Below are 576,716 nucleotides of genomic sequence, written 5' to 3' on the forward strand. Positions count from 1 at the left end.
CAGTAAAAAGCTATACAGTTTCAGTTTAAAGATGTTATCGCATCGAGAAATTGGGTTATACGAATGCTCAGATAGGTTATCATCTGCAAGTCTGTACTCCAAATCCAGAAGAATAATTTGGGTAAGTTTAGGCCTTGCAGGAATGCGAAATCGGGTATTGCAATCTATTCGAGAAATTGAATATTTAGCAGAGTACGAACCAGAAAGTACAGACATTTTAAGAACAAACATGTTGGACACATACTACCCAAAGAGAAGTCATCATCTTGAGAACATGTGTCTCTATGAAGTGCTGCAGAACTACATTTTTAAATGGAATACCACAGAAGACATCAGCAATGGAAAATATAAAGTCATTGGTGAGGAAGGATGTTTGGTAAAACAAACAAAAGGAAGTTTGATTAATCACAGAAAGCTGAGTTGCGACACTACTGACAAGAAGGAATTTTACTACTTAGCACTTTTACAGTTGTTTAAACCATGGCGTTCAGAGGATGAATTACTTGGACATTTTCAAAGCTATGAAGATTCCTTTAATGCATGCAAAGATACCGTAGAATGCAGTACTTTCACAACTTATGTACAAATGTTAAATGAAGAAATTGAACAAGAAGCAACAATTGCAGCTGAAGTAGCTAGAGACAGTTCTCAAGACAGTCAAAGTTTTGGAACGCTCAGTCAAGATCCTCTAGGACAACCAATCGTAGAAAATGAAGCTGCAATAGCCATGACTGAAGTGGAAACAGCTATGAATCGAGCTCAGTAAGATTTAATAGACTTACCAAATTTGGAACAACAACTGAATGATGAACAACAACAAATTTATGAGGAAGTCACAAAACAAATTGACCATGTATTACTACATGAAAATAAAGAGTGCTCATACACATCATTTGAACCAATCAGAATGTATGTGAGTGGACAAGCTGGAACTGGAAAAAGTTTCTTAATTAAAGTAATTAGAAGCTACCTACAGAAAAAAACGGATTCAACTTTGTCTTGTGTTGTTACTGCTCCAACTGGGTTAGCAGCATAAAACATAAAAGGAATTACCCTCCATCGTTTGCTAATGTTACCAGTAGAGCATGAGAACAAAATACAATACCACAAGCTAACAGGAGAAGCATGTTTTGAAGTTTCAAGAGTATTGAAAAAAATGAAAGTTCTCATTATTGATGAGGTAAGCATGGTATCAAACTTAATGCTTGCCTTTGTGCATTTAAGAATGCAGCAAATTCAAAAGACAAACTATGACGTGCTATTTGGAGTGTTATAGTTTTTGGGGATCTACTGCAGCTCACTCCAGTTAAAGGACAACCAGTATTTCATACTCTTACACATGAAGACACGAAAAAGTTGTTAGGAAGTATAGGTAATGTGAATATTTGGACATACTTTGAGTACAAAGAACTCATTACCAATATGCGGCAAGCAAATAATGATGATTATGCAAGTATTCTCAAAGATATCAGAATTGGACTACTCACAGAACATGGCAGAAAAGCTTTACAGAGTCGATTGCTATGTAATTTGTTTCCAACAGAACAAATAGTTCCAGAGAAAATATACAAGAAAATTGCTGGAAAAAATACTGTAATCTGCTTAATGCCAACACTACATGAATGCTCTATATTCAATCAAGAACTGTCGATAAAATACAGCATGAAGGAATAACTATTATATTGACAAGCAAATTGACAACTAAATTAGATTCTCTAGAGAAAAACATATCAAAAACAGCTGGTTTAGAAAAGAATCTTTATGTATGTATGAACTGCCGAGTAATTTTAAGACGTAATTTGGATGTAGAAAAAGGTTTAGGGTATGGAGCTATGGGTAAAGTTGTGGGTTTTGTTAATTACCAGAAAAAAAGATGGAATTGAATTTTTAAAAATAAAATTTGATCAGATTGAGGAGGTTAAAGACTTTAGTCATTGTTCAGTTCGTTTCTTGCTTGTGAAAGACTTATATGTACGTAGGAAGCAGTTTCCATTTTCTCTAGCATATGCTGTAACTATTCACAAATCTCAAGGATTAACTGTAGATAGTGCTTTTGTAAACATTGGATCTAGTGTGTTTAAAGAAGGTATGGCATATGTTGCTTTGTCACGCGTGAAAAAAATATCTGGTTTATTCATGATAGACTTTGATGAGTCAAAAGTTAGTGCTGATGCAAACTGTGTAAAGGAGTATAATAGATTAAGAAGAAGCTATGCTCCTCATTTAGGTCAGTATCCTGTGTTTGAAAAACGTGTTGTTTGTCGGAAAAGGAGAATTGAGAATATCTGTAATGAGGATTTACAGAAGAGTAAACAAATAGAGACTGATGTGATTGCAAGCAAAAAGAAAAAGGACAATGCTGAAGAGGTTGTTGGTTGTCATTTTGAAAATAGCTCTGGTGTCAACTGCTATGCTAATGTAGTGCTGAATGTTGTATTTTATCTTGAAAGTTTGAAAGAGCAGATAATACTAAATCATGAAAAAAGATTCTGTTCTCTGCTGAGTTTCCTTTATGAGAAGCTGAGTAATGATAATACTAAAATAGAAAGTGCTTCTGATGTTAGAAATCTTTTAGATGTATGTTCTGGATGTACACAGTTTACTCAAAATGTCCAGCAAGATGCACAGGAATTCTTAATGTATATGCTTATGGTACTGGAAGATGAAGGGGTAGAAATAGAAAATATGTTTGGTCTCTCTTATAAATGGGAACATAGTTGTGAAAACTGTTTGAACACATGCAGCTCTAATGTTGATTCTGAAAGGTTCATATATTTAACATTACCAGAGAGTAAATCAGTGACTTTTAGTACATTAGTTAAAGATGCAAATCACAACATGGAATTTTCTCAATGTAAATCAGAAATGTTATCAACGTTATTTTTAAAGAAATATGTACAGTATGTCATTTTAATGATGCCACATTGTAGAGCTGATGGAACAAAATTGGACACTTTAATAAAGAAGTTTACAGGAAATCAATTATCAATATAAGGAAAGACTTTTGTTGCAGTTGCAATAATTTTCCATGATGGACCTTGTATAACTTCTCGTCATTACACAGTTTATCTAAAATGTGAAAAAGGCTGGACACTGTGTAATGATTCACAATTGATTTTCAAGCAACGTTTGCCTGCAGAATTACCAAATTCCTACTTAATTTTCCTAAAACCAAAATTTTAGATACAAATTGCAGCATCTGAAGAAATCATTATTTCGATTTTATTGGATTACCATTGGATATTTCACCAAAAAAAGAATTTAAAAATTACCATTTGGCCTCATGGAAAGGTAACTGTTTCTATTGTGGACTTCTTTGATAGATATTATTTTAGTGTATGTGCTTAAGCAACAAGATTTACAGACGATATATATTGCAAATAGTTATTGTTCTTAGAACATATTTTTAATATATATGTTACATTTCTATCAAGGTATGTTTTACTGAGGATAGATTCAGGGCTTTTTTTAAACAATCTTTCAGATTGTTAATTTTTTTGCCCGCTGTTAAGTGATGAATGCAATTGATTTCACTATTTTCAGTGAAATTCAATATAGTCTGAAAACAGCAAAAAAGGGCAAAAAATTACTTTGTTAAATATGAAAATATGTGTACTGTATTCTAAAATGTATTGTTAAATATTAATACTTTTTTCTTTTTTTTCAGATCGAGAAAGAAAATGTAGGAAATTTAATCCTTTTTTCTAGCACTTAAAAAAAACATTTATTTCTAATTAAGTTATTTTGTTGGTCAGGTAAGTTTAAAATATCTGTATTTCTCACCCCTTCACTTTCATGCTCCCTTTTCTCCACTTCTACTCACTCTGCTTTTCTCATTCCCTTTCCCTCGCTCTTCTTCCTCCACTGCTCTTTCGTAACTCCCTCACTCCTTCTCTACTACTCCCCTAGGTTTACTGCCTCCATCACTATTTTTTCAACAATGTTTCTCTCCCTGTTTCTATATGTCTCAGTCATTCTAACTGCCTTACTCCTTCTCAGTTCCTTGCTCTCTGTCTCTGTTTCTGTCTCTCTTCCTTTTTCTGTCTTACCCTTAATTTCCTTAACATCTCTGTTTCTATCACTCCTCGTCTCTCCATCACTCATTTTCCATCTATTTTAATTTTTTAACCTTCTCCGTCATTCTCCTACCCTCACCGTCCCTAACTGTCACTATCCTTTACTCGCAGTCACTCCTATTCTCCTACTTCACTTCCTCCTGTCTGCATCTCACACCCCTTCATCTTTTCGCATTCTTTCCTTCACTCTCCATCACTCTCCTTTGCCCATTGAAATCCCGACTCCCTTTCTCTCACTCCAGTTTCCTAAATCCTTCCATCCCCTCACTCCCCATCTCTCACTTTCCCTTACCCCCTTTTCTAATCCTCATACCCCTTATCTCACCATCACTCCACTTCTCTTACTTTCAATCCCTTTACCCTGCTGTACTTCATCCGCTTGATCTGTTACTCCCTTTTCCTATCTCCGTCCCTTACTCCCCTTTTCTCACTCCCCCTCCATCACTCTCCATTACTCACTGCCATTCCCTTACTCATTTACTCTTCTTACCTGTATCCTCTACCCTTAGTCCTTTTGTTGCAGTCAGTCTTTCACTTCCCTTTCATGACTGATCATAATTTCCTTTTCTCACTCATTCTGTCTGTCCTTTCCTCCTCTTCACACAGCCATTTCAATCATTTCAATCATTCTTGTATACACTACACATTCATTCAATCAAAATAAAAACCAGTATATTAAGAATATAGCTCTTTTTGGAGAAGTGAGTTCTGTCATCAGTGATGTCATTTGAGATGTCATCAGTGATGTCATGAGTGATGTCACTGACCAGGTCATGAGTGATGTAATATGTGACGTCATCAGCAGTGGATTGCGGGCGCGCGAGTTATAGTTAGCTGAACTAACTATAACGGGGAAATTTCATTGTTTTTTTACGAGTGAAATGTCCAGCTAACTATAACATGTGTGAAACCTATGGTTATTCCAGTGAATAGATATATAGATATATAGATATATAGATATACATATATAGCCAGTACTCCTTTTCCGTTTCGATTCTCCGAGCCTGGGAATCAAAAAAGGCACGGACTCCTCTAATTTGGTGCAAATATTCCTGTATTTTTAGTGCTGTGCCGCCATGACGTGTTTCAACCCACCACGGGCCTTGATCACATGACCTGCTACATATTTTCTTCCCATTTTAAAGTGACAAGTGCATAATACATTCATGAATATGGAAAATAGACTGCCCGTCGGTATTCCAACATTACACTATGTAGTTTAACAACCATAATAATTTCTTTGATGAATGGCTGATACATAAATATTTAAAATGATTATAAATATCCATGATTTAAAAACAAAAAAATGTGCAAAACTATACAAACTCGCTGTTTCAATACATTTTGTTTGAAAGGCACAAATTTCGTTTTTTATCGATTTCCCTCTTTGGTTAGATGCTTGCTATTTTTAAAAACCATGTGATTATTTTCCATTATTATTGTTTAAATACATTATTTCAAAGCGCCTGCAGATATATACATATCTGACATCAAATAATTAGATTTAAATCGTGACACTTAAATCATGTGCAAAATACGCAATGTTTATATGATCTGTCTAAATACGTTGAATTACACATTTAAAAGGCATTTCTTTACTTCATTTATCAGTTGTTTCTTCACTTGGTTTTGTCACTAGCATCAACCCAACTAAATTTTATTAGCCATGGACCATAGTCAAAATGTATTGTCGCTGTCAATAGGACTCTATTATTTGTTATTTATATAGTGCAAATGACGATACAAGACAGTGCAATAGACATAGGTATTTTTGTGATCCTAATACTCCTAGAGTATGGATACACCAATAAAGTGAATGTGCAAAAACATTTTTTGTTTAATGTGACATGAGCCCATGTCACATTAATTGAAAAAAGTTTGCATAAGAGTAAGAGACTCAGCATATTAAAAACCTTTTGGTGTAAGTTCTCTGTTTTTCTATTTGCGTTACATATAAAACCAGGGTGAACAAAAAATGACTGCTAAAGCCAAGTGTGCAAATCTTCTGTTGTATTTAATCCATGTGGGTTCTTACTATCTATTTTAAGGATATGCCTACTTTCTAGTGGCCTTAGTGTTGCATCCCTGTTCCCTCCTCATCTTAGTGGGGGAACACAGTTTATCACATAATATTATAGATGGTCTAAGTTATTTGCATGGACCTCTCTAAAGTGACGGGCCACTGGATACGTAGTATAGTTGTTTATTATGGCCCGTATGTGCTGGAGTATTCTCTTGCGGACCTGCAGTTTAGTGCTTCCCACATACCGCAGTCCACAAGAGCACTCCAGCACATACACGGCGAACTCTGTTTTACATGTTAAGAACTTTTCTATAACAATAGGGCTATTCTTAAATGGTATTTGATAAGAAGTTTTGCTTTCCCCATATTTGCATGCCTTGCATGACAAACATCTCACAAAACCTTTTCGGTTAGACAACCAATTGGCATTCTTTTTCACTTCTGGGCTGCTGCTCACTAAGCAGTCCCCCGTGCTCAGAGCCTTTCTATATGTTATTGAAGGAGTTGATGGCATACTCAGCCCTATAACTGGATCACACTGCACTAGATGCCAGTTCTTTTTTATTATTTGTCGTAGGCTGTCCCTTTGCTTGTTGTATGTGAGAATTAGTCTGGAGCTTCTTTCAGTTGTTTCCATAGCTAATATTTGCTTATTTTTTCTGGCTGATGATTTGAGCAAAAGGTTATCACGTGGCTGTGCTCTAGTTTGACGAATGGCCTCATTCACTGTTCGCTCTGAGTAACCCCTGACCAAGAAGCAGCATTTACATTCTTCTTGTGCTTTTTTCAAATCTGCCTCCCTGCTGCATATATGCCGAATCCTCAGCATTTCACCATACGGTATGCTATGGATTGTAAGTTTAGGATGAAAACTGCTGGAATGTAGGATCATATTGCCAGCTGTGATTTTTCAGTGCAGTTTTGTTTCTATTTTGTTATTAAGCACAAAAAATTCTGGGGCAGATTTATGTTGCCTGGCGCATCCCTGCAAATCAGCAAGGATGCGCCAGGAATGATGCGTCACGCAAGTTTACCCTTGCGCCACACATGATGCGCCGCATTTATAATGCGGCGCATCATGGCGCAGGGATAAACAGATGCGTGACGCATCCAATGGCGTAAGGTTGGCGCAGTGCTTCAGTTGCGTCGCAAGCGCGACGCAACTCCAGCACTGTTCCAACCAACCCTATCCCTAACATGGTGCGTCAAGCCTTACGCCTGCTTCAAGCAGGCGCAGGGTTTTGGCGCATCAGCGTTGGGAAAGTGACTCAGTCAAATCTTATAGATTTGACTGAGTCACTTTTCAGGGGCGTTCCTGCGATGGAACGCCCCCCCCTATGTCGACACGCCCACGTGAAACCTGACGCAGGTTTTACGTGGCGCAGGGCTTTACATCGTGACGCATCTCCATAGATGCGTCACGATGTAAATATGGCGCAACGTGGCGCAGGGTTTACACCGCCGCTGCGTCACAAAAGTGACGCAACGGCGGCGTAAAAGTGGCGCATCTCCGACATAGATCTGCCCCTCTATATCTAGGAAGCAAATAGACGTGTCACTGATGTCATTTGTGAGCTGAAGATTTCTGTCATTGTTATTTAGCATATTGATAAATTCCTCCGCACTTTGTTTATCACCATGCCATATCACAAACAGATCATCTATGAAACAAACCCGCTTCACCTATTTTTCCCAATATATCTGCATATTTTGATTTTACGACCATCTCCTCCCACCACCTCATGTGGAGACAGGCGTAGCTGGGTGAAAAACTTGCATCCATAGCTACGCCTCTCACTTGGTGATAAATGTGTTGCTGGAATGAAAAATAGTTGTTATTCAAAACAAATTTAGTTAGATCTATCAACATTTTGTTATGGGCGTGGAATTCTATCGGTCTCATGCCTAGAAAATGTTCAAGTGCTCTTATACCATCATGATGGTTGATTGATGTATGCAAGTTGCAAACGACCATTGATATTAAAAATTGTCACTTTGCCACTGAAAACCGTTTATCTGTTTTAAGAAATCCGTGGTGTCCTGTATAAATGATGGAAGAGTTTTCACGTGTTCTTGTAAAAATGAATCGATGCATATATATACAATTTCATTCAGGCTCTGTATTGAAGAAATAATGGGTCTGCCTGGAGGTCGTACTTTATCCTTGTGTATTTTTGGGATGAAATATATTACAGGTAATACTGGGTAATCGTTCTTTAAAAATGTAAGTTCATCTTGTTTGATTAGACCCATACTCTTACAAGCTAGTAGTTTATTAAATAGTTTGTTCTGTGCTGTTTTTGTGACCTGTCTTGTGCTTAATGTGTAACAGTTTCGGTCTCCCAACTGTTTTAATGCTTCCCTTATCTGAGTTTCGTACTACAACTGAGTCATTGTCACGCAATATTTTAATAATTTGCTGGTATTTAGAGTATTTAATGCTACGATTTTTGCGGTCGTTTTGTATTTTAAAATTTAATTTTCTTATTTCCGCTGTAAAGATTTCGTTAAATGTGTCTATAGAATCTCTAGGCATTACTGGCACAAATTTTGATTTGGGTTTAAAGTTAGTAGTTGGTGCAGCATTTATATTGATTCCTTGCTGTTGCACGAGAGATTGTGTAGACTCTGTGTTTGGTAGCTCATTTTCATCATTATTTTGTAGCGAATGGAGATCCCGCAGTAGGCTGATATCTGAGGTTACAAGTGAGGACAAAGTATTTTGTTGTGTCCCTGATTGTGTTGTGGTTGTAGCCTTATCCTGTCTCAATCAATGGTATTTTTTTAGCTTTAACTTTCAAATACATGTATAAATATATGCTCGTGTCTGGGGATAATCAAAATTACTTTCAGGACAGTATGTTAGTCTTAACTCCAGTAGTTGCTTTTCCGCCTCATCTAAATTTATATCTGATAAGTTGATGATGGCATTCACATTAGATGTTACTTGGGACTACTTGTGGCGACACCCTCTGTAGTTCAGTTTTTTGTTTGTTCGTGTTTTCACGCCTTCTTCTCCTCTCGCGTTGCTTTGCGTTTCTCCTTTGTGTTTCTCCTTTGTTTGTATTGAATTTTACATTCCTGGGGCGAAGGGTTTGTCGTCTCTCTTCCCATAAAACATTCAGCTCTTCCCCTATTGTGTGCTTTCTTAGCTGCTGCTTTGCTACTCCTGTTGCTTTAGCACTTTGCTCTGATTCCGACTCTGTTTCTTTTGCAGGAACTCAATTCAGAGACTGAGGACGAAGTGTGTAATTCCCTACTTGGGCCAGCTATAGATCCTGCATCTATCTTCTTACGGCTCCTTTTTGCGCTGCTTTCGCCGCATCATATTTGCGAGAAAAGGTGAATATTTGCCCCTGCTCATAGTCATTTTTGTCACGTTGAAATTTGTATGTTTTCCGTTTTTTTTTATAGTTTCCGCTTCTGTTTTCAACCGTGACAACATCTCTTCTCTCATTTTAGACATCATATCATTTCCCTCCAACTGTTCGATTTGTTGGTTGATTTTGTCAATTTGTTTTTGCAAATCGTTCTTGTCGATGTCAGCATATTTTATCAATATTTCCACCAGTCTCCTAGATGACTCTAAATTACACTCCCCCCCACTCATGCAACATATGTGGGTTAGGGTTATCGTAGCTTGTGGCCAACATGATGCACAGCCCGCGGGGGATTCTGCCCACCTCTAGATATATGGAGAGGGACCTATGCTCCCACCCTTTTGCCTGTTCGGTACGCATCACTTCATCCAATTTCTTATACAGTTCTTTTATATTTCCGCCACCCCCGCTATTCCCGTTTCTGCCAGGGTGTGATTGAGTCGGGGCACTTGCTATTTCAGAGAACATTTCCTCCGGCGCTTCCTCCCTTCCTCGTAGCACGTCAGCGGCCATTGTTGCACTTAATACAATATATGCGATAATCCTGCAAACCTCAGCAGTCTCTTGCTCTTGCACACCTCTCGCCAGATTATATTGGATGTTTCCTACCTCCTGGCTCCTGCCTGTGTTTTCTGCATTCTCCGACACAAACTCCACCGCTCGGCTGCAGTTAGTAGGTGTAATTCCGTTGTCCAGGGGCATTTGCAGCTTTCTCCTCCAGGTGATTTTGTTTTTTCCAGTATTCACCAGACTCGACTTCCTGCCGCGCTGCCCTGATTGAGAGGGGGTCTGTGATTTCCGAGGAAGTCACCTCGGAACAAAATAGCCAGTACTCCTTTTCTGTTTTGATTCTCCGAGCCCGAGATTCAAAAAAGGCACGGACTTCTCTTATTTGGTGAAAATGTTCCTTTATTTTTAGTGCTTTGCCACCATGACGGGTTTCAACCCACCCGGGGCCTTGATCACATGACCTGCTCCATTCATATATATATATATATATATATATATATATATATATATATATATATATTATCTACTGGCGGTCGCCAGTAGATAGTTATAGTTAGGACCGTGTTTCCATCGGAAATCCGCAACATTCTATTTGGAATAACTTTGGCGCCGATTGACGAATCATCGCGAAATTTTCAAAATAGGTGGGGCGCTCCGCTCCGCTCCTTCCCTGAAAGTCTCGGGGGGATTCGTCAAGCGGGGGCTGAGAAAAAGGGGGGGTCCCAAAACACATTTTCCCCATGCATTTTGCCATAGGACCTTTAGTCCAAGCTACAGCCCGAACGGCTGAACAGAATTACTTGAAATTTGGCAGAGAGGTAGTCCTCAGTTCAGGGATGTGCCTTTTGCAGGTCTGGTGTAAATCTGTTCATTAGTTCCTGAGAAAATTGCAGTTAAAGGCATATATATATATCAATAAGCGCGCACCGTGCGCGTACGGTAAGCATACCGTACGCGCACGGTGACGTGCGCGAGCGCAATTCTGATTGGTTGTTAGATGTCAATAAACATTCGAATCGGTCGAAATCAGGAAGGGTCAGCCGCCATTTTGTCTCTCGCAGTCTGAGGCAATGAAAAACAAAGGGGGAAAACGTGAGAAGGGGGCAGGATGGACAGGTCCTGACCCCCTAGCCTTTGTCAGGGGGTCACTGAAGGACCCCCAAGGGTAAAAAAAAAAATATTTTTTTTTGCAAAAAATCGCGGGGTGCGCGTACCGTACGCGCACGGTGCACAAAGCGCACCGTGCGCGTACGGTACGCGCACGGTGAAAAAACTTAAAAAAAAAAAATACTTAACTTAGCATTAAAAAAACCGTACAAATTCACTGAAAAAACCATAGGTTTCACACACGTTATAGTTAGGAATTAGCATTTAAAAAACCTTGCAAATTCACTTAAAAAACCATAGGTTTCACACAGGTTATAGTTAGCTGGACATTTCACTCGTGAAAAACCATTGAAATTCCCCCGTTATAGTTAGTGCAGGCAACTATAACTCACGCGACCCCAATCCTCTGCTGATGACGTCAGATATTACATCACTGATGACATATGTGTTTTTCTGAAAAAACTTTTTTGTAATATATGTATAGCTAAAAATTAATGGAAGAAGACATGGGTAAATAAGTGTCTAAATACAGTGATGTAATAGCTGACGTCATCAGCAGAGGATTGCGGTCGCGTGAGTTATAGTTGCCTGCACTAACTATAACGGGGGAATTTCAATGGTTTTTCACGAGTGAAATGTCCAGCTAACTATAACCTGTGTGAAACCTATGGTTTTTTAAGTGAATATATATATATATATATATATATATATACACATATATATATAATACAGTGTTCCATTGGTGATCATTTATTAATCATTTTGACTTCTACCATGAACTACAAAGTATGTCCTCTGTGTCATCAATACACAATATGCATCACGAACAGTTATTCAGATATGTGAATTAACTCTAAATAGATCACAAATATATATATCTAATAAGGACAGTGCCAAAAATGGATCAGTTGCTCCTGGTGACTGTGCAGCCCAAGTGAGTACTGCCAACACATAAATCATTAACAGTAATCAATCAATCAATCAATCAATGACATTTATAGAGCGCACTACATACCCGTAGGGTCTCAAGGCGCTGGGGGTGGGGGGGTGCCGCTACTGCTCGAACAGCCAGGTCTTCAGCTTCTTCCTGAAGGAGAGGTGGTCTTGGGTCAGGCGCAGGTCGGTCGGGAGGGAGTTCCAGGTCTTGGCGGCCAGGTAGGAGAAGGACCTTCCTCCTGTAGTCGCTCTTCGGATGCGGGGGACGGCGGCGAGGGCGTGGTTGGCTGATCGGAGGTGGCGTTTGGGAGCGTAGAAGTTGATTCGGCTGTTGAGGTAGCTCGGGCCTTGGTCGTGTAGGGCTTTGTGTGCGTGGGTGAGGAGGCGGAAGGTGATTCTTTTGTTGACGGGGAGCCAGTGCAGGTTTCTCAGATGTCCGGAGATGTGACTGGTTCGTGGGATGTCGAGGATGAGTCTGGCTGAGGCGTTCTGGATCCGCTGGAGTCTCTTCTGGAGCTTGGCGGTGGTACCGGCGTAGAGGGCGTTGCCGTAGTCCAGTCGGCTGGTGACGAGGGCCTGGGTGACGGTCTTCCTGGTCTCGGTGGGGATCCACCAGAAGATCTTCCGTAGCATGCGTAGGATGTTGAAGCACGCCGAGGAGACGTTGTTGACTTGCCTGGTCATGGAGAGGGAGGAGTCCAGGATGAAGCCCAGGTTGCGTGCATGGTCTGTCGGTTTGGGTGCGGTGCCCAGGGCGGGAGGCCACCAGGAGTCGTCCCAGGCGGAGGGTGAGGATCCCAGGATGAGGACCTCCGTCTTGTCCGAGTTCAGTTTCAGGCGGCTGGTCGTCATCCACTTGGCTACCTCTTTCATCCCTTCGTGCAGGTTGGCTCTGGCGGCGGCGGGGTCGTTGGTCAGGGAGAGGATCAGCTGGGTGTCGTCGGTGTAGGAGATTATGTTGAGGTTGTGTTGGCGTGCGATGGCCGCGAGGGGGCTCATGTAGACGTTGAAGAGGGTGGGGCTCAGTGAGGATCCTTGAGGGACGCCGCAGATGACTTCGGTGGCCTCTGACTTGTACGGTGGTAGACGGACTCTCTGTGTTCTTCTGTCGAGGAAGGAGATGATCCATTTCAGCGCCTTGTCCTGGATTCCGACGTTGCTGAGGCGCTGTACTAGGGTGCGGTGGCAGACAGTGTCGAATGCTGCGGAGAGGTCTAGGAGGATGAGGGCCGCTGTTTCTCCGTTGTCCATCAGGGCTCGAATGTCATCGGTGGCGGCGATGAGGGCGGTCTCGGTGCTGTGATTGGCTCGGAAGCCGGACTGTGAGGGGTCAAGGGATCCATTCGTCTCGAGGAAGGCGGCCATCTGCTTGTTGACGGTCTTCTCGATGACTTTGGCTGGAAACGGGAGGAGCGAGATGGGGCGGTAGTTCTTGAGTTCGGTGGGGTCCGCTGTGGGTTTCTTGAGTAGAGCGCTGAGTTCGGCGTGCTTCCAGCTCTCAGGGAAGATGGCGGTGTCGAAGGATGTGTTGACGATGTCTCACAGGTGGGGTGCGATGACAGCGTCAGCCTTGTTGAAGACGTGATGAGGACAGGGGTCGGTCGGTGATCCGGAGTGGATGGAGTTCATCGTGCGGATGGTGTCTTCGGTGCTGATCAGGGTCCAGGCGTGGAGGGTGGTGGTGAGGGGTGGTTGTTCGGTCTTGGTGTGCGTTGGTTGGTTGTTGAAGCTGTTGTGTATGTCCGCGATCTTGTTGTGGAAGTGTGAAGCGAGGGAGTTGCAGAGGTCTTGCGATGGGGTGATGTCGTTGTTTCCTGCGCTGGGGTTGGATAGCTCTTTCACGATGTTGAAGAGTTCCTTGTAGTTGTGTGCGTTGTTGTCCAGCCGGTCCTTGAAAGCAGTTTTCTTGGCGGCGCGGATCAGCTGGTGGTGCTTCCGGGTGGCCAGCTTGAAGGTGGTCCTGTTGTCCGGTGTGGGATCCCTTCTCCAGACTTTCTCGAGGGCTCGGCAGTTCTTCTTGGAGCTCTTGAGTTCGTCGGTGAACCACGGGGCTTTCTTGCTGCCGGGTCTGCTGGGCGGGGTGCTCATCGGGGCGAGTTCGTCCGCGCAGTTGCTGATCCACTTCGTGAGGTTGTCGGCGGCCTGGCTGGGGTTCGCTGAGCTGGCAGGAGGGTGCTGGCTCAGGGAGGTGGCGAGCTGGTCTGCTGTGATCTTGTTCCAGCTTCTGCGGGCGGCCTGTTGCTGGTGGTGGTGGGTCGTCTTTCTCTTGAAGGTGAAGTGGACGCAGCTGTGGTTCGTCCATTGTAGCTCTGTGGCGTGGCTGAAGTCGATGTCTGTGCAGGACGAGAAGACTGCGTCGAGTGTGTGTCCGGCGAGGTGGGTGGGGGTGGACACCAGCTGCTTGAGTCCAAGATTGGTGAGGTTGTCGAGCAGGGTGCTGGTGTTGCGGTCGTTGTTGTTCTCCAGGTGGAAGTTGAGGTCCCCCAGGAGGATGTAGTCGGCGGAGGGGAGGGCATGCGGGCTGACGAAGTCGGCGATGTCCTCGCTGAATTGTGTGCGTGGTCCCGGGGGTCGGTAGATCAGGGTGCCTCTGAGGGTGGTGTTCGGGTCGGTGTGGATCTGGAAATGCAGGTGTTCGGCGGTGGTCAGGGTGTCATCGGTGCTGGTCGTGATGCGGATGGTGTTCCTGTGGATGATGGCGATGCCTCCTCCTATCTGGTTGGCGTTGCGGTCCCTCCGGACGATCTTGTAGCCCTCCGGGATAGCGATGGCGATGTCGGGAGCTGAAGAGGCGTTCATCCAGGTCTCTGTGAGGAAGGCAACGTCAGGGGCTGTGGCGTCTAGGAGGTTCCAGAGTTCGACGGCGTGTCTGTGGACGGAGCGGGTGTTGAGCAGGATGCACTTGAGGTGGGTGCTGCTGGTGTTCGACTTGGCGGCTGCTGGTGCGGGGCAGGTCTGGATGCAGGTGAATTTGCAGGCGTGGCAGCTGAAAGGGCCGTGAGTGCGTCGTGGTGTGGCTTGGTAGCATCCTGGGAGTCGACCGGCGTTGAGTGCGCTGAGGTTGGCGGCGGTGTACGTCAGGCGGGTCGGTCGGGGTCTTCGAGGGCCAGGGGTCCTGGCACTGGGCGCGGTCCAGGCGCGGACGGGCGTAGACGGGCTTGCCTTTGGCGCGCCTTCGGCGCACAATCGGCGCGCCCGCTGCGCGTGACCGCTGCGCGTTCGCACGGTCGCCATATAAGGCGAAGTGCGCGGGTGGGCGGAGCAGCTGGGAGGCAGGAGCGGGGAGGGAACAGAAGGAAAAAAAGGGGCGGGGTCAGCGGTGGTGGCGGGAAGCGGGGAGCGGGGAGGGAAGACGGAGGGCGGCGAGATAGGCGGGCAACCAGGAAGGAGAAACGCTGCCACTGGCACAAACACAATAAAAATACAGCAGGCACAGATGGAGATCAGTACGGTAACACGGGCAAAAAGAAAATAATAACAAGCACAAATGACGGCAAAAACAAAGCAAAAACAACAACAGCGGAGTCAGCCGGCAGCCGGCAGCGAGGCAGGCAGCGAGGCAGAGGGCAGGGCAGTGGGGGCACACGCAGCAGCTGGTGGCCGTGCGGCGCGGGGGTATCCCACAAGTGGCAATATTTACAAAAGTCCTATATACAACATTAATTTCCCTTATATGCATTGGACATGTACACATACAATATACATAGTTACCAATTATTTGTCTAAATCTCTCCTACATATCCAAGTGCCCTGTGCAGTGATATGTAAGAAGTGTAGGGCTTCCAAATATGGAACTACAGTGTCCTTGTAGAGTTTAAGGATAGGCTCTGTCGGTAGTTTGTCGTCCTAGAATATGAATATCACATTCCCTCCATTGACATACATAAGTGTGTAGAAGGAAACACTCTCATATTTTCAGTAAGCTGTACAGGACACAGACAATTTGGTATCATAAAATGCACCTGGTCAAGCAAAATGTCAAACCTAGATTATCTTCTAAGGTGCTTGTTAATGCCATATCTTAAGGGTTGCTTTGTTTTTAGGATCATTCACTGTCCAAACTAATAGCAATACACTGCCTGTCCTGGCACCTATTGTGCTGCTCTTCAGACTAAATTAATAACCATACAGATTTCAAAATGTAAACAAACGTAGGAGGGGTTCCTTTTGCCACTGAGTAAGAGAACCCCTGTACTCCTTTGTCTCTAAGCCTGGGATTTCCCCACCTCATTGTGAACAGCTGCTTGGCTTCCAATGCATAGCCTCAGCTAGCTCAAACATCAGGGATCTTTAGCCATTCATCTGTTCACCAAAGGGCTACTATCAAACTAATTATAGAAGGCCTGTCTTATTATAACAATTCTTTAATGTTCATTTTTCATGTCTGAGAATGCCAGATATGTCGAGTCTGGTGGCTTAGTGGACTAATGCATCCACTGCAGGGACCTGTGTTCGACCTCATGGTCACAGTTCAAAATCCTGGCAGGTCCACTTAGCCTTTCATCCTTTATGTCGATAATACGAGTACCATTGGGTTGGGTAACAATAAACATCTGTTATGCAGCTCCAAGATACCCATAGGTGAATGTGTGCTTCACAAATACACATGGTATGTAAAGTATAGTGGTATCCAGAATAAAATGGCAAACATCTGCAGCGAGAATGCTCCTCTTGTGTTTTAGGAGCCACCCACACCCGAGTGTTGCATAGTTATATGTTCTCATGTACCTCCAAACATGACTGGCACCTGCTTACACAGCATAAAGTTAGTGACCTTACAAATCAAAGGGTGGGGGGAAAGGGCAATGGGAAAGAACAACAAAACAAAAGCACACAATACCTGTAAATGTAGAAAATAACAAAGCAATCACTGCAGATACAGGTGGAGTGGAATTCATTCCTACTGAGGCAATGTTCCAACTATTTACCTGCTGATCAGATATTTGAAATGTTGTGTGTGTAGAAACCCAGTGCTGATTCCTCAAGGGAAATCCTTTTAGTAGGATGGAGTGTGAATGTACAAGGAAATTAAGCCCAGAAAAAATAGAACATTGACATATACTTGGGGGCAAAGGGTTCATGCTGAGGAAATGTGAATTTTGTGATCAGTTATGTCCCCTATCGTAGACCCCAACGGCTCCATGTACATGCTATAAGTACATGTATGTTCCCTCCTGCTCCAGTTTCGAAGACGCAAATATATGTGCGTCCACCGTCAACATGTCCTCTTTCAGATCCACCATGAATGGGTCAGATATTCCATTCCTAAGTATGAAAGGCCACCGACTTTCTGTGGTTCACTTTCCACATTTTACAGATTCAGGCGAGTAGGCCCTGAATTCTGTCATCAAACCTTTTCCTGCCTTCTGCCTCTGAAAGCTCCAGTCTGAGCCTGCATTTGTATCCATGAACTTTGTCCTACTCCCTGCGCGGCTAACGGTGCCTGATCCAGCCTGTTGCCTGCCAAAAACTGTATTTCACCTTCAAGATTATCTGCTTCGCTCCTCATCCGATGCATTCCTGTCTAGTAGTTTAGGTAAACATTCCTCCAGCTACCGTGCAAGGGGCCAGGCCTCGCTGTCCTCATGCAAGTAATTCATAGCCCCGTTACCATGGAATATTCCTACCCCCTCGCATCTCATGTAGACACTTAGACGCTTGTACACGCACTAACAGTCAGTATAGAATAGATTCTATCCTAGAGACCTTTCCTTTTGGATAACACAGTTCTTTAAACATAGGATATTAGATACGATTTGGGATTAGGTTGACATGACCCCCAGACTTCTGTCTCCACATGTAGAGCTAAATGTCAAGTCCCCTTCACTCTCTAGTTGCACGTCAATCACACGTCATACGGCTGCGCGCGCATCTCTGCCGAATATTTCTGCTGACATTGCAGGATTCTTCTATGGATCCACCCACTTGTGACATCATGTTTAATGACGTATTTTAGTTACACCCATGTATACGCCTCTATTAGTTACGTATGCACAGTTTATCTGTATTATCAGCTGTTACGCCTCTTGCATCTGTTTCACTGTAATGCATTTTCTATAAAACTGCTTATCTGTCAATAACGTATGCCCCTTCCTTCCTGAACTTTCGTGGTGATGGAATAGAAGGCCCACAATTCGAATTGTATTCCTTTGTATAGGAATAAAGCCTTTTAAAACCTCTAATACCACGGATTCTGCCTCTTATATTTACTGAGTTATTCTTAATAGACTTTACCGCATAAAAATAGTACCGGTAATTAAATATTTACCACATAAATTGGCGCCCGAACAGGGACACTTTCTCATCTCACGCGCCGGCGGTGCGTTGCAGGCCCGGTCTCCTGCCACAGCTGAACGGACAACTACGCGTACCCGCAGGAGTTCCTGTATCTCCCTCCGGCCTAGCGGGGGTGACTGAGGCTGCGATTAACACCCAGACGAGGCGGTGAGAAGTGCGAAGTATTCCGACCAGAGCCTAGCTGAGAGAGCAAGATCCGAGGTATACAGAGGCCCACCAGGTTCCGAAGCTCCGAGTCCAGTCGAGTCGAGTCCAGTCCGGTCCAGTTTCAGTTCCGTTCCGAGGCCTTCCGTTCCGAGCTACCCGGTGAGTACCATTACCGGGGAGGCATTTAACGTGCACATAGTCTGTGCCGGTCAAGACGGGTTTGGGTACACAAATCCGGTCTGCACTGTTTCAGCAGTGTATCTGTACTGTTTAGCAGTATATATAGTATGTCTTGCATATAAATAAGTATTACCTAGTATCAGTATTATGTCAGTAACTAGTTTTCTATTAGTTATCATTGTTCGTTAAAAACTGTTAAATGTTAAATGTTTAAATACGTTCTATACATTGTGGTGTGAATGACTGTTCATTATTGTATTTATTGTATTAAGTGTGTTCTAATAATAAGATCTAAAAATGCCGCTCTTTTCGAAACTAAGACAGATCAAAACCAGAAAAGGGGTACTCGAAGAAGCTGTTCCCAATCCACCTAGGGACACTCCAGGATACTTTATGTATCATAAGCATGGTCTAGATGCCGTATTATTTCTTGATTTATGGGTGGACTACACCAAAGAATTACCAGAGAGTCAGAGATGGCCCACAGCAGGGACCTGGGATGCAGATTGCATCATGAGAGTAGAAGAAGAATTATGGAAAAAGAAAGCCAGACAGTCACAGAAAGATGCCATTGAATTATGGCGTAAAGAATCATATAGACGTACAGAAAAAGCGCTCAGACAGGAAGAGAAAGGTAGAGAGAATTCAAATAAAACCCGAGAGAATCTATTAATTGAGGAAGGTACCCGAGTAAACTCAGAACAAGTAGATAGACAAAGAAACACTCTTATGAATGGTATGTACCCTCTTCTGGCCGAAGGGTTACCTAAGGCTACCCCGGAAATACCAAAAGATTTAACTCCTCCATTGCTCCCGATAAAAGCACATCCCAAAACACATCCCAAAACAGCAAAGGACGTTTTCCTTTCCTCTTATTTAGATGACGTAGCTCCCGAGTATGCTAATGCCATACCGCACATACCGCTTGCCGATGGTGTTCAACACCAAGAGCATCCGTCTGTATCCCCGCAACTACAAACTCCTACGCAAGTTCCCACAGGTTCGTCCGTTTCTGCAGTTTTTCCTGCATCTACAATCTCTATCCTACGCCCAACGAATCCTTTCGTGCCTAGCACCTCAGACGGTGCTACCGGAGGTACGACAGACATGTTTGCCACCCCGCCGCGAAATAAACAGACCCTTAGAGATTTAGCACTCCAACGTACACCCCAATTAGCGACATCCGACATGTTTAAAGAACAGCTTGTGGATTGTAGATACGACCCCGTACCAGGTAGACAGGATAAATTGCTCATATCATCACTACATATACGACGAGCTACATTATATTTAATGACGATACCAGGAATGGGTGAACACCTAGACGAAATATATCGCTTTGTCCAAACAGGGCGAGGTCCAGAAAGTATTAACGAAGCTATGGAATATCAGAAAGTGGATGTCCAAAGACAACTACTACGTTTTTTCATAAATTGTGTAATTAGGAATCAAGACAGGCCCGGGGCAGATCACGATACCATGCAAAGACTTGTCAAATGGGGTCAGAACATATCAGAAGAGAAACACGATAGACAGGCGTGTATAATCGCCATGAGTCGAAAGATCCGCAAGGAAGTAGAACAAATACATAAAGAAAGACGAGAAACAGACAGAGTAGAATCAGAAGAGGAGGAGGAGCAAGAATCAGAACAATTAGAAACGATAGCTTACGTAGGTAGGGGAAGACCCCATAATAATACTAGAGGCTTTAATGATCAGATACGTCCAATACGTCCAGAATATAATAGGCATTTTCCAAATCCTATGTTAAATACAAAATCCCCTGAACATCTATTCCAAGCCGTTGATAAATTACTCCGAGATCGAAGAGGGTACCATGTGCTCGATTCCATGGACGAACAAGAATTAGCCAGATCAGCAGTACTATGGGCTGACAGTCCCAGCGAATACAATGATGATGTACTTACACACACGTTTCTGAATCTTGACCCATACGAACAGCGTTTAGCTAGTATATACATGATTCAACACCTCCTTATATTATATAAAAACCAACACTCCGATCCAGGACCCTTACCTGACATATTGACAGAACTACTCACGAATATATGGAGAGGGTCAGGTACTGATTTGATTAAAGAGATTCTAGAATTCCGAAACCAATATTTAAATTTCGTATGCCCAGAACACGTTCCAGTTCCCATCATGGGAAGAAAAATGTATCACATAGATAGACAGAACCCGTTACGCGAAGTACACCCAATCAGAGGTGACGGTAATAACTTTACACGCGTGTTTGTGTACACGCCTATAACTAAACTAGAATTATTAGAAATGAAGAAAGTAGTACCCAGCCATGACAAGGATCCAGCAGGTTTCCACCGTGAAATAAAGGACATGTTACTCATGGGAGAGTATACCTACCCCGACATTATGAAAATATTAAAAATCCTATTACCAGCTGGTGTTTATGAGAAACTTAAAGAAAAAGAATGGGAGGTGGGAGACCAAAAGATAGATTGGACAGCATTAGAAAACGAAGAGAAGGCCCGAGCTGCAGGATCAGGGCTTGGGGAAAAGACTACAGCCCTAGCAGGACTACTAGTGCAGGTACTGCCACGTTTATTAACTACGAAAAAGGAAGACTGGGGTGCAATATCAGCCTGTAAACAAAAACCAGATGAAGACACTAGTGATTTCTATTCCCGATTTGAAAAATGTTTTGGTATAAATAGTGGCATAAAGGCAAGTAGTGAGTCATATCCACATCTGTTTGTGACAAAATTAGTTGAAAATTCTCTGCTGCAAGTCAAGAATAGAGTATTGAAATTCGAAAGTACCTGGCAAGGTAATACCCCATCACAGATGTTACAGATGTTACAATATCACCACAATAGAATTAAAGAAGAACAAGAACACGAACAAAGACGTATGAAAGATACAAAAATGAAAATGCTTGTTGCTCAGTCAGTCCCAGTTAATGGTCATCAAAAGGGTGATTCCGCAGGTCCAACGAAAGGGACATGCAACTATTGTAAACAACAAGGTCATTATATACACGATTGTCCAGTCCTGAAACATAATATTGCTACAGGTAGAACCCAGGAGAGACCACGTCCACCTAGACAGGATCAGAATCAACAACAAATTCCTCAGCATGCACAACCTAGGTTAGCTCCGCAACAACTAGCTCCGCAACAGGGAGCTCCACAACAGACCGTAGCACCACCACAAGCGCAGCCTATTGCTGCAACACAAGCAACAACACAACAGATGTATCAGTATGCACAAGCAGATTATCCCGATTATCAGCGATACTCATGAGATAGCCTAGAGAGGGAAGTTGGCTTACCCCTTATTGAGGTTCCTGTAGACCAAGAGGGACCTTATGTACATAGTGAACTATTAGGGGAAGACAGAAAGTTTTTACTTGATACAGGGGCAAGCAGAACAACTATAAGACGCAGTGAAGTTCCAGGGGCACCCCTCTCAGGCTCACAGAATATTTCCCTTGGATTCTCAGGAAAACCTATAATAAATGACGTAACACAACCTCTTCCACTTACGATTGGTCCATTGACACGTACTACAGATTTATTGCTTACTAAATCATGTCCAGAAAACTTGTTAGGTATAAAAACATTGAAAGCTCTAGGAGCTATAATATGTTGTTCTCCGGAAGGAGTACGACTATTTTTACGTGACTTTAAAGGTCACTATGTGTCCAGAGACATGGATCACCGACTGCAGAATTTACCTACACATTTATGGGCACAAGGCCCCACTGATGTTGGTTGCATGAATATTACACCATATCGTGTCACACTAAAAACAGGAGTAATACTACCACGAATACGACAATACAAATTACCACCCGATGCTGTTGTGGCTTTACTGCAAATCATTGACGAGCTCATTGCACAAGGAGTGGTTGTCGAAACCGACTCCAATGTATGTAATTCCCCGATAATTCCGATTCTTAAAAGAACGGATCCAAAGGCACCACCAGTATATCGATTAGTTATTGATCTGCGCGAATTAAATAAATGTATTGTACCACAATACCCTGTGGTCCCAGATATCTCTTCATTACTAACAGCTATTGACTCAGAAGCAACGTTCTTCACTGTAATTGATCTCAAGAATGCTTTCTTTAGTGTCCCAATAGATCCGGAAAGTCAATATTTGTTCGGATTCAGTTTAAATGGACGAAGTTTTAAATTCACACGCGCACCTCAAGGATTTACAGAAAGCCCTAGCATCTATAGCCAAGCACTGAAACGAGAACTTGACAGTATCCACATGCCAGTTAACACTGCCTTGCTTCAATATGTCGATGATCTGCTGATCACCGCCCGAAGCGAACCTGAATGTGAAACAGCGTCACTGACGGTTTTACAATTTCTGGCCGACAAGGGGCACAAGGTGTCCCCTTCTAAGCTGCAATTCTGTGTCCAGCGAGTTGTTTACCTTGGGCACTCACTGTCCAAGGAGGGAAGGCAGCTTACACCCGACCGTATCCAGTTAATCGCTAACATGCCACCACCCAAGACACAAAAAGAGGTACGGGCTTTTATAGGCCTCACTTCATACTGTAGGCAGTGGATCCCTCAATATGCATTTCTAGCAAAACCACTCATCCAGTTAACAACACAGGAGGCAGCCACATCGACTGTCCTCCCTTGGACTCAAGAACATACCCATGCCTTTGAAAGCTTAAAGAAAGCTTTATGCCAAGCACCTGTTTTAGCAACACCATGTTACAGTAGGCCTTTTACACTCTTTGTTACAGAACGCGAAGGTACTGCCTTGTCAGTACTCGCTCAGGAACAAGCAGGATCACACAAACCATGTGCTTATTTCTCTAGTACATTAGATCCAGTAGCTCAGGCTCTTCCTGCGTGCCTGAAATCGGTGGCAGCAACAGCTTTAGCAATCAGACAAAGCGATGCCATAGTGTTAGGACATCAATTGACAGTACAAGTACCACACGCAGTAGAGGTTCTCTTGAACCGCACACAAACACAACACTTGACTATAGCGAGACTCACTGGTTACGAACTAACATTATTTCAGCCACACATAGAAATCAGACGTTGTAATACGTTAAATCCTGCCACACTATTACCAGTGGGCGGAACAGATCCATTGGCACATGATTGTGTCGAAATTATTACTATCACGACGAAACCCAGACAAGACTTGACAGATATCCCTTTGTCAGATCCAGACTTGACATTGTATGTAGATGGGTCATGTATGAGAACAAGTACAGGAGAGTTAGTGGCCGCTTACGCAGTCACAACAGACACTGAAGTCATTGAAACAAATTGTATTAACACTTTGTCAGCTCAAGCAGCAGAGCTCATCGCTCTGACACAAGCCTGTATTCAAGCCAAAAATAAGAAAGTCAACATATACACAGATTCACGTTATGCATTCGGAGTCGTCCATGACTTCGGCGTACTGTGGCGAGAGAGAGGTTATTTAACTTCTCACGGTGCCCACATCCAGCACGGACCCCTCATTCAAACCCTATTAGACGCGATTCATCTACCTACTGCAATATCGATTATGAAATGCAAAGCCCATACAAAAGTTACCGATATCATTTCTCAGGGTAATGACCTAGCTGACAGAACAGCTAAACAGACTGCTCAGAATCAGACTCTCACAACTGACATGACAAAGACAATAGTTCCGACACTAACACATTGCATGACAGTTAAGGATCCCGCCCTTGATGTAATTGACATACAGACACATGCTACACCAGAAGAAATAAAGAAATGGACTGAATTAGGAGGGATCCAAACGGATCAAGGATGGATGACGAAGGAAAAATCTATATGGTTTCTTCCCGACTCTATGGTTCAAGTCATCATTAACACAATACATAGTCCAGCGCACCTAGGAGAAAAAGCTATGCTAGACAGCATTCAACACATTTGGTTCAACAAACACTTGCGAGCAGCAGCTAAACAAAAAGTTCGTACCTGTATGATATGTTGTCAGTTTAATCCAGGTAAAAGCATCCCCGTAGAGCAGGGTGGATTTCAACCTCCCGATCATGCTTTTGAAGTCCTCCAGATGGATTATATCCAGATGGAACGATGTCGAGGATTCAAATATGTTCTCGTAGTTGTCTGTGCTCTTTCCCGTTGGACAGAAGCATACCCGGTTTCAGATTACACCGCTCCGACTACTGCCAAACAGTTAGTTCGAGAATTCTTCCCACGGTACGGTTTACCACGTGTTGTCTACTCAGATAACGGCCAGCCGTTCTCATCCGAACTAATGAAACACGTTTCCCTTTTGTTAGGCTACCAATGGAAATTCCACTGTGTCCGGCATCCCGAGGCCGCAGGTCTCGTGGAACGCCATAATCAAACTCTGAAAATTAGATTGTCCAAAATATGTAGGGAAAAAGGTGTCGACTGGATAGTAGCCTTACCAGTTGCGCTCTTTTACATGAGAATGGTAGCACATTCTCGAACAGGGCTATCCCCGTATGAGGTGATCTTCGGTAGACCACCAAATATATGGGGGACGCCTATACCTCGCAAAATAACTGATGTTGACTGTAATATGCTGACAGATTACCTGGCTTCCTTGATGTCTGCACTACAATCTTGTCGTTCACAGGTAGCCGCAGCTTTTCCCGATAATACTGAGGTGAAGCCCCATGACGTGGTTCCTGGTGACCTGGTTTTGGTCAGGAATTTCGACCGGAAGACCCAACTGGATCCTAGGTGGAAGTCGCCTAAGTTGGTTCTACTGACTACAAGGACTGCCGTGAAGATTGAGGGTCGCAAAGGGTGGTTGCACTCGAGTCATATCAAGAAATTTTATGGACTACCATCCAGTGTGAATACTCCACACTGTATTCCCTCACAGACAGACTCAAAGCTCCCCTTGGTTGAGAAATCAAAACCAGAACTTTATAAACTAAAATTGAGGTCTAGCAAGTCAGACAATTTGATTGTTTAAGTCCTCTCCAAGGTGAATCGGTTGAATTTGTTTCTGACATGTATCCTCTAGACCGGAATAGAGAAAGAAATCATCAGATGCAGCTCAAAAAGCATGCGTACTGTAAATCACTTCGTAGTCACTGCACAGTAACATTATTCATTTTGTTTTCTCTAAGTCTTCTGATTATTTTTTCCAGCATACTACTGCACATGTATTACCCTATTCTTAAACATGCTTATAATATAACTACAGAACATTCTTTTAGCGAATTTCCTCAGCATGAGTTGTCCTATAGATTTGCGCTGCGCAACAACACATTCATTAGTATGTTACATCATTCCCATCAGACCAGCAATGCCACAAATTGTTGGATATGTGGCCGACTCCCTCCCTATCAAAACTATAAGGGAGTTTTGCCCCTCTTTCCTTATCCGTTCACACACAATGGCTCCTGTGGAGCATGGTTTAGTTTGATTAATTCCCTAGATTCAAATTCCGCAGTTTATCAAGACAACTGGGTATGGGGAAACCTGAACCTAGTTTTACTTAAAGTCTGCTACCCTAACAAGGAGGGACTCCCCAAAAGAACAGGAACTGATCTTGAAAATGAAGTATATGGATTAGGTAATTTTACACTTAACCTCATGATCCTGAATGTTGAATCTGAAGCTACACCAATCTTGCCCGCCATGTCAGTATTCCCAGTGAAAGGGGAATTATGTATAAGAAAGAATGGTTCCATACACATGGGCCATAGTAAATGCACCACTGTAATAAAATTCAGTGATCAAGGCAAGTCTACATTTAGAGCTTCTCATCATTCCTACTTCATATGTGGCCAGACCGCATATATATATCTACCTCTAGATTGGGATGGTACTTGTTACATAGCATTCCTTCTGCCACCTGTTTTCCTAGCTCCTCCTGATTATCATAGAAATACCCATTTAGTACACAATAGACAACAGAGAGATCTCCCAATTGTCGATTACACTGAAACAGCATGGGAAAAATACACAGATTTCAATAAAGGATTCTTCCCCTATATAGGTACAGTCACTAATAGTAAACTGATACGTAGATTAACCCGAACCCTTGAAGCAGTAGTGAACGAGACTATCTCCGCCTTAGGCAATTTAACAGAAGAGCAGTCTGCTATGCGGATTGTTGTGCTTCAAAATCGTCTTGTCCTTGACGTCATCCTGGCCGATAGGGGCGGAGCTTGTAGGGTCATCGGATCAAGTTGCTGCATTTTCATACCAGAAAATTCGCCGTCAGTATATAAAGCCATAACCCGCCTTCATAAGATTATAAGCCAGATACACCAGAGTCCAGGCACATGGACTTGGTCCGGTTGGTTCTGGGGCGTGTTGTCAGCCTGGGGATGGAGAATCCTATCCTTCCTAGGTATTGGCTTTCTCATACTATTCAGTTGCTGTTTATGTCTACAATGTGGGCCAGCGATTTGTGGTCTGTGTGCCACATCGTGTATCCCACATCCAAGTTTTCGTTCAAGATCCCGGAAGAAGGAGGAGGAGCCTAGCGCGCAACCAAGATGGCCGCGTAGGTGCGAGGCTCCCGAGGACCTCCGCGACCTCCTGAATTAATCCTGGCGATATCCTGTCCTTGTTGAGGGGACTGTGTCGGTGAACCCGAGCTGAGGCGCCACCCGTTTTTTGGGCTCGAATTGGACCCCGAACACCGGTGGGAGCATCGATTGAAGGTTGCGGCCTTCTCCTCGCCGGCCCCCCGGATTGGAGTAGTGGGGCGATCCGGGGACGAAGTGAATAACAGCGGCGAGCGGGGCTGGGCGACTCGCGTACCCCGCACTTTCACTTTCGCTTTTGCGCCCTCCTTGCCTCAGGCGGGGTCGGGCTGCGGAGCGGGGTGCGGTGGTGTTGCCTTGTCCAGGTGCCCGGCTGACCCGCCGGCGGTGGGTTGACCCGCGGCCCGGTGGTCGCCCCCGCCCCCCCCCTGACACCCGTGATTTGGTGTGGCGGCCCGTTTGGAGATCTTGGCACGACGGTGGAAGGGCCAGCATGTCCACCAAACAAGATGGCGACCGGGCGAAGATAAAGACAACCCGCCGTGGCACGGCGCACCAGGCCAATAGTATGGATCGCTATACGCTCCAGAAGGGTTCTCCGGAGACATCGCGGTCATCCCTGGTGGGCCCGACGGAGGCGCCTGCCCAACCGGTGGATCTGACCCTCCGGGACGTCATGGGCGCCATCGCAGAGATGAAGGCCTCAGTGGACCAGCGTTTCGATACCTTGGCGCAAAAAATTGACTCGGTCCTGGTGGATGTGGGCCTTGTGAGGGCGGCCTTGTCAAAAACGAACGACCGAGTTGACTCCCTGGCCCACACCACAACGGGCCTCACTACGGACGTGGTGGCCCTCCAGAGGGAGGTGCGCCGGCTTGGCCAGGCGAGCGCCCTGATGGACCGGCGACTGGAGGATTCCGAGGGTCGGGCCCGGAGGAACAATGTTCGCATTATTGGTGTGCCGGAGGGCCGAGAGGCGGAGGCGGCAGATCTCTTCGTGGAAGAACTGATCCTGACCCATCTCCAGCCCCGGGGGCTGAGTAAGCTTTTTGCGGTGGAGCGTGCCCACCGGGTCCCTGGGGGCCGCCCTAAGACCGGTGCACCGCCGCGACCTATTATTGCCCGGATTTTTAATTTCCGGGACAGAGACGCCATCCTCCAGACCTCCAGGCAACAGGGACCGGTCAGGCTGGACAACATGGATGTACACTTCTACCCAGACTTTACTCCGGCGGTCCAGAAGCAGCGACAGAGCTTTCTTGGTATTAAACGTCGCCTACGGGACCTAAACCTCAAGTACTCAATGCTCTTTCCGGCTAAGCTGAGGGTGGAGGTGGATGGCCGTACGCACTTCTTCGACCGGCCCGAGGTGGCTGGGGACTGGTTAGATACCTTGCCTGGAGATCGGGGTGGGGGGGGCGCGGCTGGCGGGGAGGGCCCGCCGGCTCAGAATTGAGGGGTGACTGTATAGGCCTTGCTCTGGATATTGTTCCTTTACCAAATATTGCTTTCGTATGTTCCCCTCCCATGGAGGTCGGGTGGGGTCTGCTGGGGGCTTCCCTCCTCCTCGGGGGGACTAGTTAGTACTTAGCTATGGGGCGACAGGCACACTGCACTTTGGGGGGGCTGTCTGGGCTCATGCAGGGGTGCAGGGAGGGGGGAGTTCTGTTGGGACCGGGTGGTGGGGGGGGTGTGTTGTTTGTTAGCACTGCAAGGCAAACCCGCAACTGTTTTGTTGTTTTTAAGATGCTCGGTGGGGGGCGACCGATTGTTTTGACGTATGATGGGGGGTAGGGATTTGATTGTGTTGTCATGGAATGTTAACGGCCTGGGGGATAGGATTAAGCGTGGTGTGGTCCTGCAGTATTTAAAACGTATTTCTCCAGATGTTGTCTTCCTGCAGGAGACACACCTTATAGGTAACACCTTTCATGCAATGAATCGGCGGGGATATCGTTTGGCGGCCCACTCCGGCTTCACTTCGGGCTCGCGGGGGGTGGGTATTATGGTCAAGAACTCGCTCCCGTTGGAGATTGACGAGGTGCGCCATGATGAGAGGGGACGTTACACTGTTCTGGTGGGACGAATGGAGGGTAGAGTGTTTATTTTTATATCAGTGTACGTCCCGCCTGGGTTACAAGCCACTACATTTGCGGACCTGGGGCGCCTCCTTCTGGACCTTCCGGGTGGCCTGTTGGTGGTTGGAGGGGACTTTAACGCGGTTGCCTCTGGGTCTATGGATCGCCATCCCCCTAGGGACCTCCCCCGGGCACAGGCGTGGCTGCCCGGCCTTTTAGACACGCTGGGCCTGGTGGATTGCTGGCGCTTAAAGCATCCCGTATTGCAACAGTACACCTTCCACTCGGGGGCCCATGGCAGCCTCTCGCGGCTTGATTACATCCTTGTCCCGGCAGCCCAGGCGGGGAGGGTGGGGGAGGTGCGCCATTTGGCACGGGGTATCTCAGACCACTCCCCATTGTTGTTGCATTTCGATGTCTTCCCGAGGGGGGATGGCAGAGTGGCCCCGATCAATGCATGGTATTTGCGCGACCCCACCATTCGTGCCGACTTGATCAAATCCTTACAGCGCTATTTCGATGAGAATGTGGGGTCGGTCCCGTCTGCCATCTCCCTGTGGGAGGCTTTCAAGGTGGTTCTTAGAGGGGAGGCCCTCTCCTTTATTTCCAATGCCCGGCGGCGCGAGCGGGAGGAGGTGACCCGGGTTGAGGCCGAGATTGCAGAACTGGAGGGTGACCTGGGGAGCGGGGTAACAGACGCCAAGTTGCATGTTTTGCACTTAAAGCAGGCGGCCTACCGGGCCCTCGTCACGGAGGCGGCCAGGGGCCTCAGTAGAGAGCAGCAGGGGCGATTGTATGATGTGGGTGACAAGGCTGGCAAATTGATTGCGTGGTTGGACAAGAGGGAAAGAGCGAGCCGCGTGGTGCCTTTGATTGAGAGCGTGGATGGTGTGTGCGTCACTGAGCCGGAAGCCATTGTCTCCTGCTTCGCGGATTATTTCCGCGAAGTCTACTCCCCGGTTTCTCCCTGCTCGGAGGAAGATTCCCATGCCTTGCTTCGGGACATCGCACTGCCCTCCCTTACGGTGGAGGACAGGGATTCGCTGGATGCCCCGCCCACCTCGGACGAAATTGCCTCGGCTATTCGCTCGGTTGCATCCGGCAAGGCCATGGGCCCCAATGGTATTCCCATTGAGCTATACAAGCTACGCCCGGATGTGTTGGCGCCCCACCTGCGCGCGATGTTCCTTGCGGCCCACTCGCAGGGCTCCCTCCCGCCAGACCAGCGTCTGGCTACAATTGTGGTGATCCATAAGGAGGGGAAGCCCCGTGAGCGGGTTACATCCTATAGGCCGATTTCGCTTCTGAACGCGGAGCCCAAAATCCTCGCCAAGGTGTTGGCCAACCGGTTGGTTGGCGTGGTGGGCGATTTGGTCCACCAAGACCAATCGGGCTTTATACCACACCGCAACACGGCGCTTAATCTGCGGCGCTTACACGGGGTGCTCGCGCGTGTCCCATTTGTGCGGGAGCCGGCCATCTTGGCGTCCTTGGACGCCACCATGGCGTTTGATACGCTCGAATGGCCATATATTTGGGCGATGCTGGCGAAGTTTGGGTTCGGCCCGGGTTTCGTCAGCTGGGTCAAATTGCTATATTCGGGCCCGTTGGCGCAGGTGGTGGTGAATGGGCGAGTATCTGCCCCATTCGCGCTGGGGCGGGGTACGCGACAGGGTTGTCCCCTGTCGCCTCTCCTGTTCGCCCTGGCCATGGAGCCCCTGGCGGAGTGGTTGCGGTGGCACCCTTCTATCCGTGGTCTCCGCTGGACCCCCGAGCATGAGGACCGCGTGTCCCTCTATGCTGACGATATCCTTTTGTATCTCGCCTCCCCGCGCAAGTCACTGATCGTCCTGGTTGATGTTTTGCGCTCCTTCGGTCGCAACTCAGGCCTGGTCATCAACTGGGCGAAATCCTGTGTCTATGTGCTCTCCGGGGAGGCCCCGGTCTTGCCACGGGACTGTCCGATCCAGATTGCCTCCCAGGGTTTCCGGTACCTGGGTATATATATCACTCTTGACCCGGAGGCCCGCTATGAGCGGAACTTGCTGCCCCCCCTCCAGCGTCTGAGGGAGGACGTGGTGCGCTGGCGGCGTCTGCCGCTCTCGCCGCTCGGCCGAGCGGCCTTATTTAAAATGATGTCCCTGCCGCGCTTCCTCTACACCCTCCAGAATACCATGGACCTGGTCCCGGCACGCTACTTTCGCGAGGTGGAGGGCCTCCAGCGGCGCCTGTTCTGGGACGGGAGGCCGCGTATTGCTCTGGCTAAATTGACGCTCCCGTGGTACGATGGAGGGGTCGCCCTCCCGGACATCAAACGGTATTACTGGGCCTCCCAACTAGCTGCAATTAATCATGGCCTTTACGGGCCCGCCTTGAACCCGGCATTTGAGATGGACAGGACGCTTCTGCCCGGTGGCGATTATAATCGAGCGCTCTACTCTGGCGCGCCCGACTCCCGTTTGACGGGACCGACGCGTGTCATGGTGCGTGTCTGGCACGCGGCTAATGCAGCTATGGGGTGGAAGGACCGTTTGACCCGAGCGTCTCCGCTGTATGCATCTGAGAGGTTGGGCTCCCTGTGGACGTCGAAGGGCTTCGAGAAGTGGGACACGATCGGAATCAGCACGGTGGGAGATCTCTGGACGAGGGGGGGATTCAAAACTTTTGAGACGCTGCAGGCGGAGTTTCAGCTGCAGGGCAGTGAGTACTTTCGGTACCTACAGGTCCGCCATGCGCTGGGCTCCGTCTTCCCGGATGTTGCATCCATTCCGGAGTCTTCCCCCCTGGAGGACAGAGTGCTAGATGGCCATGTCCCGGACAGCACGATCTCCCTCATATACAAAAAATTGATTAACGATAGATCGTGTCTGCTGACTAGTCTCCGCGAGGCTTGGGTTGCCGACGGGCTGGAGCTGGACGACGAGGATTGGATCTCCGCGGTGGCCTCTCCGAAAGAGGTGGCCATCCCGGCTCGCCTTCGTTTCGTCCAGCTCAAGATCCTTCACCGGGTCTACGTGACGGGGCCAAGGCTTTTACGTATGGGTTTTGCCGGTGATGGAATGTGTAAGCGTGGCTGTGGTGCGTTGGCGACTTTCATGCATATACTGTGGGAGTGCCCGAAGGTGGAGCGATTCTGGCGTGGTGTGCATGAGGTTCTACGAATGGTTACGCGTGTCGCGCTGCTGCCTGAAGCGAGGAGATGCTTGCTGAATGTCTGGGAACCAAATGACTACTCGGTCCCGCAGGCGCGGTGGGTGACTCTGGGATACATGATAGCCAAGCGTGATATTGCCCAATTGTGGGGATCCCAGAGGCCCCCTGCGGTGTCGGCCTGGAAAGAGCATATGGATTGGTGTATGTTTCGTGAAAAGGTGGTGTATGTGGCGAGGGGTAAGCCTGGGGCGTGGATGAAACTCTGGGGCCCCTGGAACGCCTACCGCGGGGGTATTTGTGAGCCGCCGCTGCTACCGGCGGCCTCGCCGGCTCCGTCCCCCTAGATGGCGCCCCTCCCTTGGCCGCGGGCGCGCGGTCCCCCAGTCCCTGATCTACTCCCGTCCCCCTCTTCAGAATCTTGCTGCTGGTTTGGATCCCCCACTTATGGAGCACGTGTTGTCACTTTGGATCGAGGGTTGCCTTGCGGTTGTGGTTTGTTTACGTTGTTTTGCGTTAAGAAAATGGAACCGTACTGTGGGCATGGAGCTGTGAGGCCTGCACCATTGATCACTCCTGTTTTCCTACTGTGCACCGCTGAGAAAGCTTTTTGCTGTATGTATGTAATATGCTTTTGATGCTCTAGCAGCCGGCCGTGTGGTTGTAGGCCCATACCTGTAACTTCTATAAACTGCAATAAACGGTTTCAAAAAAAAAAAAAAAAAAAAAAAAAAAAAAAAGATCCCGGAAGAAGAAAGAAGAACAAATGATGCTATATGAACAGATCGATGGATTGATGAAGATCGATATCTCCTGAGGGTCCGTAGGGGACAAGGAGGGAATGAGGAAATGTGAATTTTGTGATCAGTTATGTCCCCTATCGTAGACCCCAACGGCTCCATGTACATGCTATAAGTACATGTATGTTCCCTCCTGCTCCAGTTTCGAAGACGCAAATATATGTGCGTCCACCGTCAACATGTCCTCTTTCAGATCCACCATGAATGGGTCAGATATTCCATTCCTAAGTATGAAAGGCCACCGACTTTATGTGGTTCACTTTCCACATTTTACAGATTCAGGCGAGTAGGCCCTGAATTCTGTCATCAAACCTTTTCCTGCCTTCTGCCTCTGAAAGCTCCAGTCTGAGCCTGCATTTGTATCCATGAACTTTGTCCTACTCCCTGCGCGGCTAACGGTGCCTGATCCAGCCTGTTGCCTGCCAAAAACTGTATTTCACCTTCAAGATTATCTGCTTCGCTCCTCATCCGATGCATTCCTGTCTAGTAGTTTAGGTAAACATTCCTCCAGCTACCGTGCAAGGGGCCAGGCCTCGCTGTCCTCATGCAAGTAATTCATAGCCCCGTTACCATGGAATATTCCTACCCCCTCGCATCTCATGTAGACACTTAGACGCTTGTACACGCACTAACAGTCAGTATAGAATAGATTCTATCCTAGAGACCTTTCCTTTTGGATAACACAGTTCTTTAAACATAGGATATTAGATACGATTTGGGATTAGGTTGACATGACCCCCAGACTTCTGTCTCCACATGTAGAGCTAAATGTCAAGTCCCCTTCACTCTCTAGTTGCACGTCAATCACACGTCATACGGCTGCGCGCGCATCTCTGCCGAATATTTCTGCTGACATTGCAGGATTCTTCTATGGATCCACCCACTTGTGACATCATGTTTAATGACGTATTTTAGTTACACCCATGTATACGCCTCTATTAGTTACGTATGCACAGTTTATCTGTATTATCAGCTGTTACGCCTCTTGCATCTGTTTCACTGTAATGCATTTTCTATAAAACTGCTTATCTGTCAATAATGTATGCCCCTTCCTTCCTGAACTTTCGTGGTGATGGAATAGAAGGCCCACAATTCGAATTGTATTCCTTTGTATAGGAATAAAGCCTTTTAAAACCTCTAATACCACGGATTCTGCCTCTTATATTTACTGAGTTATTCTTAATAGACTTTACCGCATAAAAATAGTACCGGTAATTAAATATTTACCACAATGCAACAAAAGTTGTTGTGCTCAATTGTGTTGAAGAGCAGAGCAGCACCATATCTACTACGTTATGACTTTTGCTCTCTCACTGTGCTGGTGCACTTATTGGGCCTTGCCCCAGTGCGCACTCCCTTGGATTGTATTTCTGGGCTTGGGCTGTGAACTTCGCTCCGTTCGCCGAGATTGCAGAGTTTTCTAAACTCGCACTCTGCACTCCGCGGAGCTCGCGGATTGCAGAAATCTCTACTTCGCGATGTGTAGTGGAGTTTTTTTCCCCGCTCGCGTTCGCGAACGGTAAGTTCGCGAGCGGGAGCTGCCGCTCGGGTAGAATTTCTACCCGAGCTGCAGGCAAACCAGCACAAACTGCAGTTCGCACTGCACTCCACCATTCGTGGAACTTCGCAGATTTTTTTTGTAACTTCGCGGAGTTCCACGTAGCAAACCTCCACGAACTGTGCCCAGGAGGGTTTGTGCATGATGTTAATCATAGTTTCTGTTTCATACACGGATCCTTTCTGTACAAAATGATATGCTTTGCAGAGTTTAACGCTTTCCCCACTTTGTAAGTGTGCTTTGCAGTGCAGCACACATGCAAAGTTGGAAAAGTGTTGGGAAAATAAAGCTTTGCTCTAACATCACGCCTGCGTCAAGGAGGTATAGATTTTGTCTGCAAATAGCTGTCTACCACTGTTTGTAGATAGGGATTTATGTCAAAACCAAGGGGTATTTCTTGGGACCACCCATGCACTTCCTATGTACAACGCCTTAGCTTAGACAAACCTGCAAAATTAGCACAAAGTTGTATTTTGTGTTACATTGGGGCTACTTTCCATGTTCTGCACTGAAAAGCAAATCCCAAAGTTAACACCTTTCAGAGGTTCATGTCACTTTTATGACTTTGCAGCAGCGCAAAGCTATATTAAATCTGGCCCATGGTTTTGAAACGTTGTTGAAAAGGTACCCTGGTATACATTCAGAAACGTACTACATGCACATGATTTTGTAGTAGTGCAATAGGGATGCAGCCATGTCACATAAAACAATTTACTGCAAAAAACACACAGCAATTTGCTTTCTTACTCATTATTAACACAGACACAATATGCTGAGACTACATCCGTTTATGAAGTAATGCTCGAATTACATATTGAAATATGTTTAGCTTCTTAGATTAACCCGTTTTCTGCAACCATGTGGTTACCACTTCTACAAACAAACGTCCAGGGACTGAAAATTATCAAATAAGGGAAAACCAGAATTAAATAGAATGGCTTTAAGATTCCTTTTAAAGGAAAGATAGGCAGCAATTGCACACAGCTCTTAAGAAAGTGCATTCCCTAATTACAGTTCCAGAACAGAAAAGGCCCTGTCATGTAATCTAAAGTGTCAGAGACAGGGGAAACAAAAATTTTTGTAGGCGAGACTAGCAATCTTATTCGGCCTATCTGCACTGGTGTTGGAAAAGTTTCTACCCATGTAACATTTAAGGGTATTGCTGAGAAGTGATGAAGCAGTGGCTCCCAGGCTTCTCCTGTCAGGTTTTGAAAATGTTATCGGATGAGATTGATGACAATCCACCTCACAGCCAGGGTGTAGTCTGCTAAGCCCAGGCCCAAACACCACAGCTACACAGAAGGCCTGAATAACTGAATTTTAGGAATAATTCTTGGTGTCTTCAATTTGTATTTATGGGGCTTTCCTTTGTGTTCAACAATCCTGCACATACAAATGGGCTACCAATTTGATCAGGGGAAGAGTGGCAATGCTTGGAGTGGCTAATTTTGTAAGTTCCCTTAATTTCTGAAACATTCCCTCTCAGAAAATCAGTGATTCATCCAAACTTTGATGTTTGCTGGCCATTCTGCATAAGAAAAACTAGTGAGATCCATGCAAGTCACACCACACTGAACTCCCATGTTTGTCTAGTTAAAATATCAGGGGTTGGTAAGCTTTCAAAGGTGTCAGTTGAGATGAGGTCCACATACTGCAGCTGATCATGTCATCAGAAAGAGCTGATTTGAAAAGAATCTCTTTGTCTTTCCTTGTTCTGTTTATTTAGGTTGGGGGTGATACACCCATCCAAACAAGTGAGAAGCCATATTTATTAGTATAATTGCACAGATTTAGGGTGACAGTAATTTTGTGGATCCCCACAGATTTGGGAACTTTGGATTCACAGAAATCTGATTAGAATTGGTTATTTTACCTAAAGTTTGATATTTGCAGAGCATTTTGGGCAAAAAAACATAGTGTGATTCATGCAGGCAACACCACAATGAACTCCTCCGGATGTCTAGTTTTCAGAAATGTCTGATGTTTGTAGGTTTCTGTTGGACTTGGCCCTTTCTGCAGGGTCATCCCCAGCCTATTTGCCTTCACTACTCTATTTTTACTGAATTCAATTTTGTTGGCCACAGGACTCTGCACACTTTACCACTGCTAGCCAGTGTTAAAAAGTACATTTGTTCTCTCCTAAAACATGATAGAATTGACTTATACCAAATTGCCAAATTTAATTTACTTATAAGTCCCTAGTAAAGTGGCACTACATGTGGCTAGCACCCTATATTGAATGCTACTAGTTGGTCGGCAGCACTGATTGTGCCACCCACTAGAGTAGCCCTTTAAACATGACCAGCCACCGCAGCCTGTGTATAAGCAGTTCTGAACTGCGTTTTTGAAATGGCAAAATAAAGCTTTTTCTACGCTCAAACCATCGTTCTTAATACATATAAGTCAACATAAGGTAGGCCCTTGGCAGCCCAGAGGGTAGTGTGTTATGTACTTTAAAGGAAGAACACATACTTTTACGTTTTACATGTCCTGATTTAAAAAAACTCTTCCATTAGTTTTTCATAACTGCAAGGCCTATCTCTCCCGTCGAATAACACTGGAGTTGCCTTATTACATTTCATAAGTGTAATTTACTAATGGGAAGAGATAACCAGTTCATGTTTGGATTCTCTGCAATCACAATTTAGAATCCTACCTTATGGTGAAGTCGGATTTAAAATACAATTCTGAAAGTGCCACATTTAGAAAGTTATAATGACAAAAAGAGGAAACCCAGTATTTATACAACTTCCGCAATTTCTTTAATGCACACAATCAGAGTAATTACAAAGGCTGAAGGTACACAATTCGATCATCATACACAATGGATGGTGACACTTGATGTCAGTTCTTTGTATACCCAAATACTGCAGGATGAGGCCCTTGAGGTCATTGAACTGTATCACTGTATCTAGAAAAGAGATCACGTCCTCACAGGGTCCCTACGTCATTTATTTTAAAATTGGCAGAGGTAGCCCTGAAAAATAATTATTTTAAATTTGAGGATGTCTTCTATTTCCAAATAAAGGGGACCGCCATGGGTTGTCCTTTCGCCCCAGAAATGGCGGTCCTCTTTATGGCACAATATGAGGATAGATTCATATTTCAGAATAATCTTTTCAGTAATCACATAACTCAATGGCTCCGCTATATCGACGATGTCTGGTGCTTGTGGTCTTGGTCGGTACAAGAACTTGAGAGCTTCCATGACTGGTTAAATTCCAGGCATGTTGATATTAAATTCAGCATAAGTAAGAGCAATACAAAGCGAACTTTCCTGGATTTGGAAGTAGTGCCATTAGAGAATGAACTGGTTGTCTCATTACATCGAAAGGACACAGATAGAAATACAATTCCCCACCACAACAGCGCACATCCAAAAAGCCTAAAAGACAATTTGCCATATGGGCAGTTGCTGCGGATTCGCAGCAACTGCTCTATCATGAGTGACTTTGAACATCATACGGCTATGTTTTGTGAACAAATGCAAAAGAGAGGATACCCCAAAAATGTGTTGAAGCACGCAAAGAAGCGTGCTTGGTATACCCCTCAAGTGGTTCTTTTGCAGAAAAAGGTGAAACCCGAATTGGAACGACTAGTTTGTGTATCTACTTTTGGACCTGACACTCATAAATTTAGACAAATCATTTTGCATAATTGGCATCTACTGCAAAATCTGCCCTGTCCCTTTCCTTGCCCGTTGTTTGCAATGAAAAAGAACAAGAGTCTAGGCCAGGAATTGGTCAGAGTGGATATTTTTAAGCCTCAGCAGAAAGGTACGCTTCATGCCCAGTGGAACTTAAAACCAGTGGAGGACCACCATAAATGTTGGACCTGTATGGCCTGTAACTCCACTATTGAGGGCACTGAGTTTGTTCATCAAGATGTCAAGTGGAGGCATTCCTCTTTTACAAATTGCAAAACGAGGAATGTCATATATGCAATGATTTGTCCCTGTTATAAGATTTATATAGGGAAAACTAATGAACAGGTCAATCAACGCATAACACAACATCGGTCACGGATAAAGAAGAAGGTACTTACTGCACCTATGGTGGAACATTTTGTGTCCACAGCACACACTGAGAGAGATTTTAGGTGGACGGTATTGGTTGCCTTAGACCATGGGTACTCACAAACTTTCTCTCGGGTGCCAAATTTATAGTGTGGTTTGTGGCCGAGGGCCACACCGGTGGGGGTGGGGTCAGAGGGGGAGGGGCGGGGCTAAATCAAAAAACAATTGTGACCATGACGTTGAAGCAGCAGCAGACGCCTTCATCCACTGAGCCACCAGACCCGGCATACACACATCTCCATCTCTCTCTCTCCCCCTCCCTCCCCCTCCCTCCCCATCCTTCCCCCTCCCTCTCTCTCTCTCCCCCTCCCTCCCTTCCTCTCTCTCTCTCCCCCTCTCTCTCCCCCTCTCTCCCTCTCCCCTCCCTCTCCCCCTCGCTCCCTCTCCCCCTCTTTCCCCCTCTCCCCCTCTCTCCCTCTCTCCCCCTGTCTCTCTTCCCCTGTCTCTCTCCCCTGTCTCTCTCCCCCTGTCTCTCTCCCCCTGTCTCTCTCTCCCTGTCTCTCCAACTCTGTCGCCCTCCTCCCTCTGTCGCCCTCCTCCCTCTGTCGCCCTCCTCCCTCTGTCTCTCTCCCTCCCTCTGTCACCCTCCCTCTGTCGCCCTCCTCCCTCTGTCGCCCTCCTCCCTCTGACGCCCTTCTCCCTCTGTCGCCTTTCTCCCTCTGTCGCCCTTCTCCCTCTGTCGCCCTTCTGATTCTGTCACCCTTCTCCCTCCGTCGCCCTCCTCCCTCTGTTGCCCTCCTCCCTCTGTTGCCCACCCTCTGTCGCCCTCCTCTCTCTGTCGGCCTCCTCCCTCTTTCTCCCTCTCTGTCTCAATCTGTCTCCCTCCCTCTCCCTGCATCTCTCTCCCTCCGTCTCCCTCCCTCTCCCTCTGTCTCCCTCCCTCTGTCTCCCTCCCTCTCCCTCCGTCTCTCTCCCTCCGTCTCTCTCCCTCCCCCTCCGTCTCTCTCCCTCCGTCTCCCTTCCTCCATCTCCCTCCCTCTCCCTCCGTCTCTCCCTCCATCTCCCTCCGTCTCCCTCCCTGTCTCCCTCTGTCTCCCTCCCTCCGCCTCCCTCCCTCCCTCCGTCTCTCTCTTTCCCTCCGTCTCCTCCCTCTCCCTCCGTCTCTCTCCTTCCGTCTCCCTCCCTCCCTCTGTCTCCCTCCCTCCCTCCGTCTCCCTCCCTCTCCCTCCGTCTCCCTCCGTCTCCCTCTGTCTCCCTCCCTCCCTCCCTATCTCCCTCCGTCTCCCTCCCTATCTCCCTCTGTCTCCCTCCATCTACCTCCCTCTGTCTCTCTCTCTCTGTCTCTCTACCTCTGTCTCTCTCCCTCTGTCTCTCTCCCTCTGTCTCCCTCTCCCTCCCTGTCTCCCTCCCTCCCTCCCTCTGTCACCCTCCATCTCCCTCACTGTCTCCCTCACTCTCCCTCTGTCTCTCTCCCTCCGCTTCCCTCCATCTCCCTCCGTCTCCCTCTGTCTCCCTCTGTCTCCCTCCGTCTCCCTCCCTCCGTCTCCCTCCCTCTGCCTCCCTCCCTCTGCCTCCCTCCCTCCCTCTCCCTCCATCTCCCTACATCTCTCTCCCTCCGTCTCTCTCCCTCTGTCTCCCTCCCTCCGTCTCTCTCTCTCTCTGTCTCCCTCCCTCTATCTTTCCCTGTCTCTCTCCCTGTCTCTCTCCCTCCCTCTGTCTCCCTCCCTCTCCCTCTGTCCCTCTGTCTCTCCCCCTCTGTCTCCCTCTCTCTCCCTCCATCACCCTCCATCTCCCTCCCTCCGTCTCCCTCCCTCTGTCTCCCTCTCCCTCTCTGCCTCCCTCTCTGCCTCCCTCTCTGTGTCTCTCTCTGTCTCCCTTCATCTCCCTCCCTCTGCCTCCCTCCCTCTCCTTCTTTCTCCCCCAGACTGCGCCTCTCTGTCTCCCTCTCTCTGTCAACCTCTGTCTCCCTCCCTCTCCCTCTCCCTCCCTCACCCTCTGTCATCTCACCCCCTGTGTGTGTCAGCCCTCAGCCCGGGCTGAGACAGCTTCCCAGTGGGTGCAGACAGCGGCACCCGAGTACTTCACAGGCCCTAAAAGACCATTTACATGTTAATAAAGCTTTCACCTCTTAGGCCCCTGCATCTCCACTTTAACAATCACTGGAATCCCCCGGCCCCCACAAAGCAGAGTCTCAGAGTCCAGGCTGCTGCACCCGGCAGTGTTTGTTAACACTATTTAAATATATTTTCAAAAACACAGGTAGGATGTCTGCAAGGTCCGCGGGCCGCCAAGGAAGGCTTGCCGGGCCACGGGCGGCCGGCGGGCCGTAGTATGAGTAACCGTGCCTTAGACACTTCAAAAAGATCAATGGACATAGATACAGTACTCCTTCAAAAGGAGGCGTACCTCATATTGAAATTTAAGAGCGTAAATACAGGTTTAACTGGAATGATGGAATTATCAAGAGCGTGACCGAGTTCACCCCTTGAATGTTTTCGGTGTGTGAGCATTAGAAATAATGTCAGGTGTGCTTTTCTGGGTAAGCGCCCTCCAGTAAGTTCAAATGCTGGTTAAAATCGCAGAGACGGATAAATTGTTCATTTTGCCCTTGACAACAATTGAGTGTCAACTCTGAGGGGATATGTAACCTCATCCTCGGCATGAATTACTGTTTTAAATTTCTTGAACTACATGTCCCAAGATGCTTAGCACATGAGCATTTAAAAGTGCTATCTAACAGGAAGTACCCTTGCTGTTTGCTGAATGACAGTCTGGCGCCGAGGAAGGTTTAGAATGTAAGTTGCTTCCATTAGTTGATATTTTAATCCTACACCGTAGTGACTTCATGTCATGTCGGTGGTGTCTTTGTCTAATTAAAGGTTTTCTAGCTGCAAATTCCTGACAGAGAGGAGGAACGCGTCGGAAAGAAGTACCGTTTGAGGTATACTTTTCACAAATGAGCCGCGTTTTGTTCATTCGTTTTGATTTAACCCCTTGTATGCCCGCCCCATTCCCCGCCCAGTGCCGCGCCTTCCATTAGCGGGCGGAGTTCATGACGAGCTGGACTCGTCATGGGCACAGCGCCACCGCAGCCCATGACGAGTCCAGCTCGTCATGGGCACTGAAGGGGTTAAACTCGTTCACCACATGCAGTGATTCTTGTTTTCATCTTCTTTTTCAGCACGCTTTAAACAAGTTTGGAGTGCTGTTAAATTTACGAGCACTAATGCCGTAAACGTTAGGATTCCAAAGCCAGGTACGAGTAGAGTCAGCGCTGTCTCTCCTTAATATTGAAAGGCATGCGTGAAAGATGTTAAAAATAAAAATAATTCCTCATTCTGTCTAGATGCAGCTAGGATTCAGTGTATTTGGAGAGTCACCTTCATAAAATATTACAAAGTCACTATGTCTTTCGTGATAAGGTATGTGGCCACATCTTGTGTTTTTTACACAGTAGGTATAAGGAAATATGAAGAAAACTTTTTAAGAATTGTTGTGCTTCCTTTTTGCAATGAAAATAGGGCCTCCTCCATCCCATTTATGATTTAAACAGCAGTCAGACTGAAGGAAAGAAATACTCCCCATCAGGTAGGGTATGTTCATTTCCAAAAAAGACTTTTCTGAAGAGATAGAATTAACTTGTGTTTTGGGTAAGGGAGCAAACGTAGTTACTTTGATTTTTTTGTTTGTTCTTTTAGATCACTCCAATGTTTATATAATTAAGAAGCCCTGATGAGAACCCCAAAGTCTTGTGGGGCTTGAAACGCTTCGGCAGTTACACTAATTGGTATCTTAATGAGTTTGAATGTTCTAGTCACAATTCTTGTGTTTTGAATCACTAAAAGAATTAATTAGTGAAAAATATTGGCATTTGAATTAGGCTGTGTAATTCAGCTAAGAAATTATTAGCTGGTCCACATTGCGTGATGTATTTGATTGATGTTACTGTGATTACATGTGGTTGTGTCAAATGTTGTAAATTTTGTATGTAAATATATGTAATGTTGATATGTGGTTGTGTTGATGGACTAAAAGTGGCTCATATCTATATTTTTCTAAAAAATGTACATAAATGTATAAGGTGAAAATATTTCTGGTTTAATAAAAAAACAAATCAGATAAAGATCCTCTTACTCTGATTGTGTGCAGTAAAGAAATTGCGGAGGTTGTATAAATACTGGGTTTCCTCTTTTTGTCATTATAGTATTACGGCCCTACCCGGTGTTTGTCCCTCTGGCCTCAACCCCCTTTTTATGTCACATTTAGAAAGTTGCCATTTGCTTGCCTTCGCCTGTCAGTGCTCATAGCCTGCTGTTGGTCACATGGCTGGGTGTAGCTGACAGTTGGGCTTTGTGTATTCTTCTAGACATCCCTTGCTCACTTTGCCACTGGATTCAAACTAGCCTGGCTGATGAGGGATGTTTGGCCAAAACCGGTCCCAGGATGCTTGTTTCTGGTTCAGGGAAGACCTGGCTTGGCAGTTCGGGCTGGACTGTTCCCATGAGGCACAGGGTCAAGACTGATTTGCATATAGCTGGGTCTGAACTGAGGTGGCAAAGTCACCTAAAGAATGATGATGGATTCAACCCAGATCTGTGACTGGGGGTGAGTGTCTGAAAAGTTTCAGTGCTCCGTCCATCATCTCCTTGTGTTTGCTTTGTTTGCCCTACGTTGGCGGGGGATGCCCAGACGTGGATCCCTTGCTCACTTTGCCCCTGGAATCAAGCTAACCTGGCTGATGAGGGCTGTTAGCCCGAAATCAGTCACAAGATGCTTGTTTCAGGTTCAGAGAAGACCTGGCTTGGCAGTTCGGGTTGGACTGTTTCCATGAGGCACAGGGTCAAGACTGATTTGCATATAGCTGGACCTGAACTGAGGTGGTGAAGTGAGCTAAAGAATAATGATGGATTCAACCCACATCTGTTGCTGGGGGTGAGTGTCTGAAAAGTTTCAGTGCTCTGTCCATCATCTCCTTGTGTTTGCTTTATTCTTCTAGACAGCCACACACAATGGGGAACTTAGGTGTGACTGGATAGGCCACCACAGGCAGGGTGGGAGAGAGGAGCTGGACACAACCCCACTTGCACTTGAATAGGCTGTGTCCTGTCTCCACACAAAGGGCTGCATAACTCCTGTATTTAGTGTGGAGCCAGGGTCAGGAAGTCAGTGCACCTGTGCACTTCAAAGGCATGCCTCCAGAACCTTCTCCACACTTTAAACGTACTTTGATACTTTACCTCAGAAACCATTACTACAGTACACAACTGGACATGTGGATACTTTGCCACAAAGGACTGCTGTGCTGCTGAAGAACTGCCACTCTGCTGAACTGCACTCTGCTTGCCTATACCAACTCTGTGCTGCTGCTTTGTGATGCCAACCTGCTACTTGCTGTCCACCTGCCTGCGTGCGAAGGACTACTTCATCTATTGAACCCAGAATCCCAGAGTGACTCCAAGGGCTAGGTGGTGGCGGCCTGACTTGATCCTTAAAGACAGAAGGCTCGAACCAACTTGCTCCTGCACTTGGATTCTGTCATCTTTGAGTCTACCCTGCTAGGTGGTGCCACCCCACTCCTGGACCCCTGGAAGTGGGCCTAAGTTGCTCTGCTAGCCTCTATGGATTTAGCAGAAACTTTGCATCTCCTCTGTTGCGTGGCATTACCCTAAGCAGAACTGTGCATCGCCACTGCTGAGTGGATCGTAACCACCACAAAGACTTGCATCGCAGCCCGTCGCCACATCTATACCACCTATATGCAAGGCATTCTCAGCGCAGGTCCTCACATCCTTTGTTGACGGAAACCTTTGACTATGCCAGACTCCACATCACAGCCTCCCAGATCCTTGGAACAGATGCATCGCCCCAACTTTGCAACGCATTGCCTATTCTGGATTTTGCATAGCCAGCACTAGTCATTCGGCTCTTAGATGATGAACAGGACCGCCCACCAACTCCTCGTCTCATCTCATCCAATGCATCGCTTTGGCTGCACGACGCACCTTTGACATGGATCCTTGCAAAGGTCCGAAAACAAGGATTGAAGGTACTTTGTTCAGCAGGTCTAACTTGTTCGTGGTAGCCAACCCATGCTTTATCGTGGTCAGCCTGAACTTGTGACTTTGTCCGAGTTTGATGTGACCAGATATTCACAATTGGCACTTTACACCTTTTTGAAGCTATTTTTCCTCAAATCTTCAAACTTGAATATGTCCAGTTACACTGATTAGATATTTGTCGTTTCAATCTGGTTTTATTTATAAGAGTTACTCTAGTTTTCTAAATCTATGGTGGGCTCCATTTGTGGTGTGTTTTCACTGTGTTACAGTCTGAAGTGTTGCACAAATTCTTAGCACTTTGTCTCTGAGTTAAGTCTCCCTGTTCTCTACCATGCTACATGAGGACAGGTTACATTTGGGTTTGCTTCTGACTTCACCTGGAGAAGAATTGGGGCTTCTGCTTGACAAGGGTTTCACCCCCCAACCAACAACCCAATTTCTTAGTGTCCGTAATCCTTTCCTTGGCCATTGTTTTCTTATGTTTAATCTTGTTTTTCAAAAACATGTTTCTTTAAGGATATTGATAAATATATGTATAGTCACTGAAAAAAAGAAAGGGTGCAGGGACTTGATAATTAGGCTCAGATTTCACTCCTACAAAATCAGTAAAGTTCAGCAGTTATAGTCACCTGAGCTAACTATGACACACACCCTCTGTAATGCACTGCTTATGACCTCACATATTGCATCACTCATGGAATGGTCAAAGACATCACTGATGACATCTCACATGGCATCACTCACACAACCATACAATCACTCACATACCCACTTACACACATACACAACCACTCACACACCCAATCTGAAACCCAGAAAAGCCCTTTTGTCTTTTTTTCCAGTGAATTTCTAAGTTTTTTGTAACTCCATTTCCTACCTATAACGTCCCAGAAACCTTTGGTTATTTAAGTGAATTTCTAATTTGTTTTTTAATTATTTTTCCCAACTATAAAGTCCCTGTAACTTTTGTTTTTTCAGTGAGTTTCTATGGTTTTAATAATGTTATTTCCTAACTGTAACATCCATGTAACATTTTTTTGTGTGAATTTATAAGGTTTTTCAAATTGTATTTCCTAACTGTAACCTTTGAAAGTGAGTGTGTGAGTGGCTGTATAGGTCGGTGAGTAGATGTGTGAGTGGGTGTGTGTTAAGCTGTATGGTTCAGTGACTGGGTGTGTGAGTGGTTGTATGGGTCTGTGAGTGGGTGCGGTGAGTAGCTGTGTGGGTGTGTGATGAGGTTTGTGAGTGGCTGTATGGGTCTATGAATGGGTATGTGATTGGGTGTATAGGTCTGCAAAGGGGTATATGAGTGGCTGCATGGATCTATAAGAGGGTGTGTGAGTGGCTGTACGGATATGTAAGTGGGCGAATGAGTGGTTGAATGGGTGTGTGAGTGGGCCTGTGAGTTGGTTTCTGGGTGTGTGAGTGGCTGTCTGGGTCTGTGTGTGGGTGTTTGATTAGCTGTAAGGGTTCATTTCTGGGTGTGTGTTTGTTGCTGTATGGGTCTGTAAGTCGGTACATGAGTAGCAGTGTGGATGTTATGTTATTTTTATTTGTAGCGTGCACAGATACTCAGGTATGCCAAGTTTTGTGAGTGTCTCTATGGGTCTGTGAATGGGTGTGCGATTGGCTGTGTGGGTCTGTGAATGGCTGTGTGAGTGGCTGTTTGAATCTGTAAATGGGTGTGTGAGTGTCTGTATGGATCTATACATGGGTGTGTGAGTAGTTTTCTGAGTGTCTGAGTGGGTGATGTAATGGCTCTAAGGGTCTGTGAGTGGGTGTGTGAATGATTATGTGGGAGTTTGAGAGTATGTGAGAGTGTCTGAATGGTTGTGCGACTTGGTGACCGAGTATCTTTGTGGGTGTGTCAGTAGCTGTATGAGTAACTGGTCAAGAATGGAACTTCATCTGCCCCTCTATCCAACAAAAGTCCACAGTTTTGCACAAAATGTCCACCCAGCTGGAGTACTTTCTACTGCTTAATTAGTAAGTGCTTCCCCTTTTTGTAATAACTAGTGAATATTCTACACTACAGCTGCATTATGGACCACAATGAAATGTCTCCAGTCACCTGTGTGCATGTAATTTCAGCTATATGATTTTTCCTCGAGCGTCTTGATCCACATATCTGTGATAACATGAATTCTTGTCTAACGAACATGACGAGACTACAAAGAGGGGAATCTTCACCAATCAAGGATACAACTTCCTAACTATATGAAGTAAATGCTTCTTTGTTTGGGTGTGATATCCTTGAAATTCCTCTGCATCCATAACAAATCCCAAAAATTGGCAGGAACCATGCTTGTAGGCCTTTTGGTAAGCCTCTCATCAATTTGGGAAAAGGCGGGAAGACCTCTGCATACTACTGAGGGTAATGGGGTAGGGCCAAACGGGTGGACTTGGCAGATCAGTTTGGGCGTTTGCATACTCAGGGTAATTAAAAGGGAGAACCATTGGCTCCGCTCTCAAGAAAAGAAAGAAAACACTCATCACAGTCAGTACAGATCAGATTATGCTCTAAGAGATCAATGATGCATTCACCTCCATTAAGGACTTCAGATTGTTTTTCAACGTAGAATACAAGAAGAAACACTCTTTCTTTGCCTTCGCTAAGTCAAAGCAGTTAGGATAATTTGTGCTTTACACCCATAGGGACCAGTAAACATTTTTGTTCTATGCATGTGGGAACAATCCTTTCATCTGTTCCAATGCATTGAAACCTTCTCTCTCAGAGAGTGGGAGCAGTTTTCCTGGGCACCTCAGGAGATAGTAAGGCAGCCCTGGGGAGGGTGTCGATCCCCAGGGTCATTGATGGCTCCAGGAGGGGTGCTGCCCAGCCCCACCTTTCATATTTTAGGGCCAGCCCCAGGGAGGCCTTTTTTCTTCCCCTTTAAATTGTATTCTTGGCCTCTGGGAGGTGGTCCTTGAGGCCCTTGAGTGCAATGTAGGGCGTCTATGTGGCCCTCCTCCAATTTTTTTGATAAAGCCCGGGGGAGGTGGTGTTCCCTTTGGGGGGACAGCGCGACCTTGCTTCAATGAAAATACTATCGGCCAGCCCCATGAAATTTGCCACCCCAGGGGCCAAGATTGGCCATGGGGGAAGTGGCATGTACACCCCCTCCCCATATTATATATAGTAATAAGCTTCCGGGACCTGACTTATCCCGGGCCTGAAGTAGAGACAAGAGCAGGAGACCATGCTTGTTTTTTTTACATTTGTGCTGCAAATCCATCACGATTTTTGCCACAAATGTTTTAAAACAATGCTCTTTGGCCCTGACATGATCCTTTGGGACCCCTACACCTGGCCTAGGTGGTCTGGGTATTCCTACCCTGCCCACTTCTTTTTTTTTCAGTGTTTTTATTTAGGACTCGGCCCAAGAATGCTGCCAACAATTCCTGGTTGAAGTGTTGGCAGCAATCCGATCTCTGCATGAGATCTGCAGGATTTGCGGAGGGTCTGCACTTCTAGATATGCAAATTTGGTATTCCTTTATCATCTAAAAAATTACTGAACGAATCCACAACAAATCACATACGCTTTCTGGACTAAGAGCTAGCTTTCTGCCAAATAGGGTGTAATTTCATCCAGCGGTTCACGCTGTTGTGGTGTCTAAAATCCCTTTGGGAAATTGCATTGGGAAAACATTGATAGAGATATCGGTGCCTCTTTTATCATCCTTTGGTCCTCCAGTTATTTTAATCTACCTTTCTTTTGTTAAAGGTGCATCAGTCATGCAATAAAGTCAGCTCTCCTATATCTGGCTTGTTCCATTACATATTTTAAGGATTTATGATATAATAATTTGAATGCTTTTTCTATGACCGTAGGCCAAATGCCAGCACAATAGCAATTTAATTATTTCATAATCACGTTTGTTTTCCTTCATCAACACTAGGCTGCAATATGGCTGCAATAAACTTATCGCCCCAATTACAAGCTGGTGTTAACAGCTCACAGCACCAGTATACCCGCGATAGCAGCCTCAAAAAACATCGCCACAGATGACCCCCACAACTATCGCTAATGAGATGCAGAGTAGGCGTTCCCATGCCAAAAGCTGCAACAACACCACACCTCAACATTCTCAATGACCAGCCACATCGTCGATAAGACCACAAAACAGGCGATAAGGCGCGTTGGCACCCAGAAACTAACACTGGCTCAGACATTGGTGCAAAGAAGGATGACAGACTGCACCACAAAAGGGAGCCCAGCCCACAGCCACATCGGAAGGCCAACAGATGACATGGAGCCACTGGTCATGTGGCCCGGACACCCAAGAGGGCCACAACACCCACCGCCACCACCCCAGGACTCCAACATCCACCCAGAACACCCCCCGGACCACCACAAAGGCAGCGCAGACCAAGACAGCGGACCCCCAGGAAACGCACCAGCCTCACTGACCCAACACCTAAACAATGTTGTTGCCCACTGCAGACAAAAAAGGACAACTATCGTATGCATCCTGACCAACATCGCCCAACAGGCCGACGGCACCAACACAGTGGACAACTAACATCCCACCCCACACAAAGCTGCTGACTGTGCTGCACCTGTTGGCCCCTTGTACCCCCCAACCAACACCCGCCAGAGTCAGCGGAATCTCACAGCCAGCCACATCCAAGCCCCTCACACCTGTCCATGACATCACCATCAGCCTGGTACCCCAGTCACTATACGTTCAACACAATGCCCAGGATCCGCTGGAGACCAAGCAAGGACCATACGCCATAGCTGGATGCACGCACGTGTTGGGGGCAATCCACAGCACACATGTCCTACCTGTGCCCCCTGGTGACACAGCACACAATCACCGCAACAGAAAGCACATGTCTCACATCAATGTGCAGGCAACATTCGAACACCCAGCCAGTGTGCATGATTCCATCATCCTCCGACAGTCCATTAGCAACCAGCTTTCCCAGGATTTTCACCGAGGGAAATGCACTGTCTCTTGGCAAGTTCCAAATGAACACCCCACTCACCTCAACTCCACAACCATGCAACTCACAACTCTGGCAATATACACGTCACAAAATCAAAACCAACATGGAAAACAACATGCCCACCCACCAGACACAACAGAACAGCTCTTAATGGTAACCTGGGCAAGCCGTGAACATGAGCCATCAATGGCATGGCACCTTAGCCACACACTAGCTGAATGTGGGGAGAGGTGGCAACCAGGCATGTGTGAAGGATGCAGGAGAACCATTATTGGGAAAGTACACAATGCCAAGAGTGGCAGCGATGGGCTGGACAGACAGCTGTATGCAGAACACACCCATATCCTTGGTGACATACACCTCTGGGGTATGGAGTGTAGTGGACATTGGACGTAACCATGTCACCCCAGCCAGTGGGAAGATCGTGGAAATGTTGCCTGTTACATCCCCCCCGTAAGCTTGAGCAGAGTGGTATGGCCCAGCGTACGCAAGGCCAGCATAGGGGTGTGAATATAAAGCACATAGCCCTGGGCGTGGTCCTCTTCCGGAAAGACCAACGTCTCTGCCAGGGTGGTGCTTCTAACGACGCCACAAGGCCGACGCCATCCTCGTGAGTGGAGTTGCCTGCGATCCTGTGGCCTGCCGTACCCCGGCTAGCTGGAACCCGAACCCGTCCGGCCCGCCCCTGCGCAGCCAGGCCATACTAATCACCTTCTGACACCGGCATGTGTCAAGGAGGGCTCCACACGTGCCTGCGCAAGCCCCAAGCCCGAGGCCCGTGACCTTGGCAGCCTCCTCAGACCATCACAGCCTCCACGATACAGGCCCGCTTTACTCCTTTCTCGTTGACGAACTCTACTGCTGCCTCCGGCCTACACCACAGTCAAGTAGGTCACACATTTGAACCTTGACCTGTTCTCAGGCCAGGACTCTCCCCCCACCGCCCCAGCGTTCCCTGCTGGTCCTGTGTCCTCTGTCTGCGGCCCCTCGCTGCTGCAGGGAGTTCGAGGCCCTCCTCCACTCACAGGCTCCCACCTGCGCCTCATCACTGGTGGCCCAGTGGTGGGCAGTAAGTATTCAGTCTGATCTGCTGCCTGTTTCCTGTATTTGTATTGTATTTGTTGCCTGTTTTCTCTGTGCGCTGCTTTAGTCACTGTTGCCTGTATTTGTTGCCTGTTTTTCTGTGCGATGCTTAAATAACTGTTGCCTGTGTTTTTGTTGCCTGTTTCTTTTCTGCTGTGCCTTAAGTTCTTCACCACCCCGCTCCCCGCACTCCCCGCATTCCTTTCCCGCCGCTGCATCCCCTGCGGCCCCGCCCCCCTCCTCTCCCATTTGCTACCCGCCTCCCAGCTGCTCCTCCCTCCCACCACCCCTTCTTAATGCAGGACGCTGCGTGGCCGCGCCCTGGCACGCCAGAGGCGAGCCAGAGGCAAGCCCATCTGTGCCCGTCCGCACCTGGACCGCGGCCCGTGCCAGAACCCCTGAACCCCGCGCACCCCACCGCACCATACCCAGCCTCAGCTACGACGCCGACTCCCTCCACGCTCTCAACACCGGGCGAGACCAACGCTGCAACCCCGAAACGCACCCACGGACCCTTATCCTGCCGCAGCTGCAGCCTCACCTGCGACCATCAAGGACCAGACCCAACCACCTCCGCTGCATACTCCTCAACACCCGCTCCGCACGCAGACACGCCATCGAGCTCTGGGACATGCTTGACGCCAGTGCCCCGGATGTAGCCTTCCTGACCGAGACGTTGTGCAACGACTCCTCTGCACCAGACATCGCCATTGCCATCCCAGACGGCTACAAGATCACCCGCAGGGACCGCGCCAACGGCATCGGAGGAGGAATTGCCATTGTCCACAAGTCCACCCTCAAGGTCACCACCCACGCAGACGACACCCTCAACACCGCCGAACACCTGCACTTCCGGATCCACACCGACCCCAACACCACCCTCAGAGGAATGCTCGTCTACAGACCCCCTGGACCTCAGGCCCAGTTCAGCGACTCCATTGCCGACCTTGCCAGCACCCACGCACTCGCCTCCATGGACTACATCCTCCTCGGGGACCTGAACTTCCACCTCGAGAACAACAACAATGTCAACTCCACCACGCTGATCAGCAACCTCGCCAACCTCGGCCTCAGACAACTCGTCACTGCACCCACCCGCTGGACGCCGTCTTCTCCACAAGCACCCACGTCGCCTTCGAGCACACCACCGAACCCCACTGGACTGACCACCGCTGCATTCACTTCACCTTCAAAAAACCAACCATGCACCCCCGCACCCAACAGCTGCCTCGCCGTGGCTGGAGCAAAGTCACCGAAGACCAGCTGCTCCCCACCCTCTCCCAGAACCTACCCACCGACCCCACCAACCCAGACGCCACAGCCCGCAACCTCAGACAGTGGATTGACGACTGTGCCAACACCCTCACCCCACTGAAGAAACCCTCCAACAGCCACACCAGCAAGAGAGCCACCTGGTTCACCGACGAGCTCTTGGCCTCCAAGCGCGCATGCCGGAAACTGGAGAGGAAATGGCTCCACGAACGTACACCGGACAACCACGCAGCCCACAAGGACGTCACCCGCAGACACCACCACCTCATCAGATCAGCCAAGAGGTCCTCCTTCAAAGACCGCCTGGATAACAACGCACGCAACAGCAAAGAGCTCTTCCGCATCGTTCAAGAACTCTCCAACCCCAGCGCCAACACCAACGACATCCCGCCCTCACAGGAACTGTGTGACTCACTGGCCTTCTTCTTCCACCGCAAGATCGCTGACATCCACGACATTTTCAACACCACAACCGACCCGACCACGCCAGACTCCACCCCTCCTCCGAACACCAACAACGCCAACCGCCGTACCTCCTGTTCCAACATCAGCGACGACGAGACACGCAAGGTCATGAACTCCATCCACTCAGGATCTCCGACAGACCCGTGCCCACACCACATATTCAACAAGGCAGACGCAGCCATCGCCCCCCAACTACGGAAGGTCATCAACATCTCCTTCGAAACAGCAACATTCCCGGAAAGCTGGAAGCACGCCGAAATCAACGCCCTCCTCAAGAAGCCCAAGGCGGACCCCAAGGACCTCAAAAACTTCCGTCCCATCTCCCTGCTCCTGTTCCCGGCGAAGGTCATCGAGAAAATCGTCAACATGCAACTGACCCACCACCTCGAAGACAACAACATCCTGGACCCGTCCCAATCCGGATTCAGACGAAACCACAGCACCGAGACTGCCCTCATCGCCGCCACAGACGACATCAGGCGCCAATTAGACAACGGCGAAACATCAGCCCTCATCCTCCTGGACCTCTCGGCCGCCTTCGACACGGTCTGCCATCGCACTCTAAAAACATGCCTCCAAGAAGCCGGTATCCAAGAGAAGGCTCTCGACTGGACCACATCCTTCCTCTACGGCAGATCCCAGAGAGTCCGCCTCCCACCCTTCCGATCCAAAGTCACCGACATCATCTGCGGCATCCCCAAGGGCTCCTCCCTCAGCCCAACGCTGTTCAACATCTACATGGCCCCCCTCGCACAAGAGGCCCGCCACTACAACCTCAACATCATCTCCTACGCCGACGACACTCAGCTCATCCTCTCCCTCACCAAGGACCCATGCACCGCCAAAACCAACATCCACGACGGAATGAAGGCCATCGCCGACTGGATGAGGAGCAGCCAGCTGAAACTGAACTCGGACAAGACGGAAGTCCTCATCCTCAGACCCAACCCCTCGGCCTGGGATGACTCTTGGTGGCCGACCACTCTGGGGACAGCACCGACACCCACCGACCACGCACGCAATCTAGGATTCATCCTCGACTACTCCCTCTCCATGTCCAAACAGGTCAACACCGTCTCCTCCTCCTTCTACAACTCCCTCCGCACGCTTCGCAGGATCTACAAGTTGAACCCTACCGAAACAAGAAGAACGGTGACACAGGCCCTCGTCAGCAGCAGGCTGGACTACAGCAACGCACTCTACGCCGGAATCCCAGCCAAACACCTGCGACGACTACAGCGCATCCAAAATGCCTTCGCCCGACTGATCGTCAACGTCCCCCACCGCAGCCACATCACCCACCACCTGACAAACCTACACTGGCTCCCCGTCGACAAGAGGATCACCTTCAAACTCCTCACTCACACAAAGCTCTCCACGACACCGGACCAGCCTACCTGAACAGCAGATTCCGCTTCCACACCCCCACCTGCCAGCTCCGCTCCGCCAGCCTCGCCCTCGCCGCCGTCCCCCCGCATCCAACGAACAACCACGGGCGGCAAATCCTTCTCCTACCTTCGCCGCCAAGACCAGGAAAACCCTACCTACCCACCTACGGCAGACCGAAGACCTACTTGCCTTCAGAAGACTCCTCAAGACCTGGATCTTTGAGCAGTAGCGAAACTTCCAGTCCCTCTCAGCGCCTTGAGACCCTCACGGGTGAGTAGCGCGCTTTACAAATACTATGATTGATTGATTGATTGACACATTTGGAACTGAGTCTTGATTACAGCATGGCAGTGAACATTATTTAAGGCAGAGTTCATGTCACTATACACCCTTCGATGTTTTGCCACCAAGTCTGTGCATAGCATTGCAACCACATGTGTCTGTGGACCTATGCAGACTTCTGCCCTCGGCCTACGCTGTGAACGAGTAGGTCACAGAATTGGAACTGAACATTGTTTATTCAAAGGCAGAATACATATCATCGCACGCAAGGAGAGGCGTAAGAGGATGATTCTTTGCAGTACGGAGGGAATAGGATCATCGTTACGGAGGTGATCGAGAACTACCAACAACTGCCCTGGTGTCACTAACTCTGCGGTCCAGTAGGTCAGAGTCTTGATTTAGCGATGGCGAAGCATCATCCCAGACTGCATCCCCTTTCATCACCGGTGCCACTAAGTCTATTTCTCCACATTCATGGATACTCTTTGGTCGTACATTGGTGGCGTCTGAGTAAATGGACTAGGGGCTAGTTTTCATCCTCATGTAGCTGATACCTAATTGGTGGTGAAAACGAGGCTGTCGCTTTCCACTCCACCATTTGCTGCTTCCGGATAACATCAGACCTTCCGCATCATGCCCTGGAGGACACCTTCCTCTGTTCCCCGCAAGCCTCCATCACATTCACCTTCAACATCGATGAGGACCCGCTCACTGCGTGTGGACCTTCGTCAGTGCACCGCAATGTCGTACTTTGGTATTCGGAACCGCGTAGGGGACAGGGCCCTCCCTCTGTCTCTTTTGGTATTAGCGAACCGCAAATGGTAAATGCGGCACGTACGAGTGCTTTATGTGCCGTTCTAGCTACGAATGCACTGTGTACACGTATTCTGCTCAACTACGCGGGTTCCATTTTGGAAGCAGTGGCCATCTTGTCATTGCCCTCACATAGGCTATGATGGAGTTAATACGGGCCTCACAGCACACGGGCTTTCCCTCTGACTTCTCTGTGACCTGGGCAGCTGGCTCTGCTGCCCCGGGTCAAACCGGTCTCACGAGCTCCCCTTCCTCCTTCCACCTGTGATTCGTATCAGGGCTTGACCCGTCATAAAACCCTTTCATTCTACACAATCCCCCGGCTAATCTCTTCCACACCTGCTTGTTCTTGCTTTATGACTTGTTTCCCAAAACAGGAGATGCTCATATTTATTGGGGGGTCTATTTACTTCAAACATGGGATCTGAACCTTCCTGTGTAAATCATTGTGGGCTGGCCGAACTGGAATGTGGGATGGTCATCATGACTCTGCTTTTTCGTTTGTAATGTATGCCTTTATATGACCATATCGTAAACCAAGGAATGTGTGCCTGGAGCATGATATTTTGTACTTAAGGAGAAGTCCGTTCCTATGATTTTCAGCAGTCTCCTGAGAACATACACGCTGTTGTACTTCTAGGATACCTGTCATTGGTCTGCAGCCAATAAACGATTCTTTGACTTCACCCAGAAGACTCTGTGTTTCTGTAGGTCCGGAACAGGGTGAAACCCCGAAGTCATAGGGTGTGTGCCCCTGCACCGCTGGGTCTAAAATACCCAGTACTTCAGTTGGCGCCCAACGTGGGGCCGATTTCAGCGGTACCAGTCCAAGCCAGAGGTTCGTGAGGAGCTTCGTGTGGAAATTCCGGAGGAAGGCCGCCACTTCATCGACCCCTGCATGTCGACGTGGTCCGAAAGTCTTTTCTGCGAGGTTCTCCGCGTCCCGACGGCTACGAAGGACTGCTGCCCTGATTAATCGACCTGTTTTGGACCCTTGACGAGTTTGAGAGAGCGAAACAATCGAGAGAGTCTTCTGGTGACGTCATCGATCAGCAATATTCAGTTAAGTATAAGTGGAGCGTCTCCCATTTGTTTTGGTATCCCTCGGGATCGTTTGATTTGATTTGGTAATTGGTGATTTGGTGTTTGCAAACCCCAAAGCCAGAGGACTCGTGTATTCACGAGAATATCGTAATCGATAATCCTTTGACGTTTGGATCTAGACTAGTGAGCGAAGATGCCTGGTTCTGGACTATTTGGTAGATTATTCTGTTTGGGTTGTGGAAAAGATTTCCAGCTGGAAGAATCATGTCCGGTTCCTCCGGTTGGAACTCCAACTTATGAGCTCTATGTGAAACATGGCATAGGCCCCATTGCATATAACGAAGTGTGGATCCACTACACCAGGAAAGACGGTGTTTTAAAATGGCCCCAAAATGGTAGTTTTGATACCGATATTTTAGATAACCTGGAAATTAAATTGTTTAAGAAGAAAGCCCGGCCGGCGATGTTTGACTCTTTCCGCTTATGGCGAAAGGAAGCCAAACAGAAGGAAATTAAGCTAGCGAAAAAGAATAAGAGAGAGAGAGGTATGTCAGTAATGCAAGCAGCTGTACAATTTAAAGATAATGAAGAGGAGCAAATGAATGAGCAATTGCACAGGCAGCGTAAGTTAGGGATTGACAAATGTTACCCAGCTTTGCCACATTCTAAGCAGGATGAGTCAGAAGAAAAGGAGAAAGATCCCTTAATGTCGCATTTGTTGAGTTCGCCACCCCCGTATGCTCAAACTGCCACGGCGCCTCCCCAGCTTGTAAATATGCCACCTCCAGTGCATATACTGCAAGCCTTGCCGCAACCGCCAGTTGCTTTGCAACCAGTTCCTATTCCTGTAGCGCAGTCCTCTCAAGCGCCTCCGGTAGTGCTTCCAACTACCCCCGCACTTCCTGCGACTTTGCTTAATTCAGTAACTGCCTCCCCTAACGCTCTTCCTTCTACCACTCCAGTACCTGTCTCTACCTCCTCTTTTCTTCCCTCTGTTTTTCCCCCTGTTCTCGCCTCGGCTTCTCCTTCAGCGCGACAGCATTTAGCCAATGTGGTTACTACATTAATGTCGCCTCTCTTTGGGTCATCTGGTGAAACTCCTGGTGTACAGCGTAAGCAGTTGCGCAGCCAATTGCCTAACCCCGATGAGAAAAAGGTAATAGATCACATGGCGCGTAGATGGATCGTTTTTCCTTCACTGTATGATGTGGAATCGGTTGTTAACACTTTCCATCAATGGGATGCCCCGAAACAGAGATATGTATTCGAGAAAATGTGCGAAATTCTCTGTGAAGAATTGGAGGATAGTGGTAGAAATCCGAACCCGCAGGAATTGTGTAGAGTGAGGTTCGATTTTGGAACTGGTATAATTGTGGACCGCGAAGTAGATAAAGCAGTTGCGGTTGTATTGTCCTTAAGGAATGACGATTGCCAACAGTCATTGTTTGAACAAGAGGTCCTTGTGGGGAAAAAGGCAAAAGCGCGACAATACCCTATGAGAGAAGTTCCCCCGGTATGGAAGGAAGCGGTTGCAGCTGTCGGTGGTAACCCCGCTGTGGCAGCGCATTTCCAGCGTGTTTGGGTGCATGTTCCATGGAAGCGCTCTGAAGTGTTAGCACTTAAGCAGTCCTTGCCTGATCCCCGTAAAAACCCAGCAGGTTATTATAAAGAGTTGTCACAGACGGCAGGGTCATGCATTATGAATCTGGCCGACATAGACATGTTGTTTGGTAATGTTGTTCCACAGCCTCTATGGGGATCAATTCGTAATGTAGATCACAATGCAGAACTAGGGGATACCTGGGCTAACATTGTTGCTGCTGATGCTAGACAGACGGGTGGTGCGAAACCAGAACCTTTAGTAGCTGAATTGCCTGGTAGAATCATCACGTATATGAAGACAATAATGCCTGCGATGCGCGTAAATTGGGACAAGTTATCTGCATGCAAGCAGAAGAAATATGAGACAGTGTCAGACTTCTTTACTAGGTTTGAAGAAACGTTTATTGACCACAGTGGGCAAGATATGAGTACTGAGGGTGGCCAACGGTTGTTTGTGGATAAGTTTGTGCAGAATTTACTTCCTGACCTGTGTAAAAAGTTAAAAGATTCAGAAAGTTCTTGGGCTGTTTCTTCTTCAGCGCAAATACTGGCTACTGCACAGTATTATGAGAACAGAGATAAGGACGAGAAAGATAGAACGGAGAAGAAAACGAAGGAACTAAAGACAAAGGTCCTTTTACAGCAGGCCTATCCACCACGTGGCGGCCTTAATAATTATAGACAACCCCAAGGTGTCTATCACCAACCCCAACAGTTTCAGACTAATCAGCAAATGAATGGGTATTATCAACCACGTGTCCCTGTAGGTCCCAACCAATGTTCATACTGCAAAGAGGAAGGTCATTTTAAATATAGTTGTCCTAAATTAATGCAACGGAACGGTAATGCGTATGGCGCAAGAGGTAGAGGTGGTCAGCAAGCTCCTAGAGGCAGAGGGCGTGGGAGTGTTCCCCAAAACGCGCGTCCTCTTCCGCCCCAAAGCGCCATTAATAGTTTTGATCAGCAAGCTAATGCGACTAGTAATACGGCTCAGTATTACAATAATGATTATTATGCAGAAGATGGTGATGCAGAGAATAATGATTACTAGGATAGCCATAGACAGAGAGAGGGAGTTGTTTCAGTGCCAGTGGATCAGAGTGGACCGTATGTTGAGGTGACTACAGCAAATGTAACGGAGCCTTTTCTGCTAGACACTGGTGCCGCAAAGAGTTCAATCATGCATTCCAAACTCCCTGGCGCACCTTTGTCTGGCGATATAAATGTTTCAGTAGGTTTTTCTGGCGCCCCGGTTAGGAACCCGATTTCCAGTCCCATGTCACTTTCCGTTGGACCTTGCGAGCTGAAAGCGCCCCTGATCCTGACAACAGGTTGTGGTGAGAATTTGCTGGGATTAGATTTGTTGAAGAGATTGCATGCTACACTGTATTGTTCTCCTTCAGGAGTACAACTTACATTAGGCAAGAAAGTGATTTCTCCAATGTATTTGTCTAAAAACACGATGCCACCTGAATTGTCATCCCTTCCGGATGCCCTTTGGGCTACTGGTCCCAATGATGTGGGCCTCTTGGAAATACCACCATATGTGGTGACTTTAAAGGCTAATGTCAGACTGCCACGTATTCCCCAGTACAAGATCTCTAATGAAGGGCAGAAAGCATTGTTAGACATTGTCAGCGACTTGATTAATAAGGGTGTGATTGAAGAGACAAGAGGCAACGTTTGCAATAGTCCGATTTTACCTGTTTTAAAACGAACGGACCCTTCACAGCCACCTGTTTACAGATTTGTGATTGATCTTAGAGAGGTTAATAAGATTGTTGTGCCTCAGTTTCCGGTTGTCCCTGATATAACTGCCTTATTAACGATGATTCCAGCCTCTGCTGCATGGTTTTCAGTGATCGATTTGAAGAATGCTTTCTTTAGTATCCCAATTGCAGAAGAGAGCAGAGACATTTTTGGTTTTAGTCTGGGAGGCCGAAGCTTCCGCTTCAAACGCGCTCCCCAAGGCTACTGCGAGAGTCCATCCATATACAGTCAAGCTTTGAAAGCGCAGCTTGATGCACTTGTTCTACCTAGTGGCGCTATCCTGATCCAGTACGTGGACGATTTACTGATCGCTGCGGATACTGAAAAGATCTGTAAAGGAGCCACATTGTCACTGTTGCGCCATTTATCCGCATTCCATCACAAAGTGTCTCTCTCTAAGCTGCAATATTGTCGACAAGAAGTGACCTACTTAGGTCATCTCTTATCGAAGGAGGGAAGGAGACTGACCCCAGAAAGAATTCAAGCCATTGCACAGTTGAGTGTGCCAAAGACACAGAGAGAAGTGCGTGCTTTCTTAGGAATCACCTCATACTGTAGGCATTGGATCCCTAGTTTTTCTTTGTTGGCAAAACCTTTATTAGCATTAACATGCAAAGACACACCGAATCCTATCCCATGGTCTGAAGAGTGCCAGAAAAGTTTTGTGGAATTACGCAATGCGTTGTGTTCAGCTCCTGTGTTGGGCACCCCTGACTATAGCAAGCCTTTTACATTGTATGTTCACGAGAAAGATGGATGTGCGTTGTCAGTGTTAACACAGCCTTTTGGCGACAGACCGCGCCCATGCGCGTATTTTTCATCCACCTTGGACCCTGTAGCAAGGGCATTGCCAAGCTGTCTGAGAGCGACAGCTGCTGCAGCGATGTCTATCCGACAATCTGCTGGTCTGGTAATGGACAACACATTGATTGTCATGGTTCCACACGCTATAGACACATTATTAAATAGAACCAAGACACAACACTTGACTAGTGCGCGATTATCAGGGTATGAACTCACACTGTTAGCGAATCACATACACATAAAAAGATGCAATACGCTGAATCCAGCCACATTATTGCCGATTCCAGCAGACTCAGATGAGATTGAGCAACATGACTGTCTGTTCAGGACAGAAGAGGAGACGAAAGGGAGAGTAGATCTCAAAGATACTCCCCTGACTGAATGTGATGGCACTTTATGGGTAGATGGGTCATGTTTCAAGCTCCCTATTGGTGACACGACTGCTGCATATGCTATCACGACTTTACACACGGTCGTGGAAACTGCACGAGTGCCACATAATTCGGCCCAAGCAGCAGAATTGATCGCCCTCACGAGAGCATGTGTGTTGTCTGAAGGAATGAGAGTGAACATATACACAGATAGCCAGTACGCCTTTGGCGTGGCTCATAATTTTGGGCGTTTGTGGAAGGAGCGTGGGTTCCTGACGTCGCATGGAGCTAAAATTCAGAATGGCAAGTTGGTGAATGATCTCCTTGAGTCACTGACCCTACCTTTGCAAGTTGCGATCATGAAATGCAGTGCGCATAGGAAAGTCACAGATGATGTTGGACGTGGGAATGCGTTCGCTGATGAGACCGCGAGAGAGACAGCACAGAATGTGAAGACTAGAATGTATGTTGCAGGCCCCGCAAGATGGGTTAATGATGTGGGAATGTGTGAGAACACAATAGAGAGTGTGAAGTCGCTTCAGGCTGAAGCTACAGAAGAAGAGTTAAGCAAGTGGAGAGAGAGTATGGGTAAGTTGGATGAGAATGGTTGTTGGATTGACCTGACAGAACATAGACGATGGTTGTTGCCTGATGCATATGTGCTTCCAGTGGTTACTATGGCACATGGAATGGCGCATATCAGTACGAAAGGTATCTGTAAGTTGTTGGCTCCAGTATGGCAGAATGTTGGGATTCCCAAGTGTGCAGAGAATGTGGTCAAGAATTGCATAGTATGCTTGAAGTACAACCCTGGTAGGGGAACCCCAACTCCGGCCGGTCACTTTGCACCCCCATCATGTCCATTCGAAGTTTTGCAGCTGGACTTTATTCACATTGAAAGATGCAACAACCTGAAATATGTATTGGTGGTTGTTTGTGCTTTTTCCAAATGGGTAGAGGCTTATCCTCTGAAAGATAACACTGCCCTATCCACAGCCAAAGCCCTTGTGAAGGAGTTTTTCCCTAGGTTTGGGATGCCGAGAATGGTATGGTGTGATAATGGTAGTGAGTTTGTGGGTAAAGTGATGAAGAATGTATGTGAAGGTTTAGGCATAAGGCAGAAATTCCACGCTGCAAATCACCCCCAATCAGCTGGACTAGTTGAACGCTACAATGGAGCCTTAAAGCTCAAGTTAGCCAAAATCCAGGCGAGCACTGGTCTTAAATGGCCTGACGCTCTGCCTCTAGCACTCTTGTCCACCAGAATGACGATACACTCACGAGTGGGACTTAGTCCTTATGAAGTAGTCTTTGGCCGCCAGGCCAACGTATGGGGTGTGCCAAGGCCTACGAAGTTCAGCGAAATAGAGCACCCAGTACTGCTCGATTACCTGTATGATTTGACTGTTAAACTGCGTGTTTTGCACCAACAGGTACATGATACTCTTCCCCAAGCCTCTGAACCTCCTGGACACCCCATCAACCCTGGCTCGTGGGTCCTGGTCCGGAATTTCCAGCGTAAGGGCAACGACGAACCTCGCTGGATCGGCCCCCATCTTGTTCTTCTTTCGACAAGATCAGCAGTGCGAGTGAAAGGGAAGAAGCACTGGATTCATGGTACTCACTGCAAGGTAGTTCCCTTGCCTCTGCCATATGACCAGTGGGTCAACGAGGGTATCGCCGACTCAGAGACCGACATTGTACCTCGCTTTGCACCATTCAGTGACGCACGCATAAAAGGCACAGTTTCAGACCAAGAGAGTGACAATATTCTGCAGGAAGCTGTGCCGCCATCAAATCGACTGGACACCACTGAGCCTGAACTTTTGTTTCAAGACCAAACAGCACCTGGCCGTCTCCGCTATAACTTGAGACCTAGGCCCATGGACAAATAAAGATTTCCTCATTATTTCCCTTTTGACATTTTTTGCTCTCCCATCTGAAGGACTTTCTTGATTTTTGTTTTTCGAACCACCATCCGGGTTCTGCCGCAGGGTCGCGGTGCCAAGACTTTGGGGTACAGGCCGAAGACGCTAGGTCGACGGTTCTGGTTGGTCTAGGGCGTTTCCCTGGACTGACAGGCGTACTCCTTAGCAGAAGAAACTCATCCACCGCGAGCGGCCCGAGTAGAGGATGGAGTTTTGTAGGATGGAGAGACCGATTGAGGAAATGAACTCTCAAGCAAGGATGTGTAGAATTGTAAAAAGTAAATGTTTTATCTTTTTGTGCTTTGTTACACTGTGTAGTATCATGATGTTTATTGTAGGATGTGTGTTTTTCTCTGCTCCAAAACCCATTGCACCCACTCAACAGCCTATATCTCTTTCTACTGCCCCCTCTCACTCTTTTCACCCTTTGCCCGAGCACGAACAGACCCGACGATCAGAGTTCGTAAATAACTCATTTATCCAACTCTTGCACCAGCACCAACTGGTAATGAATACGACCAATTGCTGGGTCTGTGGGTTAATGCCACATACTATTAACAAGGGTATTCCCTACCTGGTGCTACCGTACAGTTACAATGGATCGTCATGGGCATTCCAAACCATGTTTCTCTACGCCCTAGATACATACTCCCCTCGCCCACCGCGTTCCATCAGACCCATCACCAATAATAAGGCTTTGATGAAAGGAGTTGCCGATATGAGTAGGGATATTAATGCATACTCGTCCATTCCCAAAGAAGAGCTGAGACCTTATGTAGGATGGAACGCGACGGGGTATAGTATCAGTCTGGGTGAAAGACAGCGAAAAATCTCATCTCCAATCTGGGTCGTACCCCACATGGGTCGGTTCTGCTTACAGGGTAATGGTCAGAACCCTAGGGCTCAACTGGGAAGAAGTGACTGTACTGAAACGTACACTTTCCCGTCACAGTTTTCCCCTGCGTTTTTGGCTGCTAAGGGCACATATTTCATCTGTCATGACCGAGCATATACGTGGTTGCCCCCTGATTTCTCGGGCACATGTTATATTGCGAACTTGCTACCGCCGACATTTACTGCTGCCTCTGACTATCACAAGACCAGAGTTGTGAGAGGTGTGATTAGTAAGGAGGACACTGCCGGTCAGGAAGCAGGAGACTTTTTCCTAGGTTTCCTGCCGTTTTGGGGACCTATGGTCAATAGTAGGAACCTGAGACAGCTGACTCGTGTGGTTGAATCCACCGTCAATGTAACGGCTGGTGCCCTTAGTAATTTGACAGCTGAGCTCCAAGCGGATCGCCTTATGACTTTGCAGAACCGCATGGTCCTAGACGTTATTCTCGCAGACCGCGGTGGGGTATGCAAGGTCATCCAATCCAGTTGCTGCATTTTCATACCAGATAATGCTCCAACAGTGTATCAAGCCATCTCCAAACTCCATAAAATATCTGAAGCCATACACGTGGATAAGGGAGATTGGTCACTGATGGGATGGTTCTGGGAATTGATATCTGCCTGGGGTTGGAAAGTTCTGATGGTTGTTGGAATGATCTTAGCCATTCTTTTCCTGTTCTGTCTATGCATACAGTGTGCTCCTGCGATATGTGGCCTCTGTGCTACCTTATGTGTAAGGAAACCTGTATCGAGGGACGAGCTAAGTAATAGGATGATGCTACAGCAACATCTCCATGACTTCGTGAACATTGACCTAGACTCGGATTAAGATGAGTATAGTGATTGCCTATGTAAGGGCAAAAGGAGGGTCTGTCGTACTTTGGTATTCGGAACCGCGTAGGGGACAGGGCCCTCCCTCTGTCTCTTTTGGTATTAGCGAACCGCAAATGGTAAATGCGGCACGTACGAGTGCTTTATGTGCCGTTCTAGCTACGAATGCACTGTGTACACGTATTCTGCTCAACTACGCGGGTTCCATTTTGGAAGCAGTGGCCATCTTGTCATTGCCCTCACATAGGCTATGATGGAGTTAATACGGGCCTCACAGCACACGGGCTTTCCCTCTGACTTCTCTGTGACCTGGGCAGCTGGCTCTGCTGCCCCGGGTCAAACCGGTCTCACGAGCTCCCCTTCCTCCTTCCACCTGTGATTCGTATCAGGGCTTGACCCGTCATAAAACCCTTTCATTCTACACAATCCCCCGGCTAATCTCTTCCACACCTGCTTGTTCTTGCTTTATGACTTGTTTCCCAAAACAGGAGATGCTCATATTTATTGGGGGGTCTATTTACTTCAAACATGGGATCTGAACCTTCCTGTGTAAATCATTGTGGGCTGGCCGAACTGGAATGTGGGATGGTCATCATGACTCTGCTTTTTCGTTTGTAATGTATGCCTTTATATGACCATATCGTAAACCAAGGAATGTGTGCCTGGAGCATGATATTTTGTACTTAAGGCGAAGTCCGTTCCTATGATTTTCAGCAGTCTCCTGAGAACATACACGCTGTTGTACTTCTAGGATACCTGTCATTGGTCTGCAGCCAATAAACGATTCTTTGACTTCACCCAGAAGACTCTGTGTTTCTGTAGGTCCGGAACAGGGTGAAACCCCGAAGTCATAGGGTGTGTGCCCCTGCACCGCTGGGTCTAAAATACCCAGTACTTCAGCAAGTCACTGTCCCGTGGCAGGGTGCCTGTGCCGGCCGCTGTGCATCCGGGGCTACTAACTCTGTGCTGCTCAGGTCCGGGACCCCTTCTTCTGAGATATTGGATGGCCTCTGAGGTGAATGCCTTAGGCCTAGGGTCATCAACACCATGTGTCTGGTTCTGAGCTGTACGCTGCCTCTGGCTGCAACTGCGGTCCACCAGAGCTCACACATCAAATCGAGTCCTGACCAGCCCGGACGTCGCATCACTGCAGGAGGCACATGCCACCACCGCCAGGACCACCTCCAACCACCATCTGCCAGAGTCAAAACGGTGGTCCTGACAGACTTACGGAGTTGCTCACACCTGTCATGGATGCCTTCACCAGACTGATACCCTGCTTGGCACTCCAGGTGCCACTGACTCAGTGCACCGCAAGCCATCGTCCGTTACTGATTGAGGTTTGTGTTGTGGAGAGGTTGCCCAGCAATGTCACCTCAAGCAGTGTGGGAGACCAGGGACGTTGATGAGGCAGATGATGCAGGTCTAACACCCCCCACTGCATCTGCATCTGGAATATCTCGAAGGGACACAATCCAAGACTTTTTCTTCAAATCAGCGCGCTCAGCTATAGTGCCCGAACCTCAGTGCACTGCAACTGACGGACAATTCTGTTTGCATGTTGGATGTCCTCTGGACTTTCTCCGGCTCCCTCCATGTTTCTCAGCTGTTGTCTCTGTTATGCAGGTGTTTTCAGTTTCCGTTGCACTGGTGTCTACTGTTCAAGTGGTTGCCAGCATCATCCCACACACATCCAGCACAGGCATCACTGTACATATGGCCCTGTCAATAAAGGGGCCGGGCGCACTTGCCCGTAGCCAGTTCAACATAATATCTGCGTGTGTACCTGTGGTCTTGTTGTATACATAAGGGCCCTGGGCCCTACAACATTACATTGTGTTGTGTACAGCGGATGCAGGCATGTCACCACAGGCAGCGGGTTAGAGCTTGGACATGTAGCTTTGTCGTCACCCACTCAATTTGTTAGGAGAGTGGCCTGGGCCGTCAAAAGCAGAGCCAACGTGGGTGTGTGACTGCTATTTGCGTGCCCCTGGGCTTGGTTCTGTACTGTGAATGTGCATCTGCATGTGTCTCTATGACAGTGTGCGTCTCCTTTGTGGGGTGTAGATGGTCCCCGAAGGGTAATAGACACCAATGTATGTGATCTAGGTTGCCTTCCATGGGTTTTGGACCCCACCCACACCTGTTCAGCCACCTCCTTTTGGCATGCTGACACATGGCATTGGGGTGTGCCATGTGTGGGTGGGTGAAGTGTCGTGAGCCAGCTGTGCTTGCTGGTGCTTCCTCCTGTGTGGTCTGTTGCAGGCTCTGTGTTCTCCTCTAAGTAGCTTGGCTGCCCGGTTCCTGGTGGTGGGTTGCGTGGGATGTCCATGGGCTGTTGTAGGGAGTCGGTGTTGAAGGAGTGGTGGTAATCTCCGGCATCACATTTGTGTTGTCTTCTGTGCTCTGCTGGTGGTGTTGTGTGCCCCTCTGCAATGTAAAGATGAGATGCATGTTGACATTGTGTTGACGTATGTTGGCGCATTGTTCTGGTTTACATGCAGCCTGTATGACAATGTACATTGTGACTGTTTGGGAGGTGCTGAATATTGCTGCGGGACAGTGTACATTTGTACTACATGAACGATGTGAGGTCGTACGCGTACATTTCAAATTCACAGTTTCCTGCTCCGTCAGATCTAGTAGGCATGTTTCTGTGCATGTGCCGAGCCAGTTGTGTCCTCTGTTCTGCAGTGTCAGCTTTGCGCATTGCACCACGTTGTCGTCAATGTGGGTGTGCTGGTCTTGCTATGTGTGTGTGCTGCAGTGTGCCAAGGGGATCAGGGACATGATCCTGGGTAATTGTGGATGTGCAGTGTGCTACACCTCATCGTGCATGTGTGCCATTGTGCCCATCTCCCCCATCTCCCCAGTCCCTGGTAGTTACTCACCCTGTTGATGTTGTGTCAGGTCCTCTCGAGCTGTGTCTGTACTCCCTACTCCTTGTGCCGTCTCCACACTGGTGACTGTGGCCTCGGCTTCCTCCAGCTCCTCCTGTGGTACAGGACTGCCACCTTCTGTTGCCGTTGCAGCCTTCCTGTTGGCAGCGGGTTTGTGCCTGGTTTAGGTTATCACATCATGCCAGCGCCTCTTGGTCTCCTCAATTGGCCTCCTCGGCACTCCGACTGCATTCCAGGTGGTATACTTGTGGGTCGGCTGATGGTAGTGTTCTGTCACCTCCGTGACGCTGATCTGGTTTTGCTGCGGACTGCACCCTGTCTTCCTCTCCCTCCTCTCCTCGGCTGTCCCCGTTGTTCCTTGCTGGTGGTCTGTGGGGGTTGTGGGGTTCGCATTGGCCTCTGCGCTGGGTCAGGGTGCATCCATGTTGCTACGTGCTTTGGCCTGTTTCTGATGTGTTGTTTTTGTGGTTCTTATGGTGCATTTTCCCACCAGAAACGTGGGATTTGCAGATCTGTGGCTGTTTTTCACTACTTTTTTCCTGTGATTGATCTCATCGCATGCTTTTTTGCGTCCGCGTTTCGCATTTTTGCAGCGTGTCGATTGTTGCGCTGCCATTTGACGCGTTTATCTGGTGACTATTGCATGCTCCCGCCGCGTTGTGAATACTTAGTTGGCACGGCGTAATTTTCCCGCGATAGGCTGCGCTGTTGAGAGTTGCATTAAGCTACTCTTGCGGTAGGTATCACACGTTCATGTGAATATACACCATTATGTAGTCAAATGTGCAATAAAATAGGTGCAGACACTCTGCCTGTTTTAGGTGATATTTTAGCAAGACTGGTATAAAAATGTAAATGTAGCTGTGTGATAGCAGGTATTTCTACTACCAGGCAAGATGTCAGTGCTGATGAACCTACTTGCATCGTCAGGTAGAATGAAAATGCTTCCTATATGAGTAATGTAGCAATGACAGTCCAATGCAGGATGAATGCCAAACAACAGAGATCACACCACTTATTTTCCTTGCAAATCGTGTACGGAATCCGCTGTAGTGGTATACGCTGCTGGCAGTGTCTTCATACATGTGAACGGGAACCTTATAGTTGGCAACGTTTCTGTCTGCTGTGGAGTGCAGACGTTGACACGAATTATTGGAATATTCTGTGCTAATCAGCCAATTGCATCGGCTACGTTTGCTGCATGCGGCATTTTCTGAGTAGGGCATCACTGCATCCGGAAATGTAAACAGGAGGATGCACCAACTGCATCAAAGAAATTCAGATTCCACAGTTATCTTTATCCAATTCTGCACTCTTAAGTGAGGACCGTTTGAAAAATTGGGCATGCTTACCTTTTATTTTAGTTTTATATCAGTTGCTTCCGTAGCACACTATTCTTAGGTAAGATGCATTGCGTTGCTAATCAGAAGTTCATGCTTTTTCCAATTACTAAAGCAATGAGTAATATATTTTATAAAGTTTGCAAGTGTTATAACTCTGTAATGTATATTTAGTACCAGTTCCAGTGATAATCGGACAATTACTATAAATAATGTAGGCCAGTAATGCCTCCTCTGAATTAAACTTTTTTTTTCCCCGAGTATCTCCAGAATCTGTCCGAGGCTTGGCAATTATGTTTGACCACAGTTATTTCCAACAAATGCACGTTATTTAATGTGTTAGATTAAATTGATCCATGTGAAGGAAAATATGAGACTTACAGCCATTTATGAAGCAGTCAATAGTATTCCTGGTATGCCTCTCCTCTTATGATAATAGTGACCGTAAATGATTTTACCACAGTGCACATTATTTTTGACATTTTTGATATTTTGACATGTCACAGGTTGGAAAAATGCCCTAAACGGCTCGTGTGCGCAGCAGCACACCTTAAACATCTCTGCTGGCCACTACCACTCCACTAGAGCAGCTAGGGTTTTGGAATACACCAGCTCAGATTGATGCAATGGCCTTTAATTTTATAAGGTTTTAGTGTGGAGTGGTTCTGCTTTTCTTATGGGTGGGAGGGAGTATTTGACGTTTCATTTCTGGTGTGGATTGTTCAAGTTATATGATTTGCTTTAAAAAGGTAGAGAGGTTACTGTCACTAACTAGCATCAGGATTCCCCAGTTGATTTAAATTTGTTTGGTGACTAATGTACATTTCCCGTTTTTGTTGTAACAGCCATTGTTTTGCCAATGGATACTGCATTTAAGAGGGGTACCAGAATTAGAAAGGCCTGTCTGAAGCTAACGTCCAATGACAGTTGACCTGACGTAGAGTATGGAAGATGAGTTACTCCGTCATCAACATGACAGATATCCCGTCCACTGTATTACAAGTGCCTTTGGATATAATGCACATGCAATAAATACCGCGGATGGGATATCCATCACGTTTGTAAAGGAGTGACCCATCCATCACACTCCAAATTGGGCCCAGAGTGTTTGGCAAATAGAACAATAGATATACAATCACAGGGGCTCCCTACTCTCAGCGTGAAAGTAACTGCGTTGTATTTCTTGAATTTTATGTAGGTAGGTTGGTGAAACCTTTATTATTTAGACATATGTCTATAAAACAATAGATACCCACATATGCAATATTACGAAATACACACATATACAATATTAAAAAAGATAAACCCCTACCCCACCCTTCCAAACCCTCTACACATTCTTCACCTCAATCTATGCATCGAACCCCACATTAGCATCAAATTTAGTAATACAACTATGGATAAAGGTTTGCCACTCGAGCACCTCTCCTGAAAAGTCTAACATGGGCATTGACATACATTATCTAATATCAAAGGTCAATAGACATCTCTAACCCAAGATTATTTTTAAGAATGTTGCCAGAGCACAAGCCGCACCTAAAAACTCCATACTCGAAAGTAATAAGAGCGCCTCATTCCGGTGATAAATATTATACTTTAAAAAAAAGTATTTTTGGATCTGGCAACAAATTCTGTAAAAAATGCAAGCAATCTAATAAAAGACTAACTTTAAAATTGTTATACCATAATTCACAAGTGAAATTATTTCCAATATCAAAGAGTGCAGAACACTTCTAATGCGATAGGAATCAGAAGTTCAAAGCAACCAAAAATGCTAATAGCAGCTACTGTAGCTGGGGGTTTCGAAATGTGGACATAAAAGGATACACTCTTGGGTTACCCCAGGACTCCAACATAAAACTTGCTGACGCATTTGTTGATACATAGCGTAGGTCCACAATTCTAGATTCTCTCTTGTAGGCATCTTCAACTCCCTCTTCGATAAGTGAGAGGGTGCTATAATCTTAAAATTCCCAACCTTCAGTGTTGCAGCAATTTTCACTCATCTAATGCTAACTTGTGCCACCCATATGAATTCACTCATCACTATTTCACTAGCCCAAAAGGCTGAACCCTTTTGAACCTCTGAAGACCAGAGCTTATCCCAGAAGTGCAAAGTAGTGTTTTAAGCTAAGAAATTCCAAGCCTGAAGGTCCCCTTGCAGTCTTATTGCCTATGGTAACCCCAACTAATTTTTTCAAACATTTACCCTCACACTTCGTCCAGTTTGTATCCGAGCTAATGCTCAGCACTCCCACCCCATATAATCACTGTGAAGGCCCCTTGCATTATAAGCAGATAATACTGGAGACAAGGATGGTCCTCTAAACCTAGTTTTAAATGTTAGTATTCATCCTAGAGTGGATAGTGCCAGAGCCTTCACAGTTCCTTTCTGCAAGGCTCAAACTAGTTTATTACTAAACCTCATTCCTGAGTATTTATAAGATGTCACGACCTTCACAATCTTATCCACCAAAAGCCACATATACACTTTTGCCTTTGTCACAAAAAATTATTATTTCTGTTTTCTCCAGATTAATCTTCAATTTATTGGCCGCACAATACACATTGAACATTTCCATCTTCCTCTGGAGGCCCCATGCACCAAATCAAAAATAGTCAAATCATTTGCATAGAGGAGACACAGGCTATGTCTTCCTCCCATTTTTGGCAAAAAAGATTTAGTTTGAGAGAGAGGACCTGAGGTAGCTCAGCTAAAAATAATGGAAACAACATGGGGGCTTGCACACAACCCTGGCACAGCCCATTTCCCAATGGGATTATTTTGGATAGTGCTCCACTTAAATCTAATTCCACTTGAGCCCAATTCTGTCGGTGCGGCTCCTGTAAAATTAAAAGTAAACTGCTAGAAATTGCCAAGTGTCAAAGCTTATCCCACAAGTTACTACAATCCACAATGTCAAAGTCGGAAGCAAAATCAAGGATACAACAGACAAGAGTCCCTGTGGTTTTCACTGCCTCTGGGTTTCCAACTAAGGGGCATATCAACTACAAACGGCGATAAACATCGCAAAACACAGTTAGCGCTAATACATTTATCACCGCCAATCGCTGGAATATGTCCCCCGGATAACGCGTTATTAACAACGCGTTTCTCCAAGGCGATGAATATCCCAACAATAGCGGCGAAATGCAGGAATAGAGCTGAAAATCCAGCGATATTCCTGCAGCGACAGGGAAAACTTGTTGATAGGGAGATGTGGATTCAGCCATAGAATCCACCTCCCATTATATGTATAGCTAAGTCTGGATTTTTGCAGACGTTAGCCTACGGTGATAATCGCAGTTAGCGCGACTTTTTATATCGCAATGCGGGCATTGATAATAGGGAGAACTTGTCTTCGCGTCTGTTTCCTATTATTTTAAGTGGGGAACGCCTACTTTGCATGTCATTACCGAAAAATATCGCTGGCATGCAAAGCGGCAAAAAAATGGGCGCTATTGCAAGTAAACTGTCGCTAACCGCTGTTAGCGACAGCTTGCTAATAGGGCAATGAAAATATCGCCGCTTTAGCGGCAAAAAGTGCAGCTAAAGAGGTGATACTGCCCTTGATAATGTGCCCCCACAATCTTCTTAAGCAGTGATCAATTGTAGAGTCACCTTGCTTGAAATCTTCATGTTCCATGGCCACCAGATTGTTGGTTTCTATCCAATCCTTTAAAGACACTAGGATTACCTTGGAATAGAATTTGGCTCGACATCAAACAAACGTATCAAAAGTACCAAACAGAAAAGATAAGAAATAGCTCTCTTTTTTTTATGTATGGGTATAGTTATAGCACCCTTCCAACTAGGCGGGAAAATACCTGTGTTGGATATAAAAATAAAGACTTTGGAAAAAAGCTAGCCCACCACTTGGGGTTAGATGTTATAATAATTGCTGGAAGGTTATCGGGCCAGCTGCTTTTGTTAGCTTTAGGGAGGATATCAGTTTAAGTGAGGAGTGTTCAGAGAAAAGTTCCAATAACACCTCCCCTGGACTTTCCCACCTTTCTCTCTCGGATACCTGTCTCGCCCTATAGCTGTTATTTAGATATATAACGCAAGCATCTTCCAGGACCATACACCTTAGGGGTTGTTTGTCTTATTGCAAACTCTCTGGAATAATGTCCAAAATGCAGTCATATATTTGGCAAGAAGGGTACTAACCATCATGTCCCAGTTTGCTTGGTAATAAGCTTGTTTCTTTGATCTGACCAATGCTGCATACTTCTTCTTTATTGCCATTTTGAACCTCTGCAAGGGGTCCCTCCAATCACATTGGCTGAGGACGAAACTTGGTTAGTCCCGCCATCTAATGCTTATCCTGTGAAAAACTGCCCTAGCCCTCCAGCTGACCTCTCTTACCTACACGTTTTCCGTCAGAGCCTGCAACGGACGCTTCAAGAGCGATACCCCAGCCCAGCATACTTATAATGCCTTGGGGCACACATCTATTATAGATTACTTTTTGGTGTGCTTGGCATCTTGGCCAAAAATCCTAGATTTTAGCGTACCACCCCGCATAGAAAGTGACCATAATCCCCTGATAATCGAGATGGACTATCAGTTAATCAGTGGGGATAGCGCCCTAGTTAGCTCCCCAAGTAATAATTTAAGAATAGTACAAGGTGGGAGAAGAATTCGATGGGCGGTTGCCCATTCATCCATTGAAACTATGGCAAAACTATATCATGATGCTATCCCCCTGCTCGAAAGGGCATATTCCACCCTTATCAATCCCTTGAATATGGATGTCGAGTCAATGGCCGATATTCATAGTGGAATGGTTGCTATATTAAAGGACACCTTTTATAAGGTAGGCATTGCCAAACCTAAACAACGAAACAATAATAATTTATGGTTTAACAAATCCTGTAGGGACGCAAAAAAAGCGCTATTGCTGGCCTTAAGGCTAGACAATAGGCCTAATGTCATCGTAGCCAGAAAAGAATACAAAACATTGTTAAAAAATGCCAAATCAGAATGGGAGGCAGACCGTTGGGTGGCCATTACATCTGCACTTGCAGCAAAGGATTCAAGGACCTTCTGGAACCTTGTTCATACAGGGAATCCAGAAGGTAGGACCATGATCCCCCCCCCAACATCCCCGAAGAAGCCTGGTCTACTTATTTTAAAGATCTTTACTCACTTTCTTCTCTATGTACAAATCAACTTCCCCTTAGTCTTCCGGCCCTGAACTACACATGGCCAGCGCTATCTTTTTCATTGGAGGAAGTAAAGCTGGCCATTTCAAGCATTCAGTCTAATAAAGCGCCAGGACTCGACAAGATTCCTGGTGATCTATTTAGAGAAGAACCAGCAGTTTGGGGCCCATACCTTCTGGTATTATTCAATGCGATTTTGCAGGGCCTACCACTGCCAAGTACCTGGTTGGGGGCGGAGATTATTCCAATACACAAGAAGGGTTCTCCCCTCCAACCTTCAAACTATAGGCCGATTAGCCTTATTGACGTCACACAAAACATTTACGCCAGGCTATTGCTACAACGTTTAGAGACTTGGATCAGTGACAATGATATATTGACGCCGCTACAGGCGGGGTTCAGGGCAAAAATATCAACAACTGACCAACTATTCCGGTTGCAAGTACTCCATTGGAAGCATGTGACCTTGGAAGGGGTAGTCTCTATCTCACATTTGTCGACTTAAAGTCAGCATTTGATATGGTGGATCGGAACCACCTATGGTCCATCTTACTATCAATGGGGACCCCACCATATCTATGCCAACAGTTTAAGAACTTACATGAAGGCACTTATGCGAGAGTACGCTTCGGTAAACAAGGACAGCTAACTGGTCCTATCCCGATTGAGAAAGGCGTCAGACAGGGCTGCGTCCTTGCCCCGACTCTATTTTCTCTTTTTCTCAACGGGCTTATCGAAGATCTTCTAGCTACAAACGACATCGACTCCCCCAAATTGGGTGCCAGGAGATTTCCCGCCCTAATGTTTGCGGACGACACGCTCCTGCTTTCAAAATCCCCGATGGGGATGCAGCGCGTGTTAAATCAATTCTCTAAATTTTGCACCAAAAGAAATCTGGTGGTTAACGTAAATAAGACTAAGTATATGGTCTTCAACGCCAACACTGTTAATTGTCCCCATCCAACAATGGATGCCAGACCCCTCGAAAGGGTCCCGACTTTTGAATATCTGGGTCTGACTCTGAACGATAAAATGGGATGGGGTCCACAAGTGGCTAAAGCAAATCTAAGGTTAACCCAAGCAGCTGGTGGAATTTTGAAAGTACAGAAGAATTGCACTCATAAAATAATAAGTGCCCCCCTCGAAATTTTTAAAGTCCAAGCTAGGGCATCTTCCCTGTATGGGGCGGAACTTTGGGGACACATATCAGTTAGTAACCTATCACTAACTGAAAACAATTTTATAAGACAATTATTGGATTTGCCAAAAAGCACTCCTTTGGTCCCGTTAAGATTAGACCTAAACATCTGCCCAATTGCAGAAGTTATTGCTCTCCGGCCCTTACTGTATTGGAAGCGCCTGTGGAGCACTCCTGAGTTGGCCCACTATAAGGAGGAGCTTAAAGTCGTGATGGCTTTATTAGGCTCTGGTAAGATTCCCTGGTTGGCTTCCGTAAAACAGTCACTCATAACGACTGGGTTTGAGGATCTCTGGTTTAATCCCGAGGCTTCTTGCCCAGCCATTTCCAAGCAAACTATGATAAGTACTGTTAAAGAAATTAACCTAATGAACCTTTTTAGTTCTACAAAAAGTTCAAGCCTGACCGACATTTTCTTGGATACCAAGCCCTTCTACAGCTTTGAGCCTACGATTGATTTAATCCAACCTACATTAGCAAAGAAACTGTACTTACAATTTAGATACGGCACTTTGCCCCTTTTCCAAAAGATTGATAGGTGGAAAGGGGGTTTTGTACGTCCCTGCCCAGGTTGTTTCCAAGAGGATGAAACTCCTGTACACGTCATCCTCTTTTGTCCAGCTTATTCCTATATTAGGAAGAAATGGATAATCCAGCTATGTAAAAACTTGGGTACAAGGCAATACTTGGTTTTCTTTAGGATACTAAAAACAGATACAGACGCAGTGATTGTTTCTGCAGTAGCTAAATATTTATATTCTATGTGGATAACCCGAAGGAATTTGATAAATAATGCTGTAGTACTCTAGTATTAAGTTTATGACTACCAAGTGTCCAGATATATTTTATCTTTTTTGAATGATCTGCTTTTTATCAATTTTAGAATTTTTAAGAACTATTTAAATTTTTAGAAAAGCAAAAACAAAAAAACAATGTCTAACAATCAACTAAAAACCTGAGATTAGTGCACTGAAATGGATTGCTTGATTTGTCGTCTTGTCGCGTTCTTTTTCTTTTTTTTTTCTGTATGTGCTTTTATGGTAAATCTAACCGCAATAAAGTTTGACTTGACTTGAATATTATTACTTTCCCTTTCCCCTGAGCCCTCTGGCAAACCCTTCATAGGCCTTACTTTCATCAACCTCTTTTTGAGACCTAAACATTCCTTATCAAACCAGGGCGGAATGGATGACCAATGAGGAGTTTCTTTTTTGCCTCAAAATTGCACTTGCTAATTATAGGGGTCAACATTTGACTACCTCTGCTATAATTTGAGAATACAAGTCCAAAACATTAATTCCTGACTCCCAAACAGTCCAAAGGTCTTTAGTCACTTGACACTGCATTACATACGAGATGTATCTATCTTCAATTCTGGTTGTCAAGCATTTTGGAAAGGAAAATTCCATAGGGATCGCCTTTTCCCTGTAATTGGGGACAGAATCAAAAGAAATGTTTAAGCGCCGATATTTCTTACCACTGCAAAGCCTTTACAAGCCTCAAAATGCCATGCCGGTATGAACATGTGATTATTGGGGAAGCACTGATTTCTGTACACATACGTTTGGGCTGCATAGATATCTTCTCTAAAGCAGCCATTTGGGCACACAAATTCTAACTCAGAGAGGAACTTAGTTATTTTGAGATCGTGCTTCAACTGGGCACACTTTGGGAATGTCGCATAAGGTATTACATACATTTCCAGCATATGACAACAACTGGCCACTTACTGGTCAGGCGATAAGTGGAAATTAAAGTTTACCAATAATAAAATAGGAGGGTGCCCCGGGATCTCCGTCAGAGATGCCAAATCCCTTAGAAACAGGTGCCATAACTCCTGCCAGGTCTCACTTTGATCTACATAAACGTTTGTGATTATGAATTTATTACTTGAGAGATACCCGTCATATAAGTTTAAAAGGCAAGCCAGAAGCAAATCACCACTTGTGTGGATGATACTTGCTCCCCTTTTACACTTTGAGGACAATGTCAGCAACCCACCTTTTAAGCTCCCTTTCCCCCCTTTTGATGCCTGTTTTGTGAATTGCCTGAATCCACTTAGATTTTATAGCTCTCCTACTAGCCAGGTCTTCTGAAGTTGTATAGGGCCACATGTACAAAACAATTTTGCATTCCCAAATGGTACAAATCGCAAAATGTGGTTGTTTGCGAATGCAAAATAGCCTTTCAGGCCCATTGGAACAAATGGAGCAGTATTACTTAATAGCAATTGCCTATATACTGAATTGCTATTAGGTAATATTAAGGAATCGCTAAATCTTTTGTAATCTCAAAATGCTTTTTTGATGCATGTAGCCCTTAATCCAATTCTCTTTCCAAATGTGTGTAAGGCCTATTGTTCTAACCAACCAGTCCAATCCATGCACATTCCAGGAAAGGACATCCGGGCTAGTTGGAGGACCCCCCACCTTGTCCACCTAACCCCACCCCATAAAGACACACTCTCACAATCAATGCTCAGATGTGCAAATGTGTTGTCGAGTGGGATTGGGTTTATCATCCTTTCTCTTATTTATGTGGCTACAGTTACCTTTAAGATATCATACTTGTACCCCACCGAATGAGGAGGGGTCAAGGAGCCTAGTTCACTTGTTCCTGCTGAGGCCGGCGTGGTTTGCTAGTAGAGGCATCTTATACTGGGGGGACACAGACTCCTCTTCAGGCAATATCTGCAACCCAGTTTCCTTAAGTTAGTCTCCTGATTCTAATACCAAATAAGCAAATACCAAAGAGGTAAAACTTACTTTTGTACCCATTAAGGATTCCCTAAAGGACACTTGATCTATATCTCTTGTGGTAACAGCACCTGATGCCTTGCAAGATGAAAAGATCTTCAATAAGTTAGATCTATTCAAGGCTTTCTATTTTTTTTCCTTTTTTCCTTTATGTACAATGTTAGACCTGGAATCTTTTGGCGTGGTTACCCCTGACTTTTTGCCTCTACCACATGTATTTTTGATGCTATGCTGGATGTCGTTTTTACTGGTATAGATGCTTTGGGCACTTTGCCACTGCTGATCAGTGTCAAAGTGCAAGTGCTCCCTATGGAAATTGTGATGTAATTGGCTATACATGTTTGGCATATTTGTTCTACCTGCAAGGCCCTAGTAAAGTGCACTGAGAGTGCCAGGGCTGGTAGTACAAATGCTACTAGTGGGATGCAGCACTGGTTGTGCCACCCACAGGAGTAGCGCTAAAACGATGTCTTAGGCCTGCTTGCAGTGCCTATGTGCAGTCCAGGACTGCCATGTCGACCTGGCCAGTGCAACCACTGACCATGCCTTATCCTTCCCTTTCCGTACATGTAAGGCATCCCTATGGTGGCCTAGGTACCCCCCTGGGCTGGGTGCAGTGTATCTGAAAGGTAGGGCATGTACTGAGGTGTGTAACATGCCCTGGTAGTGAATTACAGCCATTGTCGTTTTTCACTGCTGAGAGGCTATCTGGCCCATAGGACAGAATGGGGGAGGCTGTTTACATGCCTATCTTCTCCTAAAGGCAAGATAGAAAATCCAAGTTTGGTATCTTTGTGTTCAGAATTTAATTATACATCTTTTTAGAAAAATGTTTTTTAAATTCACTGTGTGAGAATAGCACTTTATAGAAAGTAGCTATTCTCCTGTTTAACCTTCCTGTGTGCCTGTGTGCAGATTGGCTGACTGGTGTCATGTGATGGGCTAGGTGGCTCCAGGAGTCTGGATGAGTCAGCAGCAGGGTGAATAGGGAGATCTGCTCTAGATGGGTGGGAGGAGTAGCCCCTGGGTTTTGAATAGGGCTGCCTCTGCCAGCACAATGCCGGCTCCACCCCCTGCTGGTCAGGCTGAGGACTCTGCCTCTGCCAGCACAAAGAAGGCTCCACCTCCTGCTGGGCGTCCAACAACCCTGCCCCTCACTCTGAAAGGAACCAGATGCTCCAGGGCAGAGCACACCCAGGAACCGGTTTGAGCAGGGGAATCCCCCCACTGAAACAAAGAGAGACAAAGACTTGGAGGCGTATAAGAAGAGGACCCCAGACACCTAAACTTTAGATCACTGTGGAACTAAGAAGGAACCTCTGCCAAGGAGAAAGCTGGAAGGAACTGAAGAGGAGAAGACTGCCTGCTTGCTGTTTTGCTTTGCTGCCAAGGAGAGGGGAAGGACTCTGCTGTGTCCCCTTCTTTAAATTATGATCTCCAAGGGCCTGAGGAGAGCTGGCTCCCTGTTAAGAAGTCCCAGGAACAAAAGTACTTCACCACCAGCTCCCCTGGAACTCTGCTGAGGGAGTTCTGACCTGCCTTGGAGTGCTTGCCTAGTTTTGGGGCCTCAGGAGGTCGTTTTGCTGTGTTTGGGAGCTGGAAAGCAGAAAGCGTGAACAAGAGTAACTGGTACCCATCACATCATCCATTTGAGGGTCGCATCATCCGGTTGCGAGTCGCAAGATCGTGAGTGCGAGAAGAATTTCATCGCGGCGTCATCGCAGCACCCGGAGTCCCCGCATCGCCGAGTGCGTCGAGCATCGTCCCTGTGCGTGAAGATTTCTGACACTGCGAAGGTCGTCGCAGAACTAGTTTGCGGGCCGCACCACTGCCGGTGCTTGAAAGTATCCAGGCACTGTGTGCGTCGATGCAGAGTCCCGTCCCGTGGCGCATTGAGGGTTGCGGCGCCAGAAGTCAACACCGCGCTGCGCATCGCGCCCCGCCGAAGAGCGTCGCACCGTACCTGTGCGTGAAGCTTCCCCCTGTGGTAAATTTAAATTACCTAGACTTAATTTATGCGGTAAAATACAATACGAATAACTCAGTAAAAATAAGAGGCAGAATCCGTGGTATTCGAGGGTATAATAGGGACTTTATTCCTTACAAAGGAATGATGGTTCGAACCAGGCAATCGAGTTCCGTCACCACGAAGGTTCAGGAAGGGATCAGCAATACATTATTGACAGGTTATGGCATATATAGTAATGCATTACAGTAGAGACAGATGCAGGAGGCGTAACAGCTGATAAGAATACACATACGTAATAGAAGAGGCGTTACAATAGGCGTGCATAGAGGCGTATACTAAAAACGTCATTATGATGATGACACAAGTGGGTGGATCCATAAGAGAATCCTGCAAAGTCAGCAAAAATACATGGCAGAGATGCGCGCGCAGCCGCATGACGTGTGATTGACGTGTAACTAGAGGGTGAAGGGAACTTGACATTTAGCCCTACATGAGGAGACAGAAGTCTGGGGTGTCAGGACAACCTAGTCCTAAATCATATCTAATATCTTGTGTTTAAGGAACTATATTATCTGGAAGGAAAGGTCTTTTCGGACAGATCCTATTCTATACTGACTGCTAGTGCGTGTACAAGCGTCTAAGTGTCTACATGAGATGCGAGGGGGCATGGGCCTACCATTGTAACGAGAGTCATGAATTACTTGCACGGAGGCAGTAAGGCCGGGCCCTTTGCTCTGCAGCTAGAGGGATGTTTACCTAAGCTACTAGACAGGAATGCATTTCTTGAGGAGCGGAACAGATAACTTGAAGGCTGAATACAGTTTGCCAGGCAACAGGCCGGGCTAGGCACCGTTAGCCGCGCAGGAAGTAAGACAAAGTTCATGGATATAGATGCAGGTCCAGGCTGGAGCATTCAGAGGCAGAAGCAAGGAAAAGCTCGATGGCAGAATTCAGGGCCTACCTTGCCAGAGCTGGAAAACGTGAAAAGTATACCATATAAAGACGGTGACAAGGCATACTTAGGAACGGAGTATCTGGCCCATTCATGGCAGATATGAAAGAGGACATATTAACGTTGGACACAATTGTATTTGCGTCTTCATAGCTTGAAGTGGAGGGAACATACATGTACTTGTAGCATGTACATGGAGCCGTTGGGGTCTAGATAGGGGACATAATTGACCATAAAAATTCATATTTCCTCATTCCCTCCTTGTCCCCTACGGACCCTCATGAAATATCGATCTTCAGGAATCCATCAATCTGTTCATGTAACATCATTTGCTCTTCTTTCTTCTTCCGGGATCTTGAACGAAAACTTGAACGTGGAATACACGATGTGGCACACAGGCCGCAAATCGCTGGTCCACATTGTAGACATAGGCAGCAACTGAATACTATGAGAAGGCCAATACCTAGGAAGGATAGGACTTTCCATCCCCAGGCTGACAACACGCTCCAGAACCAACCGGACCATGTCCAGGTGCCTGCATTCTGATGTATCTGGTTTGCAATCTTGTGAAGACGAGTTATGGCTTTATATACGGATGGCGCGTTTTCTGGGATGAAAACACAGCAACTTGATCCGATGACCCTACAAGCTCCGCCCCTATCTGCTAGGATGACGTCAAGGACAAGACGATTTTGAAGAACAACAATCCGCATCGCAGACTGCTCCTCTGTTAAGTTGCCTAGGGCAGAGGTAGTTTCATTCACTACTGCTTCAAGGGTTCTGGTTAATCTACGTATCAGTTTACTGTTTGAGACAACACCTATGTAAGGAAAGAGACCTTTATTGAAGTCTGTATATTGTTCCCATGCTGTTTCGGTGTAGTCAACAATCGGGATATCTCTCTGGGGTCTATGGTGTACTAGGTTGGTATTTCTATGATAATCAGGAGGGGCTAGGAAAACAGGTGGCAGAAGGAATGCAATGTAACAGGTACCATCCCAATCTAGGGGTAGGCGTATATATGCGGTGTGGCCACAGATGAAGTAGGAGTGACGGGAAGCTCTAAATGTAGACTTGCCTTTATCACTGAATTCGATCACAGTAGTACATTTACTATGACCCAGGTGTACTGAACCATTCTTTCTTATACAGAATTCACCTTTAACTGGTAATACTGACATAGCAGGCAAGACTAGTGTAGCTTCAGATTCAACATTCAGAATCATGAGGTTAAGTGTAAAATTACCTAATCCATATACTTCATTTTCTAGGTCAGTTCCTGTTCTTTTGGGAAGTCCCTCCTTGTTAGGATAACAGGCTTTAAGCAAAACTAAGTTCAGGTTTCCCCATACCCAGTTGCTCTGGTAAACTACGGTGTTTGAATCTAAAGAGTTAATCAAACTAAACCATGCTCCACAGGAACCATTGTGTGTGAACGGGTACGGAAAGAGAGGCAGAACTCCTTTGTATTTCTGATAGGGAGGGAGTCGGCCACATATCCAACAATTTGTAGCGTTGCTGGTCTGATGGAAATGGTGTAACATACTAATGAATGTGTTGTTGCGCAGCGCAAATCTATAGGACAACTCATGTGGAGGTAGTTCACTAAAAGAATGTTCGGCAGTAACATTGTAAGTACGCTTGAAAATAGGGTAGTACACGTGTAACAGTATACTTGCAGCAATAATAAAAAGACTTAGAAAAAACATAATCAACAATGTCACTATACAGTGACTATGAAGTGATTTACAGTATGCATGTTTCTTGAGCTGTTTCTGTCTATTTCTCTCTCTTATTCGGTCTAGAGGATACATGTCAAAGACTTAATTCAACCGATTCACCTTGGAGAGGACTTAAACAATCGAATTGTCTGACTTGCTAGACCTTAGTTTCAGTTTATAGTTTTGAGATTTGGTCTTTTCAACCAGGGGGAGTTTTGAATCAGTCTCTGGAAGGGGGCAGGGCTGAGAGTTCAGATCGGATGATAGTCCATGAAATTTCTTGATATGACTCGAGTGTAACCAACCCTTGCGACCCTCGACCTTCACTGCTGTCCTCGTCGTTAGAAGAACCAGCTTTGGTTGTAGCCAGCGAGGCTCCAACGGGCTCCTCCTGTCGAAGTTTCTGACGAAAACGAGATCCCCAGGAACCACTTCATGGGGCTTTACCTCGGTGTTGTCGGGAAAGGCTGCAGCTACCTGTGAACTGCAAGATTGTAGTGCAGACATCAAGGAAGCAAGGTAATCTGTCAGCATATTACAATCAACATCAGTTATTTTACGAGGTATAGGCGTCCCCCACATATTTGGTGGCCTACCGAAGACCACCTCATACGGGGATAGCCCTGTGCGAGAATGGGCTACCATTCTCATCTAAAATAGTGCAACCGGTAAGGCTACTATCCAGTCGACACCTTTCTCTCTACAGATTTTAGAAAGTCGTATTTTCAGGGTCTGATTATGACGTTCCACGAGACCTGCTGCCTCGGGATGTCGGACACAGTGGAATTTCCATTGATAGCCTAACAAGAGTGAAATGTGTTTCATTAGCTCGGATGAGAACGGCTGGCCATTATCTGAGTACACGATACGGGGCAAACCATACCTTGGGAAGAATTCACGAACTAATTGTTTGGCAGTAGTCGGGGCAGTGTAATCTGAGACGGGATACGCCTCTGTCCAACGGGAAAGAGCGCATACAACTACGAGGACATATTTGAATCCTCGACATCGTTCCATCTGGATATAATCCATCTGGAGGACTTCAAAAGGGTGATCGGGGGGTTGAAATCCACCCTGCTCTACAGGTACGCCTTTACCTGGATTGAACTGACAACAAATCATACAAGTTCGGACTTTCTGTTTGGCTGCAGCTCGTAAGTGTTTGTTGAACCAAATGTGTTGAATACTGTCTAACATGGCCTTTTCTCCTAGATGTGCTGGGCTATGTATTGTGTTAATGATAACTTGAACCATTGAGTCGGGGAGAAACCATATAGATTTTTCCTTCGTCATCCATCCCTGATCTGTTTGGATCCCTCCTAAGTCAGTGCATTTCTTTATTTCCTCTGGTGTAGCATGTGTCTGTATGTCAATTACATCAAGGGCGGGATCCTTAACTGTCATGCAGTGTGTAGGCATCGGAACTATTGTCTTTGTCAAGTCAGTTGCAGGAGTCTGATCCTGTGCTGTTTGCTTAGCTGTTCGGTCTGCTAGGTCGTTACCCTGGGAAATAATATCGGTGACTTTTGTATGAGCTTTGCACTTCATGATAGATATCGAATTAGGTAGATGTATTGCATCTAACAGAGCTTGAATGAGGGGACCGTGTTGAATGTTGGCACCGTGAGAAGTCAAATAACCTCTCTCTCGCCAAAGGACTCCGAAGTCGTGTACGACTCCGAAAGCATAACGTGAATCTGTGTATATGTTAACTTTTCTATTCTTGGCTTGAATACAGGCTTGTGTCAGAGCAATAAGCTCTGCTGCTTGAGCTGATAATGTGTCGATACAATTTGTTTCAATGACTTCGGTGTCTGTCGTGACTGCATAAGCGGCCACTAACTTTCCTGTACTTGTTCTCATACATGAACCATCTACATAAAGTGTCAGGTCGGGGTCTGGTAATGGGACATCTGTCAAGTCTTGTCTGGGTTTCGTCGTAATAGTAATGACTTCAATACAATCATGTGCCAGTGGGTCTGTTCCACTTAATGGCAAAAGTGTGGCAGGATTTAATGTACTACAACGTCTGATTTCTATGTGTGGCTGAAACAATGTGAGTTCGTAACCTGTCAGTCGTGCTATAGTCAAGTGTTGTGTTTGTGTCCGGTTCAAGAGAACCTCTACTGCGTGTGGTACTTGTACTGTCAATTGATGTCCTAGTACTATGGAATCGCTTTGTCTAATCGCTAGAGCTGTCGCTGCAACTGATTTCAGACACGCAGGAAGAGCTTGAGCTACGGGATCTAATGTGCTAGAAAAGTAAGCACATGGCTTGTGTGATCCTGCTTGTTCCTGTGTGAGTACTGACAAGGCAGTACCTTCACGTTCTGTAACAAAGAGTGTAAAAGGCTTACTGTAACATGGTGTCGCTAAAACAGGTGCTTGGCATAAAGCTTTCTTTAAGTCTTCAAAAGCTTGTGTATGTTCTGGAGTCCAAGGGAGGACAGTCGATGTCGCTGCCTCCTGGGTTGTCAACTGAATGAGTGGTTTTGCTAAAAATGCATATTGGGGAATCCACTGCCTGCAGTACGAAGTGAGGCCTATGAAGGCCCGTACCTCCTTTTGTGTCTTGGGTGGTGGCATGTTTACAATTAACTGGATGCGGTCAGGTGTGAGCTGTCTCCCCCATTTGGACAGCATGTGCCCTAGGTACACAACTTGCTGGGCACAAAATTGCAGCTTTGAAGGGGACACCTTGTGCCCCTTGTCGGCTAGGAAATGTAAAACCGTCAGTGATGCTTTTTCACATTCGGGTTCGCTTCGGGCGGTGATCAGCAGATCATCGACATACTGAAGCAGTGCAGTGTTAACAGGCATGTGGATACTGTCAAGTTGTCTTTTCAGTGCTTGGCTGTAGATGCTAGGACTTTCTGTAAATCCTTGAGGCGCGTGTGCGAATTTAAAACTTCGTCCATTTAAACTGAATCCGAACAAATATTGGCTTTCCGGATCTATTGGGACGCTGAAGAAGGCGTTCTTGAGGTCAATTACAGTAAAGAACGTTGCCTCTGAATCAATAGCTGTCAGTAATGAAGAGATATCTGGGACCACGGGATATTGTGGTACAATGCATTTATTCAATTCGCGCAGATCAATAACTAATCGATATACTGGGGGTGCTTTTGGATCAGTTCGTTTAAGAATCGGAATAATCGGAGAATTACATACATTGGAGTCGGTTTCTACAACCACTCCTTGTGCAATGAGCTCGTCAATGATTTGCAGTAAAGCCACTACAGCATCTGGCGGTAATTTGTATTGTCGCATTCGTGGTAGTACCACTCCTGTTTTGAGTGTGACTCGATATGGTGTAATGTGCATACAACCTACATCAGTGGGGCCTTGTGCCCATAAATGTGCAGGTAGATTCTGTAACCTATGATCCATGTCTCTAGACACGTAGTGACCTTTAAAGTCACGCAAAAATAGTCGTACTCCGTCCGGAGAACAACATATTATAGCTCCTAGAGCTTTCAATGTTTTTATACCTAACAAGTTTTCTGGGCATGATTTCGTAAGCAATAGATCTGTAGTCCGTGTCAATGGACCGACTGTAAATGCAAGCGGTTGCGATACTTCGTTAATAGTAGGCTTTCCTGAAAAACCAAGGGAAATATTTTGTGAGCCTGAGAGGGGTGCCCCTGGAACTTCGTCGTGACTTATAGTTGTTCTGCTTGCCCCTGTATCAAGTAGAAACTTTCTGTCTTTCCCTAATACTTGACTCTGTACATAGGGACCCTCTTGATCTACAGGAACCTCAATAAGGGGTAAGCCAACTTCCCTCTCTAGGCTATTTCATGTATAACGCTGATACTCTGGATAGTCATTTTGTGCATACTGGTACATCTGTTGTGTCGTGTTTTGTGTTGCAGCAATAGGCTGTGGCTGTGGTTGTGGTACTGTCTGTTGTGGAACCGTCATAGGCTGTGCATGTTGAGGAGCTTGTTGTTGGATCTGGTCCTGTCTAGGCGGACGTGGTCTCTCCTTCGTTTTACCTGTGGAGATATTATGTTTCAGAACTGCACAATCGTTTATATAATGACCTGGCTGTTTACAATAGTTGCATGTCCCTTTAACGGGAACCACTGAGTTACTGGACTGTGTCGCACCCTTTTTATGACCGTCAGCTGGAACTGACTGAGCGACAAGCATTTTCATTTTCGTGTCTTTCATACGTCTTTGTTCGTGTTCTTGTTCTTCTCTAATTCTATTCTGGTGATACTGTAACATTTGTAACATTTGTGAAGGAGTGTTAGCTTGCCAAGTGCTTTCAACTTTCAATACTCTGTTTTTAACCTGTGGCAGGGAATTCTCGACTAGTTTTGTTACAAAAAGGTGTGGATATGACTCACTATTTGCTTTCAGACCGCTATTAATACCAAAACATTTTTCAAATCGGGAATAAAAATCACTAGTGTCTTCATCGGGTTTCTGTTTACAAGCTGAGATTGCTCCCCAATCTTCCTTTTTCGTAGTTAATAAACGTGGCAATACTTGTACTAATAGTCCTGGCAATGCTTTTGTTTTGTCCCCAAGCCCTACGCCTGCAGTTCTACTATTTTCTTCGGTTTCTAATGCGGTCCAATCAATCTTTTGGTCTCCAACCTCCCATTCTTTTTCCTTGAGTTTCTCATAAATACCGGCAGGCAATAATACTTTCAATATTTTCATAATGTCAGGATAGGTATAATCACCCATGAGTAACATGTCCTTTAGTTCACGGTGAAAACCTGCTGGATCTTTGTCATGGCTGGGCACTAATTTTTTAATTTCCAATAGTTCTATTTTGGTTATGGGTGTGTACACAAACACACGTCTAAACGTATTGTCATCATTTCTAACTGGGTGTACTTCGCGTAAGGGATTCTGTCTGTCTATGTAATACGTTTTTCTCTCCATGGAAGGAGCTGGATCATGTTCTGGACACAAAAAGGCACTATATCTATGTCTGTATTCTAGGATTACTTTAATTAGATCGGTACCTAAACCTCTCCATTTGTTCATGAGTAGTTCTATCAATATATCAGGTAGGGGACCAGGATCGGAGTGTTGGCCTTTATATAATATAAGGAGATGTTGTGTCATGTATATACTAGCTAAACGCTGTTCGTCTGGGGCGAGATTCAGAAACGTGTGTGCTAGCGCATCATCACTGTATTTTTCAGAGCTGTCAGCCCATTGTACTGCTGACCTGGCTAATTCTTGTTCATCCATAGAATCGAGCATATGGTACCCCCTTCGTTCTCGAAGTAATTTATCAGTAGCCTGGAATAAGTGTTCAGGGGTCCTTGGATTTGAGATAACTGTTTGAAAAATTCTGTTACATTCTGGACGTATCGGACGTATTGTTTTATTAAAAGATCTTCCTTTTCCTACATAAGCTATCATTTGTTTAGCTGGGAATTCATATTGTCCTGTGTTCGTTTCTGACTGTTCCTCCTCCTCTTCCTCTGATTCAGTTTTATCTGCATCTACTCTGCTTTCATGTATTCGTTCTACTTCTTTTCTGATCCTTCGGCACATGGCTTCTATACACTTCTGTTTATCATGTCTCCCGTCTGTTATATTCTGACCCCATTTGGTAAGTGCTTGCATTTCCTCCGAATCTACCTCAGGCCTATCTCTGTTTCTGATCAAGCAGTTTATAAAAAAGCGTAACAATAATTTTTGTATGTCTACTTTCTGGTATTCCATGGCTTCGGCAATACTTTCAGGACCTTGCCCTGTTTGGATAAAGCGATATATTTTGTCTAGATGTTCAATCATTCCTGGTAACGTCATTAAATATTTTGCAACTCGTCGCAAACGTACTGAAGACAGCAACATTCTGTCGTCTTTTCCTGGCACTGGATCATATCTACAATCGGAAAGAGGCTCATTTAATATATTGTCTGATATTCTTTGGGGTGTACGTTGATATGCTAAATCCCTATAAGTTAATCTAGTTGTTGGCGGTGGCGTGGAAAAACCTCCTGTCGCACCTCCTGAGGTGCCAAGTCCAAAAGGATTTGTTGGGTGTAGGGTAGAGAGTGTGGGTGCAGGAAGGACTGTAGAAACAGATGGAATGGTTAGAACTTGAGTAGGAGTTTGTTGCTGCGGAGGTGGGTGCAGCTGATTTTGGGGTTGAGTGTCATTAACAGGTGGTGTGCGAGGCTGCGCACCATTAGCATATTCGGGGGCTGCATCGTCTAAATAGGAAGAAAGGAAAATGTCTTTTGCGGTTTTGGGATGTACTTTAATCGGGAGTAACGGAGGTGGCAGATCTTTTGGTACCTCCAAGGTGGCCTTAGGCAAACCCTCGGCCAGAAGAGGATACATACCATTCATAAGAGTGTTTCGTTGTCTGTCTACTTGTTCTGATTTTACTCGGGTACCTTCGTCAATTAATATGTTTTCTCGGGCTTTTTCTGAATCTTCCCTACTTTTCTCTTCCTTTCTGAGCGCTTTCTCTGTGCGCCTATGCGATTCTTTACGCCATAGTTCAATGGCATCCTTCTGTGACTGTCTGGCTTTCTTTTTCCATAACGCTTCTTCTATTCTCATGATGCAATCTGCATCCCATGTTCCAGCAGCGGGCCATCTCTGACTCTCTGCTAAGTCCTTGGTGTAGTCCACCCATAGATCAAGATATAATACGGCATCTAGGCCATGTTTATGGTACATAAACTACCCTGGAGTGTCCCTAGGTGGGATGGGAACAGCTTCCTCGAGTATCCCTTTTCTAGTTTTTATCTGTCTTAATTTTGAAAATAACGGCATCTTGAACCTTGTTACTTAATTCTTACTCGGTCTTGAACACAATAATTACAATAAACACAATAATGAAGATCGAACAATCACTCATACCACGACATTTAAAACATATCAAAACATTTTAGAACGAACAATAATAATTAGAATAAAACTAGTCAACTGCATAATGCTAAATATACTGTATGTACTGCTAAACAGTACAGATACACTGCTAAAACAGTGTAGACCAGGTCTGTGTACCCAGACCCGTCTTGACCGGCACAAATTAATGCGCACGTCTAGATGCGTCCCCAGCAACGGTACTCACCGGGAAGCACATAACGGAAGGCCTCGGAAGTCTGGACTGGACTAGACCAAACTGGACTGGACTCGACTCGTGACTTAGATACTTCGGAACTTCGGAATCTGGTGGGCCTCTGTATACCTCGGATCTTGCTCTCTCAGCTAGGCTCTGGTCGGGATTCTCCGCACTCCTCACCGCCTCGTCTGGGTGTTGATCGCAGCCTCAGTCGCCCCCGTTGGCCTGAGGGAGATACAGGAAATCCTGCGGGTACGCGTAATTGTCCGTCCGGCTGTGGCAGGAGACCGGGTCTGCAACGCACCTCCGGCGCCTGGGGTGTGAGAGGTGTCCCTGTTCGGGCACCAATTATGTGGTAAATTTAAATTACCTAGACTTAATTTATGCGGTAAAATACAATACGAATAACTCAGTAAAAATAAGAGGCAGAATCCGTGGTATTCGAGGGTATAATAGGGACTTTATTCCTTACAAAGGAATGATGGTTCGAACCAGGCAATCGAGTTCCGTCACCACGAAGGTTCAGGAAGGGATCAGCAATACATTATTGACAGGTTATGGCATATATAGTAATGCATTACAGTAGAGACAGATGCAGGAGGCGTAACAGCTGATAAGAATACACATACGTAATAGAAAAGGCGTTACAATAGGCGTGCATAGAGGCGTATACTAAAAACGTCATTATGATGATGACACAAGTGGGTGGATCCATAAGAGAATCCTGCAAAGTAAGCAAAAATACATGGCAGAGATGCGCGCGCAGCCGCATGACGTGTGATTGACGTGTAACTAGAGGGTGAAGGGAACTTGACATTTAGCCCTACATGAGGAGACAGAAGTCTGGGGTGTCAGGACAACCTAGTCCTAAATCATATCTAATATCTTGTGTTTAAGGAACTATATTATCTGGAAGGAAAGGTCTTTTCGGACAGATCCTATTCTATACTGACTGCTAGTGCGTGTACAAGCGTCTAAGTGTCTACATGAGATGCGAGGGGGCATGGGCCTACCATGGTAACGAGAGTCATGAATTACTTGCACGGAGGCAGTAAGGCCGGGCCCTTTGCTCTGCAGCTAGAGGGATGTTTACCTAAGCTACTAGACAGGAATGCATTTCTTGAGGAGCGGAACAGATAACTTGAAGGCTGAATACAGTTTGGCAGGCAACAGGCCGGGCTAGGCACCGTTAGCCGCGCAGGAAGTAAGACAAAGTTCATGGATATAGATGCAGGTCCAGGCTGGAGCATTCAGAGGCAGAAGCAAGGAAAAGCTCGATGGCAGAATTCAGGGCCTACCTTGCCAGAGCTGGAAAACGTGAAAAGTATACCATATAAAGACGGTGACAAGGCATACTTAGGAACGGAGTATCTGGCCCATTCATGGCAGATATGAAAGAGGACATATTAACGTTGGACACAATTGTATTTGCGTCTTCATAGCTTGAAGTGGAGGGAACATACATGTACTTGTAGCATGTACATGGAGCCGTTGGGGTCTAGATAGGGGACATAATTGACCATAAAAATTCATATTTCCTCATTCCCTCCTTGTCCCCTACGGACCCTCATGAAATATCGATCTTCAGGAATCCATCAATCTGTTCATGTAACATCATTTGCTCTTCTTTCTTCTTCCGGGATCTTGAACGAAAACTTGAACGTGGAATACACGATGTGGCACACAGGCCGCAAATCGCTGGTCCACATTGTAGACATAGGCAGCAACTGAATACTATGAGAAGGCCAATACCTAGGAAGGATAGGACTTTCCATCCCCAGGCTGACAACACACTCCAGAACCAACCGGACCATGTCCAGGTGCCTGCATTCTGATGTATCTGGTTTGCAATCTTGTGAAGACGAGTTATGGCTTTATATACGGATGGCGCGTTTTCTGGGATGAAAACACAGCAACTTGATCCGATGACCCTACAAGCTCCGCCCCTATCTGCTAGGATGACGTCAAGGACAAGACGATTTTGAAGAACAACAATCCGCATCGCAGACTGCTCCTCTGTTAAGTTGCCTAGGGCAGAGGTAGTTTCATTCACTACTGCTTCAAGGGTTCTGGTTAATCTACGTATCAGTTTACTGTTTGAGACAACACCTATGTAAGGAAAGAGACCTTTATTGAAGTCTGTATATTGTTCCCATGCTGTTTCGGTGTAGTCAACAATCGGGATATCTCTCTGGGGTCTATGGTGTACTAGATTGGTATTTCTATGATAATCAGGAGGGGCTAGGAAAACAGGTGGCAGAAGGAATGCAATGTAACAGGTACCATCCCAATCTAGGGGTAGGCGTATATATGCGGTGTGGCCACAGATGAAGTAGGAGTGACGGGAAGCTCTAAATGTAGACTTGCCTTTATCACTGAATTCGATCACAGTAGTACATTTACTATGACCCAGGTGTACTGAACCATTCTTTCTTACACAGAATTCACCTTTAACTGGTAATACTGACATAGCAGGCAAGACTAGTGTAGCTTCAGATTCAACATTCAGAATCATGAGGTTAAGTGTAAAATTACCTAATCCATATACTTCATTTTCTAGGTCAGTTCCTGTTCTTTTGGGAAGTCCCTCCTTGTTAGGATAACAGGCTTTAAGCAAAACTAAGTTCAGGTTTCCCCATACCCAGTTGCTCTGGTACACTACGGTGTTTGAATCTAAAGAGTTAATCAAACTAAACCATGCTCCACAGGAACCATTGTGTGTGAACGGGTACGGAAAGAGAGGCAGAACTCCTTTGTATTTCTGATAGGGAGGGAGTCGGCCACATATCCAACAATTTGTAGCGTTGCTGGTCTGATGGAAATGGTGTAACATACTAATGAATGTGTTGTTGCGCAGCGCAAATCTATAGGACAACTCATGTGGAGGTAGTTCACTAAAAGAATGTTCGGCAGTAACATTGTAAGTACGCTTGAAAATAGGGTAGTACACGTGTAACAGTATACTTGCAGCAATAATAAAAAGACTTAGAAAAAACATAATCAGCAATGTCACTATACAGTGACTATGAAGTGATTTACAGTATGCATGTTTCTTGAGCTGTTTCTGTCTATTTCTCTCTCTTATTCGGTCTAGAGGATACATGTCAAAGACTTAATTCAACCGATTCACCTTGGAGAGGACTTAAACAATTGAATTGTCTGACTTGCTAGACCTTAGTTTCAGTTTATAGTTTTGAGATTTGGTCTTTTCAACCAGGGGGAGTTTTGAATCAGTCTCTGGAAGGGGGCAGGGCTGAGAGTTCAGATCGGATGATAGTCCATGAAATTTCTTGATATGACTCGAGTGTAACCAACCCTTGCGACCCTCGACCTTCACTGCTGTCCTCGTCGTTAGAAGAACCAGCTTTGGTTGTAGCCAGCGAGGCTCCAACGGGCTCCTCCTGTCGAAGTTTCTGACGAAAACGAGATCCCCAGGAACCACTTCATGGGGCTTTACCTCGGTGTTGTCGGGAAAGGCTGCAGCTACCTGTGAACGGCAAGATTGTAGTGCAGACATCAAGGAAGCAAGGTAATCTGTCAGCATATTACAATCAACATCAGTTATTTTACGAGGTATAGGCGTCCCCCACATATTTGGTGGCCTACCGAAGACCACCTCATACGGGGATAGCCCTGTGCGAGAATGGGCTACCATTCTCATGTAAAATAGTGCAACCGGTAAGGCTACTATCCAGTCGACACCTTTCTCTCTACAGATTTTAGAAAGTCGTATTTTCAGGGTCTGATTATGACGTTCCACGAGACCTGCTGCCTCGGGATGTCGGACCCAGTGGAATTTCCATTGATAGCCTAACAAGAGTGAAATGTGTTTCATTAGCTCGGATGAGAACGGCTGGCCATTATCTGAGTACACGATACGGGGCAAACCATACCTTGGGAAGAATTCACGAACTAATTGTTTGGCAGTAGTCGGGGCAGTGTAATCTGAGACGGGATACGCCTCTGTCCAACGGGAAAGAGCGCATACAACTACGAGGACATATTTGAATCCTCGACATCGTTCCATCTGGATATAATCCATCTGGAGGACTTCAAAAGGGTGATCGGGGGGTTGAAATCCACCCTGCTCTACAGGTACGCCTTTACCTGGATTGAACTGACAACAAATCATACAAGTTCGGACTTTCTGTTTGGCTGCAGCTCGTAAGTGTTTGTTGAACCAAATGTGTTGAATACTGTCTAACATGGCCTTTTCTCCTAGATGTGCTGGGCTATGTATTGTGTTAATGATGCACAATTCCGGCTCCACCCCCTGCTGGTCAGGCTGAGGACTCTGCCTCTGCCAGCACAAAGAAGGCTCCACCTCCTGCTGGGCGTCCAACAACCCTGCCCCTCACTCTGAAAGGAACCAGATGCTCCAGGGCAGAGCACACCCAGGAACCGGTTTGAGCAGGGGAATCCCCCCACTGAAACAAAGAGAGACAAAGACTTGGAGGCGTATAAGAAGAGGACCCCAGACACCTAAACTTTAGATCACTGTGGAACTAAGAAGGAACCTCTGCCAAGGAGAAAGCTGGAAGGAACTGAAGAGGAGAAGACTGCCTGCTTGCTGTTTTGCTTTGCTGCCAAGGAGAGGGGAAGGACTCTGCTGTGTCCCCTTCTTTAAATTATGATCTCCAAGGGCCTGAGGAGAGCTGGCTCCCTGTTAAGAAGTCCCAGGAACAAAAGTACTTCACCACCAGCTCCCCTGGAACTCTGCTGAGGGAGTTCTGACCTGCCTTGGAGTGCTTGCCTAGTTTTGGGGCCTCAGGAGGTCGTTTTGCTGTGTTTGGGAGCTGGAAAGCAGAAAGCGTGAACAAGAGTAACTGGTACCCATCACATCATCCATTTGAGGGTCGCATCATCCGGTTGCGAGTCGCAAGATCGTGAGTGCGAGAAGAATTTCATCGCGGCGTCATCGCAGCACCCGGAGTCCCCGCATCGCCGAGTGCGTCGAGCATCGTCCCTGTGCGTGAAGATTTCTGACACTGCGAAGGTCGTCGCAGAACTAGTTTGCGGGCCGCACCACTGCCGGTGCTTGAAAGTATCCAGGCACTGTGTGCGTCGATGCAGAGTCCCGTCCCGTGGCGCATTGAGGGTTGCGGCGCCAGAAGTCAACACCGCGCTGCGCATCGCGCCCCGCCGAAGAGCGTCGCACCGTACCTGTGCGTGAAGCTTCCCCCTAAGAAACCTACGCAACGAAAGCCAAAGTCATTGCATCCTCCCCCTACAGATCGGAGCCGGCGCCTCCACCTCTGCTGTGTGAAGCAGGGCTGCTGCAAAGCCTCCCCAAGGTCTCAGGAGTATCGCATCGCCTTTGCATCTTCATTGTTATAGCTTTTGGGAACCTTAGCGCAACTACAGGTACTGTTGGGCACGAGAGTGTTGCATTTTGTGCATTGAGAGTCGCATTGTGCAGGACACTGATTTTTACATCCTGGAGTACTTTCTACAAACTCTTGAACTATCTTTAAAGTAACCTTTTTAATTGTATGTTGGTTTTTCTGTAGTATTTGGTCTTGTGAAGTTTTTAGTAAAGATACCTTATTTTTCTAAAACTGGTGTAGGGTAAATCTGTGGTGTTTTCACTGTGTTACTGTGAGTGTTGGTACAAATACTTTACACATTGCCTTTGATAGCCTAGACTGCTCAGGCCAAGCTACCTAGAGGGTGAGCAGGGGTTATCCTAACAGTGTATCCCCCTTTCCCTGACTAGAAGCAAGGGTCCCTACTTGGACAGTGGTACCTACCCTGCCAACTAGAGACCCCCAGATCTAACATACAACATCCAGATATATAAATACTGTGCCCTAGGATCTCTTTAAGGGGATTGAGAATGTTCCTGCTCAGGATCACAATTATCTCAAGTAGCCATTGTGTCATGTAAGAATGTATATACTTAGGGTTTTCTACTCTGCTCAAGGATACATTTCTATGAGGTCCCCATTCCATTTTCTCTACTCTTCTTGACTTCTTGAGCCCTTTAACATTAGATATGATCTTTGGAACTTTACCTGTTGGCTTAAGGCTTATCTTCTTTGGGGCTGGTGCCTTCCCTACCTGCTGCTTATTCCAGTCATTAGTTACCTTCCACCCTTCTTTTACCCCTCTGCATCTTCCCTCCTTCTCTTCTACCTTGGGAAACATTGCCAGTAATTTGGTATTTCAAAGTTTCTCATCTCCCGAGGGGCTTTCCTGGGGCCTTTTCCCTATGTATGTTTGTCCTTCCTTTCAATCAGCAAAGGTGTTTATTCCTGACCCACCCATGGTATCATCTTTTCACCAACATGGGTCTTTTCGACACAGAGGAACTGCCTTGCCCCCCATAAACAGGCACATCTTTACTGGGCTCAGAGTTATGAGGGAGCATTGGTCTTACAAGTGAAGGCATGTTAGGTTTGACCAGAGTGACCCATGTTTGCGGGTGACCCTCCTCTGAGCATACCTAGACCAGCTTCTGGCATTTCCCTACTACCCTTGCCCCTCACTTTTCCCTCCACTGCTCCTACACTCTTCCTTAGAGCCTGCAAAGCTTAGCTCTGAGGGGTGAAACAAATGGAGGGAAGAAGAGAACCAGGGGTGGATCATCTCAATATCTTCAACCATTTCACGGTCTTCCATCCCCTGGAAGTCCGCCAACTCCAAATATCAACCTGAGTGCGGGGCTGCGGGCCGGTGCTTACTGAATCATGTAGCACTATGTTCCCACACAAAATTCAAACTTTAGACAGCCAAGGACTTTGCTGCGGAATGGGCAGTAATATTTTCTAGGGTTCTGTCCATTTGCAGCAAACTTGATTGGATCTCTTTCGCAAGAGGAGAGTTCTCCAATTAAGAAAAATCTCCCGTATTAACTGCAGGCACCTTTGTGCCCCCCGCTCGTTTTGTGAGCTTGGCGGGAGCCTGGAGCTTGGCACCTCTTTTCTTTTGGAAGGCATCCCTATTCACACCACACTATTGGCTTAGAGATTACTATAAATGCTGTGACTGTATTGCGATAAACAGGAAAATAATTTCAGCCACTTTTTACATCCACCACTTGAAAACATGCCACTTATGTCCTACCCTGTAAAACTGCCGCCACCACCCTATCAAGCAGATACAATTTAGCGTAAAAAAAGTGATCGTTTCACTTTTAAGGCAGGGTCTTTAGGCCTTTTTTCAGCAGCTAAACTGCACATTTAGTGGGGGACAACCCCCTTCACCAAGCAGAACACAAGGAATAGTCCTCCATCTCAGCCCATCTGCCTGAATTCAATTGGGGCAACCGCCAAAGCGGTGGCTGCACCACGCGAGGCCTGTCGGAGCAGCAATCCTTGAACTGAGCTGCTTGTGGTGGGCTGTCCTAGGAGTTGGCTGCTCAAGCTGTCCACATTCAACCAAAAACCAGTGCCAAAACGGACAGCAGGAAAGTGACCGATCAAGCTGATAAAAAATGTCTGATTGCCCCTGCACCGAACACCACAAGCAGCAGGCAGTAAACAGCCAGAGCACAACTTTTGAGCTGTCCAAAGTTAGCCGGCAACCCGAACCAAACACAGGTGCAACGTGCGTATGCGCGTAAGGGCAGGCACGTGCACGGCTGCAGGGCAGTCATGCATCCAATAATGGCCAGAGGAGTGTTTGATGTGAACTTCATGTTTTGTGTTCTACAAATCCAGTGGGTCCTATTCGTAGTTCAGCGTTAGTGGAATCAGTTGATAGAAAGTGAATGTCCAGTGTCCCTATGTGTACTCCTTGGGAGTGTGACAGGTCTAGGGTATTTCAAGAACATTTGTAGTTATGTCATGTGATGAATAGAAGAGGGGTTGGGTGGGACAGATTTGTTGGTGAATTTGCTTGAGTTCAGGATGGAAATCCCATGCAAAATATTTAGCATGAACAGCATTATTAGCATTTAGGTATCACCAGGAGTAGCAAATGTGGCCCCTGGCTTGCCCCTTGTGTTCCCCGACACTGACTTTGCAACCCCTGGCCTCAGAGATGGCAAAATCGCTGTCAAGAACACAAGGGCAGTCCCTCATTACATATTTTCAGCTCATTTTACTTCATACCAATTGTAAATAATATTCTATTATTCACTATTAGTGTAATAAAACATGGAGCACACATTGCTGGCTTGGAAACTTTGGTGGCAGCTGTAGTAAGTAAGACATATTTTTAATAGCCGCTGCCTTTTGGCAGCCACAGGCCAACACACACACACTCTTCCCCCATAGCAGATGCGTATGTGCATTCACTGAAGCATAGGTTTTGTTTCTGGACGGTGTACAAAAACTATGCTTTAAGGCTTTTCGCACTTTGTATGTGTGCTGTCCAATGCAGCACTAATGCAAAGTTGAAAAAATGAAGAGAAATGAAATATTTGCTCCTCGTTATGCCTGCCTCGAACAGTCCTAAGATTTTGGCACAAATTCCTCTCTCCCACTGTTAGTAGATAGCGATTTGTGTCACTATAGGTGGATGCTTGGGAACTCCCATGCACCATCCATGGAATGCCCACGTGGTGCAAAGTCACACAAAGCAGTGCATAGTGCAATTTTTCGTAACTTTTGTAAACTAGCCAACACAAATCAAGATTTGGGTTCGATAGCAAATCCTACCCTCACTATTTGCACCAGGTTTGCTTCACAAGCAGCCACGGTGCAAAGGACTGGTAAACTTGGACCTTAGTGTCTGTAAGTATGCGTGAGTATGAGTGGGTAAACTTGGACCTCAGTGTTTGTAAATCTGCATGAGTATGAGTGAGTAAACGTGTACCTTAGTGTCTAAGTATGCATGAGTAGGAGTGAGATTAGGAGTGAATACACGTGAGTGAGATTGAATAAGAATGATTATGAGGGGATGTAATAGACTGCGAGTGACATGTTGGGGCCATGTGACATGCCTCAAGGGTCGTATGATGTCACTTCATGTGATGTCATTAAGATTAAAAGGTACGTGGCACCACTTTTGCTACCCATGGGATTTTGGTGAATCAACACCCATAGTTAATAGACGGGTTCGTGGCTGTTATAAACCTCATGTCTGTCTTTTTCGGACTCAGGTCCCTGCTTTTCCACCAGTGCTTCCACAGTGCGTGACGTCAATTGGGAGTGCTGATTTGTTGCTGGATAATTTAATTATTGACTAATAGGTACCTTGGGGGATTTGGCAACATTGTCAAGTCACTGAACGCTCTCTGATTTAACCACACTGGCAGCCCTTCTTGACTCCTACCTACAGGTATTAACATATTCTCGTAGAGAGAAACGCTCAAGAAAGTCCATGACTCAACCCGGTTTCCTAAAAGCGAAGGACAGATGTTCGAGCTCCGAGTCCACAATCTGAATGCACGTAGGAAAAGCACAGGAATGATAATGCATATGTACTTTCACTGTCAACATGAATAGCTTGGAATGCTTGTATGTGGAAAAGAGCAATCAAGTTTATAAAAAAAAAAAAAAAACCTACAGTAGAAAAGGGAGAAGAGATGTAAGCCCTCTGCCTTGTTTTCGCACCATGTACTTGAACTTTACATTGTAAGACCTGCCTGTTCCAGGGCCTCACTTAACATTTTTAAAATCGATATTCAATGTCAGTTTTGAGTGAAAGGCACTTTTAGTAATAGATATCAAGGGTACAGTGCCTTTGACACGCAGTAGAATTGGCCTTTCATAAATCAGACCCGTATCTTATTTGTCTAATATAAGCTCCCCTGATCCAATTTTATATCCCTGCATAATTGGTATTTTCTTTGCAACAGAAGACTAAACCTTAGGTTTTGTTTCTGAGCAGTGTCTGGTTTAGGCCTGCAGGCGTTTTTAAAACATAATCTAAGGAATGTGCAAAACAGCCTATTACTGACTGTACTTGGCTACAAGCATTCTCTATAATTATCAGGAGTATTTAGGCACCAATAAAGTGGACTCACAAATGGAAAATCATTTATATGGTGGGGCATAATTGTAAAATATTCTGTCGCTATTTTCTCACATGATTTGTATACTTTCTATGTAGGAGTAATGTCACAAGCATAGCAGAATCTTTGGGGCATGCCCCAGAAGTTAATTTTCTCATAATAAAAGCAAACAAAATAATAATGACATTTCTTGATTAGGTACTCGAAGTAGAATTCTCAGAACTGGAGAGTTTATCTGAAAACTTACTTAGTGGGTAATAACTACCATTAGGAAAGCATTCTCTGGTTGCCATATGTCATGATCTGCTAGCGGGGCTTACCTGTTTATCTTCAATGGTGCTCAAGTCTTCTACTCGAGAGGATATCAGTGGTACACCCAGAATGTAAGTGCAGCTTAGTGTGAGGCTACCCAGCTAAAAACGCCTGCACAAGACAAAACATGCAAGTGGGTTCATGATGAGTTAAATTTCCCAGAGAGTCACGGGACACGCTTTTTGGAACATTTCTTTAATTTTCATATAAATCAGTGTTAAACACGACAATAGCATCGATAGCTTTAATATGACTTTTTAAACACAAACCGCAAAAAAAAGAGGATTATAGAGTCATTTTGCTGAAGTGATTCTTCTTCCCTTACAATTGAGCAGAGTATCTTGACCTCAGTCACTTCATTAGTTTGGTGTAAATCTGTTCAGTAGTTTTTGAGAAATATCGAAATTTACAGATATCGATATTTGGGAATTCTGCCATCTGATTGGCTGAGGCGTTACGAGCCCAAGCTTGCTGCTAATTGGTTGGGAGCGCTGTGAGCGGTTGCAACTAGGAAGTGCTGGCTGCCATTTTGTGATTCTGTTGAAGCGAGTAAGGGGAAAAAAGGGCAAAAAAAGTAGGAAAGAGGAGGCTAGGAACACTGTAACCTCTGTGGGGTGTTTAGGGTGTGCTATAGAAGGGGTGCGAAGCGAACTACTCATACCTACCGGTCTGAACATGCTGGGTACGGAAATTAAGTGAGGTATTGCGTAGAGTCTGATGCTGCCAAGGTGAGCTGCTGCGGGAGTCGGGGATAAAAGCGTGAGCCTAAACTGTGTGTCTTATGGTGTGAAGTCATGTGCCCTGGCCGCTGCAGCACACCTGTGGAAGTAGCGTTAGCATGAGTTTATACATATTAGGATGAACTACTGACTCTTACTGGTTCTAAAGTCCTGGGGTACAGAAAATATGTGAGTTATTGTCTAGAGTCTTATAGTGCTAAGCTGAGGTGTTGCTGGAGTCGGGAATGAAAGCGTGAGTCCAAACTGTGTGTCATATGCTGCTAAGTCATGTGCTCTGGCCGCTGTGCCACATCTGTCAAGTAGTGTCAGCATGTAGTTCTACCTACTCGGAGGAACTTTTGTTTCGAACATTGTAACGTGTATGGTGCTTAGGGGGTGTTATACAGGGAGTGCAAAGGTAAATTTGCGGCTATCAAATCAATACGGTATTTATAAAGCACAAATTACTCACCCCTATGGGTCTGAAGATCCTCAAGGCCGGGGTGGAAATTATGTGAGCTATTAAGTGAGCTATTGCCCAGAGTCACATGGTGCTGAGCTGAGGTGTCCAAAGGTGTTCTTCATAAGCATTTCCAAACCTACCCTAGTCAATGTGCCTAGGTCATTTCCACCACAAATCCCAATCATGATGTCAAGGTGTTGTAGGGTTGCCAAAGAGGTTTTAACCAAAGGTAGCAATTGCTGCCACTTCAATATTCTCTGTGCAAACCATTTAATGTCTACATTTTGTAAACCTAGGTCTAAGTCAATACGTCTGTGTTCTGCATACCTCTTGCACCAGAAAATATAGCTATGTCCTGCGATCCACACTAGCATTTTGAAGGTATGGCTGGAAGGTATGGAAAGATGTCTGTAGCTCATGCAGTTCCTTGGTAGAATAAGAGATATGTTTAAAGATGGGGAGCTACTTTTTTTTTGCCATACAAAATGATACGTGATTGGGAGATGAAAAGCATTCTTTTTTAAAAGTAGGGTGCACATTCGTTTTGTGGAAAAGCATCTTTGTGATTGGTTAAGAAAAAGCAGTTTCAACGTGGAGTACATATAAGAGGATAACATTTGCTCAACTCAACCACACCTGCTACTTGCATTTGGAATGCACTGTTCGAACTTAAAACAATCGTGAACTTTTAACCTGCATGTGCTGTTAAATGTTCGAGAAAATGTTGCAAAAAAATATCGTTAAGTTTTTAAAAAATTATGAACTTTTAACCTGCACGTGTTGTAGAATGTTCTAGAAAGTGTGTTGATAGAATACGTTGCACTTCTAACTTCTATGTGTTATTGAATATTTAAAAAACGGTTTATATGGAATATTTAAAAGAAACCAATAGAGAGAAGTTTTGAAACCCAAAAGAATCAAGGAACTATTCTAATTTGTTCTTTACATGTATTTATGTGTGGAGCAACAACATTATAGACACAACAGCACCAGGAAGAGGAAGAAGCAGGGAGTGGGGGAACAGAGGGAGATGGGCAGAATGGCACACATGCACAATTAAGTACAGCACAAGTATAGACAAACAATGGCCAAAATGAAGCACACCAACAAGGAGCACAAGTCACACAACCCGCCAACATCACACCACTGAACGAGCATAAAAGTGAAAACCAAGCTGCATTCATACAGGATGTGTACAAAGGCCGGTAGTTGGTGTTGTGGGATGTCTGCGACCGTGGTCATCATGGATGAGATGCCCAGCACGTGGCACATGGGCGAGTTCGCTGTGTGTTATGTTGCCAAACAGCTGTTCCTCCCTCCCACGAGCCTCCACACTTTTTTTCGGTGCGCTGTTGTATCTCATGCACTCGTACGGCACACCATTGTAATGCCTATTCGCGCATGTCCTGCTACATTCCAACTACACCATCACAGTGCCGTTTGGAGGTGGTGCATGCCACTTTATATTATCGACTGCTGCGGCCCTTGTGGCAGGCACACCAGAACACAGAGACACACTTACCACACTTCCTGTACACGTACATGTCCGAGATACACCGTTCCCCTTGCCGGATAGTCACACCTCTGCGCTGACCTGTGTACCCCGGATCAGCACACACCGGTTGTGCATGCAGGAGGATGAGTGCGTAGCTACATGTCCAGGCTCACTGCCAATGCTGAGGTGACAGCACACTGTGATGTTGCAGGGCTCGTGCCTATCATGCTAAGACAATGACCACAGGGACACACTTGCTCAGATGCGGGTTTGGAGGCATTGGCGGTCTTGGAGTTGTTGCGATGAGTCTTGTGGCCCTCATGGGTATCCCTGTATCCTGCTCATTGACTCTATGGTACCTGTGGGTGTTCTGGTGTGGCTCTTGGCTGTGTTCCCTTTCATGGTGCAGGTAGTCGTCCTGTTTAACATCAGCATAAAGTAGGTGTAAAATCCCTGGTGCTAACGTGGCTTATCGCCGGAATTTGTTTTGCATTGCAGTTGGTGTGAAAGTTGTGATGTGATTTTTTTCGTGTGCAGAACAATATACGAATTGAGCAGTGTATCTCGTCAAGATCCAGCACCTGACGCATTATTCCCAATCAATATAAATACAATGAGATTTCTTCATTGATTTTGTGTGTACACTGCAAGTGCAGCCACTACCTCAGTGCAATTCAAAACGGTATTTTAGTATTTAGAATAAATCGCAAAGGTGCACCTCGTGTCTTTTTGCATGGGAATGGCTAGTCTGCATTTCATTATCAGCACTTTAATGGGAGTAAAGTTGAGATAAATCTAACACACTATTCAGAAGTTGGTGCAAACTGCAGAAATCACCAGTATTCCCAAGATAAGTGCCCCAAAATTTAACACCTTGGTGGACTCCATCAAATAACAGTAATAAGAACAAGAAAGAGTCACACAGCAGTTAAGAGAACAACCAAAAACGTTCTTAAATTTTTTTGTTTAACTTTCTTTTTTTATAAACATATATATGTAAACGATAAACTATTTTGGAACTTTATTTTGTTATTAACATATATATATATATATATATATATATTATCTACTGGCGGTCGCCAGTAGATAGTTATAGTTAGGACCACGTTTCCATAGGAAATCCGCAACATTCTATTTTGAATAACTTTGGCGCCGGTTGACGAATCCTCGCGAATTTTTCAAAATAGGTGGGGCGCTACGCTCCGCTCCTACCCTGAAAGTCTCGGGGGGATTCGTCAAGCGGGGGCTGAGATAAAAGGGGGGTCCCAAAACGCGTTTTTCCCATGCATTTTTCCATAGGACCTTTAGACACAGCTACAGCCCGAACGGCTGAACAGAATTACTTGAAATTTGGCAGAGAGGTAGTCCTCAGGTCAAGGAAGTGCCTTTTGTAGGTTTGGTGTAAATCTGTTCAGTAGATCCTGAGAAAATAGCATTTAAAAGCATATATATATGTGGGCGGAGCCTAACCACACATCTCATCCTGAGATCTGATTGGCTGTCAGCACTTCATCCAAGAAGTGTTGGCAGCCATCTTGGTACCAATATACATGATAGCACCTCATTAAAAAGCATTGCAGTTAATAGAAGGTTTTAAGACTTTAGTTACATTATAAATCATTTGTTGATGGTACCATACTCATTTTAGGAATTGTGGTATGTTCTAAGGTGATTTCACCATGTGAAAAAGCCTTCTGCTGGGATATCATGATTGAGAGAAAAATATTTTCTCATGCTTTTACCACAGAGGTTTGGAAGGTGATCTATAGGCTAAACTGAGAGCTTATTTTCTGTAAATTCACATTATCTTTCTCAGTCATGTGAGAATGAAGTCTGACATTCTCAGTAAAACATGTACATCCAACAAGGGCAGAGACTGTCAGTTGATTCCTTTGTGTTCTACTGCAGCTTCCCAGAGTGTTCCAAAGAACTACTAGAGCGCTAACAGTCCTACTTATGATAAACGTATGGCACACCTGAAGCCATCTTGCTTGGATTAAAGTGGTAACTCTTAAAACATTTAATTTAAAAAGGAACAAAATGAGGGGGTTCATTTTTCAATAAAAAGTATGATTAGTGCTGCAGAAAGAAAAATTAGGGCACATTTTGAGTGACTTCTCAAATCCTCTTCTATTTCATTAAAAAATTCTGACATGCAGACTGAAACATGCACTTTCAATACCAGCAGTAGTTTTCCCTGGTGAGCAGTAGCTTTACTACAGTGATCTAATGAGCAAAAAGAGTGCTAACATTCTGAATTTATGGCAAATGTGTGACACATCTGAATGCCTTCTTGATGGAATCAAAGTAAAAAACTGAAAGTATTTCCTACTGAGGAGACTGCAGTAAATGAGGAAATTAGGAAATTTCATAACAAATAAGTCTCCCAAGATGGCCACCAGAGACAAAAGAGCCCAAATGTAGCCCAAATATCACCCAGATGTAGCCCAAGTATAGCCCAATGACAGAATGTCCCAGAATGTTCTTAAAAACAACTAGAGCGCTTACTGTCTTCATTATGACAAAAGTATGGCACACCTGAAGCCATCTTGATTGGAATAAACTGGTAACACTTAAAACATTTAATTTAAAAAGGAACACAATGAGGAGGTTCATTTTGCCATAGAAATTATGATTAATGCTGAAGAAAGAAAATGAGGGCACATTTTGAGTGACTTCTCAAATCCTCTTCTATTTCATTAAAAAAATTCTGACATGCAGACTGAAACATGCACTTTTAATACCAGGAGCAGACTTCCATGGTGCAGTAGTTTTACTACAATGATCTAATGAGCAACTAGAGTGCTAACATTCAGAATTTATGGCAAATGTGTGACATATCTGAATACCTTCATGATGGAATCAAAGTAAAAAACTGAAAGCATTTCCTACTGAGGAGACTGCAGTACATGAGGAAATTAGGAAACTTCATAACAAATAAATCTCCCAAGATGGCCACCGGAGACTAAAGAGCCCAAATGTAGCCCAAAATCACCCAGATGTAGCCCAAATATAGCCCAATGACAGAAGTGTGCACAACACTTATTATTTTGTGTTTTTGCAGTGTTATATAGTGCAGACTTGTCAGGTATTGGAGTGCTTTACATGAGCATTGGTTACATCACACAAGAACACATTCATTTTGGTTGTAGACATGGGGAGACTAAGTGATTTGACCAGAATCACAGAATGTCGAGCTGAAGCAGAAACTTCAACCTGGTTCCCCAGTTGCAAAGTCTGCAGTTCTGGAAGTAACACCACATCATCTCCCCTAAGTGCAACATTTAATCAAGTGGTCAACTGGATAAAAAAACATAAAGATAACAAATAATTTAAAAGTGCTTTGTCGCTATTTGAAAACTCAGAAAATATGTCCTTATTTTAGCCTTTTAGAGCACTAACCATAATTTTGATGCCAATAAGACCCTCTCATATATGTAATTTCTAAAGGAAATGCTCTAGGTATTACAGTTTTGATTACATCAAGATGATGTCAGGCGTTCCACACTTTTGTAATAAATATAGAATGTTAGCAATCTAGTTGTTCATTAGGATACTGTTGAGAGGCAGAGGCCAGGGGCACGGACTCTGAAAATTGAAGGCAGGTAGGAGGGTGCAAAGGCAACAATGTAACCACACTGAGCAGGCAGGAAGGGCCGTGGAAGCACAACAGACTATGGAGGGCAGTGGAAAGGGGGGCAGGGGCAACAAACCAACAATACAGGACTTGCAAGAGAGGCTGTTGGAGGCAAGATCTATTACGGGTCAAGGAAGCTAGGGGCGGTCCCCAGATCCCCGGGAGCCACCACAGAACTGAGCAGGAGAGTGGATCAGGGACAAAAGGGGCACCTTAATTTGAGCCGGGGTGCCTAGGAACGCTTGCTCCAAAAATGAAGAAAACAGACATATGAGACATGGAATTGGAGGCAGAATACAATGGCAGTTTAATGAGAAGATGCAACTTCAAAGAAACCGCAGAATAGAGACATAAAGTACAAAATACAGAATCCAGATAATCATACAGCTGTCATGATATTCTCTGTATCTCAATTAATGTACTGACAGAGAGAGAGAGAAAACACATCTATAAATGCATCATGAGAAACAAGTTACACCAAGGAAAATGTTACCTAGGAACACTCACGTTTACTCTTAGAGCAAGCATTCCTGCAATTACAATACAAAATCTTTTAAATGCAAAAGTAAAGAGAACAATGGTTAAACATAACATGACATTTCATATAGGTAAAATAGAATAAGATACTTCAAGCAAAGCAGAGCAAGACATTTTAAGCAAAGGAAGACAAGAGCTCCCAGCTCTTGGGGAAAACCTGCACTGCCTGTTAACCTACATACAGACGGCGAGGTAGTCCGTCGATATCTGTGGGTGCTCCCTTTTTATATCATTTTGTGGGCTCCTTTGCACGCTACATCTACCTACGTATGCTACCCAAAAGCTTCGTCTGCAGATTTTACCAGACATTTCGTCATTTACCCACTTAATGCTGACAATGGACTGGGTGAAACGGTCAGTCTCTCAGGCCAATCGCTTATCGTAAGTTCCATAGAGCAAGCAGAAAATAATGGGTATTGTACGGGAATTCAATATATTCATGTATAAAATCTCCTCAGTTCTCCTAACTTGACGCTCTGCAGTTGCCACTTCCTTAAAAGCGGGAAACCTGCCCAGGAAGCAAGTACCAGTCCAGGATGCAGCCTACTGTATGTCGACAGCTTCAGGGGGATGTTGAACTTTGATACCGAGCACGGAGCACTCGGGTAGGGTGGGGGCTACTGGTTTGGAGCAGAAGGCCTCGCAGACCTGCCTTCAGACTGCTATACACTAAAATTGCAGAGCTATGGTCAATTTAACAAAGAGGCCTACATATTGAACAGAAGGGCCTACACAGGGGTTTTATACTGGCTGAGTGGCAAGGATGTCTCAGGATAATTATATAGCAACACAGGACCCGCTGGTCAATTTAATACGGCCTACAAATGCAGCTGGCAGGGCAAGGACAAGGGTCTCATACTTCAGGTGTGGACAGAACGGGCCAGGGGCCCCCTGTGATACAAAATCTACCCTCCTTCAAGCCTGTGGCAATGTAATAGACCATTGTGGGCAGAAGGAAGAGGCAATGGTAGTACAACCATACATGCCAACAGACCCGATTCAGCCAGGAAACGTCCAATGTTTTTAAGCTCAAATGGGCTTTATTTGATCTGTCTCCTGTCTACAATATCCTCTTTTTCAATGTAACTCAAAGGGGAAAATCAATACCCCAGTTTTTTTTCAAAATCTCCCTCTTACCAAGTTCAAAATGTTCGCAAGTATGGTACATTGGATCATGGAAGGAAATGGGATAGGGACATGGACTTGGATAACAGAGGACAGGAGGGACATGGAGAGGTGCACCAAACTGACCCTGCAGGGCAGGCATCAGGGTTTGCAGCAGCACAATACACCACACGGGAGTGCAGCACAACAATCCATAGAAAGCAAGAGGGAGGGGACAGGACCATGCACATGGACAACAGAGAACAGAGGGGCAAGAGGCAATGGTAGCTAGCTGACCATAATGGACAGACAGGAGAGAAAGCTGCAGCATAACAGACCATAAAGGGCAGGAGGGACGGATCAGGGGCATTACAATGGAACAGAGAAGCCAGGAGGGAGGGAGTAGGGCTGGGGGCAAGGGGGCAGGGCAGGAGCAGCAAGATAGCCATGGAGGTCAGGCAGGATGGGCACTAGAAGCAAGACACACCATGAAGAGCAACAGTGAGACTGTGATGGCATACACACAGACCATGGAGGGAAGGTGGGAGGGGGTCAGGGGCAGCTAACTGACCACACAGGGAAGGTGGGAGGGGCCATGGCAGCACAGAAGACCATGCATGGCAAGTGGGAGGGTTAGTGGCAGCACAATGGCTATGATGGGCAAGAAGGAGGGTGGAGGGGCATGCACAAAGGACGATGGAGGATAGAAGGGAGGGTCAGGACCTGTGCACAGACAAGAAAGTTCAGGGGAAGGGACCTCACAACAGACCACACGGGGCAGGCAGGAGGAGCAGCTGCAGCACAACAGACCAGGGAGGGCAGAAGGGTGTGGCAGTACAATGGACCATGTAGGACAGGAGGAAGAGGATAGGGGCATGGCATGTGGACAGGCAGGGTGGAGGTGACAGGGACAGGTTACAGTCATCTGACAATGCTAGGCAGGTGGGAGGGGAGTGGCAGCTCAACAGAACACTCAGAGTAGATAGGAGTGGCAGGTCCATGGGACATGGTGGGCAAAAAGGATGGAGCAGGGGCATGCACAAAGACATCGGAGGGCAGGGGGAAGGAGAATAGGGGCAGCAAGCTAAGCACAGAGTTTAAGCAGGAGGTCAATGATGGGGCATAGAATTGGGCAATGGAGGGCAGGAGGAGTGGACTGGTGCATCATACTGAGGGCAGTGGCAGCACATCAGACCATGCATGGCAGGAGGGAGGAGGCTAGTCCATGGATTCACACAACAGAGGATAGGGAGGAAGGGGATGGGGCAGCAAGCTAACTGTTCAGAGAAGGCGGGTATTAGGAACTTTATTGTTTTTAAAACATTGTGTCTGTGCGAACTACTTAAAATATGAACAAGTATGCAGCATAATCTCACTTTTATTCAGGAAGAAGAGGACGTTTGTGACTGTGACTCCGGGCTCACTTGGCAGAAACACCCCCTGACCCTCCACCCCCTATCGCAAAATGTAATGCCCGTGAAAAGGGTAGGTGAACACAGTGTTATATAGAACATAGTCCTGAGAGCACGATTGAAAATGAAAACTAGATATAGTGTATGGTATAAACTATGCACCAAAAAGTGTGATATAAGATGAACCGGGCGTGAAATATAATATGCAATACATTGTGCGCAATGACAGATTCATTGGAGAGCGCGAGATAGCACAGGCACTAGCGCGTGCTATGCGATATGCGCCTTGGAGTGTAATATGCACAGGGCAGTGTTGTGTAACCTAACTAGTCTCTAAAGTTGTAATATAAAATATGTGCTGGGGAGTGTAAGGTTGCATATGCACTGTGACAAAGATATGGATCCCAGATTGTAATATGTATGGCATAGCACTGTGCGTTATAACATAGGCATCGAGAAAGGCACGTTAGATGGGGCAATATAACCCGTGCGAAGACAAGTGTGGCATGACATATTCACGGGGTGGTGTTACAGTGCACATGGGCTAGAGAGTGTCATAGCATATGCACTAGCTAGTGGAATACAACACAGAGGTGTGTGGCACACGGCAGGCAATGGTGGGTGTAACACAGCATTGGGCTCTGTCAGGAGCGCGCTGTGACTCTCAAGTGATGTTCGTCCCCTTTCCAGAGAGTAAAATAAAAAGTATTACACATCCGGCAGTGGATGTGTGTTTTATTAACCGTGAGGGGGGTTTCTTGCATAGTTTTGGTCGAATTTTTGTCGAATCCCCTTTGAATGGCTTGGTGTGCATGTGTATTAAATGTGCCCGTCAATAGCTACCCAAGTTTGTATAAATAAACGACAAGGGTGTCTACCGGGATTAGGCACGGTAGGGCATCAGACATGTCAGAGCTTCACTAGTGGTGTAAATACATTCCACGTGGATTCATTGCATGCATAGTCGCCTTTTAATGAATATCACGCAAATCGTCATGGTGATAGGTACGTACGGTTTGTCCAGCATGTCCTAGGTGTGTCTATAAATATATATTTTTTAAAAATAATAAAAAACAGTGGCCGGCCCTGGGGATTGGGGTCAAAAAAATATAATTAGGAGACTGGCCCTGGGGGATGGGGTCATCAGGGCCAATAAATTAGAATAAGAAGGGGAACCAAACAGCCCCCCTTCTTAAAAAACTAAAATAAATAAAAGACTGGCATCGTGCAGGAGGCCATGCCCCCTCCGTGCAGCACTCTGCAAACGCGCCCCCAACAGGTATCTCCAGTATGCGCCAGGGAGCTGCGCTGCAGCCAGGTGTTCTGAGGCCAAGCCCCTTTTTACACCTCTCTGCAACGCAGCTCTGTGGCGCTTACTGGAGGTACCTAGTGGTCTAGTTTGACCCTAGGGACCCTTAGGATTCAAGGGGACTTAATCTCTCAACTTAGAACAGCCACAGGGCGCGTTTACACAGTGGTGAAGGGAGGGGACGGGGCCTGAGGTGACGTGTGCAAACACGCACTATGGCACGTTTTAAATTGGGGATATAATTTCCCTTCAATACTGAGGGCCCCTGGGGGCTAACTAGCCCACCAAGTGCTTCCAGTAAGCGCCACTGAGCTGCATTGCAGAGAGGTGGTCCAGGCCGTGCCACTTTTTACACCTCTCTGCAACGCAGCTCTGTGGCACTTACTGGAGGTACCTAGTGGGCTAGTTGGACCCCAGGGACCCTCAGGATTCAAATGAACTTAATCTCCCAACTAAAAATGGACACAGGGCGTGTTTACACAGTGGTGAAGGGAGGGGACGGGGCCTGAGTTAACGTGTGCAAAAACGCCCTGTGGCCTGTTTTAAGAGGTAGTTTTAACCCCTTCAGCGCTGGGCGAATTCCGCCGCGGTGCTGAAGGGTTCGAGCGCGGGCGGGCTCATGACGGAACGGTTCCGTCATGAGCACAGCTCAACCGTGGCTCATGACGGAACCGTTCCGTCATGAGCATGGAAGGGGTTAATCCCCATGCCCTCTTATATACTAGGGGCTTACAGAGGAGGTCATGCTAATCACAGGGGGACCCCAACGCATAATGTTCCCTAGTGTATGTAGGTGTTTTCACTGTATTCTAAGTGTCTTTTAACATAGCACTGGCTCTAGGACTGGTTAGTCAGGCTCAGTTACCACCAGTATCCGTCTGAAAAAGTTGAGGGTACAGGATGATTTTGCAACAAGGCTTCTTTCTGCTCTTCTTTTTGTTCTTTCTGCACCTTATCCTTCTTCCTGCACTTATCTTCGTATTTGAGGACTTCTGTTGCTTCTTTCTGCACTTCTTTTGTTTCTTTCTGTGCATTTTTTCTTCTTTCTTCACATGTCCTATCTCTGTAGGCATAGTTAGAAATTAGCATTTAAAAAACCTTTGAAATTCACAGAAAAAACCATAGGTTTCAGGCACGTTATAGTTAGGAATTAGCATTTAAAAAACCTCAGAAATTCACTGAAAAAAACATAGGTTTCAGGGGTGTTATAGTTAGCTGGACTTTTCACTTGTACAAAACCATTGAAATTCCCCCGTTATAGTTAGTTCAGCTAACTATAACTCGGGCGCCCGCAATGCACTGCTGATGACGTCACATATTACATCACTCATGACATGGTCAGTGACATCACTCATGACATCACTGATGACATCTCAAATGACATCACTGATGACATCACTGATGACATCATCCTTGTGATAGAGTGGCAGACCTCCTCTCACCCTAATATAACCTTTGATACACACATTCAAAAATAGAGACTAAAATTTTCAAAACAATGGACATACCAATACCAGTTACAACAACCTCTTCAGTAATTCTAAGATCCACATACACATCCACTCATTCACCAACAGTCCTATACAGTCACTCATACATGTACTCACTCATCATATGTACTCATACACCTATACATCCTGTTACACAATGCCACTCATCCATAGAGTTACTCACACACATAGTCACTCATGCTAATAAAGAATCAAACATACATTTACTTGCATATACAGTTATACACACACCACCATACTTACTTCTACGGAAACTTACACATACTTAGTCTTTTAAACAATCACTTATAGAAACACATACTTATTCATACAGGAACTCTTTCAATCTCTCACTCTCACATATACTCACATATATACACCAATAGTCACATATACTAGTTTAAAACATATGTAGTTACTCATAAAGACACTACTGAGACAGTCATTCACTCACTAACACACCCATACACACACTCATCCACCCATACAGTCCTGCACACATGCTGTGTTCAACACATACAAACAGTGAGTCACTCATTCATGCACCTATGCACTACGTAATACCCCCCACCGAACCATGCAGACACTCAGACTGATACTCAAAAAACCAACTAATAACCTATATAGACACCCATGTAGCTACTCACCAACCCATGCAGCCACTTATACACAAAGTGAGAGACTGATACAGATATTTACATATTTAAACATTACTCACTAAGCCATGTATTCACTATGATACACTTAATCAGTCAGTTACACAATCAATTTTTCAAAAACAAATCATCCATTTAGACACTTATATACCCATTTATTCTTCCATCGACCTTGAGATATACATATATAAAACATATTTAATTTTCAGAAAAACACACATTCACTGGATGATGTCATCAGTGATGTCATTTGAGATGTCATCAGTGATGTCATGAGTGATGTCACTGACCATGTCATGAGTGATGTAATATGTGACGTCATCAGCAGTGCATTGCGGGCGCCCGAGTTATAGTTAGCTGAACTAACTATAACGGGGGAATTTCAATGGTTTTGTACAAGTGAAAAGTCCAGCTAACTATAACACCCCTGAAACCTATGTTTTTTTCAGTGAATTTCTGAGGTTTTTCAAATGCTAATTCCTAACTATAACGTGCCTGAAACCTATGGTTTTTTCTGTGAATATATATATATATATATATATATATATATATATATATATATATATATATATATATATATATATATATATGAACGATAAACTAATAAACAAAATTTATCAAAAATATTACAAAACAACAAGTCGGAACACTCCTGTGGGGAACATGGATGTCGATGACAGAGCCTGGAAAATAAAGCACAACATAAGGACGTGTGTAATGGGCATATCAAAGGACAGAGACACAGAGAAACAGAGAAGGAAAAAAAAGCCAGAGAGAAAAAGAGAGGGAAATAAAGAAAGGGAGTGAGAAAGGGAGAAGGAAGAGAGAGAGTTAGAGAGATAGAAGGAAAAGAAGGAAGAGAGAGAGAGAGAGAGAGACAAACACTGCCGCCCCTGCGCATCCATGAGCAAATAATTACCTGGTGCCACCGGAGTGTGCAGCAGTGGGCACTCCACATGCCCGTCAAAACTTCGCACATCCCAGATATGTCGCTGAGTCATGAATGGCGGAGACCACATCAGCTTCTCCTCGGATCTCACGGCTGTCGCTGAGTCCTGAGTTATGAATGGTGGAGACCACATCATCTTCTCCATGGCCCGGCAGATCTCACATATGTCGCTGAGTCCTGAGTCATCAATGGCAGAGACCACATCAGCTTTTGGGGCCGCTAAGCATGTGGAACTCAAGTCTGTGCCACGTGGTGGTAGGCCCTTGATGGCCATATGAGCTTTGGGTGGCACTAACCCTGTGCAACTGAGGTTCACGCCAAAGGGGTGGTAGGCCCCTGACAGCTATACAGATCCGGGTGCGACTAACCTTCTGCGCAACTTTTCAAAGATCTTTATGGTTGAGACACGTGGAGCGTCCGCCATCTAGTCAGCACCCGGCAATAAAGGATGTGACGTTGTCGATCTATTCTATTTGTGTGGTCACATGGCCTGTGACGGGGAACAACCTTTACAACGCAACTTTTACAACGCACTACCTTTACAACGCATTTTTTACAACGCATAATCCATTACAACGCATGACATTACAACGCATGACACTACAACGCATTTTTAAAAACTACCTTTACAACGCATTCCATTACAACGCATACTACCATTACAACGCATACCATTACAACGCATAATATTACACTACACTATCCAACACTTACCCTACTGTTGCACTCCCTGGAGTTAGAATAGTAATTTTTACCCCTATACTATCCAACACTTACCCTACTGATGCACCCCCTGGAGTTAGAATAGTTATTTTTACCCCTATACTATCCAACACTTACCCTACTGATGCACCCCCTGGAGTTAGAATAGTAATTTTTACCCCTATACTATCCAACACTTACCCTACTGATGCACCCCCTGGAGTTAGAATAGTAATTTTTACCCCTATACTATCCAACACTTACCCTACTGATGCACCCCCTGGAGTTAGAATAGTAATTTTTACCCCTATACTATCCAACACTTACCCTACTGATGCACCCCCTGGAGTTAGAATAGTAATTTTTACCCCTATACTATCCAACACTTACCCTACTGATGCACCCCCTGGAGTTAGAATAGTAATTTTTACCCCTATACTATCCAACACTTACCCTACTGTTGCACCCCCTGGAGTTAGAATAGTAATTTTTACCCCTATACTATCCAACACTTACCCTACTGTTGCACCCCCTGGAGTTAGAATAGTAATTTTTACCCCTATACTATCCAACACTTACCCTACTGTTGCACCCCCTGGAGTTAGAATAGTAATTTTTACCCCTATACTATCCAACACTTACCCTACTGATGCACCCCCTGGAGTTAGAATAGTAATTTTTACCCCTATACTATCCAACACTTACCCTACTGTTGCACCCCTTGGAGTTAGAATAGTAATTTTTACCCCTATACTATCCAACACTTACCCTACTGTTGCACCCCCTGGAGTTAGAATAGTAATTTTTACCCCTATACTATCTAATACTTACCTTAAATGTAATTTAATATTATGCGTTGTAATGGTATGCGTTGTAAAGGTAGTATGCGTTGTAATGGTAATGCGTTGTAAAGGTATTTTTTAAAAATGCGTTGTAGTGTCATGCGTTGTAATGTCATGCGTTGTAATGGATTATGCGTTGTAAAAAATGCGTTGTAAGTGCATGCGTTGTAAAAGTGTGCGTTGTAACGTCATACATCCTGAGACGCATGTGTCGGATGGGTGTGGTGTGTGTGCAAACTTACCCTCAGGGAGTGGCCGTGAGATGTTGAGAACTAGACCACTGACTTGCACACCAACTGCGAGTACACCTGCAACAGGTAGATATGTGGGGCCAACGTCTGAACGTAATCGGAGTGGCGTGGCGTGGCATACGACGGAACAGGGCAGGGATAGCTACAATGATGCGGGAGGCTCATAGTACTGCGTCTGTGAGTCAAGCAGGCAGGTTGCAGCTGTCCCTCTACGAGCCTGGGTGCGAACTGTTCATAACTCACACTACATAAGCATTGAAAAAACATTTTTTGATTCAGTCCGTCAGCTGGCATTTGTCCGAGGCATTTGTGAAAACATATCTGAGTTCTTTCTATGATAGATACCCCTTTGACGCTGCCTCTCCCCACATCAGCAGGTAACGCACCCTCTTCCCACATTACCATCATACCCCCAACAACCTTCTTGAGCCTGGAAGTGACCCTGTGTGGTTGGATAAAGAAGAATCTTAGTCATGTATAGATTTACATATAAAAAAAATATTTAAAGAAAAGAACAACAAATAAGACTGAAGGGAGTCTGGTACTGTGGTCGCTGCTACGAAGTTGGGGTCACTGCCATTCAGGACTCAGGACACAGTTACACATGTGGGATTGGCTTGTGTTAAAGAGGGTTATGGGGACTACGTGTCTCCGGCCTTGCATATTGAAATATGCCTCACTGATCGAAGGGAGTATGGTGCTGTGGTCGGTGCCACGGACTTGGGGTCACTGCCATTCAGGACTAAGGACACAGTTACATATGTGGGATCGGCTTGTGTTAAAGAGGGTTAGTGGCACCAGAAGCATTGAGACTGTATGAGCCTGTGATGATGGTTGGTGTGGACGGGTCGCACTGGGAACAATGTGTCTTGGCTACTGGACTGCGTCATGTGGAATTGGGACTCTATCTGAATTGTGAGGCCTGCTGACCATAGTGTAGGCCAGAGGTAGCGGTAAGCAAGGTCCCACAGTCACGTGCATACGTTGGTGGCCCCACCGGCCTGCGTAGTGCAGGTTCAGTGGCACCACGTGTTTCCGGCCTTCCATATGCAAATACCCCTCACTAATCGAAGGGAGTGTGGTGCTGTGGTCACTGTCACGAAGTTCGGGTCACTGACATTCAGGACTCAGGACACCGTTACACATGTGGGATCAGCTTGTGTTGGACAGGGTTAGTGGCACCACGTGCTTTTGGCCTTGCATATGGAAATATGCCTCACTGATCAGAGGGAGTCTGGTGCTGTGGTCGCTGCCACGGACTTTGGGTGACTGCTATTCAGGACTCAGTTAACATGTGGGATTGGCTTGTGTTGGACAGTGTTAGTTGGCACCACGTGTCCAAAATTCTAATTGCGAGGACCGCTGCCCACAGTGTATACTGCTGAGTGTTCGTTTGTACTTGAAAATGAATTTGGTATTTGTACTAAAGCTATAACTGATATAAAAAAAATTCAAGTTGAAAGGATACTTAAAGGATATTATGTAGATTTGAAGTCTGTAATAGTTACTTGCCTAGTGGACTCTGTAGTTAATGAATGAAGAATTAATTTTCATTGTGAGCCCTACAGAGTGCAGTGTAGGCATATGATGAAAAGATGAAATAAGTATAGAATACATTGACGAAGTGTTGTATTTTCTGAGTACAATCTTGTTGTTAGAAATTAGCACTTAAAATTGGAATTGCGAGCTGTACTGCCTGCAGTGTAGACTGCTATTCCATGTTAGTTTGCATTTGAAGATTAATTTGGTCATTGTAATAAAGCTATATCTGATATAAAAAAAAGTTCTTCAAGCGAGGATACTAAAAGGATAATATGTAGGGTGTAGGACTGTGATAGTTACTTGCCTACTGGAGTCTGTATTTGCATATGGAAATACCCCTCACTGATCAAAGGGAGTGTGATGTTGTGGTCGCTGCCACAGACTTGCGTGACTGCTATTCAGCACTCAGGACAGAGTTACACATGTGGGATCGGCTTGTGTTAAAGAGGGTTAGTGGGACTATGTGTTGCCGGCCTTGCATATGGAAAAATGCTTAACTGATCGAAGGGAGTGTGGTGCTTTGGTCGCTGCCATGGACTTGGGGTCACTGCCATTCAGGACTCAGGACACAGTTCCACATGTGGGATTGTTCAGCTTGTGTTGAACAGGGTTAGGGGCACCACGTTTCACCACCGTTGCATATGGAAATATGCCTCACTGATTGAAGGGAGTCTGGTGCTGTGGTTGTCTCACGGAGTTGGGGTCACAGCCATTCAGGACTCAGGACAAAGTTCCACATGTGGGATCGGCTTGTGTTGAAGACGGTTAGTGGCACCATTTGTCGCCAGTCTTCCACAGTGTAGGCCAGAGGTAGCGGTGAGTAAGGGCCCACAGCCATGTGCATACGTTGGTGGCCCCACTGGCCTGCATAGTGCAGGTTCAGTGGCACGAGGTTTTGCCAGCCTTCCATGTGGAAATACCCCTCACTGATCGAAGGGAGTATGGTACTGTGGTCGCTGTCATTCAGGACTCAGGACACAGTTACACATGTGGGATCCGCTTGTGTTGAACAGGGTTAGTTGGAACCACGCGTCGCCGGTCTTCCACAGCGTAGGCAGGAGGCAGCGGTCAGCAAAGGCCCACAGGCAGATGACGTTGACTTGAGCTGCACAGATTGGGAGCATTTGGTCTTCTTAACCCAATATAGTCTCTTACACAATTTGCGTCGCTACTAATGTTGAATTGTGAACCGTGTAACCCCAGTGTAGGGTGGAGGCAGCAGTCAGGATGGGCGCACAGCCACGTGGCATTGAGTTGCACAGTTAGTGGCACCTGGAGTACTCAGCGTGTGCGCACACTGCGATGATACGCGGTCCCGGCGGGCTGCACTGGGAGCAATGTGTTTTGTCTAATGAATTATGCCTTGATGAGGCCACGTGGCAATGACTTATGGTGCAGTGAGTTAGTAGCACCTGAAGCACACAGCGTGTGCGCACCCTGCGATGATGCGTGGTCTGGGCGGGCCGCACTGGGAGCAGTGTGTCTTGCAAACTGGACAGCAACATCTGCAATCGCCACTGCATCTGAATTGTGAGCCATGCTGTCCGCAGTGTAGATTGAAGGCAGTAGTCGTTACAGACATAAGAGGGCGGTGCTGTGCTGCTGGGTTTGCAGGGGGCCTGTGTCGAGGAGGCCCACGGTTATGGTGGCAGCCACGTGCCAGGGTGAGGGCTGCCGCTGTGACAGACTCGTTGGTCTTCTCACAAGTGAAGCACACCTAGGGCCTTTCCTATTTATTATACTCCTACGCTGGAGTGGCATACGTTGGAGCAGCCCACTCTGCTTCCGCTTCCAGGGGGGGACAACACTGCTACATGACCGAGATCTTCCCCACTGCCTGAGGTAACATAGTTGCGTCCACTGTGCACTACAGTACAAGTATCAATAGTATATCTCCAAATGGAGAGGTTTGTGCTTTGCATAGTGAGGTCTGTGCAGCACATCAGCGTTACACTTGGCATTGTGTGCTTTATTGTTGATGGGTGACTTGCCTCCTTCATATATAGTTGGTTGCCACATTTCCCAATGTTCAGCTATTGTGTGGCTGAGGGGCATGGCGTTTTGGGAAGGTCCGTTGTCCTGTTTTGCGGTGCCTCGGTGGTAGTAGGGGGGGTGGTGCGGGGGGAGGTTCTGGTGGTGGTGGCGCTGGGTGTTGTAGCCTTGTTGGGTGTCGGAGCTGCATGATCAGTAGGTCTATCACGGGTTGGTCTTTAGATGTGGCTGTGAGTTGGGTCCAATTCACAGAGTAGATAGTTGACCTCCTTACACCAGTTAACCCCTTGTGTGCCCATGACGAGCTGGACTCGTCATGGAGCACAGTCGCGCTGTGCCCATGACGAGACCAGTTCGTCATGAGGCATTCCCTGGGGAATCCCTCTGGTGCGGGCACCAGAGGGATTCCCTTTAATTAAAAAGAGCCTCCGGAGCTGGGGAAGAGCTTCCCCAGCTCCCGAGGCACTCCCCCCTTTCACTGTAATGACGATCGGCGCGCACGTCGCGCCGACGTCATTACAGTGAAAGCGAAACTGAAATGAGCCCAAAGGCTCATTTCAGTATCACTTTCTACATGCTCAGGGGGCTATCTCAGCCCCCTGAGCACGTAGAAAGACGGGAGAGGTATCGTTGGAAAGGGGAGAATCTCCCCTTTCCAATGCTGTCCTTCCCAGTGGATCACTGCTTGGGGAACGCCACAGGAGAGCGATCACCAAGCAGGGATCCACCCACTAGACACCAGGGAGGGGGGAGCGGCCCCTTGGGCAAGGGCCTTTGCTCCCCCCTGGTAATTTTGGCGCAATTTAGTCTTTTTGTCCCCCCCTGGGGGAGAGATGGGGGCATTAGCCCCCAATCTGCCCCCCCGGGGGGTAAAAAGCCCACAAGACACCAGGGAATTTAAAAAAAAAAGGGGTGGGGGCTGCCCAAAACGGGCAGGCCCATGGCCCCCCAATTACTACAGTCTTTCTGCCCCCCCAGGGGGCAGATGGGGCATTGGCCCCTAATCTGCCCCGTCGGGGGCAGAATGACCACTAAGCACCAGGGATTATTATTTTTTTTTTATAGGGTGGGGGCTGCCCGCAACGGGCACGCCAATGCCCCCACCCACCCGCCACCATTACAGCCTTTCTTCCCCCCCTGGGGGGCAGATGGGGCATCGGCCTCCAATCTGCCCCCCGGAGGGGCAAAAAGCCCACTAGACACCTGGGAATTGTAAAAACAAAAAAAAAAATAGGGGTGGGGGCTGCCCATAACGGGCAGGCCCATGCCCCCAACCCACCCACCAATTATCAGTCTTTCTACCACCTGGGGGGGCAGATGGGGCATTGGCCCCTAATCTTCCCCTTCGGGGGGGGGGGGGCAGAAAGCCCACTATACACCAGGGATTTGTTTTCAGTTTGTTTTAGGGTGGGGGCTGCCTGCAACGGGCACGCCAATGCCCCCACCCACCTGCCACCATTACAGCCTTTATGCCCCCCCTGGGGGGCAGATGGGGCATTGGCCCCCAATCTGCCCCCGGGGGGGGCAAAAGGACCACTAGACACCAGGGAATTTTACAAAAAATAAAAATAGGGGTGGGGCTGCCCAAAACGGGCAGGCCCATACCCCCACCCCACCCCCCAATTATTACAGTCTTTCTGCCCCCCCCCCCGGGGGGGCAGATGGGGCATTGGCCCCTAATCTGCCCCTTTGGGGGGGCAGAAAGCCCACTAAACACCAGGGATTTTTTTTGCGCAATTGTTTTTAGGGTGTGGGCTGCCCGAAACGGGCACACCAATGCCCCCACCTTCCCCCCCACAAAAATGACAGTCTTTCTGCCCCCCAGGAGGCAGATGAGAGCTGTAGCCCCCAATCTGGCCCCCCCCCTGGGGGCGCAGAATGCCCACTAGAAAAAATGGATTTTTTAGTTTTATTAGTGTAGGGGTAGGGGCTCCCCAAAATGGGCATGACAATACCCCACCCGACCCCCAGAGAAATTCCAGTCTTTCTGCCCCCCCGGGAGGGCAGATGGTGGCAGTGGCCCCTTATCTGCCTCCTGGGGGGGGGCAGAAAGCCCACTAGGCGCCAGCGAGTACGCAGGCTTTTTTTATGCGTGGGGGTGAGGGCTGCCCAAAATGGTCATACCAATGCCCACACCCCCACAAAAAATAGCCACAGTCTTTCTGCCCCTTTAGGGGCATATCAGGATGAAACCCCCTTCCCCGATTCCCCCCCAGGGCGGCAGAAATCCCACTGGGCTCCGAATTTTTTTTATCAATGTGCATACCTGTGGATTTTGGGCCCTAGCGCAGTTGGCACATAGGCAAACCTAGCAAACCTGTACATTTTTTTAAACTAGACACCAAGGGGAATCCTGGATGGGGTGACTTCACTGGCTCTCAACAGGTTCTGTTACCCAGAATCCATTGCAAACCTAAAAATGTGTCCAAAATAACACATTTTCCTCATATTTCTGTGGTGGAAAGTTCTGGAATCTGCGTGGGTCCACAAAATTCCACCCACCCTGCGTTCCCCAAAGTCTTCAGAGAAAAATGGTACCTCACTTGCGTGGGTAGGCCTAGTGCCCACGTCAGGCAAGGGCCCAAAACCTATTGAGGAGATATCAAAATTACCTATCACAAAACAACCTGGTTTTGCAAAGGGGGTCCCATGAGTTTTTGGCCCCGGGCTTGGCGGCCATCTAGGCATTTCCTTACACCGAAGACAAGTATTATCAATCAGGACGTGAACAAGCCCCAATAAATCGGTATCAAAGGGGTGGACGCCAGCAGACTAGACGGACCTCACAGAACTGGACGTTTGACAACACGTCAAGCGAAGAGGAAGAAGGGTCCAATCTAGTTGCTCAAGGGAGGGTTAGATTTAACCCCCAGGCGCAGTCTAATCAGGACCTGGGAGCCTTATTGCGATCTTTTTTTAGGCCAGGGCCAACGGGGCAACAGAGGGGGAGGACCCAGGGGCAGAGACAGAGCCAGGCAGAACCAGACACAAACATGGCAATTGTTCTCATCGCGCCTGACTCGCAGCCGGGGCAGAACCCCGAATTAAACAATATTGTGGTCAACCTCTCTAACTATCAGCTGACGGGCAGTGAATTGGGTGTCCTTAATAAAGGTTTAGGGTTTGTGCCCACCCCGTACCATGATCCATTCAAATGCAGGTTGGAGATTCAAGAAGTCATGAGAAAAATAAAAATTAATTTTTTTTTTGCTAATCGAGAACAGGACCCTCCCTTGATTTTCTCTTCTAATCTCCATCGTCCATCTCATTTCTGTCCACCACACTCTTCACTGAAGTTTTAGTCTTTGAGAAAAAAGTATTAGATGAGATCACAACCCTGGAAGAAGCAGAACAGCAAAAGACTTTTAACAATATGAGCAAGATCTTTTGGCAGGCAGTTAAATCACTACAAGACAATGTGTTGATAACCATCAAATCTGCTGATGAGGGTGGGGCCATTGTACTAATGAATACATGTGACTATGAGGCAGAAGTATTGAGACTGTTGCATGACAAGCGCAATTATCAACCTTTGCCTAGGGATCCATCAGCTGAACTCTTGGGCATAATTACAACGATGGTGTGCCAAGCAAAAGAGAAAAAATGGATAACGAGTAAAGAAGCAGATTTTTGGATTAATGTTAAACCTAGAACACCAGCATTTTACATTCTGCCCAAAATTCATAAGGCCCAATGGCCACCCCCAGGACGCCCGATAGTTTCGGGCATTGATTCCTTGCTCGAACCTTTGTCGCAATTTGCTGACTTTTTTCTGAGAGAATCGGTGATTAAACAGGCATCTTAAATACAAGACACAACCGATATTTTGAACATGATTAATGATTTGGACTTTGACCCTTCGCAACAATTCTTGGTCACAATTGACATTGAGTCGTTATACACGAGTATACCCCAAGAGGCGACGCTGGTGGCAGCAGCCCGGGCTCTTGGGGCTCAGGAGTGGTTTTATGACACTCCCCAGTCATTTGTGCTGCAATGTGTAGAGTTGGCCCTGACCCGTAACTATTTTTGTTATAAAAATGATCTATTTTTGCAAATATCGGGCACTTCAATGGACGCAACTTTTGCGCCGAGTCTGGCCTGCATTTATGTAGGTCAGTTTGAGGAACATCATTTGTGCCAGTCCTCTAACCCCTTCCAGAGACATATTTGCCTCTGGAAGAGGTATATTGATGATGTTTTATGCATCTGGTCAGGACCTTTACAGTTGCTATGTGAATTTTTGGAGTGGTTGAATGGTCGAGATGAGTGTCTTAAGTTCACCTGGAAGATGGATCGTGAGAGAGCCACGTATCTCGATCTTGACATTAGAGTACTTAATAACAAACTTAGTACAAGTGTACATCAAAAGCCCACTGATAAAAATTCATTACTTCACTGTCAGTCTTTCCACCCGAGATCTCTGAGGGATAATCGCCCGGTGGGGCAATTCCTCAGGTATCGTAGGAACTGCTCTTCGACTAATGAATTTTTACAACAATCCGAGAGCCTAACTGAAAAATTGGTTCAGCGAGCATACCCAAGAAAAATTGTCCCCAGAGCTCGAAAGAGGGCCCAGAATACGCCTCGAGATGTTCTTCTCGAACAAAATAGTAAATAATCTAAGGCTTGTCTACCAGTGATATTAACGTTTGACCCCCTCTCTACTAAGATCCGTCAAGCAATAAGAAAACATTGGTCATTATTATCTACCAATGAATTCCAAATGCCACAACCTCGATTTGCGTTCAAACGTGCCCAGAATTTAAAGGACAGATTGGTCCATACAAGAACTATGCAGAGCACTGTCAGTCACCCCCTTCCGTCAGGTCACCACCCATGTGGATGTTGCTCAGTTTGTGAGTTAACAAGATAAACTACTGAACTTCAGTTGTCTGACGGGAAGATGTGGTATCTAAAGAAGTTCAGTAACTGTAATTCTACAAATATGATCTACAGACTGACCTGTCCTTGTGGATTGCACTATATAGGCTTGACCTCCCGTAAGGTTAAGGTCCGAGTTCAAGAACATCTTAGCACAATCAAGGCAGGGAAATTGACAACACGTCTGGTACAACATTATAAGGAACACTCACATCACCATAAAGCATTAAAATGGGTGGTTTTGGAAAAAATAGTGGCCGACGCAAATAATATGGACCAAAGACTTGCTGTTAAAGAAGCACGCTGGATTTTCTCAGAGAAGGTCGACCAGATCGGCCTCAACGATCAGATTGAGTGGAATAAGATCAGTAGATGAGATGATGATAGGTTGTGGTGTATGGTTATTATCATACCCAATGTGGGAGGTCTTTTTATACCTGGCACTATTTTGGCACTATAGGTTAATTTCATACCCAAATGAGGGAGGCCGTTTGATATCTGGCACCACTTTAGCACTACATGTAAAGAACTACTGTAGTACCCACCCTTTTACCTATTATGGGCTTGTTCTCTCCTGTCTGACTGCTTTGTTCAGCATTATAGGGAGTGTAGTGCACGCTCTCTCGTATAATTTTGGAGTATGTTAATATCCTAAGATGGCACCCACAGTTTCTTAGTTGAGCTTGAGGCTTGAGTGGGGTTCATATGACCAGGGACATGCTCAGATGAAATTAGCAAATATCGTTGTGATACTGTGAAAGATGTTCACTTCTATGATATAATGCGGCTTTGGAGTAGTGTATTCTGGTATGATCTTTTTACTCTCACAATTTTGATTACATAGCGTTGGGTATACCATCTGACTCACTGCTGTGGGTTTACCACTCCAAGATGGCGCCCGTCCCGGTCCGAGCTTCTCTGAAGCCAGTGCGGGAAGTCACGTGATGATGTACGCTGTGTTGGTGAGCGTTTACAATCTGTTTAAAACGCCCCACGGTGGTGTTTGGAGTCGCGGGTTGATTCACCGATCGGGATCTCCTTGGGAGCGGTAAGTGTGTGCGTGCTGAGTTTGATTGGCCGCATGAGCAAGGAGGATTAGACTTTGTATGGGGACCGATCGATATAGATGTAGGGTAACGACTAGGTCGGTTTTGACCCTTGGACTCTGACTACACGATGGGGCTATACATTCCACTGTTGCAGGGATTCTGCTTATACGCAGAACTATGCGCAGGAACCCAGGCCCTCAGTGAATTGCGGTGTACCAAAAACTCACCCCAGAACCCCTTATCCAGCCAGCATCAGTGTCCCATTCGTTATCCGAGGTTTAGCTCGGCGGTCCCAATGTATAGACAACCCGGAACAAGCGACATTTCTCAGGAATGGTGGGAATCAGAAATACCTTTTCGTAATTATTCTCCTACCAGTCCACAACAGAATAAACAGAGACACGGTTAAAAGTTTAAAGTGTTTATTTTATAAACCTCGTGTCCTAAGATGCAGCAGTTTGGCTAACATTAGCAGACAAACGATTAAAATCAAAACCATCAGCATAGTTACAATACCATAGAAAATGAAAGGAGTAATCATGCTAAAATGACAGTGGTTCTAAGCCACCTTCCTTTCTCTAACACACTAATAGTATTATTAGACTAATAGAAGGTCTCTAGGCTTGAATGGGGAACCCCATACCGTAAAGATCAGCTCAGAGGTTTCACATCGCAGGATCAGCTATGCTCTGCTCCTAGGAACGCTCTTCTTCCGAATGTGTTGAAAACATGTAATCCTGCAATATTAAAAGCACTCGACTTTCAGGTATTTGCAGCTGCGTGCGTGTTATGTCTAAACTAGTGGGCCGATCAACCTGAACTCAACAACATGCACCATCTAGCGACCCAGACTGTTTCTTTACACGGTGTACAGACCAAGGTCGCTGCTCACTGTTTGGGATGTTAACAACAGACAGTTCTCATGTGAAGCAAAGCCGAGTAAACATTTCTCAATTTAATAACATGTGACTACAGTGTCGTGTGCAAAAGCAGCAAAAGCGGCAAGATGGCTTTCTAACATCTAACGCGATTATGCTAACTTAGCATTGTACATATGTAGATAACGATCTTCACTACACCACCATAAGAAAGAAACCTGAAAGCTGTATGATTTTAAGGTGTTCTTGAGGCTGCTATGGGAGTAATCACCAGTAATGAGATACAGAGAAACTGTTTGAGAGCCTGTGAAGGTTGTCTGGTGTCTCGAGTAAGCTGAAATTGATACTATCTTATGTTGTATCGTCACTTGATGGTATTTGTAGATAGAGACTGTTGTTGCTCTCTATATATACTAGATGGAACATATGATTGATATTCCTTTTTCCACAGATAAAATAACAAGCAACATAAGTGCTGTTTTTTAGGGATAAAAAGGTGTATACGATTCACGCCCTACGCCATAGTGGGAGCCGGTATGCGGGCCCGCAGCTCCTACTAGGTAAACATCTTAATAATGTGATATGGGCCACTTGTCAATCTAGGTGGCCATAAGCTCAGTCCATATTTGGACTGAAGAGAGCCTGTTGGTTTTAAAATATCTCTAAATGTCTGTTCCTCTCTTTTTTCTCCTTTGTTGTTTGTGTCTGTGAGTCACACTCCTTTTTTTGTGATGTTAGATGTCCAGGGAAGTGACTGTTGACCTCGGTCGCCCTGATGAATTTGCCATAAGACAATTGGCAATGAAACATGTTGGCCGTCATCAAAGTGATTTATAACATGCTCTGCTTTTAATTTGGTGTTGACTCACAGTTTGGAATAAAAGTAACCAGTTGTTGTGAGTCTAATCCAATTTTAACGTGAGATATTTTGTGTCTCACTATTTTCACGGGGTCTCTATCTTTTAGCACTTTTTTCTTTACAAGTATATTCTTTCATGGAGAAAGTTATCAATGATGACATAAACGAGGGCGAGCTGGTGAGAACCAACCAGTAGCTCCTCTGGTGGTGCGCGCGTGAGATACTTTCTCTCTTCTCTACACTTTTTCTGAGCAAATACAAACTAATAGTTGGGGTTGTGTTCTTTTGAGTGAACTGACTGACCGTTATTTTGTGTTTCCTTCTTGTCCTGCTATTTTAAAGGTGATGGGCACTGAGGATACGGCCAGATTATGCTACAATGTTAGTAGCTGAGGTTTTAGATAAAAATATCTTTCCTCATCGTTTTCCTTAAGACATATTTAAGCAAGTGCCTATATCTGCCAGATCCTTGTTGGATTGATACTCAAGGGGGGGGGGGGTGGTCTGGCAGATTGTTTCCCTCTAGGGCTCCTTATTGAAATGGCCATCTAGGGAAACCTACCAAACCCACACATTTCTGAAAACTAGACACCCGGGGGATTCCAGGGAGGTATGGCTTGCGTGGATCCCCCAACGTTTCCTTACCCAGAATGCCCTGCACACCTCAAATTTAGCTGAAAAAATCACCTTTTTCACACATTTTTGTGTGGGAAAGTTGTGGCATCACCAAGCTGACACAAATTTCCTACCACCCAGCGTTGCCCCGGGTCTCCCGATAAAAACAGGGCCTCACTCGTGTGGGAGACCCAAGTACCCGCGACAGGCAAGGGCCCAAAACGTAGTGAGGTGACATGAAAATTGCCTTCCGCAAAACGACCTGGTTTTGCAAGGGGGGTCACCTGGGTTTTTGGCCCGGTGCTCGGCGGCCACCTAGGGGAACCTACCAATCCCACACATTTCTAAAAACTAGACATCCGGGGGATTCTAGGAAGGTATGGCTTGCGTGGATCCCCCAACGTTTCCTTACCCAGAATGCCCTGCAAACCTCAAATTTAGCTGAAAAAATCACCTTTTTCACACATTTTTGTGTGGGAAAGTTGTGGCATCACCGGGCTGACACACATTTCCTACCACCCAGCGTTCCCCCGCGTCTCCCAATAAAAACGGTGCCTCACTCGTGTGGGAGGCCCAAGTACCCGCGACCGCCCTGCCATTTCAAACTCTGCTTTGCTTCATGGAAGCCAGAGCAGGAAACCTGCTCTCGCTACTGTGAAGCAAAGCAGATTGCTTTTGGACAAGGAGAGCTGCATGTCAGCAGCTTCTCTTGTGCCAAAGCAATGCCAACTCCCGCAGGAGGCGGGGAGATGTCAGGGACCATGGAGGCATTGGGGCTCTCCCCGCAATCCCCATCAAGGAGGCCATGCCCTTGAGGATGGGGTCCCCGGGGCTGTATGTGGCCCAGGGAAGGGGCGCCATGCGGCCCCCCCTACCTTTTGTAATTTAAAAATAAATAAATAAGCCGAGACCCGGGGGATGTGGTCCCCAGAGCCAAAATTGGCCTCAAGAGGGGGAACACGTGGCCCCCTTCCAAAATTAAAAAGAGAAAAGGAAGGCTGGCCAGGCCCCAGGGGATTGGGTCCCTGGGCCAAGAGAGGTCCAGGGAAGGAGGGCCCCCCTTCCAAAAATACATTTTTGCTGGGCCCTGGGGGATGGGGTCCCCGGCACCAGAATTAGCCTGGGGTGGGGGGGGCCCCAAAGCCCCCCTCCCCTGTTAAATAAAAAAAGGAAAGGCCTAGCCCTGTAATCAGCCACAGGAGGGGGGCCTTGCACCCACCTCCTTTTGAATAATTAATATAATGGCTCAGGTCCCGGGGATGGGGTCCCTGGGACCCCAAAGGCTCAAGAGAAGGATGGGGTCCCCGGCACCAGAATTAGCCTGGGGAGGGGGGGCCCCAAAGCCCCCCTCCCCTGTTAAATAAAAAAAGGAAAGGCCTAGCCCTGTAATCGGCCACAGGAGGGGGGCCTTGCACCCACCTCCTTTTGAATAATTAATATAATGGTTCAGGTCCCGGGGATGGGGTCCCTGGGACCCCAAAGCCCCCTTCTTAAAATATATATATTTTTTTAAACTTGCAACTCGCTGAAGGCCCTGCCCCCTCCCTGCATGACTCTGCAAACACGCTTCCTGGCGTGCTCTGCGTTGGGGGATTAAGTCCCCATTGATAGTGAGGGTCCCTGGGAGCCAACTAGGCCACCAGGAACCTCCAGTAAGCCTCACACAGTGGGATTGCTGAGAAGTGGTATGAGGCAATGCCCCTTTTTATACCACTCTGCAAATGCGCCTCTTGGCGCACTGCTGGTGGGGTGATGAGGTCTCCTTGTGTTCTGAGGACCTCAGGACTGAAGTGGACTTCATCCCCCAAGCAGCAGTGCATCAGGCAGTGTGTTTGCAGAGTGGTGTAAAAAGGGGGCGTGGCCTCGGACCACTTTCAGCAATCCAGCTGTGTGGGGCTTACTTAAGGTAACACGAGAGCTAGTTGGCCCCCAGAGACTCTCATGAGTCAAGGAGACTTCACCACCAACCAACAGTGAGCCAGAAGGCGCGTTTGCAGAGTGATGGACAAAGGGGGTGTGGCCTGTGTCCAGCTCTCAGCAATCCCACTGTGTGGGGCTTACTGGAGGTAACAGGTAGACTAGTTGGCCCCCAAAGGTCCCCAAACAGCGAAGTCAACTTCAATCCCCCAGAGCGCACCAGGGAGCGCATTTGCAGAGTGGTTGGGAAAGGAGGCCTGGCCTGCTATGAGAACTTCGCAGTGCTGCTGTGTGGAACTTACTGGAGGTAATAGGAGGGGTAGTTGGCCCCCAAGGTTGTCCTTGGAGGCCAACTACCTCTCCTGTTACCTCCACTAAGTCCCACACAGTGGGATTGCTAAGAGGTCTTCAGAGGCTATGCCCCCCTTTCTCCACCACTCTGTAAACGTGCCTCCTGGCACAGTACTGGTTGGAGGATAAAGTCAACTTTACTCCTGAGGGACTTTGGAGGCAAAGAAGCCCTCCTGGTATCTCCTTAAAGTCCTACACAGCGGAATTCTAGAGTGCTGGTTGGAGACCCAACCCCCTTTCTCCACCACTCTGCAAATGTGACTACCAGTTAAAGAAGCATTTGTAATGTAGTAGGTCTCACATTTGCAAGAGTTAGAGCTATTGCATTGTAAAGCTAAAAGTTTTTTACTAATGTTTTTTGGAGTGGAGTGGATGTACTTTTTGTGTAGTGGAATTATGTGGTATGTTGTGCAGTGAAATTATGTGGATAGAAAGTATGTGGTATTTAGTGTATAGGAGTTGGGTAGAGTAGGGTTATGTGCTATGTAGAGTAATTATGTGGTATGGTAGTCTGTGTTGTGGAGTGGTAACCTCAGGTTTAGTCTTCCTCATTTCCATAGAAGCTAAATTATGAACTCAATGAGACAAAAAAAGAAGGAATCACTGAGGAGCACTTCTGCACCTAGTAAGAGGTATGAGCAGTGCCACTGGAATTATGTGACTGTTTGGCTTCACCGACTTTCGCACAATTGTACATTTTTGGCATTAGCCACATAATCCATCATCTGCTGCCTAATCTGCAGATTTGAACAAAAAAAGCCTTGTTTCTAGCTCAAACGGCTCAAACGTTACCAAAAATGCAGCGACAAGTGTTGCAGTGTAGTGGAAGGCCCTTTTCAACCCTAGATTGGTCACCTGTTACTTATTGCTAAATGTGGGTGTTAAATTGGTAATAATGGTGTGCAAACCACTCTTGCTTCTTTCTGAGCCTGTCTTGCCCCTTTCTGCATTTCTGTTGCTTCTTTCTGCAACTTTCTTTTCTTTCTGCACTTCTTTTGCCTCTTTCTGCTCTTCTCTTCTACTTTGTGCACCTCTCTTGTATCTTTCTGCACCTCTCTTGTATCTTTCTGAGCCTCTCTTGTATCTTTCTGTACCTCACTTGCATCTTCCTGCACCTCTTCTGCCTGTTTCTGCACCACTCTTGCCTCTTTCTACACTTCTATTGCTTCTTTCTAGACCTCTGTTGTTTCTTTCTGCACTTCTTTTGCCCCTTTATATGCACCCATCTTGCCTCTTTCTACGCCTCTGTTCCTTCTTTCTGCACCTTTGTTGCTTCTTTCTGCAAACCTCTTCCCTCTTTCTGCAACTCTCTTGCCTCAGTCTACCCACCTGTCCCCCTTTTCCGCACCCCTTTTGCCTGTTTCTGTAACTCTCTTGCCTCTTTCTGCAGTTCTCTTGCCTCCTTCTGCACCTCACTTGCCTCTTTCTGTACTTCTCTTGCCTCCTTCTGCACCTCTCCTGCCTCTTTCAATACTTCTCTTGCCTATTTCTGCACCTCTTTTGCCTGTTTCTACACCCCTCTTCCCTCTTTGTGCAACTCTCTTTCCTCTTTCTACACCTTTCTTCCTTCTTTCTGTACCACCCTTGCATCTTTCTGTACCTCTGTTGCTTCTTTCTTCACCTCTCTTGTCTCTTTCTGCACCCTTCGTGCCTCTTTCAGCACCTGTGTTGCTTCTTTCTGCAGTTCTCATCTTTCTTTCTGCACCCCTCCTGCCTCTTTCTGTACCCCTCTTTCCTCTTTGTGCACCTCTTCTAATCCTTTTCGCACCTCTCGCCGGCTGCCTTATTTTTAAATCACTTCAGACTGGTAGGCCTGTCTTCATCTCTGTTAGCATACAAAAATACACCCATATTTGCAATCTGAGGTCTATGCATTCGAATCTTCTCACCATTCCTAATTAAAAAAAAAAAAAACACTAGGCGTTCCAGATTTTTGGTACCTGCCCCGTGCATCTGGCATGCCATTACACCTGAAATCATGTCCACCACATCTAACACTGTGTTCAGGAAATTTCTAAAGGCTTGGCTTTTCAGGCTAGCATGTGAGTAATGATCAGTCATATGCTTTGTTTCAGTTACCTTAGCGCCACAAAAGTGCTTGGTGAACGTGCACTATAGAAATATACTTAACATAACCAATATAATTCTATGATCAAAAAGACCTGCAACTGTTCTTGGATGGCAGAAATTCCTCCACTATATGGACACCTTACATGCACCCTGACAGCAGGAAATTATGAATATGACTAGCACTGAAATATATGGCCCCAATACTGATGAGGCTATTAGAGGCCACGCTCCCATTTCACGACCTCTCAGAATCGGACTGACTAAAGTCAATCACAAAGACATGCATTGATAAGGACACACACAATGAAAGGAAGATGTACAGAGAAGTCAATAAGTGTAGTGCTCTCCTGAAAACTTAATTTCCTGCTCTACAGCCTCCTGATGCTATTTCCCACCTTAACTTAAGACCAAGACATTAACTTTCTCTTTAGGATATCTTGATTACAGCTGCAAAACTGTAGGTCCTTGGCAGAACTCTCAGACCAATAGTCTTTCAATATAATACACCTGGGATTTGCCTGTTTTCTATACTGAGTCATGGTGTAGTGTGTTTAATAATGAACACATGAGATTGATCCAAACCTGGGTCAGTTATAGCTTACTGGAATCTCATCCCCCGTTGGTATGGCAACTACCTATGTAGTGATGCAGATCTGGAATTTATGCCCCACTCTATAACAGTATATAGTTGATGGATCTCAATTTAAAGTCATATAGGGTTTGCTTTGTTTGACTTGGTGAAATATCACATTTATTGTTTTTTAACATTAATTATGTTTTCATTCCTGTGGTGTGTGGGCTACAACCATGCCCCCTTACCCCCACTCACCATACGCTTCCTCCACATATTGGTGAATGTTAAATAGCGAATACCTTTGGATGTTTAATAATTGAGCTTCTGTACACTCAGCATTCTCATACAATATTGCTCTTTATGATCTCAACTCCTTCTATGCCACATTTCTCTATCCCTCTCCCTTGACATTGTGAGTCGTTGTAGTGAAAGAGGCGCTCTAGTGGTCTGGCACCCTATGATGACCTTCAACTACCAACATTTTAACTGACTTTAGTGTGTTATTTTACCCTAGCCTTAATGTAGGACGGTCCTGCATATGCCTGCATCTCTTCTTTCTTTTAATCTTGCTGTCTTTCAGTGGGAGCTGTCACAGAGTAGAATAGTCTTGCCAAGGTGTGGGATGTGCATTTCAAAGCGTGAGAGAGAAGTGTGGAATGTACTCTTTGGTTTCGAAGTGCAGTGTTGTGGGCAGTGATGCACACATGTGCATTGTGTTGTACATTGGTGAGAATTATGAGCTCTTACTATTGGCTTTGACATGGCCTCATGTCATCTTGTTTTCTGACTTTTACTATTGGCTTTGACATGGCCTCATGTCATCTTGTTTTCTGACTTTGACTATGGCTTTGACATGGCCTCATGTCATCTTGTTTTCTGACTTTGTCTTGCTTATGAGTTTTTACTATTGGCTTTGACATGGCCTTATGCCATCTTGTTTTCTGACTTTGCCTTGCTTATGAGTTTTTACTATTGGCTTTGAAATGGCCTCATATCCTCTTGTTTTCTGGCTTTGCCTTGCTGCTCGCACGTAGCTGCAAAGTGGGGAGGGCAGGTTTCTGCTCTTCACTTGTTTTTCGCTCTTCACTGACCAGAGTGAACTGGATATCATCTGTAGAATGTGCAACTCTGCCTCAAAGTCAAAATACGGGAGCTTGGCCAGCCTCTGACTTGGCCTTGACGCAGATGGGACAGCCAGCTCAGTTCTTTCTCATGAGAAGGGGGTGAGGTTTTCTAGAAGCTTCGCTTCACGTTGAGTAATGATATTTAAGCTGGGAGCCTTTGGGGGCCAGATGGAAGTTCACCAGAGAATAGACGTATTGCTGTGGAGGTGACAGAACTTGAGTCCTGATTGAGACTCCTTCCTGGGCTTTTGACGGGCTTCCCAAGCTTGAGTTGGCAACGATGATGCAAATTCAATCGGTGAGGTGTTCCTAACCATTTTGTATATATATTCTACTCTTTGCTACCTGTACATACTGCATTTTATTCTAATTGTTTATTGTAGTTAATTGGCACTTGGGAATCTGCATTTACTGATGTATTTGGCCAACCATTTTAAACATTGCATTAATAAACCTGTGTGTGTTATTTTAAAAAGCACCTGAATTTGTCTTTTTGCCTCCAGAGTGGGAGCGCTGTGCAAACGTGTATTATTTAAGGTGCAGTTATAAATTTGCCTCCCAGGTAGGAGTGCACGGTTTGGATTTGTCCTTTTAGTGAAAAGCACATTCATTACAGTCGTAACCACACTGACTTCCTCTCAAAGAGCACCGATTGGAGATAACCCCCTTTGGCATGCCAGAGTGTATGCCACACTAAGGTTGTAAACTGGATTTACCTCATTACGTAATGATATGGTCCATTATTTATAGTGCAAGTCCAAAATCTCCAGACATTGCCCTCATACAGGATACATCCACTCATACAAAAAACACATCTTGAACCATCAGACTATAAAAAATTCAAGAGGGATTCCGTGGAGAGGCTCATTAGTATAGTATGGTACAACATCTAGAAGCGTCAGATACAGAATTGCAATCCTCCTCCAAAAGGTGTGTGTGAGAACATTTATTTAGTTCCTTCTCAAGTAAAAAGTTCACAACTTTCTCTTTACTTGGAACAAAGTACTACATGGTAGCATTTGACTCTCTCAGGGTAGCAAAGCAGATCAGTCCATGGCCTACTCAGGTGATGTGGTGCGAGTGCCTCAGCTCGCTCCTACACAACAATAAAATTAAATAAATCATTGCCCAGCCAGTGCCTATTCTTAAGAAAAGGAAAAGTACTTTATTATGTATATACCTCTAAATATTACCCTTTTATTTATGAATCCATACAATTAGGTAGATGGCAAGTACCTTTGTTGACACCCTCAGGACAAGTCACACTACCAGAAAGCCCTAAACCGAATAATCACAATCCCCTAACTATACAGATACAAAATAAATGGGTGTTATAAAGAAAGGCAGGCCTAATTGCTTTGTGAGAGTGACATGCCATTGACAAAAGCAAACAAATGCTATATCAAAGAAATGACACATCACTGGAGTCACTAGGGAGGGTAGCATCCATCAATACCCTTTATTACAACAAATAATGTTTCACTGTCAACATTAATATTATCAATAAAACAAATGTATTTCCAATTCAAGGTCTAATGACCTTTCTTTCACTTTCAACAGGCTACCACTGCAGGTTTGTGACCAACCAACACTCGATATCCTTTGAGTGGAACTGTAAGCTCTAGAAGTGCTTGAAACAATGAGACTCTTCTCCTGGGTATCTCACAATAAAGGGTCCTATAGGAGGAATTATTAACATCCACTGTACCACTCCACGAAACCGATGTTGCATCTAAGTACACGGATGGTGTAATAAAACTGGGGAAGAAAACAAAAGAGGGGCAAAGTATGAAGGACTGCTGTGTTAAGACGAGAACCCTCACTCATCCTAGAGTGACATGCATCATCATTGGGTCTCCTCTTCACACTGGGAACGCAAGTTACCCAGTGTGGGCTACAACTCCCCAGTAGGAGAGGAGCAGAGGTGTTCTATGTCATCCGAACCAGGGTTTGTGTGAGGGGAAGAGTGCAAAACAAACATTGTATAAGTGAAGGTGGGTGAGAATAATCTTAATTGGTACACCAAATTGATAGATTAAAATCAAGCTAAGTAAAAAAGGGTTATGGATGTTCCCCTATATTATGGTCTGGTCAACATGTTTCTGCCTCTAAAGACAACAGGTTCTCGGCATTCATCAGGACAAAGCAGTATGTAATCTGCTCAATTTGTGTGGAACGCGATATACCTTCCTGCTGCCCAGAGGTCCTCTGCTGCTGCTGGGGACACCAAGTCCCAGGATTCCTTGCTCCTAAGGAGGGAGGAGCGTGTCATTCGCGGAGCGCTGAAAATCGTTGATTTTCACTGCAGCGCGGGACGCTCGCGGGCCGTTGAAGAACCAGAACCTTTTGGACCTGGCGGCGCAGGGTACGCCCTCCGTCTTCTGGGTTCACCTGCTTCGTTACACAGAGACACGGGACACTCTGTCGGCGTTAGAAGATTGGATTTATTTAGCTGCAGCTAGTACAGTTATCCTAGAAGTACACAAAGTAGGTTCTCAGGAGACTGCCACTTCACTCTGTGGCGCATCAGATTAAATACTATACAATACAGAATTATTAACAAAACACACGCCCCAATCAAAGAAGAAAAGAGCCAATAGGGTAAGTGGAAAACAAAGCGGAACCAGTAAGAAGGGTTCGAAAACAGAAAGATCAGATGACTCAAAGAGACCTCTCCTCCAACTGTGTTTGTCATCCCACCCCCGAACTTAATTTATTAACAGATTACAATTGACTTGCAGGTGGTGAGATACGTTTGTGTGTATTGGAGGACAGGCATGACACAAGAGAATGCTAACAGGAGACAGTGAAGGCCACTCGATAAGATATGATCGGGAAAGAATGGTGTGAGCCTACAAATAGTTGAAACAGGGATTAGGAAAGCCAGACAAGGATTAGTGTACTCGGCTAGTCCAAACACCAGCCTCGCAAACAAGGCCGAGGACGTATTTTGACACCAAGCTACGGGAAAAGCAGAATAGACTTCGTTCGCCGTGCCGCCTGAGTGATGGCAACACAAAATGGCAGCGGGTTACAAAATGGCGGGTCGATTCGATCGTGATCGAAAATCGAAGTTCCTCACCGTGCCCGGGCGAAGCCCGGCCAAGGGCGGGCCCGTCCTTGCCCATCAGTGCCAGGAAGAGGCAGGGCAGGGCCACAACCCATTCATCTGCAGGTTTGGGCAGGCATACTGGGATCGTGACAACATTGACAAGGTACTGTTCCGGCGATACTCGTCTTTCCTCCACCATTATTGTGGAAAACGTGGACAAACATTAATTGCTAAATACTGTAGACTTGTGGAAGCTTCATTAAATAGTATCATTATTGTGTAGAGATGGGGAAAAGAAAGTCCATGGGGGGAGGAGATGACGGTCTGGGTAGTAAAACTCACAAAGGGCAAAAAGCAAAGAGGACACCTAAACATCCGGTTAGTAATTGTGCACTGGATCGTATCGACACACTTATAGAGGAATGTGAGGATTTGCTAGTAGGTGAGTCAAACCTACATGTGGTAGCGGATAAATCCCTGACCAGCTCAGAACATCCCACTAGGGATAGCCCAAAAAATCGTCCTGTCATCCCCAACATGTTCCTTATACATAAAAGGAGCTCAAAGGAGAACATAGACGAGAGTCATTCAAATTCTGGCAGGGAGGGTGCCCCCTCTGACTGCGTCCCAAATTTTACTGAACCTGATGGTCACCATCCCACACTAATTGATCCCACAGTCATCTGCACAAATAGATATGCCATATTGGCAAGTCCCCAGGTGGAGGGGAAGTAGACAGTGTTTGGAACTCCCAATTATAAATAACACAGAGCAGGTTGATAACCAGGTTAACAAGTATGCTCTAGATACACAGGAGACTATCCTTGCAGTTCATTCACTTCAGACCGAATTAGCGTCTCTGAAGACAATGATGGAGAACCTAACATCTATGATTACTCTCCTAACACAAGGAAGGTCTCCTAGTACTAACTGCCCAACCTGTAGCGGTCTCACTCCACATAATCATCCATCAGTCCAAGCAAAATCATCTACCCCAGAGGTAGAGAAATCCAGAGAAAAGAGACCCCCACATGCAGCGAAGTGGCTAAGCAAAATAATCCCCCTACAGTGATTCCCCCTGAAAGTTAAGTACTGTCCAACATCTGAACCACTGTCAGCCCTTTATCTAATGTTACATCTAGGATACAGCCACAGCAGGGTAGGAATAGGAATATAACTAATGGCATACCTTTGACTAACCAGCGAGCGATCAGTGAAGGGAGAGGGGACAGTGCTATTACCAAGCCGCAAACAAATCAGCAAATTTTTATGGTGAATGTGCCGAAGTTGAGGCAAAACAAAACTGAGAATGCAGATTCACTGACCAACAAGGCTAGACACTGGATACGGCATGTAAGGGGCTGCCGTTCAGTAATAAGGGATGATATTATGAAAGCACGAAGGCTCACTTCTCCCACCAACCCCTTAGACTATATCGAACAAACCTTTCTGAGTGATGCACTAGATGAAAATCTATTAGCATTAGAATATAGAACCTGCTCACCTGACCACTCGTCTATCCAGTTCCGGCAGACTCCACCCATTAGTAGGCCCTATAACCACCTAGAGCATTTGACAACAGGGCGGATAGGAAGCTCTACGCTTGAATGTAATGATTGACTGATTGGAGTATCTAGTTCTCGAACTGGCAGGGCTGAAGATTCGTTATTAACTAGAGAAAGTAGTCCAGGGATTTTGACTTGTGGTGATTAGGACATATTAAACATGCTAGCTCAAAATTCAATCATGCAATTACCTGAACTTGTGTGCCCAATAGGGTACACCAGTTCTTCTACTGTGAACCACGTAGTCCCAACATGTAGTGGTCATGGCACTATTAGAGACACACTGGTATCATGGAACATTGCAGGAGATAGCTCTAAACTTTCCTCACCAGATTGGCTTACTTTTATTGATTTATTCGACATCTGTTGTTTTCAAGAAACGTGGCTTTTAACTCCACAACATCGGGTAGGCTTTTTAAATTATTATGTGCCAGCAATAAAAGGGGCTAAAGGCCGTCCGTCGGGTGGATTGAGTGTATGGGTACGGCAAGCACTAGGTATTAGCATTAAGGAACTACCTTCTAACTGCAATGACATCCAAGTAGTGAGACTCAACCTGGGAATAATAGGTAAGGTTGATATTTATAATATCTATGTGAGGAGAACAAGAGGGGGTAGGTCTCAAGTTTTAGCGGCTTTAGATGACCTCCTCAAACTACTCTCACTAGAAAGTAACATTATCTTAGCGGGTGATTTTAAATCAACATTTGAGCCACTCACCAGTGATGAATGGCTCACTACTGACGAGGAAGATGCCCAGTGTGGAATCCCAAAATTGGAGCTTGCTCCAATAAAGAAATGGACAAAGGCGGTAATCCAAATAAATTCTATCTGCCTAGAGAAGGGGCTCAGGGCTCTGAATGGAAGGACTTCCTTAGATAGACTAGGCTCAAATACATTTAGTAATGGATCCAGCACAAGTAGGAACGATTACATACTTGTGAGCCAGAAACTTTGGCACACCATTGATGATATGGAAGTAAGGGTTCATCTGGAAAGCGACCATAATCCTCTGTGTGTATCCTCTAGCTGGTGGCGGCCGGCAAAATCGTCCAGTAGAGAGGTTGATTTACACTTGTGTGATGTTGTCCCCACCAACGACATGAGACGACTTAAGTGGTCAAGTATAGTTGAAAACCCGGGGGCCCTAAAAATGATGGCAAAGGATGTTGACCATGCACTAATAACATTGGATAGCGCATGTCGCACTAGTCCAGGTTTTGAGATTGTTACCAGGTCCCATGATACTTTCTTTTCTCATATGAAAACTTATTTCAAAAAACCACATAAGCCTAGAAAAGCAACAAACCAGAAACTCTGCTGTTGGTACAATTCTGATTGTCTGCAGTCAAGAGCTTTCCTAGGGAAGGCCATCAGAGGTGGCGAACCAGTTGCAGTACGTGCAGCTAGGCAGGCATATAAAAAATCTATGTCCATAGCCAAACGTTCTTGGGACGATAAAAGATGGCAGGATCTCAAGGAGGCTAGCATTAAGAAAGACCCCAAACAATTCTGGAACATCAGAAAGTGGGACAGGGAGGGCATTCCAGACCCACCACATAATCATCCCTCACAGGATGAGTGGGTTAAACATTTTGAACCACAATATACATGTAGCCCACTAGAGCCAACCACGGAAGGTCTAAGCCATGTGTTTTGTGTAGAGGAGGCCTTTAACAGCAGGGATAGCTCCTGGTGCAGTTGTAGGAGGGAGAGCACCTGGCCCAGATGGCATCCCTGCTGATGTGTTCCTCCATGATAAAACCAGATGGGGAAAGTACATAATGCTACTGGCTAATGCAAATGCACAAGGAGCCCCTGTACCGGTCTCGTGGAAAGGAGTGGAAATAATCCCTGTGTACAAAAAAGGTGATCAGTCTCTTCCGGGAAATTACCAACCCATTAGCCTGATTGACTCAGTACAAAAAATACTTGGGAGAGTGATCCTCAACAAAACACAGGACTGGGTTGAGGAGTACAGTATATTGTCACCCTTCCATAAGCACCATTGACCAGGTGTTTTGTTTTATTTTAATACACTGGAAAGTGGTGGTCTTGGGCAAAGGCAGTCTGTATGCTGCCTTTGTCGACTTAAAATCTGCCTTTGATCTTGTTTCCCGCTCAAGCCTCTGGGCAACCCTCCATGAACTTGGCTTACCCACTGAACTCCTGACTCTCATAAAGGGAATGCATGAGGGTAATTATGCTCAGATACGATGGGGTTCCCAGGGACAAGTTACTAGCACTTTCCTTGTTGAGCAGGGGGTGCGCCAGGGTTGTGTTATGGCGCCGACCTTGTTCACTGTGTTTATTAACAGTGTAGTTGACTGCATGACCGGTGAGAACACTGATGCTAAAGTCCCGATTTTAATGTTCGCGGACGATACGTTGATAATTTTGACGACCCCGAGTGGGCTCCAGCGAGCTCTGAAAGTATTTGAGGATTTTTGTACTGCTTGGGGTCTCGAAGTCAACGTCTCAAACGAAATTTAGGACTTTTAACCAACACAAAGTTTTTAATGAACAATCGCCCTCTGGAGCAAGTCAGGGAGTTCATGTATGAACTATGGGTGAACATACAGAGTGATCTCAAGTGGAATCACCAGATTGATGTGGTCACACTGAAACACAGGCAACTTTCAGGGGCCTTACGTCTCGAGCACAACAGGTCCTTTACGAAACCTATTAGACCGGTGCTCCAGGTATATGATACTAAAGTGGTAAGCTCAGCTTTATATGGTGTTGAACTATGGGGATTAGATAACATATCCAAGCTCAGTCTGTCAGAAAACATGTTCCTACGGGGTATTACCAATCTTTCACAAAGGACGCCATTGTGCCCGTTGTCTTATGATCTTGGGAGAAAACCCCTTTGTGACACCGCAAAGCTACGTATTGTGTTATACTGGCGTAGACTGTGGACTACACCAGAACTGGCACCATATGCCGCTGGCTTTGCGGATAAAATAAAATCTGACATTTTCCACAAAATCAGCTGGCTTTGTGGCATTAAAGATATTTTAGTCAAAATTGGTATGTTGATGCTTTGGGAGGACCCCGCTACTGCTTGTTTTCCCTCAAAAAAGGTTTTAAAAGAAAAGTATTGGGAAATGGTCGTACTCAACAAATTAATAACTAGCGAATCTTCCTCATTAACAGGAAGATTCTTGGATTTTAAAATTACCCAGAGTCTGGAATTTTATTGGGATTCTGTCACTAAACCACAGGACAGGAAGCTGTATTTTCAGCTGAGAGCAGGTTCGCTGCCCTTAGGGTCTTTTACATCAAGGTGGAACAAATCAGGCGACAGTAAGTGTCCTAGTTGCCAGGCATGTAATGAATCCGTTGCACACATTCTATTTGTTTGCCCAGCTTACGAAATACCACAAAGGGTGTGGTTGAGCCCTATATGCAAGACCATGGGGACAAAAAGTAGTTTGGTAGCAGAAAGAATCCTGCGCACCAATACCGCATCCCCTATCTCCCTAGCAGTTGCAAAATATCTAGGGTGGATGCGGATAATCAGGTCGAAATCCAGCCCTGCTCAAAACGTGCTTGTATAATTGATCAAAATATCTCTCAGACACAGTGATTTTTATAATTTTAGTATGAACTTTCATTCATAGTGTTTCATGAAATGTGATTTTTGTGCTAGGGTCGGACTAACTGCTATAGTGGAGATTGTTCCAGAAGATAGCTATCTATTGCTGTTTTTATGATGTACATAATCGTCTACTGGTCAAACATGCTCATTTTATAATTTGTTTGATATTTATTGTATTATTGTAACACCTTATAAATGTTTTATGTGCTTTTATTACTATACATCGAATAAAGCTTGCTTGACTGACTGACTGGCTAATTGGGTCCACATGATGCTGTAAAGATATAAGAAACATGTCAAAACACAGTATATACTCTCTGTACTCCCAATTCTTCACCACACCAGTGTCCATCACCAACACTGCAAACGTAATGTAACCAGGAAATATATCAATAATCTGTAGCCTCAACCTTTTAAGACCACTTATTCAAGCATCAACTTCATCAGTCCCTTCATGGTGGGTACAAGGACTCTGAAGGTTATACAAAAATAATTTCAAATGTCACATCAATGTAGGTAAATAACTACTTACTTACTCAGATATCACTTTCTCACTCACAAAAAGGCTCTCCTCCTTATGTAAGACAAACTGCCTCATCTTGTGTGTGTGCTCACATGCACCTCTACATTTACAACGTCCATTGTTCTGATGTCATAGTCTTAGAGGACATACATTGCCTGGAAATTAATTAATCACTCACTATTACCCGCTTAAAATACGTCTTATCGCAAGTACTACCGTAATTGTATTTACATTTCCATGTTAAAAAGACGCACAAGACTGTATGCACAGCCTAATAAAATTAATTCGTGGTTGCAATATACCAGTGAGGTATTTAAAATATTTATGTCGAGCCAGTGCGTTTGCTATTGGGGTGAGTAATGGCCTCTTTGTCACTGAATGATAATTAAGAAAAGGAAAATGTGGCTCAATGGTTAGAGCGGCAGACCCTGTTGCAGAGGTCCGGCCCGAGACCAGGGTTCAATTCCCGCTTCGGCGGGTCTGGGGCTTAATTTCCTCGGACCTGATATTTCTCGCCTCGGTGCCTATTCTAATCATGGGTCACACTCTGCAACTCTGGGCAATAGCTTGCTTAATCTCCACAACGGCCCCAACAGTGCAGGGGATGCCTGGCTGCACCTTGGGGGTGCCCGGGAGTGGCACTTCACAGGGAAAGCCAGGATGGGTTCCTCTGTGGTATAAGTACAGCGCCGGGACACCTCCGTTGGTAGGTAGCTGCACGCTTTACAAATGCCAGATTAAAATGAAAAAAATACCTCTGTATTCTCCAACCACCGCATTTGCAAGGAAATGGAAGGGAAGAGCATGTAAAAGCGCTCCCCTATAGGCACGTCTACCGGAAATGACCCGTGCAGTCTACTTCTGCCGTCCCCAAAAGGAATTCTGGGAACTGTAGTTTAGGTTGTATTTTGTAACGCGTGTCGAAGATGAACAGCGTCTCGAGATACACCCACTGTAGGCAATACCATTCTGATTTCAAGGGACAGTGAAACTCAAAGCAATTAGAAACATAAAGTAAAACCATAAGAGAAATTAGTGAAAATGGTTGAAGAACTATAAAAATAGTAATAAAGACCTCAGAAGGCGTGGATACAAATTATTATTAAGTACTCATTTATCATATGTCACCACCAGTATCGAAAAGGTTCTTTCTGTGGCTCCACTTTGTAAAAATTGAAAACAGTGCTTTTCCTTTTTATCTTTCCTCATTTTGAATTGTGATTGGGAAATTGTGGGGGGGCGCGGTACCTTTCTAATTTGGGAATCAGCTTTTAATTATTATTTACATGTACCCCTCACCCGACTCGCGCTTGGGGAATAAAATTGGGCGCTCTTTAACTGTGTATGATGTTTACTTAACATGTATTTACGGGGTAGGAGTGTGTAATTTGGTCGATCTCTGTTCTTTTTGTGGCCACTTTCGATCTCACCCGCCATTTTTATTGTGCCACTTTCCTTCTGCGGTCAGCGCTATAGTTGCTGCACGCTGCACGCCGCCCTCAGCTCACGTTATTTAATGGCCTCTATTCGGACGCGCCGTCAGCGCGCCGAAGGCGCACTTAAGGCAAGCCCGTCTGCGCCCGTCCGTGGCAAGTCAGCAGCCAGGGCAAGTTATGCTGCTCGGGCTGGGCCTTTTGCTGTTGATTTATGTCAATACTCTGGTGATCTTTTGAAAACGCTTCGGCCTCCCCCCTGTTCTTCTGACAGAGGTGACCGCATAGCCTTCCTGTCGGCCCGTGGTTGCCCAGAGTGTGGGTTTACACTGATGCCCGCTTCGTCTCTTGTTCATCAGTTTCATAGAAATAATATATCGGTGCGTATTAGCGCCGCTTTGATTATTGTCAGATCTTTAAGAAGGCACTATTTAGATGTGTTTGATATGATAACTGAAAAAGCCTTGGATCTGCTGTTTATTACGAAGACTTGACTGGACACCTTCTCTAATCCTATTGTGGCATTGGCAACACCCTCTGTGTACAAGCTTCATTGGGTTGACCGTGCAGCCGGCAGAGGAGGCGGCCTGGCTATTTTATATAGGGAGCACTGGGTGCTGCATGGTGAGGCCTCCATTGTATGCAGTGATTGTGAGGTTTTGGACTTTTGTATACAGTTCTCAGCTCACGTCACTCTTGGTGGCTCCCTTATTTACCGCCCTCCAGGTCCGTTGGCGTCCTTTCTTAAATCATGTGGGGATGCCATGGCTGAACGTGCTTTGCGGTTCTCCCACTTTTTGGGAGACGTTAATCTTCATCTCGATCAATCAGACGCAGTAGATACGGTTGAGTTTCTTAGCTCCCTGGAGTTGCCACACCTTTCCCAACGGGTCTTCCACCCTACTCATCAGGCGGGCCATATTTTGGATCCTGTGTGCGCTAACTTCTCGATCCAGTTGGAATAGCCTTCTCCCGTCTCTTGGTCAGATCATTTCCTTATTTGCTTTTCTTGGGAAATCACTCAGCCAGTTAAGAAGGCAGTGGACTTTTGTCCATCAACTTTTAGTAAGATAGATCCTACTCAGTTTGCTAGTTCCTTGGCTGCATCTCGTCCCTCTCTTCAGGCAGATCTTGAGGGAAACCTATCTAGGTTCACTGATTGGATCTCTGACTCAGTGTCTGCACTTTCAAATTTGCAAGAGAGTCTCCTTCTAAACCTTGGTTCTCCTCTGAGCTTAAAGTTCTAAAACATGAATGTAAAATATTAGAAAGGGTCTGGCGCTTGAGTGGCTACTGTCCTCTAGCCAAACACAATCTGAGAATTAAATAAAAAAGTTACTACACTGCCATAGCTGCCGCAAAAGGTGGCTACTATTCCCGACGTATTGACCAAGCGAGTAATAACTCCAAGGAAATATTCTCCATCGTGCAAAGTTTTATGTCTCCCAGTGCCTTGGTCCGTCCTGTACCAGCTTCTGAGAATTGGTGCAATATTTTGGTTAAGTTGTTTTTGGACAAGATTTGCACTATACAAGCAAGCTTCTCCTCATCTAGCATGGCTTGTAAGATCGCCTTAGCTGGCTTTTTGCCTGCTGCACCTCTTAATGGCCTGTCATCTTTCGAGCCTATCGAGCTGGATTGTTCTCTCAAAATTCTTAAGGCCTTGAAGTCGGGATCTCCAACTGATCCCTGTGCTGCTAGACTTTTGGCTTCGGTTGCGGACATGATTAATCCGGAAGCCAATAAAATCATCAATATGTCGTTGCAGGAAGGCTTTGTGCCAGCCGCGTGGAAGCGGGCTCAGATTCTCCCTCTTCTCAAGAAACCATCCCTTGACCCACAGACACCGGGAAACTATCGCCCCATCTCACTGCTACCCAGCCTGTCCAAGGTCTGCGAGAAGACGGTCACCATGCAACTGACCAACTTTGTTGAGTCATCGGGTCTGCTGCACCCGGCTCAATCAGGGTTTCGTGCTCTGTTTAGCACTGAGTCGGCCCTGCTTGAGGTGATGGAGGCAATCCGTGAGTGTCTGGACGCCGGTGGGAACGCAGCACTAGTTATGCTGGATCTCTCGGCGGCGTTTGACATGGTGCCACACTCTCTGCTTTTGGATCGCCTCTCTGAGATTGGAATCTCCGGCACAGTTTGGCGATGGATTAAATCTTTCTTGGAGGAACGCTCTCAGCAGATCTGGCTCCCCAGTGCGTCTCGGCATCGCAGCGTCTAGCCACAGGTGTCCCGCAGGGGTCATCCCTTAGTCCCCTTCTTTTTAACATCTATGTCACTCCGCTGATTTATTTAGCAGAGTCACTTGGGGCTAAGGTGATGGCCTACGCGGACGACACCCAGCTCCTGTTTTCTTGGGGTAAGGATAAGGACTCAGTCTCGATGGCTCAATACTGTCTCTCTTCAGTTTTCAGCTGGCTGGCCCGGGCACAGCTCAAATGTAATGAAGAGAAATCGGAGGTTCTCTTGTATGGCGTCTTTCCTGACAACTTTCGAGAGAGACTCTGGCCCCCTGGTTTCCCTTGCCTAGAACAAAGGACTCGGCTGTAAAAAAATCTAGGGGTTTGGTTTAATGAGAACCTGTCTTTCTCTACCCAGGTTAAAAAGCTGGTCGGCTCTTGCTTCGGCATTTTGAAAGCTTTGAGGAAATTTTTACCTTTCCTTCCAAGTTCGTCCAAAGAAACGGTTGTGCGGGCCCTGATTCTGTCTCGCCTATATTATGCCAATGCTCTGTATGTGGGCATTCCGGGCCTTCTCCTGAATAAATTACAGGTCATCCAAAGTTCGGCCATCAGACTCTTGTTGGGTATATCTCGCAGATGTAGTGTGCGGGCTCATTTGCGCTCTTTACACTGGCTCCCGGTGGAGGCGTGTATTGGATTTAAAACTCTGGCCATTGCCCCTAGGGCCCTGTATGGCCTAGGCCCTTCATATCTTCAGAAGAGGCTTGCCTTTTATGTCCCCTTGAGACAGCTGCGATCCTCCTCCCAATTTCTGATGTTGACAACTAGATTTACACGTCAGAGGCTGTGTGCGCGCTCTTTTGTGCGCAAGGCCGCTTTGGCCTGGAATGCTCTTCCTTTGGCGCTTCGTTGCACTCATGATCCTGTGATTTAAAAAAAAAAAAAGCTAAAAACTCATCTTTTTGGATAATGTCTTAGCCTATGGGCCCTTTTCTTAGTTCGCTACGGGACACTCTGTTGAGTATCTGTGCGCGTTATAAATTGAATTAACATAACATAACATATGTGTTATGCGGCTTAACAAGTCATCTTAAGCTGCACAAGTGTCTATCGAAGACAGTGTTGAAAACAACAGTGTCACTTATAAAAGTGTTATGCAGTTAGTGTTAGTGTGTACCCGGGTTCAAGTTCATGTCAACCTGTGTTTAGGGCATCATCCCGACGACTCATCTATAATCCTAGCGAGCACCAGGAATATCATCATTGAGTCCTGTTTCGTGACTTTTTATCCGAAGTACCCAATGTTGTTCCCTCCGGAACAAAACCTTATCAATAGGGCCCATTTGTGTGTCATAATTAGGTTTATCTAGGACCACAAAGGACAAATCGTCTTCAGTGTGACCCATTTCCAAAAAATGTCTAGTCAGTCTTGTGTCGGAATTCTTGCACCTAATAGGACTGCGATGTTCTACAATTCTTTTATTTACTTTATGGGTAGTCATGCCCACGTACATAAGTGTGCAGGGGCATGTTATCATGTAATTTACACCCCCTGAGTTACGATTGGTATGTTTCATCAAGAGCCATGGTGTTCTAAGGCCCAAATCTAACTGCTTTGGCTGTTGTGTGAAGGTACACACCAAGCAGGACCCACACGGAAAGTGTCCTATCACCGGGGATCCACTCCACAGTGACTATTTTGTCCCCTGAACTGACCTACATCTGTGTCTTGTGTGGACTAAAATGTCCTTCAAATTACTGCTACTCTTCAGAGCAAAGAGGGTTTTCTAAAGTAATCTCTCCTTTGTTTAAAGGGTGCCAGCTCTTGTTTACAGCTTTCTTGATGGTGTCTGTGAGATGGCTGAATGTGCTTACACACACGAATCTGCTTCTCTTTTCTTTGTGGTGTGTCTCCAACAGAGCATCCCTGTTATTATTGCATGCTCTCTTGGAGGCTCCAGTCGGTAACTCCCTGCTCAAGTTAGTGGCATGTTGTTTATATCTCACTTCTTCTGTACAATTCCTCCTCAACCTAAGTAATTGACCTACCGGGAGATTATTATGCAGAGCCCGTGGATGAAAGCTTGAATAACTGAGTAGGGAGTTGCATGCCATAGATTTCTGGAAGAGCTCGGTATATATTCTTCTATCCCTTGGACATAGGAGGAGATCCAAAAAAGAGATTCGTTCTTTACTTGATTCTCCTGTGAAACATAAATTAGAATCCAAAGTATTCAGCCAGTTGGAGAAAGTATCAAGCGACATCTGATCACTTTCCCAGATGACCAAGATGTTGTCTATATATCACTTCCATACTTTCAGGTTCACCTGAAAATGATTGGTAGCAGAATAGATATGTGTACTCTCTAAACCATGCATGTACAAATTTGCCATGCTAGGGGCACATGTATGGCCCATTGAAGTTCCAGTCACTTACCAATAGAGCTGGCCTCTCAAATGTGAAGAAATTCTCTTTCATTGCCAGTTAGGCACAGTTCATAATGAACCAAGTCGGTGTCTGATCCTGGTAGGGGTGTTCCAACAAACCATTTATGGTGTACAATGTGTCATCTTGAGGCACAATGGTGTATAATGGTTCCACGTCATATGTCACCAAAAGATGTATGTTCAGATCAAAGGAGACTGATTTGAGAAGAGATAGTACTTGTTTTGTATCCTGTAAATATGCAGGCATCTCTGCTGCTAAAGGTCCGAGGAAGTGATCCCCAAATTGGGAGAGAGGTTGAAGAAACGATCTCTCTGGTGGTGGTCTCTGGGCTTTGTGCATTTTAGGTAAAATATAATGCATAATCAAAGCTGGTGTCCTGGGATGTTTCTGAATCAGGAAATCAGCTTCCCCTTTTGTAATCCAATCTGAATCTCTACCTCTTTTAATAAGGGTCTTTATCTCTCTTTGTAGTCTCATAGTTGGGTCTCGTTGGATGGGTCTGTAATACTTCATATTGCCCAACTGTCTCAAACATTCAGTGAGATAAACCACTATGTACAAGATAATAGTAGCCCCTCCCTTATCTGCTGGTTTAATAGTGATGGTAACATTGTTACCTAGTTCTTCCAAGCAACTTTTTTCTTCATCCGGAGCGATTAATGAAGGGTTTTTATGGCATGGTCCTTATGTGTTCCGAAATCCTTGATAAGAGCCTTCTCGAAAGTAGCTACCTCTGGAGGAACTTGTTGTAAAGTAGTTAGAAAAACAGATCTATTCCTTAAGCCTGTATTGGTAGTAGTTGTGGATACTTACTTATCCGATACTGAGAAGAAGTGGAGACGCACTTTTCGAAAGAACTCAGCCAGTTCTTTGTGTGACATGAATTTGTCACCCAATTTAGTAGGCATAAAACCTAGGCCTTTACTTAAGACTTCCGTTTCTAAAAGTGTTCGTATTCTGCTACTCAAATTCACAAATAGGTTGTCAGGTCTCTTGTAGATGCCGTCGAATCCCACGTCATGCTCCTGCCCACTCGCTGCTCCAAGGTTGGATCTCAATTAACATGTGGTTGTTGTTAGTTTCAGGTCGAATGACCTCTGTTGCCTCTTCTTCAATCTCTTCTTCCTGTCCAAAAAAAGGTTGAAAACAAGGGCCTTCAAAAGGGGGGCATGGGGCATAGGGATGTGGTGGGAACATCCATGGTTGTGGGGGCCGCCATGTTGGTTGAGGTGGAAAACCCTGCAGTGTACCTCTTTGTCTACCTCTCCTCATTCTGAACTTGGATGGGTTATCTGCGCCAGAATCTTCGGATTTGCTCCACTCATCTGAGTTAGACATCCACTCGTCTGTATCTCAGCGCCAGCCTCTGGCTCCTCTCCTGATATTCTTTTTGTTTAATTGTGCTTCATACCCATCTGATGTATAAGGGTATATCTCCTCAAGGGAGAATCTTTCTAGATCTTTCTTCAATTTATTGATTTTATATTTTACCAACTCTTTTTTGTCTCATTGAGATTGTTTGTTATTTCCTCTCACTTTGTATTGTAAGCTATAATTTGTATAGAGCACTTAAGCTGGTTCTCCAAGGTTTGAAATTCCACTAACAAGGTTTCAGCCGATTCTTTACCTGTATTGATCAATAAAACCAGCCAGTCTCTAGTGCATATCCATGCTATTTTAGATCAGTTGGTAGTAAAGACTTTATTGTCTAAAAAAAAGTCTCGGGCATTAGACACAATCAAACCTTGGGGAGCAATATTTCCGCTGAGGTATTCTGAGTATCGCTGTACGCGTTCTTCTCCTGGGGTCATCAATGTTAACCCCAGGAAGACAACTTTAATAGTCAATCCTGAGGGCAATAATGCACCATTGGTAGCCCCCCACAACACTCTCTAAACCAGTTTATGGTTCTCTTGCCATTCCGGTGGCACCACCGAATGATATGCAAATATTAAGCCGCTCACATGGGGTTATGGGGTGCTCCTGTGCCTGAGGCTATGGATTTAATTGAGCAGCTTTGCTGCTTTTTGATGATCGTTTCTTTTGTTTTTAATATGTGACCCTCACACTGCGTTTTTCATTTATTAGGTGCTGGGTGTCCATGCCCCTCCAATGGGATTACACTGCTGGGGCAGTCAATCAATCAATCAACATGATTTGTAGAGCACGGCTAATCACCCATGAGGGTATCCAAGCACTGAGGATCTTGCTGCGGAGCCTCAGTCAACCTGCCAGGTCTTGAGTCCTTTCTTCAATTTCAGAAGCGAGGGTGAAGTACAAAGGTGAAGAGGAAGGTCGCTCCAGCACATGACCGCCAGGTAGGAGAAGGAATGACATCTGTTGCAACTTCAATGCATGCAAGAGATGTGGAAGAGGTGAAGGGTGGAGGAGTGAAGTTGTCTGAATGATATGTAGAAATTTAGGCAATGCTTGATGTATGCTATGCTAGTCCTTTGTTGTGCAGGGCTTTGTATGTGTGGATCGGTATCTTGAAGTGACCTCTCTACTGAATGGGGAGCCAGTGGAGCTTATTTAGGTGGGGTTGATGTGGGTCCATTTGGGGAGGTCGAGGATGAGTCTGGCTGCAAACCTCTATGTTCTGTAGTCTCTTCAGGAGGTGTGAGTTGATTCCTTCATACGTACGTTGCCATAGTCCAGCTGACTGGTGATAAAGGCTTAGGGCACGGTTAGTCTGGTGTTGACCAGGAGCCATTTGAAGATCTTGAGCATGCGGAGAGTGAGGAAGCAGGCGGAGGAGACTTTGTTTATCTGATTTCTTTTGGAAAGTTTGCTGTCCAGGATGATGCCGAGTTTGCAGGCATGCTCTGATGGCATAGGTGAGGGTCCTAGTTCGTAAGGCCACCAGGATTCATTCCACGGGGAGGTGTTGTTCCCAAAGATCAATACTTTAGTTTTTTCTGTGTTGAATTTCAGGCAGTTGTCTTTCGTGCAATCTACAATGCTCGTCATACAACTGTAAAAGTTTGCCCTCGTGGTGGAGGGACCTTCAGATAGCAAGAAGATGTGCTGGGTGTCTTCGGAGTAGGATATGATGTTTAGTCCATGGGATCTGATGATGTAGATGATGCAGGGAACCCAGTCCTTCACTCCCAGTCTGGCTCCCTTCTGGGGACACATGGCTCTGGTGCCAACGCACAAATTGGCATCTCATTTCTCCCATTCGCCCCATATGGTTGGGTTGCTGGGCTGTAGTGTGCACCTTGCTCCTACTGACATGAGTACCCTGCCCTAGGAGCTCACTGGTGGTCATCTTCTGCTCCTGTCTTGAAAGATGGGGATCCCTCAGGGACAGATTCCAATGCATCGTTCCCCAGGGGGATTTGAGTTTACAAGGCGCACAGCTACCCCAAGGGGTTTCCCAGCGTCAGCCTGAGAGGAAATAAAAGAGGGACAAAGAAGTTAAAAGTTGAACAACCAAGTTTTCAAACATCTGCAAAAATTCCCATAAACCGTTTCTTTTCATAGTGAAATGGGAAGAGAGTTCCACAGAGAAGGTCCTAAGTGAGCAAAGGATCGATCACGCATGCGCATCAGTCTGATACTAGGAACAATACATTTAAGCGGAGTAGTGGAGCGAAGGGAGCGTGAAGGTATATAGGGTTGAACTAAAGATTGCCGGTATTGCGGGGCTAGACCAATTTTGATTTTGAACATATAGCTGAAGGCTTTGAATTGAATGTGATTCTCCACCTTAAGACAGTGAATGTTGCAAAGAAAGCCTGAAATGAAGGCAGCCCTAGGAACCTGGCAAAGCAGTCTGGCAGCCGCATTTTGCACAACCTGCAATCTTTGTATCACATCTTTGTTAAAGCCCAGATATACGATGTTGCCGTAGTCCAGCCTAGGTGCAACAAGGGCCTGGACTACTTTTCTCTGGTTAGAGAAGGACAACACCCAAAGAATCTTGATGTTTCATTGATAACTGATCATCAATGATAAAGCATAGGTTACGGACTTAATGAGCCGGCTGGGGTAAAACACCCATTTCCACGGGCCAATGCTGGGGACCCCAAAGATCTTGATTTTTGACTAAGATCAAAACTTCAGTTTTTTTCTCTGTTTAGTATGAGTAAATTATCTTGCATCCAAGACTCCATTTTCCTCAAACAAGATTGGAGAGTTGATGATTCAGATTCCTGCGCTGCAGAGAGGGAACAAATTATCTGAGTATCATCAGTATAGGAAAATAGGGGAAGCCCTTCCTCTTCGGCAATATCTGCCAGTGGACGAACATAAACCTTAAACAACAGAAGGCTCAATACAGATCCCCGGGGCACCCTTAACGGAGAAAGGTGCTTTTTAGAGCTGGCCGTGGAGGAAAAAACCTGAAACATACAGTTGGTAAGAAAGGAATCAAGCCATTAGAGCGCTAGACCCTCAATGCCCAGGGATTGCAAAGCTTTCAGCAACACGGTGTGTGACACCGTGTCGAATGCAGCACTTAGGTCAAGTAAAATAAGGGCCACTGTGTCACCAATGTCCAGACAGTGTCGAAGCATTTTCAGTGACTTCTAACAGAGTTGTTTCAGTAGAAAACCCTGCTCTAAAACCTGATTGTAAAGGGTGTAAGGAGTTCTGGGACTCAACAAAGGAGGCTAGCTGGGAATCAATATATTTTTTCAGAGTTTTGGAGAATGCCAGAAGCAGTAAAATTGGTTGAAAATTGGAAGGCTGAGAAGGGTCAGCATTGGCCTTCTGTAAGAGCGGGAGAACCATGGCATGTTTCCATTCAGGGGGGAATAACCCCTCCTGTAAGGAGGCATTGAGAAGCTCGATAATTAGCATATGTGAAGGAGACTCAAGTTGCTTCAGCACAGAGATAGGCAGTAAATCGCATAGGGAGCCACATTTTAGGCAGGCCAGAAGCTAATTAAAAGAGCTTGTATCCAGGAGAGAACAATTTTCCAATTTGTTGATGGATTTAGTATTCTTACAGGTCTCAGGCCATTTGTCACTGGCTGCATTTGGAAAGGTGTTGGCTGGCTGTGAGATGTTAGTCAGATTATCACCAGCCAGTGCAGAATATATTTTTTCAACTTTGATCACAAAAAAGTGGGCAAGATCCTTACATTGCATTTCATTGAGGATAAGATGGATAGTCTGACTTTCTCATCCAGATGGTTCTTTGACCACCTTGAACAAGGTCTTGGAGCAGTTCTGAGCTTCATAAATTGTAGAGGAAACATTTTCCACTCGGGCTGTTTTACAAAGACAGTAGTAATTCCTTATGGCTGTTTTTCCTCCATTGTCTTTCCAAGATTTTACATTTTGCTTTTCCATTTTTTAGCCTCTCGGTGAACCAGGGGGCAGGGGGATGGTGATTATTAAACCGCTTGTTGGAGAAAGGGAAACAGATATCAATCGATTTTAAAATCCAACTTTGAATAGCCCCCAGATCTGCAATTGCCATTTGCTTAATTGCAGGTGTGCTGTTGGATAAAGATTATTGAAAGCTCCAATATCAAGCATTCCCCAGTTTCTAGTTTTAAACTTTGTTCCCATCGAGGCTGCTGGGGGTCCGGAAGCAACTTTTATCCGAAAGGTAACAGAAAAATTATTGGACCAGCACAGAGGGAGGGCCGGAGGACAGCAAATATCGGACAATTTAGAAACAATGGGGCCTAATAAATGACCAGCCACATCAGTTGAACCTGAGTTGCAGAGTTGGATATTCCTTGCTTGAAGATCGGCAATGAATGCAGAACTTTTTACACATGCCGGGTCATCAAGATGGAGATTCAGATCACCCAGGATGGTGAAGTTGGCAGCATTCAGAAGGTAGGGGGTTACTAGGTTGGGAAAAGACAGAGCCCGTAGTCCAGGACGTCCAGGGGGATGATAAACCAGTATACCTGAAAAGGTAAACTGGGGTGTAAGTGTGATTTTGAATAAGGAAGCCTCGCAGACAGTCGAGGTAAAATCCTCGAATTTACAATCAAAAGACTTATTATGATACTAGCAATTCCTCCCCCCCATCTTTAATTTCCTGTCTTTCCCGACAATGGAATTATGTGTAGGAAGTGCTGTGGCTACATCAGGACCTGAACACTCATGCAGCCAGGTCTCTGAGAAAAACAGCATCAGGCTGCTCATTGATCAGAAGATCAAAGATGTCCGCCTTGTGTTTAGGGAGCGAGCGGCAGTTAATGTTATAATAGTTAAATTCCTTATAAGATAAAAGTGTGTTTTCTTGTGAAGTATGTCCCTGTATCTGTATGTTAGTAGAATTCTCTGAAACAGTCTGTTTGAATCGTGTTCTACCATCATAATCCTTGTGTATCACTGCATTGAAGGCAAATTTGCAATTTGAACATATAGGGGAATCTTCGTCAAGGTTAAATAGAGTGCAATTAGAGAGAGGCATACTGCAATACTCTAATAGCTGTTTAGATGAATAGCTTAATTTATTTCTTTTAGTTGGACCAGGGGTCGTGGCCCCTGGTCCCAGTCGGGCACGGATGGGCGCAGACGGGCTTGCCTTTGGCGCACCTTCGGCTGATGGGTATGGAGTCTGTAGGGCCATAGGACTTCCTGGGGAAGCCCCATAATTTCCCTCTCCCCATTAAAAGTTATACTGTGGAGGCTGCGTTACTTCCAGGTCTCTGCTCAACGTTTTGCTGTTAAGTGCTAGATGCTTGGTTTCCCATCAGATCCCCCGGGCTCAAGATTAACTGGCCCACTTCTGTCCATGTTAGGCCAATTCAATTCATCTTGGTGTCATTTCACTCCTTGCTCTAGCCACCAAATACATTTTCTGAAAACCTCCTGGCATCTAAGTGGTACTTTCTTTATGGTGCTTGAATGTAATGTTTCTTGTTAGGTGCCTGTTTCCCAATGGCTTTTTCAGCAGCTCCTTCACTGCCAGCCAGCAGAATAATCTTCCTGTCAACCTCCCCCAACCCCATTGTTTGGTCATCTTGCCTGGCACCTGTGTGTCAGTAGTGGAGTTGTGGACACCCTCCTTATTGGGGTCACCCAGCTAAAGGACTAGTTCACAGAAGATCCAGGGAGGGTCTTCAAAAGCAGGTCCCTCTTTACTGTCCTTCAGAGTATATAAGGGGCAAGCGCCACTGGCCCTGGAAAAGCACTCCTAGTCCCCGAGAGCCAGTTGAAGTTCAAGTACTGAAGTTCATCTTGTCAGTGGGGTCAGGTGGCATGTCCTTTTATATGGGCATTCTTTCTTTGTTGTTGCTCCCAGGTCCAGTGAGTTCTCGGGTGTGTTTCTTGTGCAGGATTTTTATGTGGGGGTGGTTAAAGGTATACACCTAATCGTAGGGCGACTTACCATTACTCCACTCATGCCCCAACCTTCCTGCACAACATTCAGGGACATTTATCGATGGTGACTCATATTTGTCTTGGAAAGATCTTCCCTTGGCGACTCAGCCCTGCCCCTAACTGACACAAATGCTTGATCCCTTCACAGAAAAACTTCAAAGAGGGACTCTTTGGCTCCAGAGGTCTGCCTTTCTCTTTTGTTTCTGTTGGCTTGGACATGCCTAGAACAGGTGCAGTGTGACCAGTTAATTAGCACATGCAGAATCCCTCCTCATGCCTCCCTGTCTGAGGAGCTGCCAAATGCCTCTAATGTGTGGGGAGGCCTCTGATCACTTTATGGTGAGGAGAGAAAATATTTTGGCCTGGCAGGCAGACCAAAGGCCTTAAATCTAATTATGGCTGAACTGGGAAGTATGATAATTCTTCTGGTGCCATAAGGAAAACAGATTTTGCAAAAGTGACAGCGGATCTACACTTGATGTACCTGTTATCTCTAAAATTGATACCTGACTGGTATCTCTAGGCCTATGTATGGTGAAACCAGGCAGTGGCTCCGAATCCACTCATGAGGTATGATGCATAGAGAACACAGCCTTTTCAGTAAACCACTACAATCCTACACTATGTGTGCCCACTGACCTCATATGATGTACACTATGTTAACACAAATCCCTAAAAGGCTCCCGTCTGCCACGGGTTATCTGTGCGCAGGTACCAGGCTGGGCTAGATGGTGGTTGCCAGTGCTCAGCCTACACATGTGTGTCCAGAATGGACTAATATGTTCAAGTGTAAACTGCCCAAAACCTCTTACCCTAGCTGAGTTACAATGGCATTATCTGAAAAGGCAAACACTGGTGGTTAGCACTGTCAATCCATTTCCACAGAATTTGCTTTCAGTGCAACTCTGTCGTGAGACTTAATCACAGTACAAGTCCAAAACCGGGTAGTCTGCAAACCATAAGAAATCCAGGGGGATTAAATGGAGCAAACCTTTTTCCAACAATGTGCTGTATCAGTTCTCTTCCATAGGTTTCTGCAACAGGCTGCACTGAAGACTAGAACTAACCAGATGCAAAGGTAAATTTTCCTAAAAAACATCACCTTGGGTTACATCCTGATCAATCGTTTGATTTATGCTGCAAACAACCCAAAGGCTGTGTTCGTTCTTCTTCATCTCCAGACTCCTCAAAGTGTTTGGGTCTAAGGAGATGCAGTAGTGGTGTAATAATACTTCTAGGCACCAGAAGAAGCTTGCAAGGTGCTTTATTTCCTCAATAACTTGACACAAAGGAAACTTAGGCACCCAACTGCTAGGGTCACCTATGCCCAAAGTTCCTATCAGAACCTCGTGACATCACAATGCTTTGGTCATAGGTAGACAGTGTCCCCCTAAGGTCATACACAGTTAACACCAAAGTTAAGGCATATGATGGCCCCCTTTTTGAAAGCAAACAAATTACATTCACAATGTGAATTTAAAAATGAAATTCTATATTTTATCCAAAATAAATGTATTCCTACCTAAAATAATACTTTCTGACCAGAATAAAATAATGCATCCATCTACAAAAACAGTGGAAACATCACAATGCTTATTTACAAACAGTCGCAAACCTTGTCACGTCTCTTCGCTACCTGTCCACATTTCATCACTTTGTTCCATACTTGTGATTGCACAACATTTTGTGGGTTACCATTAATCTTGGAATCCTGCACAACCGCATCGTTGCAAGAACATGGAACACATTTCCTACCATCACTCAGCTTTACAGGTTCCTCTGGTTCTTGCCTTATGGGATGCATTTCATCAGTGACAAACCTCATCCATATCCTGTATCTCTAGACTACAACCATTTTACATTAGCCAGTCAAACTTATGATTGTCAGGTAGTGTATGGTGGTGTGTATATGTCTGGTGCTGCCCCTCCTCCCCTTTACACAAGAACAAAGCAGAGGAATGGCACTTGTTTCCATTGTTCAATAACACAGAATTACAAAACTTTGTTTGACCACCAAAGGTTGTGAAAAACAGCTTTGGCCTCTTTTCAAGATACCACTCCTTTTACTCTCACTCTATTGCCTATTTTAAGGTGCACAGGTCTGGTCTATGTTTTGCATCAAATCCTGTGCATGCTTCAGCCTGTGTTTAACCACATCTGAGGACCAATTTGATTTCTTAGCTGTAACCATCCATCCAACATTATCTACCCCTCATTATCACAAAGGGCCAAGACCAGTGGATTCACAAGAAGTAATGCGGTAGGCCCACATACTGTGCACCAATCCCTTCCTTCAATCCAAATCATTGCTGTTAGCTAGGTGAATCATACTTTTATTAACGCGGTTAAACCTGTCAACTGCACCATTGCCACCCGGATCGTACAGTGAAGTAGTCTCATGAGTAATACCATTTACCCTTAAAAACATCTTGAATGCATCCGAGATGAACTGAGGACCATTACCACTAACTATGGATTTAGGTAGTCCCTCTTTCAAAAACATTTGTTGTGAAAAAACAAATAATCATACTCACACCTGCTTTGTGGACAATATTCACTTCTGGTCACTTAGAAAAATAATCCACCGGTACCACAAGATGCTTCTCTTCACCATTCTCAAAATGTGACTAGCAATATTGATGCCTCATCTCTCCCAAGGCATACTGGGACTAGCGATAGGGTGTAATGGTGGTCTAAAGGTAGTGTGAGTTTTGTCTGAATTCTCCCATGCTAAACAATTCTTTACCTTCTCCTCAATTTCTATAGCCAAACCAGGCCACCATTAAGAACACTTCACTATGCTCTTAGTTTTCCTGATGCCCAAATGACACTCATGACCTATACCTAAACTTTTGGATCTGAGACATACTGGAGGAACCACTTTTTAATTCTCAAAAGGTGCGATAATCCTTTTGTGCAAATTTCTATTCAAGTAAGGCATCCCTGATTCTCCTTCTGACCTCACATGTTTTATCTACATTCTGGGCTTTTGTCTACTCCTCCTGAGAAATACTTAGTCCATCTGCAACACAGGAAGTTCCCAAATTTGTTTCACATCCCTCCATCAAAGGCAAAGGCATGCAAGTCAAACAGTCTGCGATGACATTCTTCACCCCGTGTACATACTGTATCTCATAATTATAGTCCAACAATCTTGCAGACATGTGTAAAATGGGTGGGAGAGTCACTGTTCAACCCTTTAGTGGTTAGGATAACCATGAGAGGTTCTGATCACTCTGTAGAGTAATTGGGTACCCCAAATATACTGTCTGAAGTGCTCCAGAACCCAGATGCAAACTAGTGCCTCCTGCTCTATTTCTTCTCAGTGGGAGAAATAAAGTGAGGCACTAAAGCAATGGTCCTTTCTGAACCTGTTATAGCCTTCTGGGTTAACTTGATCCAATGCCTCTCCCATTGGCGTCAGTGGTAGCTACACTATGCAAGGTGGGATCAAAACCTTGCAGGGGTGGAGCATCAGATATTGTTTTTGATGTCCCCAAATGTCTATTCACAAAGTTCAGTCCATTCAAATATATTCTTCAATTTAAGAAGTTTTCTCAGAATGTAGGATTTAGTAGAGAAATCCTGCACAAACGATTAGTACCTTCCCTGGTAATGTCAGATCGAAGGTAATTAACATTTCCCTTTGCAAACTTACGCTTACTTAAATCCGCTGTAAGGCCCTTTTCTTCCACGATTCTCTTAACATGCGGCAATTTACTATGATCTTTTCTGCTCTTCCCCATTACCATGATGTCATCCTGCAATCAGTAGCAGCTCCTGGAGCCAGTGCTGTGGGGCGGTGGGGCGGGGAAGGGGCAGGGTGGAGGGTAGTGAACTACGGCATAAGGACGAACAGAGTTAAGTAACTGAAAAAAAAAATAAAACAAATTACATTGCATGTGCTGCATCACAATTTGCACAAGGGGGCAGCTGGAACTTGGCAAAGGATCAGGTTGTTAACAGGAATCATCTTGTAGATAAATAATAAAATTAGTGATAAGGCAATCCTTCATAATATCCTTGGAAGGAAAAGGATCATTTACAATGCAGTCTAAATCACCATGCACCTTTATAAAGAAGTCTTAACCACGCTTCAGTCTTTACCACGCAGGATTTTACACATAATATATATTTACCACATTTAATTACCACGCATAAGTTCACAATGGTTTTTGGATCTAGATATTTAGCACGCATGGGTGTACCACTAGTGTCATTTCTATGCATTTGTTACCACTAGTGTCTTTACTACTTATGTTTTTACCACTAGTGTCATTACCACGAATATTCTTACTACCCATCAATCTGTAAGTATATGGATAAGTATATAATTGTATGTTATAGATATTTGGTAAATATTAATTTTATAATTGTTTTCTATATACTTTTTAAAATGAATATACACTTAGGGATGGGATGTAAGGGATAGAGGGGTAATGTGTGGGGAAGTAAATTAAAACTCGGGCATTAATTTAATACTTTTATATTCATATTTTAATAATGAAATGTATATTGTTTTCAGGTTAATGCTAATTGTTTAAAGAAATGTTAGCAACCGTAATGCAAAATTTTAGGGATGGGATGCAAGGGATATAGGGCTTTTGGGTGGGGAACTGTATAATTACTCATGTATTAATTTTAATAATTTACTATTACTATTTAAGAATTGTAATTGTAAATTAATAATACTTTTAAATTATAAAATGTTTTATAAAATTGTGACATTACTATTTAGGGATGGGATGCAAGAGATATAGGGGTATTGGGTGGGGAAGTGCATTAATATGCAGAAATTAATTTTGAATACTTCAGTATTATATAAGAATTGTATTTTTGTGAATGAATAATATTATATTTTCAAACATTTTACAAAATGTTAACATTACCATTTAGAGATGGCATGCATGGGGTATAGGGGTATTGGTTGCGGACGTGTATTAATACTTATGATTTAAGTTTGCTACTCTACTATTAACATTTAGGTAATGTAATTGTAAATTAATTATATTTTTACATGCTAAAATACGTTATGATATTGTCAAAGTACTATTTAGGGATGTGATGCAAAGGGTATAGGGGTATTGGGGAGAATGTATTACTCAGGTTTTATTTTTAATTCTTTAGTATTCATATTCAACAATTGCAATTAGTGTAAATTAATAACAATTTTACATTTTAAAATATTTTCTAAAAATGTAACATTACTATTTAGGGATGGTATACAAGGGATATAGGCCCACAAATGAGAGGAAGGTTACCCCTGGGTACTTTTAGGCCTAAGAGGAGGGGAGAACGACAAATGAATAAAGAAGGACCTCTTATCTGACCTATCTTTTTCCTGTGGGAATTAATCTCTTATATATTACACAAGCCCCCACATTTTCACAGTTACTCAAAAAACATTTTAATTTCTTTATATGTCATTTTATTTACTTTTTTTATAAAATTAGAGACAAAAATATACATAACAATATATTCACAATTATCAAATAAACATCTGATTCACATGTAAAACATACACTTTGTTTCCTCAAAGATTAGACAGCGTATTTGTATAGAAACAAGAGTTTTTGTTTAGAGACCCCAAAAAAAGGAAAAAGGGGATTATTAGAAAAACATCACATCCACATTCTTACTTCTCATTCACTCCTACATACTAACAAGCATTCTCCGCAAATCACTTTTCATTAAAAACCAACAAACCCTCTCTGAATTGAGATCCTACTTCGATAATACTGCAGGCAAAATTAATCTCTATCCATAGGATTTTAACATTTATTGACATGCCCTAGAATTCTGAGGTCATGAGGTTTTAAAACCAGATTCTTCTGAGGATCTCTTCAGAGTGTGGTTGTTGTGTCTGGTCGGTCGACGTACGTTTCGGAGACTAACTATAAGTGCCGTGTCTCCTTCTTCAGGACCAAAATGTTCTTCCAGACTCACAGAAATTCTGCGTAGTGAAAGAATGGGGTTCTCTATATATCGATCGGAATTGCCTCTGTTATCCCGACACCTGTTCCGGGCTTCTACTGCTCTGATGGGGACTGTGGTATTCTCAAGATCCTTAATGGCTATATGGTGTTTATCTTGGTACGTGGGGCCATGGCTCATTCATACATGTCGCCCGTTCGAGAATACAGCAAGAACGATTAATTGCACCGCATCTGATGGTTTATTGCAGTTTCATCCAAATTTGTTTCGATGCAGTAGACTTGAGTGCTGTATGTAAAACCTTTCTCCATACAGGGTTTAGCTCATAGCAGTCCGTTATTCAATCTCCCAACTAGCGTCGCTTTCCGTGTTCTGCATCCCCGAGTATACGGAGCCTCTTGTTTCTATACAAATACGCTGTCTAATCTTTGAGGAAACAAAGTGTATGTTTTACATGTGAATCAGATGTTTATTTGATAATTGTGAATATATTGTTATGTATATTTTTGTCTCTAATTTTATAAAAAAAGTAAATAAAATGACATATAAAGAAATTAAAATGGTTTTTGAGTAACTGTGAAAATGTGGGGGCTTGTGTAATATATAAGAGATTAATTCCCACAGGAAAAAGATAGGTCAGATAAGAGGTCCTTCTTTATTCATACAAGGGATATAGGGGCATTGGGTAGGAACGTGTATTAATAATCAGGTATGCATTTTTATAATTTAGTATTCATGTTTAAGTTTTGTAAATGTTGTAAATTTGAATTAATATTACATTTATATGTATTTAACAAAAATTTAAAAAGCTATTTAGATATGGTATTTAAGGGTATTGAGTGGGGAACTGTATTTTTGCTCCGGCATTAGTTATGGCAGTTGAATATTAATAGTTTAAAGTAAGTTAATTAAGTAAAAAATGTAGCAGTACATTTCATATTGATTTTAATTAAATACCAATATATGTTATTTAAATATTTAAAAAAATGTAACTAATTACAAATATTATATGTCGAAATTCCATTGTTGGACAATATATGGAAGGATGCAAAATAAATTAACACACAGGTGCAATATTTATATTATTTATTTATAAATAGTATAAAAATCGACAACACTTTAAAAAATAGTAACTCATAAAACATATTTTATAAAAATAGAAAAAAATGTTTTACAATGCATAACATCTTTTTTAACATGATACATGTTTTTTTTCCAAACAGTTTTCTATTGACTTCAATGGCAAATATTTCCCTTTTTCAGTTTTTACTTTTGTGTTTAACTCCTTCAGTGCCCATGACGAGATGGTCTCGTCATGGAGCGCGGTTGCGCTGTGCCCATGACGAGACTATCTATCGGGGAAAGGGCGGGGCACTCAAGGGGTTAATGCTTGTGGTTGTAAGTCTGTTTCTACAGTCAATGGAGCACTGTTGCCAAGATCAGAAACAAGGAAGAATTGCTGTCAGGTAAGAAAAATGTATTTTATTTTAATAAGTATATAGGTAGGTACGTTCATTGTAAGGTACAGGGTGGAGGTAGTTATATGATGGAAATACATTGTATGTTTTATGTGTTTTTACCAGTTTTCCAATCCCATGCAGGTTGTATTCATATGCTCACGTTGGGACGGTTGTTTTTTTTTTCAAAGTATGTTTTGAAAAGTTCAAATATAGCTTAATGTTGTAATTTAATAGTAAGTGTTATAAGTTTACAGGCATGTTTTATAATGTACATGTTATTATCCATGCAATGGTTCGCTCCGCTCCCCCTGGCAGTCCCCAGTTGTTAGTCCCTCCCAGGGAGCTCAAGTTAGAATGTTGGTGTACCATCCTGTGAGATGGAGAGTGGATGATCAGTAATAAAGATAACTGGACTCACCTGCCTTAGAGTCTGTATTCCATTCATCTTTATAACACTGGCGACGAGCTGCGGAGGGGGCAGCTGATCATCTCCCCTTTGTGTTCTCTCCATCAACATGAGTCAGAGGTTCTCAACAAGAGTGGAAGGCTGACTGGTGGTCCGACATCAGTGTGCAGGGTGCATTGTTACCTGTTTACTCGACCCCATACATCGGTCGCCTGGCGTTCATGAAGCGATGTGTGGATCATCTGGCCGGGACTTAAAATGAGAATATGCGCTCTGAGGTACCCAGTACTATTCCCTGTTCGGTGTATGAGATGTCTGGTCAGAAGGTGCCACTGAAGCTAAGAGCGAGGTGTGGATCATCCGGCCGGGACTTCAAATGAGAATATGCGCTCTGAGATACCCAGTATTATTCCCTGTTGGGTGTGCAAGACGTCTATTCAGAGGTGCAACTGAAGCGAAGAGTGTTCGGGTGGCCGTCAGTGTGGATACTGAGAGGAGTGGGCCTCAGCTTGTCAAGCCTCCTGGCCATCGCTTCAGTCAAAGGAGTCATTTTCGGAGAGTGCCATCGGTATCGTGCATTTGCCGGCTTCTGGGAGCTGTATCGGGAGCTTCACCGGTGCGTGGTTCTGTCAGCTGAAGCAACCAAAGCATCAGCTAAGGGTGCCGTCCCGGTGCTTGTGCTGAATGGGTGCGATGGCTGTTTGGAGCAACTAGCTCTTTTAGGGTCACTCCAAGAGCTTCCGTGCCGGAATTCCGTTGGTCCCCTCCGTAATCTGCAAGCGGAGGGGTGAGGGTTTCTGTCAGGTGAAGCGAACCCTACATCGGCGTGGATGCCGTCCCAGTGCCTGTTCAGAAGGGGTGCATTGGCTGTTCGGCGCAACAAGTTCTTTTAGGGTCACACCGAGAGCCTCCGTGGTTGAATTCCCTTGGTCCCCTCAGAGATCGGAAAGCGGAGGGGTGAAGTAATTCTCAGTGGCTGCGGTCCACCGCCTGAGGGCCGGCGGTGTTTTCCCTTCAACTTCCTTCCGTCAGTCCGGTGCCTCAGCCACTAGAGGGCCGTGAGACGCCGAGTCTCCTCAGCACGCTCGGCGCTTCAGTCCTGAGGGCAGGTCCACGGAAGCTCGTACTGCTTCCCATTCATACAGAGCTCCGGCGCCCCAACCACGAGAGGGCCGTGCTGGCAGCATTCTTCAGAGGCCAAAGTCAGCAGCTGTTTGGTGACCAGGGAGAAAGAGGAGTCGGGCCAAGGTGCTCGCCGTGTAATTGACTAGCAGTCCAAAGGTGCAGGGGGAGGTGTTGTCCTCGCACACCGTCCAATATGAAATGCTGTGGTGATTCTCACAAGTAAGACTAGTGCATCCTAAGCTTGGATAAAGGTGTGGAACGGACTTCATTTGTGTCAGTTCTGCGCTTTAGGAGGAACCTGTCCAGTTCACGGGTAGGACTGCGGGGTGAACTCTAGTTTTTTTTTTGTTTACCTTTTGCGTACATAAGTTCCTTGTGAGGTCGGTGTGGCGGGTTCCAGGGGGTGTGTACCCATTAAAAGCTGTGGTCTACCCGTCCCTCAGTGTTATTAGTGGGAGCAAGTTCATTTCCAGTATGGGCACCCCAGGTATCAACCAGCCACCGTCTTTCCTTAATGAGTGTGGGGATCCGGAGATTCATTGGAAGGATTGGACAAAATTGTTTGAATCTTATCTAATTGCGATGGGGGGGGGAGAAATTCTCTGCTCTCCGGAAGCAACACATACTATTGCATAATTTGGGTGTACATGGGCGTAAGGTGTACGAAACACTTCTGGAACCTGAAGTGGATAATGATGATGAGTATGATATTTATGATGTGACACCATTGAAATTAGAGACACACTTTGGGGACAAGGTTAATGTGGTTCTAGAACGACATAAATTCTTTAGCAGAGTGCAAGGGAAAAATGAGTCCATTAACAATTATATTGCATCCTTGAGTGGCCTCACCCAGTTATGTGAATTTGGGGATCTAAATGATTCACCCATTCGCGATCAACTGGTCTGGTGCACGAATAATAGCAGGGTTCAAGAGAAACTACTAGCTAAAAATCCCATGCTTAGGGAGGCTATCTTGATTGCACAATCTATCGAACACACTGCTAAATGTGTTAGGGAAATGAAAGGTAAGGAGGAGGTAGTCTCCGTAGTACAAGCGGAGGCATGTGACAAAAGTGTACATAAGATTTTGGACAAGCGCGGCAATTAAGAGAGTGCTACAGTAAAACATAGTATGGAGGGGCATGCTTTGAAATGTTTTAGATGTGGTAGCAGCAACCACCTTGCAAATAATCCGGTGTGTACGGCACGCAGTGTTTTGTGTAAGAAATGCAACAGGAGGGGGCATTTGGCACGGGTGTGCAGAGAGGGCGTGAGTAACACGGTTAGTGTAATTAGTACTCAGGAATAACCGCAGGCCAAATTTGTGTTCCAAGTGAAAGACAGTGATACAGAGTCTAAGCCTAACTATCCCAAATGTATTGTGTTATTTGATAACAAACCACTGGAAGTGTATGCTGATTCATGCTCACCTTTTACGTTGATAAATGTCAAAGATTTTGTGGAGTCTCTTAAAGGGTGTAAAATGTTGTTAAGTACGCCGGACATATCTCCGGAAGGGTATACGAAAGAGCCCATTCCTTTGGTGGGCATGGCAAGCAGCCACATACATTTTAAGGGGAGGTCCACGGTGGGCAAAGTGTATGTGGTAGAGTGTGGGGCTAACTTGTTAGGGTGGCTGCATCAGAAGGAATTGGGGATCATTTTGGATCCAAATGATAAGAATAAAGTACTGCTAGTCAACGTTCCTGTCAGTAATGAACACCTACAAGAGGCGTTCCCAAAGTTGTTCACGGAGAGTCTAGGCAAGTTACGGGACTTTCAACACAAGATTAAGGTCAGGCAAGGGACTAAACCCGTGGTGCACAAAACACGTCCGGTCCCCTTCCGCCTTAGAGAGATGCTCAAAGCGGAATTGGATAAACTAAGTGAGATGGGGGTCATCCAACCCATGGAGGCCACAGAATGGCTCGCAACTTTGGTTCTTGCTTCCAAAGGCAATGGGCAAGGCATCCGCCTGTGTGTGGATCTCCGCTCACTCAATGACAACATATGGGTGGAGAGGTTTCCCCTTCCCAATATAAATGAGATGTTGAGTATGATGGGGAAGGCCTGTTACTTCTCGGTTATTGATTTGTCCATGGCCTATCACCAAGTCGAACTGCACACTGAATCAAGACCTCTAACTGCTTTTAGTTCACCATTTGGGGCATATATTTTCAGGAGAATGCTGTTCGGCCTCGCATTGGCGGCTTCCATTTTTCAAAAAATAATGCAACAAGTACTGCACGGGGTCAAAGACACACTCTGTTTCCAGGATGACATACTGATGTACGGGGCTACTGAGGAAGAGCATGATAAGACGCTCAACATGGTGTGTCATAAACTCTCAGAAGCAGGGTTAACAGTTCGATTGGATAAGTGCAAGATCAAGGTCATTTCGGTCGACTATTTAGGCCATACAATATCCAAAGAGGGCTTTAGACCTAAATACAGCTTAATTCAAGCAGTAGAGGATGCTCCACACCCATCGAACAAAGACGAGCTGAAATTGTTCTTGGGTTTAGTGGAGTATATGTCAAAGTTCGAAAGGAATTTTTCTGATCTGTGTGAGGGTTTACGAGAGCTCCTCAAGAAAAATGCAGAGTTTATATGGGAGGAAAGGCATGAGGAGATGTTTGAAAGGATAAAACGGCAAATTGTTGGGTCTCCGGTCCTTGGCACTTTTGACCCCAAAAAGAAAACCATACTAACAACGGATGCATCCAACAAAGGATTAGGCGCCATGCTGTCTCAGAAGGGTGATGGAGAAGAAACGGTCATAGCGTTTGCATCCCGCACGTTGAACTCATCCGAGCGTAATTACTCAGTCATTGAGAGGAAGGCATTGGCGTGTTTTCGGGCGGTGCACCACTTTAAGTTTTTTCTGTGGGGCACTAAGTTTGTAATACACACGGACCACAAACCGCTCACCTTCATGTTTTCACCCAAACAGGCTCAAAGCGTGTCTCCACGAATAAGTAAATGGGTCCTTGGATTAGAAAATTACTGTTTTAAGGTGGAGTATTAACCAGGTCCTGAAAATGTAATAGCTGACTATTTATCTAGGTGACCCTTAAGTGGCAGTCACAGTGAAGAGGGGCTAGATGTTCTCATATTTCCTATCCATCTCACGTCGATAACCAATGTTGAGTGGGAGAAGGGAATGAAGGGGGATACAGCCATGGAGACATTAAAGGAGTTCATCACCAAAGGATGGTCAGAAAAGATCTCAGAAGTTCCTGACTGTATCAGAGACTTTTGGGAAGTGAGATTGGAATTATTCCTCCTCGCGGGTCGCATACACCGTGGGGATAAAATCATTCCGCCCATGGGTATGAGGAGTAAAATAATTGATTTAGCCCATGAGGGGCATCTGGGCAGGAGTCTCACGAAGAACAAGGTTAGGAGCTGTTATTGGTTTCCTAGGATGGATTCCATGATTGAGGTAAAAGTCAAGGAGTGTGTCAGCTGTGCCAGAAGTGATAAAAGTAAGATCCCACACAGAGCTCCTTTGGCCCCAGTCAGTGTTCCAATGACCCCGTGGACAAAGTTGGCCATGGATATCATAGGGCCCATGGAGATGTTAGGTCCACAGAAGCGTTTCATGTTTGTGCTGGTGGATTACACTTCCCATTGGGTCAATTTCAAGTTTACAGCATCTACTACGCCCAACAGTCTCATCTTGTTTTTGAAAAACATCTTCGTATATGAGGGTATTCCGAGCACCCTTGTCACAGACAATGGGGTACAGTTTGTCTCTGAGACAATGAAGGAGTTTTTGGAAGAGCTTAATATAAGGCATGAGAAGACTGCACTCTATTGTCCGAAAGCCAATGGCTTAGTGGAGAGGGTGAATAGAATGGTGAAGGAACACATTCAACTGGCAATCACCAATGGGTTCAATGTGGAAGACTCGTTAAGAGAGTGGTTGTGGGCATACCACACCGCTCCCAATGTTGTTACAGGAGTGTCTCCTTTTGTGTTCCTAAGAGGGAGGGAGCCCGGTACCAAGATGTATCCCAGGTGGTTGGGAAGTGGGAAAAGTGTCTGTTATGATCTAGACCAGAGCAAAAAGAAAGTTGAGTCACCAACAGAGGTACAAAGCCTGGTATGATGTTAAACACAGTGTCAGGAATGTGGATTTTGAGCAAGGCACGCAGGTGAAGGTAAAGAAACCAACGCACGTCCCACCAGGGTCGAGCAAGTATGGGGCTTCAACACGGGTGGACAAGTCTGGTAAGAATGTAGTTTGTCTGGAAAATGGGCAGACATGGAGTAAGGATAGAGTTGGGAACGCGACATGATCAGGAAAGGGTATGCAGCTAGGTGACCCCCATGCAGTAATGTGACACTTGATAAAGGGCTCAGGCATTCCTCCCCTACAAAGGGAGATGTGTTGTCATTTAATAGTAAGTGTTATAAGTTTACAGGCATGTTTTATAATGTACATGTTATTATCCATGCAATGGTTCGCTCCGCTCCCCCTGACAGTCCCCAGTTGTTAGTCCCTCCCAGGGAGCTCAAGTTAGAATGTTGGTGTACCATCCTGTGAGATGGAGAGTGGATGATCAGTAATAAAGATAACTGGACTCACCTACCTTAGAGTCTGTATTCCATTCATCTTTATAACACTTAACTTATTTGAAACAAAAGTAACATTTTTAATTTTTGGCCAACATGTTTTTTATACTGTGTGGAGAATTCTTAGGACAAAGATCCTGTGGCTGCTGGAGGAAGTTAGATGTTGCTAATACAGTACTACAGCATTATTTTTGGGACATTTCTATTTGGAAACAGTGTTTATTTTTATGGTTATGTTTTTATTAACAGAGTTTCCGATATAGATGTTGCTTACTTGTATTGCTTACATCCACATTTATGAATCACTACTGGCTTATTTGGGATATCATTTCATTTTTGGAATATTGATTTTTTTCTGGCTGCCTGACCTGACAATGACTGTATAAGTCTCCTTTCTTTGAAACCGAGGTGCCGATTACAAGTCTGGCTGCCTTTGACTGACAGACTTGAGATGGCGCAGTGGTGGCGGTCCTGCGGCCGCACTATTCTGAGGTGGCCATTAGGACAGCCACTGCTGCGCTGGCTACGGCAGGAAACCGCCTTTCCCTGGCGGTGGTGCAGCAGACAGGGGTGTCCAATATGCAAGGAGGAACCACCGCAGCCCGCTGAGCATATTTTGAGTTTCCCCACCACCAGCCTTTTCATGGAGTTGAGCTCATCATGAAAAGTTTGGCAGTTGGTAAACAAAGGGGGGCCTACAGGGCCCCCATGCCCCCGCTTACATGGGAATGCAGTCGGGGCAGCACAACATGTTTGCATGCAGCCCAAATTCCAGCATGGCATGGACTTCACAGCCCATGCCCTTTTGGAATTTCTTTTTCTTTCCCATTGCAGAGACCTCGGCTCCCTCCTGTGACCCAAACTGACTAGATGGCCAATCCATGTATCTTTGAAGTAATTTAGCTGGGAATGCTAATTTCTCTGCATTTTGTGTAAAATATTCAGATAAAAAAAAAATGCTGTGTAGTACTCGTCTACCCTATCAGGCAGCACAAAGCATAAGGCAGGTATTTTTTTTCTAAATTCAAATTGAAGTTTACTCTTTGAGAAGTAATCCTCAACAAAGGATGATCTTTAGATTTTTCACCAATTTGCCTGTAAAAAGTGAACAAAACATTGTTAAATTTGGGGGGTACATTTTTGTAATGGTATTAATCATTGATAATGACTTGAACCTTTACTTATAGTTTGGGATTTTACAACTGTTAATAATTCAGTGCATGTTGAGGATTGCATGCCAGGGAGTAAACCATACCCTAATGGGACAGTTGAATTACTTATGTACAATCCATCATCCAAATTTCACTATTACCGAGTGTTAAAAGGTTATGGGTTGTGCTGAATATTAGTATTCTTTTTGAGGATTTTGGTTATCATGCAATTGGAAAGGTTCTTCAGGGAAAGTCAAAACTTAATTCAGGGGGGATGTTATTGTCAGAATAAGAATAAGTGTGTGGTGTTATTCACTGGGGATTACTTGCTTGTTTTTGTCTTTCTCCAATTCTCATAATATTAGGAATTGTGGGCATACTACTAGTTAGATGCATGGGAATGGCTTCAGATACCGATCTCAAAATTTAGCCACTGGGCTCATTGGAGGTGAATGCAAGCTCTTTTTTGTAAGTTTTCACATATTTGAATCTCCATTGCAGAGGCAGGTTGGTTTTGCTCAGTTGCTCTAACTATGTTGTCTTCCAGGGTAACTGTTCTGTCAGTGCAATGGGATGAAAAGTACTCCACACACCTCCAATCACACCTGTGCTCAGTTAACCTCTCCTTACAATAAAGGTAGCCAGAATATTTTAAGGGTCTGTTGCCTCTCCGGGAGTTGACACAACTTGCTTTAATTAGCTGATGCCTTTGATGTTGGTTTTGTTAAAACAGAGAAATAGAAAAATTGTATAAGTTAATGTTTTTGCTGTTTTATTATTTTTTAGTTCTTGTTTATTTGCCAGGAAAAAGAAAAAGAGAAAAAAAATGTTTGTTAATTCTTGTTTTCTGTGGAGAAAGAACAATGTTTAGCTACTCTGTTGAAAAGAGAATATTTATTGTTGTTATAATTTGCCCCGTAGAAAAAAAATAGTTATGTTAGTATGTTTTAAATTTCTATACCTGGGAATTAGGGACTTGTTTGTTTTTGAAGGAGGTTATTGGTAGTAGGTGCTTCTACCCTGAAGTGTTCTTTAGGAAAATAGTACTTTCTTCAATTACGTCCTTATCTATTCCAAAAATGAAAAATGCAATTTATTATTTATTGATTAACTTTGAGATTTATGGTGTTTTTCCATTTTTTTGCAGTTATTTACAATACTTACATGGATATTTGTGTTTTTGTTGTGTAGGATAGGTCCTGTAGTTTGAAGTATTTGAATTTGTTTTGTGAGTAGATGTATCTGTTATAAAAGAAAATACATGTTGTTATTTGTTTTTAAGTATTTATTTTATCAACTTGAACAATTGGTTCGATGTAAGTATTTGGCAAAGTTAAACTACTAAATTTGCACTCTAATCATTGTTCAGCACTTGCCTTGATGCAAAAATTGATTGAATTAGAATTGTAATGTTGCCACCAGTCAGTGTTCAATCCTTGCCCTGAGGTAAGTACACAGGGGAGTTAGGATAATATTTTGACCTTAGTCACTATCCAACACCTGCCCTGAGGAAAGTAAATGGAGCGAGTTAGAATAGTAATTTTACTCCCAGTCACTGTCCAGCACCTACCCTGAGCAAAAAGGACAAAATGCTGAACAATGTCATGCATTCACCCCAGTACAGAGATCTGGGCCTAAATCCATTGTTTTGTGCTCCCCATGCCATTCCAGTTTAGACCTAGCTATATGCAAATCAGTCTTGACCCTGTTTCAAATCGGAACAGTCCAGCCCGAACTGCCAGGTCAGGTCCTCCCTGGACTGGAAACAGTCATCCCAGAACCAGTTTCAGGGTATCACCCCTCATCAGCCAGGCTAGCATGACCCCAGTGGCATGGAGAGCACGGGACGCACTCCTGGGTATACCGGTCCCACTCGGGTGACAAATGCAAAAAGAACAATTGACGGTCAGAATACTAAACCATGTCATGCATTAACCCCAGTACAGAGATCTAGGCCTAAATTCATCAGTCCTGTTTCGGGGTATCACCCCTCATCCACCAGGCTAGCTTGATTTCAGTGACATTGAGAGCACAGGACCCACGTTTGGGCATACTCTGCCAACTTAGGCCAAACAAAGCAAACACAAAGATGATGGACGGAGCTCTGAATCTTTTCAAACACTCACTCGCAGTCACAGATCTGAGTTGAGTCCATCATCGATCTTTAGCTCACTTCGCCACCCCAGTTCAGTCCCAGCCATATGCAAATCAGTCTTGACCATGTTCCTCATGGGTACAGTCCAGCCCAAATTGCCAAGCTAGGTCTTCCCACGACCGGAAAGAAGTTTTCTTGGACCGGTTTCGGGGTAACACCCATGATCAGCCAGGCTAGCATGAATCCAGTGACAAAGTGAGCAAGGGACCCACATCTGGGCATACCCTGCCAACTTAGACCAAACAAAGCAAACGCAAGGTGTGATTGGGTCTGAACTGGGGTGACAAAGTGAGATAAAAAACGATGATGGATTCAACCCAGATCTGTTCCTGGGGTAAGTGTCTGAAAGGTTTCAGTGCTCTGTCCATCATCCCCTTGTGTTTGCTGAGTATATGCCCTGAGGTAAGTACTTGGTGGAGTTAGAATAGTAAGTTTGCCCCCTAGTCACTGTCCAGCACCTACCCTGAGGTAAGTACCTGATAGAGTTAAAATAGAAAGTTTGACCAGACTCAAAATAGACAGATAGTCATTTTACTCCCACTCACTTGCTAGCACCTGCCCTGAGTTTCGTACTTGGCAGAGTTAGAGTAATAACTTTGCCCCCTAGTCATTGTCCTGCACCTGCCCTGAGTTAGTAACCACAGGCGTTGGAATAGTATTTTTGACCCCAGTCACTGTCCAACACCTGCCACTGGGTAAGTACATAGTGGGAGTTAGAATAGTACATTTATACCCTAGTTACTGTCCACTACCTGCCCTGAGCTAAATATATGGTAGAGTTAGAGAAGTAATTTTGCCCCATAGTCACTATTAAGCACCTGTCTTGAGGTACTTTGCTGGTGGAACTAGAATAGTAATTTTGCACTATAGTTACTATTTAGCATGTACCTGAAGAGGAGTATCTGGAGGTGTTACAATAGTATGTTTCATCTCAGTCATTGTCCAGCACTTGAGCTGAGGGAAGAAGCAGGTGGAGGTATAATAGTAATGTTTGCTTCTACTAAATTATTGGTATTTGCTCCTAAGCCCCAATTACGATGTTTAGCAGAGTGGTGAGGGGGTTAGACAAACCGCCGTGCAACCGCTTAGCCGAAGGCCACTGCTGCCCGCCGACCAGATTGTGACTTTTAAGTAGTCTGGGGGGTGGGCAGTTTGGTGGTCCCAGGGTGGTGCCTCTTTCAAAGGCTGTGGTGCCACAAGGCACGTGCACTACATGGATTCGAAAGTCCATGCCATGAAGGAACTTTTGTGCATGCACAAGGGTAGTAGCACAGAGGGCCATGTAGGCCCCCTTTGTTTCCTCGCCTCCAAGGTTTACCTGGAGGAGGAACCGTCATGTAAACTCTAGAGGAGAGGAAACTCATAATGTCCCTGGCGGGACCATGGCAGTCCCGCCAAGCATAATGTGATCTCTGACTACCACCCCACCTACAGGGAATGGTGGTTCCCTGGCGGCGGTCCCAGGATGCCCAACTCCTAATGCGGTGGTCGGACCGCCGGTGCTGGGGTGGCTGGATTTGCCACAGCCAGACATTTATCTATAGTAAAGTAACGTTTTGTGATTGTTTTCTTTAGTAGTGCAAAATATGTAATATATTTGAAAAATAATATTTTATAAAACTGCAATATTGTTTTAGGTAAAACGTATTTAAAATATACAAACCCAGTACATGTTTGCAGGGCCAACTTATGTCAATTTTGTTTAAAAAATCAGTAAGTTTAGGAAAAATAAATAAATAAATATGTAATATTCTTAACTGGTAGAAATACAAGTACTTTTTTTGTGAAAGTTGTACTTACTTGGACGGGTAGATGGTAGTCTGTGGTAGTAAAGCCTCAATTCAGCAACAATCTCTGAATGGTCACAAATGCAATTAGTGCACCCGTGAATGCAAAATGGTGGGTGGCCCATTCTATACGTGTTCGGTGTGGTAGAGGAAAATTTAAAAAGAATATGTGTTGAAATGCACGTTTTCAAGGGAGTATTATTGTGGATGTTTAGTTTAATATTTTGTTAATATAAAGAAAAGTTTTATTTCACTTCCTGTTGTACACTGAGAGCCATTTATATTTGGGAAAAGCTGAAAATAAGTGCATAAAATTAAGGTATGACTTAGTTGGAAATGTTGTATTTGAGTGTGTGTTTTTGAAATAATAGGAGTATTGTGTGATGTTTTATTTATAATATTTATTTGTAGAATGAGTCTTTGGAAAAGATTAGTTTGCACAGTTTTTATTGTGATATAAAACATTTTTTTTAAATTTGGTGACTTTTTCTGCATTGGTTATAACAATGCATTTTAATGGTATGTGTGCTAATATAACACGTGATATTGGTATGCATGGTAATTACGTGTTTAATGATACTATATGTATATGCATGGTAGTGTGTTTTGTGGTGAAAATGTGTGTTGTACTAGTAAATGCGTTGTAAAAACTGTTTTGGCAAGGTGTGCGTGATAAAGGCACTTGTACCATCATACATCCTTTTGAAAGCATTGTCTTGGTTTACTTCTGCCTTATTACACACTCTAGGGACAAAACATACACTTTTAGGTTGTGCATTCATGGCACCTCTTCCTGCATCGACTACTTGCATTGTGTCTATGTCACTTCTGAAGACCCAGATGTCAGTTCTTTCTCCCAGTCTGCTGAGCTTGAAATTGGGCCGTAGAGTGCATAATCTATGAATCACAAGGATGGATATCCTACAATGAAGCAGAATTTCTGATGAACACTAACCCCCAGAATTCCATACTTCTACATCAGATCTAACATACATAAGGGTGTCATCCCACTTACTAAAAGACCCATTGTTTCAAGAATCTAATCCATTTTTGAACCATTAAGCAAATATGTGATCACTTTCTACAACCATTAGTGAGAAAATCCCTTCTTACCTACAGGATACCATAGAAGTCCTGAATTTGATTGGTGAGAGGGACCCCCGTGATGATATCACCATTCTGGTGACTTTGGATGTGGAGGCCGTACACATTAACATTCCACAGGAGGCCATTCTCAATTTTATTGAGGCTTGTCTGCTGGCTGAAACCTGGACTTCTCCAACTCCAGTGAGCTTCATTATAGGGGGCGCCACAATTTCCATGAGAGAGAACTTCTTTCAATTCCAAGATCTACTCTTTCATCAGGTTCAGGGTACTTCAATGAGCAGCACCTTTACCCCCAGCTTAGCATGCCTTTACATGTTGGAATTTGAACATCTCCTCATCTATAACAGCAACCCCTACCTGGCCAATATTAAAACATGGCAATGCTATATTGACAACATCATTATCTTCTAGAGTGGTGATCACAAGACTTATGAGTCTTTCTATGAATGAATAAACTCCTTGGCTCCCTTCCTTAAACCAACAGACTGTAACAAGCTCCTATGTTACGATAGTCCCCACCCAAAGGTTCTTAGGGATAATCTCTTGTTCAGACAATTTCTTTGTCTACGTCGCAACTGCAGTTCAACTCAAGACAATGAGAAAGAAGCCAAATCTCTAGTAAGAACTTGGAAGCACTTAATTACCCCCGCCTGTAATTAAGAGGGCACACAAACAGGTAAAAAACAATCACAGAGAGGCCCTACTCAAACCCAGAATCAGAAAGGAGACGAACACTGTCACCTGTGTAAAAACATTTACTCCAAACTCTAATCCGATCAAGAAGATAGTACGCAAACTTTGGCTTATTTTATACTCTGGGTCTCCCACATCACTATTTGCTCTCAAACACACTAACTACCTTGGTGATCTGTTGGTACATACTAGACCACGTATAAAAACAAAACCAGTCCAAAGAACATTGTGCGATAGACCTCCAGTTACGGGACACTTTCCCTGTGGCCAGTGTAGTGTTTGTCCACTAACATAACACTCCAAAGAGGTTGGACACCGGTAATGCGTTGACCCAGAGATTCTATACCAATTGTAATATTCGGAATTGAGTCTTTCTAATCGAGTGCCCCTGCAGACTCGATACATTGGTATGACCACTAGGCCAGTGAAAACATCCATAACTGAACACCGAGCAACATTTGCTGTAAAAAATGCTCCACAAAAATGAGCTCCCATTTTGTTGAGAAACATCATACCCCTGATGATATAAGGTAGACTATATTAGAAGAAAACAACATATGGAACAAGAGAACACTGTTCCAAAAGGAACAGGGTTGGATTTTCTGCCTCTCCACTAATGTGGACGGTCTAAACGATGAAATACCATGACATGATCTTGATTAATGAGACACTCCGTTTGGTCAATCTTTTGATAGTCAGTACGCCCCTTCATGTTCCAATTCATTGCTCCCTATAAGGACATTAGATTGGACTCATATATGCATTATCAATTTCAGATGGCTACTTAGGATGCCTATCTAACTGTTCTATACACCCTCTACATAGGATTAGCGTCCCTTCTAGTTCTCCTTTGTTACTCTCCTAAGGGAATCTGAACTGACATACTGACATATTGCATAGTTATTCTAATACACCGATTGTTAGACAATAATAAGATGGCCCTCGCAGTTGGATGACTGCCTTTTAGCCTCTGTTTCCTAATTGAGTAATCCTTACTGATGTTCATCACTCCTGAAGTTTGGAAAGTAACCAGGCTATATCCATGTATCCACAAATGAATAGACACAAAACCTCAAAGATGGCCGCCATGGGTGCCTTTATCCCGAATCATACCCATGGAACGACGCCTGTCCATGATGTATTCACTTTGAGAAATGGACCAACTCTACCCGGCTGGACACCACACTGAACAGACTTTGTGAACAGTGTTTTCGCATAGCTCCGATAATGATTTGGTAGTATCATTTAACAGTATGGGCAGACCCGACTAAGCCCAAAAAAATTTAAGGTATCGGCGTCGTGAGTACCTCCAATAATATGGACAGGGAGGATTACGTGACATGATAACCAACATTACTTAACCAACATTACCTCCCTCACTCTCCACCTACAGGCAGAGGAGGGAAGGTCCTGGGAGAATGTCCCTCAGAGATCACGTGTTACCTTGAACTGTACACTACATTTAATAATTCTGGGGCCATTCTCTAAGGCATCGTTCCTTTTGACCTAATTGCTATCACTGTGTAAATATAAATAGTCACATTTTTGGCTCTGGACTTTAACAGTTTTTCCCGCAGCTACGCTGGGACTCTCTGCCTTTTCTCAGGGGTAATTCTCTCAAGATTATCAGGTAAGGCTCTGAGGCACACTTACATGCTTGTATACATCTTTGTAATGTTTAGGATACTGATCCCACCATGTGATTCCCTTCTTTTACAGATGCCACCCATACTACTAGGCAACATTTGGATCAATCCACTAACATTAATACTTGAGATACTTCATAGGAGATGTCTTATTAGTGTTGTTAGTGTTATTAGAGAGATGTGGTTTCTGTGATGTAATTACCTTTTGCTTTTCGCTATAACACTTAATTCAAACTGCGCTCTACTAGTCAGGGAGTATGAAAATTTGACAACCATGTTTTGAAAAATGTATCATTTTGGACAGAACTCTGGAGGACAGTTGCCTCCTGAGGGTATATTCTTTACATACTATGTTTTGTTCACCTTATCTTCTCTTTGGTGAAATGTATCCCACTGCATCAATTCAGGTGTAGTATTTTACATTCTAGTGGCCCCCCATGTTGTCAAGTTTGACTTACGAGCTCATATAGGGTAGGATTATCTCATTCCGGTCCAGATACAAATGCCGATTGACCCTCCAGGCAACATACGCATGAATCATGTCGACCCCACTTCATTCCTCACAACCATAGTTACCAGGGGATATTGAGCAGTGAGGATAGCGGCACTATTTTTATTGAGTCAAGGGACCATTCTCCAATAAATACTTCTTCGGTTACCTTAGACTTTTTAATTCTCACTCCTGTCACCACCCTATTTGTCAAAATACACCTCTACATGCACTCCTCTAATGGCATTTACAGATCAGAAAACTGCTGATAAAGAGCCCCTAGGCCTATCGGGCAGTGCAGCGCAGCCCTGACGAGGAGTGCTCTATGATGAAGCATGACACCCTACCAAGTGTGTGAAGGCATTAAGATCTGACTCAGATCCCCTGTGATACCTCAGGGTGATCCCGTAATTCCACCAGACTTGGGGGTCTATTAGCATGGCAGTCGAAAATCCCTCCAACCGCCATGGTAGCGGGAAAACGCCGCCCACCAGGACTGCGGGAAAACCGCCGGTCAAATGATTATGCTCTGCAGTGGAAATATGACCGCGACGGTCGGATAGCGGCGGTTAACATTGTGGCGGGCATGTCCTGCATGTCCCTGCACTGTGTTGCAGGCACAGGACACATGGCACCCCACCAGTGCACCCACACCCCCCCCAACGCATTGGGGGTCTGCAATGGACCCCCGGAGACATTCTCTGCATGCCTTTCCATGGCGGTTCCACCACCGCGGAAAGCTGGCTACCGCCGGCATCATAATCGTGCTGGCGGTGCTTGGCCCTGATCCGCCACAATTGTAGCGGTCCAGCTCCGCATGCCAGGCAAGCGGGCGGACTGCAAACGGCAGAAAAGTGACGGGCGGAAAATCACACCACAACGCTAATGCTAATCGAATCAGCAGTGTTAAGGGCTTCGATGGCGGGTGGATGTCTGCCGCCAGTCGGGCGGTTGGTACCACCCGCCCGGCAGAGGACATCTGCCCTCCATCCTAATGAACCCCTAAGGGTCTAATTCTTCCCTAGAGGGGAACTACACCAGTTGAAGTTTTCAGGAACATTTTTCTACATCTATAAACTTCTTACAGAGAAGGCTTCCCTGAGGGAGATGCTTTCAAACTACTTGACAATAAACAAGAACCCATGTCCTCCCTGAAACTGTGCCGGCCACTGAGAACTATTTTATGGGAGTCCTGTGCCGTGCGTCTCAGACCTCAATAAATATAGGACTAAAGAAACCTGCACAGAAAGTGAGGTCAGAGCCCTGAGGTTTCCTATAGCAAGAACCCAAGACCACAAATGAGAAGGAAACAAACAGAAAATGTTTGACTACCATTCAGAAGCATGGAAGCATATACTCTCACCCAAGTGCAGTGGTGCAGTTATAAGCAGGAGGGAGAAGTTTGTGGCCCTACTCAGACAAGGGAAAATCTAGTCAGCCATACCTGCCATTTGTAATGCATCTCAAACCTTTGCCATGCACTCTATTTAAATTTGTAACTTCATTCTCAAACTTCTAACAGTATCTGAATACATCTCAGTGTTCTGACTTACCTAAGCTGAGTCTGATTTCATGTCTTCTGTACCTACAGTGGTGAAGGAAGGAAGAACACTATTGGATGAATATGTTGTGATCAAATTGATTGTATAGGTGATCACGATGCTACCTTATAGTAAAGCCCTGGGAGTCAGTTGCCTACTGGGTACATTTTATTGTTTCATCAAATCCTTAATCACCCCAGCCATTTGTTAGGACTTTAAAAGAAAGAACCATTGGGAGAATTCTGCAAAGTTTTCAACAAGGTCATTATCATCTTCCTTAACAAATCAGAATGCAACCAACTACAATGTTAAAATACACAGCAATGTAATTTATAAACACAAATGTCAAGATATTGGCCTAAAAACGTTCATGCTGAGTGCGGTACATGGCATGCAAGTGTGGATCCCAGTCAATGGAGTCTGCTATCTGTGAAACACACATAAGTCATAGTGTACATACATGATCCAAGCTTGCTCATGACCAAAAATCATTACCAAGGACCTAGATATCACCACAAATGGGGCAATCAGGGTAGGGATATTCATCTATTACCATGCAAGGATCTTTTGTGCCTCAAGAGCTTCTCTCTACATCAGATAGCAAGGCAGGGATGTCTGCATTCTCTGCTGCTCTTCCTGCTTGCCCTGGAACCCTTTGTGGTAGCATTCAGGCTATAGGAAACCATCAATGGGGTTGATACAGGAGCTGATCCCATCGTGATGTGATTTGATTTGTCCAAGATTTATAAAGTAAGCAGATGCCTGAAGGCATCAAGGTGCTATAGTCACAGCAATCTAATTCAGCCCAGAAGTAGCTTACAAGTGTTTACAAAGATTGCTAAAACCTCACTATAAGGTGAACAACCTAGCCTTTCAGGGTTTTATAAAGGGGAAATGCACTTTAATCAATGTCCGAGAGTGAGGAAGCTAGTTCCACGGTCTGGCTGCCAAGGCAGAGAACGCTGCCTCCCCTCTCTTCTTCAGTACTCTGGACAGAGTAACCAGATTGAGATGAGCTGAGCTAAGACTTCTCCCTGGAGTATAACAATTAAACATCTTCCTGGTTCCAACTGGACTAGCCTGGTGAAGAGATTTAAATACTATACAGAGGGCCTTGAACATGATGCGCTTTTTTATAGGGATCCAATGCACAGTGCCTAGTTCCATGGAGACCGACTGCCATTTGGGAATGGTCAGTGTGGTACTAGCCAACGCATTGTGAACGAGCCAAAGTTTGGTCTGGGTACTGAAATTAGCATCCAGATAGATTGCATTTCAATAATCAATTCTGAACATAACCAGCACCAGTGATGAATACAGGCCCCAGCTAGGCCCGCAGAATACAAGGGTTCGCTCTCCTGTAACAAAAGCTAGAAGGAAGTTGGCACGGAAACTGCAAAATACAAAGACAGAGTTTATTAACCCTTAAGGGTGGTCTTACAACCTATACAACACTCTTCAGTATTGCATAGAGTAGCACACAGAACTTGCGTACACAGTCCCCTTTTATACACAACAGAGGGGCTCATAAGTGGGTGGATACAACATGAAGCAAAGAATATTACCTTTTATGGACATTTTCGATACAGAATCAATATGTGGGCGGAGTTAACACACTCCTAAGCCCGCGAAAACATGGTCAAGCAAGGACTAACTGATAACAGATGTAGTCAAGTCTGGGCATGCGCCAGACGGACAAAGGAGCTATTTATAGACTGTTACTGGGCAGATTATGAGAGCAACTGATACGAAGATAGGACTCTTCTCGTGCTGAGCACGTGGAGACATGACAATACAAAATGGAGTCCAGACATTAGTCAACATAAGGAGAGAAACTTGGTCCAAGGAAGGGGAATTCATGTCTTTAGTGAATGCTTAATCATATCGCTGTTTCAATTTTCAACAGACGACCCTTTCAGCATTTACTGAAGACATTCGGTTTATTAGGATAATCATCATATATGCCAATTTTCATCATCTCTTCTACTTCTTTAGTTAAATGTTTCTGATAGGTGACATTGGCAGTAGCTTTCTTATCAGGAATACAGAATGACACACATAGGGAACAGAGTAGAGGACCACATTGGACACAAATGCAACAAGAAAACAGAATTGCTACAATAATGCAGAGACCAGTCAAAACCTTCCACCCCCATGTAGTGATCAATGCCCAAAACCATCCAGAAAAGGTCCAAGTGCCATTTTCTGTATGGATTTCAGCTGCAATTTTATGCAATTTATTGATAGCATTATAAACTGATGGCGTGTGGTCAGGAATAAACACACAACAACTACTCCCGATAATTTTACATGCTCCACCTCGGTCAGCTAACATAACATCTAATACCATACGATTCTGTAATGCAACAATTCTAGTAATTTGTAATTCTTCCGTAAGATTCCCAAGAGCAGCAGCGGTTTGATTCGTTACAGCCTCTACAACTCTCGTTAACCTTCGAACCTTCCTACTATTTAGGGCAGCTCCAACAAAGAAAAACAATCCTAAGTTAAAATCAATATACTGCTGCAAGCTAGTATCAGTTTGATCAACATCATCAATAGATAGAGTACGTTTATACCTATTTACAGTCACATTATTCAACAACTTCAAATCTTTATGATAAGATGCAGGTGCCAAGAATACAGGAGGTAATAGGAATGCTACATAACATACTCCGGACCAGCCGGCTGGCAAACGATAATAACCCTTATTTCCACATACAAAGTATGTGTTATGGGAGGCTAATAAAGTACTATTATTCAACCCATCAATATTCAGGATAATGATACAGTCACTAACACCAACAGGAATATAACCCACACTCTGGACACACAGGTCCGCTTGAGCTTGTGCCACTTGAATCACAAATTGTTCTTTCCCTACAGTGTCTCTAGTGTTCGTGAAAATGTAGGGGATCGATTCATTGTCTGGTCGATACTCTTCCCATTCCCATATTGTCCCATTCGCTTGTGGATAACCATCTTTATCTTGATGACATTCCCTATTAAGTCTAAAGAGTAATCGTCCCACTGTAGGTTTCCGTGTGGCAAAAAGCAAAGTGTACCATGCTCTACAAGAGCCATTATGAGAAAAGGGAAGAGGTATGAATGGCGTTCCTCCTTTCTTCTGATGAGCTGGCATCATACCACATATCCAACAGTTCGTAGCATTTGTAGCAACATGGGTATGATGCAACATCTGGATGAAAGTGTTATTCAAATAAGACTGACGATGCTTCAATTCTTGATACGGAAGGGTATAAAAGTAGTGCTCCTCAGGCACTGGAGTGGTCAAAACAAGCAACTCACGGGCAGGAGTCACATCCTCAACAAACCATGTGGTTATACCAACAATAGCCACAATGATAATAAAGCTTGTCGCACAAAGAATCTTCTTCTTCTCCATCTTGTAGTAAGAAGTCAATATCTTCCTGAAACTAAAAGGTTGTCAGAACTCTTCCCCTTAGGCAGCCATTGATTTCTTCACCAGCGGGCCAAGACGGGTGTCACTACACTAATGCAGGGCTGATCCCCCCCCCCCTTGCCACATTGGCTCTCCGTTTCACTAACCTAAGGGCCGTTCTGACAACTTTGGATACAGCAATCACTTCCTTGGTCTGAGGTGATATCTTCTTCCTCCAGGAATCGCTTGGTCCGGGAAGAGCTCCTCAGTGTCGTTCGGTTCCACAGCACGGCCTTTCTCCACAGTCAGGATTTCTCGATGGTCGGTCAACACAGCAGGCTCCACCAATCCAGGCGGAACTTTGCGACAGTGCAAGGAGTGGATCCAGTTCTTCCGATTGGAAACCCGCACAGCTGTCCTCGTTGCGAGCAAGACTTGCTCAGGACCAACCCATCTCGGCTCCAGACTGTTCGTCCTTTCGAAGACTTTCAGCATAACCTGATCTCCAGGTCGGAGATTATGACCTTCACCTGTGGACCGATCAGGGAGCGCCTCTCGAACCTGTTGATGAATAGAAACCAAATTATCCGTTAGCTGTGCCAGATAATCATTCATCATTACACAAGGTACATCATACAGTGACTTGGGTTTTGGTGGACCCCAAATATTCATTGGGCGTCCAAACACGATCTCGTAAGGTGTGAGACCGGTCCGAGAATGCGGTATCGATCTAATTGACAATAATGCCAGCGGCAAAGCGTCTGGCCAAGTCAAAGAAGTCGAAGCTTGGATCTTAGCGATCTTAAGCTTCAGAGTACCGTTATACTTCTCAACCAATCCCGCAGACTGAGGGTGAAATACTGCATGGAACTTCTGGGTAATGCCTAGGCCCTTCAGGACATACTTGATAACGTCTGCTATAAAATGAGGTCCGTTATCACTCCACAACAATCTGCAAACACCATATCGAGGGAAGAACTCCTTCAATAGCATCTTGGCTGTAGTCATTGCAGTATTGTCTTTCGTAGGGTATGCCTCAACCCATTTGCTGAAGGCACAAACCACTACTAAAACATACTTCAGATTGTTACAGCGCTCAAGCTGGATGTAATCCATCTGCAAAACCTCAAAGGGTGCAGTAGGTGTCGCAAATCCTCCTGCTGGAGTTCGGGTACCCTTTCCAGGGTTATACCTCAGGCAAATCATGCAGATCTGCACTACCCTCTTTGCCGTACTAGCGATCTCCGGATGCTCCCAAACTTGTGTGAGTAATTTAACAATTGCGGAAGCTCCGACATGCGCTAGTCCATGTGCCATCTGAACCATAGGTCGTACGAAGGCTGTGGGAAACTTCCATTTATCCATCTGCTTACTTCTCCAACACCCTTCATCATCTAATTCTCCATCGTTGGACCATTGCTCCCGTTCCTTATCGGAAGCGGTCCTCTGTATTTCCAGCACTTCTCTCCTAGCATCGTGCCATCTTTCTGCCTGTGACTTCACAACATACATTGCAGTAGCACCAGGCTGCATCGCAGTCTCTCGTGCCACCCGGTCTGCCAAAGCATTCCCTTCTCCAAGTTTATCAACCACTTTCTTATGGGCACTACATTTAATTATAGCAATCTTCTTTGGATATGTTAATGCAGTCAAAAGGTTGTGAACTAACTCCCCGTACATTATCTGCGCTCCATGTGACGTTAGAAACCCTCTCTCCTTCCAGAGTAGGCCGAAATCGTGCGCTACTCCGAAGGCATAGCGGCTATCTGTATAAACATTCACACACAATCCTGCACTGAGCTCACATGCTCGTGTTAATGCTATCAGTTCCGCTGCTTGAGCTGATTTCTGTGGTATGCGGGCTGTCTCCACTATTGTTTGCAATGTGGTAATTGCATACGCTGCTGAAGTCGGACCATCTGGTAGCTTCAGGCATGATCCGTCCACCCACAGTTCTCCATCTACATCTGTAAAGGGCGTATCCTGGAGATCAATACGACCCTTTGTCTGTTCCTCAGTCACAAGAATACAGTCGTGTGCTTTCCGTGCTTCAGACTGAGTTTCCGGGAACGGCAACAATGTGGCCGGATTTAATGTTACACACCTCTTTAACGTAATATGAGGAGCCAAAAGCGTCTACTCATATCCCGTTAAACGGGCACTGGTCAAATGCTGCGTCTTTGTCTGATTAAGCAGGGCATCAACAGCATGGGGGACTAATACCAACAGTTTGTGAGATAACACAATTCCCTCACTTTGACGTATTGACACAGCTGTCGCCTCAACCGAGCGAAAACAACCAGGCAATGCTCGGGCAACACGATCAAGTACAGCCGAAAAATATGCACAAGGGCGCTGCTTGTCGCCGTGCATCTGCACTAAAACTGATAATGCACATCCATCTTTCTCATGCACATACAGTGAAAAGGGCTTCGTATAATCAGGGGTCCCTAATACTGGTGCTGAACAAAGGGCCTGTCGCAATTGCTGGAAGGCAATTTCACACTCATTTGACCATGGAAGAGGAATTGGTGTGTCTTTTGTCAAAAGGGCTAACAATGGTTTAGCTATGTGTGAAAACCCCAATATCCATTGCCTACAAAAAGAAACAAGACCCAAAAATGCACGCACGTCCTTCTGTGTGGAAGGCACTGGCGTGTCCAAAATTGCTTGAATACGATCTGGTGTGAGTGCATGCCCCTCCTTAGACAAAAGGTGACCCAAATAAGTCACCTGTGGTCTACAGAATTGCAATTTCTTCTTCGACACTTTGTGATTGTGAGATGCCAAAAAGGAAAGCAAGGATAACGTACTCATTTCACACAGCTCAGGAGTGTCAGCTGTCAACAAGATGTCATCGACATATTGTATAAGGGCGACGCCCTCGGGCAGAACAAAGGAATCCAATTGCCTTTTCAATGCTTGACTGTAAATGCTAGGGCTTTCTGTGTAGCCCTGAGGGACTCTACAAAATCTATAAGACCTATTATTCAAAGTAAAACCAAAAAGGTATCGGCTATCAGGATGAATAGGGATCGAAAAGAAGGCATTTTTCAAATCAATAACTGAAAACGTGGTCGCCGTTGGCGGGACCAAAGTGAGTAACGTCGTGATATCAGAAACCACTGGATACTGAGGTATCACAATCTTGTTCACTTCCCTTAAATCAATGATAAACCAATAAACCCTGGCATCCGTATCTTTCTTCAAAATGGGTAAGATAGGACTGTTGCAAACATTATAGGGAACTTCCTCCACTACCCCCACCTTAATCAAATCCTGCACAATCTGTATGAGTGCCTCCTCCCCCTCCTGGGAAATGCGATACTGAGGGAGGCGCGGTAACACCGCACCCTCCTGGACACTAATATGGACGGGTGGAATCACCATCTGCCCCACATCAGTATCTGAAGTAGCCCACAAAGAATGAGGGAGGGAAGCTAATACAGTATCCTCCGCGACCACACACATCCGGTCTGTCATCGGGTGATTGTCGTTTAATATCACACGTACTCCAGCGGGGGAACAGCGGATCGTAGCTCTGAAGTGCTTGAGCATATCAAGACCCATAATGTTGTCAGGCGTGTTCGGGGCAAGCAGAAACGGACAGGGCGCAGAAAAGTGGTCAACATGGAATGCAAGGGGTCGGGAAAGAGGGCTTCGAGAGAGTGTACCATCAAACCCTACCGATGTAACCATTAAGCCAGATGGGGGAGCCCTCGGAACCAATTGTTTGGACAGCGCACTGCGGGTAGCTCCTGTATCAACTAGGAACCGATCAGTAGAACCCAAAACATTTGCTGAAACATAAGGACTCTTCTGATCAACCCGCACTTCAACTGATTCTAACCCCCATCCAACGCAATCCTATGCATGCTGCGAATCATGGTACCCAGAGCGGTCAGTCCCAGACATCTGATACTGGTTTTGCCGATCAAATACATTGGGTCTATCTCGTTGCTGCGCGTTAGGTTGAAAGCGAGCACGATCATTAGAATTCCCTCTGAAATTCGAAAAGCCCCCTCTACCTCTCGGTGGTCCCTGACCACGTCCCTGACGAGATGCATACAACACCGGACAATCTCTGGCCCAATGACCCGACTGTTTACAATACGCACATTGATTTCTATTTACATCTCACCGACCCGAAGGGGGATCATAGAATCCTCCCCTACCTCTGTCGACACCCCGACGAGGCGGACCATACACTTGCGCTAACATCACCTTTGTTTTCAAATCTTTCGATTTCTTCTCCTCATGCCCCTTCGCTTCTTGTTCCTGACGCTCATAATACTGAGCCATAGTCAGGAGGGATGCCAGAGACGAGGTGGACCAAGAACTTTCACTCGCTTTTAAACGAGCTGCTATTCCCGGTAATAAATTCGCCACATATTTATCCACAAAAAGATGTCGACCCGTATCATCCGTAAGTGACTGACCACTGAAATCATGAAATGTCTCCTCAAAGCGTGTAAAGAAATCTGAGACTGATTCATCACCCTTCTGTTTACACGAGGCTAACATATTCCAGTCAATCTTTTTAGGGGGAATAATCGTTTTCAACTTAGTCAAGATAGCAGCAGGAAGATCTAAAATAATCCGCGGTGGTTTTTGCGCGGGTTTTCTCTCCCTATCCTCATCCTCAATCTCGGACCACCTAGCCTTAAAAGCGGCAACATCGTCCACCTTCCGCACAGATCTCCACATATCCGGTGGTAATATGAGCCAAAAGAACAAATCTATATCTGCTAAAGTCATAGTACAAGAATTCAAGGCCCCTTCGACCTCTTCATAAAAGGCCGCTGGATTCTTGCGGGGGTCAGGCAATGCATTCTTTAATGCCATAACATCAGCCCTATGCCAGGGAGTATAAACCCAATTATACACAAAGTATCCCTTAGCATCGGCGGAAGTAATATCCGAACTAGTTCCCGCTCCTTTAGGAGGAACATACAAAGGTGCTGCCTCTCGCATCGGTTTAGAATGCACTAGTTCGCTCTTATCTGAGTGGGAGGTAGATGATTGGTCATCGCCGATACGTGGATCCGATTGCTCCTCCCCTGCCTTTAGGCGCGCTCTCTTTTTAAGGTCACTCGCCGCGTCCCGCAATGCAAACAGCCGTCGGACCGCATCAGGCGCCTTAGAGGGAGAAAAAACACCGTTACGTAATGCTTTAGCATCTAATACTACATCATCAGGCTCAAAAACTTCTGAATATTTCCGAAAGGGAGTAATCACTTCATCAGAAAAGGTTCCCAGAAAATACAACTTCTCTCTATCCTGCCACTTTTCCAAAGAGTCCAACAATTCAGCAAGGGATAACTTGCCCTTAAGTGCACGAAGAGAAACTTTCCGAAGCTCACCCATACGTTCAACTGATAACATAGACCGCGTGTCTATCTTATCCGAAACCAATCCAGAATCCTGTGATCTCGGGGCAGACGCGCCAACATAAGGGGGCGGAGAACGATCTAATAAATAAAAATCATCTTCAAGATTAGTAAGGACAGGATAAAGTGGCTGGCGGACAGCATATTGACACGAGACTTGCAACCTACGCTCTTTCTCTTGTCTCTCCGCCAGTTCTCTCTCCTCCCGACGCTTCGCTTCCTGTGCTCGCACATGATCATTTTTCCGTTGCTCTTTATCAAACAGCGCTTTCTCACGTTTCTCTCGCTCACGCACTTCCTTCACCCATAACCGTACACATTCAAACATATCTTGACGAGCACGCCGTTTACACATACACTGTTCGACATACTCAATCTTACGCATATCAAACGATCCATACAAAGGCCAGCGCAACTCAGGATCCTTTTTGGTGTATTTCCTCCATTCTGTGCTGTACAATATAGAAGAAAGACCATGCTTCACATACATATCCCTATTAGGAGTCCCCTCTGGGGGGGCTGGAGCAGATTCCTCGAGGTTTAACCGGTTTCCAAAGCAGCAGCACCACTTACGGAGTGCGCTAAAAGCAGGCATGCTCAAAAATAATGCAAAATATGCAGTATTATCAAAAAATGGCACTTAAACTTTGCGCCGTTCAAATTTACACAGCTCCGGAGAAATATCTCCACATTACCTGCCTATATGTGTTGCAAAGCATATATTCTCACAGTAATCAATACAAGATATGACCGGTCATCACAAATCAAACTCAAATAGCCAACCCAGGCTTCAAAACTCGGATCAAGTACCGTACAACGGTTCTTACCAATCAAGAGTGTCCAGATTCCAACTGCCAAGTTCCAAAATTCGCCCAAACGGCTGTCACGGCAAAACCGACAGAAGAGGTCTCAGTCGAGGACCGGCGCCACCCAGAAGGTCAGTTCGGAAGGGAAGGAAGAAAACCTCGTGATGCCAGGACTAAAACGCCCCTGGCAGTGATCACATCCCCGGCCAAATTCCTCACCTTCGCCACGACCAATCCTTCGAGCATCCGAGTCGCCGATGAGCCCCACGTGACGGGCGCCAATTGATGAATACAGGCCCCAGCTAGGCCCGCAGAATACAAGGGTTCGCTCTCCTGTAACAAAAGCTAGAAGGAAGTTGGCACGGAAACTGCAAAATACAAAGAAAGAGTTTATTAACCCTTAAGGGTGGTCTTACAACCTATACAACACTCTTCAGTATTGCATAGAGTAGCACACAGAACTTGCGTACACAGTCCCCTTTTATACACAACAGAGGGGCTCATAAGTGGGTGGATACAACATGAAGCAAAGAATATTACCTTTTATGGACATTTTCGATACAGAATCAATATGTGGGCGGAGTTAACACACTCCTAAGCCCGCGAAAACATGGTCAAGCAAGGACTAACTGATAACCGATGTAGTCAAGTCTGGGCATGCGCCAGACGGACAAAGGAGCTATTTATAGACTGTTACTGGGCAGATTATGAGAGCAACTGATACGAAGATAGGACTCTTCTCGTGCTGAGCACGTGGAGACATGACAATACAAAATGGAGTCCAGACATTAGTCAACATAAGGAGAGAAACTTGGTCCAAGGAAGGGGAATTCATGTCTTTAGTGAATGCTTAATCATATCGCTGTTTCAATTTTCAACAGACGACCCTTTCAGCATTTACTGAAGACATTCGGTTTATTAGGATAATCATCATATATGCCAATTTTCATAATCTCTTCTACTTCTTTAGTTAAATGTTTCTGATAGGTGACATTGGCAGTAGCTTTCTTATCAGGAATACAGAATGACACACATAGGGAACAGAGTAGAGGACCACATTGGACACAAATGCAACAAGAAAACAGAATTGCTACAATAATGCAGAGACCAGTCAAAACCTTCCACCCCCATGTAGTGATCAATGCCCAAAACCATCCAGAAAAGGTCCAAGTGCCATTTTCTGTATGGATTTCAGCTGCAATTTTATGCAATTTATTGATAGCATTATAAACTGATGGCGTGTGGTCAGGAATAAACACACAACAACTACTCCCGATAATTTTACATGCTCCACCTCGGTCAGCTAACATAACATCTAATACCATACGATTCTGTAATGCAACAATTCTAGTAATTTGTAATTCTTCCGTAAGATTCCCAAGAGCAGCAGCGGTTTGATTCGTTACAGCCTCTACAACTCTCGTTAACCTTCGAACCTTCCTACTATTTAGGGCAGCTCCAACAAAGAAAAACAATCCTAAGTTAAAATCAATATACTGCTGCAAGCTAGTATCAGTTTGATCAACATCATCAATAGATAGAGTACGTTTATACCTATTTACAGTCACATTATTCAACAACTTCAAATCTTTATGATAAGATGCAGGTGCCAAGAATACAGGAGGTAATAGGAATGCTACATAACATACTCCGGACCAGCCGGCTGGCAAACGATAATAACCCTTATTTCCACATACAAAGTATGTGTTATGGGAGGCTAATAAAGTACTATTATTCAACCCATCAATATTCAGGATAATGATACAGTCACTAACACCAACAGGAATATAACCCACACTCTGGACACACAGGTCCGCTTGAGCTTGTGCCACTTGAATCACAAATTGTTCTTTCCCTACAGTGTCTCTAGTGTTCGTGAAAATGTAGGGGATCGATTCATTGTCTGGTCGATACTCTTCCCATTCCCATATTGTCCCATTCGCTTGTGGATAACCATCTTTATCTTGATGACATTCCCTATTAAGTCTAAAGAGTAATCGTCCCACTGTAGGTTTCCGTGTGGCAAAAAGCAAAGTGTACCATGCTCTACAAGAGCCATTATGAGAAAAGGGAAGAGGTATGAATGGCGTTCCTCCTTTCTTCTGATGAGCTGGCATCATACCACATATCCAACAGTTCGTAGCATTTGTAGCAACATGGGTATGATGCAACATCTGGATGAAAGTGTTATTCAAATAAGACTGACGATGCTTCAATTCTTGATACGGAAGGGTATAAAAGTAGTGCTCCTCAGGCACTGGAGTGGTCAAAACAAGCAACTCACGGGCAGGAGTCACATCCTCAACAAACCATGTGGTTATACCAACAATAGCCACAATGATAATAAAGCTTGTCGCACAAAGAATCTTCTTCTTCTCCATCTTGTAGTAAGAAGTCAATATCTTCCTGAAACTAAAAGGTCCTACAACCTATACAACACTCTTCAGTATTGCATAGAGTAGCACACAGAACTTGCGTACACAGTCCCCTTTTATACACAACAGAGGGGCTCATAAGTGGGTGGATACAACATGAAGCAAAGAATATTACCTTTTATGGACATTTTCGATACAGAATCAATATGTGGGCGGAGTTAACACACTCCTAAGCCCGCGAAAACATGGTCAAGCAAGGACTAACTGATAACAGATGTAGTCAAGTCTGGGCATGCGCCAGACGGACAAAGGAGCTATTTATAGACTGTTACTGGGCAGATTATGAGAGCAACTGATACAAAGATAGGACTCTTCTCGTGCTGAGCACGTGGAGACACGACAATACAAAATGGAGTCCAGACATTAGTCAACATAAGGAGAGAAACTTGGTCCAAGGAAGGGGAATTCATGTCTTTAGTGAATGCTTAATCATATCGCTGTTTCAATTTTCAACACCAGGGCCATCTGTTTTTCACGTTAAAAAGGGAATAAAAGGGACCATTTTCTCCAACCTTCTAATAAGCCAGAAGCAAGTTGCTGTGGTACAATTAGCCTGACCATCTTGTGAGAGATTGCTGTCCAAGATGACCCCTAGATTCTTTTCCCTCTCTGTTGGAACAGGCTAGGTGCCTAATGGATCCAGCCACCAGTTGCTGTCCCAGATGGAGGCTTGCATTGCAAAAAACACCAGCTCGGTCTCTTTCCCATTCAGCTTCAAGAAGTTTCTTTCCATTCATCCTGCTACAGCTGTCATACAGTGGGAACAATTTGCTGCTGTAGCTGTCGGGTTTTTGGAAATCAACACAATGATCTGGGTGTCATCTGCATAGTAGACCCATAGAAGTGGAAGATTCTGGCAAGTGGTGAAACATAAAGGTTAAAGAGCATTCGGCTCAGAGATGAGCCCTGCAGTACTCCACATGGCAAGGAGAAAGAAGTCAGAGTGGAATTGGTCCAGCATCACCCTCTGGGACCTACCCTAAAGGATGGAAGACAGTAGTTTAAAAGCCCTATCTGTGATACCCATTTCCTGTAGGTGTTCAGTCAGCAGGGTTGGGGAGATGGTATCAAAGGCTGCAAACAGATCCAACAGGATCAAAGCCATGCCCTGCCCTTCATCCACTAGTCGCCAAATACAGTCCATGGCTGATACCAGTGCAGTTTCATTTCCATGATGTTTCTGGAAACTGAACTGCACATTGTCCAATCATCCCTGTTTTTCCATAAACTCCATCTGATGACAATTGAGATGTCTCTCCAAGATCAAAACTCTACACGACGAAGGACCAGCATACCTGAATCACAGCCTCACATTCAACATACAGCCAGACAACTCAAATCCTCCCAACTTGCCCTTGCCTTCGTTCCCAGGATCCACAAGACCAGAACCGGAGGAAGGTCATCCTCCTACCTTGCTCCCAAGACCTGGAATACCTTGCCCCTCCACCTCAGGCAATCTGCGTAGCTGACCCAATTCAAGAAGGACCTCAAGACCTGGCTCTTCAAATGATCCTCCACCCAGCATGACCAGCAGTCCCCCCTATCCCCAGCTCCTTGAGACCCTCACAGGTAAGTAGCAGTGCTATATAAATCCCTGATTGATTGATTGTAATGGAAGCAACAACATCGAACTGTAGTTTCTAAGGTCCTTAGAGTGCAGGTTGAGCTTCTAGAGAAGTGGCTCAACCACAGCTTCATTTTGCAACCACAGGTAGCACAAGAAGAGATGGCTTTATACATCAGAGATGAAAGTGGATGCACTACTACACCGGCCACCATTTGCAAAGTATTGTGTCCTCATGGTCCAAGGGGAGAGACTGACTTAGGGGCCGATTACAATGGGGTTAAGAATGCATTCCCACTGAATCGGGTTATGAATGCTTTCCAAACAATACGTATTCAGGGAGTCCTATTGACCAATTACGATGTGTCCGGGTGCTTGCGGACTCGGTTCGGTCGGACTCGCATTGATTTCAATGGGAGTCTGTGTCCCAAACAAGAACACAGGCTCCCATTGGAAAAGGGGTCGGTGGGGAAAACCCTGCACCCTGGGGTGGGCACCCCCTGGTGCCTGCCTCATTGTGCATAGTTGGGAAGGGGGGGTCCCTTGGGTACACCCCTGGGCCACATTCAATTGCCTCCGAGTGAAGGGGGGTCCACAACAGGCCCCCAAAGACCGATTACCAAAGCCGTTTAGTCTCGGACAAACAGATTTGGAAAGGATGTCCATATCGGACATCGTACTTGCTCGTTCGGAAACCATCTCCATTGGGCTTTACGATTGGGTTCCGAATGACTCTGGCTACCTTGCATCGTACTCGGTCGCCCAGAAAGGTGACCGATTTGGTAGGAAACAAGGATTCCTAATCGGATTCGACAATACTGATATGCATATGGTTTTGGGTGGAGCAGTTGAACCTAAAACACTTGGGCGTCATAGTTAATAAGGGCCTGGAACACATGACCATGGACAGTCTACAACTCCAGATTGACAAAATGGGCAATGATTTGATTTGGTATTTGTAGTTACAAATGCTGTTTTGGGGACAGTTTAAGTCATAAAAATGGTGGTTGCACCCAGGTACAGTTACCTGCTCGGAATGCTGCTGCTACCTCTCCTCATCAGATTCTCGAGGGAAATGCATTCTGGGATATAGAATTTCTCTAGGGCTGAAGGAACCCATGCCTCAACCCCTCTAAAGTCCACATGGCTACAAAAGCTGGAGGTTTTTTATGTCTTTCATTTATACTGATACCACTTGCCATACCAATTGTCCCATGTTCCCACTTTTGCCTGTGATTGAAGTGAACCCCATCATGTAGGTGTCCATTAAATTGGTCCATCTAGCTCATCTACCCAGTCTCGACTTCCTTTCCTATATGGAGATTCCCATTATGCTCTACTTGGCTCTACTTTCTTAAAAGACCGAACACAAACAATGCAAATGGGATCTTGCTCTACTAATCCAAAAGACGTTAAGTATGGGGTTCTCCAAGGAGCCACCCTTAGCTCCACCCTCTTTAATGCTTACGTCTCTTCTCTAAAATTAAACGCCGATAAATCGGCGGTCTTGCACTATTGGGGAGCCCGTACAGTCTTGGACAACAGCTGGTGGCCCCAGGCCTTGGGCACCGCCCCGTACCTAAGCTGTTTGCAAGAAATCTCAGCATAATCTTCGACGATACCCTATCCATGCAATAACAAGTCTACACGTTCTGCGGAAAAGGTTTTGCCACCATAAAACTTCTCAGAATACTGTTTCCTCAGATTCCCTTAAAATGCAGAAAGTTGGTGACTCAAGCTCTGTTTTTAAGCAGGCTGGACTACGGAAATGCTCTTTATGTGGGCATGGCTGATTATTTGTGCACTCGCCTTTAAATAGTTCAGAACGCCGCTGCTAAGTTATTTTGCAATAAAAAGAAATTTAGCTTGGCTACCAGCTGCCTAAAAGAGCTCCACTGGCTACCAGTAAGACAGAGAGTAAGTTTCAAGTAAAACAGGCCCTTACATTCTACGAGATAGGCTAGAATTCCATTTCACGGAACTAAAGAATACGCTATCGGGCCTTTGCCTCAGTCACACTTACCTACAAGGTCAGAATGGGTGACAGATTTTTCTCTAAAGTGGCAGCGGCCCTATGGAACAATCTCCCACTCGATCTACGCCTCACTGAGGACCATGTACTCTTCAGGAAGAAACTGAAAACCACTCTCTTTCCTAGATACTGAAGCTATCTAAACTAGGTTAAGAGTAAGCCGCTTAGCACATGCATTCTTTCCTAGCGCCGTGATGTCCCTCGGGAAGATTGATGCGCTTTACAAGCACCATGAAATACAAATTAAAAAATACAAAATTTGCCATGCCACATGCTATGTCAGACTCTTGTAATGTAGCACACAACCAAATGGTCAAGAAATATATTCACTGTGGATCACCTACTTGGCACAATGTAGGTCTGGAGATTAGGGGCAGAGTACTACAAGGCAAATATAGCTCCCCGATGGAGTCCACAGATTAGATGATCTACTACAGGATGATACATTGAAGCCCTTTGATAATGCAGTCTTAGAATGTTGCATTTCTACTACACAGGCCAGTGGCGGCTGGTGACATTTGAAAGTGGTGGGGCGTCAAACGTGTGGTGGAACGCACCGCGGCGAGCGAGCGCGCCCGATCAGCATAAGGAGGGTTCGGGGGGGTCCCCCCCCGAGAAAATGTGGAAAAAGAGTGGGCAAATGGTGCATTTTCAAGCAAATTTGAGAAAGCAAGATGGTTAAAAAAGCAATTGTGAAAGTACAGTTATTACATTAATAAAGAGATGTCAATGTCATATTAATAACATAGGTAGTTCTTTATTCAGTATAATCACAGAACTGCATAGCAGACTTCGAGATAACAATGCTGAGTACCATTCATACATAGCACATTTGCCATCAAAATGTTCTTTTTTTGAAGCATTCACCTTAACTGTTTGAGCTCGTAAAATAAGTAAAGCAGTGGCAGCTGGTGATTTTTCAAAGTGTAAAAAAGTTAGAACCAACTGAGCCCAACTGATATAAGTCAAGATCAGGGGGAGGGGGTTCTTCATCTAAGAAGTTTTTGAAAGAAAAAAAGGGCAAATAGTGCATTTTAAGCTAATTTAGACAAAAAAATGAAAAAGCAATAAGAATCTAGACCACACATAGGGTGCACGACAACTGAGCTGCCTCTTTGTTAATGGCATTATTGTAAGGAGGGAGGCTGAACACTTCTAGTAAAGTACACCTGCACCTCAGTAAGCAGTCTAGGGACATAGTGTTGGACTAAACCTGACTTGTATTTTTGTCACAAATCTAACAAAAAATAAAAACATAAGTTGGCAGTGTAAGGCACAAGACCCACCATGAAAGCTTTAATGTGAAAACACACTTCCTTCTGTAATTACTAAAACATACACAGCGACAGTCCTATTCTGCCTCAGCATTGTGGCTTTTATTGAAAAAAGGACACTAGATGGAATACATAATCTCCCAAATACATTCTGTAACTATTTCTCACAGCGAAACATCGATCACATGCATCAGTGTACACTGTTGTTGCTCTATAAAATATAAAAGCCAACAGTTGAAAAACTGCTGAAAAAAATATTTAAAAATCATAACAAAGCACAACAGTGCATTACTGCTGCATAATCAGTAGTTTTGCCTGTAAATTGGACAGTCACCCGAGGTCAGCTCTGTACCCCCAGAAACATCAAAGTCCAAGTTCATATAGGTGTTTTGCAAGGTATAGGAGATTGCATGCACTTTACTTGCTGCAGACAATGTTTGTGGTAGTACCAGAGAAATAAACAGTAAAAGCAGCCTTCCAGACCATAAAACAGGAGCACAAACATAACAAAAAAAACTGCCTACTCTTTCCCATTATTAAACGTTACCTCACTGTGTTAGTGATGACTTCACTCGGCCTCAGGAGTCTGCTGAGAGAAGGGTTCCCACTTCACCTCTACTCTCGCCTTCTGTCAGCAGAATCTGTTGCGCAAATTGCACTGCATTTTACGCTACTAAGTTAAAGGCATCAAATGGCGTGCCAGCCACCTAGCTTAGGCGGCAAGGAGCCTTTGATGTGGTTTCTAACACTTGCAACAATGTGAAACTCTATGTAGGTATTCTGGGTTTGCAGACCTCTTTACAGCACTAAAGTGAAATAACATGCGCTCTCTGACATACTTTGGGTGCTCTCATACACCAATCTATAAATAGAAGCAGATCGGCTTAGTTTGGCACACATGTATCCATGTCAAAAAGTTGTGGCGGAACCTGCCATTGAGCAGCACTGATACTTGGACCTGAATCCAAAAGTGGACCCAGCTTTAATTTTAAGAACCCTGAGTGAAAGTGCACCCTGCTTTAATTTGAAGAACCCTGAGTGCTTTCTGCCCTCTTACTCTCCCTGCTCTGCCAGTGGCTCTCTAATTACCCATCTGCCTCCTTCTACCCCTCTCTGACTCTGCCCTGCTCCGTGCTCTCTCTCGCCGCTCTGACTGCCCCTCTGTCTCTGCCCTCTTACAGTCAGAGCTCTCTCTCTGGCCCAACTGCCTCTCTCCTACCTCCTGCCACTCTCTGTCTCTGCCCCACTGCTCTCTCTGCCTCCCAGGCTCTCCCCCCTCTCACTCTCCCATCTCTGACTGCGATTCTTGAACTGCCTCTCTTTCTCTGCCCTCCTACTCTCCCCGCTCTGCCTGTCCTCTAACTGCCCCTCTGTCTCTGCCTTGCTCCTCTGTCCCTGCCCTGCTCCACACTCTTTCTCTCGCCGCTCTGACTGCCCCTCTGTCTCTGCCCTTCTCTGCCCTCTTACACTCAGAGCTCTGTCTCTGGCCCAACTGCCCCTCTCCCGCCTCCTGCCACTCTCTGCCTCCGAGGCTCTCCCCCCTCTTACTCTCCCCTCTCTGCCTGCGGTTCTCTCACTGCCTCTCTTTCTCTGCCCTTCTCTGCCCTCCTACTCTCCCCGCTCTGCCTGTCCTTTGACTGCCCCTTTGTCTCTTCCCTGCTCCTCTGTCCCTGCCCTGCTCCACACTCTTTCTCTCGCCGCTCTGACTGCCCCTCTGTCTCTGCCCTTCTCTGCCCTCTTACACTCAGAGCTCTGTCTCTGGCCCAACTGCCCCTCTCCCGCCTCCTGCCCCTCTCTGCCTCCGAGGCTCTCCCCCCTCTTACTCTCCCCTCTCTGCCTGCGGTTCTCTCACTGCCTCTCTTTCTCTGCCCTTCTCTGCCCTCCTACTCTCCCCGCTCTGCCTGTCCTTTGACTGCCCCTTTGTCTCTTCCCTGCTCCTCTGTCCCTGCCCTGCTCCACACTCTTTCTCTCGCCGCTCTGACTGCCCCTCTGTCTCTGCCCTTCTCTGCCCTCTTACACTCAGAGCTCTGTCTCTGGCCCAACTGCCCCTCTCCCGCCTCCTGCCACTCTCTGCCTCCGAGGCTCTCCCCCCTCTTACTCTCCCCTCTCTGCCTGCGGTTCTCTCACTGCCTCTCTTTCTCTGCCCTTCTCTGCCCTCCTACTCTCCCCGCTCTGCCTGTCCTTTGACTGCCCCTTTGTCTCTTCCCTGCTCCTCTGTCCCTGCCCTGCTCCACACTCTTTCTCTCGCCGCTCTGACTGCCCCTCTGTCTCTGCCCTTCTCTGCCCTCTTACACTCAGAGCTCTGTCTCTGGCCCAACTGCCCCTCTCCCTCCTCCTGCCACTCTCTGCCTTCGAGGCTCTTCCCCCTCTTACTCTCCCCGCTCTGCCTGTCCTTTGACTGCCCCTTTGTCTCTTCCCTGCTCCTCTGTCCCTGCCCTGCTCCACGCTCTATCTCACGCCACTCTGATTGCCCCAAAAAACCACAAACATACTTTAATTTTATTCTAAACCAAAGGAATGTTACCACTTTTCTGTGATATACAAGCTGATGAATATACTATAACAGAATTGTCGGTATATGTATTCAGTATTTCTTATATATAAATATATCACACTCGTGTAAAATCCAATATTTACAGTCATAAACATGTAGTGATTAAATACATTCTTTAGTTGTTTCTAAGTATAACTATAATAAAGAAACTTTGAACATAACCTAAGGGAAATCCCATCCTACAGCCAGTCAGATGGAGCCATAAAATACAAATCACTCACCTCGTGAGACAGGGTTGAGAGTCTGCAGAGCACCATCTGGACTCTGCAAGCAGTGACGCAGCCACGAGTCCCAGACAACTGAAGTGGGCACCTAAGCAACCTTCCCTTCATGCTGCCATCGTGTCCAGGGGTCTTCTGCTGGCTGCCAGACAGTCCATCACTGTGTAGTGCTGTAGACGTGTGATGCACCTACAATTCAACACCGGAAACAGAAAACTCGAGTCTGCGCAGTGTGTCTTCAGGAATCATGTGGATACACTGCACAGAATCAATTTCTACGCTTCCTGTCTGCCTGGAGCCTCTACCCCACCCCTTGCCAACTCCTCCTCACAGGGTGGGACCAACCCACCGTGACGAGTTGGAAATGGGTGGGGTAGCCATGCTCTTCACTCCCTGATTGACGTGAAGCCCCTGCACTACAGGGCTTAAGCCTGAAGCGCCCGGGGCTAACTTTACCCCCACGTCATCAGGGGGTGGAGACTGATCCTTTGAGCTATGTGTTTGCCGAGCTGATGACCTCACAGACCTCAGGTCGGTGAGCTCTTCAGCCCGGCAAATAGTTTGCCCAACGTCACTCAGCGTCAGTGACTCAGGCTGGCATTGTGCATTACTTATGGCCCCATTCACAGAAAACAAGGATGGCATGTATACTATTTACCGACCGAATTTAGGTGAGTGCAGCAGCCTGCATTTTTAATAACATAAACTGCAAACTGTTTTTATTGTGGAGATGGACGGTGATGATGGGGACAAAAGTAAAGGGGGCGGAGCCCCGACGCCCGGTACGAGAAACCGCCACTGACACAGGCCTAGCAAAACCTACCACTGTCACAGTCTTTAATAGGCAGATTTTACCATTTGCCCATCACCCTACAAGTTTCTCTGATACTGTCCTACATGGCGAAAGAGGATAAATTTGGGGCTGGCATCTAATTTACACAAAAACGGATAATTCAGCTAAACTCTAAAAAATAATCAATGGAAACAGGGAAACGGGTTTCACAGTCACATATTATAAAATCCTACGCTGGCGGTGTTGGTCATCAGTCAGACTCCACAGGGGTGGTTTAAGAAAAAATAAGTTCAGGCATGTGACTTCTTACATATACTGTGGTCCCATCAAAGGTGACTGGGCTTCTGGCACTGAGTATGGAAAGCCTTAGAGGACACAAGATTCCACCTATTTGTTACGTCTGAGAAATTGGCCTTCTTTCAAAGCGCAGTGGACATAGATAATGCCACCTCACACTGGCGCCAATGGTTAGCCACAACACTATCCACTACCAAAATCTACAACCTCTGGCACCGGAGAATACCAGAATGACTGAATGAATGACAGAACTGTTGTGTTTAGGATGCATACGTGCATCATATTCAAAGGGAGGGACCAGACAGCACTGTTTGACTGGATACAGGATCAATGCATGTGTTGTGATCATGTTGAACACCCATATCATCATAGCCTATCTCCCACTACTACTTTCCTCATTAGTGGACCTCTCTCATTGACAACACAGGAGTTTTGCTTTCAATGTTATATGGGCAAATATGTGAAACAATACTCTTTGCCAAGTCTTCACCCAGGCTATACTACATTGTAAAAACTGACAGTTTACCATTCTATGGGCCACTACCATTCTACCCCCTCTCTCCTGTATCCCTTCACCATTCTCTATTCTACACAGGCTGACAGTTTCACTGTCTATAAGGAGCATTCAATATCTTTCGATAGTTCCCACTATCCCCAAGAAACCAGTTATGCCATAAAGTGACACTCCATTCACAAACCTTTCACTTCTCCCTCCACCCCACATTTTCTTCCCACAGCAGCTTTTAATCCTGGATAGTCAACCCATTGCCTTTGGCTGCATAGATTCTCCATCGCCCGATAGATATCCCCAATAGAACTTAATTATATACCTGTGTTACCTCTGATCCTTGGCCCAACCCTATTCTTTGATGTTTCCAATGATTGGTATTTTGTACATGTCTTTATGAGATTTGGAAACACAATTAGGAAGAGTTTTCAAAAAAAATCACAAATTAGGAATTCTGGATGTTGATTCCATTTATTGGGCAAGTAAGTTATTCTTACTTAAGCAAATATTTTTGTGACTAAAGCCCATAGGCAGCTGCAACACCTTCACAAACGTTTGTAATTGATAAACATATCACAGTCTTAATCTGCTCTCACTTAATAAATGGTACTTCAATAAAACATACAGGATTCTTTGCCCCTGCACACAATATAGTGCTGTTGTGCTCAAGTTGTCTGGGGAACGATCACTGAGAAACATAGTTCTCATCAGGAATGTTCTACAAGAGAGGTATCATAACATATGGCATATTCATTAATAATTATTACATTATAAATCCAGCCCAGACTGATATATTTACAGCGTGGCTATCTAGGATCAAATCAAGAAGGGTTCTTTCTATTTTAGGAACCAATTAATACATTTTCTATCTATGACTGGGTGTAGAAGCCAAAGAGTGTTAACTATGTCTTCCCTGTGCCAAAGAAGCTGGGGAGAGGCTTACTGTAAGACAGGTGATCAGAGGTGAATAAGAGAAATGTAAATGCAAGGACGTTTTTACACTGGAGATAAGACTCTTGAAAAGAATACTGTATGTACTGATACCACTTGTCACACCAATGGCCTCGGATCCCCTATTTTGAGGACCTGGACAAAATGACCGTGTTGTGGTAATCATTACAGGATATGGGACAATGTCCCCATTGAAATGCACTGTGGTACAAGAAAAGTTTTGAGAGTCACAAAAAAGAAGACATATAAAGGCTGATAACAGATTTTAGTCACATCATAAATCCTTTGTTGATGGTACTATACTGATTTTAGGAAGTATGATAGGTTCTGGTGTGATTTTACACTATAAAAAATACTTACCCTCTGTTGGGATTTGAGGAACCATGTTTGTGGGAAAATATTTTCTTCATAATTTTCTCTTAGAGGGTGTTGAAAGCAATGCAGAAGCTGAACTGAAAACACATTTCTGATAAGCGCACATTATCTTCCTCAGACAAGTGAGAAAAAAGTCAGATATTCTGAGTAAAATGTACTTTCAACAACAGAAGCAGTTTGCCAGTTGATTCCCCTGTGTTGTACTGCAGCTTCACCATTGTAGACTAATGAACAATTAGAGTGCTACCATTCTGTAGTAATGACAAAAGTGACACACCTGAACATCATCCTGAGAAAAGCAAAGCTCTACAACTGAAAGCTTTTCCTTTAGAAATAAACTACATAATGGAGTTCATTTTGGCATACAAATTAATGTTAGTCCCCTGGAAAGCTAAAATGAGGAAACTTTTTAAATAAATTCCCAAATATCTTCCTCATCAATGTCAGATAAAAGTCTGGTATGCTGAGTGAAAAGTGACTTCTAAGACTGACAATAGCCTATCCTTTGGGTGGATTCCCCAGCGCTCTACTGTAGTTTCACCACAGTCTTATAATGAACAACTTGAACACTAATATTCTGTATTTATGACAAACTTTTGGCACTCTAGAATACAATCTTGATGGAATTAAAGCTGTAAAGCTGAAAGCATTTCCTACAGATGATACTACCATAAATGATCGAAATGAGGTGTTTCTTTTTGTCATAGAAATTATGGTTAGTGCTCTAGAACACTAACATGAGGACACATTTTCTGTAAATTCTCAAATATCTTCCCAATCCCTGTCAGTTGAATATTCTGAATTGCAAAGTGAAACATGGGCTTTCAACAACAGCAGCAGCCTAAAAGTTAAACCCTAGTGAACAACTGTAGCTTTACTACAGAGTACTAATGAACAACTAGAGGGCTAACATTTTATTGGATAGGAGATGTTAAATGTAAAGCTTTACCTGAAAAGTAGGCTGAAGTAAATGAGCCTTGAGATGTTGATGAAGACATTAAATCAGCAAGTTAAAAATGTAGGGGGAGACATGGGTGTTTAGTAATTGGAAGCATAGCTTTTAAAGTGGCTAAACATATAAATCGGTAAATAAATAAAATAGGGAGACATCTGCATTAGTAAAAAATCCACTTTCGCATCGTTTACTCACCTATGTATCTTCTCAGTCACTTAAAGCGCCATAATTTTAAAAGTGTACCATTTTGATAGGCTAACTTTGAGTGCAGTGGGGATTGGCCCACCTGTGCAGGGTTCAGTGCTGGACCAATCTAGAACCTGGTAAAAAAAAAAATGAAATTCAAACAAAAAGAGGTTAAATGACATTGTTAATGACTTCACCTGTCTGTTTTAAAGAACAACTATGTTCAAGTTACTAAAGAGTACTGTGCCCCACCTCAAAACAAAATGTAAAGAAAAACAGGTGATGAAGGATATGAAATGAGGGGCTTATTTACAAGAAGCCTGCACCCCCAGAGCATCACTTTTGTGACACTGCGGTGAGGCAGGCCTCTCAATCATGTCTACGAGGCAACACAAAGCCACCCTGCATGGCTTAGCATGGCCTCATAGATATTGAGTAACTCAAAGCAGCACAAAACGCTGAGTTGCCTTTCTCTGAATCAAGGAGGCGTTCCATGGGTGTTGTGGTGGGTGTAGCATGCAACTCCCATGGATTTTGATGCTGCCCCAGATATAAAAAATCGTGTAACCCTGAGGCAGCACCAAAAACCTTACACCTCCGCAGAAGAGGCGCTCACACATACAATGAGGAAAACGCCGCCGTGGATTGTTTTTGTGCAGGAAGGTACCAATTCCCGCACAAAAGCAATCCTGCCAACAACGCAGACCCACTTGCACCATGGTGCAAGGTTTCCTGCAGTGGCGCTAGGCACCAAATTGTTCACCGGCTTAAAGGACAGAAATGCACTGTATCTTGTAAATAAGGTGCACTACTGCCCTTTCAAATTGGCGTAGGGCAGAGGAGCAAAAAGACTTGCGGCGCTGCCCTATGCCAACGTTTTGTAAATAAGTCCCTCAGTGCACATGTGAGGGTTAGGTGCATACGGTATGAGTGATGTAATACCTAAGGTATTAAGCAGTGCATGTGTGGGGCTCACGTTATGTAGTGCTATTTATTTCATTAAACTACAACTGGTCACTTTGGGTGGTGTTCTGGTTTTTAAACATTAGTTGTTATCTCATTTAAACAGCTATGATTTCACTTAAACTCTCAGGGGCAGATTTTGTTTCCTGAAGCATCCCTGCAAATCAGCAGGGATGCGCCAAAAAACGTGCGACACACAATGCCATTGTTGCGCCACCACAGAAGCGCCGCATTTACAATGCGGCGCACCATGGCACAAGGATAGGCATATGCGTGTCGCATCTGCCAGCGTAAGGTTGGCGCAGTGCTGGAGTTGTGTTGCGGGCACGACGCAACTCCAGCACTGTGCCAACCCACCCTATCTTCCACATGGTGCGGCACACCTTACGCCTGCTTCAAGCAGGCGCAAGGTTTTGACGCAAAGGGGTTGGAAAAGTGATCTTGTAGATTTCACTCAGGCCCTTTTCCAAGGCATTCCTGCTCTGGAATGCCCACCCTGCGCCGTAACGCCCACATGAATCCTTACGCAGGTTTCATGTGGCGCAGGGCTTTATAACGTGACACATCTGCCTAGATGCGTCACGTTATAAATCCCCCGCAGCATGGCGCTAGCTTTACGCCGCCGCTGCTTCACAGATGTGACCCAACGGCGGCGCAAAAGTGGCGCACAGGCTTGTAAATCTGCCCCTCAGATTTTTCAGTAAATTTATGGGTTTTTTTTATGGAAGATAATATTATCATACCTAAGTACAATGTCACTATAATCTTTTTTAAGTAAATGTTTGTGTTTTTTTGTTGACCTGGCCAACATTAGCATCATTTTGAGAATTTTGCATTACGTTTGTTAAGTGAACTTCCCACAATTTCGTCATTACGCCATGCGGTGTAATTACATTTTTGTAAATATGTACCACAAACATGCATTCTGCAGCACACATAGAAAGAGGAATATGCCTAAGGGGATTGTTTTTGTGCCACTTCTGCACAAAATCAATCCTGTATGCAAAGCAGGTACCCTTACACCCAGTCGCTCTTGTAGGTAAGATAGGTGGGACAGTGTGGTCGGGTTGGGGGGGATTTGACAGTCGACCATGAGGGAAAATTAAATAAATAATTCCATTTCCCTCGTCGTCTGTCCAAATCCCTCCCCACCCAGCCCTATCGCCCCACCGCTCTTACCTACACGCACTGTGGCTGCTTGCACCATGCTGTAAGGGTGTCTGCGTTGGCGCTAGGCGCTCCATTGCGAACCACCACTGGGAATAAGCTGGAGTGTGCCATACTGTGATAAATATGGCGCATTCCTGCCCTTTACCTGCAAAGCAGCGCGGCAAGGTGATGCGCTGCACTGCGTTACTCTTTGATAAATAGGCTCCTTAGTGGCTCACCTGTGGAGACCGAATATGCACCACCTGTAGATAGAGTCCCGGCCTCTGCCCTCCTCTTATAGTTGGAGAACAAGTGGTGAGTGGAAGGACCGTGCCTCGGGTGCCCAGGTACGTGTTGTCAGGTAAAAGACATCACCACCTACAAGCCCTTCTCGTGGTCACACATTTAACAGGTTGTAAATAATCACAATGATTCGGCTGTAATGTGACCAGTTGGTTCTTTAGCTGAACACGGAGAGGATTTAGGGAAGGAAAGATGCGATTGGTCAAGATCTCGCGATGGGGAGTACATAACTGTTCGTGTCGGAGCATCAATGGCCGAACGCTCCTTCGCTGCCTTAATTCAAAAGCGACCTAAATCAAGCGCTTCATCATCACCAATTATTCAGAGAGTTATTTTGCAAGCTTAATTACAGTCTTTGGTTCGCCAATTCTCCGTAAAATATTGGCCCATAAAAATCTCTGATAACCTGACCTTGCTGTTAAATGCATTATAAAATGTCGAAAGCTATTAGTTTCGCGAACTAAAGGTCAGCGAGTGAAGGACAGCCGCAGCCACCTCTGCATTTAAATATTATTAATACTTGCTGACAGCACAATTGATTCCAAGGTCAATTATAACACAATATTCAGAGTCATAGCAGCAATTTTATAAAATAATGATCTAAAAAAGCAGTCAGTGGTGGCAGATTGGAGTTTTAACTATGTATGCAGTTGTCCACTGATTGCCATTCTGTGAGAGCATTTACTGGTCACTGGAAGCTGAAATTATACATTTCTTTGCCAACATATTTAATTCAAGACATTACAATGTCGTGTAGCCGTGTTTCCTTTGCTTTAGTCAAGCGCCTATTTGACTCGCATATTGCTTTAGCTTTTAACCCTGATATGCTAAGCTGCAACTGTTCTCGGTTCTGTTTTTGTTTTGGCGTCTGAAGGCCTGAGCTAATGCGATCTCTGCTACAAACTACCAGAAACCGCAGATGCACAGATGGCAACCTTTGTAACATCCAAGCAATATGAAGCGAATAGAAAGAGCTGCTTGGGAGGAAGTGAAGCGAACAACTGCAGTCCCCACTGGGAGGGTCATCTGATGGGCAGTGCAAAGTAGAAAAGCGTGTTCTCATGGCAAACGTCTCATGAGGGAGGCATTTGTTGGTAATGAAAGCAAAGATGTACTACAGACTGGTGCTAAAACTATAACCGTGTTAAAACTCCTAGAAAGAAGCCTCGGCGTATTTCCAAAGCTGGTATGCTGCACACGAATGTTCTTAGACATTGCTCTATGTGTGTTTGACGGAAATAGTGCAGACCTATCTGCAAAACAAGGAAGTGCTGTACACGAAGGGAGGTATAGCAGGGGGTAAGGCAAAACATGGTTGAGGGTGGGGGTTGGGGGGAGAGATCAGATAGCAGCAGCATGTGCACGATGCTTAGTGATGACACACAATGACATCAGAAGATACCTGCATTATTCTGATGACATACCTATTTACCGATATTGTTGAAAGCTACGCAGGTAAACATCGAACTGACGCATTTGTCTACAAGGGGATAGGTAATGTCACTAGTTTACGCAGAAGAACAAATGGACAAAAGGACCTAGGAACATTTGAGCGTCGGAGACCACCTTCGCTTTTATCTTCAGATGACATGTATGCCCCTCTTCTTTTCACTTTATCATTGATGCTTAGAATGCAGCATCCCATGCATGACAATATAGAATCTGAAGCCTATACTATAATACATTATTCAGGGGCCATAAGAGAATCCCTTTAAGGCAGCACATCTGCATGTCTCTGCACAAGATTTCAAATATGGCACTCACTGTCAACATAAAGAAATACTTTCTGTTAGAAATGGGGGTCTCTAGTTGGCAATGGTTTGCACCTTTGTCCAAATAGGGACTCTAGCTTCTAGTCAGAGTTAGGGGAATACAAGACTAAAATATCCCCTGCTCACCTCCTTGGTAGCTTGGCACAAGCCGACAGGCTTATCTCAGAGGCAGTGTGTAAAGCATTTGTGAACACAAATAGTAATACAGTGAAAACACTACAAATGGAAATCACATCAGTTTAGAAAAATGCTTTATCTAAATTCTTTATCCCAACCAAAACAAGACCAAACGATAAAAATTCACAGTACAGGTATCAAGATAGCCTCAAAAATAGCTTATTCACACAAATAAAGCTTGTAGCAACAAATAGCTCCACTTGGAGTTATAACGGCGTTGAGACCGGTGGAAATCCCAAAGTACGGCACCGACCGTGAGGTGTGTGGCATCGGGCCCGGAGACCAGCAGACCCACAAAGAACAATACCTTGGAATCGATGAAAACAAAGAAGACAGTTCACGGTGTCAGGGAGGTGCGGCTTCGTAGGTGCTGCGCAGCATTGGTTCCTTATGACCCCCGGCGAGGTGCAGCCTCTGTTCCTTACTGCAGCGCAGGGGAGGCGAGGCAACAGTTCCTTACTGCATTGGGGAGGTGACGTCACGATGGCGCCAAAACCACTGTTCCTTACGATGGCGCGATGTCGATGGATTCGGATATCACCCAAGTCGAGGATCGGCTCCGCGATGATGAAGTCAGCTTTGGAGTTGATGCAGCACGGCAGTAGGTATCAGGCCTACATCACAAGTCGGAGCAGCGCGCACAGCTTCGGTGCAGGTTGCGGCATTGATCGCAGGTGTCGGTGTTGCAATTTCCTTCTGTAGCAGCTGAACCAGCAGTTCCAGATGCAGGGAGACAGATGGGGTGATGTCTTTGTGCTCTTGAGACTTCAGAACAGGAGGCAAGCTCCTCCTCAGCGTCTCTGGCTCTTCTCCTTGGTGAAGGTTTCCTCTTGATTTCTTGAAGTGATCTAAAAGTCTGGGATCTGGGCCCCACTTTTTATACACACAGAAGTGATCTAAAAGTCTGGGATCTGGGCCCCACTTTTTATACACACAAATAATGTTTTCTCTGAAGGCAGAGAGTGTCTGTACCCAGACAATACCAGTTCTGCCCTCACTGGTGCAGCTTCCTGGCAGGAGGTGGAGACAGCATTGTTGAAGGTAGACCAGGTGAAAGTAAATCTCCTCCCCTACTCTAAATGCAACCCAGGCCCATTCAGCCCAGCCCTGACTCATCAGACTTCTGGAGCCACAGCCCTTCTCCAGCCCCTGTCATCCAAAAGCCAGACATGCAACACAGAAATCTAGCAGAGGTACACTGAAAGGTTAGGCAAAAAAATACCCACTTTCTAAAAGTGGTATTTTCAAACACAGAATGTGAAAATCACCATTACTAAAAGATGCATTTTAACATTTTGAGTTCAGGCACACTAAACTGTATTTTCCAATCTTGTTCCCAGGGTCAGTTATGTATATAAGATGTTATAAACAAACGCCCCATTCTAGCCTATGGAAACAGATAGACTTGCAATAGTGAAAAACGAAATTGGTAGTATTTCACTATCAGGACCTGCCACACACATCAGGACATGTCCTACCTTTTACATACAATGCTCCCTGCCCATAGGGGTACCTTGGGCCTAACCTAGGGGTGACTAACATGCAGAAAAGGGAAGGTTTGGGGACTGGAGTGTGGGGGCACTTGCCAAGTCGACATGGCAGTCCCAAACTGCATACAGGCCCTGCAATGGAAGGCCTGAGCCACATTTTAAGAGCTGCTTCTGTGGGTGGCACAATCAGTGCTGCAAGCCCACCAGCAGCATTTGATCTACAGGCCCTGGGCACACATGGTGCACTGTACTAGGGTCTGACAAGTAAATCAAATAAGCCAATCATGGAATCACTAATCCCTAACAACAATTTACAAAGGGTGCACTTGCACTTGTGCAGTTTTATATATATACTGAAAGTGCCAATGATTTCTCGAGGTCCACTGGAGGGCTGTAAACATTGTGAGAACATTAGGGATGTTGTAACTTGGAACAAATACATGGAACCTACTGATGGAAATATCGACACTGCAACACCCAGCATGCTATTCACTGGAGAGTGCATGCTACTGGAACCATATGTTTGCAGTGTGTTCTCCGTGGTTTGTTTTTGGCCCGCCCTATGAATAAGGTGAAGTATCACCGAAACGCGCCAGGGACTGTTCAATTAATTGAGAAAGGGTGTGCTGTTTTTTTAATAAAAGGTTCTTTTGAACTCTCTTCTGCAGGAGTGGTGTCCTTGAGCTCAGGGGCAACTTTGGAGGATGTTAATACGTGGCGGCCTCAGCTGCGGAGGATTGCACCGCCTTGCTCAATGATTTCAGGACTGCAGGGCTGTAATGGAATGGAAGCCCGATCGCAGCACAGAGGAGAAATTGATTTAAAAGTGCACATCCTTTCTCGAGGCCCACTGGAGGGCTGTAAACATTGTGAGAACATTGGGGATGTTGTAACTTTGGACAAATACATGGACCCGACTGAGCGAAATATTGCTACTGTAACACCCAGCATGCTATTCACTGGAGAGTGCATGCTAATGGAACAATATGTTTGCAGTGTGTTCTCCATGGTTTGTTTTTGCCCCGCCCTATAATTAAGGTAAAGTGTCACCGAAACGCGTCAGGGACTGTTCAATTAATTGAGAAAGGGTGTGCTGTTTTTTGAATAAAAAGTTCTGTTGAACTCTCTTCCGCAGGTGTGGCGTCCTTGAGCTCTGGGGCAACTTTGGAGGATATATATATATATCTTGTAATCGATTCCTCCTTCAGCAATCAAACATGTACGGACCATGATGTGGAGATCAATAAATCCTTTTTATTGCAGTTTACAGGTGCAAGTGCATAAATTCATGAAAGCAAGTGCCCAGCCTGACGCGTTTCTATCACGTAGCTGCGGTCTTGTTCACATATATATAGGTTGCCAGCAGGCAGTTATAGTTAGGACCTTGTTTTTATATTTGTCTATTTGTGAAGTGGGGGCTGAGAAAAAAGAGGGATCCCAAAATATGTTTTCTCCATGTTTATTTTCCATAGGAAACTGTTGACGCAGCTACAGCACGAACTGCTGAACGGAATTACACCAAATTTGGCAGAAAGATAGCTCTTGGTCTAGAGTGTACTCTTTCTGTTAAATGGTGTAAATCCACTCAGTACTTTTTGAGAAAATTAAATATATACAGATATACAACTGGGGACGAGGAGGATTCGCAAACCCTCCTGATCTTGAGCCTTACTATCTGATTGAACCGAGTCACAAGAAAAAAGGTAATAAAAGGTTTAAAAAGAAGAAAGAGGGGCAATGTAGAAACACCCTGATCCCCTAGGCCTGCTCATGGGGTCCCACAGGGACCCACAGAGCCCATAAAAACACAATGGGTGCGCAAATCCCACAGAAAAAAAAAACTACGCAGTGTCTCCATCACTTCGTTTAATTAAGCACACGGGTGGGCCAGGTCCCGTGGGTAATGCCAAAATATGCTGCAGGGCCCCTCCCAGCCCTGGAGACCACCACCTCCCCAGGTCTATACTGATTTAATGCAGGGACACACAGCCCCCACGCAGCCCAAGGGACCGCTACCTCCCCGGGGCTATAGTTATTACATGCGGGGGTCCACGCGGCCCCCCGCAGCCCTGGAGACAACCACTTTCCTGAGCCTCTGTTTAAAAAAAAATGTAGTGTGGAGGGGTTCGAGCCCCCTGCACAGGCCCAGGGACCACCACCTCCCTGGGGCATACATAAATTAAGTGAAGGGTTCTGTTGTAGACCCCCGGCCACAGGGAGCACCACTTCCCTGGTGCTTTAAATCTGAAGGGAGGGGGAACCCCCTCCAGCAGCCCTCCATGGCCCTGGGGACTGCCACCCCCAAGGGCCAGCTCCAGCAATGTCTTAGAGTGCCCACCCTGGGACATTGCAGTTTGATATAGCATGGCGGGAGCACTGCTCCCCCCCCATGCCATACAAATTTCTGCTTCGCTTCATGGAAGTGACAGCAGAAAAACTGTTCTTGCTTCCATGAAGCAAAGCAGAATTACTTTTGGGCAATGGGAGCTGCATGTTAGCAGCTCCCTTCGCCCAAAAGCAATGCCGGCTCCCGCAGGAGGCGGGGAGCCAGCAGGGACCACGGGGGCAATGGGGCATCCCCATGCGGTCCCCAAGCAGAGGCCAAGCCCCAGGGGATGGGGTCCCTGGGGCACAAAATGGCCCGGGTAGGGGGCCTGCAGACCCCCCTACTAATTTAAATAAATGAATAAATCAAGGATTGGCCATGCCCTGGGGATGGGGTACCCAGGGATATAGCTGCCCCCCTCCAAAATGTTTGTTTTTTTAAAAATAGATGGCAGGCCCCGGGATGGGGTCTCTGGGGCAAAACTGGCCCAGGGAAGGGGAACCACCTCCCCTTTAAAAAAATAATTAAACAAAGGCCTAGCTCCAGGGGATGGGGTCTCTGGGGCCATAATCGCCCTCAGGAGGGGGCCTGCACCACTCTCCTTTTTCATTTTATTTTTAAAAAATGGCACAGGCCCCAGGGGATGATGTATCTGTAGCCCAAAAGGGTCAAGGGAATGGGGCCACAAAGCTCCCCTTCCTAAAATAAAAAAAGAGAGACCGGCAACTTGCCGGAGGCCCCGCCCCCTCTCTGCACTGCACTACAAACATGCCTCCTGGCGCGCCCTGGGTTGGGGGATGAAGTCCCATTCACTGATGATGGTCCTTATAGGCCAAGTAGCCCACCAGGTACCTCCAGTAAGCCCAAAACAGTGGGATTGCTGAGAGGTGGTCTGAGGCCATGCCCCTTTTTACAACACTCTGCAAACATGCCTCTTGGCACACTGCTGGTGGGGCAATGATGACCCCTTGTGTCCTGAGGACTTCAGGACTAAAGTGGACTTCATCCACCAAGCAGCAGTGCACCAGGAGGTACATTTGCAGAGTGGTGTTAAAAGGGGGTGTGGCCTCTGATCATGTCTCAGCAATCCAGCTGTGTGGGGCTCACAATAGGTAAAAGGAAGGCTAGTTGGTCCACAGGGACCCTCAAGAGGCAAGAGGACGTAATCCCCCCAACCAAGAGCACGCCAGGTGGCACGTTTGCAGAGTGGTGGAGAAAGGGCGCTTGGCCTGTGTCCACCTCTCAGTAATCCCACTGAGTGGGGCTTATTGGAGGTAAGAGGTAGGCTAGTTGGCCCCTAATGACCCCTAGCAGCAAAGGGGATTTCAATCCCCATCCAAGAGCGCACCTGGTAGAGTGTTTGCAGAGTGGTGGGCAAAGGGGCGTAGCCTGCTATGAGATCTTAGCAGTGCTGCTGTGTGGGACATACTGTAGGTAATAGGAGGGGTAGTTGGCCCCCAAGGACATCCTTGGAAGCCAACTACCTCTCCTGTTACCTCCAGTAAGTCTCACACAGTGGGATTATTGAGAGGTCTTCGGAGGGAATGCCCCCCTTCTCCATAACTCTGCAAACGTGCCTTCTGGCACACTACTGGTTGGGGGATGAAGTCCACTTTACTCCTGAGGGACATTGGGGGCCAAAAAGCCCTCCTGGTACCTCTTGTAAGTCCTACGCAGCAGAATTCCTGAGTGCTGGTTGGAGGCCCAGCACCCTTTCTCCACCACTCTGCAAAAGCAACAACCAGTTAAACAAGCGTTTGCAATGCAATAGTCCTCACATTTGTGAGAGTTAGAGATATTGGCATTGTAAGTGTAAATGCAAATGTCTTTTAGTAATGATTGTTGTAGTGGAGTGGATGTAGTTTGTGTGAAGTGGAATTATGTGGCATGTTGTGCAGTGAAATGATGTGGATAGAAAGTATGTGGTATTTAGTGTATAGGAATTATGTGGAGTGGGATAATGTGTTATGGAGAGTAATTATGTGGTATGGTAGTCTGTGTTGTGGAGTGCTAACCTCAGGTTTAGTCTTCCTCTTTTCCATTGAAACTAAACTATAAACTCAAAAAGACCCAAAAAAAGAAGCAACCACAGAGGAGCACTTCTGGACCGAGTCATAGGTATAAGGAGGGCCAGTGGAATTATGAGACTGTTCTGCCATGCCGATTTTCACATAATTATACATTTTCCGCATTTGCCACATAATGCATCGTCTGCCTGGTAATCTGCAGATTTGAACAAAAAAAAACTTGTTTTTAGCTGAAACGTCTAAACTGTTACCAAAAATGCAGCAACACATGTTACACCGTGGTGGAAGGCCCTTTGCAAAGCTGGAATGGTCAATTGTTACTTACTGCTAAATGTGGGTGTTAAATTGGTACTAATGGTGCGCAAACTTCTCTTGTTTCTGTACCTTTCTTGCCTCTTTCTGCACATCTGTTGCTTCTTTCTACACTTCTCTTGCCTCTTTCTGCACCTCGCTTACTTCTTTATGCACTTCCCTTGCTTCTTTCTGCACCTCTCTTGCTTCCTTCAGCACCCCTCTTTCATCTTTTTGTACCTCTCTTGCTTCTTTCTGCACTTCTCTTGCTTCTTTCTGTACATCTCTTGCTTTTTTCTGCACCCCTCTTCCCTCTTTCTGCACCTCTTCCCTCTTTCTGCACCTCTGTTGCCTGTTTCTGCACCTTTCTTGCCTGTTTCTGCACTTCTCTAGCCTCTTTCTGCATTTCTGTTGCTTCTTTCTGCACTTCTCTTGCCTCTTTCTGTACTTCTATTGCTTGCTGCACCTCTGTTTCTTTCTGCACCTCTCTTGTCTCTTTCTGCACCTCTCTTGTCTCTTTCTGCACCTCTCTTGCCTCTTTCTGTAACTCTGTTGCCTCTTTCTGCACCTCTGTTGCTTATTTCTGCACTTTGGTTGCTTCTGTCTGTTCCTCTCTTGCTTCTTTCTTCACCCCTCCTGCCACTTTCTGCACCCATCTTCCTGCACCACTCTTGCCTCCTTCTGCACTTCTTTTGCCTCTTTCTGTACCTCTGTAACCTCTTTCTGCACTTCTCTTGCCTCTTTCTGTACCCTTCTTGCCTCTTTGTGCACCTCTATTGCTTCTTTCTGCACTTCTCTTGCCTCTTTCTGGAGTCCTTTTCCCTCTTTCTGCACCCCTCTTGCCTGTTTCTGTACCTCTCTTGCCTCCTGCTGTACTCCTCTTGCCTCTTTCAGCACCTCTGTTGCTTCTTTCTGCACTTCTCTGTATGTCCACATTGTGTTTTGGACCGTTTCCTGTCACAGGCACTAGGCCTACCCACAAAAGTGAGGTACCATTTTTCTCGGAAGACATTGGGGAACGCCAAGTGGGTGGAATGTTGTGGATCTACCCAGATTCCAGAACTTTCTACCATAGAAATGTGAGAAAATGTGTTTTTTGGACAAATCTTTAGGTTTGCAAGGGATTCTGTGTAACAGAACCTAGTGAGAGCCAGTCAAGGCACCCCATCCTGGATTCCCCTGGGTGTCTAGTTTAAAAAATGTATAGGTGTGCTAGGTTTCCCCAGGTGCAGGCAAAGTTAGGGTTCACAATCTACAGCTAGGCACTTTGCAAAAAAGGGTCTGTTTTCACTGTGAAAAGTTAGTGTGTCCACGTTGCGTTTTGGGCCGTTTTCTGTCATGGGCCCTAGGCCTACCCACACAACTGAGGTACCATTTTTCTAGGAAGGCTTTGGGGAACGCGGGGTGGGTAGAATGTTGTGGATCCACTTAGAGTCCAGAACTTTCCATCACAGAAATATGCGGAAAATGTGTTTTTTCTGACCAATGTTTAGGTTTGCAATGGATTCTGGGCAACAGAACCTGGTGAGAGCCAGTCAAGGCACAACTTCCCGGATTCCCCTGGGCATCTAATTTAAAAAAAATATAAGGGTTTGCTAGGTATCCCTAGGTGCCGGCAGAGCTAGGGTTCAAAATCTACAGCTAGGCACTTAACAAAAAAAGGGTCAGTTTTCACTGTAAAAATAAAGTGTGTACATGTTGCTTTTCCTGTCGCGAGCACTAGGCCAACCCTCACAAGTGAGGTACTATTTTTATCGGGAGACTCAGGATAACACAGCATTGTAGAGCAACTGTTATTACCTATTGACTTTCGATGCATTTCTAACTTCCAAATGAAAGACAATGTATAAAAAAGAAGTCATTTTGAAAAATGACTTATAATTCTCATGCTATTATGGGTACTCACAATTTCGGCAATGTGCAAATATCTACTGTCCTAAACTCTATATTTTGTTCCAATTTCAGAAATACATATGTGTCTTTCATACCTATTTTTCCATGTATGTATTTTCCCAAATTATTTGCTATATACCTGGTACATAATAAAAAAACCATTGCAAGATGCTGCTCAGTTATTGGCTCTGGGTTTGTCGGGTTCTTGGTGAACCTACAAGTCCTATATATACCCACAACCAGAAAGGTCCAGCGTATGTAATGGTATATTGCTTTTAAACAGTTGTCATAATTAGAAGAAGTTACAGGTGAACATGTTGACATAAATGGCTGTTTTTTTTCAACTAATTTAAAAATGTTCCTATATTCAACGGTTAGAGTCTATAAATAAACTTTGAAGGATCTACACAAATGACCCCTTGCTGAATTCAGAATTTTGTCTACTTTTCTAAAATGTATATCTTTCCAGGATCCATTATTGATGTTCTACCCATTTCTGCCATTAGGGAAGGGAAGCAATGGTGAAATAGGCAGGTTCGGGGGAAAATTAAACACCATTAAGCTATGAGGTTAATGGGGGCGTGGCTTCGGCGCCAAGGACGATGGCTGCGACTCCATGAAGCTCCGAGGAGGGCGCTTTGTGACAGCGCTGCTGGTTGTTTTCCAGAAACAAATATCGGTGAGTGGAGATGAAGCATTTCTCCTGCTGTGGTGTCGTTTCTGGTTCCCTGGGGTGAGCGCTTAGCCTTTTTCTTGCCGACTTCGTTTCCAGTCAGCTCGCAGCCGTCATTTTGAGCGTTTTTACCGCTCATGGCTCAGTTTTTATGCATCTAAAAATCATGCGAACTAGGATAAAAAAGTGCTCCCCCTAATGTTTTGCCTACTTTACACCTCTCTTTTTGAACTCTGCCGCCTTTGCCATTCTTTGACAGCATTGATACAGCCTGGAATATTGTTTCAAGCTATCATTATTTTGAATGTTTCTGTCATGGTGAATTTTCCTCTATTTTGTTGAAGAGTGGCCCTATCTCCCAAGTGCCTTTATATAAAGCAACTTTGTGATGTTGTACAGGACTGTTCTTTCTTAAAATATTTTCTCTTGCCGGTATGCAGCTCTCTCTTTGATGGTATGCTACTTTTACTCGGCTTTTGTGTGTAGTTTGTGCTGCGTATGGAACTAGACCGCATAGTCGACAACTTGGGTCTTTAGTTGGCCTGTTTATCCTTTCAGCAAAGTTTTTTCTCCCTTCTTTGGCACTGCATAATTTCGTTTTGAGCGCCAGAAGCCTCAAAAGTAATTTTTCTCCAAATCCTTGGTTCTTTCTCTTATCATAGACAGGAAAATGTTGGTGTCATTGGTCTACAATTTTTATGGCGAAAGCACGAGTTACCCGGGGTGCTGCTTCCTTAGATTCTAATTCTCTGGCAGATTATAACCCCTTTAACATTCTACAAGATAACATGGATGAGACAGATTCCTCCTCCTTCTCCTCTGCCATAACTGGATCAGTGGAGGAAGGAAGGAAGAAAATGGTGGTATATTTTGAAAATGTTGAAATGTAAGTATAGAGAAAGGAGTTGACTAAGGGGCTGTGTTAGAACGAGGGTAACTAACTGGTACTGAGTCATAGATGGCATAACGGTTTGGTAGGGGTGAGAAGCCTCTTTTGTTAGCACTTTAATAGAGTGCTTTGTGAGGAGAGGGAGAACGTTTAATAGGGACCGGGGTTAACTAGCCACGGGAAATGATTGATTTGATTTAAATGTACATTGAGCTGTGACATTGGTTTTCACGAGGTAATGGTGTTGTTTTAAACATTAGCAGTAAATCCCTGACGAAGGGCAGAGAAAATGCCCGAAATGCATTGGATTGAGGATGTTTTTAAATGTATCCGGCGTGCTGCAGGAAGAAAAGGCCTGTGTTGGCAAACTGCAACATTTGAAAATTTGGAAAGACATTTGAGTGTCGCACATGTGATTGTCGATTCACATTAAGCATTGGTAGAATGTGGAAATAAACATAAAACAAAATTGGATTAAACAGAGTCATCGCTTGTTCAAGGGCTGTGCGTCCGTCTAGGAATGGTTTGGGTTCCCCATCAAACGTCAACGTGTTTTATCACATATTGCTGGTTTAAAAGGTATTATCGTTTTACTTCAAGAAATTCATGTACCAGACAAAGAAATTTCCAAACTCAAACGTCAATGGGTAGGTCAGGTTTATGCATCCCCAGGTTCAGGCAAGCGGAATGGTGTAGCTATTCTTTGTCACAAACATTTGGATATTCAACTTTTACGTTAAGATGCTGATTAGGAAGGCAGATGGGTTTCAGCTTCGTTACTTGTTAATAAAATTCCTCTAACAATTTTTAACATATATGCACCCACCACTCCAGATAAACTCTTCTGGCCCTTCATTTTATCCAAATTGATGTTATATACTGATGATTACTTAATTATGGGAGGAGATTTTAATATGGTTGTAGACCCTTTTTTTAGATAGATCGGATGTTCCAAATCTAAATTTATTCCCCCAACTATGCATACTCAATTTACATCTGCTATATCTCAAAGGTCCCTAGTCGATTCATGGAGATTATGTCACCCCACTCTCCAAGAATATTCATTTTTTTCACCCGTTCATTCCTCACAATCCCGTATATATCATAATTTTATCTCAAAAGCTATTACTCAATAGATTACACATTCTGACATAGGATCTATATTAATTTCAGATCATGCTCCTATAACCTTAGCTTTAGACTTACTCCCTCCCATTAAAGGAACTAGACGGTGGAGATTCAATAATGCCCTTTTTCTTGATCCTAAATTTACTCCTGCTTTCAGATCTTCGCAGACACCTTCTTTTTGGAAAGTGAATCTCCTCTTGCCTCCCCCCTCTCATCTGGGACACATTCAAAGCTGCATCTAGAGACTTCATTATTTCATATGTAGCCCAAAGGTGGAAGGCTTCTACCAAATCAGAAATTCACTTACTTCCCGTATTAAAAAACTAGAAAACTCTTACTATTCTACAAAAGCTCCAAACTGACTTATCTGAACTTATCAAAGCTAAGTTCTCTTTTAATAAACGTACTACTGAGTCTGCCAATTTATATTTACTTAAATCTAGTGCTAAATATTAAAGGGCGCAAAATAAAGCAAGACATCTTCATGCTAATTATCTCAAATCAAAAAAGAATGCACTAAGATTAAACCTATTTTTACTGTAATTAACTCTAGAGTTCATAAAAATGAGGATGTATTTTTAGAATTTTCCAAGTTTTACCAAAATCTGTATACCCCGGAAGCTCCTTCTCAACAGGCTGATATTGACAGTTATTTATCATCCATTCTCTCACCCTCATCCCTTCATGTAGATTTTTCCCCTTTAGAAAAGGATATTCAACCCACTGATATTCTAAATGCTTTTCAAGCTATTAAAAATGGCAAAGGTCTTGATCCAGATGGATTCACTATTGAATTTTATTCCCATTTTACACCAATTATTTTCACACTTTATTTCTGCTCAGAAATCGGAAGGATCTTTTCAAGAAGCAGTGATTTGCTTGCTCCCAAAAATAAACAAAGATCACACTTTCTGCAAGAACTATAGACCTATTTCCTTGATTAATTTGAATTATAAAATCTTTGCAAAAATTCTTGCACTTTGTTTAGACTCATTTCTACTTCAACTAATTGGTAAAGAACAATGTGGTTTTATTAAAGGTCGTCATTTATCAGATAATACTAGACTATTTTTTAACGCCCTAAGTAAATCTTCATCTTACAAAAAATCATTAGCAGCAATCTCATTAGATGCCGAAAAAGCTTTTGATAGAATTAGTTGGCCATTTATTTTTTCTACACTTTCTTGGGTTGGTTTCGGCCCTAAATTTATTAATTATGTCTCTTTATTTTATTCCTCTCCCAGGTCCTTTATTTTAGCCAATGGCCTTGTTTCCCCTTCTTTTTCCCTCCTTCGAGGAGTTCGGCAGGGTTGCCCTTTATCTCTACTTTTATTTGTTCTATCCCTAGAACCTTTTTTAACAATAAATAGAGCAAACATAAACATTACTGTTTTTTCATATGGAGCTAATCAATTAAAAATCTCTGCATACGCAGATGATATTTTATTATTCATGTCAAACCGCAATCCTCTTTACCAGCTTTCTTAACAGAGGTTACTGATTTTGCCCGGGTTTCAGGCTACAAACTCAATGCTCACAAATGTGAGATCCTCCCTTTGAGTAAACTATGTTTTCACACTGATTTTTTTATCTTCTTCTTTTCCGTGGAATCCAGTGAAAATAAAATATCTTGGACAATGGTTTACCCCCACTATTAAAGATACTGTTGCTATAAACCTGAAAGAATTACAATCCACTTTGCGTTCCTCCACTTCTCGTTGGCACCCTTTATTTTTATCCTGGTGGAGTAGACTAGATTCTATAAAAATGATGCTTGTCCCAGTAATTTTGTTCTACTTATCAATATACCAATTAATATTCCTAAATCTTTTAGCAAAACTATATATAGCATCCTTTCAAAATTTCTATGACATAATAAACCTCCTAGAATATCTCTTCGTAAACTTAAAAAGCCTAAACACATGGGTGGGGTTAACGTTCCGGATTTTCATTCTTATCACTCCTCATTTTTTCTTAGAAACTCCTCTTTCTTATTGTCAGGGTGTGAACTGGATTCTCATCTTTTTCCATTGTGGGTAGACATTGAGAGATCCTTTTTTCATCCTTTCTCTTTCGAAGAATTAATTTCCCTTTCTCATGTACCTTTGTCATTTTCTTTACCCATTCGTAAGAATGCTCGGAAACTCTTCCAGCCACTTTTTTCATCTACTTTAGATGAACATGCACAATTTCTAAACTCCTCCATCTGGTACAATAAACATATTAAACTCAATAATAAATATATTTTTTGGAACAACTGGCTATCATGTGGTCTCAAATGGACTTATCAACTCTTTCAGAATGGTGTTTGTGTACCTTTTTCGGTATTGCAATCTCGCTTTTCTCTTCCCTCCTCATTTCATGCAAGATATTTATCTTTAACGGCAGCTGCCCAATCCTCTTATAATTCTTTCTCCACTTCTTCCTTTTCTACTCCTTTATCTCCTATTACTACATCATTTCTAAATAATTCCCCTTCGGTTTCCCAAATATATAAAAAATTAATGGATATCCCAATTTCTCGTAATAAAACTGAAGTTGAATGTGGCTGGGATTCTGATTTGGGTACATCTTTCCCTATCCTAATGTGGAACAAAATTTGGACTACGGTGAGGAAGTCTTCTAGGGCAGCTAATATTACTCAAACTTTATTTTTTATTTACAATAGATTACTCATCACCCCAGCTAAATTACATACGATTGATCCTACCATATCTTCTTCTTCTTGGTCATGTTCAGCTGTATCAGCAGTTCGTAAACATATGCTTTTTGAGTGTCCAAAAATTCATACTTTTTGGGGTTCAAGTATGGCGTCAGATTAACGTTATCCGTCATTCCCAAATCCCTTTTTCTTTTTCACACATTTTTCTAGGCAGTGTCTCTGAAATCTGGTATACTTCTTTTCACATTATTGATCTCCTTACAGCGGTTGCATTTCAGCAAATCACTAGGTCATGGAAGGACACCTTAACAGTATCTTTTTAAGCATGGTGGTCCGGTGTTTGTTACAACCATAGACAGAGCTTATGTGCATCCAGTCTCACTTGCTCTTAAAAGAGAAACTTTGTGGATGCCTGTTACTGAATTCTTAAACAAGTCTGCTAAAAAAGTGCCTGCATCTAACCCCCGCACTGAAGAGGTTCCCAAACCTCCTTGAGTATATTCTTATTGTTATTTTAATTTCACAATGTCTTATGGTTTTCCAATGTTTCATTGTTTGTAGGAATTTCTTATGCGTAAGTGTTACTCTTTTCTCATATTACACATAAAATGAATGTTCCCCCTCTCCCATTTCTTTTTCTATCTTTTTCTTTCTGTATTTATTTTCTCTTTTTCCTCTCTCTTTTCCCTTCTCTTTGCTTATAATGTTGAATTATACATATATGTGATTGTTTGTTTACTGTTTTTTATCATATGTTTATACCAAATAAACTTCTCTTTTAAACTAAAAAAAAAAGCAATGAGGTTATTGGTAACCAAAGTGGGGGTGGGGAGAGAGCAATGGAGTTGGCTGGATTTACATTTTTTAAAACGACAAACATCAGAACCAGACAGGGAGAGGGGGCTGGATCCTTGAGGAGATCAGGACAACGCCAACTAAAATGGAGTGCTTGCTCTCTGCAGGGGCCAGGGATTTCATGAGGAGGGGTTTAGCACTCCCAAGACAGTACCTAAAAGCTGGAAAGGAGAGCTAGGGGGGCACAGGTTGACAGGGACAGTGATCAGGACATCTGACATGAAGTGGGAAAGCCTGCAAAAGATAAACTCAGAAAACTATACAAATATAAACTGCAAAGCACAGGTAGGAATAAGTAGGAGCACATTAGGCGTACTTGCTGAAACAATAGTTTGAATGCTCCTTGGAAAGGGATCACTCTTTAAGGTATAAACATCCTACACTATGACAAGGAGCAGTTAAAACTGGGATCAAGGAAAAGCAGCAGTAGAACAAAATATCTGCAACATGACAGGACTAGCATTAGGCAAACACAACTATGAAGGCTGGAATCAAGACTGAGAAATCTATACATTGGAAGAGGTGTGGCGCCGCGGCCAGGGCGACTGACTCCGGAATCTGGGGATCACGGTTCGATCCCCGGCACCGGCGGCAGATAAGCCCGGCACCATGTGTGTCTGGGCAATAGCTTGCTTAATCTTCCCGACGGCCCCCAGCGCCTAGAGACCCTTACGGGTGATTGTTCGCGCTTTACAAATGTGGATATTAATGTGGATACACTAACAATGGCGGACGAGAAGATGCAGTCAGAATAAGGAACATCAGATTACAAGGCAAGGTATCTGCATATAATAAGGACGGGTCTGGAAGAGTTCAGGGTGAACAAGAAAAAACAGCAACCACAGGGACAGTTAGCCATAAATAACTAGAAATAGAAACAGACACACCAGTAACAAAAACAGGTAAATGGGAACAAGAAATAAGAGGATTTTAGAATCCAAGTGCAAACTTAGATGCAAAGTAGCAGGACAGTAACTAGATGTCTCCAGAAGACTACTTTTCCATTCCTGGACTTTGCTTTAAGGAATCATTGTTATCCGCTATGTTGCTCCAATTGGCACAATTAAAATGAACCAAGACTATAACTGTCAGGTTGCAATATTATGTAGAAATCTGCAATCTGCTCCATCCAATCCCAAGGAACCACAGTAGTAGAGACTGTTGTAAGGCACTGCACACTATGCTCACAGGGATGAAATACCTGGAAGCTCAGGGGAGGAGCTCCGGTGTATGGAGAGAACCCTGGTGCAAGTAATTATCCACATGCTTGGAATCAGTGAACCATCAGGAGGAGAAGGCTGCTTTGGGACTGGTGGTGAAACCAGAAAAAACTGAAGGCCCCAGAAGGGAAACAAGATAGCCTAGAGCAGAATGAGAAAGAGACAAGTGCACGATACATCTATAAATGCATCTATGAAATAATGAAATAGTCAAAATAACTACAAGATGCAGGAATCAAGATGCAGAACATAGTTCCACCACTACGATATGCTCTCGGCAAAATTTGGCGACAGAATTACAAGGATAAGAATGCAGCAGGAAGGTGGTGTAGGAACCTTGACTGAGGTGAGGTGTGGAGCAGAACATGCAAATTGGTGGAAAGTATTTGGTCTCATACTAGTATAAAGGCTGAACCCCCATGGCCCTCGTGAGCACCACCTAGTGGGCGGATGTCAGAATCCTAACGGAGGAGGAACATAAGACTAGCTTGTGGAGGGGGGCAACAGAGAGCGAGGGGAGGGCAGGGACTTGAGCAGGAAAGCCTCACACAGGAGAGAGCACGAAAACACATACACAACCAAAAGAAAAACAAATAGTTCCTTGAATGTGAGAAGTTAAGGATGCAAGTCATTCACTCAAAACGAAAGCACAAATACAAGAAGAGGAAGGAAAGCCATCAATCGAAAACAAGCAAACAAGAGTGACAATAAGGTCAACAAATACTAAGCAATGGGCAGTCTCTAACCTTTATGTAAATTGTTGTCATCCTCCTTAAGATAAAAGTTGCTGATAAAAGCTTTTATGTGACGCCTAAAATGTGTGTGAATGTTGTCAAGTCACTTCATCTCTTCGTACTTGAAACCTCTGCATATGTATAACACTGAAAAAAACCAACTGTGTTACCAATGTCAGAACAGGGAGTCGCCTTTTCTTTACAGCATGATGTGTGTAATCTCGGCCACCACCGGATCAAACACATCTTAGAGCCTTATATACAGCACTTCATGGTATAAGGCCATCCTGCTACAATACACAGCTCCCTGTGAAGGAGGCCAGTGCTCTTTCAACTACAAAAAATAAATAACACTTTCATGGCAATAAAGTACTTGCCAGTTAGTTTCTCTATTTATTTTCTGACTGCCATGTTCAAGATCTCCACTGTCAGCAAGACAAAGGTAAAAGTATTGACGTGTGTGCTTTGATAATGTGTCATGGCATATTTATTCGTTGAGTTGACATATTTCGTTTAAGGTACTGAAGGCCTGAGAGCCTGTCAATGTGTTTCAAATGAGTGGCTGTGTAGCTGCTTTCTCTGGTTAGCAGTGACACTATGTTCACTCCAAGGGTTATTGCAAATGGAAGGAGGCAGCCTGCTTGATAATAAAGTTATAGGGCTTCAGCTGCCTGTCTGTCCTGATATTATTAAATGTTCGCGTGTTGGAGCTGGCAGGTTGGATGATAACAAGCACTAAGATCCACGTTTAAAGGTCACTGTTGTTTTTTAGCTCATCTAAGATGTCTGGAGACCACTTTATGATAATGAAAGAGGGCAGAGAATGTTAACTCCCAGATATAAGAAGGTAATCTGTATTCAAGCACTTTCTTTCCTGCCACCCTGTCTGTTTGTATTTTTGTTATTTACCAAACACTTAGAACATGTGAAGTATAAAAGGGGAGATGCTGACAATTGTGTTCAAAACTAGAAAACCAGTATGTAGAAGTATTACCGGTCACCTTCTCTTCGCACGCATAATCTTCCCATGTCCTGAAAGGATATGCTTTCACCTACTAACAAGCATTTGCCACGCAAATAGGCCTTGCTTGCTTTTTTAATCATATGTCAAACCCAGTGCTTTAAATGGGCCGGTACTCACCGGTACTGAATACCAGCACTTCCAAATTTTCTAGCTGCCAGTACCGGCATTTTTTTTTAGTCCGGGAGAGTACCGGTACCCTGATTGATGGCACGGCAGGCAGGTAAGGTATCTCTTCCAACGCAGGACAGATGCCGCTCTGCTTCCGGATCTTGCACATCGCCCCGAGCCCCTGAAGTAGCCTTTTTGCAGAGAGGCTGCAATGCCATCAGTCAGAGTACTGGTACTCTCTGTGACTAAAAAAAGGGCTGGTACATATCTGCTGCAACTGGTACAGAAGTCATTATGTAGCATCACAACTTGCCCTTAGCCCCACCCCTAGCCCCGCCCACTCACCACACATCTATTTTAATGAGTATCGGCACTTATTCTTTCCCATTTAAAGCACTGGTCAAACCTACTGGCTTTTCTGACGCTGAGGCTTTAATAGCGTATGCTTACCTAAAGGAAAGGTATAGGCATTCAGAGGTTTGGGCGGAGAGAAGTGCAGGCAGGCAGAAGCACTAGCAAGGAGAGGCGCAAGAGGCCGAGGTGCGGTTAGATGCAGGCTGGGTGAGGCACTTGCAAGGAAAGGTGTGCGCTCGGGGAGATGCTGACAGGAATACATTCGGCCAAGGAGAGGTACAGGCCGGGGGAAGTGGCAGAGGCGCTGAGAGGCAGGAGTAGGGAGAATTACAGTCAGGAAGAGGTGTGGACAACAGGAGGAGCAGTGAAGAGTGACTTAATGGCTAGAGCGGTCGACCACAAAGCTGGGGAGCGGGATTAACATCCTGTGATTCTGAGCAAATCATTTTATTTCCACGTGCTTAACAAAATGAACGTGTCCGCCTGTAACACAACTCTGTGCTGCATAATGGCCTCAGTTTATGCACAAACATAAACATAGTATATTAATGGACAATCCTACGCTACATGATTTTAATACGTCATCACATCTGTCATCTTTATCAACAGTCTGATTAATTGGGCCACAATAACTATTACAGCACTTCTGATTAGCCCCCTGATTAACTGCCCTTGAGCAGGGGTCCAGCATTGGAGGCCTCTAGGCTTCCCTCCCTACCGAGATCTGAGAGGGTGGCCGTCCGGCCTCCCCCGAGCTGCAAGTACTGTGTCCGCCTACTGTTGACCCTTTGCTGGCCATTCGTCTGATCGCAGTGTCCCTGTCGTAAGGCATCACAAGGACGCTCTTTGAGCGGCTCCTCTTCCTAGGCTATTGTGTTTGCTTGGCTGTCTAAGTGTGCTGTCTCCGCCACGCTGCCTGTGGTTCCCTGACTGCAGGCAGCGCCTCCCTTTCAACACTTGTTTATGAGAAGCCTAACTGTTGCAGTCCCTCAAATAAGTTAAGTAAGAACATGACCATACTCAACCCAATGCCAGTGAACACTGTTATATGTTGGCTCAGACCTTTCTTTTCTGGCCCTCTCCTGTGCCGCTTGGTTCCATGCTGCTTCCTCCATCATGCAGGTCTGTGCCTCAGACCATTTAAGGTCTGCTGGGCTGACCAGCCTTGTGCCTGCCAAGAAATCGGATGTTATCACCCCCATTAAATCCCTTCTCCTGAGATTTGCCAGATCATGTTGCCCTAGGTGTGCTAGATATGTGTCTGGCCTCTCCTCATCAGTGTTCAAGAGGGACACGCCAACCCTGTGTAATCACCAGGGTACATATCCACTAGGAAGGGGGACCCCTGAGGACGGATAAAGGCAGGCAAAACAGGGGAACATAGAATACCAAAAGAAAGAGAGAATGCCTGCCGCAAGTTGATAGGGGAACAAGGCCCTAATACGGGTCCGAATAATTAATACCCACTGCCAATGGGCAGACCAAGACAAACATGTAATGATACAAAGAGGTTTATAGAACTTTTGATAATTTTTTATTTTTATCCTTTTTGTTCATGCAGATAACGTGATCTTTTACGTGTGTTGGTTAACATCAAGGACCAAGAATAGATATCTATACGTTACAAAATTCCTATACATAAAATTACTAACAGTCCCAAGCAGAGCTCCATCAAAACAACACAATCATACTAACACTCATTCAAAAACATCATCATTCACCACATAACAAATACACAAAAATGGAAACATGTACATAATCCCACAATGCAGATTCAATGAAAAGCAATTTAAAAGACACAGATGAACACAATTTAAGTAGCCAGGATAGGCTTAAGAGTGCCAACGCGCGTTTCTGTGTACAAGCCCCAGCCTACGAAGGAGGACACGTAGGGTGGGACTGGCACACCTATAGATATGGACAAAATTAAATATATCACATGAGAAAGAAAATAAATATACAGATGTATGAATGTACAGATTCAGTAGCCCAGGTACAATTAGGGGCCAGGATTTAAATAAATCAATCAAACACAGAAAGAATCTAATTTACAATCTGTCAGTTCGGTATGCCAAAAGAATCAATAAAATCCATACGGGATAAATCATTTCTCAAACAAGGGTTTGCCATCGGTCAGTGGGGTTAAATAAGAAGGATAAAGGGTTATATTAAAAATTGGAATAAAGTGCAGAGGGAAGAAAAACACATAGGTGTGTGTTTATTTTTTATATAAGGACAGTAGGTAAAAAAAAATTTAAGTGGAAAAATAAGGGTCAACGTGCAACTAATAGGCGAAAAATAAGAAAAACAAGATAGACTTTTTCCTAAGTGTAGGACAAAAAGTAAAGGGTGCAGAAAACTAAATGAGCCCAAATACAAGAACTGGTCAAAAACATGGATCAGGACCACAGAAATAAATCGTTACTGGTGCCACCTTATAGCCAATGAATGAAGGAGGAGTGAGGCATAATCAGAATATAGTGATTACTGGATGCTCTGGGGGGGTGGGGGGGCAGCAATTACCTAACAGTTGAAGGATTATCCACAAAATGGGTAAGAGAGGAGGTTCAAATCTGGAGAACTGGTTTCTTGAAAGGGTTGAAGGCCTGGGGAGGTAATGGATCTGTAAATATAACAAAGACAATGTTTGCGGTCTAAGCCCGACATACATAAAAGGAAGGTAATAGTAAACGGACAAGGGGCGAGGTGCACTATCAGGTACCTACCCGTGAGTAGTTAGACAATCAGTCCTAGTTGCGACGGGTGCGGGGGGTTATTCGTCACCAATTAGTAGGGGCCGAGGAGGGTTTCCCTCGTTAGACGAAAAACCTTAGGTAATTGCTGCCCCCCCCACCCCCCCAGAGCATCCAGTAATCACTATATTTCTGTGGTCCTGATCCATGTTTTTGACCAGTTCTGGTATTTGGGCTCATTTAGTTTTCTGCACCCTTTACTTTTTGTCCTACACTTAGGAAAAAGTCTTTCTTGTTTTTCTTATTTTTCGCCTATTAGTTGCATGTTGACCCTTATTTTTCCACTTAAATTTTTTTTTACCTACTGTCCTTATATCTAAAATAAACACACACCTATGTGTTTTTCTTCCCTCTGCACTTTATTCCAATTTTTAATATAACCCTTTATCCTTCTAATTTAACCCCACTGACCGATGGCAAACCATTGTTTGACAAATGATTTATCCCGTATGGATTTTATTGATTCTTTTGGCATACCGAACTGACAGATTGTAAATTAGATTCCTTCTGTGTATGATTGATTTATTTAAATCCTGGCCCCTAATTGTACCTGGGCTACTGAATCTGTACATTCATACATCTGTATATTTATTTTCTTTCTCATGTGATATATTTAATTTTGTCCATATCTATAGGTGTGCCAGTCCCACCCTACGTGTCCTCCTTTGCCCTGATGAAGGTGCAGCCCCGGCTGGGGCTTGTACACCGAAACGCGCGTTGGCGCTCTTAAGCCTATCCTGGCTACTTAAATTGTGTTCATCTGTGTCTTTTAAATTGCTTTTCATTGAATCTGCATTGAATCTGCATTGTGGGATTACGTACATGTTTCCATTTTTGTGTATTTATGTTATGTGGTGAATGAGGATGTTTTTGAATGAGTGTTAGTATGATTGTGTTGTTTTGAAGGAGCTCTGCTTGGGACTGTTAGTAATTTTATGTATAGGAATTTTGTAATGTATAGATATCTATTCTTGGTCCTTGATGTTAACCAACACACGTAAAAGATCACGTTATCTGCATGAACAAAAAGGATAAAAATAAAAAATTATCAAAAGTTCTATAAACCTCTTTGTATCATTACATGTTTGTCTTGGTCTGCCCAGTGGCAGTGGGTATTAATTATTCGGACCCGTATTAGGGCCTTGTTCCCCTATCAACTTGCGGCAGGCATTCTCTCTTTCTTTTGGTAATCACCAGGGTACAACCAGAGGGGGGTTCCCTGAATTTAATGATCTCCAGCATTGCCATACCCATCTGAGATAGTGAGTTTTGCGTCTTGTCCTTTGAAGAGACCTCATACCAGACGCCATGGGGTTCTTAAGAATTGACTTGTGGCCAACTATGCTATTCTGCCTTCTTGCCATTGTTAGCCCTGCCTGGCTCAGACTCCTTTATAATACTATATGTGCTGTGTTTTACTACTGCCATCATTGACTGAGCGATGCTCGGTTGACACTTCAGAAAAGACCTGGTTGTGTGCGCTGACCTTTTTGTCATCGTTAGGTAGACACAGGTCATGCAAGCTATAGGTTCTGTGGCCTGTGCAGTAACCCCACAATTATATGGCAACGCGTTCCGTTGCTGTATTGCCTAACTCCTGAGGACTCGGTTACAGCCCCTTCACACAACCCCTCCAATGTACCCCATTGGAATATTGTGTTCCTACATTTAATATGCAACTGTGATCCTAAGCAGGTGTTGCTGTCCATGGACGCACTAGTTAACTCAATTCTGTGGGGTATTATCTCTAACACGGCTCCCTGTTGCCTTGCCACAAACAGTACCAGTACCACTGTGCACCATGCAGTCCTCCAAGTGTGACAATTCAGCCTATTCCAGGCCCACAACATATCAAGAATAGCAGGTATTAGTCCCTTTAATATATAGTGGCTTACTAAGCAACTGTTCTACACATCTCTCCTTTAAGCAGCAGCGCCACCCTGTAGCAGGCTGTCGTAGGAGCCGGTGCTGACTAAGCACAGGTGCCATGCCACAGGACCACCAGCTCAACTTAAGCACTGCACATACTGCTTCTAGCATTTGCCCCCACTTACCACTCATTAATTCTTGCCTTAGGGTACAGCTAATTTCCTATGGAATGTACAACAGTGTCTCTTAAACTGTTTGCAACTCCTAATTGGGTCGCAAATGACCTGCTCATCAATATTCATGAGGCAGATCGCAATTTGTGACCCATTGGGAATGGCTAGCACTCACAGGGACGGTGGCCTGCTGGGGTCAGAAGACCACCATATCTGTGACTGCTTTTTCACTAAAGCAGTATTTTTTTAATTCAGCCCGTTTTCCTTAAAGGAAAACGGGATGCATTTAAAAAAGAAAAATGAAACGTTTCTGTTTCATTTTTTAAGAGTAGGCAGTGCTCCGTGCGACCACTGCCTGCTCTTAAATATATTTTCGAATCCATTCACAAGGGGCATACCACCTACTTGATGTAGGTGGTAAACTGCGAGTGTTTTTTGCGACTGCAAATTCGGTTGCAAAATAATGGCACATACCATTCTGATTCGTTATTAGGAAGGGACACCCCTTCCTAATAGCGACTCACAAACACTATTTTGCAAGTCACTGACTCAAAAAATAGCATTCATTTCAAGGGTGGGAAAGAAATACGATGGAGTGACATTTTCCCCTCCAAATATATGATGCATAAAATACTATTTCTTCTTTCTTTTGCAGAAACCTCAACCAATCCTTTTTTTATGTGCAAAGTGTGCTTTTGGCAGAAGGTCGTAAATTAAATAAATTGTACACTACCCCAAGGAGATGCCCACTGGCTTGCTCCAGGGTTCAATGTTTCAGGAACCGACCAATGGCATAACAAAACTTGAGGGGGCCCCCACTGCAAAGTACATGGAGGGGCCCCCCTCTGTAATCACCCAGGTGCTCTCTGGCCAGGGTACTCTGCTGAGGGGCCCACGGACGCTCAGGGGCCCATGCACTGTGGGGATTGTGGGGACCTTTGTTACACCACTAGAACTGACCCGTCTGGAATAAATCTAATTCCTCTAGCGTGATAGGTCCCTCGTCCAAGCAACCTCCTCCTATGGCATCTGTTCTACGATGCTTGGTTTGTTTTGGAGGCTTGGCCAGGCATGGGAGCATCCGACGGAAGCCTGCCTATTCGAAGTATGTCAGTTTTTCAATTTTACTAGAGTATGGTACAGAAATATGTAATCACACAATTTAGTTGGAAATGGCTACAATATTTACATTTTAGGTCGAAGATATGAAGGTTGATTCAGGCCCCTAATTTAATCAAAAATATTGTGACCGTGTTCTCACACGCCTTTTTTGTCAAACATGAATACTCAATTGAAACTTAACGTTGCAACTAACATTTGCAGATACAGCAACACTCACATTTGAAATGTAATTAAAGCCCCTTCTATTCAAGTGCCCTTCACCTTGCAGTCCCGGGGGTGAGCGCCAGAGGTGCACTGACTTGTTTTCTTACAGGGGTTTATTCTGGGGGGGGCGGATGCACTAAGAATACGTTGCGCTTCCTACCTTTGACCCGGTGCTGAATAACGCATCACTGGTGTGTTACTGGCTCATCCCTTAACACCGAGCAGCCATTCTAATGGGCATCTATTTTGGCAGCAAAGGAAACGGAAGCTGCTGAAACAGGAGCTCCGTTCTCTAATGGGGTCATCGTGTGCAAAGAAGGGGGCCCTGTCAGCGTGGCTGGCTGGCCGCTTTTGCAAGACTCGCTTTGGGGTGGCGAAATTACTACCTGCCATTTAAAGCATGATTTTCTTTTGAAAGGAAACGCTGGGTTTCCTTTAACTAGATAAAGGGGTAGCAGCACCAAGGTAAAACGGTGCAGGGATTCCCTGCCTAGCCAGATTCTTGTCGGAATTCAACTACTGAATGAACTTTGTTGTCTTTAGTTGGCACACCAGGGGCCATATTATCAAGAACGGCGCAAACCTTTTTGCCACTTTAGCGGCAGGAAACTGCTAAAGCGTCAATAAGGGGCTTGATAATATGCGCTAGAGAATTCCAATAGAAGGCCAGGTCCTGGTGTCAAGGACATCAAACCTGGGCTTCTATTGGAATTCTCTAGGGCATATTATCAAGCCCTTATAGCCGCTTTAGCGGCAGTTTCCTGCCTCTAAAGCGACGATAATGTTTGCACCGTTCTTGATAATATGGCTCTAAATCTTATGACTCTGGTGGGTCCCATAACCCACAACCACTACATGCTTTCCTAGAAGCCTACAAGCTATCGGTCTGCACCGTAGACCCACTTGTAACCACTCTGAGCTGCAGTGAAGAAGGCATAACAGTGAAATGATCATTCATCCGAGCACAGACAAGCACCCGGAGCCTCAGATTACACCTCCTGTGCTCACCAGCATATTAGTGGTGCAAGATCGCTAAGCTCAGCACGGGGTGAAATTCACAGAGGATATCATGCTCCTCCCACCACCCTATCTGTTTTGGTAAACGGAACCTTCTTGATGAAGCCCAGTGCTCACCTTACTTTCACTGCCACAACTGCCTGAGACGTTTGCTCAGAGATTTTACCCCCAGCTTCTGGGGGGGCACCGCTGCCCGCACGGAACCTCTGCATGGTGCGAGACCTGACTGGGCCAGCCCTCATAGCGAGAGCAAGCAACTCTAGGTCCGATCGCCCTGTGTCCAAATATATTTGTTTAGGCACACAAAAGTTAATTGATTTAGCCAAGTTCATAAGAGTTTGAGCAAAGATGAGACCCGACTCCTCCGGTCCAAAGCCGGCAGCTTTGGGTGTTTGGCTCCATGACCTCTGACTCACTGCCCTTGCTAGATCCAGCGCTCAGCTCACTCAGCCATCCTCTCAACTAATCCTGGGCTGCCCCCTTAAATGCTTCCATGTTAGCTCCAGATTTCCTGCATATCTTGCTGCGTCATAGATGATGTCCCCAGGTGCCCAACGCCTTCTCCTGGGCCTGAATTCCTGGCTGCAGGTGCCGGTAAAGCCAGGCCAGTGTGTTCGTCCTGTCTTGATATAGTGGTGAAGGTCACCAGCTCTTGATGCTTCCCACAGCTGCCTACAGCTCACCGCAACTGGCTTTCCCGATGGCTCACAACCTTGTAGCCGGCGGACCATGCTCCATCAGCGACGAGGTCCAACGACGACAAGCCAACATGGAGAGGGCATGGTATGCCCAGGGTGTTGCACCGTGCCCTTTTAACTCTCTTCAGCCACACTCTTCCTTCTTCATTGGGAGGTTCTATGCCTCAGTATTGGGTCACCCTCCGAAACCTGAACTAAGGGTAGGGTATGTGTTTCTGTACCCATATCACCTGCTCCACCTTACTCAATGTAGAGTGTTTGTTAATAATTTAATACTTTTTACACTCTTGGCCTTGCCCAAGTGCAGTCAGGATATTTTTGTGCACACTCATTTCTTGCTCAAGAGGGTGAGAGGTGACTTTATTGCAACTCCCTCAACAATGCCCAACAGTAGGCAATATCACAACCCCCCTCAACTTACCTAGCGGTAAGGCATTAATGAGTGTGTTAACTAATAGCTGCCAAGCTAGGATTAGCCTGCAGTATACTACTTAGATGTCTGCAGTGCCTACTTTGCCTCAAAAGAATGAGAATGATTAAAAAGTGAGAACGTTCCCGTTGCTAGGTGCCAGGCATAAGTGAGCTTTGTCTTTCTTTCTTCCAGTAGGGCCTTCATCTTCAAGAGTGTTCTTTCTAGGTCCAGGAATGTCACGAGGAGCTGGTGGTGAGGTGTCAGTGTTATCCCGTGCAGTAGCCAGTGATTGGAGATTGTTCACTAAATAGTCCTAGTTACTTCCCACACTCATCACCTTTTTCCGCACATCGTTTTGCTTTAACCTGAAAATTAGCAGAAGTCCTTAATCTAAAATGTCTAAGGTCCTTATTATGACTACAGCAGTCCATTTGACTGCAGTAGTTGTGGTGGCGGTTCGTGGACTACCAGACTGATGGTCCACCCGCCATATTCTAACTATGGTGGTCGTAGTGCCACAGAACAACTGCTACCACCAGGGATCAGTGATCCCTGGCAGTTTTGTAGTAGTGTGAGGCTGCTAATATGCTGGTGGTGCCATAGCGGCACCAGCAAGCATATTACTAGTTTCCTCACTGCCACAGATTTCATGCCAGTGCGACCACCATAAAACGTGTGGTGGGGAGGAAACTAATTGGGTCATACTCGCCCCTTGTTTACTCTGCGCGAGGGGATGCATGCAGGGGGGGCACATGGTGTGCCCCCTGTTTGCATGCACCACCAGTTCCCGCAGAGCATGGTCTTAACAGTCCATGCCCTGCAGGAATGTGCAATGGCCCTCCCATTTCTGTGCCTTGCTAAGGCTCACATATGAGCCTTAGCACAGTACCGCCATGGGGCAGCCGCCGCATGACCACTCAACTTGGATTTCAATCAGAATCCAGCGGGCAGTCTCATTATGGGTTCGGTGGTCTTATAGCGGGGCGCTGGTGTGGCGGCCCGCTCCTACGCCGCCAACCTCATAAAATGGCCCTAAATGTTCTTAGATCAGGAGTGTTTATGACTCTCCTCTTTTAGATGAGGTCTCCTTTACTCTGAGAGGGTCCAAACTGGTTCTCCCTCCTGATTTAGTTGGTGGAAATTCTTCTATGGGGGTTCTTGGAATGAATAGGAATAGCCCCATTTGGTATCTACAGGGCAAAAGATGTAAGGTAAATACTCTACTTTGTCCTGCTATCTGTTCCTGACTTCTTCCAAGAGACCTAGGAGGTCAGGACTGTTGACAATTCCCATGGCTTCCTTTGTCCAGAGACAATGCTATTGTCCTCTGTTAGGCAGGATAGTTAACTCTAACAGGAATGAGTTTTGCTGGAGGTGTGATGAGTGGCAGACTTGGTTTTAAGGTACGTTTAAAAAGTTACTTTTTGCTAAAGTTTGGAAAAATATGATTTCATCGTTAAATCTGATTTTAAAAAACGAACCGAAAAATAACTTTGAATCCATAGCATTTTCCCAGCAGATATTAGAATGACTTAAATAGGCACTCTCCCTTGTGGCTACGCAAGTCACACATTCGGAGTGTCCTCTTGATATATGAATATAGGTCCTCTTAATGCAAAGGCATTTTTCTCTTCTATATGTCAATGACATGCTTTCAAAGTGCTGCCCAGAGCATAGTGGTGCATCTGAAAACTATATATTTTTGTCATACAAGTGGATGGGGTAAATACACACTGCCTCTCACATGCAATATTTAACTTCCACACCAATAGTGTAATTTCTGTGTGAGTTATCAGGGCTTTACAGTAAAGTCAATTAGCTGAAACCAATGATATCAATGCCATGGCCAGGGCGTAGGCATGTGCCACTGAATAGTTGTGTCACATTGCGTAAAAGCCTAATATGGTCCAGTAATAGACAAAAAATCACAGTTTACCATGCAGAAAATAGAAATGTTGTACACAATGCCATAACTTCACCATTTCTGTGCTATGCTAAGGTCAAGAAGTTTCAATGCAGACTGTCAAGTGCCTACCTCAATGTGAGGGGCAATGATTAGGCCTTGTTGGTCTTTGGAGGAAAAGTTGTGCTTTGGTTACATGATCAATATGTAGATGAAGATATCCGTGTGGTGCTTATAGTTCTCGGGACCGCAGTAGCGATCTGGATTTCTTCTCTGATGATGGTTATTGCCTTGATAGCATTCAAGACTTCCGTTCTTATCATCCTGCATATTATGGCATTATATAATTCCAAAAGAAGAAACTGCAATAAGTGTGAGGAACATTCCTTGCGCAACAATATCCTTGCTGGTCAATCTGACTCATTGGTGTTTCTGATGCATTCTGAGGAGTACCTGTTTCTTCCGGTGAGTAAATGATTTTAATTACTGCAGAGAAAGTCTTTAATGTCTGAAGGAGTTTCTGTTGAATGGTTGGCATATGATTTACTAAGTTTTAGTTATGGTTGGTGAACATGTTAGGTTCAAGAAACTTTATGATTTTCTACCTTTTGACATCATTTTGGACATTGATTTGAACTATTTCTGAAGAGGACAATCGTGTTCAATTCTATGACTGTATTTTCTGGATGTGCAGAATAATCCCTGGTTGTAATAAATGTGACGGACATAAATGTGGGAGACATAATCTTCCGCAGTTCACTTTAAGCATATTTAGGCTCAGGCAGCTTTATAATTTTCTATGTTCGACATTATCTTGGACGTTGGATTGAACTATTGCTTAAGAGGACAGTCTTGTTCTGTTCCATGACTGCATTTTCTGGATGTGCAGAATATTCCCTGGGTTTGACAAACGTGAGTGTGGGAGTCATAATCCTCAGCAGTTCACTTGAAGCTATTGCCACATTCCACCCAGGTACATATCTTTTGATTCTTTCGGTAAAATGGTCCAAAATACATTTTAGGCAAACTACTTAGATCTTTTTCTGCTTTTCCTAAAATGATCTCTATTTTGATATTGAAGATTAACCCAGTCAGGCATGGTTGCAGTCTGCCCATCTACCTGTAGGGCATTGCCCTGCTCTACTTTTTTTAGGAGTAGTAGTATTGGTATTACTCTAGTTGGGATTTGAGGTCTATGCCGTGAGAGTCAAGATCACTATAAAATGCTAGTAAGAATTGACACCAACTGATGGTACTTGTTCTGTGTCATAAAGATGTCCTCTCAGATAATTTGCCACTGCATTTTCAGTACCCTTTGGGGAACTGTAAACTGCTATTCATGAATCAGATAGTTATTTTACATATGAATCTTTATTTATTTTGTGACGTCTTGTAAGATAATTTGCCAACTGCATTGATAAGTTTGAAATGTTTCTAAAAAACTAAGAAAACATGTTGGGCCAAAAACATGAAGTAATTATGGCATATGAGAACCTATATGTTATACAAAAATTCATTAAATTGTTTGTATAGCAATATGAATTATTATATTATAAAACAACAAGTTAGAGCATGGGCATACATTGACATCCTATATTCTTAAACCACAAGTACAGCTCCAAAATGTATAACAAAAAACAAATCGCAACTTTCTATTTTTAAGCATATTTTAATGAAGGAATTCACTGTCATTTTATGGAATATGAGTTTCCAGAAGTCCCCCTCTGGATTATAATGCAGCCATGCCAATTTTGGGTCCACAACTCAAATGAATTTAGACTTGCCATTGCATGTAGTGTTGCACTGATTATTATGTGTCCATAAAGAAGTTATAACAAATACTTTTAACAAGGATAGAAATCATAATTTCTTTTGAGTCAAAAACATTGAATGTGTTGACCTTTTTGGACCCTTAGCGTCTGTATAACCAAATCATGTTGACCACATGCACATAAGGCATCCAGAAAAGGGTCCATACTGAGAGTCTAAATAGACCGAAAGAAAGACTAAAAATGTGGTTAGGAATAAGATTGTATTTTTTAGATGAAGGTGGGGGCAAAAGGTCTTTAGCTTTATTTACTGCAAAAGTTTCCTTGGGAATTGGTTGATTTTTTTAGATTTAAGATGGGCAAATATTTTGAAATACTTTTCTTATCCTATGTTATAATGTTGTGATAATTGCATCATTTCCCCTTAGTCTTTAGTGGTAGCAGGATGCATACCTCCAAACGACATTAAACTTGGATATTGTACACCTCTCTGCATCTAGTTCTTCATCGCTGTTTGTTCATTAATGAATCAGTGGTTATTTTAAACAATATATGAAAACCAGAGGCCATATTATGTAAGATGCCCCAGGGGCACAACGGACCTTTGCGTCTGCTTTGCCTGCCCTAGGGGCACATTGGTATTACATGAGGGGTGTCACCTTCTGTAAATCCGATGGTGCTAGCACACATAAAGCGCTATCTTCAGAGGGTGTTCCCTTATTTGCTTTGGGGCACGGCCCCATTCAAATGAGGGATTCCCTGTGCCTCTGCGCCCGCACGGTATCATAGATGCGGGTGCAGAGGCAAAGAAGCTGTCAGAGTGCCACCTAAATGGGGGCGCACTCAGTTGGCTGCTGATTGCAGCCCTCTGAAGGGAGGAGACCATAGACCGCACCAGACATCCACTTGCAGGCAGGTGTAGTCACTCCCCAGACCTGCCTGCAGGAGGATCACTAATCCCCTTTAAAAGTGCAGGTGGGTTGCCACCTACACTGGGAAGCACAGAGCGACTTCAAAGCAGCTGCTCTGTATATCATATGAATGCGCTGCCGCCAGGCAAGGGCGAGTTCCCGGCTGCCCTGGGGACAGCGCATTCCATGCAATAGAGCACACTTTCCTTGTTTGCACCCGGCGCACCTGTTTGAAGGTACGCTGGGCGCAAAGAGGAAAAGTGCACCCTTTAAATAATTGGGTCGCTGGTATGATGCTTTTTTTCCAAGCAATCTTATCGGCGGCGGACAGTCAACAACAAAAACCACCAACTCGGCATCTACTGCACGTGCAAGAATGTAGAGTCAAAGGACAATCGCGTCCAGTAGAATAGGGCTGCTCCTGAATGTCCTTGATTGCCATACCTTGGTGAAGACGCAACTTTCTCATGAGCTGCTTTGGTTGTTTATAGCAAGACCAAGCCTTTAGTCGGTAATTATTATTATTATTATTATTATTATTATTATTGACAGTTTCTGACAGGAGATACGCAGACAGGTATGGTTGTTGCTGGGAAACTCTCCATTGTCTTTTTTCCAGTTGATTGGTGCGAATAATAATGATGATGATAATAACAATAATTGCAATAATCGTAATAACTTTTCCTATAGCTCTTAATACTTCACACCCGCAGCTTCTAGGCTATGTAAGGAACATATGTTACTATTACTCACTCCTACTTCACTCACGTAAGAATTGCCACATAATGTTACCATCATAATATTATTACACCAGCAGATTTAATTTTATATATTAAAACATACTATTTTATAACTGTGAAAAAAACACCTCGGATGGTTTCCGTGACATATGCTCAGATTTGTTCACAAGATAAGAAAATAAATCAACATTTTAGCCATGCTGCTAGAAGGCGACCATAAGTGCTAGACTTTACCTGCAACCAACTAATTTATTTAGATAATGAAAATGCAAATTAGGTGCATGGAATGTTGCAAATGCTCACTTGTGTCGAATAAATAACACCTTGTTATAGGGCTTACCATGAAAACTATTCTAATATAAATCGACGGAGTGAGCTTGTGAGACCAGCAGCTTATTCTTTTTTTGCTCAGGAAAAAAAATGTCCTTGGTGTTCTTTCATCCTATCAAAAATGTCTTCAGGACATTTACCTTTATTAATGAAGAGAGTGTAAATGTACTTTCTAAAATGTAATATGTGGTTAAATGTGCTGAATGAGGGCAAACTCTCTCTGATGCTTTACTGATCATAGCTGAAAGACTGGTTGTAAATTTTTATTTCCCCAAACACAAAGCATTCTTTCATGGTATTGATTGTGATTACAAAGGTGGTGCCTATGATAAATGCAGTGCTCTGATGTGAAAGAATATTTTAATGCCTGTGAGGGTTTAATCACCCAGTTTACACGCCTGTGCAGAAAGCCTTGCCGTCATGAAAGGAGCAGTTCCCAAGCAGCACCAGTGACCTTCAATAATGCATTAACAGCAGCCCTGCGGCATTAACTTACACTTTTCTAACAAAGTGTTCTGGCGTTTATTCAAAGCGGGATGTAAAATGAAAAATGTCAACACGCGCGTCATTTTGTGGCACTTGCTTCTAGAAACAAAAAACACTATTGTCATTAACTCCTAAAGCAGTGTCCTCTTTAGGCTATTAGTCTGCAAGTAAAAAGGAAAAAGAAAAACTTCACTGGTCCGAATCATGCGTATTCCTTTGTATTTACAGGGGGAGACCTGCGTTTCACGCCACGCAGGGCAGGAAGCAAAGTTGCCGAACTGCGCTGCAATGCGTGAAAGGTAGACAACAGAAATGCGCCATATCAACGAAGATATGGTGCATTTTTGCTGCCTCCTAGCACTGGTGCACTGTGTGCTGCCTAGCGCTAATGCTAGCACCCTTTTACCATGGTGCAAGGGTTCCTGTATTACAGGCAGGAGGGTTTTTGTGCAAGAACGGGCAGCTTCCTACACAAAAACAATCTTTAAACGCCTTTTTCGATTTTGTGAGTAAGACGAAGTGACGAGGAGAAAATAACGTATTTCTCCTCATCACGCCTCACTCAAGCAAAAAACAACAACATATTCCTCCTCATTATGCCTGACTGGGGATGGTGTAGCATTTTGATGCAGTCCCGGGATTACAAGTCTTTGTAAAACTGGGAGTGCGTTAAAATTTATGGGTGGAAGCATGGGAACACCCTTGCTCCACCCATGGAACAAGTGTCATGCGCTGCCTTGCGTTACTTTGCATTTACTGAACTATACAAAGCCACGCAAAGTGCCTGGGCATGGCTTATTAAATAACAAAAAATTTTTTTGCCGGTGCTGCACCACCAAAAACTGTGCAATCCAAATGCAAAGTCTTAGTAAATCTGCCCTATGGTCTTTTGTTGTGTTTTTAAATTAAGTACACTCTACGGTGTAATAGGAAATGTAAATCGAATACACATATTTACTTGTTAAAGGGAGAGAATATTGTAAAAAACTTCTATTAAATCATCTAATGTATATTATCATATAAACCTACATATCTCACTGAGAGGTATGAAACAGATAACTATTGGGAAGAATGATAACAGTCAAACAAAAACAAAAGATTTTCTTGAGAACTGCCTTCTCAAGGGTCTGTAAATAAAAAACAAAACCCGCCATTGAACTGAGGGGCCTGTGAATGAGCCAGCTTGCGTCACTGTTGCACCACGCAACATGGTGAAAGAGCAACACAAATCTTACATGTGATTTATGAAGCCATTGAAGGTCACTTTGCATGTCCCTGATTGGCTCCAACATTTGGGGTAAGGCAACACAGCACAACTTGCTGCATTGCCTTGCTGTGTCCTAGAATGATGTTCCATGGGCCTTGCATGGTTTTTCCCATGCAATTCCGATGATTTTCGATACATTCACACATTTACCAGAGCTGGTAGACCTGGGAATGCGCAAAAAAGAAATACTGTCTCCAGTGACGCATAATGAGGATAAACATCTTTTATTTTTCTTGTTACTTCCTATATCTGTGTGTGCTGCATTACTCCTAGAAAGAGGAATATCCCTTTCAGGATTGTGTTTCTGCAGGAAGGTGTCCCTTCCTGCACAAAACAATCCTGCAGGCACCCTTGCACCATCGTGCAAGGGTGCCTGCATTGGTGCTAGGCTGCCAAAAGGGCACGAACGCAGGGAAAAAGGCAGGAATGTACTGTATTACTTTAAATGCAGAGCATTCCTGCTCTTTCCCTGTCATGCAGTGCAGCGCAGAAAGGTGACCTTGCATGGCACTACAGGGCTTAGTAAATCTAGAGTACTGCTATGCAGCATACGTTGCTGCTATGAATTACTCTGCACTGGAAGATATCCCTGAGAATGTATCAAAATGTTACACCATCCCGAAAGAGGTGCAATGAGGAGAAATATGTTTAATTCTCCTCGTTATTTCCTCTTTCTTCGTGTGCTGCATTGTGCAGGAACAGTTGTCCCTCTTGAGCATTGGTTACATACAAAAATATGTTGTTCCTTCTTTGAGATTTGGGTATAAATATTTCCAAGTGTTAGCTTGGGAGAATGAACTTAAGATTCCATGGAGTGTAGCAATCCTTGGAAGGCGAGTAGGCGCAGGTGTCCTTCTTGAGCATGTGTTGTGTAAAAACATATGCTAATCTTTCTTTTGATTTCGGTACGGTTGGTTACTTTCCAGATTTAGTTTGGGAGGGAGAACTTCAGATTCTATGGATTGCTGCAATCTTTCTCTGGAGCATCTTCTTCCAGCCCCCTGCTATCATTCTGAAAATGAAGGTGCCGGGGTGTACCCTACAGAAATCTAGGTATTAGACTGTGAAAAACAACCCTGCCTGTAGTGCAGGCACAATTGGACCATGGTGCAAGGGTGTCTGCGCTGATGCTAGGCAGCACATAGTGTGCCAGTGCAGAGAAAGCAGGAATGCGCCATATATTAGTAAAATGGCAAATTCATGCTCTCTCCATTTGACGCATCTTAGCAAGTTGTCTTTCTGCATTGCGTCATGCCAAATCTTAGTAAATCCGGCCCTTAGTTTTTGGAGTTGTGCACTTGTTGCCTTCCAGAAAACTCAAAGTGCCACGGTTTGGAATTCCATAGAATGGCATTAAGAAATCTTCGTCCTTGGTCGGTCTCCATTTCATCCACAAAAATAATTTGCAGGGGATGTTATCCAAGTGAGAGGCATGAGAAATCTGCCAAGAGCAACCCCACTCAATCACAAAGGTTATGGATTTGATATTTACACAAGAGCAAAATAATATATGGAGATATTACATCCTAAAAACAAACACAAAGTAATTTTATTTCAGCTAATAAAAACCATAAAATATTGCACAGATAGAAACATTAAAAAGAATCATATTCTACTGAATTAAAATCAGATTTTTCCAATTTCTTTTGAGCATCACCAAAGTGCATATTGTGCCCTGTTTGAGTAAAGTCACTTTGGACCCATCCTTGGGATGCATTCATCAGACTGTTTGTGATCAATAATCATTCGGTTTTAAGATAACATTTTAGGAAAACAGCTATTTGTGGAGATTCCCCTTTCATAAAAAATAATAGAGCATGCCGACATGATCTGATGCTATACGTGATAAAAAATCTTTTCAACAAGATTGTTCTATCTATTAATAAAATCGGGCACATTGATAAAATGTGAGTCAAACTTTCTTCATGTAGTAAGCAAAGTCTGCACTTTGTATTCAGAGCTTGTGGTTGCCATTTGGGGTGTATTCTAATGTTTGGCATAGTCCAAAACGTAACTGTAGTAGCGTATTTTTGTAAGATGATCCAAATAATGTTGTGAAAGATTTAAGAGGGTATGGCTCCATGTAAGTGTCAATTATTGTCCATGCATGCCTTCTTTTTCTAAACTCTTCTTGATCTTCAAACCATGACAACTTTCTTGCTTGCTTGTTAATGACTTTTTTGAAGGAGTCATGCGGTAGTGCTATGTCCCATAGTTCTTTAGCTCTCAGCGTCGTTAATGCTATATTGAAGGCCCAGGCCCAGTTGTTCGAATTCTGGTCTATGGTGTTTTGAATTTCGTTCATTATCAAAGCTCGTAATGTGTTTCCATTTGAGGATCTTACTAATGACATGTTTTGATCAATGTACCTGTTTGTGCTAAATGTTGGTTTATTAGCCCAAATTCTAGGCGAATCTGAGAGGGGAATGCACTCTTGGGTAACTGAAATAAGAGTCTGACGACCTTAGTTTATGCATAGTTGAGGAAATGCCCGAGTTTACCTAGGAAAGCTTCATTACCACAGCAGAGAGTTGGAATAAACTATTGAGATATAACATACTAAGAACCATCATCTAGTCTGGCCTCATAAAAGTACATCAAGACCAACTTAACATTTGCACTGGAGGAAATGATGAGTAGAGACAGGAAGAAAAGCCTATTTGAACACATACCATTCGACCATGGTGATGACAACTCAATCACCACAAGCTGGGGCACAGGCCATATGAATAAATCCCAGCACAAGTCTAAGGGACTATTCCCCCACCAATGGGGTTGGAAACTCATGCTTCAAAAAATCCTATCTGCAATTGTAAAAACATTCAGTCTATTTCCAATATGTCTGTTGGGTACACCCTAGCACCTTCTTTTTCAGAGTGATAGCAGGTTTCTGGAAGAAGATGCTCCAGAGAAAGTTTGCAGCAATCCATAGAATCTGAAGTTCTCCCTCCCAAACTAAACCTGGAAAGTAACCAACCGTACCGAAATCAAAAGTAAGATTAGCATATGTTTTTACACAACACATGCTCAAGAAGGACCCCTGTGCCTACTCACCTTCCATCAAGCCCCATCAATATATTTATTTTTTAACTATGGCTACAACAATCACTGTGGTCCAAAGGTTTTGGCCCTACCCGACAGCACATGGTTTCCTTTATAAAATATTCCACCAGCTGTGAGTGGAGAATTATGTGGTTTAATACTGCTGCAAATTAGGGGCCAGATCTACGACTAACTTTAGCATGCGCAAATGGGATATTGACCAGTTTGCGCATGCTAAAATTGTTATGGCCATGTACTAACACAATTTTGCGAGTCGCAAATGAATTGTGACTTGCAAAAAAGTGTTTAGAGACTCGCTATTAGGAAGGGGCATTCCCTTCCTCATAGCGAGTCCCTAGCCAAGTAGGGAGGTAATGGAGTTGCAAATGGGAAGGGGTCCCCAGGGAACCCCATCCCCTTTGTGACTAGCTCCAAAAATATTTTTTAAGAGCAGGCAGTGGTCCCAGGGACCACTGCCTGCCCTTAAAAAATGAAACGAAAACGGTTCATTTTTATTTTTTTAAGTGTATCCCATTTTCCTTTAAGGAAACAAGCTGCATTTAAAAAAAATGAACTGCTTTATTGAAAAGCAGCCTCAGACATGGTAGTCTGCTGAGCCCAGCAGGCCACCATCCCTGGGAGGGCCAGTTATTCCCAATTTGCTCGAAAATTGCAAGTGGCTCATTAATATTCATGGGTCTCACAATTTACGACCCCATTGGGCATCGCACAGTGTTGTACATTGGATTTAGCACCTCACAATTTGCGACTCACAATTTGTCGCAAATTGCAAGGTGCTAAAGCCAATGGTCGTACATCTGGCCCTCAGAGTCCACATAGAATGTGTCAACACATTTTGAATTACAGAAAACGCTTTACCTCTCGTTTATTCATGTCCACATGTATTGGACATACAATGTCATTTAAGCTGGTTATGCTCTCCTAATGAATTTGGTGCAAGTTACAAAGGATGGCCTGGGGATGTACCTACCACCTGCACAACCTTCAAAAGGACATCGCCTATCACAGTCAGATGTAGCCTAGGTTTGCCCTGTCCACTGTACAGGTAGTTAGGGTGACATCAGTCTAAGTGGCATGAAAGCCTGTGTAAGAACTGGTTTGCAATGCAAGTTCCAAATTCCTCTAGACAGACCTCCGAGGCGTGCCCAGAGGTCTGCCCATGGCAAGAAATGTTCTGCCATGTTGGATTGGGCTGAAAAGTGTACAGTGTGTTGTTTTTTGGGCTAACTCCCCTGGAACTTTTGTCAAGTCAATTCAGCTTTATTCGGTTAAAAAGAAATACAACCCTAAAAGCATTCTAAAAAGAGTAATCCTCTTCACAATTCATCATTGCTGGTACAATGAAACACATAAAACTTTAAGATCAATCCATAGGTTGGTAAACACAGTACAATATTGTATCTATATCATAGGAGATAAATACAAAGAATGACATAAAGTATATAAAGTACATAAAGTGCCTGAGTGTGAATATTTGTGAAGTATAAAGGAGTGTAACATCCCTAAATATCACTAATCAGTATGTATCCTGCTTCCTTTGTAAGTGTGAGTTGAGTTCTCTTCTTTTGATTGCAATTTGGGTATAGACCACCACCACATTACAAACTTTCTAATTTTCTAAATTACAGATAAAATCAAAGGCAATTTGATAGGAGTACAGGTTTTCCTTTAAAAATAATGGGCGTAAAACCCTCTTCCTAATGTCTGTATAAAAACTACACAATATAAGATAAAATGGAGAGTTGTATGGTCCGATTTTCGATCACAGGGGCACTTTGGAAGGTTTCGGTTCTACTTGCCCATGGTTGGAAAAGCTATTAAAAAGTGGATGGTCCCCATTCTCAACCTTGTAAGGTAGAACCTATGTTTTGTATTTGTGACCTGGAGTAGGTAACGCTGCATTCCTGATCCAATGGGCCTATTGAAGTAAGCCCTACTCAACTGTTTCGAATTTGCCTCAGTTTCTCTTAGCCATTCTCTTGACTCTATGAGCCCAGTTTTCAAGTTTTTTTTGCTGTAACCAAAGATTTGTGTGGGATTATTAAAATCAATGTTCTCAGGGCACTCTTTGAAAAGATTGTTAATGTACATCAGCCATGTGATTTTTTTTTTGTTGTGCTCAAGGGTAAGATAGTCCTTAATAATTTCCTGCATAAATTTGGTTCCCTCCTTGCTCCAAATCCCTAACCAAACAGTAAGAGCTGCTGTGCTAATCTGATCATTAATGTAAGTAGCAGCCAGCTCTTTCTAAACGATAAATGAGGGAGCTGAGTTAGGAGCAGCTAATAATCTTCTCAAGGAGATGTTTTCTCGAGTCTGAAGGATAACATGATTAGCCGTTCCCCATAAGGCAGCACCGTAGCAAGTTCCAGTAAGGCACTTACTCCTGGAGAGGGTCAGAATTTCCCCATTTAGTTGAAGAATCTAAAGACGGCCTCTGTTGTCCAGTTAAATTGTGATTACAGGCGTCAATGTGAACTCCCCAATGACCCTTTGATGTAAATAACAGGCCCAAATATAAAAATGATTGTGTTGCTGCTATGGGCACCCTGTTGACAAGGTGTGTCCTAGTCTTTGGCTTCCCTTTTCCACAGATCATTGTGAATGTTTTTTTAGATTGAGTTTTATATCCTTTTCATGCATATTTTCCACAAATTTTTCAATTAGGCACTGAAGCCACTTAGCAGTTCTAGACCGCACAACCATGTCGTCGCATAAAGCAGAGTGGGTGTGAAGCGATTGCCAATCCTAGGGGCGTCAACATTTAAGTTTTGCAAGCATTCATCCACTCCATTTATACATAGAGAAAACAGGAGTGGGGCAAGGACACAACTCTGCCTGATCCCACGTGTTACTCTAAAACAGGTAGTACACTCTCCTCCAGGCCGCATCGAACTCTTGCGTTTAAAAGCTTATAAATTTGTGACAGGTAACCAATAATGTCACTTGGGGCGTACATCGCAACCAGAGTCTGCCACAGTTTTGTGTCATTTACTAAATCAAATGCGCTTGCAAGATTAACTAAACACAAGCGCAGATAACCCATTTTTGGGGTGTGTGTATTTGCTAATTATTACATGAAGGTTGACACACTGCTTGATGGTCCCAATCTCACTTCTGAAAACATACTGTGAGTCTGTAAGAATTAAGTTATTGGTTGCCCAAGTTCCAGGTCTCTCCAGGAGGATTCTAACCATCAATTGTGACGTGGAGTCAAGAATGAAAATAGGGTGATAGCATTTGGGGTCACCTTCTTGAAAGTCGGTACAATAATGCTTTCCGTTCAAGTTGTGGGCAAGAGGACACCCGCTAAGGCATTACAAGGTTGGGGCCGAAAAACCTGTATCAGTCTAAAAAATATCTACAGGGACCCCATCGGGACCAGGTGCCTTCCTGTTTACACATCTATCCAGGGCAACCTTTACCTCATCTAAAGTGATAGGATAGGTTGAAAGAGTCTGTGATTGTGAAGTCTCTGTTGTCTGGTAGTGATAGAATTTCGTTATTGGGATTAAAAATCTGTCCAAAGTACTTTATCCAATTTGAGGGCTGAAGACGGGTCTCGCTTTTAGATGCAGAATGATCTTTAAACTAAGCGTGGGTGATTGTTTTCCAGAATAAAGCAGCGTCCTGTGTATCAGCCGCTTAAACTAATTTTTCCCATGCATGTTCTTGTATTTCCTTTTTTCTTCTTTTGAGAGTCTGCTTATATAACTTCATTTGGGTTTTTATGAGTTTGCTATCTCTTGGTCTCGCCTTTAGGGCATTTTTTAAGGCCGTGTTGGCTTTGGTGCATTGTTGGTCAAACCAACTAACACTTTTGGAAGATGTCTTTTTGTTCTTAATTTTGAGGTCTCCTAGGATTGCAGATGTAATATTACAAAACGCTCTGATGATATGCAAATCGAAGGAGTCTCCCGTTTTGCAAATATCCAATTCGTGTTGAAATTCGTGCTCTATTTTATCTAAAAAGGCGGTTGGGTTTACACCTGACAATTTGATACTGATACCATTCTCTCCTTGCGTTGTGATGTTTGGCGCAAAGCAACCCCCCTCCTGAGGCATCGTACTAAGTCTGGGGATCAAGAATAACATGTGATGGTCACTAAAGGGTCTTTCTATCACCCCCAATTTCACAATCTGCCCTTTTCCCAGACTCAGAGATCAATCTATGATCAATAATCGAGGGCTGTCTGTGGCCGTCATAAGATTGTACCTGTGGTTGGCCCGCTGCGATAGACTGTTCCAATAGTTCTAAGTTGTATTTGTGCATTGCACCATTAATTGTCTCTCCATACAAACTGTGTAGGAAATGGGAACAAGTTTCACTATATTCATGCATATAAACACAGTGCTCCCCTTTTGGTGTGTCGCATTTCTTACTATTAAAATCCCCAAACCAGATCAAAAGTCAATCACTTCTAATGTGTTTTATAAATGTATCCAGCTCCTTCTCTAATGCTATTATGACCTTATTTCTAGAGTTATTATAAACATTATTATAAAAATTGATCATTAAGATTTAAATGAGGACTCCAGAGGCACCAAACGTGAACTGGTTATCTGGTTATCTATTGCCATTTGGAAATTGTTCCTACACGATATAATAAGTTAACTCCAATGCTATTCTATGGGAGTGTTAAATGTTGCAGTAGTAAAACATGAATTTAAGAGTTTTTCACTACCAGGACATGTAAATCATAAAAGCACATGTCCTACTTTGTAAAGACATTGCACCCTGCCCTCTGGGCTGTCCCGGGTTTTCCATAGGGGTGACCTATGTATTAAAAATGAAGATTTGGACCTGCCAAGAGTGTTATTTTGCCAGGTTGAAATAACAATATAAATTGCACACACCGGCTGCAATGACAGGCCTGAGATATGTTTAAAGTTCTACTTAAGTGAGTGGCACGAACAGTGTTGCTGCCCACTAGTAGCATTTCATTTACAGGCCCTGGGTAGATGTAGTACCTCCTTATTAAGGACTTATAAAAAAAAATGAAAAAGACAAGTTGGGGATGTTACCATGTTTTAAGGAGGGACCACATGCACTTTTGCAGTGGTTAGAAGTGGTAAACTGCTAGGAGTCCTAAGGTCGGCAAAAACGAGATCAAAAATAAAATGGAGGAGGGAGGCAAAAAGTTTGGGGGAAGACAGCCATAATGCTGACAGGTATAGCACCTTTGGAATCCACTTTTCTTGTCCTGGGAATCAGTTGGAGGAAATTCAGCTCTTGGGATCTCTCTCCACTGGTTAAACAGCAGGTTTAGCCCTTCTTCTTCCTTACATGGGTCAAGATGTGTTATGAAGAAGTACCAAGGGTTCCACACTTATACCTTGTACTAGCTTGTGAGTGGGGAGACTCCATGACCAATTAGTAAAATGTTCCCAGGGACACTTACCTACTTTGACATAAGTAAGGGAGACATCGCTGCAAAGGAGGGCAATAAGCCCCAGTATCTACCGTGGCAGCGCTGCAGGAAAGCATGCACCTTTCACGCCAGGAGGCGTCGGCTCATAAGTCCTTCAGGACTCCTGCAGCGTGGAATGTACCCGGGTGCTTGCCCCTGCCAGAGATCGGGCCTGTCTGCACCCGTCCGTGACCGGCCGAGGCTGGGCTGGGCCACCCCTCTTGGCTTTCAACTCAGAACTACTGAGTCACGGTAAGAAGATACTACTGTATCTATTATCAAGCAGTTTAGTCTGTTTTGTGGTTTTATCTATCTATCTATCTATCTATCTATATATATATATATATATATATATATATATATATATATATATATATATATATATATATATATTAGCACACATCAAGCTTTTCCGTAGTCAAGAAAGCACTCTCGAGCCCAACTCCATATGCGTGAGTTTTTTATTTACAAAATGACAAACAAACGCCCGACGCGTTTCGGTGCAGCCGCACCTTGGTCACGGGTAATCAGTAGTTTGTAGACAGTGAAACATATAGTGAGTAAACAAAACATGAAAGTAGGACTACCTGTCCCAACTCAGTTTCGAAAACGTTTTACTTTGGCATCCATCTTAGAATGGTCAAAATACGTAAATGTTCTTGTATCACTATTCAAATTGCCATTATTATTTGAATTCTCGACAAAATATATCGTAACATTGATAGATATGTGCATGACTTTGATTTTACAAGAGAGTGCTTTCTTGACTACGGAAAAGCTTGATGTGTGCTAATTGAAGGAGGATCGCTACCTCGCTCGAGCCCGCCACCGTGAAAGCGGCAGGGAAATCAGCGAACCGTTTGTTGGAATATATGTATATATATATATATATATTTATTTAGGAAAACCTAAACTTGCATCGACCCCCTAAGGCAGCAGAAATAAAAGCACAAGAATAAGCGCCCCTATAACCAACTATCTAAATACTGCAATGGGATTAATCAATAATGAAATTGTTAATGTCGAGGAGCGCACAGCTGCCACAAAGACAGCCTTAAATGCAGCTACGAAAGAAATTAGGGCTGATGTAGCTGCTCTGGAGCCTGAATCTAAAACAAACATCTCCTCAAAGGACACAACGCCACCCCGGCAAAATACAAATAAAGCCCCATGCGTATCGACCCCACCACTATCAGTTTTAATAAACAACACAGACTTGATATCTCCCTCTGCCAAAAAGAGTAAACACCCATCGAAAACAATAGCAAACGAATTCCCAACACAGACCACAAATCGCACTCTAAAAAATTGCCCAGTGGTAAGGAGGGCGCACCAACTTCCAATCACCTACAAAATTTAGAAACCATATTTAAGAAACTACATGGGAAGATTGACACTATCCAAAGGAAATTACTGTCCGAAATAACCAAGATCAAAAGTGCTGTAGCCCAGATTGCAAAATTGATCATAGAGACACTATTGCCTGGAAAAAGCCCTGGTGTAACCCTCCCGAAGGCCTGAACCGGTGGCATAGTTGCAGAACATAGTCAACACACAGCTGCCAATGTCATCACTTCAGACCCAGCAGCCTTCCACCAAGCAAAAGAAACTATTGACCGGTGCAAATGGCCTTCTGCCTTGCCCATTTCTAATAAGTCTCACACAGCAACAATTAATGATAGACATATGGATAAACACTCCTCTATCCTCCGGTCAACAAGAAACTGTGAGAGGCTCTTACATCTACCACCCCAGTGAACCCCCTACACAATCGTTTTGAAAAATGTGCCAGAGCTGCCAGATAGGGTCGAAGAGCAATGGTGGGACCTGAAGAACAAGGTTGTGCATTGGTTGACTAAAAACTGCTACCACAACCCTAACTCACCTAGGATATGGAATGCCCTGCTCCAAGCAATCAGAATGAACCCCTCCACCACCTCCTTAAAAAAAAAGTCAAACTACTTCTATTGAATACAACTCTTTTCTGATCCCAGCGCTGATGCAAGTTGATACCAACCAGAAGCTGCTCATCTACCAGGATGCCTGATAATCTCTAAACGAGAATGATTAACACAATCCTGACCTTCAACGAGAACTTACAACATATACGATCTCATCTGAGATACTCATTTATATGTGACTAGCGCTCAACTTTTCTTTTGATGTAACTTTGGTAAAGCGCTCTGATACCCTCATCTGGTCTAGTCCGCGCTATATAAAACTTTATAAATAAATTAAAAAAATAAAACTCTCTCTTCCAGAATATTAACATGGTAAGAAGAGTAAGCTGGGTCGGGAAATCCCCAAAACGCTGCCATGGGGACTGCATTGTCGTAACTTTCCTATTCCCAGAAATGGCAAAAACACTGATTAGTGAACTCTGAATCAGCGGTGCAATGCCACCTAGACATCTAGACGGCGCTATTATCGCAGACCATTCCCATTGTCAAATAGATTTTAATCTCTCCGAAGATGCAGCAACCCAATTGACTATTAAGGCCATAGATCATGAAATCTGTGCTGACAAAAGTACAAAAAATAACAGAAAGACCACACAAGTTCATACTAAGCAAGAATCCGATCCAACCCAAATACTATCATATATAAACCTGAAGGTTGCAACATGGAATATTGCGGGTATAAAAAACAAACAAATGATTAAGCGTGGCTTGAATCCATTAAAACCTGCCAGATCATCTGTGTACAAGAAAATTGGCTGACGCAGCCTTTCCATATTGATGGATTCTCTACGGTAATTACCGTAGCGTCTCCCTCCTGGAATAGAAGGGCTAAAGGAGGACTCGCTGTCCTGGTTTCATTTACATCCCCTCTACTTCTAAAGAAAGCCTACACTGACTCACAATTCTTCCAATTCTTATAGTTTCAAACTTCTGAAAATCAAATCTTTGTGGTGGTTTCTCTGTGGATTTCTTGATTTTTAAAAGTTCAGTTCTGGTTTTTTTGTTGGCTTTTTCAGTAGCTGCTTGAAAAATCTCATCCGGGTATGCTCTGTGTTTGAACTTAGTTAATAGTTTTTCTTTGTTTTCATTATACAATTCTTCTATTTCCAGTAGTAATTATTCACTTTAATACTCGGCACAACTTTTGAGATTCACATCATCAGTTGTACACTGTTCAGACACATTTTAATGATTATCACAGTTAATTCATCTATTACTATACGCATTCAGCTCTGGGTTTTTAAGAGCATTCGTTCTTATTTACAGGGATTGATATTCCTTTGATTGTGTAACAGCTCCCAGAATGGATTGTTTGAAACACAAGTGTGGATTGATATAGGCATCGTCTTATCGAATGAAAATTCTGCACTTTTGAATTATGATTGGAATAAATTACAGCTACATTCAATGACTGGATTATTGACTGTTTGAAAAGCGAATTTAGTTCTCAGCGGAGTGCTTATACGGGTGACCCTTCCAGTTGTGAAGGATTTTGGTCTTGCAGCATTAATCACGCCTCAACGTTTAGGAGGTGATACCCGACAGCACCCAAAGTCTATTCAAAAATTTGAGTTAACTTTGAAGCCACAATGTTAACAAAGGAGTGCGACCATTTATTCATTTTTTATTCATGATTTGAAACTGAACATAATGAATTGAAGATTGGATACATTTAGCAGATCGTTTTGGTCAAAATGTTAACCTTCTGAATTAGTTATTTTGTTATGGATGTCAAAATCTCACAGAAGGGCAAGTCCCTCTATGGTCCCTCAATGTCCTGCATGGTATCACTGAGCTCCCCTTGAGACCATTGTTTTTGGTGCCCAAGGATCAGAGAAGGCAAACATGATTTTGTATCAATCAAGATGACTTCACGGACTGGCTAGACTTGTCTTGCTTTTATCCAAACTCTTACCTTCAATTACTTTTTTTTGGTCAAATTCTACAGCAGGTACAAGGCTGTAAGCCCACAACACTCATGGTGAGTTTCCAGTGGAGTAATTTTCAGGGTGGCAAAAAATGAGGTGGCAAACCAATCTGGAAGTTTTGCCCATTTTGGGTACAGTCTCCATGCACACCCTGCAGCATATTCTCACTGTTCTCTGGAGGATGAACACATGGCCAAGTACCAACTTTGTCAACATCCTGGAAAAGTTCCAAATGATCACTCCTGCAGCCTCCAGCTCTCCAGGGCAGAAGTCTAGACACCCACAATTTCGACTCACCCACAAATGGCATTTCGCCCCCCACTTTTAGGACTCAATGCCCAGCGGGCCTCTTTGTTATATACTTAAATACTCGCTCTATGGTGAAACACCAACTTGAGATCCTCCAACTCTTACAGTTGGAGAGGCCTGATTTACTTCTCCTCACGGAAACCTGGCTGACGGATGAATCTACACCAGACATTCTGGCAGCTCTGCCATATAATTATTATATCTTGCAAACTAACCGCCCCTCAGGGAAAGCGGGTGGCGGGGTTGCCGCCATTATCCTTAAGGACCACCAATTCAAAACCTTGGAGATTAAGGGCATATCTTCTGTCGATAGTCTAGTTATAAAACTAGAATCCCCCAAATCGTCTTTTACTTGCGCCTTGTTTTACAGACCCCCTTGTTGTATGCCCACCTTTCCCCAGGCCCTAGGAGAAATGATCTCTCACCTGGCGATTATTCACGCTAGACTCCTTATTATAGGGGATTTCAATTATTGGCCCTCAGATGCCAGGGAGAGCGCTAGCTCTATTGAATTTACAGACCTTTTGTTGGGTATGAACTGCACTCAACACGTGCAGGCACCCACCCACACTAAGGGACATATATTAGACCAGATTTGGACAACGAACATTTCCCCCTCGTCCCTTTTGATCTACCCATGCACCTGGTCGGATCATCATTTTGTGTCCTTCACCTTACCGGAAGTTCAACTCACTAGACCTAAACCGGCCAAAAATCTTAAGTCAAGGAGCTGGAAAAATGTTAACATTGACCTTCTTTGCTCCCATCTTATTCTTACGGCCCCTTCTAACTCGGAGTCAATCCACGATCAGGCCACAAATCTTAAGTTCTGGCTTGAATCCGCAAGTGAGCACGTCGCCCCGCTTAAGTATACTAAAACCCGTAGACCACATGACGCTCAGCGGTGGTTTTCTGCAGACCTAAAAACTAAGAAACTTACTCTCAGACAAGCTGAGCGTAAGTGGAGACTTCACTATCACCCAGTAGACAAAAATCTCTACATTACCCTATTAAAGGAATATAAAAGCGCCATCCTTCAAACAAAAACAGACTACTTTTCGAAAAAGGTGCTAGACTCAGCCAATCAAGCTAAAGTCATTTTTTCTATAGTCAGTGAGCTGTCTAAACCTGACAGAATAGTGCCTAAGATCATTCCCTCTCAATCTCTCTGCGACTCACTTAATTCTTATTTCATGGAAAAGATTACGAATATTAAAGCCAGCATCCCGTTCTCCTGTACCCCTTTCATTCCCCCCAAATCTAAGGACCTGCCACCTCCGATGACCCAGCTTCCTCCTATCTCCTTGGAAACCTTCCTGGGGTTACTAAATAGAGTTAGCTCAGGGTCCCCAACAGATTGCTGTCCCCCTCACATCCTCCAGCAGATCCTTTCCAGGTGTCCTGACCATTCTCTCTCCCTCTTAAATAAATCACTCCAAGAGGGCATAGTTCCCAACCTTTTCAAGCATGCGGAAATCATCCCTATACTGAAGAAGCCAGGTGCCGACCCTTCCATCTCTGGCAACTACCGTCCCATATCGCTCCTACCATACCTTAGTAAAGTCCTTGAGGCCCATGTCTCCTTACAACTAAGCTCTTTTGTGGAGCTGCATCATATTTTAGATCCTCACCAAGCTGGCTTCCGCCCCTCTCACTCTACCGAATCTGTCATTTTGACAGTGATGGATGAGCTTAGAGGGAGTGCTGACAAAGGGCTTACTCAGGCTCTGGTCCTCCTGGATCTGTCTGCGGCTTTTGACACGGTAGATCATAACATCCTTTTAGACCGTGTCAATAATGCCGGGATCCAGGGGCGGGCTCTGGATTGGATTTCCTCTTTTCTTAGCAACAGATCTCAATCAGTTCGTCTTGCCAATTTCTCGTCTAAAAAGAGGAAACTCGCCTGTGGAGTCCCTCAGGGCTCCTCCCTTTCCCCGCTTTTGTTTAATCTTTATCTACTCCCATTAATCTCCTCTCTTCGGGACAGGGAAGTCGTAACTTACAACTATGCGGACGACCTTCAGCTGATTTTTAATATTAATACCCTCCCCTCCTCATTAAACCACTTTCAGGATACTATGACATTCATCAGCGAATGGATGAATAGAAATCAGCTGAAACTTAACCCTGATAAAACAGAGTTAATTCTCACGGGTGGCCCTGCTAACCCATGGAACTCAAACTTTTGGCCTCACCACTTGGGTAGCCCCCCCTCTCCTGTTAGCTCCGCTAAGAGCCTTGGAATACTAATCAGCAACGATCTTTCAATGAAGGCCCAGATCAGCTCCGTGGTCTCAGCCGGCTTCTTCCAACTGCGCCGAATCAAAAAGATTAGTAGATTCCTATCTCAAGAAGCCTTAACCTTGGTAATTCTAGCTTTGGTCATTTCCCGACTGGACTTTTCCAACTGCCTTTACGTAGGCATCCCAGCTTATCAGCTCAGACGCCTCCAACTTGTCCAGAATCAGGCGGCCAGGTTGATCTTCCATCAGCCTAGATGGCATCGCATCCAGCCTCTCTTGAAGGAACTCCACTGGCTACCTGTGGCCAAACGAGGTCTTTTCAAATTGGGGTGCACCATTTTTAAATCTCTGTATGGAAGCTCACCAGCTTTCATCTCGTCCAAAATAATACGCTATGTTCCCAACCGGCTTCTTCGGTCCCTTCATCACAACCTGCTAGTCATCCCCACCTTCAAGCGTAAAAAAACGGGCGGCGCTCGTTTTGGAGTACTGGCACCACAGTTCTGGAACTCACTCCCGTTGGAGATAAAAACTGCCCCCACCTATGCCTTATTTAGGAAACTTTTGAAGACTTTGCTCTTCTCCCAGGCTTATGCCAACTAGCTCCTGTTTCTCTGCCGCCTCATGTTTCTCCCAGCGCCAAGGAACCGTTTTGGTGAACGTGCGCTTTATAAGAGTTTTGTAACATAACATAACATAACAGGTCTCTCTCCGTCCATGTCTACTGCAGGGTCAACATCTGTAGTGGTCAGATGGGCCTTCATCGGATTAGGAGTCCTGCTTTTTGTGTCCCTGGAGCAGGAAACCAGTAGGTCAATGGCTTGACTAGTGGATAGCAGTTCCAGACCTGGGTGTCAGAAGTAGTTAGGAGTAGTTAAGTTTCAAGAGTCAGGAGTCTTCTTTCAGCAGGGATGTCTTCAGCTGGAATCTTCCCAGGTCCAAGAATGTCCTAATGAGGTGGTGGTAGAATGAGCAGATGTAATTTGTACACTAGTCCGAGATTGGAGAAATTTTAGCACTAATCCTAACTATTTTCTCATAGTTCTCCCACATGCTTTGGAATCACTACTTCTTTTAATTTCTGTTAAATTGCCCAGGAGCCCATATTCCAAGATGAAAAAACACTGTTGTCATTTGGCAGCACCTAGGTAAATTCCCACTCAGATGATTTATCTTTCACCTGACAAGGATACAACATCTTTCCCTCCTATTGTGAATGGAGTCTGGTACTCATGGAAGGTTATAGGAACCAAAGGGAAATTATATTCTTGCCATCTCTGAGTCAAAGGAGGTAGTGCTACAGCTATCTTTCGTTCTGCTAACTCTTTCTAGCCACTTCAGGTAGCTAATCCATGAAAGTGGTAAGCAGTTAATACCATTGGTTCTTCCTGAGCTCAGATGCAGTCTGTTGTAATCTGAGCCAAGGTCATTAACCCTTTTGAGGTGTGTGGTGACAGAACTGGTTTTAGCCAGTTCTGTCTGTCTCAGTCAGGCTGAAGTACATTTTTATAAAGTTACTTTTCTGCATTTAATACCAAAAATCTGATTTCACCTTTAAATTTGATTTAAAAAATTAAGCAGGAATTAACTTTGAAACTATTTTGTAGTCTTTTCATAAGCAGACATCACTAAAATTGCAATCCCAGCCAAGCTTACTTAAGGAAAAGTCCAGCAAAGCCAACACATTGAAATAGTTTTTGGCTTTTATTTCATTTTGAGTTCACGCTGACCCCAATATGTAGTGTGCACTATTTTGATATTTTAGCAACATGCTGTTTGGGCGTACAAGGAACAATTGATGAGTGATTTAGGATGCTATAAAAATAGGCTTTTCCTGGATGGCTAAGGCATTTCTCAAGGTACTTGTCACTGCAATACAGTGGTGCTTGTTGTAGACATATATTTGTGTCATGAATGTGGGTGTTGTAAATACACCCTACAGTCCACCCATGATATTTAACTTATAGGTATTTATTGGGAAAACTACACAATCTAAATAGGGATTACCAATTTACAATGTTTTAAAAGGGCGGCACAGGCACTTTACTTCCATTTAGCAGTAGTAAAATGCATAGGGTCTTATGGCAAGCAAAAAGATGTTACAGAAAAAGGTGAAAAATTACAGATGGCCATTCAGAAAAGGCAGATTTGCTAAAGTCACAGTTCACAAACTGAACTCTGAAGCAAATAAATTCTTCATTAGTAATATTTCTTACTATAAAATATAATCACACACCTGCAGGTGAAGCTCTCTTCCTCTCCTGTATTTTCTGTACAGAGATTTCCACATATAGATGTACACGTTTTTGTAGAAAATGTGTGAGGGATAAGGGACAGTGATGGAAAAATGGGGCATAATTACTACAATCTGGGTGGGGTTAAAGAATAGATAATGATGATTTTAGGCCGGGATAGGCTAACAACGCACACTGACAAAAGAGGAAGGCCGTTGCAATTACCAAAGTACACTGCTAAATTTAGGACACCTATAATGGTGTTCAAAGTTGAGCTCCATCCCAGACTTAGAGAAGTTCAAACACCACACATCGTCAACCACGGTACTACAACACACTCCCAAACAAAACACTAATGATAGAATTACGAGAGATAGGAATTCCTCAATTGTTAGATTGGTAATAACTTTGCCAGCATTTGAGGACTCCCAGAGAAACTGCAGACCCATTCCTTTTTCTGCATTGGCAAAATTATGCAAGGTTCTGTGGTGATTAGATAAGGGGGGGCAAAGAAATAAGGGGGAGCTAAAATATGTTTTTCCACCTGTGCATTTTCCATCGACTTTTTAAACCTGATTTAGCAGCAAGATAGCTGAATGGATTTTCATGACATTTCGCAGGAATATTGACTATGGTGGAAAGTGTCCTTTTTGTTATTGGATTTAAATTGGTTAAGTAGATATTAAGTAATAATGGATACAAAACTAGTGATATATTGGGCTGGGGTATACCTCAGTACCTTCGTGGAATAACGTTGTTTTGTGTTTCAATGTGAAATATTTGATTTCTGTTGTTTTAATGGAAAGGAAGAAAAGAGGCAGGTGATCAAACTCTGTAGATGTAGTGAAAAGCAGTTTTATTAATTTGCATATTTTTTCAATGGTTTACAGAGTACCCCAGTACTCTCATGAAAGTATGAAGAAAGTACTGCAGTACCTACTGAAATAAAAATAAATAACCTTATATTTGGAAAAATAGAACTAGACATAATATAGGGTGGCTCTTACAAAGATCTTTTTTGGGTTTTTTCAATGAAACATTTAAATATGTTTGTCAATCCATGATTTTTAGGTTAGAAAGGAATAGGACGATACAGTGCAGCATTGGAATATTATATATTCAAATGACAAATGGTAGTCATTTCATGATCTCAAAAGAATGCTGAGACTGCTTTGTTGACACGTTTTTGAATCTTTTCAAAACTTAGCAGCATTTAGAGTAGACCACTGTGAGAAATATTTGAGAAGAAAAAATGTGTGTTCGGAAACATTGACATTAAGATGTAACATGTCTCCCTCTCAATTTTTTGGCTAACTCCAAGTAAGTGTTCAAAGTCACTGCTACCACAGTGAATAACCATAGAGTGAGGATGGTCACATTTAATAACAGGGGAATGTAGTCCCTCTATATAAATGATTTAGAACAGGAGCTAATAGCTGGCAATGCAGTCTGCCCCCACATTTGATCTTGTCCCTTTCTTCTACTTTTATATGTGTATGATGCTGTATTCATGTCCAGGACAGCTAAAGATATGCAAAGCCTTTTGAATACCATTGAAATGTTTGAGTGAGTTAGATATGTCCATTCATTTTACCAAATCCTTCATCTTGGTGATGGGTCCTGATGCAACAAGATCTAAAACATTAGAATGAGTAATTATGTCTTAGCAAAGGTTAGGGCTTTCCGACATCCGGGTGTGTTTTTTGACTCCAATATGAGCTAGAAACTTTAATACAAGGAAAGAGCAGCTTCAGGAGGACCATTGAGGCCACACATAGCGTGGGGAGCAGACTGCTTAGGCATTAGTCAAGATTTATCAGGCCAAGTGCATTTCAAAAGCATTTTAGTGGAGCGATATATGGGGTTATTTAATTTCAAATGAACTCCAGATTGAGGAGAATAAATTCATTATGCTGCTATTGTGTGTCCCTCAAAGTATGTTGACTTTTTCTATGCATGAGGAACTTTGAGTCAAGTATCTTAGTTATCAGATAGTCTTTTGCCCATTGTTGGGTTGGATAAGGATATGAACCAAAGAGGAGCTTAGCCTGAATCACTTAATATTTAGTGACAGCTTATTACCTAAGCATGCCTTAAAAATTCCCTGTCTCAAGTACATAGGGGACTCATTCCTTACGTTGGGTAAGGCAGAGCTATTTTTTAATCCTGAAGGTATTCAGAGAGTGGATTTTAAATGGGTGATGGAGCACTTCCTTGAAAGAAATGTACTGTTAAAAGAGGAGTCTAAATTGCTGAAACCCTCTGGTCTAAAGTATGTATTGCTAAACACCACTCAGGACATGGAGCCATATTTAGCTCTGATAAAAAATAAACCAATAAGGACATATTCCTGCTTATAAGATTTTGATTTTACCTGCTGCATCTGTCTTTAGTTCACCCTAGAAGTTGTTACGATATTAATTCCCTGGGTCTCTTTGACTGCAACAATAAGTCGCCGCCGGATACAATTCATTTTTTCATGTTCTGTACATTTTATACTGTGTCCAAAAGAACTTTTAGCATCCCATTACTTAAAGACAGAGACTTTTCAAGAGCTTGCCCTACCCTTTCGTTTTTACAGATGCTACCGGATGAGTTCACAATTTTAATTGTTGCATGCTTCTTAATTACCTTCTGAAGCTCACAGAAATTTTAATTGTGCTGTAAAAAAATATAAAGTATTTTCTCTGTAGTATGTATTGCTTTTATAGACTGTATTTATAATGCTATGATTTTATGTAAGCTTTTATGGTTTTAAATGTAACGGATAAAGATATATATTGATTGATTTATTGAAGTAGAGGGGGTAACTGAATCCAACTCAAAACTCTTTCACCAATTCATTTTTTCCTACTCCTTTCAATCCTTCATCATTTTACAAATCTGCTTTCTTCGCAGGCTCGCAGGCCCACAAAATGAAACTGGGACCAACAAGCTAAACATAAACTACATACACTGACATTCAAGAATGAGGAACATAGATGCAGACAAACATATAAAAACAGAGTTAGAAATTAGCAAAGTAGATAATATCAACAACTTAATTTTGAAAGGAGGACAAAGATTGGCTCAAATATAATTTATGCTACAAATGTAGCACAATACTGCCAAAAACCAAAATGAGGAATGGAAATAAAAACCTAGTCAAAATGAGGTAGGAAAATAAACTTGTCTGCAACAATAAAGTTTCACAAGTGTTAAATAAACATCTAAAACACACATTTCTGGTCACATGACAATGAAAACCAATAGGAATCTAGATAAGAAATAAAATTAAGAGGTACAGCATAATCTGATTGGTTATTAACACAAAGTGGGCTATAAACACTGTCCAATACTACTAAATAATGCCAACAACCATAGAGACACTGCTGAAAAAGGAACACAGCTGTATTTCTTCTTCGAAGACATCACAGAGAGATTCAAAATGATACCTCTTCCCCTCCATCTCTGCAGCATGCCACTCCACTCTACGACACGCCACTCCACAAAACTCTATACCACTCAACTCTAGAACACTCTACTCCTCTCTAAGCCCCTCTATTCTACACCACTCTCACCACTCGATGACACTCAATGCCACTCTACTCTATGACTCTCTATGCCCCTACACTCTACTGGATTCTACTCCACTCTACAACACTATGTCACTCCACTTTAATCCACTCCACGACACTTCACTCTATGACACTCTTCACTATGACACTGCACTCTATGATACTCTCCTCCACTCGATGACACTCCACATGACGACACTCCACTCAACGGCGCTCTGCTCCACTTTATGCCACTCCACTCTACAACACTCTACTCCACTTTAAGCCACTCTACGACACTCTACTCGACAACACTCCACTGAACCACACCCCATTATCTGACACCCCCCCTCCATGCCACTCCAACATGCTCCATTCTAGGCCACTCCACTTCAGAACACTCTACTCCACTGTATGCCCCTCTGCTCAACACCACTGTACTCCACTCTATGGCAATCTACGGCACACCAATCCACTTCATTACTCACCACTCCTCTCTATGACACCCCTCTCTGAGACACTCTATGATATGAACCTCTATGACACGCTACACCTCTCTATGGCATGCCACTCCACTCTACACCACTCCACTCTATGCCATGACACTCTAGGCCACAACTCTCTAGGGCATGACATTGCGCTACTCCATTATAAGCCACAACACTCTATACTACGGCACCCTACGCCACACACTCTACACCACTCTACTCCACTCTAAACCGTCCCACTCTATGACACTCTACCCCACTCTATTACACTTCACTCTACGACACACTAAGCAACTCCCTATGCCACTCTCACCACTTTACTCCATTCTACTCCCTTGCTCCATCCTATGCGACTCCACTCTATGCGACTTAATGTCACTCCAATCTACACTATGCCACTCCACTCTACCATACTCTATGACTCTGTACTCCACTCTATGACAGTCCAGTCAACTCCACTCCACAACACTCTACTCCACACTATGCCACTCCACTCTATGGCACTCTGCTAATATATATGTATATATGTTCCCAATGTGTAGCTTTAATTTAATCAGACTTTCTCTAGGAGGAGCATTTTTTTGTTTCGCTAATAACTTCGGTGCTATTTAGTGAATCTTCCCAAAACTTTTCAGAAACTATTTCATACACCTCAACTTATTCCCGGAAAGATTTGCAGTTATCTGTCAAGCAGAGGCCGAAAAAAGGGCAGGTCCTAAAACCTGTTTTCACATGCAATTTGCCATAGGAATTTAGACAGTCATACAAATAAAACCACTGGACAGAATTACACCAAATTTGGCAGAAAGCTAGATCTTTACTAAGAAAGTATGCATTTTGTGATGTAGTGTAAATCTGTTCAGCATTTTATGTGAGATTAAAGTTCAAATGTTGGTGATATCTCAACGAACCATTGAGAGGTAAGTCCAGCAGGATTCCTGTGGTTTGGAAACTTAAATAGGGAGAGCAATATGATTGTTCGCATTTTTTTCTGATAGTTGTCTTCGTACTGTGGGACTAAAGTGGGTCCCTGGTTCTGAATATTCTTTTTGGCTGGCCACAACCCAAACAGAAATATTGTGGACACAATTACAGGCCGATGAGACTCAGTCCCCATGTCCTGAATGTTAATAATAAAAAAGGTTGTAAGGGGGCAGGTCAGCTGCACCTTCAGTCCATAGCAGCTATGGGGGAGTATTGAAGGGAGTCCTAGAGGGACCCACCAGGGGACAAAACATTTTATAAAAATCGTTGATCAGCCGGCCCACAGTACTTCTGCGGGTGATAACATGTACCCCCCCCCCATGTCGGCCAGCAGGGCTTCCGCAAGACCACACAGGGGTCCATGCTGGCTCCAACACGAACAATAGAGGCAGCCATAAACTTAAACTACCACTTGTGGTTAGAAATGATGGAGAGCTCACTCACTCCAGACACTTGAGCCCCATTAGCTGGCCAAACCCCTAAAATGCACAGCTTACACATTGTACAAATGTCTTCACCAAGATTCCACTCCCTCCAGACACCCAAAACTCATTAGGTGACCAAGCACCTCCTAGGCACACCCTTCACCTTGTACAGATGTCTTCATGTAGAGTCCAATTTCTCCAGACACGTAAGGCCCATCAGATGGCCAAAGCCCTACTGTGCACACCAATCGCCTTGCACAGAAACTTCCACAAATAGCCTAATACCTCCCAACACTCAAGCCATATTAGGTGGTCAAGCCTTTACTAAGCACACTTAGCACCACAGAGAGCCCTCAAGTCCCATAACATATGGGTGTCAATGTTGTGATTGGGATAGTATGTGTACTATAGAATGCAGCACACTTGCAAAGAATACAAAATTAAAAGAAATAAAAAAGAAATCTCTTTGTTACATCAGCCTAAGAAAGGCACATGAGTTCGGCGTAAATCCATATCTACAAGTGTTTGTAGATATGGTTTGACCTCAAAGTTCATAAGTAGATACACCGGAATGTTCACAAACTACCTATGGAATGCTAACTATAGGTGGGCGAAATTTGCATAGATGTGCTACGCAAAGCTCTGCGAAACAGTAAAAAAATATCAGTGAGCACACAGAAATTCCGCAAACACGCAGAATTGCTTGTTCGAGATAGTTTTTCCTGTTCGCAAACGCTGTTTGCGTGCTCGGGGAGAAATATCTCCCGAACACGCATTTTGAGAACGCGAACAAGCAAAAAATTCCGCAAAGCTGTGAAACGCAGAGTTTTGGGCAATTCCGCATTCTCCGCGGAACTCGAAATTAACCAAATTCCGCAAATTCCATGAGCGGAACGGAATTTAGCACCCAGGCCAATGCTAACCGGATTCAAAGTACATTGAATTACTTTTGGTTATAAACCAACAAAAATAGTGACTCACTGCCTGAAGCCTCTGGGGGCCAATCTGTAAGTATTCAACTTTCTCCTGCCTGCTTGAGGGCTCCCCGTGGTGAGGTATGAGATGCTCCTAGGACAGGGACAATGGGCCGTGGGCCTGTGGAAGTGTTGTCCTCCCCTTGATAGGATTGTCTAGGGCTGTGCTCATGCACTTTGGTGCACTTCAAAGGGGCCTACCCTGTCCTTCTATTCAGCCAGGCATCAACCCTGTAGGAGGGAGAGCTGCCATAGAATTAGTTTAGAATGTTCACCAGAATGAGGCTGTGGGCCTTGCCTTTGACATTAGAGTGACAAAATATGCTTGAATGCCACAACCTGCATAACAGGTCGGCTGGAGGTTGACATTTAGCATTTGGGGTGCTTTTTAAATTAGGGGGAAACAATGACAAAATGAATGAATGAATGAATACATACTTATATAGCGCATGGCTTCCCGAGGGCATCCCAGCGCTTCCTGTCACCTCTTCTCACTAACTACCAATTACGGGAAGAGAAAAGTCTTCAACTGCCTCCTAATTCAGGATAGTCCTGCTCCAGACGAATATTTTGTGGGAGCCTGTTCCACAACATTGCAGCATAAAAAGGAAACCGGCGTCCCCCCGTCCTTGCCCTTTTAATCAGAGGAACCACAAGAAGTCGTTTGTTGCTGGATCTAAGAGTTCTATCAGTCCAATATAGCTGTACCATGGGCTCCGTCAAAGGAGGACCGACACCTCCAAGTGACTTGTGGACGATACACATGGACTTGAACCTAATTCTCTCCAGAACTGGGAGCCAATGCAGCTGCCTAATGGCTAACCTAGCCGAGCTGCGTTTAGGGACATTCATTAGGAGGCGAGCTGCACAATTTTGAACGGTCTGAAGAGTCTGTGTAGTTTTTAAAGGCGCTCCCAAATAGATTGCATTTGCGTAGTCCAGCCGTGAAAGAACCAAAGCTTGGACCAGTAGCCGCCTCGCCTCGAACGGGAGAAGGGGAAGAATCTTCCTCAGCGACCTGAGAAAGCCATAGCAAGCGGCCGCCACTTTCCGCGCCTGGGCTGTAAAATTTAGGTTGCAGTCAAACCATACACCCAGACTTTTGATCTGAGTCTTGGGGGCCGGAGGGGGGCCAAGACAGCTAGGCCACATCGCATCCAAATTGGCAGGAGGAGCATTGCCTAAGATCATAATTTCCGTCTTGGTCCCATTCAGTTTAAGGAAGGATAACTCCATCCACTGAGAGACCTTCTCCAGACAGGCAGTCAAGGTTGACTTACCACGATCTTGCTGACTAAGAGAGACGACCAACTGGGTGTCGTCGGCATACATAACAGTGTGGATTCCCCACGGGGCTACCACCTGCGCGAGGGGCCTCATGTAGATATTAAACATGGTGGGGCTGAGAGAGGAGCCCTGGGGAACCCCACAACTCAGAGGAATCTGACTAGAGAGGGCGTCCTCCTCAAAGACCGCAAATGACCGATCAGCCAAAAAGGACTGCAACCACTTAAGGGCAGTCCCCCCTACACCCATCTCCCCAAGCCTCTGAATCATAATTTGATGATTCACCGTGTCGAAGGCTGCGCTGAGATCCAATTAAATGATTGCAGCACAGCCTCCATTGTCCAGGATCTTTCTTGACTCTTCGATCACCGCAAGTAAGGCCGTCTCCGTGCCCTGATGACGCCTAAAACCTGTCTGAGTGGGGTGGAGGCGATTATTCTCCTCCAAGAAACCTGCCAGTATTGAGTTGGCATGTTTCTCGGCTATCTTACCTATCCCTGGCAACAAAGAGATGGGACGATAATTCGCCCAGTCTTCAGGGTCTAAGCTAGGTTTTTTAAGAAGGGCTTTAACTCTGGCCTGTTTCCAGAGCACCGGCACCTGCCCAGTTTTGAGCGAGGAATTAACTACCTGCAAAATGACTGGGGAAACAGTGTCCCAAGCCAAATTAAGAATGGAAGGAGGAGCGGGGTCGGCTGGGGACCCAGATTTAAGCTCCCGCAGAAACCTCTGTAGATCCAACAGAGTCAGCGGGGAGAAATCTTCCAGCATGACCTGACAAATAGGCCATGGGGTCCTTGTCGTCACATAAGGTCTGAGGAAAAGTAGAATAGATGTTATCAATTTTTGCTCGAAAAAAATCAGCTATTTCCTCACACCGCTTTTGAGCATCCCCAGGGGCAATGAGAGGAGATGGAAGGGTGAGCAGGGATTTCATAATTTTAAAGGTTTCCCTAGGTGAATTGGATGCAGAGGCAATTTTTCCATGGTAATAGGAGGCTTGCGTGTTCTTTATTTCATTTTTATAGAGCTTAAGTGACTCTTTGTACTTGTTCTCACTCGCCTCAGAAAAATCCTTCCTCCATTTCCTTTCCAAACGTTTACAGGATTGCTTAAGTAGTCTAAGTTCCTGGGAGTACCATGCCTTTTTATTGGGGCCAATTCGATGGAAAAGTTCTTTCCTCGGCAAAACAGAGTCCAGGGAAGATTCTAGCCAACTATTAAAGTTGGCATTAGCCACCGAAGGGTTCGGATGAGGAGGAGGAATGGAGATTGCCAGGTTAGTGACCCAATTTTCCATGGAAAGTTTAGACCAAATGCGGCCAGTTTTTTTAGCTTTAACACAAGGTTGTTTAAAATCGCAGGCGGTCCAGCTAAATGATAATAAAAAATGATCCGACCATGGGATCACAATAGCCTCCCTATAAACAATATTTGTGAGGTTGGTGAATAAGGGATCAAGAAGATGTCCTAATTTATGGGTGGGGCCATGCACGATTTGCTTAAGTTGGAAAGTTCCCAGCCCCTCAATAAGGTCCTGAGAGACGGTAGAGTCCACTTCATCAAGGTGTATATTTAAATCACCCAAAATCGAGAAATTAGAGGAGAGAGTCGCCCTATTGATGGCATTATCCAAGAGATTCTTACAGAAACTGGTGCATACTCCAGGGGGGCGGTATATCAGGATCCCAGAGAAGGTGCAGGTGGATGAGAAACATAACTCAAAAGAAAGACTTTCGCAATCAACAAGGGGGCTCGTGGTAGACCGACACCTATAAGTATTTCTGTATATAATAGCGATCCCTCCCCCACGGCCACCTACCCGATGTTGCCTTAAAATAGCATAGTCAGGGGGGAGAGCCTGAACCACATCGGCATCCGATTCCACGTTGGTCCAGGTCTCCGTTAAGAAAAGGACATCTGGACTCCTTTCTTCAAGGAGTAGATATATTTCGCAGGAGTGCTTAGGTAGGGAGCGACAATTGAGAAGAAGCAGGGAGAGGGGCTTGTCCTTGCACTCCACAGTTCCCTCCAAGGTAGTGGGCTGCCAAACACTAAACCTGAAGTCACAGAATGAGCAGGAGGTAATCCCCTCCCTTACACGCACAGTGTGCGCACACTTAATACTCAAATTGTGTCTGCATGCCAACAGCTGATCCCTAGTGTAGCGAAGATCCATAATACCATGAGGATCAGGGGTTACAGCCCCCAGTCCCGTCCAGGCGCGGACGGGCACAGACGGGCTTGCCTTGTGCGCGCCCGCCCGCTGCGCGCGTCCGCTGCGCGCGTCCGCTGCGCACGTCCGCTGTGCGGCCACGTCATCGGCCGATTAAATGTGTGAGGAAGCGGAAGTGCGTGCCCCGGTCAGCGTCCAAAAAAGAACTGGACCGCTGACCTCCAAAGAGCAAAGGAGTATTCCCTAGAAGAAACCCCAGTACCCGCGTCTATATCTCCCACCAGCCAGGCAAGTTCAGTGCAAAACAGAACTGAGGCAGTTACAGCAATTACAAATACAATTTAAAAGCAACACAAAAATATCGTCATCATAATTCCAGCATTAATTTTAAAAACAGTTAAAACAACCTCTCGCTTCTGACCGAGATCAGAGCGAGTAAAAAGTAAAAAGAGACATTAGAGTGACAAAATATGCTTGAATGCCACAACCTGCATAACAGGTCGGCTGGAGGTTGACATTCAGCATTTGGGGTGCTTTTTAAATTAGGGGGAAAGAATGACAAAATACTTTGTGTGCATTCACTGTTTGGTTGTGGAAAGCTCAGCTTTACATTTATTGGGGGTTCAGGGACTGCCTAACACTGGATTTTACTGCTAGGTGTGGGGGGAAGACTCAAATTACCAGAGTACACTCCCTACACACACACATCCACCCCTCAGAGTCCAAAGTTAGTGTACGCTGAAGACTTCAGTCATCTTGAAAATACCTAAACATCAACTTCATAACACTCCTGTAACTATTGACGATCAGAGGAGGACTAAACCTGCTGCCTGAGTCTTGAAAAAAGCCTAGAAGATTGAATTTACTCTCCCTCTTGTATCCAGGACAGAGAAGAGGACTCCAAGGGTCATTAGGCTGACCTAATTTTCAAGCTACATGGATACAAAAACCTCATGAGGCCTTTTCGATACCTGCCCAGATGGTCAATGGCAATGGACCTGGCCTCTGGCTGCCATCATGTGCGTCTCTAAGGGCCTCCCCTGAGATCCTAGGGATTTTAGCGGTGTACTTCTCTGGTGGATTGGTACTATATGGACTAAAGCCGGAAGGTAAAAATCTTTGAGCAGTATGTACCTGGTTAGTGTATCTGACACATACTCCATCTGGGTCGTGTGTCATATTGTACCTAGGCCCTGTTCTACCATGACTAGTGACTATCATTGGCACATTTGGAGTCTTGGCACCATTTCTACTTAAAACTTTAAAAAACCTATCTCCACGTCCCCTTGTTGTATTTCTGTCATTTTAATGTCATTTTGTTTATTACATATTACTCTATTTTTCAAATTTGTTTTGGGATATTTTCTCCATATTCATTTCAACTTTATTACTGTTTTAGTATGGCATAAATACTTTACCCACTGCCTCTAAGTTAAGCCTCTCTGCTCTGTTCCACACCTACCAGGGGATTAGGCTCAGACTAATTTAGTGTGTTTAAGGGATCTCCCGCTAAAGCATTTTAATTATTATTTTATGTGAGTACTAACCCCATCAACCAATAAACCAATTTATTGTGGTAATAAAGTCTTACTTTGCATTTAATTAAAAAAACAAAACACTAAACGTCATTGAAAAAACAAAGGCTAAAGTGACGTTATAGTTTGGTATAGAAAAATACCTTAAGTTGTATTAAAAACAACTAGACATTTACTGAAAAAACAAAGGTTAAAGGATGTTATATGGAGGTAAATATGTCATTCATAATGTGACATTTTAGGCCCCAAAAAAGCACTAAAATGTGCCAGTTATAGTTCTGCGAGCAAACTCGTGCCCCCACCATACAGTGTTTATGATCACCATTTTCATCAATCATGTCATGTTCAATGACATAATTGATGACATCACTGATAACATCCCAAATGACTTCATTAATGACATTTACTGATGATATTATTCAATGAGTTTGATAGATTGTTATACACTTACGACAATGAAAGATATTTCGTCTCAGGCCAGCCATTGCAAGGCCTGAGTGTGCAGTTTATTGCCACTTCGACTTGCCATTCAAAACCATTTGCCCAACCTTAAACTCCACTTTTATTACACCTACGTCACCGCTAAGGTAAGCCTGATGTAGCCCGAAGGGCAGGGTGCTGTGTAAATAGAAGGTAGAGCATGCACTTTTACGTTTTACATGTCCTAGAAAAGACAAACAGCTCAATTCGTTTTCCACCAATGTGAGGCCTACTCCTTTCACCGGCTAGTCCTGGGAATTCTTTAAAACACTTTTAAGCTGGAATTCCAAATTAGAAAGGAGTAGAACATTACTATTTATAAATGCCACTTTTAGAAAGTTAACATTTCTCTGCTCTTACTGCACTGTGTGCCTTGCAGCCTGGCTCCAATACACATCTGAGGTGGGTGACAGTTATAGTTTGTGCATTCCCTCTAGACAGCCACAAATGCTCATCTACATTCTGATAGCTCTTCCTGGGCATGAAGAGGTAGGGGAGCTGGCAGTTACACCTGAATAGGTAGTGTCCTGTGAAGAGGTGTGGTGCAGCGGCCAGGGCAGCTGCTTTGTAAGCACAGGGTTCACGGTTTGATCCCTGGCTCTGGCAGCAGCTCAGCTCAGCACCATGGGACTCTGGGCAATAGCTCGCTTAATTTCCACGACGGCCCCCAGTGCCTTTAGACCCGTAAGGGTGAGTAGTTTGTGCTTTACAAATACAGATTAAATTTTATTTTACCTGTGTCCCACACAAAGGGCTCCTTCTACCCCCCCTCCGATAGACTGGCAGACAAGACTGGGATGAAGGGGGACCTGTTCACTTATAGGGCATGCTCTGAAGTCACCCCCAATTCAAAGGCACTTTTAGGTGTAAGTACTGGGGCTCTGACCCTACCAAGACAGTACACTACTGGACCTGTAAAGAACTCAGCCAGGAGTAAAACTGCTGTGCCACAAGGATTGCCACTGTGCTTGACTGCTGCTCTGAATGAACGGCTTTCGGCTTTGCTGAGCTGCCCTGCTGCCTGTTGGTCTCTGCCCTGCTGAGGACTGAGACTCAAACCCAGAGTGACTCCAATGCCTTGCTTGCTTTTCCCCTGTTCTGAAGTCTCAGGGCCATCAAAGACTTCCTTCAACTCTAGAATAGTACCTGAACTCTGCCATATGTGAGTCCTGCCCTGCCAAGTGGTGCTAATCCAGTCCTGGGCCCTTCAAAGGTGAATTCTGCTGTCCAGAACCATAAAAATCAACCAATTGACAAATTTGTGCTGATCTGAACTGACTCATTGCTCTTTGATGCCGACACAGGAGTCGATCTACGATATCACTTCAACAGACTGCACAGCTCAATGAGGAAGGACAGCACCGTGCGACAACTATGCAGTATCTGCATCGTAAAATAACTCCGCATCGAAGCCTTCATCGACTGCGTGGATTGGATCTGACATCTCACCTCCATCCACAGAATCAAAAACGGAGCAATGCCTCTTCGACTCCTTGCATCGAATCTTCGACGTTTGCCTCATCCAAGGTTCTTCTTCAATGGGACCTGTGTGATGTCTGTAGCTGGCCTGCCCTCCATCACGGTTGGCCTGAACTTTGGATTTGCTCCGGTCCACCAGGACCTCAAGTAACCTCTAAGCTCTCTTTGACTCTAAGCACTACTTTTTGATTTATTCTTTAAAAATGCATAGCTCTCTTTCTAGTTATTGGATTTTTGTTGTTTTGGTCTTATTTAATTCATAAAATTATTCTCTATTTTTCTAAACATATGTGCAGTAATTTTGCTGTGTTTTCATTGTGTTACTGATTGTGTGTTGCACAAATACTTTACACATTGCCTCTTTAGATAAGCCTGACTGCTCTGTGCCATGCTACCAGAGGGTGAGCACAAGTTATCGTTCAGTGTGTATCCAGCTTACCCTGACTAGGATTGTGGTCCATACTTAGACAGAGAGCATACCTCTGCAAATTAGAGACCCGATTTCTAACAGTAAGCTACATCTAGAGCAAAGTTTGTATAACTTTTGTCCTGTAGGTTTTTGCAACATGCTTGGCCTCCTAAACATGCTTTTGATGTCTGGAGGAAGTGGCAAAAGGTATGCGGAATAGTGGTTTATAAATATAACTGGGAAATTTCAGTTATTTTATGTGTTTAAAATGCCACTTTATTAATTATATTTTCACCTAACTATAATATCAGTTAAACCTTTGCTTTTTCAGTGAGTATGTATATTAACTGAAAAAAACCTATGTATATATATATATATATAGATATGAAAATCCAAAGAATTGTCCACGCTTGAAGTGCACTCCCAAGACAAGAGCAAAATTTATTAGCAGAAAAAGCAGCTCCGGTACAACACAGGCTGCACGTGTGAAAGTCAACATGGCTTTCTCATTTATTCCCATCATCCTACCCTGAGGGCCTCTCGTGAGTATATTGCACGCTAGTACTGGTAGTCACAATATCACCCCTGTGGGTTTGCCAATCACAAATGCACAGTTCTTTTATTTTTGCCAATGTCAGTTTTTGCCCAAAGTCATGCAAAAGTTAAAACCTGCTTGTCTTACCATAAGCGGTTGCCAAATTTGCATTCCACGGTCCCACTGCAATCCTTGCCATGGTGCATCTCACGACCGAACTTGCCATATTACTGAAATCCGAAGAATTGTCCACACTTGAAGTGCACTCTCGAGACAAGCGCATTTTTTAAAAAAGTTTTTAGTGGAGAGCACCTCTTGTATAGAGCACCCTACAACACCAGTGGCACTGTGAATTTGCTACCGTCAAATGTCTTTTTTTCTAGCAAAGTTTTTAAGCAGAAGATTAACATATTGCAATTGATGGTGAGCTCAAATGGGAGAAAGTATTTTGCCATTTCTACAGCAAAGTCAATAAGAATAGGATCAGAATGTTGATGATGTTGGGGGGTGCTCTACACAGGAGCTGCTCTCCAGCTAAACCTGCGAACCACCCAGAGTTCTCTGCTTCATTTTTTACGTAATTTATGTGGCGCTCTAAGCCTGAAAGTGTATTTTTTTAAATACCTATATATATATATACACACACATATATCATTTTGTGTGTGTGTATGTGTGTGTATATATTTATATATATATATATATATATATATATATATATCTACTCTCTCACAGACTCACATGCACACATATATAGTGAATACAAATTGTTTCATTAGAGATTGATTTTATTTTTTTATAAATGTAATTAGACCTTAGGTAAAAAAGAAGAAACGTTTTACTTATTTTTAGCGTTTGTAAATTGTATAACATAATTACAAATATAATTTTTCACCAAGTTTATTACCAATAAATAAAAAATATTTGCGAATCTGGTTTTATTTTTAACTAATTGTTAAAAAATTATAAGTGTAAGTTAAATTAAGTAATATTTTTTAATTGTTTTAAAATGTATTCCAACTGTATGTGGAGGAGGTAATATGCTGTTCATTGTTATGTTTCTAGATCTTGGTAATATTCATTTTTTATATGAAGGTACCTCTATATTCTCCTTAGGATCATTTTATTTCATTTAAAAAAATATATACACATTTTAATAATTTTCCGTACATTCTCTTATGAAGCGGAGCTCCACAAACAGCCATAGTAATGTTACATATGTAAAATGATTTGTAAGTGCCTCAACCTATTTCATTTTTGGGCAGGGAGCTCTTAAGTCTTAAGTCACACTAACTCTCCACTCTGAAATGGTGGACCACAAAAACAGAGAGGAGTAGGCCTACAAGGGAGAATAGCTACGCATGTAACTTTACCTTTGTAAATAGGCCCGCAAGTGTGCATATTTACGTTTCTACTACACTTACTTCAGTGGCCCCTGGCCTACTTTCAAACACTCACTTGGAGCAGGATTAGCTGAGGAGTACTCCTAAATACTAGAATTTCGACAAGCGGATCTGGCAATTTAAAAAATAAAAATGTTGAAAATCTGCCTATGTTGCTAGAGTAAACCTACAATGACAAGGTTTCTGTTCTTTGAAATATTATTTTAAGTGGTCCTCTACATTGCTTGCAACACAGCCATCCATGGTGATGTAAAGGGTACATTTCGTGTCACACACTTTCACTTTAAATTCTACTTATGCAAGGAGTCAATTGACGGGGTTCTTTTGATACAAATCATTATGACGTTGCCTTTCAGCAGCGACCGAAGGAATGTTTCCTTCTATTGTGCCTTTCTTCTGCTGCTCGCCCAGACTGCGTTCCACCACTTAAAATAATTGCTCGTTTACGGGCACATCTACAAACACACCAAGTGCGATGTGAACGGCCGTCCCAGAGGAAAAGTTTATCACATAAATAGCACGGAGCCTAAAACATATTTCAGCGTGTTGACAGCTCTGCGCCTCAGGTTAACCACTTTGTCATCTGGAAGAAAGGTGTCCTTGATACAGTTAGCATCAGGGGCGCTCCTGCTTGTAGATATGACAGGCCGTCTCACTTGGTGTTCTGCCTGCTTAGCTGTGCTATATTTCCGCAAAGGTGATCCAGTCCATTGAAAAATATGTGTGGATGTAAATCCTCCGCAAACAATAGAAACATTAGTGCTTATTGTTTGCAGCCGCGCCTCGCGCGTGCTTAAACGTTGAACCTGCATTAATTTTGCCATTGATGAAGTCTCCGAGATATTTCATTAAAAATTAAAAAATGACCCAGGAGGTCGACGTAAAATAGATTTTCCATTTTTCTCCCCAATGCTCTTCAACATGATTTATGAAGTGCACGTGCGTGAATAAACTGAGATGCCGTGCCCCAGAGACAATAAACTCGCCATCATTCTGTTGTGAGCGGCTCGCGTTATGAGGTGGACGGCGCCGCATCTACATTGTGCGCGGAGCTCGTTTTTAACCCCTTAACTGCGGCTCAGACAGCGGAGGGTGTCCTGCTTGAACCGCCCTCCATTTATCATCCGCGTCTCGCGCTTTGCGATATAAGTAATGAGGATTTATCTATTTCACACCGTCGCAGTGATTCTAAATTGTAAACGCTGGATGGTATTGATTAAGAAATTACACACAGAGCTGAATTGTGTACTTCCGATGATTGTTTTACACTTAACCGAGGGAGCCCTGTGCATGCTTCCGGGAGGCAGCTTTTCGAATTCCAAGCAGTGGCTGAAATGAACTCTGAATTCATGTTTTTTTTCGGCATTGTCGTTTGTTTCAATTGACTCTGTGCATATATGTATATACAATACACCTATTTGTATTTGGCTGCCCTATATCTGTCAACAACACATTATTTTTTATTCTCCCTGAATCCATTGCCCAGAGGCTAGGTACCGGACGTGGCTTTTATTAAGCTCACTAATGCGGTTTTCTGGTGTTTTATGCTAAGGGTAGAAGCAGCGCTGCTGGAACAATGTTCATTCTGGTCGGTCGGTCACTGTGTTGATTCAGGGGAACCTTTCCGACGTCACAGCAATCGCGCAAGAACCACACTCCACGATGTTACTTGAAGCGTAAAAGGCCATTTTATTAGGACATGGTTGCAATCATTTAGACTTTATTCGACAGTACATAAATGCAGTAAATATACTTTCCCCATCCCATACCGACTCATTCTCCTTTCATCCATTCTCAAAACCATCTCACCTGTTAGACTCTTCCCCCATTCACTCGGTGACCTCTTTCCTCTCCCCATTCTCACCTTCACTTGCCCTCCAAGCATCCTCTGTGTAATTTCCTTCATTGGTCATTGCTTCCTGCGCCCGCTATCAGTCACCTGTGTACCGTTCTCCCCCCCGAGGGGTGGATCCGCCCGTATGTGACTACCCACCCCTCCAAAGTACCGCCACCCAGGGAAACCCCCGGAGGGCGGTTCCCTGCCCCACCCCCAGTTCTAGTGCACCTTTTGCCTCCATCCAGTCTACCTCGCGGCCCCTGTGGATGACCCACCGTCCCCCAAAACTGCGTCCTGTATAAAGTTCGCTATCGCCGGGACACCCCATACTGCGTAAGGTGCACATACTCTAAGGAGGAGTACCTGGCCCTCCAGGTTGCGGGCACCTAACGCCTCCCCACCCCTCAAGGCACCAGGTGGATGACCATCCACCCTTGCAAAACCGTGTCCTGTGTCAATAAGAATCATGAACCGGACAGACCACGTCCGTGAAAAAATTATACCAGCGCACACAACCACCTGTCTCGCTTCCCTCCGCAGATCATCCTCCTGTAAGCCTGATCCATTGCCTCCAAACTCCCTTCTTGGCAAGGCCCCATCGGTGGATGACCATCCACCCGTACAACCAGTATCCGTATGTAATCGAGTAATCTTCCAGGCCAATCCCCCATCCCTGAAGAGCGTCCCCCGCCCCAAACAAGACCACCTGTGGCTCCTCCAATAGTCCCCATTACCTGCGGCCATTCCCCTGTAGGCATGTTCGACAGCCCTCAAAGTCCATCCTCTGCAAGGCACCATTGGTGGACGACCATCCACCCATAAAGCCAGTGTCCCTTTCAAACAAGTTACATTTACCGGGCAATCCCCATCCATGAAAAGTGTTCCGTCCCCAAACCAAAACCAAAACCGCCCGTGTCCCCTCAAACAGTCCCCATTACCTGTGGGCTATTAGCTGATAAGCATGCTCAACAACCCCCAAAGATTCCCTCCTCTGCCAGGCACCATCGGTGGATGACCATCCACCCGTACTCCAATGTCCCTTGTAAACAAGAAACATGTCCAGGACCATCCCCATCCATGAAAGTGCCCCATCCCCAACCAGGCCACCAAATTCCCCCCAAACCGTTTCATTCACTGCAGACCAGTTCCTCGTAAGCATGCTAGCCGTCCCCTGAGACCATTCATTGAAAGGCGCAGTGTTTCCCCATAACCCACTTCCTAAGTTCCTTGCCATTGAACCATATCCCTTGCCATGCCTCTTGGATTAAAACCAGACCTGCCATTTTCCTGAGTACCTTCTCTCCCACAGCTTTGCACGTATTAGAGCCAGGTCCCATATCGTATGACACAGTCACTCTCACTGGCCGCAACGCTCACCCTGAGTCAATTCTACTGTTCCCCCTTCAATCATCAAACATCCCAAATGACTGTGTTCCCCGCCTGATGACATCCGTACACCCGCTATGTCGCCTCTGTTGCTGCCCAACTTTCGGGAGAATGTCCGCCTGTCCAGGTGACCACACTGGATCCCAGGCCACTCCCCCTACCTGCAGTAGAAAAAAAATGATTAGTCCCGTAAGGATTGTGTCTCTTTCCCTTCCATCCCCAGTCTCTCCACAACCCCCGCCCAAACACCTTCTTTTACGTATAACGGCACAATACACCCTACTATACTGCCATCTCCCCCATCTCCGACTTCCCCCCGCCCCCGAACAACCCTCATGATGTCACCTCTGTGCCAGCCTTCAGGCGTAAAATTCGTGCACCTCCTTAAGGGAGCCGCTTCCCGTCGGCCCAGCCCCCGAACGAAACCTAAATCGCCTGTAGCCCCGCTAAACTACCTTTCGCATGTGGCAACCCCAAATCCCCAGCCCTAGGCCTCCCTTCTCTTACCAACAATCACTGGCGCCTCATTCCCCCTCCACTACGCCTCAAGCGCCAACGCTGCCCTATTCCGAAAACATCGTGCCCCTGTTACACCCAGACCAGCCAGGCACCAACCGCCCGTCACCACAGCCACTGCACCCGTGTCTGCTGCCCCACCGGTACCTTATCATTGCGTCTCCTGTGTCCTGCACTACCATACTCCCAGATGTCCCCTACGAAATTACCACATTGTCAGTGGTGTTACGACACGACCACCGTGTGCTGGCTCCCAGCTCCCGACACAGAACACATCCCCCCGCCCCTATAACTAAAACTGCGTCCTGTGAGCCAGAATCCCCGTTTCCAAAGTCCTGCCTGCTACAACCTCGGCGACCATCTCAACCCCAAGCGCAACTTGCAGTGCCCGAAAGCCCCTCACCCTGTCTGGTTCCCCCAAGCAGCGGCCCAAGCCTTCTCCGTCTTGTCAGCTCCCCCTCCGGCGCACCCCCTCGGCCTCTGTAACTGCGATGCCTACCACAAGGTGGTTATCTTATCAAGTGGCCGACAAACTACCTCTACCAATTCCACCCCCGGGGCAAGTCCCTACCTGTATAACACTGCCCCCATCCCGCCACGCGGCGCTCGCGCTCCAGATACTGAGGCCCCAGAGCCCCGCCTTTCTTCAAGACTGCAGCCCCCACCCAGTGTGCACCGTCAGGCAGGCAATCCCGCTCCCTCTGCATATTTGCCCTGTGTTAACAGCTGCCCTCGCACCCAGCGACAGCCCCCCCCACCCGGAGCCTCACCTTCTCCCAGTCCTCAAGTGCTCCCTGTGCATACGGACTCTGCACCCAGGTCTCCTGTACAAAAAAGATAGGGGGGGGAGCCTCCGTGATGGCCAGCCACGACTCCCAGTGCTCCTGCTCGCCGCAGCCACTACTTCCTCTTGTGAGTTAACGAGTGCCATGGACCCATGGCCTCTAATTGATCGAGAAGGACCTCCAGGCCCCTGCCTACCCCCAAGGGCTTCTCCCCCCGTCCACTGGTGCGGCCCAGCTCGCCCCCAGAAAATGACTCCGTCCCTCCCACGTCGTCGGCCAACCGACACGGGAGCTCTCACCAGTCGCCCAACGTAAGTGCCGAGAAAAATCCTCCTGCCGTCCCAGCTGTGGGTAGCGCCTGAATATTGCGTCGAAGAAAGACCACCCCAAGTTGAGCCACGTCCGGGCTGACAAAAGATGAGTTTGAAATTGTGCCACCGAATGACACTTGGACAGCGTTTGCAGGACTCGACCCCTTGTCCTGTGAGATCCTTTAGAACCACAGGCACAAGACGTACCATTGAGCTATAGCTCCTGGTCTTAACCCTTCTCCCACCGTTCCAGCCCAGCACACACCCCCTCCATCTTATAATACCCCCATCTGTCCCCGGGCCTCACACCTCAACATACTGCCCCATGTGTTCGAGACCTATATCCACAACTTGTGTCAATTGGCACCCCCAGCTCAAAAGTCACCCTCAAAGCATGGCAAAGAGCCGCTAAACACGGCAAATAGGGACAAGCTACCCCTTGTTTACCAGCCTTCCGTTCGCCTGATATCACCATCGGCCGTTCGAAACCCAAAACCTTCTCCTCGCGTGGCCCTAAGGTTCCCATCGTCTGACGGACACCGCCTCCTTGCTTGTATCACCCCAAACTCACCAGCTGACCAGCCGTGTGTCATTTCGGCCCTGGGTTCCCCAGGCCCCCAGCATTGTCCCAACCTCACTGAAGAAGGAAAGGCCATTGCATACACTTATAAATGAGCACCCGGTGACAACCAGGGCGTGAACACCTAATCTGCAAAGTACGACTCCCAGACTTTACACCCCCCCCATTCATTTACCTGAGCGTCCGTCCGGGACCTCCTCTTCCAGACCAAAGCTGCCATCCCCCTTGGAACTCGTTGCCCCGCTCCGTCTTAGGCCGCACTCGCCTGAAACAAATAACAAAATGGACTGGTTACCTGAACCCGCCGCACTCCAAGGCCCCATTGGACATCCTCCTTCCATCGCACCGCATCCGACCAGCCAACTCCCACTCCGTCGCACACCGTGACATTCCTCCATCCTCACCCCCAACACCATCCATGCCACCCTTCACACAGCACATACTCAAAACTTGGTAATATTCACAAGGTTGTAGTCCTCAATGCGCGAATCCCTCAAAGGAGGGCAGGCCGCCGCGGACCCCCCTACTGCTTCTGGCCAGCGTCTCGGAGCCGTTGTGCCCCCCGCTGGCATCACCCCCTATCTGCCGGCCGTATGCGCCAGTCATGGATCCCCCCCCCCACTGGGTCACCACAACCAGGTGGGCCCAAGCACCACCGGGCCTCATGCCGTGCTGGCAGTCCCTCACCCCTGTCCTAGATACCCCTCGCAGCACGACCGACACAGACTGCAACCTGTCACCTGCCCCCCCCACCTCCCTCCTATGCCGAAACCTCCGGGTGGCCCCAGTGCACCATGAACCAAATAAATGGTGCAGGTCCAAGAATTGATGGGCCCATACCTCCACCTCGCAATGGGGAAACGCATGTGTGCTCTCCTGCCGGCTCCGCACACCGCCAATAAAAGATAATCGCATAATTACATAGCGTGAACTCAACCCTAAGGTATTGGAGCGCTGTACATAGCTCCGTGTTTACATCACACATTCACGCTTGGGAGGTTAAGCGATTTGCCCAGAATCCGGATGTGGACGTGAGCGCGAACTCGACCCGAAGGTATTGGAGCGCTTCACATAGCTCCGTGGTTACATTACCCATTCAGGCATGGGGGGTTAAATACGCTGCCCAGAAACACAGATGCAGACGCGAGCGCGAACTTGACCCGAAAATATTGGAGCGCTTCACAGAGCTCCGTATGTACGTCACACATTCCAACATGGGGGGGTTAAGTGATTAGCCCAGAATCGCAAGATGGGAACGCGACCTCGAGGCTCGAACCCTGGTTCCCCGCAACAGACACGGCATCGCAGCCGATCTCGCCGTCCCTGCCTCAAACCCGCCCGCCGCCACTACGGGGCCCACAGCAGACGCGCACACTGGCTCCAGTCCCACCCCCCCTCCCCATCCCGCGGGCGACGGCAGCAGTACACAACACCAGCCGGCGGGCACGCGGCAGGACTCCCGCTCCCTCTCCCCCGCTCAGTATGCCACCCTACCTGCCACATTCCACGTTCCGTTGCTGGCCGCAGCAGATCTGTTCCGCGCACGTGCACACCACCATCAGCGCGACACTCCAGGCCCACACCTGCTGGACACGCCTGGCCGCAAACGCTGCACCCGGCCGATCGGACTCGCGCTCCTCCTACGGCCAAGCCAGCCGCCGCGCCGTATTTCTTACTAGGGGCATCGCAAACCGAGACGCTCTCCCTAGCCCAGCCAGGACATATCGCTAATCCCCGACCACCAGCCGATTGACCAATCGGCCGCCGCTACAACTTCCTCACAACAACCTTTTAACCTTCCCCCGGTGGTGCTCAGGTGTCAGGAAGAGGCCGGCTACTCCTCTCCTGACACCTATATACCCTCCCAACTCCCGCCCCCCTCCTTCCTTCCTGTGAACCCACCCCCACCATGTCCTTCCGGTCGTTGCGCGAATACCCCGGGGGAAGACTGGTCTGCGACCTTCACTTCCCCCGGGGGCCGCAATGGCATGCAGTGCAAACCAAGCCCGGACCTAGCTACCACTGTTTTGTTTTTATGTATGTGGTCACTCTGATAAAAAGGGCATAAAGTCGACACCCAGCTACTGCGTGAAATCTTGGCAGTGCAACAAGAAGACTATCAGGAGGGTTGATTTACTAACATTGTGTGTTGGGTTTGCATCACAAAAATCTGTACAAAATGTTTATTTTGGACTTAATTTCTAGCTTCGTACTTGTTTTCTTAAAAGTCACGAAGCAGCGCTTTGCATTGCTTTGCGTCAAGTGGCTGTTCCATGGGTGGTCCATGGGTGTTCCCATTTAACAACCCATGATTATTGACACAAAGCCCTATCTATCTACTAGTAGAATACTGACTCTCTGAGGCAGATATTAAACAGGAGAAGGGTTTATTTCTCCCAATGTTTCTGACTTTGCATGTGTGCTGCACTGCACAGCACACCCCCAGTGTGGTGAAGTGTGTTCAAGCATCAATGGCCTTCCTCTACCTTCTAGGGCCAATCATGAAAATATTCCACCCTCTTAGTATCCTGCACAAGGTTCAGGCTGCAAAGTTATACTTCTTGTCCGTGGTGGATAAACTGAATTGCATATACCTGCGACCTTCTATTTCTTGCTCAAGCACCTAAATTGTCTTAGATGCACCAGAACCATGGTGCCCGGGAATAGAGATTGAACCACTGGCTAAACATTAGAATAAGGGCCAACTTCATATACTTTGCTTTGTTCACTGGGCTGTACGCAGATGATACCATCAGTAAATAGTACAGAACAACACCGTTTAGACCCAAGCCATGTGGATATGAAGCTCCCCATGCACAATCCACTGATCAATCACCCTCACTGTAGCACATCTACCTTTTCTGCATGGTCGCCCCAGATGTTTTGCCATTTTCTGAACCCTTTTTATCCAGGGTTAAGTTATCTGTTTACTTTACCACTGCTAAACAGTGGTAAAGTTCATGTGCTTTCCCTCTAAAAGAATCGCTGTACATTGAAACGTTCTACTTACCATATTTAACTTTCATTTAAGTTTATTCTAAGTGGTGCCTAAAGTACACTTATGGCAAGCAAAGTTACATGTCATAGGTGAGATGTAGTGTACATTTACACTACCCACATATGTGATACAAATATATGTTGCCAGGAGCATCACTGTGTTGTGGCTAGCCTGCAGTTTAAATGCACTGCAGTGACACATGGCAGGGAAATGTGTTTGCCTTATAGGAAAAGCCTTTCTATATCTTAATTAGTCAACTCTAAAATCTGACTTAAAGAACAAAAGAAAGGCTGCTAATAAAATATGAATAGGGGACACTACCTTATTGGGGTAGTGTGCCCTCATAGGGAAATACAAGTCAAATGCTATTTCACCTAGTATACCTTGTACACATTTCCCTAAGTACGCCTATATGGTATTAAACATGTAATTCCCTATGTATGCTTAGGAAAAGTCTAAAAAAAAATGCTTCAATTGATATTTCCTACTTATTTGATAAAATCTTTTTTAATGGTGAAATTAACTTTACAAAAGTCTTCCTGAACCAGAACTGGCTTAAAATCAGTTCTGGCATACCTCCAACCTTAGCTACCAGTGGTTGAGCAGTGATTCTCTCAGAATTGTGTTCAGACCTAACCAGAGTGGGTTTATTGAGTTGATAGGGGTACGCCCTTCAAAATTAATAACGTCATTTCTGCCACTATACCCATAAAACCCTTGGGAGTCCCATTGCCAAGCAAGACCATCCACATTAACCAGCACATTAATGAGACCAAGCTCTGCATTGAGACAATGTGCTAATTATATGTAAAGGCTGCTTCTTTAACATTTTAGCCTCCATTTTCAAGGCTTAGCTCAATTTGAATCCACAAAGACCAAATTCAAGTTTACTACAGTCACTAACTGATACTAGATTTAAGTTGGAGGTGCAGAGAACTTCATAGTTTGCACTCATTGGCAGTGTTGTGTTCCTAGTCCTGTACAACAACACCAAACTCATAGTAAAACGTCTTGGTAACAGTTGGACCTTTTATGCACAGAAACGCAATTCTGGAAAGCTGTCCAAATCCTGCTCCACCCCATCTCGATGGAAGCAGTGCTCTACCAGCCAGCTTTTCTGATACTCTACTAACACTTGAAAATAACACTGCCTGTCTCATTAAAATCCAAGCAATATAGGATCACCCCAACATTCAAGGAGCCCCCATTAGAAAACCAACCATCTCACTTTCAAGACATGCTGCACTGTTTACAAGGTGGTCAGTTCTGAACCCCAGCTGGACTTAGAAATCAGGATCAAGACTTTCAGAAGGCTACACAAGGCAGACTGAAACATTGCTAGGCTATAATCTTGTAAACTGAAGGAACAAATAGATATCAACGCTTCTCCTCACGTGCTCCTCATGTGTTCTGAGGCTTTTAGCTTCTATCCCAGTGATTCCAGTCCATAGCTTCCAAACTCCAAGCAGCCTCTAACTTCAGGAAAGCAAAACACATGGTCCTTCTCTTCAGTAGCACCGTTTTGTAGTGTCTTTCTGTACCAACTGTAGGAGACCCTCTCTCTTCCTTGTCCCATTTTGTTTTTACCAGATCTCTATCCAGCTTACATACAAATCACTTTGTTAATCCTCATCTGTTTTGTGCTCTATGACTCCCATACCTTTTTTCTCTCTTTTATCTGTAATAGCCCTTTCCAGGTGAGTACTATATTGCTTTACAGTCCGGTTAGTGCTTTACACGTTGCATGCATACATACATACATATATTAAGTTGGCACCCCTCGGAAGTCCTAATGTTAGCATTTTACGTTCGTAAGGATCAATAAGGCAGACCAAAGTGTGAGCCTTCTCAGTCCAGGCAGACTAGTTATGATGAAGTGCTGTATCAGTTTAGCCTTCAATGATGATCATTACACCTTCAGAGGCAAACATATTTAATTAAAAAATTACAATTCAGAAATATGACTTTATATTCTTTCCTGGTGCTTGTGTCCGACTTAAAAAAAATCACATTTGGTGATTCATTGAAACCTTCTTAAAATAAGAAACAGATGTGTGTTGTTGTCGCACTCCTTCAAATTAACATTATATTTTGGCTTAAATGTACGTTTTTTTTCTAGTCTTCGATTGTATTATGGACCACGTGGTTGTATAGTTCAGTTTGTCTGACACACCACCATTGCTGCTCTTATTGGCCCGATTTCCTGCATAAACTATACATTATTGTGATTAATGTGATTTTTTTTTTTGAAGAAGGGGGTGAGTCCTATTCAAGCAAGAGCCACAAGCCCTGTCGTGGTGATCCACAAAAGTTAATAAATTAACTTGTGCTTAACACTCTGGTAGCTTAGCACAAACACAGTCAGGCTTAGCTTAGAGGCAATGTGTAGAGTATTTATGAAGCACAGAAACACTAATAAAGTGAAGATACCACGCAAGAAAAATTCCACACTAATTTAGAAAATGGAGGAACTTGTAATAATTTACTTGACACCAAAATGAGAAAAATCCACTCAGTAGAAGTAGAGTTATGAATTTTCAAAGTTTTAATAAAAACAAGCGTCTAAAAGAACAACACGAGCCAACTGTGAACATTTAGTCAGGCGAGACTGGGTCAAAGTTGAAAAATATGGCCGATCGCGATGGACCGCAGGTCGTTCACAAGAAGTGGATTGGGCCCAGTCGATGCTTACGTTCAGGCTTAGAACAATTTTTGAAGAAAACGTTCTGAGAAGGTACATTTCAGCGGGGCAAGGCTGCAGGTGTTGTCTGAGAAGGGAGCGTTGAAGCTTTCTTCATCAGACATAGTCACTTTTTTTGAAGTCGAAATCCTCCAGTGGGACGAGGCAGGGAGCAGGGAGGTTCCAGGAAGCCGCATACCCCTTTGAAGAACAGGATTTGCTGCTGTGGAGAAGAATGTAGCAGAAGCTGCTGCAAAGTCAGGTCAACCAATGATGCACCTTGGGTGGATAGATGAGCAGTTTGGCCCCAGCCTTTTTTCAGTTCTCAGTGCATTTTTTTGCTATCTGGGCACCTTTAGCACCACCATCAAGGGTCCAGGAGTGGCAGTGCACCACTTCAGGGGTTAAGACTCACTCAGGTTAGATCCAGGTGCAGGTTCAAGATGGCGGGAGCCTATTATGTCCCTGTAGCTCTAAACAGGAGGCCAGCGAACTAACCAGCCATTAGAGTAACTATTGTAGTTCTGGGTTCAGGTGAAGAAACAGGGCTCAAGCAGAAGCTCAGGCATCTGAGGGTTCAAGAAAGACTCCAGCCAGCAAAGCAGTCCTTCCTGGTGGAGTAAAAAGCATGCCACTGCAGCAGACACTCCTCTAAGAGTCCTACCGCAGGTCCAGAAAGTGAACTGAATAGTGGTTCTGAGAGTCCTATCTGTATACCTGAATGAATGAATGAATGAAAATACTTCCAAATACTTTTTAGCTACTTCTGGAAGGTGGTTTTGTCTGGAATACATCTGAGTTGGAAGGGGAGTTAATTCCAGTGCCTGGCTGCCAAAACAGAACTGACCAGACCACTAAGCTTTTTACTCTTACAGTGTGGAATAACTAACAGACAGGCAGGCTGCGAGTGTAAGGCCCTTAGTGTATGATAGTCTTGAAGCCTGTTGGACAGGAATTTAGGGCCGACCTTGAAGAATACTCGATGTGCAAAGATCAATGCTTTAACGATAATTATTTTCCTCAGCAGTAGCCAATGCAATTGATTACTGTAGTACAACAACGAAGCACATTTGGGAAGCTTAAACCAAAGGTGAATTGCCCAATTCTGCACAATTTGCAACCAATGTATTAGGTAATCTGGAATGCCCCGATAGAGGACATTGCCATAATCTAACCTGGAGAGAATCAGACCATGGACTACCAATATACGAGGATGCCAGTGCAGGAAATAGAAAAATGTTGCTAGCATTCTGAATATCTAACAAGAGGTTTTTACCACTGTAGAAATCTTGGGTTTAAAAGAGAGGTGAACATTGAAATTCACCCCTAAGTTCTTTGTCACCTTTGTGAGGGGGTGTGGGTAGTTTGCAGCTACACAGCCAGGCACCCGACCAACCGGGAAGTGGCTCTATTTAGGGCCAAAGAGCAGGATCTCTGTTTTGTCTGGGTTACATTGCATGCAATTGGCTTTAAGCCACTCCATCACTGCCAAAATGCAGGCTGAAAATGTTTCCTTGGCTTAAAACAAGTTGTCCTCATAGGTCAGCAAAAGCTGGGTGTCATCTGCATATGATACAACTTCAATACCAAAGTATTCAATCTGAAATGCGAGCAGGGGCATATAAATGTTAAAATGTGTGGGGATCAGGCCTGAGCCCTGAGATACCCTGCACTAAGAGTCTTCACTACAGAGAAGAACAGCTTAAGCCACACTGCTTGTTCTCTGTGATCTAAAAAGGCATCAAGCCAGTCTAAGGCCGTCCCCTCCATCCCAATAGTGGCAAGGCACTGCAACAGGATCTCATGTGAGACTGTGGTAAATGCTGTGGAAAGGTCTATCAAAATCAGGGCAGCATTCTGACCAGAATCCAGATTTAATTCAATGGAATCAATTATTTCCATAAGGGCCATCTCCATGCTATGATGGGCCCTGAGAGCTATGCGTGCATGTGTAAGCACAGCCTACATTTCCAAGGGCTTAATGTCTCTTTGAGAATATGCAAATTTCCAAGAGAACTAAGAGAGAGACTTTGCATGCTGAAAAAAGAAAGTGGCTGGTGGAAATATCGCCTTTCATGTTTGGTACATCTTTTGTTCCAAGATACTGGACACTTGGGGAACACACCATGCTGAATCCAGCATACAACCTAGATTCTAGGTGTATAGGCAGCATTGGTGGAGCAGGTGCAGGGGCAACGAGGCCATAGCCCTAAGGGCCCATTGTACTATGATAATTGCTGTATTTTACTATCCTAAAGACAGTCAAAGGGTCAGATTCCTGGTTTGGGGTAAGGCCAATGAAGTCCTTGCTGCGCTACTGTTAGATTCCCCTGCAGTCCCCAGATTTCAGCTCTTGGTCTCCTATCCCTGGGCATTTCAGATAGCTATTCAATGGCAAACATATTTCAATAGTGAACTACAAGAAGGAGAGAGCATACATAAACTGCTCAGATAGGCAGTTAGTATTGTTTTTGTCACAGCTTTTAGTTTCAGTATATGTTGACATATCCACAGAGTGAGAAGTTCTGACAACTCTACTTCGTAATCAAGTTAGCAATCAAAAGTAACAAAAACACTCAGCCTACAAGTTACCAATCTCTGTGTAAACACAATGCTGCTCCAAAGGAATTGAGTCAGTATACATGAAGACGAAGAACAAGAGGGAGCAGAAAAGCCTGTTGCAAACAAAAATTCTTACCAACTTTGCACAATATTACATGACTCTTCAATTCAAGGACATGTTCTTGCTTGTTAAATGTAAATGTTTTTATCACGCAGTAACCTACTGAATTGTATACTGAGATAAGAAATTGTCAACTGTAATCCTCTAAAACAGTGGTTCCCAATCTGGGGACCCCTGGAGGTCCACAAAGCCGCCTCATGAGGTCCGCGACTACTTGGAAAATTAAATAATATTAACAGATTAATAACGTGTATATAAATAAAGAAACTAAATGTACAATTGAACATTTTAAAACATACTGTAAAGGTGAAGGAATTAGAAATTGGAGGTAAAAATTACATTATTATCCGCTGATTGATTCATTAGAATGGTGCAGGTGCATCAAACTGAATATAGTATGGACGATGAGTGGCCGGGATTGAATTTAGAAAAGCTGCAACCTTTCTATTAAAATTGTAATTTTGACTCTTTTTTTTGTTTCTTTGTGATTTGGCTGATGAATGCATTTGTCTTTATTTTTTGTGAATGTGAATTGTTTTGTGGTTCAAATCCTCGACAATGCTTAGAGTCGGGTTCAGTAATGACTCAGTGGGGTGTCCCCAGATTCAAATAATGATTTATTCGGGGTCCCCGGGTTCCAGCAATAATTAAGTGGGGGTTACCAGAAGTCAAAAGGTTGAGAACCACTGCTCTAAGATATTCTATGATGACTCTAACTTGAGAGCAGCTTTTAAAAAACTGTTCTCTGTAGCAAGTGTGTTAACCACCCGAGCTAGTCTGCATTAAAATGCACTCTGAATTACTAAGATTTGTGAATCAGCTCTCTCAACCAGCTAATTTTCTGTCTGAATCGCTGGAGGCACCCCATGTTTTCCTCCTGCAGATTTTGAATGCTTTCAGTAGGATGAATCCATGAGAAGGAAATACCAGGTCAGTGGTAGAACCTTTGATCGTGCATTACCAATGGAGTTATCAGCCCCATTGGAATTAATGAGGCACCCTAATGAGCCATATTGTCAGAAACTGGAGATTTGTTCAGTGGTTGAGGTAGTTGTGACCGTGTGCATGATTGAATCTTTACTCCGTCCAGAGCTGCCTTAGGTGTAGAAGATTCAACAGCCGGGTGAGACCTTAGTTGCATACATTGTGTATTTTCCCAAGTTTCAAGGATGGCAGCAGCATTCCAATGCACCAGCAGTGCTCCCATTTGTAGCCAGAGTGTGAAGAGAAGAAAGTGGAACAATCCTTCAGCAGTACTATGCTTGGGCAGTGAATTTACTGCACTTTAAGAACACACTATACAGAAACCATCTCTAGGCACTTTCCCACTTTACGCCGACACCCACTGAAATTTAGGGAGTCTTGGAAAATGTGGCTTTATCTGCATCAATTTCCTGCTTCTATATAGATGTGTGCATTGGTTTATGATTAGCATCAAGAAACCCTCTAGACTAATTACCCACATATGGCACACATTCAGAGCTTAAAGAAAGGTGGCATGCATTGATCATCTACCAATTGTAATCAGCATTGAAATAAACTATAGCATCAATAGCAATCAAGACATGAATTATTTGGTGAGCTACAGGCCGCACAGATTGTAGTCCATATACAGAGTACATTACTGCTCCTCCGAGGACCTGTCCAATGCTAATCTGCACATCAAGAAATAGACTCCTCTTCTTTAACAAGCATTGGCAAAGTCAGTAAGTCTAGACTAGAGAACCTAATGCGATACCTAACTAAAAAATAATACTTCAAGCATCGGTCAAAGAATGGTAAAAAAAGAAAAAGAAAATGAACATACAGTTAGCTAAGCATTAAAGCTATATGATTGCAATAAAAAGTTTGAATAAAATAATAGAACCATTGCATTTAATTTGCATATGTAACAGTATTTGTGAAAGTGTAGTTAACAACAGAAACTTAAACCCTCTTTAGTTTCAATGCACATCATAGGAATGTAGGATTCTTATTGGTGACATTTTTTAACTATTGACTTTGAATTACTGTGACATGAAGACAATGTTTAGGCACACGACAATGGTTTAGTATTAAAAAACGAAAGAGTGGAAAAAGATCATTGGCATATTACAGAACTGGGACAGCAGACCTAGCTCTGAAGTTTACTTCTATTTAGGTGGGCAAGCACTTGCTGTCCACTTCTCGGTCCATTTTACTTGTAGATGCAGGTACAGAGGCAGAATGTCCAGTCCTCTTATGTTCTATCACAGGTCCAGATGTTTTAGGATGAGTTGGAGGATAATTGTAATTGTTTTAGAAATCACTGGCCATGATTGGGGGTGGTGAATCCTGAACATTTCTTAAACAATGGGCACAAAGTTCCCACAGGCAACCTTTCCCTCTTTTCCAGTATATCCTGTTTGCCTTACTGCTAGTTATCCCACAGTGCACTATTCATAGTGGAAATCAAAATGGATAAACCTTACAACCCCTGGTGGAGGCAGCTGGCACTGCCAGTGCACGTTCACTCAAGGTACAAGTGATTCGATGGCTGAAGTGTTCTCACCCATTTGCCCAAGCTGTATGTTGAAATGTAGGGAAGAAAAATATGAATGACAGTTGAACAGACCAGTGGATAAAGAGGGCTAATCCAAAAGCCCATTAATGTATGCATATTGTATATATGATGTTTATTATTACATGAAACTGGCAAGACTGCTACAGTTGCCCTACATAGGACACTAAAATGTTTGAGTAGTGCGAAAAACATTCTAGCTGTTTGCCTGCTCCGTGATTTGTTTTTTTAATCTTTTCTTGTTCCTGGAGGGTGGGGGCTTTCACAACTGAGGGAGTGATAAAAGGAAAAGTGGGCTCTAGCCTTTTCCCCTTGATACTTTATTGTATGGATTGCCAAGTGCTCTTGCCTAGAGGCTCACACAGATGACTGTAAAAATGCCAATTTTTTATGGGTGATATTTCGATATTTTCAGTTTGCTGATGTGGGACATCACTATATTTTAGTTGTGAAAATAACTGTTACACTGGGTAATGCCTTACTGTGAGTGTAAAAACCTCAATTTGTAGAAGGACACAATCTTTTCTATGAAATCATCTTTAATGAGCTATAGAACAGTATCAGCCTTCTGGATCTTGCTCCTTGTGCATGGAGTGTTCCTTGGTTGCCACAGCAGGAGCATTATGCCTGTGGAGTTAATGGTTTGGAGTTCTTTATCTCCTTTTTACTATAGCCTCCTATAGAAATGGTTGTTTAAAAAATAGTTGAGTTGGATTTTCTGTGTGCCTGGGCAGAGAGAAAAACAAGCCGGATCCCAATGTATTTACTAAACATCGGGTTGGGATGACTTTTGGACACTCCCTGACAAATGAGGAAAATGTTCCCTGGGCAAACCTTACCACTTTTGCAGCACATCCTGTTTGCCTTCCTACAAATTATCCTGCATGTCATCATTATAAGGGAAATCGAAGATGGTGCAGGCCTTCTGCCCCTCAAGTGAGCTGTGACCCAGCCAGGGGTGTGTTTAGGAAATGAGAATTCACCTGCTCCTCAGCTATTCTAAACTGCTTCTAAGACCAGTCCCCCTCCCATGGAGCTGGTGCAAAATAGTGAAAGGCCTTTCACAGGACCAACCTTACACTTAACTTTGAATGGACAGACCTTATCCTGATCCATTTCACGTTATTGAAGTTTCTGGACCTTCCCAGCTGTCCTTATTGACCTGATATCTGCCACATACTTCACCCCCAGGTCTCCCTGTGAAAATACCTAAGCCATTGCTCCTGTTCTGGGAGCAGTGTTCACACTTCATTAAGCACAAGTACTGGCAGTGCCCTCTACCAGCAGGCTAATGCTATTTAGCTTACTGAAGGCTCAGGCAGATAAGGTGTAACTTTTAACAGCTATTTTCATAAATGTTTTTTAAACTACTGACTTCACCAGGGAATAGCATTTTGTGCCTGTGTCTCTGTTTGTGTCTGTTTTAACTGGGTTATATGACGAACTCGGAGATCTAAAATGCACTGATGTAATCACACGTTTTAATCGTTTTTAAAGTAATGTCAATTTGGATTTATACCATTGTTACAATGTGGATTTGTATTTTTGTATTATTTGCTTGTATGGTCTATTTTATTCAGCCGAATCAAGAATTCAAATGATGATGATGAATAGCATTTTAATACAAAATGAAAATAGTGTTTGGATTATTCCAGAAGCGTGCCCCAAACTGGGCGTAGCACTGTTAGACAACTACACTTTTACAGTGAAAATAACTTTTGGGTGCTAGTCACTGTATGTACATGCCAGCATTAAATTCTTGCATGTACCACTTTTAAATATTTGGCATCGTACCTTGTAGTTGACAAGACCTACTAGGGTTGACATTTAACATTTAAAAGTAAGGCTCTGTTCTGTCAAAAATAGTTATTTTTACTGGTTTGCCTGCTGTTTTAAAAGCTGTAGGAGTCCAGCTACACACGTGGGCCTAGAGGCGTGACTTCTTCGACAGCCTACTGGAGGGTACAACATGTGCTGCAGTCAACAGGTGATTTTTGAATTTGCTAAGAAGTGGAGTATGCCCACTAGGGGTTAGTCAATGTTACACTATTTAAGGAGACAGGACCTATACACTGAAGACAGGACATCCTTGCCCCAGTGTATAGAATTCGAAAACCAGAAGCATCAGTCCAAAAAACTTAAGCTTGACCATGCACAAAGCATCACTTTCCCCCATGTTCTCTCCAAGCTCTCTCATTTATCTGTAGACTATTTTCAGTGTTTGCATGATCCTTTTGCTATTCCTTCTGCTGTTCCTGATCTCACATCATTAAATAAGTGGTAACATTGAATTTTGTAATTTGATTCTTCCCTGCTCCCTGCCAGTCTGCAAATAGATTCTGTGTATAGCATTGGATGGAACTATGTACACATCCTATTTATTTGTATTTTTCAGATTTAGACAGTCCTTAAGGAGCTGCTGAGTGGTCCTTTAGGTTTTACTTCTCTCACACAGGTTAAAACCTGGGTTAAAGAGCTCCACATTTGATGCATTTCTGCTTTATTTCAGGGTCAAATATTCTCCCCTTTATGTATTTTTTATCTAACGTCTTTTTTATTTATATTATTTTTATAAATGTTGTATGTGTGCTGGGTTCTCTCTACAAATATGCCTCTTCAAAGCAGTTGCAAGTGATGCATGTCTGAGGGGATAACTGAAGATCTCCAGGTGGGATAGCATCTAATGAGACCATTCCAGTCTGGAGGAAGGATCACTGGTGTAGCTTTAATAGTATTCAAGGGTCAATCCTTTTCAGGACTTTCATAAATATCAGTACACCTGTTTAGAGGTTAAGGGAGAGAGGCTGAAAACTCCAAGGAGGATCCTTTTTTTGCATTATACTTTGCTCCTAAAACAATTCTGTATCGCGTTAGTTGAGAATCTTTTTTGGACAAACAAATTAGGTTTCTAGTCGGCTGGTATTGTTACTGCAGCTGGAAGAGGCCGAAGGCTGCCTGATACAGGATGACTTGTTGCTCCAGCATTTCCTTTTGCTTAAAATTTGACATATTGTATTTGCTTATCATTTCAGCCAATACAGAAGTAGCCCACATGCTTTAAATCCCTTGGGAAATACCGGCTACCTTAATGGTAAGCCTCAACAGATCAAATTGTATTCAATTCCATTTGTTTTTACCTAATATGGTGGATTTTTTTTATTTCCTCTTCTGATTTTGCTTATTGTCTTACAACTATTGTAATTTCCACTGGTTTGCCTTGTTTATTGATTTTAGAATTTTATAGTTTTGCTACTCAGGCTTTTGTGTGTAGAAGAGGTTGTTTTCAAAAGGTGTAAAATACAAAGTACACTGTGGTGCCGATCACGATCCGGTAAAAAATTCCCCCGTGCGACTCGTATCGGGTCTTTTCACCGTACGAATCGTACAAGTGCCGTACGAACTGGCAATCACGATTCGCATGGTAAAAAGTCCATACGAACCGCACCGGGAATCATTCCCCACACGTCCTCGGGTCGGAAAATGTGTCCGACACGTCCTCGGACGATTTACCTTACAAACGTAAAAATCCAAGTCCGACCGAGGAATCACGATCCATCCCGTGCGTCCGAGCCTACAACCGTATGGAAAAAACACCGTCCGCACCGAACACCAATAGCAACCATGGAGACATGTGCCCGCATACGCGCCCAACACTCCCCCCAGCCCCCGTACGTCCGACACGTACCCCCGTATATGTATACCCCCACCCGTCTATGTACACCCCAGTACGTACCAGTCGTACCCCCACCCCAGTACGTGTCGTACCACCGTCAATGTACACCCCCCCACCCCTGTACGTGTCGTACCACCGTCTATGTACACCCCAGTACGTTCCAGTCGCACCCCCACCCCAGTACGTGTCGTACCCCCCGTGTACCTACACCCCAGTACGTTCGAGCCACACCCCCACCCCAGTACGTGTCACAGCCCCGTCTACCTACACCCCAGTACGTTCCAGTCGTACCCCCACCCCAGTACGTGTCGTACCCCCCGTGTACCTACACCCCAGTACGTTCGAGCCACACCCCCACCCCAGTACGTGTCATAGCCCCGTCTACCTACACCCCAGTACGGTCCAGTCGTACCCCCACCCCAGTACGTGTCGTACCACCGTCAATGTACACCCCCCCACCCCTGTACGTGTCGTACCACCATCAATGTACACCCCCCCACCCCTGTACGTGTCGTACCACCGTCTATGTACACCCCAGTACGTTCCAGTCGTACCCCCACCCCAGTACGTGTCGTACCACCGTCAATGTACACCCCCCCACCCCTGTACGTGTCGTAACACCGTCTATGTACACCCCCCCACCCCTGTACGTGTCGTACCACCGTCTATGTACACCCCAGTACGTTCCAGTCGGACCCCCACCCCAGTACGTGTCGTACCACCGTCAATGTACACCCCCCCACCCCTGTACGTGTCGTACCACCGTCTATGTACACCCCCCCACCCCTGTACGTGTCGTACCACCGTCTATGTACACCCCAGTACGTACCAGTCGTACCCCCACCCCAGTACGTGTCGTACCACCGTCAATGTACACCCCCCCACCCCTGTACGTGTCGTACCACCGTCTATGTACACCCCAGTACGTTCCAGTCGCACCCCCACCCCAGTACGTGTCGTACCCCCCGTGTACCTACACCCCAGTACGTTCGAGCCACACCCCCACCCCAGTACGTGTCACAGCCCCGTCTACCTACACCCCAGTACGTTCCAGTCGTACCCCCACCCCAGTACGTGTCGTACCCCCCGTGTACCTACACCCCAGTACGTTCGAGCCACACCCCCACCCCAGTACGTGTCATAGCCCCGTCTACCTACACCCCAGTACGTTCCAGTCGTACCCCCATCCCAGTACGTGTCGTACCACCGTCAATGTACACCCCCCCACCCCTGTACGTGTCGTACCACCGTCAATGTACACCCCCCCACCCCTGTACGTGTCGTACCACCGTCTATGTACACCCCAGTACGTTCCAGTCGTACCCCCACCCCAGTACGTGTCGTACCACCGTCAATGTACACCCCTCCACCCCTGTACGTGTCGTAACACCGTCTATGTACACCCCCCCACCCCTGTACGTGTCGTACCACCGTCTATGTACACCCCAGTACGTTCCAGTCGGACCCCCACCCCAGTACGTGTCGTACCACCGTCAATGTACACCCCCCCACCCCTGTACGTGTCGTACCACCGTCTATGTACACCCCCCCACCCCTGTACGTGTCGTACCACCGTCTATGTACACCCCCCCACCCCTGTACGTGTCGTACCACCGTCTATGTACACCCCAGTACGTTCCAGTCGGACCCCCACCCCAGTACGTGTCGTACCACCGTCAATGTACACCCCCCCACCCATGTACGTGTCGTACCACCGTCTATGTACACCCCCCCACCCCTGTACGTGTCGTACCACCGTCTATGTACACCCCAGTACGTTCCAGTCGTACCCCCACCCCAGTACGTGTCGTACCACCGTCAATGTACACCCCCCCACCCCTGTACGTGTCGTAACACCGTCTATGTACACCCCCCCACCCCTGTACGTGTCGTACCACCGTCTATGTACACCCCAGTACGTTCCAGTCGGACCCCCACCCCAGTACGTGTCGTACCACCGTCAATGTACACCCCCCCACCCCTGTACGTGTCGTACCACCGTCTATGTACACCCCAGTACGTTCCAGTCGTACCCCCACCCCAGTACGTTCCTGGCGCACCCCCAACACAACCTCCTAAGTACGGAGCGCACCCCATGCCCCAACATCACAACCGCATGTACGAGTCGTACAAAGCCACACACAAGGACCAAATCGTACAACCAAATGGCCCATGTACACACCGTACACACGCACAAAACGCACGTACACAACAAGGACAAAACAAAACAACTCAACAATACACCATTCGAAAGGCACACAGCCACTAAACATGGCCAACAACCACTAAAATAACACAATCACTTACCTGCAACTGTCAAAAACAAACAGAGGCCCAATACACCACCACTCCTTATAACACACCCACCCAAAATTCAAACACTGCCACACCCACCCATGGACCAATAAAAAGGGCCCACACACACAAACCATGAGCCTTTGCAACAGACCCACTGCTGCCAGACACCACAGAACCAGACTACAAGCGACACCACATCTTACACTTGCACACCTTCACACGACCACCCTCACAAACACCCTCTCATCACATTCACACACACACACAACCATCCACACCCCCCCCAACATCCACACACCCCCCACACCCACACCATCCCCACCCACACCCCTCACCATGCCCACTACCAAGAATCCAAAGTTCAGTCACCGAGAGTTGGAGGTCCTTGTTGATCAAATCCTCAGAGTCGAGCCACAGATCTTTGGAACATTGGTCAGAAGCACCAGCCAGGCAGCCAAAACAGCCATGTGGCAGACCATCGTCGATGCTGTGAATGCTGTTGCGGACACCAGGAGGACCAAGCAGGATTGCCAGAACAGGTGGTACGATCTGCGGAGGAGGGTCAGAGCCAAGAGACAGGAGGAACACGACCAGGCCAACGCCACCGGAGGAGGGCCCTCCCGCAGACCCGTACAGTACCATCCCTGGGAGGAGAGGGTGATGGCCATACTGCCGGTGGAGGCAGTTGAAGGAGTAGAAGGACTCCGAGACCCGGGTGAGTACACAAACAACGCACCTCACATGGGGGGAACTGCAACCACAACCAAAATTAATAACAGGCACGCAACCACCACAAGCCATCGCATTACTCAACCACACTCCATGAGCAGGCACATGCCACTGCTGCCACCATGCCCCATGCACCCAGCTGGACAATGTCAAGTCACAGGCCACAGAAGACAACAACACATGACACGGTAACCCGGATGGCGGGAGGCTGGGCACCAAGAATCACATAGTGCGACTCCAAAGCAGACAACAATGCCCTCTGCCCATATGGCCTAGGTCACAGCCAGACAAACACTGTGTCCCAACACAGGAATGACTTGCCAGCAAATGGCGGATGCCTTGCATCAACACATGGGGGTGAAGGCACTGTTTTGCACATGCCAGCAGCTAATGAACAGCCAACAGTGTGAAAGAGTGGCAGCACACACCACCACAGCAGCAGCGCACAGACACACAGCAGACAAAATGGGTGCCTGGAGATCAGAAACAAACTCACATCAACAGGCCAAGGGCCACTCAAAGATCTGCTAACAGTGTGTGCCCAGGAAGCTGGGCCAAGGTGACAGAGGGTGACACACGGAGGGAGGGAGAGGGGGACACAGAGGGAGGGAGAGGGGGACTGAGAGGGAGGGAGACGGACAGAGGGAGGAGGCTGACACACAGAGGGAGGGAGAGGGGGACAGAGAGGGAGGGAGAGGGGGACACAGAGGGAGGGAGAGGGGGACTGAGAGGGAGGGAGACGGACAGAGGGAGGAGGCTGACACACAGAGGGAGGGAGAGGGGGACAGAGAGGGAGGGAGAGGGGGACAGAGAGGGAGGGAGACACAGGAAGATGGACAGAGGGAGGAGGCTGACACACAGAGGGAGGGAGAGGGGGACACAGAGGGAGGGAGACACAGGAAGATGGACAGAGGGAGGAGGCTGACACACAGAGGGAGGGAGAGGGGGACACAGAGGGAGGGAGAGGGGGACACAGAGGGAGGGAGAGGGGGACAGAGAGGGAGGGAGAGGGGGACAGAGAAGGAGGGAGACACAGGGAGAGCAAATCAGTCCTGTGGTGTGTGGGAATGTCTGCTCGTCAGCAGGTGGACTGCGTGCATGTAGACAAGGGTGGCCAGTGCCAGAACCCCCCCTCTTCATCATGGCAAAACGCAGGGCCATGTCACAACCTGTACACGAGCACAAGGACAGCCACCTGCATCATATGAGTGTGTGGATCCACTCCATGTGCACATGTACAGTGCTACAAGGAAGGCGCAAATGCATAGCTCGGCACACATGCACACTCCACTGCTGACTGCAGTCACACTTGACGCAGCAAGTAAGACTGTGCCACACATAGTTAAAGGGGCCAAATTGGTGCCCAAGGGACACACACATGCACAAGTGCACTGTGAGTGGAATGCAAGACAGATCCTAATTCCAAGAGGAAATGTGCCAACTTTGTAACGGATGAAACATGGATGTTGCATGGATCAAAATTAACATTTTCTCTCTCACACACAGGTCAACGTCGTGCTGCACCCCCCAACACTGGGGGGGAACACTCACAGGACCCGGATCTGCAGGAGACCGATCCCACCGGCAGCGACCACTCTCACCACTCTGCGGACGACCCCGACCGACCTGGCCCCTCTGGTGTCCAACCACCTGCAGCACCTGCGTCAGGTACAACCGTGCCAACCACCACCCCCACTCCTGCCACTTCCCAGGAGACACCCAGGATCCCTGCCCCAACACCACAATGCAGCCAGGCTCGCCAGGAGGGACACGGTGTCCCGGGCACCCAGGAGGAGGCAGGCGACAACGCCAATGCCACCCCTCAGGGGTCCCGGAGACCCGATGTGCCCACAAGTGCAGGCCAGACGCAAGTGGGCAGGGGTGGTGGGAGTGGAGGACGGCGGAGGCGCGAGCCTGACCAGTTGGCTGGGGATCCGGTATTTTCACATGTCCGTAACATCCTGGACTCATACCGGCAGGACACCACGGGCATGGCCCAGGTTGTGTCCGTCCTCGAGGGGATCAAGGTCCAGCAGGCCCAGCAACATGCGGAGCTAATAGCCTGTCTACAGCTACACCAACGGAGGATGGAGGACAGACAGGCTGAGCAAGTGACGGCGTCCCAGGGGATTCACGCTGAACTCCGTCGGATGGCCGACACCATGGCCGACCCTCCCTGTGCCAGAAGGCGGAGAACATCACCACCCACAGGGAGGGATCATGAGGAGGAGGAGGAAACATCCGACGGAGCATCCCAGACGTCGTCACGGCCTGCTGCTGAGGTTCCCCGCAGGAAGCCGGGTCGTCCACGGAAAGGACCGTGAGGGTGGCTGCTACATCACCATCGCCCAGGACACCTGGCCTGGCACCTGGCCCACTGGAGCAACAGCATCACAGCATCAAGAGACATTCTCTGCCACATGGCCCTGCTGGTCACTGGCTGACCAATGTTGACAAAGACTGTGGCATGGACTCTGAGGATTTCCAATGGCAAGGACACCAACTCCCCTACTGAACTTTGGATTCCCTAATCCCGGAAAGCCCCCCACTTTGTCCCCCCCCCCCCTAATAAATCACACTATTAAGAGTAGATGCCTGCTGGTAGCATTATTACCTAACATGTGTCTTGTACAGTCTAAACATGCCTGAGTCATCTGTTCACTTCAACCATCCACACCCTGGGGCCTGAGTCTGGCACAGGACACATGGGTCACAGTTTATTAGGCAAGACAGACATGGAGCACCATACACACCCGTGATGTGCAGAACCAGCTGAGGGGGTGGCCGAACAACCGTGCTGACAGACACATTGAGTACAGCAACAGTCATGCGCAGAGGTCAGGGAACCTGGCCCGTGTCCTGGGGGGCACCCAGGTACGTGTAGACAGGTGGCAGAACCATGTCCTGCAAGCTTGAGTCCGGTGGATGCAGAGAATGGGGGCCTGGACAACGTTGGATGCATGGGGATGGCACATGTCACACTACCCACACAGTCATGGACATCATGCCCAATACACAGTCTCAGCACACACACACAGCTTGCATCTTGCCACTTGACACATTGACACATAGCCACAATCTGGGAATACCATGCCAGACATGCAGGATGCACCGTGCCAACACACCAGCATTGACTGAGCAGAGGCACCTTGGAGGCATAGGGACACCTTTAATAGTCATGTTTTTGGGATTGCAGAGGCAACTTGAAGTACACATGAACACATCATGTGGAGTAACATGTGGCTCAAACACTGGCACCCCCCTTCTGCAGCACAAATGCGTGATAGCCATGGTACTGGCACACAAGCGTCGGCTAACAGCTAAATACCCACAGCTGCACACGGAGAGCCTGCCATACACCATAGATCCGCTGATGTGGAAGTCCCACGCCATGTCAAGCCAATGTCAACCGTATGTGTCCGAAGGCAGTGTCACACACATTGATGCCATCATCACAATCCACCATCCCATCACTGATGACTGACAACCAGGCAGCCCATCTATTCTGGTGTACCCAGCTGCATGTCGTGTCCCATGGGGATGCCACATGACTGCAGAGGAACCAAACCCCGACCTGGGCAGTGTGCACACATCGTGAACAACTGCCACACCCAATACACCCCAGATGCATCCCTTACCCCATGGAGACTTCCAAACGTGTCCGTGCCTGTAACGCTGAGTCAGCCCACGATGCCATGTCCATGAGGAATAGCAGTGCCACAACAATGCAACCAGCAGATGGCATGCGCAGGTACCTGGGGAAGAGAGACACACAAGAAGTCAGCCACAAAAAGCACAGCCACTTGCATGTGCATTGACTCGACACATGTATGGATGACAACATGCTAGGTCACAATTATGACTGGGGAAATACTACCATCACTGCCACCATCACTCCAGTGACACACCCACACACACCTCTGACTCACGTGCCATACATGCAGGTGGACACACACATCACAACACATGCCACACGGGGACCAAGGCGTGCACACTCAGACACTGGTACTCACCACTAAGCAAAGAAGTCGCGTATGAGCCGAGTCCGGATGTCCTCTTGCGGCTCCACATCCTCCACATCACTAGCCCCATTGCCAAGCCCTTCGTCCTCCACGGGTGGATGGTCCTCGTCATGTTGATTCAGGATGAGTGGCACAGCTCTTTCAACTGCCATGTTGTGCAGCATGCAGCAGACCATGAAGATCTTGCAAACCTTTGCCGGGGCATATGGGAGTGCGCCGCCGGTCTTGTGGAGGCACCGGAATCGGCTCTTCAGCATGCCAAACGTCCTCTCTATCACTCGCCTTGTCCGGCCATGGGCGGTGTTGTAGCGGAGCTGGGCCGGCGTGATGGGGTTGCGGAGAGGTGTCAGCAGCCAAGGCATGTTGGGATAGCCAGCGTCCCCTAAATGGAAAGCACATGGATATCGTTAGAACTGGCGAAGCGGTAGTGCTGCTCGGCCAAACAGAATACAGGACAGACAGACTGTACCCACCAACAACACATGCTCGTTCGTTGCGCAGCTGCATCATCATATCAGGCATCCCGCTACGCCTCATGATGTAGGCATCGTGTGCTGATCCTGGGAAACGAGCACAGACATGTGAAATCACCATGTTGGACAGACACACCACAAGGGCATTGATGGAGTGGTAGTGCTTCCGATTGCGGTACGCCACCTCCCGTGCGTGTGGTGGTACCAAACCTACATGTGTCCCATCTATGGACCCAATGACATGGGGCATCCCTCCCAGGGAATAGAAACCACGCTTGACCTCAGTCATCTGTTCAGGGGTTGGGAACTTGATGAAGTCATCCAGGTGAATCAACATGGCCTCCAAGAAATCATGCAGCACACCGCTGAACATGCTCTGGGACATGCCACCGACATGAGCTATGGTATTTTGGAAGGTACCCGTGGCAAGGAAATGTAGGGCAGCCATTACCTTCAGCTGGGGTGTCAGTGCCGTAGGATACCTGTGCTGCGGTTGCAGGTGTGGTGCCAGTCTCGCCGTCAGCTCCAGAATCAACGGTTGGGTGAAGCGGTAGAGCCGGATCCTGTCATTCTCCTGCATGGTGGCCAAGTCTGGAATTCTTCGGGCAACAGGAGGCGCTCTGCAGTAATTTGGAAGTGACAAGGAAGAGTGAGTGCACTACGAGAACAACTCATGTCTACTGAGCACATGTAAATCTGGCAATACACACATGCCACATAGGGAGTCAGGCATGTGCTACATGCCCAGGACACGTATGGATGCAAGGTGACACTCCTTCCAAGACCCAGCTACACACGGTGATTGAGAACCTCCCCATGCCACGCCATGGAAATAGCTGTGTCCCAGTGCAAGTGCACTGCCCGACGCAAGACAGGAGTGACATACACCCACACATCAGCAGAAGTGTGATGCCGATTGCAGAGACTGGCAGCGGAACACTTGAGCCACAGGTCACATGACATTACACTAGTCCAGCCCACACACCTTGCCATGAAGGTGCACATGTCATGACTCACCACACATTCCTTGTGAGTTTGCTGACATGGCCTTGTCACGCTACTCCGTGTCCCTTGCATACATGTGCACCTCACATCCGAGAACACATGTGGCATGGTGTTGATAACAGTGTGCAATGACAATCTACACACAGCCACATGTTGGTTGCTGCAACGGCTGCAGCTTTTGAGGGTGCTACAACATCAACCTGATGTAAATCCCGGACACATATATGGCATAGTCACATTGTGCACTGTGGGTAGTGATAAGTCATGTGTCATGACCCCTGTACCTGGCATCATGGGACACTTCCGTGTGTTGGTGTCGGTGCCATGCCAGTGACGCTCACCCCAAGTGCGCAGTCCCACATGCACACATGTCAAAGGAGTCAAGGGCATGCCTGGCACACATTGCACCCTCACACAGTACACATGTACACATCTCATCATACATCTGGTGCCTTCTCCACTCAGGAGGCATGTTCCACATCACAGCCTGTGACACCTGTGCCCCACACATGTGGTAATGCACAGACGATGCCTTGATGTCCATTCCTGGACAAGTATGTCCATCCATGGACAAGTATGTCCGCCCTATTCCTACATGTGTGTCGCCTATCACCACAGTGATGTGTAAAATCCGCCGTACTGCTGCTGAGAGGGCCTGTGCATGTTCCCAAATCACTGTGGGAGTGCTGCCGTATGTGTACCCATCGTGATGGCGAGCGTAGATGCGAGTGTACGGTCCGTGTCACTACGGGTACGCATACGCGTGCAGACCCATAGTGATGGAGAGCGTAAATGTGAGTGTACGGTCCGTACCACTACGGGTACGCATACGCGTGCAGACCCATAGTGATAGAGAGCGTAGATGCGAGTGTACGGCCCTATCACTATGGGTCTGCACGCGTATGCGTACCCGTAGTGTTACGGACCGTACACTCGCATCTACGCTCACTATCACTATGGGTCTGCACGCGTATGCGTACCCGTAGTGGTACGGACCGTACACTCGCATCTACGCTCACTATCACTATGGGTCTGCACGCGTATGCGTACCCGTAGTGGTACGGACCGTACACTCGCATCTACGCTCACTATCACTATGGGTCTGCACGCGTATGCGTACCCGTAGTGGTACGGACCGTACACTCGCATCTACGCTCACTGTCACTACGAGTACGCATACGCGTGCAGACCCATATTGATGGAGAGCGTAGATGCGAGTGTACGGTCCGTACCACTACGGGTACGCATACGCGTGCAGACCCATAGTGATGGAGAGCGTAAATGTGAGTGTACGGTCCGTACCACTACGGGTACGCATACGCGTGCAGACCCATAGTGATAGAGAGCGTAGATGCGAGTGTACGGTCCGTACAACTACGGGTACGCATACGCGTGCAGACCCATAGTGATGGAGAGGGTAGGCATGCATGTACGGGCCGTTGCCATGCATTTGGGGTGCCCTAGGGCCCCCACACGCACCGTACCTGTGTGTGATGCTCCAAATTACATAGGGGACAAGTATTAAGGCCTACATGCATGCTGGTTGTCATGGAGACCAAGTTCAAAATTCGAAATTGTTCTGGAAGGTGCACAGCAGAAGTCAGTTGGAATTTGTCTACTTTGTTGCAATGTGTTTGTGGGGCTGACATCATGCAGGAGAATGAAACCGATAGAGAACACACAGACTGCTAGGTTTGTAGGGATTGGTGGAAACATAGGATGCAAATGTGAGTGACCAATCTCTCTGTACTCCTGTGCATGAGACTGGGCAGAAGGGCACATATAAGGCAGCCAGGTCCCATGAGGGAGCACTTGCCTGCACATCTTTGCATTCGTCGACCCAGCTGCTGCTACTGATTCCCTGGAACCATATCAAGGGCTGTGGAGAGGACACAGCCATTCACCCTGGAGGAGAACATGGCTCTGCTGGATGTGATCCTCCCACAGTACCCCATGCTGTATGGGCGACCAGGGTATCAGGTGAGTGCATAGGCCACTGCCACAGACTGTCCCTATGTTGTGACTGTGACTTCTGCCATTGCGTCCAGGTGTAACACACATGCCATGTACTGTCGGGGGGGTCCCAGGGGGGGGGTGCCTGATGTCTCCCAGCAGTGCCCTGAGACAGGAGGGGTGGGGGCCTATCACTCACAGCAGTGCCCTGAGACAGGAGGGGTGGGTACAGAGTGCTCCCAGCAGTGCCCTGAGACAGGAGGGGTGGGTACAGTGTGCTCCCAGCAGTGCCCTGAGACAGGAGGGGTGTGTGCCTATCACTAACAGCAGTGCCCTGAGACAGGAGGGGTGGGTACAGAGTGCTCCCAGCAGTGCCCTGAGACAGGAGGGGTGGGTACAGTGTGCTCCCAGCAGTGCCCTGAGACAGGAGGGGTGGGTACAGTGTGCTCCCAGCAGTGCCCTGAGACAGGAGGGGTGGGTACAGTGTGCTCCCAGCAGTGCCCTGAGACAGGAGGGGTGTGTGCCTATCACTAACAGCAGTGCCCTGAGACAGGAGGGGTGGGTGTGATGCACAGTGTGAGCCTTGATCATTGATTGTGACATTGCCATCATTCCACCTGTGTACCCACTGTGGCACGTAGTGCTTTTTCCCCTCAACAGGGGATGATGTCCCTATGACAAAGGTGCAATGCGTTGGCTGCATGACATGCCTTGTTGTAACCAGCTAATTTGTACCCATATGTCTCTCTGTGACATGTGGCTGGTGTATTGATGTGGTGTCACTTGTTCTACCTCACAGGTGGGCGCCACTGCCAAGGAGCAGATCTGGCTGACCGCCGTCAGTGCCGTGAGGCATGTGGATGGTCGGAGGCGGAGCCTGCCCCAGGTGAGGAAATGCTGGCAGGATATCCGGTGCTGGACGCGGAGGATTGCACGGCTCCTGCTGGGGGACTCACCTGAGAGCCACAAGAACCGCGGCGGCCGCCGTCTGAGCCACCTCCACAGGCGTGTGCTGCCGGTGGTCTTTCCAGACCTGGAGAGGCGCTTACAGGCGATGCAGCAGCCGGAAGGGGGTAGGTACATGTGTGTTTGTTGTGTGTCACCGGCATTTGTAAGGGCACAGTAGCATGAATTCACTGGCAGGGTTTAAAGGTGCTGTGCAGATCCTGTTTGCCCCAGTATAGCGCTGTGCCCCTGCCACCCTTCCCCTCCTTGCAATGTGTTCCCTGGTCTGTGTGTAGTCACTCCTCCACAGGGTAATGTAGGCTGGCGCTTTGTCCACGGGAACAATGTCTGTAGCATCATGTGTGGGGGTGGTGTGTAACAGGTTGTGGGACATTGCCTGTGCACTGTCAAGTTCACTGCATGTGGGTTCCATATCAGTTGGCACTGATGCTGACTCCAGACATGGGAGTTGGTCTCTCATGTGTCATGCCTTACAGCGCGCATGTCCCATGTAGTGGCCTGTGACATGATGTGCATGAGTGTGCGATACACATAGTGCAGGGATGGTGACGTGTGTTGCAGTCATTACCATTCAGTAGCATGTAGTTGCGTGCCCACTACTGTCCCCTGGGGCACCTTTTCCTCAGTGGTGTATGTGTCATCATAAACGTGGCCACTGTCAGTGTCTACAGCGTAAGTTGTGCTCTCTGCCATTGTCCCCTGTCACCATGTATATAGACGTGCTATTTTGTACAGGTGTCCACTGTGCAGCCTGACCTGATTGTCCTTCTTCATACTCACAGTTGCCAGTGCCTGTGTGTCTTGCTATACTCATCTGAGGATGGGCACTGGTACCACATTATTTGTACAGGCGCACCTTGGCTGTTTGGCGTTCAATCTCGCTTTTTGCCTGCCCCTGTGTGTATCACCCAGACTATGAGATGTTGGTGCCACCTGTGTCTCAACAATTTGCCTCGTGTAGGGTCTTGTTGGGGCGGGCAATGCCTATGTGTTAAATCCTGATTACCACTTGCTGGGTCTGGGCAGTGTGTGATGTGTCTGGACACACACGCAATGTGCAGTGACAGAGTCATGTTGTGCATGTTTTCAGCATTACCTATGCAGCATGTGTCTCAAGTTCATGGATATGGTCCCTGGTCATCGGTATTTTCGCCAACGCTGTGTGGTGCAGATGCAGTGCTGGATTGTCCCCAGGGCCTGGGTGCTATGTCAGACTCCTTTTCCTGTGTTTAGCTATTGTCTCATGCTCTCCATGGTATTTCAGTGGCATGGTGGCTCAACCAACTGTGTGTTTCATGCCCTACATCGGTACCCTGTTCAGTAGATGTTAGGGATCTTCCTTTTCAGGCCATGCAATGTTACCTATGTGGATTGGACTCATGTGACAGATGTGTACAGATGTCTGATTATTTCTGTCTCTCCACCCTGCCCACAGCATCGTCGGGGGACACAGAGGGAGACATGGACACAGACCAGGCGGAGGGACCGAGCACCAGTGCCAGCCGTGACATCGGGTCTGGCACATCGAGTGGTACAGAGGCGGAGGAGAGTGTGGCCGAGGACCTGTCGACTGGCACATCAGACTACGAAGCTGACAGGTCCGGGGACGATGTCTCCGAGTGGGCGGAGGCTGCACCAGCAGCTGACAGCAGAACAACACCTCGCACCGCCCCCTCAGTTTCCACCAGCCGCCTCCCACTTGCTCGTGTCCCTTCCCAGCGTGCCCGGTCACAGCATGTCTCCTTCCTGCCAGGCACCGCACCCCCTGCCCCTGTCTCCACTGCTGCCGCCAATGCAGAGTCTGTGGACATCCAGCGGCAACTGCAGGTTGGTCAGGCTGCGATCCTTATTGTCCTCCATGCCCACGGCAAAACCCTCACCAACATCGAGGCTTTCTTGGAGGGCATTCATTCATCGCAGGCTGACCAACGCAACTTGCTGAGGTCCATCGACTCCACACTGACTGCAGCAGTGGGTCTCCTGCAGCGCGACCTCCCCCCACCTACCCCTGCCCCATCCACACTTCCCACTCCCATGCCTGTCACACGTACACCCAGACGTCGGCATGCACCCACATCAACAGACACGGGCACCACACCAGCAGGGAAGGTCCACCGCACTCCTCCTGACACGCACACACAGGGTGAGGTAGGCACACCCACTGGGTCGGGGGGCAAACGTGTGACACGCAGCCATAGTGGGAGTCCGCATTCCACCCAGTCCACTCCCTCCAAATCCCCTCCCCTCAGCTCTCCTGGCCACATCTCCCCCAAGGACACCTTCATGGCCGCTCTGTCCCTGAGCCCCACAGTTACACCACCACGCAAGCGGTCAAGGAGGTCCCCGGTCAGGGTGGTTGAGTCTCCCCCCCTGTCTCCACCCTCCCCCGGTGGTGCTGCGACCCATCCCTCTGACCCCCCCCCCTCCTTGGGGCCTGAGGTCCCTTCGGGTGCAGGGGACTCCCTGGAGGACCTTGCAAAGGTGTGTAGTGCCATCCTGGCCTCCGCCTTTGGCACTGACCCACCCCCTGTGGTGGAGTCCTCCATCCCTGCACCCACAACGCCTCCCCTTTGCCCTGATGTCCCTGCGGTGCCTGTTGCTTCCCCCCCCCCTGATGCCCTCACCAGTGTGGAAGACGATGCCATTTGACTGTGCAGGCAATGTAGGGGACACGCATCCCACTGTGTCCCCCATCCAGCTGAGAATCATTGACTGCCCTATGGGCTTTGTGAAGATTGAACTGCCTGCGATCCACGGACATTGTGCTCATGCTGAATAAAGCTTAATTTTGTTTTCATTATCACACTACTGCTATGCTGGTATTGGTGTTGGTGGGGCTGCTACATGGTTTTGGGTGGTGTGTAAGGGTTTGGGTGTGTGGGATGTGTAGTAGTGTACTGCTCATTGGTGGGACCCTGTGATCTGTGTGCCATCACAAGGTGTTGGCTAACTTTCTTTGTTCATGTAAGCAGTTACTGCATGGTGCACTTGTCCCAGGGTGTATTCCTTCCTCTGTGTACCCAGCTTTCTTCCCTGCAGGGTGTTCCCAATGTTTAGCGCAGAGCTGTGTCTACATGAGCTGTGTGTGTGACGGAGCCCTTCTACTTTGGCCATGCATGCAGGGCCATGTCTCCACCTGCGACAATCGTGGCATCCTTGGTGATCACTGTACTTGTGTGTGGAGTCTGTTGACATGAGTTCATGGGGACATGTTCCCTTGTAGCCAGTATGCATGTGGATAATTCTGGCCTCACACACATGTGTTACACCCCTCCTGTATCAGGGCACTGCTGGGAGTGATGGGCACCCACCCCTCCTGTCTCAGGGCACTGCTGGGAGGACTCCACACCCACCCCTCCTGTCTCAGGGCACTGCTGGGAGGACTCTGCACACACCCCTCCTGGGTCTGGACACTGCTGGGAGGACTCTGCACCCACCCCTCCTGTCTCAGGGCACTGCTGGGAGGACTCTGCACACACCCCTCCTGGGTCTGGACACTGCTGGGAGGACTCTGCACCCACCCCTCCTGTCTCAGGGCACTGCTGGGAGGACTCTGCACACACCCCTCCTGGGTCTGGACACTGCTGGGAGGACTCCACACCCACCCCTCCTGTCTCAGGGCACTGCTGGGAGGACTCTGCACCCACCCCTCCTGTCTCAGGGCACTGCTGGGAGGACTCCACACCCACCCCTCCTGTCTCAGGGCACTGCTGGGAGGACTCCACACCCACCCCTCCTGTCTCAGGGCACTGCTGGGAGGACTCCAACACCCACCCCTCCTGTCTCAGGGCACTGCTGGGAGGACTCTGCACCCACCCCTCCTGTCTCAGGGCACTGCTGGGAGGACTCCACACCCACCCCTCCTGTCTCAGGGCACTGCTGGGAGGACTCTGCACCCACCCCTCCTGTCTCAGGGCACTGCTGGGAGGACTCCACACCCACCCCCCCTGTCTCTGGGCACTGCTGGGAGGACTCTGCACACACCCCTCCTGGGTCTGGACACTACTGGGGGGACTCTGCACACACCCCTCCTGGGTCTGGACACTGCTGGGAGGACTCTGCACCCACCCCTCCTGTCTCAGGGCACTGCTGGGAGGACTCTGCACACACCCTCCTGTCTCTGGGCACTGCTGGGAGGACTCTGCACACACACCTCCAATTTCTGGATATGTACGCTTGGGACATACACGGTGTGGGTGCGCTCCATGCATTCGAGGTGAGGGTACGGGTCGTACTTACACTGTTGGGGTGGGGGGTACGCTCCATGCATACGCGGGTGAGGGTTCGTGTCGTACTTACACTGTTGGCATGGGGGGTACGCTCCATGCATACGCGGGTGGGGGTACGGGTCGTACTTACACTGGTGGGGGTGGGGGTACGGTCCGTACGTCCGCGGGTGAGGGTTCGAGTCGTACTTACACTGTTGGGGTGGGGGGTACGCTCCTTGCATACGCGGGTGGGGGTACGGGTCGTACTTACACTGGTGGGGGTGGGGGTACGGTCCGTACGTCCGCGGGTGAGGGTTCGAGTTGTACTTACACTGTTGGGGTGGGGGGTACGCTCCTTGCATACGCGGGTGGGGGTACGGCTCGTACTTACACTGGTGGGGGTGGGGGTATGGTCCGTACGTCCGCGGGTGAGGGTTCGAGTCGTACTTACACTGTTGGGGTGGGGGGCACGCTCCATGCATACGCGGGTGGGGGTACGGGTCGTACTTACACTGGTGGGGGTGGGGGTACGGTCCGTACGTCCGCGGGTGAGGGTTCGAGTCGTACTTACACTGTTGGGGTGGGGGGCACGCTCCATGCATACGCGGGTGGGGGTACGGGTCGTACTTACACTGTTGGCATGGGGGTTACGCTCCATGCATACGCGGGTGAGGGTACGGGTCGTACTTACACTGTTGGCATGGGGGGTACGCTCCATGCATACGCGGGTGGGGGTACGGGTCGTACTTACACTGGTGGGGGTGGGGGTACGGTCCGTACGTCCGCGGGTGAGGGTTCGAGTCGTACTTACACTGTTGGGGTGGGGGGTACGCTCCATGCATACGCGGGTGGGGGTACGGGTCGTACTTACACTGTTGGCATGGGGGGTACGCTCCATGCATACGCGGGTGGGGGTACGGGTCGTACTTACACTGTTGGCATGGGGGGTACACTCCATGCATACGCGGGTGGGGGTACGGGTCGTACTTCCACTGTTGGCATGGGGGGTACGGTCCGTACGTCCGCGGGTGAGGGTTCGAGTCGTACTTACACTGTTGGGGTGGGGGTACGCTCCATGCATACGCGGGTGGGGGTAGGGTCCGTACATATCCGTCCCCACTCTATGTGATGCTTGTGCGGGCCGTACCCAGGCCTTTGCCACGTGGGTACGATCCGTCCCGCCATTGTTGGGGTGACGTGTGTGTGGGCGTGGTACGACTCGTACCCACGCTCTTGAGGCGTGGGTACGGGACGTACCTGTCTGGTTGTGTTGCCGGTTCGCGTGGTGACGGACTTCCGTTGTGGCGGTCGCTGGCTTATCAGGACACACCCCCACCCCCTCGTGGTGACCAGGGCATGGGAATCAGGTATGTCCAGGCCATGTGTGACTTATGTGGTTGTTTTGTGGTCTGCCCTGGTCGTGCCACCCCCACCCCACCCCACTTTCCCCCCTCCCTTAGTTATTCTGACCTTCTGCGGCGTCTGCGTCGGTGCCTGTAGAGCAGGTGGACTGCCATGAGGGCAGGGATGACTCGTAGGTTCGGGTCCATGTCTGTCCGTCGCGTACTGGTACTCCAATCGCGTCGTCCTGTCGCGTACGGGTCCTCCTTGGTGGCGTCGTCCTGTGTGTCCGTCACGTACTGGTCCTCCTTGTTCGCGTCGTCGTCTGTCCGTCGCGTACTGGTGGTCCTTGTTCGCGTCGTCCTGATTTCCCAGCAGTTTTTGGCTGCCGCAAAATATTCACCGTGCGGGGTGACGTCGGTGCGAATCGTGATTCCTGGGTCGTGAATGGCTGGCTGCGAGCGTCCCGACGTCAGGTCGGCACTTTCCCGGATCGCATTGGTAGGTGTTTTTTTGTTCGGTCGGACTTTTTTACGAATCGTACGGTCATGGTGTACCCGTGCGAATCGTAATTCCTTGTTTGTAGAAATTGACGACCGGGTACGCGTCGGACGGAGAATATGCTCCGTCCGACGGTTCGTACCCGGTTTTTACCGGATCGTGATCGGCACCTAAATGTCATACATGGCATGCATGCCCTAAAGGCATGCTAGTACGATAGGACCGGTTTGTTGTTTTCAACCAGACGAACTGCCCAATTGGCCGCATCTCCCGCCAGATAGGAAATGGAAAACGCTATACATGAATGGTTGTTCGGGAAGGCAGCGGGTTTACACGAGAAATGCAACAGGATCTGCATTAAAAACACCTGTACCCTATGTGAATCACCCAAAAACCTTTCTGGCGAGACTAATGGGATTTGTGGGGACACATCGACCTGTATTTGTAATGTAGCATCATCGAATGGGTTCCGCTGCAACTTCTCTACCTTTTCTTTCAGTGCCGCGGTTTCTGCCCTCTAATTGACTAGCTCCTGTTGAGCCGCTTAAAGGACATCATTCATAATGGCCATAATGAGATCGAACGGACCAGGAGGAGTTAGTAACATGGGTGAGTAATTCTGTCACGGCTTCCACCAGGGAAGGGTGAAGGAAGGAACTCCTCAGGATCCAAATGATGCTCAACTGGGTCCACCTCTCGATAAGCCCAATTCAGATATGTGAAGCAGAATATTAGGGTGATCAAGGGGGGGAAGGGACAGGAAGGTAACAGCTGGGAAGAGGAGAAACCTGAAAGAAGAGAGAGAAAGGATTAAACGTATGGAAAAAAACTACTTTCAGTAATTCTTGCTAAATAAGGAAATTCCACATAACTCAACCAATATTACGGTGTTCTCTCACTTCTTTCACACTGCAATATAAATGTCACAATACTATGTACTCTATCCTTTAAACCAGAAAACGAGTCATTAGTCACCACACATATACTACCATAAACCATATAAGCGTTTGAATCATACTCGGTGTCATACATACCCCTCAAACAATAATCAAGGAAAAAATTATGTGCAGAATCCTTCTTCAAACAGAAAATTAGTAATCAAAACAAATGTGCATATAGATAAAAAGGAGTAGCAAGGATGTGATATGAGCCTTGAACACAAACACTCCAAAGTTACTTCTTTCCCCGAAGGAATAAAAGAACATCCAATGTCAAAGTGTTCAAGTAGCAAGGAAAATGTATGTTAAGAAAAATGTCTCTAAATCCAAGTACTGCTCATAACTTCCTTTGGCCCAAATACAATCCAGGCAACACTGTTCTTTGCCTCCTGAACACTGGAGTCAACCAAAAGGCAACTCGGATGCAGTTACTTCATTGCATTTGCATGTCACCTCGGCCAGAGACTTAGCATAACCACGGCTGCCTTCTCATGCCGCCGCCGCTAAAGAACAATGAGCTCACCTCTGTTAGTTTGTGAAGCTCAGACACTCTCCTCTGCTTCTCCAAACTCCGCTAGGCAGGCGCGGACAAGAGAGGAACATAATCAGCTTCCTCAGCCCTCCGCAACCTGTCAAGAAAAGCAATAGACATCCATGAGTAGAAGCTTGAACCAAAGTCTTTTGTGGAACAAAGTATCTCTTCAAAACTACACACGTTGCCCAACGTGCCTCGTCCATATTTAACGGCCTTGGATTGGTCTCATAAAAACTACAAAAACACCCATTGCCTCATGGGAGGTGTAGTTTTCCATGTCAATGTCTGAAACAGCCTGATGCGTGCATGATCGTATTTCATTATTGAACGGTCTCACTCACTTGCTGCAGACGCCATGCGCCAAAGTCCTGACACTTACTCTCAATATTTAGGGAAATCAGTGTAGCTAAGCCCCCTAAGCCCTTCTTGATTGCAAAGGCAGGGCAGCAGAGAAATACAAACATATCCATCCAGAAAGAAAGAGTCATCCCTATCCCAGGTTTCTTGAAAACAGAACTTTGCAAGTAGGGCTAACCAGTTGTGATTGTCTCTCGTTGGCCAGCTCTGCTATGTTCCAGGACACCACCTTTTAGTTGGACAAAACATTAACTGCTGATTGCCTTGTGTGAGATGGTTTAACTCCTACTTAGTCTACATTTCTCTCTGGGGAGGTTGCATTACACTGTTCACTTCCGATTTGTTGGTTGGGGACGCTAGTCTGTACAGGCGACAGTCACTCATTATTTAGGGTGCTCACGGGGAGGAATCTGTTAGACATTTTGAGTGTAGCTGCCTGTACTCTCCTCCTCTAGTGGGTCCAAGGCCCCTTCTCAAGTGAGCATGTACTGTTCCAACCAAAACCTAGACTACTTACTGGAAGATAAAAGAAGCCTAGTGGTAGAAGGGTAATGCAATTTTTGGGATGGACAACCTGGGCCAGAAAGTTAAGAAACTGTCCTGATATAACTGGGTTGTTGAAATGTATAACTATGCAGTCCCCTTCCAACTCTTTCTCTCTGTGGCTAATCCAGTTTACTTTTCTTGCCATAATTATGTGGTTCCTTATGTTTAGCACATCCCTATTATTAGTGTGACACCAGTGCGTAACTTTCCTAATGAGTTTCGGGGGAGATTCTTCTTTCTTACTTGGTAGCAACTGTGGGATATTAGCCAAAACGTCCACCAAAGGGGTGGGATTCCAGGTGTAACTGCAGCCTGCGACAGGTTGCATGAATATGACCGGGTGATAAAGGTTTACCTTGTGTAGCAGAAGGTCTAGACTGGTGCTTGGATTACTAATCGCATTCAAACCTGAATTTCTTACCTCAGTGCCTCCTAGAGGTGACACCTTTTTCTGCAGGGGGATGTGACCTCACCTGCATCCCGGCAGCTCTACCCACTGTGGTGATGTTATCTGATTGGGGAGAGGTTGGCCACTGCCTCCGGAGGGTCTAGTCCAACTGATCCCATTCATTTGAGACCCTACCCCCGTCCCAAAGCACTGAGTGGGACAAATTTGTAACAGCTGATTCTAAAGATTTCAATTTTGAAAGAAAATAGTCTGCCAAGCTTTTATCTCATTTAGCAACATTGTTCAACAAGTTGTTAAAAAAGGGCTCCAAGTCTTTCACAGCTTAATCAGAGCGCACAGACTCCCTCTGTTCCAATATAATCTGGGATGTAGCAGATTTGGCTGTGCCTGTCCCTGTGCTGCTGTACTTTTCCATGATTGGTTTACTTTTTGAAATCTTTGTTTTAGCACAAAATTACTTTTCGGGTTAATACGGGGTAATTCTCACAGCGATGGTAGGGCAAGGAGAGGCCATAACTAATTCAGGGGTGGACACCCTTGTGGCACTGTCAGATGAGACAGGGTTCCCCTTCTTTATTGGGGGGAAAATCTAAGTGAGTCTAAGAATTTAGAACCAGATGCAGTGTCCCATACAGGATCCCACAGCAAAGCCCATCTTTCCTCTGCCCGCAAGATTTCCTCATGTGAGCCCCCACTGCTGAAGTGATAAAGAATACAATTGAATCACACTTGCAGGGGATTTTTGAGTGAAGGGGGCCGTTGTGTCTGGTGGATTTGTGCTTGCTCATGGTTGATGGTGAAGATGCAGACGTTGGAGGGGTGGCCCAACCCAGCCTCCACCGGGCTATGACAGGCGCAGACTGGCCCCTCATGGGGCCCTGTGCACGCTGGGAGAAGCAGTCCCCAAAAGGAGGGCAGGAATCCATTGCCCTTACAAAGTTGATGCTGGGAGTCACAGCATTGCAAAAATACTTCAAACCTCAAAATTCTTTAAAAAAAAAATTATGTTCAGATAAATACAAACATCTTATTTCTATGTCCGTTATTATATTTTAAATTCAACGTGCTTATATCAAACTGCTGGCACATCAAAACGTTTTTAAATCCATGTATCAAGAACTTAGATTTGATAACCAATTTGAGAAGACCCCAAATCTTAAAAATTTCCTCCTATCACTTCTCCCTTTATATATATTCATGCTTTCTTCCATATAGTAGCTAAATAAATAGTAGTTAAGCCAAGCTGATACAGTATTGGGTCAAGTTATCCTGTCAATGGCGGTGAAAATTCTGCCATCAACCATTGCCACAAATAAAGAAGAGCACATATATGGATTCAACAATGTCTGCTCTTAAATCCCCAATACAATAAGTTGTGGTATGGCCTTTCCTGCATACCATTGATTATGCTAAAAATCTCCCCAATCTACCACAAATAATCAGTCAATTTATCACATGTTGTGTACATATCAACAATATCTGTTTCAAAAGATCCACATCTTGGACAATGAGAGATCGGCCATCCCCCCCATTTAAACAGCTTCAGAGAGGAATGATAAAGATAAAAAACAGTTTTAAAATGTTGAATGTTTATTTAAATAGACAATAGTAATGTGTGACCAACGTTTTTGGATTTTAAGAAATATACTCTATTTTCATCTATCTCAAGTCTTTCTGCCCAGAGAATAGATACCATCATAATCAAGGTTAGAAAAAGGTAGATTATTTTACCCTCAGGAGTTGGCAAAGGGGCATGGTCAAGACTGATCGTAATTGTAAATATTTTATTGTAATTGCATTTATTATAGCTCTTATTACCCCTGATGAGGTGTTGAAGCGCTTTTTCGGCACGCTACTCTGGAACGCATAAAGGATTAGTGCGGAATTAGTTTAGTGAAAATATTAAAGTAATTTGAGTGGTGAATATGTTAGTCAGTTATTTGTATTGAGAAGGATAGTGGAGGGATAGAAGAAGGAAGAAGGTTTTCCTTTATATAGCACTTGCTACTCTTGATGGGGTGTTGAAGCGATTTTTTGATTGAGTAGCACGCTACTTCGGAACCCTGGAAGGATAAGTGGTAAATTAGTATAATGAAAATAGTCAAGTAATTTGAGTGGTGCTTAGGTTAGTCAGTTATTTGGATTGAGAAGGATAGCGGAAGGATAGAAGTAGTAAAAAGGTTTGCATTTGTATAGCTCTTGCTACCCCTGATGAGGTGTTGAAGTGCTTGTTCGGCGAGTAGCAGGCTACTCCATAACCCGTAAAGGATTAATGGTGAGTTAGTATAGTAAAATATGAAATTCATTTGAGTCATGGACATGTTAGACAGTTATTTGGAGGGATAGAAGTGAAGGTTTTAGATTTTTTCTTCTTTTTTTGTTTTTGTTTTTTCTTAGCTCATAGCAGCAGGAGGAGGCTTGGGATGAGTAAAAAGGAGGTGGCGGGAGATGAGTAAGAGGGAGGTTGATTGGGTAGAGTCAGAGGGAGGATTTAGAAAGGCTTGTTTTGGGGGATCAGAATAGTAAAAAGAGTTATGAGATGATGCAAGGAGGGGTGAAGTAGGGAAGAGTCTCAAAAGGATTATTTTAGGGATCATAGTAGTGGTATGGGGTTTGGGATGAATGAGAGAGTGGAGGTAATGGATATATTGATGGAAGTATAGAGTGAGAAATAGGGTAGTGCATTGGATAGAGTAGTAGAAGGAGGTTTGAGATGAGTCAGAGAGTTGCGCTAGAGCATATATTGGGAGTGGGATAGGGTGAAAAATAGGATAGTGCATTGGATATGCTGAGTTAGAAAAAAAGTAATAAATAAGTAAAAGTAATAAATATATAGATGCAAAAGTAATAAAGATATAGATCCATAGGTAAATGGAAGGTATATAGATGCATAAAGGATGGTAGCATATGTAGATTAACAATGCATTAAATAAACTCTGGCTTTCAAGTGTTGTTGCATTTTAAATAGGCCTGGGCGGTAAATTCCGTTCCGTTCGCGGAATATGCGTGTTCGCGAGATATTTCACCCCGAGCACGCAAACAGCGATCGCGAACAGGCAAAAAGTATCGCGAACAAGCAATTCCGCGTGTTCGCGGAATTTCTGCGTGTTCGCGGAGATTTTTTACCGTTTCCCGGAGATTTGCGTAACGCGATTACGCAAATTCCGCCCACCCCTAATTTTAAAATAGTTTTATTCATCTTTATATACATATATATTTGTTTTGTAGATCAATAGTGAAGCAATTGTAGATGAATAGGTATGATAAAGGTTTTCATTATTTATGCAGTCACTTATTTACATGTTAAAAACATAAATAATGTAACTATCAGTAATATGTACATTTGTTAAGCAGAACTAATGAATATCTATATATAATACTTTTTATGCATAAGTATTATACATGTTTAGAGAAAGCAATACACATATATAGGTACACATCTACAGTACAAATAAATGCTTATTAACAGAGAGATATGCTGTATATTTCTATCTGTTTGCGTATGGTGGTAATGTGGGGAAGAGCCAATTCTTGAGTAGTTTTTTTAAGATAACATGGTTGTCTTTGGATCTTATGTTGGGGGTAAAGAGTTCTATAGCTTGGCTGCTTGAACAGAGAATGATGTGCCACCCATTGTCTTTTTCTTGTATCTTGGGATGTCGAGGCAAGGTGCCATTTAGAGCGGAGGTTCCTTTGTTGGATGCATTTGGTGATTTTATTCCTGATGAAGAGTGGTCTTGTTCCATGTATCACTTTGTGGGTGATACAAAGCAGCTTGAATGTGGATCTTCTGGCAACCTGGGTGCCCAGCTGTAACTAAAGAACAAAAAAAGACGAGAAATGGGTTAAAATAGTGGTCATTTCAGAGTCATTCCAAAGTTCACAACAATGTATCCAGGAACTCGTTGGCTTTGATTTCTGAAAAAAACACTTGTCCTTTTTAATTTTAATTCTTGTGCAGCTTAACAAAAATGCCTGACCGCCCTTGCCCTGAAAAAGCTTAAAAACTCAAGTAGCTTTCAAATCCACTACCTTCTTCCAATGTTATTCAATTATTGCTTTGTTTGTGATTTTCAAAGTCTTCCAGTTTTCAATGAATATACACAGTTTCAGAGTCATTGCCACTAACACACTTCTTAGCAGTAGCAAGTTGTGATTCAAGAGCAGAAGTTCTCTCCTCACCTCATAGGAGATGCATTTCCTAATATCTCAGCAAACTTTTGCTATTTTCCAGACTGTTCCTTGTAATTTCCCTATTGATGCCTGGACCTTCTTATTATTCTTCCTTGTCTTTTTGTCTCCACGCTGTGAGTCATGATCCCTTGATACATCGCCTCAAGCATAGGTACTTCGCCTTTTTCAAACGTTCAATGCAGAAGAGAATTCAAGGGGGAGGCATTTAACTGAGTTATGTAGCAGAATAATCCCATTTCAGTGTGTTGCCAATACCTGTTCTATTGGCTTTGCCTAATGATTGTTCTAGTACAGTCCTCATTCCCTTTCCACCACTATCCCAAGAAGAGGCTTCCTTCTTAAAGCCTGTCAAATCCTTATCAGAGCTCATGCTGCCATCCAAGAGGTCTGACGAAACATCAGCTAGGAAAACAAATTGCTCCCCCGCTTCCTGCTTGGTAGATAAATATTCCCTCTCTTTGTACTTTACTATGTTTTTATCTGTTACGTTATTATCTAAAGTTGGGATGGGCAAAGTGACAGCATCCCAAGATGTGCCTTTAAAAAAACAACTGAAGCATTATCCAGGTCACTAACTTGAGAAGCAGAGGAGCAGACTGGTGTATCACTTCTTGAAATCTTCAGAATACTTCTGTTGCCATTGCTGTGGTTACTGATGTTGCTGTTTAGCACACTGTCAATAGTCATGGATTGTTTTTGCTGCAGGTGAATAAGCATTCCGATACAAGATGCTGAAACCTAAGAAGTGGAAGGCTCCACCACAACTGTTTTCTCCTTCCGGGTACTACTCCTGCTTATACCTCCTAGTTTTTAACCCACGCCCACCCTCTAGTGCACCTTCAAAGAAACATGTGATTCTTGCTTTATTATACATTTTTGTGCATTGACAGCTGTAACGGAAACGCTGATGGTAGTTCTTCTGCATCCACAATCGACTATGGGGTCTGTCACTTACAATAGATCTTAGCCGCCTGATAGAATATCCCAGCTACAGTAGAAGGTCAGATACACTGGAGAGATACCAGCACTCCCGGGAATTGTAAACTCACAATATAGGTGTGGCAAGGGGGAGAATGAATGTTCAAGCCAGGCAAAGTTGTAGATCCAAAGAAACTTTATTCTTCCATAATAAAGACCCACGATCATGGAAACTTCCGGATGCTTCCAAGAACACACCAAACAGCCCTGGCAGAGCTGACATTTACTGCAATAGCATACCACATCAAACAATTACTGCAATAGCATAACAGATCACCATTCTCCATAAAAAAACAGAGGGGCAGATTTACAAGCCCCTTGCAGCTCATTTATGCCGCCGTTGCGTCACTTTTGTGATGCAGCGGCGGCGCAAATCCTGCACCATGGTGCGGGGTACTTACAACGTGACGCATCTGGGAGATGCGTCACGTTGTAAAGCCCTGCACCACATGTAGGCGTTCCTGCGCAGGGGAGGGTGTTCCGGTGCAGGAACGCCTCCTAAAAGTGGCTGAGTGAAATCTACAAGATTTCACTCAGTCACTTTTAGACCCATGCTGCATCAATACCCTGGGCCTGCCTGAATCAGGCGTAGGGATTGACGCAGCATTAGCAAGATAGGGCCCCCCAGAGCATTGCTGGAGCTGCGTCGTGCTTACGATGCAACTTCAGCAATGCGCCACTTTTACGGCACAGATGCGTCACGCATCTGTGCCGTTTTTGCCCCATGGTGCGCCGCATTGTAAATGCGGCGCATCCATGGTGGCGGAGCTGTGGCGCACAATAACTGCTGCATCCCTGCTGATATGCAGGGATGCGCCAGTTATTGTAAATATGCCCCAAAGAATAAAACATCAATAAAAAACAAAATCCTTGTACTTTCATGGCATTCTTACAGTTCTAGAACTTCTAGTTGATCCAGTCCCTTGGGAATCGGATAAAGGAGAAGTGGATGATGAACTAGGTGCATCATGCCCATGTTGGATTACAGAACCATGTAACATTATATCTGTAGACAACATTGAATCAAAATCGTCGTTGGTAGTACAAGTTTGTAAATTTCACCTTGACTTCTAGAGATAGAAAAAAGACTGTTCTTATTCCACCAACCCCTGCCCTGAAGAAGAACAGAAGTCGCACCAACTTTAATAACCTTGACAAACTTACCTTTAACCACTCTTTGTGGTTTCTTTGTCAGAACAAAATCATTTTTCTTAATAACAATAGGGTGTGTTCTATATTTATAATCATTCCAAGTTTTTTGTTTGTTCTGCTTATCTAAATCTCTTTGACTAATATCAGAAAAAGAGACCTGAGGTTGAATAGCTTCTTGGCCAGAAATTAACTTGAGCCACCCAGGAATGAGTTTAGATTTTGCTTCTCTGCCTCTCAAACAAGTAAACGGTGTCACACCAGTGATGGAATGGGGAGTAGTCAAGTAGCTCCTAATTTTGTCTTCTAAAAACTCAGATACATTCAACCTAGCTGAAAGAGCTGTTTGAATACCCTCTTTGAGGATATGGTTGGCTCTCTCAACCAAACCATTGGAAGAGGGACTGTAAAGGGCCATCTTCAAATGGGAAATGTCTACACTGGTTATGAACTGGTTCATTTCCTTAGACAAGAAATGAGGGCCATTATCAGTGACCAAAGTTTGCGGACAACCTTCAATTAAAAATAACTTTTTAAGAAAACTGATGGCAAGTTTGGTGTTAGGGGTATCAACAAATGAATAATATATCCACTTGGAAAAATAGTCAACTAAGACTATGAGAAATATTTGATCAAAAGGCAGAAAATGGAATGGTCCAGAGTAGTCTAAGGCCACCTTAACCCAGGGACCAGAAGGTAATGGAACAGGATGAATTGGAAACCATTTTGTCAAGAGGAAATACCAAGATGACCACTGTTACCTACAATACCAATAATGCGCTCACGCAATCGAGCAGGTGGAATAAAAAGACAACCACGCATCCAAATTTGACCTGAACAAGAAATTTCAGCGGCTATACTAGCAAAACTACAAATTTCTTCTGACAATAGTTTACCAGTGGGCCAACCTTGGGTATTAAACTTGATAAGTTTTTGTAAATTTTCATCTTGAGCAGTCGCAGAAACCCATTCCTCCTCAGTTATCACACAGTCACAAGCTTGTAAGATATCAGCCATGGCTATAACACACTCTTCGTCACCCCCAACATCAACCTCACAAGAAATAAGCATTCAAGACAAGCAGTCAGCTGTAAAGTTCTTACCACCTTGAATATACTTAACCGTCATGTGAAACTCTTGTAATTTGGAAGGAAGTCTAACAAGGCATGAGGAAGCTTTGCCAAGACTATTCACACTCAACAAATAAAGTAAGGGTTTGTGATCAGTGAATAAATCAAAGGCTGTACCCCAAATGTACGTCTTGAATTTGTCCACAGCCCAGACACAAGCAAGAGCCTCACGCTCAATAGCACTATAGTTAATCTCAGCTGGAATAAGGGTGGGTGAGGCTAAAGCTACAGTATTTTCACAACCATCAACCATTTGTTTGAAAATAGTTCCAATCCTTTTAATGCTAGCATCAACCATAATAAAAGACTTTCCTCTAGGATTAAAGGATTGAAGTGCAGGAGCATTTGTGACTAAAGCTTTGATCCCATTAAAAACTTCATCCGTTTGAGTTCTCCTAGTAAATGTAACCTCTTTCTTTAAAAGTGAACGTAAAGGTTGAACCTGTAACACATAGCTTGGAATGAAGCATGCATAATACTCACACAAACCCCCCCAAAAGATCTTAAGGTGTCTTTATCTGAAGGAGGCGGAGCTGCTTTAATATCTTCAACATTGCAAGCTTTGGGTTTAATTCCATCAGCTGCAATCGTGTGGCCTAAATACTCAACCTGTTGCACAAAAATGTAGCATTTATTCATTTTGACAGTCATGCCATATTTACATAAGGCCGCAATAACACAACTCCGCACACAACAACAACACACACTACCTGGGCAGATATAGGGTTCCTGTCCACACCAGACAACCTTGTGGGGACAGGAACACATCCACAAGTGTACCCACCCATGTCCTACCTGTCACAAGATCACCCCTCCGCATCCAGGTCACCTACCAACCGCGATATTGATGCAATGTGCCAGTCACGTCACCGCAACGGTGAAGACGTGGGAAAACATGCGCACAATGCAGAAGGTAGGGCCAGCGCCAGGCATGGGCAGTACACAAAGATCATAGGGCCACACTAACACCCTCCACACACTACGCCCTCCCCCCATTAAGGGACATGCTATGTGCCCCTCCTGTGCTCCCCCGTGCACAATAACCAGCCATGTGAACCCACACCCTGCACCACACACCAAACAACCAATCAATCAATCATTTGTAGAGCGCACTACTCACCTGTGAGGGTCTCAAGGAGCTGAGGGGGGAAGTGCTACCGAGACAGTCTCAGCATGTTGGGCTGCAGAGGAACCCACAGCACAGAAGCTCAGGGCCACACCCACACTACACTCATGGCAAGAACAATGAGTCCAAGCACAAAATGAACATTCACACAGAATATGAGCAATCATTCAACTGGACACATAGCCTGTCAAGTCACACAGACATACCCCACACTGACACACAGCCACATACTCAGACCAGATGTCGGCAGCAATGGAGGACAACAAATAGGAAAGCTAAAGTGAGGTGCACACAAATGGAAGACCAAGGAGCCAACCACTATGCATGTGTACGTTATATGCAAGAGAAGGAACATATAACAACACCCTTAGCCCATCAAATCACACATGGCTGGCACAGTGAGTGAAATCAAACCACAGTCACTTCTATGCAACAACTCAGGGAGACAGCAAAGCAAGCCATGTATAGACACAGGAATGAAAGGAAATCTCTGAAGCCAAACAGTGAACAGCCACACATCTGCATTCAATTACTTGACAGGTGTATGTCAGCAGCACAACATACAGGGCCATTGTTACACTCCATGACGGTCAAACACAAGTAGGATCCTTCACACATACCCCCCCCGCTCACACCTGCAGCACACAACACCAGAGTCAAACACACAGAAGGGTAACAATAATGTCCAGTCAATACACTGACCAACAATCACACTCCCGGGGGGGGGGGCATCTACAAACATCACACACACACTCAGGGATGCCTGAACCAATGCTGGCACAAAAACAACAGCCAACCACAAAACTCAATAACAACATACACAGAAGTACAACAAGACCAGACTTGACCTGTGCAGCAATACCGTGGAAAGGCAATGGGAGCCCAGACAGAACTGGAGAACATAACCTCATCATTCAGGAACAATGCACAAACAACATACCCCAACACAGACAAGAAGTGCATCATCTCAAAACAATCATGGAATCAAACTGGGACCAATGGGCCTACACTGAAACACAGACAGACATACCACACCACCCATCAAGTCAACATGGTGTTATTGTGTACCATATGCGTCACATGCACAATCCTGACAAATGACAGGTCACATATGAAAGCAGAAAACCCCAAGGATGCACTCAAAACAAGCCCAGGAACAAGAATAGCCCTACGTGCATGAGACAGACACACAAGTATTGCACACTACACTGGCAACACACATCTGAATGAATCACAACACACTAACAAAACACACACACTGACATGCACATAGAACATCACACACAGAGCATCTGTCAGCTGCAAGAGACAACACAGCCCAAACACTGCACACACCCACATCAAACACACAACAGATGCACATGCCAATCCATCACATTGCAAACACAGCAGGACATCAGGGGGTGCACACCAGGCAAGAACAAGGCAACATACACGCTCAGCACTGCATTCACGACAAGCAGTGTGTGCACACCAAACATCCCAGTTCCACACACAGATATGAGTGACACACCATGAACCTCCACAACACTAATCAGCACAGCACACAGACAACATCACACTCAGGAAGTGAAGCAGTATCTCAGCAAACACACATACAGCTAACCCAACACCCACAAATGCACAAGTCTGGGACCCCCAGGTGACAACAACATGACCAGAGGACTGTGCAGCACAAACAGTTGAACTCCATATGAGCAACCATGGCTGCAAACCAAGACAAGACAATCACATATAACCAATGTGGAAACTGCCCTGAGTGGCACATTAGTCCTGTGCACAGTTCAGCATCACAAAGCATAGTGTAACAAATGAAGTGGTGGGGAGGCACACACACTGGTAACCCGCGGGGACAGCTGACATGAGAGTGAAGTGGTGGGTACGTCAGTAGTGGACAGGTCAGGAGTGCTCCATACAAAAATAGGTGGAGTGCAGACTCACAATGGGTAGGCATCAGAAGCACAGATAGGGGATGGTATGACTCCACACCCCGCATGACAGAATGGAGTCAAAAAAGCCCCAAGTCACAGCAATGCATGAGAAAACACACACACACACCAACACACTGCACAGTGCCCAACCTACAAATCCCACATGTGCACACAATCACAAGCACAGGGTTGACCAATCCAAATAACAGGCACTCAACTCCTGGGTGACACATGTATGCACTTGACATTGCAGGGGCACACACACATCAACACTACTGACAAAGTTACCCACCTTCACACTGCACACTTCTTGACCACCCAAGTGAACACATTGAAATGTACCCATGTGACTAGGATGACTTGCCATCACAAGATAGCATACACCAAGACTGCTGGTCACACATCAAGAAAGATCACACAGATGTGATGACCCTGGCCAGCCAGCCTCCAATACTGTGGATAGAATCCCACTTTGTGCTGGCGGGCATACATATATGACATGTGTACAATATAGCTAACCTGACCAAAGAGTGATTATGATAACAGAAGTTCATCAGAAACCAACATCATTGCACCCCACGCCTCAGAGTCAAGAAGAACTGAAGTGCCTGACACCTCTGTAGAACCCTGAAAAAATGAAACAAGCCATTGGCAATGTTGAAGTGGTATATAGAGCATGTGTCACAGTAATCCATACCCACACAGAAAACCCTTAATTTAGCAAGGACACTGACAAGGCAGACAACATGAGTAACTGTCTTTATACACATATTACACTGATAGGTACCAAAAGTAGACAAGAGCAAGGCCAGTGGCCAGTTCAAAGTGCAGATGAGGTACATGAGATCCTGCACAGGGAAAGGGCAAACATCAGTGAACATCAAGGCCAGTGGCCAGTCCAAGGTGTAGAGTAAGTCCATGAGAAGCTGCACAGGGAAGGGGAAAACAGCAGTGAACATCAAGGCCTGTGGCCAGTCCAAGGCACACAGTAAGTACATGCGATCCTGCACAGGGAAGGGGCAAACAGAAGTGAACATCAAGGCCAGTGGCCAGTCCAAGGTGCAGAGTAAGTACATGAGAAGCTGCACAGGGAAGGGGCAAACAGCAGTGAAAATCAAGGCCAGTGGCCAGTTCAAGGTGCAGAGTAGGTACATGAGATCCTGCACAGGGAAGGGGCAAACAGCAGTGAACATCAAGGCCGGTGGCCAGTCCAAGGTGCAGAGTAAGTATATGAGAAGCTGCACAGGGAAGGGGCAAACAGCAAGGCCAGTGGCCAATCCAAGGTGCAGAGTAGGTACATGAGATCCTGCACAGGGAAGGGGCAAACAGCAGTGAACATCAAGGCCAGTGGCCAGTCCAAGGTGCAGAGTAAGTGCATGAGAAGCTGCACAGGGAAAGGGCAAACAGCAGTGAACATCAAGGCCAGTGACCAGTCCAAAGTGCAGAGTATGTACATGAGATCCTGTACAGGGTAGGGGCAAACAGCAGTGAACATCAAGGCCAGTGGCCAGTCGAAGGTGCAGAGTAAGTACATGAGAAGCTGCACAGGGAAGGGGCAAACAGAAGTGAACATCAAGGCCAGTGGTCAGTCCAAGGGGCAGAGTAGGTACATGAAATCCTGCACAAGGAAGGGGCAAATAGCAGTGAACATCAAAGCCAGTGGCCAGTCCAAGGTGCAGAGTAAGTCCATGAGAAGCTGCACAGGGAAGGGGCAAACAGCAGTGAACATCAAGGCTTGTGGCCAGTCCAAGGCACACAGTAAGTACATGCGATCCTGCACAGGGAAGGGGCAAACAGAAGTGAACATCAAGGCCAGTGGCCAGTCCAAGGCGCAGAGTAAGTACATGAAAAGCTGCACAGGGAAGGGGCAAACAGCAGTGAAAATCAAGGCCAGTGGCCAGTCCAAGGTGCAGAGTAGGTACATGAGATCCTGCACAGGGAAGGGGCAAACAGCAGTGAACATCAAGGCCAGTGGCCAGTCCAAGGTGCAGAGCAAGTGCATGAGAAGCTGCACAGGGAAAGGGCAAACAGCAGTGAACATCAAGACCAATGACCAGTCCAAAGTGCAGAGTATGTACATGAGATCCTGTACAGAGCAGGGGCAAACAGCAGTGAACATCAAGGCCAGTGACCAGTCGAAGGTGCAGAGTAAGTACATGAGAAGCTGCACAGGGAAGGGGCAAACACAAGTGAACATCAAGGCCAGTGGTCAGTCCAAGAGGCAGAGTAGGTACATGAAATCCTGCACAAGGAAGGGGCAAATAGCAGTGAAAATCAAGGCCAGTGGCCAGTCCAAGGTGCAGAGTAAGTATATGAGAAGCTGCACAGGGAAGGGGCAAACAGCAAGGCCAGTGGCCAATCCAAGGTGCAGAGTAGGTACATGAGATCCTGCACAGGGAAGGGGCAAACAGCAGTGAACATCAAGGCCAGTGGCCAGTCCAAGGTGCAGAGTAAGTGCATGAGAAGCTGCACAGGGAAAGGGCAAACAGCAGTGAACATCAAGGCCAGTGACCAGTCCAAAGTGCAGAGTATGTACATGAGATCCTGTACAGGGTAGGGGCAAACAGCAGTGAACATCAAGGCCAGTGGCCAGTCGAAGGTGCAGAGTAAGTACATGAGAAGCTGCACAGGGAAGGGGCAAACAGAAGTGAACATCAAGGCCAGTGGTCAGTCCAAGGGGCAGAGTAGGTACATGAAATCCTGCACAAGGAAGGGGCAAATAGCAGTGAACATCAAAGCCAGTGGCCAGTCCAAGGTGCAGAGTAAGTCCATGAGAAGCTGCACAGGGAAGGGGCAAACAGCAGTGAACATCAAGGCTTGTGGCCAGTCCAAGGCACACAGTAAGTACATGCGATCCTGCACAGGGAAGGGGCAAACAGAAGTGAACATCAAGGCCAGTGGCCAGTCCAAGGCGCAGAGTAAGTACATGAGAAGCTGCACAGGGAAGGGGCAAACAGCAGTGAAAATCAAGGCCAGTGGCCAGTCCAAGGTGCAGAGTAGGTACATGAGATCCTGCACAGGGAAGGGGCAAACAGCAGTGAACATCAAGGCCAGTGGCCAGTCCAAGGTGCAGAGTAAGTGCATGAGAAGCTGCACAGGGAAAGGGCAAACAGCAGTGAACATCAAGACCAATGACCAGTCCAAAGTGCAGAGTATGTACATGAGATCCTGTACAGAGCAGGGGCAAACAGCAGTGAACATCAAGGCCAGTGGCCAGGCGAAGGTGCAGAGTAAGTACATGAGAAGCTGCACAGGGAAGGGGCAAACACAAGTGAACATCAAGGCCAGTGGTCAGTCCAAGAGGCAGAGTAGGTACATGAAATCCTGCACAAGGAAGGGGCAAATAGCAGTGAAAATCAAGGCCAGTGGTCAGTCCAAGGTGCAGAGTAAGTCCATGAGAAGCTGCACAGGGAAGGGGCAAATAGCAGTGAACATCAAGGCCTGTGGCCAGTCCAAGGCACACAGAAAGTACATGCGATCCTGCACAGGGAAGGGGCAAACAGAAGTGAACATCAAGGCCATTGGCCAGTCCAAGGCGCAGAGTAAGTACATGAGAAGCTGCACAGGGAAGGGGCAAACAGCAGTGAAAATCAAGGCCAGTGGCCAGTCCAAGGTGCAGAGTAGGTACATGAGATCCTGCACAGGGAAGGGGCAAACAGCAGTGAACATCAAGGCCAGTGGCCAGTCCAAGGTGCAGAGTAAGTACATGAGAAGCTGCACAGGGAAGGGGCAAACAGCAAGGCCAGTGGCCAATCCAAGGTGCAGAGTAGGTACATGAGATCCTGCACAGGGAAGGGGCAAACAGCAGTGAACATCAAGGCCAGTGGCCCGTCCAAGGTGCAGAGTAAGTGCATGAGAAGCTGCACAGGGAAGGGGCAAACAGCAGTGAACATCAAGGCCTGTGGCCAGTCCAAGGCACACAGTAAGTACATGAGAAGCTGCACAGGGAAGGGGCAAACAGCAGTGAAAATCAAGGCCAGTGGCCAGTCCAAGGTGCAGAGTAGGTACATGTGATCCTGTACAGGGTAGGGGCAAACAGCAGTGAACATCAAGGCCAGTGGCCAGTCGAAGGTGCAGAGTAAGTACATGAGAAGCTGCACGGGGAAGGGGCAAACAGAAGTGAACATCAAGGCCAGTGGTCAGTCCAAGGGGCAGAGTAGGTACATGAAATCCTGCACAAGGAAGGGGGAAATAGCAGGGAACATCAAGGCCAGTGGCCAGTCGAAGGTGCAGAGTAAGTACATGAGAAGCTGCACGGGGAAGGGGCAAACAGAAGTGTACATCAAGGCCAGTGGCCAGTCCAAGGGGCAGAGTAGGTACATGAGATCCTGCACAGGGAAGGGGGAAACAGCAGTGAACATCAAGGTCAGTGGCCAGTACAAAGTGAAGATGAGGTACATGAGATCCTGCACAGGGAATGGGTGAGACTGTAACCTGCCATGGTCAGCAACACAGTTTAGGGGGATCACAATGGGCAGTTCAGGCACTGCGGTGGGAGAGACAGGTATGTGAGAGGTACTTCCACTCAGACCTGGCTGTCAGTCGGACTGGGAGGTGGCTGAGTGTCGGGTACAGTTGGAGGACTGGACCGGGGAGAGAAAGGCCCAGCTGAGGTAGAGGCATCAGTGGCTTTGGAAGCCGGAGGGCTGTTTGGACTGGGTGGTGTGGTGGCACGTGGGGGGGGAGTCATGCTGCCGTGAGACACAGTGTGGGTGGGAAATTGCAGAGGGGTGCCTTTTTCTTTTTGGGGATTCTAAATGGCTTCACTGTCTTGGGAATAGTGGTAAGTGGGGCGGGCATAACAGGCACACACTCAACCAAAGCTGCATCATGTGCACCGATGGCCCTCCCTCTGGAGACATGCTGGATCCAGCGGTACGCTTGGCCTTGCCTTTGCCCCTTCATCCCCTGTTTACCAGGTGTACCCTCTACAGTGCACTCCTTTCCCTTCTCCACAGGGCTCTGGATGGGAGTTGGGAACCTTGGGTGAATCACCCTTGGAGTTCTTTTTATGTGTACTCTTAGCAGGCACCAGCTTCTTAGCGGGCACGGCAACTGTCTGCTTGTCTTTGCGAGACACTTTTGGGACAGGAGAGTCCTTGGCTGGGGATGCCTCTGAGGCATGTGAGCCTGAGGCCTGCTTCTTAGATTTATGGCCCTGGGTGTCGCCTGAAGGACTTTTGCCTTTGCGCTCTGGGGTAGCTTTAGTTTTCTGTGGGGATGGTGTCTGCGCCCTGGACCGCTTGGGCTGCTGCTGTTGTGTGCTGCGTGGGCTGTATCTTGCCCTTGAAGTCTGTGGTGTGTGGTCACTATCATCGGATGTAGCCACTGGCAGAGGGGTGGCCAAAGGGACTGGGGCTGTTGAATGGCTGCTGTCACTGCGGAGGACAAAGACTGGACAGTCCGGTGTAGCCCAACTATGTCTGAATGAAAGTCCTCCATGAAAACAACTACCTGTGCCAACTTTTTGTCGTGGTCTAGGAAGGTCCACAGACGCAGCACTGATGGCAGCAGGGGGGACAGGGGCAGCGGTGCCTGGGGTGAAGGACACTATTCCCTTCTTACTGGTGCGAAGTAGGTGGGAGGGTGGGCACTGGACTCTGTGTGGTGGAAGAGGAGGCAGAGTTCCCGCTCCCTGTGCCCGCCAACATAGATGCGTCACCGCTGGCATCAGATGATATTGAGGTTGGTGTCTCTGGCTGTGATTCCTCAAGCAGACTCCTGTCCCCCTCCGAGGCGCCGGTCACATCAGTGTCACTGTGCTCGTGTGTAGCAGTCATGCTTGATGCCTCACCACTGGTGTCCATCCCCTTTTCTTCTCTGCCCACGGAAGATGCTGCAAGAAATAGAGATGTAGGGTCAGTTCAGTGGCATCAACACAAACATCATATGCAAGCAAAGCACTAAACAAGATGGTGATGTCCCCATGTTGCATGCCACCCTGTGCAGTAACATAGTGCAACCTCAATTCAAACATCGAACTTTGTGTGTCATCATTCAAACGTGGCATAAGTGAGCCATGTGATGACCACACAGCCAAATAACCTGCTGGTGGCTCAGTTTAACCAGACACACAAATCCCTCTGAGCACACCTATGGCCCTGAGGGGGGCAAAGATGTACCTCCAAACATGGTGCCACTGTCGCATCTGGAGGGAGCAGAAGGGGACAACACAGATACAGACTCCAACATAACAGTCCACAATGGCCACAAGCTCATGCCATCCACCATGTCATTCTTTGGGGCACAACTACAGTTGCACATTGGTGTCAGATGTCTAGTCCTCACAATTCTGACGTCAGGCAATGCACACATTGAGGAAAGCACACTCAGATGATGCACACTGTCGTTCCTTTCCATGGGATGACCCTGACTACCCCAATGCAGACGATGCCAGAAGGCCACGACTCAGAATGCAATGTCAAGGTCCATTACTCCAATGACATGAGAAAGTACAGGTAGGGCAAATGCATGACAGCTGCACATAACACAGAGGCCACTTACAAGCCACTGCAGCACACTACCAACATCAAAGAGCCCAGCACTGGCCCAGGCTGTGAACACATGCAGCCACTCACAACCAAAGTCACCCTTCCCAGAATACTCACCCCCATCTTGCTGCTGATGCTCCTTCAAATGTGCATCCAGCTCAAGCTGTGTCACAGCTAAGATGCGGGCCATTAGTGGTGTCATGCTCCTGCGCGCCAACCTGCCAGTCCGAGGGAGCAGTCCCAGCGTCATCTCTGCCATGTTTTTGCTCAGCCGGCAGATGTCATCCCACCTCTTATGACTGTGTGTGCCGTCGGTTGGAGACACCCAGAGCCCGCACCTTGCGTGCAGTGGCTCTCCACAAAGCCTTACGCTGGTGGACTTTGAGCTTTGAGCTGATGTTAACCTCCAGGCTTCATGCACCCTTTTTCTGTCCCCTAATAGGCAAGAAACTACCGCTCCCACAATACATTGCAATGGATACAACCCTGTATGCTTTTCCTTACTACAGTGAACAATGGTCAGCTGATATCCACAGCGTATAAAGCCAGCCCTCACCCCGTCCCAGGTGCTTGGCTTTCCTCCTATGTAGAACCACCCCCCTTGTTCGTTAACCTGAGAACTCTCGAACTCGGCGTAGTCATCTCCTCTCACGACGTCTTCCCGAGCTGTTGCCGGTTATCCTGCTTTTCCCGCCTGGAGATTTCTCCGAACCCGGCTGTGCTGTAAACAAGCTGCTGCCGCTCCTAAACTACCAAGTAAGACGCAGAGCTCCCACGAGTGCATCTTGAAGTCAAACTAGAGCAAAGACTGTCTTTTTCTTTTCGTTTGTGTAAAGCGTGGTTGGAATTATCACATTGTCACGTCTCTTTAATTACTACACGCGCAAAGTCGCGCTTACTCTATGCGAGCAAGGGTAGCTCGTTAGCCTTGAACTATTTTTCTTTTTATTAGTGGATTACCGACTGCGCGTTGATGCGCGAGTGGAATTTTTACGCTTCCAGCGACACATAACGTGGGATTATAAACTGTCACGATTGGAGTAGCACTGCGGATGCACGAGTAGAGCTGCAGCACGTATCTGAGTCCCTCCTGTTCAGTTGGATATTCCACGTTTTCTGTTTGCCTTTCTTTCACACGGAGAGATCAAGAGGCCTTAAGCGCGCAACAACACTGGCATTCAAACAATCAAGGATATGTATGCTTGCCTCTTCTTAAAGGACTAACATCCTACAACTTTTGTGAATCACTCTGTTGACAGAATCCATCGCTATCCCAGCGGTCCCCTTCTGAGAACATCTTAGAAGTCCTTTCCTTGCAACAATCCTGTACTGTTGGTCCTTACTAATCACCAATGGCTTTGTGTTCGAAGTAAGTTTGGGAAAGCATATAGATTAACACGAGCAGCTTATACACAGCGCATTCTGTATGGTCTTTATGTTCTTATGTGTCTTCTGTTTCCTCCTTGCAGGAGTATATCGACCTTGGCCTCCTGCGCTGCCTGCCTCCCGGTGGTTCTTTTTTGATCTCTCCTCTCCTGTTGGGTATTAGGAGGCCTTTTGAGTGTGTATCATCTCGAGGAGCCTATACCGTGCATGAGTATAGAGACACTCTCTTCGCTCCCGTGGATATTGGTTTCCTGGGCATTGACCGCTTCCCTCCGAGGAGTCCCGACACAAGAGGGGAAAAAAATCAGTGACACAGTGTTATGTACCACTATCTCTCAGTACAGGGGCATGATGCTAACTCAGCCCAACTTCACAGATATGTCAAGCAGAGACAATACTGCATCTCACATGGCACATTAGCATGGGAGAATCATACAAAAATGCATGCAGGTACGAGGGTGGACACAGTACCTGCCCTTCTCATACACATGCAGGATGCCTACACAGAAAGCTATGTGTAGGCTGACCGCATCTACTATCCAGTTTGAGGGTGAGCAAGACATACATTACATTTCAATATTTGTTTTGGGACAGACTCACCGTGTCCAATACTGCACAGCCAACAATGTCCTAGCCCTGTGAATGGCTCACTGTTTCATCGAGGTCACATCGAGGGACATGACCTTACAATCCCACACCCTTCTCACAAGGCCTGTCATGCGCAATCTACAGAGCTGAGATGGCTCTTTGATGGAGAGTCCAGCAAACCACACACATGTTACACTCTGTACATTCAGTGATGTGTCCTTGTCAGATTGGGCAGTGACTGTGCAGTCCAGGTGGGATCACACTGGGGGGCATCAATAATGTCACATGGAGGGACAATTTTAGAGCGGAAACAGTGCCTACACATGCCAGTCAGTACACATGCTGGTGGAAATGGAAGGTGCCATGCACAAAAGCGCGACAATCTGCTGTGTCATAGGTGAATGACCACCAAGAGTGTCACCCTCTGGTATTAAAGTCCTGAGCATAGTGCTGAGCCAAGGATGATGCAAAATTTGAGTCAGACACAATTCCATCACTACCCTATGGACGTAAACCCTTGCTAAGGCCACAGATAAGCCTGTGAAGGACATCAGGGACCCCCACATCCCTTCACACAAGCAATTACTGTCCTGACTCCTGCATTACCAACTTGCTGCATCACTGTATGGCTGACAAGACAATACATGTCCCTCCAATCTTGATGTTCAGGCAGGGAAACATGTGTAATAGGGTACACACCCCTTTCCCCTGGAGACAGCATGCTAGGCAGTGCATGATACAACCTCACACACTCAGGGACATTCTGCAGCAGATCACCTTCATGTGTGCCCCCCCTGCACTCTCACTTCCACTCTGAAAGACTTACCACGACATTTGGAGCACCATATAGGCTCGCAAACTGTTTGAGCACCTCGTCCACCAGGACCTCCAACTCCTCGGTGGTGAAGGGACAGGCCCGGATCTTCTCAGTCCTCGCAATCACTGTGTCCAGGAGACAGGATCAGCAGCAGTTGGTGTTGAGGGGTGGCAGGCAGCAGGCCCTGAAGACAGCAGCAGCAGCAGTTGGTGTTGAGGGGTGGAAGGCAGCAGGCCCAGGAGACAGGAGCAGAAGCAGTTGGTGGTGAGGGGTGGCAGGCAGCGGGCCCTGGAGACAGGAGCATCAGCAGTTGGTGGTGAGGGGTGGCATGCTGTGGGCCCTGGAGACAGCAGCAGTTGGTGGTGAGGGGTGCCAGGCAGCGGGCCCTGGAGACAGCAGCAGCAGCAGTTGGTGGTGAGGGGTGGCAGACAGTGGGTCCTGGAGACAGCAGCAGCACAAGTTGGTGGTGAGGGGTGGCAGGCAGCAGGCCCTGGAGACAGCAGAAGTTGTGGTGAGGGGTGGCAGGCAGCAGGCTCTGTGAGCTGTGGAAACGTGAGGCTCTCTCCCACACATATATAGCCCCCTGGAGTAGTTTCAGTGGTTCTAAGCTGCTGCAATTGGTGTTCCAGGCCAGCCTTTTTCAAATGCATCCAATCATGGGCTTCGCGGTGGCAGACCTGCCTACCACGATTTTCAAAATTGCATTAGTCTACTGCGATTGAGGTTCCCATTGGTTGTAAGCGCATGGGCCATGGCGGTGACACACCGCAGGGGCCAGGCGGTCGCTACCGCGGTCGTGCATCTTTCAATTGCATCTAATGACCGGGCCCGCGGTGGTGGAGCACGCCTACCATGATTTTCAAAATTGCATTAGTCTACCGCGATTGCGGTTCCCATTGGCTGAAAGGGCATGGACCATGGCAGTGATACACCGCAGGGGCCAGGCAGTAGCTACTGTGATATGTGTGCCATACATTGCTATGATTGACCGTGATTTGGGTGGCGGTGCATGCCAACCGCCATTTGACCGTGTGTATATGCCTATCACTACCGCAATTGTGTTTTGGGCATTGGCGGTGACACACCGCAGGGGCCAGGTGGTAGCTACCATGATATCTGTGCCATACATTGCTATGATTGACCGTGATTTAGGTGGCGGAGCATGCCAACCGCCATTTGACCATGTGTATATGCCTATCACTACCGTGATTGTGTTTTGGGCATTGACGGTGACACACTGCGGGGGCCAGGTGGTAGCTACCGTGATATGTGTGCCATACATTGCTATGATTGACCGTGATTTTGGTGGCGGAATATGCCAACCGCCATTTGACAATGTGTATATGCCTATCACTACCGCAATTGTGTTTTGGGCATTGACGGTGACACACCACAGGGGCCAGGCGGTAGCTACCTCGATATGTGTGCAATACATCGCTATGATTGACCGTCATTTGGGTGGCAGAGCATACCAAATGCCATTTGACCATGTGTATATGCCTATCACTACTGCGATTTTGTTTTGGGCATTGGCAGTGACATTCCACAGGGGCCAGGCGGTAGCTACATACATTGCTATGATTGACCGTGATTTAGGTGGCAGATCACCTTGACAGCACCTATGGACACATCATGCGAAGGTGTGTGAATGGCCAATGGCCAGTTCTGAACAGTGCACAGTAGACACATGATTCATGGCGAAGTTTGTGCACTCAATGTCAATTTAACCTTTACCCCACTTCTGACTACACATGTCATGATGTTGTATATTAGAAACATTGTCATGTACTCACTCACATGTCACTTGTGATTTAGCTGGGCATGTACACAGAACAGTGTTGTGATGAACTTTCCAATGGGTACACATGTCAATGTGTGAAAGGGCTAAGCAACTCACAGTGATGAATGTCTTATTACACAATGTGCAGATTTGACTGTCTACTTTTCTTGGCTCATGCACATACTTGTCAAAGAACGCAGTCTTGGGTCATTGTGTGGTAGATGTGTTCCCTGTGTGACTTACGCAAGAAGGTGTGCAGGTACAGCAGCTAGGTAGGAGACAGTAGTGTGGCAGTTTCACACGTATGCTGTTGGTACTAATCTCATGGCTGCCCATGCAAGATGTGGCCATATCCCTTTGGGCATTCACATAGTCGGATGTTGTTTGTGAGATGCTAGCTGTGTGAAAAGTGGACAGGTGTATGTATGGTGTAGCTGAAAGTGTCCCTACAAGTAAGTTGTTCTGTAAGCTGGACTGTGATGCTAGTCATTGTTGCTGTTGTGTCAGTCAAAACGTAAGATTCCGGACACATCTACTGGTGGATTGCATTGACCTTTGTCTGCTTTCATCTCACCTAGGAGGAGACCAAATATGCATTGTCCCTTCACAGTGCTGGCAGACACGGAGGATGAGAAGGTCATACGGAAATTCCGTCTGGATCGAGACACCTTCCAAGACCTATGTGCTATGTTGGAGCCCCACCTGCAGCCTCGCAGGACATATCCGGGTGCTTTCACAACAACGTCTCAGGTGATGGCGGCCCTGCATTTTTTGGCTTCTGGATCATTCCAGTACATGGTGTCCAGCGCAGGTGGGATGTCGCAACCTATGTTCAGCATGGTGCTACGTGATATATCCATTTCCCCAGGAGGCATGAATTGGCGGCTGTGAAGGGAGATTTTTATGCACTGGGGCACATTCACAATGTTGTTGATGCCATTGACTGCAAACATGTTGGCCTGGTTCCCCCACAGGCACATGAGCACATCTACAGGAACAGGAAGCATTTCCATTCCATCAATGTGCAAGTGGTGTGCCAGGCGTATATGATCATCTCACACATTTGTGCCAAACTCCCAGGCTCGGCCCATGACTCGTACATCATGCATAACAGCATTGTGCCACGACTGATGGATAATCTGCTTCCGGAGCATGCATGGATTGTGGGTGAGTATGAAGAGTCCAGTAGCGTGCTGTGTGTGTGACATGCTGTCAACTGCCACAGTTACATTGCAAAGTTTCTCTGGGTTTCTCACACCTTGGTGATTCTGCATATACCAACCGTCCTTGGTTGCTGAGCACACAGCTGAAGTCCACTACAATGATGCCCATGGGAGGACACTTCGTGTAGTGGAGCGTACTTTTGGTCTCCTGAAGTCACGTTTCTGTTGCCTCGACGAGACCGGAGGTGCACTGATGTACTCGCCAAAGAAGGTGTGTCAGATTGTATTTGCATGCTGCATGCTCCACAACCTGGACTTGCGCAAGGAGACCCCCCTGCTCCTGGATGCTGATGAGCAGCCAAGGCCCACGCCTGCAAGCCAACCCATGTCCAGTGATGAGGATAGTGGAGAGGAGGAAGGTGTCGACCTGCATCAACAGCTCATCAACTGCTTCTTCACTTTAAGGTGAGTGACAATGTACAACTGAGCCATTGTCTCTTGATGTCGTTGCTGTTTGCAAGGTGTATGTGAGCTTTGTGACTGCAGCCTGTTGTTCACTCAGTGCTCGCTGCCAATGTTTCTGGGACAGGGTAGTTTGGCAAATCTACAGGATGTTCATGTCGGTACTGTTGCTCTTTGTAATATGTGCAGATTGGAGTACCTTGATGACAAGTGTTGTGTGATGGCTGTGATGCCAACACCTGACTAGTGAATATTGTTCTGTTGTGTTTTCCTAGGTCCCTTCAGCCTGTCGTTGCCTACATACATTCCATACTCCAGGTAAATTGTAATCATGTTGAAGACTGCACATCCTGGAATAAACAGATAGAAGACACAACTACATGTGTGTGTAAGGAGAGTTTATTTACAAAGGGGACATGTGACGGGGTGAATATTTACAATAAGGTGATTAGAGAAGCAGTGAGTTGTCAGTGATGGTACATGAGACAAAAGAGTAGTCACCACATTGATGTGGTGACCCAGTCCAACAGACGGATTCCTTTCACAGGGCAGTGTGGGGAAGGACAGTCCAAAAAGTCAATGCAGTAGTGAAGAGTGTTGCCATCATGGCTGGCTCTGTGACTGGTTTTTGGCAGATGCTTTGCCATGGGACCCTCACTGGGATTTCTTGGGATGGCCCCTTGATCGTTTGGCAGGGGGGCCTCTGCTGTGGGGCCAGTGGGGTCCGAGGACTCCCCCCTCTCTGTGCCCACAGGGGAGGATGGTGAACTGTCATCCTGTGGGCCACCAGAGAGAGGTGTTGGTTGTGGTGCAGGCCTATCCCTCAGTACCGCCACTAGCTGGCCCAAGAGGTCCACTATTTGGCCCATGCGGGTGTCCATGGATTTCATCAGCAGAAGAAGCTCATGTAAATCTCCCTCAGTCCGGCCCGTTCGTTCCTGGGCCCGTTCATAGGCCCCAAGGACTCTGCTGATGTTGTCCAGGGCTTCGGTCCCAGTGTCCAGTTGTCTGTGACAGACCCTTGCCCTCCCACCTGCCCTGCAGCCACGGGCCTGTTGCCTCACCACTGTAGCACCCGCATCCTCTCCCTGCCCTCCTCAGTTGTTGGTGTGGGGTGGTCATCCTCTAGGCAAGGGAAAGTGTTGCAGGCAGCACTGGTGGTGGTGGTGGAGGCCGCACAGGCCGTTAAAGCAGGGGTCTACGTAGATGTTGGTGTTGCTGCAGATGTGGTGGGGGGACAATGTGGTCCTGGAACCTGTTGCACCCTGGCACACCAGATGGGCCGGCTTCGAGCTCCATGTCTGAAGGATCCAGGGAGTCCACATCTGAGAGTCCATGTTCCGGGGGTGGGGGGAGACTGGCTCTGCAGGTTGCTGTTGTCGTCCTCTGCAGTCAGTTCTTGGTCACATGTGGGACAGAGGGGAGATGGTCATTGAAGTGCACCCCTCAAGCTTGGTGTTAGATGAATCTTATTCACCGGTTATTCACCACACAGTTTACTAGTTATCACATTGTTTGTCTGCACACTACTGTGCATCTTGACATGATGTGGAGGTACATGCATTACTTGTCCATGGTGTGGCATGTCAATACATACCATGCACCCCGTGCATATTTTGTGATTACAAGGACATGTTGTCATCTAACGACTAGCGCCACAACTAATTTATGTGTAGCATCTTTGTTGCTTACTCTGCCTGGCAGACATTTCATCTGAGCAGGAGCTAGCCATTGACATCTCATGCATACCTTTGTCATGTCATGTCATGTGCAAATCTCAATTTATACTACAGACCATGCTTGCTTTGTTTTCATGTGGTCCTTGATGCTCTGCCCACATGGCACTTACACATGGTATTCAGTGGTTGAACGATTGTGCACAGGCTTACTTCAACATGTGAATTAGTGAGTCACACTTTGGATGCTGTGACAGTTACATTCACTTAGCTGTCTGCACACTGTAGGTGGCAATTGGATCTGTTTTGATTTTCGTGGGATGAGGGCTGGTGTTGTCATATGGCACCATGCTTTTTGAGAGGAATTGCTGGGTGCATGCACTGTCTACTTACCTGCTCTGTTGTGACATTTAGGTTGAATTTGTGACAAACCTCTGTGTGTGTGTGGTGAAGGGCTCCATCCTGCTCAGGGGTGGGACAAAAGAGCATAAGATGGCTACCTACCTGTTAGTTTGAAGTGTACAATGCAATGGTTGACACATACATCTGGGTGGGAGGGAGTGCTCCATCTTGATGAGCTGGGGAACAAGGGGGCATGGTGGGAGTAGTAGTGCAGGCCTCCCACCTACAAACAGCCCTCCATGGGAAGATGGATACCTACCTGTTAGTTTGTTTGTCGTGACACAATAGCTACCAAATGCTTCTGGGTGGGTGTGGAGTGCTACATCCTGCTCAGGGGTGGGAAAGGGGGCCTGGTGGGAGTTGTTATGCAGGCTTTCCACCCCCAAACAGGCCTCCATGGGAAGATGGCTACCTACCTGTTAGTTTGTTTGTAGTGATACAATGGCTGCCGACTGCTTCTGGGTGGGCGTGGAGTGCTACATCATGCTCAGGGGTTGGACAGGGGGCCTGGTGGGAGTTGTGGTGCAGGCTTCCCACCCCCAAACAGCCCTCCCTGGGAAGATGGATACCTAACTGTTAGGTGAGGGTAAGCCATACAATGGCTGTCTACTGCTTCTGGGTGGTTGTGGAGTGCCACATCCTGCTCAGGGGTGGGACAGGGGGCCTGGTGGGAGTTGTTGTGCAGGCCTCCCACCCCCAAACAGCCCTACATGGAAAGATGGCTACCTAGCTATTAGTTTGGAGTATACAATGCAATGGTTGACACATGCATCTGGGTAGGAGGGAGCGCTCCATGTTGATGAGCCGGGAAAAAGGGGGCATGTTGAGAGTAGTAGTACAGCCCTCCCACCCTCAAACAGACCTCCATGGGAAGCTTGCTACCTACCTATTAGTTTGAAGTGTACAATGCAATGGCTGATACATGCATGTGTGTGGGAGGGAGTGCTCTATCTTGATGAGCTGGGGAACAAGGGGGCATGGTGGGAGTTGTTATGCAGGCCTCCCACCCCCAAACAGCCCTCCATGGGAAGATGGCTACCTACCTGTTAGTTTAAAGTGTATAATGCAATGACTGCCACATGCATCTGGGTGGGAGGGAGTGCTCCATCTTGATGAGCCGGTGGACAAGGGGGCATGGTGGGAGTTGTTTTGCAGGCCTCCCATCCCCAAACAGCCCTCCATGGGAAGATTGCTACCTACCTGTTAGTTTGAAGTGTACAATGCAATGGCTGACACATACATCTGGGTGGGAGGGAGTGCTCCATCTTGATGAGCTGGGGAACAAGGGGGCATGGTGTGAGTTGTCGTGCAGGCTTCCCACCCCCAAACAGCCCTCCCTGGGAAGATGGCTCCCCACCTGTTAGGTGAGGGTGAACCATACAATGGCTGACACATGCTTCTGGGTGGGGGGAGTACTACATCCTGCTCAGGGGTGGGGCAGGGGGGCCTGATGAGAGTTGTAGTGCTGGTTGCCTGGACACATACAACCCTGTAAATGTTGGCTACCTTTGGGGTGATTCAGATGGAGTGAATGTTACATCTGTATGACCTGTGTTGGGTATTGTGGTGCAGATGAATGTACTTGGGCCTATAGCTTTGTAGTTGTGCAAGACAGTACATGGCAGTGTAATGGTTTACATTTGTTTATCCTTACCAGCCTGCACTCCCCTGGCTATTCCTGTGAGACTCTCTGGATGCAGTATGGCAAGCACCTTCTCCTCCCATGCAGTGAATGCTCTTGGTGGAATGGGAGGGCCACCGCCAGTCCTCTAAGCCAGCTCCCAGTTCTTGCTCCTCTTCTTTTTGACAACACTCTTCAGGTCATGCCACCTCTTCATGATTTCCTGTTTGTTGCGAGGGGTGGTCCCTACTGCATTGACCTTGTCAACTATCCTTACCCACATTTGAGTTCTGGTGGCTAATGGTGTCTGTTGAACCAGGTTACCAAACAATTGTGGTTCTACTCTGATTATCTCATCTACCATGACTGACAACTCACTGTGAATTTGGACATTTTCTGTGGTGCCATGGTGTGTGATGTGCTAATGTTTGGGGGTGCAGTTGTGAGAGTGGTGGGGGTGGTGTAGGTGGTGTGTGTGTGTGTTTTGTTGTGCTGGTGTGATGTTTGCAGGTTGGCCTCTCCTTTGTGCTCCGGTGTTGGGCCCTTCAGTTGTTGCAAAGGATTCTGGTCAGGAAAGGGCTGGTTTTATTCTCAGCTATGTGGGTGTGTCAAGATGGAGTATTGCTGTCAGGTGTGTTGTGTGGGTTGTCCTGGGATTGGTACTTTTGCAATTTGCCATGGGGTTGTGTCTTTGGGATGTGTTAGGTGTTGTTAGGGGCAGGACTTATTTGCTGTGTGCACTGGGTGGCCTCGTTGTGTCGGATGCCATTTTTTTCACGTAGCATCCGCAGCGATGGCTATGCTACAGCCATTCCACCGGATCTCCCATTCATTACTGTTTGCGACCGCGGCGGTCGGAAACAGTGGAACGTACCGTGGTCACATCTGGGATATCCTAATTTACCGTGCGGTCTCTCCGCTGTCCTCACGGCGGTTTGGTGTGTTTCTGCAGGGAATCCGACCGCCGCGGAAGGATTTTCGCCTTCTCCACCTGCTACGGGCAGTCTTTGGTGGCCTTGTTCCACCGCGGTCTGATTTTTTGGGCGGTTGATCCTAATCGGACCGCCGGTTTTGCAGCGGTGCTGGCAGACGGTTGATTTCTGCTACCATGGCGGTCAGGGTGGTTTTCCGACCGCCATTCTAATAGACCCCATAGTTTTTGAAAATATCGAAGTCATTAATATCGTTTACAAAAATATAGTTGTTTAAAATATCGATGTTTTAATTAGTGTTATGTATTTTAGTATGTATTTTAAAAGTATGTGAACTATTTTTTTGTATAAGTATTGCTCGTGTTTTTTAATATATGTGTTACATTTTTAGTAGTTATTAATTTTATTTTGTGTTTTCTAGTTCTGTAGCGGGTTGTGGGTTTATAGGGGAATAGGGTGGGAAGTAATTTATTTGTAATAAATTAATTATTTTTTTTTATGTATTAGTATTTATTTAATGTAGATATTATAATGTTAATTGTGGGAATTAATTTATAATTAATTATGTATTATTTGGTTGTTAATCATTATTACTTAATTCATTGGTAATTATGTTAAGTGTGTCATTTGTTTAGGAGTGGGTTGTGGGTTTAAAGGGGAATAGGGTGGGAAGTTCTTTAATTATAATAATTGTATTAATATTTTGTATTTTTGTATTATTTATTTAATTTCCATTTTATAGTGTTAATTGTGGGAAATAATGTATTATTAATTATGTATTAATAGGTTGTTAATTATTATTAATTGATTAATTTGTAATTATGTTAATGGTGTCATTTTTTAGGAGCGGGTTGCGGGTTTATAAGGGAACAGGGTGGGAAGTACTTTAATAATAATAAGTGGCTTAATATTTTTCATTTATTAATGTTTATTTAATTTATATTTTATAGTGTTAAACGTGGGAATTAGTTTATTATTAAATATGTATTAATTGCTTGTTAATTATTATAAATTAATTAATTGGTAATTAATATGTTAATTTTGTTATTATTTTAGGAGCGGTTGGTGGGTTTTATGGAGGAATAGGGTTGGAAGTAATATATTTATAATTAATTAATAATTATGTGTTAATTATTGCTAATTAATCATTACAATTCAAACATGGCAATTGTGTAATTAATTTTAGATGTGAGTTGTGGGGTTTATAGTGGTAAAGGGTGGGAAGAAAAATCTTTTACATTAATTAATAAGTTATTGTTAAATGCTATGAATGTATTAATGTGAAATTAGTTATGGAAATTATTTAATGATTTTTAGGTTTGGGCTGTGGTGTTTATTGGGGCAGAGGGTGGAAAGTAATTTATGTTTAATTAATTAATAATTAGTTGATCATTATTATTAATTCATCAATTCATAAATATTTATGGTAATTGGTTATTTTTATTTTGTGTATGGGATTCGGTTGCAGTTGTGAGAGTGGTGGGGGTGGTGTAGGTGGTGTGTGTGTGTGTTTTGTTGTGCTGGTGTGATGTTTGCAGGTTGGCCTCTCGTTTGTGCTCCGGTGTTGGGCCCTTCAGTTGTTGCAAAGGATTCTGGTCAGGAAAGGGCTGGTTTTATTCTCAGCTATGTGGGTGTGTCAAGATGGAGTATTGCTGTCAGGTGTGTTGTGTGGGTTGTCCTGGGATTGGTACTTTTGCAATTTGCCATGGGGGTGTGTCTTTGGGATGTGTTAGGTGTTGTTAGGGGCAGGACTTATTTGCTGTGTGCACTGGGTGGCCTTGTTGTGTCGGATGCCATTTTTTTCACGTAGCATCCGCAGCGATGGCTATGCTACAGCCATTCCACCGGATCTCCCATTCATTACTGTTTGCGACCGCGGCGGTCGGAAACAGTGGAACGTACCGTGGTCACATCTGGGATATCCTAATTTACCGTGCGGTCTCTCCGCTGTCCTCACGGCGGTTTGGTGTGTTTCTGCAGGGAATCCGACCGCCGCGGAAGGATTTTCGCCTTCTCCACCTGCTACGGGCAGTCTTTGGTGGCCTTGTTCCACCGCGGTCTGATTTTTTGGGCGGTTGATCCTAATCGGACCGCCGGTTTTGCAGCGGTGCTGGCAGACGGTTGATTTCTGCTACCATGGCGGTCAGGGTGGTTTTCCGACCGCCATTCTAATAGACCCCATAGTTTTTGAAAATATCGAAGTAATTAATATCGTTTACAAAAATATAGTTGTTTAAAATATCGATGTTTTAATTAGTGTTATGTATTTTAGTATGTATTTTAAAAGTATGTGAACTATTTTTTTGTATAAGTATTGCTCGTGTTTTTTAATATATGTGTTACATTTTTAGTAGTTATTAATTTTATTTTGTGTTTTCTAGTTCTGTAGCGGGTTGTGGGTTTATAGGGGAATAGGGTGGGAAGTATTTTATTTGGGATAAATTAATTATTATTTTTTATGTATTAGTATTTATTTAATTTAGATATTATAATGTTAATTGTGGGAATTAATTTATAATTAATTATGTATTATTTGGTTGTTAATCATTATTACTTAATTCATTAGTAATTATGTTAAGTGTGTCATTTGTTTAGGAGCGGGTTGTGGGTTTAAAGGGGAATAGGGTGGGAAGTTCTTTAATTATAATAATTGTATTAATATTTTGTATTTTTGTATTATTTATTTAATTTCCATTTTATAGTGTTAATTGTGGGAAATAATGTATTATTAATTATGTATTAATAGGTTGTTAATTATTATTAATTAATTAATTTGTAATTATGTTAATGGTGTCATTTTTTAGGAGCGGGTTGCGGGTTTATAGGGGAACAGGGTGGGAAGTACTTTAATAATAATAAGTGGCTTAATATTTTTCATTTATTAATGTTTATTTAATTTATATGTTATAGTGTTAAACGTGGGAATTAGTTTATTATTAAATATTTATGAATTGCTTATTAATTATTATAAATTAATTAATTGGTAATTAATATGTTAATTTTGTTATTATTTTAGGAGCGGTTGGTGGGTTTTATGGAGGAACAGGGTTGGAAGTAATACATTTATAATTAATTAATAATTATGTGTTAATTATTGCTAATTAATCATTACAATTCAAACATGGCAATTGTGTAATTAATTTTAGATGTGAGTTGTGGGGTTTATAGTGGTAAAGGGTGGGAAGAAAAATCTTTTACATTAATTAATAAGTTATTGTTAAATGCTATGAATGTATTAATGTGAAATTAGTTATGGAAATTATTTAATGATTTTTAGGTGTGGGCTGTGGTGTTTATTGGGGCAGAGGGTGGAAAGTAATTTATGTTTAATTAATTAATAATTAGTTGATCATTATTATTAATTCATCAATTCATAAATATTTATGGTAATTGGTTATTTTTATTTTGTGTATGGGATTCGGTTTCATAGGGGTAACGATTGGGGAGTAAATTTATTTTTATCGGTTTTAATTTGTTTTTTAATTAATTATATTTCTTCAATTGCAAATTAGTGTTGTTATTTATGGAGGTACATTAGAAAACGTTTTGTAGATGTGTGTTGGGAATTGTGTGTTGTTAAAGGGTAGGAAATAAAAAAGATTAGAGACCTTGACCTTGAGTAGCAGCATACATCATCCATAATGCACCAATGTACAAAATATGTCATTGTAATGTTCGTGCACATCATGCTTAATAGCGTTAGGAGACATGGCAAAGTGCTTTTCAAGTGCAAAGCCAGTCACGTTAGGCACAGGAGGCTTCCATAAATAATTGCTGTCTAGCTCTCACTGCTGCCATTCAATCTGTTTAAAAGCGCAGTTTGCGCGAAAGTGACAAGATGAGAAAATTCCCTCCTGTCGCCCTTTCTCACCTCCTTAACTGCTTCTTCCAGGAAAAATTCCATAATGGCGCAAAAGGGGCGAGCGGGTCATGCTCCCCAAATTTGATCCAAGCACAGTTCTCCACTTTGCTAGGAGCCAACGTCCCTGCAGGGCGGCCTCATATGAACGGGCAAGGAGTCTCCTGTCCTTTAAAACCACAATACAGAAAGAGATATCGAGGCTTCAAGTCCGTAAAACAGCAGCTTTATTCAAATACACATAGGCAGTATCTCCTTTCCCTGATGCATTTCGGCTGTAATAGCCTTGTTCACAGGTGAGCTAAATCTAGTGCGTAATTTTGATGGCCTTAAATCCACATGCCCACGTGACGTTGAGTAGCAGCATACAACTGGAGTGGGAATACTAATTTTTACCCCTCTGCTATCCAACACTTTCCCAACTGTTGCACTCACTGGAGTGGGTATAGTAATTTTTACCCCTTCGCTATCCAACACCTTCCCTACTGTTGCACTCACGGGAGTGGGAAGAGTAATTTTTACCCCTCCGCTATCCAACACTTTCTCTACTGTTGCACTCAATGGAGTGGGAATAGTAATTTTGATCCCTCCGCTATCCAACACTTTCCCAACTGTTGCACTCACTGGAGTTGGTATAGGAATTTTAACCCCTTCGCTATCCAACATTTTTCCTACTGTTGCAGTCACTGGAGTGGGAATAGTTATTTTTACCCCTCCGCTATCCAACACTTCCCCTACTGTTGCACTCAATGGAGTACAAAATTTAAGTTTAAAGACTATTAAATATTATAATGTTTTAATTTATACCATGATGTTTTTTATTAGATTTTATGTTATAGGTATATATAAATATATATATATACATACACATATATATAACCGGCGCCAAAGTTATTCCAAATAGAATGTTGCGGATTTCCTATGGAAACAGGGTCCTAACTATAACTACCTACTGGCGACCGCCAGTAGGTAATATATATATATATATATATATATATATATATATATATATATATATATATATATAAATATATATATATATATATATATAATATATTTTTTTAATTTTTAAATATTTATAAAATTAAAAAATACATTAAAATTATTAGTTTATCATTTTTTTAAAGTAAATATATATATATATTACATGTTATATATGCATGTTTAATTTTATTTTAATTTCATTTAATTCTTATATTTGTTAAGATAGATATTAAATCCAAATATTTATGTTACTTTTATTATTGAATATATTTAACATTATAACATTATTTTTTAGATATATAAAAAACTCACTATTAGGATGTTGATATTTTGGACATCAATATTTATGACTCGATATTTGTGTATGAGGATATTTTGGGAGTCGATAATTTATCAGTGAACCCAAACCCTGGCACCTGTGGCACTCTCATCAGGTAATCTCCAGAAAAAGGCTGCTTAACTTGAAACAGTACCGAAAATTGCAAGGTCATGAAAACAACGTCATTAAACCAAACCAGTTTAGAAAGTACAGAAAAATGAACGGGCCAAAACAGAATCATGACATTGAATGGAAGTGTACATAAGATTTTAGGGCAAAAGGTTCCTTGTAGAAGTACACCACAATTATAAAATACAGTTCACAATTGACCAGGACCTAGGTGTGATTTCAGGCTGACCACAGTGGATTGGAGGTCTTGTACACCAAACTGTTTGTCCTGGTCAATGATTTTAACTTTGTACTTTGTCTCTTAATAGTAAGTCAAAATCAATAAGTGGTGCAAGGTCTAATGGTAAGGGTTGTTGAAAGACCCATGAAGCGAGATATACCATTGTTTGGCTCCAGCTTAAGCAATTGGCTCTGCTGCCAACAGCTCTAAGATGGTTAAAGCTGGATTTTGTGGTGTCCAATGTTGCTTCATGGGTCGTATAGATGAGACACCTCGCCCAGGATCAAGGCTTTACTTTCTGACTTGGGGCCTTATTTAGAGTTTCATGAACAGGATATTCCATCATAAACGTGGAGGAAGCCCCATTGATTGTATTACAAGTGCATTAAAGTACAGGTTTTGACAGAGTATCCAATACCAGTCCATCCTCCAAACTCTAAATATGGACCTTAGTAACTTTTTTAGTTCTGAAATGCCTTCAGTGGGGCAAAGGTGGAAGCTGTAGCAGGGCAGGGCCCTGGCAGAGATCTCCCTATGGTAAAGTATGGGGAAAAGTTAAACTTTAAAAAAATGAGTACAAATATTTTTCATTTCTCAGGGCCCCATTACGATGGTGGGCGGACTTTGTCCGCCCGCCACCGTAACGGACAAAGGGACCGACCGCCAGAGGTGCGGTTGTCCCTTGGGGCCAATTAGGATGCAACCGCCACCCTGGCCGTCGCATCCCGCATCTTTTACATTGCGGCGGGCGGTGCTGTAAGCAGCACCCGCCGCTAAGTAAAAGTTGCATGCTGTGCATTTGCATGCACAACGTGACAGGCACCGCGAGGTGCCTGCCACCTTGTGTATGCCAATGAAGGGGGGTACCATGGGTAACCCACCCCCATCCCCCGGGGGCCCGCAACGGGCCCCCAAAGCCATTTACCGTATGCCTTTCCATGTCTCCTCCATAGAAAGGCATACGCACCGCATACATCATAATATGGATGGCGGTGCATGCAAGGCACCGCCACCATATTGTGTGGCTTTTCCGCCCGGCCGGCAATCCGACCAGAGGAAAAGCGGTGGACAGAAAGCGGTGCCCCCCGCTATAGTATTATGGCAGGGGGTAAATTGAGGTGTGATGTTGTGCGGATCGCCACCGCCAGCCACTGTCGGCCAAGCAGTGGCGATCCACACAACATCATAATAGGCCCTACAGTTATCAAAAGTCATTTTCTATGAGAAGGTATTGCGGTACAAATGTTTGGCGATATGTGGTGCTGGAATTTCTCTTCCCCTGAGCTGGATAGATTTAGGGCCCAACTACGATGTCAGGTGAAAAGCCTTCTTCCAACAGTTGGAATCTCCTTGACCGTGTCGGAACCCTTCCGACCGACTTGGTCGGTTTACAATCCGCCTGACAGATTACAATGTTCGCGGATGGACTGAAAACCACGCAGTCATTCCAAATCAGTTCAGAATGGCTCAACCAGAATTCATGTCAGGCGGAACTACATAATACACCCCTATTGACACCGTTTCCGACCTCGCGATTAGGATGCCAAGTTCAACAGACTTTACAAGTCGGCCTGTCTGACATTAAAAAGCTGTCGGAAGGTGACTTTGGGGAGGCCTAGTAGGGCCCCCTTCATCCAGAGGCCTCTGGTTGGAAGCCGAGGGGGTACCTGAGGGACCCCCCTGTAAAACTCTGCACTGTGTGGCAGACATCATAGGGTGCCAGCGTCAGGGTGCAGCGTTTTACACACACCCCATTTCACCATGGGAGCCTGTGTTATTGGGCAGAAAACAAGATCCCACAGGAAACAATGGGACTCCAACAGTGTTCGGTCACATCGTAATCGGCCATGCGGAATCACCGACCACATGTCGGTTGATCCTGATTCAGCGACGGTGTTGACCAGAAAGTTTTTGCACAACATCGTAATCGGCCCCCTAGTAATCGTTTCGGTCACATTTGCCCCTAGTAGCTTTAGAAGTGCAGTTTGTAAATAGGAATTGGCTTACTCTTTTGTAAGTCGGTACATATCCCTTCATAAACCACTCACTTCCCTTCCCTTACCCCTCCTATTTCATATTAAATATGCTACCTTTTCCAGCCACTCCTCATTCCTCTCGCATTTACTACTAAGGGCCCGATTCAGATTACGCTGGAAAAGCCCTATGGCCGACTCATGCCCAGAGAGCTTTCCGAGCGACTCGGGCTGCTGGGCTCCGAGCGGCCGAGTATGATGCAATTCAGCGCTGATGAACTCTGGTCGCTCGGAGCCCCATTGAAGTGAATGGGAGCCTGTTGTACAGAGCGTACATAGGATCCCATTGACAAAAGAGGCACATCTTGGAAAAGAGCGCCCCCTGTCGTGGAGTCGCCTCGGTGCACCCCGCACCGTGCATGAATCTGAAGGGGGGATCCCTGGCCCCCCCCTCTGGCCCAGTCATAGGGCCACAGGTGAACAGGGGTCAGCTGCAGACCTCTGAATTTCCCTTCCTGGAGCTTTTTCGAGTCGGAGGTTCCGACTCGCTCCGTCTGCTGGATACGCGCATCTCATTCGCTCGGTCAGAAATCATACGCATTGTCCTGTATGCGTCGACCATTTTGGAGTTGCTCGGAAGGCATCGCTGACAGGTGCGAGTCGGTCGTAGCACAAGGCTTAAAATGCATCATACTTGCTTGCTCGTACAGTGGTACGAGTCGGTCAGAAATCGGGTCTACAAATCGTATTTGAGCTTGACGGACGCGATTCATAGCCCTTCCGAGCAAGATTGGAATCAGGCCCTAAATAGTACACCTACATGTGTGAGAATCGCTCAACAGAAAAGGTAGGAGAGGTGGAGATTTACATCTGTTTTATATGAAGTAAGTTGTACTACTGTAGCACTACTTTATGTACTACAAAATGTCATTTGTAAATCAGGCCTATATTTGTACATTTGGAGCATCAAAGAGAATCTTTTTCAACCAAACACTGAATCAGACTTTTGTGGGTGGTTTGGAATTCAGTCGCCCAAACAAACCTGCCAATTGATTCTTAGAACTCCACCCACAAAGTAGTCAAATACAAAAGTTCCTGACATAACTATATCCCAGAATCCAAAGTAACACTCTGTTTCCTCTAGTGTGATGCTCACTCATGAAGTAGGGAATAGTTGTTTTAAAACTTTAGCCCAAGTTTCAGTTGATTAAAATATTTTGTCAGAAGTAAGCTTCTTCAGATCAAACAACTATGCCACAGATGTTGATCATTTCTGTCTTGATATGTTTATAAACAAATCACTGCTGGCTTTCTCTTTTTTAAATTATTAAGTCAGGTAATGTTTCAGGCTGCCTCATTAGGGCATGTTTTAGTTAAATAGAGTGGCAGAACAGACACACTGAGTGCATGCAGAATGTACTAATCTATATCTACATCACACTTAATTTTAGTAATCACTTACTTTGGCTAGCTGCCCCTTTATTTCCTTTTTACCTACCACATCTAGCCTCACCATACCCCATTCTCCGTATTGTTCGGAAGATTTACGAGTCTCATTTATAATAAGATTCTGTCTGGAATATAAGCATACAATTCAGTAAAAGGACAATGCAGAAATACACTGTTGTTCAGAATTTATAAATCTTTGCAATGTCCTGGTTTTACTACAGTCCTTAAAATCAATTCATTAAATAACAAAGTGCTTAGTGAGTGATTCCTACAAACCATTGTAATAAAACATGGCATGTGTAAGAACCATGAGCTAAAACCATGCAATATGCACGTAGGTTTGTATTAGAGATTTTCAGCTACGTTTACACAACTTCAAGAATCACATTGTGGTCAAATCTCAACATCATTACGGTTTTCATTTCATAAAGTGTAATTAGCAACTGATCTGATGCTAGATAGCTACTATTGTGTTATTGGATTTGCTAGAGCATAATTTGATCAATGCTTTAAATTGTATTTTTCATCATATCAATTTGCTCCTGATAAACATTTTCAGCTCTGAATATATTCAAGTAACTAACACAATATTATAAAATCCCTATTAGAAACCCTTATTGAAATCTAATATTGTGCTGCTAATCCATGTGATAAGGTGATACCCAAGAGATTTCAATTCAGAATGGAGGGAAGATCCTTCACCAAACTGATGTCAAATTTAATCCAAGCCTTATAACCTCAATCTTTGTTTTACTAATCTCTACCAGGCAGCCAATTGTTTTACTTGAATGTTGAAAGTAGCACTTGAGAATGATAAGCTAACTGTGGTGTTGAAGTGTAATATTTTATAAATGGACTTTCAGAGCCACCTCTAAATTTGCAATGCAATCCTAATAGCTCACTGTAGCACAGAAACAAGACCAATATTGAGCTGCTTCTCCTGCTACACAGCACAGCAAATATATTTTTATCAAATAGCCCATTCAATCTTAACAATGTAAGGGACCATACTTTCTTGCATTTCCCCTTAATTTAAAATATTTATTAATTGGTACATTAATTGATTAAACAAACAAAAATACACTGATTGTAATTTTATTTGAAAATGCCCCAATGTATTTCAAGGGGCAATGACCAGGAGTATCATGGGAAAGAGATTTGGTTTTGCTGTCAGAGCAGCTGTCTTTGGAACCAGGTTCCGGTCCCAGCATCAACACATCCTGCGATTCTGATTAAACCACTACCCGTCCCCCAAAAAACACAAAAAAAGCCTTGGGGCATATTCTCAAGGAGCTATCACAGAGTTAACGGCACTTTATCGCAGCCAAAGTCGCGATACATGTATCACCCCATTCACAAGCCGGTGCTAACAGCCCATAGCACCAGTTTACCCGTGTTAGCAGCCACAAAAAACATCCCGCAGATGACCCCGGCAACTATCGCTAATGAGATGCAGAGTAGGCGTTCCCGAGCATAAAGCCGCAACAACATCACTCCACAACATTCTCAATGACCAACCAGATCGGTGAAAACATCCCAAAACAATATTTACAAATGGTAGTGGTGGTCTTAATGGTAGCACATCACTCTTTTAGTGCATTAAATATCTATTCACAGTATTGGTGCCCCTCAAGGTTAAAGATTTATACCCCACTACCTAAGGTGTTATCCTCTGTGGCTCATAAGAACCCAGTGGTAATGTCAAAGACTGTAGATAAACCCCGGCACTCTAATCAGTTCAATTTTGATTCATACTTTCCATACAAGAGGATTTTTTGTATTTAAAGTACCGCAGCTTTGCGCCGACCGCGAGCCACCGCTGACTGTGTGCGCGAGGAGGACACCGAGTCCGGCGTTTCCTGTTACCCGTTACCGCGCGGAGCACAGGATACCAGCGGACGCTCCCTGCTTCTCTTCTTCTCTTCTACGGTAAAGAGGCTACCTGGGAGCAGCCCGGTGCTACGGCGGTGGCAAGAAGCTGCAGGTAGCTGCGGGAGCAACCCGGCAGCTGCAGGAGCCGTGTCAGACCCACCGCAGATTTCCTGGGCGCACCCACGAAAAGCCTCACCGCAAGTGGCAGGAGCCGCCACTTCCACCTTGCAGCGGTGAGAGGCGACAGCAGTGGTGAGGGTCGTTTCCTTCTCCGCAGCAGCCGCTAGCCTCAGCGTGGGGGTGATAGAGACTGAGACTGTGTGAGGCTGTGAGAGGCTATCTGAGGGCCTCTGCATAGCTTGTAAGGTCCATCCAACAGGAGTCAAAACAGCTACCCCAGTAGCAGCTAGAGCTGCGGGAGCAGCCCAATAGCGGCAGGAGCCGTGATTACCAACCCCCTTGAAAGAGCGATACTGACAGCAATTATTCCTGATAGCCCCTAGACTCAGATCCAGTACGCCAGGTCTGCTTGGGGGTCCCGGGAGCTGTTCAAATTTAGAAACGCAGGGGCTGATCCATTGGGCGTGAACAACCACCTCTGCATCATCGCATTCATTGCAATCATTTGCAACCCTTTCCGACAGAGGGAGCACTGGAGCACAGGCGAGCCTTGTAAAGGCAGACGGCAAGTGGCATATTGCAAGCAGCAAAAGTAGTGACTGTGGTAAAAGTGATTTTGCGTATGCGTATGCTGAGTGCCTTATGAGCTCCGCCCACCTTTTCTTACCTGCTCCCTATTTTCATGTTACTTAGCTGGAAACAACCCTATTATCGGTGCACACTTTTAACTAACTAAACTGACGTTTGTGCTTGAGGAACATTGCCAGCGGATCCAGTGTTTGTTTTTGGGTGTGAGGGACTGCGAGGCTCACAGTGCTAAAACCAGCAACAGCTGCGGCCTCTTCCCGGACACTCCCACAATTAGTAACTATTACCTATAAACTCTGAGCTGCATAACGCGGCGCGGGACGCGCGCCGGGCGAAGCCCGGGCCAAGGGCGGGCCCGTTTTAGACCGAGTAAGACCGGACCGGGCCCCCCTTCTAACATTTTAGTCTGTTAGCTTTTAGTGGGAGAATATAATACCTTGCTGTTTAATCTAACGACTGGAGATATTTGTATTGACTCCTGTTATAAATGGCGACTACGCGAGGGAACAGGAGTAGGTTAAATACTGATGTATCTTCTATTACTGGCCCACTTGATAATTTTATTGTTAGAGCCAATTCAGTCATAGACCAAGGGATTGCAATTATGGAACGGAGAGTGTCACAAGATTTACTTTTTGCAAGGCGCTCCTCTATGGGCCACTTCGCAACTGCTAAAACCCCCGTTCCACAAGCTAATAAGATAGTTTCGAATTTAACACACGTGGACATCCACAGCATCCCAAATGTAGTGGATTTGTCACTGTCAATGACGGATTCTATATCCATCACACAATTAGAGAGGTCCCCGCTCCTTGCTCCTGAATTATCGGGCACTGAATTACCGTTACAAGATTCAATAAATGGTCAAAAGAGAGGAGCGAGGGAGGGAGCTAGAATAAAAACATTAAAAACATCTAAAAATCCCAGGAAAAAGAAAACTGAAAATAATGTCAAAAAGACTAGGAACCCACCAAAAACCACTGCACTTGTGGAGAAAGGGGAAAATAAACGCTCCCTCAGGTCAGCTGCTCTAGTAGATCAGCAGTCAAAGGATGCTTTCACACGAAGTTGCTCAGCTGAAACTGCTGCTATACTGGACCTGACCGATGCTGAGGTTTCTCCATTTACTGATACAAATTGTAAAACAATTGAGTCCGATAATAATTCATTTAACTATCTAAAGGAGCTTTTTAAAATCTACATTTCTCCCTTAGAAAATAGGTTAAAGCGGATTGAGATACAGTTAACAGATCTGGCTGTCCTTTTTAAGACCTCGACTACCTCCGAGGTAATAAAGGCCGGAGATGGGATATTAAGCTGTACAAAAATACCATTAGTGAGCTCCTCGACTGCTAAATCACAAGCTCCCGTAATAAAGATAAATAAATCGATATCCACTATGACCGAGAAAGTAGCAAGGGAAGAAATTAAAAATTCTACAAACACTGCACAGGAGGTTAATACTCGTAAAGAGCGTACCTGGGGATCCAAACCAGAGAATCCAATTATTAATTTGCCCCCAGAAGTAACGCCTTACATGGTAATCCTGACTGGGGTCCCTAAATTGCAGGAGGATAAAGAAGAATCAACTGGTTCACTCAAAAACAAGGTCCAACATTGGTTAAATACAAACCGACCACTCCCTTTAAATAGGAGTAGTAAGATCTTAATGGTCCGTAGGGTACCCTGGGTGGGGCAAGAAAGAAAATTAACACAAGGCGACTGTGTTTTAGTCAATTTTGATGACCCAGCCACGGTCGATTATATCTGCTCTTGGGACACTCTTTCAAATGATGCGGGTATTGAAACTAAACGACTTTCTTTCTTTTATCCACCTAGACCTTACCCTCATCCATCCTTTCATGATGAAAATTGGGTGACTGTGGGCAATCATGCTAGTGGAGCGGTTAACAGGTTCTGGGAAAGGCAACCCATTAGGGATCAAATACCCAGGGACTCCTGGAGAGGAATACCAACCTCCAATAGATTCAATGGTTTGGAGATGGTGGATTGACTCCATTGGAAAAATCGGAGTCCCAAGGAACACTGTCCTATTCCAAATACATTGTACAATAGCTCTAACCATTTGGCGAATAGCTCTTTAAGGGTTGTTGATGAGGGCTGGTCCAAACAGCCATTAGTAATTCCTTTAGTAACTTCAATACCTAATCCATTTTTCAATGAAAATCCAGATAATTCCGACCAGGTAATACAGCCTGTTTTGGAACTGGAATCTGTAATAAACTTACGACATTCTCAAAATATCTTGCAGAGAGAAATTGAAAGCATTTCTCCATAGATTGAAACAGAGCATAGTGTTGACTATTCCTATGATTCGAAAGGTCAAGGAGTAGCCGAAAGAGGGGAGCTGACTCTTTTATCATGGAATATTGCGGGCCTATCAAACAAGGTGAATGACCCTATTTTCTGTGATTTAATTGAGAAAAATGATATTATTTGTCTCCAGGAGTGTTGGGAACAGACCGAGATTCATCTTGCAGGATATCGGACATATTTTACTCCTGCTACCCAGTCAAGGAGAGGCAGAAGCTCTGGGGGCCTTTGTACTTATATTTCTAATACAGTCAACTTGTCTATAAAGCAGCAGACTACACGGGGGCATAATAGTTTCCAGGTTCTTAGTCTAACAGCAGGAGGAAACCGACTCATTATTTTAGTTAATTTGTATAACAATATCCCTAAGGAAGAATATTACAAAGTCATTGAAGATTTAAACACCTGCATTTGTTCTTCTAGTATTAATTCAAGACAAAATGACACCTGCATTATTTTGACGGGCGATTTTAATTGCCACCTATGCCCTCACAGTAATTCGGGCCTATGTGGTATGGTTAACCAAATTGGTGAACCATGTACACATTTTGAGCATACTCCCTTGGGAAATTTGTTTAATAACCTCAGTTCTGACTGGAACTTGGGTTTTGCCAATGAACTTTGCAGCCCCCCAGTTTTATTTCAAACTACTTTTAATGGGCGTGGCCTCCAGTCTGTTATAGACTATACCCTGGTTTCTACTTTTTATCACTATAATGTCCTGTCGTTTAAGACATTGGACATTGTGATGAGTGACCATTTTCCGATCTCTACAACCTTTGATATTGAGTTGAGTATTAGATCAGGCACCAACGTAGTTGAAAATTTGTACCGCCATGCTTGTTTCTTGGCGAGACAAAATGGTTATACCATAAAATGGAACAAAGTTGACACTACAAATTTTCTCCAGGGGCTAATTGTGAATCAATACCATAACATTAAGATCTGTCTAGAGGAAAATCCTGATCCGGGTATGACTGTCAATGCTTTTAACCAGATTGCATTATATATTGGGGAAAAGCTGACCGGAACACGTCGACCAGGGGCGGGAGAAAAAGCTGAGCGATGGTTTAATTCAGACTGTACCAAAGCATACTCCCATCTAAAACAGATCCTAAAGAAAACTCCAAAATATCTGTTAGCAGTCAGAGCAGCGAGAGCAGCTTATAAAACTTCCTTGAACAAACGCAAACTGGAGTTGAAGGAGAATGCGTGGGATACTCTAATTAAAGCCAGCTTGTTGAGAGATAATACTGCTTTCTGGAAAGCAGTAAATGCTCCCTTTTTTGTAGATAGAAAGTCTGATAGGGTAGAGTTTGCTATTGAAGGACCAACTTGGGTGGAACATTTTACTGAGCTTTATAAAGAAGATGTTCTACCTATTATAGATTCAAACCTTCAAAATGACCAGCATCTTATTGAGCCTTCTCCTCCCGCTCTATTTCCTTTGAGCGTTTTTTTCTCCGCCTCAGAAGTGGAATTAGCATTACTCGAAAGTTCAAGGAACAAAGCTCCTGGTCCTGATGGCGTCCCCATAGATATATATAAAGATACAATTTCATTATGGACCCCTCTGCTGACCAATGTGTTAAACAGTTTTAATACTGTGGGATTTCCATCGACTTGGCAGGAAGCCATAGTCGTGCCTATTTTTAAGAAGGGTGATCGAAATGATCCCAAATTTTATAGGCCTATTCCCCTACTTGACTCCCTGATGAAAGTCGCAGGTAGAGTTATTTTAAATAGATTGCACTCCTGGGCTGAAGAAAACAATGTTCTCTCTAAGTTTCAATATGGCGTAGCGCTGGGGGTACGCACCGTACATACACGGGTGGGGGTCCGACTCGAGCGTACACGGGGGGGGTTCGACTCGAGCGTACATGGGGGGGTTCGACTCGAGCGTACACGGGGGGGTACGCACCGTACATACACGGGTGGGGGTCCGACTCGAGCGTACACGGGGGGGTTCGACTCGAGCGGACACGGGGGGTTCGACTCGAGCGTACACGGGGGGGTTCGACTCGAGCGTACACGGGGGGTTCGACTCGAGCGTACACGGGGGGGTTCGACTCGAGCGTACACGGGGGGTCCGACTCGAGCGTACACGGGGGGTACGCACCGTACACGGGTGTACACACAGGGGGGGTCGGCGCGTACCTACGGGGGCTGGGGGGGGGTCGGCGCGTACCTACGGGGGCTGGGGGGGGGTCGGCCCGTACCTACGGGGGCTGGGGGGGGGTCGGCCCGTACCTACGGGGGCTGGGGGGGGTACGGCACGTACCGGGCACCTGTTTGGACGTCTCCATGGTTGTTATGGGAGTTCGGTGCGGACGGTCTTTTCACCATACGGTTGTACATTCGGACGCCCGGGATGGATCGTGATTCCCCGGTCGGAGTTCACCTTTCACGTTTGTACGGTGAATCGTACGAGGACGTGTCGGACACATTTTCCGACCCGAGGACGTGTGGGGAAATATTCCCAGTGCGGTTCGTATGGACTTTTTACCATGCGAATCGTGATTGCCAGTTCGTACGGCACTTGTACGATTCGTACGGTAAAAAGACCCGATACGAGTCGTACGGGGACATTTTTTACCGGATCGTGATCGGCACCTTGGGGTTTAAGGCAGTGCAGACCTGCTTTTTTAAAACTGCTTTTATTACAAGATGAAATAACTATTAATGCCTTATCCAAGTTTTTAAAATGTGCCATTCGCTGCAGATTGTCGATGAATTAAGTACAGAGTTTGTTTTTATGTTGGTTACCCCTACCATGATGTGCTAGAGCCATTTTTTTTATCTCGATTTCTATTCTAGTTTTTTAATATGTATATATTTGTGTGTTGCTTTTATGATTTTAAAACTGAAATCGAATAAAGCTATCTTGACTGACTGATTTAAAGTACCAACAAAAAATAGGTTTCATGGAACAATTCAAAGTACTAGCAGATCAAAAGTTTTTGTTGCTTGCTGTTCAATCAAGTAAACACATTTAAACCATATGTTTGGAAATAGATAGCATTATTTATCAACGATGGGAACCTTGATGCAGTGACCCTTCCACAAAGCGTTGGACCAACAGCCGACACGTGTTTCATTTCTAAAGAAACTTTTTCAAGGCTTCAAGAAAATACTAGATGGATTCTCAAATTATTCCTTCTGAAATTCAGTTCTTTCAGCAAAATTATTTGGTCCTATTAGAAGAATATTCTTATCCAGAACAGAAGTATCTCCCCTTTAAAATCAAATAAGAGTTGTGATAGACATTGATCATTCAGCGATGAACATCGGGCTATGATATGCCCCTGTCTTCGTAGATTAGTCCTATAACGAAGCCGTCCCAGATAATTCAGCATCCTAAAACAGGCGATAAGGCGTGTTAGCAGATGGAAACTAATATCTGCTCCGACCTGGTGTAAAGTTGGATGGCAGCCTGCACCACAAAAGGGAGCCCAGTCCAGAGCCACACTTGAAGAACAACAGATGCCATGGAGCCAGTGAACATGTGGGCCGGACACCCAAGAGGGCCACAAAACCCACTGCCACCACCCCAGGACCACACCCCCCGGACACCCTCCGCCCCCCCGGACGAACACTGAGGCAGCGCACACAAAGACAGCGACCCTCTGAAAATGCACCAAACTCACAGACCCAACACCAGAGAATGTCCATGCCCACTACATGCTCAAAGGGAAAACCCTCCTCTGCATCATGACCACCATTGCCCACAGGCTGACGGTACAAACACAGAGGACAACCAACATCCCACCTCAGACAAAGCTGCTGGCCGTGCTGCAGGTGCTGGCCTCTGGTACCCTCCAACCAACATCCGCCTGAGACGGAGGAGTCACACAGCCAGGGCAATCCAAGTCCCTCACAACGGTCATGGATGACACCATCAGCTTGGTATCCCACTATCTATACTTCCCACACACAGCGCAGGAACATACGGAGACCAAGCAAGGAGCGTACGCCACAGCTTCCTTCCGGCACATCGCAGGGGGGCAATGGACTGCACACAAGTCCTACTAGTGGCCCCTGGCAACACTGCACACAATAAGCGCAACAGAGAGAGCACGTATCCCATCAATGTCCAGGCTATAGTGAATCTCCGCCAACGCCGCCGCAAACCACCCAGGCAGTGTGCATGATTCCTACCCCTTCTGACAGTCCATCTTCAAGCTGCGCCATTGGGATGGCACCCACGGAACTTCACTGCTCATTGGCCAATACCAAATGCACACACCTCAACTCCACAATCATGCAACACACAACACAGGAAATGCACACATCACAAGGTCACATACAACATGCACACCCACCAGACACAACAGCACAACTCACTGTGGGAACCTGGGCCAGCCATGTACATTAACCATCAACGGCATGGCACCTCGGCCACACACTAGCAGAATGTCAGAAGAGGTGGGGACCAGGCATGTGCGAAGGAGGCAAATGACCGATGAATGAGACTGTACCCAATGCCAAGTGTGGCTTGTAAGCGATTTCAAGACTGCAGTATGCAGACCACTCACATATCCATGTCGACAACAATGCTGGTGTTTGGAGTGTAGTGGGCGGTGGACGCAACCATGTCACCCCAGCCATTGGGGAAGATCGGGGAAATGTAGCTTGTTACGTCCCCCCTGTAAGCGTGAGCGGAGTGGGCTGGCCCGGCGTATGTCAGGCCAGTGTAGGGGTGTGAATAAAAGGCACGTAACTCTGGGCGCGGTCCTCTTTCGGAATGCCCAATGTCTCTGCCAGGGCGGCGCCTCTCACCCCACCCCGAGACCGACCCCTTGAGCAGAGTTGCCAGCGATCCTGTGCGCCTGCTGCACCTCGGGACACTGGTCCCAGAACCAGTCCTACCCGCCCCTGCACACCCAGGCCTCAATGTCCACGTGCCGATACCGGCGTGTGTTGAAGAGGGCCCACCACATGCCGATGCAAGCTCCAAGCCCGAGGCCCCCGACCTTGGAAAACTCCTCAGACCATCACAGCCTCTGCAACACAGGCCCGCGGAACTCCTGCCCGTTGACGTACTCCACCGGCATACACAGCAAACAAGTAGGACACACATTTGGAGCTGAGTCTTGATTACACCATGGCAGAGTACATGATTTAAGGCTGAGTTCATGTCACTATACTCCCTCCGATGTGGTGCAACCAAGTCTGTGCATTGGACTCCCACCAAACGTGTCTGTGGGCCCTTGCTGACTCCGGCCTTTAGCCTGCACACCAATCCAATGCAGTCCGTCACAGGCAGGACACGGCCTCCTCGCCAGCTGCACACCCACTCAGCTCCTGTGCCACTCCCTGTCAGCCACAATTCTAATACTAATGCCATTCCAACGTCGTGTGTGAGAGATCCAGGAGGAGATGGCTGGACAGCGGTTGCCTGAGCTGACCGCTGCCTCCGGCCGACACTGCGGCCAACTAGGTTGCACTTTTGGAACTAAGTCTTGATTACACCATGGCAGAGCACATGAATCATGGCTGAGTGTATGTCACTATACACCCTTTGATGTGGAGCCAACAGTTCTTAGTGTTACATCACTGCCGTAATATTTTGTGGGCCCACACGGACTACTGCTCTCGGCCTACGCTGCGCTCAAGTAGGTCACAGAACTGGAACTGAACATCGATTATTAAAAGGCAAAGTACATATCATTGCACGCAAGGTAAGGCGTAAGAGGATGACGTGTTGCATTTGGGCAGAAAAAAGGATCATCGTTACGGAGGTGATCGAACACTACCAACAACTGCCCTGGTGTCACTAACTCTGTGCACCGTGAGCCAATGAAATGTGGCTGCGGGCCACTGCTGAACGCTGCCTCTGGCCTACACTGTGGTCCAGTAGGTCACAGAGTCTTGATTTAGCAATGGCGGAGTACATTTCAGTGTACCGGCATCATCGCACACTGCATCCCCTCCCAGCCCCGGTGCCACTAAGTCTGTTCCCCGACATTCATGGACACTCTCTGGTCATACATTGGTGGCGTCTGAGTCTATGGACTATGGGCTAGTTTTCATCCTCATGTGGCTGATACCGAATTGGTGCTGGCAACAAGGCTGTCACTTTCCACTCCTCCATTTGCTGCTTCCTGATATCATCAGACCTGTGCATCATGCCCTAGAGGACACCTTCCACTGTCTCCACCAACCCTATGCCACATTCACCTCAGACATCGATGAGGATCTGCCCAGTCCGTGTGGCCCTACCTCAGTGCACCGCAAGTCACCGTCCTGTGGCGGGGTGCCTGTGCCTGCCGCTGTGCATCCGGGGCCACTAACTCTGTGCTGGTCAGGTCCGGGACCCCTTCTTCTGAGATATTCGATGGCCCTGAGGCGATGGCCTTGGGGTCATCAACGCCATGTGTCTGTGGCCCTGTGCTGTCCATTGCCTTTGGCCTCAGCTGTGGCACACCAGGGCTCACACCTCAAATCAAGTCCTGACCAGCCCGGGCGTCGCATCACCGCAGGAGGCATACGCCACCACTGCCAGGACCAACTCCAGCCACCAACTGCCAGTCCTGAAACGGTCGTACCGGCAGACTGACGGAGTTGCTCGCACCTGTCGTGGATGCCATCTTCTGCCTGACCCCCTGCTCAGCACTCCAGCTGCCACTAACTCAGTGCACCACGAATCATCGTTCATTACTGTTTTGGTTATCTGCTGTGGAGAGCTCATGCAGCAGTGTCACCTCTGGCAGTGTGGGAGATCAGGGATGACGATGAGGAAGATGAGGCAGGTGTGACACCCCCACACTGCATCTGCATCAGGAATAACCCGAAGGGACACAATCCTAGACATTTTCTTCACATGAGCGCGCTCATCTCTAGTGCCCCAACCTCAGTGCACTGCAACTCACGGACACTTCTGTTTGTATGTTGGGTGACCTCTGTACTTGCTCCGGCTACCTCCATGTTGCTCAGCAGTTGACTCTGTTATGCAGGTGTTTTCTGTTTCCATCGCACTGGTGTCCACTGTTCAAGTTGTTGCCAGCACCAAGAACTCCGTGTGGGCTGGCTTATACTCACCCACACAAATCCAGCACAGGCGTCACTGTACATGTGGCCCTGCCAATAAAGGGGCCGGGCGCACGTGCCCGTAGCCAGTTCAACATGATATATGTGTGTGTCCCTGTGGTCTTGTTGTATGCATGAGGGCCTGGGGCCCTACGACATTACATTGTGCTGCGTACAGCAGACGCAGACATGTCATCGCAGACAGCGGGTCAGAGCTTGGACATGTAGCTTTCTCGTCACCCACTCAATTCGTAATGGGAGTGGACTGGGCCATCGTGCGCAGAGTCTACGTGGGTGTGTTACTGATATGTGCGTGCCGCTAGGCATGGTTCTGTACTGGGAATGTGTGTCTGCATGTGTCTTTGTCACAGTGTAGGTCTCCTTAGTGGGGTGTAGGTGGTCCCTGATGGGACTTAGATACCCACGTATGTGGTCCAGTTGGCTTCCATGAGCTCTGATCCCACCCGCACCTTTTCGGCCACCTCCTTTTGGCATTCTGACACCTGACATTGGAATGCGATGTGTGCCTTGGTGAAGTGTTGGGAGGCAGCCGTGGTGGCGGGTGCTTCCTGCTGTGTGGTCTGTGGTCTCCTCTATGAAAATTTGCTGCCCTGCTCCAGGGGTGGGTTGCCTGAGATGTCCATGAGCTGTTGTATGGCGTCGGTGTCGAAGGTGTGGTGGTCGTCTCTGGCATCACTGATGGGTTGTCTGGTCTGACCTGCTGGAGGTGTTTTTGTCCCTCTGCAGTGTGAAGGGGGGATGCATGTTGACATTGTTTTGACATGTATGTTGGTGCATTGTTCTTGTTGACATGCAGACTGTGTGACAATGTACATTGTGACTGTTTGGGCGGTGCTGGCAATTTGAGGGGGGAGAGTGGACATTTGGACTACATGACGGACGTGAGGTTGTACCTGTACACATGCATCTCACAGTTCCCTGCTCTGTCAAATGTGATTGGCCTGTTTCTGTGCATGAGCGGACCCAGTTGTGTCCCCTGTTCTGCAGTGTCGGTGTTGCACTTGGAGACACATTGTCATGGGATGTGCTGTGATTGCTATGTGTGTGTGCTACTGTGTGCCATGGGGATGAGGGACATGTTCCTGGGTCATTGTGGGTATGCAGTGTACTATACTTACTTGTGCTTGTGTGCCATTGTGCCCATCTCCCCCATCCCCCAGTTCCTGTTTGTTACTTACCCTGTTGTTGTTGTGTTAGGTCCTCTCGGGCTGTGTCTGTACTCCCACCTCCTTGCACCGTCTCCACACTGATGACTGGCCTCCATTTCCTCCAGCTCCTCCTGTGGTGCAGGACTCCCACCTCCTGTCACCGTTGCTGCCTTCCTGTTGGCGGCATCTTTGTGCCTGGTTTAGGTTTTTGCGTCATGCCAGTGCCTCTTGGCCTCCTCGACACTCCAGCTGCATTCAAGGTAGCCTGATTGTGGGTCAGTTGATGGTTGTGTTCTGTCATCTCCATGACGCTGGTCTTGTTTTCCTGCGGACTGCACCCCGTCTTCTTCTCCCTCTTCTCCCTGCCCTTCCCCAACCATGTTGTACCTTGCTGGTGGTCTGTGGGGCTTGTAGGGTTCACGTTGGCCTCTGTGCTCGGTCAAGGTGCATCTATGTTGCTGCGCACTTTGGATTGTTTATGTGTGTTTTTCTTGTTCTGCTTTTATAGTGTATTTTTCCACCAGATGCGTTGGATTTGCAGGCCTGGCGCTTGTTTTCGCAGCTTTTTGTTTCGCGCTTGGCCTCGTCGCAGCTTTTTTTGCGTTCGTACTGCGCATTTTTGCGGCGTGGCGTCGATTTTAACGAGGTCATTTGACGCGTTATCTGGTGACTATCGCATGGTACCGCCGTGTTGTGAATACTTGGTTAAAATGACATAAGTTTCCCACGATAGACTGCGATGTTGGAGGTTGCGTTAAGTAACTTTTGCGATGGTTATCACACGTTCTTGAGAATATCCCCCCTTGTGTAATGTAATCTATTGTTCATGGAAAGAGCTCCAATGTCTTTGAGCCAAGTGTGCCCCATAAAAAAACTACAAAAAATACAAATAGACCAGTATGGCTAATATGGTTAATTAAGCCATACAATTAAGAAAACTACCAGAAACAAATACCATTACCTCTAGATAGCAGCGTGCAAATCCAAAAAGCATTTTAATTTGAGGTAACTATAACAACAATAAAAACTGAATACAATAAACACATGTATTAAAGGCCTGATTTAGAGTTTGTAACTGATATCCTCTCTGCTTTATTAGACATAGAATTATAGATAGGTAACCGTAAATTACCACAATGTTTTTCATGTAGGTGTTCTCAGTGAGATGAAATAGACAACAAAAGTGAAGCTAAAGTGAGCTATGATGTCACTGAGAACACAAGGTGAAAAATGTCCCTGTAATTCACAATTTACATGCTGGAGAGGCCACCTTTTTGTCTGGAATTCCTCCGATTTTGACCTTCCCTAACTGATCCTGCTTTTGTTTGCATTAGGTCTCCAGTGGTAAGGGGCTTGTGCTCTCCAGACTTGGTAACATTGATATAACCCTGACTCATACTTTCAATGCACTTATATGTCCCTAGAATATCGTACTATAAGTACATATGAACTGTAAATTAAATGCTAAAATTGGGCCGTGGTGCCACCTACCAAAGTAGTACTGTAAAACATGTCTCAGGCATGCCAGTGCGGTTTTAAATTTCCATTGGGGCATGGCTAAAATAAGCATTTTGCCAGGCCTAAAATCTAATGTTTTACATGTCCTGGCAGTGAAAAATCCCTAATGTAATTTTTCACTGTGGCAAGGCTAGCTTCCTACTAGTTTACAATATTACACTCAATAAGTGCTAAAATCAGTTTGTGAACAGATAGAACATTACTCTTTCCACTTATTTCAATTGTTATTTAAATCCTCTTTAATGGTAAAGTCAGATTTTTTATTTCTACTTTGAAAATGTCACTGTTAGAAAGTTGGCATTTTCCTGCCTCTGCCAAATGTGCCTTTCTGCTGGTGCAAACACACAAAGATGATGAACTTTTCAACTACTCACCCCCACTCACATATCTGGATTTAATCTTATGTTTGCCTTATGTGGCCAAGGGTATGCCTAGACGTGGATTCCTTGCTCGCTGTGCCACTGGATTCATTCTAGCCTGGCTGATGAGGGGTGAAACCCCAAAACTAGTCCCAGGATGCTTCTTTCTTGTCCAGGGAGAACATGGCCTGACAGTTTGGGCTGGGCTATTCCTATGAAGAATAGAGTCTAGACTGTTTGCATATGGCTGGGTCTAAAATGGGGTGGCATAGTGAGCAAAGGAACGATGGTTTAAACCCAGATCTGTCACTGGGGGTGAGTGGTTGAAAAGTTTCAGCACCCCATCCATCATCTTGCTGTAGTTGCCCCTTCCTGCTAGTGTCCATCATCTTGTTGTGTCTGCAAATCTCGCCCTAAGTGGCCCAGGGTATGCCCAGACATCGGTCCCTTGCTCGCTGTGCCACTGAATTCAAGCTAGCCTAGCTGATGAGGGGTGACACCCTGAAAGCGGTCTCAGGATGCTTATTTCCAGTCCAGGAAGGAACTGGCATGGACGATTGGGCTGACTGTCTCCTTGAGGAACAGGGTCAAGACTGATTTGCCTATGGCTGGGTCCAAACTGGGGTGGCATAGTGAGCAAAAGAACGATGAATTAAACCCAGATCTGTGACTAGGGGTGCGTGGGTTCAAAGTTTCAGCACTCCCACCATCATCTTGTTGCGTTTGCCCCTTTCTGCCAGTGCCCAGGGTCCCCTTTATTTATTTATTTATTTTGAAAGTTTTATAGAGCGCTAACAAGATCCTTGCGGATATCAGAGCGCTTTACATAACAACTGGCTGTAAGTAGAACAAACAAAAGTATGCAAGTAACAATCATATAAAACCATAATTCGTACAAATATAGTAGGAGGATTAAAGCATGGTGATGTATATTTTAACAGGAGCTAAAGAACTCACATCTGAGTAGATAGTGCTCATGTAAATTTTGCCATGAGAAACGCTTTAACTTCTTTTTTGAAAGAGGCGGTGGAGGCATTCCGTCTGGTTTCAGGGGGAAGAGTGTTCCATATTTTGGGCGCCATCCCTGAGAAGGATCGTTTATAAGTTTTCTTTTTGTTGAACCTTTGTGGTTTCAGTAAAAGGTTTTTAGCACTCCTAGAAGACCTTAGACCACCAGAGATTGTCAGTTTCTGCGCGAGGTAGCTGGGAGAGCTGTGGTGTAAGGCTTTATGAGTCATGCACGCAACTTTTAGGTGGATTCTAGCTTCAAATGGAAGCCAGTTCAAGGTTTTTAAGTCCGGGGTAATGTGTGCAGTTCTTTTCGAGCCAGTGATGAGTCTTGCTGCAGTATTGATAGACGCTCTTAAGGGCGCTGTTGCAGCTTTTGGGAGGCCACACAAGGAGACACTTCCGTAATCCACACAAGGGATAACTAGAGCTTGTACTGCCAACTTGAAGACCTCGACTGGCAGGAAGGGTTTCAGCTTCCTTAGGGTATTTATCTGGAAATTAGCTCTCTTTGTAGCGTTACTGATGTGTTTTTGCATCATGAGGTTGTTGTCGAGAGTGATCCCCAAGGATTTTGCTGAGTCCACGATAGTTGGTTGAACGTTGAAAGCGGTGAGGTGTTTGATCAAGTCGTGCATTAAAGGGATCTTGGCCGGTGGTGCTATGAGGAGGAATTCTGTTTTTAATGCGTTCAGTTTGAGATGATTTTCTGATAGCCATGACTGGGTGATCTTGAGTGTGGAGTTGAGCATATTAATGTCTTCTAGGGAGTTGATCTTGAGATATAGTTGTGTGTCGTCCGCATACATATGAAATTGTACATTGGATGTCTGCAAGATTTCAGTGAGAGGTTCCATGAACAAGTTAAATAAGGACGGTGAGAGTGAGGACCCTTGCGGCACCCCAAGTGTTACAGGAGAGGAATTGGAGATCGCGTTGTTGACCTTGAATTTTTGTGTACGGATATGCAGGAAGGATGTAAACCATTTTAACACTGTGCCAGACAGACCCATTCTATGCTCCAGGAGGTCTAATAGTTTCTGGTGTTTGACCGTATCAAAGGCTGAGGAGAGGTCTAGCCGGATGAGTAAGCACGATCCATTCTGGTCAAGGATTTGTAACGCATCATAAATAATGTGTGTCATGGCTGATTCAGTGCTGTGACCAGCTCTGAAGCCTGATTGGTGTTTATTTAGGAGGTCAAAGTGATCTATGTGATTGGTCAGTTGTCGGTGTACACATTTTTCCAACAGTTTGGCCAAGGTGGGAATATTGGAAATGGGACGTTAGTTGTTAAGGTCAGTAGGGTCACCTGTGGGTTTCTTTAGGATAGGTGAGACTTGGCCTACTTTGAGGGAGTCCGGGATGCAGCCTTGTTGAAGTGAGCTGTTAATGATTTTGGTCCAAAGTGGAAGAAGCCAATGCGAAAGGACTTTGACTGCATTAACCGGGAGAGGGTCAGTGAGGTGATTGGCCGGTTTCAGGCTGTTGAGAATCTTGCCTAGGGCGTCTTCAGTGTACGTCTCAAAGGAAGACCAGACTGCCTCATTTTTAGGGCAGGTCTTAGGGGGGAAATGGCATGGCATGGGTGTAAATGAGGTGGTGATTACCATATGAGGAGCAGTGTGTAGTAGTCGGTCATTAAGGAGATCCTTTATGATGTTGTCAGTCTTCAGATTGAAGAAGGTAGAGAATTCTTCACAGTTAGGTTGTGGGCGAGCTAGGTCTCGAGCCCGTTGGGGTGCTTCCTTGGATTGATTTTTGACTAGTTCGAAGAGTTTTTTTGGGCGGTTTTTAGCTTGGTCTAATTGATGGCTGAAGAAGTCAGCTTTAGTGTGCTTAATTTATTTGTAGTATGCATTTCTCTTTTTCCTAAGCAGTTTGAGGTGGTGAGCCGATGGGACTGATCTCCAATTGCGTTCTGAGGACCTGAGGGCTCGTCTGTCCTCATTAAGTAGAGCGTTGTACCAGGGCTTGCAATCTTTAATGGGAGCTCTCTTAAGTTGCAGAGGGGCTGCCTCATTAATTATCGAGGTCATAGCGTTGAGATAGTGATTGGTGAGATCATGGGCGTCAGAGGTGCCTAAAGAAGGCTGGAGCAGGTTATAGCTGGAGGAGGGTAGTGAGTTGGGGTTGATTTTTTTCAAGTCTCTTTTCCAGATCTTTGGTTTTGTGGATTGCGCTGAGTTGAGTTTAGCGGTTTCTTTGATATGAAAGGCATATTGACTATTGACTGACTGTTAATGGCTGTCCTCTGGTGTGATTTGCATTCTTACCAGATGGTGGACAAAGGGCCCAAGTGTGGAGAGGAAAGGGTCTTCCTGACATGATGACTGAGGAGGAGATGTGCTGCTGCCCTAATTGCACTTCAAAGGATAGCCTGGGGGCTGTACACAGCCCTCCCTGACTTCAGAAGAAGCCTACCCCGTCATCGGCAGATCTATCTAACAATGGGCCTGCCTGCCCTTACTTTCACTAGTCAGGCTGAGGTCCACACCCAGGGGAAATAGGAAGAACCAACAAGAAGCCCGTTTAGGGTTGTACAAAGGGATTGCTCCCCACCCACAAACTGGTACTGGGCTAAAATGAGAAAACTCCTGGACCTGCGTGGACTGAGAGAAATAACTGACCTACTGTGTGACCTGAGGGAAGACTGTACCTGCTTGCCATCTACCCAGAAACCCAGAAGTGATGCAAAACGTCAGTTGGCTGAACCTAATGTGTGAGCTAAATGGATACAACAGGCTTCCAGAGACCTTTCCTATTTTCCAGCTGATGAGACTCAAATGTACCTGACCTGGTCCCCTCACTGGCCTTTGTGCTGCCCTTTTGGTCCAAAACTCTTGGCTGGAGCCAGAGTATACATCTCCCTGCTTAACTGAATGTTTTACTGGATCCTACTTGGAGTAGTGCAGAGCGACACATGACCTCTCCTCGTAACACCATATAGCTCCTGATCCGTGGCCTCATCGAATCTGATGAAGAGCGATGAAGAGCCTCAATCACAGCAACATCTAACCCCAGCACCAAGGACACAAATTATAACTCCTAGATGGCTAGACCTGATTTCATGTCCAGCCTTCACTACATCCAGCCTGAGCTTGTGACTTTCTCCTGGTCCGGTGTGTTGTCACTCAGCACCTTTTTGTGGTATTGCCCCATAAAATCTCAAAAACTCATGATTCTGGTTGTATTTTAATTGTTTGGGTATCATTGTATCTATTACAGTTTAAGTCTGATGCTTTGTGCCAAGCTACCAGAGAGTTAAGCACGGGTCTATTTAGTGACTTTTGTGGTTCTCAATGACAAGTATTATGATTATTGTTTAAGGTGGAGTCTAAATTACTAGAAACTGAGATAGATGTGCCCAGAATAAGGAAGTTGCACATCCCAATTTTATTATATGTATATGATGCAGTTTTAATTGCGCAAACGGGAAGATCCCTCCAGACAATGTTAAACACTTATCTGGATTTTATGAAAGGTCTGTATCTCCATACAAATGAATCCAAGTCATATGTTTTAATTGCAGGGCAAAAACTGAGTAAGCCACTATCTTTTTTTATTTCAAATCATAAAGTGACTCAGACGGAGTCTTTCCCATACCTAGGAATCACTTTCGATTAGAAGGCATCCTCGAGAGGTATGGTAGAGAACCGTGGGATCATGTTAGAAAAAAGTACTAATGCTACACGCTCATTCTCAAATAAGCTGGGAACAAGAGACCCAGACATTTTAAGAAAGGTCTATGGGGCTAAATCAAAAGCAGTAGCCACGTATGGAGCAGGGGTGTGGAACCACGTTGATGCAAAGAGGATCCAAACAATAGAGGATTTGTTTTGGAAATCGATGATGAGTCTCCCCATTGCTTGTCCCAATTTTAATTTACTCAAAGAACTAAGCATTCCTTATATAATTCATTGGATACACGTTGCTCCCATCCTTTTATGGCACTCCGTCTGGCGTAGAGACACAGTGTCATTGACCCAACAAATAATACAGGGTTGCCTATCCCTTGAGTACAAGGAGAACATTTTATGGCTAAAGTATGAAAAAGATACTTTATACACTCTTGATTTAGGTAGCTTATTCGTATCGCCAGAAAAATGTGGCTCAGTCTCTAAACATGCACTAAAGACCTGTTTTATGATTGCTGCCAAAGAAGGGAGATTGAATGTACAGCTTAATAAACCTACCGTTAGAGAATATATTGAAGGGCCATAGCAGGTTGAGGGGATATCCCCCTATCTGTATTTTGCTAAGGTTTCGGCTCAATTATATCCCTTGTATGTTGGGCCACCCTGCTGGTATGATTTCTTCAAACGATCTCCTGTGATGCCCATGTGATGACACTTCTCGACAGTCTGATTTGCACATCTTTTTCTTTTGTAAATTGCATTGTAACCAACGGAAAAGGTTTTTAATTCTGCTTTTACGTAAGTACAATTTTAGACAATGTCGTCTGCCCTGTATTTTTTATGAATTCTGCCTGATCCGCTAACTTGTTATAGTGTTGCCTCTTTTTTTATGTATGTGTCTCAAATCCAGGAAAACATTTATTGATTGATAATGAATTGCTTCTTTTAACATTTTTAATTGTGATGTAAATATATACTTTTATGATTAAGTTGTATTAATCGAATAAAGTCATTTTGATGATGATGATGGTATTCTTATCATTGTCTACAGACTGCATTCTTATTGTTGTAATAGTTCAAGAATTTTAAATCACTGACATTGCAGAGCAGTGCAATCTATTTCATTAACACTATTCATTTGGCTGGGCTAAGCATTTAAAGTTTCACCAACGTTTCCATTAATACGTTTATTTGCAAGACTTGATGCACAAATCAGGAAGGTTGCTTTTTTCTGCTGTTGTCTTTGTCAGGTATACTAACAAAAATAGCCAACATTTGCAGTATCAGTAGATGCTTGGTTTTACCAACTCCCATTGGCTAACTAACAGCTTAATTCTTGAATGCCATGCTTTCCTGATCAGTCCTTCCGTATCGAGGCTAGATGGCTATTTAATTTGTCTTCAAAAACTTCATTTAATTTGAAGTATTAGCCCTGTTTTAAGATTATGACTTGCAACTTCTGATATGGTGGGAAATGAAGGACCCTGCAGAGACATTGAAGGTTGTGTGATGGGGCTATTGCATTTTCATTCAATGAACAGTGGCTTATTAGCGCCCGGAGAATGCTGCATTTCCCTTTACTCTCCATGTATATCTATCTACCAATTCTCTGGGCTCTTTGTGAGGGTTTTTAGTAAATAAATAAGAAGCCTTCACCATAGCTTTGCTCTTAGATTCACTTTACCAACTTTCTGTCAGGTAGTGCTGTTACGTTTAGGTGTTGGCCACAGTGCAGGAAAATATGGGGCATATCAACAAGGCGGCGATTAAGCGGCGATAATTTTATCGCCCTATCAACAAGGCGACGCTAACCCCTGTTAGCGTGAGTTTTTCGGCGATAGCTACCGGATTTTTATCGCCTTTCAAGCCAGCGATAATTATCGCTAATGACATGCAAGGTAGGCATTCCTGACTGAAATTTCACGAAAAAAATCGCTAACACAGCTGCTCCATATTAACAAGGTTATCTCCAAAACGCTTAGCTACAAAAAAACGCACGCTACCTCCTGCTAACTCCAGTTTTTAACACCTGATAAAAACCTGACTTAAACTGGAGATAAGTGGGTGTATATAAGGGAGAGTTGGCCTGAGATTCCCAGAACAGCCACAGAAGCCATGGAGATAGTCATCATGCAGCTTGGAGTCCCACCAATGCAGCAGCAACAACAACCACCACCAATGCCACCACCACCAGGACCACCACCACCCATGCAGCGACGAAGAAGACAGCGCTCACTGGGCAGACGTGTCTACCTCACAGACTTAAGGCCACTACAGGCTCAAAAGGACACCCATCCAGCATATCCTGACCCTCATTGCCCAAAGGCTGACGCCACCAACACAGCGGACAACCAATATCCCTCCGCAGACAAAACTGCTCGCTGTGCTGCACTTCTTGGCCTCTGGGACATTCCAACCAACAACAGCCAGAGTCAGTGGCGTATCACAGGCATCCTTCTCAACCTTCCTCCCCACTGTCTTGGATGCCATACACAGCCTGATTCTGCAGCACCTATACATGTACCATTTGTGCCCCTGCGGACAGCGAACACATCTACCTCAACAGGAAGCACACCCATTCAATGAATGTGTAGGCAATAGTGGACCACCGCGGACTGTTCATAAATGTCATTGCCAAATTTCCAGGGAGTGTGCATGATGCATTCATCTTCCGACAATGCATCATAAACCAGCGCTTCCAGGATGGCATATATGGAAATGCATTGCTTGTCGGTAAGTACCAACTGAACACACCACATGCACAAAAAACACAATCATGTTGACCCATCTAGAGGGAGGATGTAAATACATTGCCTAGGTACTGATTGGGGGGGGCACAAAAAGCATGGGCACATGTTGATGTATTGTGTACGAGGATGAGGTATGCAGGCTCCACTGTGTAGAGCATGGCTACTCACAGTATGGCCCACGTGCCGCCAGCGGCCTGGCAAAACTTTCTTGTTGGGCCGTGGACCTTGCAGACATTGTACCTGTATGCTATGTCTGCAGATTTCAGAAGAGTGCCACCAAACACTGCCGAAACAACGCGGACTCCGAGAGACTCTGCACCATGGGGGCTGTGCGAGTCCAGAGATAGTCAGAGTGGAGATGCATGTGCACCAAGTAAATGGTCCATGAAAGACCTGTGAAGTACTGGGGTGTGGCTGTGTGTGTGTGCCCAGGAAGCTGTCCCAGCCCAGGCTGCCAGGGGGAAGGTGACAGAGGGTGACAGAGGGAGAGAGAGGCAAAGAGACACAGGGAGGGAGACAGAGGAATGAGGGCGACAGAGGGAGGGAGACCGAGGGCGACCGAGGGAGGGAGACAGAGGGAGGGAGAGATAGAGCAAGGGAGGGAGAGACAGAGCAGGGGAGGTAGACAGAGAGAGGGAGGCAGAGAGAGAGAGAGAGAGAGAGAGAGAGAGTGAGAGAGAGAGATGTGTGTATGCCAGGTCTGGTGGCTCAGTGATGGAGGGTGTGCGCACCAGGGGCCTGTGTCTAACCACATGGTCAGTTCCCTTGCTCACTAGCCCTGCCCCCTTCCCCACTGACCCCACCCGTGTGGCACAGAGACACAAACCACACAGCAAATTTGGGACCAGAGAGAAAGTATGTGAGTACCCATGGTGTAGAGTAACCCCCAGTACCTGGCTATCCATTTACCTTATTAAAGTCATCTGGACTGGTATCCCAGTCTGGTGTGTGGTCGCATGGTTGATGAAGATGATCATGTTGCAGTTCTTGTTGCCGGTGACCTATTAGGGTGAGCCAACGTAGAAACCACATAGTGAAAACGATTGTGAGAAGTTGTGTCATGTAAGTCTAATGCTCTGCTAGTGACAGATGACGCAGGCCGGTAAGTTTACGTGGTGTCACAAGTCATTGTTGATGGTGTGTGCCAACCTTCACTGTCCCCAGTGGGCCCTGCAGGTGAGGTGGCTGTGGTCTGTTCCTCCGTTTTACCTCTGGACATACAATTGCATGGCTTGTGTGGTGTTACCGGTTTGCCATCAGCATGAGATGCATGTCTGAATATCAGCTGTGCCATGTGTGACCTATGTCATTTGAACATTCACATGGCGGTGACTGCAACGAGTGTGGATCAGTGCCATGGCTAGATGTTAGGAGAGCCAGACTGCCTGTCGGTGTCTGTGGTTATTGTGCAGGGATCATTCCCATTTTTGACACTTGTAGTGACACTTATGCAACCGTGCTGCAAACACCAGCAAAAAGGATGATCGGAGAATCAACACTGAGGCAATGTACTCAGCATTGATGCCGCTAAATAGCCAGAAGCAACACATGTCTAACCTAAGTCAAAAAATAGCAAAAAGACCAATCGCAAAATATGTCAACACTGCCAACATAGTATGCCTAATGAATCATGTACACATCTCCCCATTACGTCTCATAGGTGATCAAGGATATGCTCTTTGCCCGTGGATGATGACACCAATCCGAAACCCCACCACCCAGGCACAGAGGCAGTACAATGCTGCACAACGACGCACACGTGGGATCGTGGAGCGTACATTTGGCGTGCTCAAGTCACGTTTCCGTTGCCTGGACATTACAGGTGGCAAACTGCTGTACAGCCCAGAAATGGTAAACAAAATAATAATAGCATGTTGTGTATTGCACAACATTTGTGTCCGCACAAATGCTCCCTGGATCGAAGTGCCTGCAGCACCGGCCGATGACCAAGATGATGACGAAGATCAACGAGGTGGCCCACACACCACTGCCAATGCTGCTGGAATTGTCCGAAGGGACAGGATAATAAACAATTATTTCACTTGAGCACATCACATTGTGACTGACAAAAACAAAGACATGTATATGGAAATTTACCTCAAGAACTGTTTGTGACAATAAACAAACTCAACACACATACCCTGTCTGAAAGTTACTTTCCTGCATCAGTATATCACTATGGAATGTTACCATTGTACAATAATTGCAAGTAAGAGTCCAAAAATAAAATCCTGGTGTGTATGGTTTATCTTCACAGAGAGTTAATAGGGTGTCAATCGTGCACAACTTGACTTTACAAGGAGTAAAATCTGGCACACAATTCATCAATGGTTGTGTCAAATAGCATGCAAACCATGATTCAAAGGGTGTACTTATCATTAAAAATTGAAACTTTATGGGTTTATAAGTGCCAAATAATGAATTTCATGGTTAATTTGTTGTTAAAGTTTCAGGACAAATCTGAAATTTGGGCGTGGAATGTTGTTTAAATCTGAGAATTGGGTGTTGAATGGGGCTCAAATCGGAAATATGGGTCCTAAATTGGGTGCAAATGTGAAATTTGGGTGTGAAATGGTGCCAAGCCTGAAAATATATCTCTGCATGCATCCAAGACATTGAATGAGCCACCAGCAGAGCTCACATGCACACCATCTCTGGACAGCTTCAGGAAGACCGTCCAGACCGGTCTCTACTTTGAACAAATCAGCTCATTGGCAGTATGACCCAACAGACAAGACAAACTATCTGACCATCTCCCTGCACCCTGTGGTGGACAAAGTCACTGAGAGACACATAAACACCCAGCTGACTGGCTACATTGAAGAGAACTCCATCATGGACCACTCCCAGTCTTGTTTGGGTATCAAGCAGAGCACCAAGAATGTACACCATGCTGACAATGCTTAAATATGCATGCCACTTGACCTGTGTCACATTGTGGACAACACATCCTATTACACCTCTATGCAGCCACAAACACCATCTCACACCCCACACCCCACATGCCAGACACCACCACAAGGGGATGCGAGGAAAAGCCCTCACCTGGAGTACAACATGGAGCGTCACTAAAACACACGTTTTGCTATATGCACATGTCCCCACTCACTGCCATTGCTAGACAGCACGGGGTAAGCATATCATCCAACAAATGATGGACGGAATGCTGACAATGCAGACATTCTCCCCCAGTCAAGAGATCTGGGTTAAATCCATCGTTCTTTTGCCCACTACGCCACCCCAGTTCAGACATGGCCATATGCAAATCAGTCTTGACCCTGTGCCTCAGGGAACAGTCCAGCCCGAACTGCCAAGCCATGTCTTCCCTGGACCGGAATCAAGCATCCTAGGACCGGTTTCTGGCTATCAGCCGTCATCAGCCAGGATAGCTTGACTCCAGTGGCGTAGTGAGCACGGGTCCCACGTCTGGGAATACCCATCCCACTAAGGGCGAAAAGCGTTACAACAAACAAATGATGGACGGAATGCTGACAATGCAGACATTCTCCCCCAGTCAAGAGATCTGGGTTAAATCCATCGTTCTTTTGCCCACTACGCCACCCCAGTTCAGACATGGCCATATGCAAATCAGTCTTGACCCTGTGCCTCATGGGAACAGTCCAGCCCGAACTGCCAAGCCATGTCTTCCCTGGACCGGAATCAAGCATCCTAGGACCGGTTTCTGGCTATCAGCCGTCATCAGCCAGGATAGCTTGACTCCAGTGGCGTAGTGAGCACGGGTCCCACGTCTGGGAATACCCATCCCACTAAGGGCGAAAAGCGTTACAACAAACAAATGATGGACGGAATGCTGACAATGCAGACATTCTCCCCCAGTCAAGAGATCTGGGTTAAATCATTCGTTCTTTTGCCCACTACGCCACCCCAGTTCAGACATGGCCATATGCAAATCAGTCTTGACCCTGTGCCTCATGGGACAGGGTCAAGCCCGAAAGCGGTCCTAGGATGCTTGTTTCCAGTCCAGGGAGGGCCTGGCTTGGCAGTTCGGGCTGGACTGTTCCCATGGGGCACAGGGTCAAGACTGATTTGCATATGGCTGGGTTCAAACTGGAATGGCATGGTGAGCAAAAAAACGATGGATTTAGGCCCAGATCTCTGTACTGGGGTGAATGTATGACATTGTTCTGCATTCTGTCCATCAATTGATGTTTTTGCATTTGTCACCCCGAGTGGGAAGGGTATACTCAGACGTGAGTCCCTTGCTCTCCATGCCACTGGAATCAAGCTATCCTGGCTGACGAGGGCTGAAAGCCCGAAACCGGTCCTAGGATGCTTGTTTCCAGTCCAGGGAGGGCCTGGCTTGGCAGTTCGGGCTGGACTGTTCCCATGGGGCACAGGGTCAAGACTGATTTGCATATGGCTGGGTTCAACCTGGAATGGCATGGTGAGCAAAAAAACGATGGATTTAGGCCCAGATCTCTGTACTGGGGTGAATGTATGACATTGTTCTGCATTCTGTCCATCAATTGATGTTTTTGCATTTGTCACCCCGAGTGGGAAGGGTATGCTCAGACGTGAGTCCCTTGCTCTCCATGCCACTGGAATCAAGCTATCCTTGCTGACGAGGGCTGAAAGCCCGAAACCGGTCCTAGTATGCTTGTTTCCAGTCCAGGGAGGGCCTGGCTTGGCAGTTCGGGCTGGACTGTTCCCATGGGGCACAGGGTCAAGACTGATTTGCATATGGCTGGGTTCAAACTGGAATGGCATGGTGAGCAAAAAAACGATGGATTTAGGCCCAGATCTCTGTACTGGGGTGAATGTATGACATTGTTCTGCATACTGTCCATCAATTGATGTTTTTGCATTTGTCACCCCGAGTGGGAAGGGTATGCTCAGACGTGAGTCCCTTGCTCTCCATGCCACTGGAATCAAGCTATCCTGGCTGACGAGGGCTGAAAGCCCGAAACCGGTCCTAGGATGCTTGTTTCCAGTCCAGGGAGGGCCTGGCTTGGCAGTTCGGGCTGGACTGTTCCCATGGGGCACAGGGTCAAGACTGATTTGCATATGGCTGGGTTCAAACTGGAATGGCATGGTGAGCAAAAAAACGATGGATTTAGGCCCAGATCTCTGTACTGGGGTGAATGTATGACATTGTTCTGCATTCTGTCCATCAATTGATGTTTTTGCATTTGTCACCCCGAGTGGGAAGGGTATGCTCAGACGTGAGTCCCTTGCTCTCCATGCCACTGGAATCAAGCTATCCTGGCTGACGAGGGCTGAAAGCCCGAAACCGGTCCTAGGATGCTTGTTTCCAGTCCAGGGAGGGCCTGGCTTGGCAGTTCGGGCTGGACTGTTCCCATGGGGCACAGGGTCAAGACTGATTTGCATATGGCTGGGTTCAAACTGGAATGGCATGGTGAGCAAAAAAACGATGGATTTAGGCCCAGATCTCTGTACTGGGGTGAATATATGACATTGTTCTGCATTCTGTCCATCAATTGATGTTTTTGCATTTGTCACCCCGAGTGGGAAGGGTATGCTCAGACGTGAGTCCCTTGCTCTCCATGCCACTGGAATCAAGCTATCCTGGCTGACGAGGGCTGAAAGCCCGAAACCGGTCCTAGGATGCTTGTTTCCAGTCCAGGGAGGGCCTGGCTTGGCAGTTCGGGCTGGACTGTTCCCATGGGGCACAGGGTCAAGACTGATTTGCATATGGCTGGGTTCAAACTGGAATGGCATGGTGAGCAAAAAAACGATGGATTTAGGCCCAGATCTCTGTACTGGGGTGAATGTATGACATTGTTCTGCATTCTGTCCATCAATTGATGTTTTTGCATAAGCATATCATCCCACACAGACAACACACAGCTCATCCTCCCCCTCACAAACAACGCAGAAGAAACAAAAGCCAGCTCACAGGAATGAATGTCGGAACTTGCAGATTGGATGACACACCTCGGCATACAGATCAACTGTGAGAAGACTGACCTCCTCATCTCCGCTCCATCCACATCCCCATGGGACAACCTCTGGTGGTTGACTGCCCTTGTGAGCCTGCCCTCACTGACAGACCATGCACGCAAGTTTGGCATCATCCCAAGTACACCATCATCCTGCCCAGCCAGATCTACTCTATTGCATGCTACAGCTGTCTACAGACCGAACCTAATCCATCACAATGGATAACCCGAGGATGCATAAAAACTGGCCCAAGCGCATTCATCCACAGCAGACTGGACTACTGCAACAAAATCTACGCAGGGAGATACAAAACGCCACTACACAAGTTATAACACAGCCTGACAGCTGCAGACACACCTGTCTTCAGAAACCCACATCCCAAACACAAGAGACAACACATACAGAACATCCAATGTAGCACCAACAAGGAGAAAGTAAGCCGCTAACTACTCACACACACATTCAATTCACTACACATCATCAGCCACAAAGACATCCATGACAGAGTCAACCTCAACATACCCAAGAGGATCTGCTGCTCTGACAACCTTGCCCTTGCAGACTCGACCAGGATCGGCAAATCACAAGGCAGAGGGATAGCTGCCACCTACGCCGCAAGCAAAGCCATGGACGAGATGAAAGTCAAATTCCAACAATCTCACACCCAGCATGCTTACATACGGAACAACAAGACATGTCTATTTGGCTGAGGTGGAGCTGCACTCCTACTCCCCCACAGCGCTTTGGGAGCCGCACGTGTGAGTAGTTACCTAGGAAGGGTATGCCCAACAAAAAGTCTCTGGGACCTGGGTGTAGGATAGTACATGAGTACGATGGTCCCAGAAAGTAGCAAACATTCAAGAAGAACGGAAAATATATTCAAAACATTAATAGTGCAATGTGTTTTAATCCACATTCAGCATCTTTCTCTTAGTGTACATACACATAATATTGTAAATAACATTGTCCCTGGTGTGGAACATAGTGATAGGGGAAGGGGGGGGGGGGGGTTTGGAGGATAGTGCTTCGTGAGGATAAGGTAGTGACTGAAAGGGCAGTGTGATTCAGAAGCAGTCCATCGCTTTATACATATGAGGCAATAACATCAAGCCTGACAATTACAATCTTAGCAAATAACGTTAGGTAGCCATGTTCACAACAGTAACATAAATGAAAACTCTGTTGTCTTGTACTGGCTCTTTGCATAAGTGTCGACGTTTCGACCCCTAAGGAAATGAAGGCACTTTGATTCCTTACAACGGGGTCTTCATCAGGACTGGGTGCAGAGGGAAAGGAAGGGAGCACGATCTAGGGAAAATTCAAAGAGTGATTTAAGCTTAAGGCATTGCGGCATATTGGGTTTATGATGAAATGTATCATGATAATTATTCTCGTTATTACCGAAACAAGCCCCTGCACAGTGGCTAGTGGCTAGGGTTGGCCCATAGGCACCTATGGCGGAGAGAGTACCACAGCACCTAAAACAAATAGTGTGCAAAGATCTGAGAATGGAGGATTATATTCACAAACTCGTATTTAACCTGAAAAATGGTGAGAATGGAAAATCATGAAGGTAAAATAGTCAGGAGAGTCCAGAAAACAAATTAAATTAAAAATGGAAACAATGTGTGTCTAGACAATTGTCAATAAAAGAAACACCTTGGTGTGTATTATTTGAGCGCGAAGGAGATGGAGGGTTAATCGGGTTGTGGTTATAGTATAAAAGTTGGCAGACCATCGTGTATTAAGCGCGGGAAAACATCGTGTCCATACACGCAACTGAAATCATGGGTGAGTGTGTGTTACGCTCAAAACACTTGTTAAATGGAAAACAGCATAGTATGCATTAAAACGGGAAACATTGCAGTGCGGTAGAGCAATTGCTGAGAAGATAGTGATTAATGACATGCATGTAGAGTTTAGTAGCACTATTGTGACAAGAGGAGAGAAAAGTTACCTCCGCTGATTCGGAGAATGAATCCGGGTCGATATAAGCTAAAAAGGGGGATCAAGAGAAACAGAAAATCAGGGAATTCTGAAGTAAAATGGAAGCAAATTAGAGTACGGGAATGAGCTCAATTGCCAGACTCACCTAATTGAAGGTTATCTCTGAAAAGACAGTTCGAATGAAGCGAACCGGAGACTTGAAGGGTAGCTCCATGCAATCATGGCCTTTTAACATAGTGCGCGCGCGCGCTAGATGCCTGTCAACTCGCGAGGGACGCGTGAGGGCATAGAGAAAAGACGACCGTGTATGTAAATGGGAAAGCGGGAAAACAGACCCAAAAATGTGTGTGAGTGTTATTATTCGTTAGAAAAATAACCATAAAGTTTGTTTGGTATGTTCCTGATTGGAAGAGTGGAAATCCTTATTTACAAGCATGCAAAATTGTCATAAAACATTGGCAGTGTGAATGTCAAGAGGTGCATTACAGTATAACATTAATGGCATCATGAAATCACATATATGTATTGAAAAACATGGAAGTCTAACATAAAATGTCTAACATGGAAAAAAAATTTGACAGTGATTACGCAGTTCAAATGTAGAGAGAATGACAGATAGCAAAGGGAAAACGTATTCAGCACGTTACAACATAGTCATAATATGTGCACAGTGTTAAATGCTGCTGTGAGTCAAATTATGCCATTAGCAACAGTTCATAGGAAGGGAAATTTAGCCAGGTGTCACGCAGGCAAACTGGGCATGGCTTATTTCAGATTTGTTGAGCCAATTTTTTATAGAGTCTAGGTGGGACATCCATTTACATTCTCTGAGATTGAGAATTGTTCCAATGTTTCCTCCTCTGGGTCCTAGGGAAGCCTTCTCTATTACTAACCATTGTATATCATCTGGTTTGTGGTTCATTTCGGTAAAGTGTTCCACTAAGGGTGCACCGAGTGTGCCACATCTGATCTGGCTGCAATGTTGTAACACCCTGGCCTTAACCTTCTGTTGTGTCTGACCTATATAGATCAAATCACAGGGGCAGAGAATCGCGTAAATGACATTGTTTGTGTTGCAGTTAGAGAAGCTGGTCAGGGGAATCACATGATTTTTATAGGTGAATTCTTTAGTTTGAACTGTGGTAGGACAGGCCTTGCATTGTCCACATTTGAAATGACCTTGTATAGGTGAAAGATTCCACAGGGATCTTATGGTGGGCGTTTCAAGAGTCTCTAGAAAGGAATGCATAACATGTTCCCTGATACTTTTGGCTTTCTTGAATGAATGCATAGGCGGAGCATCTTGTTCTATGTCATCTGATATTAGTTGCCAGTGCTTGTTAATAATCTTTTTTATAGCATGACTCTGGGTGGAGAACGTCGTAACACATATCATCCTTTCTGGGTAGCATAAGTTTTTTTCTTTGGGGGTCAGTAAGTGTTCTCTTTGGTTATACCAAGCTCTTTTCTGAGCCCTTTTGATCAGTCTTTTGGGGTAGCCTCGCTCCATCACGTGTGAGTAGGGCACATCATGCCACCCTTATTGTCGGATTTATATGCACACATACTCATCACCTACAGACCACCTCAGGGGAGTACTACCCTTACAATTCACATCTCTTTTTGGAATGAATATCTGTGAAATTACAATATGAACTTAAACACCTAGGCAGTCTAAATTAGGCAACTATATAATACATTAGAAAATACTAATATTGCAGAAGGAGACACAGTGTACATAACACGGTGTTTAAGTTCATATTGTTATTTACCCTGCCCTAGGAGTTCTGTAAGTCCCTGCAGGGGGTCCTTTTTTCTAGCATTATTGTCTGTGAAATTACACACAGATGTGGGGATGAGTAATGTCACATGCCATTTTGGGTGTCGTCTGTCTTGGAACATAAAAGGTAGTCTGTGTATACTCCTGAGGAAGTGTTGGCTATGGAACAACAATTCCCATTCTGTTGTGTGCAGGGGGATACAAAGTACCTGGGCCTACAACGTTCTCTGACTCGAGCCTGTACAGAGAAGCTCAAATATCCAACACTGTTGGATGAGATGGATAAGGCGCTGGACGCCTGCTCAAAACTGAGCCTCACATGGTTTCGAGGCATAGCGGGAGGGAAAATGTTGAGTCTTCCACGCATTTCCGAAGTATGTCAATTTGGACACATGGTGTCCCACCCCCGTGCACTCACACAATTGCAAGCCATCATAACTAAGTCTGTCAGGAAGGGGAAGCGGAATTGCCTCCCACATGTGCAGCTCACACGGCCGAAAATTCAAGGCTGCCTGGGGTTGTCCCTCATTGGTGGCTACTAACAAGCCACATGCCTCTGATATATAGTTGAATGGAATAGGCTGCTATGGGGGAAGCAATGGAACTTCATGGACCAGTCTGTGGCGGGCAAAAAAATCTGGATCTAACTGTGGCTAGCCCATAAGCACTGGCCCTGGGGCTTGTACGATTTGCCGGTTAGGGCGCCCACCCACAAGGTCTTGGACAGGGTGGCAGTATGGAAGGGGTGGCCCTTTATCCCCTCACCGACAAAGTACAGCGTGGATAACTCGGACTTGCTCCCGGATCAGGAATTAGCGATATTCCATCGCTGTCAAAAACAGGCCTGCAAAAGCATAGGGTCTATCTTTGATCCAGAAGGGCATGTGCCATATCTGTGGCCCATACAGGATTATGAATTTCCCTCTGCTGTTGTGTATTCATAATGCCAAATAACACACTGGGTCACTGGACTCTACGTTGGTTATGTCATATGCAAAGTGGTTAGCGCGTAAGGAGGACAAACATTCCCTCATATCTGAGCTGTGCGAAATGCTCCTCACCACTCTGAGTGGTCAGTGCACAAAAGTGCAGGTTTTGTTGGAAATGTAGCTGTGGAGGCCAATTTAAGCCAAGGAATGGGAACGTATCCTGTTCACAGTGTAGCGGGGTTGGAACCCCCTACAAAGTTTGCTCTCATTGTTGTTACACACCTGTGCAACTACATGTCTGGTATAAAAGCCAGCCAGATTGCTGCTGTCGGGGATGCAGGATGACTGGTACCCTCGTGCACTTACTCTGGCATTGTCCAAAATTGTAGAGATATTGGTGTGAGTCCTTAGATAACATAGATACAGTGTGCGACATTGCAATGCCCGGCGCACCGGAGTACACTCTCCTTGGCCTCTCACATCCGAAGGCCTTCTCACTAACATCTCTCAGGGGTAGGCAAATGGTCACAGCGTTGCTGGCGGACAGGCCAGTTATCTTAGCACAGTGGGGGACAGTGGCAGTTCCATGGCTCCTGTTCTGGTTACAACGTCTAAGGAACCTATTAGCTCGGGAGCGCCTGTCTCGGGCTGGAGAGGGAAGGGTGAGAGAGTTTTGCCACTCCGTGTTTCCCCTTTGTGATTTCATTGTCGAGAGATATGAGGGAAGTCACATGCCCAAAGTACTTGCAGGTCTGACGCATACCAACGATGGGGCAATCATCCTCCGCCGGTCACCCAGTGGAGTGACGAGGGGGCTCCCTTCCACACATATTGTGTATGCTTACTATCATCTAAGTAGGCTGCAACTATTGCTGAAGGTGGGGTTGTGGGAGGGTTATTGGGGGAGGGGTGTCTTTTCGCCCCTGTTCATGATTGTTTCACTTCTCTGTTTTACATGCTTATTCTTTTGAAAATGGTATACTCTCTTAGTGGCTTGTTTGCTCTTCCGGTATGCGTCCGGCCTCCGGGTGGCGGCTTAAACTCTGTGTAAATGCCCACAATGCTTGCACGTCCGACATCCAGATGTAGCCAGCAAGCTGGGTTGGCCACATTAGCCTGCCTTCCTATAAAAATAGGTAACCCTCAAATGGAGTCGGCCTTCATTGTGCAAACCTATCTTCACATTGTATTATTGTGCTGTGACCAGAGTTTTAGCCTGAATGTCCATCATTGCTATATAAATTCCGGGCCGTGAGATTCTTATCGCAAACACGATGATATATCCCTTCGCATTTAAAAGGACATGGCTGGACACACTCCCCAATACGGTATCAGCATCAGGCCAGTAGCAGCCTCTTAGCGTGAAGAAACCCATTGAAAACTATGAAACATGCCGCATACACATGACAGTAAGCATATGGACATTAGTGGGCCCTTAGCGTGTAGATTCTGGTCGCATGTGTGCTGCATGATTAAATTAGCTGCCCCTTAGCGTGCAGATTCTGATCGCTTTTCATTAAACTGTACGCATACACATTACAGTAAGCATATTGACATTAGCGGGTCCTTAGCATGCAGATTCTGGTCGTATGGATGCTGCATGATTACATTAGCTGCCCCTTAGCATGCAGATTATGATCGCTTTTCATTAAACTGTACGCATACATATTACAGTAAGCATATTGACATTAGTGGGCCCTTAGCGTGCAGATTCTGATTGCATGTATGCTGCATGATTACATCAGCATCCCCTTAGCGTTCAGATTATGATCGCTTTTCATGAAAACGGGCTGCATACACATTGCAGTATCACCCAGAGTACAGTAGCGGCCCCTTAGCGTGCAATTTCTTGTCACTTTGTACAAAAAATGCCTCTAACACACAGGAAGTGATGTATGCCTGCTTCCTGTCTCCATGTGTGTGGCATTCACTTTCACTTTCTCTTTTGAGCACATTGTGTTGGATTTGGCTGAGTGAGGAGGTGTTTTTGGGATTGTGCTGGTGGAGAGTGTAGTTTGGAGTGTTGCTATGTTGCTGTGTCCTGTCTAACATGTTTTTTTTATTATTTCACATTTTAATTACTTTCTACTGTCTACTGTCCTCAGTCTTGTTGTGTTTTTTGTGGTTTTTTTTTTCCTATTGTCATCCTTGGGTTTTCTTTTTGTATTCTGGGGTTGAGAACTGGGGTGTGTGGAGATGCCGGCGGTGGGCAGGTCTGGGTGGATGTCGGAGGAGGCATTGGGGGGCTTCCTGTGGCTGGTGCGGTGCTACCTGCCTCTGATGCTGGAGTGGGGAGGGCGTATCCTCCAGGGGTGTGGTGTGGCGGTGCGCAAGTTGCGGTGGGAGCGTGTGCGGGCGCAGATGCTCCGCTGCTTTAAGGTGAACCGGACCATGCGCCAGTGGAAGCACCGCTGGCAGGACATGCTGGTGTGGGAGGCGGACCTGCTAGATTACACCGGAGTCATGCCTGGCATCCAGGGTGGTAAGTACCAATTCCCTTGTTGTCCACAACTAATGTTACGTACATATATGAGTGCCATGTGTGAGAAGAAGATAAGATGTTGTAATGCTGTCCCAAGACTGTGACACTGTAACAACGTGGTTAATGCAATGCGACTTGCGATAAATACTTGCACATGATGGCCTTGACCTTGGATTTGCATGACACTCTCTTCCCACTACAGTGTGTGCAACAGTACAGAAGGTGTTGGGATAGACAATCAAAATACACATTATTGATGTGTGCCATGCAGTGCAAGGTGGATTGACGATTGGCGTTGCAATGACCGCGTAGAGTAACTTTGCCACTGGAAATACCACATATAAATGGAGATCCCCGGTGTCAAACATCCCAAAATACACATGCTTAATGTGAGCGAATACTCAGCAGGAAGGGTTGCAGGGGCATGGCGGTGTTTGCATGTTGAAGTATATCAAGGGGTGTGTCTGTCGAAGAGCAATGTTCAGAGTTAGTGCTTGGAGATGGGGAGCAACGTTGCCTGTCAGAGGTGGAGCGGAAGTGTGCCACAGGCCATAGCTGCAAGGTAGGAAAAGTAGCAGACTCACAATAAGATCCCTCTGGGGCGGGGGAACACGGCATAGGCCAGCTGGTTGGATCGTCGGGTCCTTTGATGTGCCATGGAAATAGAGTTCTATGTTAAGGTATGTTTGCCCAGTGTTGTGGATGGCTTAGTGATCCTGGGTGCACATCTTGAATGTGACTCTAGCTTTGATGTGGAGACAGTGGAGTGTGAGCAGGTGGTGGGAGGTGTGACAGGGTCCTGGCAGTGTGATGATCAGTCCTGTGGTTGCATTTGAGATGTCCTGCAGCTTGCGGTTGTGGTTCATGTAAAATATGTCATGGACTGTGTTGTCGTAGTAGGGTGAGCTATTGCACAGGGCATGAGTGAGTATCTATGTGTGTTTGAGTAGGAGTCATTTGAGTATCTGACATAGGAGGCAGAGTGTGTGTAAGCATGATGATGAGACTGGATAGATCTTGCAATTACCTTGGACATCAGAGTCCATGATGGATTACATGTCTCGTGCTTTGGCCGTGTTGGAGTGTGGGTCCCCCATGCCGTGTGAGGAGCCTGTGTAATTACATGCGTGAATGTTTTGGCGCATGATGGGTGCTTTTCGTTTGTTTTTGCTCACTTGTATGCAGCTCTTTGACATTCATCTAGCAAGCTCTGCCATGGATTTGCAATACTTTTGTTTGTGGGAGTTGTGTGGGCTGGATGTGTCGAGGAGGAGTTGCCAGTCGTATGCCTATGATACAATGTTGAGTCCATAGCTAATCACGATTGTGGCGTGTGGAGACATATAGATGTGAACGATTGTAGGTCTGAATGATGATCCCTGGGGACTCCACGGCTGGTTGTTGGAGGCTCCAAGACAACAGAGGGGTGTCTGACCCACACATATGTACGTTGAGGAAGGAGCAGATCCAGTTGAGGACCTTGTCTTGGATCCCTTTCTTGTGGAGTCTGCATATTGGTGGGCTTTGTGAGACAGTGCTGAATGCCGCTGTGATTGGTCAAGGATGATGAGTAAAAAGGTTTTTTTGCACTCCGTGTGGATGAGGTGCCTTGATATTGGGTGAAGCAACTCAGATGTGCAGCTCGGCCAGCAGTGATTTTTTGGCTGTGCAGCCTCTGCTTCCACATGCTCGTGTGTGGATGCCATTCAAAGTAGGCGCTTCAGCTGCAACTCCTGCAGGAAACTGGACACATCTCTGACACCAATGACATAATGCCACGGATGGACAACAGTGCCTGTGATTTGCCTTCAACACTGTCTTGCACTGCACACTATGCACACGCATACACGACAATGAGATCCAAGACAAGGCTCGTGACTGGACAAACGCTTCCTCAACAGCAAAACCCAGTCCACCCTCCTCCACCCTTCCTGCTCAGAGTCCACAGTAATCTTCTGCGGATTACCCCAGGTCTCATCCCTCACACAACATTGTTCCAGATGTACATGTCACCACTCGCACACGTTACCCGACTGCACAACCTCAACATCATCTCCTACGAGAACGACAGCCAGCTGATCTTCTCCCTCACCATGGCCACCCTCGCTTACACAACCATACACCATGTAGGACTGTAAGACGTTGCTGAGTGGACGAAGAACTGCCAACAGGAGATGAACATCAGACAAGACAGAAATGCTCATCCCCGAATCCACCCCCTACGCATGAGACACCTCCTGGTATGCGGCCACCCTGGGAACAGATCCAGCACCAACCAACCACGCATGCAACATGGGGTTCAACATCAACTCTACTCTCTCCATGCCAAAGCAGGTACATGCCGTCTCGTCCTCCTGCTTCATCACCCTCCAGATGCTTGTCAAGTTCAACAGGTGGCTTACCAGCCAAAACATGGTGAACAGTAACACAGGCACTCAGCAGCAGCAAGTTGGAATACGGTAACATCCTCTATGCAAAAGCCTCGGCCAAACTCTAATAACAACTTAAAAGCATTAAAAACGCCTCTGCACGCCTGGTCCTCAACATCCCTCGCCGACAGCACATCACACCCCACCGGTGAGACCTGCACTGGCTCACCGCCAACAAGTGTATCACCTCCACGCGCAATAACCACGCACACAAGCCACTCCACAACACCAGACATGCATACCTCAACAGCAGGTCCGCTACGCTGACATTGCAATCGCCACAGTCCCCCGCATCTGGACAGCTAACTCCTGCAGAAGATCATTATGCCACCTCAACGCAAAGAACTGGAACAATCTCCCCACCCTCCTGCGGCAGGCACAGCACATGCGGACATTAATGTGACTCCTCAAGGACTGGATTTCCAAGCAGTGGCAGACTCCCACCACCCCGCTCCTTGAGACACTCACGGGTTAGTGGTGCACTTTAAAGATGTTGTCATAGGAAAATTGTCTAGATTGCTTTTGAACATACACGGCCATCTCACTGCCTATCCGTGTCAGGTGACACATGTACATTGATTGAATTAGCCTTGCTGGACCTTCTTGTGAATTCACAGCCCCTTACTTATTGCCTAAGTTAAATACTTGATTGTTCATGGAAACACGCACCTGTGTGATTTAAGTGAATTTATTTACAAAAAACAGGTTGTGCATTGACCAGAACTGGACCACAGGAAATGGGATTGGCAGTCTATTGCGAGCGACAGAGCCAGGGGAGGAGGCGGATTTAGCAGTGCAATTGTCAATGAACAAGAGGAGATTTGCTGTGGGTCAGTGTGTGGGTCCACGCTGGGTGTTGATGGACGTCGGCAGACAGTGGGAGAGGAAGGGCAGTGAAATGATGTTATGTACAAACCGACAGGCCTTTGTACATCACTGCTAGCTGAACTTGCGCATCACCATGGTGGCAGTTTCATCCTCAGATTTGTCTGATGATGTGTCTTGTGTCTCACATGTGGGCGGTGTTATGGTGGGAGCAGCACTGTGAGGCACAGACACATCAGGGTACGGAGCTGAGGATGTGGATGCGCAAGCAGCAGATGTCACAAGACCTTGGGGAGGTAAAGCTGTCATGTGGAGAAGCATGGCCTGCCATATCTGTTCCAGATTGCGCTGGTGTTGAGCCGTGGCAGCCATCTGTTGAAGCTCCCTCCGCTCCCTGGACTCCATTACCCCTGCAAATTGGGATAATGCGTTACAACAAACAAATGATGGATGGAATGCTGACAATGCAGACATTCTCCCCCAGTCAAGAGATCTGGGTTAAATCCATCGTTCTTTTGCCCACTACGCCACCCCAGTTTAGACATGGCCATATGCAAATCAGTCTTGACCCTGTGCCTCATGGGAACAGTCCAGCCCGAACTGCCAAGCCATGTCTTCCCTGGACCGGAATCAAGCATCCTAGGACCGGTTTCTGGCTATCAGCCGTCATCAGCCAGGATAGCTTGACTCCAGTGGCGTAGTGAGCACGTGTCCCACGTCTGGGAATACCCATCCCACTTAGGGCGAAAAGCGTTACAACAAACAAATGATGGACGGAATGCTGACAATGCAGACATTCTCCCCCAGTCAAGAGATCTGGGTTAAATCCATCGTTCTTTTGCCCACTACGCCACCCCAGTTTAGACATGGCCATATGCAAATCAGTCTTGACCCTGTGCCTCATGGGAACAGTCCAGCCCGAACTGCCAAGCCATGTCTTCCCTGGACCGGAATCAAGCATCCTAGGACCGGTTTCTGGCTATCAGCCGTCATCAGCCAGGATAGCTTGACTCCAGTGGCGTAGTGAGCACGGGTCCCACGTCTGGGAATACCCATCCCACTTAGGGCGAAAAGCGTTACAACAAACAAATGATGGACGGAATGCTGACAATGCAGACATTCTCCCCCAGTCAAGAGATCTGGGTTAAATCCATCGTTCTTTTGCCCACTACGCCACCCCAGTTTAGACATGGCCATATGCAAATCAGTCTTGACCCTGTGCCTCATGGGAACAGTCCAGCCCGAACTGCCAAGCCATGTCTTCCCTGGACCGGAATCAAGCATCCTAGGACCGGTTTCTGGCTATCAGCCGTCATCAGCCAGGATAGCTTGACTCCAGTGGCGTAGTGAGCACGGGTCCCACGTCTGGGAATACCCATCCCACTTAGGGCGAAAAGCGTTACAACAAACAAATGATGGACGGAATGCTGACAATGCAGACATTCTCCCCCAGTCAAGAGATCTGGGTTAAATCCATCGTTCTTTTGCCCACTACGCCATCCCAGTTTAGACATGGCCATATGCAAATCAGTCTTGACCCTGTGCCTCATGGGAACAGTCCAGCCCGAACTGCCAAGCCATGTCTTCCCTGGACCGGAATCAAGCATCCTAGGACCGGTTTCTGGCTATCAGCCGTCATCAGCCAGGATAGCTTGACTCCAGTGGCGTAGTGAGCACGGGTCCCACGTCTGTAACGCTTTTCGCCCTAAGTGGGATGGGTATTCCCAGACGTGGGACCCGTGCTCACTACGCCACTGGAGTCAAGCTATCCTGGCTGATGACGGCTGATAGCCAGAAACCGGTCCTAGGATGCTTGATTCCGGTCCAGAGAAGACATGGCTTGGCAGTTCGGGCTGGACTGTTCCCATGAGGCACAGGGTCAAGACTGATTTGCATATGGCCATGTCTAAACTGGGGTGGCGGAGTGGGCAAAAGAACGATGGATTTAACCCAGATCTCTTGACTGGGGGAGAATGTCTGCATTGTCAGCATTCCGTCCATCATTTGTTTGTTGTAACGCTTTTCGCCCTAAGTGGGATGGGTATTCCCAGACGTGGGACCCGTGCTCACTACGCCACTGGAGTCAATCTATCCTGGCTGATGACGGCTGATAGCCAGAAACCGGTCCTAGGATGCTTGATTCCGGTCCAGAGAAGACATGGCTTGGCAGTTCGGGCTGGACTGTTCCCATGAGGCACAGGGTCAAGACTGATTTGCATATGGCCATGTCTAAACTGGGGTGGCGTAGTGGGCAAAAGAACGATGGATTTAACCCAGATCTCTTGACTGGGGGAGAATGTCTGCATTGTCAGCATTCCGTCCATCATTTGTTTGTTGTAACGCTTTTCGCCCTAAGTGGGATGGGTATTCCCAGACGAGGGACCCGTGCTCACTACGCCACTGGAGTCAAGCTATCCTGGCTGATGACGGCTGATAGCCAGAAACCGGTCCTAGGATGCTTGATTCCGGTCCAGAGAAGACATGGCTTGGCAGTTCGGGCTGGACTGTTCCCATGAGGCACAGGGTCAAGACTGATTTGCATATGGCCATGTCTAAACTGGGGTGGCGTAGTGGGCAAAAGAACGATGGATTTAACCCAGATCTCTTGACTGGGGGAGAATGTCTGCATTGTCAGCATTCCGTCCATCATTTGTTTGCTGTAACGAATTGGGATAATGCAGCAGAGACACTGCTGGAGCTATCCTGCCGGGACAGTGTGTCTGCTCTCTGGATCAGGACCCCAGCAATGTCATCCAGGGAGCGTTGGAGGTTATTGAGTGAGGTGTGGATGTCTGGCATCCTCGCGATGTTGTCATGGAGGGGATTCAGACACCCACTGAGCTCCTCAAACTTGGCTGCCAGGCTCTCCAAGCCCACCCGCACCAGGTCCCATGTCTCCCGTTGGACCTCCAGCACCATGGTGTGAAAGGCCGCATATGTGTTGGCTGGGTCCTGGGAGACAGCTGTGGTTGGAGGTGCTTGCTGCTGGGTGGTTTGCGAAGGGGGTGGGCTGGGCGCAATGCTGGTGGTTAGCCCTGCTACTGGAGTTGGTGTTGCGAAGGACTCGAGGAGATGCTGAAACTCATGCACATTGATGGTTGGTGTTTGGGACGAGTCATCATGGTGGAGTGGGTCGTCCAGCTGTCCAGGAGGTGTTGTCGCTCCCTCTGAAATGTTCATGGGAGATACAGTTTAACAGTGGTATCCATGTATGGGCATGCATTATTTGACTTCACAATCAGACTGAGGGCGACTGTACATTATAGATATTTTGTACAATATGCATGCTAGTTTCTGGATGGTGATTATTTCAGAGACATCACGGATGTGTGGGTGTTCTTGTCCATTGTAATATCACAAGTTGCCTAGGTGGGAAATGTGTCTTGACAGTGTCTACACACAAATGCTACCTGTTGTGTCCTGGTTTGTGTTATGTGACTGATGCAGTCCGCAACACCTATTAGGCAATGTTGATGTACTCCAATTAGTATGTGTGTTCACTGCATTGTGTGATGGTGGCACCTGCTGCCTTTGTTTAGCTGCCCCTTGTCCCTTTCATGAAATTGGCCTTTGACTTCTGTGTATGGACAATGCAGACATGTGGAAATATGTGTGGATTGTGTATCCTTGTCAGAGTTGTGACACTTGTGCATAGTAGGTCATCAAGTGTCTTGTTCACATCAGGGGTTGAGTGTACATAAGTTTGTGCCAGAGTGTGACATGCTCCCTTGAGGATGAGTTCCACACTCCGCAACATCAGTGAGGTGTCCTGCACCATGTGAATCTGTTTGTCCTGCAGGCATGCTATCCATCATGCCCTATCACATGCATTATCAGTGTGGCTCAAGGAGTTGCAGCTTTGCAGGGGCTTACATACGTGCATGTGTTTCGTGTGCTATTAGTGATGTGTGATGAGTGCCCACTTTTGGCACATTGGCAATGGGAGCCTACTTGAGGGCATGTTATCATGGACGTCCATGGTGTTATCGGCGCTTTAGCAGCAGGAGACTTCCGCTACAAGCGGCAAAGATGTTCTTAGAAATATGCCGCCTAGATTTCCAGGAGAAGCACATGTTCTGGTGTGAACATGGGCTTTGATTTGAATTCTCTGCTGCATGTTATCAGGCACATTATCACCGCTTTGGTGGCAGTTTCATGCCACTGAAGTGTCGATAATTTTAAGAACGTCCTTGATTATATACGCCGTGTTTTTTTCTACCAAGCTGCACTGTGTAGGGCACATGTGCCTCTAAGTCGCTTTGGCTCCTTGCGATTTGTGTTGTGTGTATTGCGTCTGTCATGTTTAATCTTGCTTCCTGCACTTCTTTTGGATTACCCTTTCAGAGTATGGTGCAGCATGTATGGCAAATGTTGTTGCTGTATGAGCAGACAGTGTCCACACCCATTACCCACAGATTTGGTCCCACATGTGGAGTGTGTGTGACAGTGGTGGGCCGTTTTGTGCATCATACCAGGCGCTAACCTTCTAGACTCTGCATGAGCGCTTTGATTTTAGAAGGGGGGACTACATACTCCATGCAGCGATCACAGCAGATATTCGTGCGTTGTAAAGGGGACCAAGCAGGACCTGAGCTTTCTTTAGGGTGCAAATACATATTGACAGCAGCTGTAAAGTTTGAGGCAGTCACATGCCTGTACACGCGCATGGATCTCATGGAGCTGCCCCCTTTGGACATAATTGATTGAAATGGGATGTAGATGTAGGAAGAGAGATACCGGAAAGGGCTTGTGCTGAGATTGTAGAGTAAGCATGGAGGTGCACCAAGCATCCCCGCCTCCAAAGGCTTCTTTTTAATGTTTTACATCGCCTTACCTCACACCGGCAAAAAGTCAATGCATGTTTCTACACTGACTCATAGGAATGCACAAGGGTTCAGGGAGAGGGGGCAAACTTCCCTCACATGATTTGGGGCTGACCACTGTGAGCTACTTATTGGACCGTAGTGATGACACTATTGAAGGTGTTGACGGACATGGAGGTAGATCTGGCATTGGGGGCTTGTTGTATCCTACATTGCTTCCCACACACGGCTCAAAGTGGGCTTGCCACAAGTTCATGGCTAGGGGATTATTAGTGGCCATGAGGGGATATTACGATGCACTGGAAGGCAAGTGGGGACACGAGTTTAGATCAATGGGAGTGCGAGTTCACCAAATGGGCAGAGTGTGATGGGATAGTTAGGCTACTACTGGTCAAGGGTACAGTGAGCAAGGGATCACTTGAGGCAGCTAGGGCATGGGACCATTTATTTGGGCCATTGGTGGACAAAGACAGCAAGAGCAATGTCAACACTGAGCTAGGTGAGCTGGTACCAGTCTGGGGCCTTTATAGCCCGTAAATGTGACCATTCAACACCATTGTAGACATGCATGATGGGTGAATCTAAAGCGGCAGCCTGTATATTGTGTTTTTAGTGTTTACCTTCTGGATACCACAGATTATACTCTGCTAAGGCTATCAAGGAGTACAGGGCAACATGGGTAGTGACATGCCTTGAGGTATTGTGAAATGGACTTTCGTATGGATTTGTGCTGGTGATGTTTGTTTATATGGCCTGTGTTGTAAATTGGTTGTTATACCCCTTTTTACATGGTTGTTAATATTAAAGGTAGTAGAGGAGACATGTCATAGTAACAAGCCAAGGAGCCTATGCTCAGAAAATTGAACACCATAGTGAGGGGAGAGGGACTAGCGGCCATATTATCAGGGCCAGCGTTAAAATGATCGCGGCTTTAGCAGCAGGTAACTGCCACTAAAGCGTCTGTGTTGGGCTTGATGATAGGCCCTGGTGAATTCCCATAGGAGTCCATGTTCTGGTGTGAACATGGGCTTCTATGGGAATTCACAGGGGCATATTATCAAGCCATAGTTTCCTGCCGCTAAGGCAGCGATAATTTCAACACTGATCTCGGTAATATGTCCCTAGGTTGGCGCAATTGTTAGATTTGAAGATCTAGCTTTCGCAGACATGAAGAGTTTTTAAATTTGCAAGAGAAAATAGTACATGCCATGCGTTGACGTGGGGCGGGAGTGGGTGGTGGGTATTATGGACAGGGATATGTGTGAATGCAGGTAAGTTGCCTTTGGATGACTGAATGGATTTCATGGTGCACCCTGCATCGCATTTTGCAATGGGAAGCACACGACAAAGGGGCAAATTATCATGGACGGCATTACAAATGATCGGCACTTGAGCGGCAGAGAACTGCCGCTTAAGCGGCGATAATGGTCTTGATAATATGCCCTGGGGAATTCCAATAGAAGTCTGGTGTGACCATGGGCTTCTATTGGAATTCTCCAGGGCATATTTTCAGGGCAATTATCGCTGCTTTAGTGGCAGTTTTCTGCCACTCAAGCGGCTATTATTTTAACACCGTCCTGAGTAATATGCTCAATAATCCCTATTTTTGGTGTGACGTTGCATGTGTTGTCGGTATGCAGAGTCACTCATTACTTTCTCATCTTGCTGTACACAGTGCTGCATAGCATGTACAGGCAAGGGGGCATTTTTGAAGTACAGGCATGAGGTTGTCACAGTGTGCCCCTTGCCTCATCACCACACTTATCCAACTCTTCTTCAGAAGTCCGCAACTCCCATGTGCCAAAATGAGTATGCAGTGTGAATGTGACTGGTCACGTGCACGAGTAAGCATGCCAGCGACAGGCTCAGCACACCTGCAACATTGCACATGTGTCTGGCTCGTGTGCAAGGTTGTGTGTGGCCCTCCAAGTCACACTTGTTGGCCACGCACATCCTTGCACACAAGTCAGCCACATGTGCTAGTTTGCAGGTGTGCTGGTCTTGCTGTTGGCATGCTTACACGTGCGCGTGATCAGTCACATTCACACTGCATACTCATTTTGGCACATGTGAGTTGTGGCCTTGAGGAGATGATTTGGATATGGTTTGTGATGGTGCAAGGGGTGCATTTTGGCAGCATGCTGCGTCTCTAGGTGATGTGGCATTTTGGTATGTGATGTGGCACCTATTTTGTGGTCTGATGATGTAGCTAGACTGTGTTTTTCTGACGTTTCAATGCACATTTGAATGTCAGTGTGTCTGTCAAATTGTGTCTAGCAATATTTATGTGTGTCCATGCGACCATTCACAGGGCTATCTGGGACCTGGACCACAGTAATTGTGGCTATGCAATGCTATTTATTATACATGTGTGCCATTGTGGCCAAACACCCCCGTCCACCCACTCCATAGTTTGTACTCACCCAGTGGTTGTGTCTGTTGACCTGCAGCGGTGTCCTGACCCGGCACTCCAACCACCGTCTCCTCAGTGATGGCTTGCGCCACCATTTCCTCCTGCTCATCCAGCTCCAGCTACAGCATGGGGCTACCACCTCCGGGGGCCATGGCTTCCCTCCGGTTGGCGGCCATCTTCTCCTTGGTGTTCTTCTTGCTGTCGCTCCAGCGCTTTTTTACCTTCTCTGCGGTCCTCCTCTTCCTCTCTCCCACAGCATTGACTTTAGCTGTAATCTCCTCCCAGATGTGTTTCTTTCGGGACAATGGCACTGTCCTCCGTATAAACAGCTCCTGCTGGTGTTCAGCCACCAGGCTATACAGGACCTGATTCTCCTTGTGGCTGAACCTGGGGTTCCTCCTCCTCTTTTCCTTCTCTTGGCTCTCTCCCTGCTCCTCCTGGCTGGCTGCGGGATTCGCTGTGGTCTCTGTGCTTGGCCCCGCTTCCTCCATGTCTCTGGTCTGGTCTGGTCTCTGGTCACTGGAATCCATTTATTATTTTTGCCTGCTTGGGTCCCTTTTATAGTGCATTTTCCCGCTTGCTGCGTGCAAAATGCAGGCCTGTTGTCAGTTGTCAGGCTGATTTTGGAGCTAGTTTGCTTATCTCTACTTTTCGCGGCTTAGCGTGCGTTTTTTTATCTCCGGCGTTAAGATTTTATCGCCATCCATAAGCGCCGGAAGTGATTGTTATCACTGGCTAGTGGCGCCTTGTTAATACGTCGCTACGGCGGCGATAAAAAAATGACTTCGCCCGTGATAACAAAATTTGTTGTTGACATGCCCCTATATTTGCTGGCGTATCATCTATTTCATTTATTGATCGTAAAAACTCTCATATCTTAAACACCTTTTTACTTCTGTTCTGTTAACTTTTACTTTCGCCTAGATACAGGTGATTGCTTCTGCTTAAGGAAGCATTGTAACAGTCAAAGATAGAGTGGGAAAGATTTAGCTACAAAAGATTTGCCTAAAGACCCTCAGAGGTGATGTGTGTCTTGATTTCCAAAGGATGGAATTCTTGGTCCAGGCCTGCGTACTCCAAGTGGTAAACTGTATTTTTCCTGCTTACTAACTAAAAGCAGTGCCTGCCCCTGTGGCACCATCAGAGCTTAAATCAATATTTCAAACTGAGCAATACTTGGAGTATACACATCGATAGGGCACCTCTTCATGCTCCAGAGTCCTTCTTCTTATTGATGTCAGGACAAGACTCTGCAGATAGATCTCAGTGTTTGTGAAAGTGTCTTCTTCTCGGGGAAGTCATGCTGCACTTCAATTACTCCTGCCAATTGGTAGTTTGGCGAAACGGACCTACTCTCCTATCTGCATAAATGACCAATCTGCAGAACTTCTCTTTGCCTCCCTAGTTGGCTTACAAAGCAAGTATCCTCGATATAGGGTAGTGGCCTTGTCAGCTGTATAACGCTAGAATGCTATAGCTCAGAGTCTCTGGGCATCAGCAGTTTTGCCTGCATTTCTTTCACATTCAATATCCTGGTGATAAACCTGGCCCTTTTTGCGAACTTTTGCCCTTTGCACTTATTGTGCCACCCACTAAAGTAGCACTTTAAAACATGTCTCAGACCTGCCACTGCAGACTGTAGTGCAATTTTAAACTGCCATTTCCACTTGGCAAAATAAACATTTCGCCATGCCTAAATCTTCCTTTTTAATTCATATGTCACCCCTAAGGTATGCCCTATAGGCTCATGAGTATGGTGCATTGTATTAAAAAAAGTGGACCTGCATACAAGTTTTATATGTCCTGACAGTAAAAAAACTCCTTAAGATTTCATTGTTGTAAGAATTAGATCTCCTACTAAATAACACTAAAGGGCATAATTACAAGCCCCTATTGCCACAGGAACGTCACTTTTTATGACGTTCCTGTGACGATAGGGACTTCACCTTATTTACAAGGTAGCGGTAAGCCACTTAACGTGGCTTAACGCTGCCTTGTAAATAATTCTCCCTTTCCAGCTATGCTTAGCATAAAAAGGCAATTTGTGTTGCTGTGGGCGTTCCACCGCATGGCCCATTGATTCTGACCCTGCCCCTATTTACAAGGGAGGAGTAAATAGGAGGCTTTGCCAGAATTAAGACCAGGGAAAACCTGGCCTTACCCTGGCGCAATGAGGAGAAATGTTTCATTTCTCCTAGTTTTTTCTGTTTTCATGTGTGCTGCATTGTGCAGCACACATGAAAACAGCAAAAGGCCAATGATTGTTTATGTATAGGAAGGTACCCCTTCCTGCACATAAACAATCATTTAAAAAAAATGCTATTTGTAACTTCTGTGTGTGCTGCATGAAGGAGCACACATAGAAGTTACAAAACAGCATTTAAAGATTGTTTATATGCAGGAAGGGGGATTTTCCTCCACGTAAGCAATCTTCCCCTGCACACAGACACCCTTGCACTAGGCTGCTAAGTGCAGCACCAGCCCAGGGGGAAACACACGGCGGCACCATATCCATGCAAATATGGTGCAGCCCCGCGTTTCTGAAGTAGCAGAGTGAGGCGTTAAGCCAGTAAGGCTAACGCCTTACTCCACCACGTCCCTCATAAATATGCCCTTGAGTTTCCCAATTACATTTAAAAAGTGATACATTTTGATAGGGAGCAAACTGAGATATGTGGTTTGCACTCACAGAAATGTCAATCCTCTTTTATGGTAAAGTTGGATTTTAAGTCACAATTCTAAAAAAGCCACTTTCAGAAACTTGTTACAGCAAAAAAAAGATGGACGAAATTCTGAACTGCCAGGCCAGGTCCTCTCTGGACCGGAAACAAGCATCCTGGGACCGGTTTCAGATTATGTCACCCTTCTTCAGCCTGGCAGTTCCTCCATTTGTTTGCTGTAACACTTTTCACCCTAAGTGAGATGGGTATGCCCAGACGTGGGTCCCTTGCTCACTGTGCCCCTGGATTCAAGCTAGTCTGGCAGATGAAGGGTGACGTACCCTGAAACCGGTCATATGGTGCTTGTTTCCGGTCCAGGGAGGACCTTGACTGGCTGTTCAGTTTGGACTGTTCCCATGGGGCACAGGGCCAAGACTGATTTGCATATGGCTGGGTCCAAACTGGGGTGGCGTAGTGGGCACAAGAACAATGGATTTAACCCAGATCTTTTGACTGGGGGAGAATGTTTGCATTGTCAGCATTCCGTCCATCATTAATTTGCTGTAACACTTTTTGCCCTAAGTGGGATGGGTATGCCTAGACGTGGGTCCTTTTCTCACTGTGCCACTGGATTCAAGCTAGCCTGCCTGAAGAAGGGTGATATACCGTGAAACCGGTCCTAGAATGCTTGTTTCCGGTCCAGGGAGGACCTTGCCTGGTAGTTCGGTCTGGACTGTTCCCATGGGGCACAGGGTCAAGACTGATTTGCATATGGCTGGGTCCAAACTGGGGTGGGGTAGTGGCCAAAAGAACGATGAATTTAACCCAGATCTTTTGACTGGTGGAGAATGTTTGCATTGTCAGCATTCCGTCCATCATTTGTTTGCTGTAACACTTTCAGAAACTTGCATTTTCTTCTGCAAACCATTTCTGCCTTATGCCAGTGTCCAGGGCCACATGAATGTGAATAGTTCTACTGATGGGGTTGGTGCACTGCTGCCAGAGAGTAACACAAAGGGGGGCAAGGTGTGGACAGGATGGGCCACCCTGGTAGGGTGATTAAGAGGGGCTGTACCCAGCTCCACTTGCACATCGAAGGACTTTGCCTCCTATCCACACAAAGGAACTTGACACCAGTCTCTTGTCACCCCAGACTTCTTGGAGCTTTGACAGGGGAAGGGAAGAACATTCCAGAACCAGATATGGAGTTTGAACAGCCAGTCCTCCAAAACAAAGGCTGGCTCAGGTATAAATATTGGACCTCCACAGCTACTCAGCACAACACTCCCTGACTTGTGGACTTTACAGAAGAAGGATTGCCATGCTGTCAGAGGACTGCCCTGCTACTTGAGGACTGCCGTGCTGTCTGAGAAGGAAGACTGGACCTGCTTATTTTTATTCCATGCTAACCTCAGTGATTTCAAGAGGCAGTTGGCTGACTTCCTGTTTAAGCTACAGAGACATAACACGCTCAAGAGGTCTCCCTGCAATTGCCCAGGTGACCTATTACAAATGGACCTGCAACTGATCCTGCCTGAGCCCTACTGACCTCTGGTAGAGTGAGTTCCTAATACTCACAGGTGCCCTCCAGGTCTTGGACCCCTGGCTGGCATCAGTCTGATAACCTCTCAAGAGCAAAGGAGAGAAAACCTAAAGTTTAGGCTCTTGGCGACCATCAGCGGTCTCCTTCATGCTGAAACTCTGCTGCCTATGATGGCCACCAACACAAAACTCTGGTGAATACCTGGTCTTCGCGCTGCAGCAACAGTCCTTGATAGGCGCCAGTCATCGATGAGCACCAATGCAAGATCTGCACTTCACGCTATAGCAATGACAGTTCATGGTGACTGCCAATTACAAAGCTCCAACACAACCGTCCATGACATCAACTGCTCTTTGCACTTCAGAGACAACCATCAATGACGCTCTCCCTGCTACTCGCGGAGTCTTCTAACGTGAATGGAACTCTTTCCGCTGAACTTTCAGAAGGTAACTTTTTAAGCAATACAAACCTGGTTGGCCTGGTTTGTTGGCCTGAACTTGTGACTTTCCCCCAGTCTAGCATGGCCAGATGGCTGCGAGTGACGCTTTGTGCTTTTAGGCTCTATGTTTACTAAAAACTTTCAGACTGCATATCTCGGGTTCTACTGATTAAATTTTTGTCATTCTGGTCTCAATTTTTTCAGATCGGGTTTTTCTTGTGTTATATCATTACTTTATTACTGGTTGTGTGCTGCATAAATATTTTACACCATGGGCCTGATTCACACTTGTGGCAGAGGCCTCTCAGTCGTCGGGGAGACAACTCACTCGGGGAAGAATTCTCTTTCCGGACATCCCACCCGAGAAAGGAGAATCCCCTGCGAGTGCGTGGCGTCTGCCACAAGTGTGGAGGCCCTTTGTGAATCAGTGTGACTGCTTTGTGCCCAGCTACCAGACAGTTAAGCACAGGTCAATTTAGTGAAATGTGTGGTTCACACTGAATAGGATTGTGGTTGTTCCCAGCATGGGGCTTCCACTCCCCCTCAACCAGTAATTAAGCTTCATATTATTAGCTAAAAATGTGCCCCATATTTGGAAATCGGGCAATTTTCAACTTGTAAAGACATGGCACCAGATTTACTAAGGGCTTGCATTGCCCTTGTGTGATACAATTCAGCACCAGGCAACGCAAGTCTGTTAGTGGGATTTACTAAGCCATGCAAAGTTACCTTGCACGGCACTGCAAGGTTTAGTAAATCCAAAGTAACATAAGGCAGCACATATCGCTTTCTTGCGTTCCCTTGCGACACCTTATGGCAGTGAGGCATTCCATGGGTGGAGTATGGGTATTCCCACACATCCACCCATGGTATTGACCCAATCTAATATTTACAAAGATCCGTGACCCTGAGACTGCTCCTAAATGGTGAACTACCTCAACCTAGGCATTACCTTAATTTCTCCTTGTTAATTCCTCTTTGTACACATAGTATTCACAATAAGTACATACATAACTAACTGCAAGTCTATGAACTTGGTAGATTGATGACTTTTGGATTACATCAAACTGATACAGCGGCAGCTTTCCAGGCATAATACTGGAAAGTCACAGGTATTCCTCTTTTTTTGGAACTGACACTTCACCGCTCCGCATTATGAAGCACCAGCACCTCTAAGTAATTACACACTTTTTTCATGTTCTTTTTCCCTTTCAGTGTGAAAACATTTTCCTGCAGAGAAAACAACTGTACATAAAATCCCATGAAATCTAGGTCTGCACTGTTCCCATTTATACATTGGAAAGGGATTTACTCCAGTCCTTGAATAGGTTAATTCTCCAACCACTTCCAAGAAGGAAAGGAGAATTTGAATTTTAAAAAAACATAAATATAGTAGGCAAAGAAAATTATGCAAGATGAAAGAGGGATGCAATTGCATAATTTGTAGATACCTAGAAATCATTAATCAAGCCATTTATTCTTGTTAATCAGATTTATGAGTAAAATTGGATTTTGGGCAAAATGCAATATCTTTTCTTGGATTTTTACAGTGAAGAGCTCAGTCAGCAAACTTCTCAAGGACAGAGCATCAAACAGCCAGGGACGAATTGGGCGAAAAACAGGCCAGGGTGCCAAAGTACAATTGGTCCATCTTAACAAATCAGATAGCTAAAAATGTGCCCCATATTTGGAAATTGGGCAGGTTTCAACTTGTAAAGACATGGCACCATCTTTACTAAGGGCTTCAATTGCCCTTGTGTTATACAATTCACCTCAAGGCAAAGCATGTCTGTTAGTGGGAGTTACTAAGCCATGCAAAGTCACCTTGCATGGCTCTGCAAGGTTTATTAAATCCAAAGTAACATAAGGCAGCACATATCGCTGCCTTGCGTTACCTTGCGACACCTTATGGCAGTGAGGCATTCCATGGGTGGAGGATGGGCATTCCCACACATCCACCCATGGGTTTTGACACAATCTAATAATTACAATGATCCGTAAACCTGAGACTGCTCCAAAATGTTGCACCACCTCGACCTAGGCATAAAGAGGAGAAATACCTTCATCTCTCTGTGTTACTTCCTCTTTGTATGCATGCTGCATTCAAAGAGGAAAATGCCTCCCTTTCTGTAGAAAAACAATCCTGCTGGTTTTGCAGGGACCTTTGCCTCATAGCACAATGGGTTCCTGCATTGGTACAAGTGCACCAGTGCTAGTAGACAGTAGAAATATGTCATATTTTTGTAAATATGTTGCATTTCTGTTGTCTCCCTTTCACATAACGCAGAGCAGAAGGTTGTCTTGCTCGGCTGCGTTGCCTGAAATACCAGTTAATCTGCCCTACTCTGTATGAGTGTTTTGCAAGAGAGTGCATGCAATTGTTTCTGGTATTATTCAGGAAAACCGGCCCTCGAGGCCAAAAATCATTCCTACAAATAGTAAATAAAACTGTCCCACACACTGACCTGTGAGACCAGCCCTCCTGGCACTGTCAGATTGTCTCATAGGTTAGTCCGACCCGGCAAACAGCCATCATACTGGAATGTATTAGTCTCTCCTGAATAGCAAGTACAATGATTTTCTAGACTGGTAACTTTAAAATCAAGTAGTTTTGAATGTATAATAGTTTTTTTTAATTGTTTCACTTCTTTCACAATCCGAGACATTATTTTTACTGCCTTCCTCTAAATAAAGACTATGCCCTGCAGCAAAACTGCTGTTTGGGTAAATTCGATGTCTCGGAAATTTCGAAGCCAGATTTTAAGCACCTTCATAGAGCTATCTAGAGGACAATTGCACTAAACTAGGATGCAATGAATAAATTATGTCTCCAATCGAAGGTTTCTTTCTCTCATATTTCTTAGTCAATCACCTTTCACATGATTTTTAATCAGCTTAGTTATTTTCTTATTTAAATATATTATTATATTATCAATTCCCTTATGTGATTTGTGTATGTAAACTGGAATATGCGTCGTGCGTGAATTTTCGGTATATTATTCGTTTAAAAATGTAATATATTAGTAATTGATCAAATTTAACAAAAACCTACTTTAATAAAAATGTTTTTGTGCTCTTGAGAAGCTAAATTGTTTGCCATATCCTCTAACATTTTCCATTTATTGGCTTCCTGCCACTTGAAACCGGGTTCTGTCATTCACCTACAATTTCCGAGCATGTATGTCAAAAGCCAATATGTGCTGCAATAGAATGCTTTGAACTCAATTTCCAATATAATATCCAAGTTCTACCTTAGAGCAAGCAACTCTTAATTTGTTCTTCAGCACACTTTTATTCCAATCTCCTCTTTTGTAGGAATTCTCCCTGGAGCAAGCAATATTTGCCAATTGTGCTTTTTTTTCTTTCCTTCATAACCGATCCATAAAAGCATGGCTGCATCAAGAGCTTTTAAATATGCCCCTCGTTCCACTTATTATTTCTACCATCCCTGGATCACTTGCACTCATCCATCTAGTATGCCTACTAAAACATGTCTTTTGAAGCATTAATTGTGGGCATATGTATTTAACCGAATTAAGCCGGGTAGATACAGTTATCCTAAATTATCAAAAGCCATAAAAACAAGTGCCAACTACACCTGCCAGCATGACATAGAGTCAACCATTCACATCCCATGTTCAAGGGACACAGGCCCACTGCATTTACCCTTCTGCATACTCTTTATAACTTTGGTATTCGTCACAAACATAACAGATATCCTGTCTGCCTCAATACAAGTGTATTATAGTCTGTAACATATGTAACTTTAATTGTATTTTCGCATGGCATTTAATGCATTTAAAAATAAAAGCCTATATGTAACTGATAGCGTGAAAGATTTTTATCCTGCATGGGTACCTGTTAGGAGGGCAATGTCATTGTTTGTAAAATGCACACACATATTATTTAATGTTATGAAAGAATTAGACATTAGAAGAAAATGTGAATCAACTACCATATTACTGTAAAATTAACATACCCAATGTAAGGTTTAATGTTTAGTGTTTAGAGCGTATACTTATCATGGTAATCAATGTAACACGTTTTAGGTTTCAATAACACATGTGATTCATTGGTGCATTAATGACAATTAGTGCTTTTCAATGTTAAAGATAAATACATACTTCATAGGCTTTATTTCGATATAAGAAATATCTCAAAAAGCAGTACATTTAGCATAAAACAATAAAACAGTAAAAGGAGCCAATGCATTGTCATACAATTCATATTACAAATGACCCCAATAAATTAAGTAAAATCATTTAAAAAACAGATTAAACAAGATACAAAAGCCTAGTTGATCTAATGCGCCAGGCCCAACCCAGGAACTTGGCTATACCACAGGCAAAAAGTGGGCGTGGGTCATTTTTTAAAATACGTAAGGCCTCCTTAAAATGCCTTGTCCCAAGTTCTTTGCAGAGTGGTTTTAACCACCTACTGCGGGGAAGTACATAGGCCGGACATTCAAAAAACAGGTGCGGGATTGACTCTATCCTGTACTCACAAAATGGGCACAAAGGAATGGTTTGGGCCGAGGCCTTCCACCTAGAGGTAAGTTCCCCGACAGGAAGTAGGCCTATCCTAAATTGGAAATACAATGCCCTATCCCAACGCTTTGTGACGATGTCCAGGTATGGTTCACAAAGGGGCATATCTTTTACTAATAGAAAATCCAAGGAAGTCCTACACAGTTTGGAATTACTAGATCTGCCATCAGCTACCCAATTCCAATATAATTTCTTTAACACAGGTTTTGGGGGGGCAGTTCTGTTGACCCAGGTGTTGCCGAGACCTATGTTGAGGAGAAGGCGCTTGACTTCCCTCAGCCATTGAATCTTGGACCAGCACGGCGACTCCAGCACGTCAGTTAGGCCAACCGCAAAGCAAGACAACTCTGGGACTCTCCAGATTCTCGCCCATAAAAGGAGAGGGCGGAGCCTAGCCTGGTCACTAATTGATCTTATCCCCATGTCTAATAACAGTGGGAGGGTTGGGGTGCTATAGGGAAGCCCCATTAGATCTTTAAAAAACTTGCTTTCAGAGCGAGATAACTGATCTACCTTTTGTACCCCCCAGAGTTCGGCCCCATATAATGCTGCATTAACACCCCTTGCCCTATAAATATCAAGAATTGGTGCAATGGGTTTTAGGGTTGAGGCACGTTGTTCCTTAAGAAGGACACCCAGTACCCTTTTATGAGTCAACAACATCTTGTGGAGATGACATTTCCAACTCATCGAGTCACAGAGGCGGATGCTGAGATAATCAAACTCAGTAACCCTCTCTAGGGAAACAGAATCTAGAGTTGGCGGTTTGACTGTCTTTTTCGGAGGGTTAAGAACTAGATACTTAGTTTTCCCAGTATTAATAACTAGCCCCCTTACATCACAAAAGGATTTGAAGCTAGATAACAGGCTCTGCAGGCCTACCGGGGTTTTAGAGATCAGGAGGGTGTCATCTGCAAATAGAAGAGTAGGTATTCTTCTACCGGCCAGGGATGGTGCATCTGATGGAACTTCCGATAGGTGTTCCACCACTCCATTTACATACAGAGAAAACAGAGTGGGGGCTAAAACACACCCCTGGCGTACTCCTCTATTTACAGGTATTCGATTTGTTTTTTGACCCTGATTACCCCACCTGATCTGCGCAAAGTTGTCAGCATGCAACTTTACCAGTAAACTTAGAAGGTATGGAGGGATGCCCAGATCATTCAGCACACTCCAGAGTTGGTTGCGCGGAACCAGGTCAAAGGCAGTCCGCAAATCTATAAAAGCAAGATACAGACTGCCTTTGCCCAGTACAACTACTTTCCAATAGAGCATCAAAAGCCGGAAAGATTGCTCTATCGTCCCCATACCTGATCTAAAACCGGCCTGAAAATCAGAAAGAATGCCTTTTTCCTCAACCCATTGTAATATCCTGCCTAGGACTACTTTACCTGCCACTTTCTAGGAGGAGTCCAAGAGACTTATGGGGCGATAATTGGCGGGGTCGGTCCGACTCCCTTTTTTGAAGATGGGAACAACTTCGGCACCCTTCCATGAACCCGGGAAAGTTGCCCCACTGAAGCTAGAATTCAGTAGGGCAGCGATGAGTTTCCCCCACTCCACTGGGTTGATACGTAACAAGTCCCCTGGCAAGCCATCCGGGCCTGCAGCTTTATTGGGGACAAGGCATGTAATCGCCCCCAGCACTTCCTTGGCTGTGAACAGTTGCTCCTCAATGAGTTCACAGGATACTATAGGGTGGCATTCTGTCAGACATGTCTCCACACCCGGGGCCACAGTGTAGAGCTGGGAGAAGTGGTCAAACCACGCGTCCTCTGGTATGTTGCATGTTATTAATGAATCCACAGGCTTATCCCTTGCTCTTAGTAGGTCCCAGAAACCCTTGGAGTCCTTCCTTGAGCTAGCAGCCTTTAGATCATGCCAAAACTGATTCTCCCATGCTATTGTAGCCTCATTTATAACTCTCCTTTGATTGCCCCTCGCGGCGCTAATCAAGGCTCTATTCTTGGATTTAACCGCCTTAATTAATTCCCTTTTGGCATCTCGGCAGACAGGGGTAAACCACCCAACATTGCCCTTTGTGGCGCCTCTTTTATTAGGTCTTTTTCCCACATTGTGGACTAAGAATAATTCACCTAGTACGTGCGTGGTTTGGTCAAACAATAATGAGATCTCCTGTGCACTAGGAGAGGGAGAGTCTAAGCGTGGAGGGATGTTTGTCATTATTGATTTTACCTCCTGAATCTTACACTCCTTGGCAACAAAATTGTTCCATTTTAGGCGCCTGCCACAATTTGAAGGGCATACTTCATGTGTAGCTCTCCACATGTGTGGGATTCGGAGTGAGGAGTGGCCCAACCAAAAGTGGGACAGGGATAAGGACAACGGATTATGGTCACTGTCAGTGGACGGCAAAACCGCCATATCCAACAAGTAAGGCCACAAACAATAGTTCAGCAGAATGTAGTCAATCCGTGAGGAATGCCCTACTCTGTTGAACGTGTGGGCCCCCATTTGGTCTGAGTTGGATCTACCATTAGTGGCTCTAAGGTCATACTCCATACAGAGTGCATTGAAATCGATAGCGCCTTGATTCCATCTCCTGATTGGCGGAATTTGCAATGATGGGATGCCTCTCCTGATGTCGTCTTCTCTATTACCTAGCACATCGTCCACAGCAAGGGGTTCATACGTACAGTTAAAATCCCCAGCTAGCATGATAAAGGCATCAGTTTTAATGTTTCTGAGTTCCTCATCAATGCCAGTTGAGGATAACGTAGATGAACCCCCCCCGTGCTCCTCTAACATAAATGTTGAGAATTTCGAGTACTTTCCCTCCACAGGGACCTCTGACTGTTAGCCTTTGGAGATCAGGTGACTTCGTAGTTATAAATTTGATAGAATATCGCAGGGAGATATTCACCCAGATTGTCAGCCCTCCCGAGGGACGACCTTTCCCTCCCTTTGGACGTATAGCAGGGACAGAATAGGTGGTGTAGCCCATCTTGTGTTGAGGTTCCAGGGACCAAGTCTCCTGGAACAAACAAATCCCAAATGATTCTATCATAGCATTCCAATCTGGTATACCTATATTTCGTCCGAGTCCTGCTATATTCCAACTAACAACCTTCAATGGGACACTGCCACCCCCATCCCACCCTAGTTCCAAATTACTAACAAGGGGGGCACTAGCGGTAGTTGCAGTCGCCTCGGTGGACGGCAACGACGTGGTCTCCTTAAATACAATGACCTCCTTCAGTGCAGCCCTAATTGGGAGAGACGGGACAAGAGTTTTAGGACATGACAAAGGTGATTGCAATTGTTCTCTAGAGGAATTTAGATTGGATGGAATACAAGTGGGAGACCTCACCAATCCCGCACCAGTCATTAGACTATTGCTTGATAACTCCTCTGTTGCCTCAATGTGCGTCACCCATGTTGGACAGGCAGTATGTCAATAATGTTGCAAAAGCCAATCTCGTGGCAGGTATGGAGGCTTATCAGAGAAGCTAGGGTGGAGGAGGGGTCCACAGAACTGTCTGCCACCTCTCTCCTCCCACCCAGAGGAACCGGCTGTCTTCCCAGGCAAGTTTGGGGGATTGAAGTAGCTAAGGTCATGGATGCCAATTTGACCCCCACTGGCGGTTGGGCTATACTCCCTCTGGGGCCCACTACATACATAACTAGCCACCCTTGGGTCATCAAAATTTACAATAATACAATCCCCATTTATTGTTTTTTGTTTAGAACCGATCCAGCCAACTCTCCTAACGTGGATGATCCGTCCCTCCAAGGGTTTAGGCAAAGGCCTATTTTCTTTAAGCCAAAAAAGAGTCTTGTTGTACAAATCCTCAAAGGTCTCCCGCTTGCCTGGACTAAGCACAGGCACCCCAGTCAAGACAGCTACGTAGGGCTGACAAGCAGGGGGGAGGTTGACATTATTCGCCCTTCCCTCTCTTAATCCCTCGCCTGTATGGTGTGTATGAGCCTTTAGAGGCTTAAATACTTCAGGATTTGGGATCACGGATAGGCTTGGAGCCACAGGCTTAGTAGCTGGGGTAATAGAATTTTCTTTGGCAGGGATGCCAGAAGCTATGGGACAAATCTTCTTTTTACATGATGTAATATTGGCGGTTTTAGTGGGCTTTATTTTGTGTGCAAATTTAGTTACTAACGGACTAGGCTTCCTCCCCGACCCTGCAATAATAACAGTAGGCTGTTGGGCACATTCAGGCGCCTCCGGTGCAACTGATAAAGTGTCTGCTGCAGAGGCTGAACTTTGAGGCACTGTATGTGGCTCCCTACTGTCAACCCCCCTCCCTTGGCCATCCTCCCTATTTCTCAACTCTAATTTAATAAATGATTTTAGGGAGAAAAAATTGTCCAGGGTTACCTGTTCCATTTTGTCCACCCGCTGTGAGAGCCCCCCAATTTTATCTAGCACCGGGAGAAGTAGAGCTTTCATCATTTTCTCTAAATTTGCGGAGAGCAAGGAATCCAAGGATGGTTGTGTTGGGAGACCTCCAAGTGATACTTCACGACTAGTAACCGCTGTCCCTCCCGATATGCCCTCCTCTATATCTCCCTGTGGCGGGCAGGAGTCTCGCCCCACTTTCTTGTGAGGACCGCCCGACCTGGCACCAACCCGCCTGGGCCTCTTGTAGTCTTTAGCCGGGTTACCTTTCTGTGGGGTGGGCAGCCTTTTCCTTTTAGTAGGGACAGGGTGTATTTCCGCCTGTACCACTAGGGCCGGAACAGCAGGTGTTTTTACAAAATTAGGAAAACTGGCCGAGGGAGAAAGCATAGTGTCCGCCTCATTGGTCACAGAATCTGTGGCCATATTGTTTTCAACTTGAAGTACTGAGGCTGTCAGCATTTCAAGATCATCTATATTAGCTCTCAGGGCTGCCACCCGGGGATGGTCCATGGGAAAAGGGACAGGGAAAGGGGGCTCCTGGCTGCGTTCTGGTGAAGGTACCAAAGCTATCGGTCCCAACGATGAACGTCGAGTACCAAGGGCCCCTCGCGACAATCGGCGCTCGGCCATGCCAATTTCCTTATCAATCACATTGGCCAAGCGGGTGATAAAACGGTCCATGGTGCCAATCATACTCCCCCCATCTCCCTCCCCTCCCCCTCCACCCCCCTCAAGCTTTTACCAGAGCGCGTTGACATTACAAGAGTGAGCTCAGTCCAGATCGGGTACCAATACACGCAGCACAGTCCCACAACAGCAGAAACTTAATGGTGATAGTACAGTCTACTTATCTAATGGCACGGAGCTAGGTGTACGGGGGGTGGCCCAACCCAACCTTGCACGACCTCGGACGGCCACAGACGGTCCCGCCCTTGTCCCGGGCTTCTCCCGGCGCCGACCCGCGCGCGGTCCCGCGATGCGGTGTCACAGGTGATATTTATGCGCCTCCAGGCGCGAATGATCGTCAGCCCGCTTCCGGGTCCGCCGCCGCTATGGCTGATGGGAAACGTAGTCCTCAGCTGCTCCGCTCGGCAGACTCACCAATACCAGGGCAGCAAAGCGCCAGGAACCACACCGCACACCAACTTGGAAGCACCACCTCAGTGTTAAGAATGATTCGCCCGCTCTGCCGGTGTCACAGGTGATATTTATGCGCCTCCAGGCGCGAAAGATCGTCAGCCCGCTTCCGGGTCCGCCGCCGCTAGGGCTGATGGGAAACGTAGTCCTCAGCTGCTCCGCTCGGCAGACTCGCCAATACCAGGGCAGCAAAGCACCAGGAACCACACCGCACACCAACTTGGAAGCACCACCTCAGTGTTAAGAATGATTCGCCCGCTCTGCTGGTGTCACAGGTGATATTTATGCGCCTCCAGGCGCGAAAGATCGTCAGCCCGCTTCCGGGTCCGCCGCCGCTAGGGCTGATGGGAAACGTAGTCCTCAGCTGCTCCGCTCAGCAGACTCGCCAATACCAGGGCAGCAAAGTGCCAGGAACCACACCGCACACCAACTTGGAAGCACCACCTCAGTGTTAAGAATGTGTATTAATGCAGTTGGTTGAAGTATTTGCTAAAAAAAACACAATATAGAGCCCTTGGGTCTAAACAAGTGAACAAAAGAAGAGTAAACACATCCAGGTGGAGTCCCTTGAGACCCTAGGGGAGTCTCTTTATTAGGACGAAATCCCTCACTTACCGAAGGTGGCATGCTTCATCATTGGGATTCTCCTCGTGACGGAAAAACCCAGTCCCCCCGCGGGCTACAACCCCCTCTCTGAGAGGGCGGAACTCAGGGATGTTTTTATTCCTAGTTATAGGATATACTAAGTCCAGCAATGAGAGGTACTAAACTCAGTTGGGTGAAGTCCATAACCTTTGATTATCACAGGACACTCTAGTAGGTAGCAGAGAACTTGATAAATTATCTTCATCACAACCATTGTACATAGACACAGTCCGGGAATAGAAGGCTGAGTATTCGATTATGATTCATTATTATAAAATGCATACATCAATAACATTTCTGGGGCAGGACACATTGCATTTTATGTCACCAATTTGTTTTGTACAATTATACTCCAGCACTTTGAGAGGTGCATGTACCAATTAGTAAGTGGACTTGTAAAGGTATTAAACAAATATATGGGTTCTAAGAGTTTGTTCTACAATTACGCAGCACAATAAGGCATAGTGCTAGGATACATGTAGAGAACCACCAACCTCTGTGCTGAGTTGAGAAATAATATTAAAAATATGTTAATCATGTCTTTATGCCACCATGAAGCAATATATGCCCCTGTTGTTCACCAATCTTCCTTTAGTGTGACGTTTCTTTATATACCTACAAACTTACTGTTATACAGGAAGCTCCAAGAGAGAAATGGGTTCAAAGCTTTAAACAGCATTCACTATGTTTAGGTAAAACTGTCAATACAAAGACAAAAAACTGTATAAAAACCATAATGATTACCAAGCTTACATCCTACCAAGTGTTAGGTTTCACCATCTTCCATTCAGCAGTGTGAGGAACACATGCTATAATGGAGCTCACTTCAACAGTAAAGGTGGGCCACATTGGACCTCGTTTAGGGGTTTTCTATAAATCAGTCATGCTCCTGCCCCACAACGTTCATATTTGGCCCCTCTATTTTAGGGGATGTGCTGTGCACCAGCAAAGCCGCTGCTTGCTCCTCCAACATAAACATTTTACCTGCTTCACCAATCTACTACTCAGCCTACCCAGGCCCCACATGGCGGACCTAAATAGTGGAAACACTCAATGGCCTAGACATGCAGGAGAAGAACGTTTACTTTGGGAATTTGGTTTTTGAAAACAAATAAACTTTGCAGAGCAACATGACACACCTGAAGCCCACTTGATAAAGTTCAGTTCCTTCAGTGGATCTGTGTGAGTGGTGGCCCCTGGAAGGCACAGAGATCCCTGGTAGACATGCAGGGATCCCTAAATAAAGCAAGTAGCCCATACCTTGGCCTGCTCTGACCTGGCAAGTGAACGGAACACCCATCATCATCTAAATATCCCCCAAATGTCACGTTAGAGCCTTTTTTTTCTTAACAACCTTACTTATACTGTTGTATTAGTGGATGCCAACATAGTAACTCAAATAACCACGAAAGTCATTTTGGAACACCATACCGATAAGCAAATAACACATAGGTCAGGACATTTTTATACTACTTAAACATTATTCCCTCACATATCAGGTGAATTTCTAAAAGAATTTGGAAAACTGCAAATGCCAGGAGGGCCATCAATGTGTGGCAATTGGGTTGGACAGGGCAGGGGCCAGAAATATATTTATTAATACATTGTGATATTGTGTTCTCTGAAGAGGTCTGTCATCAACTCTTCCCTAAATTGGAGCAGCGTTGGGGCAGTCCTGATGGATGCAGGGATGTTGTTCCAGATTCTGGCTGCATGGATGAAAAAGGCCTGTGGTCTTGTTATTCCTTTTAACTCTTCTCAGGCAGCAGTCTGATTGTGTCCTGGCTGTGGGTGTGCCAAAGACTACCAGAGATAGTGAGCTTGTCTGCATGATAAATGTGGGTGCTGGTCACGATGACTTTGTAAATAGTTTTTGAAAAGGTGCGGATTGGCAACGGGAGCCTATGGTATTCCATTATGATGGTGAGTGTGACTTTAGGCCCAGGAGGAGATGTGCCGTGGCATGTAGGATGCCCATAAGGGGTTCCAGTGTGGAAAATATGGAGAAGAGCATTACTACTATTAGGATGCAACAGTAAGAGGTCTTGAACAGCAGTTTTAAAGGCATTTTCTAGAAAAACAGTTTCACTTTCTGTAGAAGAGAGACCTGGTAAAAGGCTAACTTTGCTATTTTTGGCACTGCTTTTAGGGTGATACACAGTACTGTGGAATTTCGTAAAAGTAAGACCTAATTTTTGGAATAGAAATTACACTTTCATGCTAGTTAACATTTCCAAGTGAAAATGTAAATATGAGTGTAGATTTTCAGTTGTCCATCCCCTTAAAGGAAGCGTTGGAGACATCTAAAAGTAAATTCAAAAGTACTAATAATACCTTTTCACACATAGGCCCCGATTACGATGTCAGACGGACCTGCGTCCATCCGACATCGTTTGGGAACTGGGACCGAATGACATCCTGTCATCGGTCCCTACCCAGCAATTAGGATGCGACCAAACACTTTTCAGTTGCATTCCTATTCTTTGCAATTGGAGCATGCATTCCAGTCGGAATGCATCTTCTCATTGTAAAGAGCTGAGGTGCAGTTCATCCCTGCACCCCGTGGCAGGCACCGGGTTAAAGGGATCAACATCCGGCAGCCTTGCACTCATGGGGATCCTGCTGGGGGCCCCCAAAGTGGGATTCCCACAGCCTTTCTGTGTTGGACAGAATGGCACAGAAAGGCTGTGGGAATATGCCATAGTAATCCCGAGGGATTACTGGAGGCTTTCCGAATGGCAGACAAGCTCTCCAAGCCCGTCGGAGGCCATTCGGAAATCCGGTTCAGATTCCTTTCCTACCGACCTCATCAAAATGGGTCGGCCGGAAAGGAATCTGAACAGCCAATTACAATGCTGTAGGAGGGTTTGACCAGTTTCTTACTGCATCGTAATCGGGCCCATAGGCAGAGATCTCAGCCACCAGATCTCCCTATGGAAAAGATATGGGGATAATTAATAAAATGCATTAAGTAACTAAAAATATAAACAATATTTTAATGCAAAATAAAATTGTAAATTCATTTAAAATAATTGTGAATATTCTATAACGAATTAAATAAAATCCTACTGTACATTAACGCATCAAAATAAAGCTTAATGAAATATTAAAATAATTTAAATATTTAAATTGTTTTATAAATATTTTTTTTAATGAAATGTAGAAACAATTCCAACCATGCTAGTACATTATTATGTAATACTATTTACAAAAACAATAAGCTAATTAATAATTTTCCAAATTATTAATTATTTTACTTTGTAACAATAACAAGTATAGATATGTTTTTAGTATTAAATATAAAATAATTAAATTTTCTTAATCTTGTTTTCTATAGGGTTTTATCTAAACATGTGCCTCCATTATTTTCTGTGGGAGTGTGCTGCCTCTTGAACAATCATAGGTTCGTTACAGTGTATCTTTCTAATTGAGACAGTGTGAAAGTTTAATTTTAATTTCACTGATTAAATTGACGTAATTGCAGAATATGAAGTTCCAGGGCATTCACAAACTTAGTTGGAATTTTGAATTATGCAATTTACCCAAATTTTCCCACAAAAGAGATTTGTTTTGCTGGAAATATCACCAGCACTTCTTTTGCTCTTGCACATCCACTAGCCCAGTAAAGATGGACAGTAGGTCTGACCCTTGAGTCTTTCTCGGGCTGTTCCTAGTGACATCCACTCGTTTTTCTTGGCACATAGGTGGCCTGCAGCGATTCATATTGATGCCCCCAACTGTTCTATCCACATGTTTTTGTTATCACTTTTACTGTTTGTACTGTGCAAAATACATTAATAAGGACATTATATGTGTGTGTGTTGGAAAAAGCATCCGAGAAAGGGTCAGATCCCAACATCTTTATATGCAGAGCTGGTATCGACAACATGTGGCCAAGGGTAATGCAACTGAGGTCATGATCCACGAAAGAGCAAATTTGACAAACGCACTGGATGATTCACAAATCACAGGAATAACCTAGTCGTAAGCTGGCCCTGTTCAAATTTGCCATCAGTGAGGGCCTGAACAGGCCCATTTGGAAAACAAACTGCCGTGCTATTTTTACATATATTCTCATTGTGTTTGGCAATATAATAGTATATATTCCTACTTGTCAAGCACAAACGTTATCACCTCCCTAGGAGTTTCAAGGCACTGGGGTCCGTCGGGGAGATTAAGTGAGCTACTGAGTCACATGATGCGGAGCGGAGGTGCCGCTGGCGATCAAACCATGAACCCCGCTCTATGGAGTCAGACACTCCGGCCACTGTGCCACACCTCTCCATCATCAATGAATAGAGCAAGCTGTATGTTCAGGATTGGTAACTATTAGGAACAATGCACAGCTTTAGTGTAATTTATTTACATGCCTATGCACACTTGGCAGCATGTGCACATCACACAGTTCACTGACGCATGCTTACTATTGGCTCATTGTGCCACCTAGCGCACTTTACGCTTGCCACGGAGGACATCTGAAAAAATAGACTTTCACAATATTCCCCTTGGTGAACAACATGTTCAAAAGAAATTGTATTTTTAGATTTTTTAATTATAATCGTACTATTGTCATTAATAATCTTTTCTGTTCATGCCAGCACACCCTACTCCATTTCTGTCTTTTTTTCCAACACTGCAGGAACAAAAACTCACAGGATTGCTTCATTATTACAATAAAGTCCACCTAGGTGATTATAAAATGTATTAGTACTGAGTGATTTAGCATTCTCATTAGATGCAGAACTCAGTGCCCTCCTCTAACAGGGAATACGTTGTTTACAGAAACGCGAGGGGTTTGTAAGGGCCATTCTCCTAGTCCTTCAAAGGATGGGAGAAACACATTACCTCATTTAATGGATTTTATTCTGAGTGTTTGGGGCGTATGGAAAGGCCATGAAATGTGCATAAAATGAAATTATTGCATTATGTTATGAAGTGTTAGGCATTCACGGCAATGCTAGGCACCGTTGTTTAACCTTCTAAAACATGCAGCTTAACAATAAAATGCAACTATACAATGCTCTTATTTAGCGATTATCCATTCTCTTAAAATATTCATTTGCTCAAACCAATTTCTATGAAATATTTAAAAGAAAAATACATATTCAGTAATCAAAACAGCGGAAGCTATATGCAGATTATGCCGTGCTTGCATAACAGGATGGAACAATGTTCAATTCAGTGCAGGTTTCTACAGTTTGCAAAATTTGGTTGGCGTATTATACTCTAATTATTTTTAAGCAAACCTTATTCTATGGCGTTTTCATAACTGACATCAGATTGCTGCAATGCAGTATATTTTGGGCTGGTATTCCTGGCATACATTTTAATGAAACGTCAAAGAAGAAAGCTTACAAGTTGAAAAGTTCAAAATCAAAGCTATATTGATTTTTTTGTATGCCGTTACTTCACAATTCGAGCATACATTTATAAACTTCTTTTGGGCACAATTCGAACATACGTTTATAAACCTCTTTTGGGCAAACCCATACATGATTTAGTGGCCAGCTGGGTGAGAATTAAACTTAGAAGTAGAGTTCTCGTCATGAGAATGTAATTATTGATGTTAAAATAGAGAATTTCATGTTACTGGTGTTGGATTGTCAGACATTTTGAGTAAAGACACTTTGCTGCTTTATTCTAATTTCACGTCAGGAGCAATGGATCTGATTATGAGTCTGGTGGTCCTGGCTCGCAGTGGCGGTGGTCAGACCGCCAAATTATTTCTAACCCCTTTGTTCCAGCGGTGGACCGCCGGCTGTGCCAGGGAACTGCCATTTGCTGGTGGTGGCATGGTGGAGGGTGACTACAAATTGCTGAGTGGGACTGGCGCAGTCCCGCTGAGCATATTTCGAGTTCCTCCACTGCCAGCCTTTTCATGGCGGTGAGCCCACCATGAAAAGGCTGGTAGTGGGGAAACCATGCCCCAGCCATGGGGATGCATTCAGGTTGGCACTACATGTGCTCCTTGTCTGCTTGCACCCCCAGATCCAGCTGGACATGAACTCCACAGTCCCTGCCACTCTGGAAAGTTTTGCCATTCCCATTGTGGTGCTCTTTTCAGGGCACCGCTGTGAGAAAGCCAAATTGACCATCCTCCTGGACGACTTGAATTCGTAATCAGATGGGCGGTCTTTGAGTGGCTTCAGCAATGCTGTGCGGGCACAGAGCCGGAGCAAATTCGACAAAGTCAAAATCAGCCCAATGATAGGTGCAAGAGTCCATGTGCAAGTACTGAAATCAAGCCAAAACGCAAATGCCTCAAGAAGGAATCCCATCGGCAGAGTATGTGCACTCGGCCATTGCTGCTATTGACTCCAACCTTTTATTGCCAAAAATAGAGAGAACACACACAGCTCCCTATAACATAAGCCTCTGGCCTCTCAAGCTACAGGTCATGGCCCTTCCCATTGCCATAAAGTACAGAAGCATGAGCGGCATGATATCTGACTATCTAATCCAAAGAACTCTTGATCATAGCATTGTAGTCAAAATTAAAAGTTATTTGTAAATGCTTGTTAAATTTTTGTTATTTAAACCTTAAATGTTTTAAATTTTTATTTTATAAAACTGTTTTACTTAATTGTATTTTTATTTTTTTTACTGATAAGATTATTAATTAGTGCTTTTTAAATATGTTTTCTAGGGTAGAGCATGTAGTATATTACTTTCGTTTTTTGTTATATATTACTGCAAGTTCTTTGGTTAAATTAAATAGTTAATATTTTAAATATTTATTAATTGGTTTAATGATTATTAAACATTGGGGTCTATTGCATTTCATTAAATTATATCACAAATGGGTTAATTAATTTTTTGGCGAGACACTGATTGAGTACTTATTTCTAATAATTATATTTTGAGTTTTAAAGAAGATTTTATTAAAGTTCATTTACAACATGTTATCAACAAAGCATAGTATTGAGACTAATCTCAAGTAGAAAAATAAAACGTCATATTTAAGAGAGAGCAGGAAAAGACAAGGGAGAGAGATAGAAAAGAAAAAGGTAGAAGGCATCATCAAATATAGCAGAAGCAATTGCAATAGAAATGTAATCATTGCCACACAAAATTATACACAAAATTAAGAGTGCATCTGGCGTACAAAAACTCTTCCAATAAAGATATACACAATAGCTATAATTTAAACGATAAAAATATGCACATAAAACCATTAGGAATGTCATCATGGGGGTTTGGGAACTTCTTCTGTACACGGATTATGTAAGGGTAGGAGTCGAGCAGACACATCTAAGAAATCTGTGATGGGGAGCCATAATAAATCACGCTTAATAGCAAGTGTGATGGGGTAAACGTAGGCTCTATCGAGTCTGTGATGATAACAAACTCCATACCACCAAGCCTGAAAGGAGACATTCGAGGTATCCTTCCAAGATTTAGTGATTTGCTGAAACGCTACAGCTAAAAGTAAATCAATAATGGACGTGTTAGTGGTAAGAGAGGACCATATGTCTGAAAGACTACCTAAAAAGATATGTGAAAGTGTAAGAGGGAAAGAGGTGGAAAAAATCCTATTGATCTGAGCCCACACATCAGACCAAAATTTATGAATCCTCGGACACTTAAATAACATGTGCTTAAGATCCGCCCCTGACGCTGAGCAAGACCAGCAAGAGGAGGGAATGGAAGGATCAATTGTATGCAATTTGACAGGAGTAACCAAAAGTCTGTTTTAAATAAAAAATAACGTTTGGGTCGTATTTGCTGCTCTAGAGGTTTTCCTTATCTTAGTCCAGACCCTATGCCACAGCGAGACAGAGAAAGTGTCTTCTACATCTGATTCCCAGTCCAATTCTGTTTTAGATTTATCGCTAGTACTAGTAGTGTCTCTCAATTTTGCATATATCTGGGAGGCAGAAGAAGAAGCCAGTAAGCAAGGGATAGAGAGAGGAGAAAAGTTAGTGTGAGTGATGGAATCAGAAAGAACATTATACCTACTTTGCAAAACCTCACGTAAAAGCTCATACTTAGATGCATGTGATACATGCAGAGAAAAACGAGATTGAAGGATAGAAAAGGGAATACATGTGCCCTTGTCAAACAATTGATGAGTCCAAAGTATACCAAGATCATGCCAATCCCTCCAAAAAAGTATCTTATTTCGAAGTTTAATAAGAGGATTATACCACAAGGGAGATTGTAAAAAACGCGAACGGTCATCTAAGCCAGTTAGTATGAGAGGAGAAAAAGTCTTCCGAGAATTTTTAAGAATAGGGAGAGAGAATTTATTGGGAATATGGGACAATGATACAAATTCTTCAAAGGTAAAAGGATGAAAAAAAGACGATTCAATCTCTACCCACAAAGGCCTTGACTGGGCGTCGGATACCTGCTCAGATAATAAGGGGATAGAATGTTTAAGGAAAAATGAGGAATGATAAGAGGCAAAATCCGGAAAATTAACTCCACCCAACTGCTTAGGGCATTTAAGTTTTGCAAAGGACATTCTAGCCTTTTTATGTTGCCATAGGAATTTAGAGAGCGTAGAATAGATATTCTTATAACAAGACTTAGGGATATTAACTGGAAGGTTAGACAGGTAAAACAAAATAATGGGAACTAACATCATTTTAATCGAGTCTAGTCTTCCCCACCAGGATAAAAACAAGGGATGCCAACGAGTCGTAGAGTCTAGTAACAATGCTTGGAGGTTTTTAAGATTAAGTGCTACAGTGTCTTTAATAGAGGATTTAAACCATAGGCCTAAATATTTTATCTTAACCGGACTCCAATGAAAAGAAGAAGTCAAAAAGTCTGCATGAAAACAAAATTTATTCAGGGGAAGAATTTCGCATTTATCTACATTAAGCTTATAACCTGAGACTTTCGCAAAATTAGATACTTCAGATAAAAAGGATGGAATAGAGGACTGTGGATTGGAAATAAATAAGAGAATATCGTCTGCATAGGCAGAAAGTTTCAAATACTTATCCCCATATGGGAAACCAGTAATATCTGTATTCATACGAATTTTTATCAAGAACGGCTCTAGTGCCAAAATGAAAAGCAGAGGAGAGAGAGGACAGCCTTGCCGGACACCTCTGAAGAGAGGGAACGAAGAGGAGACGAGACCATTGGCCAAGATAAAGGACCTAGGAAAAGAATATAACAAAGAGACATAAGCAAGAAATTTCTGGCCAAAACCAAACCAAACAAGAACTGCAAGCATAAACTGCCAGTTAACCCTATCAAATGCTTTTTCAGCATCTAACGCAACAGCGGCTAAAGAATGCTGATAGGAATGGGATTTACTCAGCACATTAAAAAAGAGGCGAGTGTTGTCAGAAAGGTGACGACCTTTAATGAAACCACATTGTTCCTTACCAATTATGCTAGGTAAAATTTTATCAAGGCGGAGTGCAAGAATTTTTGCAAAGATTTTATAATCCAAATTGATCAAAGAGATGGGCCTATAATTTTTGCATAAAGTATGGTCTTTATTGTCCTTAGGTAGGAGACAAATTAAAGCCTCTTGAAAAGACCCTTCAGATTTTTTGGACGCTATAAAAAATGAAAATAATCGATGAAGTTTAGGAACAAGCAAATTAGCAAAATGTAAATAAAATTCTATCGTAAAGCCATCTGGCCCAGGAGCCTTACCTTTTTTGATTATTCGAATGGACTCTAAAATATCCTTAGAACCTATATCTGCCTCCAATGGGACAAAGTCAGTGTCTGGAAACGAAGGAGGAGGAATGGAAGATAAATAACGATCAATATCTGTTAACAGAGGAGGAGATTCCGGAGTATACAGAGTTTGATAAAAATTAGTGAATTCCGCCAGAATATCTTCATCTTTGTGAAGAATGAGATTCGATGAGGAGACAATAGACTCAATTTTTGTGCGCTCTTGCTTGACTTTAAGATACTTGGCAAGAAGATTGCCTGCCCTGTTTTGCGCACAATAATATTTGGCACTGGATTTAAGTAGGATTAGGTTAGCAGATTCCGTAGAGAGTTTGTTAAAGGAGAATTTGGCCTTAAGAAGTTTATCTAAATCAGACTGAGACTTAGTTAAATAATAAGAATGTTCTAATTGCTTAATTTGCGTATTAATTAGCTGTAAAGAATGGGAAGCATTACGCCTTTTATGGGAAACAAACGAGATAATGAAATCTCTAGAGGCAGCTTTAAAAGTATCCCATAGTACCTGAGGGGATATCAAAGGAGACTCATTTTCAGCAAAAAATAGGGATGAGAAGTCAAGGAAGGCTGGGGTGAATTTGGGATCTAATAGGAGAGAATTATTAAACCTCCATCTCCTGGTACCTTTTATGGGGGGAAGCAGATCAAGGCATAGAGAAACTGGAGCATGATCAGAAATTAAAATGGAACCTATTTCAGATCTGGTAATGTGTTGGATCAAGGCTTTAGAAACAAAAATGTAGTCAATCCGGGACTGTGAAGAGTGGGCTGGTGAGTAATATGTATATTCACGAAGTATAGGATGGCAGAGTCTCCAAGAATCAACAAGGGAGCGTTGGGATATAGTGGATGTAAATTGAGTATGAATGGAGGATGGTGAGAAACGTGAGTGTGAATTGCGGTCTAAGAGGGGATCCATAACCATATTGCAGTCTCCTCCTAAAATCAGATAATCATCAATTAATACAGATACAATGACCCATCTACCCTCAGAATCATTGGTTTGACTTATAAGTTTGATATTTAACCGCTTATGACAGAGAATTGCAACACCATTACGTTTCCCTGAACCAGGAGAAGCAAATACATGACCTACCCAATTACGACGTAACTTGGCAACTTCAACTTCTTGTATATGGATTTCTTGTAACAGCACAATATCTCCTTTTAAATTTGCTAGATGAGATAAAACTCTTTGCCGCTTAATGGGGGAACCCAAACCCTTAACATTCCAAGTAAAAATATTTAACGACATCTAAATATATAGCTCATAACAATAATAACTCTTGTGTATAAGACAATCAAATAAATGAATACTCAGACAATCATCATATAAAAATTGGAGAGAAATAACATTGGCATGAGAAGAAAAATGAGAAGATGCAGCACAGAAGTTTAGGATAAGAGAATGAATGAAGATTAAGAAAATGTAAATAGAAAGAGATAAGGAAAAACGAGAGAGAATCAGAGATAAGAGAAGCAATAAACGCCAGGAACATAACTGAAAGTGAGATAAAAAGAAAACTAGGAACACAGTAGGAGAAAAAGAGATAATAAAGAGAATTAGAACAAGAGACAGAGAAACAACACTAGCAATATGTGTAATGTAACGGTAAGAAAAGAGGAGAGAAAAAAGGAACATGGAAGGAGGAGAAACTGAGAAAAAAGCCATAAGAGAATAAACATTACAAAGCAACACCGTTATGCGAGGAGAGAAACAAAGAACCAAAAGACATGATAAAAGAACGCAATATAATGTATCATAAAGACATACCACAGGTAAACATTGAGGATGGGGAGGGTGAAGCCACATAGGAAAAGGCAGCATACCAAGACGGACAACTCCAAGACTGACGAAGGTACGAAGGACGACGACCTCCAGGGACAATGAATAAGGCAGGAGGAAGGGAATCAATAATATATCTACAAAGGAAACAAGAAGAAAAAGTGTTAACCACCAAAGTTATGTACGGGACATAGAGAAGAAAATGCAAAAACCCTAGCATAACACAGAGGAACACAACAAAGGACAATACGTTGGCCGGATTTACGATCGAGACATGTCCATAGATTCATCTCTACATGTGTCCAAAAAATGCTGAAGAAGTGCAGGATCTTCATAATTAGTTGTTTTGTTTTGATACGTGACCTTGAACAGACATGGATGAAACAACCCATAACGAGCATTCAAGTTACGGAGAGCAGGCCTCATGTCCAAAAATTTCTTTCGGCGATCTGCCGTGGCTTTAGAATAGTCTTGGGCAAAAAATAAATTAGAGCCGTTCCAAAGAATCTTTCCTTTCTGCTTGGCAGCTTGCAAGACTTTAAGCAGGTCGGTATACTCCAAAAAATATAAAATAACACCTCTTGGCTTCCCATGAGAGGACGAAGAAGAGGACGAAGCAGAAGAGCTCGGAGTATGACCCAGGCGGTGAGCTCGTTGGATGTTGAGAGGAGGTGTGGCAGGAAACCCGAGAAGCTTTGGCAAAAAAGAGCGGAAAAATAACAAGGGGTCAGGACCTTCAATTCCTTCCGCAAGACCATAAATGCGTAGATTATTGCGCCTATTCCTGTTTTCCAAATTCTCCACTTGTTGTGACAGATGCATAATCTCCCTTCGCATAACAGGAATGTGATCTGTAGCAGCTTGAATAGAGTCAACATGAATTTCCAGGGCATCAACTCTCTTCTCAGTATTTGACCAATTATCCTCAAGTTGTTGGAGGCGAAAATTAGTCTCTGTCATGTATGGCTTAAGAGAGCGAATTTCATCCAATAAAAGTTCCATTGAAAGCGTAGGTGAAACATTAGGAGGAGAAGGAGGGTTGATTTTTGTTCTTTTACTCGAAGATGCAGAAGAGGCAGAGGGAATCTTTGAAAGTGACTTATTACTGGAGCATGAAGGAACGGAAGGCAGAGGCGCAGAATTAGCAATTTCAGAGCCGGGCTCTTCCACAGACTCCTGCAACACACTGTAAGGATTAGGGTCCGCCATAGACGAAGACTTGGGCTGCTGGGCGCCACCACGGCTAGTGCGAGGCATTGCCATACAATTCCAGAGATGGAACACCAAGAAATGCGGGTAAAATAGCTTGCTTCTGAAAAATTAGCCAATGAGGTGGAGGTGACTAACCTACTTCATTAATGTACCGAAAGCCAAAGTCAGTAATTTTATACCACGACGTCAGGAAGACATAGAAACCCAGATGCAAACAATTGGGGCAAAAAAACGCTCACCGTCAGTCACCTAAACAATGGATGTGAGGAAAGTCTTCAAGGACGAAACGCGGGAAACCGGCATCCAAAATGGCGGCCGCGGCGTTCACGGAGCCTCGATAGACGCAGGAACCAAAAAGCAGCCGATTCCGCTCTCATTTAGGCTGCATTGACGACTCAAATAGTGCAGGCAGAAATCCGGAGCATGATCCCACAACCTGGGAAGTTCGACATGAAGGAAGGCAGCCCTGGGGGAAGTCGAACGCACTACTCCGTCACGGAGCTCCGGTAGGCAGCGGCCATTTCCTTCGGCGTTCAAGCCACGCCCCCTTCTAATAATTATATAAATGTATAATTATAGCTTTATTTTGTTGGAAATTAGCGACATCATTTTTTTGTAGTTAATATCTAACAATTATCATTTTAATAGGATATTGGAGAGAAATTGTTTAAATTAATTTATATGTATGTGAAAAAATGCAATGGCAAAAAATTATATTGGGTTTAACACTGATTTGTAATTATCAATATTTTTATTTAGTTATGTAAAAAAATTATTGAGTGACTATTTTTCGCATTGACTTCAATAAATAGTTTGATGAAATGACATTCATTTATATGCCCACCCACACTAATAAACTATTTTTTTCACAATATTTATTGGCCTGGAGTCAGAATAGTAATGTTGACTCTCCCTCCCAATACACTGTGACTATTGCTTGGTTTTCGTTTGTTTTATTAGTTTTAGCTGAGTCTTGGACTTTAGAGGTTTGTTGTGCACTATTGAGGTGAACGTCCTCCAGGTGGTCTTCTCAATTTCATGAAGCCACATCCCCCGACTCTAAGAACAATATGAGAGTATTTTTGGGATACTTTCTTATGTTATGGGTACTGTTAAATTTACCTGCTTCTACAACTCATAACTGTTATGCAAGATTCTAACTTTGCTTCTTTCGGGGTTCCCATAGATTATTGGAACACCCTTTGCATTGATTTGCTGAAATGTTTAGTTCAGTTCAGTTCAATAAACTTTATTCTGGTAGCTTAATACCCATAAAAGCACAACATATTAACGAAAAATATAAATAGCAGAAATGGAAAATTAACAATACACAATAATCAAGCATTTATGATAATATAGCTATAACAATTGATACATTTGGTGACATATTAAAAGGAACTTCATTGGTAAAAAATAAATAATTTTCTGTAAATAAACAATATGCCAACTAACGATAGTACAAAGATAGTCAGTCAGGTGGGGGCTCAAGGGTCGGGCATGGTCTTACGTGGTCTAATGGCAATTTTTAGGAAAGTGCTTGTGCGAAGGATCAGCTCTTCATCAGCCAGGGAAACTAAACACATATAAGCATTATCCAGGCTGAATGGCCTTCTCTTTTTAAAAAATGGATTTAAAAACCACTTTATATATTTAATATAATACTTACAAAAAAATAAAAAGTGTAAAATTGATTGGCCACTCACCCCATCACAAGGACATGGTACATGGTCGAGATTGTGGTGATGGCCAAGAGGGAAGCATAGTGCAAATCTAACAGTTCCTGCTCTAAGGCGGAATAATAAGCTCCTTTCCCAGTGACTCATGTGTAGGGTGAGATATATAGGTAGGGAATGATAGTCCTGTTCAATGGACATATATCTGAGAACAGAAGATTTCTTAGATTCCAGGCCCGTCCTTTCTTCATTATATAAAGAGTAAAGCGCATCTCTAAGCTCCTTTTTTGACACAGTGTCAGGTATGTTTGGTTTTAGGAAAATAATTCCTTTGTTGACGCTGGACAGGCTTTGGTATACTTCACTGAGCCTGGGGATTTCCATCCCTTTGTCACACAAGAGACAATCATTAATGATCTCTCTGGTAAGGGAGGCAGCCTGGTTCTTCCATATCGATAGCCAAAAAAGGTCAGGACGGGCGCGTATGAAATCCGATATATAATTAAGATTAAGTTCTCTGTGGCAGATGTATTGTGGGGTAGAGATTGGGATACCCAATAGTTTCCTACAAAACCTATTTTCTTCCTGCTGAATGCTGGGACAGTTTGCAGTACCCCAAATCTCAGCCCCATAAGTCGCAACAGGGACACACTGTAGTTTAAAAGATTTTTAAATGGCTGATATAGCGCCAGTGGTCTTTGGGCGGGGAAGACTAAGAATTGAATTGGTGGCCTTTGAGAACTTGCTCCTGGAGTGAGCGAGATGCTCAGTCCAGGAGCCGTTCGCAGCAAAGACCAAACCAAGATATGGAAATGTACAAGTACTTGTCAATTTCTGACTACCCACTGCAATAGAACTTAACTGTCGCTTCCCAGGACCACAGGACATTAAAAATGATTTGTTAAAATTAACATATAAATCCAGGCTATCCATGTACTCAACAAAAGTCCGTACTAGTCTAGGCAGAGAATTCGGAGTGCAGGCTATGAGAACCGCATCATCTGCGTATAATAGTACAGGAAGAGTTTTACCATTAATCATGGGGACGTCGAGGTTTTGAGCAAGTTGTTCAGCCCATTAATATAAATGATGAAGAGGAGGGGGGCCAAGACACATCCCTGTCTGACCCCCCTTCCTACCTTAATCATCCCCGAAACCTCGCCACTCATGCCAATCCGCACCTGCGTCTGGAGGTCTTTATGGAGATGAGCTAAGAAATGTACCAGAGGTTCATCCAAACCATATGCCAAAAGGATTGCCCAGAGCTTAGACCTGTTAACGAGGTCAAACGCTGAGGACAAGTCCATAAAGGCCATGTAAGCCGGGGATTTCCGTGCTATGGTGTCTTTCCCAATAACCAAGTTGAGATTGAGACATTGCTCATTGGTGCCCACCTTGCTACGGAAACCTAGCTGACAGTGCTCTAAGATGTTATTTTCCTCTGCCCAGGTTGAGATTTTATTGTACAGAACTCTTCCTAATATTTTTAAAGTATTGTCGATTAATGAGATCGGCCTATAATTACTAGGCTGAGACCGATCTCCTTTTTTAAAAATTGGGACTATAATACTCTTAGCCCATGTGTCCGGTAACGTGGCATGTGTTAGACTATTAAAAACATTTAAAAGTAGTGGGGCGCAAAAGTCTGGTTTCCATTTTATTAAATCAATTGGTAGCCCATCAGGGCCAGGTGCTTTGTTCCCAATGATCTGTTGGATGGCCTCTTCTATATCAGAGATAGTCAGCTCAATAGTAGTAAAAGGGCCATAATCATGTTGATCAAGCTCTGATTGCGGGGTAGCATACATTTTTGAAAAATGATTTTCCCAGGTCTCGCTGGTATGTTACAACTAATAGGAGTTAGTAGCTGACCCATCGATCGAAGCTCCCAAACTGCAGACCAAAAAATGTTGCCCTTTTTTGAACTTGCAGCCTGGGATAGAGTTTCCCAGCGTTCGTTTAGGAGGATTCCCTTCCTTTTCCGAATTGCAATATTATATTCCCCCCTTGCCGATTGTACGTCTGCAGCACACCTTGGGTTAAATGACAGTGCCCTACGAAGATTTCTATTGGCCCGTGCACACTCATGATCGAACCATTTAGGGTTATTTACTGCCAATGAGGCAGGTTTCGACAGGAGTGTTTTGATAGCTAGGCACAGTTTTGAAAAGTCTTGGACTACCTCAGAGTGTGCAATGTATGGTGACAAGCAGGAATTAATGAGATGCATATTACCTCTAACTAACGTTTTAAAAAGTTCACCGCTGTCAACGCCCTTCCAAACTAATCTCAAATTGTCAGTCGAGGGTACAAGATTTTTTGCTCCACATTCAAGAGAGAACACAGGCCGAGGTGCAAAGCTCAACATTATTTTAATGGGGTTATGATCCCCATAATCCGTTTCAATTACTTCAGCGGCCATTAGTTGATCTTCAAGGCAGGGAGAAATAAAAATAAAATCAATGATTGACGAGCAGCCCCTTCCCCTAAATGTTGGCAGTTTTTTATTAGTGGTATTAGAGCTGCTCACCAAATCCATAACATTAGTCAAGTTGTTTGATTTTAGAAGCAATTTCAATTCTACTCCCCTACCCGACGAGGGCCCAGGATTACTTGTACCCTTGGCATGCGCCACACCATCCTCCCAAGAGAATCCTGATAGATCCCTCCCTGTTTTGTTGACTGTCTAGGTTAGAAATAAAATCCAAAAGCCCAATGAAGTTCCTGTTGGGAACCGAATAAAAATCATTATTATAAAAGTTTACCAAATATAAACAAACCTTCCTTTTAAAAAAGATGACTTGATAGTTTCTACTATAAATTGAGAGAACCTTGAAACAGCCACCAGCGGCCACATTGATCCCAATGAATAATCCCCCAGATGGTCTTCCCAATTTGGGGATGGGGGCTACTATACTAAAACAATGAAACCCTTCAATATGAATATCTTCGGTGGCCCAAGTCTCCTGGAACATGACTACGTCTTGTTCCTTTACTAGACGCAACCAGTCTTGTTCTCCAAGCCTGGATTGAAGCCCCGCCACATTCCAACTTAGAATGCTTAAATTAGCTCCCATGTTTGCCATAGTTGGGACCAATTTATCATTAGCGGATGGGGGTACAGTGTCTGAATAATACCCCACATGGGTCTGCGGATTAGTCGACAACAATTGTTGTCAGTCCTGAGCGTCCAAGTTGGAAAGTGCATGAAACCTATTTGCTGCCAAGGGTATTACATGGGCATCCCTAAACGAAGAAACTGGTGGTTTGTAAAAATAACCTAAGGGGAGTGCACAAATATCGGTATGTTGTGAAAAGGATTGCTCTTGAGTTCTAAGTAAGTGACGGACCGTGTGTGGTCTACAAAAATTAAGGACAATGCAATCACCGCTGATGTTCTTATCCGAGAGGCCAACCCACCCTACTCTCCTTGCCATAATGATTTCGTTCATTGAGGAGGGGTGGAAACCTTTGTGTTTGCGTAGCCAATCTACAGATTTATTACGGAGGTCTGACCAAGATTCCCTCTGTTCCTCGGCGAGGTTAGGAACACCAGCCAATACTAACACATAAGGACTGGAGGCTGGTGGCAGGCTCAGCACGTCTGTATTGGGACTTAGGTGTGTGTCTCTGAGGTGGTCCGTGACCACATTATTTTGGTCAGCCTCGATAGTTCCCTGCTGAGGCAAATTACAATTCACACTGCCTAGTGTCGCATTGAAATCATTGGGGTTACGCATGTGGAGTATGCCCAGGCTTCCCCTCTGTGTAGGGATTGAATTTGACACAGGTAAATTATTTTGATTACAACGGGAAACACTAGGATTGGTGACGAAGGATGTAACTTGGGGAGCGAGAGTGACATCTGTCGGTTGCATAGCAGGCCCATATTTATTGGCCGCTGATGGTATATTGTTCCCTCGTCCTGCTTCGTCATAAACTTTGTTCAACCTCCCACCTCATAAGTTATCCACAATACAGTCCAACTGATTAAATTCCCCCCACAACAATTCAAATTTTTTATCAATCGCATCCTTGAGGGAAACCAATGAACCCTGTTTGTGTGGCTCCCCCCGCGGCACCTATATTAACCTTATTACACATGGGTTCAAAAATGCTGTCTGTCTGGGTTGCTACTGAGTTTGTAATAGTGGCCACCACAATGTTTGGGTTCCCAGATGATTGGCAGCCTTTGACATTTTTAGAGTTAGACTTGGCAGAAGCAGCATGCTTTTTCTTAATAGATTGCACGCTTAATTTAGTGTTCCTTTGTGCCTTAGCGGCATTACCCCTAGTATTAATACAGGGTGCATCTAAAACGGGCACATTAGGGGAATCTTAAAATAGTAAGGATAGGTTAGAGGAAACCGGGACAGGTCTTGCTGTAGATATATTTGGTGATGTGTTTGGTGTTTTTGGACAAGTTGTATTGACATTAGCAGAGCCACCCAGCGACAAACGAGATTGTAGCGTGGCAGGGTCCAGAGACAACCTTCATTCAGTCAGGTCGATTTCATGAGATAAAAGTGACTCAGCCCTTACAATAAATGCGTCCAGGGTCCCGGCTACACCTTTCAATTTGCTCATTTTACAACACAGGATGTAGTTGCCCAATTACACGATTGTGTGGCCGCCTATCGACGGCAAATGCACTAAACAATAAGGGGGTTCACAGTACCTTAGCAGCAGATGTCCGTGGGTGGAGGGACAGGTCAAAAATAGCAGCCTCTGCTGGGGCCAAATAACGAGGCCCAGCCCGGCCTCCTTCGGCCGCAGACGGCCCGCCCTTTGCCCGGTCTTCGCGTTTGCGGGAGCCGCGCTTCTCTTTATGCGCCTCCGAGCGCAAAGACCAGCAGGGCAGTTTGGGAGGAGTAGTCCTCTCCCTCTGTATGCGGTGACAGGCAGCGGCAGTGGTGGCGGTTCCCGCGAAGCGGGAGCCGTGCTTCTCTTTATGCGCCTCCGGGCGCGAAGACCAGCAGGGCAGTATGGGAGGCGTGGTCCTCTCCCTCCGTATGCGGTGACAGGCAGCGGCAGTGGTGGCGGTTTTTTCAGTATACTTCTAGATCCCATACATGCCCTGCACAGCTGTTCGGATGGGACCTTTCATTGGGAAATTTTTAAACTAGACCTGATTTTTGGCTTCTTGCGACGGGCTCCGCACAGCCCCCCCGATGACCCACCGGGGCTGGCGATGAGCGAGCAGCCTCTGCTCCGATGAGGCAAGCGTGAGCTCTAGGTGTGCCAGAGGTGAGGCTCTGGGTCCGGCCTCCACCCACTCGATCAGTTCACGTCCCCGGTCCTGCTTCCCGCCGTTTGTGCGCGTTCCCTGCCTCTGTGACTCTCCATAGTCGGGCTCCAGTCAGACCTCCAGCAGCGGCCTCAGCTCACACCGCCCGGTAACTCCGGTGCCTCACCTGCGCCGAAGTTTGCTTCTTTCGGGGTTCCCATAGATTGTTGGAACACCCTTTGCATTGAATTGCTGAAATGTTTATTATATCATTGTAAGAAAATGGATTATTAGTTGCCAATTATTGGACTTGGCCCTTTCTGCAGGGTCAACACCAAACTTTTTGCCTTTACCTCATGTTTTTATGAACTCGTTTTTGTTGGCTTTTAGAACTATGCACAAGCAGCGCTAAAATGTGTGTACTCTGTTCCTACAGCATGGTAAAATAGGCCAATCACCAATTGGAGCAGTTAGGGGCCAATGGTCGGAACCTTCCAGGCCGCATCGTAATAGGCCGCTCGGATAACTTTCTGACCACCGCATCACAATGCTGGTGGTCAGAAACTTAACTGTCTGGTTATTCTGGCTGGCTTCTGACAGGCAGCGGAACTGGCTCGTAATCCCAAAGGGTGGGCCATTCCGCCCTTGGGATTATGATGCACGGTTTCCAGCATGGTTTCCATGCTGGCCTGTCTGACATGTAAACCATGTCCTAAAGCGTGTTTGGGGGCCCTCAGCAGGGCCCCCTTAGGTGCTTGGCCTCTGGTTGGGGCCGCGGGGGCACCTATGGTGGCCCTCTGATATTGTCTACACCCCGGGGTAGACACTTATAGGTTTCTGCCACGGGGTGCAGAGATGAACAGCACATCCCATTTCTCTAAATTAGCATGTATTATGGCCGGTTTATGGCTGTAATGCATGCTCCAATAGGGAAATGCAGGAATGCAACTGAAAAGTGTTCGGTCGCATCCTAATGAGGCGGTCGGTACCGCAGACCAGAGGTCTGTCGAACCAGGACCGAGACGGTCCGACATCATAATTAGCCCCTTCATTTAATTGTAAGTCTCTAATAAAGGTATTCAGACAAAATATTGAGTACAAAATAGCTCACCCCAAAATATTGAGTCTAAACTATTGTGGTATTGAAATATTGGCAGCAGGAATATCGATGTAAAGAATGTGGATTTAAGGTAAGCAATAGCTATTTTTAAAATATCACAGTTATTAATATCGTTTGCACCAATACAGTTGTTTAAAATATCTTTTCTAAAATATTGCTATGTAATTTAGTATATATTTTAAATGTATATGATGTAATTTTTTTGTATAATTACAGTTTATGTATTTAAATATATTTTTTCAATGTTTAGTAGTTATTCAATTTGATGTGTTTTTTAGTTCTGTAGTGGGTTGTGGGTTTATAGAGTTATGGGTGGGAAGTAATTTAATTATAATAAATTAATGATTATTCTTTTAACATTATTTATTAGTTTGATATTTAATTATGTTAATTGTGTATAGGGTTGAAGAAGGGGAAGTAAGTTAATTTTTTTTATAATTAGTTGTATTTAATATCAATTCATTCATAATTAATTATGTTAATTGTGTCATTTCTTTATTTTTTTAGGTGCGGGTTTAGGGGTTATGGGGTAAAGGGTGGGAACTAATTCATTTGTTGTTAATTAATAATTAGTTGTTAATTTATATGGAGGGCCTCATTTGGATGTCAGTCAGAAAGCCTCCATCCACAGGCTTTCTGATCAACATCCATGGTTTAAACTCTGACCGTCTTATTGCAAAGAAGGTGGAAGAATTTTAAATTGGTTCCAGACAGACTCAAGCAGCCCATCGGCCTGTCGTAAACTGCACATAATCCCTAATGGAAGGCATTTCTGCCATCGGGATTTGATGTCGGTTTCAGACAGGCGTTTCATGTCGGGCTTTCCGATATGAAAGACTGTCAAAATGCAACTTTTGGGGCTACTTCCCTCTGCAACTTCTGGTTGATGGATTGGGGGGCACCTATGGTGTCCCCCTGAAAATCTGTGCCTGCCACACGATGCAGGGATTTACAGAAACTCCCGCCCACACCACATGCTCCCATAGGGAAATGGGAGTTTGTGACCATACCATGTGTGGTCGCATCGTAGTTGTGGTTCCTGACCGCAGACCCGAGGTTGGTCGGTTCTGAAACCACATAGATGTCAGTTGGAGGCAACTCTGACCGACATCATAATCGGCCCATAGGTAATTCATTGATAAGTAATAATGTTAATAGTGTAATTACTTTTTTTTAGGTGTGGTTTGTGGGGTTTATAGGGGTAAAGGGTGGGAAGTGATTTATTTTTAATTAATTGTTGATTAGTTGTTAATTAATATGAATTCATGAATTGATCATTCATTATGTTAATTGTGTAATTACTTTTTTTAGGTGCAGGTTGTGGTGTTTATAGGGGTAAAGGGTGGTGAGTGAATTAATTTTAATGAATTAATAATTAGTTGTTAAATACTATTTATTATTTAATTGACAATAAATTATTTTAATTTTGTGATGCATTTTTGCAGTTTAATTTTAGGTGTGGGTTGTGAGGTTTATAGGGGTAAAGGGTGGGAAGTGAATTAATTTTCATTAATTAATATTTAGGGAGTCATTAAAATGTCAGTCAGACGAACGTCTGACCGACATCGTAGCAGGAAGGGAACCGCCTGACTATTAGTCTGCAGTTCCACCCGCAGTATTAGGATGTGACCACCCTCTGGGTGGTTGTAAACATCGATTTTTCTATTGCAGCTTGTACAGCAGCCAGAAAAGGGCCACAGCACTTAGGGTGGGCAGAACTCGCGGAGTTGCACTACGCGTAATTCCGCGGAGTTGTCCTAAAACTGTGGATTTCCTTTGATTTCCGCTCTGCCCGAATAGTGACTCCCATTACAGCAGGCAGCCCTTCCTTGTTACTTAGAGCACAGACGGCGGGATAATGACAACGTGAAGCTGCCTTAAAGAGTATCCCAGATAGGCTGTAAATGGAATCACGAGCTAAAGATTAAAAGTCAGCCTTTTGCAACATTCACTGTACTCAGACCCTCTCTGTCACTGCAATTTTCAAAATCATGCAGAGTGTCTGCTTCTATTTATTTGCGTGCATATTCTTCTTGGTCCCTCTGCAGCGAAGTTGCTGAATTACCGCCAGACTTGGAAAGAACTGCTGTTTTATGGAAAAGACTAAAGAGACAGGACAGAAACAGCATCTAACTTGTTTCCCTGTGTTTTCCTAGTAGACACTTCTTTCTCTATCCGCCTGTTTCTTTATTTTCAACTGGAGGAACCATGCTGTTGTTGTTTTGCCACTGACAAGAGGATAGCTTTATTATGAGGAATATAGGAGGTTTGCATATAATGTGACAAGAAGGCCAGGCAAAAGTGGGGATTTATTATAAGTGGACAGCGTATTAATTTGGAATTCTGCTTGGGTGGCGGTGACTGACCGTTACAACGGGAGCTTTCCCTTCCTATACATAATGCATGGCACTAATTGCTGCTGCATTTTTTCATTACCTGAAGACACCAAATTAAAAGTAAATATCACAAAATGTTGAACCTCCAAGAGATTCACAGCACTCACTAACCTGCACCAACCTCGCTGAAAGTAAGCATTCAAACTTAATTGCATTTACCATAATGCTAAGGGGTGAAAGGCTGGGAGATGAAGCAGTGAGCGTCCATCCCCCTGTACTTATTTATTAACGTTTATGTGTGTGTTGTGTGTTTTGTAAGGGTATATTGTGGAAAGTACATTAATTATAATTCATTAATAATTAATATTTAATTAGTGATAATTGGTTATTTGAGAAATATTAATATTATTAGTGTAAATACTTTTTTTAAAGTTAAGTGTAAGGTGCAGGTTTTTGGGGGTTATAGGGTGAGAAGGTAGTAAATGACATTGAATTTATAAGTGTTAATTTATATAAAAACATTAACATTTTTCATTTATAACATTTGTAAGTATTTGTAATATATATTTAACATTGCAATATGTTTTTTTTTCATTTTTAATATTAAATACATTTGTTCTTTTTTAAAACATATTTACATTGTTTTTTATATAATTTTATTTTGCTCAAGATATTTTGTTTGTTTTTATTGTTGCACTGACTGGAGTGGGAATAGGACATTTTACCCCTCTGCAATCCAACACTTTCACTACTGTTGTACTGAGTGGAAATAGTCAATTTTACCTCTAAGCAATCCAACACTTTCCTTACTGTTTCACTCATTGGAGTGGGAATAGTATATTTTACCCATGCTTTGTCCAACACTTTCCCTACTGTTGCACTCATTGGAGTGGGAATAGTCAATTTTACCCCTACAGAATCTAACAATTTCTCTACTGTTGTACTGACTGGAGTGGGAAAAGTACACTTCACTCCTCCGCAATTCAACACTTTCCCTACTGTTGTTCTGATTGGAGTGGGAATAGTAAATTTTACCCCTCCACACTCCAACAGTTTCCCTACTATTGTACTAGTGAAAATGATTATAGTAAATATTACCTATCCACAATCTAACACTTTCACTACTGTTGCATTTACTGAAGGTAGATTTGTAAATGTTACCCAGTTTTATTATTTTTGTATTGTGTGAAGTGGGAGTAGTACATTTTTTATATATTTTCTATAATAGTTTGCTTGGTTTGTATAAATTCTGAAGGGAAAAGTATATGCATTACATTTTATATTTTATAATTTATTTTATATTGTTATAATTTATATCATTATGTTTTTGTTTATTTAAAATTATAATATTTTCAATTATTAATGGTTGTAATGTGTAAAATGACTTTTACTAAATCTTTATTATTTTAAGTTGTGTTTTATTTTCTTTAAAGATTTGATGCTATTGGTCTATGTGTATATATGTATATATATCTATATATATATAGATAGATAGATATATATAGATCTATATATATGTGAACTATGTATGATGTAACAGATTGCTTAAATAAGGAGGTGCTGAATTGATTACAATCTGCTTGGACGAATTTTGCATGAAGCACATTATAAAGTTGTCTTATGGAGACGGTAACTGACTAACATATCAGGGAGCACGGTGCACTTTGGATTTGCTAAGCAAGTTAAGGCAATTCAAGCACCTTAAAGAACTTAAAGGTGCACTTTCAGATCTGTTCCAGACTTTATTTATCAAACTAGTGCAATGCACTTTTGACCTTAGCACTTAATCATAAGTAATAGGTTCTGACAATATACCATCTGAACAGATATTGTGAAAAAGTGAAGAAATGAAGAAATGAACCACTGTAGATCTGTTCCAGACTTTAATTATCAAATCAGCACAATGTAATTTAGATCTCGGCACTTTATAATTTATTAATCAGCATAATGGAACTTTATATCCATTTCTAGAATTGCACAAGACAATTTAAATCTATCTTAGATCTCTGTGAAACTTGTTTGAACAACAGACTAAGGCAATCTGGTTTCTTAATTTGTTGTCATCATGCCCTTGCTTCTTTAATGTGTAAAAAGCAGATATAAAGGATTGTAGATCAGTTGTACCAATGATGATTGACAAATCCACTTGCGTTTTCTATAAATATGATCAGGACTTAGGGTTGAATATATGGCATTTCAGGTCAAGGACTTCAAGGTCCTTATGCAGCATCTTAAATTATAATTTTGGGGGAAAAAAAGATGTGGGTATGATTTTCTGGAATTTTGAGCAGAGAGAAAAACATTGGGTTCAGACCTGCTTACAAATTGAAATTGATAGGTGGGCTATAGTATAGTTTTATGTTACAGGGAGTGGACCTAAATAAGAGTAAGAGAGGTGACATGCTCGATGTGCATAAGAACTTTACCAAACACCTCTTCCTTTTCTCTCTTTTCCCCCTCTTTTGTCTCAGGTTCTCTCACTTTTTCTTGTCTTCTCTCTTTTTTATCATCTCATCATTTTGAGAAAGTGATGGTGCCAAAGGATAAACATGTTGTAATTAATTCTTATTTCTCCTTGGAAATGTGAAGAGTGCATAAGGCATGTACTTCTCAATCAAGAAAGAATATGCAAACAATATGTATAAAATATGCAAAAAATATGCAAAAATGGAAATTGCATCAAATGTTTGAAATGGATTGCATGCTTAAGTTTTAATACAGACATCAAAATGATTTAAAATGTGCCATAAGATAATCTACAGCCCATTGAATTAAGTACTGCAGTTGACTTGACTGTATTAAATGAAAAATGAATAATGAAAAAGGTCATGTGTCTTTTATGATACCAATGGAGGGTTCCAAATTACAATTCTCTAAATTCCAAACTCAACAATACATGTACTACATTTAAACATGTCACAGGGTGCCATTGAAGCCAGTGTGTGCAGTTTTAAACTGGCTCTTCGACCTGGCAAAAAATAACTTTTGCCAAGCCTACATCTTACCTTTGAAAACCTGTAAGTCACCCCTAGGGGAGGCCCTAAACAGCCAATAGGTCAGGATACAGTGTATTTAAAACATTGGACATGTACTTTAAAACATTTCATGTTCTGATAGTGAAAAAAACATTTTTTACTGTTATTAGGCCTACCTATCCCATTGGATAACATTGAGGTTACTTTATTACATGTATTAACCTCTTCTATGCCCATGACGAGATAGTCTCGTCATGGAGCGCGGTTGCGCTGTGCCCATGACGAGACTATCTCGTCATGGACCCCGCCCGCTAATGTAACGCCCGGCACAGGAGGGGGAAAGGGCGGGGCACTGAAGGGGTTAAGTTCTAACTTTCAATTGGGAGCTGTAGTAGTTTCTCTTTAGCATGCTGTTCATTCATTCTGTTATGCTTATGATGTCAATGTCATGACAGTGGAATGCTATGGTTTGAATCCCAATCCCAGGAGGTTGTCAGTTCCTGGAAGCTATAGAGATGAACAGTCAATCAAGTACGTGCTCTTACACTTACCTTGTCTGATGTAATCACTACAAATTTGGCGACGAGTTTGACTGTTCCTCTCTCCACCCACGTGTGCAGCAACAGTCTCCTGCTTCTCCTGTTTTCGGGAGACATTCTGGTTGTCTGCAGTGCGGAGAAGAATCATCTTTCTTTGGATCTCCTCACAGAAGGGGTCTATCATGTCCATCCTGCGTTACTATAATGGCCTCCTTCCTGCTACATTGCTGGTGAGCTGTTCCTTCATTTTCCCTTGAACTGCTACATCTTTACCGGCAATTGGAAAGACGCTGTGTATTTAGGAATCTACCCCCTGCTAGCTTTTGCAGGTGTGGTTGTCCTTCGTTGCTGCGTCTTGCATTGGGGACTTGTTTGACTGCCTGAAAGGGACACGATCTTGAGCTGGGATCCTTCCTTACTTAGACTTGTCCATGCAGTTCGTTGGGGAGAGATCCATCTCTCACAGGACTTTTTCCACTACTGATGATGCACTAGAATCCCTGGCAGGAGTTAGCGAAGACGGGGAGCGCGTCACCACTTGCTCGTCGTTCCTGATTTCCTTGGTGACGAGAAGGCCGCATTCAGCAGTGCGTCAGGTGTGCGCGTTGTTTGGTTTCCTTGGATACTACATGGAAGAGTCAAGCAGCTTGTCTTTCACGTATCCTTCTGAATCGTGTGGCCCACGGTCAGCAGTGCGTCAGTGGTGCGCGTTGTTTGGTTTCCTTGGATACTACGGTTTCAACAAGTGTGACACGGTTTTCCGCGCATTTGTTCATCGAGGAGAAGCGGCGAAACAATGACTGTTTTCCAATTGAAACCTGTGGGGTGTTCATGGATCTACCTTGTATAGTGACTATCTAGCTATTGTTGCAGTACCTGCATCTTAATTTTACAGATTTATCATTGCTTTTCTACAGATCTATACAGTTTTTAAATTGCAATTTTTGAACCCTTTTATATCACAGGTGGACTATTGCTGTGTCATTTATTTTATTTCACAGGTGGATTGTTTTTCTTCACTTTGTTTTCACCATGCAGAATGTACAACCCCCTTCCCCTTTCTTACAGCTTCCAGGTGATCCGCGTGGAAAGTGTGGTATAAAGCATTCGTAAAATATCTAGGTGCTATGGGGGCTCGAGATTTAGTACTGAAAGGAAGCGCTTCATCTTAGAGCATAATTTCAGGTTCGAGGGTCAAGCTGTTTTGGAACATATACCTCCTCTAGCTATGGTTGTGGGTGAAGAAGTGTTAAATGTCTATGATCAAGCTGTGGGTATGTTGGAGAAACAGTTTGAGGTGGAGAGCAGTCTATTAGATGCTAGACACAAGTTTTTTTTACTAGAGAGCAGGAGAGTGATGAGAGCAAAGTGTCTTATGTAGCTGCTTTGCGCATTCTCACTTCAGAGTGCGAATTTCAGCATTTCACTTCTCAACTTATTCGTGACCAAATTGTGGTGCATTGTAGGGACAAGAAGTTCCAACAGAAATTGCTCACTTTAAAGAATCCTTCTTTGGAAGAAACGGTTACCATTGTCAAGAGTATTGAGCTCTCTCAAAAAGCATCTAATGAGCTCAAACCAGAGAAGAATGTTGTAGGTTTGGTTAAGGATCATAAGGATTTGAGTGAAAAAATTCAGACAGACAAAGCCAAGCTGCAATCTGAACAAAGAGGGAACAGGTTTGTTTCCACAAAAGCTGAGAAGAAAGGTTCTTACTGAATTTGTTTTTGTAATAAGTGTGGTTTTTCCATCACATTTTCCCAATTCTAGGGTGTGTTCATCAAAGAATGCTTCTTGTCAGAAATGTGGGCAAACAAGGCCATTTCGCCAAAATGGGCGGTTTCCGGGGGAGAATAAATGTTGCGTATTCAGAGGAATCAGAGAGTGATCCTGTATGTGAAGTTGTTAGCTCTCCTACTGATTTTGTAGTGGTTGTTAAAGATGATTCTGAAGATTGCGTCGATCCTTTTGTTGATGTGTTGGTGGATGGGAAGTGTTTGCACCTTCTGGTGGAATCGGGGGCGCGCATGACTATGATTACAGAAGAGTTGTTTGAGAGTACTTGGGGGAACAGACACCTCAAACCCCCTAAAAGAAGTCCTGTCTCTTATGAATGGAGAAAAATTGATTTGACCGGGTTCTTTTTGACTTCTCTAGTATTTAAAGATAGGCACATCCATGGGAAGGTGTATGTGGCCAAGAAGGGTCTCAACATTCTTGGATGGTATCACCAGGGGTTGTTTGGGATGACTCTCAGGCCTGGCACCTCTGAACAGGTTTCAGTGGTGGGTGAACAATTCGAAGGGGAGAGTTTAGTTTTGTGGTCCATGAAGTTTCCCAAAGTCTTTGGTGACAAACTTGGCTGTGTTAAAGGATTCAAACACTTTATTAAGGTCAAGGAAGGGGCTCTCCTGATCAAGCACAAGTTACATAATGTGCCTTTTATTATCAGGGATGACTTGTCATTGTAGCTTAATAAAATGTGTGAATCAGGAGTGATTTAACCTATTGAGTCCTCGCCGTGGCTATCTCCCTTGGTGGTTGCGCGGAGTTTGTATTGACTTGCGCAACCTCAATAGGGAGATTTGGGTGGATTCTCACCCTCTTCCCCGTATTGATGACATCCTTTCAAAATTTGCTGGTGCGAAGTTCTTCTCCAAGATTGACCTAGAATCAGCATACCATTAGGTTAAGTTGGATCCTGTTTGCAAGCACTTGACTGCTTTTGTATCACCTGTCGGTACCTTCCAGTTTAGGAGGATGCCCTTCGGACTGGCCTCGGCGGCCTCCGTTTTCCAGCATGTTATGGAGAAGGTTTTGGAGGGCGTCACAGATACGGCTTCTTCTAAGATGATATTTTGGTGGCTGGAAAGAGCAAGGAGTAGCATGACAAGAATCTTGCTGATGTTTTGGAGAGGTTGGAAGGGAAGGGTTTCGTTTCTAACAAGCTCAAGTGTGTTTTTGGTGTTGATTCCATTGAATATCTGGGACACCGTATTTCTGGTGATGGTATTGTGCCAAGGGAAGGTCTCATTGAGACTAATTCTAATGCTCCTTGTCCCACCTCCAAGGAGCAAGTTTCCTCATTCTTAGGTTTGTGTGAATTTTGCGCGAAATGTATTTCCAATTTTGCTGCCGAGACTGTCAATATGAGGGGTCTCCTCAAGAGAAAATCTGTGTTTCTTTAGGATGACTCTTGTCAAGAAGAGTTTTTAAAGATCAAAAAGGAGTTAGGGTAATGCAATATTCTTACCCCTTTTGACCCCCTCTTTCAATGTGCGGCATCCGTTGAGGCCAGTCTAGATAGTCTCAGTGGGTTGATCTCCCAAGTCAAGCAAGGAAAAGAGTTTACTATAGGTTTCGCCGCTCGAGCATTACGCCCGAGTTAAAAAAAGTACTAGGTCATTGAGCGTGAATTTCTTGCATGTTGTTGGGCGTTTCAAATGTTTTTTGTGGGGGAAGACGTTTACACTTCTTACTGACCATAAGCCTCTCATTCCCATCCTAGAGGGTAATATTGTCAAAGACCACACTCCAAGAATCGCTAGGTTGGGTTCTAAGTTACTGTAGTACAATTTTGGGGTGGCGCATATCCCCAGTGGGCGAAACACACAAGCTGATTATCTCTCCAGGTCTCCTTTCCCCTCAAGGAAATTTGATCATGACAATGATGCAGTTGAAGAATGCCTGATTGCTGCAGTTGATGCTTGTGGTGTGGGTTGTTTCGCTGAACATTATTGGTTTTGTGGAATGGAGTCAGATTCACTACTAAAGAGGATAAAGGGTTTATCGTTTCAGGTTGGCCCAAGGAAAAGCATCTAGACAGTGATTTGCATGCTTTCGCCGAGGTCGTTGATGAACTTACCTTGGAGTGTGGAGAGATAATCATGCGTGGGGATAAGTTTGTTCCTCCTGAATCTCGCAGAGTTCGCATTATCAACTATGGTGATGAGGGACATCTTGGGCAGATGAACACTAAGAAAAGGGTTCGCAGTGTGTATTGGTGGCCTTCCATGGACCGTGAAATCAATGATGTTGTGGAGACGTGTTTGACTTGTTCTACCAGTGATAAGGTTGTAAAAATAGTTTCACCTCCAGTACAACAGGTTGAGGCACCTGATGGTCCCTGGTTGAGGTTGGCCATCGGCTTTGTGGGACCATTCAATGTGCTGGGGAATAGATACAAGTTCGGTCTGGGAGTGGCTGAATATTTCAGCAAGTGGTGGGAGGTCCACTTCATGACAGATTCCAACTCACAGGAGGTTATCAGGTTTCTCCAGAGTCTGTTTGCCAGAGAGGGTTTCCCCAAGGAGATTGTATCCGACAATGGGGTACAGTTTACTTCCAAGGAGATGTCTGTTATCTGTCTCATTGTGGTATCACCGACTGGTGTGTTGCGTTATATCACCCACAGGCCAATGGTTTCATTGAGCGCAACAACCGCATTTTGGTTGAGTGTGTTCAGTGGGCTGTTTTGTCCAGAGTTGACATCAAGGAAGCTGTCCAAAGTATGTTGTGGGCACATCGTACTACCCCTACTTCCACCACAGGTTCTAGTCCTTTCACTTTACTTAAGGGTAGACAAGCTTCCTTTCACATGTGTCCTGCTTGGATGAAGGAGTGGGGTTTGGTGTCAAGGTGCCAGGAGACACAGGGAGACAGGGACATACGATCATTTCCCATGGTCCTAACACTGCCTGATGTTCCTGATGTGGCCAACTTTAAGTCCTCTGTCTCTGTGGGGGATTGGGTCAGGATTGAGTCCTCTTTCAATGTTCCCAAGGGTCTGTCAAAGTTTGGTCCTCCTGTTAAGGTGGATGCTACCTCTCGATTTGCTGTAAGAGTCAATGGAAAAAAATGGTGGAATCTATCTAGGATTTATAAGATTCACATCAAGGTTGTTTTGCAATTGGGACTTGAGGCGAAAGACACTGTTCAGCCTTAATCTGTTTCAAATAGGTCCAATGTTCAAGAGAGTTTGCTGAGGTCTTCCCAGCCCTCTCAGGTCGAAAAATCCTTTTTTTTATATGTTCCTCCACGGAGGAGTGGTAGGACGAGTGTCCCGCCGAAACGTTTAAATCTTTAGTCTATTTTACTTCTGTTATTCATTTATGTTTGGCTTATTTTGCTTTTCTGAACGCATCAGTGGACGCCTTGTTCATTGTATTTCTCTTACTTTCTGTTATCTATTAAGATCGCTTTCTTTTTTTTCCCTCTTCTCGTTTTTGGTGCATTTTCCTCTTTCTTTCTTCCTCTGTTTCGCTATTTTCCTCTACCTGTGCCTGTTCTTCTTTCCTTTGTGCATTTATGGAAAGAGAGGAGATGTTGTAGTAGTCTCTCATTAGCATGCTGGTCATTCATTCTGTTATGCTTATGATGTCACTGTCATGACAATGGAATACTACGGTTTGAATCCCAATCCCAGGAGGTTGTCAGTTCCTGGAAGCTGTGGAGATGAACAATCAATAAAGTGCATGCTCTTACACTTACCTTGTCTGGTGTAATCACTACAGGAGCACATAGGATTGTTGAGTTTGGAGTCTAGAGAATTGTAATTTGGAGCACTCTTAAATGGTTAGACTGGATTTTAAGTCACAATTTTTAAAACACCACTTTAAGAAAGTTGGCATTTTCTTCTCCCAACCATTTGGTTCCTGTAGCCTGTCTCCTTGATCACATAACTAGGTTTAGCTGGTAGTTGGTCTTTATCTATTGCTCCCAGACAATGAGGCTAAAGGGAAATGCCGGAGGGTGCTGATGCTTTCTGCTGCTGGAGTAAACGTTCTATTGAGCCGGAGCTTCCTCACACAAGCGTTAGATTTCTCAATGCGAGAGGTTGTGAAATGCTGCAACTGCCCTCATTGAGAAATGTTGCCGGGAGGAGCTATACTGCGTGATTTTTCTCTCACGAGCGCTAGCCAACTTACCGTTGGGGAACTGTGCAAGAGAAAAAACTCAGCTCTGCATCGCTTTGCAGAATTTTGTGGAACTCTGCGTGGAGTGGCCAAAATTCCTCAAACTCCCCCAGCGGAGCAGAATTATTTGCCCACCCCAACTCATCTCTTCAGTATACCTCTGGACCTGTGGAAGATTCTAAAGGATTGCTGTACTGCTCTGCAAGAAGGACTGCTACTCTGCTACCCTTCTGCCCTACCGCCCTACTGCCCTGCGGCCCTCCTGCCTGAGTGAGAGGGACTGGACCTGCATCATGACCTAGGATCACCATAGTGACTCCTAAGACAAGTTGACTGATCAGAGCCTCATGGAGAGAAAAGGCTCCAACCACATAGAGCCCAGCACATGGGTTCTAACTGCTGTGAATCCTGCTTTCCCAAGTGATGCTACCCCAGGCCAGGATTTTTGGAAGTAAACCTGAAGATGCTCTGCCAGCCCAGTTGTGGAGCAGTGCGGATGCAGCATAATGCATCTCCTTGCATCTGTATTGGAACCGCAGCTGAACACCACATACCTGACTCAGGACCTCGCATCGCAGGCCACTGTTCCTCAGGAGTGTGACCATGGGAGGCAAGTCTGCTCCCACCCGGTGGGAGCTTCAAACTTGCTCCCATCAGATGGGAGTAGACTTTTATTTTCCTGCCCATGCCCCTGCAGGCAGGGAAACAGATATTGTTCCTGCCAAGAGGCAGCAAACAGAAACAGCTGTAATACTGGCTCCTGCAACATGTGGGGGGCTGTCATGGGTATGGGACCCCTGGTGCTCCCCCTGCAGCCTCCAACATGGTGCTTGGTGGGTGAACCTGGGTGGGCATGAGATCATTCACCTATAATTTACAGAGGCTCTGGTGGATGTGGTCCCTGGGGCCTATTAATGCTCTGGGATGAGGATGTGCACCCTCTCCCATTAATATATACATTTTGGCCAAGGGGGATGAGGTTCCCAGGCCACTATTGGCTTGGGGTACCATGCATCCCCCTTTCTATATATGGTTTAGCCCGAGGGGCAGAATCCTTTGGACACTATTGGCTCAGGGAGGTGGGCCGTTCACTCTTTCCCCTTAAGAGTGAGATTTTCAAATATGATTTGGCCCTGGGAGTTGGGGACCACAGGGACTAAAGTGACTCGAGGAGTGAATCCTTGTGACCCCTCTAAGTTAAAAAGTGAATGCCTTGGGCGATTTGGTCCCTGTGGCCCGAAGGCCAACCCTATGCTGCTTACAGCAAAGGCAGTACGTGGTGTGGGGTTGGATGTCTGTGGGGGGTAGGTTGCAGGCCAATGAAAAAGCCCAGCATGCAGTTGGCTGCCTGTGGGGTTATTGACCACAAGGCCATCTCTGCAACCAACCCCATGCCGCACATGACCAAATACCATTCCTGGTGTCTGCTTGACTAAGTCCTTGTGGGTTGGCCACAGGGTCTGGCAGGGAAATGGCTTTATGTATGGTGCCAAACATACACTAATTCACAGACCCATACACCACTTCACAAACCTACTCACACACTCACACACCCACACAACCACTCAAGCATACTCATACAGCCACTCACATACCCACTTACAGACCCACAAAACCACTTACACACCCACTCATAGACCCACACAGACACTCAACCACCCACTTATACACCCACTCACACAACCACTTATACACACTTCAAAACCACTCACAGGCCCACGAATCCACTCACACAGCCACACAACCAATCACACACCCATATTGCCACTCACAGATGCACAAAACCACTCACACACCCATACACCACACACACACCCACACAACCACTCACACACCCATAAAGCCACTCACTCACCCACACAGTCACTCATACCCCCTCACTCACACACCCACACATAGGCAGTAATACAATTATAGAAATTGCAATAGCATATGTTTGTATTAAATGTATTGTTTTAATAATGCATCTGTTCAATAAAACTAGCAGACCACATATTTGTCTGATCGGCAGATCCATAAAATGATTTTTTTTAAATGAGAACATGGTCCTTTTATAATAAGAATGAATGTGTGAATGAAATGTATTTAGAAACTTGTGAAAATGTATATTAGTAAATTATACTTCTCGCTCAAATCATAGCACAATATATATATATTTTTAAATGGTGAAATTTAAAAATACAGTACATCATAGTTAGAAAATAGCTTTAAAAAACATAAAAATTCACTGAAATAAACCAATGGTTTCAGGGATGTTATAGTTAGGAAACAGTATTATAAAAACCTTAGAAATTCACTGGAAGAAACAAATGTTACAGGGAGGGATTTTACACATGCAAAACCATAAAAAATCAGCATATACCTAGGGCATGTAACTCAAATGCTACTAAGTGGGCCTGCAGCACTGCTTGTGCCACCCATGGAGGTAGCTCTTCAAATGTGCTACAGGTTTGCAGTGGCAGGCCTGTGTGTGTAGTTTACTGTTACTCAGCTTGGCATTTAAAAGCTACTAGCAAACGTTTTACATGTCTCTTGCTACATCTGAATACTCCCTGGGGGCAGGGTGTGGTGTAAGAGAGAGGTAGCACATGTGCACTTGTGCGCTACATGCCCTAGTAGTGAATAACATTGGATGGTATGTTCAGGACTGTGAGGCATGCTTCTCTTATTGATTGACATGTGGGATCTGTGGAAATGCTAATAAGCTGTATTTCCTAATTGCAGAAGAGTAGCAGTAGGGTGTTTAGTATTGATAGTTTAGTAATAGCAAATCTTCTCCAGTAGTGAGAGTGGATTTGACATTACTAATGTGGAAATGGCACTTTAGGAAAGTGGGCATTTCTATGCACTTGGCTCTCTGTGTGCCTGTCAGCCTGTCTCCAATCCCCACCTGGGTGCTGGGGGGACAGCTACATCTGTGCATTCCTGATATTTGGCCATAAACTAGGGACACTCAAGGGAAACTGCAGACCTCTGATGATGAAGAGTCTTCCTGGAACGGATAAGAGGGGGGTGGAATTGGCACCTGCATTCCACGAGGCAGGGCCCTGGCCCCACTAAAGATACTGATCAGGCCTCCCAGGGTAGGGTGGCAGACAGGACTACATTTAGAGGAGAATGTGCATTTTAAATGTGGCCTTTTGAAATGATCTCAACTTCAAAGGCCATTGTGGGTATAACTACTGGACTTTTTCCTCAGAGAGATGTTTTTGAGATTGGAACCATTCTTATCTGGTTCGATGCTGGGATATCAAAAAGAGGGGGCAGGAGGGACTGCAACAGGATTATCCACAGACTTGTGGTGTCAAGGAGCTTGTCGTGCTCTAGGAAGGGGACAATCACTTGGTGTATTTTTGCCTGGATGTTGCTAGCCTGCAGTCAAATGCCTCCTGTCATAGCCCAGGGACCTAAACACTGTCCAATTGCCGGCTGTCCATGAAATCCCAGGGACAGAAAGGATCTCCCTATTTCCATGAGATCATAAGAACCACGCAGGGGGAGGCAGAAAGAGGTGGAGGTTATTCTGGGTGGGACAAGGACCGTCCTAACATGTGCAGTAATCACAATGCGCAGAGGAGTGTGCTCGTAAAGATCAGTGACTATGATAGTCATGGCGGGATTCTTTCCTCCCGTGGGAGGTTGTGCTCTTTTTGGACAATTGGGATCCCACCTTGTAGTGTCCATACTGACTGCACTCATAGCAATTGGTCATTCTGGACTGCTTGCTCTTGTCACGGTATGTTTTCTTTCTGATAGCCAGATTGGGAATGTGAACCAGACCCTTTCCCCTGAACGCTGTTTGTGGGCCTGAAGAGTATGACTTTTTTTCTCTCGCCCTCCTTCTCCTTGTAGGAACCCTGACCACCCTTTTGGAAGCCCCCCAGATACCTCTCTGGACACTCTGCTGCTGACCTAGAGGTCCACCTCCTCAGCAAGCATGCTTTCAACCAGGAGTTGGCGCAGTTCTGGAAAGCAATATCAAGATTGTGCTACTTTAAAAATCAAGTAGAACAACTGCTCATAACCATTAACTTTGCTGTCCCTCACCCAGTCCTTCAGTGCCTTACCAGCATAGTCCCAGAAGTCCACCCATGTGTGTGTAGAGAGTTTGTAACCTGCCTTGAACCGTTGCCTGTACTTCTCAAGGGTCAAACAAAACTTAACCCCTTCAGCGCTCATAACGGAGCCCCTCCGTCATGAGCCACGGGTGCCGTGTGCTCATGACGGAGTGGTTCCGTCATGCTGCGGCCGTTGGCCGCCGCTCCTCCCACGCTGCGCTGATTCCCCGCCTGTGCGGGCGATTAGCGCAGTGGGCGGAGTCATGACGGAACCACTCCGTCATGAGCACAGCTCAACCGTGGCTCATGACGGAGTGGCTCCGTCATGAGCACAGCGCCACCGCGCTGGCCCCAAGCCCCCCCCAGCGCTGCGGCGGAATTCCCGCCGCAGCGAAGGGGTTAATGACTAAAATGGTCTTCATGCCAGTGTAGTTGATTTGGTCCCCCATCTTTAATGGAAGGAGTGTGTCCCTCCCCACTGTGGGCATGTACAGCCAAAGACTACCCCCCAACACTGCTCTGGGACCCTGTGCACTTTCAAAGCCACTTTGTAGGCTGAAAACCATTTATCTATATCACCCCTCACATTAAAACTAGGCATCATATCTTTTGGAATATCCAATCTGGATTCATGTGAAAACACTGCAGGTATGCTACCACCAATATTGTTGTTTCTAGACCCCAGCGGCGGTCCGTGCAGGTAACAGTAGTGGGCGGGGAAATCGACAGATGACGGAATAGGGGAAAATAAATAAATCCGTCGTCTGTCGAAATCCCCGTCGTCATGTCCCACCACACTTACCTACAGTGACCACTGCTGCTAGACCCCACTTGGGGGCTCAAATATCTAGCTCTCTTATAAAGAAAAGTAAAGTGAAAACTGACTGATACTCCTCAACAGGACGTGAAACTATAGAGGACTAGATCTCCTAAAGGTCGATGAAGCTACCCATAGTGTGGTGAAAAGTATATGGTGCAGTGTCGGTGAAGTGTATGTTAAAATTGCCTACCAGGAGAAAAAATATGTTTATTTGATATCTCAAGGTGTCAAGGTTAAAAAGCAGTTAAGGCACGGTCTGAACAAATAAACGAAAGCGCTGGTGAAAAAATGAGGTCTACATGTTTCAACCAAACTAGATCAAGAATGTGATCATGGTTTTCTTCAGGACCATAGTGTGTTACTACTGCAACAATTATTGAATAAGTGAAGATTATTACGATTGAAATATTATGGAACGATACAACCAACCGTATACCTGTGTGCTTAATTGTAGGAAAAGCTACAGGGATACTTGGAAATCGCCTGTTGAGAAAAAGGAGAAAAAGAAAAAAGCACACATTCACAAAGTGCAAAATATTATATCAGTCAGTTTGACATACAGACTTATTAATGAATGCTGTCAAAAAGGTCTACAGACGACCTTCTTACCCGTATGAAATCGGGGATACCACCCACCGCTCCTGGTAACAACTCAGGGCGTGAGGAAATGCTCTGTGGAAAAAGAAGAAATGAAAAAAGAACTAGTACTGCACAGGCATATAGTTCTAAAAACGGAGGTGCCCCTAAATGGTACTTCCACTACTGTAAAGAAAGTGGAATGGGAAGAAGTCACTCAGAAAGGCTGTCATGTTTAAAAGCGGGGAGTAACAGCCCTCACTTTCCCAACTGCATGTCCATTACGAAGAATGTGGACAGTGGAAAGGGAGCTGGTAGTATGGTAAATGCAATTGTGGTGCTACCCACTGATTAAGATCGGGTTTCATGGGCAGTCAGGATGCGTTTGTTCTAGAAACAACATCAACGTCAATTGTTGCATGCTTAAAGCAGTACCTTGCTCACTATGAAAGTCAATAATGTGAGCAATGGAAAAGTATCAGAGACGAGTAAAAAGCCCTCACTTTCCCAACTGCATGACCATTGCAAAGAATGTGGACAGTGGAAAGGGAGCTGGTAGAATGGTAAATACAATTGTGATGCTACCCACTGATTAGGGGGGACCCAGGGGGTGCAGGGCGCGAGCCAGGTCTCCCCCTGGGTGGCTTCGCACAATGGAGCGGCCACCCAGGTGCAGGGTAGGGGGTCTGATTAGGGGCGCGAGGCGCGCCGAAGGTTATAAGTAGAGGGAGGCAGGGGCGGGAAAATCACTGGGCCCTCGGGAGCGGGGAGGAGGGGCTGGTTTACTCTTTTTGTCCATCGTACCATACCGTAGGCCTACCTAGGAAGAATGACGTCTCAGGAGGCGGTGCGGGAAGCGGTCCGGGTGCTCTGCGAGGCAGGCAGAAGCGACCTGCTGAAGCCGGGAGTCGCTGGACAGGCATGGGTGGGCCTGACACGGGCGCCGCGGAAGGCCAGCAGCGGGGTCGCGAAGGCGGTGGCGGCCTGTTTATCCCCGGGGCAAGCAGCAGCTATGGAGGTCCCGCAAGTTCTGGAGGCGGGTCTGGAACCGGCCCGTGTTGAAGGGGAGGAGGCGCAGGCTGGCCCTTCCGATGAGGTGTCCGCATTGTCACAGGTACGTGCGCCCGCCTGCTTTACTGTGGCTGGGAGGCGCGCTACAGTGCGGGGAAGGCGGGGGAGGTCCCTGGCATCGACCAGGCTTCGTGGGAGGAGCGCTGGGGGCAGGGCCGGCGGGCTGCCTATGCGTGCTACACGCGGAAGGAGGGCGAAGAGCTGTATTGGGCTGGAGTCCCCCGGGCCGGTGCAGGAGCAAGTTACCCCCCCGCTGGCTGGGTCTGAGAGTTCGGGGTGGCAGAGCAGCACGCAATTGGTGCAGCTAAATGGGCAGACTTTTCTGTTGAGCCCGGCACCTGCCTTGCCTGTGCTGGTGAATACGGACCTCACCTCTGAGGGCCCCTCTGGGGGGACATCGGGGATATGGTCCCTGCAAAGTGTGGAGGGAGCCTCGGGTGTGGTGGGAACGAGGGCAGGCCAAGCAGGAGGAGGCGCACTGGGGCTGAGGAGTACACAGGGAGGGGTGGATTATCAGCAGTTGCCGGGCAGATCGCCCGCATTATTGGGCGCATGCCCCCTGGCTTCGCCGGTTGATTTCAGCGGCCAGATTACGGAGAGGGGATCTGTCGGGGTGTCAGGGCTCAAGCCAGGCGTTCTTCCTTTGTCAGGGGTTACCACACCCAGGGTACCGGATTCTCAGGTGGGCCAGTGGGTCTGGGTGGGCAGTGGGGGTGCCCCGGGAGTTGGTAGGAGTGGGTTGTTGGGAGATGGGGAGTTTGCTGAGGGCGAACAGGAACCACAGGGCTTGAGCGGCTTCCAGGAAGATATGCCGGTTTTAGCCACACGGCTTGCTGCCGGCCGGCGTTCCAGACGGATGGAGCACACTGCGGCTCTGTCTGGGGGGCCTACTACGGGAGGGCGATCTGGAGCGGATCTCCTTTCTCAGTTAGGTCACCCTTCTGCTCACACGGATGCACAGTGGCATTTAGGTTCGGGGAGTGGGAGCTTTTTGGGCAAGATGGGGAACAGTGGGGCGCCTTCGGGTGTGTTGGAGACATTGGGGAATATGGAAGTGGACAATGAGGAATTGGAGGATGGGGAATTGAGAGACGGGGATGGTGACGAGGGGAAAAAAGTGGGGAAAGCGGTGAAGGGGCAGAGGGGTTGTTTGGGGCAACCACATGTGCTTAGTTTTTTGCAGACGTCTGGTGCGGACTATGCAAAGGAACAGGCTCTGGCAGCTACCAGTCGCAAGCAAGGGGACCGGCCAGGCAGCAGCCTTCGAGAAGCTACATTGTCTACAGGTACGCCGGGGTGGTGTTCTGTTTGGCAGCCCGGGGGTCCACCGCCGAAGGCCACCAGATCAATTGGCATTGGGGGGGATACTTTGGGGGACAAGTCCTCTTCTGAGAATCAAGGTTCGTCAGGGGGTGAGGGGAGGGGAGGGGCTGCATCCGTTCCTGGGTCACAGTCTATTGCGAATCAGAGTAAGGGTGCCTCGGAGGCAGTGGAGGAGGATAAAAATATACACAAGAAGTTGCCTTACATGGGGATTGCTATGCCGTTGGGCTCGCATCTATCAGATAAGACAAAAAGCAGGATTTGGCGTCATGAGTTTGTGGATGTTTTCAAATTATTGCACCGTGATATTCAGGCAAAGGAGGGCTCCAAAGAGGAAGAGTGGGAGCTGGCGAGGCGGCCTAGGGTCCCTAAGAATATTGAGAACTGGTCTTCTGCTTTCCTGATATATGCCAGCGTATATTGTGAAAAATATCCAGATAGGGCGGTGGCAATTTTCAAATACATGGATATTATTCGGAAGGCTCAGAGTTACTTTGGGGGTTTCGCATGGCTGTCCTATGATGAGGAGTTTCGAGCTCGTCTAAGTGTGTCGCAGGACAGGCCTTGGGGCGATGTGGATTCTGAGCTGTGGCTCCAATGGATGGCGTTGTCTCAGCCGCCGGCTACTACGCACACGGCTAGTGGTTTACCTATCTCTTATCGGCCCTTTCCCGCTCGTCCCGCCCAGCCTGGGGCGGGGTTTGGGGGCAGAGGTCAGACCCCTATTTTTGGAGCCTGTTGGAATTTCAACAGGGGTTTCTGCAATAGGCAGTTTTGCCGATATAAGCATGAGTGCTCCCAGTGCGGTGGAAGGCATCCCCTCACGCAATGCTTCGCCGGCCAGCGGTTCGGTGACATGGGTAGGGGGCAGAGGGGAAGGGGAAATGCTCTCCAGTTTGCAGGAAAGGGGTCCTACTCCGGTTAAGTTGGAGGTTTTGGGGCACTGGTTGCAGGAGTATCCTGACGTTGAGGCCGCCAGTAGGCTTTTTTGGGGTTTCAAGAACGGCTTCAAAATAGGTTACCAGGGGCCTAGACTGGGTAGGTGGTCCGATAATTTGAAGTCCGCTAAGGAGATGCCACAGGTGGTTCAACTGAAGTTGCAGGGTGAAGTGGAGGCAGGAAGAGTTGTTGGTCCTTTTTCCAGCTGTCCTATGCCCAATTTGATTGTTTCTCCACTGGGGGTGGTCCCCAAAAAGAAAGCAGGGGATTTTCGCATGATACACCACCTGTCATGGCCTGAGGGCTCCTCCATTAATGATTTCATATCGCCTGACGATGCATGTGTGTCCTACGCTTCTGTGGATGATGCCCTGCGTTTGGTTAGATCGGCAGGGAGGGAGGCTCAATTGGCCAAGAGTGATATCCAATCTGCTTTTAGGCTGTTACCCATTCATCCTTCTGACTTTGAACTTTTGGGAATGCAGATGCAGGGAGCTTTTTATGTAGATCGAATGCTTCCTATGGGCTGCTCTATCTCTTGTGCCCTCTTTGAACTTTTCAGCTCATTTCTGCAGTGGCGATTCACTCAGGTGACTGGGCATGCCCTCATTTGTCATTATTTGGATGATTTTCTTTTCATTGGAGTTCAGGGTACAGGTCAGTGCCAGGAAGCTTTGCTGGCTTTTCAGACGTTGGCGCAGGAGCTGGGTGTGCCATTGGCCCCGGATAAGACAGAGGGTCCCAACACGACAATGGTGTTTTGGGGTATTGAAATAGACACCATTGCAATGGTAGCAAGGTTGCCAGCGGGGAAAGTTCAGGAAATCACTGCATTTTTGTCCTCTGAGATTGACGAGCGCAAGTTGGAGCTCAGGAAGGTGCAGAAGCTGTTGGGTTATCTTAACTTTGCATGTAGGGTGGTCCGGGCTGGGAGAACATTTTGCAGGAGGTTGGGCATGGCCATGTCTGGGGCTTTTCTTCCTCACCACAGAGTGCGTATTTCAGCGGCTACACGGGCTGATTTGGCTATATGGTTGACATTTCTGGCAGAGTTTAACGGGGTGTCTTTGTTTTTTGCGGACGAAGACATGATTTGGCAAGTGCAGATCTACTCGGATGCCTCTGGTGCGCATGGATTTGGTGTATTTTGGGAGGGCCGCTGGTGCGCTGAGAGTTGGCCGCGTCATTGGATGTCGCAAGGGCGCAGTATTGCTTTTCTTGAGTTTTTTCCACTTTTGGTTGCCTTATATGTCTGGGGCGATGAGTTTCAGAATCGTTCAGTGCTTTTCCACGTTGACAATTTAACGGTGGTTCAGTTGATTAACCAGCAGAAAGCCAGGGATTTGAGAGTTTTACGCTTGCTGCGCGCTTTTATGCTCAAATGTTTACAGCTCAATGTTGTGTTTAAGGCGCGTCATATCCCGGGAGTGCATAACAGTATAGCGGACTCTCTGTCTCGTTTACAGTGGGCGAGATTTTGCAGGCTGGCTCCTGGGGCGGAACACAACAAGACGCCAATCCCGCAGTGTGTCTGGGAGTGGGGGGATTGAGACTTGCCGCTTTTGTGGAAAACTCCATAGCGGCTTCTACACGACGGAGCTATCAGCAGGCGTGGAGAGAGTTCTTGAGCTATGGTAAACTGTGTGCTGAGAATAGGGGGAGTTGGACCGATGCTCATCTGGTGCTAGGTTTTGTGTTACACTTGATTGACAAAGGCCTCACACATACTACTATTTCTGGCAAGTTGGCGGGGCTTTCTTTTTACGGGCAATTGTGGTGGGGGAGGGATTTGGTTCAGGGGGTTTTGGTGAAAAGGGTCCTCAAAGGTTTAAGCAGGGTGCAGGCGGGGACGAAACAGTTACGCAGGGCGGTAACCTATGATTTGCTGCAAGGAATGCTGCGGCAGTTACCTTTGGTATGTTATGATGAGTCTGAGTGCAGGCTGTTTAGATTATGTTTCTTATGGTTGTTTTTTGGGGCTTTCAGAGCCTCGGAACTGCTTGGGCTGCGGCATAGGCCAGGTATCCGCAGTGATGAGGTATTTATTGAGGGGCACAGGTTGAGCCTGTGGTTGAGAATGTCAAAGACGGATCAGCTGGGCAGGGGTAAATGGGTTTTCTTAAACTGAAGTGAGGACGGTTTGTGCTGCCCGGTAGGGGAATGGGAAAGTTTCAAGGCTTCTAGTGGTTTTGCTCTGGGTCTTGTATTTTGCCACGCCTCGGGGCAGCCTATTTTGGTGGCTCAGTTGCTGGCGGTCATGAGGAAGGTTCTTCTTCTTTTGGGGGAAAACCCTTTATGTTTTGGGACACACTCTTTCCGGATCGGGGCAGCTACAGAGGCGGCCAGGTTGGGGTGGTCCTGGGCAGACATACGCCGTATTGGGAGATGGAAGTCCAAATGTTGTGAGAAATATGTTCGGAAAGTCTCTGCATAGCTCCTCTTTTTTCTTTGGTTAATCATTGTTTTTCTGTCTAGGTCTGGCACCGGGGCCCGTAAGTTTGAAAAAATCGACATGGATAGTAGGACACTCCTTCGTTAAATGGGCTGCAGTCTATGCCGAACAACAGATGTGTGGGCGTTCCCTTGGACTGCGCAGTGCCAGCCACGAGGTGGTATGGAAAGGAAAAGGGGGAATGCGTTGGGAGGGTTTGTTTCCGGTGCTGGTCACGATGTGCTCTGGAAGGGGACCGCCACATTTGCTCATTATTCATTTGGGTGAAAATGACCTCGTTGATTTGTCAGGGCTGTCGTTAATAAAGTTGATGAAACATGATTTGGAGGTCCTCCAGGCTACCTGGGAGAGCACCCAGTTGATCTGGACAGAGTTCATTACAAGGTTGCACTGGAGAGGAGCACGGCATCATGCAGCAATGGAAAAAGCGAGACGAAAGGTTAACCGCACTATGAGACATTTTTGTGAGGGTCATGGGGTGCGGGTCCTAGCTCATCCCAACATTAAATGCACCGAAGGGTATATGTTTCGTGAGGATGGGGTACATTTATCTACAATGGGGCAAGCATATTACCTGCTGGAGTTGCGGGATTTGATTTGGCAAATTTGGAAGGAACAAATATGGTGCGCTTGAAAAAGGGGTTTTGTGCACTACCACCAAGTTGAGGGGTGGGGCAGGAAAACTCTGTGGGTTTTCCTGGGTGGCGGGGTTTTGCTGGGGGGGTGGGCAGCCTTGAGCGGGTTAGCCTATCCTCCAACGGGGGAGGGGGGGAGCAGTCACGTGATCAGGAAATGAGAAGTAGGGGAAAATGCACACAGGGGTCGGGATTCTGTTTAGGGGTGGGGTTTTTACATTGGGGGTTATGTTTGGGGTGATTTGAAGACAAACTTTGGAAAGTTATTGCATTGCAAAATTATGATTTGGCACCTGTCTTAATAAAGTGGCCTTTTTTGCTAACAAGTAAGTGGTGGTTGGTGATTTATTGTGCGAGGGGGGACCCAGGGGGTGCAGGGCGCGAGCCAGGCCTCCCCCTGGGTGGCTTCGCACAATGGAGCGGCCACCCAGGTGCAGGGTAGGGGGTCTGATTAGGGGCGCGAGGCGCGCCGAAGGTGATAAGTAGAGGGAGGCAGGGGCGGGAAAATCACTGGGCCCTCGGGAGCGGGGAGGAGGGGCTGGTTTACTCTTTTTGTCCCACCCACCCACCCTCTGTTTCATAGCATTGTTTTTCTTACCCGTTTTTCCTGGTGTTGGCATTACACTGACGTTCTTTTTCCTTTTGCCACGATAAGACAGGGTTTTTCTTGTGTTTGTTTTTACGGCTGGATAGTGTCCTGGGTAGGCGGGGTTTTGCTGGGGGGGTGGGCAGCCTTGAGCGGGTTAGCCTATCCTCCAACGGGGGAGGGGGGGAGCAGTCACGTGATCAGGAAATGAGAAGTAGGGGAAAATGCACACAGGGGTCGGGATTCTGTTTAGGGGTGGGGTTTTTACATTGGGGGTTAGGTTTGGGGTGATTTGAAGACAAACTTTGGAAAGTTATTGCATTGCAAAATTATGATTTGGCACCTGTCTTAATAAAGTGGCCTTTTTTGCTAACAAGTAAGTGGTGGTTGGTGATTTATTGTGCGAAGATCGGGTTTTATGGGCAGTCAGGATGCGTATGTTCTAAAAATAACAACAACATCAATTGTTGCATGCTTAAAGCAGTACCTTGCTCACTATGAAAGTCAGTAATGTGAGCAATGGAAAAGTATCAAAGACGAGAAAAAAGCCCACAGCAAGGATTACTTGCAACAGTAAAAATTGTACTAATGCACGCCAACAGTCAAGGCACCCACGTGGTGAGGTCTGAGTGCAGGAAAATATGCAGAAACATGTGCGCGCATACAACGCCAGTAAGCCGCTATCGCTTACCTGTCCGTCGTTACCCCGGGCATCCTTCCTGGTTGCTCCAAGTGGTAACCGGACAGGCGAGCGTGCTGCATTAATGCTTAGGGAAAAGGGGCCTCACCTGTGGGAAGCCGTCGGTGACAGGGGCGTCGGCGCGTCACATGACGTAACGAGTAAATTAACGGCAAGAGCGTCGGGTGCAAGGGCCTTGAGAAATGTAGTCCCGGTCCGAAAATGTTCGAGAGATGTTAGAAAAGCGTCAAAAAAGACGCAAGCACTCGGTGAGATGTTGTTGAGAAACAGGTTAAAGCTAAGCAGGAGTGCGTATAGCTGTCAATCAACAACGTGAAAAACGAGTGAAAAACAGTGCCATGCATTTGCGATGATACCATGCAGAATGCACGCTAGGGGTACCACTTGTACCAAGCTTGAACGACTGTTAATAACCTGATGTATGTGTTATAGTACAACTCACTAAGCACGCTAAAGGTACTGCATGTACCAAGCTTAAATCACTATCAATAACCACATGTACGTGTTATAGTACAACTCATCCATGCTGGTACAACGCAAAATTTGCTCTATAGATGCCTCATGCATCAAACATGTAATGTACGCTGGAGGTACCTCATGTACCAAACATCAACCACAGTTAATAACCAGATGCATGGGTTACAGTCCAAGTGCACCATAATGGTACATCGTGAAATATATGCTGTAGATGCCACTAGCAACAAGCTTAGAACACAGTCAATATCTCAGACCAACCCCGGCTCTGAACATAAAGCAAGTAGTGGTAGGTAGTCTAATGGTGAGTAGTTGGATGGTGCTCACTCATGCCAATCTAGAGCAATGTTCGAAACATAATAACTATGTATTTTGGTGTAAGTTTTGTCACAATAATGCAGTGATACCCTACTGGAGGCTCACAATTATGTTAAATTTATATGTGCACATATCTATTGCACGAGAGTCCAGGCATCATTGAGCCCAACCACATCACTGTGTAACTTGTACACCCAGCGCTGTTCTTTCTTGAAAAGAAAGTAAGACACGACGGTCACATGCGGAGAAATAAACGGTTGCTCAAGAATGGTCCAAAGAACCTCCTCCGATCTGTGATTAGTCTCTAGAAAATGATTAGTCAAGCGAGTAGATTGTTTCCTGCACCCGATGGTGCTTTTGTGTACCATAATTCCTTGCTTGATCTTTCTAGTCGTCATACCAACATATTTTTTCTGGCATGGACACGTAATTAAATAAATTACTTTCTCACTATTGCAATTAGTGTGTTTGGTTTGTTTCCGTGGTTTTGCAGTTCCAATGTTGATTTTGGTTATATGTTTGGTTTGCGGACACACTGCACAGCTACCACAGGGATAATGTCCCTGCACAGGTGGCATGTTCCAAAGAGTGTTAGATGAAGGAATCACTTCATTCCTAGGTCGCGTATGGACCAATGTGTCACGCAAATTGGCGCCGCTCTTGAATGAGAATAAAGGAGGGGGTAGTTTGTCCTGTCCTACGTTTAAAATGTGCCAGTGTTTTCGCACAATCTTTTGAATCTGGTTGGATTGGGTGCTGAAGGTGTTAACACAGGTCAATCTCTCTAGTGGAGCTTTAGGTATAGTAGGTTCTAGCAAAGCTTCGCTATTATTGTTTGCAGCTCGTTTGTATGATTGTCGTATGAGTCTCTAGGGGTAATGCCTAGCCAGGAGGTTACGGGACAGTACATCAGCATGTTTCCTGAAATTCTCATTGGTTGAACAGTTTCTTCTCAACCTAAGGAACTGGCAGAAGGGCAGGCCTGCCCGGAGTGCCTTAGGATGGAAACTATCGTATGTGAGAAGAGAATTTCTAGACATGGGTTTGGTGTAAAGTTCGCTTTCAAAGCCCCTATCTGATGGAAAAATCCGGAGATCTAAGAAGGGCAAACTCATTTTGCTGGATTCCATTGTAAAGTTAAGAAAGTTATTCTGGGCATTGAGCCAGACGTGGAAGGCATTGAGTGATGTGATGTCTCCTCTCCAAATGACGAAAATGTCGTCAATATAGCGTTTCCATTCGATGATGTAACCACGGAACGGGTTATCCATTTTGAGTACACAGTTTTGTTCAAAGAGATGTACATATAGATTGGCCAGGCTGGGGGCGAAAACACTGCCCATTGAAGTACCGGAAGTTTGGAGATAGATCCGGTCCTCAAACTTAAAGAAGTTTTCTGTCATAGCCAGCCTGGCAAATTCCATAATGAAAGAAACTGGTGTGCTCAAAACTTCAGGACTACAATCTTGAAGATAAGTGGGCATGGTCTTGACTAAAGGTCTTAAAAAGAAGTCCACTAACGTAGAAAGAGGTTTGAGCAATGAACCCAATCCTGAAATAATAGGTCTCCCAAGGGGGGGCCTTGTGCTTTGTGCACCTTTGGTAACACATAGAATTATGGTGTCACGGGGTGGGTGGTTACCAAATAGTTTGCCTCATGGGTAGAAATCCATCCCTCGAGTCTCGCTTCTTCCACTAGCTCAATGATCTCTTTCTTGAGTCTCGCTTTAGGATCAGTGACAAGCAATCTATAGGATCGCTCATCAGTAAGTTGTCTGAGACACTCATCCCGGTAATTCGTGGTGTTCAGAATGACAATGGGACCGCCCTTGTCGGCGGGCTTGATAGTAATAGTAGAGTTTCTAGCCAGAGAATCAAGGGCCTGTTTTTCTAGGTTTGGTAGATTTCGATGTTGATTCTTGGAGGAAGTCCCCAGTTTGGATACTTCATGAGTCACTGCTGTTTCAAAAGTAAGAACTTGAGCTGGTACTGAGTGAGTAGGTGGATTAAAGGTGGATTTGTTTCTCAAACCGTTGTCAACGTTCTCATCTCCTGATAGGATATCGTCCTGTGTTCTGTCCTTAAAGAAAAAATGAAGTCGGATCTTCAGGAAAAAGCATGCCAATTCACACTGTTTGGAAAAAGGGTCACCCACGCTGGTAGGGACAAAACCCAAGCCTCTGTTGAGGACTTTTCTTCCATTTCAGTCAATATATGTGTACTTAGATTCACCACTAGTTGCCGCTGGGTCCCGCTACTACTGGACCCTTTGTCATGCTTAGGGGTGGGCGGAATTTGCGAAAGCGACTTTCGCAAATTATTGCGAAAATGTTTAAAATCTCCGCAAACACGCAGAAATATCGCGAAGATGCGGAAGTTTTTTTCCCGCCCGTTCGCGGTATTTTCTGCGTGTTCGCGGCTCGCCAACTTACCCATGCGGTTGCTTGCGGGCGCGGCCATCTTGTTTTCACTCTTCTCGCGGTGCATGATCGCGAGAAGAAAGACGTGATCGCGCGACGCATGTCGTCACTTCGGGCGCGAACTGTCGCGAGACAGCGCAAATGGCTAAAAACAATCCAACATCTCATGGAGAACGCGACCGGATCGGGAAAACTTGTCGGCGAACGCGGGGATTCAGGTAAGGCGATCGCGCGGGCGCGAGAATGTATTATTTTCCAGCGCGAGCAAGAACCAAATTATCGCAAAGCTGCGGAATGCGGAAATTTTGACATTTCCGCGCTCTCCGCGGAACGCGGAAATGCCAAATTATCGGAACGGAAATTTTGCCCAGGCCTAGTCATGCTGCGTAGGCTCCGAGGAGATGTTGGTGGGCTCCAATGAACTCGCGTTTGCGATTGTTGTCCTCTTCTCCGTCCACTGGAGCACCTCGGAGCTGTCCTAAAAAAGGCTGACTTTGAAAAAAACTGTGGGGGTGGATTGAAAGGCAACATTTGTGGATGAAAGGTGACATTGGGGTATTGCCATGGTGCAGAATGCCACCATTGGGCCTGTTGATTACCTCTCCAATTCTGCCTGTAGTTGTTGCTTCCCCTCCCTCTGTTACGTGTGGAGGCTTGTTCTGTAGAATCAGAATCGCTATACCAACCCTCGGACCCTGAAGAAGAGTAGTTAGAGCCATACCTCTTGCCCCTCTTGTTGAACTCTGGTGGCACATAGTTCTCATGGGTATTAGGATAAACCTTCGAGAGAGAGAATTTAGCCAGGTCTTTTTTAAATTTATCAATCTTTGTGGCTAAAATACTGTCTTTGAATTCTTCATTAGATTTATTCATCTCATCAATGTTTTTTTTAAAGCTACATTAGATAGCGTGGTCTTAATCTGTCCCTCAAGTAATTGTATCCCAATTAATATCGCATTGACGATGCGTTTCGCGGTACTGATGATAAGGATTAGCCAGTCACGAGTGCATCGCCATGCTATCAATGACCAGTCCTTAAGGAAAACTTTATCATGTAGAAAGAGTCGGGGAGTATTAGTGACAATGAGGCCAGTAGGCGCACAATTGCCACGAAGGTACTCATTATGGCACCATGAATGCCAGTACGAGTATGTGATTTTTTCAAAATGAGAAGTTTGTATCAATCATCTCCGCTACTGCCAGTAGCTGTAGTAATTCTATCGAGAATACTAGGAGTTGTGGTCAAGATTAATCTAGCCATCTCCTCATTGAATGCCAAACCCGTAAATTCAGCCATTCTAAGGACTTCCAGTAGATCTCCCTCAGACCCTCTAACCCACCCGGTTTTGTGCCATCTTCCTTTCCTCCATGGCCAGCCTGTTCTCTTCTAGAGCTTGCTCTGTTTCCGATTTAGCCAGGGCCTACTCCATGTCAACCTTTTTAAGCTCTAGTTTGGGATCCCTCTCCTGCCTCCTGTCTTCCAGCTCCTCTGATAGCAGGCTCTTTGAGGACACACTGTTGCCTGGTCTAAAGTCCTGGGAGAAAATTGCTTCCCCCCTCTGTACTCTGCATGACAAGACCCTCTGTCATGTCCCGCTCTGATACTTCCTCAGACACAGATCCCACCTCCTCATTCACCTCTCCTGCCGGGTTGGCCTCTACCCATACTCTTAAGGTTTTCTGAAGCTCTGACTTTTTGGCACTTTTCCTGTAGAACACCCCTCTCTCCTGGCCGAACCCTAATCTTTGTATACCTCCAGATTGACCATCTCAAAATCCAGGTAGGCCCCTAGACATTGCAGAGAAAATTGGACTTGAGTAAAATGACTTTGGAAAAATCAAAAGAGATCAGAACAGGGAGAATTGAAGAAGGTTCAAAATGGTGTAAGTAAGGGGTTGTAGTGAACAATGAGTAACTATATGGTATTTCACAAACTCATGTCGCATCCTCACCACTGATCACCAAAGTTAGAAGGAAGGAACCACTATTCTTGTCAGGGTAAGCTAGATGCATATTAAAAGATAACCTGTGCTCACCCTCTGGTAGCGTGGCACAGAGTAGCCAGGGTTATCTAAAGAGGCAATGTGCTAAGTATTTGTGCAACACACACACACACACACAGAAACACAATAAATACACTGAAAATAACTGAACACAGATTTAGAAACATTGAGAATATTTAACTGAGCAAAATGAGACCAAAATGACAAAAATCCAATCAGTATAAGTTGAGAAATTAATTTTTAAAGCTTAAATTGAAAAATAGTCCTTAGAAGTCACTAGCGGTCAAAAGGTTATTGAAGGGACCAGTGCAAATCCAAAGTTCAGGCTGACCGTGATGGAGGGCAGGCAGGATACAGGACACATGCAGGGCCTGCTGAGAAAGAACCTTGAATAGAGCAAAGCGCCGATGCTGATGGCTCCATGGGCCGATCTTTTTTCACGCAGTCGGGTTGCTGAGTCGTCGTTGAGCTTTGCTGAAGTGAAGGCAGAAATTCGTCAATGAGCCACACAGATCGCTGTTGTCAAATAGCCTCTGCATTGTGTCCTAAGACTATGCGTAGTTACGAGCAGTGCAGTAGTGACGATGCTTCATTTTGTTAGAAAACGGCTGCAGAATCCATTTCTGAGACCCAGAACTTGGAAACAGCACCTCAGGCATGGCTAGGAATCACAGAGGACAGATTGTAGCAGCACCAGCAGAATTGCTGGAAGACTTTTCTGTCCCTGAGACTTCAGAAAAAAGGAGGCAAGCAAGCATGCCCTTGGAGGTCACTTGGACAGAAGGCAGAGTCCAGTTCTCCTTCAGAAGATTCAGGGAGCAGGAGGGAGCAGGGCAGCAAGCAGAAAAGCATTCCTTCCAAAAAAGCAGTCCAGTTGATTATTGTTAGCAGCAGAGCAGTCCTTCTGATGGAGGTTCAGTTCAAGATTCAGAAGTGTCACTTTCTAGGGGGTCAGAGACCCAGTACTTATACCCAAAAGTGCCTTTGATACAGGGGTAACTTGAAAGCAACTCCCTGAAGTGCACAAGGATCCCTTTCAACCCAGTCCTGACGGCCAGGCTACCTAAGGGGGATAAATCAATGGTTTGTGTGTGGACAGGTCACTACCTATTGAACTGTCAGCCCCTCCCATTCTCCCTGCCCATGAAGACCGATCAGAATGCAGATGACTGCTCAGATTGCGGATGATTCTCACCTTCCTGTGTTTGTGGCTATCTAGTGGGAATATACAAAGTGTCGCTGACCCAGACGTGGTACAGAAAAATGTCCACTTTCTAAAAGTGAAAAATAAGACTGGAGCGAAATACCCCAGACAGGAACTGCACTACCATAAAACACTCAAAATTGAGTGGTGAACATTGTAAACATCACTTTAAAAATTGAAGGAACCTATACACAATGGAAAACAAAAACGTTATTTTTCATCCATAACTTTGTGATAGACGGCACAGTCCAAATAGAAAACAAACTTCTTCTTGCTGAAGTAATGTTTTAATCACAGTACTTCTGTAAGTTCCGGAAATTCAGAACAGTGCAATATCATCCGATTCATGTCTCAAAACAATATGCTGAAGGTTGAGATACATTCCCAATGCATTTCGGGTGAATCTATCACCCTTCTTGAGGGGATATCTATAAACAAAATTAAATACATTTGTTCACTATACATGTCATTCTGGTGAAAACAAAAAGATGATTTGAGATGTAAGGGAGGCTAAGTGCCACAGAGGGATTAGAAATACTGCGATGTCTGGTAGAAAATGAGAGCTCATAACCAGTGACTAAGAAAACAGAAGGTGGGAGCGTAGCCGTTCAAGCGGGTGCGTAGGAAGCTGAAAAACCTAAAATCACCATGCTGTGAGATGACCCATGCACCGTGAAAACTATATGAAACTACTCTACCTCAAATTTAAGCGAAAAAGATGTCAATCTGGAGAATCAACCGGGTAAAATGTGCTAGATATCTGTGAAAAAACGGAAAATATGTCTCCCAGTCCTAGAAAAATTGTATTGTGTGCCCTATCTAATTAAAATATAACAACTCACCAGGCGTGTTATAACGCTGTAATGCTCAACGAAGGGTTAGATCAAGTACGCTGCAGACTCTGATCACGCGTGTCAAAATATGCGGGAAAATGGAGGGCTTATGTCGTTGCCTATAGCCAAAAATAAACAGTGAGTGAGTTATATATGTCAGCAGGCATATATAGGTTTGTGTGAAAAAAAAAGCCTGAAATCACGCTAATCGGTTATCCCAAATGCTGGAGCATTTACCTGTGCTCTCGAGTTGCCAGTGAACGCGGTCATACCGGAAGCGTATTAGCGAGCACTACAAACATGCCGTTTTTTTAAATGATCCGCCAGCGGTGCTGACGAACCACGACTGGTGACATAAACACCGGTGAAGGACTAATGTAAATGCTGAGTGTAAAGAGCGGCCATCTTACAATGGTGCGATGCGTTAGTGAATTGGTACTTAAAGGATATCAGAATAACAACGGAAATAATCACCGAGGGGGTGAGTGTGACAATAAAGTTGGTGAAGAGACGAAAATAAAAATAAAATAAAGGGAACCAATTTACAAAATCGACAAACATTACACTAGCAGACTGTATGCTTAATACAGTGAACGGTCTCATCAAACCAAAATGAAAGGCATCATAAATACATCATAGATAAGTATTGGGAACATGAATTGTACTTCATTCCATGGCAAATAACTGCTGCTACTAAAGTGCTGAGCTCATCCTGGTACAAATCAATAAAGTTACGGACCGAATCGGGTCCTCCATCGCATTTTAAATGCTAACCTAACAGGTGAGAAAACATTGTCATTAAAATAAGTTGCACAAAGCTCATCAATTAAACAGAAGTAGCATAGTTTGTACATTACAATCATGAAATACGCAACTCATCCACATACATTTGTAAATATGTTCAAAAATTCATGGAATATAAAAGCTGTTTAGGCGTGCGTCAAAGATTCAGGGTGAGTTGATAAAAGGGAATCACAAAATTTCAAAGAACAATGCTGCAGAGATGAACAAACACAATTAATACAAGAGTAATGGTCACGGTCTTATATAATCATAAATGTAATCGATTTCAGCACAAGATACTTAATGTAGTAACAACAATTCCGCATGACTAAAAGCATGACACAAAATAACATAAAGACATGACTACTCCTACTATAATGAATATGACGCACAAATAGACTATACAAAAACGAAGACCTGCTGCTGAGATTAACCCCCGTAGCTTGTGTGTGTGTAAAGAAAACTGGTGATCATAAAAATAGAGGAAATGATGAGACGAGACTTACGCCTAGCTGGCGGTCCTAACTCCCAATGTGTCCAGGAATCTATAGAAAACATGCAAATTCAATTTTATCATTCAAACCTTTAGGACTCAAAGTATTCAGATAACGAATACAGAAAGATTCCCTTTGCGTGCTAAACTTAGTCATATCACGGTCATTGTATGTCTGTACAATTTCTAGCACACTGAATCTCAATTGCGCTATTGAGTGATGGGTGTCGCACCAGTGGCTTGCTAGTGGTGAGCTCAATGTTCTCGTACGGATTCTACTCTTGTGCTCCGAAATTCGAGTACGTAGAGACCTTTCGGTTTTTCCTACATAATACAAGCCACAAGGGCATCGTATAAAATAAATCACATTTGATGTATTGCAATTCGCTGTGAAATGAAACTTAATCTGTTTACCCGACCAGGGATGCGACATGGACGTGCCTGTAATAACATTATTACAGTCGGAACAGTTATAACACTTTAGCATGCCCTTAGGTGTCTGAATGTCTTGGGATTCGCGTTTCTTTAAGAGTTCCTTAAGATTGTTGGAACGTTTATAAGCAAAGATCGGAGGATCTTTGAAAAGGTTCCCGAAATCTGGTTCTGTTTGAAGTAAGTCCCATCTGTTCAATATGACTCTCTTGATAGCAGGCGAGTGGGTTGAGAATTTGGACACAAAAACCTCCCGGGTTTGTGGAGATTTCGGTCATTTGGCCAGTAAGGAGGATCTAGACACCTGTTCTAGTCATGTCACAGAGGCCTCAACTATTGTACTTGGATACCCACGTGTCAGAAACTGTTGCTTTGTTTCTTCAAGAGTTATGTGTAGTTGAGTGGTGTCTGAAGTAATGCGTTTGATTCTGGAAAACTGTGAGTATGGAAGATGTCTCTTCAGTGATTCAGGATGAAAACTGCTATATAGTAACGTGTTGTTGCAATCTGTCGTTTTTTTAAACAGTTTTGTAATGATCTTATTGGATTTTAATTCAATGTGTACATCCAGATATGAAATAGAATGACTGTCTAATGTGTAAGTGAACTGAATCCTGGGATTATATTCGTTCAACGAACTTAGTTTGGTCTCTAGAGCCTGTCTGTTACCATGCCACATGATGAAGATATCGTCAATGTAACGACTATATATGATTAGATGGTCAGTCCACTCAGTATCACTCAAAATGTGTTCTTGTTCGAACTTCATCATGAAGATGTTCGCGTAGCTGGGAGCTCCCGCAAATCCCATGGATGTACCATGTGTTTGTAGGAAATACTTGTCTTGCCATTTAAAGTAGCTATGGAACAGGCAAAAGTGTAACAGTTCTAGAAGAAAAACTTTATTGGCTGAAATATGACCCATTTGCAATAAAGCCCATTCGATTGCTTCGATCCCTTCAGTGTGAGGGATCGACGTGTATAAGGAAACCACATCCACCGTCAACAACCATATTTCACCATCAGAAGGTAGTTGGAGATTATTCAACAATGTGAGAAAATGAGTGGTGTCTTGAACGTATGTGGATCCTGCTTGTACAAATGGTTGTAGAAATGTGTCTAAATATTGTCCTAGTGGATCATGAATAGAATTGCACCCAGACACAATAGGGCGGAATGGGGGCTGAATCAAACGCTTATGGATCTTAGGAAGTGCGTATATGAGTGGCCTGCGTGGGTACTTTGTGTAAAGAAAATCCAGTGTTTTGGAATTGATCCATCCCATCTCTTTGGCATGTGCAAGTATGGCGGCAAGGATGTTCTGAAATTCTGTTGTGGGGTCCTGCTGCAACGGTAAGTATGTGGATTCCTCTGACAGCATCTCATTGATTGAAGAGTCATAGAACAACGTATCCATTATTACCAAGGCTCCACCCTTGTCTGCTGGAAGGTATGTAAGTGACTTGTCGGCTCTCAAACGCTTAAGTGCTATTTTGTCGTTAGGTGACAAATTGTGTTGTTTTTTGGAAGGAATGTGAGAATGCGTTAAATCTTGTTTCACCAGCATCTCAAACGTGTCAAGAACCTTGTGTGAAATAGGGGAGATGAAAGTGCTTTTGGGTCTGAACTCAATGTTTTCGCTATCTGACGACAATAAATCTGCTTAACTCTGAATGGAAAAGAAGTAGCGTAATCTCAATTTACGCATGAATTTGTAAAATTCTATTTCCGTTGAAAACGGAGTTGTGTGGTGTGCGGGAACAAAGGATGTTCCTTTATTCAAGACTGCAATTTGTGACTCAGATAGCGTGGTGGAAGAGATATTCACCACTAGTGTTTTTTCTGTCTCCTGCCGGAGGTCGATGGTTTTGAGCTTTCCCCTACCTCTACGGGTTTTGGAGTGGCTGTCTCTAGTGTGGATTGCTCTGTTTGTGGATGGTTGGCTGCTGGGCTGGTCTCTAAAAAAGAGACCTTGGTACTGGAGGTAGATGGTGCTGATGAAGACCCTGGGTCTACTGAAGAGGGTACAGGAGGTCTAGTGAGACGTGTGTCGCAATAGAGGCTACACTCTCCTCGGATGAAGCATTGCCAGGTTTTGAATATGAGCGTTTTTTGGCGTACACCTCCGCCCAAGAGTAAACTTCGTCCAGTTTATAGTCGATTGTATCGCGCCTGAACTTACGCACCTTGCGCTCATGTATTTCTTTAGCGTAACCATCTAATTTGTTGTTAATTGCCTCTAAAGAGCTGGACCAATCTTCTCCTGTCATACAAGTTTTAAGAGAATTCTGCAACTCACTAATTTCTTGCTCTAGATCAGCTAGATCAGTAGAGAGTTCCTCAACAATCAACAAGATGAGGTCTAGAGAGCATTTATTTAATATGGAATACCACTTATCCATACATTTTTTGTTCATTTTGAACATCATGGGTTTGAATGGCAATCTCAATCCCCTCGGGATCCTGCTAGCCTTATGGTATTGGACTAGAGTGGTGGCATGCAGTCGCTGATTGATCTCGCGACACATTAGGCATTCTAATTGTCGCAGCTGTTGTGGTATTGGGCCCTGTGTGGCATCAAAGGAGCATGCTTCCCGAATAAGACCATAGATCTCTTGTGCTTCAGAGGCACTGTATGCTTTGGTATCTGCCTTATTCTCAGTTAGGTGTAAAATGTCTTCAAACGACATTGTGTGTGGTGCTACAAAAGCTGTTGTGGGTGGATATGATTGAAATATAGTAAAGAAAAACAGCCGGCGTGCACCCAAACTTGCCAAGTTTATCTAGTAAACGTTGTAAACAAAAGCTGATGGAGACTTGGTGTGCTGAGCCTGAGGTGGTTCCACCCTCCCACCAAATTCAAAGTGAAAAATAAGACTGGAGCGAAATGCCCCAGACAGGAACTGCACTACCATAAAACACTCAAAATTGAGTGATGAACATTGTAAACATCACTTTAAAAATTGAAGGAACCTATACACAATGGAAAACAAAAACGTTATTTTTCAACCATAACTTTGTGATAGATGGCACAGTCCAAATAGAAAACAAACTTCTTCTTGCTGAAGTAATGTTTTAATCACAGTACTTCTGTAAGTTCCGGAAATTCAGAACAGTGCAATATCATCCGATTCATGTCTCAAAACAATATGCTGAAGGTTGAGATACATTCCCAATGCATTTCGGGTGAATCTATCACCCTTCTTCAGGGGTTATCTATAAACAAAATTAAATACATTTGTTCACTATACATGTCATTCTGGTGAAAACAAAAAGATGATTTGAGATGTAAGGGAGGCTAAGTGCCACAGAGGGATTAGAAATACTGCGATGTCTGGTAGAAAATGAGAGCTCATAACCAGTGACTAAGAAAACAGAAGGTGGGAGCGTAGCCGTTCAAGCGGGTGCGTAGGAAGCTGAAAAACCTAAAATAACCATGCTGTGAGATGACCCATGCCACCGTGAAAAATATGCTATATATCTGTGAAAAAACGGAAAATATGTCTCCAAGTCCTAGAAAAATGGTATCGTGTGCCCTATCTAATTAAAATATAACAACTCACCAGGCGTGTTATAACGCTGTAATGCTCAACGAAGGGTTAGATCAAGTACGCTGCAGACTCTGATCACGCGTGTCAAAATATGCGGGAAAATGGAGGGCTTATGTCGTTGCCTATAGCCAAAAATAAACAGTGAGTGAGTTATATATGTCAGCAGGCATATATAGGTGTGTGTGGAAAAAAAAGCCTGAAATCACGCTAATCGGTTATCCCAAATTCTGGAGCATTTACCTGTGCTCTCGAGTTCCCAGTGAACGCGGTCATACCGGAAGCGTATTAGCGAGCACTACAAACATGCCGTTTTTTTAAATGATCCGCCAGCAGTGCTGACGAACCACGACTGGTGACATAAACACCGGTCAAGGACTAATGTAAAAGCTGAGTGTAAAGAGCGGCCATCTTACAATGGTGCGATGCGTTAGTGAAATGGTACTTAAAGGATATCAGAATAACAACAGAAATAATCACCGAGGGTGTGAGTGTGACAATAAAGTTGGTGAAGAGACGAAAATAAAAATAAAATAAAGGGAACCAATTTACAAAATCGACAAACATTACACTAGCAGACTGTAAGCTTAATACAGTGAACGGTCTCTTCAAACCAAAATGAAAGGCATCATAAATACATCATAAATAAGTATTGGGAACATGAATTGTACTTCATTCCATGGCAAATAACTGCTGCTACTAAAGTGCTGAGCTCATCCTGGTACAAATCAATAAAGTTACGGACCGAATCGGGTCCTCCATCGCATTTTAAATGCTAACCTAACAGGTGAGCAAACATTGTCATTAAAATAAGTTGCACAAAGCTCATCAATTAAACAGAAGTAGCATAGTTTGTACAATACAATCATGAAATATGCAACTCATCCACATACATTTGTAAATATGTTCAAAAATTAATGGAATATAAAAGCTGTTTAGGCGTACGTCAAAGATTCAGGGTGAGTTGTGTTTATGTCACCAGTTGTGGTTCGTCAGCAACGGCATGTTTGTAGTGCTCGCTAATACGCTTCTGGTATGACCGCGTTCACTGGCAAATCGAGAGCACAGGTAAATGCTCCAGCATTTGGGATAACCGATTAGCGTGATTTCAGGCTTTTTTTTCACACACATCTATATATACCTGCTGACATATATAACTCACTCACTGTTTATTTTTGGCTATAGGCAACGACATAAGCCCTCCATGTTCCCGCATATTTTGACACGCGTGATCAGAGTCTGCAGCGTACTTGATCTAACCCTCCGTTGAGCATTACAGCGTTATAACACGCCTGGTGAGTTGTTATATTTTAATTAGATAGGGCACACCTTACAATTTTTCTAGGACTTGGAGACATATTTTCAGTTTTTTACAGATATCTAGCACATTTTACCCGGTTGATTCTCCGGATTGACATCTTTTTCGCTTAAATTTGAGGTAGAGTAGTTTCATATAGTTTTCACGGTGCATGGGTCATCTCACAGCATGGTGATTTTAGGTTTTTCAGCTTCCTACGCACCAGCTTGAACGGCTATGCTCCCACCTTCTGTTTTCTTAGTCACTGGTTATGAGCTCTCATTTTCTACCAGACATCGCAGTATTTCTAATCCCTCTGTGGCACTTAGCCTCCCTTACATCTCAAATCATCTTTTTGTTTTCACTAGAATGACATGTATAGTGAACAAATGTATTTAATTTTGTTTATAGATAACCCCTGAAGAAGGGTGATAGATTCACCCGAAATGCATTGGGAATGTATCTCAACCTTCAGCATATTGTTTTGAGACATGAATCGGATGATATTGCACTGTTCTGAATTTCCGGAACTTACAGAAGTACTGTGATTAAAACATTACTTCAGCAAGAAGAAGTTTGTTTTCTGTTTGGACTGTGCCGTCTATCACAAAGTTATGGTTGAAAAATAACGTTTTTGTTTTCCATTGTGTATAGGTTCCTTCAATTTTTAAAGTGATTTTTACAATGTTCACCACTCAATTTTGAGTGTTTTATTGTAGTGCAGTTCCTGTCTGGGGCATTTCGCTCCAGTCTTATTTTTCACTTTGAATATGGTGGGAGGGTGGAACCACCTCAGGCACAGCACACCAGGTCTCCATCAGCTTTTGTTTACAACGTTTACTAGATAAACTTGGCAAGTTCGAGTGCACGCCGGCTGTTTTTCTTTACCACTTTCTAAAAGTGGCATTTCGATAGTAATGTTAAATCCAACTTCACCAGTAAGGAAGATTGATTATTATCATTCCAAACATATGAAACATGAGAAAAATACTCTTCTCTGATTCAGAATTACAGCGTAAAAGTTTATTAAGGAATTCCCAATGCTGGCCTATGAGAAGGATAGGCCTCACAGCAGAGAAAAACGAAATAGGCTGTTTGTCACTACCAGGACATGCAACACAGAAAGGTACATGTCCTACCTTTTACTTACATACAACCCCCCCATTAAGGTTACTTTGGGCCTACCTTGGGGCTGACTTATTTGTAATTAAAGGGGAGTTTAAGGCTTGGCAGATGGCTTTAAATGCCAAGTCAATGTTGCAGTAAGCTGCACACACAGGCACTGCAGTGACAGGCCTGAGACTGTTTGAAAGTGAACCTGGAGGGAGTTTGCATTTTGCTCCGCGGAATTCCACGAAGCAGTAAAAGTTCCACGAGGGGGCTGAGTTGCTTGCTCAACCCATTTGCATGACGTTTCTGATGTTCGGCAACGCGGATTGCATGCTCGGGGGGAAATATCGCACAAACTTCACCACGCGGTCACCGATGGGCCTGGCCATCTTATCTGGTTCTGGGCCTGTTTTTTGAATCCACACTATATCTTTTTCAATCCTTGGTTCCTAAAACTTTTTTTCTGATCTTTTTTATTTATTATCTATCCCTCTCTTCCTAAGTGTATATATATTTTTTTTACTTATTTGTGTTTTAGTGCATTTTTATACTGTTTTTCTATTACTTGCTTTTTATTTTTTTTGCTTCCTTTCTTCTTTTCCTGACTTAATTTTTTACTTTCTACATTTTCTTTTCTGACCCTATACCCCCAGAACCATGTCTAAGATGACGTGCAACCCGGGGAAAGAGGAGCAGCCTTACTTGTGGAAAGTGTTGCCCGGAAGGGGTGCAGCCCGGGGCCTTGTTTTCTGTGGTGGAAGTGATTGTGCTTGTTTTTTTTGTGCAATGCCACCTCCCCTTAACCCTGGCATCAGGCGGCGGTGGTGGTGGGCAAGGGTGCGCCATGCAGTGTATCACTGCTCTGAGGTCCGGCGCACCCATAACCAAGTGACGCACTGGTGGTCTGACATCCTGGACTGAGAGCTGTACCTGCTGGACCTGCTAGGTGTTGAGGTTGTGGGGCTTGGCGAGTAGCTAATTATTACTATTGTGTGATCTATGTTATTGCGAATATGATTTTTTACCCAAATAGCAAGAATGCTGCTGCTTACATGCAGGTAAGCTACGTTTTAAAATCTTATATTATGTGATTGTTATTCTTCTGGACAGCTGCTCAATGCTACTAATCATACTTGTTTGCAGCTTTGCACTCGCTTGGGTGGATTTTGTAAGAGAGGCTAGAAAACGTAAGTTAGGTAATACAGACTAGAGAGACTCATTTCCTTTGTCCTGTCACTAAGATAATGGTAGTTCATAAATTAGTTACTTAGCTTTAGTTGGTAATTTAGCGCCCCGCGTGATACCTCCTCCCACGTGACTTTAGTCCTGGACTCCTTACTCCTTAGTAGAACCTTTTGTAGTTTTTATAGTGAGTAAATATAGCAACCAACCAATTTGGGGCCATATTCACAAGGAGCTATCGCTGAATTAATGGCACTTTATCGCAGCCATATTCGTGATAAATTTACCACCCCATTCACAAGCTGGTGCTAACAGCCCACAGCACCAATTTACCTGCGATAGCAGCCACAAAAAGCATCGCCACAGAGGACCCCCACAGCTATCGCTAATGAGATGCAGAGTGGTGGTTCCTGTGCCAAAAGCCACTCCTCAACATTCACAACTACCAGAACACAAATCCGGTGATAAGGCACGTTAGCACCAGGAAATCTACACCTGCTCTGATCTGGTGTTAAGTCGGACGGCAGCCTGCACCACAAAAGGGAGTCTAGCCCAGGGCCACATCAGAAGGGCAACAGATGCCATGGAGTCACTAATCATGCGGCCCGGACACCCAAGAGGGCCACAACAACCACCAACACCACACCCAGGCCCGCAACATCCCCTACCCCCTCGGGACCACCACCAATCCCGGACTAAGAAGCTAAACACCAACACCACAAATCCCAATACAAACATTTTGCCTGATGTCGCACAAGCAGGAAAATCAACAGACCTGAGTGGCCAGAAAATGGAGACACAGTCAAACAGCAATGCAATCAACCATCACAAAACACCATACAAACAAAACCCAAGACAAACCTTAGTAGGAGTCCTAGTGGCCCTTCACTGGACAATCCGTAGCACACAGCCTGGAAGACCCAACCCAAGAGAAGAAGGTGTGCCATAAGCCCTCCAAATGAAAGAGAGGGAGAGGGCGAGGGAGAGAGACAGAGTCAGATTGCACAAGCAGCCACCTGGCACCACATGCTAACATACATGTTTGTGTATATCGCCATCCATACACCATGAGCCCAAGGCCATGTCCCAATCTGAGCGCCAAAGCCACATCACATTCCGAAAACACATGTAGTAGTCAGACAAACATCAGGGATGAAAGCTCCATTGTTACAATACAGAAGGCGGGAGGACACCTGCACCTCTGACCTTGGACCAGAACGCGCCTGGAACACCCTGAGAGAGATGCCATGGCAGACGGGTACGACTCCCACACCACGCATTCTGCAAATCAACTATCCGACTCATACACACCCCACACACAGAAGGCCCTGCCTGTGGTACCCCCGCATGGGATGTCCTTGACACACACGGAAACTGAAAGCCACTCTCCCCAATGTTGCACACACATTCGAATCATTGCTCAGAGCTGTGGCATATCCCCCACACAACTGCTGCAGTTCAGAAGAGTGCGGGTTCCACGAGACGCACCAGGCACATGCACAACCCCCGTCACGTGGAACAGTACCATGCATGTATGCTGCATTTACTGGGCGCACTGCCACTGGCATTGCTGTGGATTAGTTAGCGGCTCAGCTTCCGCATTGCCTACGTCACATGCATCCAGCCCTGGTTCCACTGCTGAACATGCAAATTCGAGTGTCCCATGGATGTCTGCCTATCCAACACAACTGTTGATAAATTGGACTATCATATGTGTCTGCGCCCCCTGTTGGATCAGGAGTGTAACTGAGACAGCCATGCATGGGATGCCCTGACATACTGCGTCTGTATTGGTAGTTGTGCTTGGGAGATTGCACAATTCCTCCTGTGCACTGACCACATCGAGGCGCTCCTCTATTGGGCTGTGTTGCGGATCGGTGAAACGGAATGTGCTGAGCACACCTGCCCAGACCACGTAATGGATTGGCTCACCCTGGTGTTCCTTGAACACGACGACAACGTACTATTGGAACACATTGCCCATGAAGCTGCATGGGCATACATGGATGAGGAATTACGTTCCTGCAGCCACATCTGATTGGCACCCACAGCACATGTCCCAACAACCTGTTGCATCATGGGGAATGCCCACATATCCCACCACAACAGAAGACACGTCTGCCTTCGTCCAGGCCCTGGATGCATGTGTGTGAAACAACATGTGTGTACACAGACATTTGCGAGGTGATTCAGGACCATGCCCGGTGCAATACAGCGTCATTTGGCATTATTGCCAATTCGGACACAAGGCTGGGGGAGAGCACACACATGGCAATGTTGCACAACATGTGAACCTGTCAGACCCTCACACCTGATCACCGTCAGCAGAGCAGACAATCGACGCACTCCGGAGGCAGAGCACTATGCAGATCCCGTGTTCAGTGAGTCATGCCCCCTCGCACGGGGCAATGGGCAGACACCAAAAAATAATATGACTCATCCAGCAAGGCACGGTGGGCTGAGATCGTTGCCATCAGTGATGAAAGTTGCCCATTTTAGCCCCAACATATCATGAACCTCGAAATCTACCCATGCTATGTGTAAGTGTCTTAAGCATGTCCCTGCCTGTTGTGGCCGTTGCCTCGTCCATACTGACACACACATGCCAATATTGTCTATGCAACTCCACTGGTGTCTGACTGTGAGGTGAGTTGTTTGGATTCTCCACTCGTGTGCCACAATGAGCATCGTCCCTACACAGATAGGAACTGACTGACGCATGTGCAATGGGGGGGTGTCCCTTTGGAAAGCTCCACCTCTGTAAGCCAGATAGTGTTATTGGATAGGCACTGGCCGACATGTACACTTACGTGACTACAGCAATGTGAGTATGATGTCCAACCTCTGACCTTGTGGAGCATTGTCATACATCACAACAGAATGTGTCCACACAGATGTGCGTGATTAGGTATGCGACATAAACTTCTTGTGTCACATGTGGTGTAGGACACCACTCCAGGGCTGCTTTTGTTTGGGTCAGTCCTACACACAGCCCTATTCAATACATGGACGTGTGCCTACGTTTGGGGTTGTGAGATTGCTGTTGATGTGAAATGGGGACACAGCTAGTACTAACCTTCACAGTCATCCAATTGGCCATGTGTCTCAGAGATACACATGCGCATAGATGTCAGTTACCAGGGTGTACCTTCATGTGCAATCATTGTCCCTACATCCAGCCATACCTCCATACGTGACTGAACATAGTGATGACACATCTGTGTGATTCAGAATATTTTATTCACATTCAGGTGATTGCGGGAACTGGGGCTGTACATCACCATCCAAGCCCACATCACATGGAAGCCCAGTGGTGGGCCAACCAGAGTCCTTTGGGGATTGCACAGTGATTAGGAAAAGGAAGTGTGCAGCAGGATTGCTGTGTAATTGTCCAGCGGTGACGAAATGGCAGTCCGTGTCGGGGTCCGGGTGAATTTCGCTGAGTGTTCCGGGGCTCAGTAGGAGGTATTTCCCAGGGAATGATGCATAGGTCATGACCAGGCAGGGACCAGCCATATGGCAGTGATGGATACTACTGCCTCCTTCCTCACACAGTAGTTCACATTCCCTACTCACTCCCCTGATACGGGTTCTGTGTCCGGTGTGTCCGGTGTGTGTGGTGGGGTGATGGCTGCATCACTGTGAGCCATGGACACATCAGACTGTGAAGGTGATGAGGCAGCATCACTGTGTGCTACCGACACATCAGGGGTCGGAGCTGTGTGTGTCGATGTTCCCGCTGCAGTCATCTGGGAAAGGCTCAGTGGCATCAATGGCAAGATGAAGTACTGCAGGGCATTGAAGTTTCCAGCTACTACTCGCTGTCCAGCCGTGGCAGACATCCTTCCAGCATGCATCTTCTCCATGGTCTCCATTGACCTAGTGCATTTTGCCACCAGACGCATGGGATTTGCAGGCCTGTGGCTGGTCTTCACTGATTTGTGTACCGCGATTTGCCTCATCGCATGTTTTTTTGCGTTCGCGCATCGTGTTCATGCGGCATGGCATTGATTTTGACGTGCAAAACACACAAGATGATGGACGGAATGTTGCACATTGGCAAAACATTCACCCCCAGTCACAGATCCGAGTTTAATCCATCGTTATTTTGCTCACCACGCCACCCCAGTTCAGACATGGCCATATGCAAATCAGTCTTGACCCTGTGCCTCATGGGAACAGTCCAGTACGAACTGCCTAACCATGTCTTCCCTGGACCGGAATCAAGCATCCTAGGACCGGTTTCGGGGTTTCACCCCTCTTCAGCCAGGATAGCTTGACTCCAGTGGCGTAGTGAGCACGGGACCCACGTCTGGGCATACCCTTCCCACATAGGGCGAACAGCAAAACACACAAGATGATGGACGGAATGTTGCACATTGGCAAAACATTCACCCCCAGTTGATTTTGACGTGGACATTTTGCGCGTTATCTGGTGTCTATTGCATGGTACCGCCGTGTTGTGAATTCCTCGTTGAGACAGGGTTATTTTCCTGCGATGGGCTGCGGTATTGAAAGTTGTGTTACGGTACTCATGGGGTAGTTATCACGCATTCTTGTGAATATACCCCTTGGTGTATGCAATATGCATTTAAAAAGACTAAATGCAGACTTAGTGAATTGGCCCGTCAAAGGGGGTTGAGATGATTGCAAATGAGATTGGAACTTAGAAGCAAATACCAGTTTTTTGCAATTCATTCCAAAGTCTTTGGATTAGGCGGGCTAGGTAGGCTTAGGATTCAGGAATCGGAATGGAACTGTGTAATAAAGATAGTAGTCTACTAGTAGTCGGTCTCATTTAGGTTAGGTCAATGTTAATGTCATTTCCTGTCAAAAAGTCTTTTTGGAGCAATGTTTTATATTTATTTAACACCAATCAATTTTGGTCTCTTTAATTTTGTCATGATCGGCATCCAGGGACAAGAAGTAGACGGGGTCTACCGAGGCAGGTGCGGGAGCTGGAGGTGCCTCCCATCAGAAACGTTCCTCTGCAGATGGCTCTGCTTGCCCCAGTAAGTCCTCCTGTTGTTAACATTAACATATATTCCCCTTACTTTTACTGCACCTTCTTTAGAACTATTATTGCCGTTTCCTAATTTTATTTTATCCCAAATCCTCTTTGATCTATCGGTTTCTAAATTCCTGTTATCCCTACATTACCTACTAACTTAGTTATCTAGTGTCTGGTTTTTTTTCAAGTCAAACTGCCTCTGACACTGTATTAGTTTGTACTGTTTGTAGCTTGCTTTCTTCTGGTTTTCCAGTCAGCTTTCCCTCTCCCCTTATATATTTTGTGGACTGCCTAATGGTGGTACTGTAAGACTGAGAGAACTCATTGGTCCTTACTACTACTACTAGTACTACTACTCTGCTGTGTAGATTGCAGGCCCAAGTACATTATTCTACACATGTGTGTTGAGATGAGAAGGCTTTCTTTTACTTTCTCATGCTCAATCAGTAAATGATGGTCACGTTAGGCACCCCAAAGTGGTGTATTTTACTTTTTCTCATCTAAGCTTAGTACTATTTTTATTAGCAGCAGTTGAAGGTGAACAACTGACTACTGTGCACCATGGCTGAAAGGAAGTATGATTATAGTTATGTGTGTGGTGTATGTATTGAATTTTCTGACTTGCTAGTGAAAATAAAATAGGGGGAGGTGTATATGGCATCTTAAAAATGTGAAATGTTTTTTCTAGGCATACTGATCACCAGTGCCAGGGCCAGCGGCAAAGGCGACGCCAGTCAGGAGGGAGCTGATGCCGCAGCTGCAGGGGGTGAGCCAGCAGCAGTGGCGGGCGGTGGTAAGTCATATTCCTTACTTATTGACAATACACTTGCTGCAAGGGTGTACACAGTACTGTTGAGACTAAGTTGTTGTGAACAATTGCAGAAGACACCGTTTACATAGGATTAGTGGGAGTTGAGCAACTAATGGCCTCTTCTATTTTCAACACAGCAGAGAAAGTTTTATGAAGAAGCCTAAGAGTCGGACAACCTTGATGGGTTGATGGAAAATGGAAAGAAGGATGGAAGGAGGAAGGAGGGATGGGATGTAATATATGACTAAAAGAGAAGGATGGCGGGTGAAGGAAGGCGCCCGGGATGCATATAGGTGGCTGATAGGATGCATGGTGGTTGAAGGATGGGTGAAAAGTATGTGTGAAAGGAATCCTCTGGTGGGTTTGATGGGTCAAACTCAAAGGCAAGCAAGGACCCCAGGGTAGTGGTTAAATAACAAATGTATGTTGTTGGTTAAAGGTTTGTTGAGATTGAGAATGTTAGCCATGCTTAGATGGATGGATGCCTGGATGGTATCATAGGAGAAGGGTGGATGAAGAGAATGTAAAAGAAAATTAAACCGTACCAGAGTAGCAATGCCAAGGGTGAAAAATAAAAATAATGCTAGAAGAGCAATGCAGTGATAAATGGAAAAATCCCTGGGAAGAAGAATAACCATGGACTGTTTTTTTCAAGGTTTTTGATTCAAAGGTTTGAGGTTGTATTTCAGAATTCTCCCTTGACTCACAGTAGTTTGCAAGCACAGCATATATATTGTGTATGTACCCACCCATCATCGATTGCTTCCCTCCAACTCTGAGGCTCACTCCCGTTCCCTACCCATGTCATTTCGACCATGCCAGCCAATTGTCTCCAATCTGCTGCATGGTTATATTCAAACAATCGTAGTACCTCATGTCATCACCTGACATTGTTCCCATTATCATCATTCATATTAGTAATAATATAATCTGCCTTGTTGTAGTAGTCACGGTGAAAGTGAAATTGAGAATTTTCCATAGATTTAACAGAGTATGGCTGTTGGACTTGGCCCTTCTGGCAGGTTCACCCCTGAACTTTTTTTGCTTTTTACTGATGACTTGGTGTGGTGAATTTTTGGTTTCCTGCGCACTTTCCCTGTGTCCCAGGGTAAAGTGCGTGCATGCTCTGAGTGCATGTGGTGAGATAGGCCTGCCCTCCCATAGGAATGCATGGGGAATGTATGTGTCCCTAGTAGTTCCTGATGCGTGGGGTGTGCAGGCCCGAGTTTGGTATGTGCGGACTCGTGGGAGTGAATGCTGCGCGATGATGTGTGCGGCGTGCATGTACCTAGTGTGGAAGTGCCACTTCTAGAAGTGGGCACTTCTGTGTGCAGTGTGTCTGTCGCGTGATTGGCTGGTCGTGTCATGTGACGGGCTAGGGATTCCCCAGAGTCAGGATGAGTCACCCAGTGGTGAATGGGGAGATCAGCAGCTAGATGGGTGGGAGGAGTACATCTGGGTCCTGAATAGGACAGGGTTTTCCACACACAATGCTGGCCCCGCCCCCTGTGGTGCGACTGACGACCCTAGCCCTGCCAGTGAATAGAGTGAGGGGCTGAGCACATCAAGGGTGCTCCCCAACCAGCTGCGACTGGTTTTCCCCCTCACCCTGAACCCAGAACAAAGGGTTTGCCTGTATAAAAATGGGGCTGTGTCCCCACAGAAACTGTTCTCTGCCAGGATCTTACCTGAGGGGGGCTGCTGCTGCTGCTGGACCAGAGGACCGCCACCTGGACTACCTCCCTGCCTGGAGGCCCAGTGAGCTGGCTCTGGGTCCAGCCTTGCCCCCCACCCCTGCCCTGCTGCATGCAGGGAAGAACATTGCTGGACTTTGGTACTTTCCTGCTCCCCAAAGCACCTGGGAGCGCTTTAATTTGCCAAAGCGCTGGGAGCGCTTTATTTGTCCCTCAAGCGCCTGGAAGCGCTTGTAATTGCCTTTTAGCGCTCAGAGCGCTTTATTTCTCAAAGCCGGTGCCCACCCGGCGTTTGCCCCGTCTGTACAGATTCTGAAGTCCCCTGGCAGGTGCCCACCCTGCCAGGGACATTGCCGTGGTCATTGGCGGGTGCCCACCCCGCTTGTTTGTCTTAATTTCACGGCAATGCGGGTGCCCACCCCGCCGTATATTTCATATCGCGAGGGAGCCTACCCCTCTTATTGCCGAGAGAAGTCACCGCCGCGGCCGGGCTCGAAGGAAGTCAGGCAGGCTGGGGGCGGGACTCCGGGACAACAGGAAGTGGGAGGGCGGGAGCCTACCCCGCCTCCCTCCGAAGACTCGCGACTGTTTGGTTGGGCCCCGGAGCAGGCAGGAGCCTACCCTGCGCCCCGGTGCCCTCGCCGGAGAAGAGAAGCGGACGTGTGGCAGCTTCCCCTGCAGGGCTCCCGTCAGTGGTGAGAGCCCTGCAAGGTCCAGCGGAGCAGCGCACCAAGGAGAGAAGCGGAGAGCCTCCCGCCGTCACCGGAGACACCAGCGCAGCCTCCGATTCAGCCGGTGAGTGGGGAGGAAGGAAAGGGGGCCCGCCTTTGGTACCTAAGCCCCGAGGGGCCCGCGCTCCCGTAGCTGGTGCCTGCTTTGGGGCACATTGACGGCTCTCGCAGCTGCCCCACTTGTCAGAGGGCAGCTGCGCCCCGTGAGCAAAATTTGGATTCCCCTTTCTGAGTCCGCAAACGGGACTCCAACCCGGGGGCAGTATTCTTCTCAAGCCCCGTGAGGCTCCAACAGACGGGGGCATTTCCTGGTGATTAGAGCGGCCCCGGAAGGCAGCGGGCCGCTCCAACGTGAACGGGGCACATTATTATTTAGAGCCTGCGAGGCTCAAGGGGCACAATATTGATTCAGAGCCCAGACAGGCTCCAACGACTGCCATAAGTGTCCTAAGGGCCCCGAGGTGCCCAGGCCCCAGTCCCTACAGCTGCCCAGCACTTCGTGGGCAGCTGCAACGTTTAGGTTGTGCCTTGTGCGCCGGGCTTGCGCAGCCTGCGCAGTCGCGCCCTGACATTCTTGTATATTGGGTATTTCTGCATCCTGAGAGGCCAGTTGGCCTGCGGACAGTTATCTGGTGTTGTGCCCTCCCCTAGGGCGCTTGGTGATTTTTATATATGTACTTTTGCGCCTGCGCAATGTCTTTATGATATTCTCCTTCCTAAACTGTGTTTATGCATTGGAGATTGTTTTACTAGTAGTAATTATACTAGTGTGTTCTTGTTTCCTTTCCTGCACCTCTGAATGTGTTTATGCGTCATGTGCTTTACACCTCTAAATGTATTTTATGCATCCTGTGTTTATGTGCTTAGACCCCTACAGGTAGAGTGATACTTAGGTGGTTGTTTTTCCCCTAGTACAGGTGGTACTAGTGAGGTCCTAGTTCCCTGCGTGGTATTCCTAAAGGTGGTTAGGGTTGCGTAGGTGGTACGTTCTGATACCAGTAGTTACTGGTTGTGTGCTACATGTTCTATTTTTAGTGCTACAGTGATTGTGTGCTATGTTCTCAAATATTATTCCTACGTTCTAAGTGCTATTCCTACAAAGTGCTAATTCCTGACAGTGGTCCATGTGGCCCTGTCCCCTGTATATATAATCCCTTGTAAATTCTGCCCGTGCCTGTTGGCACATTGTAAAGTGTGTGTTTTTATCTAATGTGTTGTGTATAATACAAAGGTTATTTTTTATATAATACCTTGTGTGGAGTTTCCTTTGTGGTGGGCCTTGGGTGTTGTTGCTGGGTGCGCGCGCAAACGCTTTACACATCGCCTCAGGGATAAGCCTGTCTGCTCGTGCCAAGCTACCAAGGGGGTGAGCAGGGGTTATCTTTGGCGTGTAACTCCCCAGCCCTGACTAGAGTGGTGGTTTCTGCCTGACTTTGGCGCAAGCCTTAGCCAACCAGAAAACCCATTTCTAACAATGGCCATAATAGAAAAATAGATAATTGTATAGTACAGCTGTCCCACCTGCAGACAGTAGTAAAGTAACATGAGCCTGCGACACAAGTATGTCTGTCTAGGGTGCAAGCTGACTGAGCTGGCATGCCTAAAATATTAATTTAGCCAAACAAGAGAGAGAAGGAGAAGAATACTTGTCTACTCCATAGTGCCTAATGCCTGAAACTCTAATCACATCCAAATCTTAGGGGACGAGGAACTGAGGATACTACAAATGCTATGTACTGATAGTGCTTCTGTGCCACTATACTTTTATGTGTATAATTTTGTGTTACTATTTTGCTAAGGGTTTTGGTTGCAATTGTCTTTTTTTTCTTTGATATAGCTACTCCTTCCCAACCCAACAGGCAGGAGTTAGCAGCCAGAACCCGGCAACAGAAGCTGGAGGCCATCTGGGATGAATATTGGCAGCTGGTGGCTCTGGCAGAGGAGGAGGAGGAGGCAGCAGCTGTAGCCTCCAATGCCCCAGGCCCCAGCCAGGCCCCCCCACTACCTCCAGTGGTACAGTGCCATGGTCTGTCAGGCACCCACTGCAATTCAAACACTGCTGCCCACCCCTGTTGTACCTGCAAAACGTTTCAGTGCTGCATGCTCCTTGGGTGGCGTGCCTAGAGGCCAGGATGGAGGATCACTTCCACGTCCTAGAGCGCAAGATCCGTCAAGCCTGCTACTGTGTGCAAGGAAGCAGCATCTCTTTCAGGCATTTGACTAGGCCCCATTAGTCTATCTCAATGATCATGCCTTTCACAGTAGCATCCCTTCTTTGCATGACATATTCATTGATTGGTCTGTAATGATCAAAGCATGTTATAAATTGAGTTTCAACGTGTTGGCACCTCCTGGATGAGTCCTTTAACTGCCATTCTATTATCATGTTGAATGATCCTCACCTGCTTCCAGGCTTTAAAAGAATGGCTGAAATGTGTGCAGATTCTTCTTCAGGTGGTCAGTAAGTTGCTGACTAAGTCTTCTTTCTTCAGAAAGTCTTGAACAATGATGTTAATGTAGTGTGCCAAACGCAGGACCCTGAAAAAGCCACCATTGGCCATGGCCTTAAATATATTACTGCCATTGTTCGTAACAACAAAACCAATGTTAAGCCCTCTTGGTCGCAGCCATTCAAAGACCTTAGTATTAAAGTCTCCTAAAAGGTTTGCAGCAGTATGGGATTTCTCCATGGTGAACATGGCTACTGTAAACATCATAAATATCAAGAAACCCCACCTGGCCATAAATCATTCATTAAACCAAGAAGACCATGAGCACATGAAAATCGTGTGTTAGAGACTTTATCTCATTTTGCTAATGTTCAGTTCAATATATCATTGTTCTTGAAATACATATCAATCCGGAACATTCAACTATACAAATTGAGACGAATGCACCAACAATAACAATTCACAATACAATCCAAATAACACATAAACAGAAAGACAAAAATCACTATCAAATGAGCAAACCAGAAGTGGGGTCAATTCAATACTTTTCTACCCCTAGTTGATGACATGGGATTATGGAATGTATTGTGTATTCGCACACTCTATGGAGTCCCAACGTTGCTGGTACTTCCTTTTTTTCAAGGGAGTTTTTTTGAAATCTTAAACATTGGCTTTATCCTTGAGGTGGAATTTCCAATCAAATCCCATGTAAAAGTGCCAATGCATTTTGACCTCATAATCAAAATGGGGATATATAAATCATTTTGGAGGTCAACATCAGGGCAAGTGAAAAACGTGTTCCGTCCAGATGTAAATAAAAATGTATATATTAAAAAAAACATTCTGTTTAAAAAACATGAACTCAAAAAACAAATTTATACCCAGCCTATTATACACCCAAGGTGCTTCAAGGATAAAAATAGTGCACCAAGTTTATTAACCTTTAACAGAAAAAAGACTTCATTACAGCCGACAGCTACAATGCAGTTATGACAGAAAAGAAACATGATGGGGAAGAAAAACCTAGTGGTTATAAACGTGCATATCACCAGTAGAGAAGCACGAGAACCGTCCTCCCAAGCAACTCATTTGAAAAAAGTGAGAGGAAATTAACTGTAATCAAACGGAAAAAGAAACAGACGTAATGAATATGACTGCTAATATGGTCGTCTCAGGATAATGGGCGGCTCAAGGACAATTTGTCTGAAAAAAGTAGGAGCAGGAATTCAATTTAGAAGATCAAGAAAGTACAAAAATAAAGAGTATAGGAGGTTTTTTGGGTGACACCTACTTAATAAGAAATACAGTGATCTTCTAATTGAGGGATTTGCTTGTAGAGTGGGCACCCCTTTCCTGACTGTCTCAAGGATGTCAGGACGCCCATCTGTATAAGACTGTAAAAAAGGGGATGAGGAGTTAAAGCGCAGCAAGCAGAGAACAAAATAACAAACATAACAAAATAACAAATAAAAAGGTATGTTTTAAGATGGCACTCACATTATTTAATCGTAGTGTCCGTCAAAGAGCTGAGATCTTCATATGCCCGTGTCCAGAGCAAATACAGGAAGACGGACTGTGGCATATGATCGCATCATTTGAAGAACATGCCTGCTAAGAATTTCCGGTTTAAGCCAGAGGAGCATGGGGCACGTCGTTTTGTGGCGGCAGATTAAAAGGATTTCAATCAATAAATGGTCATGGAGATGCAGACGTCAAATAAACACCAATATCGACCTTTTTATATTGCGACCTCACATGGTGGTTGAGTAGTATGCAAAATACGGAAGCAAGCTCTCCATGGGTACTTTAGAAAACTAACAGCGGGCAGAACATGCTATCTTGTACCATTAAGTCAACAACAGTAAAGTCTATTATACCAGAGACCAAAATAAAGGGTTCGACAACTCTAAAAATTAGTTTTTTTAAAAATTGTTAGCACCAAAAATAGATGTAAAGCGTTCATTTGGCCATGTTTTCAAAAGGATGCATCTATGCACTACGGGGCATACTGTGTATTGTACATAGGGCAATTCGAGATGGCTTAGTAGTGACGCCAATACAAGCTGTTGTGGTGGCGACCTTGATTGCAAAAACAAAAGGTATAAATATTGAGCACCAACATTGAATACATACAAATCATCAAACATAATATCCCACTGAAATTATTATCCTACACTACTGTATTCAGTGTTAGAAACACCTCAAATGTGTGTACAAGCAAAAAAACTTATAGTGAACAAAAAATATAGTAAATGCACTGTACCAATATATGTATACAATCTGTTTTGTACATTCAAAATTGGGCGGCAGAGTCGTACAATTTTATACTGTTACAACGTAACATATTGTACCTATATAAGGCATAAAGTTTCACAGTGGAAAGTGTGCCTGGGTAATTAAAAAACATTTGATAATTCAGACAACTCATTGAGCCCTGTTTCTGCAGAGCGTAACCTCATATTGAGTAGTGCTTCTTGCCTAGCTAGAACTGGACTGTCACCATCAATAGATTTTACTTGACGTAGTACAGTCCATTTGACATCGCCACCGATGTGATTTTTTCCCAAAAATGTTGAACCAAAGGTGCTGTCAGATTACGGCCTCTTATTCGGGGCTTATGTTGACTAATACGATGTCGAACTTCATGGTTAGTTTTGCCCACATACATTTTTATCACATGGGCAAATGATACCATAAATTACATTTTTAGACTTGCAGTTAGTAAATTCTTTATGTTGAATTGAAACATTATTATAAAAGAACACTGATCCCTCAATCGTCAGGGCACAGGCTACACGTGCCACACTTATGGTGCCGTATAACGGGTAGCAATCCCAACATAGATTGGTCACGCCATTCAAAGATTTTAGTGTTAAAGTCTTACAAAATGTTTGCAGCAGTATGGGATTTCTCCATGGCGAACATGGCTACTGTAGCATCCTTCCGAGTGCCATTAAAAATGTGAGCAGTGTCAACACCTGCAGATATCTTTTCTATATCCCCCATAAGAGAGATCCAGTGTGCAGTGATGCACATGTAATCAGTGACTTGGCAACTGGTCCACATGTCTGTTGTCAGAAGGATGGTGTGAATAGCACTCTGCTGCAAAGCGTGTTCAAGCAATTCCAATACATTGTGTTGTAGTGCTGGAACAGCAACTCTGGTGAAATAAGAACGGCTGGGAACCTTTCATTTTGGGCAGATGGCTGCCACAAATTAAAAAAAAAACACCCCTTCCATAAAAGAAAAAGGGAGGAGGTCCAGTGCTAACATTTTAGCAAGCTTCATGTTATACAAATGTGCCATTGGGTGGTTGTAATGTATGTAATGTAATGTAAGGTGCACTTATATAGCGCGACTGTCACCCAAAGGGTATCCTGGCGCTTAGATTACCAGTCAACAAGTATCAAAGCTAAGATAAACGAAAGTCTTGTGTCTGGGCAATAATCTGGTTTTCAGTTCCTTCCTGAAGCATGACAGAGTGTTCAATTGTCTGAGCTCCGGAGGTAGTGCATTTCAGAGTCTGGAAGCAGTAAAGCTGAAAGATCTGCCCCCCATTCGAGCTTTATTAACATGGGGAACACAGACCAGATATGCAGAGGAGGAGCGCAGGGATCTAACAGGAGAGTACCATACACACTTCCTTTGTAGTACTTTAGGCCCAGTGTTGTGTAGTGCCCTGTAGACAACACAAAGTGCCTCGAATTGAACTCTTTGCACAACAGTTAACCAATGTAAGTCTTTTAGGGCAAGTGTGGCAGAGGTTGTGTTCCTACTGCCCCTCTGACCTAAACATGCTAAGACTGGTAGCCTGGATTTTTTTTCTTTCTGGTGCCACTGATGCAGGTGACTTCTTGAGACCAGATATTGTATGGCTCAGTGTGCGTTTTTTCATTCCTGTACTCTCTTGCCTTAGACACCTTGGTGTCACGACTTGACTCTTGTGCCATTGCGATGTTGCTGATGATGATCTGGGGGAGGATGTAGCCTTATGGTTAGAGTGGTCGACCTCGAAGCTGGGGAACCGTTTCGAGTCTCGGCAAGGTCGCTCCACATCCTGTGATTCTGGGCAAATGACTTATTCTACCCGTGCCTAACAAAAATGAATGTGTCCACTTGTAAAGAAATTGGTTCTCATGTAAAGCGCTCTGATACCCGATGTCTCGGGTCTAGTTTGCACTATATAAAACTCTAAAAACAAAAACAGGTGGGGATGGGGCTGCTTTGTGAAGCTGAGGAAGTGTCTCCCTCTTGTTCACCTTCCACCGTGATCAGAACTTCTTCATCCACTCCACCAACAACCCTTGCAGTTTTTTAGCCGCTAAAGTGCACCTCCCACTGGATTAAGTGTTTTTTTTCTCAGATGGTTTGTTTGGCCTCCACTACCAATGTTTGTACCAAGCTGACCCCAACTAACACGTACTCCACAAATGCAGCATATAGCAATGATCACCTCCTTCCTGCTAACCAAAAAGAAGTCCCAAACTGGGGAGGTCAATTTTCCTACTCTGCTGGTGCCACTTGAAATGTCAGATGGACTGGTAGGCGGGCGTGACGTCTGACTCTTTGCAGTACCTACTTCTACTGAGGTGGTTGTGGTGGATGTAGGTTGCTGCCAGAACGTGGTGTTGGTGGTATCCCTCACAGCAATTTCGGATGCGGTAATGTCGGTCTCCACTGGCAAGGGGCTAATGTCCATGATGACTAGCTTGTCATTATCCTCCTCTTCTACATCTACCTCCATAACCCTAAGGCTTTCTGGAACTTTTTTTTCCAAGCCTTGTCTTGTGGCGTGTCTCACTCTCAGACTAAGGTGGGATCCAGATCATCTGTAGGGGGGCTTAAAGAAGTTGATGGACTAACCCTCCTTTTCCTTGCTGGGGATCTGGAAGACAATGGATCTTCTAAAAGAGTGGCTTGCTCTTCTTCTTCTACAGCAAGAAGCTTGATCTTCTGAACTGCCCCTACTTTGGGAGGAACAACTACTATTGGGGGTGGTAGCGGCTGTTGTTTCCCACTTATCTGAGTTTCCTGCACTGATTGGGTACTTCTTTGCGATAATGATAAGTCAATTTCAACATCACTGTCCTTCGGCATTGTCGTGATTAGACTGGCTGCCTGTGCGACAGACATGGGCTTGGGGGGGTGCGTCCACTGATTCAGGGTGCTGCTCCTATCTTGCTCCCTGGACACCACTGCTGCAGGCACAATTTTTGGTTTCCCAAAAAAGGTCTTGGGCGACATACTGGTGGTGGCAAGTGGCAGTGCCTTCCTCTTCTCACTGGCAAATTTCTTGGTTCTGGACCTGGTACCTTTCTTTGGGGCCCTCTTAAAGATGTCAGTTAGTATGCAGTGGCACAAGAGATATCTGTGGTCACACGTCATGTGAGGTCATGTGCAGTACAATGGGTGATGTTGTCTGCTCCTCTTTTGTGCACCTAAAAGCAAAGAAGCAAGAGGAACATCAGTGAAACGTGGCATTGTTGTTGCTCAATTACTAGTACAAACAAATATAATATAATTTAGTATGTGGTCAGACTTGTTAGTGTTATTAATATTATTATTACTTCAGTTATAAAAACAATTAACAATACAGTGTAGCCATTTTGTGAGACTTTGACAACAACAAGGGCTTTTCATGGTGTACTGTACTGTACACTCAGGAAGGATAGGAAAGAAGAACAACAACAAAACTACAAATGTAATGGTTTAGCATTGTGCATCACATGGGAAGCAGCATTCAGAGAGCTGCAGCTGACAAATGACAATGGATGGAAGCAATAGGCCAAGGAGAACAAAGGGAAGACAGATATGAAGGCCTATGGCTAAAGCACACTGCCTCCACAATATGGCCTCCAGCCAAATAGTCACAACAACCACAGGCAGGAGGCCTGGAAAACAATGAACTCAATTAGGCCTATATGGACACATACTATACAACATGGCCACTGGCCAAATGGGGAGGCTCAGCCAAGGAAAATGCCGGCCCACTATTACAAACACACTCACACTCTGGCTAGACAAATGAGGCATGCTAAACAACACATCTTTAATGCAACAATACCAAAAACAAAAATCCACAGGGCTAAAAAAGTTTGCAAGTTACAACCACACACACATCCAACAAGGCATTTAATTTAACACACGTGAAAAAAGAAAAGTGGAATACCATAAAAACACATTTTGTATTTTTAGTCCAATGCCATCCATGGCCACAATGAGTTATTTGATGCTCCCATGATGAGGGGCTCTGTGCCTACTGGCTGAGAAATGCCTATTTTTGGCAGACTTCTGGGCTACACAGTTAACAAAATAAATATTGCAAATTGATTTCAAAACATGGAGAAAAATGTTGTGAACTGTGAAAAGTGTTTCCTTTATAAAAGTAGAAAAATGACATAGAATGAGAAACAACTAGGCCCCTACTGAAACTACAGGCAACCCACCACAATAACGTTTAGAAAAACACTGAAAAGAACAAATAAATCTAGGTGCATGGCCCCAATCAAACTAACAACACTAATTTTCCAACTTACCTGTGAAATCTCAAATTCCTCTCAAGTCCTCAAAACCAATTATATATCATGCAGCACACACAAAGAGTGATTCTTCCAGTGCCAAATCAAATGAAAAGTAACCAGGGGATAAAGAAAGTTGAAGACTCTGGGTAAATTCCTTCTACTATTGGGGGTGGTAGCGGCTGTTGTTTCCCACTTATCTGAGTTTCCTAATTTCTAATTTCTAATTTAAAACATTTATAAAGCGCAGCGTGCACCGAACGGTTTCTTGGCGCTAATAGAGGGTAATGGCTACAGAGACAAAAGCGAGAACCGGTGGTAGAGCCGGGAAGGGAAGATTACGCATGGAAAGCCTGTTTAAAAAGGAACATTTTTAGATCCTTACGGAAGGATACATAATGGGTAGCCGCACGGAGGTGGTCTGGGAGGAACATCAGTGAAACGTGGCATTGTTGTTGCTCAATTACTAGTACAAACAAATATAATATAATTTAGTATGTGGTCAGACTTGTTAGTGTTATTAATATTATTATTACTTCAGTTATAAAAACAATTAACAATACAGTGTAGCCATTTTGTGAGACTTTGACAACAACAAGGGCTTTTCATGGTGTACTGTACTGTACACTCAGGAAGGATAGGAAAGAAGAACAACAACACTGATTGGGTACTTCTTTGCGATAATGATAAGTCAATTTCAACATCACTGTCCTTCGGCATTGTCGTGATTAGACTGGCTGCCTGTGCGACAGACATGGGCTTGGGGGGGTGCGTCCACTGATTCAGGGTGCTGCTCCTATCTTGCTCCCTGGACACCACTGCTGCAGGCACAATTTTTGGTTTCCCAAAAAAGGTCTTGGGCGACATACTGGTGGTGGCAAGTGGCAGTGCCTTCCTCTTCTCACTGGCAAATTTCTTGGTTCTGGACCTGGTACCTTTCTTTGGGGCCCTCTTAAAGATGTCAGTTAGTATGCAGTGGCACAAGAGATATCTGTGGTCACACGTCATGTGAGGTCATGTGCAGTACAATGGGTGATGTTGTCTGCTCCTCTTTTGTGCACCTAAAAGCAAAGAAGCAAGAGGAACATCAGTGAAACGTGGCATTGTTGTTGCTCAATTACTAGTACAAACAAATATAATATAATTTAGTATGTGGTCAGACTTGTTAGTGTTATTAATATTATTATTACTTCAGTTATAAAAACAATTAACAATACAGTGTAGCCATTTTGTGAGACTTTGACAACAACAAGGGCTTTTCATGGTGTACTGTACTGTACACTCAGGAAGGATAGGAAAGAAGAACAACAACAAAACTACAAATGTAATGGTTTAGCATTGTGCATCACATGGGAAGCAGCATTCAGAGAGCTGCAGCTGACAAATGACAATGGATGGAAGCAATAGGCCAAGGAGAACAAAGGGAAGACAGATATGAAGGCCTATGGCTAAAGCACACTGCCTCCACAATATGGCCTCCAGCCAAATAGTCACAACAACCACAGGCAGGAGGCCTGGAAAACAATGAACTCAATCAGGCCTATATGGACACATACTATACAACATGGCCACTGGCCAAATGGGGAGGCTCAGCCAAGGAAAATGCCGGCCCACTATTACAAACACACTCACACTCTGGCTAGACAAATGAGGCATGCTAAACAACACATCTTTAATGCAACAATACCAAAAACAAAAATCCACAGGGCTAAAAAAGTTTGCAAGTTACAAGCACACACACATCCAACAAGGCATTTAATTTAACACACGTGAAAAAAGAAAAGTGGAATACCATAACAACACATTTTGAATTTTTAGTCCAATGCCATCCATGGCCACAATGAGTTATTTAATGCTCCCATGATGAGGGGCTCTGTGCCTACTGGCTGAGAAATGCCTATTTTTGGCAGACTTCTGGGCTACACAGTTAACAAAATAAATATTGCAAATTGATTTCAAAACATGGAGAAAAATGTTGTGAACTGTGAAAAGTGTTTCCTTTATAAAAGTAGAAAAATGACATAGAATGAGAAACAACTAGGCCCCTACTGAAACTACAGGCAACCCCCCACAATAACGTTTAGAAAAACACTGAAAAGAACAAATAAATCTAGGTGCATGGCCCCAATCAAACTAACAACACTAATTTTCCAACTTACCTGTGAAATCTCAAATTCCTCTCAAGTCCTCAAAACCAATTATATATCATGCAGCACACACAAAGAGTGATTCTTCCAGTGCCAAATCAAATGAAAAGTAACCAGGGGATAAAGAAAGTTGAAGACTCTGGGTAAATTCCTTCCTCTTGAAAAACAAAGAAAAAGACTCCTTGCACAAAAAGGTATAGCCAAATGTCTTTTTGAGGAGTTTTTTACTCCAAACTGTCATTTCGAGAAGGCTTTGATGCTGCTCTGGAAGAGAACATTCTCCAGATTGTAGTTGCGGTTGATCCTGCGCGTTTGGTATCTCGATCTTCAAAAAAAAACCTCCGGAATTCCGCTGGCGTGCTCGAATGGCGTGTTTGCGATTGCAAACACTCGCTGGACTATGAGGCTGCCAAGCAAATCTCATGGTGCTCCCAAACAGTTCAGGGAATCTAGTTGGTGATCTCAGGCACCTGGTAAGTCACTCCCACATGAGCAAAACACATTGCGTGCATGCGAACAGAAAAAAAACTCTGCTCCATTAAGGAATGTGGAGTTTTTCAGCAGCTCCCCATTCTACGTGGAATACAGAGTTGCCAAAACTCTGCGAGCGGAGTGGAGTTTTACGCCCAGGTTATTTGAAAGACTGCTTCGGTGGGTGGCACAATCAGAGCTGCAGCCCACTGGTAGCATTTGAAGCATATGCCCTGGGTATATGGTATACCACTTTACAAGAGTCTTACCAGTATAACAGATATGCAAATCAGGTATACACCAAAGTCATTATGTTAAGCGGAGAAGCACATGCACTTTAGCACTGGTTAGCAGTGCTCAGAGCCCAACAAAACATATTAGCAAAAAAGAGAGGCAAAAGTCTACACCTTTGGGGAAAGATCACCCTAAGGATGACAGGTCTAACAGTAACCAAATGCTGGAGGAATTCAAGGAGACCAGTGTTTACTTGAGGAAATCAGCTGCACATTTTATGGAAGCTGCAGGCCATGGAGGGACATTTATTATAGAGAGGTACTGGGCTTGTTGGGTAGGTGAGGATGGGAAGAGTTGTTAGGGTCCATGTAGTGGTAAATTTCTTAGGGTTTCGGGAGAGGAGGTGCGGTGGGGTGGGGCTGTTGCAAGGGATCAGGGTGGGTAGGATATTTGGAGACAGGGTAGTTGTTGTTTGCTAGGCTTTAGTGAGGGGGTGGGCCCATTTCTAGGTGTGGAGGTAGACTTAAGAGTTTTTACTAATAGTAAGAAGGGTGTTATTTCTTCAATGTGTATCTTGCTATTATTTTAAATGAACAACTAGGCATTATTGGTTATTATAGCATTATCCTTAATTAAACACTCCATGAACATGACAGAAAGTGAGCCCTTCACCTGGTGCATCACAAAGCAATTGTCCATCCCCTTTGTCCTCTCTTTAGTCCTCTCTTTAGTCTCTTCCTACCTGAGCTCATTTGTCACTTTAGATAGGATCCTTACCGTACTTCCTCCAATCCATCCCCCTACAATTAGTATTGGACAATTGACCATGACCGTACCCAACCACCCTTTAATTGCATGGTCAAGCTCAGCATCACCATTTTTCCCATCATTTATAGTTTGTATACTTATTGCCTTTACAATACCCTTTGCAACTATTGACCACTAAGAATGTCAGCCCACACACAACAAAAACATTAAACCCTTCCCACACAATTCTATGTTGATTTTTCAGATGGGCCAGTTAACCCCTGGTGCCATAGTGCCTATCAGGCCTACAATGACAAACTTTGTTTTGACAAACTAAGCATTCTGCAATGTGCTCCTTATGCGTCTGGGTGTACTGAAGTCCAAAACCGGGAAGGAAAGTTTTCTTATTATACCAAAACCTGAAGAACATGTTGATGTGGAGCTGTGTTGGCCTTTCTTTAGAATGGACTCTGACTGCTAGAAGGCTAGTGGGGGTTGCAGCATGGTTTTTGGGGTGTTTTTGAAAAAACTGGAAGCTGATGTTATTGGTGGTACTTCATGACTAAGAGCAGGTTGAGTAGAAGTCATCTGTACTTCCTCTGTGCCACTTTCCATTACAATAATCACCTGCTTATTATCAACCTCCTCACTTTCAAGGCTTTTTGGAGCGTTCCTTTTTTCTCCTCATACCCTGGTGAGTCTTTATTGGGTTCCAATCCATATCAAGATCACCCATGAGGAGGCTTGGAGAAGATGGGGGAGTGTTCCGCTGCAATTTTCATGTGCTTTCTGTTGACTGCCTGTCCTTCAGTACTGATGGGGATAAACTGTGAAAGGACACACTGCCCACTGCCCTGTACAACACAGGTGATTTTATTTCCTGGGGAGAACCATATGCTGGCAGTGGTGCCTCCTCATCGTCATCCTCAATCTTCTCTGAGGTGGACTATAGCTAACAGACCTCTTCCCTGGTTCAACTTGGGCCCACTCTGTTTGCACATTCTCATCACACCTGCCATACTAAGGCTTTCGACTTTAGTAGGATCCACCTGCATGCTCCTCAAAGACATTAGGGGCAAACATTTTCTGGAAGAATACATTTTGAAAAAATCAAAAAATGACCCAATTAACTGAAAGCTAATTAGAAATGAAGAAAAGGCAATTTTTGCTGTCAGCTTAGAAAGGGATTTTATTTGAACTTTGGTACTGCAAAACATTATTTTGAGACCTCACCACTAAACACCTATGTAACAAAGTGGATTATTATTTTGGGTTGGCATCAACCCACTTCAAGCAATAATAACACTTTTCCATCAAGGGGAATCACAAAAGTCACTAAATTAATGTGAGCGTAAGCCCTGGTAACTATGGCACTGAGCAGACGGGCTTATTTTATGTCAATCTGTATAGTATTTAGGCATGTTGCAGTGTGAAATGTGCTTGCACATAAATTTTTGGGTTGTTAGTCTTGTATTTTTGCTGTACATTTTTACCACAAATTGTGCATTTCTGGAAAGTGTTTATTGCAAGTGTTGCATAGTTATGGGAAGAGGTGAAAGGGCATAATTTTAAAAATTTACCGTAAAATGCATAACACAAAACTCGTCTGGCGGTAGGAAAAGTCCCAACTTTTAGGGGTTCATAGAACAGCTTCTCTAGGTCACTTCTAATGCTCTCAGGACCTCAAGGATAGCACTTAAGAACAAGGACTCACTCACCATGATCCAGTCCAGGTACACTTGAAACTGGTCAACTGGTTACTTCAGCAAAAAAGGCTTCATGCAGCTTGTTGTATCCATGTAAACACACAAGAGGTCAGCCAACTGACTCATAGAGTTCACTTCTTTGTCCTGGGTGCGAGATGGAGCAGACCCAGTCTCTCAGTGATTTTCTCAGGACACTGACACCACATCTTCCACAAGTCCAGAATGTGTCTCAGAAGGGTGCCCTGGCATGCCGCTTTTATGGTTGGCACTAGCTAGACCATGGGAATCACTACTGAATCCTCCTTAAATAATTAGGCATAAGTTCCCAAGCCTAACCCTACCAACATTAGCAGCAGTTCCTGTTTGCCCGAACTGCATGCAATCCCACAGTGGGCGTTACTCCAAAAATGTAAGACCAGGAAACCCTTTTTTCCTTGTATAGAGCTATTGTATCCAACCAAAAGTATGTCCATTGAAATGAGCAGACCTCTCCCCTGTTCCCACTATAAACCTGTTCTGGGTGTAGCTTTGATCCCACTGGGTGTAAAGCATGCCTGGCTAGTGTAGGCTTTAGGGACAAAGAATTTCCATTCTTCAGCTCTGTATAAATGTGCTGGCCTCACGTCTATCCCTTTGAAGGTAATGAAGCTCCTGGGTCCATCTCAAGTGTCCTTTTTGGGATACTTGAAGTATCAACTGCCTCACATCAAGTCCATCCTGTCACCAGTCCTAAAGCCATTGTTCTACTGTAAGAGCTGTTTCACTTTTCATTAAGGTCAAACATTTGCTGGGCAGCAGCTGGCAGGCCAATGCAAATTAACCTTCAGATGCTTCAGGCAGGAAAAAGGTATCTCTCTAAAAACGTGTTTCCCTAAATATTTATTAAAATTCAACTTCACCAATGAATTGTATTTCTAATAAATATGAAATATATTCCTTGCAGACTATTTTTGCTGTTTCTTGTCAAACGTTGTAGACTAAAATTCACACTCTGTACTTCAAATATTTTGTGTATGCAGGGTCAGCCCTGTCAGTGAATATAGCTTTGAGGTGCTAGTCAGTGGAGGAAAATGCGAGTTTCATTTTAGCATTTTTTTAAATATCAGGCACCTTACCTTGCAGGTGACAAGGTGTACTTGGGCTGACTCAATAATATTTAAAAGCAGGGCTTCATGCCTGTCAAAAAAGGGTTATTTCAACAGTTTGGACAGCAGGTCTTTAGGCTGCTATCCATGGTAAGCCTGCAGCCATGTTTTAAAGGCCAAAACTGTGGATAGCGCAATAGGCTCTGAATTACGCAGGTAACATTTAACTTACAGGCCCTAGGGTATTTTCAACAATAACATTCTTGTACTTGTGTAAGATTTCACTTTTGACTAAGCTATTCTCAGATACAATTGTGCAAGCCAGGTATGGAGCAAATATCTGGCCGATCACAAATGTATATTCACTGAAAATGCTACAATTAGAAAGTGATTAGGTCCTGCTTCAAACCAGAGGACGTTGCCAGTTTGGTGTGCAGTTCAAACCATAACTCATGGTACCCCATTGAGCTGAGCATGACATCACACATGACATTATTGATGACATTCCAAGACATCACCACTGACATCACTGATGGCATCACTGCCTATCAGTTTTGTGTTAACATTGTTATTTATATTTTTACATTAAATGTTGGTTTAGGTCTTTTCTTTTGTGTTTCAGTGTCACTCAGTACATATCGTTATTGTGTTAAAAACATCAAACATGCAACCGTATCAACCAAAAGTCCAGGAGCCATTCCAAGCCCTGATCTGCACCTAAGGGCATCCTTAGGAAATCTCAGTTTTTAGTTATGCTGACTGCATTGCTCCAAGCTTATTGTTCCCACATTCTGGTTGTACTCCAAAGTGACAAACATGCAATGCAATTGGAGGTCAAACAAAGCAAGCCATGCTCTTCCCACCTGATTGAACTATCCTATAGGTATTCATTGAATCATAAACCAAAGCCATCATGAAGGACCTGTTCCATGCCGATTATTACAATAGAAAGTCAAATGAAAACATAGCTCATATTTTCTTTACTAATGAGTGATCCTATAAAAGCAGAAAGATCTTCCTAGAGAAAACCCTGGGGTCAGCTCGCTCCAAACACCAACCTGGCACTTTATCATATCTCCTGGGAATCCATACCCAGAGATCATACAGAAACCTTTGATTTCCCTATGGCCATGTGCAAAATTAGAAGATCAAAGATCTTCTCCAAAGATCCTTCTTTAATAGACTCAGCAGCAAATGAAGAAGTCAAAAACTAAAAACATACAGAGCTGGTTGACTGAAAAGCACAACTGACTTACAAAATGGAAAATGTGTGTAACTGATTGAGCTGAAGATAACCATTTCTCAGTGATGGAGTTACTAATTCCATCCCCCTTATTATCAATGTAATCTCATATTCTGAAAAGTGAGTCCTCCCTTCTAATTCACTGGAACATTATGCTAAAGCAAATTAAGTAATCCATGATTTTAAAAGATCTGAAAGGTGTTTGGGATATTGACTGCATAAAAATGACATGCATTTCCCGGTTCTCTTACAGGGCTTAGGTGGAGGATCTGAATATACTTTAAAGTTACATATTTTCTACTTTCACTCAGATCTGATATCTATTGGCCCTTAACTGTCAACATACGCTCAACTTTTTTTTGGTTTAGTTTGCTCTGACAGTGTGTTAAAATGAGTTTTTAAAATGCTTCATTCAGTTGTTAAGTGACAAGCCCAGCATGTAAAACCATGTTGCACTCTTAATGATCTTTATGATCATGTATAACCCTATTGCATAAAGCCTGCACCTTCAGGTGTGACACAAACATGAGTGATGCTCCCCAATGATCCTTTCACTCAATAAATTCTCTGATTTGTCTCATGACTATGCTCTAAAGAAAAAACTGTTAATTCAGCAGTGAAAACCCACAGGTATAATGGAAAAGATATTAATGCCTTGTCAAAGATGACTCTCACACTATTTATAAGTACTATGTTTTTTCAGTATTTTATGATAGTGACATGCTTGCAATAGCAGTTATTTACAGTAATTTGCCATTCGGCATGCATATAAACCGTTTTTTGGGGTCTCATTTAACTAATAGGATGCCTCCTTCTCCACAGAACACGTCAAAGTATCTTGATGGTCTTTGCCAACCAGGAATGTAAAGGCGTTAGAAAGTCACCATTGTTGGCCTGTGCACCCCTATATTTTGGAACTGGTGGTAGCTGACTCTGACTGTGTCCTGGGCTCTGCTAGTCCGGCCCAGGGCCAGTGCTATGTTAAACACAAACACATACTTTGAGGTACACGTTTAATTGGCATGACTTATCCTATAAGTCCCTAGTAGATAAAGGGGATGCAAACCACCTACACGTCAATAGTATATAAAAAGGCATGAAAGTTTAGAGGCCAGAAGCTTTTATTACACTTGCATGTGTGCACTGTTGAGACCATGAGATAATTTTAAAAGCAGCCCTGTGTAGCAGCACTACTTTTAAAAGTAAAATTCACTGCAAACTCGGCTTTGGTGATATGGAATGTTTAAAAGTGATAATCTACCTTATTGTTACATTGTGTGTACCCCCAGGGTCTCCCCTAGGCGTTCTGGGCTGGGGGTTCATATAACTATAAGCAGGGTCCCTATAAAAGAGATTAAATGAATCCTGGTGAGTGACAGCTGCCGATTTGATTTTTACCCACTGTAGGAAATTCACTACAAATTTGACTTTGGTTCTGGAGCTCTGTGAAATAATAACCACAATCATTTTTGCATATTAGAAACCCCCCAGGATACCCCTAGGTATCTCAGGGGTGGGGGTCCTGTAATTATGAGCAGGGGCTTTATGAAGGAGGTTTTATAAACCCTGGTGAGGAAGATATTGCACATTTAATTTTTTCCCTTGAACATTGTGGGCCTCATAGGATAACATGGCAATATGTTATGGATGCTTACCTATTGCCATGAGAGTGTGCAATTGTCATTCAAAGACTGAAAAGAATGATATTGATAAATCCAGCAACTTACCATAGTTGAATTTATCATAACTTGTACAGAAAAGATGTTAAGACTTTCTTTTATGCAAGCCAAAATCCAGCCTATAGCACTCTTCCCTGTTTGGTCAGCCCTGAGGGAATAATTCAGGCTGCTTTGATCAGGTGAAAAGTGGCCTGTCCGGGCAGAGTCTATCTGATGGAGAGAGCTCTGTGGGGCAAAGGAATGCCAGAGCAGGGGGTTGGGCTATAAAGCATCAGCTTCGAAGGGAGACCAGGTCAAGCAAGCCTGTTAGACAGAGCCACCCCCTAGCCCTGCCAGAAGGGAGGCTTAAGGAATGAATTAACAGATGTGATGGAGGAGTTTATGGAAATAAGCCATGCTCTTAGTTTGATTTAGTTAGCTTGTGTTGCTCTGCTGAAATGTAAGCCATGATGGATTTTGAGAAAATAGTGCTATCTGGGAGAAGACTATGGCACATCTCTGGAGGAAGTTGTCATGCTTTGGGGTGTTGTGCTGCACCTCATTGGACAGGGGTGCTAGCCTGCTTGTCGCCAGAGAACACTTGTTAAATATGTGAGAGGTACAACGCCTCTCAGTTCTGCTGCCTGAAACAACAAGAAGAAGGAGGATTGTCCTGTTGGAATGCTGAGCTGCACCCAAGGTGCCATCTGGTGAAGAATGCGCCTACTGCACTATCTGGGACTACATTTCTGAGAACTTTGCCTTGCTTCAAGAAGGAGTAAGGAATGGACTCCCTGCAGATACAGGTAAACTAAGCTTAACTGACCCTGCTCTAGCTAGAGTCCTCCTCCTGGAGGGCACCCAGTGGAGTTTTAACGGGTTGACCAAGTGCATTGTGGAAAGGCCTGCAGAATACAAAATAACAAACATAACAAAATAACAAAGAAAAAGGTATGTTTTCAGATGGCACTTACATTATTTAATCGTAGTGTTCGTCAAAGAGCTGAGATCTTCATATGCCCGTATCCAGAGCAAATACAGGAAGACGGACTGTGGCATATGATCGCAACATTTAAAGAAGATGCCTGTTAGGAATTTCCGGTTTAAGCCAGAGGAGCATGGGGCACGTCGTTTTGTGGCGTCAGATTAAAAGGATTTCAATCAATAAATTGTCATGGAGATGCAGACGTCAAATAAACACCAATATCAACCTTTTTATATTGCGACCTCACATGGTGGCTGAGTAGTATGCAAAATATGGAAGCAAGCTCTCCATGGGTACTTTAGAAAACCAGCATGTAACATTAAGTCAACAACAGTAAAGTCTATTATACCAGAGACCAAAATAAAGGGTTCGTCAACTCTAAAAATTAGTTTTAAAATTGTTAGCATCAAAAATAGATGTAAAGCGTTCATTGGGCCATGTTTTCAAAAGGATGCATCTATGCACTGCGGGGCATACTGTGTATTGTGCATAGGGCAATTCGAGATGGCTTAGTAGTGACGCCAATATAAGCTGTTGTGGTGGCGACCTTGATTGCAAAAACAAAAGGCATAAATATTGAGCACCAACATTGAATATATACAAATCATCAAACATAATATCCCACTGAAATTATTATCCTACACAACTGTATTCAGTGTTAGAAACACCTCAAATGTGTGTACAAGCAAAAAAACTTATAGCGTTCAAAAAATATAGTAAATGCACTGTACCAATATATGTATACAATCTGTTTTGTACATTCAAAATTGGGCGGCAGAGTCGTACAATTTTATACTGTTACAACGTAACATATTGTACCTACATAAGGCATAAAGTTTCACAGAGGAAAGTGTGCCTGGGTAATTAAAAAACATTTGATAATTCAGACAACTCATTGAGCCCTGTTTCTGCAGAGCGTAACCTCATATTGAGTAGTGCTTCTTGCCTAGCTAGAACTGGACTGTCACCATCAATAGATTTTACTTGACGTAGTACAGTCCATTTGACATCGCCAACGATGTGATTTTTTCCAAAAAATGTTGAACCAAAGGTGCTGTCAGATTACGGCCTCTTATTCGGGGCTTATGTTGACTAATACGATGTCGAACTTCATGGTTAGTTTTGCCCACATACATTTTTATCACATGGGCAAATGATACCATAAATTACATTTTTAGACTTGCAGTTAGTAAATTCTTTATGTTGAATTGAAACATTATTATAAAAGAACACTGATCCCTCAATCGTCAGGGCACAGGCTACACGTGCCACACTTATGGTGCCGTATAACGGGTAGCAATCCCAACATAGATTGGTCACGCCATTCAAAGATTTTAGTGTTAAAGTCTTACAAAATGTTTGCAGCAGTATGGGATTTCTCCATGGCGAACATGGCTACTGTAGCATCCTTCCGAGCGTCATTAAAAATGTCAGCAGTGTCAACACCTGCAGATATCTTTTCTATATCCCCCATAAGAGAGATCCAGTGTGCAGTGATGCACATGTAATCAGTGACTTGGCAACTGGTCCACATGTCTGTTGTCAGGAGGATGGTGTGAACAGCACTCTGCTGCAAAGCGTGTTCAAGCAATTCCAATACATTGTGTTGTAGTGCTGGAACAGCAACTCTGGCGAAATAAGAACGGCTGGGAACCTTTCATTTTGGGCAGATGGCTGCCACAAATTAAAAAAAACACCCCTTCCATAAAAGAAAAAGGGAGGAGGTCCAGTGCTAACATTTTAGCAAGCTTCATGTTATACAAATGTGCCATTGGGTGGTTGTAATGTATGTAATGTAATGTAAGGGGCACTTATATAGCACGACTGTCACCCAAAGGGTATCCTGGCGCTTAGATTACCAGTCAACAAGTATCAAAGCTAAGATAAATGAAAGTCTAGTCTCTTTGGAATAATCTGGTTTTCAGTTCCTTCCTGAAGCGTGACAGAGTGTTCAATTGTCTGAGCTCCGGAGGTAGTGCATTTCAGAGTCTGGAAGCAGTAAAGCTGAAAGATCTGCCCCCCATTCGAGCTTTATTAACATGGGGAACACAGACAAGATATGCAGAGGAGGAGCACAGGGATCTAACAGGAGAGTACCATACAAACTTCCTTTGTAGTACTTTAGGCCCAGTGTTGTGTAGTGCCCTGTAGACAACACAAAGTGCCTCAAATTGAACTCTTTGCACAACAGGCAACCAATGTAAGTCTTTTAGGGCCAGTGTGGCAGAGGTTGTGTTCCTACTGCCCCTCTGACCTAAACTTGCTAAGACTGGTAGCCTGGATTTTTTTTCTTTTCTGGTGCCACTGATGCAGGTGACTTCTTGAGACCAGATATTGTATGGCTCAGTGTGCGTTTTTTCATTCCTGTACTCTCTTGCCTTGGACACCTTGGTGTCACGGCTTGACTCTTGTGCCATTGCGATGTTGCTGATGATGATCTGGGAGAGGATGTAGCCTTATGGTTAGAGTGGTCGACCTCGAAGCTGGGGAACCGTTTCGAGTCTCGGCAAGGACGTACCACATCCTGTGATTCTGGGCAAATGACTTATTCTCCCCGTGCCTAACAAAAATGAATGTGTCCACTTGTAAAGAAATTGGTGCTCATGTAAAGCGCTCTGATACCCGATGTCTCGGGTCTAGTTTGCGCTGTATAAAACTCTAAAAACAAAAACAGCTGGGGATGGGGCTGCTTTGTGAAGCTGAGGAAGTGTCTCCCTCTTGTTCACCTTCCACCGTGATCAGAACTTCTTCATCCACTCCACCAACAACCCTTGCAGTTTTGTAGCCGCTAAAGTGCGCCTCCCACTGGATTAAGTGTTTTTTTTCTCAGATGGTTTGTTTGGCCTCCACTACCAATGTTTGTACCGAGCTGACCCCAACTAACACATACTCCACAAATGCAGCATATAGCAATGTTCACCTCCTTCCTGCTAACCAAAAAGAAGTCCCAAACTGGGGAGGTCAATTTTCCTACGCTGCTGGTGCCACTTGAAATGTCAGATGGACTGGTAGGCGGGCGTGATGTCTGACTCTCTGCAGCACCTACTTCTACTGAGGTGGTTGTGGTGGATGTAGGTTGCTGCCAGAACTTCGTAAATATGGCAGCTGGAGGTGGTGTTGGTGGTATCTGTGTTGGCGATATCCGTGCCACATCCCTCACAGCAATTTCGGATGCGGTAATGTCGGTCTCCACTGGCAAGGGGCTAATGTCCATGATGACTAGCTTGTCATTATCCTCCTCTTCTACATCTACCTCCATAACCCTAAGGCTTTCTGAAACTTTTTTTTTCCTAGCCTTGTCTTGTGGCGTGTCTCACTCTCAGACTAAGGTGGGATCAAGATCATCTGAAGGGGGGCTTAAAGAAATTGATGGACTAACCCTCCTTTTCCTTGCTGGGGATCTGGAAGACAATGGATCTTCTAAAAGAGTGGCTTGCTCTTCTTCTTTTACAGCAAGAAGCTTGATCTTCTGAACTGCCCCTACTTTGGTAGGAACAACTACTATTGGGGGTGGTAGTGGCTGTTGTTTCCCACTTATCTGAGTTTCCTGCACTGATTGGGTACTTCTTTGCGATAATGATAAGTCAATTTCAACATCACTGTCCTTCGGCATTGTCGTGATTAGACTGGCTGCCTGTGCGACAGACATGGGCTTAGGCCTAGGTTGGTGGGGTGCGTCCACTGATGCGGGGTGCTGCTCCTATCTTGCTCCCTGGACACCACTGCTGCAGGCACAATTTTTGGTTTCCCAAAAAAGGTCTTGGGCGACATACTGGTGGTGGTAAGTGGCAGTGCCTTCCTCTTCTCACTGGCAACTTTCTTGGTTCTGGACCTGGTACCTTTCTTTGGGGCCATCTTAAAGATGTCAGTTAGTATGCAGTGGCACAAGTTGAAGAGATATCTGTGGTCACACGTCACGTGAGGTCATGTGCAGGCCTTCTGTCTGGCAGTACAATAGGTGATGTTGTCTGCTCTTCTTTTGTGCACCTAAAAGCAAAGAAGCAAGAAGAACATCAGTGAAACGTGGCATTGTTGTTGCTCAATTACTAGTACAAACAAATATAATATAATTTAGTATGTGGTCAGACTTGTTAGTGTTATTAATATTATTATTACTTCAATTATAAAAACAATTAACAATACAGTGTAGCCATTTTGTGAGACTTTGACAACCACAAGGGCTTTCATGGTGTACTGTACTGTACACTCAGGAAGGATAGGAAAGAACAACAACAACAAAAATACAAATGTAACGGTCTAGCATTGTGCATCACATGGGAAGCAGCATTCAGAGCACTGCAGCTGAAAAATGACAATGGATGGAAGCAATAGGCCAAGGAGAACAAAGGGAAGACAGATGTGAAGGCCTATGGCTAAAGCACACTGCCTCCACAATATGACCGCCAGTCAAATAGTCACAACAACAACAGGCAGGAGTTCTGGAAAACAATGAACTCAATCAGGCCGATATGGACACATACTATACAACATGGCCACTGGCCAAATGGGGAGGCTCAGCCAAGGAAAATGCCGGCCCATTATTACAAACACACTCACACTCTGGCTAGACAAATGAGGCATGCTAAACAACACATCTTTAATGCAACAATACCAAAAACGAAAATCCACAGGGCTAAAAAAGTTTGCAAGTTACAACCACACACACATCCAACAAGGCATTTAATTTAACACACATGAAAAAAGAAAAGTGAAATACCATAAAAACACATTTCGTATTTTTAGTCCAATGCCATCCATGGCCACAATGATGTTTATTACAACAGACACAACAGAAAGAGTTATTTAATGCACCCATGATAAGGGGCTCTGTGCCTACTGGCTGAGAAATGCCTATTTTTGGTAGACTTCTGGGCTACACAGTTAACAAAATAAATATTGCAAATTGATTTCAAAACATGGAGAAAAATGTAGTGAACTGTGAAATGTGTTTCCTTTATAAAAGTAGAAAAATTACATAGAAAGAGAAACAACTAGGTACCTACTGAAACTACAGGCAACCCACCACAATAAAGTTTAGAAAAACACTGAAAAGTACAAATAAATCGAGGTGCATGGCCCCAATCAAACAAACAACACTAATTTTCCAACTTACCTGTGAAATCTCAAATTCCTCTCAAGTCCTCAAATCCAATTATATATCATGCAGCACACACAAAGAGTGATTCTTCCAGTGCCAAATCAAATGAAAGTAACCAGGGGATAAACAAAGCACTGGGAGGAGCCTGCTGGACAGGAATAGAAAGTTGAAGACTCTGGGTAAATTCCTTCCTCTTGAAAAACAAAGAAAAAGACTCCTTGCACAAAAAGGTATAGCCAAATGTCTTTTTGAGGAGTTTTTTACTCCAAACTGTCATTTCGAGAAGGCTTTGATGCTGCTCTGGGAGAGAACATTCTCCAGATTGTAGTTGCGGTTGATCCTACGCGTTTGGTATCTCGATCTTCAAAAAAAACCTCCGGAATTCCGCTGGCGTGCTCGAATGGCGTGTTTGCGATTGCAAACACTCGCTGGACTATGAGGCTGCCAAGCAAATCTCATGGTGCTCCCAAACGGCTCAGGGAATCTAGTCAGTGATCTCAGGCACCTGGTAAGTCACTCCCACATGAGCAAATACACATTGCGTGCACGCGAACAGAAAAAAAACTCTGCTCCATTAAGGAATGTGGAGTTTTTCTGCAGCTCCCCATTCTACGTGGAATACAGAGTTGCCAAAACTCTGCGAGCGGAGTGGAGTTTCACGCCCAGGTTATTTGAAAGACTGCTTCTGTGGGTGGCACAATCAGTGCTGGAGCCCACTGGTAGCATTTGAAGCATATGCCCTGGGTATATGGTATACCACTTTACATGAGTCTTACCAGTATAACAGATATGCAAATCAGGTATACACCAAAGTCATTATGTTAAGGGGAGAAGCACATGCACTTTAGCACTGGTTAGCAGTGGTAAAGTGCTCAGAGCCCAACAAAACATATTAGCAAAAAAGAGAGGCAAAAGTCTACACCTTTGGGGAAAGATCACCCTAAGGATGACAGGTCTAACACTAACCAAATGCTGGAGGAATTCAAGGAGACCAGTGTTTACTTGAGGAAATCAGCTGTACATTTTAGGGAAGCTGCAGGCCATGGAGGGACATTTATTATAGAGAGGTGCTGGGCCTGTTGGGTATGTGAGGATGGGAAGAGTTGTTAGGGTCCATGTAGTTGTAAGTCTCCTAGGGTTTCGGGAGAGGGGGTGTGATGGGGTGGGGCCGTTGCAAGGGATGAGGGTGGGTAGGATATTTGGAGATAGGGTAGTTGTTGATTGCTAGGCTTTAGTGAGGGGGCGGGCCCATTTCTAGGTGTGGAGGTAGACTTAAGAGTTTTTACTAATAGTAAGAAGGGTGTTATTTCTTCAATGTGTATCTTGCTATTATTTTAAATGAACAACTAGGCATTATTGGTTAGTATAGCATTATCCTTAATTAAACACTCCATGAACATGACAGAGAGTGAGCCCTTCACCTGGTGCATCACAAAGCAATTGTTCATCCCCTTTGTCCTCTCTTTAGTCCTCTCTTTAGTCTCTTCCTACCTGAGCTCATTTGTCACTTTAGATAGGCTAATTACCGTACTTCCTTCAATCCATCCCCCTACAATTAGTGTTGGACAATTGACCATGACCGTACCCAACCACCCTTTAATTGCATGATCAAGCTCAGCATCACCATTTTTCCCATCATTTATAGTTTGTATACTTACTGCCTTTACAATACCCTTTGCAACTATTGACCACTAAGAATGTCAGCCCACACACAACAAAAACATTAAACCCTTCCCACACAATTCTATGTTGATTTTTCAGATGGGCCAGTTGACCCCTGGTGCCATAGTGCCTATCTGGCCTACAATGACAAACTTTGTTTTGGCAAACTGAGCATTCTGCAATGTGCTCCTTATGCGTCTGGGTGTACTGAAGTCCAAAATCGGGAAGGAAATTTTCTTATTATACTAAAACCTGAAGAACATGTTGATGTGGAGCTGTGTTGGCCTTTCTTTAGAATGGATTGTGGCTGCTAGAAGGCTAGTGGTGGTTGCAGCATGGTTTTTGGGGTGTTTTTGAAAAAATGGAAGCTGATGTTATTGGTGGTACTTCATGACTAAGAGCAGGTTGAGTAGACTTCATCTGTACTTCCTCTGTGCCACTTTCCATTACAATAATCACCTGCTTATCATCTACGTCCTCACTTTCAAGGGTTTTTGGAACATTTCTTTTTTCTCCTCATACCCTGGTCTTTATTGGGTTCCAATCCATATCAAGATCACCCTTGAGGAGGCTTGGAGAAGATGGGGGAGTGTTCCGCTGCAATTTTCATGTGCTTTCTGTTGACAGCCTGTCCTTCAGTACTGATGGGGATAAACTGTGAAAGGACACACTGCCCACTGCCCTGTACAACACAGGTGATTTTCTTTCCTGGGGAGAACCATATGCTGGCAGTGGTGCCTCCTCATCGTCATCCTCAATCTTCTCTGAGGTGGACTATAGCTAACAGACCTCTTCCCTGGCTTTGAGGGCAATGTTCCTTTTTGGAATCCCTGTTCAACTTGGGCCCACTCTGTTTGCACATTCTCATCACATCTGCCATACTAAGGCTTTCGACTTTAGTAGGATCCACCTGCATGCTCCTCAAAGACATTAGGGGCAAACATTTTGTGGAAGAATACATTTTTAAAAAATCAAAAAATTACCCAATTAACTGAAAGCTAATTAGAAATGAAGAAAAGGTAATTTTTGCTGTCAGCTTAGAAAGGGATTTTAATTTGAACTTTGGTACTACAAAACATTATTTTGAGACCCCACTACTGAACACCTATGTAACAAAGTGGATTATTATTTTGGGTTGGCGTCAACGCACTTCAAGCAATAATAACACTATTCCATCAAGGGGAATCACAAAAGTCACTAAATTAATGTGAGCGTAATCCCTGGTAACTATGGCACTGAGCAGACGGGCTTATTTTATGTCAATCTGTAAAGTATTTAGGCATGTTGCAGTGTGAAATGTGCTTGCACATCAATTTTTGGGTTGTTAGTCTTGTTAGTCTAGAACAGCTTCTCTAGGTCACTTCTAATGCTCTCAGGACCTCAAGGATAGCACTTAAGAACAAGGACTCACTCACCATGATCCAGTCCAGGTACATTTGGAACTGGTCAACTGGTTACTTCAGCAAAAAAGGCTTCATGCGGCTTGTTGTATCCATGTAAACACACAAGAGGTCAGTCAACTGACTCATAGAGTTCACTTCTTTGTCCTGGGTGCGAGATGGAGCTGACCCAGTCTCTCAGTGATTTTCTCAGGACACTGACACCAGGTCTTCCACAAGTCCAGAATGTGTCTCAGAAGGGTGCCCTGGGATGCCGCTTTTATGGTTGGCACTAGCTAGACCATGGGAGTCACTACTGAATCCTCCTTAAATAATTAGGCAGAAGTTCTCAAGTGTAACCCTACCGACTTTTGCAGCAGTTCCTGTTTGCCCTACTGCATGCAATCCCACAGTGGGCGTTACTCCAAAAATGTAAGACCAGGAAACCCTTTTTTCCTTGTATAGAGTTATTGTATCCAACCAAAAGTATGTCCATTGAAATGAACAGACCTCTCCCCTGTTCCCACTACAAACCTGTTCTGGGTGTAGCTTTGATCCCACTGGGTGTAAAGCATGCCTGGCTAGTGTACGGCTGTAGGGACAAAGAATTTCCATTCTTCAGCTCTGTATAAATGTGCAGGCCTCACGTCTATCCCTTTGAAGGTAATGAAGCTCCTGGGTCCATCTCAAGTGTCCTTTTTGGGATACTTGAAGTATCAACTGCCTCACATCAAGTCCATCCTGTCACCAGTCCTAAAGCCATTGTTCTACTGTAAGAGCTGTTTCACTTTTCATTAAGGTCAAACTTTTGCTGGGCAGCAGCTGGCAGGCCAATGCAAATTAGCCTTCAGATGCTTCAGGCAGGGAAAAGGTATCTCTCTAAAAACGTGTTTTCCTAAATATTTATTAAAATTCAACTTCACCAATGAATTGTATTTCTAATAAACATGAAATATATTCCTTGCAGACTATTTTTGCTGTTTCTTGTCAAACGTTGTATATAAAATTCACACTCTGTACTTCAAATATTTTGTGTATGCAGGGTCAGCCCTGTCAGTGAATATAGCTTTGAGCTGCTAGTCAGTGGAGGAAAAGGCGAGTTTTATTTTAGCATATTTTTAAATATCAGGCACCTTACCTTGCAGGTGACAAGGTGTACTTGGGCTGACTTAATAATATTTAAAAGCAGGGCTTCATGCCTGTCAAAAAAGGGTTATTTCAACAGTTTGGACAGCAAGTCTTTAGGCTGCTATCCATGGTAAGCCTGCAGCCATGTTTTAAAGGCCAAAACGGTGGATAGCGCAATAGGATCTGAATTACCAGGTAACATTTAACTTACAGGCCCTAAGGTATTTTCAACAGTAACATTCTTGTACTTGTGTAAGATTTCACTTTTGACTAAGCTATTCACAGATACAATTGTGCAAGCCAGGTTTCGAGCAAATATCTGGCCGATCACAAATGTATATTCACTGAAAATGCTACAATTAGAAAGTGATTAGGTCCTGCTTCAAACCAGAGGACGTTGCCAATTTGGTGTGCAGTTCAAACCATAACTCATGGTACCCCATTGAGTTGAGCATGACATCACACATGACATTATTGATAACATTCCAAGACATCACCACTGACATCACTGATGGCATCACTGCCTATCCGTTTTGTGTTAACAGTGTTATTTATATTTTTACATTAAATGTTGGTTTAGGTCTTTTCTTTTGTCTTTCAGTGTCACTCAGTACATATCGTGATTGTGTTAAAAACATCAAACATGCAACCGTATCAACCAAAAATCCAGGACCCATTCCAAGCCCTGATCTGCACCTAAGGGCATCCTTAGGAAATCTCAGTTTCAGTTATGCTGACTGCATTGCTCCAAGCTAAATGTTCCCACATTCTGGTTGTACTCCAAAGTGCCAAACATGCAATGCAATTGGAGGTCAAACAAAGCAAGCCATGCTCATCCCACCTGATTGAACTATCCTATAGGTATTCATTGAACCATAAACCAAAGCCATCATGAAGGACCTGTTCCATGCAGATTATTACAATAGAAAGTCATATGAAAACATAGCTCATATTTTCTTTACTAATGAGTGATCCTATAAAAGCAGAAAGATCTTCCTATAGAAAACCCTGGGGTCAGCTCTCTCCAAAGACCAACCTGGCACTTTATCATATCTCCTGGGAATCCATACCCAGAGATCATACAGAAACCTTTACTTTCCCTATGGCCGTGCGCAAAATTAGAAGATCAAAGATCTTCTCCAAAGATCCTTCTTTAATAGACTCAGCAGCAAATGAAGAAGTCAAAAATAAAATCATACAGAGCTGGTTGACTGAAAAGCACAACTGACTTATAAAATGGAAAATGTGTGTAACTGATTGAGCTGAAGATAACCATTTCTCAGTGATGGAGTTACTAATTCCATCCCCCTCATGATCAATGTAATCTCATTTTCTGAAAAGTGAGTCCTCCCTTCTAATTCACTGGAACATTATGCTAAAGCAAATTAAGTAATCCATGATTTTAAAAGATCTGAAAGGTGTTTGGGATATTGACTGCATAAAAATGACATGTATTTCCCTGTTCTCTTACAGGGCTTAGGTGGAGGATCTGAATATACTTTAAAGTTACATATTTTCTACATTCACTCAGATCTGATATCTATTGGCCCTTAACTGTCAACATACGCTCAACCTTTTTTTGGTTTAGTTTGCTCTCAGTGTGTTAAAATGAGTTTTTAAAATGCTGCATTCAGTTGTTAAGTGACAAGCCCAGCATGGAAAACCATGCTGCACTCTTAATGATCTTTATGATCATTTATAACCCTATTGCATAAAGCTTGCACCTTCAGGTGTGACACAAACATGAGGGATGCTCCCCAATGATCCTTTCACTCAATAAATTCTCTGATTTGTCTCATTACTATGCTCTAAAGAAAAAACTGTTAATTCAGCAGTGAAAACCCACAGGTATAATGGAAAAGATTTTAATGCCTTGTCAAAGATGACTCTCACATTATTTATAAGTACTATCTTTTTTCAGTATTTTATGATAGTGACATGCTTGCAATAGCAGTTGTTTACAGTAATTTGCCATTCGGCATGCATATAAACCGTTTTTTGGGGTCTCATTTAACTAATAGGATGCCTCCTTCTCCACAGAACATGTCAACGTATCTTGATGGTCTTTGCCAACCAGGAATGTAAAGGTGTTAGAAAGTCACCATTGCTGGCCTGTGCACCCCTATATTATGGAACTGGTGGTAGCTGACTCTGACTCTGTCCTGGGCTCTGCTAGTCCGGTCAAGGGCCAGTGCTATGTTAAACATAAACACATACTTTGAGGTACACTCATAATTGGCATGACTTATCCTATAAGTCCCTAGTAGATAAAGGGGATGCAAACCACCTACACGTCAATAGTATATAAAAAGGCATGGCAGTTTAGAGGCCAGAAGCTTTTATTACACTTGCATGTGTGCACTGTTGAGACCATGAGATCCTTTTAAAAGCAGCCCTGTGTAGCAGCAATACTTTTAAAAGTAAAATTCACTGCAAACTCGGCTTTGGTGATATGGAATGTTTAAAAGTGATAATCTACCTTATTGTTACATTGTGTGTACCCCCAAGGTCTCGACTAGGCGTTCTGGGCTGGGGGTTCATGTAACTATAAGCAGGGTCCCTATAAAATAGATTTTATGAATCCTGGTGAGTGACAGCTGCCGATTTGATTTTTACCCAGTGTAGGAAATTCACTACAAATTTGACTCTGGTTCTGGAGCTCTGTGAAATAATAACTACAATCATTTTTGCATATTAGAAACCCCCCAGGATACCCCTAGGTATCTCAGGGGTGGGGGTCCTGTAATTATGAGCAGGGGCTTTATGAAGGAGGTTTTATAAACCCTGGTGAGGAAGATATTGCACATTTAATTTTTTTCCTTGAACATTGTGGGCCTCATAGGATAACATGGCAATATGTTATGGATGCATACCTATTGCCATGAGAGTGTGCAATTGTTATTCAAAGACTGAAAAGAATGGTATTGATAAATCCAGCAACTTACCATAGTTGAATTTATCATAACTTGTACAGAAAAGAAATTAAGACTTTTTTTTATGCAAGCCAAAACCCAGCCTATAGCACTCTTCCCTGTTTGATCAGCCCTGAGGGAATAATTCAGGCTGCTTTGATCAGGTGAAAAGTGGCCTGTCCGGGCAGAGTCTATCTGATGGAGAGAGCTCTGTGGGGCAAAGGAATGCCAGAGCGGGGGTTGGGCTATAAAGCATCAGCTTTGAAGGGAGACCAGGTCAAGCAAGCCTGTTAGACAGAGCCACCCCCTAGCCCTGCCAGAAGGGCGGCTTAGGGAATGAATTAACAGATGTGATGGAGGAGTTTATGGAAATAAGCCATGCTCTTAGTTTGATTTAGTTAGCTTTTGTTGCTCTGCTGAAATGTAAGCCATGATGGATTTTGAGAAAATAGTGCTATCTGGGAAAAGACTATGGCACACTCTGGAGGAAGTTGTCATGCTTTGGGGTGTTGTGCTGCACCTCATTGGATAGGGGTGCTCGCCTGCTTGTCACCAGAGAACACTTGTTAAATATGTGAGAGATAAACGCCTCTCAGTTCTGCTGCCTGAAACAACAAGAAGAAGGATGATTGTCCTGTTGGAATGCTGAGCTGCACCCAAAGTCCCATCTGGTGAAGAATGCGCCTACTGCACTATCTGGGACTACATTTCTGAGAACTTTGCCTTGCTTCAAGAAGGAGTAAGGAATGGACTCCCTGCAGATACAGGTAAACTAAGCTTAACTGACCCTGCTCTAGCTAGAGTCCTCCTCCTGGAGGGCACCCAGTGGAGTTTTAAGGGGTTGACCAAGTGCATTGTGGAACGGCCTGCCAAGGATCATCTAGGAAATTGCATTCCCTTGGATTTGTGTTTTTGACACGTAGAACCCACTAGGAGACCTTCTGGAAGCACCTCCACAAGTTTGAGAACCTTTTTGGAAAAGCTTCAGTAGGTGACCCACTCAACCGCGAGAGCCAAGCCAGCCACCTTCAACTGCAACCCGGCCTGGATTCCAAGTTCAGGAAGAGCTCTGGAGGCCTGACATCCAGAGGTTGACCGAGAACCCCATGAAAGTCAAGACGGTGAACTCTCACTGAATCTGGACTGGTGGAGAGCAGCAAGGACCCTCAGCAGAAAAATCTCCAGAAACATTTCTAAGTCCGAAGGTAAAATTTTGACCGAGGCCTACCACATGGGGTATCCAAGCAGGGCTCTATCGTGGTTGGCCTCAAATTTTAACTTTGTCCCACTCAAGAGTGACCAGATGTCCAGAAGTGACACTACTGGTTTCTAAGCACTAGAAAGGGTTGATTCTTTAGAAATTCATATCTCCAGTTCCCTACATTCCTTTTTCATAGTTTTGGTGTCATTATAAAGATATAAATATTCCCTATTGGTATACATTTGTGTGGGATTGTGTGCTGTGTCTTACTATTCACTGTATTGGTGTTTTTAAATTCTTTACATGCCTGTCTCCTAAGTTAAGCCATATTTCTGGATGTCAGCTGCTAAGGGTTGAGTAAGGGACTCATTTATAGAGACCCTATTTAGGACCCAATACCTTGTTGATGGCCTTATTGCTGGTGCTAGTTGCCTACCTGCCACTCCCAATAACCCATCTTCCAACATTTGGTGTCCAACAGTGTGGATGAGAACTTGTATTTAAATAACACGTTACAGTTAAGTGAATGAGATGTTTAAAAATCCTCTAAATTGCCTTAAAACAAAACTTTTGACTTTTGGATTGTTCAGATTTGGACTAAACTGATTTTTAATCCATTGTTTGATTTTTCTAAAGTTGTTTTAAATCTGGCTGTTAGTTGTTGTGACTCAAAACTTTGGATATCATGGAGCTGGATCTGACTAAACTGACTAAACTCAGAGTGGCTGAGCCTAGGGTTCTTTGTAAGGCCAATGGGGCTACCTGCTATTAACAAGATTGGGTTTAACTCCAAGCTCCCCATGGAAATAGTGTCCGGGTACACAGAGGGGGATGACATTGACAAATGGCTCACACCATTTAAGAGGGCCCTTGAAATGTTCACTCTTGTGGAAACTGATATTATCATCTGGGAGGAATAGGCTCCTGACCCTGCAGGAGGATGAGGCAAAATCCTGCTTTCTCATGAGGCAATGCTTAGTTGAGAAATTTGATTTGACCCTAGGACAGTTTGGGGTGAAATTCAGGGACACCCAGAAAGTGAACATCCAGTCCTGGGTGGACTATGTGAGTCTCTCAGAGAAGGTACTAAGAGGCTGGCTTGATAGTAATGAAGTAGACACATATGAAGGGTTGTATAATTTGTTTATGAAAGAACATATTTTGACTCATTGTGCACAAAATAAGTTTTGCCAGTACCTAGTGTACTCTATGCCGTCTAACCCTAGATAACTAGCCAGGAAAACCCGTGAGTGGATGAGAACCTAGGTATCCAGTCAGCACCAGAGGGGTGATCAAAGAAGGGAGAACAGGTCCACCAAGGGGAAAGCCCCAGGGAAAGGTGGAAAAAACAGACTGAGTCTCCCAAAGATCCATAAAACCCTGAACAAGGAGGGGTTCCCAGACCAACCCATATTTAAAAGGTATCAGGGAAAGATGGTAGGTTATTTGATCCCTCAAAGGTGGGAAAGTGCTTTGACTGAAAGCAGCCAGGGCACAAGAAGAGAAATGATGTTGGCACCAAGAAGCCCCCCACTGTTGGGCAACACACAGGTGTTGCTAATATACATGTGGGGGTGGAGATTGCCCCAAACAGGGGTAGGAAAGGGACAGAGGCCTCCTTAGTGTCCCTAGAAGGGGTGGATATTTCATCCCTGGTTGCCTTAACTTCAAGCATGGATAAGTACAGGCAGAGGCCTAAAATCAATGTAGCTGAGGTGGAGGCTCTGAGAGACACAGGTGCCAGTGTGACTATGGTTATGGATGCACTGGTATCTCAAGAGCAGATCCTACCTGATGAGTTTCACACTGTGGGCTATGCAGACAACAGCACCAAGCTCCATCCCCTAGCTAGGGTGGATTTGGAATGGGGAGGTGTGACAGGTCCTAAAAAAGTAGCTGTGTCTCCTATGCTCCCAGTACAGTGTTTGCTGGGAAATTATTTTGAAGCTTCTGAATTGTCAGAGGTAGTGAGACATCTCCATATGAGAATATTGGAACTCCCCGAGTGGGTATGTGCTGTAACTAGGCCACAGACTATCCAGAAGGGCAATGGTGGAAGCTTGGACTCTGGAACAAAGGGAAAAGCATCCACGGACAAGGGCAATTGGTCTGGTGAGCCAGCCCAAGAAACTCCAGAGGTGCAGCAGGAATCTGACCCTGAGGGGGCAGATCCGGCCTCTGAGGCAGGGACTCCACCCCTTCCAGAGCTGTCAGATTTAGGGGTTCCCAAAAGAGTTTGTTTCAGATAGGTGCACAAAAATCCTGTCCAACTATCTGAAAGCAATGTGTGATGAATGTGGTGTTATCTACAAGTTCACTGCCCCATATCACCTCCAGACTAATGGTCTGGTGGAGAGGTTCAACAAGACCCAGAAAGGGCTGTCGAACAAACTCAGGAGGAGATGAAATGTTCTCCTCCCATACCTACTGTTTGCCTGCAGGGTGGTCCCACAACAAATAGTTGGTTTCAGCCCCTTTGAGTTGTTGTTTGGACACCCTGTGAGGGGGCCATTGGGCCTTCTGAGTCTTTGGAGAAGCCTCTCAAGGAAGCTATGGACAATGTGCTTGACTATGTACTAGGACTGAGATCGTACATGGCAGAGTACATGTACAAGGCAGACAGGAAGCTGGATGTCAGCCGGGAGCTCATGAAGCACTGGTATGATCGGAAGGCTGCAATACCTGAGTATGCAAATCCAAAGGTGAAAGGTGCACTCATTGAAATTAAACACAAGATCAAGTAGTCCAGAAAACGTAATGTTTTTCTCTTTGTTTCGATGGTTTTAACACGAACAGCACACAGCCAACACATTTCATTCCAAGCGGGAACTTCGTCAGGGCTGCAATAGTCACAAACAAGGAAACAACATTTACAAACATATTTATATATGACAACCATTGACACAAAAAAATAATATATGACTGCTCAATCTTAAGAAGAAGATGGTCCATAGAAACCACACAAATATAAAAACATTTTGACATATAAATATATACATACATACATAAGATTCACAAGAACGTTCATTAAAACAACACAACAATTAAACCGCAGTCCAGACATCTAGACAACACTCCATATTTGCGCACAACTTTTATAAAATTGAGAAAAAATTCATATAAATCAATATATAAGAAAGGTAATTAAGAAAAAAGGAGATAAGGGAAGAGATAAAGAAAAGAAAGAAAGAACAAGAAGCAAACGGATAATGCATCCTTCCCAAAGAGGAACCAAGTGAAATAGTAAGCTATTTAATTAAATCAGCTGTCATAGTATATTGATATTGTTATTGTTGTCCAATTAATAGAAACAGAATAACAAAGAACAGAAAGAACATCGCGGTGGCCCATTATTAATGACACCAAAGGTTATTATAACTCAACACATTATGAGCCGCACAGCATACCACATAGCAAGAAGAAATAACCAAAAAGAGACCAAAAAACGAAAAAAGAAATAATAACTCGTAACATCTCACCTAATTAGAAGGCAAGCAAATTATCCAAAAAAGGTATATATACGTTTCATCTCGGGAAAGGAAGGGCAATAGGAAGAAAATTGTATTCCTATACCGAAAACGAAATAAATGATAAATCAAAGAAGGGGGGGGGAGAGACCCTAGGTAAATCACTGAACTCATAATAACTAACATTTGCCCAGAAAGGCCGGTCTTATAACTCAGAGGTCTCACCTAATAGTACGAACCTCGTGATACCAATAAAAGCTGATCAATATAATTGAACGTATTACAACAGAATCAATGTAATATGTTATTGAATATCTGAAAATATCTGAGAAATATCTGATAAACAGAAAAACCAATTTGTTGTATGTGTATAAATATATATACAAAACAGGACCCTCATATAGTCCCAATGGTAAATTTAGCGTGAAAGGGGTGTGCAGTGGGTGTTGCGGTGGGCGTTCCACCGCAACACCCAGTCAATTCGACGCTGCCAGCTATTATCTAGGTGGCGATAATAGGTGGCAGCGCCGAAGTTAAGACCAGGTAAATCCTGGTGTAAAGATGGCGGAAAGAGGAGAAATGCTTTATTCCTCCTCTTTTTTGCTTTTTCCATGAGTGCTGCCTTGTGAAAAAAACAAAATGCCATGGTTTGTTTATGGTGTTCCTTCCTGTAAATAAACAAACCTTTTAAAAAAATGCCATTTTGTAACTCACATGTGTGCTGCATGAAGCAGCACACACGTAAGTTACAAACTGCCATTTTAGGTTTGTTTATGTACAGGAAGGGACACCTTACTGTACATAAACAAACCTTCCTGCTCGCAGACACCCTTGTACCTGCGTTGGCACTAAGGGCCCGATTCCGATCCCAGTCGGAAATCGGTGTGAACGACACGGATCTGGACCGACCTCCGACCGACTCGTACACGCGCTGTGTGGCTGGCTGGTTGTGTTAGTGCATTTGCAAACATGTATTTATATTGGCTTTGAGGGGCATTACATGGATGTTGTTAGAGGGTTTTTTTCTACAGGACCCGGAACTCCGACATGGTCAGTCTGCACATTCATCATGTTCACTATTTCCCATTGCTGCCACAGTATGGGATATGATCTCCTAAATGCTGTGGTCTCTGTGGGTTCTTTTGTATGTGTGTCTGTTTGAGGTCAAATGTGTGTTCATGCATCATGATGGATTCTGTGTACATTGTCCAATGGAACATTGGAGGCATTGTTCACCCCCATGGGCAATGATTGTCTGCACATGGCTGAGGGTATTTTTAAAGGCACAACAATGTTTCCCTCAACAGATCTGTGTTTTTTGGGCACACAACCACTACTTTGTTACTACATCGTTGTGGAGTTAGGACCAGGAATCATACGTGTTAGTTTGCACATGCTGGTATTTTGAAACTCAGACTCACCTTTTGGTCACTGCAGTGAGGAGTAATTAGACCCCATTTACCCAATTCTGCCTCACAATGCTGGTATTTTGAACCCCACTCTCACCTTTTGGTCACAGTAGTGAGGGGGGTTACACCCCTTTTCACCATTTTGCCTCACAATGCTGGATTTTGGAACCCCACACTTCCCTTTTGGTCACTGCAGTGAGGGAGGTAGACCACATTTCCCCGTTTTTCCTCCAAATGTTGAGGGTTTGCATCCCACACTCATATTTTGGTCACAACTGTGATGGGACTTTCAGTGCTCTTTCCCTTTATGTGTCACTATTGCAAGTAGTGTGGACACATGACACAATCTTGGCATGATAGTGGGGGGAGTGTTCACCCTCCACACTCTATGGGGTGGACAGGGCTGGGAGTGATAGCCATCCACCCCCCTGTGGTCTGGACAATGCTGGGAGTGATAGCCATCCATCCATCCCCCTATGGGTAGAGACTGCTGGGAGTGATAGCCATCCATCCCTCTTTGGACTGGACAATGCTGGGAGTGATAGCCATCCATGCCTTTATGGGTGGAGAGTGCTGGTAGTGATAGCCATCCAACCCCCTGTGGGCTGAACAATGCTGGAAGTGATGCCATCCATCCGCCTATGGGTAGAGACTGCTGGGAGTGATAGCCATCCATCCCCCTATGGGTAGAGACTGCTGGCAGTGATAGCCATCCATCCCTCTGTGGGCTGGACAATGCTATGAGTGATAGCCATCCATGCCCCCATGGGTAGAGAGTGCAGGGAATGATAGCCATCCATCCCCCTGTGGGCTGGACAATGCTGGGAATTATAGTTATCCATCACCCTATGGGTGGAGACTTCTGGGAGTGATAGCCATCCATCCCTCTATGGGCTGCACAATGCTGGGAGTGATAGCCATCCATCCCCTTATGGCTAGAGACTGCTAGGAGTGATAGCCATCCATCCCCTATAGGTAGAGAGTGCTGGGAGTGATAGCCATCCATTCCCTGTGGGCTGGACAATGCTGGGAGTGATAGCCATCCATGCCTCTATGGGTGGAGAGTGCTGGGAGTGATAGCCATCCATTCCCTGTGGGCTGGACAATGCTGGGAGTGATAGCCATCCATGCCTCTATGGGTGGAGAGTGCTGGGAGTGATAGCCATCCATTCCCTGTGGGCTGGACAATGCTGGGAGTAATAGCACTCCATGCCCCTATGGGTAGATACTGCTGGGAGTGATAGCCATCCATGCCCCTATGGGTAGGAACAGCTGGGAGTGATAGCCATCCATCCCCTATAGGTAGAGAGTGCTGGGAGTGATAGCCATCCATCCCTCTATGGTCTGGACAATGCTTGGAGTGATAGCCATCCATGCCTCTATGGGTGGAGAGTGCTGGGAGTGATAGCCATCCATTCCCTGTGGGCTGGACAATGCTGGGAGTGATAGCAATCCATGCCCCTATGGGTAGATACTGCTGGGAGTGATAGCCATCCATGCCCCTATGGGTAGAGAGTGCTGAGAATGATAGCCATCCATCCCGCTATGAGTGGAGACTGCTGGTAGTGATATCCATCCATCCCCCTATGGGTGGAGACTGCTATGAGTGATAGCCACCCACCCCCAATGGGTAGGGACTGCTGGGAGTGATAGCCATCCATCCCCTATGGGTAGAGACTGCTGGGAGTGATAGCCATCCATCTCCCTATGGGTAGAGACTGCTGGGGGTGATAGCCATCCATCCCCCAGTGGGCTGGACAATGCTGGGAATGATAGCCATCCATGCCCCTATAGGTAGAGAGTGCTGGGAGTGATAGCCATCCGTCCCTCTGTGGTCTGGACAATGCTGGGAGTGATAGCCATCCACCCCCCTATGGGTAGAGACTGCTGGGAGTGATAGCCATCCATTCCCCTGTGGGCTGGACAATGGTGGGAGTGATAAATATCCATCCCCCTATGGGTAGAGACTCCTGAGAGTAATAGCCATCCACCCCCTATGGGTAGAGACTTCTGGAAGTGATAGCCATCCATTCCCCTGTGGGCCGGACAAGGCTGGGAGTGATAGCCATCCATTCCCCTATGGGTAGAGAGTGCTGGGAGTGATAACCATCCATTCCCCTATGGGTAGAGACTGCTGGGAGCGATAGCCATCCACCCCCCTATGGGTAGGGATTGCTGGGAGAGATGGCCATCCACCCCCTATGGGGTGGGCAATGCTATCGGAGATGGATATCTACCCCCTATGTGTGTGTCACTTTTCACGGTTTCGTGATGTTTTTGTGTGTTGTAGGTGTCTGACTTACCATCTGCGACTTACGCGTCAGTTCCGGTTGTTGATTTGGTCATAGACATACAGTACAGGGATGACATGCGCGGAGGGATACATGGTTGGTTCGTCTCGTAGGCATAGATCGTTGGTTCGTCTCATAGGCGTAGATCGTGTTGTGGCACGAATCGGACCTGATGTACTGCTCTTCCAGATGCTGTGATTTGCTGGAGGTGGCGACCTGTTCAGCGCTTAGGAAGTACGCATAGAAAAAGGACAAATACAACAACAGTAGATGACTTTTAAATAGGGCTGGGGACTGGGGCATAGGCAAGGGACGTTGGAACTCGGCTCAATAGCTAACACTTCTTAAGTAGCCTCTGTCTGATCCTCCAGGCCCCCCCCAAGAACTTAGCAGTCCCACAGATGACACTGGGGACTGTCGTCTCATAGGATAGGATGCGCAAGGCCACCCTATACGACCTACAGCCCAGATTTATGCATACGGGTTTCAGCCATCTAGATCTGACCTGGCTGTAGGCCCGACAAGCAAAAAGAAAATGGGCGATGGATTCCGTAGGGGAGGCACAACTTGGGCAGCCCTTAACAGCACCCGGCTCACCACTCCACTCTGTCTGGAACTCGTGTATTGGTAGAGTACCATATCTCAGCTTGAGGTAAAGAGACCCATTGCTTGGGGACTCGATCAGGTCCAAAAAGGACTCCAATCTAGGCATAGGTTTAATGCCTAGGAATTTCTCACTGAGGATGCCTCTCTGGGACCTCAAGGTAACAGCATTGATCCAGTCCCAATAGATTTTTTTCCGATGGCTTTAGGGGGGGGGCTCTGGTTCTCCCAGTACTTGCCCAAACCTAGCTCTACCACCAGTTTGTATAGATTGGATACCCAAGAGATCTTAAAACGAGCTCCAAGTTGAAGTATGACCTTCAGAGCAGATGCATACTGGCCTAGATCCGGGGACCTTCTGAGCCTGACCCAGTATAATAAAGGGCGCAGTCTTGCCACGTCACTTATGGGGTATCTACCAAGGTCACTGCGGAGGGGAACTAGGGGAGTGGACTGGGGGAGTGAGACTATGTCTCTGAAAAACTTGTTTCCGATTTAGTCAGATCTGTGACATTGTCAAATCCCCAAAGTTCCGCACCGTAGAGGGATGCTGATAGAGCCTTCCCCTGGTAGACCTCAATTGCTGCAGCAATTGGGCGGCTGTATGACAGCCTCTGGTGTCTCGCTATGGCTCCGCTGTTCGTTTATGACACAGGAGCATTTTAGACAAATGCGGGGCCCAATTCAGCTTGTTGTTAACCCGCACCCCAAGATAGTCAAAGCCTGTCACCCGCTCCAGATTAGAGTTATCCACCCTGATATTATTCCTGAAGCTTTTGGAAGGGGACATAGCCATTAGCTTAGTCTTAGATGTTTTGATTTTGAGGCCCATAGTATTGCAAAAGTCACTGAAGCGAGTCAATAGTGTTTGGAGGCCCATAGGGATCTTGGAGATCAGCAGCGTGTCGTCTGCAAACAGCAGGGAGGGTGTTTTTTCCCCACTCAGGGTTGGCGCATCGACCCCGTCAACCCTCAAATAGTCTGCCACCCCATTTATAAAGAGGGAGAACAGGGTCGGCGCCAAAACACAGCCCTGTCGGACCCCTCTCCCTACTGCTATTCTCTCGGTCATCTGTCCCTGGTGGCCCCACCTTACTCTTGCAAAATTACCTTCGTGGAGCCGTTTGAGGAGGTCCAGGATTAGGGAAGGGATACCAAGGTCAGCCAGAACTTGCCACAACTTTGAGCGAGGTACCAAATCAAAAGCTGTCTTGTGATCGATGAAAGCCAGGTAGAGGCTGCCCTTTTCGATGGTTACAGATTTCCAATATATAGTACAGAATTGGAAGACCTGGTCGATTGTACCAACCCCTTGCCTAAAACCTGCCTGAAGATGGGACAGGATACCAGCTTCATCAATCCAGGCCCTGATCCTGGTTAAGAGAACCCTGCTGACCACTTTTTGAATCACATCAATCAAACTGATTGGTCTGTAGTTGGCAGGGTCCTCTCTATCTCCTTTTTTGTAAATGGCCACCACCTCTGCCCCTTTCCAGGAATCTGGTACAGGGTGACCAATTACGATGCTATTCAGGGTTTGTAGGATGAACTCAGCCCAAGGTTCTCTGTCATGGAGAAGAAGGTCTCCAGGGAGGCCATCAGGTCCAGCTGCCTTACCCGGCGCTATCATTTTTATTGCCGAGTAGATCTCACTGAGACTAAACTCGCCCCCCCCCCTGGGGAGACAACGAGCTCACGGGCTGGACCCTCGGCCAACCGAGGAGAATCTTCCGGAAATGAATATAGACCGGAAAAATGATCAAACCACTGGCGCCCAGTTATATGGTTCGGAATTGGATCAGCCCCACCCCTCGCACTAATGTTTATAAGGTCCCAAAACAAGGTCTGGTCTTTGCGTCGTACTGCAGATTTCAAGTCCTGCCAATGATCTTCTTCCCAGAGTCTCTTAGCTTTTTTTATAGAACTGTAATATGATTTGCGAGCACAAACAATGGAGGGCTGATCCCTTGATTTTAAAGCTCTAGCAAGTTCCTGCCTCCTTGCCCTACAGTCACCCGAAAATCACAAGTTTTCCATGTTTGGTCGGGGTGGCTTGCGTTCCCCGTTTGGGTTTGATTCAAAAAACTTCCCCACCTTCTCAATTGTATGAAGATATATCTCTTCAAAGCCTCTAGATGGCGGGACATCAGGAGGGCTGGCCAGGACAACCTCCAACAAGCCAGTACTTTCCACCACAATGTTTTTAATCCTGGCCAAATCAATCTCACGCTTGGCAACTCTAGACCATTTGAGTCGTCTATTGCAGTTAGATGGAACGACCTCTCTGGACCAGTATAACTGGACTCCAGTGGGCGCAATAGACGTAGTAGACATTTCGCGCTTGAGTTGCATGGTTAGTGGGTTGTGGTCGCTCTCCTGCCTGGACATGACTTCCATGTCAATGAGATTCTGCCACAGCTCAACATCCAGCAAGATGTAGTCTATGCGCGAAGGGACCCTAGTTCTAATAAATGTGGGTACTCCCCTGATGTCAGAGCGGGATCTGCCATTTCTCGCCCTTAGATTAAACTCCAGGGTTAGGGCAGTGATTTGGACAGCCCTTTTTGTCCATTTTTTAAGTGGCGAAAGACCAAGTGGAGGGATACCTTGCTTGTAATCAACCTCCTCCGTATCCAAAATGTCATCATCACCAAGGGGCTCAAAGGTGCAGTTGAGGTCACCAGCTACTACAACACCCAAGGTGGTGGAGAGAGCTGAAAGTAGGGACTCAAGGAATGACAGCGTGGGACTTTCTTGCGCACCTGATGAACCTCTGGCATATATGTTGAAGATTTCTAGGGCAGGATGGAATTCAGACCCATCAGCTGATAGATGGAGAATATCATGGGACAGGTTGGCATTATGCTTAACTATCCAGTTCAGCTCTATATTCACCCAAATTAGGAGCCCCCCCGATGGGCGCCCTCTGGGGGAGCTAATTGCCGGAACAAAATAAGTTGTGTACCCAGATCTGTGAATGGGTTCCAGGCACCAGGTTTCCTGGAGAAGGATAATGTCGAATTTACTGATAAAATCATTCCACACAGGATCGGTGAGATTCCTTTTTAAGCCGGCAATATTCCAGGATAAAAACTGAATAACTCTTGGGGAGTGCGAGATGGATGAGGAGACAACCTCTCCGTCCCTACTTATTGTGGACCCCCTAATTTGCCCCCCCCCCTATAGCCACACTTGAGCTAGCATAAACAAACAGCTGGGCTATCCCCAATAGGGTCCAGAGGGAGGGCAAAAAACGGTCCTGTGCCCTCTAATAAAGGACTTTCAGGAGTAGATAGAAGGGTATTTACATGGGGCCTGGATAGTCAGTCCACCTGTCTTAGGCCTGAGTCCACCTGGTCGCTATAGTGGGACCAGAGCAAGGAGCTACAAATTTGAATGGAGGAGTGTGCGGGTGGAGAAGTCCTGTATTCCAGCAATATTAGATTTTCTGTTAGGGCTAAATCTCTAAGCTCGATTTCCACGCAATCCAATGATGAATCCACTCTAGATAGCCGCCACACCCTCAATATATCATCTCTGATGATTGATCTGCAGCATCTAGTGTGCCTCAACCAATGGATGACTTTATTATGCAATGACTCACTTCTTTCGAATTCACCTGGATTGGTCATTTTCGGGACATGTGTCATATAAACCAAAGGCCTTGCTGGGGTTTGGTAATACCTAGGACCCTCGGCCGCCCAGAATGGAAAGGGGCCGTGCTCGCCCCTAGTGAATGAAGAGATTGCGTTGCTACCTGTCCTAGCCTGGGAGTGAATATTTGGCACCCTATTAGTCACCAAATTTCGCGTAACGTCAGCAAAGGACCTAATAGTGGAGAGTGTCTTGGTATTACCCTCTCCTGGGGCCCTGTTTTGTGGCATTGCTAGGGGTTGGTTGGCAAAGGACAGGGGTATGAGTGGGGGGCCGGGTCACTTGTCTTTGGAATGGGTGTAGGCCCTACGAGTGGTGCTTGAGCAGTGATGGCTGGATGCGAGCCACGATCTGATATGAGGCTCGTCACTCTGTTATTGAGAACTATAACCAACTCTTCCAACCTTAAAATCCTAGCCTGCAATGCTTCCAAGGAGCCAGCTGAAGACCTGACGGGGGTTGGATGGGTGGGTGGCACCCTATAAGGTGGTGAGATGGGTTCGTCAAGGTTCGGATCAAGAGCGGAAAACCTGTTGGAACATAAAACAGAATTATGTGGGGACTGAGGAGTGTGTAGATCTAGAACAGTGGCCTGCTCAGTTGACATGGTCTGTACTACGGTAACTAGGGGCTCAACAGGGGTCTTTGGCGGAGAGGTGGGTAGGCCATGTGCGTTAGAATTCTGCTGTGAATTAGAGAACATCGAGGGAATCACCATTTTAGGATTTTTTGGAACGGTCTTTGCCACTTTGCAACCCCCTTGCAAATTGGCATCCAAACTCCCGCTCCCAAGCGTCACCTCACAATTATTGACAATTTCCTCAATTCTAGACAATACACAATTCCTGGCAGAGTGGGTAGTATTTTTAGCCTTTTTCCCTCGTTTGCTGCTGGCCAATTGTTTATCGTTTTATTGCCAGCAGTCCGAAGCCTTCTACCGTATACATGTTAATGAATAGAAAATCAGCCTAAAAGCAACACTTTTTATTAAGAATGGAATACAACTTTAACTTTCTTTCTTTTAAAACATTAATTCAAGTAATAGGTATACGCATGTAAAGTCTTGCTGTCAACATGGATGTGCAAGTCCGACCTCCTGTTACAGTGCAGGAGTAATAATGCTTCCTGCACTGATAGATTACTTTCAGTCCTGCCTAAACTCCTGTAGTAATGAGCTCCCAAACACCTCACTTGGGATACCATTACAATAGTTTATTGCTCTAATTGTTAGAAAGTTAATTACTGAACATTCTAAACCTGTTTGTATTTTTAAACAATTAAATCTTGTTTGCGATGTAGTTCATTAAATAATTCAGGTCAACTGAAGTTTATTTAGGATCTGAGCAGACTGTCTTGCCAAATCATTAACCAAATTAATGATGTGAAAATGCTTGGGTCATTTACTAAACCATACGTTAATTCTGGAACACATTTTCAAAATAATTATTGATTAAAGGTCTGTATGATTACTATATCAGGTGTTATTTGTATTCAAAACGGATGCCATACCTCAGCCTAGATGAAAGAAGAATTCTATTGAAAGACAGAAAGGCTTTCCAGTAACATTTCGTATATGATGTATTTCACAGCACGCGTTGTGAATTCGATGTGGGTATATTTAATTTAAAATACATTTTAGCTTAAACAAAAATAGGATTATTTTACATTTAAGAAACAGCGTGCACCGTGCTGAAGTTTTAATGTAATATTATGTAAACATCATCAACAGATGAGGAATAATTTGATTCAAAACGTATTTGCCGTTAGAGAAATATTTTTTTCTATTGGACTGGAATAATAAGTGCTCTATCTACAGGAGGCTCTGAACAGTTTGGGGGATATTCTCAAGAACGTGCGATAATCATCGCAAAATTAGCTTAACGCAACTCTTCACATCATGGGAAAATAACGGCGTGTTAACGTTGTATTCTCAACACGGTGGTATCATGGTACCATGCGATAGTCTCACAATACCGCGTCAAATGACCGCATTAAAATTAACGCGACGCACCAAAAATGCTAAGCACAAACTCGAAAAAAATTGCGGTGAGGCCAATCGTGATACAAAATCTGCGATAACCAGCGACAGGCCTGCAATTCCCACGCCTCATGTGGGAAAATGCACCATCAAAGCAGAACACAAGAAAAAAAGGAAAAAAAAATAAACTGCGTAGCACCATGGATGCACCCGGACCGAGTGCAGAGGTCAATGAGAACCCCACAAGCCCCACAGACCACCAGCAAGGATCCTCGGGGTCGGCGAAGGCCAAGGAGAAGAGGAAGAGGAAGACGGGGTACAGTCCGCATAAAAACCGGATCATCGTCACGGAGTTGACAGAACACTACCAACAACTGTTCGTCACCTCCACTGTGTCATTGGCAACACAAACAGAAATATGGCATTCCAACGTGAACAACGTAAATGCAGTCGGAGTGTCGAGGAGGTCAATGGAGGAGGTCAAGAAGCGCTGTCATGATGTCAAAAGCCAAACCAAGCAGAAACCCGCTGCCAACAGGAAGGCAGCAACGGCGACTGGAGGTGGGAGTCCTGCGCCACAGGAGGATCTGGAGGAAATGATGGCCACAGTCATCAGTGTGGAGACGGTGCAAGGAGTTGGGAGACTGGACACAGCTCAATATGACCTGCCACAACATCAACAGGGTGAGTAATGACCAGGGACTGGAGGGACGGGGGGAGATGGGCACAATGGCACACATGCACAATGATGTGTAGCACACTGCACACCCACAATGACCCTGGATCATGTCCCTGATCCCCGTGGCACACTGCAGCACACATACAAACACCAAGTATGCCCCAGTCAACCATGTGCCCAAAGGGGTCCCAACCCACACATCACCAATCTCACAACCAACACATGCACACATGCGAAACCCAGCAACGATGCGTATTTGTGAGCCACAATGACAATGCAACTGACACTACATGACGACCAGCATGGCTGCAGTACAATCATCATGACATTGTGCACGCCACGACACTGAGGTGGCTGAGTGTGGACCACATCCGGAAAGGAGCTGGTCACTCTCTGACACATCCACGTGCACAAACAACTCCTGACATCAACAATACATCTGCAGACAAACAATGCACAAGAGTACAATAACCATCCAAGAGCACAAATGACCCAAGTTGTCAACATCTCAGCACCGTAAAATCACAAAACTCAAAGGCACACCACCTCAAAGGGATAAGAGGCAGCAAAATAACAGCTGCAGGGGCGACTCCCCCACAATGCAGCACACACACATAGCAATACCAGCACATCCACATTGACGACAGTGTGGTACAAAGTGCAACACTTACACTGCAGAACAGAGGACACAACTGGGTCCGCTTGTGTGTAAAAACTGGCCAATTACATCTGACATAGCAGGAAACTGTGACATGAAAATGTACGTGTACAATCACACATCCGTCATGTAGTCCAAATGTCCACTGTCCCGCATCAAATAGTCAGCTCCTCCCAAACAGTCACAATGTACATAGTCATACAGTCTGTATGTAAACATAAACAATGCGCCAACATACATGTCAACACAATGTCAAAATGCATCTCCCCTTCACATTACAGAGGGACAAATAACACCTCCAGCAGAGCAGACCAGACAACCCATAAGTGATGCTGAAGAGGACCTCCACACCTTCGACACCGACGCCCTACAACAGCTCATGGACATCTTAGGCAACCCACCTCCAGGAGCAGGGCAGCCCAGCTGCATCGAGGAGACCCCACCCCCTGCACAGACCACACAGAAGGAAGCACCCACCACCACGGCTGGCCCCCGGCACCTCACTGTAAAACACATAACATTCCAAGGCCAGGTGTTAGACTGCCAGAAGGAGGTGGCCGAACAGGTGCGGGTGGGTTTCGACCTCATGGAAGCTGACCTAGATCACATATGTGGGTGTCTAAGTCCCATCAGGGACCACTTACACTCCCCAACGGAGACCCACACTGCGACAGAGACACATGCATTTGCACATTTCCAGCACTGAACCACGCCCAGAGCCCCGGGATAATCATTCACACCCCCACGCTGGAATTTTGTATGCCAGCCCAGTCCTCTCACGTATTGAGTGGGGGAAGACAAAGCTACATGTCCAAAGTCCTACCCACTGCCTGCGGTGACATGGTTGCGTCTGCTGTACACAGTACAATGTAATGTTGTTGGGCCCGGGGCCTTTATTACCAGGGTCACATGTACAGTGACACCTGTGCTGGATGTGTGTGAGGTGAGTGTAAGCCAGCCCTCATGGAGTGGCTGGTGCTGGCAACAACTTGAACAGTGATCACTATTAAAGCGGAAACAGAAAACACCAGCATTACAGAAACAACTGCGAATCATCATGGTGGTAGCCCGAGCAAGTACAGAGGTCACCCAATATGCAATCAGAAGTGTTCGTGAGTTGCAGTGCACTGAGGTTGGGGCACTAGAGCTGAGCGTGCTCATGTGAAAAAAATTGTCTAGGATTGTGTCCCTTCGGGATATTCCTGCTGCAGCTGCAGTGGGGTGTGTTACACCTGCATCATCTTCCTCATCATCGTCCCAGGTCTTCCACACTGCCTGAGGTGACATTGCTGCGTGAGTTGTCCACAGCACAAAACTCAATCAGAACTGGTCCATGAGTTGTGGTGCACTGAGTCAGTGGCACCTGAAGAGCTGAGCAGGGTATCAAGCAGAGGATGGCATCCATGACTGGTGTGAGCAACTCTGATAGTCTAGCAGTAAGACTCTTTTGACTCTGGCCATTGTTGGCTAGAGGGCAGTGGTGGCGTGTGCATCCTGCAGTGATGCGACGGGCAGGTCAGGACTCAGTTTGATGTGTGAGCCCTGGTGGACCGCAGTTGAGGCCGGAGGCAGCAGACAGCGCAGGGCCACAGACACATGGCGTTGATGACCCCAAGGCCATCAACCCAGAGGCCATCCAATATTCTATCAGACAGAGTCCATGACTTGAGCTGCACAGAGTTAGTGGCCCAGGATGCACTGCGGCCGGAACAGGCACAACGCCACAGGACGGTGACTTGCGGTGCACTGAGGTAGGGCCATGCTAGCTGAGCGGGTCCTCGTCGATGTCGAAGGTGAATGTCGCAGAGGGTTGTGGGGGACAATGGAAGGTGTCCTTCCAGGGCATGATGCAGAGGGCAGAAGCCGGAAGAAACAGGCAAATGGAGGAGTGAAATGCTACAGCCTCACTTTTTACCACCAAGTCAGTATCACAAGGCAGTGCTCAGCAGGGGCTTTGGCTTGCTGAGTTGGCTTGCGAAACACAGAGTTATGTGGCACCAGAGCAGTTGCTGGTAGTGTTCGATCACCTCCGTAATAATGATCCTTTTTTCCTCCGGACTGAACCGCATCTTCCTCTTACTCCTCTCCTTGCGTACAATGAAATGTACTCTGCCACTGAGAAATCAAGACTCAGTTCCAAATGTGTGACCTACTTGGCCGCAGTGTTGGCCGAAGGCAGCGGTCAGCAAGGGACCACAGACCGGTGTGGTTGGAATGCTATGCACAGAGTTGGTGGCACCACATCAAAGGGAGTACAGTGATATAAATGCGGTCATTGACACATGAACTTGGCCATAATGATATCAAGACTCAGTTCCAAATGTGTGACCGACAAGACTGCAATGTAGGCCGGAGGCAGCGGTGGAGTACGTCAATGAGAAAGGAGTACTGCAGGCTTGTGTCGCAGAGGCCGTGATGGTCGGAGGAGGCTGCCAAGGTCGCGGGCCTCGGGCTTGGAGTTTGCACTGGCACGTGGCGGGTCCTCTTTGACACACGCCAGTGTCGGCAGTTGAGCAGTGAGGCCTGGGTGCGCAGCGGCAGGCAAGACGGGTCTGGGGACCAGGGGCCCAGGGTGCAGCAGGCTTAGAGAAGCGCAGGCAACACCGCTCACGGCATCGGCCTTGTGGAGGTGTGAGAGGCGTCACCCTGGCAGACACGTTGGCCATTCCGGAAAAGAACCACGCCCAGAGCTACGTGCTTTTTATTCACACTGCTACGCTAGCCTGGCGTACGCCGGGTCAGCCCACTATGCTCACGCTTACATGGGGGACGTGGCAAGCTACTTTTCCACGATCTTCCCCACTGGCTGAGGTAACATGGTTGCGTCCACTGACGACTGCACTCCAAACACCAGCAGTATATGTCAACATGGACAAGTCTGTGGTCTACATACTGCAGTCTGTCCAGCACATCCACGCCACACTTGGCATTGTGTACATTCTCATTTATGGGTCACTTGTCTCCTTCGCACATGCCTAGTTCCCACCTCTTCCCACCATCTGCTATTGTGTAGCTGAGGTGCCTTGCTGTTGATGGCTTATGTACATGGCTAGCCCAGGTTACTACAGTAAGTTGTGCTGTCGTGCCTGGTAGGTGGGCATGTTGTTTGGCATGTTGTTTGTGAGTCTGTAACGTGTGCATCCCCAGAGTTGTGAGTTGCATGATTGTGGAGTTGAGGTGTGTGGTGTATTCATTTGGTTCTTACCAACGAGCAGTGCATTTCCATAGGTGCAATCCTGAAAGCGCTGGTTGATGATGGACTGTCTGAAGATGTAGGAATCATGCACACTGCCTGGGTAGTTGGCGACGACGTTGGTGAAGAGTCCCCGGTGGTCCACTATTGCCTGCTCATTGATGGAATGCATGTGCTTTCTGTTGCAGTAATTGTGTGCAGTGTCGGCAGGGGGCACAAGTAGGACATGTGTGCAGTCAGTTGCCCCCAACACGTACGGGAAGTCAGCTATGGCATAGAAGCCTTGATTGTTCTCCAGCTGTTCCTGCGCTGTGTGGGGGAAGTGAAGATGCTGGGGTACCAGGCTGATGATGGTATCCAGAAAAGTTGTGATGAACTTTGATAGGGCTGGCTGTGAGACTCCTCCGACTCTGGCGGTTGTTGGTTGTAAGGTACCAGAAACCAACAAGTGCAGCAAGGCCAGCAGCGATGCGGAGGATGGTTGTCCTTTTGAGCCTGTAGTGGGCAATGTCATCCTCTGGTGTTAAGTCTGTGAGGCTGGTGCGTTTCCTATAGGTCCACTGTCTTGGTCTGCGCTGCCTCTGTGGTAGTCCTTGGGGGATCGGGGGGGACGGGCCTGGGTGTGGTGTTGGTGGGTGTTGGGGCCCTCTTGGGTGTCCGAGCTGCATGATCCGTGGCTCCATGGCATCTGTTGTTCTTCTGGTGTGGCTCTGGGCTGAGCTCCCTTTTATGGTGCAGGTTGTCGTCAGACTTTATACCAGGTGTTAAATTCCTGCTGCTAACGAGCCTTATCGCCTGTTTTGTGATCTTATCGCTGATCTGGCTCGTCGTTGTGAATGTTGCGGAGTGTTGTTTTTGCGGCTCTTTGCACAGGAACGCCTACTCTGCATCTCATTAGCGTTAGTTGCCTCAGGTAGACTGGTTGTATTAGCCGTTAGCACCAGCTTGCGAACTGGGCGATAAATGTATCGCCACTTTGGGGATAAGTCTTTGAGAATATGCCCCTTTTTTTTTATTGTAGGTGGTTTTAATTACATAAAACAAATTGATACATGTAAGAATTATGTTTATATAGAGCTGCAAGGCATGCACGTGGAACGTTTGTGGACCCGTGAAATGTAGCTTAACATTCAGCACAGGTGATGAAGGAGTAGGGACCTTAAGCATATTAAGTGTACGAACGTAAATCACATGTCACTGCGAAGTTATATTTCAGAATTGAAAATGAATCTGGTGGCTGTTGGTATATTTAGGCAAACACTGTACATAACACCTAGAAATAGATGTAGTCACACGATGTCTGTCAAAGAGATAGTCGTGGTTCTAGCGTGATAGAGCAACATATTCAGGCTGAGTGAGCTTCTTGAAAGTAGGTTTCACATGGAATTTGTTCTTTTTTCGATGTACCTTTATACAAGCTACGTCTCGATCCTTCATCTCAGGGGTAAAAATAGTTCTCTACTATGGAGCGAAGAGAAAGAAAGAAAGAAAGAAAGAAAGAAAAAAGTATTTGATAAAGCGCACTGTGGCCAAGCGGCTTCCTGGCGCTGGGAGTTGAGACCAACAGTCACAGGAGCATCCCGAAAGGATTAACAGGAATATGCCTGAGAAAAGAGAAAAGATTTCAGTGCTTTGCGAAAGTGAGAGTAAATAGGAATAGATCGCATAGAGAGGGGGAGACTATTCCAGAAACGGGGGGCCAGAACAGAAAAACGTGTGCCTCCTATTCTGGATTTACGGAAGCGAGGGACATTAAGAAGGGCCAAAGTAGAGGAGCGAAGAGTACGAGCGGGAGTGTGAGAAGAAATAAGAGAGCAGATAAAGGCAGGCTCCGAACGGGCAAGAGCCAAAAAAACAAGACAACCCATTTTGAAAAAAGACCGCTGAAAAACAGGAAGCCAATGGAGAGACTTGAGCACGGGAGTAATATGATGGGTTTTAGAGAGGTGAAAAATGAGACGGGTTGCCAGGTTCTGGATAGATTGCAAGCGGCGTGTTTCATAGGCTGGGATGCCCACGTACAAGCTGTTCCTGTAATCAAGGCGAGAGGTGATCAAGGCCATGATAATGATTTTAAGTGCGTCTGAAGAAAAGAAACGGGAAATCTTTCGGATGAGCCGCAGAGATAAAAAACAAGAGGAGACAACAGAACTGATTTGAGCGTGCATGGAAAGATCATGACCGACCTGGATACCCAAAGTTCTAACTGAGGAAACAGGGGTAGGGAGAGAGCCAAAGGAGGGGGGCCAAAAAGCAGAGGACCAAGGACTGGAAGAGCCACCCGTCAAGACCAGCTCGGTCTTGTCCGGGTTAAGTTTAAGATGGTTAGAGCTCATCCATTCAGAAATAAAAACCAAGGTAGAGTGAAATTTCGAAGGAGACAGGGATGAAGAGGAAAGATCAAAGACAAGCTGGAGGTCATCTGCGTAGTTGTACACAGAGACCCCCAGATCGAGGAGAGCAGTAATAAGAGGATAGATGTAAAGGTTGAAGAGCAGGGGGGAAAGAGAGGAGCCTTGAGGAACCCCACAAGAGACCAATCGAGTGGGGGCAGAAAAACCGGACAAATGAACTGCCTGAGAGCGGCCTGAGAGAAAGGAGGCAAGCCAAGAGAACGCAGAACCCCGAATGCCCGCCGCGCTGACACGGTCGAGAAGAATGGAATTATCAACCGTGTCAAACGCAGCGGACAGATCAAGGAGAACCAGGGCTTGAGGGAGAGAGGAATCAACCTTTGATTTCAACTCATCGAGGACCGCAAGAACCACTGACTCTGTAGAGTGGCCGCGACGGAAACCTGCTTGATGGGAGGCCAAGAGATTGTTCTCCTCGATATAAGCAGATAGACAGGAGGTGACATAACTTTCTAAAATCTTGCCAAGATAGGGAAGAAGAGAAATGGGCCTAAAATTAGAAGGGAGTGAGGGATCCAGGCCAGGCTTTTTGAGAATGGGCAAAACAATAGCAGATTTAAAGAGTGAGGGAACTGAGCCCAGAGCAAGAGAAGCATTAAGAAAAGAAAGAGGAGGAGAAGGACAATTGGTAAATAATGCTCTCAGGATACGGGCAGGGGCACAGTCAGCCGGGGAGCCAGACTTGATCTTGATAAGCAAGGTGAGAAATGTGTCTAAAGAAATAGGGGGGAAAGAATCAAAGAAAGAAGAGGATACCGACAGAGAAGGAGTAGAAAGAAGAAGGGGAAGCGAAGAAATATTAGATTTGATCTTGGCAATCTTCTCAATGAAAATGTCATTGAGAGAAGAGCAGAGGTCCTGAGAGGGGATAAGGCTGGAGTTGGTACGGTCCGAGAACGCCAGGTCATTAACCAGAGAAAAGATCTCCTTGGATTTGTTCCAGAAAGGGCCACTTTCTCAGGAGGCCAGGAGGACGGCACGCTTATATTCATGTCGGAGATGTTTATATTGAACCCGGAGAGCGGGGCAATAATTACGTCTCCAATGACGCTCAGCACGTCTCAGATCTAATTTCAGAGCTTTGAGATCAGAATTAAACCATTTATGAGCGTCATAGGGGCGAACGGCCTTAGTTTTCCTAAGCGGAGCAACCTGGTCGCAAGAGGAAGACAGCCAGGTGCTGAGCGCTTCAGCTTGAGAATCCAGGGAGAGCTCGGAAAGATCAGGGGTGGAAAAAGCAAGTGAAGAGGAAAGGGACTTTAAGTCAACCCGATTCCAATTGCGTGCGACAAGATTTTTGGGAAGAGAGGGTCTGTCAGGAACACCAAGAGTGATAGAAAAGGAAATGAGGGAGTGGTCGGACCAAGTGCAGGGAAAGATGCTGGGAGGGAAAAGTGTGCAACTAAGTGACCAAATTTGGTCAAGTATATGACCCTGGGCGTGAGTAGGAGCAGTAACATGAGCATGAAAGTTGAGACATTGAAGAGTAGCCGAGAAGTCCTTGGAGGACAAATCCTCCTTGGGGTCACCCGGCCAAAAATTAAAATCACCCAGCAGAAGAACCGAAGAGTTATTAACCACAAGTGTGGCAAGAAGTTCCTGAAGGGCGGCAACAAACAGAGGCATATGTTGAGGGGGGCGATACATAAGGACAACCGTGAGGGGAACAGGGAGATTGAGTGAACGGGCTACCAAAAAATCCACATTGGATATAGGAGGATGGGGAAGAAGCTGAAAACGTAGGCTAGAGCGAACAATAATGGCCACTCCCCCCCCCCACCGTGCCATCAGGGCGATCCGACCGAAGGGCATAGTAGGAGGTGGGGAGGATGGCCAGGACATCAGGGAGAGAGTCCGACGAAAACCAAGTTTCGGTGAGAAACAAAAAATCAAGGGATTCAGTGTGCAAGAGGTTAAATAGTTCCAGTTGGTGTTTAACAGCAGATCGGGTGTTAAGAAGGCAGGAAGAAGCAATATTAGAAGAGGGGGGCGGGTGAGTAGTGGAGAGGCACCCCAACAAAGAAGAGGGGGCCGTGGGCAGAGCAGAGAAATCAGGCGAGAGAGAGGAATCCAAAACAAGAATGCCAAGCATGTCAAGATGTTGCTGTAATGAGGGTGTAAGTGGTAAAGCAACTTTGTAGGAGTACAATTGTGCAGAAGTGTACACCTGCAGGGAAGCAGAGTCCATGGCCCCAGGTCCCGGCCTGTCGCGGACGGGCGCAGACGGGCTTAACTTAGGCGCAATTTCGGCGCGCCTTCATCGCGCCCGCTGCACTCGGCCGCTGCGCTGCTGAGGAAATAGTGGCATGATATAGGCTGCGCTAGCAACAAATTAGGGTGTGGCACGGGGTGGAGGGACCAAGAGACTGCACCGCCAACTCCAGAGCATCCAAGATGGCGACCTCGCCCGTCCCCGCTCCAGTGACCAGCCGGCAATGGAGGAGAGCGAAGAGCGGAAGGCGCTCGGGAGAGCGTACAGGTAATGAAGCTAAAATCTAGAAATGCGCAAAGTCCACAGCGCTAACACAGGAACTGACAGGGTTCCAATAAAAAAAACAGCAGGCAGGTAGATGTTGCTCCCGGTAGTCGCGTCAGGAGATCTGTGACGTCAGTCAAAGCTGGCTGTGGGAGTAGCCAGGCACCAGATATGCTTGCTAGGGGGGGAGGGACCAAGAGACTGCACCGCCAACCCCAGAGCGTCCAAGATGGCGACCTCGCCCGTCCCCGCTCCAGTGACCAGCCGGCAATGGAGGAGAGCGAAGAGCGGAAGGCGCTCGGGAGAGCGTACAGGTAATGAAGCTAAAATCTAGAAATGCGCAAAGTCCACAGCGCTAACACAGGAACTGACAGGGTTCCAATTAAAAATACAGCAGGCAGGTAGATGTTGCTCCCGGTAGTCGCGTCGGGAGTTCTGTGACGTCAGTCAAAGCTGGCTGTGGGAGAAGCCAGGCACCAGATATGCTTGCCAGGGGGGGAGGGACCAAGAGACTGCACCGCCAACCCCAGAGCGTCCAAGATGGCGACCTCGCCCGTCCCCGCTCCAGTGACCAGCCGGCAATGGAGGAGAGCGAAGAGCGGAAGGCGCTCGGGAGAGCGTACAGGTAATGAAGCTAAAATCTAGAAATGCGCAAAGTCCACAGCGCTAACACAGGAACTGACAGGGTTCCAATTAAAAATACAGCAGGCAGGTAGATGTTGCTCCTGGTAGTCGCGTCGGGAGTTCTGTGACATCAGTCAAAGCTGGCTGTGGGAGTAGCCAGGCACCAGATATGCTTGCCAGGGGGGAGGGACTAAGAGACTGCACCGCCAACCCCAGAGCGTCCAAGATGGCGACCTCGCCCACCCCGCTCCAGTGACCAGCCGGCAATGGAGGAGAGTGAAGAGCGGAAGGCGCTCGGGAGAGCGTACAGGTAATGAAGCTAAAATCTAGAAATGCGCAAAGTCCACAGCGCTAACACAGGAACTGACAGGGTTCCAATTAAAAATACAGCAGGCAGGTAGAAGTTGCTCCCGGTAGTCGCGTCGGGAGTTCTGTGACGTCAGTCAAAGCTGGCTGTGGGAGTAGCCAGGCACCAGATATGCTTGCCAGGGGGGGAGGGACCAAGAGACTGCACCGCCAACCCCAGAGCGTCCAAGATGGCAACCTCGCCCGTCCCCGCTCCAGTGACCAGCCGGCAATGGAGGAGAGCGAAGAGCGGAAGGCGCTCGGGAGAGCGTACAGGTAATGAAGCTAAAATCTAGAAATGCGCAAAGTCCACAGCGCTAACACAGGAACTGACAGGGTTCCAATTAAAAATACAGCAGGCAGGTAGATGTTGCTCCCGGTAGTCGCGTCGGGAGTTCTGTGACATCAGTCAAAGCTGGCTGTGGGAGTAGCCAGGCACCAGATATGCTTGCCAGGGGGGGAGGGACCAAGAGACTGCACCGCCAACCCCAGAGCGTCCAAGATGGCGAAGAGAGACGTATTTCACAAGAGCATCTGCTCTGACAAGAACTTTCAGTTATTGGAGTCTGGTTCTGCTGGGATCTGGGTGCATGGCTCCTTTTCACAAACATGAAGATAATTTATGTCTAAAAGGGCAGGGGTGAGTGTTTGCTTTGTTAGATCTCCTAGGAAGCAGTGTGCCTTACCAAGGAGACGTTTAGAAAATTGCATTAGCGGAAAATAATACACAAAAATGGCACCAGTGGGAAAGAAAAGACAAGTCTAGAAGAAGCGTGATCTATTTCAGATAGACCTGTGATTAATTTCCTCACAGACTCAATATATGGGCTATTCATGTAGGCACATTGCCAATTAGGAATTTGAGTCTAAGGTGATCTCCCCGGCTCTGGAGGTCTACAGATATAGAGCCCAAACCTCAGCACTTCATGGGTCCAAATTATGGAGTGAGCAAAATCTTAATCCATTAATAGAGATGGAAAATAAAGCTATGTGAATGTTTACATCACTTCACCAAAATACCCCATTGATTCCCTTATTTTACGATATTGGCATTAAGAAATTGGAGTATCTAGCAACACTGAGACCACTACTCTATTGGGTCATAATTTAGACCACTGAGGTACTACATGTATACAGAAAAGGCCTGAGAGAGTTGTTTGATTTGGACGGCCAACTCACGTTTCCCTTGCTCATTCATGTATGGCATTAGCTCCTCAAATTGGACTTGGGCAGGTTTTGGGCAAATCTGGGCATATTGCCGACAGAAGCAAGGAAATAAATCAAGCTTACCTACTGGACTCATAACACAATTTCTGTCCTTCAAGTCGAATCCAAGCTTTGAACCATTCTTGGATGAAATCCAACCTCAGCTAGCCAAAACCCTTTATCTGAAATTCCGATATGAGACCTTCCAGATCAATGCAATCACGGCTAATTGGTCACTGTAGTGAAGTTCCACACTTCATTCAGGCAAAGAGGAATCATACGAGGATTAGAGTGACAGCTCCAATGTTTATTCCAAGTTACTGAGTACAGCCAGAGACCAGCAGCTCATCCAGCACAACGGACACTCAGTTAGAATACACACTCATCCCATAACATTCCTATTACAGGTGTAGGTTCTATTCCTACTCACGAGCCTGCTTAAAGCGATACACCATCGCTACACATCTCCCTTCTTAATTATACATTGTTCACAAATATACTTTCACAGAAACTCACAGGCAACATTGTTACAAATAAAAACAACAGAACTTACATAATACATTACTTAAAAAACAACAAAACCTTCAAGTTTCCTGGGAGCTGTAATACTCCTACCAAACCTGCTTACCCTGCTCCCAGTAGTACATTCATTGATAGGCTCTTTAATCTGTGTTCCCACTTCACCACTTTTACCCAGAACTTGACCATCCTTTAACACAATACCTTCAGGGGTTTGCCCACCAATGTCATCATGATCATCGGAGACAACTTCACCTGCTCCACTTTGCTCCGTCTGAAAACCCAAAGGGTCTGTAGACTGTGCACTCATGCCAAGATCTATATCCCCTAGTCTTTCATTACATTCTCCCAACGACGGGAAAACATCCATCCACCAATAGTCTCTTCTCCCCTCTGATACACAATTTTTTGCTACACCTTGATCATTTGACATAGCAATGCGGCTCATGTGATGGACACTGCCATCATCGAGCTGCACTGTGTTCCTCATGACCTTTATAATGGTTTTAGGTTCCGAAAATCTGGGTTGCAACTTGTTAGATTTTTTCGCAAGCTTAACCCTTACCCATTGTCCAATGCGGACACATGGTTCTTTTGTACCATGTTTTTTGTCAAAATACGTTTTATTCTTCTCTTGTGAAGCCTTCATAGCTTCTTTTACACGTTCAGCATCCCAGTCATACTTCCTACTTCTGCCTATCCATCCAGGATTAATTTTACAATGTGGGAATCTTCCACGCATTAACCCAAACGGACTCTCCCCAATTGTGTCATGTGGTGTGATTCTATATGACCAAATCAACTTGTCCAGTTCATCATCCCAATTCTTATTACCTTTCTTCGCCAATTGCAAAACGCCTTTCAAAACTCTGTTAACCCTTTCTACCACTGAATTACCTCTTGGGTGATACAATGCTGTGAACTTTTGCTGAATACCAATGTTCTCCATAAATTTTCTCATTAAGTCAGACTTGAATTGAACGCCATTGTCAGTAAGGATGCGTGCAGGCAGACCTTCTCTAAGAAAGCATTTCTGTAAAAAAAAAATAACTGTCTCTGTGTTCACTTTCGTCACCACTTCAACCTCAATCCACCTCGAAAACATGTCCACCAGAACCACCAGGTACTTGGTAACACCATCTTGCCATTCTACTGGACCCATAATGTCTAAAGCGACTTCTTCCCAAGGCAACTCTGGACAAAACAGTGAAGACATCGGGGGTTTGAGTGTTTTCTGTGCTTTATCCGAAGATTCACAATTGATACACTCCCTTACAAACCGTTCAATTTCCAAGTCAATTCTAGGCCACCAATATAATGCTTTAATGTTCCTCTTAGTACGAGAAACCCCTGAGTGTCCTTCGTGCCCAATCACAATAATTTTATTTCTCATACCATGCGGAGGTATAACTTTCCCTCCTCTACATACAAATTCCCCATCAAGGCTTAATTCATCACGCACCTCCCAAAAAGCTCTCAGTGCCAAATCCTGTTTGCACTCATTAGACCAACCTTGAATGACTCTATTTCTTACCGTTTCCAACGTTTTTGTCCTTGCTACACTCCAAGTGCCAATCATCTTTACGCAAACCTGTTGTGTCGTCGAATACACCTGCCACCGAGAATTCACACCAGGGATCTAGGTCAATTTCTTTCATGGGTAACGGAAGTCTACTCAAGAAATCCGCTATGATATTCTTAGCGCCAGGTACATACTTCACCTCATATACGAAATCTTGGAGTCGCATAGACATCCTTGCGATTCTCGCCGAGGCTCTAGACAAACCCTCTGTTGTCAATAGCTTCATCAGCGGTTTATGGTCAGAGCGCAACAAAAATTTCTTACCCCATATGAACTTCCTAAAGTGTTCCATTGCCCAAACACAGGCTAAAGCTTTGCGTTCTATTACAGAATACTTCTCTTCTGTAGGAGAAAGCGAACGAGACGCAAATGCTATTATCACTTCTTTACCATCATCCGATACTTGAGACAATACTCCCCCAAGACCAGTACCGCTAGCATCAGTCGTGACAACAGAGAACGCCTGTGGATCAAAACCCTGTAATGTGGGAGCATGAGCAATTGCTTCTCTTATGCTGACGAATGCGCTCTGACAAGCAGGCGTCCAATTAAACACAACCTTATTCTTTAACAAATTTCGCATTTCATACGTTTTTTTCGCAAAATTATAAACAAATTTGAAATAAAATTCCGCCAAACCAAGAAAAGAACGAAGTTCGTCCTTTGATTTAGGTGGCGGTGCATTAAGAATGGCTTCAACCAAACTGCATTTGGGCTTTATACCCGAACAACTAATCTCATGGCCTAAATACGTAACTGACCTCTCAGCGAACCTACACTTGCTGCCTTCAGCCACCAAGCCATTTTCGCGGAGAATGGACAATACCTCCCTTAAAATCATGTTGTGGTGTGCTCTATCCTTCCCCATGATTAAGATGTCATCTTGGAAGACTGCCACTTCTTGGATGTGGTTAAAAAGGTTTGTCATGAGCCTCTGAAATACTGCAGCGGCTGATGCCAGTCCAAACGGCATGCGTTTAAATCTGTTACACCCAAAAGGGGTGCAGAAAGTGGTAAGGTGCCTGCTGCTCTTCTCCAAGACAACTTGATGATAAACTGCTGACAGGTCCAAAGTGGAGAACCACTTTGCGTTCCTAGTCACAGACAGCATTTCATCAAACCTCGGAAGAGGAAACTGGTCCACCAGTATGTTATCGTAGAGGTATCTCAAATCCACGCATAAACGGGCTTTGCCGTTCGATTTGCGTGCTACGACTAATGGAGAAACCCATTCTGCAGCTTCTACCGTTTCGATGACATTATTTTCTAACATTTTCTGTAACTCCCCTTTCACCTCATCTCTTACAATGAAATGGATGTTCCTAGCCTTGTGAATTTTGGGAATAGCTTCTTCTTTTAAGTAGGGGTGGGCGGAATTTGCGGAATCGCGTTACGCAAATCTCCGCGAAACGGTAAAAAATCTCCACGAACATGCAGAAGTTCTGCGAACACGCGAAACTGCTTGTTCGCGATGCTTTTTTCCTGTTCACAGTTGCTGTTGCGTACTCGGGGAGAAATATCTCGCGAACACGCATTTTGAGAACGCGAACAGGAAAAAATTTAGCGAAATCGCGGAAAGCAGAATTTTTGGCAATTTCGCGTTCTCCGCCGAACGCGAAATTACCGAAATTCCGCAAATTCCGCGAGCGGAACGGAATTTGCCGCCCAGGCCTACTTTTAAGTGAATACGATGGGTAAATCCCTTTAACTTGCACATGGTATTTGTGAAAACTTCTGGAAACTCTTGTAAAACCCACTTCTTAGTGTCTTCCCCATCACACGAGACTAGAACTTGTTCCTTGCTATTCGGATTCAGGATGATGTGTAACGACTTCTGATCTTTCCATCCCAACACTGCTGGGCCTTCTTTAGCTACATATAGTTTACCCACTGCTTCTCTCTCTTTGAACCTGAAGATTAATGTTCTAAAACCCAACATGTCTATTTTGTCCCCTGTAAAGCTCTCAGCAGAGACATCATTAGGTTCCAGCCACTCCCCAATTTTTCCAATAAACACGTTGTTCCATATTTCTTGTGAAATTATGGTGAATGTAGATCCCGAATCAGCAGCAAGTTGTACTACAATGCCCCCTAACGAAATCATACATAACGGTTTAGAAGAAGAACTACCCGTTATATTCAGTACCACTTTCTTTCTTTGGATGCAATTCACTTGAATATCTGCATCACTGGCAGTTGATGAACTATCATCATCCTCTTCTTGAACACATTTCACCTTATTTTTAGTATTCATTTTTTTTTTCCATCTGCAAACTCCAGAGAAATGACCTATTAGCCCGCACTCTAAGCACTTAGCCAACTTTGCAGGACACTTCTCATAGCCTGCAGAGTGTGAATAACTTCCACATCTATCACAAATCAGATTTCCCAACCTTCTATTATCAACATTATCCGTTTTTTTTTTGTAGTGAAGTCTGATTTGCCTTTATCGAACCGTGTGTTACCGTTATTTTTGTACACATTTTTCTTTTCACTTACTTTACCCACGACCTCACTAGTGGTCGCTTTGTCATTCGAGAGCGTGGCTTTCGCACACCTCTCTGAAAGTTCACCTTTCTTAACAATAGCAATTATGTCTTTAAGACAATTTTCTCCTTCAATCCACAATTTATCTTGTAGTGACTTATTCTTAGTGTACATTACAAACTGGTCATGGATAAGCTCGTCATGCAGTTGAGCAAACCTGCACTTACTCGCTAATTTCCTTAGCGCGGAAACATATTCCTCTATAGTTTCCAGTTTATCTTGTTTCCTGTGGAAGAAAGCATGTCTAGTAACAGCAATGCATACAGAAGGAGAAAAATATTCATCCAGATCTAATATGGCCGATTTAAAAACATCTGCGTCCCGCTCTGATCTTTCAACCTTAACCATTTCATTAAAAATCTGTAAACCTTCGGGCCTAATGAATACATCAACATCCTTTTCTTCCTTTCAGGAGAGAATGTTCCGCTAATGTCCTCTAGATTCGCAATATAGTTGATGGAGTACTCCTTCCAAACTAACCATGTTACCGCTGGTTCGCCTGGAGTTGATAAAACTTCTTTTGGCGAATTTATGTGTGGGTTTGCAAAAATTCCATCGCCAGAAGCGGCATTTCTTGTGTCCGAAGATGATGTGTCGGTCGGCATTTTGTTGAAAGGTAAGGCAACGACAAATCACAAAATGTAAATTAATGACTTCCCAAATCCCGTAAGCTTGTGACTCTACACAACTTCCAGACTGTTCCTCTGGTATTTTTAGAAGAAAAATAAAAACACCTCCTCAAGTTGTCAATGCTGTGACTTAGTAAATCACCACTTCAAGAAAGCTCCCTGGTGTACTCAGCGAAGAGAAAAATTAGCTGCTTAAATGTTAACAAAATAGGTTCACATCCCCTGTGTTCACGAGGATAAACTCGTTATTATTTGCTTTAGTTTTAAATGAATTTATCCCCTCTTGCTCACCTCGAAGTGCTTGCTACATACACTCCTCGTCAAAACAATTCCTTAAGCTGTACGCTTCACTGCGTTGTCTAACTCCGTTCGTGAGACGCTGTCATGGCAACAGACTCGCTTGCCGACTGTGTCCTGTGAGCGTTTAACCACGTAACGTGGTGACGTACGCTTTGCCAGTCACACGTCAAGATACGGATGCAGATCGAGCGTGAGGAAATGGACTCGCGGAGCTCACCAACGTTAGTAGCGACATTCAAATGTGAGTTAAGTCTTTGATTTATTTCATAGTCTCCAAACTTGTAAAATAAGCTTACCGCAGCATAAGAGGTCGTCAGGGGATCATATCCATGCAAAAATGAAACGCATAGAACTCCACGTTCCCAAAGTTGAAATGCGAGAGAAAAAAAAAATATGTTCGTTCAGCCTCCTCTGTTGATTCAAGGTGACCACGATGCACCAGTCGATCAACTCCAGGATACAGCCGTTATTATCGCTTACTTGATTCGTCTTTTTCTTCCACTCAACTCGAGGATACGGTCGTTTATGCCGTTTGCTTGCTTCTTTTTTCTTCCTCCAGCTTTAAAATTTTTTTTTAAGGACGATCCCAAAATGTCGCCAAAATTGTGTAGTGACGTTCCACACTTCATTCAGGCAAAGAGGAATCATACGAGGATTAGAGTGACAGCTCCAATGTTTCTTCCAAGTTACTGAGTACAGCCAGAGACCAGCAGCTCATCCAGCACAACGGACACTCAGTTAGAGTACACACTCATCCCATAACATTCCTATTACAGGTGTAGATTCTATTCCTACTCACGAGCCTGCTTAAAGCGATACACCATCGCTACAGTCACCCCAACAAGTAGCGGGGGCACAAATCGAATTCTCTCTATGCCTGTCAGATTCAGAGGAAGACATTGCACAAATATTGTTCTTCTGTCCATCGTACGCCAATCTCAGAAGGAAATGGATAAAGTCGCTGTGTGTGAAACTGATGACTAGGAAACATTTGGAGGCTGTAAGAAAACTAAACATATACAGCTCACAAATAATTGTTTTCGGAGTCTGCAGATTTTTACTTGGTGTGGGCTATCTACGGAAAAAGAGAGAGCTAAAGTTTTAACACCTGTATTTTACACACGCTCAGCTTGCTTGAGAGATTTATGTATACTTCTGTGCTAAAATTGGCCGTAACACTGATGATGATGAATTTTATACTTCATGTAATAGTTTTTTAACATGATTTTATTTCAACAAACTGCCTTGGGTGTTTTAACTATTTTTATGCACCTGCACTTTACGTAATCCATTTACGAATCCCGATAGTAAAGACAGACCTTCTAAATAGGGAATCTCTTCACGATAGATCTACATATAATACTCCACATCATACATACAATGCGATTACCGAAAGTGACAGCTCATGTGATAATTGAGTGTTATTGTGCTTTATTTTAAATATTATTTCTACAATCTTTTTTGGTTTCTTGAACTGAAATAAATGTGAAATAACAGATCGAATTACAAATTCTCAAACACTTGGTTCAGAAAACCAATTGCCAGCTATATAAATCTACTTGCCAAGTGTCCATGCCAACAGTTAACACACAATTTCTAATTGGAATTTTCCCTGAGTTGCTGGGGATCATTTACCCAAACCACCCTTTGGACTTTGAAATTCTAGATTACTAATGAAAATGAGAGAGAGCTTCAGAATATTCTCTGAGTACCAGATTTTGATGCTACTGCTCCTTTCAGCATCTTCCAGGTGCTGCCCCCTCTTCGTCTCCTCCAATCCATTTGTCCTCTCCTGGCTCTCCGCCCTCACTGTGATTGGCTGCTAATGTATGTAGACCTGCCTCCTCCTTTCCTCAGTGGATCCTCGTAAACAGTGTTAACCCTTTCTTCTTATTTTTTACAGATAAGGAGCTGTTCTAGCTGCTCTCCGTGCTGGGATGAAAGAGGTAAGTGAGGGCTGATTTTGAAAGTTGGGTTTGGGTCCCTTAGGGGTAATAGGTTGTTTTCAGGGAGCAGGGCCTGATCTTTCTCACATCTCCATACAAAAATAACATTGGTTCAATAGATAAATTGAAAACGCCCGCTGTGTATTCTCTGTATTTTTCTCTGAGCACAAGTAAGCACGAGTGACTGAGCGAAAAGTTCTGATCTCTTTCCATGATACCTGAGGGATCAGGGTTGTTGTGTTCTGGAGTTGCCAGAAACCATTTGTGAGAAAGTGCCATCTTTCTTGCATGGTATGCCCCCACTTTTTGCTGAATTGCTGAATGAACTTGACTGATTGTGCCCTGGGCTCCTGACAATCAGGTGCCCAGGGCCTATGTTCCTTCCCTAAAAACTGTACTGAAACCTAAAAACCAAATTGGCAAACCCTGGCCACATGTCAGCCCCTGGTAAATGGTACACTAGGTACCCAGGGCCTTGTGACCATGGAAGGCCTCTAAGGGATGCAGCACTTATTGTGCCACCCTTAGAGGCCATGTACCCTAACACAAACACACTGCCCATGCACGCTGAGTGTCTGGGTATAGGACAAAACAGAGAGTCGACATGGCACACATCCCTGTGTGCCACGCCCACAAACTACACTGCCCTGGCATACATCAGCCACCCCTCTAGCTGGGTGCCCTATGCCAGTGGTGTGGGTACAGGAGCATGAGCCCTGTGCCCCTACCTGGGCACAGGGCTCACAGGCCTTCCTGGGCACTGTAAGTGCAGTGCTGCCATTTAAGAGTATATGGTGCTGGGAGATCGTCAAACACGAACTCCACAACACCATGATGGCTCCACTGAAGACTGAGAAGTTTGGTATCAAACTTCTCAGCACATTAAACCTGCCTTTGCGAGCTTCTCCAGGCTACTTGCTGTACTCAGCAACTGGCCCCTACCGATTCTAAACCCCCACTATGGCGGGAAGACTGGCCGGAAACCCCAAGGAAGGACAGGGGGTGTGCCAGCCTCTGCCAACCCCACCTCTCAGATGGGGGAGGCGAGGTGAAGCACATCCCTGGGCTCTCGCCATCTTGAAGATGGGGAGCCCTGCCCAATCAGGACTAGGCCACTGCCCCCCTCCCACAGGAGAGTGGCAGAATAGGGGGTGTACCCACCCCAGGGCAGGGACCCGGTGGTCCCTGCCCTTTACCTACCTGTAACACCCCTAAATTTAGTATTTAGGGACACCCTAAACCTTCCTTCCACAGATCCAGATTCCGAAACAGCAAAGAAGATCAAGATGAAAGAAGACCTGCCGTGCAGCTGCTAAAAAGAGGAAGACACCAACTGCTTTGACCCCAGCCCTACCGCCTGTCAACTCTCGAACCTTCTTCTGCTAAATCCCGGCATCTCCCGTGGCCAGCAACCTCACAAACCCTGGAGGCTGGCTACCTTGTGACTCTGAGCATCTGGGACTCCCACAAGCAGTGGCACTGCTCAAAGCAAGTAACTGACCCCTGGCATAAGCCAGGAACCGCGAACCCTGTACACTCTGCACCTGCCAAGCCTGGCCTGTGCTGGAGTGGACCAAGACCACAAGGACATCCCCCCGGTGACTGTGACCCCCGAATCCAGCACCCAAGGACCCGCCTCGAAGCTTCTGACGACGCCTATAGCCTCAGAACGAGGGACCCCCCCAACCGCGATCAACAGAGGGTAAGATTTCCCGACACCAAAAGGCACCCCTGCACCCGGCGCCCTGTAGCCCCCTGTGCCCAACTCCTGGGTACCTACCTATCCTCCAACTACTCAACTTACCTCTTGAAGTGGTGGTCGCACCTGAAGAATCTTCATCCCCGAGCTTGCAGCCTTTGTTCGTTCTTGAGCTTCTCCATTGCAATCCATTGAGCGAACGATGGTTCAAAAGCACCCTGCATCCAGCCACCCGAGTGCCCCTGGCTGAGCAACCTCTACTCCTACCTACTTCCCCATTTGCCCTGAGCAAGTGACCAGGAGCCCAGCTCCCACAGTCACGTGGTTTGCTAGCTAGCAGCCACCAACCCAGGCCCCCCTGCCTTCCATAGGATAACATTGGGCCTAACTCACTCTGCACCTGGCTGCCCCTGTGCCACTGAGGGTGTAACAACTGTACTTACCTGACCCTGGGAGACCCCTGAGTCTATGCCCAGAACCTTAACTCTGCCAGTCGAGTACTTACCCAAAAGCCAATAAATCACTTTTCTTCCATAGGGTAACATTGACTGGTTTCACTTGAAATTTCTTGTGTGGAGTTTCTAAACTTTAAAATATTCACCTAAAATCAACCGAGTAATGAAAATGGAAATACTCACCTGCTATTAGGGGAAATCCCAGTGCTGGATCTTGGTGCCCAACACTGACCCTGAAAAGTTTTTACAAACCATACTTACCGCTAACTCAATTTTCTTCCATCGGAAACCATTGACTGTTTTCTGTGAAGTTTCTTCTAAGTGTCGATTTTTGCAAACTACAAATATTTTTTTTAAATCGTACCAACTGTGTAAACGTAATTACTTACCTGTGTTAGATTGATGTCCCAGTACTGAGCCTAGGAGCCCAGCACTGGATTATAAAAGTAACGAGAACATACTTTACCGGTAACTTGAACTTTCTCCCATAGGAAACAATTGACTGTTTTTCTGTGAAATTTCTTCTAAGTGTCGAATTTGCAAACTTGCAAATATTCATTAAAAATCACCTGTATAACCTAAACGCATCCAATCAACTGCTTACAGGTGGAATACTAGTGCTGGATCCAGGATCCAACACTGAACCCGAAAAAGTAACCATAACCCCACTTACCTGCTAAGTGAATTTCCTCCCATAGGATAACATTGGTAATTTGATTAGAAAAAGTTTCTGTCAACTTTTAAAATACCAAAATATTGCTTAAAAATCACAACAGAGCTAAAACGTATTTACTCACTTGTTTCCAAGAACTGTCCCAGGACCGAATCTAGGATCCAGTCCTGGAGTTAGAAAAGTAATCCTGAAAGTAATCAATTGCATTTAACTTAAAATTCCCATTGAGCTCAATGTATTATTGTGTTTAAAATTGTGTTGCCTATTGCAACAAACTGTAACTATTACATTCAAAAGTAAATTGCCTATTGCAAAGTATTTAACTAAAGCGTCTCATTCTGAGAAAGTATATTTTGATACCTATGTTGGTTCTAAAAAAAAACAGCCATATATTTTCATATACAAACCATTGTACTGGAGTTCAGTTCTTGAGTGTGTGAGACCATTTGCTGACTGAGTGTGGTAAATAAATGCTTTACACTGTTCTCTGATACTGCCTTACTGCTCGACCAAGCTACTACTTTAGAGAGTAAGGTTATATCTAACGTTAGCCTCTGCCAAACCTCTGGGGACTGTGGACTCTGTACACACTGTACCTATTTGGAGAACATGTTTATACAGAGCCACTTTCCTACATTGGTGGATCAGCAGTGGGATACAAACTTGCATTTGTTGGACAACTTGGTTACCATCTGTTCACATGACAGAACTCTTAAAATTGCCTTTAGAATTCTGATTGGTCCTTTCCAAAATACTAAAAGTCTTTTCAGAGCCTTGCTTATGTTCCATTAGAATTTTGGAAAAAAATAAAAGTCACTATAGTCAGGGTCGAGGGTTAGAACTGTCAGGTTAGAATGTCTCAAAGAAACCCAGCTATTAGTAAAAATAATTCCATGCAGGACCTGGTGGAGGAGCTCGACCTCACACCTTACCTACACTTGTCTTTCAAGGAATTGAGGTCCCTATGCAAACTTAAAAATTTACCAATGGGTCTGCATCCAACCAAACTAGGGCTCCAGGAGCTCTTGGCTGAGTATGCTAAGGATCACCCATCTGAACATGGTGATGACCAGTCAGATGAGGACAGGGAGGAGGAGGAGGAGGATAATAACCCCCCTCCAGTAATCCCTAGGGAGGAAAGTGCCCCCATACCCTTGAATCCAAGAATCAGCATCTGGGAACCTAGAGATCACACAGGTGAACCAGGTACCAGAGAGTTCACTGGGGGACCCACCAGTGAAGAGGACAGCTTTTTAGCAATGCCGGCCAAAAGTTTGGATCTAGAGTCCAGACTCCTGGCTCTAGAGAAAGAAAGGAGAGGAATTGGTTTAGCACCCAACAATGGTGGCAGCAATAATACAAATAAGGATAGGGAGGAAACTTCTGATCCTAAAATCCCCACAGGGATTGTCCCTAAATTTGAGGAAGGTGATGACATCACCAAATGGTTTACAGCCTTTGATAGGGCTTCTGAAATAAGAAGAGTAAAGAAACCTCTCCGGGGGACACTCCTGTGGGAACTGTTCTCTGGTAACTGCAGAGACAGGTTTCTGACCCTCTCTGGGCCAGATGCAGGGTCCTATGACCTCTTGAGGAAGACTCTGATTGAGGGATTTGGATTCACTACTGAGCAGTATAGAATTAGATTCAGGGGGGCTCACAAAACCCAGAACCAGTCCTGGAATGACTTCGTAGACTTCTCAGTAAAGACACTGGATGGTTGGTTAGCTGGACATGGTGGGCATGATTTTACTGGATTGTACAATTTGTTCATGAAGGAACATATATTAAGTAATTGCACAAATGAAAAGTTGCATCAGCATTTGGTAGACCTAGGTCTAATTTCTCCCCAAGAATTGGGAAAGAAGGCAGACCACTGGGTCAAGACTAGGGTGACAAGGACAGCCACTGGGGGTGACCAGAAGAAGGTGGTCACAAAACCTCCCCAGGGGAAAGGTGGTGAGAATTAGGCCTGGGCGAAAATTTCTTTCCGTTCGCGGAAATTGCGATAATTTGACATTTTCGCGTTCTGCGGAGAGCGCGAAAATGTCAAAATTTCCGCTTTCCGCAGCTTGGCGATAATTTGTTTCTTGCTCGCGCTGTAAAAAAATACATTCTCGCGCGCGCCCGATCGCCTTACCTGAATCTCTGCGTTCGCCGACAAGTTTTCTTGATCCGGTCGCGTTCTCCATGAGATGTTGGATTGTTTTTAGCCATTTGTGCTGTCTCGCGACAGTTCGCGCCCGCAGTGACGTCATGCGTCACGCGATCACGTCTTTCTTCTCGCGATCATGCACCGCGAGACAACTCAAAACAAGATGGCCGCGCCCGCGAGCAACCACATGGGTAAGTTGGCGACGCGCAACCATGCAGAAAATCTCGCGAACATGCGGGGAAATAAATTCCGCATCTTCGCGATATTTCCGCTTGTTTGCGATAATTTTAAACATTTTCGCGATAATTTGCGAAAGTGGATTTTGCAAATTCCGCCCACCCCTAGTGAGAATCCCTAAGATAAGAAGTCTGAGTCTTCCAAACTACTCCCTATGTGCCTCAACCCTATAGGGGGAAGAACTTTGATCCCTTAAAGGCCTGGTGTAATAACTGTAAGAGATCAGGACACCTAACTGTAGATAAATCTTGCCCCCACAACAAGGCCCCTAAGGCACTCAGTACAGCTACTCCTAGGGCAGCAAGTCTACAGATGGGATCAGAAGTGTGCCCTGAGCAAATCTAGGGACACACTGAGGCAAGTCTAGTCTCACTGGGGGAAGTGGAGTTTGCCACTGTAGCTGTGTGGCCACCCAACTTAAAGAAATATTTGCAATACCCCTGGGTGAATGGAACTAGGGTAGAAGCTCTGAGGGATACAGGTGCCAGTGTCACTATGGTGAGAGACACACTGGTTTCCCCTGAGCAATATTTGACTGGGAACACTTACAGAGTCACCAATGCTGACAGTGTCACCACTAGTCATCCCAAGGCCATGGTGACATTAGGCTGGGGGGAGGGGGGGTTACTGGCCTGAAACAGGTAGTGGCCTCTCCAAAGTTACCAGCTGCATTTCTGCTAGGAAATGATCTGGAGGCTGAGGTTGAGCTAAAGGCCCATGCAGCCATGCTGGGCATCCCTGAATTGGTGTGTGTGCAAACCAGAGCATAGAGCACGAGGAAGGGTGAACAAGTAGGTCTGGAGCCTGAAATAATGGCCCAACCAACCAAGAAAAAAGGTAAGAAGACTGGGGAACCAGCTTCTGTGCAGCAGACCACTCAGGATCTCTCTCCACAGGGAGAGGACTTGGATACCCCTGAGGCAACTGAGCCCATGGAGCTTGACCCTTACTAGGTTGAACTCTTGGGCCCAGGGGGACCCTCTAGGGAAGAGCTGTGCCAGGGTCAGCAAGACTGTCCCACTCTTGAAAGCCTGAGGCAGCAAGCTGTTTCAGAAGCAAAGGGAGATGTCAGTGGTACCCACAGAGCTTATTGGGAAGAGAGATTACTGTATGCTGAGACAAGAGACCCCACTCCTCGAACCACCAGGAGGGTGGTAGTGCCTCAGAAGTGCGGTGAGTTCCTCCTAACTTTGGCTCACAACATCCCCCTAGCTGGACATCTGGGGCAAACCAAACTTGGGAAAGGCTAGTTAGTCACTTTTACTGGCCCCAGATGCACCAAAAGGTGAAGGAGTTTGTCAGCTCCTGTGTTACCTGTCAAGCCAGTGGCAAGACAGGTGGCCACCCAAAGGCCCCCCTAATCCCACTGCCAGTGGTGGGGGTGCTCTTTGAAAGGGTAGGTGTGGACATTGTGGGTCCACTTGAACCCCCCACAGCCTCAGGGAACAAATTAATTCTAGTAGTAGTGGATCATGCTACTAGGTACCCTGAAGCAATTCCACTTAGGACTACTGCAGCCCCTGCAGTAGCCAAGGCCGTCCTGGGTGTCTTCACCAGGGTAGGGTTTCCTAAGGAGGTGGTTTCAGACAGAGGTTCCAACTTCATGTCTGCTTACCTGACACACATGTGGAAGGAGTGTGGAGTGCAGTACAAGTTTACTACACCCTACCATCCACAAACCAATGGCCTTGTTGAGAGATTCAACAAGACATTGAAAGGCATGATTATGGGACTCCCTGAAAAACTGAAAAGGAGATGGGATGTCCTGTTGCCATGCCTGCTTTTCGCTTACAGAGAAGTACCACAGAAGGGAGTAGGTTTCTCACCCTTTGAACTTCTGTTTGGTCATTCTGTGAGGGGACCACTTTGTCTTGTAGAGGAGGGCTGGGAGAGGCCTCTCCAAGAACCCAAACAAGACATAGTGGATTATGTGCTTGGCCTAAGGTCCAGAATGGCTGAGTACATGGAAAAGGCATCCAAGAATCTTGAGGCCAGCCAGGAGCTTCAGAAGCACTGGTATGACCAAAAAGCTGCACTGGCTGAATTTCAACCTGGGCAACAGGTGTGGGTTTTGGAGCCAGTGGCACTAAGGGCACTCCAAGATAGATGGAGTGGCCCTTACCCTATCCTTAAGAAAAAGAGTGAGGTCACCTACTTAGTTGACCTGGGCACTAGCAGGACACCCAAAAGGGTTATCCATGTGAACCGCCTTAAACTCTACAATGACAGGGCTGACATCACCTTGCTGATGGTGACTGATGAGGAACAGGAAGCAGAGAGTGAACCTCTCCCTGATCTCCTCTCCTACAGCCCTCAAGGTGGGTCAGTAGATGATGTAGTCTTTACAGACACCCTCTCTGCCCAACAGCAGACTGACTGCAAGCAAGTCTTACAACAGTATGCTAGCCTCTTTTCCCTGACCCCTGGTCTGACAAACTGGTGTACCCATGATGTAGACACTGGTGACAGTGCACCTGTCAAAAACAAAATCTATCGTCAGTCAGACCAAGTTAAGGAAAGCATCAAAGCTGAAGTCAGCAAGATGCTGGAGTTAGGGGTTATTGAACCCTCTGAGAGCCCCTGGGCTAGCCCAGTGGTTCTAGTCCCCAAACCACATCAACAGGGTGGAAAGAGAGAGATGAGGTTCTGTGTGGACTATAGAGGGCTCAACTCTGTCACCAAGACAGATGCTCACCCCATTCCAAGAGTAGATGAACTGATAGATAAATTGGGAGCAGTAAATTCCTCAGTACCTTTGACTTAACTGCAGGGTACCCTTGATTGGCATGGCCCAGGAGCAAAAGAGAAAACAGCATTCTCCACACCTGATGGGCATTATCAGTTCACTGTGATGCCTTTTGGTTTACAGAATACCCCTGCCACCTTCCAGAGGTCGGTGAACCATGTCCTGGCTGGTTCGGAATCCTTTAGTGCAGCTTATCTTGATGATATTGCTGTCTTTAGCTCCACCTGGCAGGATCACCTGATCCACCTTGGAAAGGCTTTAGAGGCTCTGCAAACTGCAGGCCTCACTATCAAGGCATCCAAATGCCAGATAGGGCAGGGCACTGTGGTATACTTGGGCCACCTTGTAGGTGAAGGCCAAGTACAACCCTTACAACCCAAGATCAAGGCCATCCTGGACTGGGTAGCTCCAACAACCAAGACCCACGTCAGGGCATTCCTTGGCTTTTCTGGGTACTACAGGAGGTTTGTGAAGGTATATGGGTCCATTGTGACTCCTCTCACAGAACTTACCTCCAAGAAGATGCCCAAGAAGGTTAACTGGACGGTTAGTTCCCAAAAGGCTTTTGACACCCTGAAAGAAGCAATGTGCTCAGCACCAATTCTAAAAGCTCCAGATTATGCCAAGCAGTTCATAGTGCAGACTGATGGCTTTGAACTAGGGATAGGAGCGGTCCTATCCCAGACCAATGATGAAGGCCAAGACCAACCTGTTGCTTTTATAAGCAGGAGGCTCCTCCCCAGAGAGCAGCGTTGGAGTGCCATTGAGAGGGAGGCCTTTGCTGTGGTTTGGTCCCTGAAGAAGTTGAGGCCATACTTGTTTGGTACTCACTTCCTGGTTCAAACTGACCACAGACCTCTCAGATGGCTAATGCAGATGAAAGGGGAAAATCCAAAACTACTAAGGAATGGAACTGCCCATGTCAACGCAGATGGACTTTCCAGGTTCTTCCACTTAGACAATGAAGACTCCATAGGGCAAGGTTAGTCTTATCACCTTTCGTTTGGGGGGGGGGGGGGTTGTATGAGAAAGTGCCATCTTTCTTACATGGCATGCCCCCACTTTTTGCTGAATTGATGAATGTACTTTGACTGAATGTGCCTTGGGCTCCTGCCAATCAGGTGCCCAGGGCTTATGTTCCTTCCCTAAAAACTGTGCTGAAACCTAAAACCCACATTGGCAAACCCTGGCCACATGTCAGCCCCTGGTAAATGGTACACTAGGTACCCAGGGCCTTGTGACCAGGAAAGGCCTCTAAGGGCTGCAGCACTTATTGTGCCACCCTTAGAGGCCCTGTACCCTGACACAAACACACTGCCCTTGCAGGCTGACTGTCTGGGTATAGGACAAAACAGAGAGTCGACATGGCACACATCCCTGTGTGCCATGCCCACAACCTACACTGTTATGGCATGCATAAGCCACCCCTCTAGCTGGGTGCCCTATGCCAGTGGTGTGGGTACAGGAGCATGAGCCCTGTGCCCCTACAGTACACAGGTCCATTCCTGGGAACTGTAAGTGCAGTGCTGCCATTTAAGAGTATATGGTGCTGGGAGATCCTCAAACACAAACTCCACAGCACCATGATGGCTCCACTGAAGACTGAGAAGTTTGGTATCAAACTTCTCAGCACCTTAAACCCGCACTGATGCCACTGCAGAAATTAATGTACAATGCACAACAGAGGACATCTTAGAGATGCCCCCTGAACCTAACCTACTATCCACGTCTTGTCTGAGGGGCTGCTTAGGCTGCCACACAGCAGACATGTTGCTGGACCCCTGGGTAGAGAGCAATTCGCTCTCCTGGGCCTGCAACAATGCACATCCTGGGCAAGGTGCTAGGTCTCCTCCCCCAGGATGGGAGGAGGAAGCTTCAAAGGCATGCCGCCTTTGTGAGCTTCTCCAGGCCACTTGCTGTACTCAGCAACTGGCCCCTACCGGTTCTAAACCCCCACTCTGGCGGGAAGACTGGCTGGAAACCCCAAGGAAGGACAGGGGCTGTGCCAGCCTCTGCCAACCCCACCCCTCAGGTGGGGGTGGCGAGGTGAAGCACATCCCCGGGCTCTCGCCATCTTGAAGATGGGGAGCCCTGCCCAATCAGGACTAGGCCACTGCCCCCCTCCCACAGGAGAGTGGCAGGATAGGGTGTGTACCCACCCCAGGGCAGGGACCTGGTGGTCCATGCCCTTTACCTACCTGTAACACCCCTAAATTTAGTATTTAGGGGCACCCTGAACCTTCCTTCCACAGATCCAGATTCCGAAGCTGCAAAGAAGATCAAGGAGAAGGAGGACCTGCCGTGCAGCTGCTAAAAATAGGAAAACGTCTACTGCTTTAGCCCCAGCCATACCGGCCTGTCGACCCTTGAACCTGCTCCTGCTAAATCCCAGCATCTCCCGTGGCCAGCAACCTCACAAACCCCGGGGGACCTGGCTACCTTGTGACTCTGAGCATCTGGGACTCCCACGAGCAGTGGCACTGCTCAAAGCAAGTAACTGACCCCTGGCATCAGCCAGGAACCGGGAACCATGCACACTCTGCAGCCGCCAAGCCTGGCCTGTGCGGGAGTGGACAAAGACCACGAGGACGTCCCCCCGGCGACTGTGACCCCGAATCCGGCACCCAAGAACCCACCTCGACTCTTCTGACGACGCCTGCAGTCTCAGAACCAGGGACCCCCTAACCGCGATCAACAGAGGCTAAGATTTCCCAACACCAAAAGGCACCCCGGTGCCCAGTGGCCCCCTGTGCCCAACTCCTGGGTACCTACCTGTCCTCCAAATATCCAACTTACTTCTCGAAGTGATGGTTAGACCTGAAAAATCTTCGTCCCCGAGCTTGCAGTCTTTGTTCGTTCTTGAGCTTCTCCATTGCAATCCATTGAGCACCTGACGGCTCAAAAGCACCCTGCACCTAGCCGCCCAAGTGCCCCTGGCTGAGCAACCTCTACTCCTACCTACTTCCCCATTTGCCCTGAGCAAGTGACCAGGAGCCCAGCTCCCACCGCCAAGTGGCTTGCTAGCCAGCAGCCTCCAACCAAGGGCCCCCTGCCTTCCAAAGGATAACATTGGGCCTAGCTCACTCTGCACCCGGCTGCCCCTGTGCCACTGAGGGTGTAACAACTGTACTTACCTGACCCTGGGAGACCCCTGAGTCTATGCCCAGAACCTTAACTCTGCCAGTCGAGTACTTACCCAAAAGCCAATAACTCACTTTTCTTCCATAGGGTAACATTGACTGGTTTCACTTGAAATTTCTTGTGTGGAGCTTCTAAACTTTAAAATATTCACCTAAAATCAACCGAGTATGAAAACGGAAATACTTACCTGCTATTAGGGGAGAGCCTAGTGCTGGATCTTGGTGCCCAGCACTGACCGTGAAAAGTTATTACAAACCATACTTACTGCTAACACAATTTTCTTCCATAGGAAACCATTGACTGTTTTTCTGTAAAATTTCTTCTAAGTGTCGATTTTTGCAAACTACAAATATTCTATAAAAATCATACCAACTGTGAAAACGTAATTACTTACCTGTGTTAGATAGATGTCCCAGCACTGAGCCTAGGAGCCCAGCACTGGATTACAAAAGTAACAAGAACATACTTTACCGGTAACTTGAACTTTCTCCCATAGGAAACCATTGACTGTTTTTCTGTGAAATTTCTTCTAAGTGTCGCTTTTGCAAACTTGCAAATGTTCGTTAAAAATCGCCTGTATAACCTAAACGCTTTCTATCAACTGCTTACAGGTGGTATACTAGTGCTGGATCCAGGATCGAACACTGAACCCGAAAAAGTAACCATAACCCCACTTACCTGCTAAGTGAATTTCCTCCCGTAGGATAACATTGGTAATTTGATTAGAAAAAGTTTCTAAGTGTCAACTTTTAAAATACCAAAATATTGCTTAACAATTACAACAGTAACTAAAACGTATTTACTCACTTGTTTCCAAGAACTGTCCCAGGACTGAATCTAGGATCCAGTCCTGGAGTTAGAAAAGTAATCCTGTAAGTAATCAATTGCATTTAACTTAAAATTCCCAATGAGCTCAATGTATTATTGTGTTTGAAATTGTGTTGCCTATTGCAACAAACTGTAACTATTACATTCAAAAGTCAATTGCCTATTGCAAAGTATTTAACTAAAGCATCTCATTCTGAGAAAGTATATTTTGATACCTATTGTTGGTTCTAAAATAAAACAACCATATATGTTTATATACAAACCATTGGCCTGGAGTTCAATTCTTGAGTGTGTGAGACCATTTGCTGACTGAGTGTGTACAACAAATGCTTTAAACTGTCCTCTGATACTGCCTTACTGCTCGATCAAGCTACCAGTTTAGAGAGTAAGGTTGTATCTAACTTTAGCCTCTGCCAATCCTCTGGGGACTGTGGACTCTGTACACACTGTACCTATTTGGGAACAGTATATACAGAGCTACCTTCCTACACCATTCTCTCCCTGGTAAGGTTAGGGGGGCTTTTGGTGGCACTGTGAGCTAGCTGGTCTCTAGGTCTTGCAGGGGTTCTCGTAATCAGTCTAGACACCTCACCCAAAGTTTATGTTGTTCAACAAATGTGCAGATCCTACTGATTAGTAGGTACTACACAACAGAAGATGGTATTCTCATGAAGTAGCGACACATTAGAAAAATCACATTTTATCTCTATGGTGATTACATTGTGTACTAAATGAGGGTTGTTCTTTATTAATCACACTTAGTTTTGGTAAAACAGTTATGTGAGTACGTTTTCTAATCCTATAGTGAAGGCACTCTTAAAAATGTCAAGTACAACACTTGCATTGATTTGTTTAAACCATACATGAACATCTGCAAAGTGCACCTCTCATCAAGTATTGCTTCATTCTCTAGTGACATTTTTCATGACATGAAAAGGTGGGAAATATTACGCTGCACCAATCTGCCTTCTGATGGTGTATGAAGCCATCACATCAATCACTTATCAGATGGACAAATCGTAATCTCTTTGTGCTCATCATACTTCGTCTAGAATCCTTTGAAATGTCATACCATCTTAGTATCAGTCCTGTCTATCCTCCAGTTCCATAACTGCTCTCTTTCTCTTTACTACTTTTTCACTTGTACACAATTGTATACCTCATAGATCCACAAAGAGCAAATATCACTAAGGGTTTTAGAATGCTTTCAAAAATTCCCCTTCCTAGGCTTCCAGGCCATCTGCCTATAGCAGAAAATCCATTCGCTATTGCTTCCCAAGCACCTGTTGCTGTCAACCCTTTCAAATCTTTCTTTATGTCAGTAATGTTGATAAAGTATTTTTTCAGGTCTTTACTCTTGTCTGGAATGTATGTACAACATTTTTGAATTTTTAACATACAGCAGAGTCTGCCCTCCTTTGCATGAAGGATGCCTAAATCAAAGAAGCAAAGTTTCTGCAAAACCATTGATCTGATCGCAACCACTTCTGAGTCTATAACTAAGAATCCTCCAGCTGTAATAGTACATAGTTTATCACCTACAGTAGAAAGATATCTAATCTTGTGTGAATTGAGTATCACTCCTGCAGATGGTATCAAAGCACCAGAAATGCCTCCAATATCACCTGCACTTCTACCTCTTTTTGTTTTCACATGTTGCTCCCTTGGTGAATCATCAATTTGCCACACATGATACATTTTCAGAAAAACGACTCTCATTTAACATGTTCCATACCTTCTCTTGGGTAACCTTTAAAATGCATCACTCCAGAAAAATAAGATCTGCTCCATCTGAATATGATTCCTAATTTCCTCGAACTTCAAATGTATGGTCATATTCACTATTACCTACTAAATTTGTGGCAGTTGTAGATCTTCTAATGAAAATGTATAGTCTCCATTATGTGGCCAATCTACAGCTAATGCTGCCATGTTTCCTACTAATATATGCTCATTTTTATCTTTAGCCCATTGTGGCACTTTTGGATGTGTTGTTGCTTTATCCAAAATGTTTCTTCTCCTTTCGTCTACAGAATCTATACATTTATTTTCTACATCTGTTAGTAAGCAAGTTAAATTGTGTAAATATGCATAAAATGTGTCCAGTGTCATGGTGGGCCTAAAGAAATGTTCCACTATTTCAATGTTTTTGGCATCAGGTTTTCTATTCAAGAGCTTCGTGAGAGGGACTTCTGAAAAGACCAAGTCAAGATTCGAGTAATAGTATTGGAAATGATCTTTCCCAAAAAATAAGCTCAGCAATAGGCTCCAAATAACTCCATATGTCAAGAAGAGGTGATGGTATGGTGTCCCCTCAGCAACGACTGAAGGTAATTGCATACAGATGTAGCAATCCCTTGCATCAGTAGTGTTAACGTGTTCATAAAGCAGTTTAGAATAAACATTCAATGAGTAATCTCCTCTAGGAGCATCTAAATGTAACTCTTTCTCATCTAGAGCAGATAAACTTTGTCAGTAGGAAATGTTGTTTGAGAGGAACATGTAGACTCGGGCTATTCTACCTGCAAACGATGAGGCAAATTCAAAATAAATCAAGCAACTACAATTATCGTAGGAACAGCAAGTACTCCTGCACATATGCGTTTGCATCTAATAGTGTTTGTGTTAGGGTCCATCAGTACCATGGTGACAGACAGTTAGATAGTAAATGTCAGCACAGTTCTTTCAGTTAGTATCCACTTGTGAAAACAGCAAAGCAAAGTTTATAAGCCTCTTCTGGTAAAACAATATGTGCAATGATCTTCATGAAGCATCCTTAGCACTACTCTGTCTTCTTCTCACGGACAACATTACAATCCTCACCAACTCGGGCCTTGGTACTCTTCTATATAGTTTGTGTAAAGCTTTTAAGTTCTGTCTCTAGTATATGTGCAGTGCAAACTCACTAATGATCCCTCCCAGAATGAATTGACTCAAAATGTTCAGTGGCAATGCAATTTAAAAACTCAGTTCAGCCACACAGTTAAATTCAAGGAGGTTCAATTGGACTCTACTTGTTATAGCAAGAGGTGAAAAATGCTCTCTCCATGTAATTGACTGAGGTCCCTCCAGGTGAAGAGTAACTCCGACAGGGCACTCTTTCTCTCTTTGATCTCCTTACGGTTGGCCCTTGTTCATCACTGTCACTTAGGCCAAATCCGTCTGTACCTTCTGCGATAGTGTGCAGTATATGCACTTCTGACAGAGTGCGTCTCCCTCTTTCATGTCTTCTAGGCCACTTGTCTCCGGGTACAACTCACATTAGCACTGCACTAGGTCCTTCACCAGGGTCTGAATCTGGGCCACTCAACACTACAGTATGGGATCCTTCTGTACCAACGTCAACTGTTGACTCTCTCAGACCCACCCTGTCACATAGTCAGTGCTTTGGCGATGGGTGGTATACATAACCCAAGCAATCTGGGCAGGCAGTTGCAAAGCCTGTAACAAATTCCTTACGCTTTCACCATTGCGGATTGGTGACCCCAAACAATTCATAAATCCACTTTAGGACTATAACTGCTCAAAGTCATGAATGACACCAAATCCGGACTGTCAGTGAAAATTGTCACTTTCAGCTGATCTAAAACACAGCATGCCCTAGTAAGAGCAATCAATTCTGCCACTTGTGCTGAAAATAGTCCTTGAAGCCAGGCAACCACACCTGAGAGGTTATAGACCTTGTAGGCAGCTCTCAGGTTTCCATCATGATCTCTGTGGGAAAGTGCCTCTTTTTGCAATGGTCCCCACTAACGTTTTGCCTTATAACTGATGCTAACTTTAGTGTGTCCTGGATCCCTGCCAATCAGGTTCCCAGTGCCTGTGTTCTTTCCCAAAACTCTACCTTTGTTTCCACAATTGGCACACCTCTGGGCCACATGCAAGTCCCTTGTGAAAGGTACCCTTGGTTCCAACGGTCTTGTGATCAAAGTGGTCCTCTGAGGGCTTCAGCATGTATTATGCCACCCTCAGAGACCCCTCGCCTTAACACCCAAACACTGCCATTGCAGGCTACGTGTTTTGGTGTGGACCAAACTGAAGAGTCGACATGACACACATCCCTGTGTACTATGCCCATCAACTCTGCCTGTGGCATGGCTAAGTCTCCCCTTACTTATAGTTGAAGAAATCTCGTCCATACTCCAAGAATTAGATCAAGACATCAACAAACTGAAAGATGAAATAGCTGAAAATATGGAACAGGAAGATTGGAATAAAGTTCTTGAAGATATCAATAACAAACTTGATGTACATGCCAGGGAAGTACACGAGCGCAAAATCAGAAAATTCAAAAGAGACACAATCGATTACAAACTTGACGAAGTTTACTCATGGGCTGAAGTTTATGCTCAAAAACGCCCTTTCAAAAAAACGGGGAACTCCTCCTCTGAAGAAAGTGTGGTTAATGAACAAGATCTGTTACTCCACCGACCAACAGTTGGTTCAAGATTTCAACCTGGTGATCAAACAGAAGAACCAGCCACCACTTCAACCACCAAACCTTCTTTTTTAGCCGAGGGCCAATCTTCGAAATCTCCTCCAGACAAAACCAACACACCAAGCGACAACGCACCCGCAGGGGAAAAATAAAAAAAAAACACCGAAACGGGCAGACCACAGAGGAGTGTCAAGAAAACAATTCCCTAGTTGTAAACATTTCCAACAAACAACTCAATACAGAACAACTAAGAGTATTGAATAGAGGGATATCGTTTGTGCCAACCTACATATCCAATAGCCTGGAAACTGAAATTGCATTCTTCAAATTCATGCGCAAACTACGACTTAAATGGTTTTTTTCCATTAACCCCAGAGTTGAGGATGAGACATCTACTACACAATCATTTCGACCAAAAAGTAAATTCATGTCTCCTTTGTCACACAAAGCTCTAGACACCTTTGAGATCCTGGTTAAAAAGGACCTGGAATCAATTAAATACAATAAACCTCAACACTTGAACCTCTCCTGCAAAGAATCACGTATCTTGAATGCATTACGACAAGACATGTCCATCACATTTCAACCAGCCGACAAAGGCGGTGCCCTAGAGGTTATGGATACTGATTTCTACATAAAAAACGTTGATGAGCACGTGAAAGATGTCAATACATACATTGTCATGGACCAAGATCCTACAAAAGAATTTCTCACAATACTCAATAGCATTTTACAGAAAGGAGAAGAAGATGGCATCATTGATGTTAACACCCGGAAATTCCTTTTTCAATCCACACCAAAGGTTCCGCATATATATATGCTCCCTAAAATACACAAAAACAAACAAAACCCACCATTTAGACCTATAGTAGCAGGCTGTGGATCCATGCATGAAGCTACAGGTCAATATCTTGATCACCATTTGCAACCTTTGGTCCAAACTTGGGAAACGTACATCAAGGATACAACTGATTGCCTATTAAAATTGGAATCGATCAAACAACATCTGGACACTGACTATCTCCTATGCACAATTGACGTTGTGGCACTTTACACATCGATAGCCCACGATGAAGGTCTCGAAGCTGTAGAATGGAGACTTCTTAACTCATCATTGACCAAAGAAAAAAGCATCTTTCTCTTGGAATTACTACATTTTGCATTGTACCACAGTTATTTCTCATGGAAGGACAAATACTATCTTCAGATTACAGGCACATCCATGGGCTTTCCAGGAGCCCCAGCGTACGCTAATACTTTTATGGCCTACTTTGAGCATCTATACATTTTACACAACCCAGTCTGGCGACCCAATACAACTCTTTTCTTGAGATACATCGACGACATCTTAGTCATATGGAAGGGTTCCAGAACTCTTTTGGAGCACAGTATCGCCGAGTTGAATCAGTGCAACCCAAGAATACAATTCACTCATGACATTCAACATGACAAGATCAATTTTCTGGACATTGAAATTCACAAATCTACCCATGGCTCAATCACCACGATATACAGGAAACCCACAGATGTCAACAATGCACTGCATTTTAGCAGCGCCCACCCATACTCTTTGAAGAAACATTTACCGGTGTCTCAACTTACGAGAATCAAAAGGATTACTTCAGATAACCACCAATGTGAGATGGACATTCAACAACAATTGGTTAAATACAAAAACAGGGGCTATCCTGATAATATCCTTTTAGAGGCAGAACAAAAAGTGGCACAAAAAAGACGAGAAGATCTACTTCTTACTATCTCTAAGTCCTCTCCTAAACGGGAAGTTTTTGTATTAAGACACTCTGTTCAATCCAAAAACATCAAATCGATCATTTACAAACGATGGGACATCATTGCACAGGAGGCTGATTTTCACGAGTTGTTTAAGGATCCCCCTATGTTTGCACATACTAGACCGAAGAATTTGAGGGATCTTCTTAAAAACAAAGTCAAACCTCAAACACCGAATAATGTAGGGATGAAAAAATGCCACAACTGTGGGCAATGTGGCAATGTCATTGTAGGCAAAGTTCTCACACATCCGCACACAGGCAAAACAATCACATTACAACATACATCAGACTGCAATACTGAGTGGGTCATTTATGCTATTAAATGCCCTTGCGGCTTGGTATATGTTGGGAGAACGAGCCGTAAGATTAAGACTAGAATTATCGAACACAAGAGCAGAATTCGTAATAGGAACATGACCTCCTCTTTGGTTACACATTGGATCAACACACCTCATACCATCCCCCAATTACGATTCACCATTTTGGAACGTCTTCCCATACTGTCAGACAGAGATATGAACACAGTTCTTTCATGTAGAGAGACATATTGGATAAAATTCCTGGGAACGGTGATCCCGGGTGGTCTGAATGATCACTATGAAATGTTATGCTTCATTTGAAAGTTTCGTTACATCATGTATTCCATTTCTTTGTAAAGGATTTGCACTCGGAATCTATTTCATTCAGTTTTTCATTTTTCAACAATTTCCCAACCTTTTCCCATTTTTCATACCCACTTCAAACCTCACTTTTGCTTTTGCACACAATCTCTTTTTCACTTTTTTCCTTTTTTCATATAGGTGGCAGATCAGTTCCTACACGTAGTGCTTTCTAGCACAAACACTGTCAAGAAATTGGCCAATCACGAATAGTCACCGTCTTTTACTCTTTTTACTTCCGTCACATTAACATTGCGTTAGTCCTTCGTTTGTGTTACCACTTTGCTCAATAAACACCGACACAATCGCCATTTACACGCATGCGCTTGAAGATAGCTTGCGATTCCCGGAAGTTAAGCTGAGAAGCACTAACTCTTCATTAGAAAGGTGAGACGCGGCAGCGTTCATTGCACATTAAGTTTATATATCTCGTTACAACCACTCGGTTGTGATATTTTAAAGCTGACCCGTGGTTTCGTTTTTCGTAGACATAATTTGTCTTATCGACCGGCAGATATTCAAACACTTTCACGACTCCAGGCGGCACAGCAGGGTGAGTCAGCGTGAAATTTATTTTTCTTTAGTGTTTGTTCATTGGTTTTAGTTTAGGCACGCTCTTTACTAAGAGCTCATCAATTACGCTCTCTTACAGATATTTTGAGTTATGCACGACTAAATAACATTGCGGTAAGCATACATCTTCTGACTTTGAGCACTACGCTCTCTCTTTTTAAACAGCTTCTTTGACATACACCCTTTGGCGAGATTTCACTTTCTTCACACGCTAACCACTTGATGAGGGTTCCTATTCTACGATCTTCTCTTGAGTGCAAATCCTATAAACTCAACAAGGATGTCATTTTACTAATTGTATTTATGTGGCTTTTGTTGTAGCTCCGGTTGGAGGCTGAAAGAATTTAAAAGAGGGCAACTTCATTCTTCATTCATTGTTGTTTGTGAATGTATATATCCCCTGACGAAGGGTTAGAAATCAACCCGAAATGCATTGGGACCTTTTATGTTACAATTGCTGAACAATTTAATTTGATTTGGATTGTAAAACACATATACTATAATTGATGTATTGTGACGCTAACAGTACAAACTGAACCAGCTAATATATAAAAACAAACAGTGGCTCAACCAGTTATTTGATTATTGATTTTACACTATTTGAATCTTGTCTCACTGTATAATTGTTGCACATTTTGAATATTTTTGGTTTACTTTTATTGAGACCTTAGGGTCCTAGCTGTGATTCACGCAGGCTCTGGTCCTTCCAGAACCTCTTTCAACTATTGTCATAAACAGGGACGTAGACTCACATCCCTCAGCGTGAAAGCACGCTTAAAATATTTTAAAAAAAAATTCAGATCTTTCATTATATATACCAGTACAAAGAATAGGTGTGCAGGCCCACTTAACCACATCAAATCAAATCAAAAATCAAAACTTTCTTTATTCGACCTCCCGAAGAAAGGTCATAAAAGATACATGTGCAAATACAGCAATATAAAAGCAAAGTTACTAAAAAAAAACAATTTTACTTAATTAAAAAATACAGTAAACGAAGTATTACACAGCAATTTCATCACAATTTTAACATGACAATAAAGTAAAAAACATCTGGGAACAAGTATTTAAGATCATCCTAAATTTGGTCTATGTCTCATGATAAGTTTTAAGAAGTTTAATACAATATAAATCAGACTCTCGCCCTCCAATAATTGTAGGAAGAGTAGTGCTGGGCGGCAAGTTCTAAAGCCCTCCCTCTTTAGGACTGGGATAAGAAGTTTTCTCCGATGTTCCTCATAGAATTTACAAAAGAGAATGGTGTGAATAGTAGATTGGGAGGAAGTCCCGTCACAGGGGCAGGGCAATAAGATTTTCTCCCAGGTACTTCCCAACGGGAAAAGAACTAGCCGGTGGAAAAGGTTCAGCCTAAACCTGACCAATAAGAACAATTCATATGATGTTATGTTTAAGGTTAGGTATGGTTGAATACCAAATGTAGACTGAACTATTAGACTATGTCTGACCGATTCTTTCATGATCTCTGTAGTTAATCGTAACTCTTCTAGATGGTCAGAGCAAAGGTTATGAAAGGACTTCCGAGAAATCTTGGAAATCGAGATAGGGTCAGCATAGTATTCTGGTAGCCCCATATCCGTTAAAAAATGTTTAATGTAAACCAACCACTTAGATTTATGCACATTATCAAGGGCTAAACAGTCTTGAATGATTTTTTGAGTAAAAACTGCTTTTTCCGATGACCAAATTCGGTGCCACAATAGCAACGGTTGGATTCTCGCCAGGTCAGTGATATAAGGGAGGCCCAATTCTAGGTGGGAAGAATAATTTGCCGCGGAGGGTGGTAGAGCAAGCAGGTATCTCAGAAAGGTGTTTTCTACTGCCTGAATGGGGCCCACTGCTGCGTGGCCCCAGACTCCCGCTCCGTATAATGCCACCGATATACATTTAGCTTTATAGATTTTAATCATTTCGACCGGTGGTTTTCTACCTAACTTCCTAGAGAAATTTACGAGTGCGTTTGTCGTTCTCATAAATTGTAGTTTCCTAACCTCCACTGCCTGCTTCCAACTTAATTTGTGGTCCATCATGACACCTAAGTAGGGGTATTTGTCAGTGGTCAGTATTTTTTCATTTTTCAGGAATATGGATTTGGCTTTAGTTACTCCTTTTTTGCCTGCTTTCATGACAAAGGTTTTCCCTATGTTAATTTTTAGATCTAGCTTTGCCATAAAGGATGCATATTTGTTTAGGGCCCTTTGAAGTTCGATTGGAGTACGGGCCAGTATTACCGCGTCATCGGCGTACAAGAGAGCTGGTATGGGGCGATTGGCTGCCATGGGGAGGTCACGGGCTTCGTTCAACATCTCCTCCTCTAATCCATTCGTGTAAAGAGTGAAGAGGAATGGAGCCAGAACGCAGCCTTGTCTAATGCCCCTCTCTACACCAAATGGCGCTGTAAGTTCTCCTCCGGTCCCAAACCTTACTCTGGCTGTCGCGTTACTATAAAGTTCCCTCACAAAGGCAACTATAGTTTGATCCAGCCCCAATTCAAGCAGGATAGTCCATAGTTTGGAGTGGCTCACACAGTCCAATGCTGCCGATAAATCGACATAGACCATGAAGAGGGCTCCTGCCTTTATATATACATATTTGTCTATCAATAACGAGAGATTTAAGGCTTGGTCTATTGTCCCCATGCCTGCTCGAAACCCAAATTGCAAATCAGACAAGATGTTATTTTCCTCTGCCCACTCCTGCATACGATCAAGAATTATCCTACCCATCATTTTCCCTGTGGAATCTAAAAGGGAAATGGGTCGATAGCAGGATACTGAGCTCCTGTCCCCTTTCTTGAAGAACCACATAAGTCTCCCCTCTAGCAGGCCTCACTGCCCTAAGGCAGTTGGCACCATAACACAAGTGAGGGCACATATGCATGGATAATATGCTCCTACAGTGTATGTGCCATTCACAGACATTGTAAGTGCAGTGAAGCCATTTAGAGTACATAGGCCTGGAGTTTGTCAACACAAACTTCTGAAGACTGAGAAGTTTGATACCAAACTTCTCAGCATAATAAACCCACACTGATGTCAGTGTTAAATTTATTATAAAATGCACTCGAAGGACATCTTAGAGATGCCCCCTTAAAAATGACCGGCTTCTAGTGTATTGGATGACCTGTTCTTAACAGCCAGCCACGACCAGACAGATTTCTGACCTCATGGTGATTGAACCTTTGTGCTCTAGGAGGTCCGAAACAAAGCCTGCTCTGGGTGGAGGTGCTTCTAATCTCCCCCTGGCTGGAACAGCAACACTTTGCACTGAGCCTCAAAGGCTCTCACCTTGTGTTGTGCTGATTTGGGCAGCTCCAATTAGTTGAGATGCCTGTCCCCCTGTCCCAGCCCCCTTTTTAGTGGCAGGACAGGCAGGACAATTAGAAGGCAGAGTAGGAGTGTCACTCTTGGCCTGGCACATCCCTATGGTTGCCCAGGGCTGAGGTGAACCCCTCAGTTGAGAATTCTCCATCTTGGGTTGGAGAATGTGGCCCAAAAGGAATAGGGATGTGCCCCTCTCTCCAAAGGGAGGGGGCACTTATAGCATTTAGTTACCCTAGGGGACAGTAGCCATTGGCTACTTCCCTCCGACAACAGTATTTCCCTCAAAACTAGTATTCAAGGGCACCCCTGAACCTTTTTCCTTAGATTCAATGACCTATAAAGAAGAAGGACCGAAGAGCCGTGCAGCAGGGGAGAAGAAGACAACAACTGACTTGGCTCTAGCCCTACCAGCCTGTATCCCCCTCCAAGCGACCCGGCTCCAGGAAACCAGATTTGCCCACTGCTGGCAGCTCAGGAGACCTTAGTTGTCTTCTACGAAGACTCTTTTCTCCTGTGGACACCAGATTTGTCCAGAAAGAAACCCACTCAAGGATCCACAACTCTTGCACCACTCTGCACTCGACGCCCACGGCCCAAGTCCAGGTGGCCCATTGACCCAGTGAAGTCTCCCCAGTGATCCTGACTAGGAGTGGGTGGAGCTCGCAGAGTTTCACTTCACAGAAGTCCACTGAATTCAGCAGGCGGGCAGAGTTCCCTAAAACCAAGATGTAGGACCATCCCTGTCATTTGCTGCTTTTGGTTTGTGGCTCAGTCCAGGATCAGAAGGGAGGGAGGCATGAGGGGAGGGTGGCAAAGCTATAATCTGCTCAGGATTATTTCACTAGTCTGCAATGCATACAACAGGGCAATGGGCTTCGCGAGCAAGGACATGCTCCCTGCCCAGGAGTTTACCTGAAGCCTCCAGTGGGGGACCCGGCACCTGGCCCAGGATTTTATGCCCAGGAGCACTCCGAGAGTGGAGCTGCCTTCACAGGCGCCTTGACCTAACATAGTGTTCGGCGGCCAGTCTAAGATTGCGTCAGGAGACTGGAATTAGAGATTGCTGCTTGGTGCTTTCTCTGCTCCTGGTGGGCCCTGTGGCAGAGGCCCTGCCCCATGCTGCTGGGCTTGCAATTCAAAGATCTCAGTCCTGGGCGAGCCCCAGTTGTGCAAGACCTTTCCAGTCCCCACTGTTCCCCGGGAGCCTCACTTACCTGCAAGCCCCAGAGACAAGCAGGCAAACCAACAGAGCCAGAGGAAGGGCTCCCTTTTGCAACTAATCTTGGACGCTCCATTCTGTTCTCCACCAGCCAGATAGGAAAAGCTTGAGCTAAGAAGGAAATGGGCCTTCACGGGGGAAAAGTAAGTTATGAACACTTCCTTCTATTCAATTATTTTTGCCACTTTTGCCCCAGGTTGACATTTGGTTTCATATCAACTGTCTCTTGTAGCATTAGAGAACACAAGGTGGTGAGGTGTTGGGGGCACTAGGAAGGTGCAGAATTGATTTGTGAATACGGCCTCAGTCTGCGTTCTGAACTTAAATTAAAGAACACATGTGTGCAGGTGATCTGTGCCAAACCCCATACATCCCACCTATCTCACATAATTACATGTTTGCAGTAGCCTGGATGTCACTGTGAGGTGCAGCTAGTTTTCACATCTAGGTCTAGAGTGAACTCCATCTTGGCAGCTTTGGGTGCTGTAACCCAGCCCCAAAGAGATGAGATGCTCACTCAAGCTGCAGGATGCGACCAACGGCTGAAGCATCCAACAATAGTGTTGAAGCTGGATGTCTGTGTATAAATATAGGTGTTTCATTTTTCTACCAACTTGCTTGACCTTGGGCAAGTTACGGTATCTGCTTATGCCTCAGAATCCTTACTTGAATGCATTGGGTTAGTGTTTGCGTAAATAGCTGGTATTTTTCAGTGCTTAAAAACTGCCTTAAGACATGCTATAGTAAAAGAACATAGTTACTCAAACCAAGGGTTGGTTTTCTCATAGCTTAATGCATCGTGACACAGAATTTCGTTTACTATGGGTGAGCGAGTGCCTCCGGTAAACTCTGTTCCACCAGCAGTCGTCAGAGCTTTTTTTTTAGAACTCAGTGCTCTATGGAGAGGACCAACAACTCTGTGAACTCCGCCAGCGGAGTGGAGTTCACCACCCTCCCTAAATCCTGACCTGGGATGAAGCATTGTATGACCACTCCTGAACTTCCCCACGACACCTGCAACCTCATCCGGAAGGGTCCGCCCAACTGCAGCGTGATTTAGTGATAGAAACCTGACACCCCTGCACCTGCAGCCCAGAGGGCTTGGCGTGCCCAACTGATGGGGTCCTGGTACTCCCACCACTATCCAACGTAACTCTCCAGTCATTGGCTTCCTTCATCCAGTCTTCTGAAATGAGCCTGCAACCTTTTTCTCCAACCAAGACTCTCCATTGCTTTCTACAAGGTTCCCAACTCCTCCTTTGCACTCTGGCCAGTGTCCCTGAACCGCAGGTACTTACCTGCAACCAGTGCATCTCCTCCATAGGATAACATAAGCCCCAGTGACCTTGGCACCTGGCCGCCCCAATGTAGCTGGTGGTGCAGTACCTACCTTTGTCTTACCCTTGCCCAGTGTTCACCAAAAACCATGGAGACTGAATCTGAAAGCCATTTATTTACCTGTAAGTTACTCACCTATCTTTCCTCCCATAGGATTGCATTACTCTCTTACTGTATTGTTCTAAGTGTTGATCCTGAATCCAAAGTATTTATTTCTACATTGAAAAGTATTTCATGCACATGTAAAGTATTTTTGATGCTATACAAACCTTTGCTAGTAATAACTTGAAAGTATTGCATAATTGAAAAGTCTACTAACCTGTAGCTGAGTTTAACTTGGCTCCTAAAAACCAAGTAATAATTTAACAAACATTGGCCTGGAGTTAGTCATCGAGTGTGTGTTCCTGCCTTCTATGAGTATGTACACCGAATGCATTTACACTACCCTCTGATAAACCTAACTGCTCAGCCCAGCTACCACTAAATTGAGAGTAAGGTTTATCTACTTTATCCTCTGCAGTACCTTTGGGGACTACCTGGACTCGGTACACACTTTGCTTCTCTTTGGCATAGTATATACAGAGGCAGATTACTACAATCTCAGAAGCAGGATCCATCAGCAAACAGAGCATAAGCTGATTCTGGTATCAGGACATGCTGTGTGTCAGGTCTTGGCTTGGTGCATAGTTTAGTAACATCAAGGCAGTCATGCTCAATTTCACCTTCAATATTCATGTACCCAGGAAGGGGTAGTAGGGTTTAGTACTGTAAACCTCTTTAGTGTGAGGTTTTCCACTCAAATGATAATCTGCTCGTACTTGGTAATTTGACTATTAGTAAGGTGCAATGTTTGAGTACGAATTAACAACATCTCAACTTCGTGAGGGACAAAAACTTTAACTGGGTGACAAACAGCAATGATTGTGCACTGCTCAATGCTAACAGTAGTGGAGGCAACAGCTGTAAGACATCCAAGCAAAGAAGCAGCTATTGGGTCAAGTTTGGCAAAAATATAAGCTACAGGTCTGCAACAAATATTGTGCATCTGGATTAACCCTGAAAGAGGCCACCCTCTCTCTCACCGCAAAACAAAGAAAATATTTATTATCATCAGGCATTCCAAGTGCAGGGGCACAGCAGAGCCTTTCTCTCTGCTCTGAGAAGGCACGTATGCAGCTGTCAGCCAATGGTACTGGATCAGACACATCCTTGTGATTAAGCCTCTGTAAAGGCTTGGCAGTCAGGGAAAAGTTGGGATCCACTGTCAACAGTAGCTCACCATTCCCACGAACATTCTGACTTCTTTCTGTGTTGTGGAGGATTCATTTTCAGAATTGCAGGGATTCTCTCTTGTGACACATTCCTTGCTCCTTTCTCAATGTAATGTCCTAGATACAGGACTTGTTTCTTACAGAACTGCAATTTGGTTAGGGTAACTTTATGTCCATGCTCAGCTAAATGGTTCAAGGGAGCCACTGTGTCTTATTTGCAAGCCTCTTGAGTATTTGACGCCATCAATAGGTTGCCAATGTACAGAGCTAGGACTGAGTAACATGGCATCTCAGAGTGAGTATCTGAATAAAGATGGATGTATACCCTTGTGGGACTCAAAAACCATGCATGTCAATATGGTGTCTGTTCCAGTATGTAAAAGAGAAATACTTCAATCATGTTCTTAACTCTGCGGCGTGCTAACTCCTTGATACGAGTGCACCCACTACCTGTCTCGGAGTGAAGGGAAATATACCCGCACTCAGCACTATCTCACCAGCAAGTGAAAAAAGCACGCCGCAGAGTTAAGAACATGATTGAAGTATTTAAAACTTGTATCTAATTTGGTGTGCCGTTTTTCCTTTGTAAGGAACACTACTACCTACCTTGCCGTTGAGACCCGTGTTGTTGAAATTCATTACCACCTTACATCACCAGAGCTCCCTGCAGATACATTCCCTGCATGGGACCAACATTTCCAACAAATTGTGAATTCTGTACACCATGAACAGCTTTAATCTGGGCTGTCATTAATTTCTCCTTCAATTTCTTGAGTTTCATCTCCAATTCATTACTGCAATACTTTACATATCACAAGATGTCATCAATGCTGCTGAATCTTGGGACTAACCCCGGGTTCTATACTCAAACCTTGGCCTCAATGGTCTCTGTACCACTAAACTGTTTAAACTCCTGCAACAATCTCTCGTAGTAGGTATGTATTGACACTTCTGGGGTCGTTCTGTCAATCTTGATCAATCATTCTCTTTAGGAGAGATTTTTGATTTCAGAAATGTAATCACTTTGCTATACTTCTTCATTACAAATGGTGACAAAGCATGTGATTTAGGATGCCTCATCAACTCTACTTCAGACTAATCCACAGACACATTGCATTCAACCCACAGATCACCTGGAACTACAATTTCAAACACAGTATCCAAATATTTCCATAAAACCTTTGATATTTTCAACAATCGATCAACCTGTCTGTACCATTCCACTGGGTATTCTCTCAATTTTGGAAAAACATTTTTGAAGGATGCAAAATCTGACCTTCTTCATGGTAAGTGGACATATCCTCTACCAGACACTTATCTCAAGGAAACCTTGTGTATATCCTCCTCTTCCTCCTCTGCTCCAGATGGAGGCATTTGCACCCTAACTTTCTTTTGTTCCTTTTTAGGTCTCACCTAGCATTGCAGCGCATGCTCTGCTCGCTTTGCGAGGCATGGTGTATATACTATAGCGGGGAAGCTTCGCATAAGCTCCGCCCAATCTCCGCCCATTTTTTTGTTTTGCTTACAGCCTAAATGCTGCCTCCTGATTGGTTTTCGTCTTGTTAGTCCCTCCTCCTGACGACCATGGCGTAATTTGTACGCTTTCAAGGCTATCGGCCCCTTTCCTTTAAAAACTATTTTGCCTGTAACTGACCCCCTCCCCTTTCGCAATTTGTTACTTCTCGTGCCACCACCACCCCCCACACTCCTGTTTCTACCTTTTTGCCCACCCGCACTCCCATTTAAAATAAAATATAACTCGCGTAAATGCAAGTTCTATTGCATTGCAAATGCTTGCGTTTAAAATAGTGCGCATTAACATGCACGCTCTGCCTTATATTGTACGCATGCGCATATGGGAATTATCATCTTTGGGGCTAAAATCAGCATTTAGCAAAGGGGGAGAGATTCGTGACATGTGCAGGGGAGGCCGGGAAAGAGTAAACACAGAACATGTGGAGGGGTGGGAGTAGTCGTAGGCAGAGCAGCTCTAGAGAGCCCACAGCGTGTAAGTTATAACCACCTCTATAAAATGTCAGCAGTGGGGAGGGACGGATTGGGGGCAGAGGTCGCCGGTCACAGGCAGCAATGGGAGTTTAGCGTCCCTGGGGGCTGAGGCAGCACAGGGCATGGGAGACGCCGTCTCAAGGAGGGGCCCGGGTGCCTGGCGCAGGGAGGGATGCTGCGAGGCTCTGACTCCCCTTACTTCCTGGCTCAATGGCTGCAGGAAGTGTGTGGGGCTGAAAGTGACACGTGGAAACTTCACTTCTACAGCAACAAACCCGGAGCAGCAGCAGAGGGGGCAGTGCAGGTAGCTGGTGTTTGCATTCCCGTCTTTGTGTCGCCCGTGTAAACTTAACTCCCTCCACCCCCGCGGACCAACCTGAGGAGCGACACCTGTGGAAGGTGGTGGGAGGTACAGGTAGAACAGACCCCCGGTAGCTTCAATCCACAAGAGCAGCAGCAGGGAGGGGAGTTGAAGCCCTGTGAAGGTGAAAGCGCCCCCTCCCCTCCAGCAGGAACAGCAGCAGAGCTGGCCCCAAGCGCCTTCCTCTGAGTAGCGCTGCATGGCATGTATGAGGCAGACTGACCCCAGTGACCCCTTTGAAGAGCCACAAGCCGCGCCCGTCTGATGAACCATGCATCACACTGGTTCACTGTGGGAACGAGACAGACTTCACAGGGAAATTAGATGGGTTCCCCTGCGTAATCACAAGATGCCCTTTGATTAATGGCAATGACCCCTTGTCCCCTACCCACAGGATCTCACACAGGCTCCCCGTGAGAAACTGCAGCGGTCTCCCTCAAACTCAAAGGGACCACTCAAGCTTTTCTTATGAGTGATATTGCTGAGGAACCACACACCCCTCCAAAAAATGTGATGCAGTTTTCGAGCAGTACTGACTGCCACATCTTTGTCGCCCCCTTCTTCCCCTCATAGGAATCAGACAGGTTTGGCTAAAGTGCAAAGATTAGTTAGGTAGTAGTGTTCCTTACAAAGGAAAAACGGCACACCAAATTAGATACAAGTTTTAAATACTTCAATCATGTTCTTAACTCTGCGGCGTGCTTTTTTCACTTGCTGGTGAGACAGTGCTGAGTGCGGGTATATTTCCCTTCACTCCGAGACAGGTAGTGGGTGCACTCGTATCAAGGAGTTAGCACGCCGCAGAGTTAAGAACATGATTGAAGTATTTCTCTTCTACATACTGGAACAGACACCATATTGACATGCATTGATTTTATGATTTGTTTC

Source organism: Triturus cristatus, chromosome 5_2 (assembly GCF_964204655.1).
Source record: "Triturus cristatus chromosome 5_2, aTriCri1.1, whole genome shotgun sequence".
NCBI classification, from domain to species: domain Eukaryota; kingdom Metazoa; phylum Chordata; class Amphibia; order Caudata; family Salamandridae; genus Triturus; species Triturus cristatus.